A 576,716-nucleotide genomic window follows, 5' to 3' on the forward strand; every position below is an offset into this window, starting at 1 on the left:
ATTCATCCCAATGGTCAGCCTCTAGAGACTTGGTCAATAGCAATAACTCCAAGCCTTCCACAAGTGTGTTCAGGCTCTTGCCCCTGTTGACCTACCTGAAAGGCTATAACAAGATGACAGAGAAGCACCCCACTCAGATGCGGAGATGGGTGGTGTGGCTGAAGACAAGGAGGATGAAAACGAGGAAAATGAGAAGGATGAGGAGGACGAGCTTGATGAAGATGAAAATGTAGAAGGGGAAGATAATAAAGGTGAAGTCAGTGGGGAGGAAGAATTTAGGCATGAGGAGCAGTAGATAAAGATGAAGATGAGGATGAAGAGGAAGAAAGTGAGAAAGGTGAAAAGAGAAAGAAACAGATGATGAAGGAGAATATGATTAAGACCCCAGATAAACTGCAAAATCAGAACTGTTCAGTATAGATTCGACTGCATATGGATTTGATAGATATTTTAAAAAATGGTAGCTGTGATACAAACCCCTGGACACCCACCCATCCAAAGAGCCAAAGAAGTTCCTGTGACATTCTGCCTTCCTCCTTTTAGTGCCTCTTGGTAATCCAAGCTTAAGGACTTTGCCCCAACAAAATTGTAAGCATGGTTAGGGTTTTTTGGGGGGTAAGACTTACTGTAGCATGGATAGCTGTGATTGACGAGTCAACCATCCGTGGCTACCAATTATACCAAAATTGTAACAGCATTTTTACTTTCTGTACAACAAACATGCATTGTAAATAAAATCTTAACATTTTGGGTCAAAAAATAAGTTTTAAAAAAGTATCACTCTCTTGAACCAAAATCTTTCATCTTTTCAGCTCCCCCCCAACACTCTACCTTTGAGATTTGTAATTTATCTCTTGTTTATCCAAAACCCATCTCTCATCCATATTTCATTCTTTACCTATCTTAAATTTCAGAGCTGAGGTTGTGGCTCAGTGATAGAGCATTTGCCTAGTACATGTGAGGCACTGGGTTCGATCCTCAGTGCCACATAAAAATAAATAAAGATATTGTGTCCGTCTACAACTAAAAATACTTTTTAAAAATTTCAATGATCATTTTAATCACTTCTTCACACACTTTACATTCTCATATACTTGGGGAAGCTTCATTATGATATAATCTCCACCCACTCTGAGTCTACCTCAGTGTCTTCAGAGGAAAACATACATCCAGAGTAACTGGGAAGTCTCTCCCTAAATTCATGATCATTCACCTTGGGGAAGGTCATGCTGCTCAGCAACCCTACCACGCCTTTCTAGCCCAAACACTATCATTTTTCTAAAGAAAAATTTCATACTTGCTGTTTTCTCTTAAAATTAATCAAACCCTCTTACATACATCCTTCTATCATCTGCTGAGAAAATAGAAGCAATCAGAAAAGAATTTCTGCAAGCACCCATACACCAGCACACCTGCATCACTGCCTAAATATTCGGCCTTTTATCCAACAACTCTGTATGAACTTTGCTTCTATCCAATACTACCCTTCCTTTTAAGCAGTAAGTCCCAGCCCCTTTCTTCTACTCAAGGCAGCACTCTAACAATTCTACCTTCTCTGTCTTGCATCCTCTTCAATTTCTTCCAACTCCTACTAGTTGTCATCTTGGGAGGAGTGCATGTGGAGGTCAGGCAGAGGTGGTGAAAAAGACTATGGTATCCCAGAACTTTCATGCAAGTCTGTTACAGACTTCTAATTCTCTGATTACTGTTAACTTGATTAAAACAAAAAATCCTAGTAGCAAACATACAATGGCAATTGTAGGAGAATTAAGAGTATTATCATCATCATCATCATTTTTATTTGCAGTGCTCAGATCAAACCCAGGGCCTCACACACAGTAGGCAAGTACTCCACCACTGAGCCATATATCCAGCCCAAGAGAGTTTCTGATGCCAATTTTGTTAATCTTATACACAGTCTTTACCAAGAAAGATATCTGGAAGTCTAAGGACCTTTAAACGGTAGGAGTAAATGTCTCAGAGTTTAAAATAATCCTATGCAATTCCCCCAAATTCAAGCACTTATTCACAACTACAAGATTTATCACCTGCAACCACTATAAAGTGGGATGGAAAACATCCCCAAACAATGTGGCTCCTACCAACTAGAAAGAAACTACAGAGTTTGTGGCATTCCAAAGAAAATTAGTGAATCCAGGTTTACAATGCTTTTTGCTCAATTCTTTCTGGATGTATTAATGAGATAATGTATACACACATTACCTGGCCCAGAGGCACTGTCTGTTGGAAGTGTGGATGTTGGCAATTGTTTTCTTAAGGTTTTGCTTTTATTTTTTGTTTGAAGTGAAGTAATACCTGTATTTGGGGATAATACATTAAAAATAAAGATGAAAGCCTAAGGACAAAATGTACTCAGTCCCAAAGCAGCTACTATTAAAAGAAAATGTAAATCTAGAATTAAAGCAGCCTTAGGAAAAGTCAGTTTTACTCAATTTTGACAAAGGGGGAAGTTATTCTTATAGAATCTTGCATTTTAATATGTTTAGAAACTAAATGAAATATGATTCTTTTCTCTAATACTCATTTATATCATACTTGACAATCCTAAACCTACCCTAAAGAAAGAGGCTAGAACTCCAGTGGCACAATGGGTTAGCACTCGGTACTTATAAGAAAGAGGCATTGTTTTATAATATATAAGAGGGGTTGGAGGGGAAGGGAGAGGGCATAGGGTAATTAATGATGGTGAAATGTGATGATTATTACTATGCAAAGTACATGTACGAAGACACAAATTGGTGTGAATATACTATGTATACAACCAGAGATATAAAAAATTGTGCTCTTTCAATATAATAAGAATTGTAATGTATTCTAATGTCATATATAAATTAAAAATTACATAAAAAACTTACCCTTATTTTGGATTGGATCCAGTCCAAGAAGACCCTTACCCTGGCAAATACACCTGGCTTCCATGGCTGGATGCAGCCAGCTCCCCAACTGACGATGCCATAGAGGACAAAGGGACTATTTTCATGTCTACATACTAATGGCCCACCAGAGTCTCCCTGGAATAAGAAAAAATATTCTAGAAAACCACTTTATTCTGAAGTTCCTGCTTTCACATTTTAGAACAGGAATGACCAATAATTGTTCGTAATGTATTTGATTTTTTAAAATGACTTGCTCCTTTTCAATTTTTATGCCTTAATTGTATATTTGCATTTTTCCCATTTTAAAAGGGAACAGATAAAAAAATCAATGGAATATTAATATTAATCAGCAATCAATAATGAAATTATGGCATTTATTGGCAAATGGATGAAACTGGAGAATATCATGCTAAGTGAAATAAGCCAATCCCTAAAAACCAAAAGCCAAATGTTTTCTGTGATATGTGGATATTAATTCACATAAGCATGGGTTAGGGAAGAAGAGAAGTACTTTGGATTAGACAAAGGTGAATGGGAATAGGAAAGATAGTAGAATGAATCAGGCATTACTATCTATGTGCATATATGATTACACATCAATGTAATTCTACATCATGTACAACCCAAAGAATGAGAAATTGAAAATTTTTTAAAAATAATTTGATTCCAGGGTCAAGACAAAGCCTAATTCAAAAAGTTAGAAAACACAATTTCTAAATCTTCCCAGTCCCCTCAGCAGGGCCTTCTATAAATGACATCACCAGTTAGTCAAACCACAATATTCAAGACGTCAAGCTATATCTTTATAAAATCAAAATTTAATCAGCAAACTTTACAGTGGTTCAAACCTATCCAATGTATGTACCTTTAAGGCAATTGGATTAGGATCATTGGGTGGCAACCTACGTAAGTAGTGTTTCCCTATCACTGGTCTCTATTCACACAATCTGTTCAGATGAATCAAAAATAATTATGACATATGCAAATACACTAGAAGATGTTGGTGATGAGGTAAAGAAGAAAGTGAAAAGACTGTCTCGTACTTATTAAGGTTATTCATGAGGCTGGGGTTGTGGCTCAGTGGTACAACACTTGGCTAGTATGTGTGAGGTACTGGGTTTGATCCTCAGCAACACATAAAAATAAAGGTATTGTGTTCATTTACAACTAAAAAAATTAAAAAATATGCATTCATACTAATCCCAGTATCATAATTTTATTTTGGTTTACCTCCAAATTCTCAATTCATGCAATTTCAAACATCCTAAGGTCTGAACTAATTAAACTTACTAGTGTATCAGATGTGAAAACTTACTTACAGGAATACGAGATCTATGCCAATTCACACACATAGGCACTGGCGGCAATAGAATCTGAGCCCACGTCACCTATCAGAGCCCAGTGCTCCTTATTTTCTACCATGTTGATAAATAATCATTAATGGAGATATCATAGATAGCTCTAGTGTCTAGTTTTATAATCAAGGAGACACAAGAAAATTTAACTTTTTTTCTTATTTACTGTTAAATATTGCTACTTTGGTCTTAGGATTAGAGCGAACACATCTCAAAAGAGAAATCTGCATCAAAAACTCAGATGGAAGAGTCAATCTTCCCCAAATATTTGCTTTGTTTAAATTAAATAAGCAAAATGAAGATTTGGAAGAAACAGTGGTATTATTAATGGCACCAAGTATGTATATCACACATATTCATCTATTAATTAGCACCAACATACGTGTCTTTCCTGGTTCAATGTGACAATAGCAGTGCCCAACACAGGTACTTGTTTATGAGCACTTCTGTTTATATCATGTGCTCCAGTGAGGGTAGGCATTAAGTCTTATTCATCTTTGTATTCCAGGGGATCTTGTATAGTGCCTGTCTCATAATAAATGTTTTCTTTTTTTCTTGAGAGAGAGAGAGAGAGAGAGAATTTTTAATATTTATTTTTCAGTTTTCGACAGATACAACATCTTTGTTTGTATGTGGTGCTGAGGATCGAACCTGGGCCTCACGCATGCCAGGAGAGCGCGATACCGCTTGAGCCACATCCCCAGCCCCAATAAATGTTTTCTTATGATGAAGTTCTATTAGATGCATCAAAAACAAGATTTTATTTTAACACATTTTTTTTCATATTTTTAGTCAGTCCTTTTTCAGAAAAGGGACTGGATCAAATATATTTAGTGCCAAACTGAATCTTGCATTAAATTGAATTTGAGCTGAAGGTACATATTTGAGATCTGTTTATTTTATGTGAAAAAATTCCCAGAAGGAAACTTCCCTAAATTAGAAATAAGGAGAGCCCCTAGTTTAATGTAGAACAATTAACATTTTCTTAGGGCTTAATTTTTTTCATAAAGTAAAATTATACTTAGTACACCCTTCCAGTTTCAAAATGGTCTGATGTATCCAGTTAGGTGTTTTTTTTTTAATCATTCATTCTTCACCACTAATACTTTTAATTTTTCAGGCAGCTACAAACATTCCATGATATAGGGAACTTATCTAATTTATCTTTCATTGATAGTATCTATCATAAGGCCTAGCACATTCCATAAACAAGTGATAATTTTTATTTAAAAATTATTCAGTGCCTATAGTGAGCTAAGCATACTGAGCAAGACAGAATATGAACAAATAAGATGGCAATAGCAGCTATAAAGGAAATACTCAGAGTGAATGGTAGAGAATAAAGGTAGGTATATACGTATCCTTACATGTATATGTATGTATATGCATACATACAGGAAGGAACAAAATTTGAAAACATGGAGGAGGTGGGCACGGTGGAGCATACCTGTAATCCCTGTGACTCGGGAGGCTGAGGCAGGAGGATCACAAGTTCAAAGCCAGCCTCAGCAATTTAGTGAGGCCCTAAGCAACTTAGCAAGACCCTGTCTCTAAATGTGGCTCAGTGGTTAAGCCCTTCTGAGTTCAATCTCCAATTAAAAAAGAAAGGAAGAAAGAATAGAGGAATAAATAGCATTTTATGTAGAAGATAAGTCTAGATTAAGGCCCTGAGATAACCAAGACTTGGGAATTTGGGAGGTTAGAAGATAATCAGTGTGGCTTAAACTGTTATCAAGGAAAAATATGAAATAAACTTAGAAAGCAGGACATGTATTACTTTGTGAAGATACACATCTATTGCTTTATAGGTCAAAACAACTTGAAATAAAAATTTTGAAATCCAGTGAGCAAAGAACAGGATTCTGCATTGCATATCTGAAAGCCCCAAGTCTCTATGTTCTGACATTGTTAGTTACCTTATTCACTCATCACCTGTTCCCTTCCTAAATGAGAAATTACATTAGTAGGATCATTACTTCTGAGCATACACAGGAGGGTAAAAATCAGTTTCATGATAGAAATATTAGAGTCCATTTGATCAAAGAGAGTTTCTAAAGTCACCCTTCAGTAGCCAAGTGTCTACTGTAAAGATAGCTGGCTATATTTAATAGAATCTCAACTCCTATTTTTCTTCCTTCATGTTGGCAGTAAATTTGGTCATGCTGCAGACTAAGTGACAGTTGAATGAAGCTTAAATAATAGGTGCCAAATAACATGATGATATTTGGGTCACCTGTGACATGGACCACTTGAAACCTATCTCATTTTTTTTTCTTTTTTGCTTTCTTGACACAAAATAAGCATGTCTCTTAATGTTAGATGCTGTCACATATGATAGACAATAAAGCCATTTGGGATTTCCTTGATTCAAACAGAAAGTCCATTCCTAAATATCTCAATACACCAAGGAGAAGAACGAACACATTAATTCAGAGTTCTTTTCTATTTTATTGTTTAAGGTGAACAGTTATGTGATATAGTGGGAGTACCCTTCCCAGGTTCCTCAGATCTCCCCACACAAGTCCTGGCTTTGTGCTGGAGGCCCTTTCCCACTCTCCACCCTCAACTCTCAGGCCACCCAGAAGTATGGGAAATGCTGAGGAATTAATAGTTTCCTTCCAGGCAGCCCTAAAACTGTGACTTTGGGGAAGTAGTATGCAAATTCTCCAGTTTCCTCATCCCTCAGATGAGATGAATATACCACGTATGGTCTACATCACTGCACAGTTTCCCTGCAGGATAAGGCTTAGTCCCTCCCTGTGTAAGCTGGTGTAAGTGCTCATCCTTGATTGGCTGCTTCCCTTCCTTGTACCTTCTCACTTTCTTCCCTGTGATGTCTACACTTCCTGAAATAGACCATTGCACTTGAATACTCATCTTAGGATCTGCTTCTGGGTATTGAAAATTAAGATAAGCAACACAAACAGAATTTAAATGGTGATGGACACCATGAGAGTACCTGTTAAGTGTGTGGGGGGGCGGTCCTTCCTTTTCTCTCCATATTTTCATATGGAAGGACTTCCACCTTGATGAATGCCCAGTAGCTTCTCCCCATAGAAGTGATATTCATTTGTTTATGATTTTCACTGATTGCTGGTGGTAGCAGTGGGGAGGGTTATAAAGAAGCAGAGAAGAACAGTTTCATTTTTTTCTTCCCTCTTTACCATAGACCAGTATGAGTGTTAAATCTGGAGAAATATCTGCCTACCCTACAGACACAAAATTTCCTTCAAGTGGGGCTACCCCCCAAATCCAGACTAGGGTTTAAAGGTGGGCATGCAGAGTATCAGCAACTCTTTCAAGGTGATGTATCTAAAGTCACATTTATTAGTTGACTTTATGAATATTGAAGCTGGTATTCTTCAAAGTATTCATCCATATGCTTCTTTTTTCTTAGCTGATCCTGAACTTGCCAGTGGCATGCATATATAGATCCGTATAGCTTGGTGCTTCTATAATCTCACTGAAAACAGACTTGGGATTTTTCACTGAATAGGAAAACCATTTTTACCATTAGGTTCTTATTTTCCTCTTAGTGATTATTTTAATCTACAATTAAAAATTTAGAGGGCTGGAGGGGAAGGGAGGGGGCTTGGGGTAATTAATGATGGTGGAATGTGATGATCATTATTATCCAAAGTACAGGTATGAAGACACAAATTGGTGTGAATATACTATTTATACAACCAGAGATACAAAAAATTGTGCTCTATATATGTAATACGAATTATAATGCATTCCACTGTCATTTATAAAAAATTAAAATATAGAAGATTAATAATAAAACAATAAAACTTTTAAAGGTCTAAGTAGGATATACTAATTTGAAACCTTATTCACTCATCACCTGTTCCCCAAACCCTAAATGTATACGCACACATTTCCCCCACTTTCAGGCCGGGTTAGTGGTCCTGCCATACTCTCCCTTCTCATGGGCTCCTATCTACCACTGGCCATTCTGGTTGTACGGCTGCTTTCTACCACTGACATTGCCCGCTGTTAGGATTAAGTAACAAATCTTCCTGCACCCCTTCTGGCCTTTGTGCAGGGATGTGGTAAGAAGTTGGATGCTTATGCCTTCAACAGTTTTCCTCCTGCCTAAGGAGACTCTGAGTGGGTGCCAAATTTTCTGTCTTCCCGTGCAAAGTCAGAATGCTCTCACCTGGCAGAAATCTTTCCTTCCAGATACAGCAGAGCCAGCACAGATCATCCTGTCTGTGATCCCTCCTGGATGAGCAGAATAGTAAACGCGTTCACAGACTGCTCTTTCTAACACAGGCACTTGAATCTGCTGTAAGCGACTGGCTAGGCCACCATCTGCCAAAGAAACAGATTCAGAAAGAGAGGGCTTGATGATGAAGTAAGCAGAAAGTGACGCCAAAGAAATATTAAGTTCAGACTTGCTCTGTACCTACATAACTGTAGCCTTTCTATTTTTCCTAAGCAGATAGAGAATATTGGGGGTGGGAGAATACAAGTGTTTCATGCAGCATGTCTTCATTTCCCCATGTGGCATCTTTGTAAAGGGGAGGCCACGGGGAGAATAACTTTTTGCCAGCTTACTTCCAGGTTAAGTTTTATCGTATCAAATAGTGCCGCATAAGAATTCAGAGGAACTGGGGATATAGTTCAGTGATACATTGTGTGCTAGCATGTGCAGGACCCTGGGTTCAATTCTTAACACCAAAAAAAAAAAAAAAAAAAAAAAAAATCAAAAAGAAAAACTCAAGAAGATGTGAATTGGTTCTATATATGATTTACGTAAATATATTTATAAATATAACTATATAAATATACACTTACAAGTATATGAACATATATGCTTATATGATTATCTAGGGAAATCAAAATCATATTCTTTTCCTCTACTATTGCTAAAGCCCAATCTCATCTTCAGTGTCAGATGGCACTAATGGTGAACTAATGAGAAGTTTCTTCTCAAACTTGGGCAAACCTATGTTAGTGTATTCTGTGTGACTTATTCTAGATTTATGGCTATTTTTAAAAGTTTAGTGCTATGTATCCTGTATCTTTTGAAGCAAAACAAAAATAATTTCACATTTATGTAAAACTTTATATTAAACTCCAACTCCATAATACAACAACATTGTGAGGTAGGTTAATCATACTGATCTCACTCATGTAAAACCCAACCTCTGAAAATGTGATCATGTAGCTTTTACAGAACAGAATTAGGACTCAAGCCTAGGTCCAACTGTAAATCTTATGTCCCTTTGAATGCACTAGTACTCCTTTTCAGGAACTATCCTCATCAGTGTGGCTGGCCATATTTCAAAATTAAGACTTCATTCCCTCCTTTTGGATGCAAAGAATGAATTATATTTTATAAGACTGAAACAATGGCTCATTCGTCCAGTGGTCATAGAATTGATAAAGTTTGAAATATGTTAGGTATGTTTATTTAAGGACTTTGAAGCCAGTCAACAGATATACACTGAAGCTTAGTATATGCCAGGTATACTTCTAGCCCCTGAGGAGAGAGTGGTGAATGACAGATCTGCTTCCAAGATGTATCTCTGATACTAACGGGTGAGTTGTAGAAAATGATTACAAAAATAATGCCAAGAATGTTCAAGTGCATTGAGATGATAAAACTAGGTAGCAAGGAAGGATGGAAGGGTGGTCTTGCTGCAGCAGTGTGGCCCAAGAAGGAGAGTGACATTTCATTTGAGAATGGAATGATGAAGAGCAACTCTGCAAAGACTGCGAGAGAGTGTTCCAAGTGGAGAGAAAGAAAGTGCAGATCTTTAGAAGTCAGGACAAGTTTGGCATTTAAGAAAGAAGGCCATGGTATCAGAAGGTTAACAAACAAGGGGACAAAAGGAGGAAATGGTGTTGGAGAGTTAAGTGGAGACCAAATCAGAGATTTCCAAACTAAGCTAGTGTTTAGATTTTTTTCTAAATATAATGAGAAGCCATTCAAGGACTGATTATAAGCTGAGCCATGCTGACCTTAAGTCCTAGCTTTGATATTTAATAGTCATGGGATCTTAGAAAATTACTTAAAACACAGGGCCACAATCTCATTTATAAAATGAGAATGATAAAATTTCCTATGATAGTTGTGAAGATTTTATGAAATGCATTTTGGCTATAGGTAACATAGTAAACTGTGAACAAGAATACTATTAGGAATCAAAGATAACTCCTCTTACTGCAAATGACACAAATGGAATGAAAATAAAATGATCTGATACAGTAAACGAAGCAGAAAGCAAACATCAACCTATTCAGAGCTTTCTGTGTTTACTATGGCTTTAAGAACCTTATAATCTAGCCTAAGGGTCAGCATACCCAACCAAGGATCAATTCTGGGTTATATACCACAGACCCTGGGCATATTTTATATAATCCATGAATTAAGAATATTTTTCACATTTTTAGATGATTGGAAAAAATCTAAAAAATACTCTTAATCATATATGCATACTATGTTTTAAATTTCATAAATGAAGTGCTGTTGGAACATGGCCATTCCTAATGTGGCATATATTGTCTTCAGCTGTTTAACTTTACACTGGTAGAATTGAGTAGTCCTGACAGAGACCATATGGCCTGCAGAGCCTAAAAGACTTATCATCTGGCCCTTTGCAGAGATCTGGCCCTTTGCAGAGGTCTGGCCCCTGATCTAATCTATTTAAATAACTCAGAAGGAAAAATTTAAGACTGCTCATTCTCTAATCACTTACTGAGCTATTACAAGTGAGTAAAACATTATTTCCTTTCAGAAGGAAGAGGGGCTAAAGCAAATACTGCTTGATATTTGCATAACATATTTTTAAAAATTACACTCTCATAAATAGTGCTGCTAGATGTTAAGTACCCACCTTCACTAGTGCTTCCCCATCCAGTCACAGTACAGATCTCAGAGGAAAACAGAGGTTCCATGCTATGTGGGAGACATACTGGTCTCACCACTGAGTTGTATTCCAGAGGAGAGCTCAATTGTATTAGAGCAATATCAGAGTCATAGGTTACTATATCAAAGTCTTCATGCACTATGATGTGTTTGGCCCTTCTCACCTGTATCAAGGGCGGGTAAGCAATTACAAGATAAGAAAATCAAAGAGTCAAGCTACTTCCTTCCTACTTCCTTCCAAATAAATCTTGAATCTCTTCATGTCTATACATCAGCAATGAAAATGATTTTGTACTAAGTCTAAAAGGGTAATCTTGGTTTATAATTTATGGGAGGCAATGAACCACATTCTGAGGATTGATGATCCTGGATAAACAAAACTATGCAGACCTGTGCACAATCAATCAACCTGGATCTGTGCTTCCTGACCTGCCTCACCCAATTCTCAAATTAAAATTTCACCTCAAAATGCACCTTTAAAAACAGGGGCATTAGAACATTCATAAATAATCATATTTTAGTTAAAGGTTTTTGATGGCACATGACATCCTTTAGAAGGCGAATGGAATGACCTTTAAAAAAAACTACCCACCTGCTCAGTTGATTCCTTTAGGGTTCTATCATGGTCCCCAGCAACAACAGTCCAAGAGCGTGGATTACCTTTTCTGGAGAAAGAGCAAAAATTAATGTGAAAACACACTTTTGTATTTTGTTCTAAACCCATTCAATCCTATCAACAGGCACTGCACATTTTAGCCAGGTAATACCCAACCCTCCCTAGGTGCTCAGTGTGGTCTCCCTGCCACGCAAACTACTCCACTACTCCTGATCTACCTGAGGTATTGCATATCTTGTCTCCTCCTTTTGTCCATAAAACTGGAGCCCTTATTAAATATCACCAAAGACTATTTTTAGTCTTAAGGAAAAATAAAAAAATTAAAATATTTTAATTTCACAACAATATTATCAGTTCCAAGATAGGCAAAACTCCCCTGTGGTGTCAGAAATCAGGGCACTGATTATTTCTAGGAGAGTGACTATAAAGAGGAGCAATAGGAGGACTGGTAGTGGTGGTGATATTTTGACTCCTGATCTGAGTGCTGGTAATATGGGCATCTACTTTGTGAAAGTTATTTTAACTGTAAACTTGAGGTTGGCACACTTTTTTGATAGATTTCGAAAAGACACAAACAATCTTCAACAACATCCATTAATTGGCCATATCAAGATCTCCAGCTGAAGAAATATCTGAGGAAAAAAATCCCTTCATTGACAGAAACATATTGTTGCTTGTGCTTGGAGATTAATTTTTCCATTGTTTCAAAACTGTCTTTAGGAAAAGTAAAGTCATTGAAATCAACTTTCAACACACTTTATTCAAAGGAGATATTTCTTAATATATGTAGGCATCTTCTCTCTAGTCATAACCATGCTCATTTTGATTCCCTGCGTGACGAGTTTGACTCAGTCATGTATTTCAAGATGCCTTTATTAAGGGAGCTGACTCCAATAAAGTGCTTGGCAAGTAACTTGCAGATGGTAATGCCTTCATAATGGAAGCCATTATCATCGTTATTATCTATCATTGCACTCTAATGGAAGGATTAAACTTTATTTTCAAAGTCACCCCTCTAAATTATTACTTGGTAGTGAAGAAACTTATTTTGCTTTTATTTCTTGTGGGTGTAGTGGGGTTTGCTGAGGATCAAATCCTGGGTCTTGCACATGCGAGGCATACACTATACCACTGAGCTACATCCCTATTCCAGAACTTAGTTCTTAAAGTTACTCCTGTAGTTTTTCATATAGGAGATAGTATTCACTTTACAGTAAAATAATTTTAAAACCATGGTACAGATGATAATGTAGACCTCAATTTCTAGTTAAATTTTATGTGCAGAGACAAATATCCTTGAGTTTTTGTAAAGAATACCATGTAAAAAGCATGTATCATAGCAATATACACATTCTTAGGCAACAAAGCCTGAAATTTTTCCAATAATGAGATAATAAATAGCTCAAGGATCAATTGATGAACTGCTCCATCCTCTTTTCACTTTTCTGTAATCCAGTTTCATCTCTTATGTCCTTAGGGTCTTATCCCCAACCCAACAATGGGACATGTGTCAATTGAAAAAAGAGCCATACTGAATCACAGAAAGTAAGTGGCTGAAGTTGAAAGAGTTTCTGATTTTAAAACAAAAAGATTCCAATACATAAGTGCAAAGTGAATTTAGTCCCTACAATATATTAAGAGACCCACATGGGCAAAAAAGACTCATGTGGAGTTAGCAAGATGAGAACATGAGTTTTCCCAAATCGTGGAATAATATAATTGGTGAGATTGTTAGAAATACATATTTTCAGGCTCCACATAAGACTTAATCAGAAAATCTTCCAGGTGATTTTGGTGTATGCTCAAGTTTGAGAACTAATTCTAACAGTAGCCAATGGCTGGGAAGCTACATAGGCAATGGTTCAATGTTGCTGTCAGTTCTCAATGTCTTTGGGGTACTACTCGACAATGTCAGCTAGCCTGGTGCCAGGCAACTGTCAGTAAAATTGTCGTCTACATCACTCTTGGATTTTGCCTATCTCCCCAACTGCCTTCTCTCTTTTGGCAAACTTCCCTTTTCATTGGATTTGGATACTTAGATGCCCTTGATTAAGATGAGTTAGAGAAATCCATGAAGGAATCAGCTGACAAGTTTCCACAGAGGCAGGGTATGAGTATGATTTATCACTTTGCTATACCAGAATATTAAGACACTTTTGATGTAAAAATCCATATATTTCAAAGATCAGTTTTAAAAAGACATTTTCATGCTGTCTTTGGCAGCACATGTACTAAAATTGGAATGACAGAGAAGATTAGCACGGCCCCTGCACAAGGATGACACGCAAATTTGTGAAGTGTTCCATACTTTTCATTTAGTTCCTCAAGTAGACAAGACCAGAAAAGAATCTCTCCATGACACATTATGATCAAAATGCCAAAAATTCATATCAAGGAAAAAAATTTAATAGCTATGAGAGAGAAGTGCCAGGTTGTATTCAGGGGAATACCAATCAGAATAACAGCACATTTCTCAACAGAAATCCTGAAGTTCAAGAGGGACTGGAGTGACATACTTCAATCCCTGAAAGAAAATAACTGCCAAACAAGATCCTTTGAAATTGGTGAGAAAATGAAAACCTTCCAAGATAAGCATAAACTAAAGGAATGCATAACTACTAAGTCAGCATTGCGGAGTATACATAAAGGAATCCTACATGTAAAAGAAAATAAAAAACAACAAATAGAGTTCAGGAAAGAATAAATCCTATTAGAAGTGTGGATAAGCAAGTGATAACTAGGATCAAACATTAGAAATAGATCAAAACATCAAGAAGTAATAAATATCTCTCTATAATTACACTAAATGTAAATGGTCTGAGTTCTCCAATTAAAAGATAGACAGAATGGATTAAAAATAAGACCCAGCTATATGTTGCCTATAAGAAACACATCTCAGAAGCAAAGATATTATATGCTAAAAGTGAAAGGATGGAAATCATATTACATACAACTGAAGCTCAAAAGCAAGCATGAGTAGCACTCTTTTTTTATTATTGGTTGTTCAAAACATTACAAAGCTCTTGACATATCATAGAGTAGCACTCTTATCCAACAAACAAACTTCAAGCCAAAATTAGATGAAACAAAGAAAGTCACTACATACTGAAGAGAATAAAAAAAGATAAAATGGTATTTAATATTTATACTCCTAAATATCTGTGCATCTAACTACATGAAAACAAATACTGTTTAACATAAAAGCTCATATAAATTCCAATACAATACTATTAGGTGATTTCAATATACTTCTCTTACCAATAGATTACTATTTTGTCTGAATCACCTAAGATACTATAGAATTAAAATATACTATAGGTGACTTAACAGACATCTACAGAATGAACACACTTTTCATCTGCTCATGAAATTCTCTCCAAAAAGATCATATTTTATATCATGAAGAAAATCTTAGCAAGTATGAAAAAATTTATAATTCCTTGCATCTTATAAGATCATAATGGAATGAAATTAAAAATTAACAGCAATTAAAAAACTATGTAAACACATGGAAATGGAACAATATACTTTTGAATGAATATGTCAAAGAAATCAGGGAGAATTTAAAAATTTGCTCACCCAAGAACAGAAACACAACATACCAGAATCTCTGACACAGTGAGGCAGTTCTAAGAGGAAAATTTACAGGTATGAATGCCCACATGAAAAAAAAAGTCAAAAATATCCCAAATAAATAACCTAATAATGCATCTCAAGTTGTTGAAAAATAATAAACCAATCCCAAACCAGTAAAAGAATGAATAAAGATCAAAGCTGAAATTAATGAAATAGCAAATAAAAAATAAAAAGGAACAATGAAGAGTTGTTTCTTTAAAAAGATAAACCTTTAGCCAAACTATCAATCTCCTTTATCAAAGGAAAGACCCAAATTAATACAATTGGACATATAAAAAGGGAATATTACCACAGACATCACTGAAATACAGGGGAATAGTAGGGACTATTTTGAAAACATTCCAATAAATTGGAAAATCTAGAATCAAATTATTCCATGAAATAGAAAGGGAACTCTTCCAAATTTATTCTATGAAGCCAATATCACTTCAATATCAAAACTAAATAAGGATTCCTCAAGAATCCTTAAGTGTTACGATAAGTGGCACAAAATCCAAAAGAGACATATCTCTGAGTTCAAACAAAGGTTTATTGACAGAGAATATCTGCCAGGCTGCCCTTTTGCAAGGCACAGCAGGTTTCTGGAAAAACTTCTTAACTATATAGTCAAATATAATGGAGTAGTTTAACAATAACCCGTCTGGTCCTGTGATTGTTACTTGATGTCTTGGCTGTGGTTTCTGTTGTTGGGGACTCTTTCTGGGTGGGCCTTACCGGAAGGTCATGCCTAGGTGGGCAGGTGCTGACTTTCAAAATGGAGTTTCTTTGGCCTAGGGACCTAACAGAAAGAAAACTACAAACCTACACCCTTGATGTAACAATGATGCAAAAGTCCTTAATAACATTATCAAATTCAACTCAACAACACATTTCAAAGATTATACATCATGATCAAGCTGCTTTCATTCCAGAGTTGCAAGGATGGTTTGATGTATGCAAATAAATATCCTACATAATTAGGACCAAGAACAAAAGTCACATGATGATTTTAATGCAGAAAAATCCTTCCACAAAACTCAACATCCAATTGTGTTAAAAACACTGAAGAAACTAAGGATAGAAAGAACTTACTTTAGCATGATAAAGGCTATATATGACAAACCCAAAGCCAATATCATACTGAATGCGGAAAAACTGAAAACATTTCCTTTAAAGTCAGGAACAAGATATGGATGTCCACTCTCACTACTGCTATTCAAAATAGTGCCTGAATTTTAGCCACAGCAACTAGACAAGAGAAAGAGATAAAAAGTATACAAATAAGAGATGTGCTAGCATGGGACCCAGGCTCACAGTAGGCCCAGGTCCAACACTCCACCTGCAGACACCCATCAGGGCCTAGCCTCCAGCACAGGACCACCCCTTCTGACCAACAGACTAATGCAGGAGGTCAGGCCCAGCCCAGATCCGCCCATACCGACTTATGGGACCAAGATTCAGGGTAGGTTCCAATTTGCACCCTACCCCAACCTGGGAGCCTAAGCCTAACCCACTTCCATCTTGGGACACTGCAGTCATTGCCATAGCCTTCCCCAGACAGTAGCCCCTAGCTTTTTGACAACAGACAGGGCCTAGAAGCAGCTGCATTTCAGAGCAAGCATCCCAAAGAGAGTGTGAGGCCCACCCTTTCAATCCCATCTCTATAAGACATTGCATCCATCTTGGGGTACCTTAACTACTATCTCAAGTTACCTTGCCTATTGCCACACCTCCTTATTAGTAGCAGTAGCATACATTGAGGGACACCATCAGGGGCTAGAAGCCCAATGTCAAGATGAAGTACAGATAATCTGCATGGGTACTACAAGAATATAGGGTGGAAACTGTAATATCTTAGACTCACACTACGAGAAAGGAAGACACATAGACAGCATGAAAAAATAAGGGAGGAAAGTGCCCCCAAAAAACCAGGTTCATAATTAAAATGATCTGTGAATTAAAGAATGACCTAAATGAGCAAATACAGGCAAAAAATGATGACTCCAACAAAGAGGTAAGAGAGCAAATACAGGTAGCAAAAGATTACTTCAAGAAAGAGATACAGTGTCTGAAAAAAAAAAACAGTCAGAAATCCTTGAAATGAAGGTTACAATAAACCAAATAAAACACTCAATACAAAGCATAACCAACAGACTATATCATTTGGAAAAAAGAATGTCAGATAATGAAGACAAAGTTTACAATCTGGAAAATAAAGTTGATCACATAGTGAAGATAGTAAGAAACCAGGAGAAGAATATCCAAGAATTATGGCATAGCAACAAAAGACCAAATCTAGGAGTTATTGGGATAAAGGAAGGCATAGGGTTTCAAATTAAAGGAATACACAATCTCTCCAATGAGATATTATCAGAAAATTTCTCAAGCATAAAGAATAAATTGGAAAACAAATACAAGAGGCTTACAGGACAACAAATATACAAAATTACAACAGATCTACACCAAGTCACATTATAACAAAAATGCCTAGTATACAGAATAAGGATAGAATCTTAAAAGCCACAAGAGAGATGAATCAGATCACATTTTGGGGAAACCACTTCGTATCCCAGCAGATTTTTCAACCCAGACCCTCAAAGCCAAGAGATTATCATGGAAAACCATATATTAAGCTCTAAAAGAAAATGGATGCCAACCAAGAATTTTATATCCAGCAAAATTAAGCTTTAAATTTGATGATAAAATAAAAACCTTCTGTGATAAACAAAAGTTAAAAGAATATACAACTAGAAAGACTACACTACAGAACATCCTCGAAGAGGAAATGAAAATATTCTACAAAAAGGAAATGAAAAACAATGATGAAAATCAGCAGAGAGAGGTATTACACTAAAGGAAAATCTAATCAGAGGAGAAACCAAGTCACGATAAATATCAAAAATAAACAAAAATGGCTGGAAATACAAATCATGTCTCAATAATAAACCTGAATGTTAATGGCCTAAACTCACCAATCAAAAGACATAGGCTAGCACACTGGATTAAAAACAAAACAAAACAAAAAAAGACCCAACAATATGCTGCCTCCAAGAGACTCATCTCATAGGAAAAGACATCCACAGACTGAAGGTGAAGGGTTGGGAAAAATCATACCACTCACATGGACTGTGGAAGCAAGCAGGAGTTTCCATCCTCGTATCAAATAAAGTAGACTTCAAGCTAAAGTCAATCAAAAGGGATAAAGAAGGACACTACATACCGCACAAGGAAACCAAATACCAACAAGACTTAACAATTATAAATATATATGCCCCAAACAATGGAGTGTCTATGTTCATCAAACAAACTCTAAGTTTAAGAGTCAAACAGACCACAACACAATAATTTTGGGTGACTTTAACACACCTCTTTCATCACTAGATAGATCTTCCAAACAAAAGCTGAACAAAGAAATTATAGAACTCACTAATACAATCAATAACTTAGACTTAACTGACATATAGAATATTTATTCCTTCAATGAGAGAATACACTTTCTTCTCAGCAGCACATGGATCCTTCTCTAAAATAGACCATATATTATGCCACAAAGCAACTCAACAAATATAAAAAAGTAGAGATACTACCCTGCATCCTATCAGATCATAATGGAATGGAATTAGAAATCAATAATAAAATAAGAAATAAAATCCAACACCTGGAGACTAAATAATATGTTACTGAATGAACAATGGTTTGCAGAAGACATCAAGGAAGAGATTAAAAAAAATTTAGAGGTAAATGAGAACACAGATACAACATATTGAAATCTCTGGGACACTATGAAAGCAGTTCTAAGAGGAAAGTTCATTGCATGGAGCTCATTCCTTAAAAGAAGAAAAAGTCAACAAATAAGTGACTTAACACTACATCTCAAGGCCATAGAAAAAGAATATATGTGTATTAAGAATTGTAGGGTCTGGGGATGTGGCTCAAGCGGTAGCTCGCTTGCCTGGCATGCGTGGGGGCACTGGGTTCAATCCTTAGCACCACATAAAAATAAAATAAATATGTTATGTCAACCAAAACTAAAAAATAAATATTAAAAAAAAGAATTGTAATGCAAAGATTCCTGAGCTGCTTTCCTCCACCACGTTCTTCCACGATGATGTTCTGCTTCACCTTGAGTTCTGAGAAATAGAGCCGACTGTCTATGGACTGAGATCTCTGAAACTATGAGCCCCCAAATAAACTTTTCCTCTGCTTAAAAAAAAAAAGAATTGTAATACAAAAGAGAGAGAGAGAGAGAGAGAGAGAGAGAGAGCATGTATAATGGCATAATAATGGTGTGAACATACTTTATATACAGAGTTACAAAAATTGAGCTGTAAATGGGTAATAATGAGTGTAATGCTTTCCACTATTGTCATGTTTGTAAAAAATAAACAAATAAACAAAAAAAGAACAAATCAACACCAAAAGCAGAAGACAAGAAATAATTAAAATCAGAGTTGAAATCAAGGAAATTAAAACAAAAGAAACAATTGAAAAAATTGACAGAAAGAGTTGGTTCTTTGAAAAAATAAATAAAATTGACAGTCCCTTAGCCATGCTAACAAAGAGAAGGAGACAGCAAACTCAAATTACTAACACACATGATGAAAAAGGAAATATCATGACAGACACTACAGAAAAACAGAAGATAACTAGAAATTTGGAAAACTTGTTCTCCAATAAAATAGAAAATATCAAAGGCATTGACAGATTTCTAGAGTCATATAATTTGCCCACATTGAATTAGGATGATATGATTTAAACAGATCAATTTCAAGCGATGAAATAGAAGATGCCATCAGAAGTATACCAACCAAGGAAAGCCCAAGACCAGATGGATACAGAGCCGAGTTCTACAAGACCTTTAAAGAAGAACTAATACCAATACTCTTCAATTTATTTCAGGAAATAGAAAAAGACGCAGCACTTCCAAACTCATCCTATGAGGCCAATATCATCCCAATTCCAAAACCAGGCAAAGACACATCAAAAAAAAAAAAAAAGAAAGAAAGAAAGAAAGAAAACTTCAGACCAATATCTCTAAAACACATAGACACAAAAATTCTCAATAAAATTCCGGCAAATCAAATACAAAAACATATCAAAAAGATCGTGCGCTATGGTCAAGTGGGATTCATCCCAGGGATGCAAGGTTGGTTCAACATAGAGAAATCAATAAATGCAATTCATCACATCAAGAGAATTAAAGATAAGAATAATATGATCATCTCAATAGATGCAGAAAAAAGCATTTGACAAAATACAGCACCCCTTATGTTCAAAACACTAGAAAAATTAGGGACAACAGGAACATATCTTAACATCATAAAGGCTATCTATGTTAAGCCCCAGGCCAACATTCACCACTTCTGTTTAACATAGTTCTTGAAACACTGGCCAGAGCAATTAGACAGATGAAATAAATTAAAGGGATACACATAGAAAAACAAGAACTCAAATTGGCACTATTTGCTGATCATATGATTCTATACTTGGAAGACCTAAAAGTTCCACCAGAAAACTCCTAGAAATAGTAAATGAATTCCGCAAAGTATCAGGATATAAAATCAACATCCATAAATCAAAGGCATTTCTGTATATGAGTGACAAATCCTCAGAAAGGGAAATGAGGAAAACTACCCCATTTACAATAGCCTCAAAAAAAAAATACTTGGGAATCAACTTAACCAAGGAGGTGAAAGATCTATATAATGAAAATTACAGAACCCTAAAGAAAGAAATCAAAGAGGATCTTAGAAAATGGAAAAATCAACCTTGCTCTTGGATAGGCAGAATTAATATTATCAAAATGACAATATTACCAAAAGCATATACAGATTTAATGCAATTCTGATCAAAATTCCAAAATTCCATTGACATTCCTCATAGAAATAGAAACAGCAATCATGAATCATCTGGAAAAATAAGAGACCCAGAATAGCTAAAGCAATCCTTAGCAGGAAGAGTGAAGCAGGTGACATCACTATACCAAACCTTAAACTATACTACAGAGCAATAGTAACAAAAAAAAAAAAAAAAAGGTATTCGCACCAAAACAGACTGGTAGACTAATGGTACAGAACAGAGGACACAGAGACTAACCCACAAAACTACAATTATCTTATATTAGACAAAAGTGCCAAGAACATACTTTGGAGGAAAGATAGCCTCTTCAACAAATGGTGCTGGGAAAACTAGAAGTCCATATGCAACAAAATGAAATTAAACCCCTATCTCTCATGATGTACAAACCTCAACTCAAAATGAATCAAGGACTTAGGAATACAACCTGAGACCCTGAGTCTATTAGAATAAAAAGTAGGCCCTAATCTCCACCATGTGGGATTAGGCCCCAACTTCCTTAATAAGACTCCTGAGGCACAAGAATTAAAATCAAGAATAAATAAATGGGATGGACTCAAACTAAAAAGTTTCTTCTCAGCAAAAGAAACAATCTTTGAGGTGAATAGAGAGTCTACATCTTAGAAGAAAATCTTTATCCCTCACACATCAGATATAGCACTAATCTCTAGGGTATATAAAGAATTCAAAAAGCTAAACACCAAAATAAATAAATAAATAAATTACCCAATCAATAAATGGGCCAAGGACCTGAAGAGACACTTCTCAGAAGATGATATACAATCAATCAACAAATACAGGAAAAAATGTTCATCATCACTAGTAATTAGAGAAATGCAAATAAAAACTACTCTAAAATTTCATCTCACTCCAGTCAGAATGGCAGCTATTATGCATACAAACAACAGTAAGTGTTGTCGAGGATGTGGGGGAAAAGGTACACTCATATACTACTGGTGGAACTGCAAATTGGGGCAACCATATGGAAAGCAGTGTGGAGATTTTTTGGAAAATTGGGAAAGGCACTACCATTTGACCCAGCTGTCCCTCTCCTTGATCTATACCCAAAGGACTTAAAACCAGCATATAAGCCACATCAATGTTTATAGAAGCACAATTCACAATAGCTAAAGTGTGGAACTAACCTAGATACCCTTCAATATACGAATGGATAAAAAATTATGACATATATACACAATGGAATATTACTCAGCAATAAAAGAGAATAAAATCATGGCATTTGCAGGTAAATGGATGGAGTTGGAGAAGATAATACTAGGTGAAGTTAGCCAATCCTAAAAAACCAAATGCCAATGTTTTCTCTGATATAAGGAGGCTGATTCATAGTAGCGTAGGGAGGGGGAGCTTGGGAGGAATAGCCAAACTCTAGATAGGGCAGAGGGGTGGGAGGAGAAAGAAGGGAATCTGGGGTTAGAATTGATGGTGGAATGTGATGGACATTATTATCCGAAGTACATGTATGAAGACACAAATTGATGTGAATATGCTTTGTATACAACCAGAGACTTGAAAAATTGTGCTCTCTATGTGTAATATGAATTATAATGCATTCTGCTATCATATATAAATAAAAAATAATTTTAAAAAGTATACAAATAAGAAAGGAAAAAGTTAAATTACTTGTTTTTGGAAGATACAAAGGCTTCTAGAAACAATTTAGTAAAAGAGCAGGATACAAGATCATCGTATAGAAATCAGTAGTATTTATATATACCGATAACAAATTCCCTGAAAATGTAACCAGGAAAACAATTCCATCTAAAATAGCTTCAAACATATTTATGAATAAATCTAACCAAAATGGTGAAAGACTTCTATAATGAAAATTACAGAACATAAGAAAAAAAAAGAAATATAAGACTCTAGAAAATAAAAACCCTCCCATTTTCATGGATAGGCAGAACTAATATTGTTAAAATGGTCATATTGCCAAAGCAATCTACAGATTTAATGTAATCCACAACAAAACACTAATGACATTCTTCAAAAAACAAGAAAGAACTGTCCTAAAATTCATAGAGAGGCACAAAAGGCCCAGAATAGCCAAAGCAAGCCTGAGTAAAAGAACAATGCTAGAAGCATCACAATACATAATTTCAAAATTACGCTATAGAGTTATAGTAACAAAAACAGCATTGTATTGGCATAAAAAGACCATTACATTAATAGAATAGAAGACAGAGAACCCACAGATACAGTCGTCTGATACTTGACAAAGGCATGAAAAACTTACATTGGAGAAAAGGTAGACTTTTTAAATAAATGGGGTAGAGAAAGGAGATGGAGGAGAGGGAGATGGGGAAGGTCAGTGGAGGTATGGGAATGAAACTGAATGAATTGTATCATGTGCATGTATGAATGTGTCATAATCTCACTATTATGTAAAATTGTGCACAAATACAATTTTTTAATTAAAAATTAAAAAAAAAGATATTTTCCTGGTCAAATAAACTAGGTATCTATGAAAAGTTTTGACATTTTCAAATCAGTATAAAAATAAAATACAATGTGTGTACACAAAAGTATAAAACAATGTGGCATATGCATATACTATAAACCATATGCATATATGCTTAAATATTAATAGAAATTAAAGAAAACATTATTAATATGGATTAATTCTACAGAGGATAAATGGCTAGTGAAATGGAAAGAATATTTTAGATTTTACTTGATAAAATTATCTTGTGGGTGGAGAAAGTTAAGAAATCAAGAAGTCCCTGATGAAACATAATACCTTGCAGCAAAATAAAGAACATTGCAAAACTATCCTTCTCACGGTGGACATTCAGCTTAATCAACCGAGGTCAAATAAACATGGTCACCTGTAAATTTTTGAGCCATTTAAGTCAATCACACAATGTTTGTATTTAATTTTACCAGTGAGATTATGACACATTCATACATGCACACGATATAATTCATTCAATTTCATTTCCATACCTCCCCTGGTCTTTCCCATCTCCCTCCCCTGGATCTCTTTTCTCTGCCCTATTAGTTTCCTTTTTATTATCTCAAGATTTCTTTTATCCTCTTTTCCCCTCTAGCTTCCACAGGAGAGAAGACATTTGACTCTTGTTGAGTCCAACTTTTTTTGTTGTTTGTTTTTGGCTTAACATGATGCTACCTAGTTATCCATTTTCTTGCAAATGACATAGTTTTGTTCTTTTGGGTTGGTAAGAATTTCATTGTGTGTATATACTCCATTTTCTATTGTCAATCATCTATTGACAGACACCTAGATTGGTTCCATAACTCAACTATTGCAAATTGGACTGCTATATACATGGATGTGCATATGTCACTATAGTATGCTGACTTCAATTCTTTTGGATAAATACCAAGAGTTGATAACTGGATCATATGTGTCTCCATTCCTAGTCTTTTAATGAATATTTATACGTATTTCCATAGTTGCTGTATTAATACATTTTCTTAAACAATGTATGAGAGTTCCTATTTTCCTGCATCTTCACAAGCATTTGTTATTCATATTCTTGATTGCCATGATAAATGTAATAACATGAAATCTCAGTGTACTTTTGATTTGCATTTCCCTGATTACTAAAGACATTGAATATTTTTTCCATATATTTGGCCATTTGTTTTTCTTCTTTTGAGAAATGACTGCATAGTTTATTTGCCCACTTATTCATTGGGTTATTTGTTTTTGATAAGTTTTTTGAGTCCTATATATATTCTGGATATTAATCCTCTGTTGGAAGAGTTTATGGGAATGATTTTCTCCCATTCATTCACATTATTATTTCCTTTGCTGAGCATGAAGTTTTAAAATTTGATACATTACCATATATTAATTCTGGCTATTATTTCCTGAGCTTTAGGAGTCCCATTGAGGAAGTCACTGCCTGTGTCTATATGTTGGAGTGTTTCCCCGTTTTCCTCTAGTAGATGCGTAGTTTCTGGATGATTCTTGGGTATTAGGTTCATTTTGAATTGACTTTTGTGCAGTATGAGAGACAGTAATCTAGTTTCATTCTACATTTTGTGATTGATTTCAAATCTACATTCTACATTGATTTCAATGGCTCAAAATTTTACAGGTGACCATATTTATTTGACCTCAATTGATTAAGTTGAGTGTCCACCTTGAGAAGAATAGTTTGGCAATGTACTTTATTTTTCTACAAGGTGTGATGTCCCTGCATACAAATTCAAGAATAGACCATTCTATTTGATAAGGAAACCTACTTAAAGATGCTTCTATGTCTCTGGCCTCTATACTAGTACTTATATTTTCCAATATATTAAGATTCACTAATTAATCAGCTACTATTGAAGATTCTTTTCCATAGTACCACAAAATGTATTTTGAGAGAATTACTATAAAATGGGCTTTTCCAACAGAGTAGGCTTAGTGGAAATCCCTAAGTGATGTTTGAGTTGTAAACATAAACTCATAGTTATCTTATTCCAGATTATCATAACATAAATGCAGATGGATAGATGTGTTTGTAACTCATGATAGTAGACATCCCTCTATTTTCTAGTTCTGTCAACTGAGAGAACCTAGAAGCAACAAAACTCCAGTGGCACCTAATATAACTAGCACCCAAATCATGTTTTCCTATACCATTCTCCAATAAAATGAAGCAAGGCTCCTTGGAGAAATGGCTGATTTTAGGACAGAGTAGACAACATATAAGATTAGCCTGGAGCACCTTATGGTGTTATATAAAGATAGGAGCCTGACAAAGAGATACAGCTAACATGAAGGAGCTCACAGTGGCCAAATCTGGAACAATTTGAGCAACAAAATATGTAGTATTTATAAAATAGATATCCCTGAGTCCATATCAATTTAAATAAGATTTAGTAAGTAGAGAAAAAAGAGAAAACTCTGATGCAGAATCTTAAATGATTTAAATACTCCCTGCTCAAGGGAGGAAGAGCAGGAAGAAAAGATTAACATTAAACAGAGACATGAGGTGGGAGGGAAAGGGAGAGAAAAGGGGAATTGCATGGAAATGGAGGGGACCCTCATTGTTATACTAAATTACATATAAGAGGTTGTGAATGGAATGGGAAAATAAACAAGGTGAGAAATGAATTACAGTAGATGGGGTAGAGAGAGAAGATGGGAGGGGAGGGGAGGGGGGATAGTAGAGGATAGGAAAGGTAGCAGAATACAACAATTACTAGTATGGCATTATGTAAAAATGTGGATGTGTAACCGATGTGATTCTGCAATCTGTATCTGGGGTAAAAATGGGAGTTCATAAATCACTTGAAGTTAATGTATGCTAATGTATGAATATGATATGTCAAGAGATTTGTAAGGTTTTGAACAACCAATAAAAAAAAAAATTTTTATCACATAAAAAATAAATAAATAAATAAATAAATAAATACTCCCTGCTCAAAGGGGTGAAACTTACTGTCCACCCCCTGAGCTGGACAACTTTTAGTGACTTGCTTCCAACTAGTAAATATGGGAAGGGAGAAAATGTAATTTTACAGTGGAGAATATTTCCTTAGTTATATGATTGAAGTTAACATTAATAATAACATTAACAATAAGTTCTCTTGATAGTATGTATCCTTGATATAATAAGAATGGCCTATTACTCTGTAGTCTTCCTCTCAAAACCCCAGAACTCCCAATAAAACCATGATAAAAATATCAAACTCAATTGAGAAACTTTATGCAAAATACCAGATGAATACTCCTCGAAATGGCCAACGTTGTCAAGAAGAAGGGAAGTCTGAGAAACTTAAAGCCAAGGCGAACATAAGGATTCCTGACAATGGCAGAATGGCATTGAGAGAAGAGCAACTATCCAGACCTTGAAGAACAGACAAGATTAGCATGTTTGACCATCAAAAAATCAAGGGGGCCTAGTACAAACTGTAAGCAAGCAGAGAAATGGTCAAGACCAGGACAGAAAGACAGGTTCCAGACCCTGGCTGCACAGTGGAAACATATAGGAAGATTTTCAATAATGCTATTCAGAACCTAACCACAAGTGATTGATTTAAGTAGCCAAAACAAACCAGTTATGCATATCCACATGCCTTAGAGCTTGATCTACATAACATAGGGTAAATATAAAAGCAAGTTGCAAAGATTATAAATAAAATTATGGTACATAAGATCAAAACAAAAAACAATATACTGTTTTAGAGACACAGCCATGTTAAAAACAAATTTAAGTAAAATTTTAAAAAGAACATAGGTACTATGAATACAAAACTTAGCAAATTTAGCATAGCACTTACCTTTTGGGAGTGGAGCTAAGGGGTCTTGAGAGATAAGTACAAAGATCTTTCCAAAATGTACAGTTTTGGTCCCACCATTCCATTTAACAACTACTATTTAAACTACATGTATATTATATTCACTCTTTCATATCACAGAATAGTTCATAGCTCTCTGGTAATTCAGAGATCATGCCCTTGCTGACATGAACCAATTTCAAGAGGAATAATCCTAAACCAACCCAGGGGAAAGTGCACTGCATGGGAAGGTATCTGGAATTATTACCAATAATAAAATTGAGTTCCTAGCTTAAAGATTAAACTAAAGTAGAACACGAGAAAAGTTCAAATACAGGAAGGATAATTATGCAAAGGAAGAAATAAGAACTCTTGTTTTCTAAAGTTACAGTAAGTTGAGAGCCATAGATTCTGTAATGGGAAGCAGGTTTTAACTCAACATGAATAATCAGACCCACATAAATGGGATAAAAAAATCCAAGATTGGATTAACTTTATCCTTACTGACATTGTTTAAATAGAAGCTAGAAGGGTATGCAGAGAAAATACTTAAAGGAAGATTCCTGCTTTAGAATTAGTCTGAATGATCTTAGAAGTTAGACAATCACACTTGTGTCCTAGGCATATCCTATAAACCCGTGTGTTAAATAGATTAGTAAAACACCAGTTTCACTCACGATTGTACACAGTGGGCCGCAGTAAGAATCCAAACTGGATCGATGATGGCACCTCCACATTGGTGATCACCTAGAAACCTCAAACCCACCTGCCAGGGCCAACAGTGGGGACAGGCTTCTTCCCCCCCTGCGATTCTTCTGGAAAGCCACTGGGGACCAAATGGAGGGATGCCACAGATATCTACAGGAAAGAAGAGGAGACCAATGGCTCATCCTAGACAACAATCATGAACACAGCTCCTGCAAAGGCTTGCTATAGCCAACAGCAGTAATTCCCAAATGCCAGATGAGATTTATAAAGATACTTACTCCCAAGACCCATCTCTGAGGAGTCCGATTTTAAAAGCTTGCTTAGCCAACTGTGCCAGGCAGTCAGGATTTTAGACATGAAAAGTATTTATTCGTTCATTTAGAACCTAACTATTCAGTGCTTGCCCTGCCAGGCACCATCTAACTAAGTTGCTTAGGGCCTCGCTGAGTTGCCGAGGCTCACTTTGAACTTGTTATCCTGATGCCTCAGCCTCCCTAGCCAATGGAATTACAGGCATGCACCACTGCACCTGGCTCAGGAAATCATTTTAAATAATAAGTTTGTATAGGAGTAGATGAGGACCATGAATTGTTCTCTGTACCTCTTTCTCCCTATATAATCCTTATTTTGTTTTCCCTCTGAGTCTATATGTAAACTCAAACAGGATTCTAGAAGTTTCAAGGACTTAAACATAAAACTTGAATTTTTTTTTTCATTGTGGCATATCAAATGAAAGATGAAGATTTCCTAAATAGACATTTAGTTAACAAAGAAGTAGAGTAAACAGATAGTAGCATGGCCAACTCACCATATGGAATAGCTTTTCCAGTAAATATAGTATTGGTTTTGAGAAGTGTTGTCAGTCCATTTTTGTTTAAGGACTCTATAGAGAAAAAAATTTAATTTAAAGTATTTTGAGTAGCTTCACTAATTGACCTTCCTTGTTACCCTGATCAATCACAAAACCACTCTGCTGTAGACCTCACTAACACTACCATTTATATGCCAGATGCCAAGTTGCATAGATGTGATTTCTTGTTTATCTCTCAATATCCCTGCATCTTGCTCTCTTAAGCACTTTTTCCTTCCTTTACTCCATGATATTTACTCTTGAAATATTTAAAGTCATCTCTTAATTTTAGTCATTTTTTAAAAAATCTTTTTCCAGCCTGAAAAGATATTCTACAAGGTACTGTCTGTCCATACCCTATTTTTTACTCATCTACATAAAGATGATTTCTGAATTTCTCTCTTCAGTATAAATCTCTTCCTTGAATTCTTGACCTAGAATAACTAGATATCTCCATTAGAATTTCCTAAAAAATTCTAAACATCTACATGTCATGAATGGAACTAATTGATTTTGATAGTCAATAGGGCCTTGTTCTTATGCCCCTACATCATTTAATGGCTCTACCATCCATATCCACTTGAGCTAGTACCCTGAAAAAAATCAAGCTGGACTTTTCCTTCTTCATAAATGCTCTCCCCACAACATGTATAGTCAAGCAATACAATTAGAAAAATTTCTTGCAATGATTTTCCCATCATTCTTCTTACATGTAAGTTCATCCATCTTCTTAATTTTCCACATTACTCTGGAACCAGGGAGTCCAAGGTTTGAAAAACAGCTCCACCTATTCATAGCTCTTTGGGAAAGTCATTTAACTTCTCTAAGCCTCAGTTCTCTAGTCTGTGCAAGGAGAACAGTGTATATTATCTTTGAAGTTTGTAAGGAGGAATAAATGGGTGATGTGTATGAAATACTGTCTATACTTGGGATGAAGTGATCAATAGATCTTCACTAGCTATTCTACCACTCTGGTACTTATAGTTTAATGCATTTTCTATATTCCTTCACAATATAGTTTTCTTGTAAGTCATCAATTCTCCTTTATTATAGTTTTTGCATAAGATATTCCTTTTGTCTAGGTAAACTTTATCTTCCAAAGTATTGAGAAAATTATTAGTCCTGCAGAAGCTTCTAACATTTCAAAATAGAGCCAATCTCACTTCTGAATTCCATTTTTTAATCTGAATTCTCTGTTTTTTTGCATATGGTACTTGGCATCTTTTGAAATGTTCTAGTGAATGCAGTTTCTTGAACATTGTGGGAGATGCTTGCTAAGGCATAGATTTCTGGGCTCCACCCCAGATCTATAGAATCTAAATCTCTAGGAGTGGAACCAGGACTCTGCATTTTTATTCTTCTACCAAAATGATTCAAGCATCCTACATTTGGATAATCACGATTAAATTATCTTCCCTATAAGCATTTTCATAAGCAATAGTTCCTATTACACAGGTGATTATACTTGCCTGAAGGCAAAAAGGTGTTTCTAACCTTGAAGCCTTGGAAATTATTTTCACCATCACTTTTGAAATACATGACCATCATGTTACCAAAACTGAATATTGAAATGGATTTCAAGATTCCAGAAAGTTTAGTTGTAAAAGTTTTAGGGAAATTTGATTTATAGTTATAAGAAAATTAAAAATCTGAACACAGGAGGCAAAATATCATCCAACTAATTTTTTTAAGTCAGCAACTTTGGTTTTTTCCAACTTTAGTTTGTAGGCATAATCATACATACAGAGAAAGTTGAAAATTAGTTTTCAAAGTAACAACATATCAGAATTTTTATCTCAAAAAATTTTTATCTCAAAAAAACTATATAGGGGCTGGGGATGTTGCTCAAGTGGTAGCGCGCTCGCCTGGCATGCGTGCGGCCTGGGTTCGATCCTCAGCACTACATACGAACAAAGATGTTGTGTCTGCCGAAAACTAAAAAATAAATATTAAAATTTTTTCTCTTCTCTTCTCTCTCTCTCTCTCTCTCTCTCTTTAAAAAAAACTATATGGGATGAAGACATCTGATTTCTAATATACACAGAAAACTCAATTATTAATTGGTGAACAATAGGAGCTGGATAAACAATAAAACCATCCAAGCAAATATATTTCTTCTTTCCAACAGGACATGGTCATTCTTTTTTTATTATTAATTAAAAAAAATAAATGACAGTGGAATGCATTACAATTCTTATTACATATATACACACATTTTTTCATATCTCTGGTTGTTTATAAAGAATGTCGATTCCAATTTGTGTCTCCATACATGTACTTTGGATAATGATGTCCATCACATTCCACCATCCTTGCTAATCCCCTGTGCCCTCCCTTTCCCTCCCACTCCTCTGCCCTATTCTAGAATTCATCTATTCCTCCCATGCTCCCCCTCCCTACCCCACTATGAGTCAGCCTCCTTATATAAGAGAAAACATTCAGCATTTGTTTTTTGGGGATTGGCTAACTTCACTTAGCATTATCTTCTGATATGGTCATTCTTTATGTGAGCAGGCAACACCAGAAATCTGCTTTACCCAACCCTCACATCACATGTACTGCTCTGTTGGAGCATAGGATTGTGCTACCAACTCACCTGCTCTTAAAGTCCAAGTAAATATTCTGAGCCCATTTATATTCCTGGTCTCAAACTCACTACCACCTGACTGAGGGACAAATAGGATGAAAGTTAATTCTTCATATGAAGTAAATAAAGTTATAACCTAAAGTATATTTGAAGTTGAAGTTGCTAATAAAATTAAGACCCAAGTGGAAATTACAGTTTTGGTTACTTTCCTTGGACACACAAATGAAAATATTAGCAACAGAAGGAACTGATCCAAAAAGAAGAAAACTTAAAATTTTTACCTTCTGCACATACCAGAAATTTATTCACTGATACCATTTTCCCCTTTCTCTGAGTACTTCTTTTTCACCTTCCAAATATTCTGAAAGATTTTCCACATTTTTCATGTTTCTATTAAAAATCTTTACTAGCGAGTCAGCTGCTGGTTCACAGGTCTTAAATCTAAAGTTTTCTGGCATGTGAGTCCTGGATCTTCAAGTGTAAGAAATCCACACTCCCTCTCAGTTTCTTGGTACCCAAGGAAGCCAGTCAATGCCAGAGCCACCGTGGTGAGTCTGATGCTTCTCAAATTGAATTTAGAGGATGGGATGTTAACTACCTAACTTGTTTTTTCTTCAGGATCATCATAAATCACAATGGAATCATAAATACAGTTTTGGTTAAATTCAACTTTAAAGTCCTCAAATGTCAACTGTACAAATTATAAACACAACCCAGAGAAGTGGTCAAAAAGAAAAACGTTTAAGGAGTTTCTCTCTGCATATTAAAAGGATCTCTGTTATTATCAAAATGTGGCTGATATAGATGTAAACAATTACAGTCTCCTTGGAGGGCAATTTGGCAATGACTACCAGGTTTAAATGCACAAACCCCTTGACCCAGCAAGTTCATTTCTGCAAATTACATATATCTGCATGTGTCCAAAGATATTGACACAGGGATATTCATGGCAGCATTGCTGCTATGGACAACAACTGGAAACTCAAACTTCTGCTAATAGGAAACTGATTTAATAAGTCAGGTAACATCACACAATATTTTATGTAGTTTTTCAGAAGAACTCTGTAGGCTCATTTGAAAAGTTCTTTGAGATACTGTTCAGTGAACAAAGCATTGCCAAGTAACTTAGATGCTTATGCTCAGAATACCTCCCCAGGGATCTGCAATAACATCGATGTTTTACTCCATGTGTAGGACAAAAGTCTGATAAAAAGCCTTATTTTGCATTGTATACACTTTTAAACTGCTGAATTTTTAAAGTCACATACAGAACCCTTTTAGAGTAAAAAAAAAAAAAGTGGCAAAAAGAAACTTCTAGCCATAACGATATCTTAACAATCCATACAAAGTAAGTTCTGCCTACCTAGCATAGTAGCTAAGTTTTCTATAAAGCAGAAATTCCTCAATTGCTTACTTTTATGATGTGTTTCTCTGGAGCATGAATAAACCAATAATACTAGACATTATTGGGCAAGAGAGGATAGTTAGCAGACTGAATTGTCCCTTCCTCTACCAATACAGCCACACTCTCACAACCTGAACCTATGCAGATGTAGGGAGAATCCACAATGAATGGCAAAAGGCACTTCTGCTTGTCATCTCCATTCAGAGACATCCTCCCAGCAGGGAATGAACACCTGAAATCCTTACCTGTTCCTGAGTTCTGTATAGCAGTAAAGCAAAGTTCAAAGCCACTGCCACTGTTTTCTGCATCAGAAACAAATGTAACTATGGCCTGGTTGGTCTCCATCAACAAGGGTGAGGGCAACATATCTCCACAGACCTTACCTTGAGAGGAAAAGAAATTGAAATAACATTACTGAAAAGTTATTCATGGTTACTTTTCTGGTAATATCTCCCATGAGTTCTTCTTTAATCTTGCCACAATCTCTGCTTCAATGATTCTATTTCACCTATCTTCTGGCTCTCAGTCTCAAGTGAAATTCTACTCGCCCTTTAGGACCTTATTCAAGGTCCAGTTCTCTTATAAACTTTCCTGTCACTCACTTAAAACCAAGGGACCTTTCCCTGGATCACTTTAGCACATTCTGTATTCTGCATCTTTTCCTGCTGTGTGGGATACCTTCAGTGACCTCAAGCCATAAGCTTGAGACTGATGCTCTATATGCTCAGCATGTGATATTCCATACATAGCCGACTTTAAGCAAGAATGATTGCTAGATAAATAGTAGACTTAAGTATAAAATGATTTAGTCAATAAATATTATAATCCCTAGAACATTATCTTTTCTATGTCAAAGTTTGTGAAGAGACATTTGTCTTGTCATTGGTCTCATGGAGATCCAGAGATGAAGGTCTGTATCAGCTGTGGAGACCCTTCTATGCTTAACACATTTCAATTAGAGGTCAATTATGTTTCTATAGCTTGTAAGAGGAATCTAACAAAGTTAAGTGGCTGAAATGACCTATTGTGTCTTTAAATTATTAAAGAATTGTACAGTAGAGTTCAAAGTGTGTGTATGTAAACAGATATGCACAAAAATGTTAACAGTAAGAGCCAGGACTGCTGTTCAGTGGTGGAGCATTTGCCCAGCACGTATAAGGCCCTGGGTTCGCTCCCCAGCACCGCCATCTCTTAGTGGTAGGTTTATGAATGTTTACATTTTTTCCTTTTTGCTCATCTTTATATACCAAATTTACTAACCATACCCACTTTTGTGATTAAAAATGAAAATATTAACTTTTCCTTAAAATGGAGGTTTTCTGGCAATTGTGACGTCGATTTTATTCAGTACTGTTATTAAACTTGAGAAAGGAATGAGATATTTGGTGTCTGATTTAGAAAAACAATGAAGAAAATGATCAGATGATATGCTATTGTTTCTATTTTTACAACCTCCCGCACCCATCCCTTTTAGAAGAGCACAGTATGTAAGATAAAACAATTATCCCAGGTGCAGAAATCTCACTTGAGCTATAGCATTTCTCTTTATTTTAAAGTACTCTATAAATGATAAATAACATACTAATAATCGCTCCATCACTTGATTGTAAAGATATGTAGTCATGATCACATCCAGCTCGATTTTCTATATCTAGACTTGTAAATTTTATCAGGATAATTTTATCTTCTGGTACCATTATTTTCCAGACACATAAACTGGGGTAAGAGCAGGAAAAAAATAAAATTAATGCAAGTTTGAAAATAAGATCGAAGTTTCATGCATTAGTTTACACTTTACCAATAGTAAAATTTTGCAGAATATTAGAATGCAAAAAACAACAAATTCCTTATATGGCAGAAATATGTTTATGACCAAATTGCTAACATTTCTCCAACAAATACATGAGTACTAATTAGGCAATGGCCAGAAACCAATGTTTAAATTTTATTTAGTTAAAAAGTGCTAGAATTTTCATCTATAAACTGAAGAAAACTTCTCAGATTTTTCTAGGTCATCATTAGTCTAGTTAAAATTCATAATATTCACCCAGAAGTTGAACTATGGACAATGAATTCTCATGAATTATGGATTAACTGTGCAGCACATGTTACCTCTAACCAGCCAAATCAGGTCATGCTAAGTCAGTCCCCAGGGTTGTAATGTCATCTAACTCCCAAATCAGGTCAGATGTGACCTTTCACTAACATCTTTGGAAACATGTCTAAACATTTTCAAAGTAGCCTTACAAAAATCTATCACATAACACTTCACCTTTATTTTCCTCACACGAATTTATACTATTTAAGAAAAAAAATCCCATTGAACCACAAATCTCAACTTCTTCCACATGTCACATTCATCTGAATGCAAAATTATTTGGAATCTAACATGTCAGAATGAACTTCTTTCTGAAGTGTGGCAGTCTTCATCAACAACCTTAGACGTTAATAGCCCACTGCCCTCTAGGTAATAAATGTTCAGGACTGTAGGAGCAATCCAGTTCTTTTATGCCCAATTTCTAAAAGCCAGACACTAATAATTCTTCTTGCCAAACAACTCCCTCTTAACCAGAAACTCTTCAAATTAATCTTTCTATTCAAATCCATCATTCTGAATATAGATATAAAAATAGGTAACCTAAAATAGTATTAAAAAATCACTTTTTAAGAACTTCCATTTAAAAAGCAATAAGCTACCTAAAATATTATAAAGCTTGCTTTTCTAAGCACTTCAATTGAAAAAGCACTATGCATCTATCCTCCTTTTTGAGACTCATTATACCCCTCTGAGAAAACAGGAGAGAAATTACTCTCCCTATTTCAAATGAGAAAACTGGCATTGATACCAAAAGACTCATTGAATCTCTTATATAATGGGAGCTATAGTTCAGGTGTCATGACGTCAAAGGACCAGTACTTTCTCCTGTTTTCAAATTATTTTCTGCCTCAAAATATCTTAGATGGAAAATAGGGTTCAAATAACACGCCAGCCTTGATTTACTGCCAGCGACTGCTGTGTTTAGGAGGACTCTAAGGTCAAGCAAGAGAGAAATGCCAAAATCATCAATATATTCACTCAAACATCTATCAATCATCAATTATGATCGATAAACAGTGTTCTAGGCTCTGAGAAATGCAAAGTCTGCCATGGGTATGGAGGAAAGAGGACAACCTGGGTGCCATCTCTCTGCTATTTCTGAAATTCTAGCTATCTCCTACCAGAATAAAGACAGGCTTGAAGGGAAATGTACAACTCCCTGCCTCCTCCTCTTCCTCCTCCTCCTCCTCCTCCTCCTCCTCCTCCTTCTCTTCTTCTTCTTCTTTTCACCATTTCCTAATTAGTGCCATTTGGAATTTACAAGACCATTTCACAGTTCAAGCCTGCTTAGTATGCTAGAAAAGTCACTAACTATGCAAATTGGTCTCATACCTTATTTTTCAAGACACGTCTTTTCATATTTTAACATTTTGAAATCATAATGCTTCTGTACAACAGAGTCTTAGAATTTCCCTAGGGCTGGACTGAAAGTTCTTCCAGGAAGGACTTACAATGACTTCTGTCAATCACCTGGAGGTACTATCAACTCTGTACTGCCAAGTTTTTCTGCTTGAGATGATTTGGACTACACTTTGGGTGGTAATTTCAACTTCATGAATATTAGCTAGTGATACAGATTCTCAGGGAAGATTTTTCCGCCTCCCTTTCCAGGGCCAAGGTTGGGGCACATAACTTTCCACATGGGTGGGTTTATATTTTATAGCTATTTAGTGAAGGGATATCCTTTCATCTTCTCAATTTATATGGGCCTATCTTGGGTATGGTGTTTTCTGTATTGATGGTACATAAAACAATGTATTTTGAAAAAAAAGTTTGCCTTAGATTTATTGAAACTACAGTACAAATTCACATTGACTAACTCCTATAAACTCTCAAATATAGTCCTTACTATTTGAGCTCAACTTCATTCTCTAAACTTGAAGCAACTGAAATTTTGTACAATTACTAAGACATCTGGTATCAATTCATCTTTCCTGTAGATAACTTCTGCTGCTTTCCCAGGAAAGGATTTCTTCCTCCTCCTTTCTAAACCAAACTTATTTGCTGTGTTCTTGTGAGACTTGTTTCACATTTCTATATGTTTTCTCGACTCTTACTCTCTCTTCTGCCTATAAATACAGTTATCTATCCAAACAAAACACTTCTCTTTACCCTACTGCCTAAAAATCACTGTCCTATCTTCTTCACCAGACAGTGGAAGTTCCATTCTTTCAGTAGGTCAGTTTAAAACACCAAGTCATTCACCAGGTTTCTCTTTCTCTCCCCAAACCCAAACTGTCAACTCTTCACCAAATCCTGTGACTCTATCACTTGTCTCCACTTCTGTTGCTACAAATCTAGTCAAAGTCATCATCTCTTATCTGGACTACTGTAGTAACTACTATTGGTTTTGATCTCTCCTGTCTACAGTTCATTTTCAACACAATAACCAAAGTGATCCTTTTAAAATATGTCAGACCATTTTCCTCTGCTCAAACCCTTCAATTGTTCTCCATCTCAGTAAAACCCAAAGTTCTTTTTATGTCCAATAAGGCCAAAACAATCTGGCCACTGACTTTCTCACTCAGCTCTAGCTCTCTGGTCTTGTTGCTGATCCACAAAAATACCAATTGTATTCTTGCCTCACACCTACCACTTTTCCTACCTGGAGTGTTCCTTTCCACGCTGACCATATGGTTCCTTCCCTCCCCTTTTCTAAATCTGTTTTCAAGTATAATTTTTATGGTCAACCACTCAAATTTTACATACTTCAGCACTCTCTACCATGCTTATAAATTTTTTTCTGTGCAGCATTTTCCACCTCCTACTATTATAGGTAACTTTTTTTAAGTATTTTTTTTTTTAATTGTAGGTGGACACAGTACCTTTATTTTATTTTTATGTGGTGCTGAGGATCAAATCCAGTGCTTCATGCATGCTAGGTGAGCGCTCCACCTCTGAGCCACAACCCCAGCCCCAGGTAATTTTCTTTTTATTACTCCATTACCACTTTCTATCTTGCCCAACACAAAGACAGTATTTGTGTTTGATTCACTGCTATCTTCCTAGCACTTAGAACAATGTCTGGCACACTGTAAGATTTCATAAAAACCTAATGGTTATTTGAGATAGAAAATCTTTAATAATCTCTTAAAATATGCCTTCTGATCCTACAAGTCAAGAGCTGACTCAGCTCTCAAATTTTGAATTTCCACAGGTAATGACACTTCTCTGAACTCACTTTGACATTTTCTTGAAACTCCATTGCAGAGAGCTCTGAAATACTTGAATTGCTGTGTTTGAGAGCACATGGACTGTCCTCTGCATGTCTCTTTCCCAATATACAAATAGCTTGCTCAACTACCCCACTTATCAAGGATATTCATTACACCTGAGGCAGATCAAACTTCACTCTCTCAAATTAAAAAGTATGTAATATTGGGTTAAAAATATATCTTCTGACTTCTACCCAGAAATCCTTTGCAGTTAGTCAGTATGAGTTTTTTTTTTTTTTAAAGATTCTCAGATAAACCAGGTAGTTCCTTTTTCCTCCTGTCTTCCTTGATTCAAAAATATCTCTAGTTTCTTCAATCATAACTCTCAAAACACTTTAAATTTCTTTCCTTGGGATTGGGGATACAGCTCAGTGGTATAAAACTTGCCTAGCATGCACAAGCCCTTGGGTTCAATCTCCAACACCATACACAAAATCTTCCATTTCAGTTATCATCCTTCAGATGAATTCTAGCTTATTATAATGTCCATGTCTAAAGATGGTGCCTAGAAGCCTTGTCTGAGATTCTAATAGAACTCTCTCTTGTTCTTAGAAATCACTCTTCCAATAGTTTAAGCACAGATAGCAAAAACTTACTGGCCTCTTCTCATCTCAAGGATGACTCGGGAAAAAGTCATTTTAGACCTTTAAGCTTTTTAAATATGGGCAGAAGTTAAGCCACATTTTCCCCATTCTTTGTGTAAAAACTTTTCTGCATTTTAATTTTTTAAAAATGATTCTCCATCATTTTAGTCTCCCATGGCCTCTGGCATAAAGTCTAAACTTCCTTTGCACAGAATTTAAGGTCTTGTATAATTAAGTCCCGACCAGCACTTCAATCCTCCTCATCTCCTGCTACCCCAGTTCCCATTCATGTGGCTCTCCGTCACACTAGGATAATCATAACCCAAACAACCCTGACCTTTCCCACCTCCTGGACATTGCTTATACAAAATTTTCTTTACTTGCGAAGACCTCACTCCTTGTGTCCATCTCTTGAAATCTTAGGTCTTAGAGCTACAAAGGACCTCACAGCTATAGAACCACAGCTATTCTTTAACATCTAGATTCAATGCCACCCCTTACAACTAAGGCATTCTTTCCCATCCCACTCTGCATACACACTCCTTGCAAAACACTCCCTGAAAATCAGCCTCCATTGTTCATAGGACCAACTTATTTATGGCACACTATGAATAAAGTGGATTATAAAAGCTTATTTCATCCCTTTTTTAAGTGAAGTATAGTTTTTGTCAAGCTTTCTCTTCCTACCAGATTATAAATGCATAGAACTGTCATCTACCTTTGTATACTCTACAAAACATCATACAATTTTAAAAATGAATTTAGGTCACTTAAGAAAATGAGACACATGCAAAGAATTGATTTCTAAAGTTTAAAGACATCCTTATCCACATAGAGGAACAAGACAGGTAGGGAAAAATAAAATTGAAATATACTGCCACTTATATATCATAAACTATGTTCCATTTTCTAGGTGATACTTAAAATATTACTATGATTAAAGAAATAGGCATGCCAGGATTAATCACCAAGTTTGCATAGCAATCTCACATCAGATGATTTTAATATTCGATGTTTGAACTCATCAGTTCAGGCAAGTTTTAGTCTTAACACTATTTGGGGTGATGATTTATATTAATGACCCTAAAATGTCAATTAGTAGATATTTGCCAACAAAACATCAGATGAAATATATACTTTTAATATAATCAGATAAATAATTGGAGATGATAGACAAACTTGCCAAAATATAGTCATTTAAATTAATGAATTGTGACATTATGTACAACCACAAGAGGTTCCCAATTAGAATAAGATATACTCCATGTTTGTATAAATATATCAAAATATACTCTACTGCCATGTATATCTAAAAAGAATAAAAACCTAAAAAGAATAAAATTGTCTTATTTTGTGTGAGGAGGAAAACCCAAGAATCATTCATACTTAAGATACATACCTATTATGAGAATAGTTCTCTTCTTTGGAATAGGGGTATTGAATCTCCCCACTCTCTCCAAATAATACTATTCCCTGAGGTTTACAATCTTTAAGAAAATGTAAAAGAAGTGGATTATTTTCTGGACAACATCTCATCCTGAAGCTATACAATTTATATTATTTACATTTAGGAAAACATGTCCTTAATGGATATAATCTAGACATCATATTATAAACAGTCTTTAATAAAATTTTTGAATCATATGTTCTTTAACAGAGTTCTTCAGATTCAAAACTTACACAATTTTCTCAAATCATGAGTCACACTGAGGCTGTTAAATTTATATTATATGAGACTAATACGGTTTTCACCTATCTCTTCTAGAATGTCCTAGGTATCTCTTCTAGAATGTTCCAGGTAACAGTAAAGTAACACTGTACAAATACATACAGCTTTTAGTAACGGCATTTACTTAAAATTCATTTACTCAAAATTGAGATGCGATTGTCAGGTTTTAACTGTTGGAAGCACTCTATATAAAACCACTGAGGCATTTAAAGTTTAGAAGTGGAAGTAAAAATCAATTATGAATATGGTATGATTGCATTTGCTTTCTTCTAATGATTTCCTCCAATTCCACTTCCTATCTAGGTAATTAGAACTATGCACGCCCTCTTGTCTCTGTCTTCTATCCACACCTTGGACAGAATTCAGGCCCTTTTTTATACATCTTGGACTCACTTCTGAAAGGGGTTGGCCTCAGTCCAGATATATAGAGGGTAAAAGAATACCTTTACTAACAATTATTTCAGTGAAAATTGTGATAATGTGACTTTAAAAAATTACACATTATGATTTCTACTTAAAACCAATGTAGAGGAGAACTTTGCTCAGAGTCAGTGGCCTAGTATGTCTTTTAAGAAGATTGAAAGACAACATGGAAGCAGAAACCAATTTGATCTGATGGTTTGTGAATATGAAAGATTCAATTAATTTGATTTTTAAGATTGTGGAAGCCTAAATTTAATCCTATTTCTAAAATAGCCAGGTGGTTCAGAGAAGGGCTTGAACAAAATAGGCAATTTGAACATAAAGGAGATGAAAAACCTAGAAAGATGATCTTAAGAATGTGTTACTTAAATAAATTACTTATCACGTTCTGATGTTCATTCGTGAAATTAACTGTTATTGCCCAATTTCACTGCCCTTTAAAATTCTATTGCTGTTACTAATTCTTTGATCAGGGGTCGTTAACCTTCTTAGCTTTCTCTTCCAGGTGGTCAAAGTGGAACAATCACTACCAGGAGGGACCTGACCCTGCGGTAGGGCAGTGGAGTGTGCAAGACACTAAAGACAGATGAAGTGAGCCGGGAGTCCTCCCAGTCTGAGGGAGTGCTGGCCTGCAGCTGGGCCAACAAACAGCAGCACTTCAAGTCTTCAGCTAGGTGGCCAACCTTGGACAGCAACAAAGGAGGGACAGATAGATGGAGGGAATGTGAGGTTTTGCTGCTTTGAATCTTGGGTCTTAAACATTTGCTTCCTTTACTAAACTGTGTTCCAGGAAGTTGTGCTCTGCAGTGCCTTGTGCCATTTTCTGTGAACCTTCTGGCCTTTGAGACTGAGACCCTCTCCTCCTCAGCACACTTACAGCTTCACCTTTCATCCAGGTTTCTCTGCACTTCACCTTTCATCACAATATTTTTTTTCCCCCCAAGTAGTTAGAAAGTTCCTAGAGGACAGGTTTTGCTCTCTAGACCTGTATTTTCCTAGTCTAGATTTTAGTGTCACTGAACAAAATGAACTGTCCAAAGTATTCCTCATTTCCCCCAGTTTTCCAAGGAAAATTAACAAGGCTGAATGGGAGAAGGGGGAGAGAAGGGATCCATCTGTCGTGTTTTTAAGTGTTGTAGAGGAAACGTGTCAAATGAATCAAAGAAGAAAGAATCTGCTGCGTCTATTTTCAAGGGCTGTCTTTAAAGTCTCAAATGCAAAAAGATAGCTCATAAAAATTTCATACAGGGATTCAGTCTAAGTTAAACTGATAGCTATCGATGCTCAAGAATTCTGAGACAAAATATTACAGACATTGGACTAAGAATTTAAAATCAGTCATTCTTGCTTTGTACTAACGCTTTTCTCTGATAATATCACAACATATCAAAGTAACTACTCTTGAGATAAACATGATCAGTTTTTGACTTGGAATGAAAGGAGGAAGAAAATTTACTCACCTGTAATCAAGTTTTGAGTGATAAAATCCATCAACTCAAACACCTTGGAAAAAAAGCCAGGCAATGCCCTTGCGTGGTAATTTTTTTGAGAAGCCAAACCTCTTTCACAACCAGCTACCCAGGAAGTTATCCCAGCCAGAGTCCAGACTCCACCAGGTCTTCTACAAGCCAGTGGGCCTCCAGTGTCTCCCTGGTGTAGGAAAGAAAGGAAAACTGAAAATATGCACAAGTTAAATTATCATGTCAGTTCTACAAACACTGGCACTCGTCTCAAAGAGGTAGAAGCCCAGAAGTCCACCAGTCACTCACTGTCCATCAACATTTTGATCATCCATTTGGTCATTTCCTCATTGTTAATTTCATCTTCTCATCCAGATTTAATATCCTTTCACTGACTGGCTGCAATCTTGTCAAGCCAGTACTCAATTTCTCTCTTTCTTCTTTTAAGAACTAGCACATACATTCCCAAATGAGTAAGAGGAGGACGCAGGGGGCAGTGGTTGCAGTTATATGCTTCTACTGTGCCCTGTCACCTAGAGCAGATGGGAAAGGGTAAATCCTCTTCCAAGCCCACGACATCAGTGAACAGAGTCCCGAGGGACTTTAAGAACAGAAAGCCTGGGAAGCTCACATTTGTCCCTGGTATATAAGTAAAAGACACACTGGCTTCCATGCTAGAGAGTAAAGAACCCATGATTTCAGGAGTCTGTCTTCAATGACATTTCAGAAAATGTTTCTTTGAGAACATGTCTCAGACAATCTTGTGTCAGATTAAACTCTCCTCAAAGGGTACAGGATTGTTAGAGTGCTTCACAGAAAAGAAAAAAAAAAAAAAGGGGACAGAGTACCTTCAGCCTACTTGTGATCCAGTTTAGAAAGTGGCACAACTATAAGTTTCTAGCTTCCTCTCTCCCAAACTCCTGTCATCCCCTTGAAGAAAAAAATTTCAAATTTATGTAATGGTAAACTCCAGGGAGCTTCCCACAAGAGTTTCAGGTTGCTTTCTGAAAAAGAATAATGACTCTGATGTTCTGCCTTTAAAATAAAATAAATAAATAAATAGGGACGATAATGTACTTGGAAGGCATATTTAAAACTTGACTCATGTCTTTTACAAATCAGTCCCTTTCCTCTCTAGGCACCTCAGAGATTGTGAAGTTATTATTTGTGAAGTTGTTGTTAGTCTTGAGAAGTGGCTCTCATGACATCTATTCAACCCAGTTACTAAAACTATTCATCTTTTTTCAAACATATTTTGCACTAAAGGAAAAAAAAATATCATAGTGTTTAATGAAATGTGAAATAAAAAATAATTCCCAGCTGGATTTATTAAAGATTATTATTTTGATTCCATTCGATTGGAAACACTGAAAATAACCCCTACCCTAGCTCACCAAAATACTGTGTAGAAATGGGCACAGGAAAGAATTCTCTCAGTTCAGACCAAGCACATTTTTCAATAGAAGCCAGATGGAAAGATGAGGGGAAAAGGAACTTTGAAGTAGTAACTCCCCAAAGCAGTCATGGGCAAAGGCAGAAACCACTTTCACCCACTTTACTAAATAACTTTGTTACCTGGCAGGCATCCTTTCCCTGCTCAGGAAAACCGGCACACAGCAGGGTCCTTCCCAGAGGAGGAAGGTTCATACTCTTCAGCACAGAATTACACATTCTGTCATCCATGATGGAAAGTTCCCCTTCTTGTAAGACATCTGAATACTCAGAATCTATAGAGAGAAAACTGACAAATTAGTCAACAACTGTCCCCTTAAAGCAAATTAGTGAGTAGCCTACACGTTTAAAACTATCTCAAATAGATTTTAAGCCAATGTAGAAGATTCATTTTTTGTTTGTTTTTTGGTGTGAATTATGTTTCTAGGATCAGATATGGGATAATGGACGTCATTAAGAAATTCAGATTTCAGGTTACAGGTAATTGGCTTTTCTTAACATATGCTTAAATGTCTCCCCAAGAGGAAAACTAGAGTCAATAAGGCAATGTTTCATAAAAGTATGTTTTTAAAAAATCATAATTTTTAAGCTGTATTGACATACAATTGACAAATAAGTATTATTCATATTCAAAGTGTATAATGTGATGTTTTGAAATATGTGTAATTGTGAGATGACATCCACAAACATGATAAAACAATTATCTTTTTTCTTATAGTGAAAATACTTAAGATTTGTTCTCCTAGCAAATTTCAAGTATACAATAATTATTGACTATAGGCCATGTATTAGGTCTCCATAACTTATTATATAATTGTACTCTTTTCCCAATATTTCCCCATTTCTACCATCTCCCAAGCCTTTGGAAGTGACCCTTCAGCTGTTTCTTTCAGCTGAAGGCTGGGATTGTGACTCAGTGGCAGAGGGCTCGCCTAGCATATGCAAGGCACTGGGTTGGATTCTCAGCACCGCATGTAAATGAATAAAACAAAGGTCTATTGAAAACTAAAAAAATTTAAAAATTTATAAAAACAAAAATTAAAAAAATACAAATACAAATAAAATCAAGGAAACTTACTGATTCTATTTCCTGATTACTCTTTTATCATATTCTTCTAAAAATATTTTTTGGTAATTGTAGATGGATAGAATGCCTTTTTTTATTTGTTTCTTTTTTCTTTTTAAATGTGGTACTAAGGATCGAATCAGTGCCTCACACATGCTAGGCAAGCACTCAACCACTGAGCCAAAGCACTATTCCTACCATATTCTTCTTTATATTCTTAATATTCTTCATACCTCCAGCTTCCTTTATCTGATGTACCTAAGCAAAATGACAGCAGCAGGAGTGATAGGAATAGGTTTTTTCCTAAGTGTGAGATGTCTATGGTGAAGACTATTAGAACTCTTCACTGGGTCAGAAATTAGGCAGGAAAACAAAAGGATGAATCATTCATGGTCAACAAAAATCACTTCTGCTTTCCCTGTGTATACAGAGACCTGGAGAAAGTAGTATGCATTTTTTGATGCCCCTTACTCTCTGTAATCTTGCCCCATCCACTGGCCATGCAAAGAATTCTTGCTTCAAATCGATCATCTCTTTGTAGAAGACAGATTGGCTGAACAGCAATTCCTGAAACAACAAAAATCACGAGGTTTGTGAATAGACAAATGACGCCAACTATATTTGGAAAAGTAACATGTGCTTGATTTCATATTTTTATAAATGTCACCATTTCCTAAACATCACTTCATAATTATAAGAGACGAAACAGCAGAAAAAGTAAATCAAGGAAAAAATCTAATTCACTGTTCTGCATACCATCATGAGCCCCACTCCCCAAACTACTAAAATTCCAAGTGTACACTCTCATTCTGAAATGATATTTTCATTTAATAGTTATTGAGCATTAACATGTGGCAAGCACTCTTCCAAACTTCAGTGAATGAATAGGAAAATCCTCTCCCCAACCCCTTGTGGAGTTTATATGAGAGAAAGAAAGGGGGGAGGGAGGGGGAGAGGGAGAGGGAGGGGGGAGAGGGAGGGGGGAGAGGGAGGGGAGAGGGAGGGGGAGAGGGAGGGGGGAGAGGGAGGAGGGAGAGGGAGGGGGAGAGGGAGAGGGAGAAATGGGTGGGGGGGAGGTACAAACATCTATTTTAAGTGCTCTGGGGAAAATCAATAGGGTGAAGGAAGAAATCTGTGGGGGGAGGGCATGGGGGCTATAGTTTTATGAATTGTGGGCATGGCAAGTCTCATGGTGCAGGTGACATTTGAGGAAAGTCTTGAAGTTGAGGGAAGGAATCATGCAGTTCTCTGGGCAGAAGGCATTTGCTGAAGACAGAGTAGAAAGTTCCTTTTGTGAGATCATGGCACCCCTATTTGGGGAAGAATGGAAAAGCCAGGATGACTGGAGCATATTGAGCAAAAGGAACTTTAACAGAAGATGAACACAATTGGGCTTAGATGTACAATGGGGGGAAGGAGATATTATAGGGGAACCACTGAAGTGTTTTGAGCAGAGTGACATAATCTGATTTACATGTTTAAAAGAATTATTCCAGCTGCTGGGTTAATAATAAATATTAGGGAAGCAAAAGAAGAAACCTAATACTTGAAGATATTTTAAAAATTAACCCTGGCAAGAAATGATTGCACAGCCTGGGTAAGATAGTTGAGTGAAGTGAAGAAGGCAGAAGCAATAGGATTTTTGGTGCATTAGAAAAACAATCAGGGATGAAAGAAAAATCCAAGACAAGTCCAAAATTTCTAGCTTAAACAATGAAAAGATGGAGTTGTCACTAACCAAGATGAAAGTAGCTATGGGAAGAGTCTATGAGAGGGGATAATTAGGGTTGCTTTAAACATATTGAGATGTGAATTAGCTGTCTAGGTAGATGACCCTAACCAGTTGGTTATATACATCTCATCAATTCTAGAAGGATAATGCAATATAAAAAACTAGATTATATATATATAATTATTCTACATTAGCATACATTATATATATTCCATTTTATATTTTATATATTATATATTATTATACATTATATGTGTGTGTGTGTGTGTGTGTGTGTGTGTGTGTGTGTGTGTGTGTGTATCTCCATGAATCCAGGAACTAGGGGTTTAAAGCTATGATCCTGGAAAAGATCACCAAGAGAATGAGGACAGACTGAGAAGAAGTCCACGGCTGAACCCTGGGGACTGCAACAACGAAAGACAAAGAGATGAGGAATCCTCACAGAAGACTAAAAAAGGGTATAAAGGCGGGGAGGAAAACCCAGCAATTCCTTGAATATAAGGTAAGAAGATATTTCTAGTATGAGCAGCACTGATAAAAACTCTTATCAAGAAAGACAAGAACTTAGAGCGAATCTTCTAAGCTCTTAGGTAGAGATTATGGTGACAATGACAGGGGTGAGGTTGGTGGAGTGAGTCTGAGGGACTTGAACATCCAGTAGATGTTTCCAACTATTACAGAGAACTGAGAGGAAGCTGGCATATTTAGCCTAGATGACTCTTGATAGTTTTCTATAAGAAGTGGGGTGATGATTTCCCTTGATAGGTCATTCTAGCTTCATGACACCAGCTTGATGACCTCGGTCTCCTATCTTCTGACTTTCATCACTCCGGCCGAGAGGTCAGCTGCAGCCTAATCGTCTCCCCTTTTCATCAGTAGTCTGCTTTACTATTTCCCCCCCTCTAGATTCTTTTGGGATTCACTCTATTTTAGTGTCCTACATTTTCAGCATGACAAATCTAGATATAAAATTATTTTTAGTATCATGGTTGGATTCACTGTGCTTTGTAAAACCTAAAGATACATGTCTAAGTTATGATTAACTCGCAGCCACTTTCTATTAAATTATATCCTCTCTTCTTCATAATTATTCAGGGCCAGGGATTGAACCCAGGAGTGGTTAGGGCCTAAGATGCCAAGGCTGGCCTTTATCTCGAAATCCTTCTTCCTCAGCCTCCCAAGCCACTGGGATTTACAAGTGTACACCACTGTGCCCAGAATAAGGATTTGTCTCCTTTTTAAAACATTTTTTTGGTACTGGAGATTGAACCCAGGGGTGTTTTTCCACTGAGTACATCCTCTGCCCTTTTTAAATTTTATTTTTATTTTGATACAGGATCTTCATAAGTTGCTTAAGTCCTCACTAAATTTCTGAGGCTGGCCTCAAACTTGTTAATCTCCTGCCTCAGCCTCCTGAGTCACTTACATTATAGGTGTGTTCCACCACATCTGATTTATTCATGCTCTTTATAAAGCTCAAATTGGATATTTACTGTATCTTTCAGTTCATCTTCTCTGTGCCTCACTTTCTTTTGGATAACCATTTTAGAACTTGTAGTTCCCTATATCTAATTTGATCAGGTAGACAATACTTCTATTGAGTTTTCAATTTCAATTTATTATTTTATACTTCTTTATTGGTTCCTTTCAAATCCATCCTTCTACCTAATTGTTTTTTGTTATTCATAATTTTGATATACTTTTACCTCTTTAGTAAAACATGCTTGTTTTGTATGCTCCACCTCATTTAGACATCTGTAATTTTTGAAGGTCTGATTCTGGTGGTTAGTTTTTCTAACTTCATCTTTGGCCGATTTCTCTCATGTTTGTGTGTTTATATTCATTAAAACTTTATACTGAAGCTAGAATTTGAGGCTCATGTTTTCAGAGAGAATGTTGCTTCTGCCAGAAAACCTCATTTAACTCACCTGGAACCGTTTTAAACTAAAATCTTGGCTTGGAGGGCCTGAGCCACACAGGTAATGTCAATTCTAGCCCTGAAGCTGAATAAGGGTTGGTTCATGATTCTAGATTCCTAGAACTCTATTTTAGGGCCAAGGTTCAAACAAGTAAGATTCCACTTTCTGTGGTATATTTCTTTCAATTCACCAAAGCATCACCTTTCAGAATGTCCCAGGTTCTTTGCAGCTACTTTCATGGCCAGGTAAACCCCTAGGATCTTAAAGATCAATTAGATGCCTAAGAACAGAAGCTTACTTCAATGACTGGCTACTCCTCTAGATTTGTTTTCATTCATTTTGGCCACAACCCTGCCTTTTCTTGCATTAAAAATAGCAAGAGTTTTAGTATTTTATTCAGAAGGTTTAATACTTGTGTTAACAGTGTGTTACATATTTAGTACCAAAAGTACCAAAATCCTTGGTTAGAACTGGTGTCAAATACAGCTTATTCAAGATACTGCAGTACTTAGAATGCTACTGAGAAGCTGAGCATACATAACTTGTGGCTGGGACTCAGATTATACAGTAGTTTATTTTTTCATAGGCACTAGACTGAATAAAACTTTTTTTAAAAAACAAAGCTTACTTCTATTACTATTCTATTACTATACAAAAATTGAACTTGTACTTAAGTTTTCCCCATTATATTTTTGATAGTTAAAAACCTTTAAATACTTACCAAACTTGACTTTGTGTTTTAGATACAGCAGTGCAATATCAAAACTCATATACCCAAGCCTGTTGAATTCAGGGTGAATAACAATTTTTAAAACTGGAATATTCTGCTCTTGCTTTTCTTTCTGAAATAGGTTGTACTCCCCAGCCATCACAGTGAGATTCTTTAGCTGCTTCCTAAAACCAGAGAAAAATGTTTCAATAATTATTTCCCCCTGGGTTTCATATGATTAAATGAAAAATGATTATTAAGGCTTTAAGCATTTCTGAGTCTTAAAAGAAGGCATTCCTTTATTATTGTTACTACTGTCATACATTCCTAATTTTTGGATCTATTAAACGTAAGTGGTTTTCAGTCATGGAGTGTTTGCATTCTTGTGAACACTTTCATTTACTGTCATTAATTCTGATTATTTAAAAGTTGTCTACTTTTCCTCATTTGTAGACAAGCCAGTCTATACATGCTGCCCTGTTTTTAATAAGATATCAAAGTGGCTTCCCAGCACTGCCCCTTTTTCCTATTTGTATCTTCTTTTAACCAAGTACTTATTATTTCTGCAGTAGTTTTCACTCCTAATGATTTAAACCCAGGTTATTGAAACTTTGGAACATCCATTTAACATTTGATGTTAACAAGTAACCACCACCCTTAGCCAACCACTAAATCCACAAATCTAAATCATAGATGTTTGAGATCTTTGAGGGCCTCTCTGTGTAGCAGACAGGAAGCACAGGACATCTTGAAGCAGAGACAAGTTTCTAGGAATCAGGACGATCAGAGGATGGGTGGACCATGTGGCAGAGTGAAGAAGGGGACCGAGGTGTATCAACCTTACATGATACATGAGCATCTCATTTCCCAGTACTGTAGCCATGAATCAGGGTTTGACAAGTATCAGAAATCACAACTTACCCATCAAGACTACTCAGGCAGTGTGCTGCCGTGACAACCCTATCATCTTCAATCAAACTTCCTCCACAGATGTGGCGCTCACCCAATTTTAGGGAGACCTGCCCAAGGAGAAAGTTAGGAACATAATATATATCTTCCCATTGATGCCATCTCCTTTTGAAACATTTGAAATTAATTCTTCTAATCTGATGTGATATTCTTAAAATACTGATATAAATTGGATAGTAGGATATACATTCCCATGAAGTAAACTTATTGGTGGAGAGGTAGAAAGGTGTCAGGAGAAGAATAACACACTCACCTGGGGTCTTGATACTTGAAACAAAAGAAATATTTTACCATTTTCTCATTAAAAAAAAAAACAAAAAACAAAAAAAAAACCCAACGTCTTTGTTATTCTTACCTGCCAGGGTCGTCCACCAACTGTTGAATTTCTCCAACTAATTCTGGAGAAGAACCTGGATTCCACAGTAGGCTCCTCACTCTTCCAATCAGCTGCACGAATTCCACTCCTGAGAACTGTGTACAAGGACATAGACACATATTCTGGACTCACCCAGAGTGCCTTGTTTAAGGGGTCCCTTTCTCGAAATTGCACGGCCAGATTTTCCTGGCCTGGCTATCATTCCCATAGCACTCAGCTGCAGGCATTCCCTTTCTCAGTTATGTTCCTGAGAATACAACACAGCCATCTCTGCTCCACTAGGACTTGCCTCGGCACTTCTCTGCTTGTCCTTTCAGCCCAAACTACCTTTACAGGAGGAGGTGGGGCAGGAAAGAGCCTGCTTTGCTTTTGGTGAATGGCTGGTGCTCACTCTGGGAGGACGTGCACACCACAGATGCAGGTTTTATTAAAGTTGCTGGGGAACAACATAGGCCACTCCTGAAGAGAGAAACGGGCTTTCCAGTACTCCCACCTGATTGTGTTCCCTTGGAGGAGTAGACTCCCGTAGCACAAATGTGGTTAGCAGAACTCTAGAATCCAAAGCATTTCAAAAAGGAAACCTGCCCCAGGCCTGCCTTTGGGAATATCCGGGCCTTCCCTTACCCGCTTTCTTCCCAGGAATAACCACAACACTGGGAAGTACTGGAGGAAGGAGTGGTGAAGTGGTCCCCACCCAGCACTCTTGGCCCTGGTGTCTGCGTCCAGGGGTCCTGCTCACCCAGGCTTTGGCAGAGGCCAATGGCAAGTAACAGCAGTAAACCAGCCCTGGCCAGCGTCCCCATGCTTGCTGGGGATCTCATGCGTTCTCCTCTCAGGCTGGGAAAACAGAGGGAGGAATGTGGGCTCTGCTGCTCTTTATGCCCAACCATCCCACCAATGGGCTGCACCTGCCACGGTCCCTGGCCTTGCAGGTGTTCTTCGTGATCATTCCACTCTCTGGCCACTTGGTTTCTGTGCATCTCCCACACCCACCTGGACTTAGAGATAGGCATGAGGTGTCTCAATGGCAGGAGGGCCTCTCACATATTTGCAGAGGTCACTACCAACTGGACTGAGGAAGAAGGTGATTGGTAGCTGGAGCATTCTAAAGAATTCTATCCCAGAACAGAGAATGTAGGCCAAGCCTGGTGTGTATGTGTGTGTGTGTGTGTGTGTGTGTGTGTGTTTAAAAATGAGCCTTGGTCACCTTGGGAGACACAGAGCGGCACACGTATGAAAGACAGTGGAAGACTATTGACTCTTAATTAGCGCTTCCCTTCTAAGAACCTTGGTGAAATGACTGACCTTCAAGAGTTTTCCACCGGATAGGAAAGATGAAGTTTATGTTGCTATTGCTTTTCTTCTGGCAGTATTATTCATTATTAGCTTCAACAGAATGGGCCAAAGCTGTAGCATCCATCATTTAAGATAATAAAATTAATTCATTGGTGAGATTATCATGTCAGTATTTTTTTTCACAAATATTGTTTGATGACAAGCCTGACGTTGGGAGAATAAAGCCATAATTTGTAATGGACTTATATTTTATGAGAAAATTAGGGCAAGACTAAGTGGACATTATGCGTCCACTAGCCTGGACATCTACCCCCCACATTCAGTTGTCTCATTTCCATATAAAACAGAAATAAAAGTTCCCTCAGATAGTGGGTAAACAAGGTGAGGGAGAGAGGCAGCAGATTGGAAAACAGAAGACTGTCAAGATAGTGACAGTGCAGATGCAGGTACATGAGCAGGTGACAGTTACCCAATGGGGGCAATGACCCCTGTAACTGCAGAAAACAACTTTTGGTGAAAGGCCTGAAAAATGTGACTAGCTCCCAAAATTGAATTTAAAGTTCAAATTTTCTTGTCCCATGAACCAAAAAGGGATTTCTGTGATTTTTATCTTCCAAGTACCATATTAAATTTTGAAAAGTTCCAGGGCTGTACTATCCATTATTGTGGACTTTAGCCATCTGTGGTTATTTAATTACAGTTAAATCAAATTAAAGATTGAGTGCTACATTTCAAATGCTCAATAGCCACCTGTAGATGGTGGTTACCTATAGAACAATGAGATATCATTCCCATCATCATAGAAAGGTTCATTGGACTGTACTGTTCTTGAGAGTAGTGCCATTTTATTTTGATTATGTTTCTTTTTAAAAAAAAAAGATTTATTTTTGCATTACAATTCTTAACATACCATTATACCATAATTTATCATATCTCTGATTATATATAAGGTATGTTGACACCAAATTCATATCTTCATACATGTACTTTGTATAGTGATGAGGGTGATTATCTGTTTCTAATGGTTGCTTGGAGGACAGTTTGGGTAGATGACTCCTGAGTTTCAAGCATGGAAGCCAGAGGTTACAGTACAGGGAGAGGACTCTGTAAGCTACCAAACTTTTCTGTGGAAATAAAGTAGTGAACCTACATGCCCGAGTACTGCCCATGAAACTTCGAGGTATGCTGGCTGCCTGACCAATGGCCCTTCTGGCTCTCATCCCTCACTTTTGTGTTCCCTGAAGTCATCACGCTCATTCCAGGTACGCACTGTTTTCCAATGAAAGCTCAGAGCTCCAAATGAATTCAAAATCCTCGTTTCTAGAAAGAGGTCAGGTGAAAATCATCAAAAAGCCTTTAGTACATAAAAAGGGAAAGGGGTGGGGGAAAAGGGCAGGTGTGTTGTGCAAGAACAGCTGGGCCCCGTGTTCAAGTTGCTGATCGTCCTGTGGGTAGCCTCCCATGAGGCTCACAGACCCGTCTCTTGCACTCTTCTGCACACGGAGCACACAGTTTTAGATGTTCCTTGGTTTCTTTCACACCTGGGAATCTCCATGCAGCTGAGCAGTCTCATCTTGCTACAGCATAGCTCCCTTTGTTTCCAGAGTTCAAAATCTGTAGTCTTGAGTGAGACCTGGTCCTTTTATGGTAGATTCATCCCTTATAGACTTATGAAATAGTGCCCTTTCTTTAAGTGGAAAAAGACCTACTTGGTAAGAAATATATCCACACAGAGTGGCCAGGTCATTACATTGAAATTTGCTGAAATGACGATGGTTGGGGCATCAGTTGCTTGTGGTCATGTTGAAGCATTTAAATGGAAGAATTGTTGTCTTTTAAAAATAACTTTAGTAAAAACAAAAAAGTTCAAGGAGGTAGTGGATTGGACTACCCCAGAATGGATTTGACTTATGGGAACTCTGCCTTTAATTTGGGCATAATCACTAGGGTAGGACAAGAGTGAGTTACTGTTCAAAAAGTTTGTGAAGGAAAGAAATACAGCAGCAGCTGGCAGTGAAATGGATGGAAAAACTGAAGGACATTTTTTCAAATAGTTTTGAAAGTGATTAGCAGGTTTTGTTTTTTTTTTTTAGTGCTAGGGATTAAACTCAGGGGCTATCCTCCCAGCCCCATGTATATATATTAAGATATAATTGACAAGAACCAGAAAAAGGAGGAAAGATGATAGAGAGGTAAAAAGAGTAGCATTCCACAAGAAGCAAAATTCAGAGCCAAGGGAGAGGAAAAGATACAAGAGGGTGCAGGTTAATTTGTGGATGGAGTGTAGGTTATTGAGGAAACACCAGCTTTCTAACTTTCATTTACTATGTAAAGAGGTGAGTTTTCTACTAAGCAAGATGAGGGGAGGAGATCTGGAATGGCTCAGTACTGAAATAGTCAGTATGGTGTATGGGGACAAGAGCAGACAAGAGGTACACAGGACAATGTAATACAATGAGTGAATGAATGAATGAGGGAAGGAATGAAGACTTTTTTTTTTTATTTCTAAAACACATATGTGCTGGTGATAAAGATATCAACGGAAATTATCCATGGAATACTTGAGAGATTGAAGCCAGACATAATTATTTTCATCATATTTTATACAAAATAGACATTTACATATATTTTACTTTGGAAAAAACCTAGGCAAAGTATACATATCAGATTTAGTAGGAGAAATACTTTATGGGAGATATATTTCTAACTGGTACAGCAAAAGCAACGAAAAGGTACATTTATATACAAATGATCAAAATAGGAACTAAATGCATATGAGCAAAAAACATGATGTAATTCATTTCCTCCTGACCAAAGGAGGAATCCATATGAGTCACCACAAATCCAATGATTTCCATATTATCAAACCAAGTCATGTCTTCTAAACATATTCCACTTCCTTAGGAGAAAGTTTTATCTCTTTTCCCCGAAAGTAAAAAGTAAAATCACTATAAGAATTTTTAAGTGCAGACTGCAAAAGAAGAGTAATTACTTCGGTCATGTTAAAGCACTTAGGAAATTTAGTCACTTTTTGGGTTCTCTGTGTTGCAATGCAGTGATCATCATTATCTTAAGATTCATTAAAAAAAAGCAACATCCATTGGTCTTCTAGTCGGGTGCATAGTGCTTTTCAAATCAATTCAAGAGTACCATTCAGAGGCTCATAGAGCTTACTGGAATCATGAGACTGAGCAGTCCTCCATGGGTGATAATTTGACTGGGACAGTGGCTAACATGTCCTAGGTGAGGTGGTTCCTTGGTGGCAAAGCTATGACTAGAATTCAGATGCCTTGAAGTTTGGACTGGTGCAAACCTCCTACAGATCAGCAAGATAAGAAATCCCCAAAGGACATTGCACACATTGGAAATACCAGACATGATACAAATATACACCATGTGCACTATTGACAATGTGAAGAAACCCCTGGATTTCTGGATATAGACATCACCAGGGGCAACTGATGGTCTAAACTTACAAACTGATAATGAGCATGTATTATATGGGTGCTGATTTTATGAGGTGCATGTCCATTTTTTTCCCCCCAGAAGTTTTTAGTTGAAAGGATGCTTGGTGATAAAAATAGAACATTTTAATATGAACCATTCGATTTCTATAAATATCAATTCTGTTTTGCTGCTTTGATTGATATTAAACCATGCTTTTGATTGTAGTTATTTTACCTCTTTAGAGCAAAGAGCTCATAAAAACAAAAATACTAGATGGCAGGGTGGTGCACACCTGTAATCCCAGCTACTCAGAAAGCTAAGGTAAGTTTGAGGCCAGTCTAGGTTACTTAGCAAGACCCTGTTGCAAAATTTAAACAAACAAACAAACAAAAAACCCAAAAAGGACTGGGGATGTGGCTTGGTGGTAAAACACTTGCCTTCCATGCACATGGTCCTGGGTTCAATCCTCAGCCTCAGTACTGAAAATAAAATGCTAAAAGATGCCATTTAGAAAAGTTTTGCTATATTTGGGAGATACCATCATAAAATCAAATAAAAATAATTTGGAGATCAGGAAATAAAATACACCACAAATTACTTCTAGCTGTATTTGCTTTGAAAGCCATTACTAACATCCTATAAACTTAATTATTCTAAGGTTGAATCCACCATTAAGTCAAAGTTTTTATGTATTTTTAAAAAATTGACTCTAATAAGTACATTGAGAATTGATTAACAAAAGTTTCCATGTATGAGCCAGACAGAGTCATGTAGGCCCAAACTCTAAGATATTCTATACCACCTACGAGTTATATAATATCATGTTTATATACTGGGCATCTTATCTAGTGCTTTCGAATGTCAAGGCAACTCACCTCCATCTGAGAACACAAATTCTGTAAGCATAAGGCCAAATTACAGTCCAGTTGCCACAAGTACAAAACCATCCCACCCTGACACTTGTTTGTTAATCTTGGAATGAGATGTCCTTAACCAACCACTGTGCCATAAATTACTCTTTAGAATTCTTTGCTTTTTAAAAGTCTAGTAGTTAAAAAGTAAAGATTTTGAAAGATTATATCTGTTTTGAAAAAATCATAAACTCCCATTAAAGCTGTCAGGCCTGCAATGTCTGTAGCCTCACTGCTGTTGGAATCATCACCAGATCAGCCAGATAGTAAGGATTTTGAAAGGTTTTCAGTTGTTGCCTAAGGGAAGCCAGTGTTGAGAGCCACTGTGTTAGGTGACCCACCTCACAATGAGCGGAGTGCAGCTCTGCATCTGAGGCACCTGAAATGTCTAATGGAGACCTTAAGAAACCACACACTTGCTTTTTAGTCCCTCTCAAATTATAGTTCCCGTGAGTCAGATTGTATGGGATGGTTTGTATTTTCTCATTTGGTCAGGCTGACAAGTAGCTGCACAAATACTGCAAAATTTGGCATCAGATGAGGTACCACCTGTAGTAAATTTCACAAGCTTATGCTAAGGGTTGTGAAGCATTACAGGGAGTTGAAATTTACACGATGGTAATCCTCCTCGTTTTGTAATAGGCTTCAAAATAAATAAACCCAAAAGACTATATCTCAGGATTCCCTAAAATTTGATTTCTTCCAAGGTATCTGCATCTTTGGTTTTAAGCACCTATGTTACATGACTACATCATATTTTATGAATGTTATTAATAAATAAAAAACAATTGAATCATTTTCAAAATTTTGAATAATTCATAAGGTTAAAATAAGCTACTTAAGCCAGTCTCACCTCATTCTTCTCTGTCAAAGGGCATGTTAAAGAATTGCCATTTGTGTGGCTTTTGAAGATGAGAAGAACTGGTTCTAGGGAGAACTGAAGAACAGGTCAGAAAGACTCAGCCTAGAGGAGGGAAATGTGCACAGAGAATTCTTAATGTAGTCGAGCAAGGAATAACAAATGGTGCTCAGAGTAACAAAGTCACAAAGGAAACTGAATATTAGACCAACTGTCCAGCCAGGCCAAAGTAACTCCTGTCTTGTCCTTCCTTCCTGCCCAGGACTTGCTGCCTAATTCTGGGACCTAGTGGAAAATGAAATCAAGGGGTCTACTGTTTAAAAGTAATTAAGAACTTTAAGCAGAGAAGTCAACCAAGAGAGGATGCTTCTTAGTGTCGGACCCTTGAGACAACACGGACTGCACACTCACGAAGCCAGCTCTGCTCCTCCACTTCAGAAAGGGCTCTCAATTCACAGGCCAAGCATGCCTTCATTAAGGGCAAACCAGAGCCATCTTCTTGACTAGCCAGGGCTCTCCACTGTCATTCTGATAAGGATGAATTCCACTTATTATTTCATGTTATAGGGACAAATGAAACATTGCAAGATATACTTAACATCTTTGAAAAATAATGTGATTTATTTTCTTATAGGCACCATTTCAACTGAGAAAACTATTTCACTGGCTACATTTCAGTGAAGGATAAAAATATCTGACTGAATAAACAATGCTTACTTTCCCTCCCTACCCCCTTTGAACAGTGCTTGGTTTTAATGTCCAAGGAGAGGCAGGTGTGTGCAGACAGATGAATCGGAGAATAAGAGAAAGAGGGACTGGGGGACAGAGGACATGAAAAGCAGCAGAGAAAATCTCCTGAAGGCCATGTGACCTTTTTCCCTCAGAAACTTTCAGACTTTAATTGCCTTTAAGTTACCCCAACAAATGTGTACTCATACCTTTAGTGGGCCTTTAAATAAGGCACGATTACTTCAAAATTTGGGGTACAATCTTTTCCATTAACTTTCTAAGCATGAGTTTTGGTTACACACTATCCTGAAAAATTGTGGTAAAGTCCTAGATACTAGAGACTTCCTGTTTTCAATTTGGGGATGAGAAGTTATTTTGCAATAAATTTCGTCATATGCTTTTTGGCCTAAGGACTACAGAAATATTATATTGGGGTGGGGGGGGAAACCTTTTTAAGATCTTTTTAAAGATAAATTTATGACGTGTAACACTAAAAGACCATTAGAAACAGAAGGTTATAATGGTAATTTATACATTATCAGATTACTGATATGCACAAAAAGATACATGCTAATTTAAAATCTGTCATCATTTGCATTTATAACATCCTCCCCTTCATCCCCAAAGAAGTTTACTTCCACTTTATTTAGACTTACCTTGACGAAAGAATAACATATGGGGGCAGTACTTCCTGATCTTGGGTGGTAAGTAGAAGGCTTTTTTACTGGCCTGAGAAGGTGAAATATATGTACCTCCAGGCTGTGATGTCTGTGTGGTACCTGGCTCAGCACATGACCAGTACTGCCTAGAGTGTTTTTGTTTTTAATGATGATGATCAAATTAGAACCAGGTGTTCCAATTTCTTCATTTCCAAAATATATTACCACCCAAATATTGAAGGCTGAGCCCCAATTCTGTTAACTTGAGTAGGTGGGTAATCAATACAATTTTTTTGAGGGACTATTTAACTATTTTGTAATTCAGATTCATATTTTTGTATGGTCAATTTTGAAAGATGCCATTAAAACTTATGTACAGAGAAAAAAGTATATATGCATATATATTAAATATTTTATAAGTTATGAAATAAATAACACTAGAAATAAATGTCAAATTGTGAGTTCACCTTTGCCTTCCTTTTAAATATAAATATATATTTTTAAAATTTTAAGTTTAGACTTTTCCCCTAGATTTTTCGAGTATTCTCCATGAAATCTTCAAAATTACAAGTATAAGACAAAGTTTGGGTTTCAGTTATTCATGTTTTAAGCACAGAATTCTCAATGAAGACTAGGAAGACAAATAAATAGTTATTTTTTCCATCTAGTTAGAGTCTATGAAGATTTCTGTTATATACTGTAAATATTTTTCAATGGTTAAATATACTTTCCAAAAAAATAATAAATCTTAAGATGTCTGAACATTACAATAATAAAGTAGGACATTTCTCTCAGTTAATATCTTTAATATTTTCTATGTAGAATATACTATTTTTTTCTCCACCAAAATAACAATATATTTGAAGGTGGGGACGTTTGAGATTTTAAATGCACTTTTGAAATCTTGGAGTAGAAAGAACTACTACTCTAGTAATAAAATTAAAATAATTTTAAACATTTCCATAAAGATTTAGGGGCATCATTTTTCCTTGATTTTCCTGTAGGGATAAAGATACCCATATACAACTCTAGAAGCTTCCCTTTTGATATATTAGGCAATGGAAAAACTTGCCTCAGAGTGGAATTGAATTTACTCCTCAAAATATCTCTGGTAATATCCTTAGGGGGATATTAGATAAAGCTCACTTAACAATAGCCCTTTTCCCCATATATTCTAGAAGGTTCTACAAAAGCTATTACATACTCATTTCAGGGTCTGGAGAATTAACTGAGCTTCCACTTGGTAGACTTTCCCAAATGGCTTACACCAGAGGATTTATCCTCTTTGAAATAGCTCATCCCACGAAGAATGGACGCTCGGCCTTTATAGCATTTCGAGCCTCTGTGTTTCTGGGGACATGAATGTCTAAACTATGAAAGTGAATTAGATCTCCAGGTTGCAAAAGCACAGAAATGTATCAAGGGAAATCAGGAGTTAAACCAAACAAAAATCTGTAAAATGTGTAGCTGCTGTTTTCCTTTCCTCTCAGATCATCCTGCCTAGCTTGCTGATTTTGTCTTTTTTCCTCATGGAAACGCAAGTCCTTCAGCACAGGGCTACTAGCAGACACCCCAAGGTCTGCCACCCCAAACTCAGAGTCTTGAGAGGAATGCATGACTGGTTGTGCCCCCGCGGATGTGAAAGCAAGGTCCCCATCACTTGTCCTCTTCCAGGGGCACCAGCATTGTCCCATGAGATGGGTTTAACAGTGCTACGTTTGATCCTTTTCTCGAACTTCCTGTAATCGTTTTTCTAGGCGATCCAATTTGGCGAGATTTTCCTTCAGCAGTTTGCTGTCTGGAACCAGCTGTAAAGCTCTCTCATAATACGCTCTTGCAGACACATAGTTTCCCTGTGGGGAAAAAGAAAGAGAACAATTATCCTCGGTTCCATCAGAACACTTTTCCAGAGCATGGGGAGACAGAAAAACTGTCTGCCCAGTTTAACATTTCCTTTACATAAGGAAATCTTGCCGGCATGTGCCATGTTATTGTTATCTATTGGTGCTTTTGGAGAATCCATTTGTTTTGAGTACCAGACCAGCTGGAGAATGTGAAGGATAAGCATTATATCATAAGGTTAAATGGAAGAAAAAAACTGATTTTCAGTTCTATTAATGTAGGGCATGAGGCTATCATTTCATAGTGAACCCAAGGGGTTAGCCCTGTTTCCTTTTTTTTTTTTTTTTTTTTTAAACTGGTTCTTTTTAGTTTTACATGGAAGTAGAATTCACTTCAATATAATTATGCAAGCATGGAATATATCTATGGAACCTACTAGGTGCTCTGTTCCTTTATAAAAGAAAATGGAGCCATGGTTAGGAAAGAGAGATTGGAAGAGGTGGGGTGTTTTGGAAACTGCAAGAATAATGGTTAAATGATTTACTTAATGACTGTATCTTCTTAGTGGTAGAAGTCATTCTAATTTTCAAATTAAAACATAAAAAATGACTTTTGCCTAACATAGGCTTTACACCATGAAAATACTCGATGAAAATATGGGGTGATGGTGATACTTAACCATTATATAGTCAGTGTAGGAGGGAAGGTATGTTTCTCTGACCTGCTGAATAAAACTGTCCCCACCCTTCGTTGGCATGCATCTGTTTTGTTTAGTGACTCCCCAGTTGGCAACCATATGTGCCTGGTCCCAGATGGTCTCTGGCAAATTAGTCACAGCCATTAGCTTTTTCTCCAGCCCTTTTCTATTACTACATGTATTGCCTCCCTTGTTTGCTCCACCCTTTCAGATCTGTGTCCTGCAAAATCCCAAACTAGGAATGTTAGAGTTCTCTCCACTCTAAAAATACATTAATACTGGTGTTTTTACATGCTATACCTTATTCTCAGTTACAACGTGCATGTGGATGAACAGCCAAGCTCAGCAATCTAAATTTCCATCACAATTTAAAATTGTATCTCTTGGAATAAAAGTAGTAGGTAGCAACTAATACTTATTGAAAGCTAATCATCTTCCAAATAAGCTGCTGTGTGTCAAAAGTTTAGCAGCTGCCTGATATAGTGAACTCTCAATGTGATACCATCATTACTGTTATTAAATCTTGCCTGTTTCTCATAGTATTCACTTGTATATTCATGAAAGGGAGTGGAAATGACAGAAAAAGAAATTGTACATGGAATCCAAGCTCTGGTATGTGCAATAAATGAAAGTGTTTCTGATTATTAACACTTACTCTGAAAAGAGGCTAAACAGATTGCTGACAAGTGGAATCTTAGATTTGCTACATTCAATTATTATTTTTTCAACTCAAGAATCTATCTTGTAAGGCTTTGATTTTTACCAAGCTTGGCACACATGTGCTGACAACCACACATTTGTGGCTATTAAAGTGTTCTCCAAATATGTTTTTATTGCAGCTGAGCTTGAAATTGTTCTTTCAGGAGATTGCGCTGAACTTAGGTCTTATACCAGTGCCTTGGCATCCTCTTTGATCAGCAGGTTTCTCTGTCCTTTTGACAGAAACCTAGTTCATTTTCTCTCCCTCAAATTGCTGTATTCTTGATTGAACTGGAAACCATATATTTTTTAATAAAATTATATTCTTAATTCAGTATTTCCAATTCCATGCTAGGAAGGGAGTTCAAAATGTCCAGTTTCTAGAAAAGTGCTAATATGACAGCCACTAATTACCTGCGGTTATTTGGATTTAATGACAATAAATTAAGAATTCAATTCCTCAGTTACATCAGCCTCATTTCACCTGCTCAATAGCCCCCTGTGGCTGGTCACTACTTCCTTGGCCAATGCAGATACAGAACACGTCAATCATCACAGAAAGATATACTGGACAACATGCTGTTCTAGAAACTGCAGATTACTGATCTGTGGCAGTACTGATAGTACTTAGTAATATGATTTGGCCGACGGACCTCTTTGTTTATAAGAAAATGTAGTACATTTTTTTTTATTTTGGTCTACCTATTTCATCTTATATAAAACTTCATAGAAAGTATTATAGGTTAAGCATTCCTAATGAGAAAATGCAAAGTGCTCCAAGCTCTGAATTTTTTTGAGCATCAACTTGATGTCACAAGTAGAGAATTCCACACCTAACTTCATGTGATAGGTTGCCTGTCAAACTGTAGGCACAGTGTAAATATTGTATAAAACTACCTTCAGGTTATGTGTATAAAAGACGTAATCTACATAATATATGTAGATTCATTATATATATGTATATATGTTCATTTTATATACGCATGTGTGTGTGTGTGTGTGTGTGTGTGTGTGTGTGTGTATTCATTATATATTTTGCAAAGGATCTATTGAGTATGTTGAATCATTTCCAGGGGAAGTGCCTCTAAATTTAAAGCACTGGGCTCAACTGGACAATAAATACACTGTTTTATCTGCATTTATAGACTTCTTGGATACTCTTAAGTGTATCTGTCATACTTGTTCCAATTAACAATTGAACCCATAGCTTTAACTGCCACCATATTCCATCTGAACAAATACTAGCACATTGTTTTGAAATAAAACTACTTATTATACAATTTTAAATATTTAAACTTATGATTTTATACTTTCAACCAGATATTGCTAGATACTCTCGAATATTATTAAGATCAGAACTTGAGTTCCTTGACTAGGATAAAGGTCATGTTTGGATTCACCATCTCTTAAGTCAAAGCTGTCAGTCGAAGGCTGTCTTCCTCACCTATGTAGTCAGGAGCTTTTGACTTGTTTGTTCACTGATGTGTTCCCAATTCATAAGGGTACCTGGCACATAGGATGCTCTCCACAGATGCTTGAAAGATGAATGAATGAATGAATGAATGAATGAATGAATGAATGATGGCAGTGAATCTTTGATTTCATTAGTTATAAATAAAAGTCCCCCTAAGGGTCATTTCAATCCGTGACAAACTTACCCAAAGTTAGCTTTCCTCTAGAGAAGTGAAATAAAACATACAAACGTGTTTTTCAGTAAAAGCTTAAGCAGCAAACAATGCCTTAGATATAAGAAACAGGAAAGTAGTATTTAAAGTCACACTTTAATGTTAATAAGAGTTAAACAAAAAATTTCAGCCACACTAGGCCTCAATGGGGATTCGGTTCACAGAGGTGATTCTAACTACTGTCTAATGACACTTACACGTCTATATGGTTTTCTATGATTAGCAAAATAAAATCTAACTTACACATTATATATATTAAAAATTCATGATATTTAGTATTTATAAAATATGAAGTAAACATATACTGTGAATTTTAATTTTAAACAACTATGTTTTTGGTCTTCAAATGATTTCAAAGAGGAAATTAACGGTTTTTGCATCCCTTAGAGAGAAGAGACTGAATGCTGAAACAGAAATGGAAAACCCGGGCCCCATGAAGTGAATTATTCTCCTACCTTGATGTGCTGAATTCCGCCCATGTTCATCCAGGCCTGTGCTTGATCTGGATTTAGTGCCACGGCTGCCTTATAACTCTAAATAAATAAGAAATATCAGGGTTAGGAAATGAGATCCCACCTTCAACACTATAGGATTGCAGAACCCTTCCTGCACAGGTGAAAATTTAAATGGTTAATAGAATGAATCTAGTCACCACTCCTGGTTCAGTAGAGGGCCCAATCATCAAAATTGATGATTATAAAGTGAAGGAAACTGAAATGTGTAATTTCCCAGCAGAGCTAATATGTGCTCTTAAAGAGACTGAGTATGAGTACAGGGAATCTAGGTGATTTCTATAATAGCACACCACTTCCCACTGGCCTTGACCTGCAAGAAAACTGTACTCTTGGCTTCCTTCATGATAATGCAGTTGGAAGGAAGAAGCCTTTTCAAAATCATAGAATCTGATCTGGGGGCTAGGAATGTAGCTCCACAGTAGAGCACATGCTTAGCATGTATGTAGCTATGGGTTCAACACCCAGTACTCAAAAAAATTAAAAATAAAAGTTAGTAAATCTTAGAAAAGTTTCCTAAACAGCTTAATTCCAGGGTATCACTCCCTTATATAACATCACTGACCTCCCTATCCAGCCTGTGCTTAAATTCTTAAAACAGATGCTTATTGCATCGATTATACTAGTAGATAGTTTTAAACATTAGCAATTTTTTGTTTTTATTCTATCATATGAACAGTCTTCAAATGTTCCAAAAGAATTATCTCTTAAGTATGTTCTTTTGTATGAATATTATACATTCAGTATAGGACTAGTGAGGTCTATTTTTAATATGATATGAATTGTTTTACATCAGAAGTATGCTCACCATGAAATCCTAACTTTGGGAGTACTCACCTTAAATAAGGCAGAGGCTTTACAAACCTAAGGATCTGTGTGTATTTTAAAGATGTTTGGTATTTTTATAAGCGAGAAACAAGGCCATTAAATAAAATCTAGTCCATTTTTATCTACATCAGTTTTAGGAGAAATAAATAAATGATTAGAAATCATATTTTTAAAAAGCCACTAAAATAAACCTAAAGGCATGTCTCTTGGGTTAATTTGTATCAGCAGAAATGGGAGTGTAGTATAAAAGTTAAGAGCTACATTCAAACCATGGCTCCATCTCTTATACCAATGTGACCTTAATCAAGTTATATGACCTATAAGTCTCAGTTTACAAAAGTATAAAGTGATGACAATTGCTCTGTTTTTCTTATACAATGTGACAGTTGTGACTTCATACAAGTGAATCATACACAGATACGCTAATTAACTACTGTTGGTTTTGAACCTACTGCCACACTTCTTTGAATCTAACCACTCCAGATAATGACTGTCTGAGCCACTGGAAAAACAACTATGAAATTACCTTTGCTTTCAGTTCTATGTAATTAAGATACAGATAAATAGTTTAAATACTCATAAATTACTGTACAATATAAATATCTGTAGTTAAATTACCAATAATGATATTATCACATTAATTACAAATAAATTAGGAAGGAAGGTACTAGAAGCATTCAAAAGGCAAAGAAAACCCACAATTTCTGAGAAAAATGCTTGCAATGTTTCAGAGAAAAATGCCACCATTTCTATCTTAAGGGTTTGCATTCACATTAGTTCACATATCTTTACATGTTTTCAATAATATTTTAAAAAATAAACACTCATGTGTTTATTTTTCAACACCATTACATCATTTGATATTTTCTCCACAATATACTTGGGTATAATTTTTGCAACCTCATTAATCTAACTGTTGGCTGGACTCAAGGGAAAAAAAGTATGGTAATTCAGTAACACTTCTACTGATGTTCACTTGTGTCTTCTGCAGAATCTTCATTAAATACTACAGGAGTATTCATTTTAATCTGTAAATTTAATACCATATCTTTAGGTGTTTTTACCTCAAAAGCTTTGTCAAGTAGGTTCTGCTCTCTTAGTTGGTTTCCTTTTGTGAAAAAAAGTTCAGATACAACTTTTGGGTCCTTTGGTTTCAGCTGGAGAGCCTTGTCTATAGCATCAAGTGCCTACACAGATGGGAAATAAAGGGCAGAATAAATGCACATTGGATAAAGGAAATCTTACTTGAATGATAAAATTCATAAACTCCTTGTTCAGGTGTGTTGGCTCATGGGTGTCCAACAATCAAAATACATTCTCCATTCTCCCTGACATTCTCATTGAGGTTTAATGACCATAACAAAAATAACATCTTCATACCCCAGGTTTCCCATTTATAAACCAGTGACAACCGGTTTACAGGGAAGTTGTGCAATACAGCTGAAAGGAAGCAAGATCTGGGGTCAGATGTTTGCCCTGACCACATGTCTGTCTGGACCATTCAACAGCCTCCTCTCTGGTCCTCTCAGCCCCAGCACCACAGCTCCTCTGCAGCAGACACCCTTTAACATACACATCTGATCAAGTTGCTTTTCTCCTCAAAACCCCAGAGATTCTCCCAGGATAAGAAATATAGCCATGCGCCTTGCCCCAGGGGTCTAGTTCCAGCCACCCATTTGCATCTCATGCTGTGCTCCTGTTCTCTCAGACCCATTTCTCAGCCAGGCCCCTTGTTGCTGGGCATGTGCTGTTCCCACCACAGTTTTTCCCCCCTGAAGCTCCTTTTGCTTAATAACTGATACTTATCAGCCAACCCTAACCTACTGACCTCCTAGACCAGTGTATATAGTAAGGAGACCCCATGATATGTTCTTTGGGACACCATATCTCTTTATGATATCACTGAGCTGAGTTATAACCACATTTGTTTTGTGGTTACTTGTTTAATTTCTGTCTTCTTTTCTACTGTTAGTTCCATGAGGTTAAGGCAGTGATGTTTTGTTTTTCTTCATACCATTTTTTTGGTTGAACCTACCACAGTGTCTGGCACATAGTGAGCACTCAACAAATATTTTATTGAGTCAGCTCAAGAATTTCCTGGTTATGTGACTTTTAAAATGAAAATAAACAGGAGCATTTGTAACACTGCCCTGCCTTCTAGGGTCATTAAGAAGTTTGCATAAAACTGTATCAGAAGAAGCATGGAAAATGACAAAGTATACAAATGTTAGGCTTTACAGAACTAGCTAACAGCGGAGATAAGAGCACACAATATATTTAGAATAAGGAGAACCCAAGAATATAGTTATTTCAAAGGGACATCTTAGGAGTTAAAGGGATATCTGTGAAAAGCTTGCATGAGCTAGGACAGGCCTGCTGGTGATATTCAAGACTTCTTGGCCTTATAAATGTGTAAACTGGAGAATCATTCAGGTGAACACGCTTTCTACTCGAGTCCAACCAACTCTCAGCAGTGACCTTCCCTACCTTGTCATGGTGCTCCTGCTTGCTATAGATTGCTGACAAGAGGCGGTAACATTCGAGGCATCCAGTCTCCTCTGACACAATGTGACTGGTCATCTTCTCGGCTTCTTTCGTCTGACCCATCACAGCCAAAACCTGAGCCTGCAAACCCACATGAACCTTGGCTTAGAAGATAGTTGGTTAACCCCAAATGGAAGCATTTCAGAAAACAATCTTGACAAAAACACTCAGCATCTATTTAGTGACTCACAGAGAAGGATGAACTACCAGCTTATAGGTTTTAGTTTTTGTGGTTCTTTGTTCCTTTATTGATTTAGGTATGTGCATGTATTTGTGTCTGAATCGCAGAAATGTCAAAGATACCCAATGAAATGGCAGGTGCCTCTTACAAAATATTGAGTGAATATGTCTGAAGATAAATAATTTCCTGATTCCAACAATCTGTTTTTAATAATTTGTTTGTAATAACAAGTTTGACATAGTACATCTAAGAAAAAGGAAGAATGAAATTCTGAATAAAAATATTGATATTCATGTGATTTTTCCTGAGTTTGGTGGCTGTACTGCAGTTACATTGCAAAAGGTCCTTGTTCTTAGGAACTATATGCAAAAGTAACCTAGAGATAAAGGGGTTTGATGTCTATAACTAACCAACATGGATCAGAAAAATTATACCATGTACTAATAATACTACAATAGCATTCATAAACATCTAAATATACATAGGTTCACACATATGTATATACACACATGCATACTTAACTGTTAAAAATGGATTGAGCTGGGTGAATAGGTCCATGGGAATTTTTAAGCTATTTTTATAACTTTTTTATTTTATGATGGCTCTGATGGAACCCAGGGCATTAGACATGCTAGACAAATCGCTGCTACCAAGCTATATCTGCATCCTTACAACTATTTTGTAAGTCTATGGGTATGTTCAAGCAAAAACACCAAATATTTTTGGTGCCCCTGTCTTTTGTGAGTGGTTGTGACCCTGATTCTATGAAGACTCATGCAATGGGCTCCCGTTCTGTGGCCTGGTGACTACAGCGCGCCCTGATGCACATTGTGCTTGTGTTCCCAGCTTCATGTGCCCTCCTCCTCCTGCTCACCAGTGCCAGGCGGAGCTCCCTCTGTGAAGGCTGAAGTGCTGCAGCTTCCCGGTAAATCTGCAAAGCCTCTTCATAGCGGCCAGTGTTGTAATAGAGGGCTCCCAGAGGCGACAATATCTCAGCTTTGCGTGCCACCTGCAGGGCACTGAGTTTGGAGAAAGGCAAATTGACACTTTCCTTCTAACAGGCACATTTCTGAAGGCCTAAACTTAGATTTAGGGAGGACTGTCCAAGGTTTGAGATGATTAAGATTAAAAAAAAAAAAAAAGGATAATAATGACACTCTCTGAATATATCTGGTGACCTGCCAACATGGCAACTGAGTCCCAAAAGTCTTTTCCCTTGCTGTTGACAGATAGGTCTGTTCTTATTCTGATGTCTGTGCAGTCTTTCTTCTATTCCCATCACGAAATTGGTATGTGTGGTTTAGGTTGCAGTCCATGGACTAACTGTAGTGGAAATTAAATTCAAACCCTGGCTATAAGTGTCATGATCTAACCAGTAAGAAGAAAAGCCTCTAAGGATACCATTTTTTATTGCTGAACTATTCTCTTTGGAAATAAGATTCGGTATCACCTGAACTGGCAAAATTTGCCAGTCTTCTGAAAGCCTGTTTGTTCCAATGAATTACAAAGTTGGTGGCAATTGCTGAGGTCTCTGGGCAACGTGAAAGCAAGGAAAAGGAAATGTACCGTTTGTACCACTCTTCGGCCTTGCTGTTCTCCCCCAGTGACCGGTAGAGTCTGCCCAGGTTCACCATGGCCACGTGATGACTTGGGCTGAGTCTAATGGCCTGTTGGTAATGGGCCACTGCTTTCTCTGGAGAGCCTGCAACCAATGACGGTTTGGTAAGAGCAGAACATGTCTCAATTATGAGATACAGGAGTTCAACTTCTTTTTCGAATAATTCTTCCTCAGTATTACAGTCAGACCAACAATGATCCAATCTGTATTTTAGCTTACCTTTTGGCTCCTCCTTACTTTAACTTTGGACCATGTCCCTTATCATTCACACTTTCAAAAAATTAGTAATGAAAGGTAGCAAAACGAATGTACGTATGTGTACTACAGTAGTCAAAGTGTTTACTATATGTATTACATCAGTCAAAGTGTTTCTGGGCACCACCTTTGTTCATATGAGGTTTTGAGATTATCAGTGATTGTTATTTATCCAGTTGTACAAAAATTAGTTTTGGCTATTATGGAAAGCAAACTGTCCTGAGGCAATTTCTAAGGGTCTGTCTAAATCACTATACTGAGGACAGTTACTGAGGCACTGTATGTATAAGCTCCATCTTGAAAATCTCTTTTTCAAATCATACATTTTTATTTAAATGGTATTTGTTTAATGTGACTTTAAACATAATAATAATGCCAATTTGTATTTATTTGAGGCATTATAAAATTTATTATTTATATATTTCAGTATACTTCCAGTTACATGATCTTGCAGGTGTTTTGGATACTGTTTTAGCTGCCTTTTGATATAATTTAGCTGTGTCTTGGGATTTAAAAAATATTTAAAATAAAAACAAAAGTACCACTTTACAGATATAGACATTAAAGTGCAAAGACATTAAGAGACTTGACAAAGATCCCATGGCAAGCAAGAAAAAAGGCCAGAATGAGAATCAAATCTCTCTGGTCTGAGAAGGTTCCCCCAAGAAGCTGCCTAGTGCAGCTAAATGAATGAACTTCAGAATAGCCTAAAGTTCTAAATGGGAAAGGAATCTTTATTATCTGCACAGAAAATTTCTCACATACACCCTCTCTGAATACAAGTTTGACTAGGATGTTCCAAAACATACCATGTCATAGAGAGACCTGTGAATTGTCATTGTCATTTACAGGATATGTAGAGTATGATATGGTTTGGATTTGAGGTGTCCCCCATATCTCCTGTGAAACAAGGCAAGACAATTGAGGTGAAATGACTGGGTTATGAGAGCCTTAACCTAATCAGGGCATTAACCTGCTGATATGGATTAACCAGGTAGTAATGGTAGTCAGTTAGGGTAGGGCTGCAGGACATGGGTTACATGGAGTGTATACTCTGAGGTACATGTTTTGTCTCTGGTGAGTGGAGCTCTCCCTTTGCTTCCTTGTGGCCATGTCCTAAGCTGCTTTCCTCTACCACACTTTTCTGCCATGGTGTTCTGCATCATCTCAGGCATAGCAATGGAGCCGGCCATCTATGGACTGAGACCTCTGAAACCATGAGCACCCCCAAAACTTTTCCTCCTCTAAAATTGTTCTTGTTGGTTGTTTGGTCACAGTGGAGGAAAAAGCTGACTAAAACTGGGTGTGACTCTGTCTTGTTGAAATAAAAAGAGGGTTAAATTAGGCACACAGGAGGTCTCTTTGGATCTTTATATCTTATGACAATTTATCATGTGGCTAATGAACCAGCAGGTGGCACTCTACAACAACTTTACATGCAAAAATAAGGTTAAGTTTCCTAGATACATAAGAATGTAAATTTATATTCTGTAAAACAGAAGAGCTTCACATATCCTGGAAAATAGAAACCTTTCAAGCATTTCATATTGGGAAAAAATAATTAAGAGTGAATTTTACCGCAGGGCATCCAGTCTAGCAGTCAACAAGAACAAAGTGGTATTTTTGCATTCAATTCAAATATCATTTCATGACTTGTAAGTATTCATTACATGCCAATAGTATATGGGGCTCGGCACAAATCATAAAATAGAATTCCTGCCCGTAACCTTTTGTATTAAATAAGTATATTTTATTTAGTACCTGTCATAGGAGAATACTGCATCAATTATAATAATGTACTTTCTGTAAAACATATCAAGGAGGAACAATGAAACAATTCTGAAGGCTTTTTTTTTTTTTTTTTTAAATCAATTATACAAAAGAATCTACCATCTGCCGGTAACTTGATCCAGAGATGGGTACTGTATCATCGTGGAGGAGCATTTCATCATCACAGATCTATAAACTTGTACAAATGATACCCAAAGAAAGCTGAGCCTCATTAACTCCTGGAGGATACTTCCTGCCACCTGAGGAGTTTTCCTCAGAGACATGATTATAAGAAGGGGCAGAGTTTACTAAGCTGAGCCTGAAGACTGACATGACAGCCCCCAGGTACAATGTGACTGGCAGCACAGCGAGCTTCCTGCCAAGATACTGGATTTTATTTCTGAGGGATTGTTTGGGTTACCCCCTTTTGCTTGATAAATAGTATTATCTAATCTCCACACAGAAGGTTCTCTTTTAATTTCACTTACCAGAATCAACTAAGAAAACTCCATAGTTGTTGTGTAAATCTGAGCTGTCTGGACAGTTCTTTATTCCTGCCTGGTATATTTCTTCAGCTTCCTTAAATCTTTCCTTTAAAAAAGGGACAAAAAAAAAAAAACATGAAAAAGTGCTTTAAACATGATAGCAAACTGAGTATTGTGAGTGGAGAAAGCAGAACAAATTTACTGAGCACCTACTGTACAATAAACACTAAGATAAAACATTATGAACTCTGCCTGAATTAAGGTGAATTACTAACTATGCACAAGTACCTACAATACATCTGTGCTTAGTTCCTTTAGGGCAAACAAGGTGATGTTTAATACTATGGAACATCTAAGTGGACTGTGGAAAAAGCTTGAAAACTACTGTTTGAAAGAGATGTCCTTCACCTCTGTAATTCTTAGTAAACTATGAATGTGCTTAGAAGTGGGGATCTGGCTGGGAGGCATTTGAATAGACAGCACTATTTTTTTTTAAAGGATCTATATTATAAGGTGTGTACTGGGAAGTTTTTTAAGGGAAGAAGGAAGGGGAGACTGTTGCAGGTTATGGGGAGGGCTTGGCCTCATCCTTTCTTTCCTTCCAATATTTCTATGGTTTACCAAACTACTTGCTACTCCCCTTATTAAACCTGTTCTTTTTTTTTAAATCTCTGAGCTGTTCCCTCCTAGAGTAGTATGTCTACTAAAGAGCATCCCTCCAGCCTGAGTGGGGAAGTGGGCTACTGGCCACACCTCCAGTGGATAATTTTCTAATTGCCCTCATGTTCTCTTCATCTAAAGATCACCCTAACACGCTTTAATAGTCATGAATCAACTTTTAGGCACATCTTTCACAACCATCATAGATCAATACAGTAGCTAAAATCTAATTAACCTGATGTTCTATGAATTATCCACCAAGAAACAATTTGATTTCCTAGTACAGGTAAAAGGAAATGATGCAGAATAAAGCACAGAACAACTGTTTCCTTAAGATGTTCTCTACATGAACATTTTCCAAAACTACTGTAAGTTACTACTCCTGAGCCCTTAGCACAGGTTTCTCAGACGTGGCACCTCAAGTCTATGAATAAAAATGTTAGATATTCATACCAAGTGCTGCAACAGGTCAGGACTCAGATTTGATTTAACCTAGAAAGGTAATAGAAACTTTGTCCTCTATAGAATGACCAATGCCATCTGCTTGAATTCACATATTTAAACACCATTAAGGAAAAGGTGACATATCTCTTTGACAAAGGTGGGGATTCAGGCTTTTAAAAATATGTTCTTTTTTACTGCCAAACTCAACAAATTACCAAACTCAAAAAAGTTAAAGATGAGCGAAAATCTTTTTTTTTAAATTATTTTTTTAGTTATACATGGGCACAATATCTTTATTTTGTTTATTTATTTTTATGTGGTGCTGAGAATCAAACCCAGGGTCTCACACGTGAGAGGCAAATGCCACAACCCCAGCCCCCACAACCAATGAAAATCTTAAAGTATTTCCATCCAATCTACTGAAAAAGGGAAGAATTAAAAGATAATATCCATGGAGTGGCTGACAACCCTGTGTGTGTGTGTGTGTGTGTGTATGTGTGGTGTGTGTGTGTCTATAAAAAGATGATAGGCAGAATGTAAATTACATAAAAGTCCAATAAAATTGATATTTAGAAAGTAGCACTGGGTATTCATTCACTTATCCATCCATTCAACATAGGTTAGCTACAATCTCAGTAATTAAGAATTGGGCCCTTGGTACTTGAGTACAATGGATGAGCATCCTGTCCCTATTATTTACCCCTGTGAGACTTTACTCTCTCTCTCTGCATTAAATGTAAAACAGGAATAACAATAGAACCTCTCTCACAGGGTTGTGAAAATTAAATGGGTCAAAACATGTGAAACACTCAGAACAATGTGTACTACATATTCAGCCCTTTGTTTACATGTAGTTATTATTCTTAGTCTGATCACTAGAAGTTTTACTAGTGCTGGCTGGTTTTTCCACTTACAGGGTTAGGAGATAGATGCCTAGAGATGATGACAATATAGTAGTTCTACTCAAAGACCAATGAACTAACAAACACAATGCAATGTGATCAGTTGACTAATGAGATAAGCACAAGATGCTCTTGAGTTTGGGTACCCTAGAGTTGTTACTGCAGCCATATCAGACATCACAACCATTTCCAAGAGGCATCTTAGCCAACGATTACAAGTTCCTGTGCAAATAACTCTGTATGAGAAATCATGAACTAACTCAGGTGTATTTCCTTTCAATTTTTCTTAATCACCTTCTAGTACAGAAGTCAAGGAACACTTAATATCTTACTTAGCAGCAAACAGAGAAAAATACTCCAGATAATCCAAACTGAAAATCTTGATTTGCCTATTTTACTATTTGATCGGTGTTAGGGTTTGAAACCGCCATCTTTGTTTTTAAAGGATCATATTTTCAATCTTACATGACAATTTTACAGGATGCAGTAACACGATAAAATACAAATTTCACAACTAATGATTAAAACTAGAATGGATAAGATTTGCAGCAAACAACAACAAAAAAGTGAGAGCACAGATTAGAATTGGCAAGAACATTAATGGACACAAGTTTCCCACGATTTTAAACCAAAGGGTACTCGGAGATTAAAATTCTTAGCTAAAGTCTCATAGCTACCTGGCGACAGAGCATAGAATCTAGGTTCTAAGTGGACATACAAGGAATTGGTGACCCCTGAATAAAAGCAGGATTTCTGGAAATAAACCAGGATGGCTCAAAACTAATTGCTCAAAAGTTACACTTTTGGATATTCATCCATCCATGCATCTGTCACCTCAATAGGTACTTGGAGAGCACTATTCATGTGCTATAAACAAGTAGAAACACCACAGGGTACCACACAGACACATCCCCATCCTCATAGACAAGCGAGGGAGATTCACAACAAGGAGGCATCACAGCTAAGCTTGTCAGTGTCAGGAAGGAGAAGCACAAGGTGCTGGTGAAGCAGCCAGGAGAGGCACCCAGACCTGGAATTAGAAGGACTGGACACCTGTCATACCTGAGGGTCCTTGTTACCATTCACTTCAGCAGCTATGGAACATAAAGATGTGCCTGAAAAAAAATCTGCTTCTATTAGATCTTCAAAACATCTCTACAACCAAACCAGGTTAGTTGGAATGTGTTTCTACTGAAAAGAATAAAATTGATGTCCTCACAGTCTCCCTGGCTCAAGTCAAATACAACAGTAAACAGCAGTTTTCAAGTGTAATTAGTTTTGCCTGATTTAATTTTACTGCCCCCCTTTCCTACTGCCTCAAAATAGGCAGAGAATACATTTTCATCTAAAACTTCTCTATTGTTTTAGGGTGTATAACTGAGTTTCTAGTAGAAAAATAATTTTCAAAGTCCAAAGGAGTAATGGGATTTAACAGACCATGTGTGTCAAGAGCAAGTAATCACATCCCTGTGCCCTCGGTGGCCCCCAACAGTCGTGTTGAGGCTCTATGAAAAATGTCTTCAATATTTGTCTTTCTTTTCCTTTCATAAGGAATGATTAACTCCACTTAAGAAAAGAACAAAGGGAAAACACCACTATAGGAGGAAAAAAATACCTTACAGGTGCTTAAAACGAGTTTTCTTTTTCCTGGAAGGAGGACACATTCATCTTGAGTAGTGGTATTATTTAATCCTTGAAGCTCAATTTCAAGCCCTCACTTTCATTTACCTCATCTGGCTAGAAGCCCTGAATCATGCCTGATGGTTCCTGGTTTCTACAGACTTGAAAGTTCCAAAGGAAAGGAAAATAAGCTATTCACAGGACAACTTTAATTAAAAATATAAGTGATTCAGAGAATGTTCCTGACAGGTAACAGTGGGTACTGTGCACCTGGGCCCCCAACCAAACATAGCATGAAGTCAGCCTTCCATGGCACAAACCTGGTCAACATCCCCACTTTGAACATGCTATAATTACCTAAGATGGCATGTGTTTTACCAAGAGGAAGGGAAAGTAGGAAGCAGAGGTTCTGAAAAAGAACTCCTAACTGTAATTAACTCTTTTGGGCCAAGTGATAAATCTGTAACATCTTCTTTATAGTTCAGATTGCAGCAACCAGCAGACAGACATTGACTTATGGCTTAATGTAGCAACTCTCAAGCTTCTTGATTTTAAGACCTTTGCAGCTCTAAAAATTACTAGCAGACCAAAGAGCTTTTGTTTATGTGGACTACGTATATCAATATTAATCATATTAAAAAAGAAGCTGAGAATTAAAAAAAAGAATTATTAGCTTATTTAAAATAATAACAAACAGCATTTACATGAAGTTTTTTTATATTTACTATTTATAATTTTACTATTTATAATAATAAAGATTACTAATATTTATTAATTTATATTTTCAAAAATCTCCTTAATGTTTGACTTAGTAGAAGAGATCTTATTCTCATATCTGATTTTGTGTCAATCAATGACTTTTATATGGGTTTTGTTGTTGAGGGTGGTGAAGTATGTGAGGAAAACCTGGCTTCACATAGGTATTTATATGGTAGGGGACAGTATTTAAATAGCTTTTCCATTCTTGCAGATATGTCATATAGCAACAAAAATACTAGAGTACTCATGAGGGATGGTGAGTGAAATAGCCACCAGGAAAACTGCACAGACCTTTTTAGATCTCTTTTTGGAGCAGCTGGCTTAATGGATGCCCCAGAGCAATATGCACTTACTGTTTGCAAGGTGAGGAGTCAGGCATCCCAGAGTGGCAAAGGACCAATAGAAAAAAAGAGGTTTCCCTAGGGCCCCAACATCATGGCTAGACTGCTTTCTAGAAGTACTTCTGGTCTAACCCATGATGTAAAGTCACAGAGCCAGGAGGCCCCTTCCCATTTAGCCAAATGAGGACTTATAATTATGAACCTGAGAAGCTAAGGACCAATGGATCTTTAAACTCATGTGAATGGCTTTGCCAAAAACTATTCAAGAAACAGGGATTCCAAAGATAAAGCAGAGACAAATGCTTTCTCACTCTCTTGTTTTTATTTTCTTTACAAAATTGTTCCTCTACCCCTAAGTCATCAACAAGGATATTTATGAGAAACATTCTATCAATATTTAGTGTCTAACTATCTTTCACATCTGACTGAAATGAATCAACTCATTTGGCTGTCCACCAAGGAAATTTAGATATTTTCTAATCCTGGATTTTCTCATTCCTAGCAGAGTGTGATCGACACTACTCTGTGATAATTTAAGTAAAAGAAAAACAACCACTCTACAGAGCAAATTCCAAGAGCAAGCAAAGAAAATATAAGCCCAAGAGAAAACATTAACAGTGAGCACCTACAGGAGCAATGCATTCCTGAGCCCAGGAAAAGAGAGGAAAACCCACATTTACATACAATCACACCTTCCTGCTTCCAGAGGCTTTTCTTATAGTCATTTTGCCCCCATTCTTTACACTTCCCTAGAAAGGAAAAGTTCACTGTTGCAAAAAAAGAAGAAAGGAAAAAATAACCTAAATAGTCAACCATTAGCATGTTATTATGGTCTATTCCTTCTGGCCAGGAAGGTTTTCCTTTTATTTTTACTTAGCTGATATATCTCAGGTCTTCAGGTTTCAGATTAGATGTCCCCTTTCCATCAGCCCTGTGCCTCTTTCTCACATTAGGTTATTTAAAAACTTAAGTCCCAAGTTTTCAATTCTGTGAACATAACAAAGATTCAAACATTATTTCAAAGTGACCATAAGTGATATACTTATTGCTTGATTTTTTTTTTAAATTGGTGATCCATCTGGGATGATGGGATACAAGGGGTATAGATTCTTGCAGGTACTTGTCCTCTGCATATTTTCTGATTTGTGTTTACTGTTGGGGAGGGGTCATAATTCCTCTCTTAAGGGTAGCCTTCCCTCCTAGATCCTATGCTCCCTGAAAGTAAGGCACAGACTTCGCTACTTCAAATCTATAGTGCTTAGTGGTATGTAGGTGCTCAATACATATGTGTTGGATGATGAAGTCAACACATTTTTACATCCAGATCCAGTTCCAAGTTGACTCAGCCACATAAGGAAGTGGTCTGCATGGCTGCATCCACCAAGAAGATGGAATCTGTTGAAGGAGAGAAACGGAACCTCTTTTTTGACATACAGTTCTAACTCATATTTTATTGTTCCGATTTTCTTTCCACTCTGAGATGAAGTTGCATCCCAAAATACATGAAAGAAAAATATTTTAAGTGTTACCATTTTAATTAACTGAGTTTTTCAACAGGCTATAAACCTGGGGCTAGTAATAGTTTACAATGGGTTGGAGTCATAAACAATGTTAATTTTATTTCCTTTACTGCTAGTGTACTGCAAAGCTGTATAATCTATGGTAAGAGTAGGGTGGTTAAAAGTGACGGAGGGCTTGTAAATATTTACAATTGGGTCTGCAACACTGGAGTGCAGCCAGCGCTGAATGTTAATGGAGAACCAGAAGAAAATGACAAGCCAGAGACCACCCTGGAGTCAGATCCAAGAGTTTATCTGCTGTCCTCTGATTTCTTGATGTCTTTGCTGCAGCAGTCACAGAGGGCATTAACTTCTGGAAGCCTCGTGTATCTGACTTGTAGGGTGTCTCACCCTCCCTGGTTTCTGGATCACATCTCCTTTCCCTTTCCACCCGCCCTCTGCATCCATCTCCATTAACCATGGCCCATTACACAGTCTAGTCATGGGACCCCAGAGCCATGCTGGCAAGAACTCCAGAGACCAGATTTCAGGCCTGGTCCTGCACGAACTATTCCTATGACTGTGGGCAGACACCTGGTTCTGTGTGCCTTACATTTTTATCTATAAAATGAGAAGGTCTCCCCTATACTCCTCTTCATTTCCCCCTCTTCAAAATTACTTATAAAATAGGGTTTCATTTACTTGACGTCCTAAAACTATCTTCCTAGCCCTAATCCCTTTCTGTGTCATTTTCATTTAAATGTTCCAATGACATTCGAGACATAAAGGTTGTACACTGCTGGTGGAAGGGGAAATTGGTACCACCCTCTTGGAAAGCAATTTACTAACATGTCAAGAGTCATGAAATATGTGTATATTTTTTGGTATGAAAATTCTACTTCTAGGAACATATCATTAGGAAATGATTCAAAATATTGTTTTCAAAAAGTCCCTAGAAAGGAAAAGTTTATTGTTGCAAAAAAAAGAAGGAAAAAATAACCTAAATACTCAACAATTAGCATGTTATTATGTAAACTACAGTCCCTGCTTTTGAATTAGTAAATAACCATTAAAATGGTAATTATAAAGGGCCATACTGCACTATGAAAAAGTGAATAATATTATGCATAATTTTATAAGACCCAAAATATATGAAATATAAGTAGAAAAACAACATAAATATATTAAAAAGATTTGCATGATATAAAAAATGATATTTGTTGTTTTTAGATATTTTATTAAGGGTAAAAGGAATATTTTATTTTTTTCTGATTTTTCACACTTTTGTGTCTATATGAGTTGTGTAGCTGGGGAAAAAGAGAAAACTGATCACATTTCCTTCCAAAAGTCTTGTTTTCCTCTGACCTCCCATGGCTAAAAGTGGCCATAAGTCCTTTAGATGCTCTGCTCTGGAGTTCTCAATGATCCTTTCATTTTCTTTCAACTTGCACAGGCTGATAGTCCCCCTTTATAAAATGGTCTATCCATTCCCTCACCACCTAAAACAAGGCTCTTAGTTACTCATACCAGAATGCAATTTTAAGCTTCTTCCAAATTAACCCTACGTATTTTCACAAGGTTTTCGGCCTTCTATGTCTGAAACTCCCTCTTCAAACACTTAGCTTTGCTTTCTATTTCCTATCAATTTCAGGCCTGGGGTGCATCATGGGCCTTAATACGCTTTAACCATGCAATGTCTTTCCAACTTATTAACCTAATTTTCAGATCTCCCCTTCTCCAATCATCTACTTTGCCCAAATAGATTTACTTTCTATGTTTAGGTTCAAAGAGAGCAAGGAATACAATATGTAGTTCCAGACAAATCCTAGGTGGGCTTATTACATGAATGGTCTCACTGGCACAGAGGAGGAGGAAGAGTGTCAGTACATAGCGTGTTTGCAACAGGAGCAACAAATACACCTTGCTTCCTTTTTTGATGGAATCACAATCTGGCATCAGGGCAAGGATTTCAGCAGGTGTCTGACAAAGTGTTTTTGAAACATCCTTGAAGAGAAGACTGAGAGAAGTGAGCTAGATGATAATATAAATCAATAAGTTAACCCAATGTTGAAGAAGTCTACCCAAGGATTCCGGGGTAAGAGGGAGGCCAACCTGAAGAGAAGGTTCTACAGGTTGGCTATCTGGCTTTCCATCCGCTATCGAGCTCTGCAACAATTTTTTAAAAAAACTAGAGACATAATAAAAAATTAGAAGCTATTCTTATCAAATTTTACAATTGAAATACCTGGGAAGGGTAGACAATATGTTGAAAGGCAGGGAAAAAAAAGTGCTATAGAATCAGAAACTTCAGGATGATGTAAAGAACTTGAAATTAAATTCAGATAAAGAATTCAAAATCCTTTCACATACATTGTGAAATCTTGCCTGCAAAATGGGTGACTTCATTTCAGTGATCATTTTAGCATTAGATTGGTCCACAACCATATAAAGCATGGGCCGTGCATGTGGACAGAGGGTGGCACTGGAAGATGACGGGCTCAGTGAGGGTTGACCCAGGTTTGTGAGTATTGCTTCCATATTCTCTAGGTATCTGAAATGTTGGGAGGCTGTTAAATAAAGTGGTGTCACACTACCAAGAAATGATTCCTTTGCTACCAAAGAATGTTAAGCCAGGTGGATCTTCCTTAGCAGTTTCTCTGTGCCTTGCTTGTATATCTGAAGCATTCCTCCATGACTAAAGAATCCAAAACATGAAGAGGAGATGGTGCAAGTTGGAGAGGGGGAGGCCACCCTGAATTAGACCCAACAGCTGCTCCATCTCTTTCATGTTAAAATCAATTGCCTAAAGGGGCAGAAGAAAGAACCCTTCAATCATTCAATGAGATTCCTAGATCTCACAGCGTTTTATATCCACATCTAGAGTAGGAAAGACTGCCAAAAGATATGACCTTTTTATGTAAGAAAAGAGCCTGGTCTTAGTCATAATTTGTTTTTCTTAATGATTGTTCACAGCTTCCATTACGTGAAATGCAATAACTTACATCAATTTGCCATCGCAGTTCACAAAAATGAAATTTATCAAGAAATCAATTTTAACCAGCCATCTGGCACTTTTTAAACAAAGCTGAGGAAAAAGGATATATGTTGACCTATTCAAAATTCCACTTGAAAACTGCTTTTGCTTTTATTTAATGAAAAACAAACAAACAAACAAACAAAAAAACAAAATCTAAGCAACTTCTATCCGATATAATATTTGTTAAAAGTAAGAATGAATATAAAGACCCTGAAGGATGGGATAAAATCAATTTTGGGGTCACTAAATATCAGAATCATCTTTAAAATAGTAACTTTCCATGAACTCAGAATTCATTAATTTAGAGAAGGAATACAATAGAAACTTGGGAAGTTTATTAAGGCAAATTATTTTTCACGTATTAATACTTTATTTGTATGGAAATAATTATACTAATCACGGTGTTAACAGTTATTAACTAATTAAATTATTCATTAAAATATCCATTAGCACTAAGTTGATATTCAAGAAGATAATCTTAAATATTCCTAAAATGTTAGAGCATTAGATACATGAATATAACTCAGAATATATCAATTTTCAGACTTGGAAACTGAGGCCCAGAGAGGTAACAGACTCTGCCCAACCCCATGCTGTTGGTTACTGTGAGGTGAAAAAGGAAAATGCTATTAAACGCTGTCAAAATCACACCACAGGTAACTGAATCTCAAAGTAAGTTAAGTCAAGAGATGCTGTGTGAAAGCCTGCATCACTACGTTAAGCCCTAAGAAGAAACAGGAGTAGAAAAAAAATCACTAGTTTTCTTAAGCTCTCAGTGTGAAGAAGATAAACCTAAAACACTGAAAGTCAATATAAGGCTGAAATTTAAATGCAAGATATTAATTCAAAAAATAACAATACACAATTAGTTGTTATGGATTCCCATAAATGGAAACCTTTGGAAAGATAAATCACCATAAAATGTGGAGGAAATGTAAGTTGAACTGATTTTGAAAAATGGGTTGATGTGATTCTGCAATCTGTATATGGGGTAAAAATGGGAGTTCATATCCCACTTGAATCAAAGTGTGAAATATGATATATCAAGAACTATGTAATGTTTTGAACAACCAACAATAAAAATTAATTTAAAAAAAAAAGAAAAGAAAAATGGGGAGGGTTTAGAAGAACAGAAAGAAATAATACCAGTGGCTCAGAGGATCACCAGTTCAAAGCCAGCCTCAGCAATAGCAAGGTGCTAAGCAACTCAGTGAGACTCTGTCTCTAAATAAAATACAAAATAGGGCTGGGGATGTGTCTCAGGGATGGGATGTCCCTGAGTTCAATCCTTGGTACCAAGAAAACAAACAAACAAACAACAAAATAACTTGTTGTATTGTCACTGGTATGGTAAAGTGATATCAATCAACATAAAGGTAATTAATGGAATATTACCCAGCAATAAAAGAGAATAAAATCATGGCATTTGTAGGTAGATGAAAGGAGTTAGAGAAGATAATGCTAAGTGAAGTTAGACAATCCCAAAAAATCAAATGCCGAATGTTTTCTTTGGTATAAGGAGGCTGATTCATAGTGGGATAGGGAGAGGGAGCATGGAAGGAATAGATGAACTCTAGATAGGGCAGAGGGGTTGGAGGGGAAGGGAGGGGGCATGGGGTTATAAATGATGGTGCAACGTGATGATCATTATTATCCAAAGTACAGGTATGACGACATGAATTGGTATGAATTGTGTATACAACCAGAGATATGAAAAATTGTGCTCTGTGGGTGTAATAACAATTGTAATGCATTCCACTGTCACATATGAATAAAAAAAGAGCAATTAAATGTTTATCTGCCCTGATAAGCTGGGGAAAAAATGAACTGGGAACTGTTAATATAATGCTTGATTTATTTAGTTATACCTCATTATTCCACAAAGAAAAGGAAGCTTTAAAAAATATACAACATATACTGAATAAAATAAATGGTTTTTAAAATGACAAACCCAAGAGTAAAAATGCACACAGAGTAAAGCAGACTATGCAGTCTAGAAGGTTGTCAGCTGGAAGTGAGTCGAGGAGTGGGGAGAGGGGAGAGTGAACCCTTTCTAGCAGTTTCAGGGTTTTTCATGCCCTGGTTTCAAAATAAAACAAACCAACCAACCCTTGTAATGTATGAGAAGTTCAGCCTTCTTTAATGCTAAAACATGAGACAATTTGTCCTTCGAGTGCTCATAAAGAAGTCACTGAAATATAATTATGTCCAAAAAAAAAAAAAAGTCACTGAAAGATGTCTTGGGTGATGGCCTATGGTTATAATGGATAATTTCTCATGGCCGTGTTTCACACTGGCTCTCGGGGTCAGACAGGATCATCATGCTGAGACACAATTCCATTATAACACTGTGGCCTACATGCCCAGCTCCACTTGCTGTATAAGAGTAAAATTCAGAACATGTACCATAGTAGAGACAAAAATCTACTGGTCACATACAGTGTGACAGACATGGGAATACTGTCATGAATAAAATGGCAATTCTCATAAAGACCACGAACATGCAAATGTATGTTAGATGGTGATAAATACTATGGGAAAGTAAAGCAGGAAAAAATGACAGAGAATATCCGGGCAGTGGAAAGTTGCTATTTACTTACAAGAGTTATCACAGAAGATACCTTTGACATGGTAACACATGCACAAAAACTGACATGATGTGAAGAAAGAAACTCTGAGCCTTCTGGGAGAGAAATGTGGCAGGCAGAGAGAACAGTTTCTGTAAGGGTCCCCAGAGAGAAGCTTGTCATGCTTGAGCAAGACCACTGGCCAGAGAGAGGCAGGATGAGGATCTTAGGAAAATAAAGGGGCCAGAAACCAACCTCAGATCGAAAATATTCTTAAGAAAAACTGAATTTGTAGTGATTTTTTTTTTTGGTAGGGGGTGGTTACTGGAAATTGAAGTCAAGAGTGCTTAACCACTGAGCCACATCTTCAGACCTTCTTATTTTTTATTTAAGTTCCTTAGGGCTTTGCTAAGTTGCTGAGGCTGGCTTTGAACTTGTGATCCTCCTGCTTCAGCCTCTGGAGCCCCCGAGATTGGTGTGCACCACTGCACCTGGCTTGTACTGATTTTTTTATTCCCTAAACAGTACAGTATAACAACTATTTGCATATCATTGGCATTGTATTAGGTAATACAACTAATCTAGAGATGTGTATGGGTTAATATGCAAATACTATAACATTGCATATTAAGTACTTGAGCATCCACAGAGTTGGGTATCTAAGGGGGATAATGAGGATGACTTATTAAAGCAAGAAAACTACTTTCATAATTTCCATCACTTAACTACTCATAGAATGTCCTAATTTTGCTTCTTGGTGGAACTTATGAGTTTTTTAAAAATGCAAATTGCACCCTAAGTAACTGCCTCATCAAAGTAATTTCGTATGTTTAAGCCGAATGAATGCTGCAAGGCATCTAGCAAAGATGTTGTGCATGATTTTAAAGACAATCTGGCGATTGTGTGACAGCATAATCCACTGTCTATCAAGGGCACCTCCAAGTGTCAACAAAATTATTTCATCAATTTAGAGAGGTTGACGTCTCTCCACTTTTCCATAGCAAGGGGTCATGTGTCCAGAATTCTGAAAAGTGGTATCAAATCACTTTGAGAAGTGAAGAGGAGATTCAACACAAACCTGTTTTATGCCATGAGAAATTTCTCTTAGAATGCCATCAAACCTGCTATCTCCTAACAGGTATTGAGACACAGGGTCTTCAAGATTGTCATTAATTTGTTCCCTATTGAGTTCAGAGACCTCAATCCATTGTCAATTCCCCAGAAAAATATGACAAGTAAACAGCAATAAAAACAGCAAGTCCCAAAGTGACAGAAAACATATTAATGGTCAGTAAGACACCACCTTTGTCTAAAGGTCACTACACTGTGGAGAAAATATTAGAATGAGAAAACTAGGCTTCTCATATCTGTCAGGAAGAAAAGTGACATAGAGAGATTAGGTGTCCAATGTAAGTTTACCAACCATTAGTCAAATCATTTGTACAAATATTTATGTAACATTAATTTATACACTTAACAGTCACATTTAAAAAATACGGTGTGAAATTAAATGGAAACAATTACCTGCTCAGCCAATAATGAAGCTAAGCTTGAATATGCATCTGCAAACTCTGGGCCATATTTAATGGAATCCTTCAGAAGAGTGATAGCTTCTTCTTTCTTCTCCTGGGACCTATAGACAATAAGTGGGGCAGGGGCATCTTTTATTAATACTTTGCTTGAATCCTCTGATTAGACTTTAAAATCTCATTTCCTTTTAGCAAAGATTGCTCATTCATTCTGGATTTTATGGCAAATGAATCAAACTTGGCTGTCTCAAGGTGCTAACAGCTTCTTTCTGTCTCTGGATTCTCCTTTGGAAAGTGATATAAAGATGCAGGTTATTCACTCATTTTTCTACCTTCTACAATGCACTTTTGGGGATTTTTCGTAATAGTTTTATGAGTTGGTGAACAAGAAATGCTGACTCTCAGAAGAGCAATTTTGGGGCCATTACTTAGGTGGCATGGGAAACAGTTTACCATGATGTGGAAGATGGTATGGGCGCCTGTTTCTGGCTGCACCACTTCTAGCTGTGTTCCTAACAGTAGCTGAGCCCCCCACCAGGGACAAGCCAGGCCAGACTGCCAGTGTTAATCTTTGGTTTTATATCTAAGGGAAGAAAAGTTTCACATATGAAATTATAAAATTAGAAAATACTGTGACCACTGATCAGCAAATAATAATGAGCTATTTTATCATATTTTTATTGAAAATGGGGACTGATTCAGAAATATGTACTGTAACTTCAGCAGAACTCCGCCACCAGTTATCAAAGGCCATGAGAGTGACTCCTGCTATAACCCCCTACAGGTTCAGTCTCTGTAGGATGAAGTTATGTAGTGGGAAGTTGTTACCGTTTGGAAGCGAGGTGTCCCTGGAAAGCTTACATGTAAGACAATGCAAGAAGGTTTGGAGGAAAAATGATGGAGTCACATACAGACTTAATCTAATCAGTGAATTAATCTCCCGATGGAATTGAGTGGTAACTGAAGGCAGGTGGGGTGTCGCTGGAGGAAGTAGGGCACTGGGGACATGGCTTTGGGGATATATTGATATCTGGCAAGTGGAGACCTCTTGCATTCTCTGCTTCCTGATCATCATGTGAACTGGTTCCCTCTGCCACACTCTTCTGCCATGATGTTCTGCTTCACCTCGAGCCCTGAGGAATCAAGTCTGCTGTCTATGAATTGAGACCTCTGAAACTATGAGCCCCGAAATAAACTTTTCCTCCTCTATAATTGTTCTGGTTGGGTCCTTTTAGTCACAGCAGTGAAGAAAACTGACTAAAACAGAAGCTAATACTGACTCATGTGTATGAGTTCTTCAGCTGCCAGAGCAGCTTGCAACAAGTTGATTTCACCTGGACGGGAGCTTCCTATGACAGACGGAGGGTGCGGGGGCTGGGGGATTCATGATTCCAATACAGACCTTGGATTTATGGGTTCAGTTTAGTAAACATTTACCATTGTCTGTTATATGCCAGGCACTTAGCTATTTCCCAAGGGAGGTGGTTTTCCATACTATATCTACTTCTTGGGATCTAGCTAACTCCTAATAGGATTCTCTGATGCACGGTCCTATCTTTGAAAACAAGTTGTTCAACACCTGTGTCCTTAAGTGACTGGTCCTTGGAATGTGGCTTTAAAATTGCAGGATTATAATAAATCTGTATTACATCTTTCTTAAAGCTTTCTTGTTGATTCATCCAGTCAATAAAAATTTCAAAAGTGTCTTTACGTCTATGGAAGCCATTAGGATTACATATATTCAGGTTTCTATTCTAAACTATACCTTGAAGTAATTCTTCCATTTGCTCACTTTTTTTAAATGCAAATGTATGTTTTAATCCTGGGAATTTGACTATTGATTTTATGGTTAGCAGAACTCTTTCTCTGAGGATTTCATAAATCTTTATAAACATTAATTTGGAAATCATCCTAAAATCCAAAGGAAGATGCAGATTTAGGAGATGAAGGCTGAAATTAAGTCTCACAAGGCATTATTTAGTCAGATACTCTTTAAAATAAGAAGAGGGAAAAAAATAACCACTAAAATGATAGTAAAGATTTAATGGTTTTCATTTGTCATAACTTATATCAGTTAAAATGGAAACTGAGACTTTTTACAAATGAACTCAGCAAGATTAATTACCACTTAACATGGTCTATGAATGCAAATACTTGAGGTTGTCCATTAACATTCATGTGACACAATGGAAAAGTTATCATCACAGTTATTCACAGGAACTCAGATTTCTTTGTGAAAAATGGTATCTCTAAAATTCCTTAAGGAACTTGTTGCTTTCAAGAAAAATGTTTCATCCTGTGATCAGCTCAGTGATGAGAGTTTTATAAGATGCAAAGACTCCGGCAGAGAGGACTCTTCCTCTTGGCTCTGTACTTTTGGATGATTCTGGTTTGTCTGGGAACTTTTGAGAATCACTAGACACCAAGGGTCAGATTATCAGATGTCACATGCCACTTGGACAGATACTTTGCAATGCTTTTTAAAGAAAGTCCAAACATTTCATAAGTAGTAGTTTTGTTTTTGTTTCTACAAGGGAGACAAATTGAGAGGATATTTCTTCTACAGTCCTGTTGCTCACCATTTGGTGGGAACTTGTATCATAGGTGTGGTTTTGGCTTAAAAATTCACAGCAGTTAATTTGTCCAAATAGAACTTTACAACATGATTACCATGTGAAATTAAACTTGATTTCAAACTGTTTCAGATTTTAGTAGCATTCTTTTTTCATATGCACCTTGTAGCACATGTTCCTCTGATAGTTATCCCCTATTTAAACACAGGGGAGAGATTCCTATAGTACTCTCAGACTGCTGCCATCAACAGTGCACCTTACTCTGTCTGCTTGTTAACACCTCAGTTCACACTTTTATTTTACACATTTGCTTCTAGTTACTCTTTCTTCTCTTTGTACTACATGCAGACAATTAAAAGAAAGTTTTCTATGAGCACTGCTTTCAACATTGTAGAAATCTTCATTAATGCTCAATTGCCTACGGATAGACTCAATCAAAACTCTCTACAATCTGGTTCTGACCGACATTCCACAAATATCCTGGGACCCACTATTCCAACCAGACTGGGTGGATTTTGGCATATCTTCTTATTGAACCTAAGAGATCACCTGCTCCATTGATTCTTTATCTTCACAGTAACTTAAAGTCGCCTGGGTGTGCTTTAAACAGACCTTCATGTTCTGAGGAAGCCCTCCATAGGAATATGATCACCATCCACATTTGAGTATTATGAATATACCAACCTCCCTCATTTATAGTGATGAAAGTGAGACTCCGAGAGCCTCAATGAACGTCTGTCCCAAGCAAAGAGGAAGGACCTGCCCCAGGTCTTGTGCCTCTCTGCCTGGTGTCCTTACCATCGCACTTCACAGAGGGCCTTTCCCTCCTCCCCACTTAACTTCTGGTTCCCAGTGAAGCCTTCCCTGACTTGCCTGGCTCAAAGCACTGTCCTCTCATCAAAGATCCTAAGCCCATAACATGATTAGAAAAAAGAAATAAAGAAGGTCTGTGTATGTGTATCTATCCACACAGGTCAAGTATTTTTAAATCTGAAAACCTGAAATCCAAAATGCTCCAAAATCATAAGCTTTTTGATTTTCAGATGTTTGGACAAGAGATTCTTAACTCGTAAAGCCTATGCAAGTATTTAAAAAATCCTAAGAACTAGAAAACCTAATGTACTTCTTCTGGTCCCAAGCATTTGGACAAGGGATACTCAACCTATATCTTTATCAATTCTATATCTATGTCTATCTATATCTATACATATATATTACCTTTCTTATACACACACACACACACATACACACACACACACACACACACACACATATATATATATTTAACGGAGACACATACACACACATATATATAGTCAGTACTTTCCAGGCTCTGAAGCAGCTTATGTACCCTGATTGCACAGCAGTTAAAAGCACAAGCTCAAAGACCAGGTCTGGGCTCTGACTCTACTTCTACCATTTACCAGTTTAGGCAAATTGTCTGACTTCTCTGTGTCTCAGGTACACAGTAGATACTATATCTATTTTGGCTTTTTTGTTAAGTGCTTAACCACTGTTGGCTTTTATTAGTTCAATTAATGTTTCTAAAATCACCCACTGAAAACTAGATCCTCCCCCTTTTTTGTTGTTTAGAAAAAATTTAGGTTAAATATCAGAGTAACTTTTCTTTTTGTACTTACTAGCACAACCCGGGATGTGCTAGTACACCTAAATCTTGGGTGTCTATCAAGTGGAAGGTGACACCAGTAACAGAATCATTCCCCCTGGCAGGCTTACTCTAAGGCAAATGTCGAGGTAAGCAGGCCTACACAGAATTCAGAATCCACTTAGCTGCCACATGGGCCACAGAAAGGAGCAGATCAGCATTTTGCAGGGTGATGATCACAGATGAATGCTCAGGCAAGAAAGAACCAAGGCATTTGGGATCTCCTCCTTAGCTGGCAAGGAAGTTTTTCATAAAAGGAAGATTTAGACAGTTATTTCCATGGAAAAAGGAGGTGGGCATCACAGGAGAGGCAGAAAATTTCAAATAGTGTGAACTTGCTTAATAATGGGAATTACCAATATATACTTGAATGGTACAGATCACCCCGGGGCCAGCATTAGACAGTACTGAAATTTCCCAATGTGTTCATTTTGACTCTATAAGAAATAATTTAGGAAACTCAACAGCCTATTATCAGTATAAGTCTTATCTATATGAGACTACTTCCTTAGCCATTTGAAATGAATTGACCGGTCAATCCAAAAGAGGAAAAAATATTAAAATAACATTTTTGTCTAAACTAACCAAGCATGTGATATAGGTTACCATGTCTACACGTGTTTTCTCAGAATTCTTTAGAAAACCACCTGAATTAATCAGGTCATAATTTGTGAACAAGTAGATAAAATCAAACCTCAGTACACACCCTGGGCAACTAGCCACGGACACACTTTGAGTATGGAGTCACGAAAAGAACACTGTGAATTCCTTTGGGAATTCATGTGACACGAAGGCCTTTCTGAGCTTCTGTTAGGGGGTTCCACTGGCATGGATGAAACTATTAATGTCCCCTTTAGGTAAGATAATAGGTAAGAGGTAGCCTATCTCTTTTGCCCCTCTGTCTCTATTGCTCCTCAGCATATCCTGAACTTCTTTGTCTGCCAAATGCAGTCACTGGTTGATAAATGGTGATTATCCATGACCTAAAATATTTGATCTGCACTTCTCTCTTAGATTGATACTGCTAGAAGTTTAGTGCTTAAACTTCCTAGGTGTTGCCAGGCATGGTGGCACATGCCTGTAATCCCAGTGGCTTGGGAGGCTGAGGCAGGAGGATCTTGAGTTCAAAGCCAGACTCAGCAATGGTGAGACGCTAAGCAAGAGTGAGACCCTGTCTCTAAATAAAATACAAAACAGGGCAGGAGATGTGGCTCAGTGGTTGAGAGCCCCTCAGTCCAATCCCTAGTACCCACCCCTACCCCTGTTAAAAAAAAAAAAAATTCTAGGTGTTTAGTAAAATGCAGAATCTCGGGTCTTCTAAGATGTAGTGAATCTTAGGTGGGGCCCTGGAATCATTATTCTTAGCTCCTCAGGCAATTCTGTTGAAGATGGTCTTTAAGAACATGGCTGCCCTGACTTGTATGTGAGATTCACCTATCAATACAATGCTAAATATAACAGGATGCTGAAAGCTAAAGAGGGAGAAAGAAACCCATGGGACCACCTGAGCCGAAGGAAAAGATAGCTGTGGCCTGCTGAACTGCCCGCCAAGAAACACTTCTACCTGCCAAGGGAGGTGAGGAGGCTGGATGGGGGCAGGTGGGGAGCTCTGCAATTGGAAGAGGCATTTTCCTTTCCTAGGAGCTCAATTGTGAATGTACACTGTGGATACACGTCCTCTATCCTCTTATCCATGTAAGCATCATAACGGAAATAAAAACCTTCTAATATTTTGCTGCAAAACTCAGCTCTTTTTAAGTTTCCCAGAGGAACTTCCAAAAGGCTAAAATTCCCGAGAATGGGTTCCTGGGACCCATAACATTTTCGTCATTGATTTCATGAAAGAAACATTAAGCAGAAATTAGATCCTGTTCAAAACGTGCAAATTTTGACATTAAACATTTGTAGTTTCACAGGGAATTTTCCCTTTGGTTATACAGCAGTGAAACTGTTTTTCCTGTGAATTAAGTAAAAACATTTGCCTCCTCTTACTTTCCTGGCTCTATCTCAATGACAGAGATTTAGCAAAAGCAAATAAGGCTTTGCCACATTTTCTTTCAGTAATTAAGGACCTGTTAGGTTTGTCAATTCAGAAAACTTTTTGGATTCCTGTCTAGAATCTTATGACACATTCATTTAAACTGAAAGCAGATGCTTGCTTTAAAAAAAGTATTGACATTTGGGGAGAATTGAGGAAATGCCAGTAACAGAAATAAATGGATTTGGCGATCCACTTGGCAGCAATAAAATTTCTCATTAACCACAGTGTGAACTTGGAGCACTGGGCAGCCTCTTATTTACTATTCCTTTGTTGGGGTATTTTGTTGTTGTGTTATTGGATCCAGAAATGATATCTCTCACAAATGAAAAAGCTTATGATTTTCTTTTTCTTTCTTTCTTTTCTTGGCAGACAGATTTTACTAGCTCTTCCAAAGAATTGAATTGTGAAAGTCAAGTTGTAAATGTCTGACTGAGATGATCTTTTTAAAGCACACATTTTCCATGGCCCTAGTGTCTTTCCTATTCATAAAGAGAAGAAAACAGGGTATACTCTGTGTAGCTTTAGGTTCAGGTCTACTGAACACATCCTGGGCAGTTCAGTGGATACACAGCACCTAGCTTACTGGGTCACCCTAGTTTTTCTGCTGGGTTTTTCCACAGATGTGAACACACAGTGGTCTGGAGAACTCATTCATGGTATGGGACAGTGAGGAGTAAAAAAGAATTTCTTTCCAATTCAAAATCATACTCATTATAGCTAAAATTCAGGGAGCAGATTACTACTCCCTGGCTCCTGGCCCCTCAAACTGGAAGCTGAGGAGTGAATAGATAGAAAATTCTGGCCCATCTAGTCATACAGCAGCAGAAATGGGCCTGGGCTCACAAAAGACCTCACAATGGCTGGCACAGAGAGGGTCCCAGGAATGCTAGTCCTGATTCTTCTTTACTCCTTTGGAACCTCTCTTGACATCTTCATTGTCCACTCTGCACCCGAGCCACAAGACACCTGACCACCGTGGCTTTGTTCATGCACATGTGGAGTTAGTTCTGTGCCACAGGGGCACAGAGGTGGGCTGGAAAAAAACAGCCCCAAACCAGTGTCACTCCTGAGCTCAAAATTAGTCCCAAGACAGCATCACTTCCAGGTACAAAACTAGTTCTAAGTCAGCATTATTTTTAAGTACACACAAATCAATCCGCTAAACCCAGGAAGAGATTGGAAGAATCCATAAAAACAATGCTCCCTGGTTGGGACCTGAAAGAGAAGGCAGTTGAGAAAATCCTAGTTTAGCCAGAATCATTTGCCCCTTAGCTGAAGGGATGCTTTGATGATATGGCTCAATGCACGTCCTGGGTTTCAGGCTCAGGCTGACTGCCTCACCAGCGGATGACTTGGATTAGATGTTTCATCCCTAGGAGCCTCTGTGGTGGAGTTTGTGAAGTGTGCATATTAATCTATCACCCCAAGTCATTGTGAGGGAGGAATAAACAACACGGGTGGTGTGATTCACAGAGGAGGATGCAGTAAATGTGAGCTCCCCACTCACCAGCCAGATTCCCACCCGCAATTTCAACCAGAAGCTTCACTGACTGATTTCTCAACAAAGGCAGGATGCTGTTACAATACAAGCCCTGCCTCTGAAGAGAAATGGACTTTCAAGTTCTCTGGTTGTCTTTTATTTACACTTCAGTCAGGAGACTAGAAACCTGTATTCCTCAGTAAAGCCACAGTACTGCAGCTAGAGAGCTCTGTGGGATCACCTGGTCCTCTCATCTTAAAAGAGAAGGAATCTGAGACTCAAAGAAGTTGACGACTGCCTAAAACTGTTAAACTGCACGGGTAACAAATGCTTTATGTAACCGACTCATTGTTAATTTTCTACCATGAAGCTGAGCTTCCAATCGGAAAAGAGAAATTATGTCCCTGCGTTAAAAATAATTAAGACTAGCTAAGCCTTACTTCATGTTTGGTGGGGGTTAGGTCCTATGTTAACTGCATTACAATACTTGGTAATCCCGAAGGACGTGGTTACTGGTATTATCTCCAGTATACACGTGAATAATCAGAGGAAATGCAAGATAAAATTGTTTCCCAAGGTCATACATGAATATGCAGCGGAGCTAAGATTCAAACTCACCAACTTCTATCAGCTGCTAGTCCTGAAAGGGAACACAGGGGACAGGAGAGCACACTGGGGCCAGGAAGGCAGCAGCATGCTGTGAGAGAGAGCACAAGATGCAGAAGTCCCACCTCACAGCTTAGAGGCTTCTGACCCTCTCCTAGCCAATTCCTGTGTGTAATAGGAGAGTGACAGTGTCTGTCCTCCAACTGACCCAGATGAACAAGTTCCTGAGGCATGAGGAAGTCCTGTGTCACTGTCAGGTACTGTCAGGTGCTATGTCACTGTCAGGTACTGTTGTTCCTTTCACTTGGAGGAGGGTAGCAGAAAGGTGAGGGCAGAGAGCTCTGCCATGCTTACTGCCAGATAAGTGATGTGGCCTGAGAGCGTGAGGCGGGGGCACTGGGCTGTCTGCAGAAGGCAGAGAGGGGAGGGAGGCTGGCAGATTTGAAAAGGAGTGTCCAAGAATGGAGGTCCACGGGGCAAGCTTCACCTGCCCACGTGCTTCCTGGGACAGACCCTGCGGGCACAGGCAGGTGTGTACTCAACCTGAGGAAACACAGACGGAGCACATTCCTCTCTGGGCCCTTCTGGCTTCTCTTCCTGGCCTACATAGAGCATTTTTAGACTTGAAAGTCCTTTGATCATCTCCAACAACCTATATACCAAATTTAGCTCCTGTGTAAGGGCAAAGTGGATCTCCTACTGGGTTTAAGATAAATAGTTGAGGTGCCTGAAATTCTAAAGTTAAGACATTGTGTGCAGAAAGAAATTTCTAATAATTATCCACAATGACTCTTATATGTTAATTGAATGATTCCTTCTTTAACATATATCTCAAGTAATTCTGCAGCACAGGAGCTTAAATAAAGGGGACTAGATTACAAACGAATCCGGGAAAGATTAGGTGAGCAGAGGAGCAGGGAAAAAGAGTTTCAGGACACGGGAGAAAACTCTTATAATTGACAAAGTAGTCTGGCCTGTTTAATTATCTTCTGCTAGAAATATTCATGTACAGAAAGAAAATGACATTCCAATTCCTTGAAAAGAATGTAAACAAAACCGGGGGGTTCCTTAGAGCTTGCTTTCACCCACAGTACTTCCTGTGTAGCTCTGTCCTCATGCAGCAGGGTTTATGGCAGCCATCAGAGAAAAAAAAGATTGAGGAAAGAATACTTTCCTTGCAAACCATTCATGGATTTAAAACTACTCAGCCTTAATTCATTAGTAATCGGGGTATGAATGAGTATAGGTGTGGGGGAAAGAGACAAAAAGTATTTTAACTATTAGCAATCTGTTTATATAAAAATAACTTTCAAATCATGGAGATGTAGGAAAACATCAAATTCATTTGGACAGGAACTAATTATAAAATAATAAAAATGTAAATGAAACTACATTTAAAGAAGTCTAACTTTATGGCCTTGGTAACTGTCTTAGTAAATGTAGTTTGGTGGGTTGAGTATTTCTCACACGGTGACAAGCGGTCCATGCAGCTGGTGTCTGGGTTTACACAGATGTGACAAGAGCAGAAAATGCAAAGGACAGTGGTAGGATTACAGAAAGTTCTGAATGCTAAGATGCTTGGACTATGTGAGCACATGCAATGGACATAAAATGAATTTCTCAGGGGTCTCAAAGTTTATAGGAACGATGGGAAAAGAGTAGACGTTAGATACAGAAGAACAAAATAGTGCACTATAATATAAGCAATGAAAAAAAAAAGAGCTTCAAAAGAGAAGGAGGCCAACAGTGTCAGATTCTTCACTTCAGAGGAAGTAGGGCAGAAGAGCTGGAGAGCAGCCCCACCTGAGAGCTGTGTGAACAGGTGGGGAGAAAGGAGAAGTACCGAGTGCGAACAGCGCCTCTTGCTAATTTGATCTGAGTTCAGGGAATAACTTAAGGAAGTAGCTCCTCTAAGGAGGGTTTCCCAGGGCAGCCTGGGGAACGAGGAAGTTTGTGGAATGGGGAGAATTTGGACCTAAGAGAGAGCCCATGATAATGGTGGAGGGAGGAGAGAAAAAGAGAAAGAAAACACGTGGATTTTACAGCAATAACTACTAATGGCTGAAATAAAGAAGGTAAATGGCACCATCTGTTAATAAGGACATGGAGCAAATGGGTCTCTCACTCTGTCCCATGGAATGAAAATGTAACAAGTACTTTGGAGAACTGTTTAGCAACTTCTTAAAATATGAAAGAAGTATCTACCCACAATTCTACTCCTGTGTATTTACCCCCACCAAAATGAAAGTATACAGAATGGGGCACTAATATTCAAAACAGTTTCACTCCTAACAACCAACACCAAAAATAAACCAAGAATCCACCCACAGGAATATAATGCTCAAATTACAGCATATGAATACAGTGGAATGCTACTCAGCAAAAAACATGGAACAAAATAAATAAGACTCAGAAATTACACTATATGAAAGAATACAGAGATGTCAATAGTACATATTAAACACTCACTTATGGAAGAAGTTCAAAAATAGACTGAATTAATTTATGGTGGAAGAAGAAAATCAGAATAACCATTGCCTTGGAGGAGAGAAAATTTACTGGAAAGAGATTTGAAGGTCTCTTGGTGGTAGAAATTACCCATGTTATTTGCGGTAATTGTAAAACTTCGTCCCGATCACTTAAGACATGTATGCTTTATTCTCTGCTAAGTATGTCTTGATTAAAAAAAAAAAAAAAAAAACCCACAAAGACACAGGTATAAACACTAGCCTCATTAGGGGTAAGGTGATTCTATCCAACAATAGAGCAAATGCAGAAGGAGTCTATGGACATGCAAATATTTTAAGATAGGGAGAAGAGAAGCTGTAATAATTCTCAGCCCAAGTGAAGGGATGATGTCACCTTCTGTGTGTATGTGCACAGGACACTGAAGAAGGGAACAAGGGACAAAGCAATAGGGAAACAGGAGCTTTCGTAAAAGAACACAGGGGATAAGTATCTAATAGCTCTTAACTGCCATCCTGTTTTTGATTTTGGATTTTTTCCCATGATGCTCTCTTCAGAGTTTTGGGAGGATCCTGTGTTTTTCTCCTCCTACACGTGACAGACTGGATGATGATCTGAGGCATGCTTTCCACAGAAGTAAACACCACTTCTTGGGCAAGGCGACGATAGTGGCAAAAAATTGTCTTACACATTTACCAGGGTTTGTGGTCTCCAAAGCTCAACCCTAACTAACAAATCTTACTCAGTAACTGGGCAAAAAGGGGGACTAAAAAAATATTTTTTAAAGTTTCATATCCTGAAGGCAGTGATCATGAGGAAAAAATAATAAACAAAACATTGAGCAATACTGGTTTAGGGAAAACAAAATACAGACAACGGGGTACTTTAGGTCACCCTGGTCAAGCCAGTTAATGATAATCAAGGTGTGAAAGAGGCATGTCACACATTCTTAAAATATATCAGATGTATCAGAGATGGGATTATAAATTGTGAACATAAAAATCAGAGAACAGAAACGTGGTGGCACATGCCTGTAATCCCAGTGGCTCGGGAGGCTGAGGCAGGAGGATGTTGAGTTCAAAGCCGGCCTCAGCAATGGCGAGATGCTAAGCAAGAGTGAAACCCTGTCTCTAAATAAAATACAAAATAGGGCAGGAGATGTGGCTTAGCGGTTGAGTGCCCTCGAGTTCAATCCCCCGGTATCCCTTCTCCTAAAAAAAAAAAAAAAAAAAAAAAAAAAATCAGAGAACAGAGATTCTAAGGACAGTATGGAATAGGATTGAGAAAATAAGAGGAGAATAATACCACAGAAGGTAAAGAAGACAACTGAGCATAGAGAAGAGCTAGGAGGTGATAGGTTACAATTACAACCCCTTTGAAGCAGTAAGGAAAGAGTGGGGGAAAGAGAGGGTGAGCAGAGGTAAGGGGTCCAGGTCAAAGAAGAATGTTTCAGAATTCAGGTACTAGAGAACCAAAAGATCTGCATGGTTAGAAAGTGGCAGGGCCATGTTGGCGAATGACCACTGTGGAATAGAAATGAAGTGTGTTGGAGAGAAGGAAGCAGAAGAACTGGGTGATCACCAGAATTACTGAACTAATGAAAGATGGTAGTGTAGGTTGGCAAGTGCCAGTCACTACCCTGGAGCTCCAGAGCCTGACAGTCTAGAAGAATGTACAAAATAGTGCTGATTGGTAGTGCTGAGGACAGAGGTGGTGAACTGAGCTTTAAAAAGCTGCGAGACGGGGGCTGGGGTTGTGGCTCAGTGGTAAAGCACTTGCCTAGCACATGTGAAGCTCTGGGCTCAATTCTCAGCATTGTATAAAAACTAAATAAAGATATCTTGTCCATCTACAACTAAAAATATATTTTTAAAAAAAGCTGCAAGATGGAGACAAGACAGGTATGAGACCGACAGAGATGAGGGGAAGAAAAGTGTAGTGAGTTGGGGAAGTAACCTGAGGACTACCAGGTCACCATGGGTGACTTGCAGCACTTGCCACTTCCACAGGTGATGTTCTCAGGTGGCAGTAAGGGCTTTGTAAAGCATTCTTTACCCATTGAACTGGTATTTTGCGCACTCTGGAGCTGCAGTTAAAAAGTGGAGGACAGAATTATCTTAAATGTATAAAATTTTGTTTCATGGAAGAAAAAAAAAAAGGTTGTGTGGCTAATAGCAACAAGGTGAGGAAGCATATCCCAAACATTCAAATTTATTATAAAGATAATAGTATCCTTGTTTTTGGGTCTTAGACTTCTTTAGAAGTTCCATTTTCTTCAGGAACAGTGTAAAAATGTATGTTGTCATCAAATTCATTTACATAGTTCAATTATTGGATATTCTATTATGTTTTTCCCTCTTAGTTTTGATTAACAGGTTTATTCTAACACCCCTATCCTTGAATGTGAATGGCAGGTAGTGGTGGTAACGGGGAGGTATGACCTGATTCTTTAACAAGTTCTTTTAATCTTCTGCTTTAGTAACAAACACAAGCAACTATTTAATCACTCACAGGAATATTTTCCTATATCTCTAATTTAAATATTCTATTACATTCTCTTGAGCCATCAGGGACTTCTGCTCTGTTCATCTATAAAGTTTTCATGCTAATCTTACAAATTATTTTCTTTTCTCTTGCCTTCCCCCACCCGTCCTCCTCCTCCTCCTCCTTCCTCTTTTTGGATGTTTTAGGTTCTAAGCAAAGCCAACAATAATTAATAGAAATTAAGAATGCTGGCACGGAAAGCTGGTCCTTATCAATCTCTCATGCTGTAAATGTGCTTCACAGAATCATAATAGGTTAGCTTCCAAGTCCCATGAAAAGGCATGAAAGAGGCCAAATATATTTGGATAACACTCAGTAAAGTCTACTGCTGTGAAAAGCTGTCTGTCATATAATTCCAAGAATTCAAATGAGTTGCTGCAATATTGCCAGGATTCTCTGACAGAATCACATCTTATTTAGACCTTCTGGCCTGAACAAAGTCTCATATTTCTCTCAAAGTCAAGATTATTAAATGTCTATACTGTTCAATATAATAGCTACTGACCATATGTTGCTGTTGCACATTTAAAATACAGCTAGCCTGAGATAGACAGCTAAGCTGAGACAGACTATAAGTGTAAAACAGATACTAGGTTTCAAAGACTTAGTATAAAGAAGAATGCATTAATATTTTAAATTTTATGATAAATTTAAAATTTTTAAAAATATTAACTACATGATAAAATCATAACTGGGGTTAAATAAAATGCATTATTAAACTTTCTTTTACTTTTTTATGCTTTAAAATATGGCTTCTTAGGAATTTTAAATTGCTTGCTTGACTCCTTGTATTTTTACTGGGCTGCTCTAGGCTCTCTGCAGTTTAGAGCTGGGCCACAAGGAGGCACTAAAGTATGGTGCTTAAGGTCAGGGGTACCTGGTCAGACAGACCCAAGTTCCATTCTTTTGCCTTGTGGAGGAGGAACCTTGTCACATGATCTTCCAATCTTAAGATCCTTGTTTATAAAACAAGAATAATGACACTGCTTTCCTCCTACAGCAAATCTAAGCTGATTATATCTATAGAGATAACTTAGGTTTTTAGAATGAGCATTAACTTCTGGATTATTAAAAAGAAAAGATACAGTTCTAAAAAGTGAATTGTAATAACTCCAACATTATCTCAAGAGACAAAGAGGGCATAAATCTTAAATAGTAAAACAGATCATGTCACACCACATTTAGAATATTCTTATTCTTTTCTTGCTTTTGACCCATTGCCATGGGTTCAGAAATATATTAAGGTACGTAGAAGTAAAGTTCGGAGCTATCTAAATGTAGATTAGCCCTGCTGTTTTCTGGGTCACCTTTCTCTGTCACTTGGCAATGCAATTTCAGCATCATAAACCAACTTTACTATTTCCTTAGGAAAGACACAGTTAGGCAACTGCATGCCATTAAATAGTTTAATATTGTGTAGTTTGGGGTCATAGAACTATTTGAGAAGTACAAGGAATAGGAAGCAAACAGGAATCCAAGGAGAGGGATTCAATCCTAGGTTGGCCACAGCCTACATAAAGGTCTTGAGAGTTTTTTAGAGTCCTGGTTTTTTCACCTGTAAAATAGGGATAAGGATGATAATACCATGTAGAATGAAGGTAATATGTAAATATTAGCTATGAACATTATTTGAATCCACTGAGATTAATCTCAGCCTCTGGGATGGCTGGTGTGCACCTGTGCGCCTGGCCTGATTTGTTTTTATTTTTAAAGGGAGCTTCCTGGTAGCAGTGATTTTTTTTTTCTTTTTTTCCTGCTGCAGTTGTACCTCTCTTCTTTCTTAGTTGGTTTTCATCATTCTCAGTTTTTGTCCAACTTTGACTATGTCAACTAATTTGAAAAACAAAGTTTATTAATTTATTGTTGATCTATATTTTATTTCTTTCACTTTATTTGATAGCATTCTCTTGATTTTGTGTTCCAATAGATGGATAAAGCCATTCTTTTTTTTGTGGCAGGGGAGGTATCGGCGATTGAACTCAGGGGCACTCAACCACTGAGCCACATCCCTAGCCCGATTTTATATTTTATTTAGAGACAGGGTCTCACTGAATTGCCATTGCTGAGGTTGGCTTTGAAATTGTGATCCTCCTGCCTCAGCCTCTCAAGCTGATAAGATTACAGGTGTGCACCATGGAAACCAACCGATAAAGCCATTTGTAAACAAAAACCTTCAGATCTAGATGGCACCTATCAGCTCATATTATATCAGATTATTTTGTGATAAACTCACCCCAATGCTTCTGTTCAAATGAGATTAAATAGAAATATGCATTAACACACACATTAATAGAAAGGACCAACATGTGCATAAATATGTTGAAGTCAACAAGCAATCAGGAAGGTAAGGAAGAGAATCATACTGTGTTACTGAGACACTGAAGACCATCCTATTAGGAAGAGGATAAAAGAACAAAGTAAGCCATGAGCCTGCACAGTACTGGAGAGGCAGTCAGACATGCTCAGTAGCCTATTCAGTAAGCACGTGGAGTGACAGCCTTCTGATACCCAGATAAATATATCACTAAATATATCATTCCAGCCATTTTCACCTTGTAAATTTCAATTTCTGATTTTAAATTTGTGGTTTTTTTAAATTAAGTTTAGAAGCTATATTCTATAACCACCACCATTATTACTATTATCATTGTCCAGCCCATTACCCACATGCTTAGAGTTTACCTTAATAAAACACAAGAAGCAAAAGGACCCGTTAGACTCATCACACTGCCAACCTTTTTATGGACAGTGAGTGAAAACCCAATTTCAGTGATCATGGCTGAGAGCTGCTCCTAAGAGCAAAAGTCACCACTACTAATCCCAGACATGCCTCTGGGATTATGCTCATGCCATTAAATTACAGTGCTGCTTTTCCCAAAGCATATTATGTAATACGTATCTTGGGAAATGCCTTATCAAGGAAAAAAAAACTTTGAAAAATGCTGTGTCTGTCCGAGTTTCCTTCTTAAAGATTCACAAGACATATCAGCACATTACAGCTTCTTGCAATAAAAGAACTATCTTTGCTTAATTCAGCAAATCATAAATTTATTTGGCCATATAACCCTTTCCAATCCCTATCCTTTTATATTCTACAAACATCTAGAACCAGTATTTCCAGAAAGACACTCTGGGAAACACATAGAATTAATTGTGATGAATAGTATGCTTCCCAAAGTTTAAAAACCCTAATTATTCACCTCCAGGAAAAGGTGACAACAGGAAAAGACCTGAGTAGTAAGAAGGGAAGGGTTCTAATTTTTTTTTTTTTTTTTTGGTTCCCAGAGACTGAACCCAGAGGGGCTTACCCAGAGTCACATCTCCAGCCCCCACCATTTTTTTGGGAGGACAGGGTCTCCCTAAATCACAAGAGTCTTGCTTAGTTGCTGAGACTTCCTTCAAACTTGGGATCCTCCTTCTTTAGATGCCCAAGCTGCTGGGATTACAGGCTTGTACAACTATACCCAGCAAGAAAGGGTTTCTTAAAATCACAAAGCCACCTGATCAATGGTGTGTGTTCCACTTACTTAAGGAGATTCCCAAGATTGAAGAGAGCCCGGTTGTGTTGCGGGTGGAGCTGGAGAGCTCTCTGATAGTACATCTTTGCCTCTGCGGTGTCTCTCGTCAGCGTTCCAAGGTTGTTCAGGGCGCTTGCATGCCGTGGATACAATCTGAAAAAGTGGAAATAGGAAACCATGACTCCTAAGTTGGGCAGGCACAGTTTGCTTCTTTCCCCTCAGGTAAGCCACAACCCCAATGAAACATTGAATTCTTTTATTTTAATGGTGAGTCTGTGTCAAATCTTCATGGTCAAAGATTTTTTTGCAGCCGAAGGCACGTAAGTATGGAAGGGGAGCACATATTTGAAACACAGAGGCATAAATAAATAACTCCCAGACAGACAAAGAATAAACAGTATGCTAATCTAGCAGGAATAAATAAATTTTAGTCCTTCAGAAGCCTACAGTCACTTTCAACTTCCTTGGCTCAGGTGCTGAGTTTCCGGCTGGTGGCACTGCTGACCAGCTGCCTCGGCAGTGCCTGCTGTTTGCACAGATGTGGGAGTCCTGTAGGGAGGGATCTTCATAAACATCTCTGGGTTGGAGTGTAAAGAAGACTACTAGGGCTGAGAAAGGATGATGCATAAAATCTCCCCCTAAAAACAAACTCCAAAGTGACTCTCTGTCTTGACATTCTTTTTCCATTTTCATTCATTTCCTTTCTCCTACTACAATTTGGTTCCAACTGGCTTGAGATAGTTCTTGGGATGAAAATCTTGAGCACTTAAAACATTTAAACATTAAAAAATTAAATGATGCACAATTAAGTGAAAACCATCATCCTAATGTGCAAAAGTGAACACCAAGAGAGTGGGAAGCAGATCAGTAGACCAAATTCATGCTGATTAAGGAAGGGAATCAAGGTACTTAATTTCAGAATTATAAATTATTATTAATTCTAAAATTATTAATTTTAGAATTATAAAGAAGCCAAGTCAGTGCAGAATCCAGTGGCTTCTGATACATTTAGAGTAGATATAAGTTAGCAGCCTAACAGGTTTGTTCCATCGCTGTCACTAGAGTGTTCTGAATAAGCCTGTGGAGTAGGCTTAAATGTAGAAAAGCTGAGAAAATGCCCTTGTAATAAAACTAGGATCTGTACTTGCCAATTTTCTTGACAGTCAAATGCCACTATGGCCTCCCTGCTCTGTACCTACTAAGAAGATCAATTTAATTTGAGGACACAAGGGGCCCTTATTAAAATGTGAAGGAAGGCAAGTTAAGTAGCTTTTTCTTTTTTTTTTCCTCTTTGCTCAACTTGGAGATTCCTGTTGATTTGACGCCTCCCTACTCCTTATAGAGCAGCTATGAACATCTTTTAGAACTAGTACTCCTAGGGAGGACACTGTGTCAGGCTTCTCTAGGCTGACAAGGGATAAGGGACAGAATCAGTTCAAATACATCCCTTTAAAGCTTGAAATCCCTAATTATTCACACTGGCTCTGGAGGCTGTTGGAGAAATAGAGTTAGTCAGGCCAAAGAAAAACACGGAGCCAGCATGTGGGCTGCTGGTGGCTTCTCTCTGGGCACATTTAATTAGCACAAAAAAACTTTAGGGGCCCTGATACCAGCTGCTGAGCACCCAGCCTCACAGATCCTGGAGACAAGTGCCTGGCACTCTCTCTGAGATCCCATCAGAGGGGATCAGAGCTATAATCAAAGTCAGAAGAAGCGCGAGGCTCTGGAAAGGACCCTGGGAAATCTGTGTGCAATGATTTCCTTGGAATTGACTGCAAAGCACATCATGGCCAGAACTCAAATTCTTCCCAAGAAAGTTTTGTTTCTGTTTGTTTTTGATGTTGAGCAAAATATTTTGACTTCTGAAAGATTTAAGGGGTGTCCAGTGGGTCTGGTGAGAGCAATTTCCATGCTTCTCATTTCTTCTGTGACAAGCAATAACAGTCTATTGGGGACATGTGTCCTCCTTTAACTTAGAAAAGGAAATTTTATAAGGCTTTCTCTTTCTCTGATTTGTTTAGGCTTTGGAGCCTTCAAGATAAATGTCTGAGGTGAAAACACTAAGGAAAAGGACAGTCTAAATTCCCTAAGAGCTTCCATGAAGGCTCACCTATGTACTAAGGCACCTGCTTGCTCTGCCAAGCAGCTGGCCCTCTCCAGCTGCTTCTCAGCCCATCTCCACGGACTTCACATTCACTCAGGATCCCACTGCTATGAAAATGAGTAGCTACGTACATTCAAAGTTCAGTGACTACAGAAATGACTTACTTTCTTTTCTAAACAGAAACAGAATACAAGGCCACAGAACTCTCGAAATCAAAAGCAAGTGTTGAAAAGTGAAGTAAGGAACAACAGAGGCACTATGAAGTCTTTAATATGCCTTATGCTGTAAGAATGGGTCTGCAGCTCAGAAACCTGAGGCTTAGGACTCCTCCTAAGGTCTTCTTGCCCAGCTAAAGTCAGGGAAGAGGCTGCATGTAACAGAGCCCATCTCTTCCAGAAGGACACTGTGACACGTCAGTCACTGTGAGCACCAATGATAGACCTCTACCTGGAAAAGGTACAGACACTGTTTATGCACAGTAATAGCACCGGTCTGCTAGTAATATCCTTTCACTATCTAATTAGGTTCACCTAGTCACAGCAAGCATTGCATTATTTATGAAACAAAGCAGAATTTCATTAAAAGGATTCTTCACAGGTCAGGAAAAATTATCTAGAAAATTAGATGTAGATTTTTTTTTTTAAACTACAAATCCCAGTGCTATTTACTGCAGACCTGTGCAAGGGCAAATTTTATTTTGTGTGTTTACTTTTAAAATAAATTCGTGTTTGAATTAGCTTGGGTCTAATGCAATCCTGAGATCTCCAGGAGGGGAATTTTCTGTTGGAAAGATGAATAATTTAAGCAATGTCTATGTTGCTACATTGACTGTCAGAATAAATTAAGTCCTTCTTGACTTACTTCTACAGGTATGTTTTACAAAAGTCCTGTTGGAGATTATTCCCATTCCCATCCACAAAAAATTCAAGATTCACTGAATTGGAGCAGAGTAGTGATTTTTCAGGTTGATTTTTAAAGACCAGCATGAATATTCACTGGATTTTCTTTTGCACAGTCTTAGTTCATTCTTTCGGATTGTTTATGGGGATTATCTGGCTACTTCTTTGTTATTATTACTTCAATAAATTAAACTTAAGATTTTATTATAGAGAAACCATGTTATGTTGTTATATAGTTCTGGGATATGGAGAAGTTTATTTTTTCCCCTTTGAAAAGATACATAGAGATCTGGTTCTAGGAGTTGAAGAGAGCTTTTTCAAGTGTTGGGTAATTCTGATTCCTGAGAAACAACAGCCATTTAAGCATTTAAGGGGTTCTAAGTTTTTATCAAGTGGTATTTCCTGAAGCAGAATTAATAAAGTATAGGTAGTCAGGACATGATTCTCCTCCATTCCCCCAGTCATATTATCTCTGAAGAACGAACTTCAACAACATGTTATTAGGATATAGCCACTGGGAGGGAGCAGTGCCTCAGTCAAAAATGGAAGGCAAGGATGAGTTAATGGTACTTTCCATTTGAAAGGACTTTCTCATAAGTTGTTGTATTTTAACCTTCAAAATTCTGTAAGCTTACTCTACTCTTTTACAGTTTAAGGAAGGGAGGCTTGGAAAAGTTGAGTGAATATTAGATTATAATTTTTTAAAAAAAGATATCTCAGAAACACTGTGTTCTTAAATGTTAAGAAGGTGAATGGTCCCTGTATATCTATTTACTTTTTTCCTAATGATACACGAGTCATGCAACCTTCTGTAAACAAATATATTGCTACAAGTTAGAGCTTCCATTTGGAATAATTTCTACTTTTTGTTTTATTTTTGTCCAATTATATGAAATAGTTCTCGGTGATAGAAGTGAAATAAACTCAGCCTTCAGGAAGTTGGCTACAGAGATTCTTATGCATTGGGAAAAAAATTGTGTACTGCTATACAAAATAGTCATGGCATCTCTAAAAGCACAGTATTATGGAAAATATTTAGAATTAACAATACTCAGAAAGTGTGTAAGACTGGGCTCTCTAGTTCAGTGTTTTAAAGTTTTAACCTTAACTAAAGATCCACAGAAGATGTATGTATATGACTAAAGTTTGGCTTTATATTTTATTTCAGTCATTTAAATTTTACAATCTGTTTCAAAGTTAGGGATGCTGTGAATTTTTCACTGTTTGAGTGGCCTGGAAGGCATTTCATTGTTCAAATAATATTGAATCATGTGCTACAGTCTGCAATTTCCTTTCGGAGTATACACACCCTGATTTATTTGTCTGATTTTCATTCCACCCATTAATTTATTTGAGGTTAACTATGCTGAGGTCAGATATTTATTTTCTATTTCCTGTTGAGGAAAAAAAGAATCCAAAAGAAAAACATGACTAGGAAAAAAATCCAACCAGAAAAATCTAAATTTCACTGGACTAAAATATACACAGATTAAATTTTCAGAAGTTGACAGCATATTTTCAACTGTACTAGTCTCTGATATAGTGTAAGTCCCCGGTTTCTTCATGTGATAAAATTCAAATCATTGGGTCACTAAATTGCACACAGATAAGATGAATCATTTTAGTGGTCTACTTCTTTAATTGCTTGAAACTGTCATTAACATTTAGGAAATATATCTACCCATTCTCCCTTCAATGTACTCTTTCTGATCCACTAAAGACAGCCTTGGGGATAGAACCTCAAATGCAATTTAGGGAAACAGGACACATTCTCCAACGAGGGGGGCACCTAATTTGTCTGACCTCTCCCAAGGGATGACCTCTAAGAGTGATCCGGAAGAACTCCACCCTGTTGATTTTCCAAGACCAAGTAGCGTAAAACCGTGGCTTTCGGATGTCCTCAGGAAATGAGTCATTTTAAATGGCTGAATTTTCCTGATTCCTGAGAACTTACCTCTAGGGGCTGGGAAATTTACTGGGCAAAACCATTCTCTACTCTTTTAAATAGAAATGGTGAATGAAGTACTCAGCCTTTCTCAGAGGCCTGGTGGTGACTGTGGCAGGATGGACAGGAAGCTGCCTTGCTGGAGTGGAAAAACAACTAAAGGGGAGTCAGAAGCCTGGGGTGACTTTCTAGCTGTGCCTGTGCTTTAGTTGACTTCTCTATAAAAACAAGGGTGATAACACACTGACCTCTGTGAACAAATGGTTTCTACTGAACAAATGAAATGGTGGATATAAAATATCCATTATCATACCTGTTACACTACATACATGTTCTGCTTTGGGGTCAAATGCAGGACCTATGGGTGGCTTGGTTTGGCTCCCCCCATAGCCCTACTGAGCCCATGCCAGGTGGAGCAGCCAGCTGTCCTTCCTGCCTATGGATTTTTCATCTTCCAAACAAAACATCATTCTCCTCTCTGCTGCCGATGGCCTTTGACTTGCTCCCATCTGTCAAGATAACATCCATTATTTTTCTTCATTGCTAACCCAGTGAACACTCAATCCATCTTATACCCATCGGTTTCTCCTATACTGTGGGTCCTCAGATGTGAAGGTCAAGTCACCCTTCATTCTGAGAAGGCAGGAAAGTTCTGTGTCAACTCCAAAGCCTGTCAGTCCTTCATCATCTGAAGCAAATGATCCCCATAGGTAGCAGAGCAATTTTCCCCAAGCTTTTCCAATATGCTCAACACCAAATGGAATTCCAGCCACGTGCAATTTAAAAACATCCAAGGTCATAAAGAGTCTCAAAGTCCTGTGTGGTTCCTGAGTGACAGATCAATGTGCCCCTGGGATCCTCATTGTAATAACACTTCCTAGCATGAGTGCATTGGTTGATGGATTAACTTAGAGAAGACACAATAGTGGGCAGGATAAGGATGTCCGTATTCTTAATCAATACCTGCCAGCCAAGGACATCAGGAGAGGAAGGGAGGACAGATGGCACATATTCTGAATATCCACATTAAAAATTGGGGGTAGTCATTGGCATATAACAGGCAGGAACGAGGGGCATCGGACACCTTGCAATGCATAGGACAGACCTGCATAAGGCAGAAATGTTCCGACTCACAAGTGGACAGTTCTCTTATGGAGAAACACTGCTTGTGGAGCTGTCTTCTGATGTTAAGGGTCCTGTGATGGAGGCCACAAACATTTACGAAGTACCTACAATAAGTCAGGTCCTCTGCTGAGGGTCCCCAGTAATAAAGGGAAAAGAGTCCTTGCTCTAAAGAAAAGACCCAAGAAGCCAACTGCCTTTAAGGTGTTCTCATGAGAGCAGACAGAGCAGAGAGAAGGGAGACAAGCTGAGAGGAGAGCATGGAAGAAACAAATGAGCAGGGCCCACAGCACTTGCCAGGTTTCCAGAGCAGACAGGGCTTTCCTGGAGGGACAGTTTTGGGTGGAGACAGGTCACCAGGACAGAGGGGCAAAAGCAGCACGAGGAAGGAAGGTGCTCCAAAGAGGAAAGGCAAAAGCACAGAGAACTGGGCCAATGAAAACATTTCACTCTGACTACAGCACAGAATGGAAGGGAGAAAAATAAAGGGCAAGGACAAGGTTCTGGAGAGAAGACAGGCTGAGAGTGAAGAGCTGAGGGGCGGGTTGTGGAAATGGTCAGCAGTCTGCTGGGCGGCCTGCTGTGGGAACTGGCTCGTGGTGAAGTGGTAGATGGGAGACACCAGTCAAAGCTCTTTTTTCTTCCTTAGAAGGAAAGCAAAGGTTGAGAAGAAAAGAAGGCCCACTGATGGTGGGGAGGGGCAAGGAACTGCTCTATTGAGTGCCTGGTAGTCAGAGAGGAAACTAAAGAAATAGCAGAAAAACCAAATCATCATGGCATGGTGCCATCATGTTAAAATACAGGATGCTAAAAAAAAAAAAAAAAAAAGACTAATTTAAGGGTAGGGAGTGAACAACAGTGTCCATTGGATTTATCTGCTTGGAGGTAGCTGGTGACCTTGGAGAGAGCTCTATTAAGAGTGGGGTGGGAGTTGGGTAAGGAGAGGAATGTAAGGATGTGATGTAATGTGACTTTTTGGGAAATGTTGCCACTTGAAAAGTGGGAAGGAGACAAGAAAGAAGAAAGACTGAATGGTAGGCGAGGGGAAGGAGAGATACAGAGAGGTTTGTGTATATGTTTATTTAAAGATATCAGCAACTTAAATTATACTGTTATATTGTTTGCATGTACAAATATGTAACAACAAATCCCACCATTATGTACAACATAAAGTATCAAAAAATATAACAGTAAATAAGAGGGCAGCAAATAAAGTGTGTTTAAGTATGAGTGGGAAAGTACCCATAGATGGTGAAGAAGCAAAGGGTTCTAAGGAAAGGATTACAAATTAAATCTCTGAATAGTTGGGAATGATGGAATCCTGAGCACAAAAGGAGGAGAAAAAAACAAAAGCAGAGCAGAGAGAGAGACAGACTTATTGTGGGGAACCTGGCTCACTTTCCGGCAGAGGCCAGCAGGCTGGAGACACAGGGAAGAGCCCGGCAGTCTGGGTCTGCTGGCAGAATTACCCCTCCTTCCGAGGAGGTCAGTCCTTTCTTGTTAGTCTCCACCCACATAATGGAGAGTAATCTGCTTTCCTCAAAGTCTACTTATTCAAATGAGAATCTCATCTAAAAAATACCTTCACAGAAACATCTAGCATAATGTTTGACTCGATATCATGGCCTGGGTAAATTAACAAATGAAATCAACCATTCCAAGTCCACCACTCATCCATGGGGCACCCAGAAAAAGGAAAATATAGATCTGAGAGCAGACATGTGTTTGGTAGAAGTAATTCAGGATCTTCTACTATTGATGGTTTTTAGTTTTTAGATCACAGTAATCTTAAAATTTTATCAAGTCACTCAGATATTTTAAAAACACAAATGTTCATGGGTAGCTTCGTATTATTCAGCAAATATTTGCAAAATGCCACATTCCTGGCACTGTCCTTCATGATAAGAATAAGGATAAAGATTTCATCTCTCGTGGGGTTCACCTTGTAGGGATAACACACAGCACATTAATAGGTAAGTAGGCAGAGGATCATAAATGGAAATATATGAAACAAAGGGGAATATGGTATGTTTGAGGCACTTATATTTTTAAGTAGGGTAGTCAGGGAAGGTGATAGGAAGATGAAACTTGTGAAAGAAGTAAGGGAGGCAGCCACTTGGATATGGGGCAGAGTGGTTTGGGAAGAAGGAACTGCCAAGCAGACACAGGAACATGACATGACTGGCAATGTGCCTGGGGTCAACATGGGAGCTGAGGAGACATGAAGGGTAGTAGGAAGCAGGTGGTGGGAAGTGAGGGATCAGACACTGCAGGACATAGAGAAGGCTGTGAGTCAGGCGGGAGCCGCTGCTAGCAATGGAACATCTCCATGCCCACTGTGTTGAGAGGAGACTGAGGGCAGGAGACCAGTTAGGAGAATGTCCAGTATTTTAGATGAGAGTTGACACCCTTTTTATTTTCTATTTTGAGACAGGAATCCGCTAGGCTGGCTTTGAACTCATGATCCTCCTGCCTCCACCTCCTGAGCTGTTTACATATCGTTTTAAGCATTTTATATAAATTATCTTATGATACTCCAACCCTATGGGGGCAGAGAGCATCACTATTCTCATTTTAACAGAAAATCTAAATCATATACAGGTTAAATTGTCATATTTACTCATATAAGTTGAGCATTCCTATTCCCAAACTAGGAAATCTGAAATCCAAAACACTTCTGGTCTCAAACATTTGGATAATGGATACTCATCCTACATAAGAGATTGTAAATTAAGCCTATGTACTGGATGCTGTCTTGTGCCAGCCAGATGCCCACTTCAGCTTAGAGGCACTTATTCCCCCAGGTGCCAGAAGAGTTGTCTGCTGATAGCTTTCAGCTCAGTTCTTCTCTGGGCACTGACCTTGGCCCCAGAGAGCAGCTGTCGCCGAGCCTGCGCTTGCATCCTGGGCACGGGGCCCGGCTGATAAAAGGCTGTAAAATTCATCTCTGGCCTCCATTCATGGCAACTCTGAGGGGCTATCCTGGCTCCTGGGCTCCCCATGGGATCAACAGAGGCCTCTGCTGCAAGTGCATCTCAACCCCCCCATCTGCCCCCCATCCTTGGTGCCTCCCTGGCCTCCTTCCCTGTTGTTTCTGAAAACATTCTTAGTAAACTTCCTGTCTGAAAATCTCTGCCTTGGAACCTGTATCATGAGGAACCGTACCTAAGCAAGTTACGTGAAAAAAAAAAAAAAAAGATACATGACAGAAAAAACAGTCAGCCAGAAAGCGTGAAACGTTTTAGACGAGGTTTCATTTTGAAGTTCAGTTCATAGCATGGCTACAAAGTGATTAGAATTCTATTTTTCCTACATAATGGTTAATTTCTTCAATTTAATGAATAAACCTGTCAAATTTAATTAACACAAATATATACACATACATACTAAGAATGTAATTTCAACAAGAGGAAAAAAATAGTTTTAAGCACTTATTTGTGATATTGGAAAGCAAGTCTATACTTTTATAAATGGAAAACAAAACAAAACAAAAAAAACCCCACGAGCTCAAAAAAATCCATCTCTACTTGTTAAAACTGGCTAACAAATGTTACCGGAATTTTAATTCTTTCCAGAAATACACAGCAGCTGGTATCCAAGGCCACTTGTAGTCAGAAGAGAGTTATTTTAAATATTCATTCAAAATAGGCTGTGCAAAGAAGGATTTTTTAAAATACCCTTTGACTCCCAATTTTAAAAACATATTCAAACCCCACCAGCTTTATACAGCATTTTTTTAAAAAGAATTAAAGCAATATACCTAACACATCAGGGAACAGTGGTTAACTAGACATGGTAGATCTCTTTAGACCCTAATGATAATGGCATTTTTCAATACTCATTCCTTTATTATTTCCACTTTCCACACACACTTATCTTAGTCTAATGGAATCTCCTTGTAGAATTCCAGTTATCCATCCAGGAAAGAATACAAAAGAAAATTAGATCAATAAGCACTATTAGCATGACAACTTTCTATTTTATACACTTAAACACATTCTAGTCAGAAATATTTTAGTTTTATCCTTTCCCATGTGTCAGCCAATCAAATAGTGAGTGGAGATTTCTTTCGTACAGGAGCATTAAGAGCACAAAAGAAAATTTAGTTCTGCCGCCACATGAATGCATATGTAACAACAAATCTCACCATTACATATACTTGTAATGTGCCAATAAATATCAAAAATAAAAATAAGAAAGGCAACAACAATTTGAAAATTTTAGCTATGCCAACAGAAGATACTCTGGTCAGAACTTTGAACACCTTTGGAAACAGTTCTTTCTTGGCTTCTGGATTTTTTGTTTAAACATCAGTTATAGATATGATAACTGCTTAGGTATGGACAAGGCCACACTCTAATGGTCCCATAGTTGCCCCAGCACACCCAAGCCACCGTTAGGATAGGTAATGTATCCCCAACAGCATTTCTGGGATGGTGGTGCCAGTGAAATCTTAATTGTATGTTTCACATTGAAAACATCCTTGTGAAAAGAATTTCACTGCTGCCTGGGTGACTGAGAATCACAGCCCTTTTATGAGACTACAATACTGCACATCTGATGCTCACCCACCTGGGATACATCAGCAAAGCTGGGTGTGGCAGGGGCTTACTGAACTGGGGTAGGGGGGAGAGGGCATTTGAGTGAGCAAATGTTCTGTGGAACATGTGACAGTTTCCTGCGGACCGTGGACAGGACTTTCTGATGTGTTGGACAAAGGCAAACTTTATTCTCCACCCTGGGTTCTTGATAACCAACCTATTTTAACCAACCAGTAATTGAATCATGCAGGGAAATGAAATGGTTGATGAAAAACAGATTACATGACTCTGTCACCTATAGTAAAAACTCCGAGAACAGTGTGTTAATTGTGTCATCAGATTTCCAGATGTTTTCTATTCCCTAAAATATATAAGTGGATACTTACAACTTAGCAAACTCTCTCTGAGAGTCTGGGCCTTCAGCTCCCATGTATGGAGTTAATGACTGCTAAAAAGTCAGTTGTGTTTAACTTTTTTTTAGTTGTAGTGTTCACTGCAATGAAATATTTTGCAAGCAGACAAAATATGTGGGAAAAAAAGAGGTGTATTTCCACATAAAATAAGTAAAAATATACTAAAAAAAAAAAGTTGTTCAAAATACTGTTGTCTTCGATGTGAGAACTGTAAAGGACTGGAGAACAAAACTCTAAAAATTCTGAGATAGTCCACTCAAATTAACTTTGCAAATTAAGTATGTTTAACTTGTAGCACTAGAGATTAAACCCAGGGCCTTACCTGTGCTCAGCAAGTGCTCTAACACTAATCTACCTCCTCAGTAGTTTTTATTTTGTATTTTGGGACGTCTTGCTAAATTGCTCAGGCTGGCCTTAAACTTGTGAACCTCTGCCTCAGCCACTTGAGTAGCTGGAATTACAGGTACAGGCTACCATACCCAGCAAGTATCCTTAATTTTTTATTACTCTTTAAACTGACAAAACCGGTAATTATAGCAATGAACTATGGACGTGATTTTTGCAGATTTTAATCAGTAGTCTCTTACTCCAAGAAAAGGACTTGGTTTGACAACAGAAGATCGGTAAGTGAAGATACATTGGAAAATTCAGGATAAAATAAAATGTTCAATATTGTGCATAACTTGCTTCAGGATTCTCCACTTTTAACTGAATTTTTGAGCTAATCAATAATGTACATGCATGGTTAAGTACACATTCAATAACTTCTGCATTTTACTTAAGCCAGGTTAATGTTTCTCCTTCAGGGTCTATTGGATGACACATTTCTTGGGGGATCTTATGCATAAAGAGCTGAATTGTTGGGCAGTCTCTGGATTTTTTATTCCCATCACATGGGGTGAAATGGCAGGAACTTCCCCAGAGTAACTGAGTGGTCAGAAAGCTTTGGAGGCAGATGACAAATATGTCAGTGGTAGTCGGATTCTCCTACACAGAGAATCCAAAGCTCTATAGTACTATAATGGGTCTACACAGAGAGCTACTCCTCATAGCAAAGCAAAGCTAACACTGACGTTTGTTGAGGATTTCAAGAAAGGGTTCTGACACCTCACTCTCTTTTTTCATGATTTGGGTCTTAACCTGAATATATAATCTTGGCTGCAGCATTTTCCAGGGGAGATTTATTCTAGCACAACTGAAAAAAAAAATAAATGAAATATACTGAGAGAGAAGTCAGTAGTAGTACTCCATTATTTAAACATACAGTTTAAAAGAACCAGAATAGTTATGTTGTATACAATTACCAACTTAATATAGTGTTATTTTTAGAACTGTAAGTCAGCCAGAAAGAGATCTCTATAGATACAACCCTGATGGCTCATTTCACCATTGCCTTTGGGCTCTGCGTAGTCATTTCAACAGTCATGGATAATTGCTGGAACTGATTTCAGGTCATTTCACCTTTAACCTAGAACTTCCCTAATCACTCTCTTTCTTACTGTGTGGAAATACACAAAACATTGGACACACAAAAATAAAGTGTAGGGGTGGAGCAGTTGGGAGGGAGAAGAATTCCTGACTCAGCAACGTCCACAAAGAAACAGCATTACGAAAATAAGGGCAATCTTCCAATCTCTAAGGATAAATAATCATCAAAATGATGGACAGTCCTGGTACTTTTCCTTTACTCTCTAACATGAAGAGTGGAAATTTATTTAAAAAGAAAAGAAAAACTATCCACCTCTGCTGAATATTTATCCCAGTGGTAATCACATAAAAACAATGATATTTTTAATCATAAGTATTTTGGATCTGGTCTGAGAACATTAAATAATTCACTAATTACTAGACAGTGCATTTATAGCTTTAATTGTTTTTCCCCATTTCTAAGGGACATATTTCTTCCAGAAGCACATTGCTGGAACAAACATTTATTTTTATTGTTTCACAGGAAAGAAGCAGAAGTACCCACCCAGCTACTATAATTCAATAAAATCAACTGCCAGAGAATTTTGTTTAATTTACACCTTTGCTCACACTGTGCCTCAGGGCCTACCTTATTTGTCTATTTGAATTTGATAGGAAATCGTCTGTTATAGTGAAACAAATTTATAAGACTGATACATTTTTTTTCCAATCAGTATTTTTTAGACAACTTGTTGTTCTTTTCCTCCCTTCAAGAATACCACCGAAAATCATTGCACATTAATTAATTATGAAGGTCATAATCCATGCAGTACATGTTCACTGTGGAACATCTGGAACACACAAGAAAATATAAAGGCAAAAACACAAACCATAATCTAACCAACAGAGATAAGAATTGCAAACGTTTTGAAAACTGTCTTCCAGTGAACAAATGCAATTCTTTATTAAATCTTATAGATTACCTTCTAGTCCATAATGAATAAGTAGTATTCTTCAAAAAAAAAAAAAGTTTGGTTACGATTATTGCTCTGGGTCTCACATTTGTTGTAATATTTGAAAAAGTATTCGATCACAACCTTGATATATATAATCTAAAACTTTTGCTATATTGAATATTAAGTAAGCAGGTCCTAAAGCCCAAAAGTTTTTGATTGATAAACAATATGCTTGTGTAGAATATAATAATGATTTCAAACTAAGCCCTGAGACTATTCAGGTAGTCACTTTAGTATGATTTGTTTGGCATATGAATTTTAATCATGTCTCAAAGTGGAACAGTCTCAGAAAATTTAACCAAATGTGAATCAATCTCTCTTCTAGAGGTTTCTGTGAGCATCAGTAGTGTTCAATAAGAAAGGATCTGCCTTGCTCTATTTAACAACTGATGATTCCAAGGCTATGCTTAATCATCATGTATATTACAGTGACAAAATACCTGAATAATCACCTTATAAAGACAAAAGGTTCATTTTGGCACACAATTTTGGAGGTTTTGGTCCACCACTGGTTGGCCCCATTGCTATGGGCCTGTGGGGAGGCAAAGCATCGTGACCGGAAAGAGAATGGAGTAAACTATTCAGCTGATCGCTGGTGAAGAAGTGAAAGAGGAAGGGGCTGGGTGTCACTGCTTCCTTTAAGGGCATGTATTCCACAGCACCACAGGCTGGGGACTAAGCCTTCAGCACAGAAGCCTTTGGGAGACATTCCAGATCCAAACTGTAACATCATGGCTCCACATGTTACAAGTTAAATACATTTATTATCTGGGGACTTTTAGAGAAAACCATCCATAAAGTCAGAGTTTCAGTTCCACTGAGTAGCCACAGACTACTGCTGGTTACAAAAAACTGAAAAGTTTTACTTTTCCCTTAAAGTCATATCAAAGGTATTCTTTCTTCCAATGGAAAACACAAGAACAGTGTTAGAGAATATACACATACACACCATACTCAGACACACAATTAACATATTCCCAACATGGCGATCAAGTATTTTCTCATTGTTTTTGATTTAATATATCCACCAGAGTGTTTCATTTCTATACTCAAGTGTCTTCCTATAAACATGCAATTGAGAATTCACTGGCATACATATCCTATAAAATGACCAGTATACATTTTTAATAACCAACTCCTGTTTGCACAAATGTATTCAATGGAGTGTTAATTCACTGAGTAAGGGGCAGCAATAAAAACTTTAAAAACAAACAAACAAACAAACAAACAAACAAAAAAAAACACTGAGTGAGAAACAAGGCAGAGTTACCACACTTAACAACAGCACTGAATGGTGAGCCAAAAGACTCCTAGTCCAAGAAATATCCTCCCTCCAAGGATACGATCACCCTCAATAGAAACCCATGACCACTCATGTACAGGAGGGCATGAGTGAAATAAACCAGGATCTTCACAGCACAATAGCAGTGCAAGGCGCTTACTTGAGGGCTGTTCTGTAGTGGTAGATGGCTTCCCTGTTCCGACCTTGGTCCTTCAGGAAGTTGGCGTAGTTGTAATGAACCTTGGCATTATGGGGCAGAGTCTGAACTCCAGATCTAAAACAGATACATTTAAAAAAATTTATTTTAACAGCAACAGAGAATACTGTTATGATATTCCTTCATATTTTACTCATGGTTTTATGAATGTGTGTATCTGAAACATTTGTTGGATTCACCTCAAATAAGGCTTTTCCAAAATTTGTGAATTGTATGATTTACCCAACATTATTTTCTAGGAAAGACGAAAGTTGTGCACAAGTGAACAAAGCTGCTAACTGGGCACCAGTACAATGTCCGCGGCAGGTAAACATCGAACCTTTCTACTTTCTAGAGACACACCTGCGGCCTGGGCAAGCCCTGCCATGACTCCTTAGGCTTTCTTTTAGGAGCACAGTAGGGTCCAATGACAGACCTGAGGGTACATTAGGGCAAAAGGTAACCTTGTATTACCACACCAGTGTCCTAACTAGGGTGCAGTGGGCAAACGTGATACTCCCAGGGCTGCTGTAAAGGGAAACTCTGCAGAGGATGACGGAAAGCACAGATAGATCCTTCCAGTGCAAATTCACATACGGGGCAAACCCATTCTTCCTCTCCTGTGTACCTCAGGGACCGGTGTTTTTATTCACAGGAACTCAATGGAAAATGCCTAAGTGCTCCATGCACACACCGAAGAACCAAAGGAAGAAAAGATTAAATGGATTTCATAAAATGAGTATCAACAGCCCCTAACTACTACCTCCTCTTAAGGAGGTGAGGTGAGATCTAACAGGTGGTTCCCTTTGTTCTCTGCCTCTTCTCCTTTCTTCTTTCCCACCATTCCAGTTCCCTTTGATGCTGGAATCCAGGCTAGCAGGAAAGGGTATCTCCCATCTCTCAGCAAGTCCACAAAGCCACCGCTTCCCTCTGGGCATGTGTAGTTCTCAGGAGGGCCACTTTGCAAGGAAAACCTATTCAGACCCAGGAGTGTGTCCAGGGACACAGAGAGGCCCTTCATTACTCACCAATAGGGGGTAGTAAATTTGAGCTTATTTGAGATAATTATCACATGGCTGGAGCGAATGAAAGGAAAAGTTAAAAGTAAATATAGGCCCAAGCAGAATCATTTAAAAGGGACACATTCCAGAGGTCTGATGGTATAATCAAATTAGTCTGCAAGCATTTCTTTGAACTGTGGTAAATGGCACAGTTTTTTTTTTTTTTAAAAAAACAATTTTTTTTAGACGTTGATGAACCTTTATTTTATTCATTTATTTTTATATGGTGCTGAGAATTGAACCCAGAGTCTCACACATGCTAGGCAAGCGCTCTACCACTGAGCCACAACCCCAGCCTGGCACAGTTGTTTAATATCTATTTAAAGCCCATTCAGTGCCACACACTGTCACTAATTGGATACTAGAGACAGAAGGCGGCCAGAGTCCCTGCCCTCGGGAGCTTACTGGGGTGAGAAAATTGGGGAATCAGGAAATGCGGGTGATGACAGAGTGGCTTGCAACAGCAGGTGAGCTGAGGCTCATCCCAGAATGGGGATCAGGGGAGACTTCCAGAACAGTCACCGCAGAGCTGAGACAAGGGATAAGGAGAAGTAAATAAGCTCCAGGGTGAGAGGCAGCACAATGCCCCAAGCAGAGGACCTAGAGAAAGTGAGCAGGGGCTTCTGAGGGACTGAAAGAAACTCGGTGCTGCTGGATCAGGGAAGGTAAGTCTGAGAGTGGGGAGACCCTAAGGGGCTTTGGGTTTCTTGGAAGAGCACTGGGGAGTCAGGGCAGGGTTTGAAGCATAGAAATGAGACCAACAGTGGAACATCTGAGGACTGCAATGGCTGCAGTGGAAGTGGATCAGGAGGAAAGACCTGGGGCATAGAGACCTGTGAGGGTGCTGCAGAGAGCAGCAACAAGGGGACAGAGGAAGGGGAGGGGGAGGGAGAGAGAGAAGGAGGGGAAGGATTGTCAGAATTGCAGCCATGGCTATGGTAGAAGATGTTCAGGAAGCAGAGGTGGCAGGTGTCAGGTGGCAGGGTGTGATGGCAGATGATTCTCTGGAGAACAACCCTTGGAGAAAGTTGAGGATGATTCAAGATTTTTTTCTTCCTTCATTCACTTATAGCTTTTTCCCCACCCCTCTCCTCGCCAATAATTGGAAATTATCTGCAAAAATAAATCAATACAAGAGAGATGACTGTAGACTGGGCTTCCTACTGACAAGTTTTATTGGAAATCCAACGCTTCCCTGTACTAAATCTGTGCCAACTTTTTTTTTTTTTTTTTTTAAATAAATGCACCTGAGAAGGACAGCAGTGGGGGCAGAGGGAAAATGCAGAACTTATAAAATAAATGCAGATAAAAATATTACACAGTTCAGGAAATGAGGCTTTGCTCAGAGACATTAAAAACCCTGCTTCAATGGCCACTGTATCAGTCTGCTCAGTCTATCATTAACAAAACCCCATGGGTGGCTTAAACAATAGCAATTTATTTCTCACAATTCTGGAGGTGGAAGTCGAAGATTAAGGTCCTGGTTGATTCTGTTTCTGAGGTCAGCTCTCTTCCTGGCTTGTAGGTACTCACCTTCTAGTTATGTCCTTGCATGGCCTTTCCTGGGGAGGGAGGTGTGTGTGCCCAGAGCTGGCTCTGGTGTCCCTTCCTCTTCTCATAAGGGAACCAGATCTATTGGATTGGAGCTCCACCCTATGATTTCATTCACTTTGTCACTTCCCTCACAGGTTCTATCTCCAAATAAAGCAAAATGGGAGGTGAAGGCTTCAACATACAAATTTTGGAGGACATAAACATTGGGTCTGTAACAATCACCGACGCCCTAGCTCTTAACCATGAGGGAGGGCACTGTACTTGCCCATCAGCAGAGAGAGTTGAGACTGTCGCAGTGCCAAATGGCTGTGCCTAAAGGTCTTACTTTCCACTGAAGGCTCGTCTACAGCTGAGGCCATCTGCCCAGGGAAGCCCATAGGGTAACACTGGGGCAGGAGAGGATCAGTGTGACATCTGCAAATGCCTCACAAAATTAACCTGCACAAGAGGATGCAGCTGGAGAGGGGCAGGGATAAAATTCAGATTCAAGGAGTTTGGTTCTAGATTTTGCTCTCTAGCCTGGAGGGAGGTGGTGGGGGTAGGGGATGAATGATTTGGGGGCTACATAGAAAGAAAACTTGTGGATCTTATTTTGATAAAATTGAAAGGGGAACAGCTGGGCATGAAGAAGAACTCAGGGATGAGAACCAAGTTTTGGGGCAATTATACTTTAATGTACTACCTCTCTCGGACAACAGATTTTCATTTCATTGTTAGCTTAAAGAAAGATCAATAGGGAAATTCCATTCGAACTGTGAAAATCTATTGGGGAAATATGTTAGGATGGTGTAAACTTTGTTGAATTTTGGTTGGAAAAAAATTTTTTTTTTTAGGACTCTCCATACTGCTTTCCATAATGATTGCACTAGTTTACATTCTCACCAACAGTGTACAAAATTTTCCTTTCCTCCAGTTGTCTCTGGACTTCTTCTTCTTCTTCTTCTTCTTCTTATTATTATTCTTTTGTTCCAGGGATTGACTCCAGAGGCACTTAACCATTGAACCATATCTCCATCCCTTTTTATTTTGAGACAGGGTCTTGCTAAGTTACTTAGGGCCTCAGAAAGACAAATAGTGCCAGACACAGAAAGACAAATAGTGCATGATTTATCTCATTTATCTGTGAAATCTCAAAAGAAAGTCAAACCCATATAAACAGACAATAGCATGATGGTTATGAGGGACACGAGGGCTAGGTTTAAGGCACAAACCTGCAGTTATGTGGGATGAGTCTAGGGATACAATGTACAGCAAGAGGACTATCTTATTGTGTCATAGATTAAAAATTTACAGAGAGAACAGATTTCAGGTGCTATTACTTAAAAAAAAGGTAAAAATAGCTGGGTGTGGTGGTGCATACCCAGTGGATCACTAAGCAATTCAGTGAGATCCTGTCTCAAAATAAAATACAACCAAAGGGCTGAGGATGTGGCTCAGCAGTTTAGTGCCCCCAAGTTCAGTCCTTGGTGAACCCCCTCCAAAAAAAAATGGTCATAATAGGAGGCAAACACAGGATTTGAGAGTTATGTGAAATGGCTTACCTATAGCAATTATTTCACCGATACATTTCATGGATACATTTATCAAATCTTCATGCTGTACTCCTTAAATTTATACAGTTAAAAAGGAAGAAAGAAGAGAGTAGATCAAAGAAGTTTGCTTCCTTTTCCTGTTTCTCTATTTTTACTGTGACTGAAAGAGGCAAAAATAAATACCACAGATAGTGTTGATGTGGCTTGGGCTCCTGGAGAAGAGCCGAGGTGAGCAGGCAGCAATCCTGGCACTAGCTGAGGGTGACATGATGGCTGAGGGCTGACTGTCCACCACGGACAGAAGTACAGATGTTTTTTTAAAAGGCCTCTCTAATGAAGGATATATTCTCCTATAAAGGAACCAACCCCCATTCTCATTTGCGATAGAAATGGGCATCTCAGACTTCACTGTTTACAAAGCACTTTTCTCAATGAAACTCAGTGGCATGGTAAGGTCTCTGAACTGGCTGCCTAGGGGCTGAGATCAGGTGAGATCAATGCATATCCTGTTCTCTCAAAAGCTGCTGTAGACAAAAGGAAGGGCTCATTTACCACAAGGAGCCCCCTCCCCACCACCTTAAAGATCTATGGATGGAGGGTCCAGCAGCCAAGAAGAAAAGGGTGCCTGTGAGTCCTGTAAGAACTTGTCACTGGTGTTGAAAAGAGTCAGAACTTCCTCACTGCTCAGAATGGAGGACCCAATGGAATGCTGATGGCAATTTCATCCTCTCTCTTCATTTTACAAGAGAGAAAGCTGAGCCTCAGAGAAAAGCTGTGGTCTATCAAAGGTGACCAACTGTTGAATCTGAAGGGCAGCCAAAGGCACTTGCTGTGCGTATGATGGATAGCTCTATTTGGAGGTGGATGCTAAAATACCAATGCTACCTTTCACTCTTACACAATTTATATAATTTATGAAATATTTTTATGTACATGACAGAACATAAATACATAAAAATGTAATTGTTTAAATGGACAGTATGAGTTTTGTAGGATATGAGTAGGATCTGGGTTAGAGTGATAATAATAGTTTTAAAAGACCAAATTTACACTCAGGAAAATTTCCAAGTTTTCTATCCAGAAGTACATAGTGCATGGTAACAGGTGGGTTTTGCAGACAACTTTGATTATAGCATGGATGTAACAGGAATATTTATGAAACTTATCTTTTTCCTTTGAAATTAGCCCAGTTATTCTAATTCACATTTCATCCAAGGAATGGATAATCAGGCCTGCGGAAACACGCTCTGGCTAAGATCAGAACATTGTTCAGGAGGAAGCACAACAGGCAGTGGAGTGGGTGGAGTAGCTACAATTCTAAGAACACTCTGCTTTTCCCATTGTTGTTTTGACCATTATGTTCTTGCTGTGATATTTTTCTGCTGTTTTTCCTGGTTCTCAATAAACATCTAGCAAAGAGAACTTTCCCTGGAAAGCATAACTGGCCAGGTCAGTCTCCCCGTCTCTTCCTTGATTTGATTTAGCACTCTCAGTTGCCTTAATGGAAATATCCAGCTTTATACATATTTACTTCACATAAATATGTCATGTTCATAAATTATATGCTGGATCCAAAGTACTATTATTCATTACAACAATGATTATTTGGAAAAAATCCCCTTCTCCTTGCAGGATTTCAACTCATGAGATTAAAATGTGTGCACTTCACATTTCTCCTTCACACCTCTTATTTGCAGAAAATTGGAGAAATAACAGAAGGAATAAAAATAGCCACTTTTATCAGGCATATCTCCAAGTTTTTTGAATATTAACTTGTTTTGTTGGCATGGCTGGATTATAGGTCAGCAGAACCATCCCCAAATTCCTGATAAGGAAATACTTTTTTTTTTTTTTTTTTTTAAATTTGTAGTGTTCTGCCAGAGTTAAGCAGGAAAGGAGTAAAAATTTGTGGCTCTTCTCAATTTTGAACCCTGCTTTGACCCATGGATGACAGGATTTAGGGCATGCTCATTTTAAGTTAAGCACTAGGCTAAATACCCATGTCTCATGGATTGCCTCCTCAATAACCTCTCAGGTAAGTTGTATTATTATATTTCTGAATGAGGAGATTTAAGCTCCGACAGATGAAGACATTTTCTAAGGCTATAGATCTAGTGCTTAGTTAAGTAGAAATTTCAACTAAGGCCAAGAAATGGTCACCATCATTCCTGAGGTAGGTCAACATCTGAACCTAAACCAAACAGTCCCACAGGCTACGAGTAACACAGAACAAAGTGAACTTAGTAAAACTTCACTATCAGAATGTTATCATTGATAAGCAAACTCTAGCCTGTGGGCCATAAGGAGGCAACGGGTTCACACACCTGTCTTTGGCCTCTTTCCTGAGGCAATAGGAGAGGTGAGTACAGTAGTTGTAAAAGGGACTCTATGGCCCACAAAGCCTAAAATATATTTACTACCTGGCTCTTAAGAAGAATTTGTCAGTATCTGGTGGTTTTGTTCTTTGCCCTGGGAAAGCTGTGAATTTCTCTGGCACAGTAGTTCAGAAAAGAACTGAGAGAAAGGTGCTTCCTACGGAGTGGGAGAAAAATGTAGACTGTAAGTGTTCATCAATGGCCAGTGGGTCACTGAAGCAGTTCGAGAGTGCAATTCAGAGACCCTGAAGCGCTTGCAAAAGAAAATATGCTTGTCTCCATCTTTCCAGGTATTGTGAGGATGGGGCTTAATCTAATCGAATTATGTTACCATGGTATCATTTAGTCCACACAAATCTAAGGTTCTGGGCTACTGCTAGGCCCTATTGGAGGAGGAAAGGACACAGAACAGTTTCTTGTTACAAAATTAAAGAAAAAAATACCTTCCAGCTGCAATTATGGGTGTGTTTATACTGGACCTCACTTAGGTTAGAAAACAAGAGTTCTAAAAAAAGGTGTGGCAGCTTATGCTCCCTTGGCTTTTAGACCAGATGTGAGTTCAAACCCTGGTTCCTCTGAACAGCTACTTCAGCACAGACTACAACTTACCCCCTCCAAGCCTCTCATGAGCCACAAGGGCTCGGTTCTTTCTGTCTCGTGTGTGTAAGATTCTTGCCAACAGGAGAATAAAGCTGTGAGATACAGTGGGATCATTTATGTGAGAGAAAGCCTCAGCTGGAAGGCTGGAGCTTGGCCAGCATTTGTGTTTTCTCTAACACAAAGGTCTGTCTTAGGATATTCTGTAAAGACTTTTGAGAATATTGCCAAGCAAAACCGTCCCATAGAATTAGAGGCCTCAGCCAGGCCATATGTCCTAGGAATGCTTGATGGGTTTATCACGTGGAACTGAGGAGGAACAGAAGCAGAACCTCTGCTGAGGACATTGCTGTGTCTGGAACCATTACAACTGTTTCTTAATTCAGCCAGCCCTTGGGTGTGGCCACAGTGGCGACTTTAGTTTTTCTTTATCCTTTAATGCTCAGCTCAGACCTGTAGTAGAAAGATCTTTGAAGGCCTAAGTTAGTCTTGATCACTCCCTGCACTTGCAGAGGGCTCTGTGTCTAACATTACATTAGCTTGAAATATGTTCCCATGCCTGACTCCATGTAGACTTCCAGCTCTTCTATGGACAACCCCCCCTCCATATCTTAGAACACAGCGCAGAATAAGAATCTGAAAACCTAACACAGTGTTTACCGTATGCTAGACACTGTCTTGTGCATGTTTTGCTGATTATTTTATTCTCATGCCGTATCCTGGAGACAAATACTATTATCCTAAATTTTATAATGAAGAAGCTGAGGCACAGAGTAGTTAGATAACTTGCCTCAACTCATATAGCCATAAAATGGCAAAGCTTGGTGCCTAGCCAGAATGTCTAACTCCAGACCCCCAAGTCAACCCCCTGACCCTATCGTGATGCACATGTTACCAGCAAATGTTCACTCATCTGATCTGGATATTATTCTCACAGATGAATCCACATTATACATCTGGACTTGAAGGACAAAGAATAATTTTAAAGTCTCAGATTCTTAATATGCTTCTTAGGACTTACATAAAAGGCAAATCTCTAAAAAACAAAAAAAAAGAGAGAGAAGAAGAAGAAATCATGACACAAAATTATACATGATACAAAATTCCGTTTGACCACCAAAGCTCCCTGCAGAACCAAAGTCCCTTTAAGTACAAACATGGAATGGTTGTGTTTTAGTAATCAACTGTTCACTTCCTATGTCCTTCCACCTAAAAGAACAGAAGCTTCTGGATGCAAAGTCAATGCACTTTTTGTTTTTCTTTTCTTAAATTGCTGGTGTCAGTCGTACGGGTTCTGAGCGCTAACTTACTATCCTTAAAATAAACTACTGCCGGTGAAAGCCATCCCCAAAGCTGTTCTGCTTAAGCAATAAACATCACCAGAAGACACAACCAGAGTTCATTTCTTTACCCAGGCACAGGCTTAACACAGGGCAGAACCGTTGCAGTTTCTCATGAAAGCACTGACTATTGAAAGTGAAAGAAACAAAACTAAGCAACAGACACCAGAAGGAAGTTTTATTACTGAGCTTCAATAGCCCTGTGTTTTCAGAATGACCGGGAAGGAATCTACTGTGTTCCGTAAGAACTGGGTTATGACAGAGGCTGAGCAGAATCTGTAGTCATTCTGTCATTCTGTGGCCTTAGCATGTGTGTGGCCTTGGGTTTGATGCCCAGCACAGCAAAAAGCAAAAGAATACAAAAAGAACTTTACATTGCAGCAATTCCCTAAAGTGCCCACTGAAATAATGATGATGACAATGATATAGGAATAATAAAATAATCAGACATGCATTCCAAACTAATTATTTCTATTTAAAAAACTTAAGTTGCCATGTAGTAAAATCAGATGCATTATTTAAAAATAGTAGAGGATAGAGTCAACTTTAGTTTTATTTATTCATTTCTTGTTCCCTTCTCATATCACTTGGACTTCCTGTTGGAAACATTCCTTTTGCTTGGCTTTGTGAAGTCCTTGTAGAACCCCAACGAGCTCTGCCTGCCCTAATTTCACCATGGAAGTCAAAAGAAGCTTCTTTGGCCAGGTCCATCATCATAGCACACTGGCAGGCTACTGATGGAGACTAAGGCCAAGCTCAATCAATAGGACTTTTTCCCCCTAGGACTCTGATGTGAAGATAGAGTAAGTTTACCATTCATTCCCATTACTGAAAGGACATAGCAAGGACTGTCTGGGTCTCTGTTTTCTGTTTGTGACAAGTCAGGTTCTTGACCTTCCTCTTAATTCTGTGTGTTTTCCTATGTTCTTCCAAAAGTTTCTCCTTTTCTTGAGTGATCCCAACTCTTTTGGTCATTTGTTTTCCACCAAAAAAGTGTCAGGTACCAGCTTAATGAACAGGGAACTGAGGGAACCATGCTGATTACATTGGCCAACTGGGTTATATAAGTGAGGACAGAAGGAGAAGAAAACACAGGTTGGAGGTCCCTGGGAGACAGGGAAATACTGTGTGGCAGATGTGACAGTAGCAAGAGAGCCAGATACTGGTCACCAGGGCTACGGCACAAGTGAGATAGACTAGGCCCCGGAGACACAGCATGATGAGTGAGTGACAGTCCCAAAGAATGTTCATATTTCCTGACAGGTTCAGGGCTGTGGATTGACATTGGTATATTCTGAAACAGCTTCCATGCCACAGAAAACGCTATCTGGAGATGAAAGAGTCTTTCACTTCCTTGTTCAAAATCAATGCTCAAAATAAAACAATTAGATTATAGATCACAAGGCATTTAGAACATTCTAAAGAAGTACACATATAGCCATCTCTCTTGCTGCGTGCTCACCTTTTCCAATGACATGACTGAATGAGAAAGCTAGGCTTACCAGTTTCATTTTGTTTATGGCTGATTTTAGATCTCAACTCATCATTAAGACTCTTTCCATTTGAATACACAGACTCAAAAAACCTTCCATGAGCCTTGCTTTCATAAATTCACTTAGAATGAGCTCATGTTGAATTTTATATAATTTTTTAAAAACCCTAAAGTTAAAATATATCTTCCATTAAAACTTTACTAAAAGTGTCAGGTGCAGTGGAGCATGCTTGTAATCCAAGCAGCTGGGAAGACAGAGGCAGAAGGATCACAAGTTCAAAGCCAGCCTAAGGCACTAAGCAACTCAGTGAGACTCTGTCTCTAAATAAAATACAATATAGGGCTGGGGATGTGGCTCAGTGGTCTAGTGCCCCTGAGTTCAATGCCCAATACCAAAAAAGAAAAAAAATTTTTTTACTAAATATTCTAGATTAATCAACACCACCACACCCATGCTATCTCATTTGCTGATGCAAATTTGTAAGTGAACAAATAAATGGGAAAAAGTACACATTTACCTGTCTAATCATACCTGAATAAGGACTCTCTTGACAGCCAAATTTCATTCTGTTTCACAGTTTTCCAAGAGAAAAGCAACAGCAGCAACACGGTGGACACAATCAGGGTGGTGGCCCCACATCGATTTAGCCAAGTGCAGAGCTTGCTCAACCCATGCACAAAAAGGATGCAGTAGCCCATGCTGGAAAACAGGGTGGAAGGAAACAGGGTTACTTTGGGGGATGCAGCAGATTCCCCCCTGAGCATTCTATCCCTTGTAACTAGCTATCAACTACCGCTCATTCTGTGCCAGAGAAAATACAAAGTCCCTTGTCTTGAACAATATTTTCCTGTTAGTTTTCTAAAGCTAGAGCTTTGGTATTAGTGTGGTACAAGTTCATGTTGTAGGCTCACGAAGAACAAGTTATACTGATGGGATTTTCTTGCTGACTCTGATCCAGATTTCCCGACAGGCCTGAAGAATTCACATGTTATTTGAATGGGACTTTGGCACAATATTGTGTCTCCAAAAGTCTTTTGCCTTGTAGAACATGGTCTCTCACACTAACAATGCACCCAGGGACTTTTCCAGCCTGCTAGTTAGACTCAGAACATAAACTTAGTTTGTACCCATTATTGCTGTGTGCATTTTAGTTGAAATGTGCTTCTTTTCAAAGATGATGACTAGTGGCTATTGCAGAACATCTTAAGTCATAAAGAAGAATAAAATTATGGTATCTTCCAGTAAATGGATTGAACGGGAGACTGTCATGCTAAGTGAAATAAACTAGTCTCCAAAAGTCAAAGGACAAAACTCTTTTCTAATATGAGAAAGCTAATCTCAAATAAGGAGGCGGAGTATAAAAAATAAATAAATAGAGAGAGAAAGAAAGGGGGAATAAAAACAGGATAGGAAATTTCATGAAAAATAGAGCAAATGCCAGGCACGGTGGCACATGCCTATAATTCCAGTGTCTTCAGAGGCTGAGGCCCTAAGTAACTCTGCGAGACCTTGTCTCTAAATAAAATATTAAAAAAAAAGGATTGGGGATGCAGCTCAGTGGTTAAATGCCCCTGGGTTCAATCCCCAGTATCGAAACAAAACAACAAAAAATAGTCAGAAATAAATAAACAAAAAAAGATCAGTGGAGTAGATGAAAGGGATTGAGGGGGAGGTGGGAAGAAAGAGGGATAGGAAAAGAGAAGAACAATGGAATGGATCTGACTGAACTTTGATACATACATACATGACTATACCACAGTGAGTCCCAACATCAAGTATAACCACAAAAATCTAATTAAAAGAATAAACTATAATGAAATTGCAGAAAGTTCAGTAGAGTAGCTAGCCAGTGACTCAGAAGGCTAGGGCAGGAGGATCTCAAGTTCAATACCAGCTTCAGCAACTTAGTGAGGCCCTCAGAAACTTAGGAAGACCCCGTCTCAAAATAAAAAAAATAAAAAGAGCTGGGGTGTGGCTCAGGGGTTAAATATCCCTGAGTTCAACCCCCGGTACCAAAAAACAAAAACAAAAACAAATCAGTAGTGCTGGGAAATGAATTTAAAGTAAATCACATTCATACTTTTTGATTATATAAAAATGTATTCCAATGTTACATATAACTAAAAAGAACCAACTTAAAAAGAATAAAACAATTTTTTTTTTTTTTTTTTTATTGGCACTGGGAATTGAACTCAGGGGCACTTGGCCACTGAGCCACATTCCCATCATTCCCATCCCTATTTTGTATTTTGTATTTTTTTTTTTTTTTTTAAGAGACAGGGTCTCACTGAGTTGCTTAGCGCCTTGCTTTTGCTGAGGCTGGCTTTGAACCCGTGTTCCTCCTGCCTCAGCCTCCTGAGCCACGGGAATTATAAGTGTGCATCATGAATGAAGCAATCTTGCATAAAGAAACCCTACATTAGAAACTAATATCACCAGAAGCCCAAAATAAATATAGTCCATATATTTGTTCGATTATTTTTTTCATTTTTTTTCTTTTATGTGACTTCCAATATTCTAGGCACTAAAAACACAATGAAGAATAAAACATAAATAACTCTAGTCTGTGAATGCGGTTGGTCTTCTAAAGGGAAACAACAAAATAGTCTATTCATAAACACATATTCTTTGAAAACACACCTCTCTACCTTCTCTTCTCCTTTCCAAATATGCTTTGGTATCAAAAGTAGAAAAGTGGAGCGGGCACTGAGGTCTCTCACCTGGAGACCTTGAAGTCAAGTTAGAGCTCCATTTCCTCTCTTCAAGTCCTGTGAGTCAGTTGATCCAGCTCCCTACAGTTTTAGGGTTCACTGTTTGGCCAGCGGGAGTCCCTGAAGATGATGCCTTGAGCTAAGAAGGCCCATGTCCACCATCGCCACACAAGCTCTAGGTTTGATGGCCACAAGTATAAAACAACCCCAAAATACAAATCCCCAAAAACTTCTTACTGCTTTCATAACTCGTATGTTTAGCCTTAACAGTGGGAAGCTTTTCTACAAATCTTCTGTTGCTGCACAACTGAGCACACTAGTGTTAACTTGCCTGACCACAATGGTTGCTCAACTTCATAAGGTTGCTGGCCTCCTGTTCCTGCAGCCCCAGTCAGATCCCCCCAAGATAAGCAGGATGCTTCTAGGGCCATATGAAGGTCCTCTGGGCTCCATTTGGTCATTTATCAGATAGTTAACACAGCTACTAAATGGCAAATGGTATTACAGGCATCAAGGACTATCAGGGAACAAGACTATGATCTTTATCCTTATGGAATGCACATGGGTGGGGAGAAATAGTTAATAAATAGGCAAATAAATATAGAACATGCACAAAATTATATGTTACATGGATAAAAAATTAAGCAGGGAAGAGCTTGAGATTTTAATATAGGTGGTCAAAGAAAGCCTCACAGACTTTAGAGCAAAGAACTGAAACTCAAGGAAAGTGTGCCACACAGATACCTGCATCTCCAACATCAGCTCTCTTGCCATTTTTGCTTATGTTAGGCAACATGGCTAAGAGCCAACATTTACAGAATCAATCTTTTTTTTTCTTTTTCTTTTTTTGGTACTGAGGACCTCTGAGCCACGTCCCCAGCCCTTTTATTTTTTATATTGAGACAGGGTCTTGCTGAGTTTCTGAGGGCCTCGCTAAGTTGCTGAGGCTGGCTTTGAACTTGCCATCCTCCTGCCTCTGCCTCCTGAGCCACTGGGATGGAATCAATCTTTACATGTACCAAGTATTTTTTATATTTGATTTCAGTACACCTTCACAACTCTATTGATCACATTAATGTTTAACCCGAGGACCCCGTGAATAAGAGAAAGGTTAACTTGCTACATTTGGTCATATATCTAGTAAATGACAGAGCAAAAATACAAACCCAGAAATTTCAGATTCCAGGGCCACACCCTATCTGCTGTCCTACAACAGGGACTGTGACTTGACAACCTGATTCCTGTGTTCCTCACAGCTTATCAGAGACTGTTACCTGTTTTCCTCCTACCCACCCCATTCAGGGCATCGTCCTTGACTGCTTTCTTGTGGGAATTGGAGCTGCCATCTAAAGAAACAGGAGGGAAGGAGGTGGATGGAATTCCAGTAATCCACAGTAATGGCCACAAAGTGGCAGAAAACGACAAATATAATTAGCTATTTTATATGTTCACATGTTTACTGAGCACGTTCTACATGCCAAACACCATGCTCAGTACTTTTCTGGGACTTTTTACAAATCTGTAGGGCCTGGGGCAAGACCAGTGCTTTACGGATACTATCTCAATTAAACATTTTATCCCCAGTATCCTCCATTTCATACTTGAGGAAACTAAAGCTTAGAAGAGTTAAAAACTCACCCACAGCTCCAAGTGCTCGTGATGAACCAGACCTGACTACTTAAACACTATGCTGTTATCTAGAGGTTGGTAAACTCATTTTGGAAAGGGCCAGGTTGTAAGTACTTCAGGCTTTTTAGGAGCTGGGCCTCACAAAACAATATCCCAGAGTTTGGGGTTCTCACAGGCTGAACTAAAAGCAGCAGCTTCAAGATCTCTCTAATCTTTCCATCTCCCCGTTTCTCAATCCTCTTTCCTGAAACGCAGGGAAGGCCTTTCTCTGAAGTTCCCTTATCTATATGAAGACGGATCCAACAAAGAGGAACACGAGTGCCTTTCAACCTCTTACAAAAATGTCATTAATGGAGGAAGATGAAACCCGTAGCACAGAGGGAGAGACTGAAGATCGAATAGTACATGTAGAGTCCCAGGCCACTGCCGGTCCTTAGGCCCACTCAGCTCCCTGAACAATCACTGAATGCCCTCTATAACTGGTACCTGCCCCACTTCTCTCTCTCCTATGATGAGAAAATGAGAAAATCTAAGCTTCAGCCATCTGTCCTTCTGTGAGCTTCGGATCATATGTGGCTCCTACATACATGTTCACATCAATAAATGCATGGGCCTTTTCTCCTGTTAACCTATTGTCAGCTCATTTCAGCAGACTTCCACATTCAGACCTGCAGAGGGGAAGCTCCCTTCACTCTCATGCAGGCCGTGAAACTTTTGTCATTTATGATCCACTCTGTAGTGGGAAAGCAGCCATCACACCACAAAAACGAATGATGTTTCAATAAATCATTTATAGAAACAGACAGTCGGTCAGTTTGACTCATGGGCCATACAGTTGGTTGACCCTGCTTGACCAAATGAAGGTGAGCCCATTCCTCTCCATTCGGCATGGGCATCTGTATCAAGTAACATGGTCTTTTTTCCCAAAAGTCCTTGCATTGACACATGGTTTAAAGAAATGTTAAACCATAGAAAATAATTTCTATTTAGCTTTGCAAATTTCTTAGAGAGTATCACATTCTTAAAAACCTGACACAAATATCACAGAAATCAAGATGCTTCTCTATTTCGAGAATCCATCTTTCAACATCTGCTCAAATGCAGTTCTTAGCAGCAGGGGAGAGAAGCACTTTCTATATGGCTAGGGGCAGGACAAGGCTTCATATTGAAAGTGGAAAATCAAGCAAAAGAGAAACTGTATGCTTTTATGATTTCCAGGGAGATAAAACCAGTCTAACTTGCTCTGGTTAGTTGGGTTAAGGAAACTGGGCTAAGGACAGTGCACAGAGTCAGTACAAACCACTAAGACTGGACAAAATCACAATTGGGAGAACCCAAAGCCAAGGGTTTAGCTCAGTACAAACATGCATTTTGAGAAGTGCCATGGCTCCCCCTGCCTCCACTCTCTTCCACAAATACCATCTGCATTTACAGCACAGGGGCATCTCCAATTTGAACATAACTTTGTCAACAAGTCACTCTGTGTGCAGCATGTAGGTAACTGAAGACACCTGCCTTGTGTTTCTTCCTTAGACTTTTATGATATACATTCAAAGAAAACTTAATAAGAATTGCAAACCAATAATATCTGTTCTTTTTCACTGGAAGAACAAATGTTTTAAATCTTCTATTTCAGAACTTTGTTGGCAGCTCACCACTGTCTACATAGTACATATGTACCTTACCTAGAAGCTTTCAGATGACAAAAGAACACTTCCCATTTATACCAAACTGAAAAGATGAGACCTTTCTACCTCTGGCCCAAGTGTTTTATGTTTGCTACAGCTTCACTTTGTGTTTAATTACCCGCAATCAAGACTCATTTGTTACTAAGGAGAGCTGAAATTCTACCTTTTAATTTGTCAACAGGCTTAAATAACCCATGGCGAGTATCTACCGCCCTCGGCCAGCACAGGCAGCTAAACTAGAGGTCGCTGGAGTGAATTTCCTAAGGTACCAAATAAAACACAAACACACCTTTAAATTCAAGCCCCCGGAAAGTTCCTCTGCCCATGGCCTCAAGCTCCGCAAAATGGGAGAGCGAGGAATATCACGAGAGGCTGGTGAGAGAGCGAGCACATTTTGGAATGGTCTTTTACTGGGGGGACTCTGGTTCTTAGAAATTTCCATCCAAAAAGGTCAAGAGGGGCAGGGTTACAAGGACAGGTAAGGTAACTTGATCCTTGGGGATGTAAGAAGGCATGCCCACGCATGAAGACACGTTTGGCTGCGTTTTTACTACTCTCAAGATGGGGCTACCATCTACAGCCCTTAAAAGCAGCCAGATCATTGGGAATGACCAACAGTGCCTCAAACCGATCAGGAGAGGAAAACGCTGGTCACAGGACATGGCAGCCTTCCACAAGTATCTCTAAGTAAAATTAATACGCTAAAACAGACACAATCTTATCACTTTATTTTTAAAAAAATGTTCTGGGAATCTGAATGAACCCTGTCACTAATCAGTTTCAGTTAAGTCTGTTGAATCTCCACCTTGCAAATTATCTGAAGGCTAAGATGCTATTCCCGTCTTATGGATACTGACTGAAATGGTTAAACAGTGAAAATGAGGGACAGGGCTGACAGCAGGTACTTGCGACAACATAGGAAATACCAGAAAGTCCACAGAGACTCCTCAGAGCAAGCTGAACATGGAAGCTGCCGGCTGTCCCCATTTGTAAGGTCCTTGCTTAGCATCTGGATGGCCATTTTAAGTGACAGCAAGAAAAATTTCGATTTCCCACCCAAGGGCCTTTCTGAGAAAGGCTCACAGTTCCCTCCTATCTACCCAACACTTCACCTCTGGCATTCTTTCCTGCCCAAGGGCGTATCACCACTCCCTCATACCAACCCCAGCCTTAACCACCCCTGCCTCATAAAGGTCCCGAACCCCAAGCCTGAGTTGCCTCTCTCATCTATAGAGAGATGGCCTTTATTTGTCAGCTCTGACAAATAAACTCTGGTGTGTATCTCTGCCTGGTCTCTGTCTTTGATTTCTTGCTCGCCCATCTCCGGGTTCCTTGCTTTCCTTTCAGCATTTCTGCCCTGTTCTTTCTCTATCTGAAACATTTGATGGATGAAGACATTTTCCAGAAGATTGAATGTATCTGGAAGGAAGGGCTTTTTATTTTCCAAGAAAAGAATCGCCAAAGGGACCTTTGAGCACGTCCCTAGCTCCTGAGCTAGGTGCTGTGTTCTAGGGTAGATATGAAAAGCTTTTTTATGTATTGTTTTCCATGAATAGGTTTCTTCTGTTCTATTCACTGGAAAAGAACAGAAGAAACCTGTATCTATGGAACACCTGGCGGGGAAACACCATTGCTTTGACCTTCTGAGAATCTGATTCTCTTTTACCTCTTTGAAAATGTGATGCTTCCTCTTAACCTGAGACCTCCGCTGGTAAGTACACCAGGGCTCTGGTGTTAGGAAAATCTTTGTTTTTTGATACATTTTGTCTCCTAGGCATCTAGCAGTGCACAGGGGCTGATTCATGAGAATAGACAAACCACTGCAGGTGAAGATGACAGAAACTAACATGAAACAAAGGTTGACTAGGAAACCAACCAGACCAAGCTGGTCTTGAAAATAAGAGACCCATAATTATCACCAGGAGGACTGTCCCTATGCAGAAGCTGCTCCTTTCCCCTTGTTGGTGTTTTTAATCCAGGACTGGCTGGCTTCCCTTTCTGCTTGGATCACACAGTCTCAACTAAGTTTTCCAAGTAGGCCTAAAAGGCCTTTGGCCAGGCATAGTGGCGTATGCCTGTAGTCCCAGTGACTCAAGGGGCTGAGGCAAGTTCCAGGCCAGCCTTGGCAACTGAGTGTGGCACAAAGTTACACAAACTTATAAAATGCTGGCCCTATTAAGAGCAAGACAATGGAGGTTTCCAAAAGAGTAAGGAGGATTTTGGAAGGTTATGATATTTACATAAGAATTTTCTGCATTTTCCTGTATAGAACCCAAAATGAACAAAATAATTTCATCAATAACAAGGGATCTTGATAGTAGAGAGGCTGAAATGGTAACACTTATGTCTACTCACATGGTCCAGGCAAAGCCAGAGCTGATCATGTTGAACCTGGGGCATGTGACATCAGCAGTTGACTGTCTCTCCTCCATCTCCAAAGGCAACAGCCAAAACCTAACCCCCAACACCAGGATGCTACCCTGCTCAGCTAGCATTGTTCATTCCAGAGCTCCCTTTTGAATTGCTTCCTTGGAGAACATGAGGTTAGAAAGCAAAGGAAGAAGGAGAAGGAAGTCAGGGGAAGGGGGAGAAGGATAGGCCTACAGCTATGACTTTGATTTCCTTTGACTTTGATTCACCCAATCTCCTTATTTGTAAAGGGTAGATTGAAATAATGACTTGCAATTACCTAGCAGAGCTTACAACATTTTTCACATGTTATCCTGTTTAGTCTCGTCTGAATCTAAATTACACTGTCCAAATTTTACTTTCAAATCTTGGTTTCCAATACATTTGCTTTCCACCATGTAAGACTTAACAGACATAAACATTCCTCTTTTATAACTGAGTTTCACAAAATTAAGGCCATTATTCCAGTCCAGTAAATAACTGTTCGAACTTATCTACACCTCGTGCCCTAAGCTAAGAACAATTGATTGAGCACAACAGATTGGATAATTGATCTGCAGCCCACAAGTAGCTTGATCTCCTCTCTGATCACTTCATTCTGGCCACTGCTGTTCTAATGATATTTGTCAGTGGTTTGCAATCTCTAGCACGTTCAGTGAGATCCCTCAGTAAAGCCTTCTTGCCACCCTTCCTGGTCATGACCTGCACACAGCACTTATCCCCAGATGCCCTGGTGACATGACCGCCGTCTTCCTACTGGGTTTACCCTGGGTGCCTCCCTACTGGGTCACTGCCCTTGAGAGCAGCCCTCATTGGACAAGGTCTCACTCCTAGATTCACACCCTCCTCTGAGTTCAGGTCTCAATGGGCTGAATGGAAAGTTCCTGCTGCAGTATAGCAAGAGCAAAAAACAAACCCATTCAAGCCAAAATCTGTCCCTTCTTAGCTGATGGTATTCTGAAGTAAAACTGTAACCAACTTTCAAACCCCTAAGTAGGCTAATAAATCAGCAGGGAGCCTCTGACTGCTTGATGCTGGAGTTGTTTTCCAATGGGGGTTGGAGATGCAGGGAGGAATACATTGTGAGAGAGACTCAGGCTTCTTTTGAAATATACTGACAAACATGGGAGACGTCATGTTTTAAAAGGATTAGAATTCTTCTCTAAGGTAAAAAAGATTTCTTCTTTTCATTATTCAAATTTTGGATTTTCCCACTAATCTTCCACCAAGAGTATCAATAACCTTCATTTTTCTCTTTCTCTTCAGATCCTATGGTGACCTGACTTTACGGTTTACCAGTGTACCTATACACAGCATTTCTCCTTTATGTTTCCTCATTCTTGTTAGGACAAAAGAACCTTTTTGTTTTAAGATAACCATGATTGAAATTCCTAAAAAAATGGTTTCATAGCCAAAGCTAATGAATAATTCAGCGAATTTGGGAAATTTAGTCAGCATTTACATTTTCTTACATCTATACACACATATTCTCAGAGGCCAGGTGTGCCCGACTTCATGACCATAAAATCTTTAATCCACTTTCTAGGTTTTTAGTTAAGTGGCCCATTAATAAGCCCACCTTGCTTTGTCTGACCCACTAACGTACGGTACTATGAGAATGTCAAACAATGAACCTTAAAAGGTGAATCTCTGAATACCTAGCCTTGCCTAGTTCCGGGACTTTCTACCATTCTTGTGACCTGGTCTCTACAAAATCTAGTGATGTATTACCTGTGGCTCAACTTTGTCTCATCCTTACCAGTCATGGCCTTAGACCCCAGCCTATGTACCACCCTGACTTCAAGCTCCTGCTGAGATACTAGGCTTCAGTCCACTTTGCGAATCTCACTGGACTTCACGTGGACAGGCAAACACCTAACCCAGTCTCACGGCTGCCTTGTGTCCTGCTGGCTGCCTGTGCCATCATCTCGTGTAGAGCATGGGCTGGCAGTGCTCATGTGACTTTTCTAAGTGACAGGGCCCCCTTTCCTCCCAACACCCATTCCTCTTGCTGCTTGCCTACATGAATTTCTAAGCTTCACTAGCTCCTGCTGCCCATTCCCTCACAGCAGAGCCCACACCAACACTTCCTGATGCTTCCTTGTACCACTGCCAGGCCCTGCAGAGAGCCTGACCTCACGGCACATGGACTTCCTCCCTTTCCTGCTTTACCCAGGGCGCTGTCTGCCTTCCCCCATTGGATCTCTCCTGGGGATTCTGAGCAGACACAGGCAGACACGCCAGGATGTGTGAAAAGGGAAAAAAATAAAAAATAAAAAAGCAACCCACAAACAAACAAACAAAAAACAGTACATAAGGCCTAAGAGGAAAATCAAGGTATTTCATAGTTATCTGAGACATAGGAAGCTTGAAATTTGCAGCTGTAAGGGACCTTAAAGATCATGTAGCACTGAGGATATAGCAGTTTGAGATTTCTAAAACCAGTAAATACTTCTAAAGAAGTGGGGTGGGTGGGAGAAGAGTGACGGCCAAAGGACTGTCTATGCTCTGCTGACAAGGAGACTGAGGACACAGAAAGGATAAAATCTCACAAATTTCTAACTTTATGAAAAACTCCCTGCACTGACTTCCTTTCTCCTTTCACTCCCCTCCCCAGTTTAGCCTCAAACAGTGAAAACTATCAGGCAGCTTTAATCAGCATTTGGAAACTACAGAGCATTCGGGAACTATCCACCTGGTATCTTAGAAAACTAGTCGCCTCACCCATTCAATGACTCCCGAGACTGCTTGGCCGTGGGTGGCACTGGGCTGCACTGGTTCCCATTTCAACCTTCTTGCTCTGGATTTGCTCAAGTGAGTTTCTGAGATTTCCCTGTGGATACTCTTATTGGGCCAAATTTAGATTCACTTCAAATAATCATGACCCTCGTCCAGCAGCTCTGAAGGAACACGTGTATAGATAAATGGACGTGGAAGGGCCAGACCATCAGATGACAGAGGTAGAGTGACTTCAGAGATCAACCTTCTCGTTTTCCCCTCTGAAAAACAGATACTGCAGTACTGTTTGAATAGCTACTTGTGTAAAATTTTAAAAATTTCACTTTGAGTTGATAGGTAAGATTTTAAAGAGATTTCTCAAACTTAAAAATGAGTGGGGCTCACCCTTCCTCCTTGTCTACTATGTCCATAAGCTCAGGGGATATACAATACAAATGGCATCCCTGTCTAAGAGTATGGGACACTTTTTACTTTTTCTTTTTCCCCCCTCAGATTCATGCCATCCAACTTCTTGTGTAGCCTCAGTAATTCTTGATTGGGTCTATCCCCCAAATATTTCTCTACCTTCAATTCCTGTCTACTCCTTTCCCTTCTCTACTCATTGAAGTTTTCCTAAAGTAGCTAAGGAATTTGCTCTTTGGCACTAAAGTGAATAAATCATCCTGAATCTGGCATGTGGGTGAATATTCAAATACTTTCTATAACTTTATTTGAAAGCTTTCATCAACTATTTCTGCTTCATCAATTTCCAGAAATTTCGGTCCTTTGGAGTTTTCTAGTGCAGTTTGTACAAAATATAGAAAAGATAGCCATAAAATTATATGCTTCTCTTGGGATCAGAATCAGAGAGCAAAATCTGTTTAAGAATGATTTCAACCTCCAATTCTCTTGCCTATTCAAAAAGGGCATCCACAAAGTGGGCATTTATCACCAAAAGAAAATATTATTCCAATTTATTTTGATGTAAAAACTCTGACCCTAAACACCAGGGAGTGCCAGGCAAATAGCTGGTTTCTGTCCTTTTTATCCACAGATTTCCAAGTGCAAATGAGAGGAGGATTATATTTTAGGTATTTTCTGGGTTAGGCTGGAGGAAGAAGAGAAGCCAGAAGATTTAAGGGGTTTGTTCCTAGTTAGGAATAAAGGTCGGGGGTGGAAGAGACTGTCACTCTGACTCAGACTAGACCCTTCTTGTAGAATGGCCACATAAGCCTCCTGGGACTGAGGGGATTTACCCAGGCTTTAGTAAGGCTGGATATGACTTCGGTGACAGTCAGGTATGAGCGCCTTAGGCCAGAGGCCAGGATTTGGCTTCATAATAACTTGAAACGAACATATAACGAGACAAAATTCACCTTTTTTTCCCTCTTTTTTTCCCCCTGGTGCTGGGAATTAAACTGAGGGCCTTGCACATAGCAAGCACACACACTACCACTGAGCCACATCTCCATGCTGAGCTTTTGGTTCATATTCCTATTGTTCCCTAAAGTTTGTGAGCCAACACATAATTTCTGCATAAAGATGACCTGCATTTTCAGGAATGTCAGTGAGGACATCATATATATTTTCCTCAAAGAGCCTGGGTACTAATGATGTAGAAAGTGGCTGTTTCATGTCAAGGTCAACAACAGAAGGAGATTTGTGCAGAGAAGATTTCTAATTGTGTAAAAGGTTGAAGGCTGGGGGTACAGCTCAGTGATTCAAGCACTTGCCTAGCATGCACAAGGCCCTGGATTTGGTCCCCAGAACTAGAAAAAAAAATAATAAGGAAAGAAGAAACAGTTTGGTTTAGGAGATATTCTGCATCATGGTCAAATTCTATCTTCAGGTTTATTAAATGAAGCAAGTATTATCCAGTGCTATCTACTATTCTCCACTAAGACAGAGCAGCTGGTCACTGTTAGGTAAAATCTGTTTGTGAAAAAGTCTGTCATTTTTCAAGATAGCTCAATATTTACAAAATGGTTCTGGTGAAGTCATTAGAAAACCTGAAGCTACAGCAGTGTGTTCACAAGGGCTTCAATGACTGACAATCTAGGCCACTTGACTTGCATAACACAATAGATAAAAAGGAATCCAGTGCCTAAGTAAAGATGCTCCCTTGCTAGTTTAGTTACAACAATGACTGTGGAAAGGTTGGGATTCCTTAGAGATGTGACATCCCATTGAAATATCCCTAGGCTTCCTCTCACCCCAAGTTTCCAAAATCCAGGTTACACTCTTAAAAGTGGTCAGGACTGCAGACCCAGTGGAATGACCTGGGTCACCTAGGGTCATCCTTCAGAAGCAGGAAAGCACCTCCACCTCCTTGATCACATGGCTTGGACATCTGCTGAGACTACACCACTGCAAGAGGCAGCAGTCACCATGGGCACGGTAATGACGGGCATGTGACTCCAGAAGTCACAGGGCAGCAAAGAGAAACCCTCAGAAATGACAGCTTGGCAACAACGCTGCAATACATGGATGCAGGAACTTGGACAGAAAAGGACAGTCATCTTCTTAATGCAGGCTAGCTCACTGAATTTGTTTTTGGATGCCTCTTCACTGAGTTTGCCAAATGAAGCAAATCCAAATTGGTTCCCAAAGGCAGGAACTTGCTCTTGGCTAAACTGATGCTTTCTTCATATGCAACGATTTTATTGTAACCCAAGTCAGATTATTCCTAGGAAAAATGAGCATTTTATTTCTAGACAAATACAGAGTACCACAGGAAGGGGCCACTGAGACATGGCAAATGTGAAGAGCCGAAGCTGGCATGAGCTGGGCGGTGTGTGGAGGACATACCTGCCTGGGCCAGAGAAAGCTCTGACTTTAATGAAAACACCCCACAAATTACTGATGGTGCCACTAGAGGCTTCCATAACATGAGAGCCTTCCTTCTCCCTCCACCAATGATCTCCTGGGTCTGGACTCAGAAAGCAGTTGCTTGCACTTGTCATTCTCTGCCACCCAGAACCCCAAATTCCTGAGGATTCAGATCTCAGGATTCTTGGCCATACCAAGTCTCTCTCACTTAAATGGAGTTGAACTGAAATTGCTTTATTATGTTTCCATTTTCTTCTTTTTCTTTCTATCAAAATGAAATAAGGTCTGCAAGGTGAGTCAAGAGTCAGGAGAGAGTATCTGCATTCCAGCTCTGCTACGTACTAGCTGTATCACCTTGAGTGAGTGATTAACCCTCTCAAAGCCATTTCTGTAACATAATGATCATGGTACAGGCTTTTATCAACAACACTACTACTTAATATTCATTGGCCACGTACAATGCCAAACACTCCCTAAGTTCTGTATACGGTCATCTCATTTAATGATCACAGTATCCCGTTGACTTGTGTGTTGCTATTATCCCTATTTTATATAATCAAGAAACTGAAGCTGGGAGAAATCACATTGATATTGAAGTAGGAATCTGAAGGCAGGCCCTCCCACTTGATGCGGCAGGCAGTGAACCGCTAGATACAGCATGAATCAATGGACATGATGACAACATCCTTAGCATGGAGACTGAAATTTGATAAAAGCTCAATAAATCTTTGAATACAATTAATGGTAAAATGGCATTAAAGAGCAGAATAGTATTGTAAAGAATATTAAGTCTTATGAAATACTCCATTTTGTCAGTCAACAGTTAATGAACTCTTTCAAGGCAGATACTGCAATTACTTTTTTTTGTAGCCTCAGATCCTGCTACATCATTTATGATAAAAAATATTCTATAAGCTCTGTTAAATGAAGAACCTGGAGGCATCAGTACTATAGAAAAAAAGCTGACTAAAGATACTTTCACCTGACCTAAGCAAAAACATTACGGCTGGGCACAGTGGCACATGTCTGTAATCCCAGCTTCTGGGGAGGCTGAGGCAGGAGGATTACAAATTTGAGGCCAGCCTCAGCAATTGAGGGAGATCCTGTCTTAAAACAAAATTTAAAAAGAGCTGGAGGTTTAGCTCAATAGTAGAGTATTTGCCTACCATGAGCAAGGACCTGGGTTCAACCCTTAGTACCACGAAAGGGATTAAAAAAATTACACAGATTGATGTTGCCTTTTGCCCTTCTATAAATTAGTAAGACAACTTCCCAAAAGCCTCTTAGCTGTAAGTAACACAAACTACCAAGAATTGTGCTGTATATTTGTATCAAATAATATGTATCAAGCAACAACTTCCTTTTCAAATTGTTCTAGGATATCTAAAACAAAGTAAAGGTTACCCTTGGCCAAGCCCTAGCCAAGTTTAAACATAATGCTGCATAAGCATAAACTTAGGAAAGCTATAGTTTTGGTTTGGGAGAATTGGAGATTATAAATCTCATTTCTAATTAAAAGTGTTTTAAAATTCCTAGTGAAATAGCATAAACAAAAATAATGATTTTCTTAAAATATTTTGGATTATATTGCCTTTTAGAAAAATCCATTCTTATAGAATTTATAGAAGTTATTATTAAACTTTTATAAAAATGAACTACTATTCAAAAAGACAACATTGTAGACCAAAATACTAAATTTATAGAGTTTACTAAAATCTCAATTTTAGAAATGAGAAAATCTGGTACAGAAAAACATCATGTGTCGCTCAAGGTCACACAACTGGTAAATGGCAAAACTAAGCCTATCTCCTGCTTCAGTGATATTTCTGGGCATCTGAAAAGAAAAGTGGTCTTGGAACAATGACATTTGATTGTTAAGAGAGCAGACCAGCTTCAGCACAGTTCACACATGCTCAGAGCTAAGTCCATTATATATGCACACATATATGAATATCCTTTATAATTTTTAAATCACTTTTATTTCACACAATTTTTTTCTTTTTTGATACTTAGGATTGAACCCAGGGGTGCTCAACTACTGAGCCACATCCCCAGCCCTTTTTCATATTTTATTTATAGACAGGGTCTTGCTGAGTTGCTAAGTGCCTCACTAAGTTGCTGAGGCTGGCTATGAACTCGCAACCCTCCTGCCTCAGCCTCCTGAGCCACTGGGATTACAAGCGTGTGCCACCAAGCCCAGCTTCATAGGGATTTTCTTGAGGATAAGTTTTCTTGAGATTATTCCCACTTTTAAATTAAAGAAAAAAAGAGGGCAAGGCAGAAGATTATAAACATAATAATTTTATGCAAATCAACAAATATTTCTGAAAATTTATAATAATCATATTTAACAAAACATTTGGACAAGACGGTATGGTAAGCAACTGCAGCTAACATCCTAAATGAACAGAAGTCAGTATTCCAGTTTAACTGTGAAGTTGTAATGGGCAGAGAGTCACCCAGAACTAGAGTGAATGTCACCGGCACGGTCCCACCCGCCTTCTGTGTGGCTGTCTGAAGCCTGAGGTATTAAAGTCTGAGCTGCTTGAGGACCTAACTCTCATCACTCCAAGGATGGTCTCTCTGTTGGCTGAGGAGGGCGGGAGGGCGGGTCTGGTAAAGAGCAAACTGCTGTGATAATTACCTAGGCGTGTAAAGGACTCTCTCGGCCACCACAAAACCCACCCTGAAGAAGAGGTTGCTGGCTGGAATGAACGGGAACACCAGGAACAGCAAGCCCACTAACACTTCCTTGTGCTCCAGTCTCTGAAACACAAAACAGCGAAGGACAAATCAATTTTGGTTTAATTCCACTTAGGTCAGCAGTTAACCACCTCTTCCAATTTCAGTTCTCAGTGAAGGAGCGAATAAATCCCAGCCCGTGAACCTTCTGACCAGCGAGCTGAGTTTGTCACACAAAGCCCCAGGCTGGGACAGCTGGCCTGCCCAATCACCCACAGCAGCCCGACACACGCCTGCCACCAGGAACATCTGATGTTGGCACAGTGTGGTCCCCTGCTGCTTGCTCTGAGTGGGCGCTGCGGCAGGCAAGCCTGCTTCTTGGTTCTGGCCTTTTCAGATTCCTTGTCCCTGCAGGAACCTTGGGACAGTCCAGGGAGCAAAGCTGCTGGGTAGACTGCAGCACACAGGCACCAAAGGGAATTTAATTATGTCCCCTCTCCAAAAGAGAACACTTTTAGAAAAAAAAACACACACACACACACACACACTGGGAAAAGGTATAGGGATACTGATGGTAAAATTTAGAATACCTATGTGGAGGACTCCATGGAGCCCCCATGTTAGAGTCTGTAAACAAGTCAAGATGACGCCTGACATTTTGCCAGGGGGAGTGGTTTGTGAAGTAACGCCAGCGAGCCATTAAGTGTGGAGATTCCTTATTGGTTGACTGCTGTATCTAGTTTAGGCTAATTAAGATAAGCTGTGTGGAATGTATAAATACCCCTCCTGTCCTACAATAAACAGCTCCCACTCCTGCTGTTTCAATTCTACACAAGTTGCTCATCACCCCCCGGTTATTTTGCTGCAGCCGGACTGCAGGACCCCCAAATTTCTTTACCACCTCTCAAATGAAGCCAATAAATCAAGTATTTAAGCATCTATTCCACATATTTTTTTGTAATAAAAAAATCATTACAAAATTTCATTAAATTGACAAACGCTCTTTTTCCAATATTCGTAAAGATTTTTCTTAATCGTTATAGAATTAAAATTTGCATAATGTATAAATTAATTTTTATAGATTTTTAATTAAAATTTCTTTGGTACAATAATATGTTGTAATGAAAACTGTAAAAAAACCATTTATATTTCAATGTGCATATATGATATAGATAGATGCATTTGAAGAGAGTTCTATTTAAAACAGGCCTTAAATTTATTGATTTTATTATTTTTTTTAAGTCTAAGAAGAAAACCAAATAGAACTTTCCATTTTACAAGATTAAATGTTTCCTATAAATATAAACAGTTAAAATAGTGTAATTCTTTTAATAATTGAAAAAGAATAAATAAAAGAATTTCATAAATATAAATAAAACTTCCTAATGGAAATTACAAATGCTTTAAGTATGCAAAGTAAAAGATGTTAAAGATCCTGGCTATTTGTCATCTGGATTTTATTAAAGTCTGTTTTTCTAACTATAACAGTATAGAGTAATAAAATTTCTATGAGCAATTCCATATATTTTGGACAGTTTACCTTAAATAATTAATAGTTCCATTAGTAATGATCTCATTTTTATTTAAACAAACCATTCCCTTTAGAAGAAAAATGAAAATATATAAATTATATCACAAGTTTTCAACTCAAGTGGATACAAAAGAAATGTTACATTTCTAAGGTTCTACCAAAATTGACGAAAAAAAAAAATGGTAAAATAAAAAGAAGAGCAAGTTCATTTTATTTAAAAGCTGCAAATTACCTTTGTAATTTAGATTATACTTAAAACTTACAAAGTAAATTTCAGTTCAAGAACTTAAGGGATGTAATTTAATAAACAATAAACGTCTTAATAATAATCCTACGACATCAAGTGCAGGTATTTCTTGCTAACATTAAAAATATCTGAGAGTGAGTGTCTTATCATGTGGTCCTCATTAACTCTGAGCTGATGGTTGAACAGTTCACTCATATTCTCATTGTATAGGTGCATTTTTAGTTTTTACAATAGCTGATTACTTCTCTTGGCTCTTTCCAAAAGCTAAAATACCTTTTTTTTTTTTAAATCCTGCCCTCCAATGTTTCTTTATTTTGCTTTAGTTTTATGTATGAGAGAAAAGATTTGACCCTTGATTTTCTGAGACTCACTTACTCCACTTGGCGTGATATTTTCTATTTCTGTCCATTTATCGGCAAAGGTCATAATTTCATTATTCTTTATTGGTTAAGTAAAGAACCACTGTGCACACGCCACAGTTTCTTAATCCTAATACTGAGGGGCATATGGGATGATTCTATAATTTGGCTACTGTGAATTGTTCTGCCATAAACATTGAGGGTATGTTGCTCTAGTCTGCTTTTATTAGTTCTTCTGGAAAAGCACCATGAAGTAGGATATCTGGATCATATAGTGGTTCCATTCCAAGTTTTTTGAGCAATCTCCACACTGCTTTTCTTGTTCCTGTTTTTAGAGGAAATGCATTCACTTTTTCTCTGTTCAGTATGATGTTGGTTTTGAGTTTGTTGTACATAGCCTTTACAATGTTGAAGTAAGTTCCTTGTATCACCGACTTTTCTAGTGTTTTTCACATAAATGGATGCTGCATTTTATCAAAGTCCTTTTCTGCATCTATTGAGATGATCATCTGATTCTTCTTCTTAATTCTATTTGTGTGGTGAATTACATTTATTGATCTGAACATGTTGAACCAATCTTGCATCCCTGGGATGAAAACCACTTGATCATGATGTATTATCTTCTTAATGTGTTTTTGGATGTGGTTTGTTATGATTTTATCAAGGATTTTTGCATTTATGTTCATCAGGGATATTGTTCTGTAGTTCTCTTTCCTTGGTATGACTTTGCTTTTGGTATCATGGTTATACTGGCTTCATAGAATGTATTTGGACAGTCTTCCTTCCCTTTCAATTTCATGGAATACTTTGAGGAGGACTGGAATTAGTTACACTTTAACAGTCTGGCAAAACTCAGCTGAGAATCTATGTGGACTTGGGCTTTTCTTTGTTGGAAGGTTTTTAATTGCTGTTTCAATTTCATTACTTGATATTGGTTTGTTCATGTTTTCTATGTCTTCCTGATTCACTCTGGGCAGGTCATATGTGACTAGAAATTTGTCAATACTTCTATTTTATTGGAGTAAAAATTTTCAAAAGTTTCTAATGATCCTCTGGATTTCAGAAGTGTGTGCTTATGTGTTCTTTTTCATCTCTAATTTTGTTGATTTGGCTCTTCTATAGCCTTTGATTAGTTTGGCTGAGGGTTTGTCAATCTTATTTGTCTTTTTTGCATTTGTTGTTTTTAGATATATATGACAATAGGGTGTATTTTGACATTGTATACATACATGGAGTGCAACCCATTCTATTTAGCATCTCATTCCTGTGGTTGTATATGATGTGCAGTTACACTGGTTGTGTATTTATATATGAGCATAGGAAAGTTATGACTGATTCATTTTGCTGTCTTTCCAATTCCCATCCACTCTCCCTTCCCTTTATTACTTTTTGTCTAATCTGATGAACTTCTATACTTCACCTACTTACCCTCCCTTGTTATGGGTTAGCATCCACATATCAGAGGGAACAGTCTGCCTTTGGTTTTTTGAGACTGGCTTATTTCACTTAGCATGACAGTCTCCAGTTAGATTCATTTTCTGGCAAATGCCATAATTTCATTCTTCTTTATAGCTGAGTAATATTCCATTGTGTATGTATACCACATTTTCTTTATCCATTCATCTGTTGAAGGGTACCAAGGTTGGTTCCATAGCTTGGCTATTGTGAGATGCTATAAACATTGATGTGGCTGCATCACTATAGTATGTTGATTTTAAGTCTTTTGGGTATAAGCTTTCTATAGATGTATTCATGTCTTTCTAAAGACACTTCTAAAGAGAATGCAATACACTCTTATCGAATCATCCTAAGAAGAATGAAGAGTGTACGTATAAATACTCTCAGATCAGGTCATTGCCCCTGTTCCTAGATCCTAAAGATCCACCTCCCTGCCCCACATTGAGGTTATCTGAGGACAGCCCCCACCAGGGATCTGAAGGTGACATAGTTTTCACACCCCAGGATCACACCTTCTGCCTGACCAAAGCCTCCTTCCTCACTCTGGTGGACTTCCAGATACTTGCACAGAGCTCCAAAAGCCTCAGCAGCCACCAGGATGAGAGGCTCTTCATCCTTGATGCGGGGTCAGATGAGAGAAGAGGCCAACCTCCCTGCCTTCTCCTTATTCATGAGCCCAAGGTGCTCACAGAGAAAGGGAAACAGAGTTGGGGAGAATCAAGGAGAGCTCAGCCTCTCCCAGAAGACTGATGTGCAAATTGGAACATGACAACATGAAGGTTCGTTTGTTCCTCCACCAGGTTCTTTGGGGGCCAGGGACACTCGCTGTTTTCATCACAACAGTCATCCCAGTTGTAACCACACAAGCACCTCTGGGTCTGCTGTTTTCAGTGGATGCCTTCCCCAACAGACCACAAGCTCCACGTGGGCAGGGAGTTCCTCGGTCATGGTCACTGGTAGAGAACTTTTGTTCACCTCAATGCCTGGTGCCACTAGCTGCTGAATGAATCAGTAAGTGAACAGATGTAGCAGGAAAGACAGAAACTGATGGAAGGTGGTGTGGTGGTGGGTAGGTGGGAGAAGGAGCCCTAGTAGGGGTGATAATCTGGCTTGAAATACTAATAAATGCTTTCAAGGAAGACAAATGGGGACAGGGGACATTGCAAGAAGAAGACACAGAACGTACAAAGCAGGAATCACACTAGACATGTTGGCAGACAACAGATCATGCATTCCCTGAGGTAGAATGCTATAGGGAGATACTACTGTGTCCCTCATGCACAGAAAGAAAGATGAGTGCTTGGTGTTGATTCTAGATAATCAGTTTGTGGCCCTGCCACTAATGTAGCATTAGTTGTCTTGGGCACACGTGAACCTTTCCAGCCTCAAGGTGCCCTGACCACAAGTGAGACAAGTGAGGTTCTGGGTTAGTGGGGCTGGATCATTACACAGATTTCTCGAGCATTAAGAATACATGTCATCATAAAATTGATCAGCCCCTTGCCCCACGAACAAAGAGAGAAAATGCAAATTACTAAAATATATGATGGAAAAGGAAATATCACAATGGACACTAATGAAATACAGAAGATAATTAGAAACTATTTTGAAAATTTATATTCCAATAAAATAGAAAATCTTGAAGACATCGACAACATTCTACAGACATATAAGCTACCCAAACTGAATCAGGAGGATATACATAATTTAAACAGATGAATTACAAGTAATGAAACAGAAAACACCATCCAAAGCCTACCAATCTCCAAAAGCCCATGACCAGATGGACTCTCAAGCAGAGTTCTACAAGACCCTCAAAGGAGAAAACTGCTCAAATTATTCCATGAAATAGAAAAGGAGAGAACCCTTCCAAATTCATTCTATGAAGTTAATATCACCCTGATACCAAAACCAGACAAAGAAACATCAAGGAAAGAAAACTTCAGACCAGTGTCACTGAAGAACACAGATGCAAAACTTCTCAACAAAATTCTGGCAAATCGCAGACAAAAACATATTTAAAAGATAGTGCATCACGATCAAATAAGGCTCATTACAGGGATGCAAGGTTGGTTCAGCATACAAAAATCAATAAATGTAATTCATCACATTAATAGGCTTAAAGACAAAAACCATATAATCATCTCAATAGATGCAGAAAAGGTATTTCACAAAATATAGCACCCCTTCTTGTTCAAAACACTCAAAAAACTAAAGATAGTAGGAAAATATCTCAACATTAGGTTTAGCTATATATGCTAAACCCAAAGCACATATCATTCTAAATGGAGAAAACCTGAAAGCATTCCCTTTAAAAACTGGAACAAGACAAGGATGCCCTCTTTCACCACTTCTATTCAACATTGTCCTTGAAACTCTAGCCAGAGCAATTAGATAGGTGAAAGAAATTAAAGGGATATAAATTGGAAAAAAAGAACTCAAACTATCACTATTTGCCAACGATATGATTCTATATTTAGAAGACCCCAAAAATTCCATCAGAGAAAATTCTAGAATTAATATATGAATTCAGCAACAACCAAAAATCAAATGTGTTCCTTTACATCAGTGATGGATCTACTGAAATAGAAATTAGGAAAAACTACTTCATTCACAATAGCCTCAACAAAATAAAATATTTGGGAATCAATCTACAAAAGAGGTGAAAGACCTCTACAATGAAAACTACAGAACACTAAAGAAAAAAACTGAAGAAGACCTTAGAAGATGGAAAGACTTCCCATGCTCCTGGATAGGCAGAATTAATATTGTCAAAATGGCCATACTACCAAAAGCATTATACAGATTTTATGCAAAATCCCAATGACATTCTTTATACAACTAGAAAAAACAATCATGAAATTCATTTGGAAAACTAAGAGTCACAGAATAGTCAAAGAAATCCGTAGCAAGAAGAGTGAAGCAGGTGGCATCACAATACCAGACCTTAAACTATACCAAAGCGTCATAGTAACAAAAAACAGTATGGTATTGGCACCAAAACACACATAGATCAAAAACACATAGATCAATGATGCAGAATAGAAAACACAGAAACAAACCCACATAAATACAGTTATCTCATATGAGATAAAGGTGACAAAAACATTCACTGGGGAAAAGATAGCCTATTCAACAAAGGGTGCTTGGAAAATTGGAAATCTACATGTAACAAAATGAAATTAAACCCCTATCTCTCACCCTGCACAAAAACAAACCCAAAGTGGATCAAAGACTTAGGCACTAGACAGAGATCTTGTGCCTAATAGAAAAAAAGTAGGCCTAAATCTTCTCTATTGGGATCTAACTTCCTTAACAACTCCTAAAGCACAAGAAGTAAAATCAAGAATCAATATATAGAATGAATTCAGATTAATAAGCTTCTTCATAGCAAAGGAAATAGTTAATAATTTGAGAGAGAGCCTACAGAGTGTGAGAAAATCTTTACCACATACACTTCAGATAGAGCATTAATCTCCAGGATATATAAAGAACTCAAAAAACTTAACACCAAACAACAACAACAAGATCAACAACAAAAACCAAATAACCCAATCAATAAATGGGCTAAGGAACTGAACAAAAACTTCACAGAAGAAGAAATGCAATTGATGAACAAATATTTTAAAAAATATTCAACATCTCTAGCAATGAGAGAAATGCAAATCAAAACTACTCTAAGATTTCAACTTACTCTAGTCAGAATGGCAGTTATCAAGAATATAAGCAACAATAAATGTTGGCAAGGACATGGGGAAAAAGGTACATTCATATACTGCTGGTGGGACTGCAAATAGGTGCAAACACTATGGAAAGTGGTATGAAGTTTCCTCAGAAAACTTGGAATGGAACCACCATTTGACCCAGCTATCCCACTCCTCAGTTTATAACCAAAGGATTTAAAATCAGCATACTACAGTAAGGCAGCCACATCAATGATTATAGCAGCTCAACTCACAATGGCTAAACTCTGGAACCAACCTAGGTGTCCCTTAACAGATGAATGGACAAAGAAACTGTGGTATATAAACACAATAGAATATTACTCAGCCTTAAATAAAGATGAAATTATGGCATTTGCCAGTAAATGGATGAATCTGGAGAATATCATGCTAAGCAAAATTAGCCAATCTCAAAAAACCAAAGACTGAAAGTTCTGTCTGATACGCAGATGCTAATTCACAGTAAGGCAGGGGCTAGGGAAGAAGAGAGTCACTTTGGATCAGGTAGAGAGAAGTGAAGGGAGGTGAAGGGGTATGGGGGTAGGAAGGACAGTAGAATGAACCAGACATTATTATCCTATGTCCATATACGACTACACAACTGGTGGGATCCTACATCGTGTACCACCAGAAGAATGAGAAGTCATGCTCCATTATGTACGATTTGTCAAAGTGCATTCTACTGTCAGATAGACCTAATTAGAACAAATTAAACACAACAACCACAAAATGCATGTCAACAGTGTCACTGAGTTGTGAGCTTCCAGGCCACCAGTCAGTGCTGCCACTGGGGGCCAGTCTTAATGATGTCTTTCTTTGTTTTAAAAACTTTCAATTGAAGACAGTTGCATAGTGTTCAAACTTGGTGACATTTTATTTTCATTTAGAGAAAAATGATGTTTATGAAGAAATTCCTTATCTTCATATTTATCTGATGAAAATACTCTGTCTTCCTCTTCCTCAGTCAAGGGAGATTAAAAAGATTCAAGAACAAATTTCGTTGAACAACAAGCCAATTTGACATTCTAAAGTTAGGGGAAAAATACATCACAGACATGGCTGAATTTCCTAGAATGAGATAGACTGGGAGGGAGCCCAATTTGTATCCCGTGGATCACAGATGTGACAAAATTTGACTAAAGAATGTACAGCATATTTCAACCAATACAGGCAGATGTAACTCAATAAAATATAAGCAAAAAAAAAAAAAAAGAGAGAGAGAGAAAAGAAAATTTGTGGTATTTTTCAGGGTATACATAGTACATTCATTTCTAGGAAAAGATATAAAAGGACATTTATTTATTCCAAATTATATTAGAGAAGGAAGAGACATGAAAATAAAAGAGCTAAAAATGCAGTTCTAACAATACATACTATTCATCTGGTCTAGTTAATTCTGCAACTTCAGACAACTTAATTTACTTCTCTCTCAGACCTTTAGTTTGATGAGGAGTTAAATAAAAAATAGTACTGATACCTATTCTATCTGTAGAAAAAAAATGTGTGATCAATTCATGGAGATAGGTGTTAGGTTTGATTTTTCTTTTCCGGCTTGGGAGGAATACAGAGAAGCCACCCTCTGAGCTGCAAAGAGGTAGAAATCTCATCTTAACACTCGGCTTAGAGAGCCCCAGGCTTGCTCTGCCACCATCCATGCAGACATACATCTGGCCAAATGGCTAAGGGAAGAGCAAGGCCTTTCTCAAATCCATAAACTGGCACAGAGTAAACAGAGATCCATAACCTGAGTCCAGTCTGGTAGCTTCTGGTTTATGCTCTCCCATTTGTTCTCAGTTCACCTTTCAAAGCAGGAATGAAGACACACTCAGATCCACACCCCTGCACTCTGGCCAGCAGTGTGTGGGTGACAGAAGACCCTCCTTGCCCAGTTCATCCACGGTGGGCTGTTCCCTTCCAGAGAAGCAGAGAGACTTATTATGGGCATCATCATATTTTCTCTCACCTCTAAAGAGGTTTCAGAGAAATGGTTCAGTGCATTTAGGGCATAAGTTGTGTTTGCAGTATTCTATGAATTGTGGTTATATTTCAATCCTGAGGATTTATTTTGCTGCCCTAGGCTCTAGCTGTCTACATCTAATTGATCAATCTTCGGGGAATCTGGTGACAATAAACCTCTTCTCTTTAGCCCTGGGATTAAGGCATTTGTCAAGCTGACAACTATTATGGCTGAATGCTCATTAGGCCCCTTTTATATGTTCTTTCATCAGACTATGGATTCCTCAATTGCAGTCCCCATGCATATTTAAATTTATCTAGATACCTAGTGCACACCTAATGAGCCCTCAACAAATACACATCCCACTAGGGAAGGTCAGTAACAATGAAAGCTGCACAGCTATCACTGGGGCTCCTCAAGTGCTTACATACCCATTTTAGGTTCTCTCAAACAAGGCCCTTTATTTGGTAATACTCTGGAACACTGTATTTGCAACATTAATTTTGGGTGAAAAGTCCTCGGTCCTTGAACATGGAAAAGTAGCGCATCAGTGCCAGGCAGCTGGTGCGCACCACTGACTTGCTGCTCATCCCTTGCAGAAGGCTCTGATGCATCCATTGCTCCATACTACTGCTTATGCCCCGATGGCAATATGACCTTCTCAGCCAAGAAAACAATGACACCTTTCACTTTATTGGAATTCAATTTCAAATTTGGGAATATTTCACCTTATTGAGGTATTCAGTAAGTTATTATTAAGGAAGTTCTTTTTAATGGAGGAAGCCATAATACTTTAACCATCTGAAACCCACCACAGCTCCACTTAACAGCACATACTGCCTCACCTCACCCAGGGATTTGTTCTGAATTCCACTGATTGAGATTAGATTTCTGGGTTCTTTCCAAATAGATGAAATTATAATCAGCAGATTGGCAGCCATTATGAAGTCAAACAACAACAAGTGCTGGCGAGGATATGGGGAAAAGGGTACACTTGTACATTGCTGGTGGGACTGCAAATTGGTGCGGCCAATATGGAAAGCAGTATGGAGATTCCTGGGAAAGCTGGGAATGGAACCACCATTTGACCCAGCTATCGCCCTTCTCGGACTATTCCCTAAGGACATTAAAAGAGCATACTATAGGGATACTGCCACATCAATGATCATAGCAGCACAATTCACAATAGCTAGACTGTGGAACCAACCTAGATGCCCTTCAATAGATGAATGGATAAAAAAAAGTGGCATTTATACACAATGGAGTATTACGCAGCACTAAAAAATGACAAAATCATGGAATTTGCAGGGAAATGGATGGCATTAGAGCAGATTATGCTAAGTGAAGCTAGCCAATCCTTAAAAAACAAATGCCAAATGTCTTCTTTGATTTAAGGAGAGCAACTAAGAACTGAGCAGGGAGGAAGAGCATGAGGAAAAGATTAACATTAAACAGAGGCGAGTGGTGGGAGGGAAAGGGAGAGAGAAGGGAAATTGCATAGAGACGGAAGGAAACCCTCAACGTTATACGAAATCACATATAAGAGGCTGTGAGGGGAAAGTGGGGGGGAACAAGGGAGAGAACTGAACAACAACAGATTAGGTAGAGAGGGAAGATGGGAGGGGAGGGGAGGGGGGATAGTAGGGGATAGGAAAGGTAGCAGAATATAACAGTTACTAATATGGCATTATGTAAAAATGGGAATGTGTAACTGATGTGATTCTGCAATTTGTATTTGGGGTAAAAATGGGAGTTCATAACCCACTTGAATCAAATGTATGAAAGATGATATGTCATGAGCTTTGCACTGTTTTGAACAACCAATTAAAAAAAAGGAAAAAAAAAGAAATTATAATCAGCAAAATTCCAGGAAGTGATCACATTATTCCTGTGAGGAGTCTTTCTCAAGGGTGCAAAGCCTTCAGGTCCTCTTCATGCAATTCTTTGGAATCTGACTCTTCCCATGCTGCTTTCGTATATTTTAAAACTTGTTTCGCAGCCCAACACCCTTACTTCTGTCCATGGGAAATGTATCTGTGAGCCTCCACCTCAGCAAATCCAAGTCTGTGGTTTACTTAAGAAATCATGAACTCTGAATCCACAAAAGCCTTTATGTTTACTTGATGCTATCAAGCATGAAGATAATATAGAATGCATCAAGTGGCTAGAAACTTAGCATATCCTTAACCTCCAACTCAGAAGCCACAGAGGACACTTTCAAGACCACAAATTTTCAAGACCACAGTACCAAGCTAGAGGGAGTAAAATGCACAGAAAGAGCTTAGCTGTTTGGGACAATGATTCTGAACTCTTCACAAACATACCTTTTGCTTATTCCTCCTGGGATGCCAGAGTAAAACCTGAGCTGCCCTCCTTGCCTGCCTGACCTTCACTGATAAGCCCATTGTCATTTTGACTTTAATAGCCTCTCCCACCTGGACGTCTGTCTAGCAGCAGCTGATTTGCCTCTCTAAGGCACAGCTCTTGTCTGGGGTTTCCTTCTGTTATGGTTTGAATATAGTTTATCCCTCCAGACTCAGGCAGGAGTTTAATCCCCAAAGTCCTAATATTCACAGTATTAAGAGTGTGGGAACTGAATGTGACTATGGTGTTTGGATGTGGAGTCTTTGGGAAGTGATGAGATTTGATTAGATTATTAGGGTGGAGCCCCATGATTGAATATCAGTGGCTTTACAAGAAGAGGGAGAAAGACTAAACAAATAGACGCACATACATTTTCATGATATGATGTAGCTATGTGAACCCATGTCAGAGCCTGTGCTATCCTATTTGGAGGTCCAACCTCCAAAGCTATAAGCTAAACAAACCTATTTTTTTTTCCCACAAAGTAGCCTGCCTCTGGTATTTTGTTATCATACCAGAAAAACAAGACTAATACTCTCCATGGTTATAGCTCTCACTAGGTGCCTGGGGACTGTTCCTCTCCTTTCACCCTAATGACCCTTTAGCAGGTGACACGTTGCTGGTGAATTCTGCTAACTGGGCCAATATCACTACATACAGTTCCTTCATAAAGTCTCTTCAGTCAACCACTGGTCATGCCCTCTTTCCTGCCAGTACTCTGGCTGAGAGGTCAGCAGAGTAGGAATATGGGGATAGAAGGAGAAATATGGATTCCAAAGAATGGTAAAAACTCTGGCCCAGGTGAGCTGACGGGAGCCTGCTCCAGCACACCCCTAACTCGGTCCTGTCTTCACAAGGTCTTGGTCATTGTCTTTCCATTAGGTTTCAGCCCTTGGGTAAACTACTTCTTAAAGGCCAGTGAGGATATAAAAATTTTTAAATGTTGTATAAAAGCAATAAAGACAAACACCAATCTGAGAGAGCATTTTTACCTGACCAATGAGTCTGAGATCCATCTCTCAAGTGTTGGGGAAGAGAAAGTCTTGAATTTTCACTAGTCTTACAACATCGCATGCAACACCCGTTATGACTCAAATGAGATCTAGAATCTGAATTCACAACATGAATGCCAGAGCAAGAGGAATGGAGGGGCCCACTTCAACAGAGAGAGGAAGGAAAGTTAAGAGCTGATTCTCAGAGACTCAGCTACACCTGCTACCTGCAGGTGATCTTACATTTAACTGGAGCCCAAAGAGCCACCACACCACGGTGCCACGGATTTAAGGACAGTTCTCCCAACTCATGAGCATAACTCACATTTCAAATGCAGACGTGGAAAGGTGCGTTTTTTCCACTACTCTGAAATCGGCAGGACCAGCTAAACTGCGACAGCAAATGGCTCAGGTTCAGGATTTCAAGAGCAGAGCTGCCAACCCACAGTCACCTTGGCTCAAGCTGGTGATATCACTTCCTCACTTTCATGAGCTCTAACATTTGCTCATAAAGGCACAGGGAGTAAAAATTTAAAAGGGGAAATGAACGAAGAAATTATACCCCCTCAGAGACAAAAGGAGACTTGTATAGTCCATGTCTTCTCTCAGCCAAGTTAAACACTACTGCTTCCCATGCCAAACTTTCGTCGCCAAGAGACAGTGCCAGATGCACTAATGAACAGAGAGCTGAAGGCAGATTAAAGTCAAAGTATTCACAAATTGACATGTTAGATTTCTGCTCTTTGGTCCTGGATTTTTTTTTTTTTTTTGCACAGAGTTTTTTGTTTGATTTGTTTTTAATCAATAGTCTGAAACGTTCTTATAAACACCAGTTCCTGAGATCAACACCTCCTATCTCATTAAATGAGTTGTAGCATTAAATGAGTTAAAATACTGAAGTTCTGAGATTACTTTACTCAATAGAAGCTAATTCATAACTTCAATTGGGAATGTAAGTTGCATTATGCTTAAGCATGCTTTTAAATGGTTTAAGAAAAATAAAAGTGAAAGTATTTCAGAAAGTACCTTTCTGGAAAATATTAGTCAAGTAAAAAAATAAAATAAAAACAACGTTCACTTTAAGTCAGCCTTAGTAAGGAGTTAAGGGAACAAGTAAATTATAAAAATGTTGCTAAATAAGTCTTTTTCTGATTAGAAGGAAACTATTACAGGAATTTATGGAGACACAGGGGAAATCAGAGAGGAACTTTCTTCATCTCTAGCTTTTGTTCTGAATAAAAACAGAAAAGGCACGAGAAAGCTACGTCTGTTTGAAAAAGAGACTAGAGAGATGAAAAGGAGTGGTAAGACAAGGTATCTTCCAAAGTTCTGTCCAACCTATAAATTATGACATGTGTGCCAGGGAAATGAGGCAGCCTGAGGGCCATAGGTCTTGGACCTATGACCATCACACCAGGAGATGTCCTTCTGCCAAAGTGTTCCAGAGGTAAAAGCACCCTGGTAGGATGCCATGAGTAGAGGATAGAAGGAAAGCAAAGCACACCCCACATGCCAGACTCTCCCACTGAGACCTCACAATCATACCACAAGGTAGGTACAGGTGTCCTCCTTTTTGTAGCAGAGGAAATGGAAGCTCCCAGAGCTCATGAGATTAACCTATGCTCCACCCAGTGAGGAGCAAGGGTTTTAAACAGATCTGACCTGTTCCCATACCTGTCCTCTTCCCATATAGCCCATGCAGCGATGGAATCTAAAGCTGATACGAAGTGGGAGGAAGAATTCTGGTCCTTTACCACTTTCTGATTTTCATAGCAGCAACACATTAATGGGATAAGGTCCCACAATTTAAAGGCAGCCAGGAGAGATGCTGCTGAGATATTCTAGAAAATCTCAACCCTAGAGGGTCTCTAATGGAAGGTACCATTGACTTGCTTTGCCAGATAGATGCAAGCACAAGTGTTCTGCAATCTAGAGGGAGGTTTGTGCACAGAGCACTGTGCTCCTTGTCAAGTGCTCTGTTTGAATGAATCTGTGAATGGTTTGAGGAGGTCCTTCTACTCCAACCTGTGATGGATGACACATATCCAGGCCCGCTGACCACATCAGAACGTGACTGAATTTAGTTGACAGATCTGGGATATTGAATTGTCAATCAGTATTACATTTGAGAAGCATTGTGAAGAAGATAATGATCACTTCTGACATAAGAAATCAAACACTATGATGTAATTATCCTTCTGGGTAAGGAAAGTAAAAGAAGTCCATACTGTAATGATCACAGAGATATAAAGAATCAACAAGTGGACAGCTCAGGGAGACAAAGACCTCCTGCATTTTAAATCTTGTCATTGTTCTAATCTTCGCTCTTTAATATGCAGTTGTTTATATGTGAACCATTTGTGAATGGATCTTCCAGGAATGTTAAAACTGTGTTGATCACTTATTCTTGTAGCATATCTATCACTGTGTTCATTAGGCAGGTGGATTTGGAAAACCAAAAGGGTGGTGTTTCTCTAAGAGATTTGTGTTCATATGTGTTGAGAATGAAGAGAGTTCAGTGGACTTAAGAGAAACGAGAAGCTTGGGGAAGTATACCAGGACCCTCATCTAATACCCCTGGCTGCAAGGGAAGTCCTGTCTTGAGGAGGGCCAGTGGTCTCCCTGAGAAGCAAGAGAAAAAAATGTGAGCCAAAGCTCAGACTTGGACCAGGAACCTGTCTGTAGATGCGGTAGGAAGAGACTCTGTGGCTCAGATGCCTAGGCTTGCATTATACTCAACTGGCAACATACAGATAAATGTGACACAAATAATGTTACTGCATCAGTCAGCTTCCCATTGCTGTGACACAATACCTGAGAAAACCAACTTAAAGAAAGAAAGATTTATTCTGGCCCACAATTTTGCAGATCTCTGTCCATGGTAGCTTGGCCCATTGCTTATGGGTCTGTGTTAAGGCAGCATATCATGGTGAGGAGCATGTGGCAGAGCAAAGCTTATGGTGACTAGGAAGCAGAAACAGACAAGAAGGGCCCAGGTTCCAACAGTCCCTCAAGGGCACACACCCCAATCACCTAACTTCCTCCCACCAGACCCCACCCCTTAAATGTTCTTTCACCTCTCAGTAGCACCTAAGCTGGAGAAACTTCAGCACACAGACCTTGAGTGACATCCCAGGTCCAAAATACAGCAGCCACAGAATCCTAGGTCAGAAACTTCAACTTAATTAAGATGACTCAGGGACGAAGGGAGAGAGGCAGGAACAATTAACCAGTTTTTCCCTCTGTAAAGGTTCAGTTAGGACCCAAGATAGATTTGAACAAGCAAATAGAGTCATGAGTGAATCCAGCTTTAATGACGTAGAAGAAACAGAGGCAGAGGATGAATCACATGCATTTCTAAAAGATTGTGTTTTTGCAGAAATGCACATGCCTGGCAGAAGTTGTCTTCTACCTGTAACTACTCCTTAAGGACTAGTTAAGGACAGCCTTCTCCCAAAGCAGGATGCTACAGACATCCTCTTAAAAAAGAGACAAGAAGCTTCACTTCTTCACACAGCAAGTCACACTCATCAAAAGGCATGACGCATCTACCCACTTGAAGTATCACTCAGAAGATGGATCATTTGTTCTATAATCTAATATTAATATGGAGAAGGAGCCACAAAAATGAACACAGATTCACTTACCTAGTGATTATCTAAATATGTTAGAGCAGCAACTCCTCAAGACAATGATTCACCCCACTTTAAAAAAAAATATTGTTTTAGTTGTCAATAGACTTTATTTATTTATATGCAGTGCTGAGAATCAAACCCAGTGCCTCACACATGCTAGGCAAGCGCTCTACCACTGAGCCACAACCTCAGCCCTGGTTCACCCCACTTTATCAAGCAAATTGCAGAGATGTTTGGCTCACATGAGGTTACTCCATATGAAAGTGACAAGGGGTTTAGTAATACTCTCTCAAAACTAAAAATAAAAAAAACAGCTTCACTTGCAGAAATGTACATGCCTGGCAGAAGTTGTCTTCTATTTGTGTAATTAAACTTCTAGAGGACCTACCATTGAAATAGATTTGATTCCTGTTACCTGTCAACGTACTCATCCAAAGTCCAAATATCTTCTATAACCAAAATGTGTTACAATGCATTGTACAGGACCCCGTTCCCTGCCTTTGAAATGTATGATGATAAAAGGCTGATGGGTAATTTTGTTTATACAGAGGTGTTTAAAAGGCTCTTTTCACAAATTACTGACATGACTGAATAATGTTCTTCCCTCACCTTTAACTATAGATTGAAACAACCTACCTACCACAGCTTAAAAGGCCAAATTTAATGGACTAATGAAATGTAGCAGAGGATGTAAATGAAAGTTTTAAAATGGTATCAAATACTTGTAATTTTCCAAGTTCAGACGTGTACACACCTGTTTTCATTGTTTCAAAGCATGGGAGATATATACATCAAAGGGTCCATCTCCATCCAACGGCAGCAACCTAAACCTCTAAGGTGTATGTAAGAGAAAGGAAGTGATACATGGCTTGACATAAGATAAAAGAAAGAATGTGACCCAATAATCACCAGGTAAAAGTTACCTTTTCCATGGAAATGCTTCCAAGGTAATAGAAAAAAGTGGTTTAGATAGAAAAACAATGGGTGAAAGAGTTTCTCCAACAAGCATTGGCATTAAATTGTTTTCAAGTGAAAATACTGGTATTGCCCAGCATAGTGGTCAAGCCTATAACCCGAGCTCTTCAGAAGGCTGAGGCAGGCAGATGTCACATTCCAGGTCAGCCTGGACAACTTAAGCAAGACCTGCCTCAAGATAAAAATTAATAAAGGGGTCTGGGGACCAAGCTCAGGGGTAGAATGTTCCTGGGTTCAATTCTCAGGATCATACACACAAACAAAAACCAAAACACTGGTATAGTGAGGACCTGAATCTATAACAAGCAGAAAACTAAAATTCATTTGGAAAAGCGACTCATAGCAAGAAGAACGGAGGTGCAATGACTAGAGAGAATTTGCAAGGCAATGCCAGGGAGCCTGACATTAATAAATGTTGTTCCCAATTAATCACTTTTTAATACCAAATGCCAAAGTCCTGGGTTATAAGCTGACAGAGCCAATTTGAACATTTAAGGATGCCAGGTCCTTCTGTAAATATTGGTGGCCTCTGGCAATTGGAGTCAGATGGGATGAAAGCAAGTCTTAGTCGAACCTCTGCCCCAAAGGCAACCATTTATTTGCAGTCACACTGGCTTATCAAGAAGCTTGAGGGAGGCTTTTCTCTTTCTTCCAGCTCTCCTCCAAGAACCTTCAACAACAGCGCCCTTTGTGGAGGACCTACCTGTGTGAAGCACAAACAGCTCCCTCCTCCATTTAAATCAGAAGTTAAGCAGGTGAGGTTACTTTTTTTTTTTTTTTTTTTTTTTAACCAATTCCAGCTAAAAGGAAAACTGAATGTGGAGAGAGAGATGGGGTGTCACTTTGGTCTGTCTTTGGAAGCTGCCACGTGATAAACAATGAATCAGCTATTGCAGGTGACACCTGCCTCCCTAGCCTGTAACATTTTATGGAGGGCGTTGCAGTGTCCCTCATGCCATCCTAACTCTCAGCAGTGACAATCAGGTATCGAATGCACATACGCATGTCTAACCACAGCCTCACCAGAATGGAAGACAAGATTCCATGAGTCGGTCTCAAGGTCTCAACTTTCACAAAGAATTGGTTTCAATGAAATCATTTTGCAGGTGGTATTGTTAAAGAGATAATAAAAAGTTATTTTATTGATGCTATTATAATTGCTGGTTTTGAAGGTTCAAAGAAGGCAAGCAGGAATGGACTCTCAAGATACACACACCCAGCCCTATTCATTGGCCCAAGTCAATGATTCCCAAAGCATATTACTAGAACTCTGACTGACAAGAAGCCCTGGAAAGTGGTTCCAAATTCAAATTAACTTGGAAAATACTATTTACCAGGGACTGATTTTGGAAATTCACAAGACTTCGTGCACAGTAAGGATTTGTGCAGTCCTCCAGTACAGAAGTTGTTTAACTTTTTAAACCTATTGCTTCTGAAATGCATTTAATTTTTTTTTTAATTAGAGCAACCTTAACTATAGGCCAGAATGATGCTACAACATATTTGAGAAATGTTGGTATAAATTGCTGCAGCAGAATGAAATTAAAAAGAAGTTTTTATTTTGGGAGTTTCTACAATCTGTCCTAAAAAAAATCATCTCACTGTCTGACAAAATTTTTTACTGCATCTCAATGATAGCTTTCATGCAACTATTTTTTTTGTTGTTGTTGTTCTGTTCTTGGTAGAGATTGAACACAGCTGATCATCCTTTTCTATGCAAAAAAATCACTATATAATCCAGACACAATGGTGCATGCCTTATTCCAGCTACTCTAGAGACTGAGGTAGGAGAATTTCAAGTTCCAGTTCAGCCTTAGCAATTTAGTGAGATGCTGTCTCAAAAGAAAAAAAACAAAGAAGAGCTGGAGATGTAGCTCAGTGGTGGAGTGCTTGCCTAGCAAGTGCAAGGTCCTGGGTTTGAACCATGGGACCACTGCACAGTCTGGGCAACAGCCAGGATAAGACCTATAAGCAGGAAGGTTCTTGGGAGGAGTCATGATTAGATCATATCTGAGTTTACAAGGTTAACTGTCTCAGAGATGGGGTGGATGCAATGGAAGTAGAGAAACCGGTTCTTCAAGGCAGCTCCTAGGTCTTATTCTATCTTTACTCCCTATACTCAGCACGTTGTTTAGGACCAGTGAAATCAAAGAAATACATAATATTTCACGTTATTGTTTCCCTCTCTGAATGCACTGTCCTGCGGTTACATATTCCCTATGAATATATTCTGCTTGTCTCTGAATACCTTGTCAGATTTCAAGACCATATCTACTTTTATCACAGAGCTATATATGTGGCTACAGGCTGCTACTCAGATTCCTGGCCTCTGCCTTTGAGGTGCAGAAAGTGCAGTGAGCCGGCAGGTAATGAAGCACAATATCAGAGAAGTCCCTCCAGTCATTGGCTTTACCAAAGTACTTCGGGAAACTTTCTCAACAGTGGTTTTCTTGGTAAAACATGGACATGGATTACTTGTTCACTCAACAATATGTCTTGTTGCCAAAGAAATAGTCTCTTTGGGTATTATACTTAAGAGGCAGACACTTAAAGAATTTAGTAATCAATCACTTTTGTCTTTTTTTTTTTTTTTCCAGGTACTAGTCTAGGCTCTTGGAAATACACTAGTGTGTAAAACAGATCCCTACCCACAAATTCTATGCAAAAGAACAAGACTAGTGAGGGGTATCTCAACACAAGCTGGGCAGAGTGACTGCAATTCTAACATGGTGGTCAGAGAAGGCTTCCTTGAGAAAGTGCCAGTTAAGCAAGCTTGAAGGGGACAACAGAGTCAGTCATAAAACACGTTTTATAGTAGGAAATGAGTTGAGGCAGAAAACAAAGAGAATGGGGTGGAGGAGGGATGAGGCCAGGGCACATAGAACATTTTGGCCCATTGTAAAGGTTATGATGAAAGAAAGAAGGAACCACCCAGTTTGACAAACAAAAATAATACAGCTTTGACCTACATCTTGAAACAATCACTCCAGCCACTGTGTTGAGACTAGACTGTCCCAGTTGAGACTAAAATGTCCCACTGGCACACGGGGAGAAGCAGGGAGACTAGTTAGGAGGCCATGGTAGAAGATAGCAATGATGCTGGTGAGAAGCAGTCACTGTTAAGAGAGATTCTCAAAGTACAGCTGGCAGGATATTTCGAATATGGACTGAATATGGTATTTAAGAGAAAGTGGGAGAACAAGAAAACCCTAAGATTTTGGCTTAAGCAGATAGTAGAATGCACTGAGATGGAAAACTGTTGAGGAAACAGGAGGATGGATAATCTCAGGAGTTATTTCCAAACACTGTATCTGAGAGATCCACATAGATCTGCACCGGCACTGTATACAGATGGCACTTACAACTGAGTGATCATGGTGAGGTGCACTGTCTGTACTATTTCTTATTATATTACAGGTGAGAAAGAAGCTCTGAAGACTTATCATCAACATTTTTGATGTGTCATAATGTAGATAAAGAATTAAGTTTCATTTCAAACTTGCTTTCTAATATTCTATGCTACCTTTTTAGATATGCATGCAAAAAATAAGGAATTTTAGGTGTTATTGAGAGGGGGGGGATTTCCCTCATGCCATATTTTTCTCATTTACCATCCCTTTCTGGACTTGCTGGGCACTGTACTTCAGCTCACCCTCTAAAGAATCTGGCAGTCAGTCACTGTTTCCTTTGTATTTTCCAATTCAATAAGCAATCCAATGGGCTTTCAGCTTAGAGGGATGTGTTTTTAATACTTTTATCTCTGGGAGTGCTAATTACTTATTCCCTGACTTTCTTAGAACAAGATGGAAATAAAACATGTGCTCCTTTAAATACAGTTTTTATGTTCTCATGGAAATAGAAAGGACAGAACCGCTCCAGGAGTTACAAAAATACCTTTTGACCTTTTTTAAACTTAAAAACAATCAGAAGTGTTGTGAAGCTAAGTGGTAATAGGTTGCTTTTATGGGAGTCTGAATCATTGCATTAAGAGAAATAGCAAGTGTTAAAACTTAAAATTACCCCTCAAAAATTGGCAGTTTTGGAGTAAAAGCGTTTACTATAGACTACAAGAACTCATGCTGAGACCCACAAAGCACACAAATCAGCAAAGAGAAATAAAGCTGTTAGTGATGTCTGAAAACTTCTTTTTCCCATTACACAACTATCTAATTCTTTCATTAATAAAGTCAGTGAGTCTTCCAATGAGGTACAAACACCAGAGGGGTAGGTAAGTCATTTTCTTATTAAGTAGTGTGACTTGTGAAAATGTAATTGCCCTGTGAAGGCAAAGAATGAAACAAATTATTTAATGATGTGGAAAAACTCCTGCAGGCCCAGATCAAAAGCTGAGTGGAGCACTCCAGGTACAAGAGAACTGTACATTATACAGAAATCAGCAAAACGGATTTGTAAAAGTTTCAGTTCCAGAACAAGGAGGAAAACTTCACAGGTGACATGTTAATCATTGACAATAAGTAAATCTTTGGCTCCAGGGATTCTGATTTTCAGAGGCCTACTGAAGAAAATGTTGGCATTTCTCGTGTCTATTGTCTTCCAACATTCACCACTGAGGGGAAGGGAGAAATCCAGCAAGAGGTTTTAAGAACATTTAAAAAGTAACAAAATAAGGGCTGGGAGTGTGGCTCAGTGGTGGAGAGCTTGGTTACAGGCACCAACCCTGGGTTCAATCCCCAGAACCAAGGGGGGGGGGCAGGGAGAAAGTCCTTTCTTAAATCTACTTTTGCTAAATTTTTATTCAAATATTTTTAAAGGCAGCTATAATATATCATTTTATAGTAAAGCTTGGAGGTATAGAGGTGATGACTTCAGTGTTCATATTTATACATACATATTGGTGGCATTTGCCACTGTTTTCTTTCTCTTGATAAGCAATTTTAACCAACAGAGTTGTTTCATGTTACACCCTGCCTTTCTGTTACATTTGAATACATTGCCTTCCCACATTATGCTTTAACATTAAAAATTTGGAAGTACATACTAGAATTAGCTCTTGCAACACGAATTTTAAAAAAGCTCCCTGCCACCGAAGGTGGAGGATGAGGGGAAGAGGAGAGGGCTAATTTTCATAAGCAATAATAACATCACACATAGATTCTAATTATGTAAGTGTGCCTGGACCCTGAAGTGCATAGACTTGAAAAAGGCAGTCCACTGGATGTATTTTGTTTATTTTTAGTCTGATATTTTTACAAAATGGAGACAAGAGCCCTTATTGCTCTCCTAGAGTTATGCTGTGAAAATTTCCCAGTAATAGTGATGACAATGACAAAGACTATGAAAACAGCTACTAGGTCTCCAGCCTTCCCTATGTGCCAGCCACCGTATGGTCATATGACTTGCCCTGGTCTGACCTCACCCTATGGGGCTCATGGAGGTGAGGCTACACAGCTGGTCAGACTCTGCCCCATAGCCTACCCTGCTCCAGTCTCAGAACTCTGATCTGGAACTCTGGGCTGTCCTCCTCCTCACACACAGGGGCCACCTCCAACATGGAGGGGACTGGCTGTCACTTGAGGAAAGTGGTCATGAATTTAAAGTGAGGCTACATAATGCAATAAGAATCACAAAACATAAGTCACAACACAGTTTGTATCACATATAGCAAAGCAATGGCATAAAAATATGTGAGAAGACACAGTAAGTAGCAATGGATCTTTAAATAGGTTCCATTTTAAAATAGAGTGTGAATCCAACTTCTCTATTTTCCAGCAGGAATCAGATGAAATGGTAAGTTCATTTTCAGACTCTCATCAGAAAATTGATATAGGCAACAATTTTAGCTTTGGAACACGGCCTAAGGGCCAACATAAACTATAGCTACTGAGTTGGAAAAATGTGTCCCAAGCAGCAGAGCACCATCACCACAGGTAAGATGGCAAGTGGAAAAGTCTACTGAATGCAATAAGAAGAAGCTGGACCAACTGGGTTGGCCAAGCCTGATGCAAAGCTGATCTCAAACAGTGGCTATTCTCATGACATTGGAAGGCACAGACAGATGGCCCGGGGGCAAGCCATTATCAGGGCCTCATCTATTGATGGGTCCAATGCAGAACATAAAAGATGGGCTACAAATGGGCCAGAATGATTGGAAATACAATAGCTTAAGGAGGACTTTCATGAATTGAGGTCAGAAAAGGAATAGAGAAAGTGCTCTCTGTAGAGAATGGGAACTAAAAAGAAAAATGTTAGCCAAAAGGGGACGGGAGGGGGTGGGGATCAGCCCTGGCATAGAGCCATTCAGTGTTAAATGTAATCTTCATTGCCCAAGTTTAATGTTACTTTACTATACAGTATATTAAAACATGATGTTTATTTTACCAGATTTCATAGTGGCTATTCTAGAATTTAATGATCTTTGTGTTGTAATAAGACTATAACCTATTATTTGGCTGAACAACATGTAAAATAATTTCCAGAAATCTGAATGTATGCTTAGTTCAAATGTATGAGTACATAGTAATACAGTATTCTACCCAGGGGTTTTCTGATCTCTCCTGCAATGATAAAGTTGAATAGGTGGGACACTGCTTGGACTGAAAAGCTTTCTTCAGTATTTACTATCCTGTTCTTTTACAAACAAAACAAAGTTTGCCATCCCTTGGTCAATCCTGTTGTATTGTATTGAATCCCATAAGCTCCTCCAAGTTCTTTCTGGAATGAGGTGTTAGGATATCAATATGCAAACAATCATTTTCCAATAGTGGCTTTCATTCTAATTTAACCTCTTTGTTGGAATATATATGGGGATATTTTTAAAAGAGAGACTTCAAGCTGACTATCTCTGTACATTAGGTGGCTGCTCTTTTGGTGAGTAGCGGGGATGTGATGAGGCTGAGCATGGAGACAAATCAAGAGCAAGGCTGGGGACAGGCATGAAGTGAGGAGATACTTAGGTCCATCCTCACCTCCATCCCTTCCTTTCCACCAACTTGTCACTTGGCGGTCATCTCCACTGGTCAAGTTGAAGACCTGTCTCCATGTAGACCTGAGAATTTGGCTCATTTTCCATGGCTCACAGCTACAGCCAGTAATTTTTGTTGATTTCAAGGGAATGATGTGGAAAACTGAGAATGGATACACAGACTGGGACAAAACTCTGACCATCTACTAAACATAAAAAAAAAAAAAAACTTCCTCAAAGACCCACACTTAAAGAGTGTAGGGCAGGAGAGACCTCCACTGCCTAAAGTCTGTTCCCAAAAGACATCCATGTCATTGTTGAAGGCATTAGGAAAATCAGATGTCATTATCCCCCCTCTTCCTTTTCATGTTTTCCACTTACAGGTATACTACAAGATTATAAAAGGTATAAAAATACACTAAATTCTCAAGATACCCTGTGAGAATGTAATAAAAAACCAATACCAAATAAATTACTCTTAAATATAATTTAGTGGCATTTCCTCCATAATGCAGTGAAACCACATTAGAGGACACGGGAAATGAGGAACTATAAAGAGAAAGCCCAATGGTATTAACTCCCCTAAACAATTCAAATTAGACTGGCTACTTTCCTAATGTATGTCACTTTTTATTGCAAGTCACCAATCTGACATAAAGTCTGGAAGAGTCATAAAGAAAAACCCAAGTGTATTTTCAGCCTGTGGTTCTTCTAGTGTTTAAACATTCACGGTTCATAGAAAATAACGGAAGCGACAGCTCTCATGGTATCACTACCCTCTGTCTCTGCTGTATGTATGTTCCCACAGAGTGAGTATCCTCACCACAGAGTCTGAGAACAAGTGAGTTCACTTCAAAATTCACTGTTAAAAAGAGCCCATTACAATAATGAATTTCTAGATTGTTCTCAACATTACATCATATAAGCTCAAATATATGCCTAGAAAATAAGGGTATGGACAGGAAGAGAAGATGGAAAAAAAGCCATGGAGCAGGATGAATTATACTTTTAAATTCTCAAAGATGCCAAGTGAGCTTCTCTGTGATATATAAAAGAATTACTACTTGAGGTCTTAAATTTCCTATGCTATGAAAATAGAGCAAACTAAAAACAATCTCTAAATTCATTCTGTGGCTATTTCGAGGGAAAGGAAACATTTACATTTTGTATCTTACTCTTCTTCCCATGCAATTCTGCACAAGATCTCATCAAAAGTCAAATATCTATTCCCTGCATGGCTGACCTACAGTCTGGATGGATGCAGACATGGCCAGGAACTGCCTGTAATTTGAAATAGTGTCTAACTTACTTCTATAAAAGAAAGAATTTATTCTTGTTCTCAGGATACCAATGAACAAAACCAAATATTCAATGGAAGTCTATGGAAGGTGAGGCTTGGGTATAATAACACATTTGTTATTTTATCTCTTCCATGTATTCATTTGTAGCTTTTCAAACTCAAGTATTAAAATATTAATATAAATTAATATATTTATTAGCATAAGTATAAATAAAATTATAATGGGATAGAGCATGCTTATTAGCTCTTCCAGTGTCACAGTTGATATCAAGGTAAGAAGTCAGAAGATGGGTTCTGATGAGTTGGAGAAGAAACAAAGATTGTAATTATAAATTTTGCCCAAAGTGATGAAAAAAAAGAAAAAGAAAGGGAAAAAAAAAACAACCCTGGTTAATATAAGCAAAGGAAAGATCTTTATATAGCTTATTTTTATATAACTTTTCTAAAGATTTTTAGATAACTTATTCAACACTAAAGCTGTCCTTTCTCTTTAATCTCCATCTTCTATTCCATATAAATACACACTGAAGCAGGTAAAGGACCTAAATTCTTCCCCCTAATCTCGTTTCCCACCCTCCATGGCCTGGCAAGGGCCAAGCAGGAGAGGGAAGGCAGGCAATTGCTTAAGTCAATACAGGCTTGATCCTGTGTGCGTGTGTACACACACACACACACACACACACACGCACGCTCTCACGCCTTCAGCTCCTTGACGCCATCCATCATTTCACACACTCTACCCTGGCCCACTCTGTTCCAGTTACATTATCCCCCTTGCCATCTGTGAAAGCTCCAATCCTTCCAGCTTCAGGACCTCGATCCCTGCTTTCCTTCTACATGGACTCTCTTCCCCCCTCACTCTTGTACTTCCTTCATGCCTCTGCTCAAATTTCACTGCATGTGTGAGGTCAGTCCTGGTCTCTGCATAGGACTTAAATATGACATATAAAGACAATTTTAAGTTTTAAGCTTTAGCTCCCGGCAGCAGGACCTTGGTTCTGTTCACTGCTCTAATCCCAGGAACTAGGAGGCATTCCTTCAATACTGAGATGCTAAGAAGAAGTGGTGAGGCTAATGAGAACATATTCTCCCCTCAATATAGGCCAAGGTTGATTGGGTATGACTGAGATCAATCCGAGATGGAAACAGAAAACATATGTTCCATGACTCTTTGGCTTTAGTCCATATGCTTGTTTATCCAATAATGTTTCCCCTTGACAGTGTGTTGTATAGCCTCATTAGTTCAAAATTTAAGAACATTGCCAGGGATTATAAAATAATTTCAACTCAAGGCTTATTCATATAGTACACACATCCTTTGTAAGTATTCTCCCTAGATATACCTGTGCTTTGCTGACATTATTAAAAACAGTTCTTTAAAAAAAACAAACAGAAGAATATCCATAAAGGAAGACCTTTCATTAAAGTTGAATCCCACTTTTTATGGGACTTAAAGTCCTTAACCATCACACAGAAAAACAACCATATTAGTCCCACTTTAGAAGGTTACTGACTAGCAGGAGATCCTGATTTTTAAGACCAGATTCCCACCTCCCTTTCAGTGTGTAAGAAAATCAAGAAAAGAGAAGCTAGGACACAGAAACAGGAGCTAGAAGCTAAACCTCTGTTTCTGGCCTCTCAAGGAAAAAAAGGCGGAACATGTTAAGTGGACTCCAGGAACTGCTAAAGGCTCTAGTTAATGTTTGCAAAGAATTTTTCAAGATAAAAGCTACCATAGAAGAACTAAGTTTTACTATCTCCACAGCTGGATTGCTGTCCTAATTTTCTCACCATACATTGAAGTGACTTTGAAACAAATTCCTTGAAAGAAAAGGATGAAGAGCCTTCCTAGGAAGGAGTTGCCATTCATTCATCATGTTACCAAAGACACGCTTAGGGAGGATCAATGCTTGCCTGTGTGTGGGGTCTACTGCCATCATGAAAGTTCCTATTTAACACATCTGATGGGGTGGATAGCCTGTGAGATTCACCAATTTTCTTAATTAGTTGGGAAGGAGTCAAGAAAAAGCCTACTAACATACCAATCCAGCCTCCAGTGCATCTGTTCCTGAAATCAGTGAACCATCCAGCAGGCAGGCCAAGCCATGGGCTAAGCCTAGATCCTAATAAGGCCAGATCCTCATATTCACTCAAACACTGCATTCACCCCAAACATTGCATACTGTTATTGGGAATGGTGCTCTTAAGGGTGTTAGATACAGGTTACTTAAAAAAAATAAGCGAAGTTCTGCATACTCTGCATACTGCATATGAATATCTAGTTGAAGAAAATTAGTAACTTCTTGCATTTTATTTTAGATCACACTGAATAGCAAACAATAAGATATAGGTCATGAATACTGCATGTGGCACAAGCTTGATGCTAGATATATGGCAGTAAACAAGATTGAACACAAAATTTCTGTCTTCTTGGTGGAAACAATAAAATAACCAAATTATATAGCATTTCAGAAACAATAGTGAAGGACAATGAAAAGGTGAAAGGGAGATGAGGAAAGGAGTAGAGAGTACGTGGCTGCATTTTAAGTTGGGTGCTTAAGGTAGACTAAGAAGGTGAAATTTGAGCTCAAGTTTAGTTAAGTAATTGGCAGGCCATTATTTTCAAGAATGGTGTTTCACATCATCTTTGCTTTCTACAACGGATTTATAAAAACGCAACTGAGATGGTTACTTTAAAACAAGACATTTGGGGAAAAGAATAAACTCTTAGAAGAACAGTACAGAAAGAATAACTGCGTGAAAAAAGAATGAAGTCGGACCCCTACTTCACTCCACATACAAAATTTAATTTTAGTTAAAATAGAACAATGACCTAAATACAGGCAACAGCCATTAAACATTTATAAGAAAACACAGTGGTAAACCTTCATGACCTCAGATTTGGCAATACATTCTTAGATTTGACAATAAAGGTATAAGCCACAGAAAGAAAGCAGGTAACGCGAACTTCATAAAAACTGAAAACGCCTGGGTATCAAAGGACATTGGCAAGAATGTGAAAAGACAACCTACAGAATGACAGAAAATATTAGGAAATCAAATCTCTTTTAGGGGTTTAATATCCCACACATAAAAAGAATTCTTACAACTCAACAACAAAAAGATAAATGACCTAATTAAAAAATGGGCAAAGAACTTGAAGAGTCATTTGTCTGAAGATACAGAGATGGCCAAGAGTCATATGAAAAACATGCTCACAGATCCCTGAGGAAGTGCAGATCAAACAGGAAGACATCTTTTCACATTCACTAGGATGTCCTCAATCAAAATAACAAAAAATAAGAAGTGCTGGCAAGAATCTGGAGAAAAAAGGACCCTTCTGTATTGGGCAGCCACTGTGGGCAGCAGGGAAGGACAGTTTGGCAATTTTTCAAAAAGTTAACAATAGAATTATTATATGACTCAGCAATTCCACTTCTAGTGATATACCCAAGAGAATTAAAGACATATGTCCACAGAGAAATATGCACACAAATGTGTATAGCAGTGTTATCTGAATAGCCCAAAGATAGAAAAAACCTGAATGTCCATCAATGGAGGACTGGTAAACAAATTACAGTATATAAGAGCAATGAAATACTATTTAGCCTTGAATGGAACAAAGTGTTGATGCATGCTTCAACTTTCATGTGCTTCAAGAATACTATGCTAACTGAAAGAAGCCAGACACAAAAGATCACACACTGTATATAATTCCTTTTATATACATATTCAGAATTGGCAAATCCATAGGGGCAGGAAGCAGATGAGAGGTTAACAGGGTGCAGAGGAACAAAGAGTTGGGTGTGATTACTTACTAAACAGGGAAGTTTTTTTATGAGCTGATGAAAAAGCTTTGAAACTAGAAAGAGCTGTGAGTTGCATAGTGCTGTGAATATACTAAGACCACTAAATTGTACATTTTAAAATGGTTAATTGTATATTATGTGACTTTAATATTAATTTAAAAAATAGGATGTTTCGATAATTAGAAATGATTTTTCATCCAATTTTCAGGATCAGATCTTATATTCTTTACTTAAATTTCAGTTCTGTGTTCATTTTAGGGTTTAATCTATTTGTAATATTATCAAGTTTTTGTAGCTTAATTGAGATACAGTTCACATACAAGAGAATCCCCCCATTTTAAGCATTCATGTTAGTGGGTTTTGATAAATAACAGTGGTCCAGCAACCACTGCCACAGTCAAACTTTAAAAAGCATGCAAAAATCCCCAAAAGCTCTTTCAAGACTCTTCACTGTCAATTGCTACCACCACATGTCTGTCACTATAATTCTGCCTTTTCCAGACTTTCATACCAGTGCAATCATTTGGTATCATGGAACTGGGCTACAATATAAGCATAGAAAGTGTTTACTTAAGAATAGAAATCATACTTTTTTATACGCCACTAAGGGCAGATGAACCCAACATGTGTTCCAGAAAGGCACTGTGGAGGGAAAACCTTATTTAAGGAATTGAACAAAGAAGTCCTCTGATCTTGTGTCCCTTGTTATGAAAATTTTTGGACTGGCTAATGAGAGCCTCTACAGATAGAGAATTGCTGGGTCATTTTGTGGCAGTCAAAAGACTTGTCTGGACAGAATCAGGGAGACAGTTTAGGCATGCACATCCAGGCACTGCACTTTTTGGAATGACAGTGAGATAAGATGAAGTCTGGTTTGGTTTAAGGAAGTTCCTCAGGATACAGTCTTATAAGTCTGGCAAAGCTCTCTGATTTAGCATAATTGGTCTGAGGTTTATCCCTGTTGTTTTATGACTCCATTGTTTAAATTTCTGAGCAATTTATTACATTGAGTTTGTGCGTTTACAAATTGAGATCATTAGGTTGTTTTCATTTTCTCAGTATTGTTAATAAAGCACCATGACGAGTCACATAAAAAAGGTTTGTGTAGGCATATGTTTTCATTCCTTTTTAGCAAATAAAATTGCTTAAAGTTATGTTCAACTGTTAAAGAAATTGCCAAAGTTTTCAAAATGGCTGAAGTATTTCTAATTCCCACCAGTCATGTATGAGGGTTAGATTGACCCAGGTTGGCCAACACAGTATCATGAATCTTGCTGATGAGATTCATTCTAATAGTATTGTTTTGTGGTTCTCATTTGAATTTTCCTAAAGACAAATGATACTAAGCATTTGTTTTAATGTGTTTATTGATCTCTGTGTATCTACTTTTGTGAGGTGTCTTTTAGTGGCAGCAAAACTCCAGTTCCATCTAGGGTCTACCTGGGTCCAAGAATTACATTAAAATAATACAGATTAGGGCTGGGATTGAGGCACAGTGGCAGAGTATTTGCCTCGAATATAAGAGACACTGGGTTCGATCCTCAGCACCACATAAAAATAAATAAATTAATTAAAGTACTGTGTCCATCTACAACTAAAAAAATATTTAAAAAAGAAACCTAGAAAATTTCCAAATATTAAAAAAAAGAATATAGATTAACAGGAGAAAGTAATAATGTAAGTTTTATGTGGTATAGGAGACCACCAAAGCAAGTGAAATCAGTTACCTATATGTTGGATTGGACAAAGAAGAGGAAAAGATGAGTTATGTGAGAAGAGTTATTGAATCAATAATTAAATGGAATTTTCAGTCCTGACTTCTAATTCTTGGAAGATAAAGACACTGCTTTTCCTTGCAGTATAGGTAGAATGTCTTTCCCATGGGAATTTTTTTTCTGGTTTTGAGAAAAAGCATGAATATCAGAATGACTTTTTTGTACCTGCAGTTTTTCAAGTGGTTGTACCTCAATATGCCACAACAGCATATTTTAACCCTCTTTTACTAGTTTTAATCAGTTTTGTTGTTGTTGTTGTTGTTTTAGTATTAAGAGCACTTTATAAATATTCCTGATACAAGTTCTTTGTAGACATACGTATTGAAAGTTTTTCTCCTAATATGTGGCTTGCCTCTTCATTTGATTAACATTATCATTTGACGAATAAAAATTTAATTTTGATGATGTCAAATTTATGGACTTCTTCTCTTAGAGGCTTTAGTTATTGTATTCTAAGAAATCTTTGTTTAACCCAAAATTTGCCAAGATTTTTCTGCTGTTGTTCCTTTGTAATTTTAAGTTCTTATTAGCACTACAAATCCACTTAGAATTAATTTCTGTATGCAGTATGAAGTGAAGGTCAAGGGTTTTTTTCTTACAGATATTCAGTTATGTTAGCACCTTTTATTTCAAGACTATCCTTTCCTCCATTGAATTACCTTGGCAAATTTGTCCCAAGGAAAAAAAAATCAATTCAGCACATAATGTGGGTTTAAGTCTGGAATTTCATTTCATTTCCATTTCCTTTGATTCTTGTTTCTTTTCTTGTTTTTCTATTGAGTTTGAATGACACTCTCCTGTTTCCTCTTATGTTTACTAATCTCTGGTTAAAAACTAGGCATTGTATGTCATACATTGTAGTGACTCTGTATTCTATTTTGGTTTGTAAATTTGTTGGTTTTACCGTTTTAAAATATTTGATGAACCTGTCAGGACCCAAACTGGAAAATATGTTTCTCTGCCAAGTGCTGAAATTTTTGCTCCGTTAGTTTTTTCTTCTGCCTGGATCTCTTGTGCCTTCATGGCTTGTGGTTAGTCAATGATTTGGACAAAGGCTATACAGAGATACTCGAGTCAGTAAAGCTTTCACTCCTTGCTACCCAATTGGGGTATGGGTTCAAGAATTCATTCAGACTTACAGTAATTAAGTAAGTCTCCCAGATTTTAATTCTGCTTGTGTTCCTTGGGGACATGTGCACACAATGCTTAGCAGTTAGCCGTGAACACATGCAGTATATAGTATCTCAGCTCCTCTATAGTTTTCTTGCCTGAAAAATCTACCCCTGAAATCTCTAGCTGTCCTGCTTCTCTCCCATACCAAATCAGCCATTTCCACACAGTAAACCTGTGAATTTCTTCCACCAGATCTGGAGGATAGTAACACCCTCAAGCAAGAAGCATTTTTCACCAGTGCAAGAGCAGTTTTTTGTAAATGAACATTTTTCAGTTTTTTGCTACTTCTGGTCATTTCTGAAATGGCTGTGTTTCCAGCTTTATGTCTTTTCAAGGTAAAGAAGAAGAAAATAATCACTCAACTACTTAGTCATTAGTGTAAGCAGAGTCTTAACCATATTCTAAGTATTTATAAATGTATTATTTATCATGATTTAGCAAATAAATTACTTGAAATAAAACAAATTATTTCAAAAATAAGCCAATCATAGTTGGAAAAAACTTCTTGTTTGTAAAACTTCAGATTCAATTTCTATGAAGTGGGTAGTAAATATAAAACCAAGGTAGGCATTACTTGTTATCACTGCTAAAATATAAATTACCTATTAGGAAAACTTGAAACGCACAAAGTTTTACAGACAAGAACAACCAGATTCAGACCCAGACCTTCTGTTATAAAAGAACACTACTGAACATAGAATATTTATTTTCATATGCAGAGTCCTTTTGATTTTTGAGGAAGTTACCTTGAAGGCTGCTAGGCAGTGCAGGCTCAACAGAGCCATCACAACTGCCAGAAGGACAGTGGCTAAGTTCCTCACGTCCCAGATGGTCTCTACCAGAGGAATACTGCCCACCTGCCAGTCATAGCACAGGGTAACAGGCGCAAGCAAAAGCCACACGTTGAAGGCCAGGAGGTAGGAATAAGTAAGGAATCTACGAGGAGAAAAAAAAAAAATTACGAAAATACAACTCAGACTCAGGACATATTGCAAACATTTATTCACTGTGTTTCTATTAAACAGTGTTTCTTCTCTGTCATTTTTAACTTATAGAAGACAAGACAAGATGTCAAGCCATTCATTCATTTATTCATTAAAGTGGTCGTCAGGGGATAGATCTAATTGCTTCCAGCCACTGGGTCAGATGCTGGCCTTTTGGTGGTAAAGAAGTGAAGACAGTTCTCATGGCATATATTTAAAAGTTATCATGCAAATCAATAAATATATTACAACCTAGATAAATTCCAGGAAAGAAAAGTTTGATGATTACAGGCATGTATCACCAAACCCAGCTCAAAATGTCCCTTCTTAACAGTACCCAGAATCTTGCAATAGATTTGAAAATATTTCATCATTTTTATAATAGATTGACACATATACTCCCCCATTAAAATGTCTGCATTGAGAAATCACAATGCTTCCAGGAGAATTTATTCTTTAGTCTAGTCAATCTAACAATAGGCTCCTCACTTCCTTTTCTTAGAGCATTATGATAAGGGCTTAGGATTGTGAATATATATCTCTTACAACTTAGAAACATCTCTCTCAGGATCCAAGAGCCGTTCCTTGAAAATGCAATCATCAGGAAGGATACGGCCTTGGCCACTCAGTCTCTGTGAGAGGATAGAATCCTAACTTAACAACTGCTGGCCAGCAGACACAGCTGGTTCAATGGCATTTCCACAGACCAACTCTATAGTTTTCACTACTGTAACTCTGCCAAGCCCTGGCACCACCCCCTCCCCCAATCTCCTTTCAAAAGGCCAACCTCCCTGCACAAATCAGAAGACTCTGCTCCTTCCCCAATGTCAACAGTACTGAGGGAAATCTGTTTTCAACACTTACGCTAAAGTTCAACTAAGTTCATTTTTGACTCCTACTTGAGATTAAAGGGAAAAATTAGATAATTCCTTATTCTCGTGGAATGTATTATCCAGTAGTAAAAACGGAACACACTAAATTGAAAAGGCAGAATAAGATGAATTCAGTAAGTGCACACAGTGGGAAGAGAGAGTGTTCCCCACTCCTCCGACTCCTGGAGGGATTCTTGGCTTGACAGAGGTTACATCAGGTGTCTTCTAAGTTACCTTCCAAAGTTCAGAGTCAAAGCAGCTTGAATTCCTGTCAATGTAGCTGCCCTTCCCAGACCCTCCAACCTTCCCCTTCTTCCTTTTCCTGGAAGCTTGGCCTCGGAAAATCACCCACGACCCTCAGGGGGACAGTCACTGTAGATCATGATTCACTGCACAGACCCTCAAGTTCCAACAGAGAAATGGGTGGAAGGAGTGGGGATATTGGGATTTCTCAACACTTTCCTCTCTGCTATAATTTTTAATAAAATAGTAATATACAAATAATATGATGAAATTGAGATGGAATCCAGACTTTGTCATGTAACAAAAATGAAAAATCACCTTTTCCTTTTTTATGCTTGTGTCTTTGAAACTGTCACATAAAAAAGTCTTCCCCACAGAAAACTGGTGGCATCACTTTCCGCTCCTCTCCTTACAGAGCTTCCAGGTGTTGCTGTCCACCTTCCAGAAGATTCTCTGGGCTTTAGCTTTACAGGCAAATGCTGAACCACGAAACTCCATAGGAAAATCAAGCAACCCTATTGCACAACCTGGCCCCTAAAAATTACTCGAAAAAAAATTCTTTTTGAAGTAATAGTTCTAGACAATAATTATTGATGGCTGTTGAAAATATTATCAAGTGAAAAGCTGATTATGTACTTTGTAATGGATGGACTGAACTAAATCAGGTGCCTGAATATGACTAAATAATTCTAACATCACAAAAAAGAGAGATGAAGAGCCTAATGTTCTCCTGATAGAAATATACACAGCTACAAAGTAGTCTTGTCAAAAACAAAAACAAAGCCCTAAATTTTATCAAGTCCTAAAATTAAGGGCATTCACAGTACACACAGGAAACAACAGTATATGTCACATGACTCTCAGGGATGCAATGTGGGAATCCAGAAAGTGGGAAACACCTTAGGACAAGTACCCTGTTTCTTAAGCAAATACTTTATTATGGTCATCTATAAGTTGAAAGTGACCTGAGACACCAAAGAAAGTGCAGATTTTGTCCAGATGTTAATTCAAGCAAATCACTATTAAAACTAATCATTTATGGAAATTAGAAAAAAATCGGAATGTTGACTGGCAACAGAATTGGATATAGAGAATCATGATCAATTTTCAAAATGTGATAATAGTACTGTGGTTATATTACTAGTCCTAATCTTTTGGAAACATATCATATGTGCATACTTATACACATATGAAATAGGGTGACTACATCAAAATCAAGATTGGGGATTTGCTTTGAAATAATTAAGTAGGGAGAAGGGAGAAGATGAGAGTGTTGGATATGGGTGAAACAAGATGGCCATGGTTATGATGTTATGAATGAGGATAACGTGTAAGTTCTTTATGCCACTTTCTTTACTTTTGTGCATATTTGATATGTTTTCATAATAAAAACGTTAAATAGGGGGAAAGAGGCAAAAGAATTGCAAAAATATATATATATATATATATACATCTTTTTTATTTTTAGGTTGCAGCTTGACAATGGAATACCAGCCAATGTTACAGAGAATTACTTATTTTAATTTTAAATTAACATTTTGGCTTTGCCCTGAAAGTTGTCCTCAGTTACTTATATTTTCTACATTTGCAATGTTGTATTGGCAAAAAGCTAATATATATATATATATTAGCTTTTTATATATATATATATACACACACATACTCTTTATGTACAATCTCAATGTCGTTATATAGATTTTTTTAAAAGTTCATTATGCGGCTGGGGCTATAGCTCAGTGGCAGAGCGCTTGCCTAGCATGTTTAAGGCACTGGGCTTGATCCTTAGCACCACATAAAAATAAACAAATAAAATAAAGGCATTCTGTCCATCTACAACTACAAAAAAATGTAAAAACAAAAGAACAAAACAAAACAAAAGCTCATTATGACTTTTTACAGTCTATAACTCATATATTTAAAAGGTGAAGTAAGCCAGAGAACTAAAAGCATTTTCCTTTGCTATAACACTAGGAAGGTCAAGACTTTTAATTTATCCCAAGGTTCCCTCTTAAAAAAAAAAAATATGTGTTACATCTACAAACTCAGAGATACTCTCTATCTTGTAGTGCATACGGATTCAGATCATGTTGCTAATAAACTCTTTAAGTACTATCTGAAATATTGACATAGCACTGGAAAATTTTGCAAGTTTAAGCACAAAGAAGCCATTTGGAATCACTCCAAAAGCTAATTACATTTTAGGGAGGGCTAGTAGAGCTAGCTGTAATCAACAACTAGAATATTTCTTTTTAACTCCTTGACTATGCATTACATTCAAGCTAATCATCTTGTTTATTCCTGCTAAAATTTCAGAAACCAAATAATCTGGGAATATCTCTGCCCTGCTGGGCTCTTTTTTTTCAAAGCCAGAGCAAAGCCAAAATGAATTATTTACCAATTTTCTACTATAAATTCTGCTAACAGGAGGAAAACTGTTAGAACATCTTGCCAACAAAATGAAATATACAGCACAGAGAGGCGGGAATTCAACTTAAGCAATTTAGCCATGCATTTTCATTGATAAGCCAGGAAAACTAAAGAGGCTTCATGACAGACATACATGAAAGGGAAAAGAGAAGGTAAGGCTGTGGGCACATGGCATCCATTGAGTGGTACCTGATGAAACTGACTTTGTAAATTGAAATCTGCATTTTTAATCAAGGAAATCAAGAGTCTTTTAAGTGAAAAAAAAAATAGACACAGATTCTGTTCTCTGTCTTTGCAAAAACCTTTTTGGCTAAGAAATAACATTACCGGAACATACTTCCTTATCCTATGCAGATGCCTTCAGTAGATACACATGAAAAAAATCATGTACCACATGAAGAAATATACAGCCCTTGCTTATTTTACATAAAATAATACTGTTCAAAGAAGCATTCTTTTTCTTTCACATATAAAATCCTTTATTGTTTGATGAAGAGAGGGCCTTTGGCAGGGCACTGCCAACACTATCAACATATTAAACTCAGCGTAAGATGCTTTTATTACCCTGCCCTGCCCCAACTTTGCATCTACCCACCAGGCTTAGAGATGTGTTCTGTTCCTTCCCAGGTGGTTGCCTATTTTCATCCTCATAACTCCTGAATCAGCCCTCGTGCTTCAAAGGGTCTCCACAGCTTTGCCATTCCCTAGCAATGACAGAACTATGCAGGCATCATCTGTTTATCAGTATGTAGCACCTTCTTCCCCTGCCTATAACCTTTTCCAGAGTATAGCCACTTCCCACATTAACCCTCTTAAAAGGCAAAAATCATCACCTGAATTCAATAAATATTGATTACTTATCTGCTTTTTTTTTTCTAGGTGCTGAAGGGTATGAAGATCTAGCCCCTGCTCTCTACAAGGGTATTTCCACTGAGTTGCTGGTGAGAATAGATTCACACATTACACAGTTCGGTATGGTATAATATAAATAACATCAAATTTCAATGGCATTCTAAGGAATCAGAGACCAGTGAAAAGTGAAAAATTAAGGGAAGAGGTTCTCAAATCTCCACAGAATGTAAACAGGTGGAAAGATGGACAACAGAGGGTACAGGCAGGGCCACCAAATAAAGATGGTTTTAAACTATAAATGAACATGGTACTTTGTAAGAACAGTTAAAAGTATAGGATTAAAATGTATAATATTAAAATTATAAAATGGCCAGGTACTGTGGCACATACCTATAAACCTTCCTACCTAGGAGGCTGAGGCGAGCCAGCCTGGGAAACTTAGCAAGATTCTGTCTAAAAAAAAAAGTGGCTGGGAATATAGCTATGGTAAAGCAACACTAGGGTTCAATCCCCATTACCACAAAAATATATAAATAAAATGACTCCCATAAGAATATCTAAAGTGAAAAAATATCTTATCGAGTGTTGGTGAAGATATAGAGCATTTGGAACTTTGAAACACCACTATAAATTGATTAAACCACTTTGGAGAACTGTAGGCAGTTTCAAGAAAGCAAAACAAATACATACTTTCTGACCTAGCCAGCCAGCATTGCATATATATATATTTCCCAAAAGGCATAAGGCTGTTCAAGACAATACTACTCTTAAGAGTCAAAATCTGTAGACAGCCCTGATGTGCATCTACAATAAAATGAATACACATATTATAGGATACCATTGAAAGAAAATCTATTCAGCAATGAGAATGAATACAAAAATGTGGATGAACCTCATAACGATAATGAGGAACAAAGACAGAAGACACACACACACACACACACACACACACACACACCAAAAAAAAAAAAAAAAAAAAAAAACCTCAAGGAAAACTACAGTCAAGGATAGGATGACTAGAAATTAGATCTGACCCCCTCCCCGCCCCACCAAACCAGGTCTGGAAGCAGAAAGTCATAGACAATTGCCATCAAATGGATGATGCAGAAGGTGGTCTGTCACCCTCATTGCCTTGCTCCCCACAGCAACAGAAGTGCCAGGTAAATGCTATGACCCTCCCTGGGGACATTCAGTAGCACTGAATACTTGCTGTCTCACTCAGCACATGGGAACTGAGATGGCAAGACCATTTCCAAACACTTAATGACTCAGGAAAAGAGATTCAAACAACTCTCTGACCAGCTTCTCACTGTGTCTCATTAAAGTTCTTCTGGCTTATGGAGACCAGTGGTCCAATCAAACCAGCTCAATTAATGGGAGAGCTATTTTCAATTTCCCAGAAGAATACAAAGACAGGAAACTCAGACTAAAACCACTCTTCTTAGAAACCACAACCAAGCAGCTACAAGAAAGAAAGGTAGTACTCTCCATTGGGGCTCCAGGTCTCCTTTGTGGCCACTCTGTTGTCTTGGTATTTGATCTACCTCCTCTGTCTATTCTAGGCTTCTTGTGCTTGTTCATAACTGAGTCTGTAAGCACTGTCCCTGGGGTTGTCCAGGCGTCTACTTCTCTTTATATAATTGTCCCTTTGCCACCAGGAGGCTCCACTGCAGATTTCACATTCCTGGGAGCAGCACCTGATTGGCTCAGGTGAAAGATTTACTTCTTATAGATGACTGAACTTCAACTTCCCTGATCCTTCATGTCCCAGCATGGATGTCACTTCCTCTGACAAGCTTCTCTTGTCACAGTCCCTCTCCATGCCAGGCTGGTGTCTTCTAGCATCAGGATTTATCACCCTGATTTTTATCTGTGCATTAATACGCCTGTCTTTCCTACTAAAATGGCTCCTTAAATATATGGAAATCAACCTGATATTAAAATGAGGCCTAAAGATCTGGAAATGTTTAAATTTTGTACTTTTATTCTAGCCCAAGGCAACCATATACTTTTCTACACTTCAACAAAAAATACCTCTTCCATTTCCAATTACCCAGGAATGTGGCTGATGGGTACAGACTGAAGATTATGGATTTCTGTAGCCCTCTCTGCACCTAATGCCATGGAATACTGAGGACCATACCATGGAACGCTGAGGACCATACTGATCTTGGCATTCCTCATTCATAGAGGCATCTTCATAAAGCTATGCCAGGCTTATGTTTTTTTTTTTCTTTTGCATTTAACTGCAATGAATATAGTTTAAGTGAAAACTTCTTACTATAAAGTGAATCTGAAATGTCATTTAAGTTTTTCTGACCTTTGATATGCTAATAAGTAATCTTGTAAATAGAGATAGTTTGATCATAACAGAAAAAAAAATGAAGTTTACCATCAAAGACTGCTAGTAACTTTTTACCCATATATCTGCAAAAGAGCAAATAGAGATTCTTCAAAATAAATGCATGGTTCATTTCTTACCTGTGATCTCTTTCTTTCTCTATAGCACATAACAGCATCTTTATTTCAAACCATTATACTTCCTCTCATTGAGCACAGCTTCAACATCCATCAAGCAGACATGGTCTGACTGCTCACTATACAGCAGGCTCAGGTTTCCACAGAAAAGTCCTGTTGGCCTGTTAATGAACCCTAGCCAAATATATTAAAAATCCCGCTAACATGGACCACATTTTCTATTTTTTAAGGCGCTGCAAAATTGGGTTATCTGATAACAGCAAAACCTCTTCGAAGTGGGCAGGACTCTCATTCTTGCAGCAAAGGACACAGCCTTAAAGAGGTTACGATTCGTTCCATGTCCCACAGCAAGCTCATGGCAGAATTGGCACACACACAATAGGGATTTTTGACTCCAAATACAACTCCCTACTGTGTCAAATGGTCTTCCATCAGCATTTTTTTTATTAATATGGATAACTGAAAGGAAATAGGGTGGATGAAGCACCAGAGTTCAGCGGAGCTGTACCTGCTGGAGACCCAGACTTACTCCTTGACTAGTGCAGCTCAGATGAACTTGAGATTTCATCAGTTAAAGCAGGGATGACATACACTCAAAATCTGGGCACAGTCTCCTCCAACATTATATCCAGCAGATGATTGCACTGCTAAAATGTTTGTTAGAACATCCCCTAACAAGAAATAGAAGCTTTAAATCAAAGTTTGGGTTTGACATTTTTATTCATTATGAAAAGCAATTTTTGCTTTTATGTTCTACTGTTAGCTCCTTTAACTTTCCTCAGCTTCTCAGAAATTTAAGACTGCAATGAAAATACAATATGTAGATTTAAAGGATTAGACAGGCTTCTTCAAAAAGTAAAAACTAGTAAGTGATTCAGATCAGCATTTTCTAACAACTGGTCCCTAGTTCACAGGCAAAACTTGCTACCTCTGCAAGCTCCCTGTTCTGACTCCTCCTCCTTCTTCCTTATATTTCTCCTTTTTATTCCTAGTATCCAAAATGATTCAGATAAGTTACTACTACAGAGTGTCTCTTTAGTTTGGAAAACTACACTTAATGATCTTAATAATCTCTTTTATCCCCAAGAAGCTATTTTTCTCTGAACATAATATGAAATTCACAGTGGGGGCAACACCCTCTGTAGAGATCTCTTCAGCCACAGGAGACCCTGTCTGTACACATGGGTCTCACAAAGTGGTATACCCAGAAACATGGCGGCTGCTGGTTAAGGAATTGAGCCATCTAATCTTGTGATGTGTTAATCAGAATCTCTGTGCCATGAAGCAGGGTCTTTGGTTTAAACCTGCCTCCTGGATGATTCTGTTATTCCCTCTGGTTTGGTAATTATTGCTTTAAAAAAAAAGAGCCTGGTGCAGTGGCGTACATCTGTAATCCCAGCAATCAAAGAGGCAGAGGCAAGAGGATCACAAGTTCAAGGCCAGCCTCAACACTTTAGCAAGAACCTGTCTCAAAATAGGCAGTAAAAAGAGCTGGGAATGTAGTTCAATGGTAAAATTAATTAATTCATTAATCAATTAATTAATTTTTAAAAGGAAATATAATAGCAAAATAACTTTAGTTTCATTTTAAAAAAAAAAAAAAAAAAAGAGTTTTGAGGTTTCCGAAACATGTTTTAAAGATACTGGTGGTTGATAGAGCAAGAACAGAGAAGAGAATTTTGTATAGTTCTCCTTAAATACACAAGTATTATTTTTAAAAAAGAAAAAAAAATTCATTCAATAACTATTAGTTCAGAGTTTATTATGACATAGCCACACACTAGGGACTTCACCAATGTCCTAAAGCTGTAAAAACTAAACCACAAGGTGTTGTACATATTGGGAACAATCAACTGAAAATGGAAAGACAGAGAAAGAAATGTTTTTATACAAAAGTTGAAAAAATAAAAATAAAAATAGGAGTTAAGTCCTACCTTAACATTATTTAATATTTTCCTACAGTGTAATAATACAAGCCTTTGCCTGTATTTCTGAACAGCAGAAACTGATCTACTCATTTAAGCAAACCTATTCTAGCTGCCTATCCAGGACTCTATCTCAAGAAAAACCACAATGCTAAAAGCAGGACTTTATATTCTTTCACCGAAAATCCCATGTTATATGTTTCCTGGATTTGAAAGATAGATATTTTCAGAATCATAAAGGCAATACTTCTTCCATCAGGTATATACTACTTTGTGCCCTGTCCCCTTCAAATCTGGAAAGATAAAACCAATGACCAGGCAGCAAGGCCCTGAAAGTGGAAACATGTCATTTCCATTGCAGGTTCCAAACATATGCAGAGGCCATGCTTAACTGAGGCTTCTGCTTTTACCTATAATCCCAGACTTACAAGATTCAATGTTGAAGTAACTCATTTCTAAAGATACTTTAGAAACAAAACTAAATTCTGGACTGACTGACACTTTTCTGACAGGACAAGTTACACATAAATCTATTCTACCTCTTCTTAAATGCATAAACACCAAGTCCACAATGTAGAATATCTGGGTACTGGACCTTAGAAGTGGTACTTTAACATGATGCTCAAGTGTGTTTGAGGCATACCTGGGTTTGACAATATGGCTGGAATAAAACCACAAAGCCCTGCCTGGTCTAGCCAGGGCATAATTTGAGTGGAAATTTATAAGGATCAAAAGCAACCATGGTCATGGGTCTTGAAGGGCAACTATTTTTAGATGTAAATCATATTCTAAGTTAGTCTTCATATCAAAAAGCAAGAATTCTCCCACGACTCAGAATCAGCTAAGCAAACTATGAGTTGGTAGATTGGAAGAAAGCACGTGAACCAGAGGCCCACAAAGCTGCCGAGAGCCAACTGCCATCCTTCCACCTTCTATCCCAGAATCAAGTCAAGAGCGCCATATTTGATCTAGACCAATGCTGTCCATCAGATACTTAATACAGTCACAGTGAACTTTCAGATTTCTGCAAACTATGTTAAAAAGAGGAAAATGTGGGCTGGGGCTGCAGCTCAGTGGTAGAGCGTTTGCCTCGCACGTGTAAGGCACTGGAGTCAATCCTCAGCACCATATAAAAATAAAGAAAGAAAGAAAGTGTGTCCATCTACAATTTTAAAAAATTGTTTTAAAGGAAAACTTTAAAAAGATAATAAAATGAAGCAATCAATTAATTTTAATAATGTATTTTATTTTAATGACTATATCCAAAAATCATTTAATATAAAATTAATATAAAAATTGTTAATGGCATATTGCACTTTTTTTTTCCTCATCAAGTTTTTGAAATCCAGTGTGTCCTTTACACTTATAGCACATCTTAATTTAGCCACATCTGAAGTGCTCAGTAGCCACATGGAACTCAGGGCTCCTGTACTGGATCTAGACAGTCACCTTTTGCTGCCCCACCCATTCTCTCCTACACTCATATGTTCTTGGTTTTATCTTCTTCATTCAGTGTTTCTACTCCACATCCATTCCACTGTGCTTGGCTATAAGCCTCTTCCACTTGCTCTGCAGTCACAAATTATTATCTTCTTCTTGTGTTTTCTTATTAAACATGTCTGTCTCTATTCACTCCCTTTAATCTCTGGTGAAAATTTCTGTTCTGACTGTTGTTCCTACAGAAATTTCACATGGGATAAGAGTGATGGGAGTAACTGAAACTGTGATGATAAAATTTTCCTTAGTTGTTAAAAAAATGATTCAATGATAACTAAGAGCAACTGAAAAATAAAGGTGACAGAGAAGTCTTCAGGATTAATATAAATGGGGCTACAGCTGCGGCCATTCAGACTTTCAAGGTTTGAGAACATGAAGGATGCAGAAGATAAAAAGGGAGCCAAGTTAACACACAGAAAGAAAGACACGCTAGTCCAGACAGAATTCCCTTAGGTGCCCTAGGGGCTCCGTCACCCTTCTAGAGGAAGAATCAGAAATTAATATCAAGAGCCACACTGTATTATATTTGTATTTTGTTATACTTGTAATCATGCAAGTTAACCAGACATTTCACAGTATGAATTCCATGATCACAAGGAAATATTTTTTTGCCTAAATGAAGGGACAAGTATACAGAACTCAGCAGATATTTTTCAAGACAGAGAACTGGACAGGGGGTGGGGGGTGGGGGGGATGGTGGACAATTGGTGATTATAATCAAATTTCTGTTACTCAGAATAGAATATCAGGTATGTTACACTCCTCAGAAGGGTGGCTGGACAGGGTTCAATGATATCTAAGAGTACTCAGGGTAATCAGGATTACCATTCATCCATCCAACAGTGTTTCCAGGGTTTATTTTGTTGCTTGCTCTGAGTCAAAGGCTAGTAAGACCAAGAGATAAATTTTAAGGGCCAGAAGAGCAATTCTCACCCACAGAGCTATAAGCAAAACTATGCAATACTTAAAGTCTGAGCCCAGAGCATCTTCACACTCAGTGTCTAATGGACAGATTCACAGATTCTGAGAGGCTCTGGGATTCTGAGGGGTTCTGTTCCGGCGCTTCATGACAGGCTTGAAGATCTTTACTAATAATTATTACATGGGGAGAAATTTTTATTATTAAAAAAGCTAGACCTGGCTGGGAGTGTAACCCCAGTCACTAGGAAGGGCTGAGGCAGGAGGATCTCAGTTTGGAGAGATCAGCAACTTAACAAGACCTTGCTTCAAAATAAAAAGTAAAAAGGGCTGGGGATGTGGTCAGTGGGTTAAGCACCCCTTGGTTTTCATCCCAGTCCCTTCAAAAAACACCAAAAACCAAAACAAAACAAAAACACTGGAATTTCTCTCTAGGAGGAAATAATCATTTTAATTGTTTGTTGTAGTTGTTTTTGTTTTAAAGACCAACAACTCATAGGTCATGTCAGACACAAAGCACAAAGCTAAGCATTCATCAGATCTGTTCAGTTTTCCTCTGAGGCATCCAGGAAATCTCAGCCCCTGAAGCTGGGTAGGACAGACAACTTCTGGCCAGCAGGTCTGGGCAGAGGTGATGTGGGTCTCTCAAAGCTGAAATATGAGCAATGTGGTGAAATACTTGATGATATTAAGGAATTACTGACATTTTTCTTTTATTTTTTTTAGGTATCATAAAAATATTATGGTTATATTTTTTAAAAGAGAAAAAATGATAAATGAATTGATATCATATTTGTGACTGGTTTCAAAATGGCCCACTGGTAGGTAAAACAAGAGGTTGGAAGTGGGTGGGGTTGTCGATGAAACAAGACTGAGCACAATGGATAAATGAGGAAACTGGGGGAGAAGGACTAACAAGGAGTTCATTACTGTATTCTCTCCATGTTTATAATATGTATCTGAAAGCTTCAACAGAGACGGGTTGGGCCTTCTAGCTTTCACTTCCTTTGCTACTTAGCCCCTCTGGATTTCAGGACCATGAAGCAGCTCAGAGCTCACAGCCAACACCTGGAAGATGGCACCCTTTTTCTGTGAGCAAAAATTAAAACTCTTCATGTTAATTAATTATGCCTTATCACTGTGTGTGAGTGTGTGTATAATCTCATCTATAAGAAGGTAAAAAGGTAGAAAATTTTGTAGGATTCCTATAAAATAGCTCAATTTAAGTGTTTATGGGTGTCCTCAATACGAGATGATTGGACTGAAAGGGTTAAGCCATTTTGAATTCAGAGTCTGCCATCACCTCAGTGTAGTGAGTCACACCTGAGCAGGATGTAAATACATGTGGTTCTAGAGAAAATTTAGCCTTTGATGGATCAGATCACTTGGGGCTGTGTAAAAAATTAATAGGAATTTGTCAGGAGGAAGAACAGAAGGACAACAAGGTAGGACTGAGCAAATAACCAAGGCAAGAGACTTGCCAAAAATAGGTCAGTCCATGAAACAGCCCTAGGGGAAGAATGGCTAAAGGACTTCATGGATGGTGATGAATGTCAGTTAATTGTGGCATGGGTCTATAATATAGCTCTGCTCCTGTCCTATGAGTCTGGTTGCTCACACACAAACACCTTAATTGAGGGATATTTTAGGAGTTTTTAATGTGAAAGGTCTGTGTCCTGAATCTTTGGTGACACAAAAGAGCAAATGACAATAGCAATGTGTGAGATGAAAAGTTCATCAGGAAAGGGAAAATGGAAGGCAGATGCCCATGAGAATGTAAGGCCCCAGGGAACAAAAATCCTGGGATGGCAGGTCACCCCAGCATGTGGGAAAAAGATTTGAGTCAATTTTCTTTATATCTCAAAAAGGAAGACCTAAAATGGTATTGGGGATCCACAATTATGCTTTCTATGCCATCCTCATGACAGAGCAGTACTATTATCCCCTGGCTTATCATGGGGTGAATAACACTCCTTTCACCACATAAAAGTGAACAAACACCTGCCCAGATGAAAATATCATGATGACAAAAAGCAAAATAAGGATAGATTTAATCTAGAGAGGGCAGAGAAATGGCTTCAAAAACAGGTAAATGTAGGTGTCATGTCCACAGAAGCATCATATATATGAGAGTGGAGTCCATTATCCATTCATCCATCACACAATAAACAAATATTATAGTCCATCCTGCTTAAAGCCACACACAACCTGTATAACCTGCCAGCAATGCAAAGAAATGTAAGATATGGCCTCTACCCTTGAGAAAGCCACACCTTCATGACAAGAAAAACTGGCAAAGAGTTCACAACAATAGCATGTAATATTAGAAAAAAAAGAGAGAGAGAGAGCTCAAAATTGAGTAAGAAATCTCAATCAAGATTTCAAGCAAGAAGCAACAATAGCCAAAGGGGGAAGAAAAAGAGCATCGTAGGACTGGAAGCAGCATGAAAATAGGCTGAGGTTAAAAAAAAAAAGCAGAGATGAATTTAAGGAACTGAAGCAGTTTACTCTGGGTCATGTCTAAGGCTAGGGAGGAAGGGAAGAGAGGACTCAAGAAATGAATGGAACAAGGCTGGTGGCACATGCCTATAATTTTGGCATCTTGGGAGGTGGAGACAGAGGACAGACTGGTAACTTAGAAAGGCCCTGAACTACTTAGAGAGACCCTGTCTTAAAATAAAAAAAGAAAAAGGGTTGGGGATGTGGCTTAGTGGTTAAGCTCCCCTGGGTTCAACCCCTAGTACCCAGAGAGAGAGAAAGTGAGAGAGGGAGAGAAGTAAAGAAAGCAGCAAAGGCCAGATCCCTTAGTCTTTAGCCTAAAGAAAACAGGAAGGTACCAACCTTTAGAAATACCAACTGGGAAGGGTGTGGAGGATGCATCTGAAGACAGCAAACTTTGTGACAAGAGGGACAAGTTAGAAAGTTCTCTCAGTAATGCAGGCAGAGACCATGAGGGCCACAGAGAAGATGGCAGCAATAGGGATGGCCACCAGTGAACAAATTCTAGAGATGAAGAAGATCAGAGTCACAGGACTGCACGGATGTGAGGAACGACGGGGATGTAGTCCTCAGTCACGACTGCCAGGTTATTTGGCTTCCACAACTGGGGAGAACTTGCTTGTCAAGAGAAAGTTGTACAATCAAAATACAATGTCTTCTTTGTTCTTTGGGTTCTAATTACACTACTCTTCTCAAATGGAAAGTAGATGCATTTATAAGTCAGTGTCATGTCATCAATTGATCCATAGGATCTCAATTAATTATAGGTTGGTAAAGTTAAGGATCCATTACAAAGGATCAACTGGCAGCTGATACTATCGGAATGTGTGGATAAAAATGGAAAGGTAAAAGATGAAGTATTCCATCCCCAGAGCACCTTGAATAAATGAGGCTTGACGTACCCAATGGTCAAGAATAAGATGTCAAATTCTAAATTACCTATAAACTCATGATAACATAAACTGTTCAAAGTACAGCTTAAAAAATATCTAGCATGGTAGCATACATCTGCTATCCCAGCCACATGGGAGGCTGAGCAGGAGGATCCCAAGTTCAAACCCAGCCTGAGCATCTTAGAATCTGTTCCAAAATAAAAATAAAAAATGGCTGGGGATGTAGCTCAGCACTGGCACATTTGCCTAGTACCATACTACCAGAAAAATTAAATAAATAAAATAATTAAAACATAATCTTCATACAAATACACAGTGGAAACTAAAGGTTTATATCACTCATTAATAAGGGAGGCAGACACTTGACAAAGACAGTTTAAAATGCACTTTCAGATAGGCAAAGTCTTAGATACAACACCAAAAGCACAAGCAACAATAATAATAACAGTAAATAAATAAATTGAACTCTGTCAAAATTAAAGTACTTCTGTTCTTCAAAGGATATCATCAAGGAAGTGTAACAACAACACATAGGAGAAAATATTTATAAGTCACAAATCTGATAAGGGACTTACATCTAGAATATATCAAAAGAATGGTTACACCTCAATAATTAAAAGATAAATCCAATCAAAATGTAGATAAAACATCTGAAAACATTTCTGTAAGGAAGCAGGGAAATGGCCAACACACACACAAAAAGATGTTCACCATCAAGATCCATCAGGAAAATATAAATCAAAACTGCAACTGCAATAAGGCAGCACTTTACACTGACTGGTATGGCCATAAGAAAAACAGAAAGACTGTCAAAAAGACAAGCGTTGGCAAGAATGCAGAATAACTGGAAGCCTCCTGTGCTGCTGCTACAGCTGTCTCGGCAAACATCCTGGCAGTTCCTCAGTTAAATATAAGAGTTCACATCTCTGATCTAGCAGTCCCACTCCTAATACAGACTAACAAGAAAACATGTACCCCAAAACCTTGTACACAGAAGTTCACAGCAGCAGTATTTAAGATAGCCCAAAGGGGAAACAAACCTAAAATGTCCATTTTTGTGGAAAAATAAATTGTATTATGATATATTCACACAATGGAATACAACCAGGAAGTAAAAGGAATAAAATATTGATACCTGCTGCAATATAGGTGAAGTCTGAAAACATGGAGCTAATCACAAAGGATGACATATTATGTGATTCTACTTAGATGACACACACAAAATCAGTAAATCTAGAAAGACAGAAATTAGAGCTGAGGTTGCCTAGGGCTGGGAAACTAGGGTAAAATACAGAGTGCCTGCTGGGGAGATTAAAAAGTTTTAAATAGATAATGGTGATGTTGCATAGCTCTTTAATTATACTAAAAATCACTATTGCATTATGGTCTTGGTTAATAATATATAGTACGCAATTTATATCTCAGTAAATCTGTTACTTAAAAATTAAATTAATCTGTATAAAAAATAAACATATACATATGTATATATGAATTGAAATTTTAAAATTAATTTTCATAGTGAAAAAATGAAAAGCAGTAAGATTAGCAAACCGAATACACATGCAGTCAATATCTTGTAAGGTAATAAAACTGTAACATTTGAAGTTTTATTTTTCTTTCTTTTTTTTTTTTCCTGGAGTCACATTTTACTATCAAGAAAGTAATTTTCAAAATTTTGAAGGATTATTAATTTGCCATAATTAATCTGTTATTTGAAGTTTTATTTTTCCTATTAGAGAGAAATCATCACAACTATCAGGTTTCTGTATGTTAAATTCTAAGATGATAGAGTTGTATAATATAGAAAATAGTAATGATAGAGTCATAACAAGTCAATGCTCACATTACAGTAAAGGTCATGTAGGCTTCTTTTGTCTTATTCCCATGGCTTAATTTTTCTTAAAAAAACTTTCCCACAAGGATCCCACCATAATTTTTCATCTCAGTTTAGTTAAGCAGAAAATGACAAGGGCAATATTTTCTATGAGCTAAACACCTGGAAATAGGATAATCTAAAAGCGAGGACATTTTGAAATTAAAACTACAAGAAATCATGAAACAAAGAAAAACTTCATCAAGCTACTCTTAAAAGATACTAGGATTTTAAGTACATGCAACTAGTAACCATAGCAACTACTAAATGGTGAGACAGTAATTTACTATATTTGCCATTAAAAGAAGAAATAATACTTGCAAGAAGGAAGCAAAGATGCTATTCAAAGTTGCACAAACTTTGTAAATCCAGTAAAGGAAGTTAGTTATGGATTGAATTCTGCCCGTCAAAAATCCCTGCTCTATACTGTGACTATTTGAAGATGTGCCTGTAGGGAGGTAAGACAGGCTAAGGGAGGTCTTAAGGGTGGGGCCCTAGTGCATGTAAATCTTCTTGGTGTCCTTACAAGAAAAGAGACATCAGAAATCTCTCTTCAAGGACACAGGATAATATCAAAAGAATAAATTTTAAAAAATTAAAAATTTAAAAATGATTTTTTAAAAAAGGACACTGGAGGAAGGCCAGGTGAGGACACAGAGAGAAAGGGGTCATCTACTGGTTGTCACATGCCAATGTTGACAGCCTTGGGAACTGGGAGGGAATCAGTTTCTGTTGTTTAAGCCACACAATCTGTGGTATTTTGTTGTGGCAGCCCTAGCAGATGAATGCAGAAGAAAATGTTCAGTGAAGCAGACCAACACAGCCAAATGACAAACTTTGAATCAGTCAGCCTCATCACAGCTAAGTTGCCCAGATCAGGAGAGAAAACTCAGCAGAACAATGAAAACAGACCAAGATAACCCAACATGAGAATCCTCAGCCTGCCAAAGGCAAAGTCTGCAAACAGAGAAGAGACCCTTCTCAGGAAAGGGATTAAGACTCCCTCCCTCCCTGAATAAAAGTCTATTGTAATGCAGCTATCCAACAGGAATGTGAAAACCCATTCACAACAACTGTAACTGAAATGTCCCTGAGTAGCTACATGAAGAACAGAAAGATACATCTCTCAAAGGAAAGGAGGTTATAAAGGTTATAGTGACTATAATATTTAATCACTTTCTATTGACTGAATTTCCTGCACATCATCACAAGGACGGATGGATTCATAGATAGTTCTGGCTGAAATGTGAGTCGGGCAACTCTGAAAATGAACACATGCCTTAGAAGTGAAAAAAAAATCCTAATTTGTCCTTCCTTCCTTCCTTTTCTTTTCAGTCAAAAGATAAAAGATAACTTAACTCTCTGGGTGCATGAGAAGGTGCAGCAGGAGGCCAGTGAGTCAGAGATCAAGTCAACTTGCACTGATACCAAGAACCTGGGACTACTTTACTGATGGTGCAAGATATGAAGGAAATAATTGGTTGGTGAGTTGATAGCAGCAAGTTCTTGCCCCTCTCCTTCTGCCCCTTTTAACTATGCATTTTGGTTTTTACATACTGGGATCATCTAAACAAAAAGAACAAATGCTCAAATTCAGAAGACAGGAATGTTTGGAGGGAAACCATTCCGAAGCTAAAGGAAATGGGGCCACTGTGCCAGAACAGGATCTGGCAACGTTCATTTTTATCTTAAAGGCAGAAAGTAACTATTTAAGGAGCTACAGAAATGAAGTAATTTATCAATGAATTGCCTCAGTGAAAAATATAGGGACAAGGGGCCTTAGAGATTTTGAAAGCCAGTAAAGAAATCTTTAAAAAAAAAAAAAAAAAAAAAAAAAGTAGATTGCAACATTAACAAAAAGCTGAATTGGAGATGTCAAATGTAGACAAGATTTCAATATTTTGAAAAACCTAAGACACTAACAAAAATTTATAAATTTTTTAGACTGCCTAAGATGTAAGCCAATACTAGAGTATATTAAATGATTTCTGGATGCCCACTCAAGATTTAATTAATACAAATATATGCTGAAATAATGTGAAATAATGAGAACAATTATGATATAACATTTATTACAAAAATATGTTAATCAAATCAGCAGATTTCCTTTTTGAATGGAAAACAGAGTCTAAATGAAGGGAAGAGAAGCTGGGGGTGTAGCTACCCTAGAGTGCTGTCTAGCATGCACTAAGCCCTAGGTTCCATCCTTAGCACAAAAAGTGAAAATTGAACTAAAATAAAAATAAATAATTTAGGCACAGTGGTGCACACTGGTAATCCCAGCTACTCAGAAGGCTGGGGAACCTCAAGTTCAAGGCCAGCCTGGACAATGTAGTGAGACCTTGTCTCAAAAGAAAGAAGTAAAAAGGGCTGGGATTATAGCTCAGTGGTTAAGTGCCCCTGGGTTCAATCCCTAGTACCACAAAATAAATAAACAAATAAAAACATAAACAATAAATAGATAAATAATTATAAAAAGAAAAATATTAAAAACCATAAAGAAAACATGCAAGGCATACAAAGTCATAGAAATTTATCAATTAAAATATATAAAGTAAATAAATAATATAAAGGAGAGATTGCTGACTGGCATGAAAAGAAAAGACAAAAACCTATTGTCTCTGAAGGATACAAATAAGCCAAAATATAAATGGATCTTAGATCAAGGTTTAATTTGAGATTTTTCATGTCTTGAAAACATAAAAAATGAGGGCTACTATTATAAAATAGTATCAGATAATAAAGGTATGTACAGCGATGAACATTTAAGAACAGTGCATCTTAATGTTGAAAACATTATGGCAACAATATATTCTGAAGAAGAGTAATTAAAATAGTTAAATTATATCCAAAAGCCTCAGCAGTATATCAAAGCAGATGAATAGATGAGGAATTAAAACACCTTCTCAATAAAGCAGATCACTGATCACTTCTTGACTATCTCTAGAACTTTTAAGGACAAATGATAAAATATAACTATGTATATCTTAGCAAAAACTGGTGTTCATTTCTGTTTGTCACTTAAGACCTCCCGTCCAATTTTAGTCTTACCAAAGGTTATAGTGTCCAAAAACCTCTGTGCACCTCTCTGTGGTTTGTTCTGTAACATTTGTCAAATGAGCCACTTGATAGATATGTATTATTGATAATATTGTCCAGTAAAATATTTGTTGAATAAACAAATATATACCAAAGTGAACCAAAATAATAAACCAAAACAGCCACATTTATTGAATAATAAACCAAAACAGCCACATTTATTGAAAAGAATTCCAAATGTATGAATAGTAATTTTCTTTCTATCCACATGCTGGATAGAAAATATTTCTTTCATTACATGCAAAGCCCAACTATAGTTTAAAACTATTTAAAACTAGCTAATACATACCAGATAAAGTTTAAAAAATTATTTTTACTAACCTTGTAAGAATATAAGGCGAAAATGAAGCTGGATTATCCTGCTCTGAAAAGAGGGGCATGGATCCTCCCATTATCCACAGACGGAAGTACAAAATGACAATCACCTTAAGAGAACAAGAAGATTTGGTAAGAGAGCCACCAATAATCTCCCTCTTTGTACGTGTGTTCTGTCCCTCCTGTCAAGAAATGGAGTCAGTCACCCCTTTGCCTTAAATCTGGCTTGGTTTCATGACTTGTACTTAACAAAATGTGGTAGAAGACACACTGTGTCCATTATAGATCTAACCTTCCCTGGAGAGGTCTTGCAACTTTGGGTTGGTTCTTTCAGAACCCAGCTGCCAAGTTGTAAGGAAGTTCTAACTATCCTTCTAGGCAAAGCTCCAGAAGATGAGATATTATGGAGAGAGGCGATTTGGAAGAGGATGGAGGTGACTTAGCCCCTATGATGGCTGAATCAACTTGCTTTAGGACCCAACAAAAAATTATGATGATCAAAAGAATCATCCACCTAAATGCTGCCCAAACTAAAGAATTTCAGACAGATAATATGGTTGTGGTATTTAGGCCACTCAATTTTTTAAAATATATTTTTAGTTGTTGATGGACCTTTATTTTTTATTTATATGTGGTGCTGAGAATCAAACCCAGTGCCTTGCATATGCCAGGCAAGCGCTCTATCACTGAGCCATAACTCCAGCCCTAGGCCACTCAATTTTGAAGCCATCTGTTATGCAACAATAGATAACTGATAGAGCCAGGTTTCTGACACCACCGCTAGAGACAAATCAACATTAGCACCTTGAAAGGGTCTTGTAAAACACTGTGTGTTTCACATACATCTAAAATAGAGCATACACCTTCCAATGCTCTGCAATATTTAAGGCATGTAAACTGATACCAAGATGGCATGGCTGGGATCTACTACTGATTCTATTAAATAATCTGGATTGTGTCTCTGGCCTGAATTAAAATGAAAACATTCTTGATTACATATATACTTACATAACTTATGACCAGAACGGCCCTTTTTAAAAATGGTCTCATGGTAAGCAGGAAATTTCTATTGCTGCTTGTTGTCAGATACCTGAAATAAGAAAGAAAATAAATCTTAAGTAAGTGTAAGAGTCTCCTGCACCATATTCCCTTTTCAATGAATATGCTGTAGCTCTGAGAAAGGCTGTGAAGGCCCCAAGCTGAGAGTGGCCTGTGAGCCAGCACACTTGGGTTCCAATTCCTCAGCTTTGCTGCTTTCAACCCAGGAGACTGGGAGAGTTTCTTCCCCTCTCTGCACAGTGCTTCTTCTCACTTAGGAGGTTGATAACACCTTCCTCACAGGAAAGTCGTCAATGAGACAATATGGAAGGGAACTGAGCAATGTAATTACTAATACTACTATCCCATCTAACCTCCAAGAATCCAGTCATTCTGACAACTATGTGCTTACACAGTCAAGGGATGATTTTAAACAAGAGTTCATTTACCTACTTAGTGCAATATCTTTAGCCCACAAAATACCTCACCAATGTCTTACCCCTAAAGATAGTGCTAAGGTTACATGAAGTTAAGAAGTTTTTGTAAGGTTTCAAAGTTAGTGAGCATCAGTGGTGGGATCAGAGTCACCCATATATAAAGAACAATTTTCTCACCCTCTTATGGAACTTGGAATGAAACAAGTTTACAAGCATGTCAACTTCTAAAGGGGCAGAAACATGTGTAGACCCTGCATCTGCCACAGTTCATTGAATCTTACAAAGTGGGAGCTGTGGGCATGTACGTGCAAGATATGTGATCAGACAGCTTTAATAAAGACAATGAAAGGGAAGCAAGAAGAGCTATCAAAAGCCCCAGCTGAAAACCCACAGCAAGTCTTGTCCACCCACATGCAAATTTCTACATATTAAAGCAGAGTGGAGAAAAGAAGTTGAATCAAATCACATAATCCAACACACATTTCCCATTTCATCCTTATTCCCCCTACTTATTTTCATTTTTTTTCTTCTACTTCTTTTAGTTTGATTTTTCCTCAAAGGATTTCTCTCCAGCATAGCTTAAAATTTGCATTTGAATGAGTTCTCTTCATATAAGGAGAATATTCTTTAAGGAGAGAAATCATTTTGTAAGACCCAAGTGGGTTACTATCTCAAAAAGAAACGTCCACCTTGAGGATTGCTTACAAAATATATGTGCATCCTTAGCTGTGTAATAAACGTTTTGAAACTGTAGGACAATGACAGCCTTACTTAAAGGCAAGTCTCTTTCTTTGAATTTCCTTTTCCTCTTCCGGGTTCATAAAGAATTTTGGAAGTAATATATGCTCAGATCTGACTTATCAAGTATTTAATGAATGCAGAAAGTGAAGTGCCCAAAACACAGAATAGCATCAGCCACTAACAAACTTTGCACTGGATCCATCCTCAAGTACTGTATTTAAATCCCTTTCTCCTTCCTGAGATACCAACACAGTGCTCTGCAAGGAGGAAGGCCAGGTACCATCAGCAGCTACCTCAAATGTGCCAAAAGGTGTCCTCACATTGTACATGAGGTTTTGCACATGTTTGCATCTGTGTGTTTTTTTAAAGCAAGGTCCTTGACTTGGATACTCAATATCTCCAGAGTCTCCAATCCTAAAATGAGAAAGTACTGCTAAGCATTCTTCCCTCAGCTTTGCCACTACTGTGATTATCATTTCCAGTCCAAGTCAACCAACACTGAAATTTTTTTACTATTGCTTTACAGGGGGTAAGATAAATGGCAGCAGGAAGGCAAAGGGAATGAATGACAGATGGTTGAAGAAGGTGCCGGGGAGGTCAGGAGTCACAATATTTGGGAATGAAAAAAAAAGTGCTTCCTGCGGTGGTCTGCTTTTGGAAGTGTTATTTCTCAAGTTCCTTTTGTTGCTTGTTTATTTTTAACATAGTGGAAAAATGAGAAGTGGTTTTCCTTGCTATAGAACAACAAACCACAGAGTTTAGGATTTTTTCAATGTTAAATTTAGATGAATTCCCCATATATTATTTCACTGAAAGCTTGCTATGATGGTTACTTCAGTATGTTATTCTTATCTGTGTCCTCTCGTTTAGAAATTCTTGGAGAAATTCCACTTCCTTAAGAAGTCAAGCTGAAGTTACCAAATGATTTATACTTAAAATGTAACATCCCAAAGCAATCAATGAAAGTCCAAAGTGCTACAGAGATCAGTGATCAGAAAATAAGAATTCTTTTCAAGATTTCTATTTCTAGCTGTTCAATCAATAGTAAATGAGAAAATAAGTGAAAATGATATGGTATCCTTTTTTGATAAATACTAGATCAGGGGATAAGATTCCTAATCTCAACAGGGTGCACGGCATGGGCTCAATTCTCTGTATTCTTTACTCCTTTCCACTCCCACGACAAAATAGAACAGAGGAATTGTCCCCCAAATGTCCAATATTATGGCCTGTGAGGTAGAAATGAATAATAATGAATAGTAACAATATTATTATTAGCAATAATAAAATAGCTAACAATTAATATGTGCCAGACACTAAGTGGTTCAAATGTAATAACATGGGCTGGGGATGTAGCTCAGTGGTAGAGCACTTGCCTAGCAGGACGTGACAATAAATATTATATCTAATTTTCTCAGCTACACATTTCAATCGTAAGATAAAAAATGTTATCATTAATGCTTTCTTATTTCATTCAAATTCTCCACAGTTTTCCTTAAAAAGCCAGAGAGCATGTCAACCCAAACACCAAACCACTGGGGAAACCACTAGAAAGAGAACCGAGGTCCAGGGTTCTATTCCTTTTGTTTCCATCCAGTTTGATGCACGATTTGGAACAAATCTACAGAAGTTTTATTTTCTTCCTTTATCAATGAAAATGGGTGCAAATGGTTTCAAGGTTCCTTTCAGGTCAAAAGATTGTGATCATTGGATGTTCTCACCAACTGACGACATTATAAATGAATGGAGATAAACAGACACCTGCCAAATTTCAAGAAAAGGAAATGTCAAAGGATCAGAAGGAAATCAAGAATTAGTTGATCTCCACTTTCAGGACATGCAATTGCATATAAAAATAGTTTAGTATAGATTATTGGTATTGTCAAACTATGCATTTTAAACTGACTTTTGTCAAATAAAAACAAAGACCAAGATTATTCAAAGTAATTCTCTAATATGCTTCTACACATGGCACATTTTCTGATTACTAATAACCACTTCCCCAATTGATTATGTGCAAATATTCAGAGCTAAAATGTGACTGCTTCCTAAGTTCATTCTCCATAGTTACTCAGTCCTCAATGCCTACTGAAGATCTTAGCAGATATCAGAGCAACTGCCACCCTAAATCATCCACCCATCATCCTGTCAGCTCAATCAATGAATGCTTGGGGAAAATTATTTTTTTCTTTTCTGGTATTGAGGACTGCATCCAGGGGCACCCTACCACTGAGCTACCCTTCTAGCTCTTTTTTATTTTCTGTAGTGAGACAGGGTCTCACTAAATGGCCCAGGATGGCCTTGAACTTGGGATCCTCTGTCTCCACAGTAGCTGGGATTACAGGTGTGTGCCACTGTGTCTGCCTAGATAAATTAATATATATTCTTATAAGTTGCTGTCCTTTATTAACAATAATTATCATGCCAACAAATATTCCAAACATAGGACAAAAAATTCTTTGTTTGATCACACTTTATTCAGGCTCCTGAACCTTCTTCTAAGACCATCTGTGCATTGTCCTATAAAATCTAATTTCAACAAGAACCCTGCTAAATCACTTTAGCAAACCAAACAAAAACAAATAAACAAAAAACAATCATCCACCCTTGATATCTGACTACCCTAGATGTCTGATCATATCCTTCACTCTCCACCATCCCCAGGGGTAATGTCTGATCACCCTTGTCTTTACAAGAATCCTATTAGGTCAGATTAGCCAGAATCCCTCCTTACACATGATAAGGGGATTTCTTTTAGTAATCTGCCATCCACTGACCTCTCCATCCTGCTCCTTGGCTATAAATTTCCACTTGTCCATGCTATATATCAGGGTTCAGTTCCAACTCTCTCTTTGTAGCAAAATTCTACAACAGTGACCCCTGTATCTATTGCTACAGGCAATTAAGTCTTTATAAACATGTTTTAACAGTGTGGTTTAAATGTTTTTCACACACACAGCAAGATGATCAAAGATCAATAAATGCTTAGTGAGTTGAACAGTTTAAAAATCTTTTTTTTTAAAGAGAGAGAGAGAAAAAAAATTTTAATATTCATTTTTCAGTTTTCGGCGGACACAACATCATTGTTTGTATGTGGTGCTGAGGATCGAAACTGGGCTGCACTCATGCCAGGCAGCGCGCTACGGCTTGAGCCACATCTCCAGCCCTAAAAATCTTTATTTTGCCTCCTCTCAAACTCTTTTCCTGTTCTGTGTTAACCCGTCCCTTCAATACTAGACTGGGGTACAAAATTATACCAATAAGTAATAAATAGCTATATATGGAATTCTTTCTAGAACATCAATCATAACTAATTAATTTCCCTTTGCTCTTTCAAGATAATGAAGGATATTGATAAAGACTCACATACTCTGAAAAGAATTTGAACTCGGAGCTTTTAGATCAGGAATTTTTAAATACTGCTTTCCTTTGAAACACAAAAGACTTCTCAGTGGAACAAAATATAAAAGAGACACAGCTCACATTAGAAAAGACTACAAGTTTAGCAAAAACAACAGAAGAAAGTTAAGTGTCTCTGGGTTCCCTCTTTAACACACTCTCTTGAACCCAGAAGGGCCTTCTCTAAATCTTAATAAGCAAAGGCATTCTACAGAGGAGCCACCAACCTTTGATGTCCCCTTTGATATGCAAATGAAGATTCTGAAGGAAAAGGAGCTACTATCCTAAGACAAACGCATTTCTCAGTTTTGTCTACTCAGAAGACCAAATTGACCTTCCATACCCCACTCTATAGTTCTGGTAAACTGTTCTTACAGAAATTTTAAACTCTTAACTCATTATGGTATTTACAAAGAAACACGTACTTAGATGATCATACATAAAATATGGAAATCAAGCCTGGGAAGGATCAGGGAATGTGTTTTCAGTTCTCTTAATCATCCTGAAAACTGAAGCTACTATTGGAAGGGAACAGAACAGTGTGGGAGTGTTACAGGAGAGGGAAAAAGATGGAGCTGAGAAAATGTTAACTGAATTGGAAAAGGTCATGGCCCTTCACTGTCAAAGGTCAACTAGATCAAGCCTCATTAGCTGAGCCAGAGGATCCAATTATAGGCCCTCTACAATTAATTTAGTCAATGATCCTGATTTTAATTCTTTCTATAAGTAATAGCAAAAAATCAGTTTTGGTAATATCAGCCTTGTCTCTCATTAATAGTTCCAGGGAGGTTTCAATTCATTAGTAATAGGGAATACTTAATACATTTCATATGTGCCAGTAATTGGCCCTTGTTATTTCATATTACCTCTGTGAGTACACACTTGTCCCCATCTTAAGAATAAACCTGCTACTTACTCAGGATCTCATAGCCAGCAAGAGGCAGTGGTGAGACCCAAACCTAGATACAAACCCAAAGCATTCACTACTCTATATTACTGGAATCCTAGGCCACAGGCCTGACTCTGGGGAGCCAACAGATCAGATCTGGTCATTTGTCCCAAAAAACAAATGGAAAAAATGGTGAAAAGCAGAAAAGGAACTTTAACCAATGTAGCCATACTGGGAAGACAAAAGAGAACAGTGTGTTTCCTGCCCTATCTTTCAGGGGCTGGAAATTACTTTGAAGCTTTATAGAAAGAGGATTGAGGGCAAGGGTTGGGGCACTGCATAGTTAGAGGCATTGCACAGTTGCACAGCAGGTAGGTGATAGTCAGGCATGGTCTCATGGGTTATTTTATCAAGATTGGTTTAGCCAGGGATTTGTCAGTGATAAGAAAGTTTTTGTGGCCTGTGTGGTAGTTTGGACTCATCAAAAAAAAAGTTTATTCATTAGACCTGGGTGTTTCTGGAATCCATAGTGATTTAGAGCAAAGGAGACAGATGCAAAATGGAGAGAGATAATACCAAATTTCTATCCTTCTTTTAGTTATCCATTGGACATTTTCAAGCCCACATATGAGTGTAAGGCCCTGTTACAATAATCATACAAAAGTAAAATAGAGCTAGTCTGTACATTTTCAGCATAGATTACAGATGTTCCCTGACTTATGATAGTTCAATTTATGACAGTTTGGCTTACAATGGTGCAAAAGTAATATGCACTGAGCAGAAACCATACTTTGAATTTTGAATGTTGATCTTTCCCTAGGCTAGTACAATACATTCTCATGATGTTGGGCAGCAGCCACCCACCACAGTTTCCAGGAAAGCACATTATCATGAGAGGAAACAACCAATATCTTACTATGTTGCTAAGGTATGATGTTCTGAAGGTTAGGTGCATTGAATGCATTTTCGACTTAGTATATTTTCAATTTCCAATAGGTTTATCAGGACACAACCCCATTGGAACCTGAAGAGCATCTATAGTATTAAATGGCATCTGTGTAATAACAGCACAATAACTTCTGTCTTAGTACATCTGTGAACAATACTACAAATGGATAACTTTTAAAGAACAGGAATTTACCTTTTTACAGTTCTGGAAATGAGGGGTGCAAGATCAAGGCACTGACCTTTGCTGTCTAGTAAGGACTTCTTATGTATCCTCACGTGGCAGAAGAGTAGAAGAGCAAAAGAGGCAAACTTTGAAGCTCTTTTATTGTTGTTATTGTTGAGGTACTAGAGACTGAACCAGGACCACTCTACATCCCAAGCCCTTCTTAATTTTTATTATGAGATAGGGTTTTGCTAAGTTGCCCAGGCTGACCTCAAATTTGCAAACTTCCTGCCTCGGCTTCTTGAGTATAAAGAGAAATGGAGAGTGGACAGATAAGAATGCCCCAAGTGACAATGAAGGTGACAGCTGGGAAGATGACAAGTGCATCCGGCGAGGAAAGCAGAAATATGGTGCATATACAAGGGCCAAGGATTGAGAAAGGGCAAGCCAAGATGGCAAAAGAGCAAGAATAACGTCATGGCTGAGGGATCTAATGTCAGCAGAGTTGTGAGCAGTGAGGATGAAGAGGTAGGCTGGGGCCACTTCACAATGGGTCTTCACATCCCATTGTGGAGTTTGGATATACTTTGATGGCAATGAACAGTCAGCGAAGGCCCTTTAGAAGAGAGACAAACTGAACTGATTTCCAACAACAGAGTCAGCACTGACACGGGTACAGTGACCACTCTGAGGTCAATAGCAAAGAATGGCCCAGCTGTCCCAGTCGGAAAACAGTGGATACCAGGAAGGAGATAATGGTTATTTTGGAAATTTCTGAGAGATCAGATTTAGAAATAGATGAAAGGTTGTAGCCCAAGAATAAGTAAGAAAAGCATTGTTACATTTACTTAGCAGAATGATTTCGATGTTAAATAATTTCTTATGTACTTTAATCTTTTGTTAATTGGTCATTAGTTCTGAAGGTATAAAAGTTTTCTTCTGAACAGAATACTTAATTTGCCAAAATAAGAAACTTCTGCAAAAGGATACATATCAGCATATATTTGTGTGGCATTCACATGTCAAAAAACCTTCAATCTATTCTAACATTTAATCCGTGAAAGATCCTTAGAAGTGGCAGGACAGAGAGCATTGTCACTGCGTTACAGATCTAACCCTTGTGAGCAGTGGGTCTGAAACCAAAGTTGAGTCTCCTAATGGAAAATTTAATGCTTTTTAGCTGCACCACAGTCTCCTTTTTAACCATGTATTCACATGCTTTCTCCTATTTTAACCCACCCAAACTTATCATCAGAAGCTCCAAGGAATCCATGCAATAAAATCACTGCTACTTGCAACATACATTTATACAAGTACACAGGTAAATCTTAGCACTGAGAAAAAGAACAAAAATAGCCAATAATACTATAAAAATATTTTCTGGGCCTCACTGGAATGTATGAGCTCATAAACTCAAGTACAATTAAACTAGTGGAAAAGAGTATTCAATATTGGGACTGTCTGAGTAAAATAGCAAAAAGTGCTTCAGGTCAACAACAGTAATAATAGCAGCTACCATTTAGTGGCTGCCTTCGGTGTCCTAGGCACGGTTCTAATGTATGTGTTCCCTTAGCACATTCCTATGAGATGAGAAATGTCAATATTTTCTATTTGCAGGGGGAAAACAGAGGCATTAATGGCCCAGTAACTTGTCCCAAGGTCCCCAGGGGTAGTAAGAGAAGAAAGTTAGAATGGAAGTACAGTCCATGCCCTTACCCATAAATGTTCTGCTGCCTTGCACATCATTGACAACAAAATCTGCACTTTCCCTGGGGGTGGGGGGGAATGCTCAAAGGGCAAATACTGCTTCAGGAGTATGCAAATCTATGACATATCTAAAGACATAGGAATTCAGGACACCAAGAAATAGCTGACCAATTTGTTAATTTCTAATTAACAAAAAGCCTGCTTCATTTTCACCACTATGAAAAGTGATAAGCTATTCTGACAATTTTTAATTTGACAAGAATTGGAAACTGACAATATTGGAAACTGAGTGAGGTCCTAGAAGCAATATATGCAAGGAATAAAGGCATACACTTGACATTTAAATGATAGCTAACATTTACTGAGTGCACACTGTGGGCTAGAAACTGTGCCAAATACACATTAATTCTTTAAATACATACCTACAATAAAAACAATGAAGCAGGTATTGTTGCTTTCTTTATTTCACAGATGGGGAAACTGAGGAATTAAAAAGTGAACAGCAGCCAGACGCAATGGCACATGCCTGTAATCACAGTGGCTCAGGAGGCTGAAGCAGGAGGATCTCACATTCAAAGCCAGCCCCAGCAATAGTGAGGTGCTAAGCAACTCAGTGAGACCCTGTCTCTAAATAAAATACAAAAGAGGGTTAGGGATGTGGCTCAGTGGTCAAGTGCTCCTGAGTTCAATCCCCAGTACCAAAAAAAAAAAAAAAAAAAAAAAAGAACAGCTTCCCTGGGATCACAAAGCTAGTAATTAGCAGAGCTCAAACCTATGCACTCCATCCCAGCCCACACTCTCAATGCTATTGCACAGGGCCTCTCTGTACTGTCTGCCCTGCACCAGGACTAAAGGAGTTCATAGAAGGAAGAAATCAACACAGGCTGGAAAAGGAAGGGGAGCTGAAGGGAAAATATGACACTTGGCCTGGGGGGAAGAGAGAAGAGTCTGGGGAGGCAGGAGAAGTAGTGCCTGAGCAGCTGCATGGGGACAAGTGAGCAATGAGGACAAGAAGGTCTCCCTGTGAACACAGTCTGCGCAGCCTCTGCTCCCACAGTGCACACTCCTGAAAATGTCTCTAAGTCAGGTGTCTAAATTGTGAATAAATGAATGCTACAATGGAGGTTCAAACCCTGAAAGCTTGAATAGCAGCATAATGTTCCTAAATGACTGATAATTCTACTTCCCTTTTGCTCAGTGGTCAAAGTGATGTCACCCTGACAGTTCTGACCCTGAAGCCAGTCTTGGTGTCACTCTGTCACAGAGTTATTAAGTCCTTGCAAGGAGAAATAGAAAAGGAAATGCTTCTACTATCTTTTCCCACATTCTGGACACAGACCCACTCCCGAAGAGCTTCAAACATTGTGGTTAGTCCCCCCAACACCAACTGGCCATGGATGCCGACAGGAGAAGTCGCTCTGTGTAACTGGCTAGCACTGGTCTCTCTTCCACTTGCTGTACCTGTGTGGAATGCAGGCCAGGCCGGCCTATGGGTCTCTCTCTATTCCACTTTTATGCTTGAACTTAGACTTGGGTCTGTGTTATGGATCCAGGCAGCTTAGATTTAGGGCAGAGAAAGAAGGCGGCCTCATTTCAATCTTTCACCAAGCCACTTTCTCCAATCCAGCTTTCTGTTGGAGCCCTCCAGTTCCCTCCCCATCCCCAACATCCTCATCCACAGATTCTGAAGCCACTTTGTGGTAGCTGACAGCAAACAGAGACTTCACACACTGAGTTCACTCTGGGGCCAGGCAGGACATTTGGCAGCCTGGGCTTGCTGCAGACCAAGGCTCCTCCAGAAATAGATGACCTCACTGCACTGTGCTCAGAGCCCACAGCGGAGTAGCTGTGTTATAACCCAGCAGCACTCACAGGAAGTAATCAATGTGGGAGAAAAGAAATCTTTTCTTGGTCTAAAGAAACTCACTCAGAGACCAGCAAATTTCCATGGCCACTGCTAACACCCTCGGTTGTGAGAAAGGAGGACTGACTGTTAGAGCCTCAGGGACTGAAAAGGGGGAGTGGGGAACCCAATCATGCCTTGCACAAGCTTGACAAACACCTGTAAAATTCACTTTCTTACAAGAATTGAGCCTTTTAAATTTATTATTTTTATTCTAGGGACTGAACCCAGGGGTGTTTTACTGCTGTACTATATCCTCAGCCCTTTTTATCTTTTATCTTAAGAAAGGGTCTTACTAAATTGCCCAGGCAGACCTTGAACTTGTAATCCACCTGCCTCAGCTTCTCAAGTCACTGAAATCCTAGTGCACCTCCTACCTTGAAGGGATTCAAGTTTTATTTCACTCAGAACTCTATTTCTTCCATCAAAGGCAAATGCATTAAGGGGGGGAAAAAGTGAAAATTGTGAGACTTCAACTCTAGTCAGGTTTTATTTTTAAATTCCAGTTCTCATTCACATTGAAAGCTCCTGAGGAGAAATCTATAACTAAGATTTCAGAGTAAAAATAAGAATCACAGTGACTCTTATCACAGAGAATACACAGCATAGAAACGATCATTATTCATACTGTCAGGGTTTTACTGCTTACATAAAGTATCAGTATTATGGAAGTTCAAACATCATAATTTACATGATTTTTTTTTAAAAGGTAAGTTTCCTTTCTAGTTTCCTGCTAGACTTGAGAATCTAATTTAAAAACATAATATAAAAAAGTAACCATAATATACAAAATTTAAGTACAAAAGTTGTTCAAGAAACTAGAAATTCCAGCCTCCGACATATTAATTATTTACATATTTAACTATATTTATTTATAGTTTAAAAAATAAAACATCTGGAACATATTTTTATAATACTGTAGTAAGCTAAGTTTTCTGTATCCATGTGTCTGATGTGTGTCTGATGCCTTGGTTGTCAAAGGGTTTTCAAAGGGCCCCTCATGCTGTGCTCTCAAAAGCCAGCACTCTAGATGTTACCAGGACAGCTGGGTGTGGTGAAAGCACCCAGACCTTGGAGTCACAGGGACCTGGGTCTGAATCCTGACGCACTCACCTACAAACTCGTGGAGTAGGCAAGAGATCTCCGGAGCCTTCTCTGGAAAATGGTCATAATTTGCACTTTATAAGGTTCTAGAAAGGATCGCAATGAGATGATGTATGCAAATGGCTCAAGATAGTACCCGGCACAAAACAGCAACCAAAGTGGCCATGATTAGAAGAGTGACCATTATGCAGAAAATGCTCAAATGCTATGGCCTGTCCTTCATGATTACAAAAAAATAAGGAACATGAGAAAGGAATTGGGTAAGTACAGAAAAAGCTTCTCTCAAGGACTGTGGGCTCTCTCCTTCCTGGAAAGAGAAGGGAAAAGAACAAAATATTTCCCCAGAAGACAAAGCTTCCATTTGGCTTTCCATGTTCTCATTCACTGCACTCCTTTAATTCTGTTCAAAGGTGTTGTGCTGCTTGTGAGTGCACAAGGGAGCAGGCTGAGGAGGGGCCACTGAGGTGGCCTGTCAGGGCTGAAAACCAGCCTAGGCTCTGTTCAACCCCCTGCATGAGGGTGCACAGGTTGAGACTGCCTGTGAAGGAGGGCCTTTCCCTAATTCTTCCTAAAAGACAAAAGGTGCCCTCAACTGAAACATCACACTCCAACATGCCTCATGCCCGCGGCTTTTCCTATTTCTCATAAAGATCCCCTGTTGGCCAGTGGCCCTGATCTATTATGATTTCTCACCAGACAATTTCATTGTCCTAATGACTTTCATAGACTTGTTTAATCTAATCTTTCCATTTTCTTTGCAGGCAATTTCATTTGTTTACTGACATATCATCATGTGTTGCTATATTTCCAGATACCAGACCATGTTCAAAGGAACTTAATGTTTAAATGAAGAACACCAGTGGTTTGTGTCTTAACTCAGCTGAGTTTCCCTTGCACATCCAGTACAGTGCTCTGTTCAGCAGGCATTTAAGTCCTCAAACCAAAATTAAAAAACCCTATGCATGCAAGTCTTAGCATTACTTTTACAAACCCTGCTGATATCAGGACCCAATTTCAGACTCTTATTTTAACATTTTTCTCATTCTAAACTTAATTTAGCAAAAAGCACTCTGAACATTTCCTAGTGTAAAGTTTAGATTCAACAGATTTTCATGCATGTGGCAAGACTGTCCTCAAAGGTGACCAACCAGTACAATATGTCTAATACTGGGACTTTTGAGTGCTAAAACTTAGAAGATTCTGAGAAAACCAGGATGAGGATAAGATAGTGACCCTGGGACCATCTTCTAGCAGGTGAGTACTGAACAGTGAAATAAACTGATGAGGAGTAAACCAAGCCCAAAATTCTGTAAAATTCAAATAAAAAATTAATTTCTTTTTCTTGCCTGGACACTTGCTCTATCCTGATCCATGACTCTCTCTTCCTGGTATAAGGGTTTAATCCAAAACAAGTGTTTCTCTGGCAGAACACATCTATTAATGGTTCAGCATGTTAATTCTGAATATATGAAAACTAGAATTTTCTCATCCATGCTTTTCAGATCTCAGAAAAATCTTTTCATCTAACTTGGATGAACCAATATAAGGTATCCTTTTTTAAAAAGCCAATCATTCTATTTTATTTATTTTTTCACATTTTTCTGATTTCTTTTTCTTTTTTACATGTACTTGGTTTTTATTTTGGCATTACAATTCTTATTACACATATATACCATAATTTTTCATATCTCTGTTTGTATATAAAGTAAGTTGAGACCCAATTTGTGTCTTCATACATGTCCTTTGGTTAATGATGTTCATCACATTCCACTGCCCTTGCTAATTCCCTGCCTCTTCCTTTTCCCTCCCTCCACTCTTCCCTATCTAGAATTCATCTATTTGTCCCATGTTCCCCCTTCCCACCCCACTATGAGTCAGCCTCCGTATATCAGAGAAAACATTCGGCATGTTTTTTTTTTTTTTTTTGAGGGGGGGATTGGCTAACTTCACTTAGCATTATCTTCTGCAATGCCATCCATTTACCAATTCAAGTAAAATAACAAAAATAAACAAATATGGCTGGAAATACAAACTATGTCTCAATAGTAACCCTAAATGTTAATGGCTTAAACTCACCAATCAAAAGACATAGTCTAGCAGATGGAACTTAAAAAAAAAAAAAAAAAGACCCAACAATATGCTGCCTCCAGGAGACTCATCTGATAGGAAAAGACATACATAGACTGAAGGTGAAAGGTTGGGAAAAATCATACCATTCACATGGATTGTGGAAGCAAGCAGGGGTTGCCATCCTCATATCAAATAAAATAGAATTCAAGTCAAGATTAATCAAAAAGGATAAAGATAGACATTACATACTGCTCAAGGGAACCATATACCAACAAGACATAACAATCATAAATATATATGCCCCAAACAATGGTGCTGCTATGTTCATCAAACAAACTCTTCGCAATTTCAAGAGTCAAATTGACCACAACACAATCATCTTGGGTGACTTTAACACACCTCTCTCACCACTGGATAGATCTTCCAAACAAAGGTATCCTTTATAACATCATTTTATTAAAGTAGCAAAAGGGAAAAGAAGGAGGGGAGGGATTATGGTTAATAAACATTTGAGACTACACAGTCTCCTCTATGTACGGTCAATGGAACTGTAATGATTTGGTCCAGTGGACTATAAATCTGCATGATTCATTGAAGTAGAGATTGATATTTCAGAAGCTAAATTTTAGTGAAGTTTATAACATTAATTACAAGGAACTTGATGGGTCTGATTTCAAAACACACTATATCTATAAATGATGGGCACAACTGTACCAAAATAATTAATCTTAGGCATAAATAATCCAAAACCAAATATTCAAACAAAACTAAAATTCCAAAACCTCATACCTGAAATTTTGATAAACTTGCCTATTTATATATATTTGCCCACACATGTCTAATAACCATTTTTATTTTAAAATATTGGTAATATTTAAAGGTTTATGAAAGTTTTCCCTCTAGACCACTTTCTTTATAGTCTTTCCCTTGTATGCAGTTTCATGACTACAGGGTTGTCTAAAATTATCCTCACCCTCTTTAAACAAGGGACTCTAATTTCCCATTAGCTATCACTTAAGTATCTCTTACTGAAAGAAGAGATCACTGAAAATACAGTGAATACACAGACTGGCAAAAGCAACAGATACCCATCACAAGGAAAACAAACTCCAAAAGATATTGTGATATGTCCTTTGCCCAAACAGGAAACCTGTTCGCAGCCACAGTCGGTCAGAGATCAATTTCTAGGGGGGTCTCATCCATACTTAACCTTCAAACCAAGCTATGTCTAGTAGGGACAGATAGGGCAGAACCTTTCTTCAATATTCAAGGACCTGGCAACTGGTGCTAATTCCACTTGGTAGTTGCTTCAAACTTATGCTTGATGACCAATTCTCTATCAGGCACTTCAGGAGAAACTGACAGAAGATGGATGCTCACAGGAGCCAAACGAAGCCCTTCATAAACCTGCTGGAAGGATGCCCAAAGCCAGACCACATCAGCCCTTGACAGAGCTGGCTGTTATGCCACAGTATGAGGAGAAGAAAAACAGCTTGCCTATTTTAACATGATTTGGCTGAGGACCAGAATAATACAATTTATACCAATTTACTGTAAAAGAAAATGATGACCAATATCATGGACTGTTCATAGGAGTGTAATTGGTGTAACTGCAATTTTTTCAATAGAAATTGGGTAGCATGCACCGAACAGACAGTAATTCCTCAGTCTTGAACAATCATACTCAGCTGTACACAAGTATTGCACTACTGTCAACTTCCTGGTTTTGAAGTTGCACTATAATTACATACAATTTAAGCACTGGGGGCAACCAGATGAAAGGTGCAAAGAAACCCTCTGCACTATTTTTACATTTTCCTGTGGATTTATTAAGTATTTTAAAATAAACAAGTTCTGGGCTGGGGCTGGGGCTCAGTGGTAGAGTGCCCGCCTTGCATGTGTGAGGCACTGGGTTCGAGCCTCAGCACCACATAAAAATAAATAAATATACTGTGTCCATCTATAACTGAAAAAAAAAACTGTTTAAAAAATAAATAAACAAGTTCTCCTTTTTTGTTAAATCAAGTTAATCTAATTCTAAAGCCTTATTATTGAAGACCACTGACCTCAAAGCATGAACAGATGTAAAATCTCATGGATTCAACACCTGAAATTATCTTATTTTGAAAGACAATATAGTCAAGAATTGGTGCCTTTTATTAACAACTCAATTATCAGAAATTCTGGCTTTGTTTCTTTAATATATCAAGTTTGGGACTCAACTGCCTTGAGGTCATTTTCTATCAATAGAAACTTTGACTTTTATAAAGCAAAGTTAAACACCTTTGCATCACTCTTCCCCAAAAAGCATCCAGAGACTTAACATAGAACACCCAAAATTAGAAGAAAGAATATGTGTAAAATTGGGATAAACATTATTATTCTAATGTAGACAGAAGTATTTTAGAGAAAGTCCTCAAGCATCCAAACCTAAATTGTACTCATCAAAACTCCACATAAACCTCAAGAGCTAAATATGCTTTATTTATATACGTGAGTATGTACAAGTCAATTGTGTGCAACACAAATAAAAACTAACCTGTGGTCTGTCTTTCCAAGGTATTTCTGAAAAATGCTACTATATGGAACTCTGTAATTTTCTCTTTTATACAATTTTAAGGTTTACAGAAAGCTGAAAATCCAAAAGGGAAAGAGAAATCAAAAGGCTAACATACTGAACAAAGTAAAACTTGCGAAAGGCCTCTGCTAAGCATTTAAAGAGTTGAGATGTCGCCACAGCAGGGCAGTGAACAACCATCCTGAAAAGAGTCATTTCTCATCATTTGGAATAGGAAAAAAAAAACAGTGTTGATGGGATAGAAGAATTAAAAAGTAAATAATTAATTTTCCCCTTACTCTTTCTCTGACATGAGATTTCCAGGGTAGTTTTGACACTGACTAGAGAAAAAGGAGGCTAAACAGAATATTTAGACCTCAAATGTTTGTTAGCTCCTGAGAGCTTGTATAAAACTAATAGTAAGTAAGTTGCATTTCACAGGATGTATATTTAATTTATTCCATTGGACTATTTTGACAAATTAAAAAAATAAACTAAACTAGGGTCACTGCAAAATGTTTCTTTTTATTTTCATTTTTTGTCCGTCTGTTTCTTCCTTTTTGTTTTCTTAAGTTTGCTCTTATCCTGTTTCTTACTCTTTTGAAGATTTACTTATCAAGTCTTAATGTGGAATGACACATAGGATCTCTAGTTCTAGGGCTGGGGGTACAGCTCAGGGGCTGGGCACTTGCCTAGTATACACAAAACCCTGGGTTCAATCCCCAGAACCACCACCAAAAAAACCCAAATAAACAAACAAAAACTATGGTTCTATCATCTGATAAAACTGGATTCAAATATTGACTATGATACTACCTAGTTATGAACTATAAGTTTTGTAGTGAGAATTAAATAAACAGTGAGAACACTGCACAAGATAGGGATACATGCATGCACACACATAGTAGATTGTCATTATCATTTTCTAACACCATTTCTACAAATGACTGGCTATGGTGAACATAGAGAATTTTTTTCCAATTCAGTAATTACATAGAAAATGTGCTAAAATGCCTCCTGTTGTTCAGATATGCTATGCTATTCTTAATAAAACTTTCAGAATACTTTGCTGTCTATTACAAGCATGTTTTTCTACTGCCAATCTTAAAAAAAAAAAAAAAAAAGAGGAAGACACTACTTTTTAAAAGGAGTAATTGGGTTTAGGATGTAAGGTTGTATTTTTTAATTTAATTTTTAAAATGTTTTAAATTTTTTCTAATTAGTTGTACATGACAGTAGGATGCATTATGACATGTTATATTCAAATAGAGCACAACTTCTCATTCCTCTGGCTGAACATGGTGCAGTCACACCAGTAGTTTAATCATACATGTATATACAGTAATAATCTACCATCTCAGAGCGTGGCTGCCTCAGTCTGGGGACACCAGCCATGGCCTGGAGATATATTGTTAGAGTAAGGTTATATTTTTATTTATTAACTAAAATATATTCACAGTCATTTTAAATGGTACATATTTCAACTCTGAGAAGAACTTTCCTAACCAGATATCAAGATCACTCAATCCCAAGCTAACAGACCAGCCAAACAAAGAACTAGACAAACTCTGTGGAGCTACCATATCCACCCTGCCATGTGTGCCTCCAGACCTCATGTAAATGACAACAAAGTAAACCACTATCTTAATTAATCCACTACTTCAGCTAAACCTAAATCCTACCAAAGACACCCTTTTTCCAGTAAAATATCTACTATGTGGCTGGCTCTGGACTCTGTACTTATCTTGACTCTTTCTTTTACAATGTTCATAAAGAAAGGCACAGATACTTTTAATACTTTCTTAAACATTCAGAACTTCAATTTAAGATGTAAGACAGGATGTTTTAAAATTAAAAATAATCACCTTCCAGGACTGTTAAGATAAACTAATGAATAAGTGTGCTTCCTTCTGTGTTACAGCAATTTTTCCTCTCATCCTCTGGGGAGGATTCCATTCCTCTAGAAGCCAGTTATTAAACAATCGACAAAATAAGTGGAACCAAGCTACTGAATATTCACATCTCCACTGCATTTTAGCAACTATTGTTCCTGAAAATGTTGATTATTGTGGGGTAGACTCGCGCTTTCACTTGAAAAAGCTTGCATTCCCCAACAGCCATATTCACACTTTTGTATTTCTCAGTTCATTCTGTTTGATATTCCAATCAGATAATGGAATGAATGGAACTCAAAATACCTTTTAAGTTAATCCCACCCATAACATAATTTACACAAGTAACTATCATTGTAAAGAAAGCTGATTCACCACACAGCCTCTTAGAGAGTTTTTCATCATCTATGGCAAAAAGAGGGGGTGCTTAGTAGTAAATTCGGTGAAACAGAGTCATGGACTCAAGAGGAAGGAACTGCCGTAATCAGTACATTCTTTGTTTTAAATATATTGCTTTTCTTATGAGATGAAATGAAAGGAAAACATGCTACTCATATCTCAAACCAGGCTAAACCAAGCACCAGGCAATATATGAGATAGGAATCTCAATTTATTTATAATCTCAATTACTAAGGCATAATGCCTTAGCATCTTATATATGAAGTGTGACAATAAAGTAATGAGATCAGTTCTTTTGTTTGGTTCATAAACTGGCACCGATGGGAATTTCAAAATAAGAGTTTCTAAACAATATTGAGAACCGCAAAATGTATAGAGTAAGTTTATGGCCAAGATCATTTCAAACGGTCTCTTTATTAAAATGACAGCCACAGTACTCAATCTTCAGAATACATACATACACACATTAATTTTGTGATAACAGAATTAAATACTGAGAAATATGTGTTCTCCTTTTTACATTTTACAAGAAAGTCCTCCAAATGTGACCATACATTTCATTGTATTACATTTTTGGGAAAATCTGTATGTCCCCCTTTGAGATTGGTGCGCGGGGGTGGGGGCATATTAAATAAATAGTTTAAGATGAAAACTCAGTTTTGGATTCTTTACAGTGACTGTCAAACGTATCATCACCTAAAGCCAAAACTGAAGAAACAGTTCTCAATTGCATGGATATTAGTACACACAGGGAAAACAGCTGATGGTGTTTCAGAACACATTGTAATGAAGATATGTTCTCAGAAAAAAGAAGGAAAAAAGAACCACCCCTCAAGACGGCATATGGGGATCTCAAGTGAAGAAGACAAGAGAGGTGGAAAGGGGTAACTGTGAGTGGGCTGCACACAGGAAAGTGTGCCAGAAAGAAAAAAGAACCTACTCATGGATGACAGTGTTCTGCTTTGGCAGAGATGAGACAAATATAATAATTCAAAAGTATTCTCCGTCCATGAGCATGTTCTCATGTAAATCCATGACCTCAGTGCACACCTTCTTTACCCTCTACAGAGAATGTTCAAATTGTTCTTAATTGTTGTGCTCAGGTCTGTTTCATTCCTACTGATACAGTTACAAAGATATGACTGTGCTTTCAAAGCAAGACGACTTATTCTTTTTAAGAATTCTCCTTTCTCCTTCCTTTCCTATAATTGTATGTTGATTTTATTCTTATTTCTTTCCCTCAACATCCTTTTCATTTCACTTTTTTCCTCAACTCCTCAAAACCATTTCCATCTCCTGTTGTGTGCTCTATGCCATTCTTAGGAAAATACACACTCACACATACATACACTTAAGTCTTGAGGACCAATAAAATGAGTTATTCGCCAAAGTCCAACTCAACAGATTCCAAGGACATAATCAACATGATTAGTCATTGGCCAGGATGAAATAATCACTTCACACCCACTGATCAAGACACAATAAAAAAATAGATAATCAGATAATAAAGATTATAGTGAAGATGTAGAGTAAGTGGAATATTCCTATGTGACTGGAAGGATATGTCGACTGGTACAGTCAGTAGGGGAAAGAGTTCAGTAAAAGACAAATTTATGCTCTGTATATAATTTGGCATCCCTTCCCCAAAATTAAAGTACTTGTATGGGATTGTATATAGCAGAATTATTCATAATACCCTAAATGAAAACCACCCAAATGTCCATAAGTAAAACATTTATAAACAGAAGACAAGAGAATACTACATAGCATTAAAAATAAATGAAAGTGCTTACACATACAATAAGGAGAACAAACCTCAAAAACATTATGCTAAATTAATTCTGACACAAAAGAACACATATTTTATTATTACATTTATGTAAAATGTCTAGATGAGGCAAATCTACCAAGACAGAGAACGAATGGGTGGTTGCCTGGGGCTGAGATTGAAAGTGAGAAATGACTACAAATGCCCATAGGGGCCTTTGAGGGATGGTGGGAATGTTCTAAGACTCCAGTGTAGTAAAATATGCACAACTTTATAAATCTATTTTAAAACACTGTATTGTACATTTCAAATACATAGATTATATAGCATATAAATTATACCTCAATAAAGTTTAAGAAAGAAGATATTCTATTAGTATCATTTTCATATGGTAGTGATAAATATTATCATGACAAGTTATCTATTCAACAGATAACATTGTAAAGTTAGAGAAATATTTTCATGAAAGAAAAATCTGACAGCCTGGACAGAAAAAGGTTATTAAAATGCCCAGCCAGATTCATAGCATGTTAAATGTTATACTTTAGTTCTCTTAGCATTCATACAGCAGACTGAAATATGCCCTTCATGTGGTATGCTCCAGGTTAAAAAATCATCAAATTTAAAGCTTTAGGATATTAATTATATTCTTTTTACATATTAATGGGTATACTAAAAATAGCTTATTTTACATAAATGCTTTAAAAGTATAAATCAAGAATTACTGGCAGTTTAACATTGCCATTGCTAAGAAAAAGTGGTATTTTCCCCACATTCCCATCGTTTATATTTTCTGTATACATTTAACAGACCTTTTTACACTGTACCATAATGGACCCATCTCCATGTCTGACTCACTACATCTGTGTAAGCTTCTTGCAGGAAAAAGAGATATTCTCAATGACTTGTTCACAGCTCTGATTGTTGCTCAGTGAATCTTTGTTGAGCCATACACACATTAGTTTCCCATGGCTGCTATAATAAACTACTGCAAACATGGTGAACTAAAAACATAGCAATTATTTTCTCAAGTTTCTGAAAGCCAGTTCAGAAAAGCTCCAAGTTGGGGGGCCACACTCCCACTGAAGGCCCTAGAGAACACTCTTTCCTTGCTTCTTCCAGCTTCTGGTGGCTTCAGGCACTTCTTAGCTTCCTTGGTTTGTGGCCACATCACTCAGACCTGTGAACTGCCTTCTCTTCTGTGTGTCTGTCTTCTTCTCTTCGGTCTTTCAAAAGGACACTCTTTCTTTTTATTTTTTAAGGTTTTAGATGGACGGGATGCCTTTATTTTATTTTAATGTGATGCTGATGATCAAACCCAGTACCTCACACATGATAGGCAAGTGTTCCACCACTGAGCCACAACCCCAATCCCAAAAGGACACTCTTGATTGGAGTTAGGGAACACTAAGGTAACCCAAGATGATCTCATGTCAAGATCCTTCACTTAATTACACCTGCAAAAACCCTTTTTCCCAATGAGGCTGCATTCACAAATCCCAGGATTTGGATTTGGCCCTTTTAGGGAGCTGCTGTTTAATCCACTATACTATATAATCTGAAAGTTAAACTGAAGTCATTTTAAAGGCTTGATAATAACCATTTCAAAATTAAACAGTTGGGCTGGAATCTAACTCAGTGGGAGAGCTCCAGCTTATCATGGATGAGGCCCTGGCTTCAAACCCCAGCACCAACATATAAAAATAAAAAAGTTAAGCAGGTTTGCCACCTCACTGATTTACTTTTAATGGAGGAAAATAGTCCTTTTCTTTTCCTTTTTTTTTTTTTTTTAACTTATGTCTTCAATTTAAATTACAGAAGCAGATTTTGTGATGTATTTGACTATGGCCTATTGGGAAAATAGGAAGCAATCTTTTCCATCACTAAAATAAATCTAATTCACTACAGCATGAGCCAGCTTCACCTTATGCTCCCATGGTTTCACATTTTTCCAAATTTCTTCTCTTGAAGGATAGAAGTTATTTTCCATAACTACTGTTACTTTCCAATAGTGTTTTTCCAAAGGAGGTATGTTTTAATATATCCAGGACTAGAATAATGTATTTTAATGGATTGTGAAAGGATATAAAAGGACATTTTGCTCTTTATCTCAACATCTCATCATAGCCCTTGGTATCAAAAACACTGTTACCTACTCCATCATGTACAGAGGCATTAGTTTGTGTCTGGGAAAAGGATGTAACCAGCCATGCACATCTGGCTCTGAGTCACTGCAGGCTACCCGAAGACAGAATCCAATCCCACTGCTTTGATGGAGAACAAAGGGAGAAAAAATAATATGCTGTTAAGTGTGTCAAAAATGAAAATAAATGGAAAGATCAGGTGCTTTTGAAATCTAACTTCTAGATATGACTAGAACTCAAAAGTCATCAACTCCAACTACCCCACCTGTGACTTTGGGACATCACTATATTATCACACATTTGCTACCTGTTTCTCAGGCTGATTTTTAATGATATGCTAAGAAATTCACAGAAAATGAAAAGGAATATTCTGATCTACAAAAATTTGAGGCTACCTCATTAATGCCAGCATTATTCCTTTCCCCAATTACACCACACTGTGTCTACGTCCACATGATCTTGAACCTTCCTGTAATGCACATTTTCCAAGAAAATGAAAGGAAAGGGTAGAAGGTATTAAATTTCTTTTATAGGTTCTGACTCATCTTTTTTCAAAGATAAGCTTGTGATGTCACCCCAATTTAAATGATGCAAATATTGCATTGTACATTGAAATGAAAGATGCAAATAAACCTAAGAATTAATAAGCATCATTTTAAAACCCCATAGTTTTTGCTTGTTTTCTTTTCTTACTAAACAGGATTTAAAATCTGAAGGCGTACAAGTGTTTCATCAAGCTACGGCTTTATTTTTTAAAGTTTAAAAAATATATATGCTGATGTTTTCCTAGGACTAATAAAATGTTACATTAGATTCTCAATAAGTCTTGTTGGGGTGGAGTAAAGCAATAAAAAAGAAGAAAAAACTGTAATTTATGAAGGAGGTATTTTGTAGAAATTAACATTACTTATTTTAAAATGTGTAATTTTTTTAATTTCCTCATTTACAATATATAGTAGAATAAAATATAAAGAACTGAACTTATTAATAACTGACATGGAAGAGATATTATTCTTATTTAAGGAAAAATAAAATGATAGGATGTAAAAGGGTTTTTGGAAACTATGAAAGTCTGTAGAAATGTACTCTGTCTGATAAATCATCCCCATTCACGGTAAAAAGTAGATTTGTAAGCCCCACGAGAGCAAGAGACTTTACTAGCTTTGTTTACCAATTTATTCTTAGAACTTTGAGCTCTTCCAGGCACAGAACAGGTTCTCAATACCTATTTGTCAAATGAAAGAATAAAGAAATGAAACAGACCAAGAGTGCAGCTGCACAGACCTAACTTTGAATCCAGGTCCCACGGTATACAAGATAAACTTCCCCATCCATCCCAGCCACTTGGCTCCTGATACAGCTTCTGCCCTGAAAGCTCTTTTACCTTCCCACAGTGCAACCCATCTCCCTCAGTTATACTGTAAGCCTCTTTCTGCATCCCCAGTGTCTGACCCCATGAGACTCACAATTCTGAAAGTGTCTGAGGATGACAACAATGATTGGGATAGAAGGTCTTCTCTAATATTTAAGGGCCATAATGTCTGAAGTGACTACCTTTTACAAGTGACCTAGTGTACTCATCCATGTTCTCCAGAGAACATGTGGGTATATACACAAGGAGATTTATTATAAGGAATTCACTCATGTGGTTATGGAGGCTAACAAGCCCAAAAGATAGGGGAGTCAATGTCCCAACTTGGGTCTGAAGGCAGGATGATCTGATTTTGCAGATGAAGTACAAGGACCATCTTCTAGAAGGTAATTCCTTCTTGCTCCAGGGAGGCCAGCCTTTTTCTTCTGTGCAGGCCTTCAACTGACTGGATTAGGTTCACACACATAGAGACTGCTTTACTCAAATTCACAAAAATTAATATTATCCAAAAACACCCGTTCAGAAACATCCAGAATAAGGTTTGACCAAATATTGTAGAGTACCCTGGGACAACTCAAGTTAATAAACAAATTAACCATCATACTTAGTATATGAGTCTCATCATGTCTGCTCTGGAGATGTCTATAAATAAACTGTATCCATCATTTCCATGTTTCTAAGTGGCAGAATAACTTCATAGAATAGCAATAAGAGACTTTTGTTCTTTAGTTGCTCCGGTAACTATCTGACTGACACTCCCAAACGCAGGCACATTTTAGTACCTAATACTCTTGCCTAAAACCGGGACCCCTGAATTACTCCTTTCTAAATCCAAGTCAATGTCTCTGACTTCTAGGCCAGGGGTGGGGGGGACTGTCTTTAGTGAGCCCCAAAAAACCAGGTCTGTCCACTTGCCCCAAACATCAAATGAAAAAATAATGATGAGGTAGGAAAAGAATTTACTTAATAGACCTATTTTGGGAAGACTATGGACTAGTGTCATCAGCCCTGTCTTTGTGGGTACTAACATTAGCTTCAAATTTAAATAGGGAAGAACTGCAGGAGGGGACAAAGGTCTGCATAATTAAACAGACTTGGTCAAACAGTGGACTGGCTGATCATTATCTCAGTTCTGGTTCTGAGACCATCCTTATCACTTAAATGAGCCATCCCCTTCCCACCTGAGATGACTACCACTGCTTAGCAGGGCCAGCTTCATCATGGGCTGATGTGTCTACAAGGTTCACTGTCTCTGGAAGGTTTAGGGCAATGGCTGAGGACTTCTAGGTACTGTTAGCAGTTTGACAATCTGTTGATTATTATGTCCCTGCAAATCTTGAATATAACTTAGTTACTCTTATCTTAATGGCTTCATCCTTGAAGAGAGAGGAGACAGGTTAGGTAAATATAGGAATAAGCAACCTTGTCTTGTTGACAGACATTTCCTAAGTGATTAACTTGTTCACTGTGAGAGCTGAGCAGGAATCTGACTAAAAGTTTAAGGTAATAAAGGAGATGCCAAGCTTTTATCCAAGCTTTTAGTCACCCAGCAAGCATCAAGAGCCCAAGTCAAAGAATCAATGCTTTCAGGAAAAGCAGCCTCTAAGTCTCTGTTTTGGTTTTGCCAGAGTATGAACAGATCTTCACTATGCTACAAATCTGAGTATCTGCACAGTTTTCTGGAGCCCAATTCTTATTTGTAAAGTCAAGCAAGAAATAGGGAAAGAGAGGGTTAACATCTCATTGCTGAAACCAACCCTCCACTCTCCAGCTGTGAACAATTAGGCTTGTCAGCATTCCCTCCAGGAAACTCCTGCTGCTTTATTAGGATGAATGGGAAACAGGGTTTTGACTTTTTGATAGGTGAGGTTATAAATCTATGATCAAGACTGGGAAAAAAAAACAGCTGGGTTTATGTGCACAAGCTGAATCTTTAATTATGGACCCCACAAGATGTTCAACTTCAAAATGCCCTAATATGTTCCAAGGCAGAAGTGGAAAGAGATGGAGGGACCAAGTTTGTGTCTAAGGATTTACATTATTTTAATTGAATTATATAGAAGAGCAGGTAACAGCTGTGCAGAACAAGGTCCCTGAATATCCCTGGTGTGTCAACTTGGAAATATTTGCTACACACAATTCTTTTCATGCCTTCGCACTATTTTATAACTGTCTGAATTTCAAGTTTAATTTTAAAATAATCTTTGATATAAAAATGGATAATCCAGTTCTGAGAAAATAGCATGGGGGAGGCAACTTAAAATTTAATTTTGGTGCATATTATTTAAAATATATACACACACAAACACACACTATATTTATTATATTATATATATAATTTTTTAAATAAAAAGTTCCAATTAGAAAAACAAAAATCTCTATTACTAATTTGAATGCCACTATGTAAGGATTCCAAATTTGATTGAAAAATATTAGAAAAACTTAACTGATTTCACATAAGGTAGAGCAGAAAACTTAGAAAATAATGCTCAAACGGTTATTTTTGAAGTCAGTCCTTTCACCAGCCTATACGACCTCCCTGCTCAATATAACTCATTTTTGGAATGTGTGATGAAAAGGTTTTAAATTAGTGAAATATTTGGTCAAAACCACTTCCAGTTGTTCATCTGGTGGCTTTGATGCCTCTTCTTCAAGAGGCACACATTTCTGTTTAAATAAAATTCACTCTACATCTGACAGTGTTTTATCTGGTCTCCTTACATCCAGTTTGCTCCTCACCTTTCTAGTCAAAAAAGAAATGCAAAGATAAGAGCATGGTTTATTAGTACTGTATTCCTCATGATACCCTGTTCATAGAAGTTTTCAAAAAGTGTTTACTGGATTAAATTCAAAGTCTCTCATTACACAGAATCCAGTGCCCACTGAGAAACTTAAGACATAACCTTTCTGTATCTCCTTTTTCTCTTCTGTACAATGAGAATAAAGGTAATGGACAAAACTATGTGACTTATTAAACTCAATGCCAGGCACATAATCAGCACTCAGTAAAGGTATGTATGTATGTAATCAGGTACCGGGAATCAAACCCTAGGCCTTTCACATGCTAGGCAAGCACTCTATCTCTGTGCTACATTCCCAGCCCTTTTAAGTGTTTGCTTTTAAAGGACAGGGTCTTGCTAAGTTGCCCAAGCTGGTCTGAAACACGAAATCCTCTTTCCTCAGCTTCCAAGTTGCTGACCTTATGGATAAATGCCACCATGCCCAGTCTCTGTAAAGGTTATTTGTAAACAAAACTTTTATTATTCATTGTCATGAGGAGAAATTGATAAAACATACAATTGCATTAAGTAAATAAGGCTCAGACACTTAACAAGAAAACTTCTAGAACTAATAAATGAATTCAGCAAAGTAGCCAGATATAAAATCAACACCCATAAATCAAAGGCATTTCTGTACATCAGTGACAAATCCTCTGAAAGAGAAACAAGGAAAACTACCCTATTTATAATAGCCTAAAAAAAAAATAAGATACTTAGGAATCAACTTAATGAAAGAGGTGTGCAGCAGTCTGGCTGGGCACAATTCACGAACCACTTATCAAGCAGAAACGAATTTATTTTTAGAACACACAGGCCACACCACACAAGCTCTTCAGGAATTCCCTCAGAGCCCAACTGCCACCACAGGCTTCCCACAAGCCTCTCAACCCCCACACTCCTCCTGCTCTTGAGGCCGATTGGCTGGGTCGCTTGGGCGGAGCCAAAAGAGTCCCCCAATGAGCAGCTCCGTGGTCTGAAAGGGCGGGGAAACAGCCCAATGACCATCACCACAGAGGAGCCAATCAGCTAGCAGCTGGAAGTTTGCTGGGGCCACTGTGAGCCAATCATCAGCTGGCAGCTGGAAGTTTGCTGGCAGCTGGAAGTTTGCTGGGGCCCCTTCAGTTGTGGCTCTCAACAGAGGTGAAAAACCTCTACAATGTAAACTGCAGAACGCTAAATAAATTAAAGAAGACCTTAAAAGATGAAAAAAATCTCCCTTGTTCTTGGATAGGCAGAATTCATATTAGCAAAATGACCATACTACCAAAAGCACTATACATATTCAGCACAACTCCAATCAAAATCCCAATGATATTCCTCATAGAAATAAAAAATGCAATCATGAAATTCATCTGGGAAAATAAGAGACCCAGAATAGCCAAAGAAATTCTTAGAAAGAAGAGTGAAGAAAGTGGCATCATGATACCAGACCTTAAATTATACTACAGAGCAATAGTAACAAAATCAGCATGGTATTGGCACCAAAATAGACTGTAAACCAATGGTATAGAACAGAGGGCACAGAGACAAACACACATAAATATAATTATCTCATACTAGACAAAGGCACCAAAAACATATATTGGAAAAAAGATAGGCTCTTCAACAAATGGTGCTGGGAAATCTGGAAATTCATATGCAGCCAAATTAAATTAAGCCCCATCTCTCACCATGCACAAAACTCAACTCAAAGTAGATCAAGGACCGAGGAATTAAACCAGAGACCCTGTGCCTAATACGAGAAAAAAAATAGGCTCAAATCTTCACCATGTCAGATTAGGCACTGACTTCCTTAACAAGACTCCTGTAACACATGAAATAAAATCAAGAATCCATAAATGGGATGGATTCAAATTGCAAATGGCATGCAAAGCTTCTTCTCCACAAAAGAAACAATCAGTGAAAAATAGAGAGCCCATAGAATGGGAGCAAATTTTTACCACGCTCATATCAGATAGAGCACTAATTCTAGGATATATAAAGAATTAAAAAAACTTAACACCAAAAAAACAATCCAATCATTAAGTGGGTCAAGGAACTGAACAGACACTTCTCAGAAGATGATATACAATCAATCAATCACATAATTTCATAAATATGTGAAAAAATATTCATGATCACTAGCAATCAGAGAAACGCAAATCAAAACAACTCTAAGATTTCATCTCACTCCAATCAGAATGGCAGCTATTAAGAGTACAAACAATAATAAGTGTCAGTGAGGATGCGGGGAGAAAGGCACACTCATACATTGCTGGTGGGACTGCAAATTTGTACAACCAATATGAAAAGCAGTATGGAGATTCCTTGGAAAACTTGGAATGGAACCACCATTTGACCCAGCTATCCCCCTCCTTGGTTTATAACTAAAGGTCTTAAAAACAGCATATTACAGGGACACAGTCCCATCAATGTTTACAGCAGGACAATTCACAATAGTTAAATTGTGGAACCAACCTAGATGCCTTCAATAGATGAATGGACAGAGAAACTGTGGTATATATACACAATGGACTATTAGTCAGCATTAAAAGAGAATAAAATCATGGCATTTGCAGGTAAATGGATGTAGGAAAATAACATGCTAAGTGAAGTAAGCCAATCCCCAAAAAACAGAGGCCAAATGTTTTCTTTGATATGTAGATGCTGATGCATTATAGGGGTGGGGGGAGCATGGGAGGAAGGAATGAATGAACTTTGGATACGGCAAAAGAGAGGGAGGGGAAGGAACAGGGCATGGAGGTAGGAAAGATGGGGACATGAGATGGACACCATTACCCTAAGTACCTATATGAAGACACGAATGGTGTGACTCTACTTTGTGTATAACCAGAGACATGAAAAATTGTTTTCTAATGTGTACTACAAATTGAAATACATTCTGCTGTCATGCATAAAAAATTAGAATGGATAAGTAAATAAATAAATAAAATATGGTACAGGAGGACTGGGGTTATAGCTCAGAGGTACAGCAATTGCCTGGCAGGTGTTAAGCACTAGGTTCAATTCTCAGCACCACATATAAATAAATAAATAAAATAAAGGCCCATTGACAACTAAAAAAAAATTGTTTTAAATGAATAAGTAAAAATAAAACACCATAAAATACTGTATAGGGTGTGGCTCCATGGTAGAGTTGCTCACCTAGCATGTGAAGGTTCTGGACTTAACGCCCAGCAAGGGAGGGAGGGATGCAAATAAAATACCAGCCCACCCAAATAATCTCATGCAGATTACATCTTGATTTGTATATGTGTTTATGTGTATGTGTGTTTTGTTTCTGTTTTTATTTAAAGGATTGCGTATGGCCCGGTAGTAGAACATTGGCTTGCCTAACATAAGACCCTGAGTTTGATCCCCAGCATCCCAAATATAGATAAAGAAATAAAACTATGCTCAAAAAGAACTGGGGAGGCCATGAAAATGTGCCACTGAGACCTCCTACTTCCTCTGAGTGCATGACCTGGTTTTCCTTAATTAGGTTACATTTCCCATGGGGCTGTTCCCATTCAATAACTAAGCAAGACTTCAAAATTACAATGGGTCATTCCTCTAAGAGGTGGGGCTTCCCTAACAGGCAATTTTATCTCCAGCAATCACCATCAGCCTGGGCACAACACTGCTAGAACTGTATGGTCCTAGAGCCTGAGACTCTTCCTGACTTCCCCCATCCTCCCCTCTCTCCTTCACAGGAATCAGACAGGCATAGTCTTAAGGTTCTATTCACTTCCTCTCTTTTCTCTTCTCCCCTCAAAACTTTCCCCCAGGGGCTAAACCAGAGGCTAACCTTTCCACTCAGTGGTAGAGTGCTCCCCTAGCATGTGTGAGGTGCTGTGTTCTATCCTTAGCGCCACATAAAAATAAATAAATAAAATAAAGGCATTGTGTCCACTACAACCAAAACCAAAACAAAACCAAAAAAACCTTTCCCCAAATATATAAACCTCTTTTATGTTTAATCCTATCTTGACATCCCAAACCAACACTAGAATTTTGAAGAGAAATAACTTATTAAATGCTTGCACTCCTTGTCAACCAACTACAGGCTGTGGTAACCCCAGTAGTCAATGTGGAAACCCTTTTACACTGTATGGTACATGACAGGAGAGAGGCCTTAATAGGGCCACAGTACAATTAAAATCATCCCATCAATAACTTCAGGACAAGAAAATAAATTCTTAAGGCACTTAATTAAAAAATAAAGTAAAAAACGGCTCAGGAAAATTTTAATAATCCTAATGCCAGTTCTCTAACCAGGATAAACTATGTGGCATATTGAAGATGTTTTTCCCCTAATATAACTACAAGTTTTGTTTAGGATAATGTTGAGTTAACTATTTTGATCACATCCATTTTTAAAATAATATATTAAAAATGATATGAAAAATACATTATATTTTACTTTCAATAGAAGATGTGCCAGAAACCTAGATCAAACCATAGACTGATTACAAATCTTTTCTAATTTCTTCCTTCATTAAGTTAGTCCTGTTCCTTTTCTAACATGAATAGTGTCTGTGTGATTTTTCTGATATGAGTATCACCCAAGAATCTTCATTGGAATTTTAAAATTTGATTACTTGATAGCAGCAGTATCCAGGAAAAAGAACATGTTATCCACTGAAAAATTTTATTAGTTATCTATTTGTGTATAACACATTACTCTAAAATGCTGGCTCAGAAAGGGAAGGATGGGTTCTCAGCTTATTCATGTGGACCCCAGCTGAATTTAGTCCCTGGAGACTGTTGGACTTGGGCCTCAGCTCCCTGCCAGCTGTTCACTGGAGGGCTCCCTCATTCCTTGTCACATGGGCCTCTCTTTAAGGCAGCTGCATCTGACAGAACAAGTGAGCAAGCAAGAGAGTAAGAGGATACCAAAGACAAAAGTTGCAGCCTTTATTACCTAATCTCAGAAATGACCTCTACCACCTCTTTCCACAAAACTAAAGGCACTAAATCCAACCCACACTAAAGATGGCACAAGTGCATGAATACTAAGAACAAAGACCATGGAGCAATGTTCAAGTGTGCCCACCACAACATGACTGTAAAAATTCATTTAGAAAATGTTTTTCTCAAAAGCTTACCGACTGGCTCATTGAAATAAGAAAATAATAATAATAATAATAAATAATTGAGGATTATTGCTTTCTTTCTGTTAAAAAAATAATAATGAATTGAAAAAAATGGCTAGTGTTCTGGAATGTACAGAATGAACAGGTGGGAGAGAAAAATCAAAGTAAGGAAATCTGTCCTTTGAAAGCATGAAAGAGCCATGTTGGGAACTCAGAAAAACAGTGCTTTGTTCATAGTATCAACCTAGAAAATCCTCCTTCAAAAGGGAAGAATTTTAAATGATGAAGCTCAGAAAAAGTTTGAAGTATGTTAGTATCAAGAGAAGGGTTTCAAACAATAATTTATTTCTCTACTGGTTTCCAAGATTGATTCAAAGCTTCTCACAGTAATTTATTCTGGCAGAATCTGATTCATCCTACAAATACTGTAAACTTTATCCATTACTGATTTAGAATAATTTTAAAGGAAATCTAATTGTTTTTTTTTCCCTGTGTGTGTGTGTGTGTTTGTTTGTGTTTGTGTGTGGTGCTGGGGGTTGAACCCAGGGCCTTGTGCACCTCTACCAACTGAGCTATATCCCCAGCACCTAATTGTTTTTTAAAAGATATTACTAGTTTACTTAGAGTATGTCCAATGCCAAGCTGAGTTTTATTTATTTAATTAATTTATTTTTTCTGGCCAAAGACAACCACAATGTAACAGAACTATAAAATTATAGAAACTTATGAAACTTATTCTGCTGAGAAGAATTTTAGAACACATCTAGTTCAACCCCCTTGTTGCTTTCACTCCTGGCTATCAATCTTTTTTATGAGAGGGGTACCTGGGACTGAACTCAGGGGCACTCAAACACTGAGCCACATCCCTAGCCCTGTTTTTTTTAATATTTATTTTTTTAGTTTTAGGTGGACACAATATTTTTATTTTTTATTTTTATGTGGTGTTGAGGATCTAACCCAGTGCCTCATGCATGGTAGGCGAACACTCTACTGCTGAGCCAAAACCCCAGCCCCCCTGCCCCAAACCCTATTTTGTATTTTATTTAGAGACAGGGAATCACTGAGTTGCTTAACCCCTGATTTTTTGCTGATGAGGCTTTGAACTTGCAATCCTTTTGCCTCCACCTCCGGAGCTACTGGGATTACAGGTGTGGGCCACTGCCACTGTGCCTGGCTCTGACTATCAATCTTGAAGGTGTTACCTTAGCCTTATGTTGGTCCAACTACCCTTCCAACTTTCACAGTTCAAACATTTATAAATTTGTACAAACTAGTGATATGCTTATTAAAATATAACAACATTATTCCAAGTACAACTTTGTAGCATAAAAATTACATGGCTCAATTTGAAGCCATGAACCTAGAAGTTGTAATAAATAAATAAATACATGAAGTAATGATAGAAAATCATTCATTCTAGAGACACCTTCAGGATGTTCCTGTTGATCTTCCAAATCATGTGTTTTACTTCTTACATTACTGAAATTTTTTAATCCCTCAGAATTAATCCCTTTTGCTTTGGGCTGTAGGGAGAAAGAAAGCACCATTACCATTATATAAACTAAAACAAGCTCTTTAAAAATAGCTCATGCCAGGAAAGCTGTGCCAGGTGTCGTGGTACACACATATAATCCCAGGAACCCAGGTGGCTAAGACAAGAGGAGTGCAAGTTCAAGGTCAGTCTTGGCAACTTAAAGAACTTAAGAAAATCAATATGGAAAGGAATATCTGGGGCATGATGTCATTTCACAAGGGAACAGTCTACCTGGCTATGTGAACATCTGCAGCTGTTAGGGATGTTACAACTTTGGGGGTAGGAGAGAAGATGACAGTAGTTCCTAGGATGAGGAACACAATCAAAACCCAAAGAGATCTCAGACTAGAAAAAGAGATCAAATCTGATACACCAAAACTGATTAGATAATTTTTTTGACATCAAAATTTAAGACTTTCCATCTTTACAGGTAGAGGGCAGAAGTAAAAGAAAATGAAGCTAAACAGGAATATTAGATCTTGGGGAGTGTGCTGAAGATACATTTACTGCAATAAAAGGGTTAATCTGTCTGCTTCACAAGATTTGACAAGACTGCATGAACAGAACCCAGTCAATAAGAAGAAAAGTGCTGTTTCTACTCCACTTGAAGCAGAATTCAACTTCTTAGAGACACTGATTAATCACCTCATATCTAAGGAAGGAAAAACCAAACTAATAAGAAAACCCAAAACTGTGTCATACAAAGAAAAGCTAAAGAATGTGAAGGTGTTCATCGTAGGCAAGAAATGTTTTAGGAGGACAAATGTTGCCTGAAAGTATCTGCAGAACTACAGCTGCAAGAAGGGCAGGAAGGTATTCCTCAGCCAAGAGCCATCAGCTCCCCAGGAAGCAGTGAGTGCCAGTCACTCAGATTCAGAGTAAAGGCAAACACAGGTGTCAGCACTATGTTGGACAGAGGGTAGTGGGGACAGTTAATGATGACCACCAGGGCCTCTTCAAATCCCGAGTATAAGCTGGCCCACTGCTCACGTTCAGACAACTTTTGGACTACCAGCATTTGCTAGTGCAGGAGACCAGGACGTGCCACTTCAAACTATGCCTCCTTGGCACAAGGATTATTTTAAGCTGATTATTTTTAGAAACTGTAGACACTGGGGAAAACTCTAAAAATAGAAGAGCAATAACCCTTTTTTAAAGGAAATCTGTTTGTAAGGGTGTCTCCCTCTCTGTACCAGGAAAAGGAGGATGACTAAATCACTAGACTCTTATCAAAGGAGAAAGCACCCACTTGCGTCTGCAATGACAACCCTTAACCCTTGTTAACTGGCTTTTCCTGATCCTGTGTTCATTATCTGGCTTTCCCACACACTTCTTGATTCAATGGACTGTGGGATTTAAGCCTGAATTCAAAGCCACCTTTTTGAGATTCACTCATTTCTCAGGGTATTTCCTATATATACATATTATCCAACTTCTGTTTGTTTTTCTCTTGTTAATCTGCCTTTTGTTACAGAAGTCTTCTCCAAAATGAATTATAAAGAATAGAAAATCATTTTTCCTCCCCTACTCTAGGTCTAGTCTACTCTAGAGACACCTTCAGGATATGCATGTTGAACCCCCAAATCGTGTGTTTTATTTCTTACATTACTGAAGCTTTCTAATCCCCAAGAAACCTTTGCTTTGGGCTGGAAAGGAAAAAGCACAATTCTATAAACTATAAATGGTGCACACATATAATCCCAGCCACCCAAGGGGCTGAGACAGGAATATTCCAAGCTGAAGGTCAGCCTGGGCAACTGAACAAAACCATGTCTCAAAATAAAATTGAAGGAGTTAGGGATGTGGGTCAGTAGTAGAGCTTCTGCTTAGCCTTTGCAAGACCCGGTTCAAACCCCAATACAATCAATCAATACTATAATTCTAATTTATATCTTACCCCATCAGCATGGATTCCTCCAGAAAATGCTTACTGGAAATAAAATAAATCTACTAAGGGTGTTAGTGGGTATAGCACATTGGTTCATAGGGAAACAAATTTTTGTCATGACACATATTAAATCAGTATATGGTTTCTAAACAACAATGCCACCACAGTTCAGAGAAAGATGCACTGAAATAGTCAGGTAAAGCATCAAGGAGAGGCTGAATTCTTACCAGGGTCATCAAAGAAGGGAAAGATTTAGAGGATGTGCATTCCCAAAGGGCAAGTGTTTTAGCAGCAAAGAATCAAAGACAAAGATAAGACCAAAAGCAATGGGGTCCTCATCACTATCTCTGTGTGTTTAGACAGAAGAACTGCATTTTCCTTTGGCCCAACTACTGTACTCTCATTTTATCTCTGATCTAAACTAATTAAAAGTCTATCTTGGCTTTTGAATGAACTACAATGCTAATGAGGTAGCACCATTAGCATCAGGACTGGGAGGTAATTACTTCTATCTACATTTTGGCCTTTTTGCTGAAATGTGGCAATGTGAAGAGGTGATTATGGAAATATTCTAACAGGGCTTGGTGCAGATGCTTTCATCTGGAACACTGACTCCAACAGTCTTCACCACTTGGGAACAGACATTTGTAGATACAATTATTTTAATACTGAAGAGCTAGAATCAGTTCCCTGTTTACTGTTAATTTTATTGATGACGTAAGTACTTTTTAGTAAAACTTGCTTTCTGTGCTGCAATTTCTATGACAACATTTCATTGTCGATGCTGATGGATTTGCGAGTGTTTAGGAGAAGGAGTAAGGTAAAAACAAGACTTAATAAACAGCTGGCAAGGGGAGGAGAGCTGGCAATGGAAAGCACCCAGTGGGAAAATGTGCTTCATTACAAGTGAGAAACATGGGATTTTGGTGATGGCAGAAGGTGACAGTTTCAAACCTTAAAGAAGAAAATTAGTTCAGCCTGGAAACCTTGGGTCCTACAGGGCTGTCAGACCTCATGGCAAACAATGACTCGGTAGATGATTAACTCCCTGCAGATTTGTTCCTTTTGACTTGGTGGATGCTGAGCAGTGGCTTGGGAATATGCTGAGCCCCTCTCAGTTTTACAATCATGGTACTGGACCCTCTAGATCAGCAGCCCACCCAAGCCCCCACAGTAGGCATCATCATGCCCCTTCCTTGGACCAGCTCCTATCACAGCTGTCATTACTGTGGTCTCCATTTGTCCCCCAAGTCATGGAAGCAGCCAGGCTAAACTGTATTCTACATTTCCTTCTAGAAAAGGGATGGCTTGGCTATGCACAACTTATTTCCAAATCTTACCTTGTCCCACACTCGTCCCCATGCTCTGCAAACCTCCACCCCATCCTCTTACCCTCCTCTGCTCTCCAGCTCCAAACAGCCTTGCTAAAAGGCCACAATGTTCAGGGGGCTCCAATGACCCCCAGCATTTCCCTTTCTCCCTTAGGAAGACTCCTTCCAGTTGGCTCTGACATGTTCTCTCTTCCATTCTCCTTCCCTCAAGTCCTCCCCCATCCCTTCTCTATGTGGCTTTCCTGGTTGCTGCCCACTCCCTCTCTCTGGTTTTGATGTTCCACAGCATTTACGATCAAGGCTTCCAATCTAGTCTGCTCAACCCTGCTGTGCTACAAACAAGGTCATCGAGGTCGGGGATCACACAGTACCTTCTGATTCTACCCCTCAGCATTCAAAACCAAGTCAAACACTCAAACTCCTCCAGCGACTACTTGTTCACAACGCATGTGAAATGAGCCCCTTTTGAGACGCTAGGCCCTCTAAGGAGACCTGTGTTCATTCAATGAATACTGCCCACGATCCTCTCACATGCCAGGAAGTGTGCCCAGCCAGCACTGTGGGATCCATTAGGCAGGAAAACCCACACAAGCCCTGACATTCTCCTGAGGAGACAACACACAGTACATAATTACAAAACGTGATGACAGTTAAATGGGAAGGCACTGGATCGCATAATGAGTGTATAATGAGGTGATCTGATTTACTCTGAGGAGACATGGCCTGCTTTAGGACTGTGCCCAGAATAATACCGACTTAATAAGTAAATGAGTAAATGAATGAATACAGCTAAGGAGAAGAAATTTAAATTGTAAAAGCGACCAAAAACTTAACATACATTATTAAATAAATGCATATGAACAGAGAAATAATATATATTCAATTAAATAATCCATGTAAACAGAGAATCATCCATGTAAACAGAGAAAAATGTAATTAAAACAGGTAAGTAAAAATCATAGGAACAATTTGGTTGAACGCCACTATAGAGATCACCTAAAGACAGTTCTTAAACACTGAATCCCCTCTGGAAAAAAAAAAGTAAAAACAAAAACACACAGCTGTGGGGGGACTCACTAAAGCCTATGAACCCCAGGTTAAGGCCTCCTAATTTAGAGGCATCTAACCCATGAAGCTCACTTCTGGACAGCACTACACGAAACATTTCCTTGCAGGTCATTCCCACACTGGCAGGCCCTTTGGAAAACTTGGGTTTGTTCAGAACATTCTAAAGACAAGGTAGTTTCCATGTCACAAATACACCAACAAGTCCAAATATAAACCTGGAATGTGCTCTTTTCAGCCCTTAGACTAATACCTATTCTCAGGAGGCACATAACAGAAGACAGAGCTCTGCAACAACAGAGATCTCAAACTCTGGATTTCTGCAATTAAAATCTGCATCTTACACCAAGAGCCAAGTCCCAACAAAATTTTACCTCCATTTTCCCCCAAGAAAGTGAAGGGATTTTTCTTGTAAACACAGAAATATAAGAGAGTATTGTTTTGCCAAGAGCATATCCCTTTCAGACTAGTTCTACAACTAGGGAAAAAGCATCAAGAAGAATATTGAACAACTGTCAAAAGGCAATATGAGGAAAATGCATTTTTAAAAGGCAATATGAGGAAAATGCATTTTTAAATGTCATTTCCTTTTTTTTTTTTTATTAGTTGCTCATGACAGTACAATGATCTCGACATATTATACATTTGATTCAAATGGGGTATGAATTCTCATTTTTCCACGTGTACAGGTTGCAGGATAAATGTCATTTCTGTTTTTTTTTTTTTTTGCACCATTAGAAAATAAAAAATTTCTATTCCATCTATAACACACATAAAATGCAAATTTCAATATTTGAAGAAAAGTTTCAAAGATTAGGAAACAATTTTATACAGTAGTTTTAAGAACATGGGCGATGTGATCAGACTACCAGAATTCAAATACTGATGTAAACAGGTGTGACCTTGAGGTAATGGTATTCATCTTCAAAGCCTCAATTTATCTTACGTCAAATGGGAAGAGTAAAAACACTAATAGCAACCTTGCAGTACTTTATATATATTCAATTAAATAATACACGTAAATGAGCTTTAGTGCAATACCCAAAGTTTTCAGAAAACAAACAAACCAAAAAACAATGTAGGCAGGAGAGTGAAAAGGAAAAAAAAAAGAAAAGCAGAGAATATTTCCTTGTTAAATACAAATAAGAACCAAATGATATATTTGATATATATTCACGTTTCAAAATACAAGTATATTTAGATGAAAAATTTTTGAATAAAAAATTCATAGATTTTCAAAAGAACTGGAAATCAAAGAAAATCCCCCTTTTCCTGAGTTTCTTAGCCTTGCTTTTCTCTGTAGGAACTAGATGTCAAATAGTAATAAAGCCAATCACAAATGGAAAACACTTTTTCAGATAAACATTTTCTCTCCAAAATGTGCTTAGAATTTTTTTTTGGGGGGGGGGCGGGTAGTGTGGGTGGTTTCAGGGATTGTATTCAGAGGTGCACTACCACTGAGCTACATTCCCAGCCCTTTTTACTTCTTATTTTAGGACAAGGTCTCACTAATTGCCCAACCTGGTCTCAATCTTGCAGTCCTCCTGCCTCAGCCTCCAGAGCTGAGATTATAGGTTTGTGCTCTCACACCTGGATTAACGTGACTTGCTCTTGCTCTCTCTCTCTCTTTTTTTTTTTTTTTTTTTTTTGCACTAGGAATTGAACTCCAGTGCTTTACCACTGAGCTACATCCCCAATCTTTTTCCTGTTGTTGTTTTGTTAAGTTGAGGCAGGGTCTTGCTAAGTTGCTGAGGCTGTCCTTGAACACGTGATCCTCCTGCCTTCCAAGTTGCTGGGATTATAGATATGTACCACTGTGCCCAGGAGCATTTCTTAATGATATCTTTATAATTGTTTATTTTTCAGAGGTTTTTTTTAATCATTTCAGACATATGCTCCACTCACCAATTTCCTTGAGGTGTTTAATGACAGAATGTAGGTAAAGTACTCTGGCAAGCTTGGAGCACTTTCCTATTGTAGAACACAAGTCTCATCAGCATTGCAGACAACAAGAAAATAATACTGAGAGCCAACCCACAGCATGAGGGCAAAAAAACCTTGAAACAAAGGGGAGTGAAGAGCCACAGTATCCCGTGCTAATGCTGCTAAACCCTGTTGTACTTGCTGGTATAACAGGTCTCTATCCCTACTCAAACAGAATATAGCATCTATTTCTGTTCTCTCATTCATTTTCCTAATTTCCACTGAACAGTCAGCAGCTGCCACAGTGCTCACTGGCTTCTGACTGAGCTCCTCCAACCCGGCCTGCACCACCTTGCCGGGGTCTGCAGAAAATCTTCAGGCTTGTGAGGACACAGCAGATCCCTTGTAGTCACTGTGGCTGCTCCTGCTCCCCGCTGCCTGCCAATTAGTCTGCTGGCTGCTTTCTCTGCATTTGTTGGAACTGTATTCCTATTTCAGGGATCTCAGGGACCATGTGGCAGAGGAACCAAATGGCAGAAATGCCCAGTATTTGTCATCAACCTGGACCTCAAATGTCCTTGTCACAATCTACCTGAACTCTTAGAACATTTTTAAGGGAGGAAATATAAAAGTATTTTTAACAAGTCAGAAGGGAAAGGATTTATTCAGGAACTGGTTTTATAGGATGACTTGGAGAGTAAAAGGACTTACTTATTAAATTAAAACGATCTCTGGAGGTTCAAATTATGCATTAGTTTTGTGTTCTCCTTTCCTCTTAAACATACAGATATTGTGTACCTTATCCTCCAAGTTTCAAAACCAAAAATTAAAAGACATTGAACCAGCATATTGGTGTCATTGGTTTAACTCAAACTGCAAACAGCTCTGCATTCCTAACCCTGCCATTATGAAGGGGGAGGACTGAACAGCTGGAGCAGATGTGGGAGATGTTCAGAGATATGGAGCCCCAAGGCAGGATGTTAAGGAGCTGCTGAAATTCCTCTAGTGCTGGGCAAAATGCTCATCTCTACACAAAACAGCTCTACATCAGCAGCTCATGTCTGGAAGACACTGTTCTCCAACATATGACTAACTTCCCCTCCAACAAATCCCATGTAGAAAATCCCCCAAATTAACCAGCTCCTTCATTTCATACCATTCATATTACATCAGGTGAAAACACTACCAAAACTCTACTTCAAAATGATTTAGGAAAACTTTTAACCTCAACATGTGCTGTCTTAGTAAGAACTAATTATTTTCCTAGCCTATCACCTCCTGTTTACTAATGCAGCAATAATCAATCAACTGTGCAATCCATTCACAATAGCTACAATAAATGAAGAAATAGCTCAGGAATGAACTTAACTACGGATGTGAAAGGTACAAAACACTGAAAAAAAATTGAACACAAAAATATGGAAAGACCTCCCAGGTTTGTGGATTGGAACAATCAATATTGTTAAATGTTTATGCTGCCCAAAACCATCTACAGATTCAATGCAATCCACAACAAAACATCAATGGCATTCTTCACAGAAAGTCCAAAAGAACTCCAAGAGCTAAAGCAATCTTGGAACAAAAAGAGCAAAGCTAACTGTATAACAATACCTGATTTCACAACATACTACATAGCCATGGTAACCAAAACAGCATGGCATAAAACAAGACACACAGACAAATGTAACAGAATGGAGATTTCAGAAGTAAACCCACACTCAGCCAACTGATATTCAACAAAGGTGCTAAAACTTATGGAGAAAACAATAAATGGTGCTGGGAAAACTAGAAATTGTGTGCAGAAGACTAGAACTTGATCCCTCTCTCAATGCTGTACAAAAATCAACTGAATGGATATGGATCAAAGATCTATGACCTGAGACTCTGAAACCACTAAGAGAAAACTTCAAGACATTGGTACAGGCCAATATTTTCTGGATTGGACCCCAAAGCATAGGAAACAAAAGCAAAACTTGACAGATTGTATTCCATCAAACAAACAAACAAAAACTTCTGCACAGCTAAGGAAACTAACTACCCACAAAATGGGAGAAAATATCTGTCAGCTACTCATGTAACAGAATATGCAAGAAACTCAACAACCAAAAAAATAAAAGGGCAAAAAAGTAATCCAATTAAAAATGGGCAAAATATCTTCAAAGAATCTTCTCAAAAGAAGAAATAGTCAACAAATATACAAAAAAAAAAAATTCTCAAAATCATTAGGAATTAGGAAACTGCAATTCAAGATAACAAGATACAATCTTACCCCATTTAGAACAGCTATTTTCAAAAAGCAAAACCAAAACAAACAAAAAAATAATGTTGACAAGTATATGGACATATATTGATGGGAATGTAAATTAATACAGTCATAATTATAGGGAGGTTCTTCTAAAAAGTAAAAAAAGAACTATTATGTGATCCATAATTCCAATGAAATGAAATGAAATCAGCCTATGAAAAGAGATATTTTCATGTCCATATTTATTGCAACACCAGTCACAACAGGTAGGATAGGAAATCAGCCTAGGAGCCCATCTTCAGATGAATGGATAAAGAAAAAGTGGTAACATTACACAATGGAGTATTACTCAGCCATAAAGTATAATATGGTTTCTGTCATTTTCATCCAAATGGATGGAATCAAAGAACATTATGTTGCCTAAAATAAGACAGACACAAGAAAGACAAGTATTCCGTGTTCTCTCTCATATGTGGAAACTAAAAAAATTCAACCTGAAAACAGAATAGTGATACCAGAGATTGGGAAGGATGCAGGAATAATGGGTATAGGTGTTTGGATTTGATTGGTGCACATTGTTTGCATATACAGAAATATCACACCTAACCCCAATAATATGCACATTAATTAATTAATAAATGTCAATAATATGAATAAGTAAAATTCATGAACCTAAAAAAATTTTCAGAAAACAATCATGCTAAAGATCTCTTCACATTTAAAAATGACACTAAGAAAAATAATTTTAAAATATGCTATAACTAAAAGAGGGGAAAAGATTTTTAATTTATTGATTCATTAAAATAATAAGTCAATTGCCTATTAATAAACATTGCATTTAAAAATCTAGATTTCCTAAAACCAAAATAATTTAGTGAAAAGAACAGAATTTTTGAAAAATTTTTTGCAAATCTGTTTAGATAGGTGGCTTAATAGAATAGAAATCAAATTCTCCTATTCCCTTCCATATTTAATCTATTCCTATATGTTGTTTTACTTGAAGTATATGAAGAAAATCTACATTTGCTTAGATGTAGTTGGATGGGCTATGTTAATAACTTTCTAGATGATTGTTGTGTTAGGATTCTCCAGAAGACTAGAACCAACGGTATGTATGTACATATATATGTATGTATGTATGTAAACACACATTTACATACATACGTTCACAGACTATACACATGCATATAGACACATATATAGCTTAACTGTATTATATTATACTAATTATATTACTGTAATATGAGACTTATTACATTGGCTTACACAATCAGAGGCTGAAGTCCCAATAGTTTCCCAGGCTGGAGACCTTGGGAAACCAGTAACTACTCAGTCCAAAAATTTGGAAGCCTTAGAACAAGAGGGATCCATGATGCAGCCTGGATCCCAGGCTGAAGGTCTGGAAGCTCCCAAGAGGATTGCTGGTGCACATGATAGTCTCTTAAAAGCTTAAGTGCAATGTAGAATCCACTGGTCTATCTTCAACACTAAATAAATCTTTTACCCATTGTGAAGGCTACTTTCATTTTGCCTTAGCTAGGTTATGGTGTTCAATTGTGTATTCAAACACCGATGTATGGGATGCTTTGAAGGTATTTTTTAAGTGCAACTGATTTTTAAATCAGTCAACTTTGAGTGAAGCAGATCACCCTTAATAATGTGGGTGGGTCTAATCCAACCAACTGAAGGCCTTAAAAGAAAAAGACTCCCAAGGAAGAAAGAAGAAGAAATTTTAAGAAGGAATTCTGCCTCCTGACCACAACACAGATATTTTCCTATCTTATCAGCATTTAGACTCAGGACCACAGCATTGCTTGCATTTCTAGTCTGACTGCATGCCCTGCAGATTTGAGACTTGCTAGCCTCCACAATTATATGAGCCAATTCCTTAAAATAAATCTCTCTACATAGGAGATGGAGATGGAGATTATATCTCACTTCAGTTTTATGTAGAAGCTGTTTAGAGTTTGAATCTGAAATGTCCCCCAAGGGCTCATGTGTTACAGGCTTGGTCCCCGGCTGGTGGCACTACTGGAAGGTGGCAGAAACTTTAGAAGGTGTGGCCTCGTTGGAGGAGGTAAGTCACTGGGGGCATGTCCTTGAGGGGTATGTCTTGTCCCTGGTTCCTCGCTCGTTCTCTATTTCCTAGCCACCATGAGATGGGCAGCTGTGCTCTGCTTTGTCCTTCCTGCCATGCTGTCCTGCCTCAACACAGATCAAAATCAACAGAGACCAGTGACCACAGCCTGAAATACCTGAAACTGTGGACCCAAACGAGCCCTTCCTCCTCCACGGTGGACACAGTGTTCGAGGCACTATCTTGGGAGCAGAGAGAGACTCGTCCTGTTATGATCCAGGTGTAAGGTGTTCCCCCAAAGCTCCTGTGTGAGACCATAGGAGAAGGTGTAGAGGTGGAATCATCAGGTTACGAGAGTCCTAACCTAAATCAGTGATTTAATCCCCTGATAGGGCTTAACTGGATGGTAACGGTAGGCAGGTAGGGAGTGGGGCATGCCTTTGGGGTTTGTATTTTGTCCTTGATGAGCACAGCTCTGTCTGCCACCTGATCAACATGTCCTGAGCTTTTCCACCACCCCCTTCTGTCATGATGCTCTGCCTCATTTCAGGCCCTGCAGAACAGAGCCAGCTGAGGAAGGACTGAGACCTCTGAAACTGGAGCTCCAAAATAAACTTTCCCTCCTCTAATTGTTCTTGTCAGGTCTTTTGGTCACAGCAGCGAAAACGCTGACTAAAAGGAGTCTCTAACCTATTGGCATCTTGATGATGAACTTTCCAGTGTTCATCCCACTGAGAAAATGCATTTCTATTTCTATAAATCACCAGGAGTGGTATTTCTATTCTCTTGTAGCCACACAAAACTAGGAAAGTAGTTTGAGTGAATCTTTCAATCAAAAGTGATGTTTAATTTTTTAAAAATACAGAACCATAGAGCCAGCTCAGCTGCAACTCAGTCACTCGAGAGCTCTTCCTCAAGACAAGTTCTTTGTGCGTCCTGCTCACTTCACCACATAGAATGTTGAGAACATCTCAACTTACTTGTTGGTATTTAATAAAAAGTAATAATTCTCGCTGATTCATTAAGGATATTCTCACCAGGTGCAGAGACTTGTAATCCCAACCACTAAGGAGGCTGAGATAGGAGGATTGCAATTTCAAGGCTAGCCTCAGCAACTTAGAAAGATCCTCAGTAACTTAGCAACTCCCTGTTTCAAAACAACAACACCAAAAATAAATGTCCAGGTATGTAGCTCAAAACACCCTTGGATTCAATCCCCAGTACCAAAAGAAAGATGGATTTATTTTGGACAAGGTGCCATCTACATACCACTTCTTGGTTCTCCATCGCAACCTTTCCTTTCATATTAGCTCTTACTCCCTCTTTTTAAAATAAATTTCTTATCTTGTTTTACAACAGCCTACTGTCACACATGGTAAGTCCTCTCAGAGCACCCAAAAAGTGATAATTAGAAATGCTCGTATTGTTTTCACAAAAGAAAGTGACTATAAAGAATGGACAAAAATCATTTTCCAACTGAGGTGATTTCCAATTTAATACTTTCAACAAAACTGAAGCAGAATCTAATGAAGCCATTCACTGAAATATCATTAAAAATGATACCTATAATATGCCAGAAAGTGGTTTTTGGCACATAATCCAAAAGGAATTCAAAGAATTGGTTTTTACATTGTCATCTACTTGTCTCTATAAAAAGGTTTCTCATCATCAAAATATAGATGAAAAATTGGGACAATCATGATGGAACCCAGATTCATTCTAGCAATAAATAATGTCCATCATTTCATACATAAACTGTTTTAAATTATATATCCACCTCATGAAGAGATACATTTCTTTTTTTAATATTTATTTTTCAGTTGTATTTGGACAAAATACCTTTATTTTATTTATTTTTATGTGGTGCTGAGGATAAAACCCAGGGCCTCGAACGTGCTAGGTGAGCACTCTACTGCTGAGCCACAACCCCAGCCCAAGAGATACAATTCAATGACATTTTATTTTTCATTTTTAATAATTATTTAATAAGACAATAAAGCAAACACTTTTATGGTATTATTATGGCCTAGCAACTATTCCAAGTGCTTTACATATATTAACTCATTTGTTCCTCATAATATTCCTTTTAGGTTATAATAGCATTTTTAATCTTTATTTTATAGATAAGGTACCTAAAAGCTCTAGAACAACTACAGTTACAATTGGAATTTGAGCCCATTTATTCAGGTTCCAGAGTCTTAGTTTTTTAACAATTACACTATGCTGCCTTGATACATTTTTAAAATATTAAAACTGGACCAGGGTTGCAGCTCAGTGGTAGAGCACATGTGAGGCACAGGGTTTGATCCTCAGCACCACATAAAAATAAATACATAAAATACAGGTATTAAAAAATACAATAACATTATAAAAATATATTAATACTGTTTTGAAAAATGTCTTAATATTGACAACTAATGAAGAAGAAGTTTTAGTATTTAGAGCATAAGAATAGGAGAAATTTAAAAATCATACCATTTATTTTCAGATTTTTATTGTAAAGAAATATGATATATACAATGGCTAATAAAACTGTATAAAATTAGAATAAGATTCTATGAGCCAAATGGAATAGAAATACTAGTTTAAGTGGAAAAACAATAAAATTCCAAGTGGTAAAGGATAAGCTGATTGATATATTCTTTAAATGTGTGATGTTGAAGAATACATGACTTTTATACTGATATTTCATTGGACATATTTAAAACTGTTTTATATTAAACATTTTTATATAAAACTGTCAACAGAGATAAAATTTTTGAAATTAGTGCAAATATTGAAAATTTACAATGAAAATTTTTTGATACCAACATGGATATGAGAGGGATTTCATAATTTTTTCAAATAAATGCAGGAGATATTGAACCAAAATGTGTGAAGGGCACTATAAATTCAGACATCGCCATTTCCTTGGTCAAAAACAATTTTCTAGAATGGCTTGAAATCCACCAGGTCTGATTTGAGTGGTGCCTGCCAAATTTACCTATAATGGCTCAGCCTTACTTGCCAACCTTCTCAAAAGTCTGCTTATTAGTGAGCATCCCACCAAAAATTACTTTATCTCCTAACTTATTAAAAGGAATAGTTATTTATGTATAATGTTTAACAAACCTATGTTTCTATATCAAAACTAAATAACAGTTTAACAATTATATTTAACAAATTAGCTTAACAATTCTAATGGTTTAAAGTTTCCTGTTTTTTTATGACTTTTCATCTGAGAGGAGGTCACAGTCAGCTCCACCATGTATATGTGTGTGTGTGTGTGTGTGTGTGTGTGTGTGTGTGTGTATAAAACCTCTGATAGATACTCCCAGTTTTACTATCTTGACCAACTCAAAGAATCCAGAGCAACTTTGATAGCTATAAAATCGAGCATGGGAGGGGGCAGGGTTTCATAAAGCAAAGAGATACAGAAAAGTGTTCCGAAATCTGCACAAAAACACTGGCTGATTTCTGGTATATATATCCAAAGCAGAGCTCTACGGCCCAGCTTAGGCGATAAGATCTGATCAGAGGTTTCATCTGCCATTCCACTATGGGATAGAGGTAGGAAGTTTGAGTTCAGTCTAACTGCATGCTGAAACAAACCAAAACAAAAGCAACACTATTAGAGAATATAACAGAATCAAGAAGTTCTACAAAATATTTTTAACAATGTCCAAGATACCATCCAAAATCACTAGATAAATGAAGGATAGGAAAATGTGACCCAAACTCAAAAGAAAAGGCAATCTGTAGAAACGCAGGAGTTACCACGAGGAGACAAAGATTTTAAAGCCGTTATTATAATTATGCTTTATATGTCATAGTATGCTAAAATAAAAAGGGCTGGAGTGTAGCTCAGAGGCAAAGCATTTGCCTAGGATGTGAAGGGCTATGGGTTCAATCCCCAGCACCTCTAAACAAAACAAAACAAAAGCAATTATAGGTTAAGCAACCAAATGTGACAAGAAGATTTCATAAAGTTATGATCCCTTCTATGGAGAGAAATAGGTAGAAAAGGGACAACATGGGGACTCGCTTTTCATTGAATATCCTTTTTCAGGTTTCATAGTTGGCTTTGGAATACCATTCAGCTTATCAAAAAGGCTAAATACCTTAAAAGACAAAATAATGATAAAACATGCCTTCTGCTATAAAACTTGTGTTCCTTATTCATTTACAACTTCATATGACTCAAAGTTATTAAAACAAATAATAAATCTGAAAGAAATGAAAATAAGCATCTAAGAAATAAGAAACTGAAGTCAATAAAAAATGAGTAGAAAAAAAGAATATGAGAGAAAATAAGACTAAGCTTCAAGAAAAGCAAAGAAATGCTTCCTTCTATTATAAAAACTATGCTCCTTTTAGTTTGCTTTTCCACTCCTAACAAAATGGTCCAAAATTAAAATATGCCTTAAAAAATCTATAAATAATGAAAATAAGCACTCTACAGATAAGTAGAGTCAGCAAAACAAAAGGAAATATATATGTAAAAAGCAAGGCTAAGCTTCACGATGGTAAGATATTGTCTGGATTTGGGGAGGAGAGGTAAATTTTCTGTTTTTTGATATCAGGAATTAAACCCATGGGTGCTTTACCACTGAGCCACAACTCAGCCCTTATGTATATTTTACTTAGAGATAGGGCTTCACTAAGTTGCTAAAGCAATCCTCCTGTCTCAGCCTCCCAAACTGATGGGATTACAGGCATGTGCCACTGAACCTGCCTTGAATTTTCATTTTGTCTTCATCATATATTCCATTGATAGGGTGTATGACAGGCATTGTGAAAAGTTGATTTTGCAATTAAAAGTCATAATTTAATTCTCTGTACTGTTTTTTAAGAGGCAAAGAAGCAGCTTAACATAATGGTTGATAGAAGCCTTGAGAGGGCCTATGAGGCTTCAAATCATGCCACCTACTAACTTGAATAGGTGACTGTTTCCTCATCTGGAAACTGAAAATAATAAGAGTACCTAGGTGATGTAGATGTCATAAGGATCAAATGACATAGTACTGAACTGCTTAGAATATTATTTTATACATAATAAACATTTGAATATGTTTTCAAATATTTACATAGTATTTTAATTAAGCATTACAAGTGTCATAAATTCTGTTGCTTAAAAACCACTATTTGTGCAGAAATATTCAATTTTTGTTATTCATATGCTTATGATTATTCTGGATAAATGTAAGCTATTGGGATAAGGTACCAATATTTTTATTTTTAGAAGGGTTATAATCTGTTGCTCTGGGAAAAGGAAAGCACCCCGCCACAGCACCAGGCACACAGATTTCTGAACACAGAAATCTGTTAAATTTTGAAATATTTGCTTTCCTTCTTGTTGTTACATTTTCATCCTACTTTTCCCAGAGACTCGTATCTGTTTCTCTGTTTTGCTTTGATTTGAGACAAGGTCTCCCTATGCTGCCTGCTGAATTCCTGGGCTCGAGCTGTCCTCCTGCCCCAGCTTCCCTGTGCTTGGCTCTGTATCTTGATATTTTGTACTTTATTGGTCAGTCTTTTATTCTTCCCTTAAAATATGTGTATAACCTGAAATTAATTTTAAAGAAATTAATGTCCTATTAGAAGCTAGTTGTAGATAATAACTTGACTAAACAGTTTACCTTGTTCTGAAAATAAAAACTAATTTAACCTACAAACAGGAATTAATGGGTGTCATCACATCACCATGACACATTAAGTAGCAACCTGAAATACAGGATGCTATCTATGATTGCTAACAGGGCAAGTGGGATAACGTTGACCTGAAATTCCTTGTGAGCATGTGGATTTTTAGCCTACAAAGTCCCCAAGATGGGGTGTTTTCCTTAAGACATGCAACTTTGACTCAAAAGCCACTCAGCTGTCACATAAAGAAGCACAGGGTGATAAGCCACATGATGTTTGCATTAAGACACAGGAAAAGACAGTAGTGAATTTCTTATTCTGGCAGTGTTGCAGCTGAATTTTCTCCAGGAAAAACAACTGAAACTTCAAGGAAAAAAACATTTCTAAAATCCATTTTGTAAACATATTGATGGAAGTAGAATACCCAAAATGTGGTATAAAAAAAAAAATTAGCTAAATGAGGTTGTGATTGATCTTTCTTGTCCATGACCCTGCACATGTTGAAGAATAAAACAAAGCCCAGGGATCATCCAAGACAGAGTCATTCCATCTCATTCATAAAGCTAGTATTCTACAGGGTTCCACCCTCACTGTAAGGGCATATGCCAGGAAATTTCACGGCCCTAAACACCGACATGGACTAGGGGAGGGAAATAAATCTTCCTTGAGAATTTACAATCAGACTATCCATAAAGGATTTTGGCTTGAATTCATACCACTGTTGGGTTGGTCAGCTTTTTGTTGCTATGACCACACCTTAAGGGAGGAAAGACTGATTTTGGCTCCTGGTTTTCAGAGTGTTCAGTCCATGGTTAGCCGGCTCCATTGCTTTCAGCTTGAGGGAAGGCAGAACACCATGGTGGGAGAGTGTGACACAGGAAAGATGCTCAGCTCATGGCAGCTGGGAAACAGAGTTGGTAGGTGGGGAGGAAATGTCCCCAGAGAAGATATAATCCCCAAGGCATACTCCCAATGGCCTATTTCTTCCAGCCATGCCCCAACTGCCTAGAGCTCCCACCACCTCTCAGTAGTTCTTTCAGCTACAAATGGATTAATCCACTGATGAGGTCAAGGCCCTCATGGTATAATTACCTTTCATAAGCCCCACCTCTGAACATTACAATGGGACTTAAAGTAACCTCCAAAAGCCATGTGCAAGATGAAGCAGGAACGTTCAGAGTAATAAGATTAGATCATGGGAGCTATAACCTGATCAGTGGATTAATTAATTTGATGGGTTAATAATTTGAAAGGACTGCTATATTGAGTGGTGACTACAGGCAGGTAGAGTGTGGCTATAGTACATGGGTCACTGGGAGCAGGCCTTTGGGGTTTATATTCTGTCCCTGGCAAGTGAAGCTCTCTCCCTCTTCCTCCCGGTGGTCACCAATGGAACAGCTTCCATTCACTTCCACCCTGATGTTCTGCCTCACCTTGGGCCAGAGCTATGGAGTTGACTAATCCTGGACTAAATCTCTGAAACTGTGGAACAAACTAAATTTTTCCTCCTCTAAGCTGTCCTTGTTGGGTATATTGATCACAGTGACACAAGGCTTACTAAAATAGGGACCACGCTTTCAACACATGATCCTTTGAGGGATGCTCCAGATCCAAACCATAACAACTATGTTCTCCAAAATCCTTCAAGTGAAATTTAACATACTCCTGGGGTTATACTGTCCCCAGGCAAGTACAACAAATGCAGACCATGCCACATGGGCATCTAAGTATGCACAAAGTTCCAAGAATTATGAGTTCAGAACTAATAATAAAAAATATACAAGTAAACAAAGTATCATGAAAGAGACAACAGCTAAAACTCAAAACAAAACAAAAACCAACCAAAATTAGAACCCTGAAGACTTCATAAATAGGCATTATCTGAAACACAATTCCCAAATTTCATTAATTCTATAATGCCATTGATTTTTAAATTCACCATTATTTTAACACAAGGAGGAAAAATAACAATTGCAATTGTAAGCTGCACCCCAATTTCAGAGAAGACAAAGTGGGGAAAAATAAATGTTTATTTTAGGAAGAGTGACATTTAGTCAATATGTTAAAATGACTGAGCACTAAGAATCATCTTGTCTAGGACTGATTCTCTGAGGGCTGGGAAATTTCCATGAGATTTCTAAGGCTGAGTGCTTTCCCCAGACAATTCTCACAATGTACCGAGGCAACATATCCAAACTACCAATGTGCTACATAATTGAGTTGTATCCACAAGGCTTGGACATCAGGTTTCTCTTCTTGCCAATGGAGAATGGAGCTGCGTTCCTCTGATTATGAATAGTCAGGAGGCAGAGCAGAGATAGGGCCAGGTTTTGTTATGTCATAATGCAAAGATATGTAAGAGCCATTCATTAATCCTGCTAGCAGCAGAGTGGTGTTGCCCCAATCTAGCAGCTTAAACTTTCCACAGCCTAGATTGATAGATACTCTCTCCCCTAGTATCTTACAATTCCCCATGCTAGATCCCTGTGCATGATCAATGGACAGGTAGGTGAGCACATCTGCACAAACTACTATTTCTGTGAGTTTCCCCCAACAAATACAGTGCCAGAAAAGCCTACAAATATGCCCTTAGATACTTCATATTTCATTGTTCTAGGATGTCTCAAGAATTTGTAAATAAGAAGGAAAATCATATTAAAGGACTAAGAAGATTGGAATAAAAAGCAAAGAGTACTTCTAGAAATAAGAAGTATGACCAAAGAGTTAAACTCCAAGGACAGGTTTATGAACACTACAAATAAAAAATGATGAACTGGTGAAGTGGAGTTAGACCTAATTAATTATCCAGAATATAATAAAACGGGACAGGAAGGAACACAAAAGCAGGATTAAAATAGTGAGAAGGCTTACCCCAATTCTGTAGAAGATCAAGAGGGAAAGTCGAAAATAAATAAATTAGAGGTGATATTAAAACAGGTAAAGGCTACAGATTTTCCAGATTAGTAAGAAGCCCAATCCACAGGTTCAGGACTCCAAACATATCACAAGCAGAACAACTAAAAAGAAAACCACATCTCAACTATCAAGAGATAGTTTTTAAGATCTTACTAAGACAAAGATCTTCAAAGCACTCAAAGAGAAAACACAGATTTTATACCAAGGTGGGGCAGACTGGTATCCCCTGAAATCAATCACAAAAGCTGAAGTCAGATAATGTCTACAATGAACTAGGAAAAAATAACTGTTAATCCAGAAATACATGCCTAAAAAATCTTTCAAGTATTAAAGTGAACAAAAGATCTTTCAAACATGCAAAACCAAACAAGTGTATGTACCATCATCATATGTACTTCAAGAAATATATTCTAATATAGGCTTTTCAGAAGGAAAAGTGATTATAAATAAGAGAATTGAGGTCCAAAAGAAAAGAAATAACATCAAATAGTGGAGTGGGTGTCTGTGTGTGTCTGTGTGTGTGTGTGTGTGTGTGTGAAAAGATTGAAAAACACAAAAGATGGAAATAAAATGCATAACCGGATAAATGTCCTGACAGTGACTGCATTTTCGACATGTTAAGTAACCTTCAACTTTGTTTATAAGAGTCACACATGAAATATGAGCTAAACCTTTAGAAAGATACATTAGGCTAACAACCCAAAGAAAGCCTGAGTAGCTACAACAATTTTAGACATAAGATACTTTAAGAGAAAAACCACTGCCTCACTCTTATTAAACAACTTGCACCCAACAGTAAGGCCTGAGTATAGAGAGAGCAAAACTAACAGAACGGTAAGGAGAAATAAACAAATCAACACTGACAGCAGAAATTCTAACACGCGTCTTTCAGTAACTGATAATAGACTGAAAAATTCACCAAAAGAGAAACAGTAATGACAAAACATCAGAATGATGTCACAGACAAATCTGATCACGGACCCAGGCTTCTCCTTTCTACTCCTGTAGCTCCCTTTCTACCTCACATTGAACAATTACTGAATATACTGAAACAGTTTTGCCTATATGGGTTATTTCTGTTGATATTTACTACATAAGAAATGAAAGGCAAGAATTTAAAATATTAATTTCTTAATAATTTTTTCAGAAAATAAAAAGGCCATTGCATATTAGCTTATATAACTTGCATGGAAAGTACCTAAGACCAAAACAAAAAAGTTCAGTGATGAAAGGTCTTTGTTTTCCATTTTTGTAAATGTGTTTAACATCTGGTGTAACAGATGACTGCTGTATTCTTTTATCTGCTTCTGTATTAATTTTGTTGCAAAATGTAGTCTCTAGGAAACTCTACTACACACTCATAGGAGAATGAGATGGAAAAGCAAACAATATTTTGGTATTATTATTATAAGAACAATGTGGACCTCAGGGAGCCTTTGAAAGGTACTGGGGTCCCTCAGGGTCCCTACACAATATTTAGGCAATGGCTAACATATCATATGCAATCATTTGAATCCACAATGAAAAAAATACATAAAGCTTTCACAAGTGTTGATTATATACAAAAGGGTGGCAGACTCAATATAATTCCATTTAGAAACTTCTAAAATATTAAGACTAGATAGTAGCATGGTGATCTATTGGCTTTTTTGTCTCCATACTGATCCATACATAAAATAAGTCTAAATAAATTTTAAAGGATTTGTATATGAAAAACCATGTTGTACGATGATGGTGCAACTGAGTTGGTAATAACACAATCTCTTGAAGACTGGGGAATTATAAATTCCTGTTTCACCATTTCTTTTCAACCATGTATAATAGGACAGAAGTCTAAGGCAGAAAAAATCAGCAAAACATACAAAGGTAGAAAGGAATAAGTGGATGATATTATTGTATATATAGAAGACCTAGAAGATTCTATATAGAAAGAATCACAACTAGAAAGTTTAGCAATGTGGCTAAATATGAAAAAATATAAAAATGAATTTTATTTTTATACATTAGGTAGCATAAAAATGTTGAAAATGCAATTTTTAAATAATGTCTTTTGTAAGAGCATCAAACAAGGAACAGTCTAAGGAGATGTGCTTCATATAGAAAACTGTAACACAGGCTGAGTGTTGTAACACACACTTATGATCCAACTAGCTGGGAGGCTGAGGCAGGAGCATCAGAAGTTTCAGGCCAGCCTGGGCAATGTAGTGAGACCGTCTCAAAATAAAACCTAAAGAGGGCTGGAAGATATAACTCAGTCAGAGTACTTGCCTTGTATGTACAAGGTCCTGGGTTCAATCCCTAGCACCACAAAATAAATGAATAAATAAATCAATAAACCAACCATTACATAAAGATATTAAAGAAGACCCCAATAATTGGATAAATATATACAATTTCTTATCTATGATAAGAAAACTCAATATCAAGATGCTAATTCTCCAACTTTGATATAGATTCTCAATATAATTCCACTCAGAAACTTCTATAATATTAATAGAATGGTAAAGGTTCATAAAATAACCAAGACAACTACAAAGAATCACAGAACAGTTATTATGGCAGATATTAGAAATATTTTAAGACCATAACAATGAAGACTAAATAGTAGCATGGAAGACAAATGAACCTAATAGAGAAACCAGATCGGACTCTCATATAGAGAGATTTAATTTATGACAGTTTTAGTGGCTCTGTAGTAAAGTACTATTCTTCACAACAAATAAGAGACTGAGACACTTGGTTATTCATATGAAAAACAAGGAAAAAAGTAAGAAAGGAAGTGAAACTTAAATACAAAGGTCAAATGTATGTTTTAGAAAGGTTTAAAAGCAATTTGGAACATCTCATGACTTCAGAAAAAGATGACACCAAAGGTGCAAACCACAAAGGTGAAGACTGATAAATTCTACTGCACTAAAACTAACAGTGCTATAGAAAAGTCAGCAAATGACTCGAACAAGCACTTCACAGGAAAAAACTATCCCCAAGTGGCTAATAATAATCATATGGACACATGATAAATATTATTAGTACTTAGGGGAAAAACAAACTAAAACACAGTGATAAAATATTTCATGCACACAAAATTTGCAAAATATTGGCCTAACCATATCAAGTAATGTTATGTATACTCTGGTGACCATAGAGTATATTGTCACAACCAGTTCAAGAGAAAAAAATTTTTTGGTGTAATTAATAAGGATGAAGATATGCATGACCTATGACCTGAAAAAATGTCATTTGTAAGAATATAACCTAGGGCAACCCATATACATATATATCAGATATGTAAAGAATACTTACAAAAAATGATTTGTGATAGCAAAAATGATAAACACAATTTTCTTTCCATGTTATTCTGGATAATAAATAATAGAACAATTCTATAGCTGATATAGCATTAGACAGAGTATCATACACCTAAAATATGAATGGAACATAGAAACCAGCAATAACACAGATGAATCTCAGAAACAGTGTGAGGGAAAAAGCAAATCATCAAATAATAGGTATGATTAATTTATACAAATTTATCATTTAGAGATACAAATGTGATAAAATCATAAAGGTAAGAGAAAAACACAAAATTCACAATTCCGTTACCTCCAAGGATACTCAGAAAAGGTATATTGAAGAAAACAACATAAACATTGGAATCCTTTAAACTTTATATAAATTTCAGTAACATTTTATCAACTCAAAATTACCTTTTAAGGTAAACCAAGTAGATTATATAAAAATGAACCAACGAATCTGAGCTAAAATGCCACAGGGTTCAAGCCTTTTATTACAAAAGTCTAAAATTCATTATAAAACTTGGCTGTATCTATGCCAAGTTCTTACTCTAGCAATTTCTCATTCTGAATTATCAGAACATCATGTTATAAAGGCAGACTATCCCAGTGAATAATTGTGTTTATGAAACACTGCTCCAGAAAAATGACAAAAATACTATAAAATATATTATTTATTTCTGGTTCACATTTAATTAGATGACCTATAGAGACAAGATGCTTCAGAAGTAAATTACAAAAGTTACACTGGGTTTCACTAAGTTGCTTAGAGCTTTGCTAAATTGCTGAGGCCAGCTTAGAACCTGTGATCTTCCTGCCTCAGTGTCCCAATTTAGCAAGGCTCTAAGCAACTTAGTGAGGCTCAGGCTTAAAAAAAAAAAAAAAAAACTTAAAAAGGGATGGAGATATGGCACAGTGGTTAAGCTCTCTTGGGTTCAACTTTTGTAATTTGGGGAAAGTTATCTATTCGATCAGCTTTTTCAAAATAGTCTATTATCTGCTACAACATTCAATTTTCTATAAATAGCATTTCAAAGTCATCATTGGACTTCCAGAGTAAAAACAATGATATTGATGACCTCCAATTGTTTAAACCTATTATTCAAATTTAAAACTTTATCTTTTCCCTCTGCCAATAATCTAATGAGACTTGAAAGAAGTGCATCTGAATCTGAAGAACAGGCTGCCTGCTGGAAGTTGAATTCCATTTTGATTTCTCCTCTTTTTTCTTTTTTCTTCAGTGCTGGGTATTGAACCCAGGGCCCTGCAAATGCTAGGTAAGCACTTTACCCACAATCCTTTTTATGTTTTATTTTGAGACAGGGTTTTCTCTTGATAAGTTGCTAAGGTTGGCCTAGAACTTCAACCTTCCTTCCTCAGCCTCCCAAGTAGTTAAATTTACAGGCATGCACCATCACCTCCTGCTCATCTCCTAAATGTTTTAAGACCTAAGCCTTTCTATACAGACCCACCTAAAACCTAAGCTCAGAATTCCACAGCTCAACTGAGTTGGTTGCTAAGTACTTGGTCTGAGCAGAATTTAAAAACACACCTGGAGCCAGGCGTAGTGGTGCATGACTATAATGCTAGTGGCTTGTGAGACTGAGGCAGGAGGATCACAGGTTCTAAGCCGGCCTCAGCAATTTAGCAAGGCTCTAAGCAACTTAGTGAGACCCAATCATAAAAAAATAATAAATAAATAAATAAATTTAAAAAGGAATGGAGTGGTTAAGCTCTCTTGAGTTCAATTCCTGGTGTCAAAAAAAATTGTTTTTTAATAAAATAAAAACACACACCCACTGTTCTGGTTCATCTAACACTGCTCTGGAAAACAACACTGCAGGCTGGGGGACACAGCCCAATCCCAAGAGCCTGGGAGTCACACAGCCTGTGCTGCTAGGCTTCTGAGCCAGAGATGCAGAGAATTAAAGAGGGGCAAAAAGGAAGCAGCCTTTCTCATGAAAACATCCAGATTTCTGCTCACTACCTGTATCTGATATCTTTACTCTAAGACAAAAGCAATTAACGTGGAAGTTTCCCTTCACAGACACTAGGGACATTTAAATACAATATTTACTCTGTTAATAACATACCCCAGGATTTGTCCCAAGAAATTCCCTAGATAAAGTCCTCTCCAAACTTATGATTCCATGAGTTCAACAGGAAATAAGGCACGTGGCCAAGACAAGCATATAAATAGAGCTACAGACCAACTGTGCTCTTGCAGGAGGGCAATCAACCTGAAACTCCCTTCAACTGTTTTTGTAATTCTTCTTGTCTTCTCTCCAGACTCATGGCCAGCTTTATAATAATATCTGACACTACCACAGCTCTTATCCTTTAACAGACCCAGAATGCCACCCCGGTTTAAATGCTTGCTATACCAATGCAGTTCTCGCAAACCACAACAGGTATCAATGGCACGTAAAGAAAAAACTCCTGAGAACAGGCCAAGAAAAATTAGACAAGGCAATACCCTCCACACTGAGACCATTCTAAAGTTACAAAGACTTGTTTAGATTGAGACATTAAATGTACACACAAAGACTCTTCCAAATATTGTATCTACATGATTTATGCATAGCCCTAGATGTAGTTAGAAGATAATGAATTATGTAAATAGGGTAACAAGACAGCAAACAACCTCCTCTTCAACCTTCCAGGAGGCTCTGCTGAGCACAGCAGGGGTATAACTCTGCTGCTCTGTCCTGATTAGGCCAAGAGCATCCTCAAATGCAATTAAATCTCTCCAAATGTCAAAATACAGCAAAGAAACCATAATGCAGAATGGCACAGGAGCTCTGCATCTGGAAAGATTCACTGTGTGATTGATTGAGCCTGTACTAGAGCTCCCCATGATCAAAGCAAAAGGAAGAAAAAGAAAAAGAAAAAAGGCTCAGTATTAGGGTTCCAACTGGTTTTCTGAGACATGAAGCCTGAGATTGTGCATATTGCTAAGGATAACAGTGAAACAGGAGCCCCACATCACAGGTGGAAAGCTTGGGAACTTGGAAGACCAAAACAGGGAAATCTGTTTTGAATGTTAATAAGAGGGTTTACCACTTTCCATTCATAATTGTTCATGGCTGCAATAGCCTTCTTCAGTTATTGCAAATGGGAAAAGAATTTGAAAAATAATTTAAATTTGAATTTAAGCAGAGCACAGACTGGTCATATCGCATTAAGTATATTCTGTTGGTCTAATAGTAGAAAACCCGTTAAAAGAGAAAGGAGATTTATTAAGATGCTAGAGGCTTCTTCACAACAATATTAAAAATTGAGGGCTGAAATTTCAAGACACAAAATAAATGACACAATGTGGCACCTTAAGGATCAGCCTCCATTTTTAGATCCAGCACTCTAATTAGCTGTGACAGGGAATGAGAATTCATGAGGCAACAAGGAGCAGCACCAGATGCTGGGAGATGGCTGGGACCTGGAAGGAAACAGCCACAGCAGGGCAGACCCTGTTAGTCCCAAGGCTCCAGGGTTGGACTCTTGAGTTCAGCAGGCAGGGAGGAGGGGGCTGCATGCCAGCTTCCCTTTCTGGGGCCTCCTGGAATGTGCTGCACAGGAAAACTCCAACATGGACCTCCAAAGGGAGCCTCCCACTTGTCTTCCAAGGTCAGGAGATATCAGGGTTTTTGCAAACATGGGTGGGCCTTAAAAATCATCCGCTCTGCTCATATCACACATCAGGGAAGGGAGGACAGAGAGACGGGGTGATTGGTTGCACTGAGCTACCTGGAATCTTATCCTCAGGGCTTGGATCTCACTTAGAGAAGTCCAAACTCTCTGTTCCTTGATACATAAAGCAGAGCAGCAGCAGCTGGCAGCAACACAGATTCAAGACCCATCTTGGGACCCATCTCCAGAGGACTGATCCAGGTACTGGATCCTGTTTTCAACAGGATATCCTGAAGATTGCCATGCACATGAAGGTCTAAAAAGCTCTGCTCCACCCCGCAGTTATCACTCTTCCAAAGCAGAGCACAGACTCCAGAGACAAACCTTCTGGGTTCAAACCTCTGCTCCTTGTCTTACTAACTGTGTGACCCTAGGCACATTCCCTAAGCTTTCTGTTTCTTCGTTTTCATCTGTACAATCATCACAACATTTATCTTGTAGGGTTTTTGTGAGGGTCTTTGGTAATTTTTAATTATTGTTCAAAACTATGTTGGAATGTCTGCTCACTCCTGTCTCTGCTAGGCTGGTTGCTCCTCAGCAGCAGGGAATTTCATCTGTACTGTGTGTCTCTTCCATTTGCCATCCAGATGCTGTCAGCTCCCTTTTCTTTACCAGAAGGCTGGCCTCTGTGGTCTCCATCAATGAGCTGTTCCACCCTCTAGCTTCTGGTTTCATTCAAAATGGCAAGCCCTGGCCCTAGAATAGAGATGGGAGGAGCTGGAGATCAGGGAATATACTCCCCAGACTCCCTCCCTGATGGGTCAATTCAGGCTTGCTGGTGCCTGGACCAAAGGTTCTTTTCAAGATAACCTCTCCTGCTGGATCTCTTCTTTTTCTGCTGTCACTGAAGACAGTGCCCTGCTACCTGTGTATATAGTTCCTTTGTTAATAATCCTCCCCCAATTATCCTAATGTGAATATGCCATTTCTCCTTTTGTGACTTACTAGGTTTCCTTCCATGCATCCACTACATATTTCCTGCAATGTGCAGGTGCTAAGGGTACAAAGGTAAAATAGAAATGATAAAAGTCTCTGCAACCGTAGAATTCATATTCTGGACCTAACACCATGTCAGGCACAGATAAAACATGCTTCCAACTGGTTAAATAGAATTTCCTCTTTTCATTAAAACTACTTCCCAATGCTGGATCAAAAGAACTTGTCATCAAGTACACCGAGAGGCAGGTAGTTTATATATAGCAGATATGCCAATACAAAGTCGGGAGGCTTAGGTAACAAGCCACACAAGTGACTCTGAGACTTGTGGATAGGAACAGCTGAAACAAGCACGATGTGGATTTGAATCCAAATCTACTCATTTTCATCCAATGAAATCAAAGACTTTGGAAATATTTTACTGAGAAAGTGAGATTTTAAAAATAAACATGGGAAGGCGAGTTTTGTGGTATTTCCATGAAATCAAACCACTGTGGAGCCTAATTAGCCACCCACCCTCCCATATCCACACACCAGACAAAGCAATAGCCCACCCACAAAAATTCTAGAGTTTTTTAATTTTAATTTTTATTTTTTATGTATTTTGTAGAAACCAGCCACATTTCTTAGAAGGCAGATGGATTAAGCTAAATATATTATTAGTAATATGTGTCACTTAAAATTCTGAGCTTGAAGCTTTGCAAAATCATCTTTCCACATCTGCTTGAAAGTTTCATCAAAAGTATTACCAATGTCTAGAGACCAGAAAATGTTACTCATTCCTTTCCTCCACTCTTCCTTCCCAAAACGTCACATTAACTGAAAGCAAACAGATTCTTTCTACATTTAGAACCATCCCCAAGAAGAATCACCAGAGGACGACAGTATCGCCATCTGTAGTAGAGATGGCAGTATTAGCAATAAGACTATTTAATTATTTCCTGATGCCAGCAAAGGTATTCACCTGCTCCTTCTTCAGCTGTTCCCAATTAGAAAGTAAGTAAACCCCATAACAACAGTCCATAAATTCCAAAACCATAATGATTAACTCAGTATTAATATATCTGGAGTAGAAAAAGGGAGAAGAATCACAATGAGAAAGTACACTTCGTATGTGTTCAAAAGTGGAGAAAGTTGATGTTGATGTTTTTATTAGTATTTGTCAGCATTAAGCAGAGTTGTTTTAGTCTCTACTTTATGCAAGGTACAAGCGGTTCAGTAAGTTTTCCTGCAAGACCCATTCCATTAACATTAAGTGAAGCAGGAATATACCACACACTGGAATTTTGGGGAGTGGTGGTGACTTGTTAAAGTCAAATCAATGACAGTCTATTTTTTTCAGTTTTCTCCCAGTGAACTCTCATTCTTACTAAAAGAGAATTTAACTCAGCATAGAAATGGACAGAATAAGAGTCTGAAATTCTAGCAAAGTGAACTTTTTAACAACACAAAAGCAAAGTAGTAGAAAGTAAATATATCATACAAGCATACTCTTGGAACAAAAAATTTAATGAACAAACTGGGAACTGCCCACTACTTTTTAAGCAAGTATAAGAAAATGTAAAGTCCCTCATTTCAATATTAATCTTATTTTCTCCCCTCATTTACTTGATAGAAGTCAGATAACCAAGTGAGATCGATACAAAGATATTTTCATGTGTTTGGATTCGTTTAAACACTCAAAAACAAAATGCTGTGTCTGGATATACAAATGCACATGGATTGTTCTGGCCACCACACTTACCACATCTGGGCATACACTTAAAGATTTTTAGTACAAATTAATCTAATTCTTCTAAGCCAGAATGTCACACCTCCCATGTGGTTCCAGAATACCCCTTCCATGATTATATAGTTTTTCTTGGCTACAATTTTCTCCTGATCATTCATTTCTTTCTCTACTACAACATTTAAAAAAGTTTATTCTAATTCCCATAAATTAGGACATGTATGATGATTATTTCTTCTTATTAGAATATTATTTTCCTGGAATTAGTCAATTGAAGAATATGTTTGAACTTTAAATGATATGTAATATGCTGTATTAAGCACTGTCAGGATCAAAAAGAAAAGATACCATGAAGACTTTAAGGTATTTTTGAACTTCACATAATAAAGGCTACAAACTTATGGTAGCAACTGATAATCACAAATCACTAAAGCAAAAGTAAATGCAATGGACCCTCAGATGAAGGGACCCAGACTAGCTGGATGCCCAGGAAAGAGTATTTAAAAATATTGGCTTTAGGCAGGAAGAAATGACTGAGTGGATAAGGTGAAGGCATAGAGATGCATGACAAGAAAGGAAAACCATGGCAACCAGAAACACAAGGTACATTCCAGGGGAAGTGTGCAGAACCATTTGAATGAAGTAAACTCACAGTCATAGGAAGGCACTGGACAGGTGGACAAAGAAAAGGCTCAAAGTCAATCGGTCTATAAGTACCAAGAGAAAAGCTCTACGGCCAGACAACGCCTGTTCTAAGCCTAGTCCTAGATTTGCCTACCTGGAACCTGCCTACTAAACTGGGTTTACAATAACACTAGCTATCTCAAAAAGGTTCTTTAAGCATTTAAGTATTTAAATATTATCACAGTGCTTAGGACATACCAAATGATAAAAACAATATTTTTACTTTGTTTTCATTATGAGCAACCCTGAGGGGTCTAGATCTTGTTGAGTCACCATTAGAGGGGTCTTGATGTAGAGTAACATGACAAAGGATTCATCTGGAAAACAACATCCTTCACTGTGTCCAGATAGAAGCCACCTCTTCCCACATCCCTTCATGCAGACATCTCAGTGATGTCTGCGTCTGGATAGTCAGCCCTCCAACATGGATGTGAACTGGCTTCTTCCCCAGCCATGTCATTCCATGATACCCAAGGCCCTCCAGAACCAAGTCCTTCACATCTGTTCATACCAGCAGACTCCCAATAATGCTCTAGTACCTTCTCTTATATATGCTGAATTTCACAGTACAGTGAACAGGAGTTAGGTCAACACATTCCTATATTGATTCCATGTTGTACTCTTGACAAAGTTATTTTCTCTGAGCTCAATTTTTTGACATGTAAAACATGGAAACGATAAAACCAATCTGGATATGTTGGAAGGAGATTTAAAGATAAAAGAAAAGCAATCAGCAATTCAACACAGAATGCTAGGCACTGAGAGTTATCTAATTAACTCTGAAGGCAATTCTGTGAGGTGAATGTTGTTATCACTCCCATTTTACTCATGAGGAAACTGAGGTTTAGAAAGATAAAGAACTTGCAGTCACCCCTGGAGAGAGTGGCAGAGCTGCATCTGAACCAGAACTCTGACTCCGAGACTCTTCATCACCCTCGCCATTCCCATGGTCTCAGAACCCGGTATGGGCCTGGGGGCCAGCCCAGGGTGTCCCTGATCTCAGTGCCTTACCTGTGAGAATGACTGGTTGACAAACAATCCACAAGCAGCAGGAAATCGCTAACACCTTCTATAAAGTTGTTTATTTATTATCAAGTTTTTAATCCCTAATGCCAAAGGACTGGTGGCCATTTCGGTGGTAGAGGGAAGCCACAAGAGTCAGGCTAAGGTCCCAGATGCTCACCACATCACATCTCTTTTCCTTCCAGAATTAACACATTTTAATGAAAATTTCCATCTCCTGAACACATTCTGTCTTCTCCCTCTCCTGGATGCAACTTGACAAAATTTGCAATCAGGTTGGCTTTATGCCTCACTGTGAGTTTGAATTTCTTATGAGCTACTTCTTTATTCATTCCTCGTCAGTCTTTCTGTTTCTATGCCATCAATAATTTTCCTGTGCTCAACACATCATGCTCTTTTCTTCACCTGTTTCAATATTGTTCTGCACACTCTATTGTTTTGCTTGGGAAGCTTCCCATTTCTTTATTTTGACAACTCAAGGCCATTTTTTTCCCCCATGGCAGTTTCCACAGCGCGTTAATGCACTTTAAACTGTTTACTTACTGTTCTTTAAGACCAGCATCCAACACCTCACTGGGAAAAATAACTTGCTTCTGCTAGTACTGCTTGTGTGTCTGCACCTTTCATAATACAATGGTCTTCTGTTCTCTTTTCCTTTGTCCAGGTACAGAATGTGCCCTAAAATGTATGTTGGGGCCTGGGCTTTTTCACTGAGCAGACAAAAGGTATATATTTAGACTATGACCCCTTCTTTCCCTAATGAAATGTTGCCTTTTTTCTCTCATGTTTTGATGTGTCTCTTAAACATCAGGAAAATACAAGTCTGACATCCATTGGGAGGATTTATTTCTTCTGAGACACCTTTCTGAATTTGCCTCTTTAGTAAGGCATTGCATGCCTTTACCAACCTGAGGAAGGACTGGCATGCTCCGATTTTTTCAAGTGGGATATAAGAAATGCAATAATTTCTCATGTGGATGAACCTCTGTCCCCTTCCCAGGACACCAGTCCATCCTTTCTTCTGCATTTCCTAACATTTGACATACCCTTCCTTTGGGCTGCCGTGGTAAGCACATGGGTGACCTGTATAAATAAGCTGGAGGATCATAAGTTATTTTGACAGTTTTACAAACCAAACAGATTATATATTTGAACAAAATGCTTTCAGAATGTACCACATTTTCCATGTGCTTAATACTGGTCTGCCACAAGCAATTGTTCACAAAACTTTTTTTTTTTTTTTTCACAATATCACTCCCTTTTACCCTAGTTTCAGTAAATAATATTTTGGACTTTTTATTTTCTTCTTTTGTGTTTTAGAACAGAAGTCATCATGGTGGATATTTCTTGGAGGCATGAATCCTTCTGCCTCAAGATATTTCTTGCCACTTTAAACTGTACTGTGATTAAGAGGATTGCCTGGGACCTCTGGGGCTGTTCCAGCTCTGTGTAAACATAGTCAGAACATAATCTGGTGAATCTATTCTGTGAGCTGTGCTTCATGACAGTATTTGGCTTCTGTCATAAACATTAGCCTCTTGCAGGTTAAAAATATCTAATAGATTTAAACAACCAATCACATACCAGCTGTGATCTCATTCAACTCAAGAACCAAACTGACCTGGATTGGTCAGGCAGAGATAAAACCTATGACAGAAGGAAAGAGTAACACCTGCTCAGAAAGCTGAACCCTCTGAAGGCATCTAACCCTCAGTGTTCTTCAGGGAGGTGCTATCCTTAACTGACAACTTAGTCACTTACTAAAGGTATGTGATTTCAGCCTTCTCCTACAATGAATTGATTTTAAAAGCAAAGACTCAGTATTCAGGCTACAAGAGGTGTGATTTTCAGTTCTCCGTTATTAGCTGAACTTTTGCAGGGCAAGTTACTATCCCCCTGTGTCTCCATTACTGAATCTGTAAAATATGGATAATAATGGTGCCAAACACATGGAGTTGTTATAAGAATAATTAATGTATGTAAAATGTTTAAAACAACATGCAAATATAGTAAATATTCAAATTTTAGCTATTATTACAAATTATGCTCAATGTATTCTAGGGGTTACTTAATGGACTTCATTATTATAGCCAATGAGAGAACTATTACCTCATCTTCTAGTAGGTGTTTAATAAATACTTATGAAAATACTCTCACTGAGGTAATGAGATTTTATAAAACCAGCATAAAAGTCAATGGAAAAAAGTTGACTGCTCTTGTAACTTAGGGCAAAACAACAACAACAACAACAACAAAAGACCCTCCCAAGGTGAGGTGAGCATGGAGCTAAAAGTCACTTTGGGCTCAGATGGATCCAGGATCAGGAGGTCAGCAGAGACATATCCACCTCTCCCTGGCTGAGCACCCAGTGGGCAGCAGGTGACAAGAAAGCAAGAGAAAAAAAGGCAAATCTCTGATACTCATATAATTTAGAGTTTTCCCAGACTAGATTTCTCTGTGTTATCCCAGATTCAAAGAGACCCCTCAGCTCTGTTTCATCCTGTAGTAGGTTGAGATCCAGACAAGAAGAAACCTCAAGATTACCCTGCTTATCTTTTCTTCCTGCCATGTAGATATTCTAATTCATTTCCCATGTGGAAATCAATCATGTGACCAGATTAACCAGAGGGGGAAGCAGTTTGTGTGGGATAAATATAGTGTCAGAGAGCAGCCTCCCTCTGGGAAACCAGGACAGGACTACTCCCAGGAGTCACCAAGGGAAAGAGACCAGCAGCGATGTCTAGGTAGACAGACCTCTAGCTGTACCAGTTCTGCTTCATTCCTCAGGGAAGGCAAAAAAAGGCTGAAAAACATCTGATTAAAAGGGAACATGGATTTATTTTTCATATTCTTCCTCAATATTTTTAATTTCTTAGGCCAAAGGAAATCAATTAAAACAGAAAAGCAATCATTTTCTGACTATGATTGTTTTCTCTTAAAAACACAAAAATAAAAAAACTAATGGCATGCTAGTGTACCAAAGAAAAAACTGCTTTGGCTTTTAGAAATATGCATTAACTTTGAACCATAAAGTAACACACACACACACACACAAAACCACACAATCACTCAGAAATGTCACACACACAAAGTTTCACAACAGAGCAGCACAACCTTCCAACATGAAACCCAGTAGGTACCATTTACGGGCCCAAGACTGTATCTATATCATTGAATATCTACCTCACCGCTGCTTTACAGAGCTTTCTGAGAACCGTATTTAATGACAGCCTGCAGATGAAATGTGACACATCCCCTTCACCTTAAGGTAAAGAATGTCTTACTGAAAAGTGCGGAGCCAGGTGCACCGAACAGAGAAGCCCACTCACCTGCAGCAGGAGGATGACATGTCTGACAGCCAAGCAGAGCGTCAGCACCTGTTTCAGTCAGCTTTTTTTGCTGCTGTGACTAAAAGGACCTGACCAGAACAATTGTAGGAAGGATAAGTTTATTTGAGGGCTTACTGTTTCAGGGGTCTTAGTACATAGAAGGCTGGCTCCATTCCTCAGGGTTCAACGTGAGGCTGAACATCATGGCAGGAGAGGGTGGCAGAGGGAAGCAGCTCACATCACGGTGATCAGGAAACAGAGAGACTCCACTCTCCAGACACAAAATATATACCCCATCAGATATTAATTCACTGATGGGTTAAGACTCTTTCAACCTAATCATTTCTCCTCTGAACCTTCCTGCACTGTCTCATAAGTGAGCTTTTGGGGGGCATCTCGCTTCCAAACCATAACAGCACCCAGTGGGTAAAAGCCACTTGGACCCCAATAGAGTCAGTCAGCAACACAGGGAACAGATGAATGCTCCTAGGATATTTCTGCTTTCCCCAAAACAGGCCTTTCTAGAAGTTGCTCATAAATCCTTCCCGAAAAATACTATAAAAGGCTTGACCTCCACATCCTGGGAGTTCTGTCCGGTGCATCAGATGAATGTGGGTTCTAATCTATACAAATTATGCAACCTTTCTGAGCTCTATCTTTCAAGTGTGTAAATGTGGTGGAAGACCTACTTCCCAAGGACATGGTGACAGTTAAAGAGCTGAGTCATACTTGCCTCCTGACATTCCATACTGGCTCCCTTTCATCTCTCAATGGGAGACAGATAATGATAACAAAGCCCAAACTTTCAAGACATGGAAAAGTAGCAACACAGATGTATTAAACCGGTGGCTCAACTGCAGAATGACTAGACATCTCCAGATAAGTGTGCAATAATAAGTGCCAATTGTGTACTTTACCTGATTCATGTCATTTATAATAATTATTAGTTATTTTAGTGATCTGGGAATCAGTCAATTCAAGTTTTTACTGCTACTAAGTGAAAAATCTCAGACCTAAAGCCCCTCTGTGTGACTCCCAGGATCCAGGTACCCAACCACTGAGCACACCACCACTCCACTGTCATTAAAGGTAAACAAGGAGGGAAACTCTACAATCACTTTTGGAGAAAATTACATCCTAGGGTGCTTTGAATCAACATAACTATTTTCCCTGTGTGAACATTAAACTGTTTATTACTATTTATGTTCTAGGACTCAGAATGTGAGATACAGACTTGGTCAGAATTTATGTTGGCCAAAGTGAATTCCTGGCAGTTAGTAGCTGCTTTCTGATGTTGAGTCACACTTACTGCATCACTTAGGAAAATGTAGTCAATATTAGGTTACAGAGCTTCCAATCGATCAAGCCAGAAAAAGATATTTACTTTGCATCTGCTCATTTTCTTTGCCATGTAGAAAAATAATCATCTGTTCCAGTACAAAACATAACAGCTGCTTGGACACAATACACACAAGAAGAAATGATTATTTTAATCAGAAACTGGAAATCAAAATTATAAACTTAGCATACTGAATGAATAATAGGAAGGTATTAGCAATCCTGTGAGGTTGCAATTATTTTCTTTTTTTTTTTTTTCCTGGAAGACAATTGTAAATTGAGAAAGCTTAAACCAATTAGCAGATGTGGATAAATGACATGGTTTCTCCATGTAGAGGGCTAAGAAAACACACCCTTGAGGTTCCTGTTAACTTTTCTTAAATATGAAAACTATAAAATTATAAAACTATAAAAAGGGATCAAGAAACGTCTATAGGGCTGGGGTTGTGGCTCTGGGCTGGGGTTGTGGCTCAGTGGTAGAGCACTCGCCTAAGTATGTGCAAGGCCCTAGGTTCCATCCTCAGTACCACATAAAAATAAATAAAATAAAAATATTTTGTCCAACTACAAAAAATAAATATTAAAAAAAGAAACATCTATAAGAGACTATCTTAACAGAAAATATTGAGCTTTCACAAATATGCAGGATTCAATTATGGTAAAAATCTAAGAACTACCATTATGTCACTCTCAAAAACAAAACAGTACCAAATGGTTTGAATTTTCTAATTATCACACTTAAATAATATGCTCCATCTGGCCTTATGAGCAGACTTTCCCACAGAGGAATCTAAATCAGATAAGCATGCCACTGCACTGTTGCCCTTCCTCTACAGGATCAAAGTCCCTTGGCATGACTCCCAGCCTCCTCCACCACAGGACTCCTTCTGGCCTCCCCAGTCTCATCTCCCACCACTCGTGTCCTGAGCTGCTGTAGTTGCATACACTCACATACATGCACACATGTGTGCACACTCTCGCTCTGCTATCACATACCTCTGTGTCTTTGCTCATGCTGGGTTCTCTGCCTGCAGATGGTTCTACCTCTTTCGTCTATGAAGATTCAGCCTGAGCCAAAGTTACCAGGTTGGCTAAAATAACATCTCCTGTATATCCCATAATTCTCTCATTGCATTTGTCAGAGAAATTATCCTTTTATTTGTATGATTTCCCTATCCTTCAGAGGTAAGCTAATCCATGCTGGGCCAATGAGAATCTCTTATTGAGATTTGGAGTGAGGACACAGCAACTCTAGTTCACCTCTTACAGAGAACTGAACTGAGTGGCTGTATGAAGCTAGAGTTGAGGCAGTTCTGCACTCGTCAAATTAACCCCATCTTTTAAAAAAGGAGAAAAGGAAAACAATATGAATTTCAATTTTTTTTCAAAAGCAGAAGAGAGATTATGAAGACTATGAAGCCCTTAAGAGACAAAAATAAATAAATAAATAAGAGTAAATATGTCAACTTAGCTAGTTCTGAGACCAGAAACCAGGCTCATTATACACCCTAGGGTGATAGAGATTTCGGTATGTCCTACCAATAAATAACCCAAATTGCTTAACCAAGTTTTATTCATAAAGTTCTGTGGCTTAGGAATAAATGATCCTTAAAACATTTGTATATCATAACTGTTTAATAAATGTTAATTAAATGTATCAATGAACTTCCTTTTAAGAATCAACAAGAGTCAGTTTGTAAATGTACAGTTTTGACAACCTCTGGGATAATCCTGCTGAAAACAACATGCATTTAATCTTAATAAATATTGACATTTTCCATCAATATATTTGACCTAAGTTCCAAGCACTTAGGCAGTCAAGAATCCAGGATGGAAAAGGAAAAAAGAAAAAGGACACACTAGCAAAATGTCCTCCACAGTCTGTTTAGTGTCTCATGAGAACCTGTCATTACGATATCTCATTTTAGAGTCAACCTCAAACCTCCAACTCCCACACAACTTCCAACTGCACACATGCCAGTGGATTATGGCAATTAAACAAGAAGAGGAAACATGACAGCGCAGTGTCATGCATGTTTGAAGAAAAGATCACAGACAGAGTATCAAGTGACATGAGACCACCCTCCCCTGTCTCCCCTGTATCATTTCACAGATAAGAAAAACCAAGATCCAGGGAGGTAAATAACTGGCCCAAGAACTACAACTTAGAAGCCAAGTAAAACCCAGTTTTCCATCAGCTGGGCTCCTCTCCATTCTGTTTTCTCCTTTATTTATCTCCAGGGCAAGCAAGGAAAAAGCTATTCTCTTCCAAAATCAAGCAAACAAAAAAGAAAAAGAAAGAAAAACAAAAACTAATCAGCAATGCTACATTATTTGAGTTCTTCATAAACAACAAGGGAGGAGCAATAATGAGAGTTTAATGCTCAGGACATTCTGTTCTCTTGGTCTTCAACCATAATCACATTGCTATTGTCTGCTTCTAAATGGCTGGAGATTGGCTGCCAATCTCCATGTATCTGAAAGGTTTACCTGTCCTTTGCAGCTGTAAAGAAGGGAAAAACATACTACTTCTCCTGAACTTTGCATGACAACCCAAACTACTGTTTTATAATTAAAGAGACTGCTTTTTTTAATCAAAGCTTTTTTCATCATAATTGCAGTAGAGATCATTATTCCTTTTACAAAGTCACATTCCTTTCACAGACACAAAGAAAAATCACTTAACAGAGCCAAATGCAAAGTATGAAAACTTAACTGTCAGGAACAAAACACTCCAGCACTCAAACACTGAAATACAACAGTTATTCATTACCTACCCAGGGCATGACCAACTCTTAGTATAAAACACAGACAATTCCTTCCCTCCATGCCATTCTGCTGGTTGTCTGAGGTTAGTAGGTTTTATTTATTTCATTTTTTCCAATTATGATATGTTAATTGCCTTCATCCCCTAAAAATCCATACTTATGTTCCCTTTAAACATTTGACCAATATTGTATAGGTTAAGTCATTAAAGGGCAAATCTTGAATGCTGGACCCCTCATGGGAACAGTAGCTCAGGGTGATTTCAAAATCAATAGCATTTCTAGCTTATGAAGTAATAAAGACTATGGTTTGAATACTATAAATAGCATTAAAAATGCATTAATCTGTAATATGAAATATATCTCCCTATTTGGTTATAAGATTATCTGTCTGAAAAGCTACTAAAATAAGTCTTCATTACTATATTATTTCAAACTAACGACTTATTTATTAAAGTGATGTTTTATATGATAGTCATTCTAAGTACATCAAAAAATTTCATTAAAAAGAAGTCAACAGTCTCAGAAGCAAAGAATAGCTATGAATTTGGGGACAACTAATAATGAGGATGGCATTCATCAGTTCAGGATAATGATCACAGGCACTCTATTACCTTGCCACACTTTGATGGACTTTCCATCATTGCTACAGGAATGCTTTCCATTTATAATCTGTTTTCCACTAAAATATTGTAAACTCATAAAAGGAAATTAACCAAACCCTATAAACAAGTCTAATCGAGGCTATACAACTCTCCATCATAAATACAGCAAAAACAGGGGGAGGGATTATGAAGGGAAACAATTTTTAAATGATTCTTCCACAGTGGCTTCTGCATAAAATAAACATGGAAAGGGGTTAAATCACAAAATTTATGAAAACTCACAATTTAAAGCTATTATAAGCTCTTTTCACATATTAACTCATTTGTATTAACTCATTTGTTTGTCAGCATAACCCCATTGGGTAGGTACTAGTGTTACTGTTTTTACATAGGAAGAAGCCAGGATAGAGGGTTGAAATAATCTGCAAAGCTCATACACCTGGTAAGCAGTGGCACATAATCAGAACCCTAGCACTCTGGTAGAAATCCATGTTATTTACTACTATATAAGATGCCTATCTCAAAGATTTTTGTAAGAATTAATATTGTAAGGTGTGGGTAACACTTGTTACATGGTTCTGGTCACTGGTACGTGCTACAGGGGTACTTGCAGTGTTGATCAGTGTTGATGGAAATCATGATCAGAATGCAAGCTTCGGAACTGTAAGAGAATTTTCAAATCGTTTGCACTTCTACAATTCTGTTTTCCTTCTGCTGAACAAAATGTCCCTCCAAACTCTTCTTGAATATTTTTTTAAATGTTTCTCTCAGGCTGTGTATATTATTAAAATCTGCCACATTGAATCTACAATCCGTAAATCTAGATTAAAACGTGTGCCAATTTTCAGGACAACAAACTGGAAATCCCACCAAATTATCTGAAACCACAGTGATCTATTACCCAGCACAGAGTAACATCCTCCTGAAGGAATTATTTATATATTCCCTGAATGTTTACAAGATGAACTCATGCTACTTTTATTGCAATCACTCCAAATTCTCAGCAGGTTACCTTGAAAAAGAGGATGAGAGAAAAAAAAAAAAATTAAAGTGGGTGGTAGTGGCATTAACCAAAAGAGCAAAGAAATGCAGCAAACTCCCAACAACACCCTAAGGGCTCTGACTGCTCTGCAAAAGAAAGGAGAGCTGGTTGGTGGCCTTGAAGTCACAGCTGTCACCCTCCAAGCAGCACAGACCAGAAGTTGAGGATTCCAGATGGTGTCTGTTGAGGTGATAGAAAAGCAGGAGACCTGAGATCCTGTTCCAAGAGCCTACTGTGACACTGAGGGAATTTCATGCCAACCAGAAATGCCTACATTCTAATAGCTTTCTCTTTCAACATATGTCCCTGTGCATCCTGTTGGAGGCAGATGCTAAGCTTGATTGCTCTACACTGAGGAAGGAAAACACGGGAGCATCCACTGACTGAAATTCACAGGGGAGTCAAGATTGCCAAGAATCAGTTCCCAATGGAGATTAAGCAGAATGAACCACGAACCAGGAACTGTCAGCAGTTAGAAACTCCACTGACTGCTCTTCACAAATTAAAAGGAATTCTGCCTTCGTAGCATGTGATTTATTTGGAAGAAGCTTTTAGTGCTAACTTCTGAATGAAGCCAAGAAATACTTTATTGAAATGATCTGCTCTTCTACTAAGCTCAGTTCAAGAATCAAATCAGAATTCAATAAACTTTTGGATGAACTCAGCAAGGTAATTCTGGCCTTAGCACACACTCTGGGTCTGGTTCAGAAGGAACAGTATCACTCTCAATTAATAGTCAGAATAAAACAAACAAACAAAAAAACTGATCTTCACATTCTTTCTCCACCAAAGAAAATGCTTTTCTGCTAAGCTGCATATTTGAGAGAAAAAAAAAAAAATGACTAAAGGAATTGGGAAACCAGCTTGTCTATGTCAACCGACCAAAGAACATAAAACACACCCTAATGACACTATCCCAAAAAACTCAGTTACTTGTAACACTAACTGATACACTCAGTTTATTTTTAAAACTAAGTGCTTTATGTATTTTTCAAAATAAATTTCTCAGCATTTCTATTAGTCCTATAGCAGACATCACCATTTGCTCATCCTTGCCAGTAAAATATTTCCTTCTCAATAAAAGGACAATTGTCTGCAATAACCACTCACTTCCCTCCTCCAGTGCCTTAACATTCCCTGAGCACACCTGCAAACCAGAATCATCAAAGGGTACACATTAAGTCTTTGCAAAAGCTATTGCCAACAAATTATGAAAAAGCTTGGGGTCCATATGGGGCAAAGATCAGAACAGGATTTCATTTTGATCTTATGTTCATATGATAACACCTTGGTCATAAACTGTTATAATGTTGTTTGGCAATAAATATCTTTAATTATGCCAGTTGTTTTGGTCATCATTAAATAATGCAGTCTGAAAGTCATTGCTTTCTTGGATCTGCCAACACCATGCTCCTACCTCCCCCCAATTCCATCACAGTTACCATCTAATGACTGAAGGATTTATACCTATGAAAAACATTGATTCCATGGCAAAATGTGGCCCAGGTTTTTAAACAAAGTAGCGATTAAAGAATTTGCAAAACCTCTTTAATGTGAATCTAGGTTAATGTCTACGTCCAACACGTGCTTCGTGTCTATGAGGTGCTTTGTGTTCTTAGCATGATCACTGAGGTTTACACTTTTCATAAAAAGATTTTAAAGTAAGGGATGGGAGACTATTAAATAAATATACACTCCATTTTTAAATGTTGGATGTGTTTTCTGTGTAGACACATTAGTTAACTCCACATCTTTTCATAAAGTCATTCCATTTATGAAAGCAGGAGCTGAATGAGATTGAAAAATGGCTCATCTGAAATCAATCAATGGCAACATGTACAGGGGGGAAGAGGAAGAGAATCCAGTTATTACTCATCAACATTACAGGTTTTTAGCACAGGTTTTTTCCTTTCCTGTCACCTGCAAATCTCACTTCACTAGCTCCCTGAGCTACTCTCATAGCCAACGTGAGGCTGTTAATGATGATCTAAAACACTTTTGCCTTCCTCACAGGATCATAAGTGTGTGGCATAAAAGTTCAGAATCCTATCTCAGGAGTTCAATTTGTACAGCAATTCTTACTTTGGGGGGAAAAGTGTGCAATGCAAGGTCTACAGAAATAAAGCATTAAAATGACACTTAAAAGATCAGTTACCCATTTCATCAGTGAAGGTCACACAATATTTATATGCCTCTCCAAGTCCCCTGAATATAATTACCTTACAATTTCACTATAGGGCCAAACTCTTCTCTAGTCTTAAATCTGTATTGGCACTTTTTTTTTTTAAGAGAGAGAGAGAGAATTTTAATATTTATTTTTTAGTTTTCGGCGGGCACAACATCTTTGTATATGGTGCTGAGGATCGAACCCGGGCCACACGCATGCCAGGCGAACACGCTACGGCTTGAGCCACATCCCCACCCCTATATTGGTTCTTTTATTTGCATCCTTATGTACAAGGTTATTTATAAGAAAAAATGTTAATATCCACTAAAGTGAAAATAGAACTATAGTCTGACACACTCCTTGAGAGTAAAAGAAAACAAGCCCATTTTGAAGCAAAAATGTAATGATCATCACTCAGCTGAGTTCTATGGGGGCAGGGTTTTGTTTATTTCACTGCTAATGTCTTGGCACTGAAATATAGTCCTTGACACAAAAATAATGCCAGGAACACACAGTAGGTGCTTAGCAAATATTGTTGAATGAATGGCTCATAATAGACCTGCAGGGTCACAGAGAAAAAAGGAAACATCCAAGAATTCGTCATCTTCAATGCCTATAGTGGTCACTGCTATTTACATATGAAACCAATCAAGAATATGAACACTAGATTTATTTACTTACTTATTTATTTGTTTGTTTATTTTTGCAACCCAGGGTCCTCATATGAGCTATGCAAGAGCTCTATTACTGAGCCACACCTCCAGCCCAGGATAACATTTAGAATTCACTGAGCTTACTAATGTGAAATGGAACGTGTGTCCGTGTATGAATATGATGTTTTGAAGAGGGTGGGATGGGGAGGAATGTTTACATACAAAACATTTCTCTTTTAACACAGAATAATTCAGTAAAAGGTAGTATCAACTGAAATGCCATCTGATTCTAGGATGTATATGCTCAGTTAAAGATTTTTTCATTATACTTTCTACTTATAGGGCAATTACTAAATCACACATTAAAACAGGGAAATAAATAAATAGCTTCCATTAGGATTTCCCTGAGTTTGAATTTTTCCTGTGTTAGGAAAAATTTCTGAAAAAACAAAAATAAGAAAAAAACACTTTACCTGATAGTGGTTAGCCCAATTTTTTGTTAGCTCCATACCAATGCATGCAACCAAAGTTGCAGAAGTTCAACCAAAAAAGGAAACTCCCATACAAACTCATTCCCTGAAGGCTCATCACTTGCACAATACATCCTGGGGATCAGAAACCCACATGAGAGTAATAATACAGTATTTACAATACCAAGATAATAATAAAGACATGTTGTCTACTCAGTGGAGGGCCACAGTACACCGGGAACAGATTTACATGCTTGTGATACACACTACTTTTGATCCTGACAACCAATCTGAGAGTAGTGTGCTACATGTAGGCTCACAGAGATAAAATAACTGGCTCAGGATCAAGTGATAGAGCCATGATTTAAATGCTGTATCTATTGTTAGCTCCATACCAATGCATGCAACCAAAGTTGCAGAAGTTCAACCAAAAAAGGAAACTCCCATACAAACTCATTCCCTGAAGGCTCATCACTTGCACAATACATCCTGGGGATCAGAAACCCACATGAGAGTAATAATACAGTATTTACAATACCAAGATAATAATAAAGACATGTTGTCTACTCAGTGGAGGGCCACAGTACACCGGGAACAGATTTACATGCTTGTGATACACACTACTTTTGATCCTGACAACCAATCTGAGAGTAGTGTGCTACATGTAGGCTCACAGAGATAAAATAACTGGCTCAGGATCAAGTGATAGAGCCATGATTTAAATGCTGTATCTATAGAATCAGAGATGGTGGAATAGGATTGCATCTTGAACTTTTTCTTGATTTACCTGAACACTTTCTGACAAAGGCATAAGCATACTGTTCAAAAAAATTGTTTAATACTAATCACATTTATATCTAAATATGTGGCAGTTTTCTTTCCCAAAGAGGAAATCTATGACAACTTTTACTCTCAAGGAGGAGAAATGGTTCTTGCTCAGAAACACATTAACTTGGTAAGAATCTGGCCTACTTCTGGCTGTGCAGTCTACAGCTCTCCACTGCCCTTTCCAAAACAGCCTGATGCTTTGAGTTGAAAAAATAAAAAGTAACCAACAAAAGCACATCACTGAACTCCATGTGTTAGCACCCAAACTCTCCCCAATTCAAAGGTACCAAAACCAATGTCCAAGCAAATCAAGGTGTCTCATTTGTGGACACAGGGATGACTGCAAGAATCGTACTACCCATGAGAGTTCAACGGGGAACAGCAACTCGCAGAATGATAGCAGAGTCTGCTTCCACTTCAGAGTTAAGTCCTCAACTGTGAACTTCAGAGCGTGGCGAGAGGCAAAGCGCAGGTGTAGGAGTCAAGGAGCCTTGGTTCTGATCCCGACTCTACCACATACTAACTTTGTAAATTGGACCAAAGTTTGTTAACCTTTAAGATTCTCAGTTTGCTCACAGTAGTGGGAATTACAATATCAACACTCAGCAGATACAGTGATGGTGCATGGGATAATACATTGATAACAGATAAAAATCTTCTCCCACCCCCTGAAGAACCCTCTTCATTGGTGTGCTGGAACAGCTGTTATGTTGTCAGAAATTTTATAAGCTGGTTATTAAAAACAACCATTATTGAAAATTAAATTATATAAACCAAATAATCTGCCCTTAGAGCAAAGTTAGTAAGTACTCAAAGCTTGTCATTTCACTTTACTGTTACCTATGCTCTTGAGACTTTATGTCTATTAAATCTGTCTGGTGGAAGCACTGCATAATGGCAGGCAAACCCAATCTCATCAATGATGTCACACTTGTGCTTGAAATTAGCCATGTTAGAAATATTTATATGTAAATTGGAAAACACTATAAATTAGAATTCTCCTTTGGAAGGTCAGTTATTAAACAGTAAATAGCACCCCACTGCTATTTATATGTCATTGTATCCCTTTCTGTTCCAGCATCTTGCATCTTTCCTCTCTACAGGTTATCTACACACACACACACACACACACACACTCACACACACGAAATTTTAACATTGCTCTAGTTAACATGTCTTTCTTTATTGCTTCATTTTCAATTTTATTAAAAAATGTTTCATCTCTGCTGAATTCTTTTTTTTTTTTAATATTTATTTTATTTTAGTTATCGGCGGATACAACATCTTTGTTTGTATGTGGTGCTGAGGATCGAACCCGGGCCGCACGCATGCCAGGCAAGTGCGCTACCGCTTGAGCCACATCCCCAGCCCCTCTGCTGAATTCTATACACTCTCATGATCCACTCTTAAGTCAAATTTTGTGCCACCATAACCAAAAGCCACGACAAGAACAATTTCAGAGGAGGAAAAACTTATTCAGCACTCAGGGTTTCAGAGGTCTCAGGCCATAGATGGCTGACTCCACTGCCTCCCAAGGTGAGGGAGAACATCATGGAGGAAGAGTGTGGAGGAGGAAAGCAGCTCAAGATGTAGCAATCAGGGCAGAGAGAACTCTACTCAACAGGAACAAAATATAAACCACACCCCCAATGACCTACTTCTTCCAACCACACCCTACCTGCCTCCAGTTATTATCCAGTTAACCCATATCAGGGGATTAATGCACTGATTAGATTAAGGCTCTCATAACTCAAATCATTTCACTTCTAAATCTTCTTCTGTTGTCTTACACACGAGCTTTTGGGGGGTACCTCATATCTAAATCATAACACACTCATTAAGTTATTCATTTCAAAAATATCTAAGCAACTGCTATTAGACAGGCTCTGCATCTGAAACTGGGGACACCACTGTAAGCAAACACAACATGATTCTACCTTCATGAAGTTCACAGTCACACTGCAGTCTAACTTCTGTCTCACCTTCATAGTCTCCAACCCTTTCCTAACTCCATTTTCCTCCTACTTTGCCTTCTGTTAAGAAAGAAAGAAAGAAAGAAAGAAAGAAAGAAAGAAAGAAAGAAAGAAAGAAAGAAAGAGAAATTCTCAATTTTCCCACTTGCTTTATATTCCTTTCCTCCATGGCTCTCCACAACAGGTCCAGATTTTCTCAACATTTTGACCCTTCACCCTTCTTTCCTTTTCCTCAGGAATTTCGCGCCTTGCTTTAGTTTTATCTGCTCCCAATTCTTAGAGACCCCAATTCAGTTCTTTCCTAGCTTTCCCTTCTCAGTAACCTAGACCACCCAACTGTTTAAGCCAGAAACCTGAAAATCCTTGTTTCCTTTCTTTCCCTCTTCCCCATCCCAAACATCAGCACATCCCATATTTCAAAATATCTCCTAAAGTCACCACATTCTTTTATCTCATTCTCTGTCACCTTCAGTCAAGATCCTTTCTTTCCTCACCCAGCCATATAAAGCCTCCTAAGCCTTTTCCTTTCTTTACTCTTGCCTTCCAAACACCATGCACCACAAAGAATCTAGAAAAAAAACCTTTTGAAAAGAAATGTAATAATCAGGTCTCTCCACATTTTTAAAATAAAACCTCCAATGTTTTCTGTTATGGTTTGGATCTAGAAATGCCCCTGGAAAAGCTCGTGTTTTGAAAGCAATGGTCCCCAGTATAGCACGATTTAGAGGTTAAGCTTTCAGACCATGGTTAAATCATACAGTCTATCACCTCATCAGTGGGTTAATTCACTTGATGGATTAATAATCTGAATGGGGTACTAGGTGGTAACTCCAGGCAGGTGGGGGTAGATGGAGGAAGTTGGTCACAGGGGACACGGCATGGAGTATATCTTGTCCTGGTTCCTCTGTCTCCCTCTCCCTCTGTTTGCTTCCTAGCTGCCATGAGCTGAAGTGGCTTTCTTCCACCATGCCCTTGTGCCATGATGTTCTGTCTCACCTCAAGCACAGGGCAATGGAATCAGCCAAACAAGGCTTTGAAACTAGGAACCAGAATAAGCTTTTCCTCTTTTAAGTTGTTCTAGTCCGGTATTTTGGTCACAGCAACTAACAACTAACACATCTTCTGAATGCATCCAGAATACAACCCACACTTGCTTTTATGACAAATATGGCCTTTTATTTCCTGGGCCCTGCCCACCCCCAACAATATCCCACTTTCTCATCATTCTCAAGCTGAAACTTCTCCACCCATATCTTTGCAGGGCTAGCTCCTCACCTCATTCAGCATTGAGGGGGCCTTCCCTGACCTGCCAACCAAATTCCCTCAGACCCACCAGTAATTCTTCATCACTTCTAGCTTCACTCTCTGCTTAGCATTCACATTGTTCATTCGTTGTTGAATGTTGTATGTCTTTCTCTCCAGAAGGAAGGCCATACAAAAGCAAGCAGCTAGTTCTCCATATTTGCTAGGACATTTCTGGTGCCTAGAACTTGCCTGACTCATGTCAGACACTCAGTAGACACTAATGAATCCAGCAAGCAAGCAAACACTCAAGCAATGAGTGTTAAAAAATTAAAAATAGCAAAGCAGTCTAGGGCTGTAGCTAAACAGTAAAGAGCTTGCCTAGCATGGGTAAAGCCCTGGGTTCAGTCCCTAGTAATGAAGGGGAATGGAGGGATCACCAAAAATGGAAATTATTAAAAAAAAAAAAAAAAAAAAAAAAGACCCTGAGAGGATAAAGTTTTAATAGACCACATAGAAAAATAAGAATCACAATCTAAAGTAGTAAAGTGTTAACAGTATGAACAGAAGTTCCATATGTCAAAATAATTGGGAGGCCATTCGGCTGAGGCTGCTCTAGCACCCTGGACTTTACAGAAGCAAACCAAAGCACAACTTAGAGGAAATGTCAACATGAAACTCTAGCTTAACCAATCAGAAATCATCAACTGATCTCTAACTAGGGACTTTCACCTGGAATGATTTAAATAAGGATACTGCCACACTTTAACCCATCAAATATTTCTCTGCTCTGCTTCTGTATTCGCCCTATAAAGGTCTCCTCTTCATTCCCCTGCATTAGCGCCTCAGACCAGCTGTGGTTTGGACTGGCAATTCACTAATCACCGCTCAAAGAAACCCTTTAAAACTGTGAAATGTCTATATATCTTTTAACAAATGTGTGCTAAGTTCTGACTTGCCCATGGTTTGAGCTATTTGTGAAGCAATGTAATTTAGTTGAGCACACCTGTGCTGAAAAAATACTGCTAATTTTCATGGCCAAGTTAAAACATTCAAAAAAAGCAAGAAAAAAAATAAACATTTCATACTCAGTTTTCCTGCATTTTCAAAAACGCTAGAGGAGTAGAATCCCCTGGACTTCCTCCCATACTTGGGATGCACTAACTTCATGGCAAACAAAAAGAGCAGGGAAGAGAGGGGGTAGTGGGAGAGACCTTCCTCCCCCAGAAAAAAAGGTAGGTGCCTGTCTTCTGATGGCTGAGGTATCAGAGACCACAGGTTATCACCCTGCACCCCCTAGCTATTCCTTTCTCATACAATCTAATATAGGCTAAGAAGGAAGGGAAGAAGGAAGGGAGAAAAGGAAAGGAAAAGGAGGGAAATGTGGAGAGAAGAGGATCTCAAAGAGTCGACTCAATGCTTTAATTTTCCAGCTTCACAGGTGGTACTATAAGATACTGGACACTGAAAACATGCACAGCTAAGAAACCCAGGCCAGTACCTCATCAGGGACCACACAGCTCGCGGTGACACCGGGAATCCACTGCTCTTGGGTGCTGGTGGAAGTGACGAATGGCAGCCACCCCACGCTCCTTTGTGAGGGAACCGCTGCTTCCCGTTCTCCCGGTGGGCGTGGGCTGGCAGTGAGGAGGGCTGGGGGCTCCCAGGCTGCTGTAGGCTATGCTGATGGATGACCCCGTTGCTCCTAATTGTGCACAGAAGGGAGGGGAAACAAAGTCAAACAGAATGACCAGGCTGGCAACCAAAACACCAGCACCCTGCCCCAACCCCCAGGTCCTACTCCCTAGAAGCAACCATTCCCAAGTCTCTGAGCCCTTTGCTTCTGGTAGTTACCACTATATATTTAAAAAATAATAATAATAATTACATTATTATTTCTTTTTATCAGTTTTACAGTTTATCATGTTGATTTCCAGAAGATCAGAACTTAGTCCCCGGTACGTGGTCACCAAGGCACCCATAGACACACACACTTCTTTACCCCTCACATTCCAACTATGATCTTCTCAGAATATTCGACTTTGGTGGTATTCAGGATTAGACATTATGATGATCTTATCAAATAATGCTCATAGCTGGGCCATCTGATGTACTCTTATTACATTTTCTATTATGAATCCTCTGAGATAAAATTCGTAATCACCAGATGGACAAAAATTTTAAAGTATGATACTTGCAAATGATGCCGAGAATATGAAACAAAGGAGATTCTCCATGACTGTTATAGTCATTTAACGAGCAATGACTCAGGATGTGACCCAGTGAACATGCTTCTGACCTAGCAGCTCCACTTTAACAGTTATGCCAGAGAGAAAGCCTCATGAATTTGCAAAAGAAAACATGCACAAGAATCTCACTGCAGCAGTTTATAAGAGCATAAATGTGGATAGCCTAAATTCCAAAATTAGAATGATGGCTAAATTATGATAATTAAATATTATAGAGCAGTAAAAATGAATGAAATATAGTTACATATATCAACACTGATGTATCTAAAAAGTCTAATGCTAAATGAAAAAAAAAGTGATAACATTCATGAAAAGTTTCAAAATACTACAACTTGATATTCACTGCTGTATATATAAGAAATAATGCCCTAGAAATAAAAAGTGCCAAATTCAGAATTATGTTTATCTTTGCAGAAAGAGGGTAGGAACTGAGGTCAGAGGATGTCATTTTCTACATGTTAGAAATAACATCCTCACTTAAAAAAAAGAAGAAAAGAAAAGAAAAGCTAACTTTCATGGGTTGATCTTTTCCTTTAAACGTTTCCTCCTAAAGGTGATGTCAAATAAAAGAAATCCTACTCCATTCATGTAGTCCAAACCAAGGTTTAGGAATAGATTACTCTTCTGAAAGGAAAGTGTTTCCAACATTTATTTCTATGACTCCTTCTTTCCTGCTGCTGGATCACACGAGGAAAGACCACCTAGCACCAAGATGCTTATTCTAAATGAGCACATAAAGAGTAAAGAGGGGGCAGACTCCTAAAGGTCTGTGCAACTAGGTGCACATTTACCTTCTTACAACCTCATGAAATTCTCAAAGAGATTCACAACCCTCCAAATGCTCAGAACCTCCGAGCTGGTGTCAAGAATCTCATAGAGCGTGAGCAGGGACATCCTTCAGTCTCCTAAATCCCTGTCCTATGCTCTTTCCATAGGGGCAGTGGTGCTCGGAGTTCATTTCGCAGCTCTAGGGCCACACATCAGATGTGGGTCCAATCCTGGTTGCACTTGGATTGAGTAGCTGTGGGGAGGTGCTTTCTGAGCCTGCTTTTTCCTCTGTGAAATGAAGACCACAATTGCTGAGAGCAAATGGTGTGGCCCAGAGCCTAGTGCCCAGTCAGCACTCAAGGCACTCGAACTACCCAGGGCCAAGTCTCCTTGTCAAATGCTCCTGTATCCTGCCTACACCTTTCATCAATCACCTGTGTAACTGTTTGAGGTCTGTCTCCCCAGCAGCCTCTATGCTGTTTGAGGGAAGGAACTCTATCTGTCTTGCTCTTGTTCAGGCACAGAATAAGCTATGGGTTGAATGGGTAGACAAAAGGTTGAAGGAAAGAATAAATTCCTCCAATTATGTAGTGCTGCTGGGTTTGAGGACTAAAAAATGTGCTGTGTACACAAATCGAAACTCGGTATCATCAGTGTTACTCCTTCCATGGAACCTCAAGCAAATTAGTATGATGAGGGCAGATTATTAAAGAAAGAAAAGAGACAATTATCCTTTTTGAGAAAAGCTTGGTTCAACAATGACAGGAGGGAGAGAGAAAGGAAGGCAGTCAACAGAGGGTCCAAGAATCCCAAGACCAGAGGAGATAGGACTTTAGTGAGGGCTTTCAAACAGCTCTGGACTGGCCTACAGGAGAAGGTGCATCTTTGATCAGCTGTTACAGCCCTATGCAGTCAGTGAAGCAAAGCAGGAAGAAGTTTGGAGATAAAGATGAGGTGATGCAAGAAGTGGGAAGCAAGAGGGATCTGTAGGTTGTTCTCCGAAACCTGGGGCAGGCAACTGAGATTACTCCCATGAGCTGTAAAGGTAGAGGAAAGGTATCCTGGCCTAAGTCAAGCAGGTCCTGTGGCTCCCAGTTTTCTTGGTGGGAGCCTGGACAAAGTGATCACTGGGTTCCTTCCTTTTATATGTCTCTGAGATTGCAGAGAGCTAACAGAGAGCGAAACTGTATTTAAATTATCTCCAAGTTCCCCACTCCCAGGCAGAAAGGTGATCAGAATTAAATGACTCACCCCAACCCATTGCCACTCAATAACGTTGCTCATATCTTTATGTTAAGAAGTATAAAGAGATAGGGAATGGCACAAAAAAACAGAACTTTTTTTTTTAATTCTTCATTTGACAAGGAAGAAGAATAAATCAGCCACATTTTTAAAAGTTCAAAAATAAGGGACTTATGATTACTGAAAAATAGGGTCTATGTGTAAAATTAGTAAAGTTGGTAATTATAGATTTGATAGAGGAAGAAAATTATGGTATGTACTTGAAGTTTTAATATGCCTTAGTGATTCTTATTATCTACAAACCACTGAATAAAATGAATGTGCCTTAAAGGTTTTAAATGAAGATGGGTTACTAGGTAAGCTTGTTCTTTAACTGGAAAATGACGTGTAAGTATTCCTATATGGTTTCAACTAGCTCTTCATGGAATTTTAAGAGGCACTTCCTAAAACTCTTAAGTACTGTCACTACTAGAGAGAGAAAACAGGCTCCAAGTGAGCAGTACTCTTAGGTGGATAATACTCATTTGAATTCAGAGATTCAAAGCAAGCTGTCAAAACTATTAGCATTTGCAGCCTCCCTGTGTGAATCAAGCTTTTCTCAATAGGATGCAGCAAAAACAACCCAGCAGTCTGAACTTGCAGTTAACAAAGTTACTTTTCAATTCCAAATTTGGGGCCACCCAAAATTGCAAAGTCTTTATTGAACTTTATAAAACTGTGAAGAGGCTAAACAGATACAATGCATTTATCTTAATGAAGTAAGTCATGTTTATTGTATTATGGTCTAAGGTGAGACCAAGTACTTATATATTTTTTAAACAGAAGTGGGAAACCATCGTTTTTCAGTCATTTTTCTCCCTAGGCAGTGGCTAATGTCAAAACTTTAAAATGACTTACGTCATGTCTTGCTTGTGGGAGAGGGAGAAGAGGTCATAAACCAAGCACACTCCAAACACGGTGATTCCCGTCTCTTTCACCAGCATCGCACAGGTCCCCAGAAACAAACTGAGCAGCAAGAAGAAGGGAGAAGCCGTGGGAGGGAAACATTCCCCAGCACAACACTGATCCAGACTCCTGGAAAACAGGTTGGATGTTCTTTTAAATTAAGAAATGTGGGTCACTAAGAAATATTACCGTAAAAGATAAAAGGCAGTCAATTTCTTTGCATCCTAAGCAATTAAGTGAGTCAAGATTTCTTCCAGAGTATTCATCATGGAATTAAAATTATTAAGATGAAAAAAAGTTAATGGTACTCAATTTGAGTACTTAAATTATGGTACATATAAATTAGGATAAAATATGGCATGCAATAGTATGTAAATATGGATGTAAATTATGATAAAATATGGTATGTCATAAGTGAACATTCAAAAGTCATTTAAAATGTCATCATAGAGCTATAGTTAGAGAGAAAAGAAGACATTAAGTGAATACATTGTAGGTGAATAATACAGGTTACTAAACAACCTGCATGAGCTCTGGAGCCATGGTCTCTGGCTCAAATCACAGCTCTGCAGTTAACAAAGAAGTGAGAGAGCAAGTTATTTTGCCCCCTGTACTTTGGTCCCCTTATGTGTAAAATGGAAGTCTAGCATTACAGGGGGCATTGAAGAAATGACTTATTACATGTCAAGTGTTTATCATCACATTATTATGAGTCAAGTGTTTTTAGGTGTTCTATACACAAAGCAATCAGTAGATAATTATATCAAAATATAGTAGTTTTTTTCTCTGGGAAGGAAAAACAAATATTCTTCACACTTTTATTTTCTTTTTGCTAATTTATATTTTTAAATTTACTTTCCATGAGCATGTGTTAGATGAAGTTATTTTTCCTCAGTTATATCTCCAATAGAAATTTTCAAAAATTCTGTAGTGATATAAAAGTCTTTCTTTCCACCTTACAAAATACAATTGACCCCATGAAATAGCATTGTTCTCTTTGACAGTTGCCAACCCTGGGCTCCTATTCCTTTGAAGTAAAGGCCAAAACTTCTTGTGGTATCTTCTTCTTACTATTGCATCTTAGAAAAATTACATAAAATTTATGCAGAATTTACAGTAATTGTGCATTTTCTACACATTTCCTGTCTACAGCTCAAATTTCCAAAGGTAAGCAGGGCATGCACATCCAACCTATAATAATAAGGCTCATTACCACACCAATATGGACAGGCTGCAGGGCTAATCAATCATTTTTCCCAAATGTATCAAACACACACAAAAAGCCCTAGAAACAAGTTTAAATTAAAGTGAGTAATTCCTGTCTAACACCAGAGTAAACAGGAAACAATTCATTGTTAAATTTGGGTTTTTTAAGATTCATTATACTATTCATACGATTGCAAATGCAAAGCCAGAACCTGGAGATGGATATTGCACTAAAAAAATGCTCCGCCCTTTAAAAAAAAAAAAAAGCTGATTCATTTCATTCTTCATTCATTTCATTCTTGATCCAAGGTCTGAATTGGTTTATAACAGGGTTCCTCTGTCTCAGCACCATTGGCATTTTTCAACCAGATAATTCTTTGCTGCAGGGCCTATCCTGGGCATTGTAGGATGTTTATTTAACAGCATTCTTGGCCTCTACCCCTAGGTGCCAGAAGCACTTCTTGGGTTGTGACAAGCAAAACTGTCTCCAGATAGTGCCAAATGTTCCTGAAGGGAGTGGGGAAATGGTGGCTGGGGAATGAAAAGAAATCACTCCTAATTAAGAACCACTGGGTTAGAACAGTGTTCCTCAGTCACTGGACTCCAAAAGATCACAGGTCAATGAACTGATCAAAAGTTCACAGTTCACAAATCCTTAACCAGGCCTCTCTCCACCCAGCAAGGTGACATGACTAACCCACCCGCTTTCCCGGGCCACACTCTGAGCACTCTACCCTTTTCCACATTCTCTTTTCAACTCCTGCCCTATGTAGACATGTCACAAACCAAGTAAGAATCTCATGGTTTGGAGAGTAAAGGCACAATTGAACAAAAATTTATTTTATTGCTTTCTGTTTTCCCAAAGCAAAGAATGTCTGTATTTCAAAGAAAGGATTATAAATTGTACAACTATAGTTGAAAAACACTACTTTCTGCTTAGCCTTGTTATTTTAAGCTTTGAGCTACTTTGGTGAGGATGATAAAGAGGAGAAACAATCAGGACCAAAATGAAAAGGAGAAATTAAGCAAATCATAGGCAAATAGAATAGAACACTGTGCCCAGTATATTTTGGCTCAGAGCTAAGATTCCAAATTCCATTCTCGGGCAGAAACTACCAGTAAAAGGAATCAAGAAGCAAGAGCTCGGATTTCTAGAACTGGGGGGAAAATACTCTTTTATAAATGATAGGATATGGTTCAGCATGGGGCTAGAAGAGACAACAGCCCAGTATTGGATAAAAAGAGAGTTCTTATCCCTGGAGCTCATGAGCACAGCACCACCATGAAGCCTCCCTTCTCTCCAAGCAGATGCTCATCTACACACACAGCATGGCTGTAATCACAGAGGAGGGCTTGCTGAGCCATACATACCTATTGTAGGAGAGGAAGGCCAACAGGAACAGGAGACACGCTAACACATCAGCTCTGCCAACAATCCCAGCCACCTATGAAGTTTAACACAATGAAAAATTCAAAAACTCAGAAAATTCTGTCAGAAAAATCTCACAGAAATGTCTTTGTTTGTAGATGAATAATATAATGTAACAAAATAGTATAGTACAATAAAATAGAATACATATTATTTTTCAAAATCATGACTAACTACCTCTGATCAGTAAGAATTAACAATAAGCTTACAGAAGGAAAAAAAGAAGAAGTGGCAAGATTTTCATATTTAACTTTATTTTTAACTTCTCTTGTAAAGAAGATCAATTTATAGCATCAAAGCTTATTCATTTATTATTATTTTTTTTTAAATCTTAAAAAGAGGGCTGGGGTGTTGTTCAGGGATAGAGCACTTGCCTAGCACATACAAGGCCTGGGTTCAATCCCTAGTATCATAAAAATAAAATAAATATTTTTGGGGCAGTAATGGAGTGTGTGACACTGCTAATCTTTGGACACCACAGTGATAATGAAGCAGAGGATACTTATGTATTTATAGAATAGAAAGAAAAAGTAAGCTGAGAAATCAATATTTTGGGCAAGAAAGGGAATAAGTTTGAACTAAAAATCATTCCACCAGAGTATATGTTCATGCAATTGTGTGTATATGCATATGCAAGTTTGTGTGTATGTCTGTGTGTGGTGTGTGTGTGTGTGTGTGTACACATGTGCATGCATCTGTGCATATTTCTAAGATCTGCCACTGCACTGGCTAAAAAGTAGCAAAGTAACTTCCTGGCACACCCAAAAGTCAGTCCCCATTCAAGAGAACATTGGTTCCTTGGAAAAAGGGCTGATTACTGAGATGAGGGTGGAAAGAATCAAGAAAAATTTCTATCATCTTCTCATAGCATAAAAAAGGACCCAAAAAATTAAACTCAAAAGGTCACAGAAGCCAGCAACAAGGGGCTCCCACTGACCAAACCTGAGAAAATTTGAATATCAAAATAAGTAAGGACCATGATTTATTATAAACCACTGAAAACAGAAACCTGTAAGTCCATTTGTTTAATATACAAATGATGAAAGAATGGATACATATAGAAGTGCATGGCTACACAGAGCAAGCAAATGGATGGGAAATAGGAGAGCTCTGGTTTCATTGAAAAGCTAATGAATGTGGGGGAAATAAGGGAAATGAAAAAAACCATTTTTGCTGCCAAAAAGAAAAGGATAGATAGAGCATGAAATATCAAAAATATCCATAAGGCAGGGTGTAGTTCAGTGGCAGAGTGCTTGGGAAGCATGTGCACTAGCCTGGATTGGATCCCTACTATCACAAAACACAAAAACAAAAACAAATAAAACAATAGATGCAGTCAAATGCTCTACCACTGAGCTACTGGATTAGACAGAGGGGAATGAAGGGAAGGGAGGGGGAAGAGGAATAGGAAAGAGTAGAATGAATTGGCATATTTCCTATGTTCATATGTGAAAAATCCACATCATGTACAACCACAGAAGGGGAAGTTATATTCCATGTATGTACAATATGTCAAAATATACTCTACTGTCATGTTTACCTAAAAAAAAAATTTTAAAGTTTTTTTGAAAACAGATGCTAAATCTAGAGCAGTAAAGTTTCCTGAAGTGAGAGATATTAGCATGACTTCAACATCTTCCCCACTGACTACTTCTCTAGAAAAATAAAAAGAATTAATTACATAATAGAGATAATGTGTTACATTGCATTACACATTCACTAGGCAATCAAAATCACCACCTAGAAGGATGCCTCATTTATACATTATTCTAGCCAAGAATATATAACCTGAATATAATCATGAAAAAAACAAAGCAAACTCACAGCATCATTCTATAAAAACACAGACATAAATATGCTATTAAATATGATAAGTAATAATATACCACATATAGTAATATATAAAATCTATATAAAATTTTATATTAGTATTTTATAACACTAAACTTTTATTACCTTTTAATTTATTCTGGTTCATATTACATCATGATTCCTAATTATAACTTTTTATAATCTATTGTCATAATATTGCATATATATAATATACATATATAAGTAAACATATAAATGTATATAAGTATACACATATAAGAGTATTATATATATGCATGCATATATTACATATTTGCAATACATTAAATTTCATACATTTTAAATATTTATACATTATGTATTATGTATTTATATATAATATGTTATATATTTATAATGCTTTTTTACATTTACTAATTTTAATCATGTTACAAATTATAAAACATAATATGCATATTTATATTATAATTTTATAAGAACATTTATATATTACAATTTAATATATTTAAAACATTTTATAATACAGACACTTTAACCTAAATTCTGAATCATACTGCAATCTATAGATTATATTACAGAAAGACAGTGAAGATTAGTAGTTGTTCCAAAATAAAGGAGGTTACAGAGAAATTATGACCAATACTCTCAGTTTTAGAAAATATACAACTAAATTATTAACATGCAAAGGGGTATAAATTATGCAACTCCTTTCAAATGTTTCAAAAAACAATATTTTTACAGAGAGGGAGAAAGAGAGGAAGAGCGATAAAACAAATGTGGAAAAACATTAAAAATTAGTAAGTCTGGATAAAAATATAGTCACTGTGTATTAAGCTTAAAGTTATTTCAAAAAATGTTACTTCAAAAGGGGACTGGAATGGAAGTGGAGTGGGAGACAGATGACTCATATTATTCTGCCTCACAGGATGTGTGTATTTCTCTTCACATTTTAAAGTCCAAGAAATAAAACTGTAAAGGAAAAAATGGGATGCAGATTTTTAAATTTTTAAGTGCTTCTAAGAAAAGGTCCCCAAAGAGCGAGATGAGCAGTTCATGAGGGAAATGAGAAAAGGTGACATTTCCGGGCACCAAAAACCACATGGCCCAAATCAGGAGAGCACCTGAGGCCCACAGTGTGTTGGAGAATCCATCAACAAGAGCATAAAATAATTTCTTGGGATGCAGACCCGTGAACATCCTCATCACTAGAGCACAATTTGTGGTCACAGGGAGAAGCGATGGCACAGCAGGGAGTGGCCCATCCACTGGCAGCACAGATGTCTTTTGTCACCTGATTGAGACTTGATTTTGTTATGTTCAATTTCTGAGATTTGGGTTTATCTTTATAGGAATATAACAACCCCACCTCACATATTGTTGTCACTAATGACACATGGAAATTCCCAGCCTGATGAACACCAGTGCCCTTCCTCCTTTTCCCTTCAGAGAAAGGGAGTGGAACTCTTCACAAAGGTTTGCCTGTATGGATTGTGGAAATTGTCTTTTCACTTTAAGATGTACATATATAATGTCTTAATCTAATTTTATTAGGCAGTCTAATACACAGTTAAAATATGTATAAATATACTAACTATACAATTAGGAAACTGTACATACCTACATATTGTACATACCAATTGACAGCAAGTAACATATTAAGAAAAATTCTAGTCTCTTCGTGTAGTCCAATCTATAAGAGAAAACTAAACACAGCCATAGAATTGTATCGGCAGCAGAGAGAGAAAGCTACTACCTAATTTGGCTGCTTGGACCACACACTGTTCACTGATTGCTTAATCTATAAGGAACCTGATTGACAAATCAGGTAGACCGCATGACTCAAGGGAGGCAGGCAGAGGCAGTGTGGTATCACCAATGTCAAGGCTTGCCTCAGAACTAGTAAAGCAACAATTGGGCACAGGTCATGTGTGAAGCTTAGATCCACTCAGTCTGCACCTCTGCTTCCTTGAGCATTTAGCTGAGCAACACTGCAAGACTTCCTGAAGGTTCGACAGAGAGCCATCAAGCCTGCTGCAGTCTCACAAGAAAGCCTAGAGTCTGGGTCTGGAGGGCCTAGTATCGCCAATGTGGCCAAGAACAAGACTTGCAAACTGATATCAGTAGTAGCAAGTTGGAGTGAGGCAATTACAAGCTAGGTAGGCATACCTAATGCATTAAAGGTGTCCTTAAGCCCTTCAGCCATTTTGGAAGCAGCAGCAACAACTTACATCCTGGATATATAGAATGTATACAGCAGAAGCTCAGAGAGGACACTGAAACATTAGTGCTGACACTAATAGGCTCCTTTACCAAACCAAACCACTAAGCATTCAACAAACACCTGCTCTATTATACACCTTTGAGCTGTGATCTTTGGGGCAAAGAATTAGATATCTAAAAGCAAAGAGTTCATCATCAATTGCTAGAGCAGCCACTCTAGTGATTCAATTAGTCAAGATCATCATGTTCAATAACTGTGTATTTTATTCCAGTTAACAAGAATTTTCCAAGTGCTTATTTGCCAAGGACTATGCCAACTGGAGGGATACACCCTGCCTCGAGGACTTGAGCATCTGGTGGAGTTAGAAGAGGGCATTAAATATGATACAAGGAAACCACACGCAACACAAGAGGAAAAATCACTGCCAGGAAAAGACTGGAGGGTTTAATTTTGACTGTAGGATCTGGGAAGGCATCACAGGGGAATGGCTTTGCAATTTGATACTGAAAAGATGGACAAGGAGGATGTCAGAAAGCTCAAGACTAGGGGAATGGAAGCCTCAGCCAGGAAGGGAACAGAGATGCATTCCAGTTAGAGGATGGGAGTAGGGAAAGGGGTCTGAGGATATGTGGAGTGCTTCTGGAAGGAAGGGCAGAAAGTGATGAAGAGCGGGGAGCACATGAAAAGAAGTGGGGTGTGCAATGGGAAGTGGAAAGAGAATGTGAAGTCAGAGCCAGTTGGACTTGATGCTCTGACAATGTGGTTGAAATTGTACAGTTCATTAGAAAATAACAAAGCAACTGGTCAGTTTTGGGTAACTGAAAAACATAGGCAAAAGAACAGCATATATTCTGGCCCCAAGTTGAAGGTCTATACCACCAAGAGGGTAGCTGTAACCTGGAAAATGTAGCCTTTAACAAATGTTCACCCACTGGGAAAGCATCAGTGCATAGAATTCAAACAGGCTTAGTATTCCTCATCTGAAATGCTTGAAACCCTAAGAGTTTTAGAGTTCAAATTTTTTTCAGATTTTGGAATATCTGCGTAACATAATGAGATATCTTAGGGATGGAACCCTAAACACAAAATTTGCCGCAGTCCGGCTGCAGCAGAATAACTGGGGGGTGGACGAATAACTTGTGTACGTTGATGCAGCAGGAATCGGAGCCGTTTATTGTAGGATGACCAAGGTATTTATACATTTTACACAGCTTATCTAATTAGCATAAAATAGATACAGCAGTCAACCAATAAGGAATCCCCACACTTAATGGCTCGCTTTTGTTACTTCACAAACCACTCCCTCTGGCATTTGGCCAGGCGCCATCCAGACTTGTTTACAGACTTTAACATTTCTCTGGCAAAATAACAGGTGCCAATCTGACTTGTTTACAGACCTTAACAAAAATTCATCTGTTTCCATATACTTTTTATACACTCAACCTAAAGGTAATTTAATGCAATATTTTTAGTGCACCTGTATTTTGACTGCGACCTACCTCACGGGGTCTGGTGTGGAATTTTCCACTTACAGCATCATATTAGCACTCAAAAAGTGTCAGAGTTGGAACATTTTGGAACTGGGAATTTGGGAATAGGGATGCTCAAACTATAATGTAAAATACAGATCTCCTAGCAAGAGTAATAGAATCATGTGTGGGAATTGCTAACTAGGACTTAACTTGCTCTCAAAACTTGGTATTTTTTGAACAACACTCATATGATTTTTATAAAGTATGCTATTTTATAGAGTTATTAATGTTTATTTTATTTGTAAGACTGAGTTCCATTAGCATCGGACAGGGCCAGGAACACATACTTAGCATGTGGTAAGCCTGTTCTAATCAGAACACAACTAACTTTCTCCTATGTCCTCCTGGCCCATTCTGGAAATGGCCTTGACCTTGGAACTCCATGTATCGGCTTTTTCTCCTCTTGCTTCCAATTAATTTAAGTGCATTCCTTCAAAGCAGTAAAGTCTCTGTGATGATGGGGTTTTCTCAGAAGACAATTGTAATTTTCCCAATTTCTCTGTTGATTTTTCTTATGATTCAGGATTCAGAAAAACATCGTATTTCCCAAGAAATACAATGTCAGGAAACATTTCTAAGAATCTCAGGAACTAAAGTGAAGTAAGTCTGCCTCTATTTTTTTTTTTTTGCAATAGTCCAGCAGAGTGTCTATTTAATAGGCAGTGTATTATAGGCACTCCAATGTTTGTTGAAAGAGTAAGTAAACAAATGAATTTGTCCCTATATATTTATATTGGAAATAATGCTTCTTTCCTCTAGGGTTCTTGTGTTATTACAACATGTCGCTTTGTCTTGTATCTATTTATGTGCCTATTTTTTTTTTTTTTTGCTTTCCTATGAGCATCAACCTGTGGATGGGGTCCCTGCTGTCCATTCACTTATTCCCCCAGCATAGAGAAGGCAGCCCTACACCAAGCACATACTCATCAGCTATTTGATGATCTCACAATAAAGGAAGCCTTTAATCATATCAGCATGTTTATATATGATCATATCAATGTGTTTAAACTAAATCCTATCCCAAAATTTTAAATTCCCCATCCTGTTCAAGATAACTTATGGTCTGGTCTCACTTTTTTTCTTTTTTAACAAAAGGGAGAAACTTCCCAGTAATTCCCTTCCCCCAACACAACAAGGTCTTCTACTGTTTTAAATAATTTATCACTATATCTTCTGTCAAGTACATCTTTCTATTTCTCTAAAATCTATAATGAAATAGCAGTCTCTATTTTATTTTGCAGTACAAATTGTTTTGTATGTCAAATTTTTTCCCTTCTTCTCTATATCTTCCTCATCTTCTTGCAAATGTAAATGTCTTCCCTAACATTATCCACCTCTTGACTCCTTTGCACCTTTACTTGTGTTACTATGGATTGTATTTTTTATTAGCACAAAAGCCTGTTGAAACCCTTCGTTAAAGGTCATTTTGCTAATAGGATTTGCCTGTTTGCTTCAAATCCAGCCTAAACACTATCAGCTCATGATCACACTGTCCCAAGTTAGCCATGCTTTCTGTTTTCCCTCTGAAACCATTGAATTACATCTGCAGTTACCCTACTTGTTTGATCTTTCCTGTGATAATTGACTCCAAGACACTTTAAGTATAGATTTTCAGCTGTACTTTAAAAACTATTTGTCAGAAACAAAATATTGGTCTGTGGTCTTAGATTAAAACACAACACTGACCCTGCATCGTATATTTTATATGGCTAGGATTGGCAGTCTTTGATTGTTTTTCTTCATGTTAGGACCAAAAAGAACATTAAAATTCAGGTATCTCTCTCATCTCATTAAGTTTGTATCTAAAGTCTGTCATGCTGGCGTTCTAAAATAAGGTCGTGCTACTGCTCTAAATGTACCCAGTGGAATATGGACACGAAAGCAGCTCAAAGTGCTTTCTCTGCCCTTTACAGGATCACATACAGGCTCTTCTTTGAATAGCAGACATTTGACACCCTGTCTCCTTGAACTTATACTTCTATTTTATGTCCCCCTCAACATTTTAAAATGTATTACATACTTATGCTTAAAAATATTTCATTATCTTATCTCTCTGTAATAAAAATTCATATTTAATTTTTTAAAATTATTTTTGCAGTGCTAGGGATTGAATCAGGCCCAGGACCTTGTGAATTCTAGGCTGGCACTGCACCACTGAGCTGTGTCCCCCAACCCATAACTGAATTGATTTTTTAAATTCCATGTGGCCAAAAGCCTCTAAAGGTTAAAATTTTAACTCTGTATTACTGTATCCAATCTTATTAATTCATAATTGTTCAATATATCACAGCTAAAATAGAAAACATGATAATTATTAAAGGTAAAAGCTTATATTTTGATAAGTGCAGCAAGTTTCAATTATGTGTTTAGCTATCTGTGGCTGAATCTTATTACCTTTTGTTTACAACAATGAGCCAGCATGAAGCACCAATGCTATTCCTCCTATCACCTTTATATAGATTATCCACATAAATGAGAATGAAGTATCCGTGTTATAGCAATGACTTAATTCTTGGAACTCTGAAGTTACCAGCACTTATCACAAAGTGATCTATCATCTTACACAATTTTTTAATGATCTACCAGCTGACAAATCAGCCAGGTCCTCCTCTAATTTGGTCAAAAGCAAAGAATTTAAACACATCCATCATTAGAGTTAACTGGTATTACAGCCATTTACTTTCAGAGTTTTGTAGAAGTAAAGCAAAAATCCTCTACCAAGAGTTACCAAAGGACCATTATTTATACCTCATACTCTTTCACTTACAAGCATCTTGTCCAGTCTACTGTATTCAGAGTAGGGAAAATTACCTAAACAATGTCATTTTTTATATGATGATTTTTATCAGTCTGTGTGTGTGTGTGTGTGTGTGTGTGTGTACACACACATACAAGTTTATCAAAACCTTGGGCTTAAAGGTTTAGAATTCTGTTTGTGGAAAATAGCCATCATACAACCTGATTGCCAAAATCAATTCTCAGTATCAAACCAATTAGTCAAATCATATTTCTTAGGTCAGTTCAAATAAACATACTACTGTGCATCTCTACAATTATTGAATTTATGACCTTAGAACATCAACACGAGCCACCAATCCATATTTGTAATACCATGTTGTATTCTTCATAGAAATACACATTGTGGTTTGGATGTGAGGTGTCCCCCAAAAGCTCATTTGTGGGCTGATATTGTAGCTCAGTGGTAGAGCACTTGCCTAATATGTGTGAGGCACTGGGTTTGACTCTTAACACTGCATATAAATAAATAAAGGTCCACCACCACCACCACCAACAAACAACAACAACAACAAAAAAAAAAAAAAAAAAAAAAAAAAAATATATATATATATATATATATATATATATATATATAGTTTTAAAAAGCTCACGTGTGAGACAATGCAAGGTTTAGAGAAACGATGAGCCTTAACCCAGTGAATTAATCACCTAATGGGACTAATTGAGTGGTAACTGAAGGCAGGTGGGGCGTGGCTGGAGGAGGTGGGGCATTGGAGGAGGGGCTTTGAGTTATATTTTTGTATCTGGCAAGTGGAGATGTCACTCTCTGCTCTCTGATCATCATATGACCTGCTTCCCTTCACTACATTCTTCTGCCATGATGTTCTGCCTCACCTTAAGCCCTTAGAAATGGAGCCTACTGTCTATGGATTGAGACCTCTGAAACTGTGAGCCCATAAATAAATTTTTATTCTTCCAAAATTGTTCATGTCAGGTCTTTTAGTTGCAGCAGCGAAAAAGCTGACTAAACACATAAGACAGGGAGAGATCACAAGTTCTTTCCTCAATGTATCATGTCTTAATTGAAGGAAGCCTCCTGACCCCAATAGATCTGTTCCTTTAGAAGGAAACTCAGGGGTGTGTATGCCTCAGGCATGGTAGATTCTGACATATGACATATTCCTGGTTTGGGGTTTTTTTGTTTGTTTTCCTTTTTGGTACCAGGGATTGAATTCAGGGTGCTTAACCATTGAGCCACATCCTCAGCCCTTTTTAAATTTTTTTATTTTGAGACAGGGTCTCACTAAATTGCTTAGGGACTCGCTAAATTGTCGAAACTGGCTTTGAACTTGAAATCTTCCTGCCTCAGCCACCCCAGCCACTGGGATTGTAGACATGCTCCTACACCCAGCTCTTATTTTTGTCCAAATGAGAGAAGGGCAGGTGAGAGAATAAGTTAAGAAAAGAGAACCAATGTGCCATCTTCCCTGCTGGTGTGTTCTTACACGGATAGACTTTGGGTAAGTGTCTGCATGCCAGCTAAGGCTCTGCAAAAGACTCTTTTAAAAAAACTGTGGGGCCATGTACTCTTGGAAAGACGTCCTCTGCCTCTAGCAATACACATGAAATAAACTAGCTATGGTTACTAAGAGGCGGAACAAGGGAGTTTAACAATGCCACCTCATTCAGTGCGTAATTAAGTAAATATTTTAAAGGGGCCATAGATCTAAACTATGGATAATTTCAAAACAAGAGTTTTCATAAACTACAAAATAACTACACCTCGTATTAAATAACTTGGAAAACAATTGGAAAGTCTCCTAAGTCTCTTTCTAACATTAAGGATGTCACTCTGTTTTTGATCCTCCTCCAGCTCTTACAGTTCTGCTTCACAAATATTATAAATATAAAGCACAGTGAGCAAAAGTAAAACAGAAATATAGGGCAGGAATAATGGCTTAGCATGACAAGTATCTCAACATGCCCCCTTGCTGTTTAAAGACACATTAGAATTTAATTTTTCTGGAAAAAAAAAAAACTGACAATGTACTATTACCTGGACTATTAATAGTGGCTATCTTAAAAAGCAGTTAAATCCTCAAGGTGCAAAAAAGTCAATTTGAACATTCAAAAAGAAAAGTGGTCAAGCAGAATGATTTTTATATAAAGATAAACACTTCAGTAGAGCTTTGAATTCACCTGGTTTTGAAAGGAAGAAAAAAAAAGATCAGTTAAGCTGATACATACAAATACATTTGTTTTGGTTGTTATTTCATTGAGTTCCAATTATACTCACCGCCTCTGTGTGAACAGGATGCACAGCAAAAAGTAAAGCCGTAACAAAAGCAAGTCCACGATTCTTGAAGACGGTTTTATCACAGGTGTACATCAGCACGAGGGTCACTAAGCAGTGTAAAATTACATTTACTGCGTGAAAGTAGAATGGGTTCATGCCAGTCAAAAATATGTTTAGCCTGTAAAAAAAAAATTAAATTAAAAAATAAAAACCTGTACTAACTTCAAATACAACAAAAAGCACAAAAAAGCAGACAGATTCTATCATTTATACAGATAAGCTATTTGAGTAATTATTTTTAAATGACTCCCAACATTTCATTATTTGATAGATTTGAGAATGAACCACTTTTTTTTACTATCTCCAAATTAATTTTCCTATCTGCAGAAATCAATGCATATATAATACAATGTCACTTCAGGAAATTTTGGCCTCGCTGAGGCAGCAAGCAGGTGCTGAACCTGTTTTTCCTTCACCCGGTGGATGATATGAACCCCTCTCATAACAATCTTGTTCTCACTACCAGCTACTCCAAAGTGGGCAAGTGTTCAAATGCAAGTTCACAGTGCTGTGGGTCAGAGCCATAGTCACTGCAGATGAACAGAAACCAGGAGCATCATCTAATTACTATCCCACAAGAGGATCTTTGGGGTATTACATGCAGCTGCAGCTGAGATAAAAAACATGAGCAAAACCATAATGTTTCAGAAATATGTACAAGATGTTTTTAATGCAGATTCCCAGATCTCAGAATCTGATTATTAAGACTATGACAAAGAAACAAGAAGAGAACCACATAGAGAAGGGAAGTCAGTTGTTGAACATCATAAAAAAAAAAAAAAAAAAAAAAAAGATACTTTCATGAGACAGAAATGCAGAACAGAGACATCTGAAGGTTGCTTTAAATTTAGAACAGATCATACGATTGAGTCTATGGGATTATAGGAAAAAATGCACTGGTCAGGGTCTAGATGTTTTAGAGGAACATACACACCCTTAGTCTCCAGTCCATCTTACAAAAGAAGTAACCCTAGGTCATTCTTCACATGCCCTTGATCTTCTTCTCTTACAGAAACAACTCCTCTTTGCCAAAACCACCCAGACTGCACAAGTCAGCTCTAGAGATGACATATGCATATTCTAAATACTTGACTTGATTCATGCACAGCTTTCACCTACAGAATTTTAATCATCTCAAGCTTTATTTGGGCATATGAATCCAAATGTCATAGTTACTAATCAACACTTCTTTCACTCTCACTCCCAACAAAGTAACCATAATTCAAAACCAAACCTGGAAAAAATGGACTGTTATATGGGATTCAACTAAGGGCATTGATGCAAGGTTAGACCCAGCTGTGTGTAGGCAGATCCATGAGCCTGCACACACCAGCACCCTTTCTACAGAAGCATGGTGGGAAATAATCCAAACAAGGGGAAGAGGAATGGGCAGTAAACTAGGGAAACAGGCAGGTTCAAATAAAGCAAGAACAGCACCATATTCCAAGGAAGGAAGACCCACATGTAGTGTCAAAGTTGCCAGAAATCAGAAAGCTCCAGTCTGGAGATGTAAGAAGGTAAGACCAAGGTGTGGTTCTCAAAGAGTTGGATACAGTTCCTATAAGTCCATCCTCCTGAGGCTGATTCCTCACTGAACATTCTAGAACAACTAAACTATCCATTTAAAATTCATTCATATCAGTGATGATGACGAGAGGAAACAGCATCTCACAGGCATTTTCTGGATATCCAAATTGGATCTCTGACAGGCAATGTGCATCAAAGCCTTTAAAAAGTGTATACCCTTTGACAAAAATTTTCATTTCTAGGGATTTTCATGAGGAAATAACCAGAAAAGTATTCAAAGATCATGTGTGGGCAAAAATGCATCTCACCATGCTAATTATAAAAATGGCAAGCTCTATTAAAAAGTCTAAAATGATGAAGAATGAATTCTCCAAACTTCAGTCAAGTTACCTTGAGACAAAATGCTAACAAAATTTTAGGACATATCCCGTTTGCAAGAATCAAAAAAAAAGAAGATCTGATTCTGGGAGCCAATAGGGGTTCACAAAAAGAGGACTTAACTGATGAACCTCCTAATTTAATAGAAGCAGGAGTGTGATAGATAGATCACATCTTTATTTTAACAAAGACATTTATCAAAATCTCCTGCAATCTCCTTGCCCAGAAGATAGCCTAAGATGGATCTGTAGCAAACACAAAGAGTGGTGAGTAATAAATCAATGCCTCCTTGGACTGAGTCCTCCTCTGTATGTCACAGCTTTCCAATATTATCTCTGCTTTGTCCAACATTTTTATCAAAGATTTAAGTGAAACTAATATGTATGCTTATCAAGATTATAAAAATACCTGTATTGGGGAAGGAGTGCTAATATGCTGGAAGACTGATTGATATTCACAGAGTTTAAATGGATGAAATTATGAATTTTAATAGGATTAAACTGAATAGTGGTAAGAGTAAAGAGGGGATGTAAAACAGAACAAAATGCTGCCAATCCAGATTAAAATAGTGTACCTGGTACTGCCCAGGAGTTTTAATTCCCCTCAACTCAGAGACTCAGTGTGTCCTGGGTAAAAAGACCAAAACATCAACAAAAAGACAGGGAACTGCTGGGTAAGGTAGCAAACACTGTGATCCCAGCGGCTCTGGAGGCTGAGGCAGGAGGATCCAGAGTTCAAAGCCAGCCTCAGCAATGGCGAGGCGCTAAACAACTCAGTGAGACCCTGTCTCTAAATAAAATACAAAATAGGGCTGGGGATGTGGCTCAGTGGTTGAGTGCCCCTGAGTTCAATCCCCAGCAAAAAAAAAGATCGGGAAATGTACAAGTCAAACTCTTTTTCATTTCAATGTACTCCAGCAGGACTTATCAAACACCTATTAGACATCAGGAATGGTTCAAGGCCCAGAGATACAAAAAGAAGATAGGGCATTTGCTTTTAAATGGTTGACCACATACTAGGAGCAAGAGAGGCAGTTATCAGATCAGTAATAGTGACAGAATTCTAGCAATGGAGAAACTACCAGGTGCAAAAATTTTGGAGAAGGTAATATTCTACCTGTGGAAGGAGAGACAAGGTGGGTGGAATCCAGCATGGAACAGGAGACCTCCAGAGTGCTTCTTCACCCTAGAGCACCTTCACAAGAGGGCTCTAGGAGTAAAGGAGGGAGAAGCTCTCTGAAATGAGGTCTCAGGAAGGTAGGTTCGTGGAAGGGGGTGTTCAACCTGAGGATGATGACAGAGAGAAATGACATCAAGTTCTCTGGGGGGAAAGAATTTGGTCAAATTTATTGCTGGACCCCAGTGTCTAACACATTCATGGTTGTAGCACAATATATTTTTTGTATGAATAAACATGATGAACAAATGAAATACTGAAGCAAGGCACTTACTCTAAGTAGCTCCCCAAAGGGAAAGTAAGATCCAATAACAACATTGTAAACAGGCTGTCTAAGAGCCAGGTTTAGCCAGTAAATTGTTTTGTTTCACCTTTATATCTTTTTTCTTTGTAAAATTTACCAATATTTTACAAAACAGATGGTTTTATAGATAAATTTCCTGTTCACCTTGAGACATTATTGGACCTGGCAACTCTAGGGTTATATGGCTATGCAGAAATATCTGGGTGCCCATTTCAATAAGACAAATGTTCACAATTTGCCATAGTCTCTGCCAATTTCTACTGTATTCCTAACCTGATGCCATTCATCTATCATCATACACACACACACACACACACACACACACACACACACACACACACAATTTTTCTTTTAGTAGAAAGAGTGCAATGTTTCTTGGGCCTATATTACTATCACAAATGGGAAATCAAAAGACAGTCAAAATGACTGTTTGAAGAAAAATGGAAGAAAGTATATTTCTGGAAGAGGAGGGTATTCTCTTATGCCTACTAGGCAAAATTCTATTTGTCAAAGAATATAACCTCCCCATCCGGCTCAATTCACTCAATTACCACATCATCCAACCCTTTCAGGATTTGAGTTTTCAACCATTAGTATACAAAATACTAAGAGGACTTAGCTCAAAAAAAGAATTAGCACTTAAACTAGTAAACATCTGTACATTTAAACTATATCAAGTGGGGCATGGGATTACACACCTGTAACCCCACTGGCTGAGGAGGCAGCAGGAGGATCCGGCCTCAGCAACTTAGACCCTGTCTTCAGTGGGAAAAAACCCCTGGGTTCAATCCCCAGGACCACCAAAAAAATAATAATAATGTAATAGCAATTAAACTAGATCGACTGCTTCGATAACCAGAAACATCCACACAGAAGTTCCAGGCAGGATGACAGTCCACCTGGAAAAAAATTCTCAACAGAAGTGTCTCAGGTTGCACTTCACCCTGAAGGTGCCTCTGTGATGGCATTTTACCACTTTCCTAAAATTCACTAGCTGTATTACTCAAAAGTTATGAGCATTTGTTATTGATTGTAAGCTCCATTAACATATCCAACCTGCTCAGCACACACTAGATTCTAAATGAAAATTTATTGAATGAACAGATGAATATATATAATGTTAGAAGCTGAAAAGATCATCATTCCTTTCAACCCTAAGAATCTCTCATTTTATTTGGTTTAGCCTTCTTCTTTTTTTTTTTTTAATTAAAACTAGGCCAAACAGTAGAAAATTAAATTTTTTTCTGAAATAATCCTAATGACCAACTCTGTCTGCAAACCTTCCATAGTTTGGCAAATATGAGCACAAATTGACCCTTCTCCATCTGAACTCTCTCTTTGCCTTCTTATAAAACTGCCCAGAAAAGTGGGGCAGTAAGCTCACAGAAATCAGAGTAGCTGGTTTCTAGTATGGCCACATCCATTCCCAGGAAAGGTCACAAGATCTGGAACCAAAGGGGAGACAAGGGAAGGGCTCTGAGCTGTCCTGCCTCTCACAGCCAGGAGCTTGACATAAACTCCATCACTCTTTTTTAATTCTCTGCTTTAAAAATGGCTCTGGTTTAGACAGACAGACAGACAGACAGACACACACACACACACACACACACACACACAGGCTGTATCCCAGAAAGAGACTTATACTGGGGAGCGGGGAGGAAGTCCTCAAAAAGATCTCAATTCCATTTCAATCAGTCAGCTCCATCTTCACAAACTGGCACAGGTCTGGAAACTGGCTAAGAAGTCAGAAATCTCCATTGTGGCAACTTGAGCCTGATCCTGGTCTTGCACCAATTTTCTGCAGCAAATAGATCAAGCAACATTTTAGAGGCCTATCTATTTCATTCCTAGGAACAACATGATTCACCACCTTGATGCCTTCAGGTCAAAACTTTCTGATGCCCAATGCATTCCCACTGCTCCTCATGATATAAACTGCACCCAATTGGTCTCTGGTATTCCAGGATCTCATCACTCCACTGATGCCAGAGAGCCCATCTGAGCAGCATCTCCACACATATCACATTCAGCCTACACAAGGCAATCATCAGAGCGCATCCCAGAGCTGCAGGTGCTCCTAATAACGTTATTCTCAATGCCTCCGTGAAGGCAAAGCCATCTGCTCTCTCCAGGAATATTATGGAGGGATAGAAGGGTGTATGTGGGTTGCACATAATAAATGCTTCCCAACATTGCTATCTCAGTAAGCCTCTGGATTCCTTTCTGTATATCATGCCAGGGAAACTGTGGCATCTCAATCTCACTAAACATAGGCCCCCATGGAGTTCCAGTGGTTTCCAAGCTTCTTAATCACCTTATGCACTAATTATGCTGCTAATTTCCTGATTCCATCCCAAGATACTCTAAGCCAGTAGATCTGAAATGGAACCCGGAAATCAGCCCAAGTAATCCAAGTAATTTAAGGCAGGAGAGTCCCAGAACTATAAGGCATAGATCTCAAAGCTTTGGGAAGTTGGGTAGGGTTGACACGCTTACCGGAAAAGTTGTTTTCTCAGCAATAACACGACACACATTCTTTTCCCAGAAGAACTAAAAACCAGGGAAAAGGAAAAATTGACTGTATCTCCTTTATCATGTTTCTCAGGTCTCAAATGATATTTTCTCCAAAACTTACCGGTGGATTTCCACAGTCCAATACTAGTACACATCACATTCTCCTGTCTTCCTCTATTGCTGTTCATCTTTCTTCTCCCCCACCTCTTGCTATCATTATAATTCTCAAATGCTTATAAGTGGTTTCCATAGTCTTCTTAGATCATTCAACCAATAAATAACAACATCTGGTTCTGCTCTGTTTTTCTCTAAGGCAAATCCCTTTGGTCCTCAATCATTTTGGTTGCTATCCTTCTGCATTCCCTCCAGTACCAGAACTAAATAGGCAAATCATCATCACTTAATGTATCTAAAGTTCCAAACGATGCAGTTCACAGGCACCAATGCAGACAACACACAGAGGAAAAGTAAAACAATGCAGATAACACACAGAGGAAAAGTAAAATTCCTGTTGATTTGAGCTCGGTGCACCACAGCCTCACCTACCCATGAAGGGCAACAAGTGACATTATGGCTTCATTTAGAATAATGACTGTACCAAAGGAGTCAGAGAAACTGAGGACAGGAAGATCAGTAGTGATACCTACAAGATAACAAGTCCCAGAAGAAAATCCTTAAAAGGAAATCAGCAAAAAATTAGCCCAGTGTCCCAAATACCTTAGTTATAACTACAATTGAGTTGTCAACTTTTAGCAAATTCTCGATCTCTCTCTCTCTCTCTCTCTCTCTCTCTTTTTTTCTCTCTCTCTCAATGGTGTTTGGTGAGTACTAGGATATAGTGCAATTCAGACATCAACTATCCAGCATTATTGAAGACATCCAAGATTGCAAGCAAAGTACTCTATAAGACTCTTGTACTTCAATTATTAGCAACAAGTTCAAAGGTCCCCAAGTCATCTGTACTTCCAATCAACTGGCTGCAAAGTGGGGGCTTCCCACAACTCTCTCAAATTCCATACTTCACTAGAATGACTCACAAGAATATCACTATGCTTATTGTAATTTGATTATAAAGGACACAAATCAGAACCAAAGAAGAGATTATGGCGCAAGGTCTAGAAGAGTCCTAAACACAAACATTCTGTATCTTCAGGATGCATCTCTCTCCCAGCACATCAGTATAAGATTACGGACCAGGGAGCTCAAGAAAGATTGGAGGTCCAGCATTTTTAATGAGGTTTCATTATGTACACATGATTGATTAAATTATTAGCTATGTGACTGAACTCAATCTCCGGCCACCTTTCCCTCTCAGGTTGAGAGACAGAAGCTGATAACACATGGCTCAGAGTCCCAGCTCTCTAGTAATATGATTGGCCTTTCCAGCATGGCCAGTCCTCATCCTGAAACCATTTAGCAGTGAGTCACCACCACTCCTTCACATAATTTTAGGTATGTGGTTCCATTTCTATCCCTTAGGAAATTTCAAGGGTTTATAAGGTCTCTCCCAGGAACCTAAGGCAAAGACCAGACAAATTCTTTAGTATACAACAATGGGAGAGAGGAAGTGACAGCCACATTAATTCCTTTGATAAAGTAATGTACTCTATTTGATCCAACAGAAAATATTTCATGTTACATGTCATTGACTAAAAACAAAACAAAACAAAAGGTCATTTCTTATAGAAAGCAGGGCACTGGAATGGATGAATTTTAGGTCCCTAAGTGCAGGCTGTAGGAGAACCCGTGAAAACCTGAGTTTTGTCTCAGAAGTACAACTGCTATCTCTAGCTTAGAACTTTGTAGCAAGAATCCACCAATCATTTATGCTTTAATGCCATTCCACAGGAAGAAGATCCCAAACTTCTAAGAGACTCATTATCTCCCCGCAGGTTTCAATGGAGAGCCATGATTGCCCCTTTCAAAATCCAAGCTGCCTTTAACCTGCCAGTAAGCAGGACCCAATGGAATCCTTGGGTTGGTCAGAGGAAAGACCAACTCTGCCTTCACTTTTCCCTTAGAGGAAGTAAAAAGGAAAATTAACTAAGAAATAAATCAGACTTTTCTACATTTTAAAAGGAGGCCTACCTTAATATTTCCCCAAAAGCAGGCATTCATAAAAAATGGTATATGCATTCATTTAAATTGTCTATTATACTTATTGCACTTTTAATAACATAGGTCTGTTTTTTCTAAATTTTTTTATTTGTTGATGGACCTTCATATTTTATTCATTTTTAATTTTTTTAATTGCAGATGGACACAATATCTTTATTTATTTAAATATGTGGTACTGAGAATAGAACCCATTGCCTCACATATGCTAGGCAAGTGCTCCACCACTGAGCCACATCCCCAGCCCCTAATTATTGCATTTTAATTTACAAATTAATGAGGTTGACTGTGACACTTCCATTCATGCACATTCTCATATCCTGCTTTAATCCTAACCATCCTACCAACTATTCTCCCTTTCTCCACCCTTTCCCTCCCCCTTTCCCTTTCCTTTCCTTAATAGTCCCTCTTCTTCATTTTTTTCCCTATATGAGAGAAAACATTCAACATTTGGCTTATGATCAACATGATGACTTCCAGCTACAACAATTTTTCTGCCAATGGCATTATTTCACTCTTCTTTGCAGCTGAATAACACTATAATGTGTGTGTGCGTGCATGTGTACACACATACACAGCATCTTCTTTATTCATTCATTCATCTGTCAATGGGCACCTAGGCCGATTCCATTTCTTAGCTATTGTGCATAATACCATAGTAAACATAGGCACAAAGGTCTCTCTTTTGCGTGCTAACTTCATTTCCTTTGAGTATATAGCCAGGAGTGGCAGAGCTGAATCCTATGACAGTTTTATCTTTAGTTTTTTGAGGAACCTCCACACTCTTTTTCCATAGTGGCTGGGAATTCACAAGCTCATCAACATTGTATAAGGGTTCTTTTCACCCACATTCTCATTGATATTTATTTATTTATTTATTTAGCCATCCTAAGTGGGATGAGATGGAATCTCAGTGAAGTTTGATTTGCAAATCCTTAATGGCTAAAAATGTTGAGCATGTTTTCATGTTAAATGAATTTATTTTTAATTGTCAATAAAATACTCATTCTTTCTTTCAGCAGTAATTCTTAGGCCACTACTATGCAAGCCAGGCAGAGTCCTAGGTGGTAGGACAGAGCCCACACTCTCATGACAGGTTATTAAAACCAACAACAAAAATACAGTGCCAGGCAGCAATGAGGGACGTGAAGGCAAAGCAGGGTAGAAAGGAAGGGAGAAACATGAGGGAATGTTTGCTGTTTAGTTCAAGAAAAGGCCCTGTGAGGAAGTGGCATGAGCAGACACCCCCATGAGGCAGTGAGAGAGCAGGCCGTCCACAGAGGGATGGGGAAGAGCATTCAGGAAGAAGAAACCACAAGTGCGAAGGCTGCTGGCGGCAGCAGGTCTGGCCTGTACAGGAACAAGGGCTCCAGAATGCCCAGCTGGAGACTGACAGCACAGAGGGCAGGAGGGAGCCAGGGGTCAGACTGAACAGGACTCTCTAAAACAGAATCCCCATCTTACCATCTGGAAAAGGAACATGGCCATTACGTTGGCATAATCAAGCATTCCTCATCCCTCTTTTAAAGTGGGATGACACTGGGCACAGTGGCACGTGCCGATGATCCCCAAAGCTCCAGAGGCTGAGCAGGAGAATCATGAGTTCAAAGCCAGCCTCAGCAACTCAGCAAAGTCGTAAGCAACTCAGCGAGACCCTGTCCCTAAATCAAAGAATTTTAAAAAGGGATGAGGAAGTGGCTCAGTGGTTAAGCACCCCTGGTACCAAAAATTTTTTTTAAATAGAATAAAGTGGGATGACTACACACTAAAGTCTGGAAAAATATGAATGTGGCTCCAAAGGAAGACAGAAAAGACATTAATTGATAAGAATAGATTGCTTCAGAAGGTGACTTCCAAGCCTCCATTCAGGGACTCATAAAAACCCCCAGGATCCAAAAATACATTCCTCTCATTTTCCAGCCTCCCACGCTACCAGACTGTAGGTTGAGCTTATCTGGCATCTACAGCACGTCCTACCAGGCAGTAATCACGGCTCCTCCTCTGGGGTTTCTAGGATAACTTCAGTTTGGTATACAATTTTCAAAGCCACTTTTTCATTTTTCTCTATAAAATATTGCCTCCAAACCTGTTATTCCTTTGCTGTTTCTATCACTGAATATCCCAGACTGCCTAGGCAAACATCCTAGACCACCTTCGCTTGTCCCCTATGATAGACTTAAAAAAACACCTTATCAGCCTTGGAGTAACAGACTGTCTCAAAATGAAATTCCACAGAGGTCAATCAAAAGGAACAGAACCAAAAGAAACATTTCACCATTTCTTTAAGGTATTGGGCATGGAAACTAGTGCTTATTTTCATGGTTGGCATAACGCTTGTGACTAAAAGATGCAAACTACTGCGAAAAAAACTCAAGATCAAACATTAAAATGCTGCAAATTCTTACAGCTGCACATATTAAGATATTCTATTTTTTAGCTCTGACATTTTAAACCACCCACTTCACTCTTATGGTTTATATTACCATCAGAAGCCTTCAATAAAATAAAACTGTATGGCAAACTATGATCTAATAGCCTAAACATGGAAAGAGAATCATGAGTTTAAGGTCCTTTGATTTGCCTTGGGTTCCCCATCTTAACTTGGGAAATCATTATTTCTTTCTGGATGAAGCCAACCTCCACTCTCTGAACAGAATGATACAGTTAATAATTCCACAGGAGCTTCTTCCAAAAGGAAAAGGAAAGAGGGTTAAATTAAAAGAGCTAAGCACCTTTTAAATCAACCAAAGCCACTTTTTAATTTATTTATTTGTTTATTTTAATTAGGTATATATGATAGCAGAATGCATTCTGATTCATCATACAGAATGGCAGCACAACTTTTCATTTCTCTGGTTGTACACGATGTAGCATCACTTCATATGTGTAGTCATACGTGTACCCGGGGTAATGATGTCCATCTCATTCCACCATCTTTCCTGCCCCCATGCCCCTTCCCTCTCCTTTGCCCAATCAAAGTTCCTCCATTTTTCCCATTCTCCCCCTCCCCTTCCTTATGGATCAGCATCCACTTGTCAGAGAGAACATTCGGTCTTTAGTGTTTTGGGGGGATTGGCTTACTTTGCTTAGCATGATATTCTCCAACTCTATAACCAAGGCCATTTTTCAGGAGAGAGTTAAGGACATCGTGGGATTTGGTTCTGTGTCATTTCAGTGTCCACAGAGTAGCTTAATACATTCCTCCTGATTTCAAAGCCCCAAACAGGACATGACCAGTAAGGGATAAAGAAACAAAATTTAAAAATGGTTACTGCTGCAGATTAAGTTTCACAGATGTTTGGATTCTGCTCTACCATGGTCTAAAAATATTCCTGCATGCCCTTGGACATGCTCTTAGGAAAAGATGGAATGTAAGATTTGATTAGAAATACAAATTCATCAGAACTCTAAATTCACCTGAAGGAATACAAAGAAATGACTTTTTGTTTCTGTGAGGGTTTTACAAGAAAAACAAAGCCACCAGGAGTGATGCTGAAGAAGGGACTTACTATAGAGATCTGACCTTTCACAACAGTGGGAGCTGGTTAAATAACCCCAGGAAGTCTAAAGCTTCTGTATCTAAAACAGAGGCTGCAAGCCAGCAAGGTGGTCACTCCACAAGCGGGGATGGGTACACCAGAAGTAGGGAAAACAAGGCTGAGCTGGAACCCACAGGATAAACTGGGGTACACACCTATGACCATTAAGACTCAACCTCAATGATGTGAATGGCTTGCAGAAAGACTGGTGGTTCTCTCCTTCAAAGTGAAACACTGCACACACACACAAACACACACACACACACATCTGACTGCAAGTAGCTGAAGGAGGAGCTCTGGAGAGTGCAGGAGGTGCTGTGGGCATGGCTGCAACTGAACACCACCAGCAGAGCAGCCAGCACTTCTTCCACAATCTGCAGGAGGCCCCACAGCACCAAAACCTCATGTACATGAACCCTCTCAGTGTGATCATGAATACTCCACTTCCACCTTCTAAGTCCTGCAGAACTGTCTCCTGTGGACAGCCCTAATGCAGAATCATCCTGGGAAGGGAATTCTAGGAAACAGTACTAACTTTGCTAAACTGATATAATAGAAAACCACCAGGTTTTGGTAAAATGCCTTGATGTTTCACTGCCCTGTACCTCCACAACTGGTAACAGTAGATGCTCTGATAAGTCATTTCCTCGTTTCAACTTTAGCTCATTTCTTATGAGAAAAAATTGTGATTAGTATCTTTACTACATAAGTACCTTAATTATTAATTAGTACATAAACACTTTTATAGTAAAAGCATTACACATCTAAGGATTATATTTATTCTTATGTGAATTTCCAGCTCTCAGTATGTGTGACATACATCTGATGAACTGAAATTAACAAATTTACTTTGAATAAGAAGATGCATTTAAATTCTACACTAGGAACAACTGTGAAGACAAAAATATAAGCTACATAGTGGGGGAAAAATTTGCCAACGGCATACTTGACAAAGAACATATACCTAGAATGTATAAAAAACTTTAAAACCCAGCACAAAAAAAGAAAAATTCATTTAGAAAATAAACATAAGACACAAGGGCACTTTTTTGCCAAAGAGGAAATACAAAGGGCAAACAAGCACAAGAAAATATATGTAATAGTATTGGCCACTAAGAAAATAAAAACTAAATGCAGTGATATACTACTATCACTACAATAAGAAAAGGAGCAACAATACCAAGTTCTGGCAAGGAAGTGAGCAACTGACTTAGTCATACACTGCTGGTAGAAATGTCTGGAAAACAGTTTGGCAGTTTCATAAGGAACCAAACATGCAACCTCCATACGATGGTGTGGTACTCCTATACATTTCCTCCAGAGAAATAAAAATTTATGTTTACACCAAAACCTATAAATGTTTAGAGCAACTTCATTTTAAATATCCAAAACAACTTAGATGTCCTCAACAAATGAATGGTTAAATAAACTGTGGTATATCTATGCACTGGAATACTACTGAATGGTTAAAAAGGAACAAACTATACACACATGCAACAATCTGAATAAAGCTCCAGAGACAGGTTGAATCAAAGAAAGCCAATCTCTAAAAATTATATACTATATGATATAAACAATATTGAAATGGTAAAATTACAGAGGTGGAAAACTATTGGTTATTATGGATTAAAGTAGGGGGAGTTATAGATTTGGTGGTGGTTATAGATTAGGGGTTCATGGCTACGGTATGGATCCTTGTGATGGAACTGTTTTATATCTTGGCTGTGATAGTACTCTCAGAAATGTACAAGTCTGAAAAAACTGCATAGTACTTAACAAAATTTAAAGAGTACATGTGAAACTGGTGAAAGGTGAATAAAAGTAGATGGTATCAATGTCAATTTCCTGGTTGTGCTATTACACTTCAGTTACATAAGATGTTACCATTGGGAGAATAAGAAGTATATGGGATCTATATTACTACTTATAACTGCACAGGAATGTACAATTTTCTCAAAATAAAAATGTTTTCTTAATGAGTTTGAAGTCTCAAAGATGTCTGCTCAAACAAGCATAATTTAAGATATGGTTAAAATGGTTTGCACATATTTAAAGAGCCACCTGAATTGTGTTTTCATCATCTACCTAAAATAAAGATCATAAAGACATCGTTTTTGTTGTTGCTGTTGTTTAGGGTACTGGGTATTTAACTCAGAGGCACTCAACCACTGAGCCAAAGTCCCAGCCCTATTTTGTATTTTTTAGAGACAGAATCTCACTGAGTTGCTCAGCGCCTACTGCTAAGGCTCGCTTTGAACTCCTGATCCGATGTAAAGTGTCAAGGTCAATACTTGGTTCATACTGAATAGCTAATAAATGTGACTTTCTGCCCATCCTTGCAGCATTAAGAGTTGTGTGAGACTAAAGTTACTCTCCAGCTCTATGCTGTTCACTAGGAGATGCCATTTCCCTGCCCCCCTGACTTTGTGAAGAAAGCTGTCTTATCTTATTTAAATCAATGCAGGTGAATAAAGAAAGACTAGTTAATTTTCTCTTTCTGAATTGGCACCTATCCATTTCCAACTAGCACCGTGTTGCTCTCTATGCAACTCAAGTCTTTGTAAAAATAAAAAATGTATATTTTATAGCAAGCAACATTAAACAAAGAGCAATGAGTCTTATATACCAAGCTGATTTTTCCAATCAAAGATTACTAGAAAGGAAAAGTTTCTTCACCTCTTTCCCTTCTTTGCCTCTATTCTGCCAACCCCATTACTTCTCTTATCAATGGCTTTGCCCCCTTACTTAGTCCCTTCCTCCATCCCTCTCTCCTCTGTCCCTGCCATCTCCACTGTGAATTTAGAATTTTTAGGAAGACCTGAAAACATTCTCCCCCACCTCCAGCAAGTGGATAAAGGAATTTAAACCTTCAATTTTTTTTAATGGAAAATGCTCAACCCAGGGACCAGGGCAGTGGTTTTTATAAGTCTAGCATACCTCATACTTAAAATCAATCAACAATGCCCACATAATAAAATTCAGGTCCATCTAAAAGTGAAACATTTATATTTGGGCTATCTAAAGAAATTTTAAGAAATATTTGGAAAACCAGAAGAGGGAGGAACTCTCTCAGTGGCTAAAGTTATCTTTCCATTGAAAACCACTACAACTTTTCAAGAGGTCGATGTTTACAAATTATTCTCTTGAGAGTCAAATGTGTATTTTCTCACCCTCTTTAAAACATTAAACTTTCAGTGGAAGGATTAAGTCAGAAGCCCATGAATTGCTGCCAATTGCCATGGTTTCCTTTTCTAAGTCATCAGAGCCACCTGTCAAAGGAGACCTAGTCCAGCAGGCCAGAACAGGCTTTCAAACTGCCAACCCAGTCTCAAATGATCATTACCATAAACCCCAGTTCCTATTACACCCGTTGGAAAACACTTAAAATGCTGATAATACCGAAACAATATTATTTCAACAGTTTCTGTCCGGCGCATTGAAACAAGCTTAAGTGCTGAGCCAAATTATAAGGGGTGGAGTCATCAGCTAGTGATGTAGAAGATAGCACTTCTTTCAAATCAGCCCTTCTCTCCTTTCTGTGCTAGCCCTCTTTTTAAATTCAAGAAAATACTCTACCCTATAAAATCCTGGTGTACTCTCGGTTCCCTTTACACTTATTCACACTAGAAATGCTGAATCATGACTCCGGGGTTGTAAAAGAAAAACTATTTCAGCGGGGACCCCAAGATCCCCGGGGGATTCCACGCGTCTGCATTCCTTTGCTTTGCACCTCCTCAAGTCCATTTCCAGAGCTGCTTGGCAGACTGGAGAAGCTCTGGGAGCAGACAAGAGGGAGAAGGTCGGGGTGAGTGGCGTGAGGAGAATCTTCTCTCTCCCCTGCTTTTCCCCAAAACCTACGCAGTCCCAGCAGCTCAGGGCTCCCTCCTCGTCCCATTTAATGCGTTCCCAGAGGGGCTGACACACTCCTCCTCGGCAAAGCTACCCAACAGCTTCTGAGAAATTCCCAACTTGGAAGCATCGCCAGCACCGCCACCCCTCCAGACCCCAGTGGACCCGCGCTGGTCCCATTTGGCAGCCACCGGGCAAGGACTGGGGTGCAAGGGGGCCTCATCAGCTCAGCCCAGAGAAGCCCGCCGAGAGCGCACACACTTGAGAAACTCGATCCCAACTCCCCAGCTCTAGCCTCCCGAACCGCCCCCAGGAGCCCAGAGAAGCGAGAGCAGGAGCCGAGCGCAGAGTAGCGTGGACAGGCTGGAGAAAACGGAGGCGTGGAGGGAAAGGGCGGCAAAGAAGAACGCCCGCCTAGCCAGTCCTGTAACTTCTCCTGGCCCCGAGAAGCGGTGAGAATCGGGGAAAGCGGCGGCAGCGAGCGCAAGGTGAGGGACTCACTTGAAGGTGAGGACGCAGAGCGGCCGGTAGGACTTGTGGCTGGTGTTCTCGGCCATGCCCTTGCCCCAGAAGTCGTTGGTGAAGATGCCCCAGCGGAGCGGGGCGCCCGGCCGCACATCGGGGTTGTTCACGATCGCCCACACGTCGTCGTGCACAAACTCGCCCTGCAGGGAGCGGCCGTAGCACAGGCAGCTGGCCCCCGCCAGCAGCGCCGCGGCCCCGGCCGGCGCAAGCCCGCAGCCCGGCCGCCGGGAGGGCGCGCGGTCCCCGCCGCCTCGGGCAGAGGTGGTCACCACCATCGCGCCGCCGCCTCCGCTGCTGCCCTGGCCTCTCCCGGGCGTCTGGCATCCTCCCCTGCGGGGGCCCGCGCGGCGTTCGGCGGCAGCCTGGAGGTGGGCTCCGGCGTGGTGAGGCGGCAGCTGGACCAGCCGCGGGCGCCCCGCGCTCCGCCGCCGCCTGCGCCGCGGAGTTGGCCCAGCTGCAAATAAACAGCAGTCCCCCCGCCTCCCCGGGCCATCGCCACCTCCTCCGCCCCACTGCGCATGCCCGCTTGCTCTCGCCTCCGCCCCCCAATCCCGGGACTGGAGCCGATTTCCCCCAACACCTGGCACCTACGGCCCCCTCCCTGGCTCTCTGCTGGGCTCAGCCCGCTGGCGCGCGCGACCCTGACGGCGAGAGTTCACGAATAGGTAAGCTGAGGTCGCGTCGCCGGGCCGCTTGGAAGGGCACCCCCGGGGACCTCCTGGTGATCCCAGTCTGCACGCAGTCCCTCTGCCCCATCCATCTCTGCCGAATGGGGTTCAGGAGGGCAGATCTGGCGGGCTTAGCAGGTGCGCAGCCTGCAACCCCACACCCACCCTCCGAAATAAAAGCGGCTGCCGCTTCCCGGGAACTTCCCAGCTTTTCAGCACCCAGGACAAGAGCTGCCGCGGCGCCCGAGAAACGCTCCGGGCCGGCTCTGCGCTCGCGTCCCGCCGCCCTCTCCGTCATCCCCCGCCGGGACTTTCCCTCCCGCCGGGCTCTGGGTCGTGCAGTCCCACCCTCCGGGAAACCGCTTCCAAAAACACCTTCCCAAAGCCAGGAGAAAGGGTGTCCCTGGCCAAGGACTTCCTGCCCGCCCTGCCCGGGTTTGTTCCGAGGCGCCAGGGCTGTTTTTCCTTTACCGCCCATTTCTCTGCCTGTGTTTATAAAAAGCCTTAGGTTCGATTTTTGATTTGGGTCTGGGAGATGACTTCGCTTCTGGAACATTTCTCCTCGCTTTCTATCTACTCTTAAGATTATTTGGGAGTTGCCCAGCAAATTACTTTTTCTTCCTTTCTAACTGGACCTCTTGGATCTGATTTTTTTCCTGGTCTGTGATAATAAGTTAAGTAAATACTTTTTTAAATAAATTAATACTTTTTTAAAAAATCAAACACTTCTTTTGCAGTGTTTGAACTACTCCTGCTCAGTCGGTATGAATTTTTAAAAACTAGAGGAACACATACCCACAAAAACTGTGTATGAGGACTTTGGCATTAGCTTCTAAACAGCCTTTCTGGATAATTGTTCTCCTTTTTAAAATACTAAGTATAAACCATAAATGAATTTCATATCCCAGAGTGATGATTACTAGAATTTCTACAAGGATCAATTTTCTGGCCCCTTGTAAACTACAGCTATTTTACTACTGAAGTCACCAGGATTTGACACATCCAGACAGAACACACTAAAATAAAATATCACCATTTGGGGCTGGAATTGTGGCTCAGTGGTAGAGAGCTTGCCTAGCATGTGTGAGGCATGTGGATCCTCAGCACCACATAAAAATAAAATAAATAAAGGTATTCTGTCCATCCACAATTTTTAAAAATTTTTTTAAAAATTCACCATTTCATTCTTTTCCTTCCAAAATCCTTTTAAAATCTCACTGATCTGAAACTAATAATAGTAAAATACAAAGCAGAAATTGTTCTTCTCTCTGAGCATTTGGTGGCTCTTTACTACACCAACTTTTTAAAAATTTTAAGATGCATCTGAATATTGAAAACTCAGTGAATTAAGACAAACATATTCCAAGACAGAATGTGGTTCACCCCTTTTCACTTTGTTTTTTGATTTTTTGTTTTGTTCTCTTTTGGTTTTGGTTACCTAAAATGAGTGACTGAAAAATCCTAACCATTGATATTTTCATCCTTTCATCAAAACTATTTGACCCTTGTTAGCTTAAACATCCAGACAACATTTTATTTCCCCACACCACACAAAACAGCCCTTCCTATTCACTTAATAAAAATATATTGAGGTGTACTTTGTGCAGCAATGTGCTACTGTAGGGCTCACCGAACAAAACTGCTCAAATATGGGGTGGGAGCCAGTTAACACCATAAAAGTGGAGCTTTCTAAGTTAAAAACTAAAAGGAATAGTGAAGTTGTCCTTGCAGAAATGATATTAGATATAACATTATTCTCACTGATAGGCCAAGATGTCAATCTTACCTATAATTAACAAGGAACTTCTAGAGATAGTATCTTTACCCTATAGAGTGGTCCTAATAATAGATTTTTATAAACAGCAACCTTTTTCTCCTCCTTAAACTCACCTTTATAGAAGTCACATCCTTGCCCACTTCCTTAATCTGAGTTGTATTCTTTTTTAATTGAAAGAAGTATCAGAGGTGTCCATGACAATGAAGAGTAGTGAAGAAGCAGTGAGAGCTAAGAAAGGGGACCAGAGGGATCCTCAAGTCATGTTCCAGCTTTCTGAGCACAGAGTTGCCTGAAGCTTTCCTCCAGGTTCAGTGGCATCCCTGTTCAGTTCAGATGATAAATTTTGGATTAACTCAAAATATATATGATCCCTGATTTACGATGGTTCTACTTAAACTCTTTCAACTTGAAGTTGGTGCAAAAGTGATACATATTCAGTAGAGTTCATACTTTGAATTTTGATTTTTATTTTTGATTCCAGTCAGCCACATAGTCAAATGGGTAAGCAGCTGATATTCTAATATCAGCTAAACTATTTGCAGCTAAAGTATGATGTTTGGTAGTTTGAGTGTGCTAATTGGTTTTGAACTTACATCTTCCATCTACTGTGCATTAATTGGGACATAGCTCGTTGTCAGTCAGGGAGCATCCATAGTGAGATATCTCAAGTCTTCTCAAGGACAAACCAATAAATAAATACTTTTAAAAAAATCAAACAGTTCTTTTGCAGCCCCACCTTCCCTCATTTAATCCTGATCTGTGTTACAGAAAAAAAAAAAATTAAAAGTACTGATATCAGAGACAGATTTACATTGGTATGCCAGCCCATGAAGATATCTACTTCTCTCTTAAGGTGTAAAGCACTCATCTTGACTAATAAAGGAGCCCAAAAGGAAATTAGGTTTGATTCTTGTTACTTAGTCTCTGATTATTTTTAAAGGATTGGTAATTAGAGGAATAGTACCTTATAAGACACCTTTGTCCACTCAGAGCATTTTAAAACATAAATTATTACAGAAGTGCCTCTCTGGGGCTCATACAGATTAAGTCACTCATGCAAATTAAATGGACCATATTCCTGAAAGAGATTAGGACACAACTAAAAATAAATCAAGGGCAAGTAGGTATTTTAATAAAACAAATTTCAAATGACTCAAGACAAAATTTTTTTTCTTGGCCAAACTTTAGTTGGGCTTCTTAACATTCTCCTAAGTCCTTGGAGAAGGTAACCTTCCTGGTAAAATCCAATTGTGGCAAAGAACCCTCCATCCTTGTTATCTGGTCAGTGTTGGGTAGGATTCTTCATACTCCACCACTCCCCAGGTGATGTCTGATCACCCTGGCCTGTCTTAATGAAGAATCCTGTTAGGTCAGTTTAACCAGATTCTTTATCCCTAATATTTTCTTTTAATAATTTTCCATCCATTGACTCCCACTTTGTTCCTTGGTTGCAAATTTCTGCTTCCCCTTACCTATTCAGAGTTGAGCCCACTCTGTCGCCTCCACTTCAAGATCACAACAGTCCTGTTAAATTAAGTCTGCCTTGGGGCTGGGGTTGGGGCTTAGTGATAGAGTGCTTGCCTTGCATATGTGAGGCACTGGGTTTGGTCCTCAGCACCACATAAAAGCAAACAGATAAAGGCATGTTGTCTATCTACAACTACAAAAAATAAATAAATAAATAAGTCTTCCTTACTGTGCTTTAATGAGTATCAATGAGTAACTCTTTCTTTAATACTTTGATTGTACTTTTTCAGCCTAATGATACATATACCCTGTTCAGGTTTGTAAGTGATCAAGTACAATGTAACAAAGGCAGAAATTCAGCAAAATGATTGGGAAAATTTTATATTAAAAATAATTTTTGTTATCTAATTATTTAAATATTGCCTGTTCTTAAGGAAATATTAAACAGAAGAAGAATAAGAACATTCAAATTACCACACCAAGCTCTGGGCCCATAATACAATAGGCAACATGTGTTCAAAGAATCTGACCCAACATCTGGCAAGGCAGGTGTGGGTAGTTTAGGGTGCCACATGGTTGGAGGGGATGGCTGTGGCCATCCCTGGGCCCAGACTTGTGGCAGAAATGTGGCAGCAGAAGTTGCAACCCAGGAACAGACAGAGGGGACTTCTTGAAAGAAAACTGGATCCTCCTTCCATCCCTGGATCCCATCTTTGGCAACTTCACAGAATAAAAAGAGTATCAAAAATATTTGTGATCTTGCATCTCCTGTCACTAGACAATGAACTCTGTTAACAGGTTAGTACACGGTAGAGGCATATGTATGTATATTGCAGGAAAGCGTATTGTGAGGGTGGGGGGGTATCTTTTTCCTGTTACCCTTTTTTGGTTCTTGGCTTGGGACTGTCACAAAAGATAGAATAACAAGAAAAATATATAAATGGGTTTAATATATCCAATGTAAGTTTTACAAGATACAGGAGACTTCATGAGGAAATGAAGTTGGAAGGAAACAGTTAAACCTGATTGCTTTTATACTAGGTTTGGTGGAGGATAAAGAGTCAGGGGAAAAGGTATAGCACAAAAAAGGTTATGAACTGAGAGAGTGAACTGGGGAAAGTTAGCAAGGCCTATTCAGATTCCTTTTGGTTCCTCCCAGCTTTGGAGATTAGGATACCTTCAGGTATATGGAGGTCACCCTTCATATTCTTCTTGAAATAGCTTGAATCTTAATTGTCTCCCAAAGGTCTATGTGGCAGAAGCTTGTTCCCCAGGTTGGTGCTATTGGGAGGTGGCCTTTCAAAGGTGGGGCCTTGTGGGAAGTTTGAGGTCACAGTGAGTGTGCCATGGAAGGGGATAATGGGACTGGGGTCCTTCCTCTTCCTGTCTTAGGCTTCCCAGCTATGAGGTGAGCAATTGTGCTCCTTCAGGGGCTCCCCGCCATGATGTGCTGCCTTGTCACAGGCCCAAAGCAGCAGGGTCTACTGATCATGGACCAGAACCTCCAAAACTGGAAACCAAAATAAACTTTTTCTCATTAAAGTTGATTACCTTGGGTATTTGTTATAGTAATAGAAATCTTACTAACACATTGGCCTTTCTGACCTGCTTCAGGGAAACATCAGGAAGTCCTTTTAGCACCTACTATTTCTTGAATTCCTTTAGTTTAAAATATTCAGGATCCCAAGTTGCCATATTTTGAGGTTGTATCCTAAATCCTATAATAAAAAGGACTTATTGGAATTCTCCAAGGAGTTTAGAATCTCAGGTTTTGAAAACTACTATAACATTACAAAGTAAATATACACAGAATTACAGATTAAATTTTAGCATTATTATGCATAATAGAAAAGAACAATACTTTCCTATGATAAATTTTTAATGATATATATTTTTATTTTTGTTTTATGTTTAATTACAAATAAATCCCAAAACTACTTAGTTTCTTGTTCAATCTCCACAATTTTCATAAAATGTCAGAGGAAGTACTACAGTGTCATTGTATAAATTTACATTTAAAATTAAAATCAGACTTACACAAAACAGATTTGTATGAAGAGTTAAAATTTTTTAGAAAAATGTTTTCATCTGACTCATGAGTTCTAGATGTACTTTCTGTTTTAACAGAAATACATTTAACCCAAAGTTGCCATAACCTATAAAATACTATTAGCAGCTCTAATAACAACTGAATCAGCAGAAATATGTTTCTCAAAATGAAAAATCTTCAACAATGTCCTGATTCATAGCATTTGCTGATTTCCATGGTATGAGGTATGACTAGTCTTGCCACAACCAATTTAATGTTACCAAGATAATATCACTGAACATAAAAATGGGAAGAAATACTGTTTTAGTCAGCTTTTTCAGTTCTGTGACCAAAAGATGTGACAACAGTTTTAGAAGAAGAAAAGTTTATTTGGGGCTTGCAGTTTCAGAGGTCTCATTCCTAAACAACTGGCTCCATTGCTCTGGGCCCAAAATGAGGCAGAAGATCATGGCGGAAGAGTGTGGTAGAGAAAGTGGCTCAGGACATGACAATCAGGAAGCAGAGAGACAGCCCCATTCATCAAGTTCCCCAAAGGCATGCCACCCAATGACTGACCTCCATATCCTGCCTGCCTACATTTACCACTCAGGTAATTCCTACTAGGGAATTAATTCACTGATTGGGTTAAACTCTCATAACACAATCACCTATGAACTTTCTGGCACTGTCTCACACATGAGCTTTTGTGGGACACCTCATACCTAAACCATGACAGATGTGTAGTAGCATGTCATTCTACAGAATTTTCACCAGGCAGATAAAGTGGATGTAAATAAGATCAAGAACATACTAATAGTAAAATAATTATAAAAGTATGGGTTTTGAGCAATAAGTTATCATTTTATCTAATTAATTGATGATATAATTATTAGTCAATACAACTTAATTTTAAAATAATGGCTGTGTTTAACAACTGGCTTACAAAATTTCCAAGAATTTAATAATCAGTTTTTTTGAACAATCAGTTTTCTTCCTATTGTAAGTTGTTCTTGTCAAGTCTTTTGGTCACAGCAACACAAAGCTGATTAAAACAGAAATTGGTACCATGAAGTGGGTTCATTGCTGTAACTAACCTGACCAGGTGGTTCAGAAGCTTTTGGAAATGGTTTGTGAAGGAATGTTGAAAATTTTAGAGACACAAGATGGAAATGTTTCAGATGTTATAATTGGAGTTTAAGGGTCATTCTGGTGGGAACTCAGAAAATCAGAATGCTGATAGTACTGTGGACAGTAAATATTGGGCTCATAAGACTTCAGAGGGAAAGAAAGCTTTTTTGGAAACTGGACTAGAGGCCAGAGACTTTCTGTGAGATTGAAGTCAAAGGTTATGGGCTAATTAATCTGGCAGAGGAAATTTCAATGCAGCACAGCATTTAGATGGTGGCATGGATATCACTGGAGAATTTTAGCCAAGTTTATGTGACAATCAGGAGCAAGAAGCAGAGTAGAAAGATTTGAAAACTTGAATTTTTGCCAGAAAAGTGCAAGTAAAGCTGGGTGAAAGGAAGGCGTAGTTGTTAAAGAGATCACATCAACTAAAGAGATTCTAAGTACTTTACTCAGAAACAATAGGAAATATGGCTTTAGGGCATCTAAGAAATTAACAAGACCATGCTCATCTCAGACTCAAGGATATAAAGTTCAAAATTCCTTTAAGAAGAGGCCATGGGAGCACCCTGCTTGGGTCACCCTCAGTGACCCAAGGACTCAGAGGCTCCTGAAGCCATGGTCCCAGGAGGCTGGTGCTGGTTCTACGGGAATTTAGGATATTGGAGTTGGGGGATTATGGAGGCTTCCACTGAGATTTCAGAGGAAGGCATTTGAGGTCAGGCAAAGTGTAGCAGGGTTAGAATCCTGGTAGGCATCCTCTGAGAGGGTGATGTGAGAAGGAAACTGAAACTGCAGCGCAGACCTCTGTTATTAAGAGATGTCAGTAATATGGAACGTCTTCCAAAGAAAGCTGCAAAAATTGAGCAGAAACAAGCCAAGAGAGAGGTCATGTGGGCACCAACCAGCAAGGCCACAGAGGTGGAGCTACATAAGCCCTTTGGAGAGAACATCATGATACATGTGCTCCTGATGCTAGATGTGGAGCTACAGACCTTGTTTGCCAAGATGGATTTCATTTCTGTTTGGGTTCTATCTCTTCTTTCTATACTACTGTTTCTCCTTTTAGAATGGAAATGTTCACTCTTTGCCATTATATATTGGATATATGTAACTTGCTTTTGATTTTGACAGGAGCCCACAGCTAAGAATTTGCCTTGAATCTCAGAAGATATTTTAGACTTGGACTTTGGGGCAATGCTTGAACTATTTAAAATTATGAGAACTCTTTGAAATGGATTCAATTTATTTTCCATTGTGAGATGGGCACAAGATTTCAGGGGCCAAAGGTAGAATGTTATGATTTGGATGTGTAGTGTCCCACAAAAGCTCATGTGTGAAACAGTGTAAGAGTGTTCAGAGGTACAAAGATTAGATTTTGAGAACTATAACTTAATTTGTGAACTAATCCACTTAAATTGATTAACTGGGTGGTAACTAAGTGGCCAGAATAAGTAGATCACTGGGGGCATGGCTTTGGTGCTAATATTTTTTCCCTGGTGAGTGAAGTTGAGCACTTGCACTCGCTGGCTCTCCTGAGTGTCCTCTCCCCACCCCCTCACTCTCTCCTTCCTGGAAGTCATGTCCTGAATTGTTTTCCTTCACCATTCCCTTCCACCATGATGTCCTGCTTCACCTTAGGCTCCAAGTAATGGATGCAGTCAACCATGGACGGAAACCTCTGAAAATATGAGACAAAATCAACTTTTCCTTCTCTAAGTTGTTCTCATCAGGTCTTTTGGTCCATAGTGGTGCAAAACTAACTAAAACAGGTTGGTTAGTAAGGTATGTTATGCAGGTAAGAGTCATGTAAGATGCCAAGAATTCTATCTGGAGTGGTTCCCTTCCTGGTTCAGGAGGAGATATCTTTATAAATGGAAACGTATGCCTTAATTTTAGAAGATAAAGAGCTAATCACTTTCAGATCAAAATAATCCTGATGCCAAAGTAGCATATTTTCAGGTGGCGCAACCTGGTTCCCTTCACATCTTTAGTTTCCAATTTTTCCAGAGGGTAGAAATAATACAATAGCCTAAAATCTCCATCATAAATTTTATTGTTAGAATGTCCATTGGTCCAAATGCCCAGCAAACGATCTAAGAATTTTTCACTACACATGTAATAACCCCCCACTCCAATATTTATCACTCAAATTCAAAATTATAAAAGTAAATCTGGCCAACCTTATTTCATCTGATAGTGTGTTGGAGAGAGAAAGAGAGGGAGAGAGAGAGAGAGAGAGAGAGAGCGAGCGAGCGCGCTCAAGCGTGCTTCACTCACCAGGGACAAAATATAAACCCCAAAGGCAAACCCCCAGTGATCTGCTTCCTTCAGCCATATCTCACCTGCCTACTAGGTTAAAATATCCAAATGGATTGACTCAGTGATTAGGTCACAGCTCCTGTACTCAAATCATTTCATCTCTGAACATTCTTTCAGGGCCTCACAGATGAACTTTTCAGGGACACCACAGATCCAAAGTATAAACAACCCTTAATTATCATATATTTCCTTCCCTCATTCTCATGACTTAAACTCTTGCCCCCAAAGCAACTAATTCCTTTTCTTTTTTTCTAGTTTAAGAGGGTATATAAGTCCCAAATTTAACTTTGTCCTTGAGTCTCAATTCTTCCAGAGCTACCATGCATTTATATGTAATTAAGTCTTGTTTTTTCTCCTGTTAATCTGTCTTTCTTCAGTTTAATTCACTGGGTGCCCAGCCTCTGAACCTAAGAGACCAGAGGAAAGACTTTTTGCCCCTACAGGTATTAGCCTGATCCCTTGAGTGTTCTGAAGACCAAAGGTCATCGAGGTAGGCAGTATATAATGGGCCCCTATAACATCTCTGAGTACCAAAGCCTTGGCTGAGTTACCCCAGTTGGCATGGTCCCTGCATATTGTCACATATGAAGAGTGACATGGTATTAAAGACTAAAATACCCCAACTCCATGGGAGAGGACAATAGGAAATCCGCCTAGTACTTTTGGATTCTGCCCCATGCATCACTTCCCTTGGCTGATTTTCATCTCTGTCCCTTCCCTGTGAGGATAAAAAAAAATCCATAACTGTGAGGATAAAAGATTTCAAATGAGTTCTGTGAGCCCTTTTCACAAATAATCAAAACTGAGGGTGGTTTCAGGAACTTCCCAAATTTGCAACTGTTGTCAGAAATGAAAGAAATTTTGTGGGGACTCTGACAAAATCTCTCTTTAATGCTATTTTTCTACTTTAAAATTTTTCTAGACTACAAAGTTTGTTTGTTGTTTGTTTATTAGTGGATAGCTGTTCTTCCCCCAGCCCGCAAGAAGAATAGAAGCAGCAATAGCTACTCCCAAAGTTGTAATGTTAAACCCTTTTCTTTTCTCCATTTAGAGTCTGCAGAAAAGGTTACCAAAACAAATGAACAAAACCAAAGCCAAATAAATAAATAGTAAAACCAAAAAAATCTAGAATCCCTGCATGAGAGCTGCTGGGGAGTTAACATGGAAACTCAGGTATGACTGTGAGTTTGTAGATGAAACTAAATACTTACAGATGTTTTAGAAAAGAGTGAAAAAATTATGAGGAAAGTCTAAAAGTCCGATCTGTCTACATAAAATATTCATGACACTCATCAATATTAAGTGTCTTATGTCCTCTGCTGTACAGAAACAATGTGTTTTAATGTGTTTAATTTAATATTGCATTATTTTACATTCTGTTGAACTATAAAAATGATCTTGTTAAGGAATTCACCATCTCACAAATGATCCTGAGGTCCACACTGTTCCATCCGTGCGCCTTTCAGTTCGGCTGTATCATTTGTGAGGCCCAATGTGAAAATCGAATGAAGGAACTCTTGGTCCAAAGTTATTAAGAATTTCAAGACTGTGACGGAAGATCTTCAAACCAAGAGTGTGCTCACTCAAGAGCAGGGTCCTTCCAAATGTTGGGTCCATGTTAAGTACAGTCCAATCTGTGCCTGCACATGTTGCACACCAACGAAGTCTGTCCTGCTTCTGAGGGACAACTCTGTTCACATAACTCCTGCTAGTTTTGACAACCAGGAATCTTGAACTAGATGTCTTAAACGTCTTGTCTTAGGACAGCCAAAAGTAATGGGCACAGGGAACAAAGGCACTAGTAAAATATCTTCCACCAGGTCCATCACATGACTTTCCTCCAGTGTTATTAAAAAAGTTGGAGAACCTATCATATTAGGTTTTCTTTGCCAAGAAGTAAAGATTATAACTGGAAATAAACAGTTTTCCTTGAGAAATAACAATCACCCATCTTTTCTCACTTTGTTGCAAAGACTTATTTCTTGGACTCTTTTTTCCATATGCTACTTAATCTAAAGGGACACAAGTGAATCTTTTTAGACCCCACTGTAGCTTTCAAAAAGATGAAAAATGTCTTTTAATTTTCATTTTTAGGGCCAAGTTATTGTGAATAAGGCAGCCAGGTTTTTGTGGTAGTGATGTTGGTTTTTAATAACTGTAAGTCTTTTCACATCTTGGATAAGGGCAGAATAATGTACCCTTTCCACTTAGGTAGAAATAGAGTTTTGCTTCAAAGTCAGTTTCACATTCTCTGTTCTTTCATTTTGTATTTGCTCAGTGTTTTCTGCCTTTCCCTGTGATGTAGTTTGGCAACCTTTTTTCAAAGAATGAGTGTTATACTTACCTTCTAACAAACATCCATTGTAATGCTGCTATTGCAGCCCCACTTGTATTTATGGAAATACCCAAATGTTAATTTTTTTCCCACTTACACTTTGCCCAAAATTCGGATGTACACAGAAGTGTATTTATTAGAGGTGTGTAGAAGTAGTGCCAGAAATGACGGTGTTGGCAAACCCCTGGAGTGTGCCATAAACCTTCTGGATTTCTGTGCCTATAAAAAAACTGGACTTGCCAATTGTGATAGTCTTTCTCCTTAACTCCAGAGGTGACCTTAGAACCCCTCTCTACCCGGCCATCTGGTCTGCCCTCTGTGGTCAGAGGTTGGCCTGTGAGTTGAAATCCCTTTACCGGATCTGGTAGCATATGGCTGAAAGGAGGCATGCAACTAAAACATAATAATGCACCTACCATGTAAGTGAAAGTGAATACTTCACAAAGTGTCTGCATATGATCAAAGCCCTGGTTTGATCTCTGACACCAAAAAAGGAAAAAAAAAAAGTGTTTTCATATCAATCTATGTGCCTTTCCACTATGTACTATTTATCTTTCATTTTCTTAAGCTTTAGATATATCACTTTCATTTGAATAAATGCACTTCTGATAATTTTTTAAGCAGAAATAAAAAGATTCTACCTTTTGTACTGTGGAGTATTTTTAAAGGAAGTTTCTGTAAGAATTTTTACTGTTCTGCAAATATACTATCAGATAAGTGAAAATTGCCATACAATGATTAAATTATCATGTTAGAGTATTTCTATGAATAAAATGCCTAGGAAATGTGAAAAATCCATAAAGAAATACTGTGAAGAGCCATTTTAAAAGAAGTTTAGGTACAAAGAAATGCCTATAGAGCTAACAATTTTAGCTACAATTTATCATCACTAAATCTATTCCTGGATTTTTGTGCCCCCAAATTAAAATTACTTATTTATAGATAAAGGAGGATTCCATTCTGTTTCATTAGTAGTAGCCAATTTCAACTCTCCACCTCCCCCCACCTGTTCCTGAACTCATAATTGCTTTCTTTTGCTTCAAATGGTTTCTAAGCAAGATGTACACAGAGAAACAGGCTTTTCACTGCCAGATCAGCACCAGACTGTGTTCCAGTTTTCTAAACTGTTAAAAACTCAGAGGGCAACGGTGAAGATTAAATAAGCAAAGGCAAACGCTTTGAAGAATGCCTAACTCCTAACAGGGTTTGCTCAGTAGAAGCCAAGCTTTGATGAAAGATTGTGATGGTGATGCTGATGTTTTTCTGTCTTTTCTCTCAGTAATTTTCCCACTACTTCTCTTTCTCTCCATGATAGTAGAATGGAAACCCTGCAAGAATTAGGTATCTGCTTTCTAATTCCTGATCATTTTATTTTATGCCATTATTCTATTTTTGATACTGGGAAGAAATCCAGAGCCTTACTCATGCTAGACAAGCACTCTACCACTGAGCTACATGCCCAGCCCTATATCCATTTATTTTGAATGAGAACATTTCATCTGTATTTACTCTGGACAACCATAACCCATTGTCCTCACATTGCCTCATCATAATTGTGGAGCAGAGATTATAAACCTTCTCTATTCCTGGTGCCAAAGAATGCCTCTCTTACCAATGAACTACCCAGCTGCTCTGTTTTTTCCAGTTTTACTTCTGGCATCAAATCATTTCTTGACAAAACATTCTTTCCAAAATGTTAACCTTTATCATGACGTAGCTTACATTTCAAATGATTACTTTAGAGACAGGTTTTCATGGTTCACCATGGTTACAAAGGAATCATATACTATACTGTACTTAACAAGCAAAGGTATTTGGCTATTTTATCCCTTATGTTTATTCCCTTTCCTCAATCTGCTTAATTTAAAAACAAATTTCCTTGTGAAGATGAGTGTTTGGTGAATATGAACCAACCAAAAAAAAAAAACAAAAATAGTAAGATGTAAGATGTAAAATGACATTTTTCCAAAGATATTCTTTTGTTAGGATTTTCAAGTAAATCTTGGGATTCTTTTTTCCTTTAAAATTGCAAGCCTTGGGCTGAATCACCTTTGTTTTATCTGTAATATCTAAAAGGTTAGAGATAGTGAACTGGTTCCCTTGTAGAAACAGAAATGTCATGGGCTTAAGAAAAAGTGAGGAAGACTTTTGCTCCCTATAACAGAAGGGCTAGATAATTCCAGTAAACTCCCCATTTTAAGATTTTTTTTTAAAAAGCCAGATTAAAAAACAATAATGAAAGCAACATTTGCCTCATAAAAGCAGATAACTAACAATAGAGAAATAAATATGTCTGGCCAGGAGACAATAAAGCCCAAGCCCAACATTTGGGGACTTTGGCCTCCAAAACAAGTGAGAGGCTGAGTAGAGCACTAACAGTTTCTAAGGACCGGAAGAGTAGGAGCCCAGGTCTACCAAAGATGCTGCCCTGGTAACTGACCATGTGCATAGCAGTATGTATTAGGTATCCATTTCTATGTATTTTTTTTAAAAGGTAAATAATGAGATAATTAATTATAAAGATTAACTTCTAAAGAGAAAAGGCTTGTTTGGGCTCACAGTTTTAGAGGTTTCAGTTCATGATTAGTTGGCCTCATCATGGTGGGAATGCATGGTAGAGCCAAATTGCTTACTGTGACTGAGAAGCCAAGGAGAGAAAGAGGAAGAGACCAGGCTCTCACAACTTCCTTTGAGGGCATACCTCCAATGACCTCCCACCAGGCTCCACCTCTTAAATTTTTCCTCAGCTCTTAATAGCACCAAGCTAGGGATGGATCAAGTCTTTAACACATGGGCCTTTGGAGACATGCCAGATCCAAACTATAGTAGAGCAGAACCCTAAAAATTAGCCCCCTGGACATGAAGAGAAATTAAAGCTGGCCACCACTTTTACTGGTCCAGTCCAGTTTCTAGGAATCTAGACAATGTTGGTAAATAAAAAATAAAATAAAGTGTACTAACAAAAGCAGAAAGAGTTTCTCACCGGAAAGCCAATACTAAGTGGACTTCCAACAGAATGAAAATGATTCCGGAAGAAACCATAGAGACAGAGGAAGTAGTAGAATGCACATTAAGTGGTAGATATGATGATTTATAAGGGAATGTAGTTAATTACCTTCTTACAAAACAGTAGAAACAGAAAGCAGATTGCCAGGGTCTGGGAGGGGGGAAAGGAAGTGACTGCTAATAAGCACAGGATTTCTTTCTACTGTGACAAAAATGTTCTAACATTAAATTATGGAAATGGTTGCTCAATATTGTGAGTACACAAAAGTCCATTGAAATGTACACTTTGAAAATATGAATTTTATAGTATGAAAATTAACTCATAACGTTTTAAGAAAGTTAAACTTATAAAAAATAGTAAAGTAAAACAGCATACATGGAGTTAAAGTTATTAAATAATAAAAATTATAAGAGGCCATATTTCTTAGCTAAGCTCTTACACAAGGCCCCAGTAGACAGACTAAAATTCAAAATGTAGTCACTCATACTCCAGTTCCCAAACCCAAACTGTATTTAATTGAAAGAGAGGTAATAAACAAATTTCCCAAATACAACTGTTTTCAGTTGGTATGATAATGATGTTCTCATCTTTTAAATCCTTACCAAAAAGGTAACCTGAAGCAATCTGATGTTAACAAAGCAGTTAGTTTTCAACAGTTCTGTCTCCCATCCCTGCCTTCCAAGGAGAGTAACTTTCAAATAACCATCTACTTACATTCTTTTGTTTCTTCTATTATCAGCCTTTCCCTGTCTATAAAATCAGTCTCTTCTGCTCAGATCATTGGAAAATGTATTCTATTTTATGTAATGAAGTGTTGCTTCATTCTAGAATTATAAAATAAAGTCAGGATCTTTGAACTAAATTGTTGTAATTTTATTTTTTGACAAAGTGTTCTGGGGTCATTGAATTATTTGGGAAGAGAACAAATTACAAATTAGTTGTTAGGCTATACAGTTATATCTGTGCATAGTTATATCTTATGCACATTGTATAGGTATGTCATCTCTCACACATGCACACATTTTTGACAAAGAATGAGAGGCAACTAAGTCAAAAGAGTTAATGCAAACAAACACTCCATTTTCCTAGCCAGTTCCTTCTTAAAGGCTCCTAACAAAATAGTGATGCAGTTTTCAAGTAGACAGAGAATGGAAAGATAAAACTCTTGTGTCTTTTTCTTCAGGTGATATACATAAGGCAGTAATAAAATAAATCTGTACAAACTTAGTAAATACAATAAATAAAAATCACCTCAAGTGATGAAAATATAAAGTTTTAAATAATGCTACTAACATAGAGTAGTAACACTATGACTTTACAAATATTTTTCTGCTTTATAAATGCTAATTGTTCCAAACGTTTTCTGTAGGTTTGAACTTCTAGGGCTATTAGATATGCCCCACAGCTGATCAGATTTCCAGCACACTGTAATAAACAATATAAGTGTTAAACATGGAGTGAATAAATGTGTGAATGTATTCACAAGTGGACAGAAGACAGGATTTCTGAAGCTGAATGTTTAGGATCTCCTGGAGGCTGGATGGAAAATCTGCTTTTTCCCCCCATTACAATGTTTATTATAATTATCTTCAAAGCTTAAAACATATATTTATAGAATCTTATAACTTTTTGAGTGAAATTGAATAAATTTATACCCAGGAGGCATGCACCAGTTATCACTAGGCAAAGGATTCACTAACAGGATTCATAGTTTTTCTACTGAGTGGTATGGACCCTAACTTCTGACAGAACCATTTCCACCTTCTTTCATTTTGGCAGGAATCTTGAAGGGTCAGTACTCTTATTCTGAACAGCCTTGTTTAAAAGTGCTAAGAAAATCTTCTAAAAGCTCCATAGTGAGAGGTTTCTTTACTCTAAAGTTTCTCTTCCCTAAGTTTTTCTTTTAACACTAATCTATGACTGTTATGGTTTAGATATGAGGTGTCCCCCAAAAATCTCATGTGTGAGACAATGCAAGAAAGTTGAGAGGAGATATGATTGGGTTATGAGAGCCATAAACCCATCAGTGAACTAATCTCCTGATGGGATTAACTGGGTGGTGACTATAGGTGGGTAGGGTGGGTCTGGGGGGATGTGGGTCCCTGGAGGCCTGCCTTTGGTGTATATATTTTGTACCTGGTGATGGGGATCTCTCTCTGCTTCTTCATCATCACATAAAGCACTCTCTGCTTCCCTCCACTACACTTTTCTGCTATAATGTTCAGCCTTACCTCTAGGTAAGAGGAATGGAGGAATGGAGTCGGCTGCCTGTAGACTGAGACCTCTGAAACTGTGAGCCCCCAAATAAATTGTTCCTCCTCTATAGTTGTGGTTGGGTCTTTTAGTCGAGCAGCAAAAAACTGACTAACACAATAACCATAGTTTAAAATCAATTCTCTTTACTCATCAAGTGAATGGAGAACTAACAAATCATCCCCCTTCCCGCCCCACATTTCAACAGTAATCTTTTCCATATACTAGCATCACTTTAATTTGAAATGAACTTGGCCCTTTTAAAATTCAACCTACCCAGCTTTCATTTGAGGGGTTTAACTGAACTGGGTGGAGGTTTCACGGTATTTAAGTTGCATCTCAGAAGAAACTAGCATGGAAAATGTTGGTTCAGCCCCACAAGGTTTGGCAAAAACTGAGTACAGTTCTGACTGGGTCAGTGATGGGATCTCCCACTGTCTAAGGAGGGTCTGCAGCAGAGAGTGGAATAAGGAATTAAGACAGAGTTCACAGGAGAAAAATGCCAGTGGTCCTTCAAATACCAGAGCCACAAAATCAGAGTCTTGGAATAAAAGGGTCTTAAAACAGAAGGAGAATAGAATATCTGTACATCCAGATGGAAGCAGAAGGGGTTCCAAGATCACCACCAGGACAAAGCTCTCTTCCTGAACCCAGTTCAGGTTGGTAACTCTGCACAGGGTTTTACAGCTCACACCTATGGTCCCAGCACATTTTGGTACCCAGCAGCTTCTGATAAGTAGTGAGACTTAAATCAGAGATAGATGGGGAAATTGTTCTAAACAGGCAAGTCTGCACCAGAAATAGGAGTCCTAAGAGGGAGATTTCATCCCACTGAGGAATCAGAATCAGATGATTTGGGCTTAAAAAAATTTTAAACAAAAATGCCAAATTTCATCACTCTTGAGAAGGGAGTAGGAAAGCAACATCAGCATGATATCATCAATGTAAAATCAGCTTCAGCTAGTGATGAGAAAAGGGTTTAGAAAAGCATAACAAGTGTTCATTAGAAGAGAATAATGTCCTATGTTTATTTTAGAAAAGCATTTTTCTATATTTTGATATAATTTTATTTATTATAATATGAAATGTGAATTAATGTTATTTTAAAATACTATTTTATGTATACACCTGTAGCCAAGATCTAAATGGGTGAATCCTTTGGGTGATATTGAAAATTCTATGTCCAGCAACTCGTATGGCATAGACATTGACCAAATTGGACCAATCAGGAAAACTTGGCCTGGTTTCTCCAGCTAGCTTCTGGAACCTCCTAGCCATGTTGGGCATTAACCCTTTATTGCTAGGGAGTAGGGGAGGGCGGTGCAGGCTGAGGCACCAGAGAGGCACTTTCTGTCAGTACTTTACAGAAGTATTTCATTATGTTAGCAACCTGTTTTACAGCTCACACTGATGAGTATCGGCTCTGGTTTCAACTTGTGCTAACTCTGACCTGAGGTCTGAAAGCACAGTGGTGAAAAGCATGGCTCTGCAGCCAGAACACTGGGAACTAAATCTTAGAATTGAGATTTACTAGCTATGTGACCTTGGGAAAGTTTTTGTTATATGTAAAACTTTAATGTTTTGATGTGAGGATTACATGAGTTTGCTTCTGAGAAGTGCTTAGAAGAGAGTCCAAAACAGTGAACACTCAATTTTTAGCTGTTATTATCTATTGATAGTAATTCTTTGGAACACTGTGGCTAGGGAACTTGTAGTGGTTGTAACAAATGCTCTAGATTTACCAATTCTAATCCAACCCTAGAACTTATTAGCAGCATCATGACATCAATGATAAACAAAAGGAAGAACTCTTAACAAGCCCCTTTGGTTTAGTTTAGTCCTAAAATCAGAAATCTGAATGCCAGTCACTATTTTTTAATCCAAGTCCTGATGACAGACAAGTTTAAAATCTTAGGCCACTGTGTCTCAGAAAATAAATTTGCCTTGGATGACCATCTGGAAGCATTACAAGTTCTATTTTTTCCCCTCTGCAGTCTTTGTGTTACTGAGAGTTGGCACCAGATGCAAATCTCCCAGAAACCTCATCTACTGGAGGCTGACAATTGTTGTGTCTGTTATTATTAATGATTGAATTCTGGTTGAGGTCTTAGGACAAGAGGTGAAAAACAACACATGTAACTGTGGTTCTATGCCATGGTAATACCTCCCAGGTCAGACAGCTTCCTCTGATATGTATTCTTACTATAATCTAAATCCTTATGTTTACCATTACAAAGTGGCACAATTTCATTGAATATGGAATATAAGTGACAACTTTGATGAACTTTCAATATGATTGACATGGTTTATCTTAGAGATAACTTGGAGTGAAGAGGCAAGACAATTTCTAATATTAAATACTTTGCTCTTAGAAGAAACTTCTAACCAAAATTCTGATATCAAAATAGTTTCATTTAAGTATTCTTTTTCCAAAGCTAGTGAAGAATGTGGAAAAACTTCAGGTCTTTTGATTCCACTAAGAACTTATTATTTCTTCTAACCCATCTTAACTCTTCTCTTTTAAATACATCCCACCCCATTAGCTGCCAATTTCTTCTGTTTCTTATTCTCTCCAAAATCCTCTTTTCTTTCCCTCAAATCCCTCATCTGACACATTCTCCGGCTTTGATTCCATCCTCAAAGTGGAAGTTTATTCTACAAAAGAATCCACCAAGACAGAATGAGTTAGATCTTAACCAGCAAAAAATTCCCCAAACCCTGAGAGAAAAGACAAACACTTGCCAGGAATTTGGAATACCACCAAGAATCTAGAATCACAGATTCTAAATCAACTTGACCATGTTAGTAGATTCTTCAGATGTTAAGATCTGACTCTAAAATGTTGAGTAGAAGGATCAGAAAATAATCTAGCTATTTCTGGTTCCTTTGAACAGAATACACAACAAAACAAGATGTGGGACAGGCTAGTGTACTGGGGTCATCTTTGTTGCACTTACATTAAAGACTAACTTGCTATCCAGTTATTAAGCAGAGAAAGGAGAAAACCCATAGGAGATTTTGAAAACCATCTTTTTAATTCATTCTGACAACATCTTTGTAACCCCACAGGCAGTAATTTTTGCTGTATTATCCTCTTATTTGTATATAACTTTAAGATAAAAATAGGAGATTTGGTTGATAAGCCAGGGCCAAAAATGGAAATAGCTTCCCTGGTACACTTACCCAATTTGGCAAATATTTTGAGATATTTTCAGAACAGAAGAAAAACAGGTAATAGTTTTATAAATTAAGTAAGGTAGCACATAACTATTATGTTTTTTTCACTTGTAAGAATTATCACTGATTATTAAGAGAAAACTTACAACAGTAAGTTGTAGTTATAGATATGAGTGCTACACTGTTAATAATAAACCTTACTACAATATTCATTCATTTCCACAAAAATAAATCAAAGATTCAAATAGTAGGCATCTATAACTACCCTTAGAAACTTCTGTCTCCCATATCATTAACTTTATCCTCCATGTAAATTCTGAACAGTAAAATACTTTTGCAAAAATAATTGTAGTATTATCTCTGAGGCCTAGGGATACCACATGAGAAGGAAGAAATATTGGAACTATACTTTCTATACTCATTCTCCTCAGAGAGTTTTTCAACTTTCGAAAGAACTCTGCCCTCCTCAAGGGACAGACAACTGGGAAGCTTCTGTTTAGGATCTTCTAACTGTGTCTATACCCTGTAGAGTACTATCTGCAATGTGGACACCAGGTCTTTACATGTCAATTACACACAAACATGATTTATTACTATGGGATAATATTGGAAATTTTCATATATTCCAGATTCCTACATTTCCTTTGAACTATACCTCACTGAAGTATGTGTCTAGGAAGTATAAAATGAAGAATGAATTAGACTCTGAAGATGTACCTTGTTTTTATGGACACCATTCTATAGTGGGAATGCTATATTTGGAAAAGCCATTAGAAATAGATAACTTGACCAAAGTTATAAAAGATATTTCCACAGCAAAACAAGTGACATTAAACAATAAAATAGCTTTAGACTTCCCATTAGCCAACCAAGGCAGTGCTGGTGCCATTGCTAACCATTTGGGATGCACTGGTCACATACAAAATTCCATCTCAAAACCAAAGGAGGTGGCATCTGCAGCTCCGAAGTGAGGCCCAAATGGGTATATTTTGAGAACTGTTTCACCGATTTGGGATTTTGTCTTGGAAGCATTCTACACAGGCTGCTCATATACCTGATCTTATTCTTGGTGTGTACTTATTCTTGTCAAGTACAGAACCCCCATGGTTTTAAGTACTGCTGTGCAGTCACTGTCATTTGACAAAAGGAGCAATGGGGTCAGATTTTGGTCTATGTTCAAACACTTATTTTGAGATGAAAAAGTCATCTAGACAGCATGACAGTGATCTGGAGCAAGATTCCTTTTGTAACCAACTTCTACACTAGTCAAAGAATGGCCAGCAAGAGGGCTCTCAAACTGCAGTATTATCCCCATCCTCCATCAGTTGCAACCTTAGGATGTCCTGCAGCTCACATAGCCCTTCCTCTTCACTTAGAGCCTCATTTTGCCTGCATTGACCTTTTCTTTGAGATGCCACTCACACTGATTCAAGTTAATCTCTTCAATTTGAAGACTCGAACTCTTTCTGTCATCTTTTTGTTGTTGTCATTGTTTTTGTTTGTTTTTGTAAGTGTGTGTGTGTGTGTGTGTGTGTGTGTGTGTGTGTATGTGCTAAGCAAGTGCTCTACCACTGGGCCATATCCCAGCCCTTTTTATTTTATTTTGAGACAGTGTTTCTCAAGTTGTCCCAGCTGGCCTTGAACTTGTGATTCTCCTGCCTCAACCACCCTAGTCCCTGAGACTGCCCCTCAGTGCCCAGCTGTTTCTTCAACTTTCCTTAAGAATTTTCGGGGGGCTGGGGCTGTGGCTCAGTGGCAGGGTGCTTGCCTAGCATGTATGAGGCACTGGGTTCAATCCTTAGCACCACATTAAAAAAATGATAATAAAATAAAGGCATTCTGTCCATGTACAACTACAAAAAAAATTCTTTTTAAAAATTTTTTGGCCAAACTCAATGCAAATTAAGCCCTAGGTTGGTAGATAGAAGTGAAGAGCAGAAATCAATTAAGTAGATTGAAATAAATTTAATAGATTAACTTGAATCTATAATTTAAAACATTCCTACAAAGAAAACTCCAGGCCCAAAGGATTTCGTTAGTAAATTCAATAAAATATTTATGAAAGACATAATAGCAATACTAAAAAAAAATTTTAGAAATCAGAAGAGGAAGGTCTACTTCTTACCACTTCTCTCAGCCTAGAATTATATTATTACCAAAATCAAAGATCTTGCATATGAAAAAAATTAAAACAGAAACAAAAAGCTAGAGACCCAAATCTCACACACAGAATCAAACGTTCCAAATGAAATATTTTAAAATCAATTGCATGTCTGTATGTAAATATATACATATATATACATGAAAGTAAAATATGATCATTTAATATTTATTCAAGAATTCAACATAAGTTTAGCTTTAGAAATCAATCATTGAGTTAACATAGTTCACTCTTTTACCATAAAAGAAGAAAAAACATTATCATCTCAAAGATGCAGAAAAAGTATTTGAAAAATTTAACACCCATTCAAGATATTAAAAATTCTCAATAAATTAGGACTAGAGAGGAACTTCATTGAACCAGATAAAGGGTGCCTATGTGAAAATCACTATTAGCATAGTATTCAATGGTTAATGGTTATTTCCTAAGTTTGGGTACTTAGTAATTATTTGTGAATAATTACTATCTTACCATTATTGAATCTGCCAAGTCATGAACATAACATATATCTCCATTTTAAAATTTATTATATATAGAAATAACATGTACATTTATCGGAAAAGATGAAGTAAAAATGTCTTTATTAGCATATTACTAGGTCTTATGCGTAGAAAATCCTTAAACATCTTCAAAATACTATTAGAAAAGTTAAGTGAATTAGCAAGGTAATGTTCTACAGACCAATTTTTTAAAAATATTATTTCTAAATACTAGTAGCAAAAAAATTGGAAAAGTAAAAGATAACAGTTCCAATGACATCAAATGACATGAAATAATGATAAATTTAATACAATGCATTCTAGATCTATACCAAAAACAAACAAACAAAAAACACCCAGAAAACATTGTGGAACAAACTAAAGACATAAGTTGAGAAATGGAGCTATATATTATGTTCATGAGTTGGCAGATTCAATAAAGGTAAGATAGTAATTATTCACAAATTGACCACTAGTTCCCTCCACCCCCACATCCCCAATGCTGAGGCTCAAACTCAGGGCCTCACACATGCTAGGCAAGTGCTCTACTACTGAACCACACACCCAGCCCTGACAGGTTTAACATGACTCTAATGAAACTACTAGGAGACCTTCCTTTTGAGATGAAAGGGTAGAATTTGACAAACTGATTTTAAAATTTGCGCAGACATAAAAACCAAGAAAAATCAAACAATTTTTAAAATAATGAACAAAGTAGCAGAAATTCTACTACTTGAATTCAGGACTTATCATAAAGCAACAGTTACTAACATACAATGTAGTATTGTCTTAAAGATAAACCTGTCGATCAATGAAGCAAAAAATCCACACATATGGGTAATTGATCTTTGAAGAAGGTGCCTAAATAATTTAATAGTAAAAGGTAGTCTTTTCAACAAATAGTGCAGAAATTACTTGATACACATATAGAATAAAAATGATACTATAACAAAAATAATTTCAAATTGATCATAGACTTAACCATAAAACAGAAACTATGAAAGTCTAGAAGAAAACAAGAGAGAACAGTTTTGTGACTTTGGCTGTACAAAAATTTCTTATAACATGAAAAAAAAATAAATTGTAAAATAAAAAGTTTGGTATATGGACTTTATCAAAATGAAGAACTGCTCTTTGGAAGACATCATTTAAAAAATGAAAATAACATTTATGGACTTGAATATATATGTTGATCCAGTGCTCCTTTATAAAATATATAATACTAATATTATTAATAATAATAATAATACAACTAATGCAATTAAAATTTGGAAATATATTTGAACATATACCTCACCAAAGGTTTGAATGGCCTGTAAGATCATGGAAAAGTTAAATGCAAGTTAAAACCATAATGACATACTACAATGCACACTCACTAGAAAAGCTAAAATTAAAAAGTGTTTTATCAAGTGTGGCAAGAGTAGAGCATGTGGGAATCACATACATTGCTGATTGAAATGTGAAATGGTACATACAACTTGAAAAACAGTTTGTCAGTTAAATATGATCTAGCAATTCCACTCCTAGGTATTTACTCAAATGAAATCATATATTCACACAAAGATTTGTGCACAAATATTCATCTTTAAAACACACCCCAAGAGGAATCAATTCAAATATCTAATAGTTAGTGGGTAAACAAACTGTTATATATCCATACCACTCAGCAATAGAGAGAAAGGAAACACTGTTGAATGCGATAATGTGGATGAATACCAGACATACTCGTCAGAGTAAAACAAGCGAGACATCAAAATATACATGTTGTTACTTAATTTTCATAAAATTTTAGAGATGACAAAGCTGAAAAGTTAGTCAGTGGATGGTTGCTTAGGACACGGGAATAGGAAGTAGAGGTTGACTGGAAAGGGACATAAAGAAATGTTTCAGAACTTGGGATGGAATCACCATTTGACCCCTTATTCCACTCCTCAGTATACACCCAAAGGACTTAAAATCAGCATAACTATAGTGACATGGCCTCATCAATGTTTATAGCAGCTCACTTAATAATAGCTAAACTGTGGAACCAACCAAGGTGCCCTTCAACATATAAATAGATAAAGAAAATGTATATATACACAATGAAATATTACTCATCCCTAAGAAAAATAAAATTATGACATTTGCCAGTAAATAAATGGAATTGGAGACTATCATGCTAAGTGAAATAAGTCAATTCCAAAAAAACCAAAGTCTGAATATTCTCTCTGTTATCTGCTAACACACAATAAGCAGGGCCCCGGGTAAGGAAGAAAGTACTTTTTATTAGACAAACGGGAATGAAGGGAAAGGAGGAGTGGATGGAAATAGAAAAAACAATAGAATGAATTGGACATTACTTTCCTATGTTCAAATATGAATACATTACCAATGTAAACTAAAAAATCATGTACAAACATAATAGGAAGTTATATTCCATGTATGTATAATATGTCAAAATACATTCTATTGTCATGTATAAAACTAAAAAGAACATATAAAAAATTTTAAAAAGGAAATGTTTCAGGAGATGCAAATGCTTTCTGTCTTGATCATGTGGTAGTTTCAGGAAGTATAGACTGTCTTTGAACTGTAATCTTGAAATGGGTACATTTTATAGTATGTAACTTATAGCTCAATAAGTTAGTTTTAAAAATAATTAATTATTTGGCTGAGCCAGGGAAAACTGCAGATATTCAGCCAATTTTGACATATGAAAACATACAGTTTACAGATAGTTTAATATTTTATAAATGAACAAAGCTATTATCTGTAATTAATTCAAATTGAATTTTGAAAAATGTTTGTACCATGAATTATATTTGATTCATAATGAGTGTACCTTAAAAAATGAAAAAAATACATACATCCCTCCTCCTTTATAAATCACTGATAGAGGGCCACTGTTGTTGATGCATATTGGAACTGGCTAGAAAGAGAACATCATTGAGGGCTACTTTTATTGTAAATTATAGGATCTCCTATATCAAGTTGATTAACTCCAATTAAGAGTGCTGTAGCCCTATCTACCTCAGATTTTACTCTGTGAAGCATAATACTCTCAGAGAAATTTTGGAAATTAATTTTTAAAAGTGATAAAAATTTTCACAAGTCAAACATACATTTTTCTTTCCTTCTTAATGGGAAGCTTGAAATACTAATTTCTTAGAATGAAAGCAATCTTTAGAAAATTTAACAAGAGTGAAAAAATTTAAAAATCAAATTCAAGATGCTCACCTTAATATTAAGTGTAGCAATGTTACTTGCTTAATTCAGAGAGCATATTTTTTTTAAAACAACAAGTTTCCAGATAAAATTGGATTAATATAATCAATGAAATTCTCATTTTCCTTCTTCTGAGAATTTTATTTTATATGTTTTAATTGGCACAGTCATTGTACATATTTATGGGGTACAGTGTGACTTTTCCAATGCATGTACACAATGTGTAATGCTTAGATCAAGATCCTATACACCACTTCAGACATTTTTCATTTCTTTTGTTTGAATCATTCAAAATCCTCTCTACCAACAATTAATATGCAATTAATTGTTGCTAGTCATAATTATGATACTGTGCTATAGAAGATTAACATTCATACCTCCAATCCAACTGTACCCCTGTACCCATTAACCAACTCTCTTTCCCTTCCCAGGCCTTAATACCACTGGGATTTTTTTTTTAATGTGTTTTTTTTTTCAGGTGTGTTCATGTTTCTACTTCTGAATGATTAAGAAATTGGATGTGGTAGACTTGGAAAAAAAAACTATTAAGCTATGTTATTGCAAAAATAAAGAACAATGAGTGGCAAATTGTGGCACTTTATTTGGACTGTGTCATTAATGTTTCTGGTTTGCTGAGTGGTTTCCATGTTTCCCAGAGGTTTTCACAGCATAGTCAACCTTTGTTCTGCCTTAGTTTTTCTTAACGTGTACTTTGCTGATATCCAGATGGTTACAACTGTCTAATAGTAGTTGTTCTTCAAAGGGCAAGCCAGGTTGTTTTATAAGAACTGATGTGCCACATATATTGGAAACATTTGGGTGAAATAGTTCATTTGTGTGTTTGGGATGGGATCTCCCTATGTTGCCCAGGCTGGCCCCAAACTCCAAGGCTCAAGCTGTCCTCTTACGTCAGCCTGCTGAGTGGTTGGATTACAGGTGCACCCAGCGTGAAACGGGTCTTGTGGTAAGATTGCTAGATACAGTAAGGTAGGGCTAGTTAAATTCAAATTTCTGATGATTCTTTTCACTTAAGTATGCTCCAGGTAATATTTGGTTTTTGTCTGAAAATCAAAATTAACTGGGCATCTGGTATTTTTATTTGCTAAAACTGTCAACCCTTTCTTGATCATGTAATGATCAATATAATTTAATGAAATAATAGCCCACAATTCATTATGTTTTATAAAATATGCTTGTAATATTCCAAAATTAAAAAGGAATTGGACTAACTGGAGGAGTCCTTTCTTATGTTTCATTTAAACCGCCAATGCTGTTTTTGATAATTAATGCTACACAAACGTATGGATAAAATAAATAATTAAGCAAACAATCCATATGTATATAAAGAAATAGTCAATACTCTATTACTCTGTAATACTTCTGGAGTATGTATCATACAACTTCCAGAGAGAAAAGAATGGTCTCTCTGAGAAAGGTTGACAGGAACTACATTTTAATTTCCTCTGAAAAATTTCTCATGTACTTGGCTCTGATACCATCTTGTGTGTGTGTTTACGTGTACACACACACACACACACACACACACATACATATGTTCTGTTGATTTCTGTTGCAATCAAGTTCCATGCTATTTTTCTCTGAAAGAAGAAATTGGAAGGTAATATCCAGGCATGAATATTTGGTGTTTATTTGGACCGTGTCATTAATGTTTCCAGTTTGCTGAGTGGTTTCCATGTTTCCCAGAGGTTTTCACCCTGTAAAAGCTGATGGATGGGCTGACAGAGCTTCCAGGCCTGGGCTGGGGTAATGTGAGCTCAGTGCCTGGAAACAATAAAACAGCAATTTTCTGAGAGATTTACCTGCAGAAGAGCCAGGAACATAAAAGCCTTTTTCAGTTTCCCACCCCTAGCCTGTTCTTTTCTCCTATTCCCGGGAGGGGTTTGGGAGGACTGTATCCTGTCAGGTTAATTGAGGGTGACATTAAATGTAATCTCAGCAGCAGCCACTGTAATGGCTCCAAGGGAAAGACCAGTGGAGCAGGTGGAGGCTTCATGTCGGGAACAGCAGAGGGAAGGCCACGGGGGTTGGAGATGTCAGATCTTCTCTCTTGAATGCTGGAGGCATCCAATTGACATTTGACAAGCCATGGTTGAAGCTCCAGCAGTGGCTGTAGACCAAGGGAAGGCTTCTCCTCAGTGGAGTCCATCAGGGATGGGCCAGGGTGGTCTAAAATTCACATTGGGTGCAGCCCACCCCACTGCATCCTTAGCTGCACCTTGAAACTGGGTCTTTATGTCACACATGAGGATGGGATATGTGTCCTAGAACAGGTATCTGCAAGAGAGCTTTGGGGTAAGGAGGCCTGGACTGAAGGACGTGAGAGGCTGCCAATGGGATCCTGGCTCTCCAAGTCTGCTGTGGATCAGTGCTCAACTGGCCTGGGCCTGAAGTGCTCATCCCAGCCCACAGCCTGCAGGACACATTGTTATTTACAATACACAGAACTGTGTCAATGCTGCCTACCATTGCCATTTCTTCTTTGGTAACCTAAGAATCATGCAACAACAATTCACTCTGGGGTTCACCCAATAATTCATAACTCTCCTAAATGTTAAATCCCCATAAACTTAAAATAAGTTCTCTAGATGACTTAAGAAAATAATATTTGAAAGTTTCATTTATTGGACTTTTGAGTTTTCACAAGAAAACAATCATATTTTTTTAGCCCCTGAGTTTAGAAACCTAATGTGGCACTACCTTGTATGATGTGATGTGATAGAGAAATTGGCTGTGTCTTATTTACTTACACAGGATAGGAGCATCACTAAAGACAGAAAGATTTTCAGTCCCGGAGGCCCCCGAGCTCCCTTTCTCTTACAGGAAGCTTAGGAGGCTTGGTTAAACTTCCTGTCAAGATGGTGGCAGAGATCAGGGGTGAGAGGGAGGAGTTCAGTCAGACCTTGAGAGGCAAGTTAGGTTTTCCTGAGACTGGAGGAAACAGATGTTTGAAAGCAGGCCTTTCTAAGACACAAGTTTTCACTGGTGGACACTTTACATTCTTCAGTCCCACACAGGTGCCTCAAAAGGACATGGACATTGAAAGGGTGGCACATGGATGCCAGGGAAAGGAACCCAAAATGCTGCTGCCTTGATAGCCTCAGCAGGCCCAGAGGCCAAGCCATGTGGTGACAGGAGCAGCGGATGCCATGGCCAGCACAATTGCGAATAGAGCACATGCCTGTAGTAGAATGGAGGTGTAGGCCATTGGGTCAGTTTCTGACCCAAGCCGGACCACTATCCAATCCTCAACATGGATGTTGGAGCCATACATCTGTCCTTGGCCTAGTTATTGGCCTCAGAGGAGCAGAGTGTTGAACACCATCAACTTTGCTTTGTTGAAACGCTAATGGGGAAGCCATCTGGAGCCTTCTTCCAGAGCTAGAAGTGAGAGGACAGGCTGGCCACTAGGCAGAAGCAGAATGTATTTCAGGGACTCTGGCTGGGTGTCAGGAGCTGAGGGAAGCACATGAACACTGGCCAAATGTCCAGAGATCTTTCCAGAGAGAAGCTTCAATTGTTCTGGCTCAGCTTCCCATCTCTGTCTGATCTTCTCTCCGGCACCACCTCCAGATCTCTGCTGGCACTGGTAGTTTCTGGACTTGCCGCAATCTGGCTGGGCACAATTCAGGAGCCACTTGTCAAAAGAAACTGAACTTTATTTTTAGAACACACACACCATACCACACAGCTCTTCAGGAAAACCTTCAGAGCCCAACTGCCATCACCGGCTTCCCACAAACCTCTCAACCTCTCCCACTCCTCCTGCTCTTGAGGCCGATTGGCTGGGTCGCGTGGGCGGAGCCAAAAATGTCCCCCAATGAGCAGCTCCATGGTCTGAAAGGGCGGGGAAACAAACTAATGAGCATCACCACAGAGGAGCCAATCAGTTGGCAGCTAGAAGTTTGCTGGGGCCCCTGTGAGCCAATCATCAGCTGGCAGCTGGAAGTTTGCTGGGGCCCCTTCTGCTGGGGCCACTGTGAGTCAATCACCAGCTGGCAGCTGGTGCTGGCAGCTGGAAGTTTACTGGGGCCCCTTCGGCTGTGGCTCTCAACATGGACTGATTGGTCCCATTAAATGACTTTCAGATGGTGATTTCCTGTTTCAAGGATGAGTGAGCATTTCCACAAGTTGCATCTAATTTTACTAATATCACTAATTTCTTTGCTTTCTTGCCTCTAATCAATCATTCCACTTCATCTGTGGATTTCGTTAATGGGTCATTGATGCCCTCTTCCAGACCGTTAGTGAAGATGTCAAATTCTGACCAGACATAATACCAATTCCCATGGCTTGCTGCTGGCTGCCCTGACATCACCTGGAGGAGACATTCATCATTCTCACACATATGCCTTCATTATTCCAAACCAATTTTAACCTATTTTTCCAGAAACACTTCCTAGGAAGTTAAAAAAAAATAATGCTTTCCCCAGGAACTCCTAATTTTCACAGGACGAGAACAGATGGCCCCAAGATACAGCACACTATAAGCGGCAGTGAAACCTCAGCCTCTGCTAACCAGATAGTTCAGGCTCATTCATTCCTTTTGTCAGTGGAAGAACCAAAAAAAAAGATTATATCCTTCTGCTTTAATCCTCACTATTATGCCTTTTCAGAATCTCACTTTTATGTTGATTCGCCTCTTTTATTTGACAGAAGATTTAATTTCAGTCCATTTTCTGGCTACTTTTCAGGTGCTCATGCAAATCAGCAGGTTACTGGATGGCTGGGAGGCTCACATAGGTGGCTAAAGTTTAAGTTCAGAGAAGATGATATTCTCAACGGACTGGAGAGCAGGGATTGTTTCCCTGACCCTCTTTTACCCATTTCCAGTACAAACCAGGTTCTAATTATATGAAGTGAATCAAAGAAAATCATCTAGTTGATCAAGACAATTTTTAACCTTAGGTGCCTGGTTACACAGAATATTCAAATTTCAGGCATACCTGAATGCCAACTATTTTCCCTTTGCCCTGGAATTTCTCTCTGAAATTCAAGAAAGGAAAACCATTTTTTTTCCTTCTCTGCATTAAAATGCTTTTTTTTTTAATGAAGAGAAAATGTAAAATTGTATCTCTACTATAATTACAAGTGCAAATAAAATACTGAGGCATACTGAAAACTAAAAAATGAAGCCTTTGGGTGGTTGGAATGGCAAAATTGAAGATAAATTTTTCTGCATTTTATTATATTTGTTTTATATTTTTAACAACGTAATCTGTATTGTACTCTTACAAGTCTTCTTATGAGTGTTGATTCAAAGCTGTGAAGAGGAGAAATGTTAAAAACCTTGAGGAAAGCAGTTTCTCTCTGCTTGGAGTCCAAGATGAAAGTGGATCTCCCATTAACCAAGTGATGTGGCATTTCCTGAGCAATGGTTTTTATATATTTTCCAGGCAAATCCCAGGATCTTTGGTACTACTATTACATGACTTCATGCCAAATGTCATGTGAGTTATAACATATAACTCAAAAATTATTCTAAAAGGTACAATGCCACTGAGTCTTTGCATGCTCTTCCAAAGTTTAGTGAGTATTTTCTGATTTTGTATGGTAATATAATATGGCATAGCTCAGCACTGTAGACAAACATATAGCACAGTAGTGAGAACACTGTGGAAACTTCACAGGTTCAAATCCTGACCCTGTCACATATTAACTGTATGATTGTGGGACTATTGTTTAATCTCTCTGAATTCTAGTTTCACAGATAAAAAAAAGTGTAATAATAACAACTATCAATTGTGAGGATTAAGTGTGTATGTTAGTCAGGGTTCTCCAGAGGAGAATTGTAGTTCTAGCCCAAAGTCAGCTTTCTGTCAGAATTCCTTCTTTCTTGGAGGAGATCAGTCTTTATTCTGTCAAAGTCTCTCACCTTACAGAGAGTGATCTACTTTGTTCAAAATCCACCCATTTTTTGAAGAAAGCAGTTAAACATTAGTCTCACCCAAAGATACCACCATAGAAATATCTAGAACACACTTTGACCAATTATCTGGGGATGCTGTGGCCCAGTCAAGTTGACATAGAAAATTAACCAGCACAATGAGGTGAAGTGTGTAAAGAGGAAAAAGCTGAGAGCCAGAAGCATTCAATAAACACTTCTCATTCCATTATGCATTCTAGAGGCATTGGAGATGAGGATGAAGTTGTCGGTTTAAATTGTTCTTTGTTGAAAGTTTCTGATGAGGATTAACTGAAATAGAGCTAAGGAGTGGTGGATAATTATCAATTCTAGTTCAAGACAAGTGACCCTGCAAATTGGCTACTCAACCTCCCAAAAAAAGAAGACCCTGGAAAAATGAAGCTATAAAGTCACACCACTGATATGAACCAGAAGATATTTTCAGGGTGATTAATAAATGATAAATAGCTGTACTCTCCTTGCTCTTGGATAATGCAAGACCAACACTGTAGTGAAAAATAAGCACAAAGCCTTCATTTTTTTTAGTTTTCTTTTCCAAAGCATACCACTTGAAGAAATAGATGTTCTAAAAGATATGACACCTATTGAGTTTGTTCAGGCTGTTACAACAAAATACCACACACTGATGTTTTAATCAGCTTTTCACCACTATTTTAGAGGAAGAACAATTTTAGAGGAAGAATATTTATTTGGCACTCATGGTTTAGAGACCTCAGTCGTAGATGGGTGGCTCCATTGCTCTGAGCCTAAGGTGAGGCAGAACATCATGGCATAAAAGCACAGCAGAGGAAAGCAGCTTGGGACGTGGGACCAGGAAGGAGGGAGAGAGAGAGAGTGCATGTGTTCTGCTCACCAGGGTCGAAATATAAACCCCAAAGCCATGCACCCAGTGACTCACTTCCTCTAGCTGTACCATATGGTGTCTACAGTTACTCAAGTAACCCATATCAGTGAATTAATGCACTGATTAGGTTAAGGTTTTTATAAAACAATCATTTCACTTCTAAACTTCCTTGTATTGTCTCACATGTGAGCTTTTGGGGAGACACCTCCTATCCAAACTATAACAGCTGGGTAATTCATAAAAACTTGAGAGTTGTTGACAGTTCTGGAGGCCGGAAAGTCCAAGATTAAGGTGCTAGCAGATCAGATATCTGGGGAGAGCTTGCTCTCTGCTTCGAAGACTATGGCTTCTCTCATGAAGAAGGGTAAAATGGCTTCTTCAAGTCTCTTTTACAAGAACACTGGTCTGATTGATTCATGGGGCTGGAGTCCTCATGTCCAAGGCCCAATGCAACAAATGAATTTTGGAGGGACACAAATATACAGATCATAGCACTCCCCAAATAATTAGAGACAGAATTAGAATAAAACATAAATGTACCATTAAATACTGTGGGAAACAATCTTTTAAAGATATTAAAGTTTCCTACATCTATACTCAACACAAATTTTATTCTGACTTGATTAGTAATCATGACCTTGCCCGGATCTGATGTTTCAGACTTACAAGTTCTCAGCAAAGACAGCTCATCCTTACACTGTCCTCCTGGAAAATAAAACCATCTATAAAAATACAAATAGTGCTTCATAGTACACATGAAAGAGACTTCAGGTGAAAGAGACTTCAGGTATTATATGTGAAGAATTAATTTTAAAATGTTTTTAAAAATGAGCCTAAATGGAAAATACACTGAAATGGTGACAGAATCATCCACTGCTCGTTGCTCCCTTTGGAAATGTTTTCCTCTTTCTATTACAAAATGTTCTAAGTGAACTTCCTCTCTTGTAACACAGAAAAAGTAATATGATCTGTCTGCTTTTTAGAGGAGTTGCTTTTAACACATACAGCCCAGATATGTGAAAACGCTTTGAAAAATGAAGTGATATAAGTGGAGTCATTATTGTTAGTATTAAAAAGAAGGGAAGAGTGACTGTGGGAAAACAGGAAGGGTAAGAGCTTTAGAATCAGCTAATGTGAAGGCCGAATAGCAAGTCTGCCTCTCCTTTCTTTGTGTGATGGCAAGAAGTCCCCTTATCTTCCTTGAATAACAACAACAACAACAACAAAAATGTCAGGCTTTCCATACTGAAGTTTCCAATGTCTGTACAATTGTGTGTGTGTGTGTGTGTGTGTGTGTGTATGAATGTTTGTGCATCAATATGTAAGAGGAAGGCAGATGTGAAAGTGCTGTAGTTTATGGTACATTGAATAGAATCGTACTATTTGTTATGGTTTAGATGTGAGGCGTTCCCCAAAGCTCATGTGTGAGACATTGTAGGAAAGTTTAGAGGTGAAATGATTGGGTTATCAACCCACTTGAATGAATTAACTGGGTGGTAACTGTAGCAGGTAGGGTGTGGCTGGAGGAGGTGGGTCACTGGGGCTGTGCCTTTGGGGTTTTTATTTTATTCCTGGTAAGTAGAGAGCCCTCTCTCTCTCTCTCTCTGCTTCTGGGTACTATATCCTGACCTGGTTTCCTCTGCCACACCCTTCCACCAAGATGTTCTGCCTCACCTTGGGCCTAGAACAATAGATTTTGTCAACTATGGATTGAGGCCTCTGAAATTGTGATCGCCAAATAAACTTTTCCTCCTAAAATTGCTCTTGTCAGGTCTTTTGGTCACAGTGATGGAATAGCTGATTAAAACACCATTCAACGCAGAAGATGCTATAAAGAAAGTCTTCATTTCTTAGGGTCATGAATAAAATACTTTTGTGGAAAAAAATTACAGTGAACCAGGGAAGTGGGAAAAAGAGTAAAAGAGAATCTGGTATGGGCTGAGTTTGGATAGAAGTGAAACTGGAAAGAAGCTTCCAGAAGCCAGCTTGGATACCTAGAGTTGGGCTCCCAGTACCTCAGTTGGAGGCAGATCTCAGAGCATGACAGTCTTTGCCAACAAATCTCCAAACTAATAGAAGAAAACAGGTAAAGTTCTAATGACTTCTAGGACTCGCTCCACCATCCAAGCAAAACCATGCCTGAGACTAATAAGCACATAAAGTGTATTCCTGGAGTGTCTGTTATTAAGCTGCTGTCTCTTGGCTTGCAGAATCCCAAACCCAGCATCATAAGGATTCTGCAAACTGCATTTCTATTTTGCCACCTGAGTGTAGTAGAATCTCTTTGCCAAAGCAGGACACCAGAGAGAAACTGGAAAATTGAGGAGGAATGAAAGATGGCTCCTTTGGCTTCCCAGGGACTTCTGTGTGTTGTCTTATTCCTGTGCTTCTCACCCTAGCAATGCTTCTTCACCATGGCAGCAATACTTCTTTCTTGTAGCATTAGTTAAATGAAATGTGGGTTGAGATTTTTCTAAGACTTGCAGATCCAAGTTTAGGAGACACCTGCATCAACTAGCTAATACCCCATCCTCCTTGAGCTCAAGGGCCTAGAAACAGCTGAGTGGTGTGTCCTCCTTAAAGGATGCTTCCACCACTTCTCTTCAACACCATGCTACAGATCTTTGCCATTGTGATAATGCAAAAATAAAAAAGGAAATTTAAAAACATCAGGTAGGAAGAAGTAAAACGTTTTATCTTTGCAGATAACATGATTACTTACATAGAAATTTCTAAAGATTTTATAAAGAAAATGCTAGAATTAATAAATGAAATTATCAACGTCACAGGATCGAGCTTAGTACAGGTTGAGTGTCCCTAATTCAAAATCTTACATCTGAAATGCTCCAAACCCAAGCCTTTGTAAGAGCCAACATATCACAAGTGGAAAATTCCACACCTGCTCTCATGTGATGGGTTTCAGTCAAAATGTAGATGTGTTGAAAATGCTACATAAACAAATACTCAGGCTATGTGCATAAGGTATAAATGAAACATATGAATCTTGTGTTTAAACCCAGATCCTATCCCCAAGTTATCTCATTATTTATGTGCAAATATTCCAAAAACAAAACAAAACAAAAACACTCTGGTTCCAAGCATTTTCCATAAGGAATACAGGAAATAAGGAAATACGCTACGTATTATATTCCACAGCACACAACATGAAAATGAAAATTTTGAACTTCCATATATAAAAGCATCAAAAATATTAAACCCTGAGAAGATAAGGTTCTGTCGTCCAGGGTTTAGTATATCATTTCAATCAGAGAACGATATACGCCATTGTCTCTTCTGCAGCCAGAATACATGGGTCTGAGAAAGCACAGGTTCCAGTGAGTGTAGCTCCTCTCATAATCACACCCAATAATCCACCCACAGAGGTTTTGAATCTATCTCTGATGCATTTAGTTCTAATGTTTGGAGGACTTTGTTCACAAGAGAAAAGTCCTTACAACAATTGTTACATGGGACTGGTGTTTGAGACTGCTACCAGGTCATTCTAAGTTCTTCATACCACTAAAACAGAGTTGAAGAAGGAGGCCTACTCTGCCGACTGAGTAGTGGATTCTGTTTCCTAGAGGAAATGAGATCAATGCCAGAAAATATAGGCAGGAAGGACTATTTCTGGGACCCAAGGGATTCTCTGAGACGATTCTTACTACCTCCTTTTCGAACAGTAAAAATCAACTGAAAATGGCAGAAACTCATAAAGGGAAGAACCACTGAAGATTTAGACTTTTCACATAAAGAACTCTGGCTGGCTAAAGGTTTGGCTGATGGAAGAGGACACATGGAATGTGTAATGGAAGGAGGAAGTTTTAAATACCAGCCGCTGTCCTGTGACAGGTTGCAGAAATATGTCCTGCCACAGCTAACGTAGTTACTAGTTGGCAGCTGCTGTTGTTCATCTGTGTATATATGTGTGTATGTATATAAATGATCTATTTTATCATTCTTAACTCTCTTTCCCTTTTTATTTAACATGTTCTATTGAAGGTTAATTCTATATTTTAGTACTTAAGAAACATAATATTCAGATGGGATTGGATTTGAAAGTGAGGTATAATTAACAGTCCAGAGATCTCTAGAAATATTTTATGGGGTGGGTTTTATCGACCTCATTTTGGGAAGGAAGAAACCATGAGATATCTATTTATGTGTGTTTATCTTATTTTTTAAATGTCTATTTTGTAACTGCGTTTTATACTGGTAAAACACACACATAATTTATGCATAGATAAATAAACATACATCAGGAGGACATGCTAAAATTCATGGTGGGGATACATGACCAAAAAACATTTGAAGACCAAGAGGTTAGAGCATAACCATAGAGACCAGAGATACAGTTTTGCTACTTATGTGGGCCATTTTAATTTTGTAAAGAGGGTACTGTATTCCAAAGTCACAGGCCACCCTCCCTCATGCATTCAGTACCATCTTGCATATGGCACCAGGTCAGAAGTTGTGGTGCGTAAGCAGACAACACCTTCTTTCTGCTTAAATGGTGAGTGCCCACCATGGGCGTCATATCTGGAAGCCAGTGCTTATATGTTCTATTCAGCTCACCCAGCTTAGTCAGTAGACTCCTAGGGCAGTTATCTAGTAAGCATATAGCTCACTTTAATTCCCATGTTCTGTATAGTGGAAATCTCTACAAACAACACATCAGAGATCCCCAGAATAACGAAAACTGATGTTCACACAAGTCCTGAAGGATTATATAAGTATAGTATACTTCCCCAATCAACCTAGAGTACTATAATTTATGCTCAGTTTTGTATATTCTTGGAACAATGTAGCATTCCATTAGAAAAAACATTTTATTGAGTTCAGTACTTCCTTTAGGTAGGCCTGACAACAAATATTTACTGTATTTCTTTCATTTAATCAACTATCTGATTCCTCCATCTATGTCCTATTTCACTGCCCATGTGTTTACTGAACACCTATAAAGTGAATAGACTCAGAAAAGAGATAGAGGAAGAAAGTGTCAAAGTCCTCACCTTTCTTATCTATAAAATGATGAAATTGAACTATAATGACCTCTAAAATATCTTTAATAGAATTAGTCTATATTAAACAATGGACCCTAAGCATTCAGAGTTGCCTTTCTAACATTGATCCTAATCCCTCAAATATAAAAATCTAAAGCCCCTTTCCTCTCCACCCATTCCTTTATTACTGCTCAAGTCTCCTTTCAAAAAATGTTACTGGCTCCAGATCCTGAAGAGTTCAATGGATTATTACCTATTGTGTAAGCTAGCTTTTCCTTACTTTAATAAATACCTGAGATACCCAACTTATAAACAGGAAAGCTTCATCTCAGCTCACACAGTTTTGGAGGTTTCAGTCCATGATAATTTGGCCTGGTTGCTTTGTGACCTGAGGCAAGGAGGTCTATCATGGTGAGCAATGCATAGCAGAGTAGAGCCATTCACTTACATGGACACAGCATGAAAGAGAAGAAAGAGACCTGGGTACCACAATCACCTTCAAGAGCACGTCCCCAGTGACTGAAGACCTCCCCCTAGCCCTGCCTCCTAAGATTCCATCAATTTCTGGTAAGAGCATTCTGGGGAGCAAACCTTTAACACAGAGACCTTTGGGGACACTCCAGATGCAACTGATAGCACCTATAAACAGCCATGAAACCAAAGCAATGTGACAGAGAATCTGCTTTGTGCCCAGAGCTGACCACCAGCTGTCTGGCACAGTGTGTCTGAAAATGAGAGATAGCCATTATTTTTATGGACAATGTTTTTCTCTCTTAAAAATAATTGCTAACCATTGTTGACAGACTGCAAGTTGTAAAGCTCTACTTAGTGGAAAAGCAATTAGGGACAAACAGCACTTCATCTCTAGTTCATTTGGATACTAGCAACCAGAAAATTTTCAGAGAACCAAAGGGTGTTATGAGTGAATCTGAATGACAGAGGAGCTTTCCTTGTTAATAAGAAGAGGCACTTGCACCTAACTGGCTGCCAGCACACAAACACATCCACACAGTTATATGTTCTAAAATTTATTTTACTAATTAGACAGCAGCCTCCCTTCCAAAATATCACTCAGAACTGGGCATTTCCCAAGTTTTTTAAATACATCTCATTTGTAAAACCTCTATTTCACATTTCTGAAATAAAGTTACTTGTCATTTGCTGATTTTTTAAATTAATTTCCAGTCTTCTAGTTCACCAGTTCTTGTAGACTTTGTGATCTGTAAGTCAGACATAAAAACTCTTGACCTATTGAGGTAATATTCGCACTGGAACTGACAGTTCACTGCTTTAGTATCCTCATGGGTAAGCCAGTACTTCCCTAGATCTCCACTCTCTGAAATTCTATCACCTATAAGTTTCTTATACATCAGAGCATCTGTGGAAAGGAGTTAGTTTCTTCATCTGAACCATGAACCATAAAATAAAGATTAAATCTTTATTTAATTTTTAATTATTTAAAGGGCCATGGAGTATCAATCAAAGCCATTCAACTGTTACACTTGTAATAGAATAAATTTCATAGTTACTTAAAAGAGAAGAGTTGTTTTCTTTTACATTTGAAAAGACAAGGAGAATATGGATGAAATAAGATTTCAGTGAATATTTATGGTTCATAATACTAAGACCCCTTATAACTTCTATACCGGCAATGTGAGGACACCATTTTCAACAGGATGAAAAGTAAACAATATGGGAGAACTTCCATCTGCATTGGTTCAGGTAGCAACTTCCAAACTCCCCTTTGCCTCCTCTGAAAGAGAGTTTAAATGCATTCAGATAGCTCTGAGTAAGTGCTGTGGGAGTTCCAAGGATTTCAGCAACTCATCCTCTCAGTCAGCAGGAAATTTCTGCTGAAGACCTCCAATTACTTTAGCACTTAGCAAACAGTGGTGAATGAAGCACATCAGCACTGCCCACAGGCAAGCTGCTTGCAGAAAACCTCCCCAGCCAGCACCGGGCTCCTTCCTCTGTAGAGTAAGGTCTTGATGGCTCAGTAATGGGCCAAGGTTGGTTCCTGGAGGTGAGCAAGGGAAATAGGACTAGAGTGGTTTTGAATTCAGTTCATGACCCAGAGTTCAGAGGTCAGTTACAGAGATGTCACTTGAAGTAGAAAGGAGCCAAATGGCTTAAAAGAGAGACTTTGGCTACTAGAAATCTCTAAAAGCAACTGTAAAACTAAATCTGTTCCCAGAACAATGCACTGAAATCCAGAGGGGATGGCCTAAGGGGTTTAAAATATCAAAAAATCAATTATGCATATCATTTGATTAAACAATTTCTCTTTTGGGAATTTGTCTTAAGAGTATAATCAAAACAGTATGCAGACACAGAAGTGTTGGTTTTAGTACTGTCACTAGAAGCAAACTGAATGTTCATATTAGATACTTTACTAAATAAATTATGGCACATAATAAAAAGAGACTATTTAGTCATTACAAATGGATGAGACACTCACATAACTAGTAAGATGTTTATGATACATTTTTTGGTGATAAAGGCAGATTATGCAATGAATGTGAGTCCATTTTGGTTGGGTGAATGGATACATAATTGAATGTACTCTTCTTGGCTTCCTCACTCCTGGTACCAAACTTTGTATGGTTCAACATGAGAAGTAGGAACTGGTTAGTGACATTACACAAACACACACACACACAAACACACACACACACCCCACACACACACCACAGTATGTACATGAAGGTATTTGTTATAGGGGATTGGTTTATGCAGTTAAAAGGATGGGGTAGGCAAGTGTTTGTAGTCTATGTATCCGTGTTGGATGCTGGATCTTAATATTCACAGAGCAGACAGGAAGAAAAACTCATACAAACAGGTTGGAATCCCACTAGAAAGGACTGCAACCTCTGACTGATCTTGGTGATGAGGGTATCCTGCAGAAGCTGGGTCCTTTGTCACAGAGCTGAATGCATGTGTCTTCAGAAAAAACTAAAGGACAATTCAGGGGTAGCAGAGGAACTGTAAGCCTAGCTGCTGTCTCAGAATAACAAGGTGAGTCAGCAACAGTGTGTGTCAACTGCCCAAAGGTGGCCATCTCCCTCTGCCTTCCCAATCTTATAAGAATCCCCCTTGAGACCCACCCTAACCAGAAGGATACAAGAATTCTTAGAAATGAAATTCAGACTAGCAAGGAGACACATTGCAAAGCTGTCACAGAGGTCACGTTGGAATCTAGCACAGGGTGAGACCCCAGTGGTCTACCTGCTCGTGGAACTTCTGACTTAAGCAGACTTGCTCACCCAGCTCTGGATGGAAAAAATTGCTCACATGGTTTAAATAATTTTATCTTTCTTCATGGCAAGCACAGTGTTCAGAAATTAAAGCATCTATGATGTGTGAGAAGACACTACTTTTGAAAATGACAATATAAATCACAATAAAATAGTTTCTAATTGTCCCAAATGACTTACATGTACTTTTTCATTTAATTCTCACATCATACTTATATTAAACATGAAGAAACTGTAATATGAAGGGGTTAAGTAACCAGTCCCAGAGCACACAGCCGACAGAGAGCAGAGGCCAGGATTTTAACCCAAGCATTTGGTTCTAAACTCCTGTTTTTAACCCTATGTTACTGCTTCTCCTAGATAGTTAGATAGCTGTAAATTGCTGTGCATCATAAAACCCTGAAACACTGAAAAGTTCTTGAAACGTTACAAAGTATACTAAATTCTATTTAATAAAGGTAAAATAGAAATTAATAATATTTAAACAGATTTTCTAGAACAAAGTTGTGTTAAAGCATATTTTTCAAAATGGCAAAATTGGTAATTTCCCCACAAACACAAAATGAATGCCTGTCAAAAATTTTAATTCATTGATTAATGAGGACATCAATAAGACATTAATACTGATGCAAATGAGAAGTAGACTTACAGATATTTACATTCATATTTTCTACTGGACAAATTCATTTGCTGTCATCATGAATGGGAATCATTTTGCTTTGCTGTGGACAAGAAACAGTTGCATTATCATCAGTTTTCTACAAGAGCAAAACTCCAGGGGTTGTAGGGGAAAGGAGGGGGCATGGAGTTATTAATGATTGTGGAATGTGATGATCATTATTGTCCAACGTACAGGTATGAAGACACGAGTTGGTGTGAATATACTGTGTATACAACCAGAGATATGAAAAATTGTGCTCTATATGTGTAATAAGAATTGTAATATATTCTGCTGTCATATATAAATAAAAAAAATAAATAATTAAAAAGAATAAAAATAAAAAAGAGTAAAACTCCATCACTGCAGATTTATAAAATGGGATTCTCAAAGACAAACAAGAGTGTACACTCCATAGAACCAGATGACTCCCCAAGATTCTGCTAGAAAATTCCAGCATTGTTTTATGAACACTTGATGATCTTTCTTGTTAATCTCCAGGACTTTGACAACTTTTTCCAACAAACAAAATAAAATTTCTTATTGAGGTAAAATAATATTTTCATAAAAAAATCTTACTTAAAACTGTACAGTGTCAAACTTTCTAAGGATACTTCCTATTCTAAATTTTTATGATCCTAAAAAAATAGTGTATTCTATGAGTAAGATTTGATAAGAATAAGATGATATTAACTTTATTTTCCTATTTTAGTTGATATTACAATTTTGGGGTTCAAGGGGGAAATTGTTTTTAAAAAACAGCTTTATTAGGAGAGGTCTAGTACAGTGGTGCACACCTATACTCCCAAATATTGGGAGTATGAGGCAGGAGAATTGCAAGTTAGAGTTCAGCTTGGGAGACTTACAGAGACCCTATCTCAATACAAAAATTGAAAAGGGCCAGGATAGTAGCTCAGTGATAGAGCACTTGCCTAGAATGTGCAAGGACCTGGGTTCAGCCCCCAGTACTGCAGGAAAATAAATAAAATTTTATCAGGGGAAATTGTTAAAAACAGTGAGAAAAAGAAATAAATGAAGAATTAAATTAAAACTAGAGAATATGTAAAGGAAAAAGATACCAAGGGTTTAAGAATAGATATTTGGATAATACTTTAAAAACTCACAGAGTGTGCTGTGGTCTCAAGTATTCCAAGTAGAATCATGAATATGTTTACTTCCTTACTGAGAATCAACTCAGTGTTGCAGCATCCTAAGTTGCAGCCAGCTAAGATTCACCTTTGGGGTGAGTGAAAAGTAAATTTTTCAAGGTGCCAAAGGGATCACTTGAGAAGAATGCTTGCTTCTTAAAATTTTTAAATTTTAGTTTTTAAAAATTTCCCAATCTTATTAAGGTGTGATTGACAAACAAAATTGTATAAATTCAACGAGTCCAATGTGATGATTGGATACATGTATATAACATGCAATGATTGCCACAGTCATGTTCGCTAGCACACTTCCTTTTAAAGCATCACCTCAAATGCCTTTGTTTTTGGTGAGGACATTTGAGATGTATTCCCTGAGCATAGCACGAGTATACACTGCAGCATTATTAGTGATAGTCACCATGCTGTACATTAGATCCCACAACTTACAACTGAAACTTAACCCTGCAATCAATGTCCTTAACTCACCCCCACCCCCCAGCCCCTGGCAGCCTCCATCCTACTCTGTTTCTATTTCAACTTTTTAGATTCCACATGTTAGATCTTACAGTATTTGTCGTTCTCTAATTTATTTTACTAGGCACAGTATTCTAGAGATCATCCATGTTGTTGCAAATAACAGGATTTTCTTCAAGTCTGGGAACATTCCATTGTATATATACCCCACCATATACACCTTTTTTTAACTGTTCATCTGTTGTTGGATACTTAATTGGATTCCATATCTCTGCAGTTGTACATAATGCTGCAATGAACATGGTAATGCAGCCGTCTTCAAGATACTGATTTTGTTTCCTTCCAATATAGAAGGATGCTTCATTTTATGAGATCAGAAAAAAAAGGCAATGAAGCAAAGATTATGTAAGATTACAAAAGTAAAAAAGAGTTCCAAAAGGAAGAATAAATAGAGCTGAAGGCATAAAAACAGTGTTCAGAACTGCAGATGAATCAGGAAAGACCAGTCATAGAATCCGCAGTAACAGCAGTACCATGATGAACATTTATTGTGCCCTTACTGGGACCAAGCATTGCACTCAAAACTTTAAAGCATATCTCATTAAAGCCTTAAAACAATTCTATCAAACAAATCATATCAGTAGGCTCACTTCACAGAAGAAAACTGAGGTTGGGATGCTTACGTCCTGTCCACACATTATAGAGTGGGTCCTATATCTAGTAGAGGTGTTTTTCTTTTAATTTTAAATGTCTTTATTTATTCTAATTTGTTATACATGACATCATAATGCATTTCAATTCATAGTACACAATTTTTCATGTCTCTGGTTGTACACAAAGTAGAGTCACACCATTCGTGTCTTCATACATATACTTTGGGTAATAATATCCATCTAATTCCACCATCTTTCCTACTCCCTTTCCCCCTCCCTTCCCCTCCCTCCCCTTTGCCCTGAGTAGAGGTGTTCTCTAAGCACTTGGAGGTAAATATTTTAGAAGGCAATTATTGAAAGTCTGGAAAAGGTTCGAATGGAGGATGCACAGCCCCCCAACCCCCTTGGATTGCAAGACCATTTATTTCCCTCCATCTCTACTACCATCATCCTTTTTCAGGCCATAATCTCTTGCCAGGGTTGCTTCCCTAGCCTTAAAAGAATGTGGAGGGAGAGGGGGTGTCTTGCCACACCCAACAGGTAGATTGATTATACTGTGGCTTTCCATGTGGTCTTTCAAAAAGCCATGCAATTTTTGCCAATTCTTTGATAAATATTTGATAAATTTAAACAAAAAGACACAATGGAATCCATTTATGTTGGAGGATTGATTGCTGGTAAAGGTGGTAGGGGAAGAAGAGAGACTGAGAGAGACAGGGAGAAAGGGTTTGAAGATTGGGAATGAGAACAGTGGAGGAAATAGCATTATAAAAACCTCTGAGTCTCAGAAGCTGTGCACACAGAGCCTGGAGAGCAGAAATGGGGAGCTCACCTGTAGTGGAGGCTGATGAAAGCAGGTCAGGAGCCCCAGCCAGGCAGAGGGCTAATGCAGGGAAATACTCCTGGGGAAAAGATCCAGGGATTGGGAGGGGGTAAATGGAGGGAGGGGAGTAGAAATATTAACCACAAGTTCATGAATCTTAGGACTATCATCACAGATGGGAGAAGAAAGCAAAGGGGTCTTGGTGCATTATTCCTTCAACAGTGTTAACTCTTGGGAACTGCAAATGAAATCTATCTTGGGCAGGCCTCTATTTTATCAAGCTCTTCTACATTTATGATTTTTCTAACATAAAAATATTCAACTAAATTTTTTTCTAGGAAACAAAAGAAAATTTATAGAGCTGATTAGTGGTAAAAAAAATCTTTGAAAAATCCATTTATCATATGCTTATTACTAAAATAACCTCAGGTTATATCCATCATTTTATTTTATTTCTACATATCCTCAGGATATAAATCATTGCCTTTACTCCTCAAAATATAGTATTTAACTATGCCTATATGAATAATCACTTCACTTTACATTCCTGGATTATGTAAGAATTTTTGGAAAAGTGCTTCTAATACATGAAGCATGCTCTTTTAATTTACAATTTATTTGTCTCAGAGAGGGGATGTATAATGTTTTGTTCAATACTACTATCTATTTTAGGTCAAGAAACAGCTCAGAAAAACAAATATCACTTCAATCTCATATCTGACTAGGCAAATCTACACTTTCCAATATGGATTATTTTTGGTCCACTGAGTTTTGTTTCAATTCTTTTTCTGCTGTGTCTAGTTCCACAATATGATTAATGACTGAACTTTCCTTGTCTTCCCCACAGTTGCCTTGAGAACTTAAAATATTAGATTTATTCACTTACAATCAAGGCAAACAAAGATGCAATCTTGAATGTGAATATTGCTCTTTATTTAAAATGCACAGATATTCATCGTTAACTATGTTTTAATCTTTTTTGATGATAATTCAAAGAACAAATATACATGGTACATATGCTTTGTAACTATTATGGTAAAAAATACTCTGTGAAAAATATCAGATTAATATTACAAATTGATAACAAATTAAAATTATGCTTGTATTTATAGGGAAGGGAGCTTTGGGAATTTATTTCAGAGGAGTGTAATCTAGTAGGCAGAGAATGTCTTTCTGAAGTAAGTGACCATTAGATTGTTTAATCTCTAAATTAAAGATGCCAGAATGACTGAATATGATCTTTTTACTTCTATCCACTCACAGTTCTTAGGCTACTTCTGAAAATGAGAAAAAAAAATTTCACAGAAACATAAAAATACAAACTAGAACTTTAACCTTCATTTGTTTATATGACAAACATTGACAGCAAGTTGTTACAAATAATCAACCTGAAAACCACTGGACAATTTCCCTCTGAATTCCATTATAACCCACTGGAATTTGCCTCTGTGAATCTTAGTGCATAGTTGCTGATGGAAAGTCTTAGCTGTTCAGAATTAGCAATATGCAAAAACTGATTCTGACTCTTCAAAACCAGTGGGACTACTCTGTCATCCTGTCATTCTGAAATGAGAAATTCAGTCTTTCTGGCACTTGAAACACCTAAAACCAGTCTGGATTTTTTTTTTTTTACAAGTTTCAACAGGCTTTGGAGAGAGGTGTCAAGAGCAGGCATTGGCATCCAACAGGCCTAAATTCTAATCCTGGCTCAGTAACTTGTTAGCTCAGCTGGCTCACTCTTTCCTCCAATACCACGATGGAAATTCAAAAAACTCTTCCCATTTTCCTGCTCCCTTCCAGGCTTGCAGGCCTGTGTCTTGCCTAGAACACTATCCCCTTTGAGCTGCGGTAGTACTGCTTGTCCTTCCAGTCTTAAAGGTCATTTGCTTCTTTGGTGAGGCTTCCTCTACCCACTAGATTAGATTCCTCTGATATGTATTCCCATAGTTCCCTGTCCTACAAAAACAAGCATAATATTGTGTTGTAATTAATTTCTTTAAGGTCTTTACCTATCAGGTTATAAGCTCTGTGTGGGCCTTGGACCTTTGATCTCTAAGGTGTAATACAGTACCTGGAATGGAGTATCTGCTGAATGAATGAATGAATGCAAGGCTCTCTGTGTTATCGAAGCCTAGTGCCTAACTCTGAGACTTGCTTCATGCAGGCTGTTCTATGAGTCAAGAGATGATGTACATAGAATGTTTAATCCCAAAACTTATGATCTTCATGAATGGAAGCTATCTTTGTCAGAGAAATACATATACTTTGGGCCATGATATGAAAAAAAATAGCAAATCTAAGAAGCTGCTGAGCCAAACAGAGGCCACTTCAAAATGCCAAGCTCACAGAAGCTTGAGTACACATTTCTCCAGGATATGCCAAGCTCAATTGGCATGATGAACAAAGAAAACAAATGCTGCTGCCCCAGAGTTATTTTGGTTTTATGTTTGTTTGTTTGTTTGTTTGGTACTGGAGACTGGACCTATGTATGCATACATCTGAGCTACATCCCCAGTCCTTTTTATTTTTTATTTTGAGACAGGGTCTCGCTAAGATTTTGAGAGTCTTATTAAATTGCTGTGGCTCGCCTCAGACTTGTGATCCTCCTGCCTCAGCTTCATAAGTTGCTGGGATTACAAGCATGTGCCATCACTCCCAGCTACCCCATAATTTTAAAGAACACTTTATAATGTCATCTTTAGTGTAAGATTCCACTTTTTGGTTTGAAAAAGTTAAAGTGATGCAAGTTGTATACTGACTGCTATTACAGTCATACTTTTACTTGTTACATCCCACAACTAAAAGGAAGTGGCTAAAAGGCAGTGATTACATCCTTTGTATTGACAAATCCAGCCCTTCCATTTAGTGAAGATTCAACACATCTTTTTAAAATAAAAAAGAATCAACACAGTTGAGATTTTTACCTAAAATTCAGAGTGGTACTTCTAGTTGTCTACTTATCAACTCCACTTAGACATTCTACCATCTCCAGGAAAACATGCCAACATGAATTTTTTGTCTCTCACAAGCCCAAATCCATCTGGCTGCATTCCCTACCATCCAATATATTCCAGTTATATCACCATTATTATGAAAACCTCAATGTTACTTTAAAATTTCTCTTTGCTGAAATAATAGTGTTTCTATACCTAATCCACCACAAAATCAGTGATTTCTGTCTAATCTACTTTTTCAGGATCTTATTTTGTGTCCCTATTGCTAACTTCCCAGATAAAGTTCCCACACAATTTGTTCTTTCCCCTCTGCAACTGATAATCTTCTTAAACTCACTTTCCTGTCCTTCCCCAGCTCAAGAACCTGTGATGCCTCTCTGTTCACCATTGCACTAAGAACAGATGCCTCTCTCTGTTTTCTAGGGTTTTCATAGTCTGCCTCTAACAATTCCCTTTATTCTTTAACCACAATTTTCTCACTCGTCCAGTAAGGCCCATTTTCACCAGTTGCTCCCCCACCATCTCACACAAATACACATGTTGTGCTGTTTCTGAAATGCCTTCTCTCCTCTTCCACCCCCAATCAGATCTTTCTTAAATCATCTTTGGAAGCTCAATTAAAATCCTTTTTCTTCTACTACCTCTGTAAGTCTCACATTGTTCTTCCTTTTTCTGCACTTGCACAGAGTTACAGCTGTTAAAAGGAAAACTGAAGACAAATTAAATTTAAAAGAGTTTATCTGAGGAAAGAACAATTTATGAATTGGGCAGCACTTGGAACCAGAAGAGGTTCAGAGAGGTCCATTTTGTACTGGCTTTTGTAGGCTGGATATAGAAGCAAATAAAGGAACTATAGAATGGCTATAGTTAGGTGTTTGCCTTATTTGGGTACAATCTGGTGGATTGTAGCTAGAAATTTGTTGGCAGTTCTGACTGGTGAAGCTTATGTTTCATTTTATTGTTTACATCGGGAGTCATTTTGCTTATGAAGGAATTCAAGAAACTAAGGCCAACTCAAGACTAATGTTTCCCAGTTCACTTTTTTTTTTTTTTTTTTTTTTTTTTTGGTGGTGGTGCTAGGGATTAAACTCAGGTCCCTGTGCATTCGAGGCAAGCACTCTACCAACTGAGCTATATCCCCAGTGCTCCCAGTTCACTTTAAAAAAAACAATTCCATAATTTTGATTATCATTTTATTTATCAGAAAATTGACCAAAATTTAGGTATACATACCACTCCTGGTCACTATTGTTCATGGTTTGTCTTTGTCTCAGCATGGGATTCATAATTTAGGAAGCTGAGCTCATTGAGGAACTACTCTCTTTGTTGTTCACCTTGTTTTTGTCACCTAATCCTAGGGAGACCCTCTGGCACTCCATGCATTCAAAACCATGGAGATAAACAGAACATTCAGGAAGGTGACAATTATGACTGCTAGGAGACTAACACAGAAAACTGGAGAATGCTCCTTAGCCAAGGTCCCACAAACCAAGCCAACTAGGATAAACAAAAGAGAAATAAAGGTTAATGGCTAGAACAAGCTAGAAGCTCTGTTTCCAAGTCCAGAGAGCAATTAGTAAGATTTCTCAATTTGAGGTTGGAGCCTAGTTTCCTGACCTGCAGTCAGGGCTCTGGCCTATGCATTTTGGTGAACTTACTGAGTGACCCAGAGGCATCAGTGCTGTTTTCTGAGGCTCATATCAAATTATCTAGCTCTAGTTTTAGAGCCTCAGGACACAATAGTTTGTAGATTACAAAATCTCAAAGACAACGACAATACTAGAATCTGATAATGACTATACTATAGTTTTCTATTGAAACACGATTTTTCTCTCTATGGATTATCTCCAAAGGTAATCACATTAAGCCCTGTTTTTTTTTTTTTTTTTTTGGGGGGGGGAGGGTTAGTGTTAAAATATGTCTAGTCTCCCTAGACTTTTTCAGATTATTTACATAAATGTAGTGAGAATATGGATTAACTGTATATGCTCTTTTAAGTCTGCTTTGTTGGAACTTTTAGTGAGGAATCCCAGAATGGACTTTTTAAAGTTTTTCAATCTAAAAAGTCAAATAAAAAAAAAAAAAAGAAACTTGATAACAAACTTCATCTTCAATACCTATAGATTAGGGCAAATTTCTCTCTTTTTGAGGTCATCAAATATTATTAGAGTTCCCCAGCTTTTCTTTTTCAATCTGCAAAGTTGAGAGAGCCAAATATCAGACCAGAGTTTTTCAAGGGCCTTTATTGGCTCCATAAAGTCAACCTTGGTTTTTGAAAAATGTCTGGTCATATCTGAACATATGGCATTCTTGTCAATGCCTTGGCAGTATAACCAGCATGTCAGAGTTTTTTCTGTAATATAGGCTCTGACGGGTCCTGCTGTACAGCGCCGATTCAAGTTGGGACATCACAGTAAGAAAACTTAAGTCCTACAGTTAATTGTAACAGGGTGCATAACTCATTCAAGTTTGATCAGTCAGGGTCCTTCTTGGATGTTCAGAGTCTCAGAGAACAAATTTCAGTTAATTTGGTAGAAACATTGTGTATGTAAGGTCCTCCATAAAGAGCCTTCAGCAGCCACATTTCTCAGTGATGAAGAATGCAAGCTGACCAAGATGGCTATTTTCATCCCCAGGATCAACTGTAGTTCCTGGCAGATCGCAGACAAAATATTTGTTGACTAGAAGGTGCCTGATATTTACTCAATGTCCAGTGCATGCCGTAATGGCAGGCTTTATGAGAAACAACATGGGGATGAGAATTGCATATAGTAACACATTTGATAATCAGGTAATAGTTACTTTCTGTCTCTTCTGATGACGAAGCAAAGGTTCAGATGGTTCACATGGGTGGTCAATGGGTGAGCATGGAGCATGGTCTCACACTCAGGTCTTATCTGGCTCCTAAGTCCATACTTCTTCCACCAATCCATGGCTCTGTCTTCTCAAAGCTTATAAAGTTTTTGGGAGGATGAAACCTACAGACATTAATTAACTAAAGAATTGGGTATGCCCTCTGGATATTCACTGATCAAACAGATACCATTTGAGCTTAGGGCAAAGCTTGGATGGAAAGTCAGATTGTTCCGGGACCTACCACCAATTGTAGACTGCAACTTGATCAGATTTGGGGTTAGATGATTGGTTTTGGCAGTGCTAATTAATACAGTCTGCCAAAAAAATATAATTGTAAACAGAAACAATGTCCAACTACAATACAAAAAGAAAGTAATATAATATATCCCAGCATTTGCTCTGAGTTTGACTGTTTCTGTGATGGCCAGAAAAATGACAATAATGAGGAGTTCATTATAGCCAGGCTTTCTGGCAAATCTGTCACCACATTTCCTTCTGGAACATATTGTGTTCTTTTTTTTTTTTTTTTTTTGATTCATGAGATCTAATCTTACTTTGTTACCAAACTTTGTAGATAGCATGTGTATGTCTAATTTTGTCTCATTACAAATTCATCTCAATTTACATCCAAATAATTTTCAAATTTTCCTCTTTCTGCTGTGGCATTAGCCTTGACATGTGAGAGAAGAGGGTGAGGAGGGCTTAAAGCAGTTCAGCATCAGAGGAGAAGCAGTTGCTTTAATCCTGACACCACAGGAGAAAAGGAAGGCTGCTTAGGAGTTCCCCAGGCTTCCTTAGGAAATGAAGGATTGTTGTTGGGGGATGGATAAGGAGCATGTCCACTTCTTGGACAGGTGTTTGCCATCAGGTTTGTTTGTTTGTAAGCAACAGAACCAATTCTGACTATCGTGCAGAAATCATGTACAAGTATATAGTTAAGACAGTGGGAAGCTCCTGAAATAAATAGAGAAGAAGGAGCCCAAAGAAGGGACAGGAGCAAAGTTGACCCTGGGTCCAGCACAGCATTAACTTTAGGTGTGTTTTGCTTTTCTGTCTTTATAAGTGAATGTCAAAATTTTGAATCCTAGGACAAAATCATATTGTTCCATTTGAGTCACTCTTGCACCCTTTGCTATGTGAGAAAAGGGTACTTTTATTTAAAAGACAATCATGAGCTAGGGTATGACTCACAAGTAGAGCCCTTGCTTAGCATGCATGAGGCGCTCTCCTGATGGCTCAATCTGGAGTTGCTATTCCCAGAGGCAGCTTCCAGAGCCCAGAGCCCATGAAGCTGGATGTTCAAGTAGGGGCTCCTGCTCCGTCTTTTCCTGTGTATGTAAATCTGAGGTTTCCTGAGGACCCCTTTGTATCTCTTGCAATCCAGTGACTGTCCTGGTTCTGTGAAATAAGGAATAAAAGTCGGAGTTGTTTTTTCCTCCTGCAAACAATGGAAACTACTCATTCTGTCAGTTGTTGGTAGCTAGCACAAATAATTATTTCTAACTTTTAGTTCATTCTCTTGCTATAAGAGGCGTGCATATGACCCTCTGGGTTAGGTCAATGTAGCTGTTTAACAAGGACAAATCCGCTCCACAAGATAAAGGTGGCAGGTTTGAATTGGTATTCAGGATGTAAGGCAGTTGTGCCCTAATGGACTAAAAATAGGGATTAAAAGATTCTCTCTGAAGTTATCAGAGACACTCTGTCAAACACAGCCATGTTTTCTTGGGGCTCACAAATTGTGACCTATGCAACATTTGGCATTTTTTCTATTTGAAAAATATGCCAGTTTTTCTATTTGAAACTGTTTTTTTCCTTCTTAGTCCTAACATACACTTCTTCCCCTACCTTCAGATTGGGTCTTCTCTGGATTTTCCATTTATTCATGCACTTAGCATGTTCTAAATAAAAGAGAAAAATAGTGTGCGATTATGGTATTAATATGATTTTTTAATTTTAGAAACAGCCTTTTTTCTTCTTTTTTCCCCTTGATTAATTCTTACATTCATTTCATTTTTCTGCCAAGTCAGATTATCCCAAGTTACCAAAATCAAGTGTCTGATGTGAGTACATTATATCTTCTTTCTAATAGAAAGCTCATTCTTTAATGTCAGCATGATTTCATATAGGCCTGCTTTTAAAGACAAACAATTGTATTGGTTACTGTATTTTTCAGGAAATCTTTTTTTGTTTGTTTGTTTTTTTTTTTTTAAATACTCGACAGCAGAATGCATTACAGTTCTTATTACACATATAGAATACAGTTTTTCATATCTTTGTATATAGAGTGTGTTCACACCAATTCATGCCTTTATATATGTACTTTGTTTTTTTTGCATTACAATTCTTATTACACATACATACCACATTTTTTCATATATGTTTATATATAAAGTATGTTGACACCCAATTCGAGTCTTTATACATGTACTTTGGATAATGATATCCATCACATACCACCGCCCTTGCTAATCCTCTGCCCCTCTCTTTCCCTCCCTTAAATATGATTCTTAGTTGAAATAGTGAATACACCAATAGCAAGGCAGAATATTGTCATGGAGCAGTAGGGCTAGCTATTTTTCAGAGGTCTTGGCAAGCAGGCATTGGCTTCTCTTGGTTTACCACTGAGGACTAAGTTTCTTTCACTGGAAAAGTAGCAGTGAAAAGCCTCTAATAGCCTAGAAAGGTCAGAGTCAGACCCAGAAGCAGGATAAGACTGGGGCTCTAGAAGGATTCCTGGAATAGGACTTACACTAAGGTAGGAAATCAAGTATCTTCTGGTGTCTGGAGCACACTGGGTTTTACAGGAGGTGGGCACCAGAATGGGCAAGAGGGACTTGCCAGACACATTCAGAACAGCTCAGGCACCTTTGGACTCAGAACCCCAGGTGAAAGACAGTGGGCCACAGGAGAAAGACTGAGATATGTGGATGAAGATAACAGAAAAATTTTTTATAAAATCTGAAGCTAATATAAAGCTATAAAGAACCAAGACAGATATAAAGCTCAAGTAACTGAGTTTGGCAATTTTGGTTCAAGTGCCAATTGTCCCCTTTATATAATGTAGCTTGATGTAACAAGGGCCCTCATGATAAAGACTATTGAGATTTCACCAATGATAGGTTCACCATAAATCAATACTATATTTTGACTTTCCCAAACTGTTAATTCAACCATAGTTTATATCAATGAAAGTAGAATATCTTAAAGAGCACAGGTGATAATTCTGCTCATAGTCTACTCCAAGTATTATATTCAGTTCTGATTTAGGAGAAATATGAAAAAAAACCCTGAGACATAGAAAGGAGCTTACCCAAAATAGTAAGATTTCTTAAAACAGCATTGCATGAGAAATAAAAAGTTTGTGAATTTTTAGAAAAGAGAAGATGCGAGGGAAATAACAGCTGCCTTCAAATATTTGAGAAGAGGTTATCGGTAGAATTAAATTTCTTCATGTTGCATAGATTAGAGCTAATAAATATATGGAATTTTCAGGAGAGTAGAATTTATGGAATTTTCTGTTTGATATCACAAAGAATTTTCAAAGATGCATGAATATCCAAACACAAATGAATTATCCAGGAGAATAGAAGCTTATGTCACTAACTCTATTCCATAACTATTTGAAGATTTTTTGGGTATATTGGGACTCTTGTGGTTGCAACAACAATAACAAAATTCATGCTAACTCAAGCAAAAAGGGAAAATTATAAATATATTAATTGTCACAAACATTTCTGGAGATCCTATCATGTAGTATCCTCGATACTGAGGATACAACAGTTCAAAAAACAGAAAAAAAAATCTGTGACTTCATAGAGTCATTCTGGTAGAATAATACAGTGCTACCATATGCATGGATTACAGTCTGTGCAAAGCCCAATAGCAAGTATCTAGATGAGAGGGTCAGGAGGAGCTGAAATCAGATCTGAATTCCATAGCCAAGACTCAAGTCCCAGGGGCAGCATTGATAGCCTGGAGAGAAAGAGGGCACTGATCTGTAACTTGTGGTAAGGCACCAAATATGGTGACAGGCAGCCCAAAGACCATTGTTTTAGTCAACTTTTTCACTACTGCAATTGAAAGACCTGACCAGAACAACTGTAGAGGGGAAAGTTTATTTATGGGCTCATGGTTTCAGTAGTCTCAGTCCATAAGTGGCTGGCTCAGTTCCTCAGGGATCAAGGTGAGGCAGGACATCATGGTGGAAGAGTGTGGTAAAGGGACGCAGCTCACATGATGATCAGGCAGTAGAGAGACAGACCATACACACCAGATACAAATATATTCCCCAAAGCCACGCCCCCAATGTCCCACCTCTTCTAGCCACACCCTATCCCCCTTCAGTTACAACTCAGTTAATCCCTATCAGGGGATTACTCCACTGATTGGATTAAGGCTTTCACGACCCAATGAGTTCTCCTCTGAAGCTTCTTGCATTGTCTCACACATGAGCTTTGGGGGGATACTGCACATCCAAACAACAACAACCATAAAACAAGATATAGAATGTGCTAGATTATGACAGGGCTGGGAGGAAAGACCCAGCAGGGTGCAGAATGGAACAACCAGGGAAGGTCTCCCTGAGCAGATGATAACTGAATGAAGATGTGGAGGATGTGAAGTCCGGGTGGTAAGAGGCAGGGAGGGTCAGTGACATGGTGCCCCATAGAATACTACGAAGAGTTTGGTTTTACTCTGAGTAAAATGGTGAGATCAAGGAGGGGCAATGTGATCAGAGACTCATTTGGAGAGTATCATCTGGCTGCTGGGCTGAGAGTGGAGTGAAGAGAGGCAATGGCGGAAGCAGAGGCCCAGGTAATAGGCTGCGGCAGGCACCAGAGAGACCACACTGGACTCCATCAGGGAATGGTAGTACAGCTCCTTAGCTCACTCCACAGCCAGGCCAGTGGCTATTGTTGAACAGTTAGATCTGCCATTGCAACCCAACAAGTGCAATTGAAGTCTGGTTGTTTACGCATGCATGAAACTGCTTGGGTCTCTTTTCTCTCTCCTTTTCATCTATTCCTGCCATAAATACCCATTAGCTGAGATAGCCTAACCATGTCTCTCTTCTCAGCAAAGAAGAAGAATCTGACACAATGGTAAAGCATAAGATGAGAGACACCTAGGTTTGCCCACGAACAGAACAGATCATTCCCCTAAAAGTTCTTTACTACCTCCCCAATTAACTCTTCTCAGAGAAGCCTGACTCTAGGACCTCAAAGAGAATTCTTAAATGACCATAATGTAGCATAGCACCAAGGCTGCTTATGACTTTGAAATTTTTAGGGTAAAAACTGCCACACACAGTAAACAGAATTAGAACAGATGAGAAGCCAATGGAATGTGAGTTTCTTTTCTTTCTTTTTTTTTTTTTTTGGTATATGAAGAAAAGACAGAAAAAGGGGGGGGAGGGAGGGAAGAACATTTATGAATAAAGTAACTTATACTTTGTTTGTGTATGTGTGTCCTTACATAGATTTTTGTAGATTTTTGTTGTTGTTGTTGTTGGTGGTGGTGTTAGAATCTGAAGGCCTGTTGTCATCAGCAGAGGCCAGAGAAGTAAGATGATCAGTCTGGAGTGAGGCCAGGAGAATTTGTAACCCCATCCTCTCAAGTGGAAATAATACTGACAGGCATAAAATTGCTATTTATGAGGTTCTAAGACCTAAAAGAGTCTTTTATATATACAAAGAAAAATGCCACCCACAAAGCTAATTCTTTTCCATGTCTGAATTTAGGCTGAGAAGCTCTAGGGCAAGAAAGACAATCTTGTTGGTTTTCAAAATGTATTTAACATTTGGCCAGAGTTGGATAACCACCCTTTTTATGCAGTGGTTCTTAATCTTTTTAGAGTCATAGACCCTGTGGAATATTTTATGAAAACTATTGACCTTCTCCTCTAAAAAAATGAATGTATATACACAATTTTGCATAAAATTTCAAGGAGATTATCAGGTCCCTGATCTTCCATGGACCCAAATTAACAAAACAAAACAAAACGAAAACTCTAGGGTCTGAGATGCAAAAGCAGATGCCCTGGGTTATTCAATAGACCAGCTGATTCCACTGATTCCATTTTCCATGACTCTTTAATTTTTTAAAAAATGTTCTAAAGCTGCTCCTAAGCATCTATAGATCTTTACAAAATTTGTGCATTTTAGAGAGGGTTTCTGGAAGTTGAAAGAATGTTTCTTAACAGGATGAGAGAAGAAATGTTAATTAGGAATTGAATCTGTTGTACTTTCTGTTTTTCTCTTCGTCATCTCCGTGTTCAGGTTGCCTCAATCTAGTTTATCATCTTTAATTGATTTTAATAAAAAACTGAAGAGTAGATATTTGAGATCATTTATTATTATACTTCTCAAAATTTTGTGCAATGGGATCACTTAAAAGACTTGTTTAAATACAAACTAAGGTCTATCCCCAGAATACCTGATTTGGTAGGTCTGGAGTGAGGCCCAAGAATTTTCATTCTAACAAGTTCATAAGGGATCCTGATGCTGCAAATACTAGGACTCCATTTGAAAGACATTAATTTCATCTGTTTTAAAGACAAGGGACTGAGACCTGCTCAGATATCTGTTGCCTTTCCTCATTTCTATCCTGAACAAGTGCAGATTCACTTAACATTTTGTGTCTACCGCAGAAAACTATTAGTAGCATTGAATGAGACAAGGTTGGCAAATGCACCAAGCTCATTCTTATCTCAAGGACCTTATACTCCTTGCTCCTTTACCCCAAAATAATGTTTTTAGAGCCACACAACTTTCTCCCATACTACGTTTATATCACTGCTCAAATACTCCCTACTTGTCTTTCCTGTTCTCCCTGTATAAAATAGAGCCCATCACTATCCATCTTCCCACATCACATTGAGTTTACTTTCAACCTTTATCTTAACCTGAATGTGTGTTCATTGGTTAATTGTCTGTGGATATAGTCCATGAAGACAGGGATTACTCCTGTTTACCGTGGTGACTCCACCTCTTAGAACTGGGTCTGGAAGTTGATGGATTCTTAGAAAATTAAAATTAATAAATAAAAAGAATGAATAGGATTGTTTTTTAAATAGCATAAATCTCATTAGCTTTATGTCCTTATGGACTCCCTTGAATTTTTAACTGTTTATACAAAGTCAGTGAAAGTTTTCCAGCTTTCTATTTCAGTAGTTATTATTATAATGATAAAAGTCAGCAACAATGTTTAGACACAGGCAAAGAAAGTATTTATTTTAATGTAGTGCAAACTCAGTTTTTTAGTCAATGTGATTTGGAGACTACTGTAGCCACACAGAGAAGGCCATAAATGAAAGAGAGGAAATTGATATCTCATCAATTGATTGCTTTCATTCATTAGTGCAATAAATATATATTATGGAAGACCTGCTATATGCCAAGCACTGGTCTAGGCTGGAGATATAGAAAATAATAAAATGGGAAAAAAGTCAATGTCCTCAGAAAGATTTCACAGTATTAGAGCGAAGGTAGAGAAAAAAGTATACAATATAAATATAGTACACTAGAAGGTAATAATGGTTTGGGGTTAGGGTTAGCAGGGAAGGAGGAATAAAGACTTTGTGTGTATGCACAATTTTAAATGGAATAGTCAAGAAAGACTTCACTGAGAGGGTGAGGTTGAGAGAAGACTTGAATGACAGCAGGGAAAGAGCCATATAGCTGTTCGAGGAGAGTACTGCAGACAGTAGAATGTGAAAGGACCCTGAAGCAGAGCCATGCTTACCATATTGAGGGAATCTCAAGGAGGCAGAGGGGACTGGGGAAGACAGAGTGTGACCATAGGAGGTGAGGTTGGAGGTTGGGTCTGCATCGTGCAGGGCCTGTAGGAACTGTATGAATGTGGAGCCACTGGCTGGCTCTCAGGTTAAAACTTAATCATGATCTGCTTTATATTTTTAACAGGTTCATACTACTGCTATGTTGGGAAGTGTACTGGACTCATATCCAGACTCTGGACTCTCCAAAAAACAAATGACAACAACAACAACAACAACAAATATATATATATATATTTTTTTTTCCCCCAGCACCATTTGTTGAAGAGGCACCTTAGTCTAATATAAGATAACTGTATTTATGTGGGGTTGTCTCTGTGTCCTCTATTCTGTACCATTGATCTACAAGTCTATTTTGGTGCCAATACCATGCTGTTTGGGGAACAAGTGCATGGAGCACTGTATACGTGGCATACATTAATGGTGCCTGAGTGTCAGACCACTCCCCCTGTGCTAGGCCCGTGATTGGCAGGCTGCTCACCGGCTGCGCCTGAGCGTGAGGCCACCTCTTGTGGTCCTAGTGCTTGCTCCATGGCCAATCCTCAATTGATTGTCTCGAGGACAGTTGGCCAGAAATTGTATTGGTGGCTGCTTATAATCTGCTTAGCTAATGCCCAAGTATATACATGGTAACTATGCAATAAAATCAGACCTGCTTCTAGCTTGATCACCAAAGGCCTTGATTCGTGACTCTGCAGCCATACTCTCCTCTACCCTGTTACATGGACCTCCTCACAGGACAAGAGAGAGCCCATGCATGCCATTTGTATTACTATTGCTCTGTAGTATAGTTTAAGGTCTCCTAGTGATGCTATCTGCTTCACTCTTCTTGTTAAGTATTGCTTTGGCTATTCTGGGTCTCTTATTTTTCCAGATGAATTTCATGACTGCTTTTTCTATTTCTATGAGGAATGCCATTGGGATTTTGATTGGAATTGCATTAAATCTGTATAGTGCTTTTGGTAGGATGGTCATTTTGACAATATTAATTCTACCTACACAAGAACAAGGCAGATATTTCCATCTTCTAAGGTCTTTTTAAATTTCTTTCTTTAGTGTTCTGTAGTTTTCATTGTAGAGGTCTTTCACCTCATTCATTGATTCCCAAGTACCTTATTTTTTTGGGGGGGGGCTATTTTAATTTGGGTAGTTTTACTCGTTTCCCTTTCAAAGGATTTGTCACTGATATACAGAAATGCCTTTGATTTATGGGTGTTGATAACATATCTTGCTACCTTGCCAAATTCATCCACAAGTTCTAGAATTTTCTGGTAGAATTTTTTGGGTCTTCCATGTATAGAACAATATCGTTGGCAAACAGTGCTAATTTGAGTTCTTCTATTCCTGTCTGTATCCCTTTAATTTCTTTCATCAGTGTAATTGCTCTGCTAGTGTTTCAAGAACTATGTTAAATGGAAATGGTGAAAGAGAAATGTTTCTTAACCAAATTGTTTCAGATCTTCCTTGAATAATTTCTGACATAAAATATCTTTTATTTAAAAATATTTATTGACTAACTACTAAACACCAGATATTGCTAGGCACAGTAGAGCATACCTGAAATCCCAGTGACTTGGGAAACTGAGTGAAGTAGGGGGCTGCAAGTTCATGGCCAACCTCAGCTATTCAGCAAGGCCCTAAGCAACTTAGCAAGAGCCTGTCTCAAAAAATAAAAAGGTCTGGGATATAGCTCAGTGGTAAAGTGTCCTAGGTTTAATCCCCAATACAAACTAACAAACAAACAAAAAATAAGCAGATATTGCAGGTAACTGCCTTTTCTCTGCTACCCCTGGCACACACACTCCACCCCACCCCCAGTACTGGGGGGATTGAATTCACAGGCAACTGCTTTTTGATGTAGAAAGAGGAAGAAGTGAAAATCACTACTCACTGAGAGCCTTTGGTGTGCATACCATGCAGGGGGGCCAGGCACTGTCCCTCTTGTCTCTCCAGAATTTTTGTCCTCCTAGAGCTTGGGATTGGCAGGGTATAAGCAGGGTGCACCCATAACAGTGAGGAAACCACAAAATGGACTTGTGACAAAACACTACTGACTTTGTGAAGCAGAACAGGTCACTTGTGACTGTGTCCTCCATCAACTCTTCATGGAGTGGCCAATACAGGAGCAGAGGTGAGGCTGTGGTGAGTCCCAGAGACCAGCAGGAAGCAGGTGGGAAAAGAACAGAGGCAGATATGGGCACACGGAGGAGGAGGTGGGGAAGCTAGGGAGCCAAGGGGAGATGGCTGGTTCTAGATCCCAGAAGCCTTAGGAGTGGACAAAAGGAGCCACTGAAGAAACCCAAGAAGGGGACACTATGGCACAACTATGCATGCATGCAGAGGGGGAAGTAAGATGCTCTTAAATGGAGAAAAACAGAAGGAGAAGGAAGGAGGTGGTGTCCACGGTCCATAGAGAATCCTAGTCTGAAATGAATTTGTGTTGATACAAAGCATTTCTTGCTAGCTTTAAAGCAATTTTAATGTTAATGTCTAAGTTTTGTCTGCACATTCCAACTTCTGCTTAGGGAGGAATAGCCAAGTGGGAATTTTTACTTTGGCATTAAGGCTATGATTAGGGGAAAATTCCTTAGGGCAGACAATTACATCAGCATATTTTTTTAATTTATATTTTACATAGTTCAAGTATTCCCAGAGGCCTAGTGACAGACACAACTTCTATAAATATATTAAACTCAAATAATCTGCACACAACTGCCCGCCTGCTAAAAACTCCCACCCCCTTCCAGACTTAACCAATTTTTAAAGGCAATTATGTTTGGAAATTTTAAACCTGGAGCTAATCAATCTAAAGAAAAACAGAGTTTGCTTCAATAGCATTGCAAAATAGCACTCCCCAATCCTTGTTTCTTTAGAATTAGAGACTGGAGACCTGTTTACATGACAACTGTGTGGAGAAAAACAAAGTATGGTAAGGTGTAGGTAGATGGAGCAGAGTGCTGGAATAGAGGAGACCATGTGAAGACAGAGAAACCCACATCCAAATCCCAGTGCTGTCCTTTCCCAGCAGTATGACTTTGGCCAAGTTATTCAGCCTCAGCTGTAAGAGGAGCAGAGTGGTACTTCAGGTCATGGCCTAGACAAGTAAATCTTCTTTTGCCACCTTCTTGCTGTATGACCTTGAGAAAGTTACTTAACCTCCACGTGCTTCAGCTTCCTTCACTGTAAAGTAACCACAGAACTTAGTTCATTAGGGCTGTTTAAAGATGAAATGATTCAAACTCTGTTCAGTGTTTAAAATACTGCCTGAGGAGTCAAAAGCTCCATCTTGAGTGTTTGCTCTTTTATTATCATTAAATAAAAATGATATAATAACTCACAGGACATTTATAACCATTAAGTGAGATAGTGGTAAAGCTAGTATATCACACAGTTAAGAGCACAGACACTTGGAAACATGTGGCCAGATCACATGTGTTCAGATTTCTGCTCTGCTGCTAAGCGGTATGACCACAGGCCAATTACTAGATTTTCCAAATGTAACTTTCCTATCTGTTACATAGAGATTAGGATATTTATCCAAAATATTTTTCTGAGAATTTAGAATACAGGTTAAGCATTCTTAATCTGAAATCCAAAATGCCCTGAAATCCAAAACTTTTTGAGCCACAACATGATGCTACAAATGGAAAATTCCACACCTGACCTCACATGTTTTTCCTCAGTCAAAATGCAGTTATGCTAAAAATATTATATAAAATTACCTTCAGGCTGTGTATATGCTTATGAAATGTAAATGCATTTTGTGTTTAGACTTAGGCCCCATCCCCAAGATATCTCATTATGTATACATGAATATTCCAAAATTTGAGAAACTTCTGGTCACAAGCATTTTAAATAAGGCACACTCAGTGAGTACTAAAACTATGATAATGAGCACAGTACCTGACCCAGAGTAAGTGGGCACTAAATGTTGTCTATTATATGTTCCTACATATAAGATACTCCTTCACATATGGTACTTGAGCAATAAACTTTATTTTCTCCTTTGCCAATCATATTAGTCATATGGCAAAATTGTTTTTCTTTTTACAAGCTAAAAACTTTCAGATCCATAAGAGTTGTTTGCAATGCAGTTACCAGATGGTGCCATGAATCTATTTGCATGCATTTCTAAAGGAAAGGATGGTCCTTTTTTTTGATGTCCAGGGTGGCCATTTTGATGATCACTACCACAGAAGGCACTGTGACAGTACCAAAGACACCATGAAGTGCTGTGTCACACATCCTTAGGTAGATAACAATACAGTGGGAGACCCTGAAGATTTGTAATTAAATAAAAATTATAAGTAATTGTGCTGAATGGGATAATATAGCCACAGCAAAGAAGTACCACAAAGGAAAGATTAAGGCAGTTCAAGGGTTGATCTTCTACAGATGAGAAATGGCTGGGATAGGTATTTAAAGGTAGGAGTTTGCCAGATGGGAAAGAAGAGGAGAGAAATATTCTAGGCAGAGGGAAAAGCATGCGCACGTGACTTGACACACCGAGGAAATGAAAAGTAGCTTGGCTAGTTAAGTAGGTAGCATTCTTCCAACCCTGGAGGAGGAACACTAGGGAACTCCCTCACTAAATATCTAGAAAGTGGAAAATATAAGAAATGATTTTTCCCAAACTGTGGGGCCACAGGAAGTGCGGGACAGTGTTCTTGAAGGAAGGGAAACAAGCAAGGTGAGCCCCATTATCACCAAAGCTTCCTACATGGAGGCCATTTCTGAAACCCAGAACAGGCACATCATAGTGGTTTTGTTAAACTGAGAGGACACAGCAGTCAGGGTTGGGAATCTGCAGCAGCTGGAATTTGAAGGGAAGAATATAGGCAAAGAAGAAGCCATGGAAAGAAAGAATTCCTAAAACCTGCATGGTAGTCACACTAAATCTTACATTCAAACTAATCTTCGCATGTGTGAACGGAGGCTGTGTGAAGCATCTGTATTAAAGATCCTGTGGACTCTTCCACCTTGGCTGACTAGAATGTTGTGATTGTACAGAGATGGAAGTTGTAGGTTGAGAACTGACATTGTCTTGGACTATCTTGGTCCCTTGAAGAGCCATTTACTTTTAACCTGTGTATCTGACATAACATTTTATGATGTATTGGGTAAAACTCTTAATAATGCTTCAATATGCTGAGCATACCTCCAGCCTCCTCTAACCCTAAAACTAAGAATGCTAGACAATGGATCTGAAACCTACACAGTAAATTTCCCTGCTTTGCTGTAGCTTCCCTACCCGATGTCCCACTAATGTATTTGGTGAATGTTTTCATTGATGACTTCCTTTTGTTCTACAACCATACAAGTTCATGCAACATCTTCCATGGTGGAATATACCATTTAGGGTAACTTGACTCCATGTTCCTGAGCCATGGTTACTCATATTTGGCTCAGAGTAGTTATTTTTTATTGTCTTTAAAGCAGAATTGTTATCTTACATCAACACATAAATAGGATGAGAATCCATGAGACTAAGGGCTGAAAACATGTACCGGAGGCTAAAAACTGAACAAATCCCAATGCTCTCACAAGACTGCTAAACATTCAAATGTTGTTCATCAATGAAAGCTTGGGCAATCAGTTCAACAGTCACTCACTCCATCAAATAGATAGATAGATAGATAGATAGATAGATAGATAGATAGATAAAAATAAAGATTGTGCTAGTCCTAAAGTAGAGGGTACCCTTGACTGTTCCCAATAAAATGAAAAACACAAGCCTCAAAAAGATTGAGCTGACCCATACGTGACTATTGGCAAACCTAAATTTGCCAAAACAAATTCAGAATGTTTTGAAGAATAAAAATAAAATTCAGCACACACACAAACATATGTGAACATATAGATACACACACACACACACACACAGCTTAACATACACAGTTCACAGAATACAATAAAAGATTATTGGAGAGAGAAAAGGAGCAAATTGTGACCTATAACCAATAAGAAAACTACCATTCAATAGAAATAGATCCCCAAATAACACAGATTATAGGATTGGTGGAGAAAGAGTTTGAAATAGTGTTTATAAATACCATCAAATGTTTAAAGAAAGGCATAGGCATAATTTAAAAAGAAGTGAAATATATTAAAACAATGTGCAACAGAAGACAATGGAAAAACATCTGTAAAGTACTGAAAGAAAAAAAAAGTTATCCTGGAGCTCTGTATACAAAGGAAACATCTTTCAAAAATGAGTGAAATAAAGTCTTTTTTCAGACAATCTGAAGCTGGGAGGATTTGTTCCCAAATGAACAACTGGTCAATGAGATATCACTTGTGAGATGTTTATGTGGCAGGAATCTAGAACAATAAATTTAAACACAACTTGGAAAGGATTTTACGACTCACGAGTAATATGACTGCAGAGAAGATAGTGAACAAAATACTATGCTGTGTGGAGAGAGCAGTGACTTGGGGTGGGTAAAATCTCTTTCCAACTCTGCTCTTTGCTCTGGCCCTGAGAACATGAGGAAGTCCTCTCTGAGGTCCCATCTTAAAAGAGGAGTGAAGCTACACACCTAAGCACGAATTTCAGCAGTGATATAATGCAATAATATATGTGAAAATGTTTGACAAATTGAAAAAGCCTATTTAAAGGTAGGGTTTTCATTAATATTATTAAAGATAATTTCATACCATTATTAACCTCATGGGGCATGATGTAGATGCTTTTAAACACATTGGAGCTCTTGGAATAACTGATGGTTGGGAAACATTTATCACATCTCAAGAGCAATTTTCTAAATGAGAGATACTTTCTTTCTTCCCTGGTAACTGGCTATGATATGTCTACAGAGAACTCAATTCCAAATGCACAGCTGACGTGAATGAGTACCTAAGAAAATGAGCGCATCTTAGGGAAAAAATTACTGCCACATTCAAGACCAAAATGAAATGCAGCAAAAAAAAAAAAAAAAAAAAAATCAGAATAGCTGTCTGATATTTCTGCCTGTGAATCTGTAGCAAACACATGCATAAGCTCATAAGTTTCATTTGCAAGTCTCTCAAGAGCCTGACAACACTTTGTGTTATACACAGGGGTTCGCAATTACTATTGTGCCTGGGATTCAGAGGTGCAGTGTTGAGATACAAAGAGGTTGTTGAGCTTAGCATTGCTGAATCTTTTTTACTGAGAGTCCAGGAGAGCAATTCTGTTCCTGTCAGATGCCATTAAGGTACAAAAGGGACACACTAATATTTAGAACTAGAATTTCAAATTACATATTTCAATTAGAGAAAACACAGAGACAAAGGCAGCTTTTCTGCACAAGTTTCTCCCTGGGAGGTTAGAGGGAGAAGAGATAAAACAGTACACAAATGCAAGATGGATAGATGCTGTGGCCCCAGAGACAAGCAACACCAGGAGTTCAAGAACAAATGTCACAGAGCAGAGACTACCAGGCCAGTCATTCCCCCTGGACATGACTGGGCCCTTTTTACAACGCTTGGTGTAATTTTTACTTTGCAGTCATGGAAAGAGTTTGGAAAGATGATCATAGGTTTGGGAATTAAAATTATGACAAAAAGATTAAAAAGAGTACAGGGACTTGGTCTGAACTAGAGAGCAACGGGAGATAATGGAAAGTTAATACTCTTCACATGAATAAAGAGCTCTTGTCCTGAGAACAGTGCCTGGGGGTTTTCATGGGAAAGTCCTGAAAGGAAATTATTTTAAATTAAAAAAAAAAAAGAAAATCAATGACTGAGGTAATAAGGAAGAATGTAAATCAGACATGGTAAATAATAAACATTCATCAAGTACCCAAAATGTGACTTTGCCTCACTCCTTCTTTAAGGTGCTCATGGGGGGAACAAACATTGAACTGTGGAAAGAAAAGACAAACACATCTAACCCAGGAAAGGGGCTTCCTCAAGTTTAAAGGAAATATGAGCCAGGGAAGAGCATTTGCAGTAGAGGGAACAGCATGAAGCTTGAGGTGACAGAACTGAAAAATAACTCAAAATGCAGGCATATAGAATATGAGAACAGGTAAAGTTAGAAGAGCATCATTTATTGAATTTTGATTTATATGACTTGGGCTATTTGATTTTGTATGTAATCTTTGGTTAATTCTGTAATAACCTTGGTAGGGTAGTTTTGTTAGTCAAGATTTTTAATGTGGGGTTAATACATAGACCCTGAGTTTTTAGTTGTTTATCCCAATAAAGATATCATTTCTATCTTGTAATATCTAGTAAGAATCAGGCAGCCTATATCCAGTATCCAGGACTCCTGGAAAATGTGTCCCCCATGCACTTCTGGGTCTATGGACCTGAACTCGTCACATGTTCCATTGCAAGCAGGCATGTGTGGGGAGCAGTACCAATCTCTGTTCTGAATAGGTACTTGCACTAGTTATTTATTACTGCATAACAATATTATCACAAACTTAGTACCTTAAGACAACACACATTTATCATCTCACTTTTTGTGGGTCAGGAGTCAGGCACAGCTGACTTGGATTCTATTTCAGAGTGTGGGAAATCTACAGTCAAGGACTCGGCTGAGGTTGTGATCTCATTTGAAGTAAGATCTGTTTCCAAGCTTAGCTGTTGCTGGCAGCATTTTGTTACTTGTGAGCTATTAGACTGAGGTCCTCAATTTCTTGATGACTGTCCACTGGAGGTCACCATTAGTGTCTTCCTACATGAGCCCTTCCAAAATGGTAGTTTCCTTTCCTTTTTCAAGTTAAGCTAAGGATAATCTTCAAGCCAGACCAATGTTGCAATCTTATGTAATGTAATTGTGGCGGTGATAGCCCATCATCTTTGCCATATTCTGTTGATTAGAAGTAAATTACAGGTCTTGCCACATTCAAGGGAAGGACATAATGTAAGGTTGGGAGTATCAGAAGGTAGGGACAGTTGAGAGTAATCTTAGAATCTGTTCACTGCAGTACTATTATTTAATTCCTATTTATCAAAAGAGAAAATTAGGGAAGAAGGCGATGAATGATTTGTCTAAGACCTTACAACAAACAAGAATTAGAACTGGAATTCTGGTTCGTTTTATTTTAAAACCTATATTTTAAACCATGAAACTGTACTACCAGACTACAGAGAGCTTTCTGTTGTGATAAGAAGGTCAGATTTTATATCTTGTAGATGATGGGAAGTAACAGTTACATTTTCTTTTTTGATAGATCAACTGAACATTGGAATTGGATTTTGAAAGGTAAGAAGTAATTTAGAAGACTTTTTTTTTCAGTACTAAAGATTGAACCCACTGAGCTCTGCCACTGAGCTACATCCGAGCCCCTTTTAAAAATTACAAATTTTGAACCAGGCACTATGGTGCATGCTTGTAATGCTAGCAACTTCAAAGGCTGAGTCAGGAGGATCACAAGTCTGAGTCCAGTCTCAGCAACTTAGTGAGACCTTCAGCAGCTTAGCAAGACCCGGTCTCAAGGTAAAAACCAAAATAAGAAAAGGACTAGGGATGTAGCTCAGCGATAAAGTATCCCTGGCTTCAACCCCCAGTACCAAATACATAAACAAATGAGTAAAAAATTGAAGCTTAAAGTTTTGATATTTGCTCTTGCTAAGTTGCCCAGGCTGGCTTCAAAGTTGGGATTCTTGTGCCTGTACCTCCCTAGCAGCTGGGATTGTGAGCATCAATATGCCCAGCTAGTTGAGTCCAGATGAGATATGAAGAGACACTGAAGTAGCACAATGAGGTAAAGGCTGGAGTGAGTGGAGGGGACATAGAGGAAATACTGGATATATGGGTAAAATTGGCGGGACTTGTTGATTCATTGCTGGTGGTAGGAAAGACAGAGTAGCCAAAGGTGGATTCCCAGGACTGACAGGCTGGGCTCCTCCTGTACCCATCTCCTCCTTATCTGCTCCACTCCAATCATCTTCCCTTATATCTATGTCTGGGACACACCAAGCTTATTCCACTTCATAGCTTTCACTTGCTGCTCTCACTTCCTAGAATTCTCTTTCCAACCTCATGGCTAACTGCTGATCCTCTCTTAGGCCTTGCTGTTCTCCACCATACCACATACCATATATCACCACTTAGATTTATCTGGATATTGTGTTACTGGTTTATTTGTGGTTTTTTTCCTTGTTAGTAATTTAAACTCTTTGAGTCCTGAGCCCTTATTTGTGTTGTTCATCTCTGTATCTCTGTAACCCAGGACCAAGGACAATGATTTGTAGTAAGAATCCAATGCATTTGGTTTAATGATTGACTGTAACAACAAGGAACAAGATAGTGAGGCCTCTCAATGGTCAAATGGCAAGTGAAATGGAATGAGCATGTAAAAGATCTGGGAGAGTAACATGCTGTAGACGAAGGGGCACTGTGGGAATTCAGAGCTTCAGAGGAAGGGATTTGGGAAATAAAAATGTGCAAGTTGTGACTAAGGAATGGATGGCTGACATGAAGCAAAGTGTCTAGAGTGGAAGAGACCAAGGGACCATGAGGCCAGGTTGCTGGCTCCACGCTCTGGATGAAAGGCCAAGTATGATGGCAGGAAAGGGGACAAGATAGGACTATGAACTATAGCCCTATCAAGTCTTTGATGATTGAAGGGTAGGTAAGTGGACCTGAGAGACAGGGAAAAGAAAACAACGTGATTGATAGAACTGCAATTGCTCCATATGGGAGAGGATTTTTGATGATGCTGGAAATTCCAAATGCTTTTAATAACAGTCCTATGAGGTGGGATCTGTTATTATCCCTATTTTGGGGTGGGGGAAAATGCAGGATGGATGAAGAGATAAAGTAATTTGCCCCAGATCGTAAAACTGGTAAGTATGGGGTCCTACATTCGGGCCAGACAACCTGAGTTTGAGGCCCTCCTTTTGACAACTTGCTCTCAGAACCTCATCATGGCTCAGGACTAATTTCCTTGACTCCTGTCTCCCAGGTTTATTTGGAAAAGTAAATAATAACAACAATAATACATCACAATAATTATTATTTTAAAGCTTAGCAGCAAAGCTGACCTACATCGATAGCTTGTTCATTTACTCATGCATCCCCAAATATTCACTGAGCTCCTACTCTGGCACCATCAGGCACTGTGTTTATCATTTTGCATTCATTATCCTTTTTAAGCCTCTCGTCACCTTATTGTGTCATAATTATACCCAATTAGCAAGAAAAACAGTTTTTCAGTATCTTCCATAATGCTGAGGATGAAGTGAAACTTCCATGCATTTGAGTGGCATTTACTTGATTTGAACATGTTACCAGAATGATTGGCTTGAAGGAAGGTTCCAGCACAAATACCCAGCCCATGGTCTTTGTTCACTTAGCACTTTCTTCTTTAATTCTGAAAGTTTTATCTTTGAACACTACCTATGAGGAAATGCAAAGTCGATTTAAATAGAACAGAAGAAAATGATAATTCAGCAGGTTTTAGTCCAAAAAATTTACATTCCTTCCCCATCAAATTGTAGAGGGCCAGATGCCAACCTTTTATAGATTTTTTGGTTCCATCAAATTAGTTTCTCTTCTCTTGATTGCCAAACATGAGACAGATTCTCTTTACCCCGATGTAAACTTTAATATTACAAGCATCGTCAACTCCCTAAAGACACCATGAAATCATTGTGAACTCAGCAATTCCTGTCCCCGGCCTACACTTCCCAGATTGATCTTGCAAAAGCACCTCATTATCATGACTCCTTTGAGCATCTACAACTTTCTGGGCTATGTATGAGGCACTATGCAGATCACTGAAGTTCAAAGATTTCAAGGACAGGGACAATGTAGCTCAATTCTGTCAGCGTTACTAGAACCTTGCTCCTAGTAGGAACACAATACATACCTGTGACTTGCCTATTCTTCATCCCATCAGTTTATGTGGGGCAGGATAAAAATGACAAACATAGGTGTGTTCCCAGCTTTTCTTCCTACCAATAAATTAAGTGCTGTTTTTTACTCCTGCTCATTTCTTTCCCTTCCCCCTCAACCTGAGAGGAATTCATTCATTGGTGCTATGAGTTGCAGTGAGCCAGAATCAGGAAAACGTGCCCAGGAGTAAAGGTCCCATTCCTACAAACAGTAGTGAAGAGTAGTGTGGAACTTTCTCTCCTAGTGGCTTTTGGGGCAGGAGCTGGCCTGGGGAGGGTGTGGAGGGTTACGGTGGTGATGAAGGGCTTCAGGGAGGGGTTGGGAAGGGAGAAAAGGAGGGGTGGCAGGAAAAGGTCAGGGTTGAAGGAAAGGAGATGAGTGGTACGCCCTGAGAGATGTGGGGTGTTAAGTAAGTAATATGAGGGGGAAGGAATTTTAGCGAATGTTGACTTTAAGTTTTACCTTTCTTAAGAAACGTGAGTGAAGGTCTGAATTCCCATTGGATTCTCCTCCTTTGGATGTGGTACATTCCCAGATGATCTGTGTGGGTCATAGTTTTAATGTAGTCACATATGCAACAAGCATTCATCTAACTTGCCTGGTGGTTCCAAACCTCATCATGCAACTCAGGTGATAAAAATAAGTGACAGGGCTGGGGTTGTAATTCAGTGGTAGAGTGCTTGCCTAGCATGTGTGAGGCCCAGGGTTCAATCCTCAGCAACACATAAAAATAAATAAATAAAATAAAGGTCTTATATCCATCTATACCTAAAAAAATATTTTTAAAACATAAATGACAGCATTGGGGACACTTACAGTTTAGCTAAGGGACAAAAAGGTAATACTGCAACATTGTTCATTATATTAAACAATTTGGAAGCGGAACTAGATAACACTGGTTAAATATAGGTTATTCCCACCTTAGACATAAGGAACTCAGAGAAGATTTGAAAGTGGCTGTCATCTAGAAAGTAGCAGAGTTAGTTGAGCCCATGTCTGGGGAGAACAGTGCTTCTTTTGGCCTCCTGCAACGCTGGGCATTGAACCCATGGCCTTGTGCCTTCTAGGCAAGGGATCTATGACCAAGCTACTCCCTGAACCCCCAACCCTTGTCCTCTTTCTGCTTTCTCATGTTATCTATGGCCTGAGAGGCAAAACAGAACATGAGACCAAGATCCTGCTGCAGAGATTCGTATTCTGCTGTAGAAGATGGGATTTTTGAGATTAAAAGAAGGAGAGGTGCCTAGGTTACCTAAAGATTCATGATTCAGGACCAGGCTGGGCCACAGAGTTTATTATCTCTTTCTTGGGTATACAGTCACTCTTGGAGGCACACACCTCATCACTGGGCTAGTAAGCAAGCCTAACGGAGAAGAACAGTATCTCTACCAACTATGGGTTATAATTTGCATCCCTGTGCAATTGGGCACACCTTTATAAGCAAGAGGATCTGACAGAGCCAGGCCGTGCAATTCAGAGTGTGGAGAGCTGTCCTTGGGCAGTGTGCAGACTGTGTTGCACATCATAGTCTAGTGAATAGGATAGTCTGGTGTCTGGGAACTTCCAGTGGAAATTTCCTCTAGTTGACTGCCCAGAGACATTGTGAATTTCTATTCTACTCTGTCATGTCCCACATAGCGCCAGAGAAGAGGAGACCTGCTGCAGCTGCCCAGTCTCTCAGAGATGAGTGTGACCTGCCAAGATGCCCATTAACCTATTGACTGCAAGACATCACGAAGCAAGACTCCACCCTTGAAACCTTATCCCTGCCTTTGATGTACCCCCTTAACTTAACCTTGGGAGCCATTTTCTAATTGTCTAGCTCCAGTTCCTGCATGGACTGGATCTATCAGGGGCTCCACCTTTTTGAAACTCTCCTTTCTGACTCTTTGTCTTTTGTTCTATACTAATTATTCTAGACTTTAATTTCTCAGGCTGCTTTCACCCTTCTTGGCAGGAAGAAGAACCCCCTAATGAGGCACTGGCTGCCTCTCAACACATGAGGATCTCCACTATGGGGCAAAGTTTGGCTAAAGCCCAGTGGAGAGTTTTGGTCCCTCTCCCTTGTGTCCAACTGTTCCATAGTGGAAGCTGGTTCAGGCAACAGTCCCTGGTCAGTCAGTGGTGGTTTCACTCCCTGAATGTAGCTCAAGAAGTAATAACTTGGTACATGAAGAATTCCCAGACCTCTTTTCTTCAAAGAGAGCTTGGCACGTGCCATGTAGGTGGCCTCATGGAAAATTCTCTAAGGGCTGGACTAGTGAGGTGAAGAGAAGGAAACTCAGTGACTCAGAGGTGGAGGGGCAGCCCAGGGCCCGCCATCCTGCTATGCTTTAAGAAATAATAAATGCATTAACCTGAGTGTTTCCCTAGTCGCAATAGAAGCTCACTACCTCATGTTCTCTTACATTTTTTGCTTTCCAAGCAGCACTTAAGTTTAGTCATTATTTCTATTTTTCTGTCTATCTGCTATGTTTACAATGTGTTGCTGCAAATTCCACTTACTAATGGAAGAACAATATGCTCTTTAATTTTAAATTATTATGGACACAACTAAAAAAGCAGTACACATACAAATGTATCACTATTTAGGAGTAATAAATGTCCCTGAAAGAAAAATGCTAGAAACTGTCACCACCGTGTTACTTGATTTTCTATATTTTAAGTTCATATGAGAACACACAAACCAGTCTGGTCTATACCTCAAAGTTTGACTGCTTTCAAAATTAAAGAAAAAAAACATTCTAAAATTAATATAGTACAAGCAAATGAACAGTTACAACTACATTCACAGTAATTTAATATAATTCTATTCAATTAAATATTGCTGCAGTAAAGAGGGATTAAAGGCTCTACAGCTGCACTCTAAGTATAGCAATTAATGTGGTTTGAATCCAGGAATCCAAAAACTACTCCATTACATTTCACTAAGTCAAAGGATGTAAAGAGCAGTTTTTGCATCATTATCGGATTAATAGAGGATTGTTGGTGTTACATCATTTAAACCATAGGTCTTAATCCCTATAATAAAGTCAAGTATCACTGTGTTTGCAAAGCAGAACAGGATCTCAGGACTGGAGAGTTCCAGTTCCCTGGCACTCTTTTGTAGAGTTGACAGCACTCATGTACTCTGTAGAATGTGTTAATAACACTTCTGGCCAAGGATGTCAAGGTCAGTGGGGGCCATACTTACTGGCACACAGCAAGTGGACAATCACCTAACCATGGTGGGATTCGAGGGATTCTGGAAAGATCTTGAGTCTATTCTCTGTCAGGATGTCTGTAATCTAGCCACCATGGCTATAGACCTTAAGGTTTTCCCAGACTTCCTGACCTGTCTGTTGCCAAAGAGACATGTCGATTCTTTTCAAGGCATTCGACTTGCAGTTCTGGTTATTGTCACTAGATATTTGGAGACTCAGTTAAACAAGGACAACCCAGAGATGTGATGACAGTAACAATCCCAGCAGTTAACCCTTTTCCATACTCATATTTAAAAAAAAATACTTTCTAACTGAATGCAAGAGCTACACATTTAGCAAGATATAAATGAATGGCAGGATAATGCTTTACAGTAAGATTTCTTATCAATTGCAGTTTTATTTAGGATTGGCTCCCAAAATTATAGTGAAACTTTTCTTCATATTGCACCACTCTGAAACTGTATTTCTGAACCAACTTTTATGTAATTGCTTTTCTTGGCAGAGGGAGTTTTTTTTTTAAATTTCTGGCTCCACTTAGGCTTAGAACTCAGCCTTCCTTGGCACCTTCTATTCACTTTCACAGGCTTAATGGCCAAGTTCCAGTGTCCCTTCTTCTCTTTCTCTGCCCCTTTGACATTTCTTGCCCTAAATAATAAAGAAAGCCACCAAGAAATAAAGATCATTATGTACCATATTTAGTCCTGTGAAACCATGTGCCCATTCATCCTCAATGTCCAACTTGCCATGTGCGGTCCATTCAGGCTACACTCTGCTCCTTCCCAAACCCTCGAGAAAACAGTTGGCTGAGATGAGCACCACTCCATCAAAACATCTGTCTCAAATCTCGGGCCAACTTCATTTCTCACCTCTTTCCTTTGAAAGACTGAAAAGAGATTTTGAAGAGAATACAATGGCAGAATTTTTTCATTTTTCTTTAAACACACTTGTAGGACTTGTAGTAGGGATGGATTTGATGCCAGCGTAATTCTGAAACTTGCCTCGACTCCTCTTGGAAAGCACACAGAGAAACACAGAAAATTTTTGAAGGAGCACCTAACTTGTTTACAGTGAAACCAGGAAACAGAAAACCTAACTTCACTTACCTATAGGAGCTTTTAAAAGTATCCAAGGAGTTGCATCTCAGAAATCTCCAGAGAATTACTCCCTCAGAAGGGGAATGTTCTCTCACATGGAACTACTGCAGGCAAGGGTCAGGTCAAAGAAGTTAGAAGGATGGGAAGGACAGAAAGTGGGGCAAGATGCCAGAGGATCTGGAGTGTCACAGCTGGGAAAACACCAACAAAAACACCATCCAAATCCTGAGGATGACCTTGGGAGGCCAGTTCTCTCCTCTGGTTACAGTAACTGGTGAATGAAAGAGGGGAGTGCGGGGCCGCCTGGGGAGCTACCTTGAAACAGTGAGTTCAGAGAGGCACATGGCTATGCCACCTAATGTATGGTGTTCACCCACAAAATACTCTATCATGTGGGAAAGAACAGCAAGACATTTCTACCAAGAAAAGTTGTAAGGAAAATTTGCGTTAGTACCGATGAAAATTTGAATCAAATAATCTATTATTGATTTAAAACAATTTATAAATTCCAAATACGAAAACCAGGATGAACCAACTCAGGGATAAGAAAAGAAAACAGAAGATAATGACAGAACTCAGGAAAGAAATCACAGGAAAAAATCACAGATATTAAAAAAAAATAAATTAGAAACCTCTCAAGGGAGATCGGACTCCATGGAGAACATAGTAAAGGACACAGAGGATAGAAATGAAGAAAACATAAAATAGAAGAGAAATAAAGAGGATAATTGACAAAGCACAGCCCATGTGTGCTTAATTGAAATTTCAAAGAAAAAAAGAGAGAGAGTGAATATTCTCACATGTAAGTAAAGAACACTCAGGGCAGGAAGCAACAGAGTTGGTCCCTGGGAACATAAAGGTTGTATTAATGCAGTAACATCCATCCTGAGTCACATTTTGGTAAGATGTCACATTTTGAAGATGTCGAGCAAATTCTTTTGGGGATCCTTTAAAGATGTAGAGAAGCAATAGAATGAACCCATTTTTTTTTTCTTTTTTGGTACTGGTAGTTAAATCTACCGGCACTCCTCCACATAGTGATGTTGGTCCATTTTCTTTTTTATTTTGAGAAAGGGTCGCACTAAGTTGCCGAGGCTAGTCTTGAACTTGTGGTACAACCCAGTAGCTGGAATTGTAGGTGTGTACTGCATTGAATTATGAACTTATTTTTAAGAAAAAGAAAATCAGGATTGCAGCAGACACAGAAGCATTCAGTAGCAAAAGACAGTGAAGAAACAGCCACAGTACACACAGGAGAAGAAAGTCTAGAATTTTGTATTTGTGGAAACCTCACTTTAAATAAAAATGGAAAACATTTTGTTTTGATGTTGTTTAGAGAATTGGATTAACCAGAGTTCTTTTTATAGTCTTATCATTGTTCAGTGCATTTTCTTATTTTATGGAAGTATGTATGCATACACATGTGTATATATTTGTATGTATGAATAATGAATATAATTCACATATATGTTTCTATGTAGGTGTTATCAATGCAGTAACATAATAAACTCATGAACTTAACTATGAGAACAAGAACATTATAGTAAGTAACATGCCTACTTATGGGCTTCTCCATCATGCCACATCTTTATCTCCCTGTAACAGGAATAAGCAATATCCTTAATAGTGTGTGTGTGCGCGCGAATGCACTCGCACTTGCACATGTGTAGTCTTAAAATATTCTTTGGTTTTAAAATTTTAACTTTGTGGGAAAAGTATTTTGCTGTATGTAAGCTTCTGAGACTTCAAATCTAATACTCCATGAATTGTAAGTGACACGATTGTTTTGTAGATGGTTGTATTGACAGACAGAAACAAGTTTTTTGACCAGAGGAATTTCACATAAAGCTCTGGTGCCAGATATTGAGTTGTTATCCACTAGAAGGGGAAAGAGACAACTCTTAAGTCATCATGGCAATAGAAACTGTCAGAAAAAGCTATTGTCCCCTATGGCTCACAGAACAAAGAAACTCAGGGACAAACTTAGAAACGGGATTCTGTGGAGCCTCTGAGGAGGAGGCTCACCCAGTTGGTGCTGGTGTCTCTGAGCCTAGAGGAGGAGACTCAAGACCAGGGGCTATAACCTGGCCTCTGAGGAGTGGGTGGCTATCTCTGGGGAGGGGTTTTACCAAATTGGTCTGAAAGGGATGGGGAAATGATAAGCTGCCTTTAGCTACTGCTGTAGAAATGAGCGGCCAAACTGCTGTTGTAGAGAGAGGCCGCTGGGGGTGAGACCTCAGAGAACAGCCAGGCAGCCAATAGGAGGAGCCAGTCCTACTTCCTCTTGCACTGCAGCCTGCTCTAGGGCCCCCTGTTGACAAACTTTCCAGAGGGCCAACTGGCAAAGCCCACTATGATTTGCAGTCTCCCTCCCTCTATCACAAAGGGAGGGTGAATTTGGAACAGAGAGGCAATACCTCAATAACTGGCATAACCACTAATAAGAAAGAGTTTGGAAAGGAAGCTGAGATTTCTGAGATGTTACATGGAAAACTGCATTTTAGAATAGAGAAAATATGGTACATTGCTGATTGGTTCATGTTGTTGGATTTAGCTGTAAAACATTCATTTTGATTGCTATATAAAATTCCTCAATTTATCTATTCTTTTGTTGAAAAGCTTTTGGGTTATTTCTAGTTTTTGTTACTATACCAATGCTATTATGAATATTCTTGTTCATGTTCTCTGATATATTTGTTAAGATTTTCTCTTGAATATAAATGTAGGTGTGAAATTGCTGGCTCACAGAGTTTATAAATGTTGAGCTTTAAAATATATTACAAAACTATTTTTCCATAGTAATTGTTCAATTTACATAGCAACCTAAAATTGATAGAGTCTGTTGAAGGCTTTCTTCCCAGGGCTTGGTATTGTTAGATCACTGTGGACATGCAAGAACGTAAGGAACATTGTTCATGAACATGGAACCCAATGGAAAGTTTCTCCTTTGAGGAAACTACAAAAGAACACACTCCAGCAAATTTCTGGGGCAGTTTTGGCAAAGGACTGGCTTCGAGAACTCCAGCTTCATGTGTCTGATTGTCTCCATGGCATGTCTCTCTAGATGTGTTTCAGACATTTCAAACTTAATCAATTTGAAAATGAATTCCTGATAATCCCACTAAATCTGTCCCCTGGTTCTTTCCCATTTCAGTTAATGCCAATTTCATCTCCTGAGTAGCTAAGATGAAAAAGATGGGAATCCCCTGGAGCATCCTTTGAGAGTCATAATCCAGTTACTTTTCATGAACTTTCCAATACAATAGTTCAATTCACCATCATTTTCCACCTGGATTTTGATGACAACCTCCTAAGCATACTCCATGTTTCTGTCTTTGTCGCCTGTCAGTCGTTTTCTCTATCTAGTAACTAAGGCGATCTTTTAAAAATGTAAGCTATACCTCAAACAAGGGGTTGATGTTGATAACATACATGGAACTCAAAAAACTCAACAGCAAATTACAGACCAAAGAGCCAATTAAAAAAAATGGCTAAAGATACATGAAAAAATTTTCAGCATCATTTATCATCAGGGAAACGCAGATCAAAACCACAATGAAGTAATACCTCACCTCATTAAGAATGGTTAATATCAAAGAGACTAAAGATAACAAGTGCTGCTGAGGATGTGGAGAAAAGGGAACCCTTGGACACTGTTGGTGGACATGTAAATTACACAGCCATGAAGAAAAATGGTATGGAAGTTCCTCAAAAAACTAATAGAACTGCCATATGATAAAAAAAAAACACTACTGTATACACACACACACACACACACACACACACAAAGGTCATGAAATCTGTATGTCAAGGAGACATCTGCACACCCATGTTTGTTGCAGTACTCTTCACAACAGGCTAGTAATGGAAACAGCTGAGTGTCCATGAATGGGTAAAGAAAAAGTGGTTCATATACACAATGGAATATTAGTCAGCCATTAAAAAGAATGAAAAACTGTCATTTGCAGCAACATGAATAAAACTAGAGATAATTATATTAAGTAAAAAATATATCTCAACTCCTCTTTTAAGTGAAATAGACCAGTTGCAGTAAAACAAGTACACTCTTCATAGAATCCTTCTCTCAACTGTCTGCATACTCCATCTCTCTTCAAATCTTAAAGTGAATGTTACATTCTCAGCGGACTTCCCTGCCTACCCTGATTTAAATTGGAAGCCTTATTCACCCTTCTGTGTCTTATTCAGTGTCATTCTTTATTCACACTTCAGTGCTTTAGTGTTCTCTAAAGTACTTATTCCATCTAATATTCAAATATCATATTTCATCAAACCTAAGAAACCATCAATTATAGAAAACACTATAATTTTATACACCACTAAGAAATCAATTAAAAATTGATGCCAATAAGACTGACATATTGCTTTCTTATCACTTTGAAATTATTTTATACTCATTGAAAGAGCTACTTTAGATTTATCTCAACATTGATTTTTATTTTATGTCACTATTATTCAAACCCAAGAGGAAAATATCAGCAAAATAAATTGCTTAAGTTATTACTAAAAAATTCATCATGTTTGGAGTTCACTGTTCCAAAGCATGAGGCTTGGATTTGTTGACTTGGGTGTTTCTCCACCTGCCACCAAGCATGGTGTTATCAAGAGCTGAGTTCTTAAGATGTGCAAAAATGTATACCTCAGAATGAATGGATTAGGGAATTTGGTTACTTGTTTATTGCTTGTCTCCCTATATGAAAATGTAAACTTAAAAAGGGCAGGATTTTTGTTTGTTTTGATCACTTTTATAGCCCCAGTACCTAGTACAATCCTTGGCATGTACTTGTTCATTTATTCTGCTGTGCTAACAATCCTTGAGTTAGAATAATGAATCATCTTTCTGTTAGGTTCCTCATAACCTCTGTAAAATTATGTTGAGTGAATAAATGAATTCCTGCCCTGAGTTCCTTTTTTCTTTTTAAGATTTGCAAAAACATAGGATTCTTTCTTTGGTCCCCAATGGGATGTGATTCTGAATTAGATAGTTTCCATTCATGTGTTTTAAAATTGATAATAGGAGTTGGAAAAATTGTAGTAGTTCTAATGGGTGGATGAAAGTACTAGTCTGTGAAATTGTACATCTTTGATAAGATTGTATCTGAGAACACACTATTGCTTAAGCAAGGAGATCAAAACCAGTTATAAATAGAAACTGTCAATCATCAGAGCTGTGAAGAAGGGAGAAATATTGCTCAGATGAATCACTGGAAATTTTTCTTATGTCAGAAGACAGTAAATGAAACTGACTTGGTGTGATATCTTCTGACTTGATTTTATTGTCAAACTGTCACCTACTCAAAATGGCACTTATCCTACAAAGATAGGGGGGCAATTTTTAGCCTGTTTCTTTTAATTGCTGCTTTTAATATCATGCTTTTGGTAGATTCAATTAGTGTTTATAAAGACCCCACAGGTATGATACATAAGAAATTACAGAACGAAGAAAATAAAACAAAACCAACATGCTTAGAGGGAAGATTATTTCAAATTCATTATTCAAGTTTCCACCTACTGGGACCAGCTCTTTCTGTGAAAGGTACATGGGACCTCATCTAGGACATAAGAAAATTTAATTCTGAACTTAAAATGCAAACACTTTCATTTTGTAGTGTGATTACACAAAGTTAATAGTGACTTTTCAATTGTATTTTTCTAATAAATTAACTTTAATGAGATTTAATTTTTTGCAATTGTATCATTGGTTATAGCTGAATTTTCAGTATCCACCTGAATTTGGAATCACGTGTATTTTGTTGATTCATGATGAAAAGGGTTGAGATGAGATGAGGTTGACCTTCTAAAGGAATATGAGAAGTTTGACTGATTACCATTTACATTCTGTCACCTTTGGTGTTTTTGTCATCTGAAATATTTAAATTAATAATAATAAAAAAGAAAACCTATAGCATTTCTAGCATGCTCACCATTTACAAAACTCTTCCATTCCCTCTGGTTTATTTTCAGTTTCAAAAAGAGTGGGGTGCCTAAAGAATGCATGATGAAGTCAATTGTATTTCATGCCCTTTAGGGAAATAGGAATTATCATTTTCTTGGCTGTACTCTGTATGACTGAGAAAAGTAAGTAGAGTGTCAATAACTCAGAAATCAGCAAGTACTGACTAAATTCTTAGAATATGTGCCCTATCCAGTATTAAATATTGAAGTGGAGGTTGGAATTATGGACAAGCACAAAGATTATGTATCTGTATCTACACATGTATATATTTTCATGGTCCTTTATCATTGCATTTGAGCATCAGTGCCATTTCCCAATCCCTACATATTCAAAGTGATGTGATTATATAGCATGATTTCTTAGAGGCCCCTAAAGTGCAGAGCCTAAAATAAATTTGTTATCATTATTATTATTATTGCTTAATCTAAATCAAAGTCTTGGTCTCCTAAAGGAGGTATGTGTGTATACGATACACACACACACACACACACACACACACATACATACCTCCTTTAGGAGACCAAGATTTGATTTAGATTAAGATATACACACACATAATACACACACACACACACACACACACACACACTAAAGGCTTGGTCGCCAGCCCATGGCACTATTAGCAGTAGGAGGAAGCATTAGGAGGTGGTGCTTAGTGGAAGGAAGTTAGGTTACTGGGTCATGCTCTGGAAGAGGATATTTGGACCCCCACACTTCCTGTCTCCTTTTACTTCCTGCACTGGGATACCACATGCCCCAAACAACAGAGCCACGCAACCATGGGCTGAAGCCTCCAAAAACTTAGCTGAAATATACCTTTTCTCCTTTTAAGTTGATTTATCTCAGGTATTTGTTACAGCAATGGAAACTGATTAACAGTGTGTTCATATTTCTCACCATAACATCTTTGTTTACACATTTAACTTTTCCCACTAGATTTGTCCTCATTTTGCCTTTAAAGTGTTAATATTTAGAATGCATCAGATTTCTATCTCCAAAAGTCTAAATTGGTGTTTAATGAGTTTGCAATGAAAAGCAAGTCTGTTGATATGACTAAATTTTCAAACAATGAAGTAAGTTGAAAATGTCTTGGAAATTTGAGGGGAAATGAGTGATCATGATGAACTTCGAACTAGTGTGAACAGCCTTTACAATGGCATGCTGTCTCATTAATATATTTTTATAGATGACTGAATATAACAAAAGTTTAGAGAACTGTCTAAAAAAGAAATACTTGTCAAGAAATATGTGACAAGAAATATGTGTCAGTAAAAATACTTTATGAATATTCTGGGTACAAGGAAGGTGACTTCTTCTGCCCTGGGATGGTAAGAGAATCTGAAGGCCAGGTTGAATGTAAAGAGCTTAATGGCCCCTTCCTGGCCCATCTTGTATGTGTGGGAGAGGAACAGAATCTGGAGCTGGCCAAGAACCCTTGCATATTCTTATCTAATAACTTTTGTACATTATTCTTTAATAATTAATCTTTGTATTATTCTTTAATAATGAATCTTTGTGTCTAGTGACTTTGTTCTGTTATACATTACAAAAGACAGAGTTCAACAAAGGTATAAACACTCCAAAATCTTCCCTTATGACTTGACATTTTTTGTTAATAAGAAATATTTTAAAATTCAACATGTAAAAGTATAATGCTGTGCTAATATCAAGTTAAACACTTCTCCCTGGGATAACATTTACAATTATGAAAGCATATAGTGGGAAAATGGACCCATTATAAAGAACTGCACTTTATAGCATTTTCTCATCTATCCAGTTATTGAGGTATGCAAGAATATTTGGAGTCCAGTTAAAGCATGATCCATTATTCTTATTTAGTGGTTCTTTGTACGGCAGAATAGTATTATCAGTGTCACTAAATAACTAACATGAAGTGACAGCTCAACAAAAGACCCCGGGGATCCAAAACCTGTGTATGATGTTACAGGAACAATCCTGGGTTTGTGTTTCTACTCCATAGTCTATCTCAAACCTGCATTTCTGATCATTTGATTTCAAGTTGACTATAAACATGAGGTGTTGAAAATAGAACCTAAGGGCAGAGAGGCATGTCCAGACACACTCTTACATAGACACACTCTTGCAGGACTTGGAGGAATAGTTCTGCAATATTTTAAGTCTTTTATGCACATCACACTGACTTATCAAGAGTCTTTCTTTGCTCTGCATTTATAAAATTTTGCAGTTAACAAAGTCAATCCCTTGTGGTGGAAGTGGCCCACTGAGAAAACAACAAACACATTTATTACTGTGAATGAATGTAACAAGGATTAACTCAAGATAATGTGTGAATATGTTTTAAAAGAATCACTCATGGTTATCAACAGGGCTCTGTGGCCAAGTAATATAACCCATAAAGTCAGTTATGGTCTCTCACTTGCAGAAAGTTTTGCATATTAAGAATATAGGTGATTCAATAAACAGAAGAGGGTGGGAGGATAATATCTAAGATTGAATGCCTAACACATGTAAATCTTAAGTTATTGGGTTCACAGCATACCTATTTCTAGGCTGAATAATCTGCAAATACAGGCTCTACCATTTCAGGAAGATTTAGTTATCATATTACTCCTCACTTCCAGCCTGTCTAGAATTGTGGGGAGAGGAGAATCCCTAGATACCTATATTATCTATTTCCTCCTCATTCCCAGTGCAGAGTTTTCCTCTTTAATGATGCCGTTTGGGTAATATCTGTCATTTTATTCACAGCTCAGGGTCTGCATGACTTCATTTATGTTACAAGGTGTAGGAGAGGTTTGGTGACCCTCATTTAGAAGGGTGACACAATTTCAAGCAGCACAAACAACGCATTCTGTAGTTCTCAATAAATAGAATCAAAGGTAACACTCCTATCTCACTTATTGAAATGAAAATCACACTAGGCATGCATAGAATGTGTAATTCATCATTTCCCCATTCACCTTCTGTTGCAAATGATCTTTGTCACAACTTCCCTGTTTCAAAAGAAAATAATCTAAGTCATTATGTTTCTAGTATCCACACCTCCATATTTCTCCCAGATTACTACATATCTATCCATAAGTTCCTGAAGAAAATGTTGACCCTTTCAGAATTTTACAAGACATTTTAATCAATGTCACAGCTCATTGACACTGACTAGAAACCCTTAAAGTAGGTCACATTCTACAAGAAAATAAATAGCAAGGACAAAGGCAGAAGAATACCAGAAGGCATTTGAACTCTTGTTTACTACAGAACTATACCCCAGGAAATGGGAAGGCGAGGCAAGAAGGAGGTTTTCCTAAACATAGGTTTGTTACTGAAAGCTCATTTCTTGTCCCTGATACCAATTTAATAAGGAGGATACAGTTTTGGGGAAAAGGAGAAAGAAGGTTTATGCTTTGTAGCAAAGGAGAAGCACAGGGGACACCTGTCCCAGAGACTGTGATTCTCCCTATCAGGGAGAACAGAGGGCTTTTAAAGAAACTCTTCAGAGCTGGGATTGTGGCTCAGTGGTAGAGCACTTGCCCAGCATGTGTGAGGCACTGGGTTCAATCCTTAGCAGCACATATAAATAAATAAATAAAATAAAGTTACTATGTCTACCTACAACTAAAAAAAAAAAAAAAAAAAAAGAGGAAGAAACTCTTCAAGGGTTACACTCCAGGTGTGCACTGGCAGGGGGTTCCCAGGTACACTCTGATGGTGTGTTAAATTCACTTATTAATCTAGGAGATGATCACTTCCTATATCTTCCAGTGATATCTCCTTCCTGTGGTGGGCGTGTACTCAAGAACAGATAACTCAAGGTAATCTTGTTCTTCCCTGCCCCAAGTTAGGATGAGGGAGAAGAAGAAAAGAAAAACATGTCCTTTCTAAAATAAGCAGCAAGGGCTATATTTAAATGGTGAAGAAGACCACTGTTACAGGTTCTAGGGAGCAGATCCTCCTAGGTCAATTGCTATAATAGCCCACAATATGATTTCAGTTCTATATAGGTATGATATTTTGATCTTAGCAGATCATGAGAACTGTTTCCTCCATTCCCAGCCCCACTCTTCCTTCCCTGAAATCTCAACTCAGCAGCAGTTGGAACATTAACTTTTTAGCAGAAGTTCTGATACATCAGATCGGGTCAATTTCTGAACCAAGCAAGCCTGATTCCCTGCATCCAACATACACAGGTGCAGTGAAAGAATAAACTTTGTAGTCATTCTCCATTACATGCTAGTTACATGATTTTATTTAAGTTCCTTAATCTCTCCAAACCTTTGTAAAATGGGCATAACTATGCTTAGCTTACACAAAGGATGTCAGGAATGAAGCAGATGCCAGATCCTATCTAATAAAGTTCTTGCTTTAAGATGGTGGTCAAAAAATTCCAGATGCCCTTCTTAAATGGTCAGATAGCTCAATCTCTGTAATAGTGCACCCCAGATGAGAGTGAATGGTTCTATTCTGATTTCTTTAAGCTCAGCATGCCTAACAAATCGCCCCTCAAAACCATGAAGAGGAGAAAATGCTTCCATCTGTTTCAATCTGAATGGGGTTTGAGGACACAGAACCATAATGCACCTGGGGCCACGGCTTGATTCTTGATATTGCTGCCATGGATAATTTCTAATGAGGCTTGAATTTTTGATCCATTCCCTTTGGATTCAGATTTTTTTGATTATGAAAATGGCAAATGACATCTGCTTCCCCTCAATGGCTTTCCCAGGAATAAGTAGCCAGTGGAAATACTAGTTTTAAGGAGACCTCCCTGACTAGGAGAAAACTGCCGTTATCACTGTCTCTTCTGGAGATGAAAGGTCAATAGTATTTAGATAGCCAGCTCTCTCTGAACTCTCCAACTAGAATGACCACTTCTGTTCTCACCCATGATCCCAAGTCTAGACAGGTGGGACTTGTGAACAATCCCCTTTTTATCTGAGTATAGTGATTTTCAAATTTGCTTAGGTGGCAGCCCACCTAGATGTTAACTCCGAACAGATAAAATGCTTTAGGGTAGGCACAATATCTTCAGAATGGAACCTTCAGTTTCTAACATAGTACTAAGCAAAGATCAGTACATATTTGTTGAATAATAGACTAACTTGAAATACCACTTGCAGTTTTGCAATAGATATTATTATGAAGGGCACATTAAACAAGTACAACCCCTGGGATGTATTCAAAATTTAACTTAAATTTTATCTTCTGATTAATATTTACTTCCTGGAAGAATTGTTTTCCTTTTCTATTGGATAAAGTCTCTGGCAGGCTCATTTCCTATCCTGATGTAGTAGCCAATCATTTAATTTGAAAGACATACTCCTGATTCATAAATAAGAACATCTGGCCCAAAACTTCAGATTTTACTGAAAGGTATAATGTCCCACCTCATCAAGATCTGTAGCACAGCAGCAGACAGATAAAGGACACCACCGGTGAGAAGCAGCAAGTGCTAGGATTGGGTGAGACAGCATCTCCTTCATGTGTGGCTGGTTTAGGACATCTCATTTTCTGGGTAGAAATAGGAGACTCTCACTTTTTCAGGAGTATTTGTGCTATGTTTACTTACTTTTTTCTGCCTTCAGAAATGTTCTACTACTTCTTAATGATGGGGAGTTTTAAGGGCCAATTACAGACAAATTAAAAGGCCAGCCAATTGGGGAGTGGCCAAAGCACTAATCAGAAAAGTCTACAAGTTATTCTTTTCTTCACTTTGGAAATATACCGCTAGTTAACTCAGATTTTCAAATACAACTCTTATTTAACTGGTGAAATAAAATTTTTCCCTTTTCCTTCCAAAGTAGACAATACTTTGTAGAAATGAATGTCTCACTGGCATATTTTAGTATTGAATGTTGGAAAAATTGACTAAAAACGAACAGAAGTAAAACAAGTTTCTAAGTCAGTTTCTATCGTCTCGACTTTAGAAAAGGTCTCAGTTTCCTCACATGATTACAGGAGGGCCGGTACAGAAGCTGCAGACATACCTGCATCTGTGGTGTTACAAGGACTGTGGTCACTTTACTTTCAGCCCTGGAGGGTCACGTGAACCTCCTTTGATAGCATTCCTCACCTGACTTCCTCCTGGAGGATTTGCCATTTTTGAAATATCTCACTGCTGAAAGAACAAAGGCTCTGCTTCCATAGCCCTCTGTGTTTTCGCACATAGCTGATTAGGAAAGGCAATACTCTGCCATTCACAAGTACAAAGCAAAATACCAAGGCAGACCAGGAGCTTAATCAAGCAGAAATTGGGAAACCCGTTTTGGTTTTGTCCCTTTTATCCCTCCTTGTCTTTTCTTGCCTTTTGCATATTCTTCTGTGAAAATGGAAAGCTCTCAGCACCAGGGGTCCAAACTATAATACCCTGAGCCAAGTGACATAGATGTGTTCAAAAATATGCCACCCCAAATTCAGAGTGAGGAGAAATGATCCCTGGGCTTTTCCATCTAATATGAGACAAGGTCTCCCACCCCTCTCTTCCCTCCCGGAGGCACCGCCCGCATCATACCCTCATGGGGTTGGGTACAAGCGCTGCTATGTCTGAGCCTTTTTTGTTTTGCACTTTCTACAATTTTTTTTTTTTTAGTAGTCATTCTAGATTGGGTAGATTTTCCTTTATTTGCTAGCTGAAGCCAGTGGTAAGATTTTTCTCATAATAATCCCTTGCAGACACCCAGTCCCTTTGTGGGAGAAAAGAGAACAGTTATATTTTGATCCATCAGACTGCTCTCATAAGGAAACTAAGCAAATGCTGCCTGTGTGGGTAACATTTTCCCTGTCGTTTTATGCTCTTGAAGAACTCATTGTTAGTTTTAAGTGCCTGTCCAACTGGAGAATGTGAAGAAAAAGAATCATACCACAGGGTTAAGCAGCAGAAGAGCAGATTTTTCAATTTTGCTAATGAAAGGTCTGAGGACATCAGTTGAATCTTGTGGAAGTAACAGCTGGGCTGTCATTGTTTCATAGTGTTCCCATCAACTAGAGTCTTGGCTGGAGTCTATTCTATGGGAACAAGGGAAAGAGGAAAGGAAGAAAGTAAGGAAGGGAGAGAGGGAGGAAGAAAATAGCTTTATGAAACTGCAAGAGAAATGATAAAAAGAGTTTGTTTCCCATACCTTCTAATTGGAGTCACTCTAATTTTTAACTTAAAAAATATGTGTACTTACGTAATTTTTGCATAGTAAAGGTTAAGTAAAAATATAAATGTTTTAAAATGAAAAGAACAGGTGCAGTCTCAAATGTATCCACCCCCTGTGATGTGTGGCAGCAGCTACTTACTGGACACCTTAATGCAGGAGGGAAGGTACAGAGTTCTGCCTGTTCCTCTCTTGACCTGATGACTAGACTATGTTCTGTTTAGTACCTCCTAACTAGTCATCCTTAAATCTGCCTCATTCTAAGTCATTGCCATTTAGCCCCAACCAGTAACTTCCTCCAGATCCTTTCCAGCTAGAAATCCATTGTCTTCTTTATCTTGTTCACCTTACTTTTGAATCAATTTCCTGTAAGTCTCAGAGCAAAGTCTTTCAGTTTTCCCCTCCATTACTCTGTTTAAAGCTCATGTATAGTTGAGGAATGATTATCCCCTAGCTTTCACTAATAGACTAAAACAGTGATCTCTTGGAAAGCAAGAACAATCTTCTCCTCATATCCACAGGGTCTGCATCTATGATTCAGCCAACAGCAATTGAAAATATTTGGAAAAAAAATCACATCTGTACTGAACATGTACAGACACTTTTATTGCCATTATTTCATAAAATATACAGTATCACAACTATTTACTTAGTGTCTACATTGTATTAGGTACTGTAAGTAATATAGGGACTATTGAAAGTGTCGAGGAGGGATGTACAGAGATTATATGCAAATACTATGCCATTCTATATAAAGAACTTGAGCATTCATGGATTTCATCATCTGTGAGTGGTGCTCAAGCCAATGCCCTGCAGATATCAAGGGATGACTGCTAGGTACAAGTAATCACTCACATTAATTGACTGCTTGCTGTGTTCCAATGGCACACCCAGGTAAAAACCAGAACAAAGCCTGACCCCTCAGTGAGCACTGAATGTTCTTCTATGGTTGCTGTGTCTGTTACTGCTACTCAGGAACTGTGTAAACTTTCTGTTCCTTATAGCAACGTTCATCAGGAAAGTGGAAAAGGAGAATTGCAGTGAAGAATGAACAAAGAACTGCTTCTTCTGGATGAGTGAAATGTTCAGGCTCTCCACATGCACAAACACAAGTAGTAAATTTTTTAAAGCCTTGTGATGATAATAATGATGATGATAATGATGATTATTATTATCTGCAGTGCTGGGGATCAAATTCAAGGTCATGTGCATGTTAGGCAAGTGCTCTTCCACTGAGTAACATCCTCAGTCCCCAAATTGTGTTGATTATTAACACTAACTCTGATGAGGAGGATTAACACAATCCTAAGTAAGAAGGGACTACTCTGCTTTAGTTCAGGGCACTTGGCTGTAACAGGGCCTTTGCACTTTCTGCCTAGTGTGGCTGGGACACTTTTCTCCTAGATTGCTATGTGGCTTGCTCCCTCATGGTCTTCACTCAAATGTGCTTTTCACAGGGTCCTTCCTGACCACGCTAATTTATAATGACAATGTCTACCTCTAGCACCTTGTTCCTACATTTCCTACGTTTCCCTGTAACATTCATTTGCGCTTCTCTATGTATGCCTACCTGTACATACATACGTATGTATTGAGTGATGGACCCTTCCCTTCTAAATAAAGGCTCCATGAAGGCAGTATTTTGCTCATTGCTGTATTTTAATGAAGAGTACCTGACGTACAGAATACCTTTCATAAGTATTGGTTTAATAAATAGATGAATTATAGGGAATTTTGCCTTTATTAAATATAACTAATACCATCCCCCTATTTTCACATATGAACAAGACAATTCATCAAGAGTAGTTTTTAGGATGGAACAAAATGAGTTTATTTACCAGTAAGAACAAGGATTCTATACCAAAGCAACAGAAACCTAATATTTTAGGTAACACTTGACTTAAGTAATGTTTTGAAGAAAACAATCACAAAAAGCTCTAACACAGAGTTTCACAACCCTGGCCACTATTGATATTTGGGGCTTACTTAAAAACAAATTTAGCCAAGGAAGTAAAAGACTTGTACATTGAAAACTACATAAAACAGATGAAAGGTATTGCATGTTCATGGATTGGAAAAATTAATATTACTAAAATGTCCATACTACTCAAAGTGATCTATAGAGTTAATGCAGTACCTATAAAAATTCAAATTTATACAGAAATAGAAAAAAATCCTAAAATTCATAAAGAACCACACACACATACCCTCCAAATTGTCAAAGCAACTCTGGGCAAGAGGAATAAAACTAGAGGCATTATACTCCCTGATTTCAAAATATATTATGAAGCTACAGTATTCAAACAGTATGATACTGACATTAAAAACAGACATATAGACCAATTGAACAGAATCGACAGCCCATAAATAAACTCATGCATGTGTAGACCATTGAGCTTTGATAACGGTGCCCAAGGATGTACAATGAGGAAAGGAGAGACTCTTGTATAAATAATCTTGAAAAAACTAAAATCTACACGTAAAAGAATAAAACTGAATGATTATCTTGTGCCAGGCACAAGAATCAAGTCAAAAAGTATTAAACTTCAGTGTAACATCTGAAACTATAAGACTCCTAGAAGAAAAAAGGGGAAAGTTTCATGGCATTTGTCTTGACAAGTGATTTCTTGACTATGACAAGACACTTCAGGCAACAAAATCAAAAATAAAACAAATGGATTACACCAAACTAAAAAGCTTCTGCACAATAAAAGGAGACAACCAACAAAATTAAAAGGAAACCTATAGAATGGAAAAAAAATGAAAACCATATATCCAATAAGATGTTACTATTCAAAATATACAAAGAACACATACAACTCAATAGCCAAAGTCCCCAAACAGCCAGATTTGAAAATGGATAAAGGAACTAGATAGTTATTTCTCTAAAGGAGACATATAATCAATTATGTGAAAAGGGACTTAACATCACTAATCAGGGAAATGCAAATCAAAACCTCAAAGAAATATCACTTCACACCTGTTAAAATGACTACTATAAAAAAAAAAGACCCAAAAGATAAATAATGGTTGATGAGGATGTTGGTGGGAATGTAAAGTGGGTTAACCACTGTGGAAAACCGTATGAGGGTGCTTCAAAAAAATAACAAAAGAACTACCATATGAACCAGCAATCCCACTTCTAGGTGTATGCAAAGGAGACGACATCAAGATCTTGAAGTGTTAACTGCATTCCAGTGTCTATTGCCACACTGTTCACAATAGCCAACATGGATGTAATCCAAATGTTCTTTGACAAATGAATTGATAAAAAGAATATCTGTGAAATATACATGCAATGAATGGAATATCATTTGCCCCTAAAAAGGAGAAAATTCTGCCATTTGCAACAATATGGATGGACCTGTGCTAAATGAAATAAGCCAGACAGAAAAACAAACACCACAGGATACCATTTACATGATGAATCTAAAAATTTAAACATTCATAAAAGCAGAGAGTGGAATGGTGATTGTCAGGGGTTGGGGAGGGAGAAAGTTGGAGAGGGGTATTATAGGAAACAAAGTTGTTATGGTTGTATAAGAAGAATAAATCCTAGAGATCTATTGTAGAGATTAGTGCCTACACTTAGCAAGTATGTATCATATGCTCAAAAATTTGCTATGAAGGTAGGTCTGAGGTTAAGTATCCTTATCACAAAATTAATAATAATAAGAGAGTGGGAGAATTTTTGGATATGATGAGTAGGTTTATAGGAGAGCGATGGTGACAATTTCATAGATGTATCCTTGTCTCCAAACTAGGCTGGTTATATACATTAAAAATGTACAGCTTTTTAATGTCAATTATACTTCAATAAAGTGGTTTTTAAAAACATTGCCAAATGTTCCTGGGGTGGGGGCAAAATCTCAGTTGAGAGCTATTGTCCTAAAAGGACCTTAATTCATCAAAAAAAAGATCTAAGTTGATGTTAAATGATACTTTCCATAAGTATATAAGTTTCTTTTTATGATCAGTGAAATCCTAGTATCCAATTTACCCAGAAATATTAGAAATGAAACAAACCAAGACAAGAGGTTCTTGCTATTCTGCATGTAGTAAACACAGTAAAGCATAAACGGCACCAATTTCACTTGTTATGAATTCCTCTTTTTCATCTTTATATAACTCAAACAGAAAATTGAATACAGGTGTTGAATTATGGGAGAGAAGAAAGATATAAGGAGAAAAACAAGAAAACACAGTCCACACACAAAAGTTATTTACTTCCCTGGTCATTTTGTGTTGGTGTCCAGGGTCTTTGTTGGTTTTAATTTATTTCCAAGACTGTTCTATGGCTCTGAATAAGTAAACATTTAAAAACATTTGTATCTTCATGTCACAAAACTAGATCCCACCAGGTTGGTGGAAAGCATTCTCTTCCTATTTAAGAGTTTAAATGTTATAGGCAATAATTATCATCAGGAACCAGCCAAGACTAGCCCACCAATGACCGATTTCCTCTTATTTTTTAAAGTCTCCCATACAGCGTAAGTTGCTGATTCCAAAGTGGAGGAAACTGCACTGTGTAATTTCCCTGCAGAGCTAACCTTGTGGATGAAAAGAGGCTGAAGATGTCTGCAGGGGATCCTGGCGATTTCTATTATAGTGCATCATTTCCCACTGGCTTTGACCTGTAAGAAAATTGTGGTTTTCAGCTGTTTTCAGTGTAAATGGGGTTTGTAACAAAAATTTCTTATTTCCATAGACTCTCAGAGTAGCTGTCTAACCCAGCCCAACACTCAATGCAGTCATGCCTTTTACAAAATTACCAACACGGTTATCCATTCTGGGCTTAACTATCTCCATGTCCAGATGCTCTTTAGTCCTTAAGGAAGCCTCTTTCATTGGTGAAGAGTTTTAATTACTAGACTACCTTTATTTTTAAGATAAAAATTTGTTGTCTAGAGCAATACAGGATAAGTTTCTTTTGCAATAGGAAAGATACTCAAATGTTTGAAATGTGCATTGTATCTTCTAATTTTTTTTTGCCTAAAGAATAATATGCTAACTCTTTATGTATCTGTCTTCCTTATGATCATTAATACCTTTGTTTTCAATGTATTAATGTGTTTAGTAATATGTGTATACATACATTCATGTGTATATGTTTGTAAAGAAAATTATATTGTTGGTTATACTACCTATATACACATGCATGTATATATACACATATTACTAAACACAGGTGTTGCTAGGTGCAATGGCACATACCAGTAATCTCAACTACCCAGCTGACTGAGGCAAGGGTATTGCAAGTTCAAGGCCAGTGTGGGCAACGTTGTAAGATCCTATCTCAAAATAAAAAATAAAAAAGGCTGGGGAATAGCTCAGTGGTAGAACAACCCTGAGTTTGGTCCCAAATACTGTGCCCCTCCCCACAAAACTCAACAAATACAAACAAGCAGATATTAAAAACATTTTTCAAATGTGGTATATATGTACACAATGGGATACTATTTAACCTTAAAAACGAAAGGGATCCTTTCATTGCGGTGATATGGATAAACTTAAAGGACATTGTGCTAAATGAAAGACAAATATCACATGATGTTACTCATTTAAGAAAGTCGAACTCAAAGAAGCAGAGAGCAGGATGATGGCTACCAGAAGCTGGAGGCAGGAAGGGAGGGCCTTGGAATTGTTAGCCAAAGGGTATAAAACTTCACTTAGACGGGGCAAATAAGTTTTGAGATTTATTGCATAGCAGGGTCATTATAATCAACAATAATGTATTATATACCTTAGAATAACAAAGAAAGTAAATGTCAAATGTTTCATCACAAAATGATAAGTGATGCTTATGTTAGCTTGATCATTCCACACTGAGTACATACATCAAAATATCACAATATACCCATAAATGTATACAGTCATTATTTTTTAGTTAGAAGTAATATTAATTAAAATATGCTATTAAAAATATATTTCAGGTAATTAATATTCAGAAAATTTCTGCTTCATATTTGTCATGTTTTGTGCTTGGGGTTCTGGTTGAAATTCAGTTCACTATATCATTGTACTTGCTTTTAAATATTGTTAATAATATAAATATTATTTTAAAAGTATCTCAGCATCTAATTTTATGATACAATTTTTAATTTGGATTTTGCTCATAATATAATTGTGTGTTCTTGTGGCTTCAATACTTTCAAGAGATGCTTTAGTTGGAAAATGGAAAAGATACAATGTTTCTACATTTATATTTATTTGTAAATAAATACAAATGTAGAAATAAATATTATATAACTATAATATAAATATAAATAAATAAACATGAATGTGCAGGCTCTTTGTGAATTTTACTGGAATGCTGTCCATGTTGGGATGCTAGAGGCAGTGGCACCATCACAGAAGAAACAGTCACTCTGCTCGAGGAACTTCAGTCCTGTCTGATTATAAACAACGGTGATGGCCTTCAAAGAACTGGTGTAAATAGAAAGTGTTTTACAAGTAGAGAAGAAGCAAAGTCAGTTAGAAAACAGGCATGCTCCAGAGGGTTTCCCAACTGTGTTATCCTGAGGCTGGCTGAGCGGGAATCAGACTGGACATTTGTGCAAGCAGATGTGGAAATGTCCATAACCACTCAGGCAATCATTCAGTTGGAGTTAAAGCATTCTTGCAGACAGACACCTAGAGAGAGACAGAGAGACTGATTCGAGGTCAGAATGTGGGATGCCGTGAATACTAAGTTAAAGGTAAAATACTGAAAAACGAAATAGAAAACAAATAAGAGACTACTCATTTATGAAATGAAATGATATCAGTTATCAAAGCTTCATTCAGACATGCCAACAGTCTTAGATTTTACTGTATAAATGTACATAAAAACTGATAGAGTACTAATTTTAATTCAATCTTAATGTCTTGATTTTATTAATCATTTATATCTCAAAAGCTTTACCAAGAAGGCTCTGTGTTCTTAGTTTATTTTTGTATGTGTGCATATAAAAATTCATAGATGACTTTCAGGTTCTTTGTTTTTTCTAGCATAAAGAATCTGCAGAGGTTTAAAATTAGAATACAAGCCAATTCAATAAAGAAAATCCTGCTTAAATAGCAAAAATCAGACTCCTTGATCCTATGTATTAGCTGGTATGGGTGTGACATAAATTCAGTGGGGTGAGAACTAAAACATTCATATTATTCCTAACTTTCTCATTAAGAAATAATGGGATTCTTAAAATAAAAAAATAAAAAGATCTAGAGATATAGTTTGGTAGTAGGGTACCCCTGGGTTTAATCTCCAGTACTGCAAATGATGATGATGGTGATAATAGAAATGATAATGTATATTTCAAAAGAGCTCAAAGAATAAATCTTTAAAATTCTTACCACAAAAATGTTAAGTATTTCAGTTGATGGGGATATTAATTAGCCTGATTTGATCATCCACAGATTATATATATATATATATATATATATATATATATATATATATATATAGAGAGAGAGAGAGAGAGAGAGAGAGAGAGAGAAAGAGAGAGAGAGAGAGAAACCTATCATATCCCATAAATATGTACAATTATTATTTGTTAATTAAAAATTAAAAAAAAATAATGGGATTCTGACAAATTTATAAATTTCCCATCTATAAGAGTGACAGTGAAATGTCTCTGTCACTATACAGGGAAGTCATGTGATACACTGGAAAGAAAACAAGATTTGGGGCCAGCTGTTCACCTAGGCCATGTGTCTATCTGGACCACTCATCCATCTGCACCACACTAGTTGCCCCTTGTCAGGTTCTGTTATCCACTCTGTCCTCAGCATCCACTGGCCCCTGGAGCCATAGATGTCTTCTAGGCACAAAGACAAATCTGACCACATTTTTCTTCTGCTTAAAAATCCCAAACTCTCCATTTTTCCCAGGATAACAAACATTCATTGTCTCAGCCCTACATTTGCATCTCACATCTTGTTCCTGCTCCTTCAGTCTCAGGTCCTTCAATAGCCAAATTCTCACCTTCATAGGGACTTTGCATGTATGATTTCTTTGCCTGGAAGTTTCTTTTCAGACCATGTTAGCCTTCAAGTCACGATTGAGTGGTTTCAATTTTCCCTAAGTTATGGCGTGTTTGATGAATACCTGCCCCCATCTGGACTGCACGTTCTGTGAAGCCAAATGTGAGGCCTTTTGTTTGTGGATTTTATTAACACTCCTCTATTCCTATTGACTCCCACAATATCTAGCACATAACAGGCATCCAACAGATATTATATGAATAAGTTCATAAATTTAATGATGGTGTAACTTTTAAATGAAGATAATGATAATAGCTGCCACACAGGATGGTTCAGCTGCCTCCCAGCATTTTATAAGCCTTTTACAAGGAAAATATGAGACAATATATTAGGAAGAACATGGCAAACAATAAAGCACAGAAATATGAGTATTCCTCATAACAGAAACAGCTAAAAACAAACTGAAATAATCACCCATAACATGTTTACACCAAGCATGAGCCAAGGAAATTTTATTTCAAGATGGAAATCTAAAGAATGAGTTTGTGTCCGTGAAACGTGGCTATAAGATAGGGCACGCCAACTAATGATAATACAGACTTCTCAGTGTTGTAAGTATGCAAATTGGAGGATCATTTGGATGCTCACCACTTTCTACACATGAATCCAAATTACTCCCAACAATGTCCTCCTTCACCTTATGGTGGTCACCTGCTTGCTGTAGCCTGCTGGGAGGTAACATTCAAGGTGTGTTGACACAATAATTTCTCTTGTTTCCAGCTTCTTTTGTCTGAACCATCATAACCAAAACTGAGCCTACAAAACCACACTGACCTTGGCTTAGAAAGTCAGTTGTTACGTTATCATCTGAAGCATTCCTGAATAGAAGCACTCAGAAAATATTCCTGACAAAAAGGCTCAGTATGCATTTCCTGACTTCCAGAAAGGACTGTATATTGTGTCTGTGCATATGTGTTTGAGTTTGTGTGTGTAAATGTGACCCTCAAGTATTCCCAAAGGAGTCTAGATAGGTTATTTGTGCTTTTAAAAAATAGGCTGACTAATCTGTTAAAACATGACCCAGAGTTGCAATGGTTAACTTTTTCATATGGTTTAAAAAGAAGACCGCAATAGAAAAAAAATTTAATTGATTGAATATTTAATGAGAAGGAAGTACATGCAACTGCAAATTGAGATAAAAAAGCAATTTGGGTATTTATAATTTTCATGAAAGGATCTTGTGCTAGTGTAACATTCCCATCAGTGTTTATAAAATAACATTCCCATCAGTGTAATATCCATATTCTTGGTCCAGTTCTGAGGTTCATCAGAGCCTTCCCATATTGCACATTGTATTTATCTGCCCAGTTTCATTTTTTGCAATGTGCTACTTACCCAAACCAGATGAAATTCCTGGTGTGCTGCTGCCTCTCAATAAATCTGCAAAGCTTCCATATATTGTCTGTGCTGCAATACAGCATTCGCTCCCAAAGATAATGCTGTCCAATTCACCTGCAGTACACTAAGTTTACAGAAAGGACCACCAATACTTTCCTTTGCTACAGTATATTTAACTATTTGGAGAGGACTGTCCTTAGACTGAAACTATGTTTTAATGGGATATTTCAGATTATATCAAGAAAAGAGTAAAATAATAATAATGATGTCAATACTTTCTGGGTATAAGGATTGCTTCCTCTGAGTTACCAACATGGAACCAAAGTCCCAAGATCCTTCTCATTGTGGTGATAGACTTGCTGCTAATAATGCAGTCTTTTACATTTAAAAACTACTACTTTGTTGATGTTGTTGTTAAGGATGTAAAAAAAACAATGGATTTAAATGAAATATAGAAAAATGATATCTGATTTTTTTTCATTATCACCAAGATCAGAAAGCTGCTTTTTACTCTGATTAGGACTTTTAACCATATAATAGGGCTACCTTGCATTTATCTAGAGAAGTAAATAGGTTAGAAAACGTTCACTTGCGTGATCTCATATAATCCTTAAGGCCCTTTTTTTTTTTTTTTTTTGGGTTTTGTTTTTAATCACTTAGCTTCCAGAAATTTCTCTTGGGATGTAAGAGATGGAAAGAAATATACCATTTTATAATCCCACAGAAGCTAAAGCACAAAGAGGTTAAATGCCTTGACAAAGATCTCAGGGCAAATAAGGTTCAGTGAGAAAAAGAGAATCATTTCTCTCTGGTCTAGATGACTTTCTCCCAAGTAGCATTCTGGTGAGATTATGTGTAGATAACTGAAGTTGGTATATATTTTCCCTGTGGGATGCGCATTTTCTGCACAGTAATCCTTTCAGGCACACTATTTTAGAATGCAGGTTTGAATGGTGGTGACAAAAGATGGATCTACATATAGATATGCAGCAGGTGGAAGGGGAGGATCTTGAGAGAACTAAGTATGAAAACACAAAGGCAGAGAGAAAGCATATTGTTGCAAGATAAATAGAACAGTCAGTGGGCTGCCTTGGGGGTTTGTTTGTTCTTGAAGTAGAAGTCTAAATCAGTCATTTCTTTAATTTCTGGTTTTTTGTTTCTTCATATGTGTTACTCCCAATTTGTATTGGGTTGCTAACAGCACAGCACATAGGAATATATAGCAATTTTAAATGTAAATAAAGCAAACTTCTTGGGCAGATCAATAATAAATAAATCTAAAATATAAATACATAGTCTTGAAAACAAGAGACCTTCAAAATTACCAGATAATAAAAATGCTTGTGTGTATTTCAGTTTAGAAAAATAATTAAAATAGAATTTTACTGCAAGGTAGGTAGTCTACTAGGCCATGAGAATGATGTGATATTTTTGCATCAAACCTAAATTTTTCTTTTGATGATTTATAAGTATTCATGTGTGCCAAGAGTCTGTGTGGTTCTTCCCAGATCATAAGGAAAGTAGAATCTCTTGTCATCTCATATTGTTTTAAATAAAATGCAATAAAAGCATTTTATAGAATTCCTGATATATAGGAGCATTTTATCAATTTTAAGATAAAGTAAATGTAGTTCTAGAGAAATGCTAAGTGAGGAAAATAAGAACTATACCAGAAGTTTGTATCATTTGTACAAAGCTAGTCTCTACCCTGTAACCTGGACCTGTGTCTAGATTTCAATGAAGGTTCTGCATCAATTAGAATGATATTATTGAATTGTGGATTTGTAACATCTTACATAAATTATGTAAAAATGTCTATTCCTCAATAAACCATCAATGCTACTTCCTACAGTCTGGAGAGTTTTCCTTAGAGATTTGATTTTAAGACCAAGGCAAATTTACTAAGCTGAGTTTGGAGAGCTAGAGAAATCATAGCCCAAGGTACAATGTCACTGTCAACATTCTGAGTTTCCTGCAAACCCCAGGAATTTTATTTCTGAGGCATTATTTGGGTTACTGCCATTTTCTTGACAGACAGACGCGATCAGCATTATCCAACCTCAAGAAAACAGGTCTCCTTCGTTTCTCCTGCAGAGTCAGCTGAGAAACCCCATAGCAGTTATATAAGACTTCAGTGCTGGAGAAAATTATTTATTCTAGCCCAATTTATTTTTTCATATCCCTTAAATTATTTCATTAATAGAGAATGACAATGAAAATACATGAAAGATAAAAGAAAATTAACACTACAATCTATACTGTGGGCAGGAGGATAAAATGGAAAGAGAATAAATATTTACTGAGCATTCACTCATCCACTGTATGCCAGGTACTCTTCAAATATGTTGAATGCTTCTGTAGATATCAACCAGGCAAATATACCTACAATTTCTAGTCATGTTTATTTACTTTAGCTTCAGGTATTCAAACGTTTATGATGACTTCCGGAATCAAACGGAAGGAACATTGCTTTCACTCTTACAATAGGAACAAAGCTGAGAAAACTGAAAATTAATTCTTTTGATCCCATCAGATAATTAAGGTCACAGGGCAAACAACCAATTCCAGGCACAGATGCCCACGGAGAGAAACAGGACCTGAGCATTTGTTTTCCCAGGGCTGAAGTTACCAGAGGCCTTATAAACTGGCAGGAAGATTAAGTCAGAAATGTTAATAAACTGGTAAGAGCTCAGTATAAGCCAGCCAGAAGAGGGCAAAGACCCTGGGGACCCTGTCCTTGCTGGATTGTCCTCCTGGAGCCCCACCAGTCTCTAGGATAACCAAACTCCAGGTTCCAATTCAACTGGGAGCCTGAAGGGATCATGGGATGTGGGATTTGCAGTTTTATAACTAGACAAGCTTGTGGGAAACCCAAGGATGTTTCTGAATGCTGTTGCCTGGAAACCTAGCAGCCATTGCCAATATCTACCCAGACTAATGAGGGAAAGGGGACAGGGTACCACCCAACTGCTCCAAGACCCATCTCTCCTTTCTCCTCTGCATAAATTCCAGCATCATTTGTAGTGTAAATGTGTAGTTTTTAAAAGTCCAAGCATACTTTAGATCTCAAAAGCACCCCTATGAGCAAACTCAGGAAAGTGGGTTTTTTTTTTTTTTGAAAAAATTAAAATCAACTCTCTCACAAAGGAACTTCCTGAAACAGAATGTAACAATAACCAATTTGAAAATTATTTTCTTACTGAAATTAATTTTACTTGCCACACTTTTTTGCTACTCTAAAATATGCGCAGATAGCATAATTTTTTTTTTCTTTACCTAAAACCTCTCTGTCTTCTACTGGATTACTCAGCTAGATTTCAATTACAAATGTGATTTTGAAGTCCAAACTCTTAACAGGGACATTCAAATGAGTACCCTTATCAAAATAAGTATGTTTACCTCTAACTTCCTGATCCCAAGAGCATCTTAAGATTGTGGTTCAGAGTAAAATGTCCTTCATATTTATCTTTGTTTTCTTTTCACTCATAACTCTGAATTTCAAGGAAGAACCAAGACTACACTTTTAAAAATAATGAAGAAAAAAATCACCAAAGGAATAAAATACATGACATATGTGATATTTAAAATCAGTTTAATGTTTTGTTCTCAATATATTCAGGGTATTTATCCCAAATCATAGTATTATTTATGTATTGAAATTTAATTTCAGGAAGTTGCTCTTCCATTTAATATAGTAAGTTAGAAGTTCCTGAATTAAGCCTGGCATTCTTTGTCTTCTCAGGCATTGAAGGCATTCTTTTCAAAAGGAAAAGGAGATTGAATCCTTATAAGTCACTTTTAAAATTTGTTTTATTTTACTTTGCAGTATTAAGAATTGAACCCAAACTTTGAGCATGCTCTACCTCTGAGCTACATCCTTAGCCCTTTTAATTTTGTTTTGAGATAGAGTCTTGCTAAGTTGCCCTCGTTGGCCTTGAATCCTCCTGCCTCAACCTTCTAAGTCCTGAGATAGGCATGCCCTGCTATGCCTGGCCCCTAAAAGTCAACTTTAATTAAAAATGCACATGATGTAAAGAATAATTCTGATGTGTTACTATTTTTCTCCTGTTCACAGTGTGCTGGATCCATCAGTCACATCTCCCAAATTTGTATTCAGTGACATCATGTTGGTAGCTTGAAATCAGCTATATGGGAGCTTGGCAATTATCAGATGCTACATCCAGAAATGTCAATGCAAATATTGCCTAGTGCATAATATCTAAGATATATATGCTTGCTTACTGCAGAAAAGCATAAAGGTGGTATTCTAAACTCATGAAGAAGCTATCAAGATGACCTTGGGGGGTGCTGTAACTGGATAGTAGTTCCTCCTCCGTGGCTATGTGCTTCATCTCTTTCTGAAAATATTTTCACCCTGGTTCACAATGAGTCATAAATTATCTCTCATAACAAAAAATTTCTGAGATGGTCTCAAAAAAAAGATATGTCCATCTGCAAATCCCTGGAATCTTTGAATGTATAACTTATTTGGAAAAGGATCTTTATAGATGTAATTGTTTAAAGAATTTGGGACGAGAGCATCCTGGATAACCTGGGTGAGCCCTAAATCCAATGATAAATGCTCTTGGAGTACAAAGGAGAAGACACAGACACAGAGGAGAAGGCAAGGTGAGGATGAAGGCAGGTTGGAGAGGTGCAGTTCCAAGCCAAAGAAGCCGAGCTACCCCTGAAGACACCAGAAGCTGGAAAAGGCAAGGTCTTTCCTAGTGCACAGCGGGAACATGAACCTGACAACATTTTACTTCTGACTTCTGATATCAGAACTGTAAAAAACAACAAACAAACAAACAAACAAAACCAAGTTGTTCTAATTCATCAGAATATAGCAATTTGTTATGGCAGACACACAGGAAATCAGGACTAGGACCCAGGGGAGTTCAGATTTATTCTGATTATTTCTTTTTAAAAATTTTTTTATTTGTTTTAATTAGTTACACATCCAGCACAATGACCTTGAAATATCATACATTTGAATCACATAGGATACAATATCTCATTTTTCTGAGTATACAGGTTGCAGAATCACATTGGTCATGCATTCACATATATACACACAGTAATAATAATGTCTGTTTCTTTAAGGCACATGCTATTCCAAGAACTACTAATTCCAAAACTATAGTAGAACCGAAATCTCTTATCCTCTACCTTGGCACTTATTTCCTCTCAAAAAGCGTCCTCTCATTCATGTGTTGTCAATGTGGGCATTTCATAAGAAACTTAGTTCCAGTGTCTGCTCTCCTGTTCATCTTTCACATATGGCTGAAGTGAATCATTTGATCTGGCATTTCTCCCACCCCCCTACTCAGCAAAGACTGGCTCTTTCTAATTTGAGGTTTTCTCAGCAGCTAGGAGGGTGTGATCAATACCAAACTGTGACAATTTAAGCAACAGAGAAACATCACTTTAAAGAGGAAATGCCAAACATTATCAAATAAAAGCTGAAGAAAAGATGAGACAATAAGCCAGCAGCCACAGGACTACATGTCAGAAAAACATGAAAAGAGAAAAAACCAAAGCAACTTCCTATATTTTGCATTTGTACACAGCTTCCTACTTGTTTTGCAGTCTCACCTCACGCCATTTTCTATATTTGCAGGCATAATAACTGTTTGCACTCCTGCAGCCCCTAGCTAAGATTTATTTGTTTTATTTGTTTGTTTTGAGGTAAGATTTATTTTAAATTGACTTGGCTATTCATACAACAGTACCAGTGACTGTGAAAAAAACAAGTCTTCCTTTCTGGCCCAGGAGTTATATTTTCTGAATGTCTTTAGTTGATTACCAAAAATCCATCTTTAAGAAGTCATATGCATGAAGATATTCATTTCCACAAAAAATTGAAAGGAAGGTACATGATCAACAACAGGGAACTTATTAAATAATCTCTAATACAGGAATTCAGTAACTACTAAGCACCCACTAAGACAGTATTTATGAAATCAATGAAGTGACATAAAAGGGGATGGACTTTCATTGCAAAATTTGGTTCAGATGTGCTCAGAAAACAATCGATAAAGTGGAAAGTCAGTCTAAGTAATTGAAAAAAATTCATAATACAAAACCATGTGTCTGATTGATGATTAATATTCACAATGTGTAAGAAACTCATGCAACTCAATAACAAAAACCAAACAAACAAAACCAAATAACCTGATTTAAAAATGGGCAGAAGAAATAGGAACAAAATAACACTGCCCTTGAGACATCTGCATTATTTTTAAATTGAAAAATATTCTATTCTTCTGTGAAGACCCAGTTGTTATTATTTTTCCCAGGGTAACTCATTTATAAGAATTTCAGCTATTTTAAGACAGATATATGATACAAATAATGAACTATTTAAATGCTAATTAGAGTAGCAACATAATTAAAAAATAAAGTAAAATAAACATGCTTTAAAAAAGCAGACAGAAGGAACTAAATAGAACTTTCGCCTTTTTCCAAAGAAAACATATAAATGATCAACAGATACATGAATAGGTATTCAACATCACTCATCATCAGAAACACAGAAGTCTAAAACACAGTGGGATATTATCTCACACCTACTAGGGTAACTATTATGAGAAAGACAAGAGGTAATGAGTGTTAATGAAGGTTCTGAGAAAATGAAACACAAGTACAATGTTGGTGGAAATGTAAATTAGACAGTTGTTAGGGAAAATTGTATGAAGTTTTCCTCAACCATTAGAAATGAAAGCTAGACAAAGATAAGGGTAGGAAAGAGCAGGGAAATCCCATGAAAAAAGAAGGAGCAGAGACAGGGGATTGAGAGAGAGGGAGAGAGATGGAAAAAGAGGAAAATGGTGGAATGAAATTGACCAAATTATGCTGCATACATACACAAATACACAACAGTATACACCTTTATGTATACCTATAAAGCACTAATGTAAAAAAATGTATAAATAAATAGAAGCAAGACCAATATGTAGAGAAAGGGAAACTGGGAGAGAGGTATGCAGGGAAAGGGGAAATTACTGGGGATTGAAGTAGAGCAAATTACATTCTATGGTTGCACAATTATGCCAAAATGAACCCCAATATTATGTATAACTATAATGCACTAATAAAAACATAACCCTCTCCAAAATTAGAAATTAACTACCTACCATATGAACTACCCAGTGGAACTCTGTACCCATTCCTCTGACTCCTCCCTTTTATTCAAACCTGTTCATTTTTGATGCCTTATTCCAGGTCTTCTTGGCACATATTTCCAGAGAATTTCAATGGATATTAGTAAGCATCAATGTGAGAAGGAATTGGAAAATATTATGCAACTATTAGATAATGCTATTGTTATAGGATGGCATAATATTTAATTATGGTTAATGAAAAGGTCTTAGAACATTTAAACCTATGGTTTTCCAATTTTAAAAAATTAGAAACATGTGTTCTAGAAAAAAACAGATTAGTGAAAATAATACCAGTCACAGGAAGAGTTCTAGAAAGGACTATGATATCCATGATGTGTTTGGCTAAGATAGTAAATATGATCACTAGAAGCAATAAGAACAGAACATTTCAAACTGATCATATTTTTGATCGTCTTTATTAGCCTAGATCTGAGAAATGCTTTTAGCAATGTACCTCTCAGAAGTCTCATGGCATCTCCTAGATGGGACTAAGAGCTCTGAGCTGAATGCAAACACAGTAGGCAAATCCTCAGCTGGTTGAATATCTGCATCCAAGCATCTTGATTCAAATAGAGGCCACCATGAAGAGAAGGTTCTATAGTCATGCCATAAGCTGGACTGCTCTCTGTAACACTTTTACCAGTGACTTAAATAGATATTTGGAAGGCATTCTAATCAAACATGTCAACTAGAATAGCTGGAAAAAATTGTGAAGGCTATGAATAACAGATGAAATCAAGAAGTCCCAGAAAAAAACTAAAGTTTCAGTCAAAGAAAGTCAAAATAAATAAGCAGGCCTCAATTGATGACCTATTTCCTGTAAGATGACACAAATGCAACACGCAATTGGAAGAAACTGTACAAATTTTGAAGTTTGATCCTCTCCCAGGCTAACATGATATGCAATAAGATACTCCCTTGAGATGCCAGGTAGCAGCAGTGAGCCACAGCTCCCAGTCACCCACATGATCATGAGGAAAACAATCGTTACTACAGTGTACTGTGTTGTCAGTGTTTTCAGGATACTGTGTTTTCTCACTCTATCATCTTCCATAAATTACAAGAGCTATTCAACACTCTATTATAAAGCAGGCTTTATTTGAAGTGATTTAGCTTAACCATAGACTAATATAAGTACTCTGAACATGTTTAAGGTAGGCTAAATTATGCTGTTTGGTAGCTTAAGTTTATTATGTAAATATATTTGCAACTACAATATTTTCAATTTTCAATGGGTTTATCAGGATGTAACTCCATCATTAATCAAAGAGCACCTGAACAAATAAATATGAATCTTTCCCTCAGGTTTCTAATCAGCTGGATCAGGCACAGCTGAACAACAGTTAACATTAAAACAACAACAATAAAAGCAGACATTATGTTGGCTCACCACCAATTTGAGCCATGCAGTCACGGGAATGCAAAACACATTTTTCAGGGTGATTTAAAGATATATGGGACCATTTGACTGTCAGCAAGTACATTTTTTTTTTCTTGAGCTTACTGGACTACAGTTTGAAAGGCATTTTATGTTCCAGATACCATGATTTGATGGGGGGAATAAATTATCTGAAGGCTAGGCAAGGGACTGTTACCAAAAAGGTAAGTATGTGGAAACCCAGGCAAAGGAAGGACATATTGAAAAAATAGGGCGTCTGCCTTATGTGTTTGCTTTTTTATCATTGTGACCAAGTTAATTTTGGGGTTACATTCAGAGGTTCAGTCCATGGTCAATGACTCCATTGCTCTAGGCCTGAGATGAGTCAGAACATGATGGTAGAAGGGCAGAGGAAAGCAGCTCAGAACAACCAGGAAGCAGACAGAGCTTAAATGCAAGGAGCCAGGGATAATCTGTTAAGGGCACATTCCCAGTGAACTATTTCCTCTAGCCATGCCCTACCTCCCTATGGTTACCACCCATTAATCTATTTAGATTATTAAACTACTGATTAGGTTACAGCTCTCATTATCTAATCATTTTACCTCTGCATTCTTGCAGGGTCTCCTACATGAGCTTTCCAGGGACACCCTATATCCAAACCATTACACTTTAGAAAAGCCACAATTATAGAAGTACCTATAGCCATATTCTTAACAGGCTCTCAGATGGAAGGAGGTCAGGACCAGCCAGGTGAAAATTATAGAAAGGCTGATTTCAGCTGAGTATAGGGAAGAACATTCTAGTCATGCACTTGACCCCCACAGAGAATGTGTTCTCTTGAGCAATAGCAAGATGTACCTTCCTGGAAGTTTTCAGGCAGATAGTGGACCATATTCTTTGAGGTTTGTTATACATGGGGATGCCTGCATTTTGTAGGCGTATGAATTAAGATAAGAGAAATAACAGATGCTTCCCTTATAATTCTCTTCTCTCCCCATAACTGGATATACACATTTACAGTAAGCGTGGGCTGCATGTGGACAGATAGTGTTACTGAAAAATGACAGGTAGTTTGACAAAGTATTTCACAAGTTGTGAGCAATTGATGAAGGTTTGTAAACAATGATTTGATATAGTGTAGGAGCCAGAAATGCTAGAATGATAAAGTGATATTGTCACAAAAGGAATTGTTTTCTGCTGAAGAACATTGAATATTGTGTGTTTGTCATTAACAGATTCTCTCTGCTTTGCATAGGTACAGGAGCATACTGTAGTTATTATCAAATTCAAAACATGAAAATCAAAAAGGGGCCAGCAATCTGAATTATGCCCAGAATTGGTGCTAAAATCAATTGCCCAAAAAACTTAGGAAGGAATCTTTCAGACTTTCAATTTATTTCTCACATCTCACAGCATTTTAGAGTTCCATTTAATATAAGAAAGACGAGTAAAGGATGCGACCTTTGGATACAGAACAGATCCTGGTGTAACTAATACTGTCTTCTTTAAAATTGCTTACAATTTCAAATATGTGAAATTCAATAACTTCACATCAATTTACCCTTGATCTTCACTCAAATTAAATCTAACATATCCATTCTAAAATATGACATCTGAAAAAAAAGATGACATCTGAAAAAAAAGATGACATCTGTCATTTGGAAACATAAGTAACGACAAAATAAATATTTGTTATCTTTTTAATATTTCTATCTTCAATAAAAATTGCCCAGAGCAAAGATATATGCAAAGATCAGCAGCAAGAGATTAAAATCAATTTTAAGGTCACTAAACATTTGAAACATTTTTAAATAATAACTTTTTAGGAATCTGGAGTTCACCAACTTGGAATTAAAATCATGCCAAAGTTAAGGTTCAATTTTGCACTCTAAAAAGGTTCAATTAGAACATCAGAGTATTATTGAAAACATAATTGCTATCTTAAAATATTAATGCTTTAGGTGAAAAGATAGTACTAATTATAATATAAATTTGTCATTCGTTGTAACATTGGTTAGTTGGTTGATGTTGAAGGTAATAGCACTAGAAACTCATGAAATTTTGGAACTGGAAGACAAAAGATTAACTTAGAATATTTTTTAGCCTTTAGATTTGGGAACTGAGACCAGAGAGGTCAAACTCCTGCCAAGCTCAAGAACCTGGCCTATGGGGCCAAGTCTGGAACCCAGACACTGTCACTATCAGGTGTCTTCATATTTTTTATTTTTTATATTCAGAGGGTAAGTGAGATTGGTAATAAATAAAATATGGAGAAGATGTAAGGAGTGCTTGGTTTATACAATGAGCTACCTGAAGCCCTGTCCTTCTTCCACTGGGCAGCCCATTAAGCTTATCATTATAGCTGTCACACTGCTTCTCTAAACATGTCTTTTCAAAGCCAAACACCTTAATTTTTTTTCCAATGTGTCCCTCATTTGCTCATGATTTCATACAGCTATCTTTCTGGAATTTCTAGGGAGATGTGGGAAAATCAAAAGGCATAGTGCTTCTCTTACAGAAATAGTCTGCTGGAGCTCAGAAGGCAAGCCATTAAACCTAAAAATCAATGGAAACTCAAGTCACAGATGGAGACACTAATACAGGAAGTAAAAGGGCATGACTGGTGGCTTGTCAATATGTACACCACGAATGTTTCCAGAATCCTGAGCAAAGATGAGGAGGTGTAAGAATGCTCTTCCAAGAAAGTGGAAGTTAAATTGGATCTGAAGAATGGGTGGGATTTAGCAGAAAAAAAAAAAAAAAAACAAAAACAGGAAAGTCAAGGTTACAGAAGATGAAACTGTATGAGTGAATATAAATCATGTTCATGTCTGTAAAGTATTCCCCAAATATATGAAAATGTTATCATTTCTATTATATAAGGGTGATTTTCACTGTCAATGAAAGCAATTATGCATTTATTTTCTGTTCTGCTTGAGTGCAGGGGGAATCAAACAAACTGGGAACCATTAATTCAATGTTTTACTTATTGATACTTTTACCCTTTATGTAATATATAATATAATATAATATAATATATATTACACACACACACACACACACACACACACACACACACCATATAAACTGCTGAGAGAAAATAATAAACCAAGGAGTATGTGGAGGCCAAGCCATCAAAAAAGTGTGGTGCACAGGCCATTCATTCACAAGGGGCACAAAGGTGACTACTAAAGACACTCAGGCATTGGTGAAAAACGAATCTGTAATTTGGGAGAAAAGTTTTGCCCTGATGTTTACAAAAGGAAGTTACCTGATGATATACTGGCTGGTGGCCTTGACTCCATCTCCAAACCTATAGCTACAATGAATAACTCATACAGCTGTTTCTTACCACGTCTCTCAGGGTAGGACAAGAACATTATTCTGAGGCACAACCCACTAAAAGCAATGTTATGAGGGGCCCCAAGAGTATCTTGAATGCTGCAGATCTCTGATGATCTGTATATCTTGATACAAGAGTAAAATTTATACTATATACAGGATTACGCTACACTTTCTTCAGTCCGTGCTTATTCATTCATCGCATGAGTTTAATTGAGCTTCTGGTACGTCACAGTCATTAAACAGGTAACAGTGGATAATATTCCACTGAGGGAATACAGATAACAAATAAACAAGCAAATAAATGGTATATGATGCACACCATAGTAAAATATGAACCAACAAATGTGATAGAGGACATGATGGGTGTGGGTGCTGCTATGCCAGAAAGAGTCTTCATGAAAGCTCTTTCAAATAGGACAACATTTGAGTAGAGACATCAGCAAAATGAGGAAGGAAGCTGTAGGGCCCTCTGGGAGAAAGGAAAGCTTATGAAACCACAAAAATCCTAAAATAAGAGTCTGCTTAAACAACACTAGGAAGACCAGTAGGTTTTCCTCTTTGTAAATGTTATTTCTCAAAATTAGACTCTGATGAAAATTTGATAGGAGAGAATTCCAACATTATAGTCTGGTAAGGACTTACAGGGGAAATGTGCTCAGTTGAAAGTTAAAGAACATTTCATGTTTTTGATAATCTGCCAGGTGGAGGGCAGAGTGAGGTCCTCTTTTGGAAACAGAGTGAAGGCTAGATGACCTAAGTATTTGGCAGAACCAAATCAAAGAGAAGTTGCATGTTTACTTCGATATGTAATAGTTAAAGCTTTGTCCCAGGGTTTCAAAAACTGACTTCCAGACCACTCACGTATAATCGAATCAAGCCTTTATTGAAGCACACTGGTGGCGGCTGACCAGAACATAAAGCTGTTCCCCTAATCAGCCCCGAACAATTGCAAGGGCACTCCTTATAAGTCTGAAAACCACAAAAGGGATGTTCAGGGGGTCTAGCCAATGCAAGCAAGCCAGGTGACAGAAGCGGAACAGTGCAGTCAAACAGAGGGAAGCCTAACCAATCACAGTTAGCCCAGTCACCCCAGTTACAGAAACAGAGCCCCGTTACCCTAGTTACAGAAACAATACCCCATTAGGTAGTTCCGTGTTCTTAAAGGTTTCTGTAGCAAAAGGAAAAGAACATCTTGCTCCAGTCATGACTCTTCTATTTGGCATGGTTGTTTTACAGGATGAAGTCATAAAACAAAATGGAGTCACATTTGCTCCTACTATCACATTCCCCACTGGTTTTGTAGGTTTGATGTCAATCTTGCACATCATTAGGCCTCAGTTTTTGTTCCATCCTTTTGTGTCTAAGGGACTATACTGGGCTCGCAAGACCGTAAGTCTGACCCCATCTACATTCTTTTGTGTATATGATTTAGGAGGGTTTTTAAGAGGCAGGTTCCTACAGTAATACCAATCAGGTGAAGGACTAGGGGCCCAACTATGGCTGAAATGATGGTAGTCAACCAAGGGGACCATGAGAATAGGTTTTTGGAACCATTTGTCTGAAGTTTAAATTTATATCTATTTGATATATATCCTGTGATAAGAGCTGCAGTTTCTAACGCAGTAGATCCAGCTATTCCCAAACCAGCCACGAGGGGAACTAAAATGGGGGCAGCCAGTCTATGTTGATAAATCAGTGGGCCCTGGCCTTTTAATAAGTCCAGGTGTTCTTTTCCCTTTACTTCATCAAAATAGTAGGTTACATAGTTCAGAATTATTGACAGTTTGGAGATTTAGTCAAGGAGTTCAAAGTGGGACCCAGGAAGCACAATCTTTGGTGAACAGGGAGTTTTTCCACTTATAAGTTGGATTGTGGAAGCAAGTGTCTCTTTTTGGGAGATCACCCAGGGTGATCTTGGGAGCAGTTTCCCAGGTACATCTTCCTGAGCTAGACATATTGGCGAACATCTATATTGACCGTAATTTTTCCTCTAAAATTAGGGACCTCCAACTGCCGTAAGGGAAAAGGGCGATGACCGTTCTTGCTACTTCCAGCTGAAAGGGGGGCGATGTGCAGTGGGCAAGCAGTTTGGAGTCCCTTTCTAGAAACTGAGTGGGTCAAGGAGTCCATGGTAAAAATCTGGCTCAGGAAGAACAGGATGTAAATTCACCTGGGGTGGGCACTTCTATGAGAAAAACAAAAAGACATGAGTGCTGAAGTAAGATTAATACAAAATAGCAGTTTTAGCATCTGGAACCTGTCCATGAATATCATGAAAATGACCGAAATTAATAATTGTTTACTAGGAGGCAGAAGACCTGAGAAATTGTCCCCATAACAAGGCCTAACAAAACCTAATAAGGCACTTTTTTAGGGAACATAAATCTTTAACATTGTCAGAATTATCAGGAATGTAGACACAACATTTAGTTAAATTAGTTAATGTCATCTGGTTTTTGTAAAAATACCTTTTTGGCATGACTTCTGTGTTCAGTAAAGATCCTTTTGTTACTTAGTGCTAGATAATTATATTAATAAACATTGATTACACCTACTTATGTAGGAAGTTAGGAAGATCTGTAGGCCTTAAACGGAATAGAAACTTCTGGCATTTATTGGTAGTTATCAGGCATTTTGCCTAAGAATTTTTCTTCTGTTGTCTCCAGTCTTACTTATTTTGGGGGATGCTAACACTAGTGTACATTTTAAGTTACATTAAAATGACTGGGTTTTTTTTTTTTTTTTTTTTTTAATGTCCAGGAATGGCTGTGCTTTGGTTTTAACTGTTTTTGCTAGGTGTTTAAGACCAAGCTGGTCAAACTGACCTTGTTTCTATCTATTGGTAAGAGTCAGCTGAGTTTCCTTGGAGGACATACTTGGAGAACGTGTGAGTAGCATTTTAGCTCTGTTAGTGTCATCTGCATTAGGATGGGTCAAGGTCTTGCTGACCATATGGCTTTCCTTGGAAGCATCAGGCATGTCTCCTTTTTAAATGACCCTCCTCTTTTGCAGCATGTACACTCATTGGCTTTCTGTTCTCCAGTGGTCTCATTAATCTCCCTTATCGGGAGGTCATGTGGCCTGGAGTTGCAAAGCTTTTTCCCTGTCCTGGGTTCAGGCTGACTTAGAGGGCAAGAGCCAAATATTGGTTTCTTTGGCCCCTTTATTTTAACCTTAATATTTAAATTTGGCCTTAAACATCCAGCAAGTCAGTTTTACCAGTTTTAAAGTAAGAATGTTGGGCTTTAACTTTAATCTTAATAACTTTACAGTTAATTTTTACATAACACAATATCCTTATTTATTAATTTATGTACTGCTGAAGATCTGCCTGAAGGCAGAAGATGACACCTTAGCATCTACTGTATGATCCCATCACTGCATGCCAACAAGGCAGCTTGCAGACCCAGAGACCCCATTAGATTTTTGGCTATAAAAACTCTCTCTTGCCAGGTCCTCCTCTCTTGCTCTCTCCTTTTTCTCTCACTTTCAGTGTCTCTCATTCACTTCTCTCTCTCTCTCTCTCTCTCTCTCTCTCTCTCTATGTTAATCAGACACTGTCACAGTAAAGGTCTCTTGGTTGCTCTGAGTGTAGTGGTATAACTTTAAATTAACTGAAATCTGTTATAAAGATTTCAGTTAATTTAAAGTTATTTAAATTACTTTGAGGGGGGAGGGGGGATAGTAGAGGATAGGAAAGGCAGCAGAATACAACAGACACCAGAATGGCAATATGTAAATCAATGGTTGTGCAACTGATGTGATTCTGCAATCTGTATATGGGGTAAAAATGGGAGCTCATATCCACTTGAATCAAAGTGTGAAATATGATATATCAAGAACTATGTAATGTTTTGAACAACCTACAATAAAAATTAATTTAAAAAAATTACATAAAAAATAAATAAATAAATAAATTACTTTGAAGTTATTCTGACATGCTGTAAGGTGGGAGGGAGAGCCTTATCTCAGGAAAGGCAGGGCTCTTTACAAATCTTAGGTAAAGTGTTTTAGTTCTAAAGCTGATCTTTGTCTCTCTTTTTAGATATCATTTTATAAAGTTTACACATATTGTTTCCTGACTCTGTTTGAATGTTAGTAGTACAATATGACATACATCTGAAACATTAATTAAGGAAAGGCTGAGAGCCCTTAACATTTTTTTTTGGTGGAAAAGTGGCAAAATGTTTTATAATATTTAACCTTTAAATAGATTAGGCTCTCATTACTTTTTAAATTTAGTGTAAAAGGTAACATAAGATTTGGTTACAAAACATTAATTAATATAAATAAATCCCCAATAACATTTATCATCTTTATAAGTTTAAATTACCATTACAGATAATTTTAGTTTGGAGAATACCAGCCTGATAAAATGTTTCTTTAATGCTTTTACCTTAAAGACTTGTATACCTGAAACATATGAACACATTTAATCTGTAAAGAAGAGTTATGTACCACACTTTTATTCATGCTTTTATATTAACCAAGGTTAGCTTTTAAAGGAATATCTAGACTTTGTAACATAGGACAATACTTTAAAATAACAGTTGCTGTTTAGCCACAGATGTAAAAACCTTAGTTTTTCCAACTAGGGGATAAAACTTAACAAACATAATGTAATTAATATTTTTAGAAGTTTTTGTCAATTTAACATATAAATAAATCAGTACATTATTATTTGTCCTAGGGAACAACCTTGAATAGTTTTAACTATTTGTGTTACATATATAACCAACTTAGTTACATATAAATATTTTAATATTCGTCTTTTATTTATACATCTTTATATTACTTAATTAGACCCTTTTGTTGTTTACTTAGATGTATTATAATTATACTTTATCACATAAAGACTTTTTACCTGGAAACGGTTTTTATTAAATATATTTTTATATTTAGAACTTTTTAATAATTTTTAATCCAATGACCCTTTTTTTGTTTGTATCTTGAAATAACCCTTATAAATTTTTGAATTTAGATAAATTGATCTATTTTAATAAGATGAAATATTTGTTACTTACAGTACTTTAATTGAAATACAGTTGAAACCTCTTGACTCCTTGTATGTAGAATTATATCTATTGGGACTTTGTAATTTAAAGTAATCTTGTTTTTATAATACCACAAAATGATTACAAATTTCCTTTTTAGTTTACCAATTTATGAAAACACCAACATTGTTTAAGTATTTTACCTTATGGAATTTAAGGAGTTAAAAGTACTTGATATTATATTTAACAGTCAGCATTTTAACTTTGTAAACCAATTAGATGTCTCTAACAAACAAATCCATGATAATTTCATATACGTTTAGATGAAATTTACATCTTTTTTAAAAACAAGGTATCACACAAGTGTATTGAATAGTATTAGTAATCTTTTTGTTTTTGTTGTTGTTGTTGAATAAAAATCCTAGAGACAATGGATATCAGACACATTATAGACATTAACATTTTAACAGCTGTTTAACCATCTAGAAACAAAACTGTGCATTAGTAACTTTAAAGACATTTGTACTTTTTATCTATTTCCCCAATTTAAATTGAACCTTTTAAATTATATTAACTAAAAGTGTTTGGATCCATTTTTAAAATTTTAATTTATGAGCTCATATGTCTATTTTTTTGTACCAATTTTTTTTGTAGACATGGCAATACACATAGACAGTACACCGGTGCACCCACACAAAGCAAACAGACAAACAAAAGCCTTGTAGCTTATTTTTTAAAACCTATTAGATTGAGAGTTAACCCTTGTAAATTGGCCTCAGAATAAAGCAGAGTGTAATCAGAAAAATATATTAACCTAGGCATATTGGATCAAAATTTATGAGTTTAACAAATATAGAATTTTAAAAGTTTTCTGACCTTTTTCCTGAGGTGGTTCTGTTCATGAAAGCTAAGAAGAGTTGAGGGAACATAGACAAACAAAGGGGGTTTATTTTTTTCTGGAGGAACTTCCCAAAGATGTAGCTTTATTGGTCTCCTTGGGAGAGTCCCCCAGGTTGGGGTCCCATTTTAAACTGGTTTTTCTGGTTTCTTGGATAGTGGCCACCAAATTTTAGCCTGACATTGAAAAATCTTTAGACCATTTTTTAATAGTTGGGAGTTATTCATGCTTGCAAATACTGAGAGACAAAAGCCAAATTTCCTAGACAAAATTATGCTTTTTTGTTATGCAATTTAGGAATAATAATTTTATAAAACACTTTAGTTTTAATCTGTCCTCTATAGGAACTGACAAGATTTACCCAGTTGGCCACCTGGCCCAGTTCCTAAATGAAGACAATCTCTAGAATGTCTTTTTCTTTTTACCTTTAGCTTTTACTTTTGACAATTTTTTTTTTACTCCTATTGGCAGGTCTTTACATTTTAATGCAAGCTGTAGTGAGCACAGTTAAAACAGTTTTAACCATTTTTTTTTTTTCATTAGAAACAAACTGAGGTAGAAATTAACACAGAACACAAAGGGAACAAACAAAAACAAACCAACAGACAAAGTCCTGAAAATGGTTAAGAAAACAAGTTAAAGGGGTCCAGGTAGAGATCTCTGAAGCGTTTCCTTGTCTCTGATGTCGATGGAGCGAAGGAGTCCTGGTGAAAGAAGAGCAGCTATGAGAACAAGACAAGGGCCAGCGCACAACACTCAGACAGATACACACAAGACAAATGGCCGGCGAACAGACACGGGACAAATGACAAACAGCAAGAAGATGCTAGAAGCGACAAACAGCAGAACAGACACAAGACAAGCAACCATCGCTGAGATCACACAGGGAGACCTCTAATGGGGCAGAGACCCTGCAAACAGAACAAACGGCCAGTGAACTGACACTGGACAAATGGCCAACAGCAGAAGACACTGGAGAAATGACAAACAGCAGAACAGACACAGGACAAGCAACAATCCCTGAGGTCGCACAGGGAGACCTCTAATGGGGCAGAGACCACGTCTCGTCCTGCCCCCAGACAGATGAGGCCTCCCAGGGAGGCCTCCAGTGGGCCCCAGATACAGACAGATGAGGTCTCACAGGGAGACCTCCAGGGAGACAGTGACAACGTCTGTCCTGTCCCGGGGAAGGTGTAAGCGACTGCATCCAATCTGACCTTTTCCCCCAGACAAGAGTCGACTCACCAGAACTGACAGCCGGCAGGAGGCTTTTCAGAGCGTCCTAGGACGGATTGGAGTCATCCTCGGAGTGAGGCTGAGGAACGTCTCTCAGGAGCTCCCCTTTACTCCGGGGCTGAGGTCCAAAGGCCCGTTGTTGGAGGCAAATTTGGCGTGAGGGTAGGGAAGAAATGGATCCCCCAAATGTTATAGTTAAAGCTTGGTCCCAGGGTTTCATAAACTGACTTCCAGACCACTCACGTATAATCGAATCAAGCCTTTATTGAAGCACACCGGTGGCGGCTGACCAGCACATAAAGCTGTTTCCCTGATCAGCCCCGAACAATTGCAAGGGCACTCCTTATAAGCCTGAAAACTGCAAAAGGGATGTTCAGGGGGTCTAGCCAATGCAAGCAAGCCAGGTGACAGAAGCGGGACAGTGCAGTCAAGCAGAGGGAAGCCTAACCAATCACAGTTAGCCCAGTCACCCCAGTTACAGAAACAGAGCCCTGTTACCCTAGTTACAGACACAATACCCCATTAGGTAGTTCCGTGTTCTTAAAGGTTTCTATAGCAAAAGAAAAAGAACATCTTGCTCCAGTCATGACTCTTCTACTTGGCATGGTTGTTTTACAGGATGAAGTCATAAAACAAAATGGAGTCACATTTGCTCCTACTATCACAGATACACCAATAAATGGGTGGAGGAGGCCTAGTGCTGTGTACCACAGAACACAGCCATGATTTTAGTCAAGATTAAAAAAAAAAAAACTCATGTTTTTACATCACCTACCACAGTCATAAGAAAAATCTGAAACATCCAAATGACACAACCTTAATTTCGCTTCCTAGGGAAACTTCCAGGATTAACCAAATATAAATTACAGTCTTAGGTAACTGACCAGTTGTATGGAGCCATTTACTGGATATTAGCTGATTGAATGCTGCAGGATATCAGTCAAAAATACTTAGTTTGATTTTGTAGGTATTCTCTTCAGCAAAAACAAAACAGAAGAAAAATGTACACCAAGAAACTATTGTTCATTAAAAATCCTTCCTGCTATTATCAAAATATTCTAGAGAATATAATTTTTATTTTTAATCTCAAATAGCAAAAAATATGTATCCAGAATATGGAACAACAGTATCAACTCATAAAAGTAAGAAAGGAGGAGAAAATTACATCTGTGTCTTAGGTCGTTGGAAATATCTTTCAGGAAGTCATCACAACTGTACTTGATCTTGTAAGAGGTATAGAGATGCAAATTCTGAAAATTATCAGTAATTGGATCCATTTGAGTTATGATATAATTCATTCCTATGCAAGGCCTGAAGAAAAATTAATAAAAACTTCAAGCAATCTTATATGGTTAATGAAATATTTTTTCTGCAAGTTGATGGAGAATCTACCAATGGAATGAATTATCCTGACCTGAAACCTTATCTAGGGGTAAACATTTGTGTAAAAAATCTGGACTTACAATTTTTATCATAGAAATTAATGTTAATTATGAGCTTAAAAATTAAAGACATTATATAAAAATCTATTTATAGAATATTTATGAAGTTGACAACCTTAAATCATAAATTTTACAGTTCATGATTGACACAATTGGCAATGAATTAGAAAACATTGTGTGGAATTAAATGGAAACAATTACCTGCTCAGCCAATAAAGCAGCAAAGCTTGAATACCCATCGGCTGACACTGAAACGTATTGACTGAAATCCTTTGGTAAGAGGACAGCATCTTCTTTTCCTTCTTAGATATATAGATTATTATTAATAACACTTTATCTAAATACTTATTGATTTGACTTCAATCTCTCTTTGATTTTTGCAAAGATTAAGTAATTTACTATGGTTTTTCACTGAAAATCAAATAAACTAGACTTTGTCAAGGTGCTAACAGATTTGCTGCTTCTGAATCCTCCAGTAGAAAAGGATGTTGACATAAGTGGATCTATAGGTAATTCTCTGGTTTTTCCTCCCTGCATACTTGCTATGCTTCTTGTGCATTTTGTTCAGCAGTATACAGGTTGTTCACAAGACCTTCATTTGACCTTTGGCAGAGCATCTTCTAGGACAATCCTTGTGGCCAGGGAGCTGGTTTTGCAATGCTCTAGAGGATGATTGGGACTGTGAGTACATGTCACCTCACTGTAGTCTGTACCCCAAGGAGGGTTAAAGCCCCAGTTAAGGACAGGCCTGGCCATACATCAATGATGGAGGAATTTCATTACAATTTATGGAACTGTTAGGAATGTGCAACATCAGCAGAGAAGAAATGTCAGCTATTCTAATAGTGTCTCTTTTGGGGAGGAGCTGGTTCTGTCTCACAGGAGCCTGGAAGTTACTATTCTTTGTAAAGATTGTCTCTTGGTGTCACAGGAGTCATCGCCCAGGTATTAATGTTGTTATAGCCAAATATACAAGAATTGATCTGCTGTGTTACTAACTGAACTCCACAAATGCTGCTTGAAACTCTGTTCAGTGCTATACATTATGCTTGGCACATAACAGAACTAGGGGTGCGGCACCTTGAACCACAGAGAGCACCTAACCTATGCTTTCTGTTTACAGTCAGCATTATTGAACACCACTATCTATAAATTACACTCATTTAATTCTCACTGGGATGTCGTGAACTGAGTATCATCGTCCTATCATCATCATCATTATTATGCCACTTTCCCTGTGTGACAGTTTGGACTCAGAACAGTGAAGTGACTCATATGCTCTCATAGCAGTCCCCTGGCTCCAGGTGCAGTGCCTGCATCCTCCATACCTGCTCATCCTTAAGAAACCAAATTCCTCCCCTAGGACCTGGCTGCCCAGAGTGTGACCCATTGAAGCCCAACTCAGCATCACCTGGTGCTCATTACAAATGCAGACCTACTAAATCAGACCCTGCATTTCCACAGGATCTCAGAGGCCATTTGCACACTGGGTTTCAGCAAAACTGCACCAGGAAGCACCAAAGGCAGCTGAGAGCAGCACCTGCTACAGACCCCACACACAGCGTTACTCTCTGCAGGATGAAGTTCCATCGAGGGAAAACTCATTTTGACTCTGTAAGTTTTCATTTTAAAGTGCCCCAAAGCAGCTTGTTGCCAGGCAATTTCATCTGGAAGGCAGTTTGCTATAACAGACCTTTAAAACCTATATTTCCCACAATGACCTTACATTTAATGATTTGGTTTAGCAAACATTCATCATTGTCTTTTGTGTGCCAGGCACTGTGTGACCAGCAGGCCTTCGTGATTTCCCATGGGAAGTGGCTGTCCCTGCTATTCCCTGCTTATTGTGATTCATTCCAATCTTGGTTTTAAGATGCATGTTTATGATAAAATTGTATCTGCACTTCTCTTATTGCTGCTTTTTTGTTGATTCATTCATTTAGTCAACAAACATTTAAAAACTGTGTACAGGGCACTGCAGAAGCCTTTTATGTTTACACACAGTCAGCTGTTATACAAAAGCATACCCTGAAGTAATTCTTCGATGGGCACATATTTTTAAATGAAGTTTTTTTTGTTGTTGTTACTGTTTAAGCACTAGCAATTTTATCTTGGATTTTATGGCTAATAGAGTTGTTCCAGTTAAAAGATTTGAAAACTTTTAAACCGACATCTTCCTTGGAAATCTGTCTTAAAGAGAAGAGGACCTGGGGGCTGGGTGTGCAGCTCAGTGGCAGACCACTTGCTTAGAATGTGTGAAGCCCTGGGTTTGACCCCCCAGCTCCTGGAGAGACAGAGAAAGAAAAGAACTTGAGAACCAAAAGCTGGGAATTCCTAGGATTTATACTCTCCATAACAATTTAACTTATTTGCCTTTTAAAATAAGCAGAAAAAAAGAGACAGAAATTTGATACTAAAGATTTAATAGTATTTAGTTTACTTGATTTTTATCTCAGGATTAACTTTTTTATATAGCACCTCTATTGGAGTACCTGGCACTTAATAGGGATCATTAATTTAAATATTTCAGGTCCTCCTTTACCATTAATGTATCATATCAAGAAGTATCATCAAAGCCATTCAATGGAAACTGATTTCTTTATAGGAAGCTATACTTCTAAAACTCCCACTACAAAGAGAAGCGACCTGTCACATAATTTCATTTAGTCTAGGGATATTACAAGATGCAAAGCCTTCAGACACAGAGAACACGTCCTGTTCATTCTGCACTGTAGGATGACTCTACCTTTGTTTGGAAGCTTTTGTGAAGTCATTAGATACTGATTACTCAGCCTAATGAGTTTGATTGGTACCACATTGAAAGATGTTTTAAAGTCCAGAAGATTGTGGGAAGTATCTGATAGTTTTTTAATTAAATGTTTTAGTTGAATGCCCAGAGTTACATGGTCAGTTCAATGAGCTTTGATAAACTTACGTATGGACCATCACCTCAGTCATTTTCATCTCCCCTGTTTATTGGCCATTTTCCTTCTTTCAGGAATCACACCAATTGCATAATATGTTTTAAACATTAAACATTTTGAAGTAGGCAAAAGTAGTATTCCCAGTCGAAATTTTTTACAAAAGGGAAATGCTTCGGGAGAGCATAACATTAGCCGACTCACCAAACTGCCAACTCAGTGATAATGACGGGACTCAAACCTGGCTTGTCTGACTTCAGTTCCCTTACCACGTAGAGTGTCAGGTCTTCAAAGCTGCAGCATCAGGAATCTCATGTGCAACATGGAACCATTTATGAGGTTTCATGAGCAAGCCACATTCAGCATTCCCCTCCATCTATTCTCTTCAGTGGGCATGTGCTCGTCTGTGATCTTTACTAAGTTATAAGCTCTGATGAGGGAGAGGTTGGTCGGTAACATATTAATTTCTTACTTCCTTGTCCCAGAGCCTATTCCAGTGATCTGTTCACAGTGGTAATTCAATAAACATTTGCTAAAACACACTGTTATAATTGTGTGTATTTTAAAATCTTTACAAATCTGCCTATGTAAATTTTCCTCTTTTCAAGTGATAAGGGGAAATATTTCAGTAAGTCTTTTCTTGTGTTATAATTAGCAGAACACTGTGGAGACATGCTCCTACAGACAACAAAATAATCTCATCCTCATATGGAATAGCAAAAAAATATGTTACAACCTCCAATTACTGAGTTTTTACTACTTATCAGTCTCTGCTAAATGATTTATTTCCCTTATTTCTATATTGTGGCCAAAACACAATCTCTAAAATAAACTCCTTGGTTTAAATCCAACCTCTACTTTTTATTAGCTGTATTTTTGTGGGGGGCAAATCATTTTTTATATATGTGCTGTAGTTTCTTCATCTTTGCAATGGGGTAACAGTACCTATATAATCCATGGGAGTTAAACATCTGGACATGCTTAGACATGGGCTTGGCCCATGCAAGGGGTTTTTGTTGTTGTTGTGACCTTGTTTACCTTTTTTAAATCACCAGTTGAAACCAATCTTTCCTTTCTCTTAATTATTTTCTGAAATCAAGATAAATATTGTGGTTCATATTGCCTTGCAGAAAATTTGGGTAAGACTTCTGGATGATTTCATCCTGTGTAGGAGTTTTCTAAAATTTGAACAAATTTTGACAGAATGTTCTTAATATGTTTATGTGTAAAGTACAAATATCTCAGAATTGCGTTAAATGTTAAATAATATCACTAACAGCATCATTAACTCTGGAAACCTCATCCTAAGCAAACACTAAGGTGAGGAAGGCTTAATGAGAAACCAATAGTCCAGAATCTACTCAGCTGGCATTAGAATTAAGGAAAATATCTGTGTTTTGTAAGATTACTACAAAAGGCAAATATTTAACTAAAAATAACAAAACTCCAGTAAAAAATGGAGTGTCTCCCTCTTATTATCTGCTCTCAGCACTTCTATTCAACATTTTATTGGAGGTGACAACCAGGGCAATAAAATTAGGCAATAAAATAAAATAAAATGTAAAGAGATGAGAAAGGAAGAAATGATCTCTGTTCTAAGATGACAAGTTCTTAAGATTAAAAAAATTGCATGGAAATGGAAGGAGACCCTCAGGGTTATACAAAATTACATACAAAAGGGAGTGAGGGGAAAGGGGGAAAAAAAAACAAGGGGGAGAAATGAATTACAGTAGATGGGGTAGAGAGAGAAGAGGGGAGGGGAGGGGAGGGGAGGGAGGATAGTAGAGGATAGGAAAGGCAGCAGAACACAACAGACACTAGTATGGCAATATGTAAATCAGACGATGTGTAACCGATGTGATTCTGCAATCTGTATACGGGGTAAAAATGGGAGTTCATAACCCACTTGAATCAAAATGTGAAATATGATATATCAAGAACTATGTAATGTTTTGAACAACCAACAATAAAAAAAATTCTAAAAAAAATTATTTTACCTCAAAGAATAAATAAATAAAAATATTTGAACTAATAAAGGAGATCAATGGGTTTGTAGGATACAAAAGTCAATGCACAAAAATGAATTAATTGTATTTCTTTTCAGTAACAATGATCAAACTTAAAACAAAATTAAGACAACAATACCACTTAAAATGGCATCAGAAAGAATAAAAAACTCAGGAATAAACTTAACAAAAGAAGTAGTAAACTTAAAGTCTGGAAATTCCAAAACGCTCTGAAAAGAAATTAAAGAACTAAATAAATGAAAAGATACCCTATATTCATGTATCATAAGATTAAACATTGTTAAGATGGCAAATACTCCCAAATTCATCTAGAAATTCAATTTAACCTCTATCATAATTCCTGCTAAATCTTTGTGAGAACTGACAAACTAAACCTAAAATTTATATGGAAATTCAAGAGACCCAAGGTGCCAAAACAATCAAGAACAGGAAGAACAAAGTTTGAGGATTCTTCCCTTTCAGATTTTAATTCTTACTAAAAAGCAACAGTAATCAAGACAATAATCATGCTGGCATAAGAATAGATATGTAGATCACTGGAATAGGATAGGGAATTCTGCAACAAATGTTCACATTTACAGTTAACTGGTTTTTGACAAAGATACCAAGACAAGTAAATGTGGAAAGAATAATCTTTTCCACAAGTTGTGCTAGAACAACTGGATAGCCACATGCAAAAGAATGAAGTTGGACTCTTACCTTACACTAAATACAAAAACTAACTCAAAATGGAGCAAGACTTAAACATAAAAGCTATATCTACAAAACAAAAGTATATGTCTTTATGATCTTTGATTTGGCAATGTATTTTTAAACATAACGCCAACAGCACAAACCCCCATTACATGGATAAATTGGACCCTATCAAAATTAAAACTTCTGTGCTTCAAAAAATACTATCAAGAAAGTAAAATTTACAGAATGGAAGAAAAGTTTTAAAAATAGTATATTGGATAAGGGGCTTGTATCTAGGATATAAAAGATGCCTTATAACTCAACAATAAAAAGACAAAAAACCCAATTAAAATATCTGAATAGAATGCTGAATAGACAATGGATCTGAATAAATATTTCTCCAAAGAGCATATACAAACTGACAGTAGACACATGAAAGGATGATCAGCATTATTTGTCAATAGGGAAATGACAATCAAAACCATGATGAGCCAGGCACAGTGGCACATGCCTGTAATACCAGCGGCTCAGGAGGCTGAGACAGAAGAATTGTGAGTTCAAAGCCAGCCTCAGCAAAAGTGAAGTGCTAAGCAATTCAGTGAGACTCTGTCTCTAAATTAAAAAAAAAATAGGGCTGGGGATATGGCTTAGTGCCCCTGAGGTCAACCTCCAGTACCCCCCTTCCAAAAAAAAAAACAAAACAAAACAAAACCCATGACAAGATACCTCTTCAAAACCACAAGGACAGTTATGATGCAAAAGTAAGATAATGACAACTTGGAGAAATCAAACCCTCATATACTGTTGCTAAAAATGTAAAATGATGCACTACTTTGGAAAACAGTGCAGCAACTCCTCAAGAGGTTAAATAAGAGTTATCATTTGACCCAGCAATTATACTCCCAGGCATATATACAAGAGAAATGAAAACATATATCCACATAAAACCTTGTCCATGAACACTCATATAAATGTTATTTATAATGGTCAAAGGTAGAAACAACAAACTTCTAAAAAATCCAGAAATGTAAGAATACAAAAAGTTAGGAAGTGGAAGAACAGGAACATTCACACACGTGCACACACACATGCACACACACACACACACACACACACACACACACCATACATGTGTAAGTGTCCATCCCTATACATAGATAGATAGATAGATAGATAGATAGATAGATAGATAAATATTGATAGCTCTAAAGTCTGAACCAAAATGAAGGTGGTAAAATGATATTAAAACCAGGCAAAGTAAACTTTAAAGCAAGATCATTACTAGAGATAAAGAGGGATATTTAAATATGATAAAGGGATCTATCCACCTGAGGATATCACTATTTTAATTTCTGTACAACTAGCAATACAACTTCAAAATATATAAAAGAAAAATGGGCAAAAAATGAAAGGAAAAATACTATAAATTAAAATGAGAAACATTCACATTCTTTTTTCGATGGCTGATAGAATAATCACACACACACAGGAAGAATACAGATAATAGGAAAAACACAAATAATAAACTTGCCTAATTGAAGTTATAGAACACTGTGAACAAGAATGACTAAAAATATTCTTTATATTCATTTATATTTTTTTATAAGTACAGAGTAAAATACTTGGAAAAATTGTCCATATGCCTGGCTATAATGCAAACCTCAACAAATTTTAGAAAATTAAAATCATTCAGAGTATGTTTTCTGACCACAATGAAATTAACTAGATACCATTAGTAATTAGAAAATCCCCAAACAACTAGAAATTAGGCAAACACATCTAAATTTCACCATTGATTTAAATAAATATCACACCATAAATTAAGAAATATTATAAAGTAAGTGAAAATAAAAATATATTAAAATTCTTAAGATGCAGCTAAAGAAGTGTGGGAATTTTTAGTTTTAAATGCATGTTAGAAAAGGCAGAAACTAAAAAATGATGGTTTTAAATTCCATCTCGAGAAAATGAAAATGATACAGCAAATCAAGTTCAAAGAAAGTAGATAGAATGATAATTCCTGCATCCTAAAAATATTGTATTAAAAACAGAATGCATGTTAAGTGTTCGACACAGAGACAGAAACATGGGTAAGATCCAATAAAACATTGTTATTTATTTTTATTATTAGCCTAGGGACAATAAGAACTGGAAAATCCACCTCATTTCTCTTCAAGGGCAACATATGCACTTCACAGTGTTTATCTTTCTCATAATAACCTCCTCCTTTTGTTGGGAAATCAGCTGGTGGAGCTTCTGGTAGAAATTCTAAGCCAAAGTTGGGAAGGAACAAGTAAAACTAAAATTTATTGCTACTTCCTAGGTGACAAACATTGTCAAGCATACCACCCATGTTGGTTTATTCCACCCTTACAGGGAGCTGGAGAGGTAAAGACTAATGTGCACATCACAGCTTTAACCACTGAGGCTTCTACAGGTGAAACATCTAACTTGAGTCACTTAGTGGAAAAGGTAGAATGGGAGCTTAGATATTAGCCTGAGCCTAAAACTAGGGACGTGAGTGCATTAGATTGCATCATCAAAGTGTCCCTTTAGCAATGGGGTAAATGAATCCTGGCTAAATGAATCTCAGCTGTAAATGAATCCTGGTAAATGAATCTCAGCTGTCTTGTAGGTCCTAACCTGGAAGAATTTTTTTTATGCTTTCTTCATGCCTCTAAAGGGTTTAGCAAACACATTTTTGGGCACTTTGAATCATGTACTTGTGGCTCAAAACTGGCCCTGCATATGCAAGAGTAAGGCCACTGTGGGACAGCCAGCCTGGGTGCAGAGCAGTGTCTTCACCAAGCTGATGATGAAGAGATCAAGACCTGTTTCACAAGAGTAAACTGGGACATTTCCTGGAGACTCACTCTGTGCCAGCCCCTGTGTAAAGTCTTTATGTGAGGCTGTCCCCATTTCCGCAGATCTGTATCTAGCCGGGCCAGAACTTTCCATCTGTCCACTCTTCAACTTCCAGCTGGGAAAAGCAGGGCAACCAGCCTAGAGGTTCAGCCTACCTAGGGTGAGCATGCCAACTGCCTCCAATTGTTGTGACAGTGACCAGATTCTGATGCTTCAGGTGGGGGTGGAAGTGAAATGCAGGTGATCTACTCATAGGATAGTAATTATAGTGAGTGTGATGTTTAGATTAAGGAGGAAAAAAAATCATCCTTCACCACCACGTAATATGAATCTGTTCTCTATGCTGTTCTCTGTAGCTTCCATTAAAAAAAAAAAAAAAAAAACAAGCCAAGAAACTAGACACTATCTTTCCCTTGTATTGCCCAGACAGACATGTGCTTGGTAAATTTTGAACCTAAAGAAAGAGACAAAGTGCATGATCCAGTTTTCCTGCTTTTGTAAAGTAGAACTCATTTGGACTCCACACATGCTGCAATCATGGGGAAAAAAATGAATGCTTTAGAAATACACACTCTTCATCAGACTGTTTAGATTTAAATTTCAAAACTTGGCATTGTAGAAAAGTGCAGAAAATATCTAATTTTATACATAACTTCATCTGTTAGACAAAAAAGACAGGAATTTTTTTGATTGAGAAAGACTTTGGTTTGAAATCCAACCCTCCCTCCTGCTCCCCTCCCCACCCCCACAGAAGCCATCTAACCAGGGCCTAGTGACTAAGGGCCCTCCAGGACTGGGGCTGCTGAGTGGATCACCAAATCTTTCCATTTCTGCTACTGGCATTTCCTAAATTCTCCCCAAATGTCAACATTTTTTTTTTAAATAAAACAAGCGTGTATCACTTTAAATAAATGTGATAAAAACTTTAAATAGAAAACTAAAATTAAAAAAAAAAAGTGTGTCTACAATGATAAGTCCTTAATCACTGAGAGAAAATGTTGGGAGGTTTTATTTACTTTTGGTAAATGTCTTATCCTCAAGACAGAGCCAGGAAACTGAGATGATGTGAATGTTTTTACTTGACGCATTAGAAAGAAGCATCACTATTGATAAATAAAAGCAAGATTTCCCCAGCAGCCACAAACTTTGAGTGGGAAAACCTACACCCTGTGATGATGATCTAATTTCTAGTAAATAAAATCTATGATGAAGCTGTTCCAGATCCCAGAATTCTCATTTTGGAGATGGGATAGTTTGGAGGTCCCTGGGGGGACGTAAAATGTGGGCTGTGGGGCATTGCTGATGGAAAATTCAGAGATTTTATTTATTCTGTGATGAATGTTTGGATTCACGAGACCAAGGACATGGTTGTCTTTCATCCAACTCAAAGTGGACAGTCAGGGCACAATTTTTACAGGAAAAAAATATTTCTCTTGCCACTGAAATGTTTCCCTGAGCCATCTCGCCTCCAGCCTCCTCTCATCACCAAGGCAACCATGTTAAATAACATGGAAAGCCAGCCAGCCACTGTGCCCATGCTTAAGCCAGCCAAGAGAAGTCTTTTTTATCATTGCCAGCTCTTAGCATCTTGGTACATTCAGACTGATATAAAGCATCAAGTGGCAGGAAGAGTCTTACATAGTAGCAATTCTCAAGTGTAGCCTGATATCCTCAGTCTCTCCCATGCTTATGAACACTGATGCCTGGGCCCCTGCCCCAGGCCCACTGCATCATGAAGAGCCCAGGGATATGCATTGTGATAAGTGCTGCAAGTAATATGTATGGCACTAAAGCTTGATAACTGTTGATCTAGGGGGAAAGTCAGAGGATTCTAGTTCTTTACTTATTGATATTATAATACAATAGATAAGAAAATACAGGTTTCCACAGGGAAATCACATGGCTTTTTCCTGGAGCTTTCCTCCCTTTTAGCTGCTTGTCTCAGTTAAGCAGAATAATTGGGTTCCCTCTCATGCCAACTGAACACCCTTCATAGATGACCTAAGAGTCATTAGTGGTTTGCCCTTGATAGTATATGATTTCATCAGGGACTCTGGTCATTCTTTCCTCTGAGTAGGTACTGAAGTGTTAGACTCTGTGCAGATTTTTCAACCACTTTTATTTTATCCATTTATTTCAACACATATAGTTTAGAGATTTTATGCAATTGCAAGGCGGCCAGCACCTTGCCAGCATAATTCTTCCTGCTCAGGAGGGGATAATCCACCTGAGAAAATTAATGTATGAAATAGTGAAGAAATAAAAGACAAAGTCAGAGAAATAGTTCTAAGGGAGTGCCTGATAGGTCCAGCCCATGCAGGAGCTGGTGCTGAACAGTTAGAAAATAGCTCTCATTATTATTATTATTTTTGTGTGTGTGTGTGGGGGGGTTTTTTTTTTGGTGCTCAGCTTGTTGAGTTCTTTATATACCCTAGAGATTAGTGCTCAATCTGATGTGTTAGGGGTAAAAATTTGCTCCTAGGATGTAGGCTCCCTATTCACCTCAGAGATTACTTCTTTTGCTGAGAAAAAACTTTTTAGTTTGAATCCATCCCATTTGTTGATTCTTGGTTTTAATTCTTATGCTATAGGCGTCTTATTAAGGAAGTTGGGGCCTAGCCCCAGGTGATGAAGATTAGGGACTACTTTTTCTTCTATTCGATGCAGATTCTCTAAATGGGCCAAGGACCTGAACAGACACTTCTCAGAAAAGGATATATAATCAATCAACAAATATATGAAAAAATGCTCATCATCTCTAGCAATTAGAGAAATGCAAATCAAAACTACTCTAAGATACCGTCTCACTCCAGTAAGAATGGCAGCTATTATGAAGACAAACAATAGTAAGTGTTGGCAAGGATGTGGGGAAAAATGCACACTTATACATTGATGGTGGGGCTGCAAATTTGGAAAGCAGTATGGAGATTCTTTGGAAAACTGGGAATGGAACCACCATTTGACCCAGCTATTCCTCTTCTTGGACTATATCCAAAAGACCTAAAAACAGCATACTACTGGGACACAGCCACATCAATGTTTATAGCATCACAATTCACAATAACTAAACCATGGAGCCAATCTAGATGTCCTTCAGTGGATGAATGGATTAAAAAATGTGGCATTTATACACAATGGAATATTACTCAGCAATAAAAAGAACAAAATTATGGCATTTGCAGGTAAATGGATGGCGTTAGAGAAGTTTATGCTAAGTGAAGTTAGCCAATCCCAAAAAAACAAATGCCAAATGTTTTCTCTGATATAAGGGGGGTGACTCAAAGTGGGGTAGAGAGGGAGAGCATGGGATGAAGATTATTTCTAGATAGGGAAGAGGGGTGAGAGGGAAAGGGAGGGGGAAGGGGAATAGCAAGGATGGGGGATGTGATGGTCATCATTATACAAAATGTATGTATAAAGATTTGAATTTGGTGTCAACATACTTTAATACAAACAGAGATATGAAAAATTGTGGTATGTATATATATATATATATATATATATATATGTATTAAGAATTATAATGCAAAAAAGAGTACATGCATAATGGTATAATTTTGGCTTGAAAATACTTTATATACAGAGATATGAAAAATTGTGCTGTAAATGGGTAATAATGAGTGTAAGGCATTCCACTGTTGTCATGTATGTAAAAAATAAAATAAAAAATAAAAAAATATCCTCAAAGAGCTTTGACAATTCGTGTGTCCAATAGTGAATCATCATTTGCTCTTTTCCCTTCTTTAATAAGGGATCACACTAAATTAGTTTTCACTTTTTTTCTTTGCCTGCAATTATTAGCTTTCTTGGCTTTGTCAGAAAAATCCATTGGAAAGTTTATCACCTGGGGCAAGTCTCAAGGAAAGAACATGTTGATCACTTCAAGGGGCTATAATCCAAAGGCAGCCCCAGGTCCACCAGTTTTATAACACATGAACTAGAGGAGAAAGTGTCCATGTGACTGAGCAGCAGTGATACAATAATCCCCTATCACAAGCCTCATGGTTTCCCCAGCCTGTCTTTGCTCTCTGACCTCTGTTGATGAAATGTACAAGCTAAAAGAAAAGAAAATGGCTCCCATGGTTTATTTAAGGGGGTACATTAAAGGCAGGTTTCAGGAGTGGAGTTTTGCTTCATGATGTCTGGAAGTCAACAGGTTGATTGGCGTCTTGGCAGGACACACCCATCTCTGAGAGGCTGTGTGGCTACAGCAGGACATCTCATTTCTGGTGCCGTGGGGGACCTGGCAGAGCCTAATAGAAATTCACATGTCTCTGGGCCGTCTTAACCAGCAGGATTGCCACTGGAAGTTCCCAGATACCAGATTTTTCTACTCACTTGCTGGGATGCCGGTTTAGTCTACACATAGTCCACAGATGGCTCTCGACATTAGGCTTTATCAATATGATACATAAAAACAACCTGGTGCTTTGTTACCTGTAGCATTTACCTGGCCAATTCAGAGGAAATTTTATTTTTAAAATTATTTTTTCCTTCTGACTACACTTGTCAATCCAGTTAAAATTGGTTAACATGATGGGATTTAAATCAATATTTGGCTTTTGTTTATCCTAAATTGTTCATTTATTACATAGTCAAAATAATGGACTAGGAAGTTTTAATACTATTTGGTGCCACCTCAGGGTTGTCTATACTGTCAGAGTAAATAGGCCATTCCCATTGTTAAAAAATTGTATAATATGTATCTTGCACTTCCTGCCTTTAAAAATATTTCTCTCTTTTTACATTTAAATAAAAACTAACCATCTAAGACACTTGCTGCTTCCCTAAAATGGAAGTTGCAAATGGTTCCTGTTTTTGTTTTTCTTTAAAAAAATAAAACAAAACAAGGTTTTGGAGATATAATTCACATGCCACACAATTCACCAATTTATAGTAGACAACCTTGGAACTTCTAGACTAATCAACACCTCACATTTATTTCAGTCAAAGCATTAATCATGTGTTCTGGGAGGTCTCTCAGCTTTGAGGTGATCTCAGGGAAGCTGTGGAGCTGTTCGAACACAGTAGATCTGGATTCTAGTACCAGGTCTTCTCCTGGGATTCAGTGTAGGTTTCCTTACTTACAAAATAAGAAAATGACAGTCCCATTCTTGCAGGGATGCTCAAGCTAATTTAAATGCTCACATCCAAAGAGCTAGCTTTGGTTTTTGGAATAAACATCAAGGTTACATTTTTTTTTCTTTTTAAAGCACAATAATTTTAAAGGACACAATAGAAAAAGAAACAGCATTCTATTGTGAGGCAGAGAGAGAGAGAGAGAACAAGTCAAAAAACAAAGCAAGTCAAAAATCAATTTAAAATATTATTCTTTGCTTCTAGACTTTGACCAACTGCTACATAGAAGTATAAATAGCTTAAGGAAAGTAGAAATAAAGCTCAGAGTTTATCTAAATGTGGATTAGCCCTGCTGTTTTCTGGGTCACCTTTGTCTGCCACTCAGAGATGCTGGCTCAAGGGAATATAAATGAAATTTAATATTCTCTTCAGAAAGACATATGAGGGTGCTTTTCTCCAAAGAAGAAATCAAATCATGAAATTTGAATATAAACAAGTTTCAGTTTGGAAAGCTACCGGGCTGCATGGGTAATGGAAAGTAAGCAGGACAAGGAGTACAAGGGCAGGGATTCAATCCTGGATCAGCCACAACCTAAGCCAAAGTTAAATGAGATCTGTGAAACTTTGGTTTCCAAATCTGTTAAATGAGGATGAGGTTGATGATCGTAGCTATGACAAGCATTACTCTAAAAACTAAATAAGAGGAAGGACATGGAATGAGATTGGGAAGAGGAAAACATTACATGGATGTTAATTATTATAATTATTCTAATCTACCGTATTGAAATTTCCACACCGAAATGCAACCATTCTGCTTGCAGAAACAAAAACAGAAAGAACTAGCCCAACAATGACCAGGATGACAGTCCAGTCTTGTCAACAATTAGTTATCTGAACGTATATGGTACATTTCTTTTCTCAAGGTCTCAGCCTGTCTTCAGCTTGGTCTATTTCCCAGACTTGTGAAGTTCTTATGAGATAAAAAACAATCTTACAATTAAAAAAAAATGAAGTACTACACACGTTAGTCACAGGCATTAGCCATGATTGTCTTTAAGAGTTGACTTTACCTCAGTGGAGTCAGAGAAAAGAATTCTTTACATTGGTTTTTCTTGAACTTCTTTTATTGTCAAAAGGATCCATTTCCACTCTTCAAAATATAATTGATTTTCCAAATTAGGCTCCCAAATATAATACAAGAAAACTATTACCAGTCACGCATGTGAATTGAAAAGGGAAGATTACAGTATTGATTTCTCACTTAGCTCTTTGCAAAATGAAATTTAGAAGAATCTCTGCCATCCTCCTCATGTGGAGCCATGTTCAGCACAAAGTTCTGATGTAATAACTGCAGGACCTCTTTCATAAGGAGGAAATGTCATCACACATAGTCAGACCATTAAAACTGGGTTTCTTTGGGAAAAAAGTTAGCCCAGAAAGAAACCGCACATGTCAACATGATACTCAAAATCAACTTTTCACTGTATTAGTTGATGCAGGGCAAAAGGGAAAAAAAGTCATGAAAAGGCATTTTTCCAGTCTTTCTCTTATTTGGGCTGTAAGTAGAACATATTGAGAAACAGCAATAACTTTAGCAAATGAGTTCTTAGAATTACACATGAAGAGATAAGTGGTCATAAAACTCAATAGTAGTAGAATAAAACAATAAACACCTAGAGTCCAATAATCTAAGTAAATACTAAGATAACTGCACATGTGTTTCCTTCAACTTTTGATTTCCCTTTATTTCTGGTGCTCAGATGACATTTCTACTTCAGTAGGCATTTCTTCATTCATCCTTGGTGTTTATCCTTCTTAATTTCTACTAGAGCTGGTTTTCAGATCCAATCTTTTTAAAAAAATGTACTGATTCATACTTTTTAAAACTTCTTTTAATAGTATGCTGATGGCATTTATTGTGTGTGTGTGTGTGTGTGTGAATGTATGTGTGTGTGTGCATGCTTCCCCTTCATTCTGTATTCCATCATGAAAGCTGAGACTGTTTTTTAAAAGATAGCTTATTTCAAACCCATGATAAATGTTAACTATACTAAAATAATTCTGTAGTTAGCCAACAACATTTCACTTTAATGGGACTGAAGAAAAACCTGAACATACATACATGTAATCAGTACCAAGCACAGGCCTCTCTGTGAACATAACCCCAAGATGGGGGATAATCAGGCAGATGGGGAAGGGACACTGTGATGGCATTACTCAGGCAATTATGTCACTCGCTGATGGAGAGGTTACAAGAGCAAAAGTAACCCATTAGCTTTAAGGGTGATATAGAAAGAGCCCTTGACAAACAATTAATGAAAGCTAGAAATGAAGGCAGCTATGTCAACTGATATCTACACATGCTCAGGGCAGCAACCATGACTTTGTAGAACTGGACTGAGATAAGATTAAGTGTGGATAGAATAATTGGAATTTCTAGAATACTTGTTCATTGTTGTACAAGAACATTTATAAACTATAGGTAAAAACTATTGTAATGGTCATATTAAAGTCAGTTCATTAAATGTCTAATTTTAAAAGAAAACATTTCAAAGTATTTCAATTTTATTTCTGAAGTTTCACACTCAAAAATTCTTAGGGAACACTGTATTAGTAACTTTAGTTTTTTTTTTTATCTTAGTGGATAAAGAAGGGCATTAGAATAGCATGATCTATATGATGACTGAAATTTGATGTTTCTTTAATTTGGTCAAAGGCAATCATTAATTATCTAGAAAATACAAGATACCTGGGAAAGTATTGGATGATGCACAAAAATGAATGAGCACATTCCTTGCCCTCCAGAAATTTATAAATACAGAAGCTATTTCATTTTTATATGATCTCTCAACTTCTGAAAAGACATGTAAATGTTTTCTCGCTGTTCTTTGATTCCAAGTGTATTTTTTAATGTTTCCATATTTGTGGCTACTATTTTCATTCTGAGTAGTTTGGAAATAAAGTATGATTCTTACCACGAGCATCACTAACAATATCACCCACATGTCTAAGATGTATATGAATAAATACACAAAACACAAGACTCCAGATCAAATCCAGTGACCCAATTGCATGATCAACTCACAGCATGGTAATAAGCAATAACCAAATAGTACTCATCAAAGCAAAGTTACTGCTACTGATCTCAGCTGTTCCTTACTGAGCGTAAATTGGGCATTATAACCGAGTTAATCTTACATGTTTTCCCCATATTATGTTTCTTAGGATACTGGTTTTGAGAAATGTTTTCCCTAAAAATGTCATCCCTTGGCCAGTGCTATATCCATATTTCCTTCTTAAGGATTCACAGGCACATTAGCATACGGAGGCTCCAGCAGTAAAGAAATCCACTTATCTTTGCCTAACCCAGCATTTTCTAAATTTATTTGAACAGTGAACTTTCCCCTCCCCTGGCTCACTCAAGAATAGCTGTGAGCATTCCTCAGAAGTAGTATTTTCAGGAGACACTTTGAAAATGTTGTTGAATGACAAGGGAAAGGATTAATTCAGATGGATGTTACACCCTCTCCAAAGCTTGAAACCCTAATTATTCTGCTGAGAATGAGACTGTGGCACCATAACTAAAACTGGTGAAATTACAACACCCTTAACATTCTATTTCCTTAAAGATATTTCCATGATTTAGAATGGGCCAGTTACATTGTAGGTCTAGCTGAAAAACACTCTGATAACATCTTTTCCCCTTTTGGGCATATTGTTCAGGCCCTTGAATGGTGAAGAAACAGTGAAATGTTAAGCCATTTGTACAGAAAGCTCTAAGGTAAGCACACCTGGCTTGTTCTTTGATCCTTCAATATTTCACTATCAAATTTGACCTCAATAAGAAAATCATTGACACAAAGTATTAAAATAAATAACTACCAAATAATGCATGATTTGTAGCTACCAGGCAAACATTGCTAGCATTAAACAAATTTCAAATTCTTGCTCTAGAAAATTCTTCTTGTCCCTGGTGCTGTGTCTCTGGCCTGGTGGTGCTAACCATCTGCTCCTATAGGGTTCTCTGTTTGCACAAGATGGCGAAGTTCTGTGAGTAAAGAAGCTACATTATAGAGAAAGGACAATGTGCACAGAGTGTGCCAAAATGCTTCTTACTGTTGGTTTTCTTCGAATTTCTCTAGGCCACTACTCTTGGCCTGGCATGATATTATTTTTAGCACTGAAATCCTGGAAAATCAAGTTTAAAATATTTAAACAATACACAACTATGTGGGGGAAACAAACTCCAAACAGGCCAAACCTCTCAACGTCTAGTAGCAGATGCAAAGAAGACAGGATGCCTGTACTTCTATAAGTTTGAGCCAGTTGAGGAAGCAGGGATTTAGCTTTCTTACCTCCCTCAAAACTGTAAAACAGGCCAGTCAGCACTGCTGTATGAATTATCTGTTTTTGCTGCGTCTAGAGAGGAGAATTTTGGCATTTAATAAATACTTTCCATCTCTGTCAAACAATGTACATAAGCCTATGGGAATGGCTCTTAATGGAGAAAAAGCAAGCTAATGCCCAAGTAATAAAAACAGGATCAATGCTCATCAAGTTGCTGGACAAATAAATGCCATGCACTCCCCATGTTCTGTCCCATCTAAGACCAGTTTAATTTTGGGACAGAAGGAGTTTCTATTGAAGGGTCAGTGAAGACAAGCTGAATTAGCTTAAAAGACCATACCAAGAGCTTAGGAAGCTGATTCAAGAGACAGATGAGAGACAGCAAGAGAGAAAACACATAGACTCATTGTCCCACTTCTTGTCTCTGGACATTTTGATCGGTAAAAACTGCTGACTGAAGGATCTCCTTATTCCTCAAACCACAGTGTAAGCTGTTACCAAGGGACAGCAAATCCCAGGTGCCATCTCTAAGAGGCAGATAGTGGGTATCAATCATAGCTACATTATAGTACAGAATGACCTTGCATAGCCCTCTCAGGCCTTGCCCTAGAACAGCTTCTGAATAGTTGGGTAGAAGAATTACTTTGCTGCTTCTTGGAAGCAGTTGTAAGAACACATTGCAGGAAGACTGTAATTCAAAGTCTGATTTATTTATTTATGAATGTATTTATGCTAAGCTCAGCTCTCTTTACACCAACACATCTGAGGAGTGTCTGGTGAATACCGTGAAGCAATTCCCATGCTGGTTGTTTCTCTCGTGACATGCAGTAATACAGAGCATACTTGGGACCTTTTCCACCCTTCATCACAGGAGAGGTAATTTCTTAAAGCATGACCCTTTGCTCAGGACAGAGAAAATAAATATAAACTCTGCGAGCAGAGAAGACTGTGGGCAGCTGCAGAATTGCAAAAAGAGGACCCAGGAATGGTCATAGTCAGAGCAAACATTGACTTTAGCAAAGAGCCCCCAACAAAGAATGGGATGGCCAGTTATTTACAGCAACATGATGATTCTGTGGCCAAGCATGGCTGGCCCTCCATCTGAATAATGTGCAGGTATTTTTTTGTTCCTCATAATGGTAAATGTCTGGAAGCAATATATTCTCTCACTAGGTATTTCACCTAATCGTGTGCCAGCATTGCACTAGTTAGGAGACAAAGCTCAACTTCTTTAAAGGATTCTTTGACAATCAGGCAAAAACAAAACAAACTAAACAAAACATTTATATTTTGATTTTCTGTTTCTTAAATTTTAAAATCTCTTGTAGACACATGCAGAAATAATGTTTTCCTCCTTTTAACATGTATTTGAACAAAGAATGGGTTTGAGACATAAAGAAGAGTCATGGAAGGTATTTTATATTGAAAAGATGAATAATTCAAGAGCTATCTGTCAGCACAAATTTAAGCTCATTTTATTTTGATTTCTACAGGTATGACATGCAAAATCCTGTTAGTAATTATTCTCCAATTCCTCTTGGCGGGGGGAACAAGAGAGAGAGTCCTATTGATACAAATAAATGAATGCTTCATTGAACTGAAGCAAAATGTTGATTTCTAAGCTCTCTTTTGTAGACCCTCTTAGACAGCCATAATATTTTCCTTCTCACCATCCCATTCAACATTTCTATTGTTTAGGAGACTCTCTTGCTGTTACTTTCTCATTTTTTTATGAACTGAATTTTAAAAATTAATTATAAGATATTATATTTAATATTTTAAGTAGTTCTAAGGTGAAAAGGAAGTTATGTTCATTTAAAAGACAAAAATATGGTTCAATGTGCTGATCAGAAGAGAAATATATTTGTAGTCATGGAAATAATCTCTAATTCACTGAGAATTTTAGTCTTCTTAATTAAAACATTAAAAAGCTTAAATGCTTAATAATAATAAAAACACAACTGTTTGGTCATTTAAGAGGCTCATAATTTTGTACATAGTATCATCTCCTTAAACAGAACTAAGAAAACCGTTAGGGAAGGACATTGTTACTCCCTATTACCCTGGTCATTGCACCCGAACAGGATGGAATCCTTGAAAGAATTATCTAAGGGAAAAATACAGGAACAACCACCACCAAAATGGGCCCAAGGAAGCTGTGGCAGTGAGGTTGACACTTCATGTTATATGTTATAGTTTATAAAACTTTTTCTCCATTCATTGGATCAGGTAATCTTTAGTTAAGTAAATGGTTATTGTCCCTAATTTATGTGAGCAAACTAAGGCTGGAAAAAATTAGGTAGATCATGGATCATTTAAAAATTATAAATAATTATTAGATGAATCATATTACCCAGAAATAACATTTTTTAAAAGAAAGTACAAAGAGGAGAATGTCTCCAGTAAATCTGAGTTTTCAAAAGAGACAATTAAATTAAAGTTTCAGGGCTGCTAATAGTCCACTAAGGAGATGGTAAATGTGTACCCCTAATTAAATCTTCCACTGGATGGATGACTTCATTTTATTTCACTGGATATTCCATTCAACCTTTTAGGACCAATTCTCAAAGATAGAATTTTAAGAATTCAGATAAACACAATTTTAAGAAAACTAAAATTTCAGTTTTTAAGTAGAAGTTTTGTTTTTTATTATATGCTATGAACATTCTATTTCTGAAAAAGTGTGGCATTATGGAAAGCCAATTTAGCATAGATGACATTTAGAAAGTGTACAAAACTTGGCTTCCAAAGTGTTATAGAAAATATAAATTAGACTATGACATGCACTCAACTCTGCTATTCTCAACTTCAAATAAAACCCTCAGGCTGAAATGTAGAATATAACAACATGGAACCATATACTAGAAAATAAACAGAGACAACTAACTCACTGATGAAACCCATATGATTAAAGTTTAATTTTATATTTGATTTCAGTCATTCTTTTTCTAGAGTTTCATATAATCTGTCCAAAATTCAAAGATTTGGGCCATTTTTTCAGTAATATTATATCATCCACTCCTGTTTGCAAATTTCTGAGTATACACACAATGATTTATAATTGCCATTTGAAAAAACAATTAATTTGAAATTAACTATGTTTAAGGTAAGATATTTAGGAAAAAAATATAATTGGAAAATTCATAAACTCGACTCTCACAGGACTCAAAAATATCCCAACAAATGATCACATTCACATTAGTCTTAATCTCTTCATCATCAAGTCCCCAGATCACCCACCCTCACTATTGGGAGCACTGAGTCTGTGATCCCAATATGAAATTACCTCCTCTCATAACATTTAAATTATCAGGCAATAAATTTCCCATGAAAGTAGGTAATGCTACTGGTCTGTTTCTCTCAGTATTTGGAATTGGTATGAATGTTTCTGATAGTCAATTTCTGCTCTAATTGCCCTTCTACTTCTTAATGGAGAGATCTAAAAATGTTCTCTGTTGCTTTACAAAAATGTGACACATTCTCAAATGAGAGGTTCTCTAAACAATCTGACCTCACAGGATGAAATAAATGACCTTGAGGAATGACCTATACAGACTCTCCTCTGTTTCTTTTCTAAGACAATTTACAGATAGGCTATTGCTATCTGTTTCTCTCAAAAATGAATGGAAAAAAAAATGAATTATCCTGATGGCTGAGGGATTAACCCTTTAAGTACTGGTGGGTAGGGTTGTTATTGAATCTAATTCTAAATTGCTTCTCTGTTCTTTTAAACAGAAGGTGGAAGCCATAATTTAATTGGTGTTTTGTTTGGTTGGTTTTGGTGGCTTTGGGAGAGGATAATGAACCCCTTTGGTGAAAATAAAAGAGAATTGGATTTAGATTCAACATCCCTAGGTGACTTTTCTTACTCTGACATAATTTTGGACTTATATCTTGTGTTTTAGTCTCTTTCACTGAAAATGCAGCCAATAAAATCTCATTGGGCTGCTATGTGAACAAAAGAAATGATTTGTGTAAAGTCACCCATTACTACACATTTACCATACGTGCATTTAATGTGGTTGTGGTTGTTTCCATTCTGACCCGACCCTTGGGGGACCAGTGGATCTTGGCTCTGTCACCTGGAGATGGAACAAAGCCCAGACAAATTGCAAGGGCTCTGGACGGCGGCAAGCAGCTACCTCAGCAGCCCTAGGAACCCTGTGCCAGGTGAAGCCTCTGGTTCTGCTTCAGTCCTATCCCTTTTTCATCCCCCCCAAGATGATTTTCTTCACTGCTGTCATGCACTTTCTACACGCTCCCCTCCACCAGGATATCACTCATTGTTTCTCCATCACTAAGCCGGTGACACTTAGGGCACCTTTCTTTAACACCATGTGCTTCTGGGTGAGAAAGGTGAGCAGCCATCTCTGCATTCCAAGACTGTAAGGAAGTGCCTATTGAAAGCTCACTCCAGAGCTGGTCACTCCTTCATCCTCCAAAGCAGATGATCTCACAGACTCTTGAGCAGTTTTTCTTGAAGCTGCTCTAAAATGCTAACATCAAGTAGAATTCCCAGGCACGCTCATCCAGAAGTCTATGTCTACAGCTATAATAATATTCAAAGTTCTGTGGGGTGTCTGTGGGCCAGATCAACGTGCTCTTGGGATCTTTGTCACTATAACACTTCATGACATTAACAGCAAGCCACATGCTCAATGAACCAACTCAGGAGAGACAATGGTAACAGAAAGGTATGATGTTCCTACTTATTCCCTATTCTCTGAGGAGATCCAGGCAGGGGTGCATATTCTATTTCTTCTTTAGGAATTTGAACAGGACAGGAATTCCATTAGTGACATTAGAGCTCCAATAAGGAGCCCCAAATGGATAGGTTAAAGTAGGCTCTTATAAAACCTTGAGTTCTAGACAGTTCTCTTATGAAGAGATAGAGAGGAAGGAGAAAGAGAAAATCAGCCAAAAGTCATTGTACACCCACAGATATCTAGAAGGAATATGAAAATGATAGCATTCTTTTTTTTTTTTTTTTTTTTGGTGTGTGTGGTGCTGGGGATCGAACCTAGGGCCTTGTGTATGTGAGGCAAGCACCCTACCAACTGAGCTATATCCCTAGCCCCCCAAATGATAGCATTCTTGAATATTGTGGGATTGCAAAATATTATTCTGCAAAAGACCCTGGGGTGTTAGAACATGGAAGAGCATGTAGTCATCCCTTATTTTTCTTACATCTTGAAGATGTTGACCCTCTGGCCGGTGGATGTTGGCAAATACTATACTAGAATTGACTATCAGGAGTTATTTTCCCAAAGTCAAATATACCTGAACTAATTGCATTTCCTTATAAATCTTTTGTCCTTTGAAAAAACAGCCAGAAACCAGAATCTCTTTTGAGACAGAACATTTGTTGTGGGTTACTAGTTCTCAAAGGAGGCTTAATAATCTCCTGGAATTTTTGCCAAATGTCCAGGGACTCCATCTTCAGAGCATGTCAAGCATGGTTTTGAGAGGGTCCCTGGGAAAACAAGCATGGCAATTACAGTTTGAATTTCCTTGGTCTGTGAGCTCTGATTTTGATTCAGTGTTTGGGCTGTACTAGATCCCAGACTCAAAATTAGCCAAGCACAGTAACTGATGTTTGTTGTGAGACTGGGCATTATAAAGGGAACACTTACTAATAACGAACTGATTTGGCAGCCATCTAATGTCCCCCCTGTTTTCAGTGGAGATACATTTTTGTTTTCTTTTTAAATATCAGCCTTCTGATTTTTCAATAGAGTAGTTGGGATCTATTCAGTATGATAGTTCCAATGAGAAGCCTAGGTCTCTTTGGTTCTCTATGTAATTCCACGGTAGAGACCACTATCCTACAGTCTTATCACAGAAATTCCCAGTCCCAGCTAACAATGTCTTCCTAAGAAGCACATGGAAGTACAGTAATTAGGGAATCCCTTGGCATATAGTGGGTAAGAGTCAGGGGTGCCAATCACCTGCAGTGCATTGGATGGCCCCACGTGATAAAGAGATGTTCTACCACAAATGCCAATAGGTCTCTGTGGCAAGCAGGCTGTGCCTAACCCTGAGTTACTCCATTTTATAAAACAGTAGTTTGCCACAAATTACTTCACTTTGATTACAAGTATCAAGGTAGAATGACTCTACAACTTTTGGTACAAGTGAACAACCACCGTCTACATCACACAACCACAAGGTAAAACCTTATGGTGCTAATATACAGTGACCAACTGTGAACTTGTTGAAAAAAATCAGCAGCACTGGATGCATGGATGCATGGATGTGTGCATCTCGGTACCTTGGCATCTCCTGATGACTGAAGGAGATGGTCCAGGCCCCACTGAATCCCAGTACATCCTCCCCACCCACCAGATTCTTGCACACCTCCAGGGACCAGGAGATCTCATTCCAGGCACAACCATAATTGAAGGGTTTGGGGCTGGGATGTAGCTCACTGGTAGAGCATTTGCCTTGTAGGTGTGAGGCCCTGGGTTTAACCTCCAGCACTGCCAAAAAAATCAAATGGAAAAATGCTTTTGTGATTAAGCTACAATCTCTGTGTCCCTTCCCCAATCATGAGGTGACTCTACCTGCACTTCCTGCTATGGGATCGTGTCCCCATCACTACCCCTGAGACCTGACCAGTCTCTTCATTCAGGTAGGCAAGATAATTTGCTCTGTGCCGGGCTCATTTTGTCTGTGCTGGGCTCATTTTGGTGACAAACAATATGCCTATGGGAAAGAAACCTCCAGACCTCACTGACCAGGACCCCCCACCCCACCATCACCACAGCCATACCTGCTGCTTGGGTTGGTCACAGCCCAGAGGGAGTTTCCAGCCTGTGAGTCCCCAGATATGCCCTGAGGCCTCAGGCCAAATGCAACTGCTCCACTGGAGGGACAAAGCTGGAGCAGGATGTGATGGAGGCTGTTGGATGTGTAGCCGTCACTCTGAATCCATCCTCATGTCTGAAAGCCACCCATCTTAAAGAGCTTGAAATTCCTGCCGGTGAGACACCAGCTGCGTTTAAAGTGGGCAGGCAACTAACTCTGGATTCTTTCATGGGTCTTCTCTCACCATCTTTGGCTGGATCCAGGTGGGTGGATGGATTTGTCACAAATTCCTTTTACAGAAGGAATCACGTAAGCTTTCACCAGGGGCAGGATCCTCACGGCTCCAGTGATGGTGCAGCTGCCCTAAAGGACATGTGGTGGTCTTGGTTCCATGGCCAGGGCAGCCAGGCATAGAAGAATCCTTCTGACAGACATTCTCCCGATTTCAATGCTCCTGGTTCGGTTCTCCCTGACATCAGGAAGAAAGCTCTTTGGGGATGGTTGTCAAGAAGTGCAGCAGACACTGCCAGTTCTCACAGCATAAGAGGAATGTTTCACAGCATAAGAGGAAAGGAGGAAAATGGGGTCATTCTCTTTCTCTCATCTTCTTCATTCAAAAATGTTTATTTTACCAGAAATAGAGATTTGCTCAGAGTGGGTAAGATTTATGTAAAGTCACACAGCAATGAAGGGGTGAGGGGTTTCTAGGACTCCTGTCAAGGGACATGACAACCAGTAGACCCAAGCCATCCCCAGCAGGTGCACAGGGATGGCTGTTCCTCAGGGCATCCCCCACATCAGTTGACTGGGAAGCAGGAAATGGCATAGTCACAGAGATGGTTTGGTTCTCATTGGAAGTTGTGTTCACTGCCTCGGTGGGTGTTGTTTGGAATGGCGAGGCCTGGATCTTCACTTGGGTGACAACGCTTGCTGGTGCCTGTCTCCCTGTTTCTTCCATGGATGGGCATCCCAAGGACCCCTCCTCCTGCCCTGCCACACTCCCCAGTCCCTGGTGACTCTGTGGGGTTCTCACCTGTTGAGTCACCCACTCCCCAACACTCTCCCTCTTTCCTTCACAGGTACTGTCCTGTTGGGCCTGCACATGCTTAGCACATGGGTACTGGACATTAGCAGCCCTATTGGGCTTCAGGAATCCAGCAGATGGCCCTGAAATTTACCCAGGGGCTCCAGGGCCCCCGTGATGCTTCCCTGAGTAAGTTGAGGCCTAAAGAGGAAGGGGTCCCTCTAGGCTACAAGGGTATGACAGTGGGGGAGGACCTGCTATGCAGAAGCCCTGCAGTGACCAGTTTGAGCCATTGTAAGAAACCCATGTGAGTTTAAGAAGTGGCCAATGGCCATCCTGCCCTGTCTTGCCTCACCCCTTTCCTGGACTGATCCTGTTAATAGAGGACTGTGATTCTGCATCTGCTGCTGCTACCAGCTCTGTGGCCTGAGCCACTGCCTTCCCCTCAGGAAGCCTTAGTTCTTCCATCTATGAAGTGGGGAGGGGCCATGCAAATAAGATGACCACGTGGTCTGGCTCTGAGGAAGAAGAGATGGGTATGTATGATGGACCCCAAATGCTACCCTGATCAGTACTCAGTGCACTGCTATTTTTTGTTGACATCACTATTATTAATGCTTTGGTTCAAAGCCAATATAACTGGTTGAGACAGTGTAGCCTGTGGTAAGGTCAGAGGTTTGGGTGTTAAAATGAGGAATCATTTGCCTTCTCCCCTGGGCAACACCATGGTGGAACCTCAGGCTGTACCCACAACAGCAGCAAGGATTGGAAGGGGTGCCTAGAGGATTGCCCCAAAGACAGACCCTCCATTCAGAAACAAAGAGGCTCCAAAGAAAGTGACAACATTATCCAGCTAGAGTTCCCTCTCCTCCTGGATATGAACAGGGAAGTTTCTCCAGGTATAACTGACAGCCATCACTACTGCACCATGGCATGGAACAGCCTTAGGGTGACTGTGACACTGTGGATGGCAGTATAGAGATGATGAAAAATCCGTGGGTCCCCATGATGTCGGTGAAGCTCTGACTAAACCAACCCTGAACTGGACCTTGCCTCCTGGCTTGGTTGTGCAAGATCTGGAATTTCACACAAAGATACAGACAAAAGCAAGTGAGGTGGTCCAGCTTTTTTATTTCATATATGCTTTTATTAATGTCATTTTCAACTGATGAAGCATAACTAAATATATTTTGAGCGTATAATGTGAAGTTCAGATCATGAAAGTCCACTTCATAAGTCTCCCTGCATGTTAAGTGGACCAGAGGACCCCGAGCCCTCTGGACCCTGACATCACGATGTGGGCAGTTTCTCCAGGCATTGGCCAGGCGTGGATCCAAATGGCTGCAGGAGGGAGGGGTACAGACTGCTTCAGACTTCCCTGCTGTGATTCCAGTCACAAAGGCCCCTGGAGCCACCTGGAGATGAGGGAGCCCCTCTGTCTCAACAGATATCAGAGACTGTTTTTCCGGGGAAACTTTCCCTGCCCCTGCTCTTTTCTGTCCTTTCTCCCATGTTTCTGACGTAACAGAGATGGTTCTTAATGCATTTGTTTTCTACGAATCTTAAAGTAAAATGGATGCTCCAAAAGTGATCCCAGATATTTTGCTCTTCTGCATCCTCCTTGTGCACCTCGCTTTGAGCAGTGGGTGATAATGTAGCACTGAGAGTTAATCCAAAAACCTTAAGGGAAAAGTGATTTCTGAGGCCTAAGGAAGTCACCCCACCAGCAAAATATGATTCAAAGTGCTCCTGAAGGGACAGGCTCTGAGCTGCCTCTGGGGCCGAAAGGAGACCCTATGTGTGACCTTCTGACAGTGGTGGTACCTGGTTACCATTTTCAGAAGATCAAGAGGAGCATGAGATGCCCTGTGGCCCTCTTCATTCTGCTGAGACATTCACAATAGCATAAGGAAGTCGCCTGAGGCAGACTGTGTTGGGAGTCAGGAAATTACAAGATGTGGTCCCCAGAGTGGCTGAGGGGTCATTGGACTGCTGCTTGGTTTGGAGGGGAAGGAAAGAGTAAAGAAGGGAGGGATAGAAAATATAGAGAAGGCAGTAGAAAGGGAATTGGGAGGGACGGGTGGGGGGAGGGGAGGTAGCAGGAGAGGTGAGGAAGAGAGTGAAAAGGAACCAATAGGGGAGAGAGGGAGAGGAGGAAGAATGAAGGAAGAGAGAGGAGGAGCATAGAGAAAAGAGGGAAAGGTTGGTGTGAGGGGGAGAGGAGGGGCGGGGAGCGGAGGACAAGGAGCAGATAGCCCAGTGCAGCAGCTGCAAGGAAGCTCTTGCAGGATTGGCAAAGGGAGCAGCTGTCTCAGAAGACAGGAAGGAAATCATGGAGAACACTTCTAGATTTTTGACTTGAAGAACTGGAGGTGTGGGGGCAGGGGCAGCCCTTCTTTTCACCAGCAAAGAGAAGATGGGAAGAAGCAGCTGGAGAGTGAAAAACAGGAGAGCACTTGGGACCCAGGAAGCCTGCCAGGCTGAGCAGAAAGCTCCATCATTTCCTCGTGTCATCCAAACTCCTTCCAACGTGTTACTTTTAAAACAAAGTGAGATTTGCAGGATAGTACACCTGGTTCTCTTTTCACTGCTTTCTTCCTGATAGGGCATTTAGGTTGCTTCCCCTTTGGGTCCACTATAAATAAAGCTGCAGTGAGATTTGGTACATATGTCTTTGTCAGCATGTCTGATTATTTCTTCATACTCTTCCAGGCGTAGAATGACTGGGTAAATGCTATGTATGTTTTACTGTTTCTTAGTATCTCTTACAAAATGATGCTCCAGAAAAGTGGTACCATATATATTTATCAAAGAGCAGCGTGGAAGAGTCTGATCTTGTTTCATCCTTACCACCTGGACGATCGGACTTGGTCTGAATCCTTGGTAGGTAGATATGCAGGAAGCCTTATTTAATGCTCAAATCAGATGCATTTCTGTGGGGATTTAACTAGTGAAGAACAGATGGGGAGAATTTTTTCAGTGGGCTTTAATGTGATTTCCCTGAACTGTGGATGCATTCTTCTCCAGAGCATTACCTTGGGGGGTGAATAAAGGTGTGAATGCCACCAAGACTGTACCTGTGTAGACTATTTTTGATGTGAGTCTCTCTCTGGCCCCTCCTGCTCCCATTCTGAACTTTGCTCTTATTCCTCCAGGTCCCTGACCTGTCACTCCTCCTGCCACAGAACCTCAGGACTAGAGATGGATTTCTAATGAATGTTTGCCAGCAAATCTAATGAACAGAATTCTCAGGTCTGTTATTTTCAGCAGGGCTCAGAGTGGTAAATTACTTAATGCAATTTATCTGATAGACAAATTCATGCAATGTGAACTTGGTAGAGTGTGACTGAGAGTGGGAGAGAACATTAAAGGGGTGCCACGGAACATCCTTTCTTTTCCCAATAGTATTGTCCTTTTCTCCCTTACAGCATTGGGCTTGTCAACTTTTCCTTACTATGACAAATAGCTTAGACAAACAACTTATAAGGAGGACAGGTTTATTTTGGCTCATATTTTCAGAGCTTTTAAGAAGCTCAAAGAGAGAATGAACCCTTCGGGGGAATACCACTAATGACCTCACTTCCCCCAACTGCTAAATGTTTTAGCACCTCCCAATAGCACCACAGGCTGAGATTTTAGCACCCGAGTCTTAGGAGAACATTTCAGGTCCAAATTAGAGCAAACACCCACCACCTGATTGTAGCATGGCAGGTAGCTGTCCAAGACTACATATCTTCTCAGCTCTGAGTCACATTCTGGTGTGATTAAGGTTTCCCTAGGCCAATATGGCAGGAGATAGAAGTCACTGAAAAACTCACAGTTCCAAGAGGAGGGGATACAGCATGCCCCAAAGGGCCACACAAAGCACCAGGATTGGTCAAGAGCAAAGATAAATGGAACCTTGGGCAAGAATCTTCATTGTGCTCTCTGTAGGAAGGAGCGGATGAGGTGGAGGAGTGGGAATGGATGGGCTAGCATGAATGATTTTGATGGGCTTGGAGTATGGGCTGTCCCTGGTTGTCTGGTCCTGTTTCTGGGATGATCAGAGTAGGGAGAGTGACCCCAGCCTTAGAGCCCAATATAGGAGGGGGTTGAGGTAGAAAGGTCCTCCACGAGGGCAGCCAGTAGTTTCCAGATGCTGACTCCCCATGCACAATCTCTTTGCCCATTCCAATGCTCCAAAGCATGTGTAACCCACGATTCCACTGGTGAGGTTCACTCTCTTCTCTACAGTCATTAGGTGCACACCCACCTTAAATCACAGACCAGTTACCTGGAAAATTCCTTGACCTCTCTGTGCCCAGCCTGCTCAACCAGCTCGTGGGCCACTGTGCTGTGTACATAGTCAGCCCTTAGGCACAGAGAGCTCCCTCCCCAAAGCACTGGCTCATCCACATGTGGCTTAGGTAGGTAAGGCAAAACCCCAAGCTCCACAGTCCCAGAGCTGTGCTTGAGGTGCCAGGCCGCAATCTTACAACACATCCCAGCCCACGTCTGGAGGCCTTCTCCTCGGAAACAGTGATGTGAGTGGAACATGCCCCCAGGAAGTCATAACTAAGGTTTCCAAACTTGGGGGAAATTCTCTCTTCCATATAACTCTATTTCCAGGTCCTTCCAGCAAGGAACAGAGCACCTGCTCACTGTGCTTAGCTCCAAGGTCCCATAGGTACAGTATGGACTAATTGCTCCATCCTTCTCAGGCTGGTGTATAAGGATGGCAGAACAGGGACCATCGGCCACCTGACATCAGAGAATCATGTTCACCCCTATCCACATACCTCCTGAGACAGGTGGGCCCTCTGTGATCCAAGGGTCACTTCAAATTGATGGGAATATGCCCCATGAACTTGAATACTTATGCTCCCTGGCTACTACTTACCTTTGACAGCCCAGTGGTGCGAACAGAGACCAAGCATCCCTCAAAACCTGAAACAGTCACTCTCTGATCCTTTCTAGGAAAAGTAGGGAGCCCTGGCCTAGAAGTCAGTGATCATAACAGTAATGATAACTTATCCTGAGCAGGGTGCCCGTCTCCAACCAGGCCCTGGGCTTTCCCAGTTCTACCTCATTTATTTGAATTCATTCAACCCACTCTCAGAGGGAGGTCTCAGTACTCCCATTTACAGATGAGAAAACTGAAGCTTGTTTTGCTTTTGGTGATTTGCCCCATGGTGAAACCAGTTTGGAACTGCAGGGCTTAGATTTCAAAGCTTCCTCTGAACCCTGATTTCTGGGAGTCCAGGTCCTGGGAACCTATGTCTTCCACACCTGGGGTTCTCTTATATAGCTAAGACTCCAGGTGCCTCCATTCCAGAGGCAGGTGGCCTAACACATGGAGTGCCCTGATGTGTCCCACTCAGGTCCCTGCCCTTGACTGCAGTTGTCCTTGCCGCCTGACATTTCAGCCAGCTGAAGTTTTGTGGCAATCTCTGGCCACCTTGCCTGGCCCCTCATAATCTGGCTATTTTAAATTTTTTGGCTCCTAAACCTACATAACTGCAGGGAAAGGGCTCCGATCACCTGGTGCAGGGGCCCCCACAACAGGAAGTGGGAGAGAGTTTGGGGGGAGCCCTTATAGTAAGGTTGACACACGATAGGAGAGTATTTATACCCATGAGGGGATGACTCCATGTGAAATTAAGAACTAGTCCCAGAGAGAAATGAAAGCTGAGAGACGGGGGACTAGATGTAAGCAGGCGAGAGGGCTGACTGTTGGGAAGTAAACCTGTCATTTAGTACAACAAGTCAGCCCAGGATAACTTTGAGACCAGAATTGCTAAACCTGACCTCAATTCTAGGAGGCAATTGTGTGGATCTTGGAGACCTAACTGGTGGTCACTGTTCTCCAGCCATCAGCTAGGTACCTGCTTGCATGTACATGCCATGATGATGGCACTGGAAGAGGGGTATGGATCTTGGTGACTGTAGGGAAATACTTTTCTCCACCCAAATGCTCCAGGTCATGAAAAAGGACATAACTCTAGGTTCTCACCCATATACCTTCGTATGGGTGAGCATTGCCCTGTGCAACATTCCTTCATCCCCCCTCAGGTGGCTGAGCTCCTAGGGTGCATAGGGGTGGCCTCAAAGTCACAAAGGGTACTGGTAGTTTTTATGCTGCTCTGTTAAAGGATGCTGTGCTTCACTGACAGCCTTGAGAAAAGGAAGCCAGGACTCGGGAATTTGGTGAGGATTCCCAGCCCTACTCTTCCCTTCTGGTTTTGAATCCTCCCTCCGGCCAGGCCTGTCCCTCACTTGAAGCTTGGTTCCTCCTGACCTACAAGAGTGTCCTGGGCATAGTGGGTTCTTACCAAGAGTCCCCCTCACCTCTGCAGCCTCAGCTGTATCTCACTTCTGAAAAAGTAGAAGGTGAATTAGGGAAGACAGAGGCCCTTGGTTCAAATCCTACCACCACCCCACACCTCTCAGAAATTCCTTTCCTATCGGAAGCCTCAGTTTCTCCTCCATAAACTGGAGCATAGTCACCCTCAGACCACCTCCCTCAGGTGGGCATCCTGTGGGAAGCACAAAGTGATGGGCTCTTTTGGACACCCGGGGGTGTGAGGTCTGAAGACAGGGCCCAGACTAGGGGTAATAGGTGAGGATCTAAAGATAAGGAGGTGATAGTGAAGCCATCTTCATCAAGCCAAGTATGTGTGTTCTCATATCCAGAGACAGAAGCAGGAGTAGCAAATCATCATGCAGTCTATGGTCCCTCTTTCTTGTCAATACAATCAATTGTTGACCAGAGGCCTCCAGAGTGTGATATAATTGCTTGTCACTGATTAGCTTTTCTTAGCCTCAATAGAAAAGGAGGGCTGCACACACATGAAGTGTGCCCCTTCCTGTGCATTCATGCTATTGCTCAACTTTCCTCAGTTCTGTCATGGAAGCCCTACCCTCCATTGCCCATGTGCTGTGGCCCAAATAATGATCCATCATAGTTCTGAGTACCAAGGGTTCCCCATATCTCTGCACCTTCACACCCACTGCTTCTTCTGCTGCCGTCTCCCATATGGGTTGGAAGCCCCATATTTTTGCCTGGGGCTCCATCAAGGCATGGTGGTGCTGGAAGCTCATCCAGTAGTCTTTGCCTCCTTTCACCTTCTTCCTGTGGAAGGTCGACTTGGAGGAATTATAATTGGTCCAAGTTGGTTGTGGTCATCTCCTTTGTTTCTGCTAGAGATTGGTTGAGCCAAAGGCTTATGCTTGTGACCCAGTTCTGTCCAATCAGAGGAATCTACAGGGGCTTCTGTGATAGTCCCTCATGACAGAAAAAAAATGGCAGGGAAAAAGAGGTCTCCTGGCTTCTGTCTTGAGTAGCAACCATGCAGATATTATGGCTGGAGTGGACACAGTCATACTGCAACCATAAATGAGTGACACCAATGTTCTGTTGGTGATGAAGAGGTGGATGATTTCTGGGCTGCTGATGACACTGTTGCACTGCCAGACACAGAATCTCTGGATCTGTCATCACCCAACTCTTCATTAATGCCTTACTTTGGATGACTTTGTAGTCCAAGCCACTCCTTCTAGGGTTTTCTGGAATTTCAGGCCAACACATTCCTGACTTCAAGGCTCAGCTATAAATTGTGTGATTGTAACTAGTTCTCCAACAGAGTTGGACTCTCTCCTTGTCTCCCCACTTCACATATAAAAGCAGCTCATAAGTGTTACTGGCCTGAATAGTAGTGTCTGATTGCCTGTCTCATTAGGTCTGTGGTAGGTCTTTGTCTTTTTTTATCTGTGCACCTAAGCTTGCGCACATCAGGACTTCCGTTTATCTTACAGACTTGCCAACTCCTCACATAGCCAAAAGCCTCCAGCCATCTACAGCCTGTGGGTTCATGTGGTCCAAGGGTTACATTCAGACCCCAGAGGCTTCTGCAGACTTTCAGCATAAGGCTTCCTCCCTGGGAACCAGAGCTTCGTTGCTGTCAGACCTCACCTCCAGATGCTAATGTCTCATCATATCAGTGTCTTCTGTAGCAGCAGGAACACTGTATCCTTTCCTCATTTCCTGGGTTGTGCCTACTCATACCCTCCTGTTAAAGGAGATCTGGAAGGGCAGGGAGGAGGGTACATCCTCTTCCCAAGTGGGTCCTCTGCTCAGTTTGGAATAGACACCTGCTGTAGCAGTGGGCAGCAGGGTTCCCAAGTTCCAGTGGGAGTAGATGTCCTGAGGTGTGGTGGAGGTAAAGGCTTTTTCCTTTACTCAGAACTGTCTCTGAGGTTATATGAGAATGACTATTTCATTGTCAAGCAAAGTAAGAGAAAAGTGTGCTAGATGTGGGTAGTTGTAAAGGCAAGTCAAGAAAGAACATCATGGAAGAGACTTTGGCACTGTCCTTCTGCCTCCTGTGAGTGTGAAGGTGTGGGATGGAAGTCCCGCTCCACACTTGCTCACTCTGGCCTTGTTCCTTCCTTCTTTGAACCTAAGTTTTGTTCTCCAAAGTGGGGATGTGGGTTGGGTAACTTGAGTGTGTCAGCCTGTGGCAACTCCATGACAGATATTGAATCCATTGGATTTATGGATTAGAAAATCCTGTGGAAATCTTTTTAGAAGTCTTATTAGGTACCAGGACATTTATCCTGGAAGGTAGCCTAAGTCTGTTCTTGCAACTTTAGAGTTCTACATGTAGCCAGCTGACAGCAATGGCCAGAACCCTTTGGATGGACAGTGACAGAAACTGAATTCCAATTGTCATAGACATGCAAACAAACAAAGGAGGATTATAAAAGAAACTGAGACATCTAATGGCTTATGACAGCAGGTAAAGCTGTACCTGGGTGCTGGGTGCTGTCAGCAGGAATCACCTTTCCTGAAATGCTACTGCCCTCTTAGTGCTGCATTCTGCTGAGAGCTGTCTTCAAAGTGGCAAGATGGCCACCAACTGTCTAAGCAGCCTCCTCCATGGTTCCAACCCTGAGGCCTGGCCTCTGCAACCCAACTGGTCACATGCCCATACCTTAGCCAGTCAGTGTGGCTAGGGAGGATGGTCCTGTTGATTGGCCATATTATAGTAATGAGACCCCCTTCTCCTTGGGAGCTGCTCAACCTGTTTCCAGATGGGGACTCCTATGATAACAGGCAGCAGGACTCAGGGAGGAGCCACTGTGTCCTCTGTTCCTCATTTCCTGGGTTGTGCCTACTCAAACCCTCCTTCCACACCTCACTGTCTTCTGTTCACAGAGGGATCGTGGAAGCCCTTCTTCTCTTCCTTATTTTACTATCAAAATGGCCTTATTTTACTATAAAAATAGCAAGATTCCTGTGTGAAGGTCATATTTAGGCTTTATTCCCAGCTTCCAGACTTGTTCCTTTTCTGATGCTACAGTTATTTTGTCAAAAAACTCTCACTGAACACCTACTATATGCTACCTCCATGCTAGGTGCTGGATCCAGGGATCATCAGGGATGATGACATGATTGGCAAAGGTGTTGAGACTCTAAGGAGAATCCTGAGAAACAGGGAAGACCAAGGCAGATGGAGTAAGTATGAAAATAGTCAAATGGGGTAAACGGATTTGAGAGGGTCCATGGAGATGCAAGGAGATGGGCAGAGACAGACTCTATGAAGGGGTGACAGTGTCTAAAAGGAAGTAAGGGACAGGTCATGCAACCCTCAGAGCAAAATTGTCACAACAGGGGGAGTTTGTACAAAATTTCTGAAGTATGCACAAGAATGGATTTCTAGTGAAGAGTTCCTATCCTGTTAACAGTCAGACAGTGAGTGTTCTGATCTTTGGGCCCATATGCCCTTTGTTACAGCTGCTCAATTCTGTTATTATCACTCAAAATTGGGCATTGACAACACCTAAAGGAGTGGATATTCTCCAATAATACCTGGTTTATGAACACTGAAATAGGAATTTCATACATTTTCACTTGTCATAAAATGTTCCTCTTCTTTTGATTTTTCTGTAATTTTATGTATAAAAACTTACTCGGCTGGCCCGGTAGAAACAGGTGGAAGGTACATAGGCTGCAGAGTGCACACCCCTGACTGGAGAGGATTGGAAAAGTAGCTGGTAAGGGAGCAGGACAGTGGGGAAGAAAGCAGAGATGAGGCTAGAGAAACAGGGGACTTCCCACTCTGCCTTAGGGGCCATCCTCCAGCTATGTGGGCTCCAATATTCCTGGAGTTTCAGGGGGGTAGAAATTTTACCCAGGGATACTTCCAAAAAAATTAGCTGTATCAGAGCAAGCAAGACACTCTCTGTGTGGCTTTCAATGAAAAGCTTCACCTCTGTGGGCTTCTGTTTCCTCATTAGGGAAAGGAGGCACTGGAGGGAATGATCTCCCAGAAGTTACTCAGCTCTTCTGTTACTGGTCTTTGAACATCTCTCTCCAGCCATGAATCTGACCTTCAGCACCATGGACAGCGAGCAAGATACTCAGGGGCTGACCTGAGACCATAATCACACCACTATGCATTTCAGTCCTTCCCCCTGGCTGGCTACCCAGGGCAGGCAGGGCACCCAGGGCAGAGGATAGAGGCTTTCTGTGTTTATGAGACTTCCCCTCAAGACACTGGTTCCTGTGGGTTTGCCAAATACCTCTACTACTGCCCACTGCCCATAAAATTGCCATGGGGTTGTTCATGTATCCCAAACTCTCTACTGCAATGCTTAGGTCTCTGGGTGGGAGACAGGGAGACCACATGGAGGGAAGAAGAAAATTATGTGACATTCAACTGAGCCCATCCACCATCCAACTCCTTCTTGCTTCCCCCCTCCTCTTCCTTTCCTCCAACCTTCTTTCTCTGTCCCAGTTGAAATAGGCAGCAAGTCACAGGAACAGAGACCTCTGATGCATTGATAGTAGAATGAAGGATGCTTCTGAGGCGTGTCCAGTAGCAAAAATTCTCCCCTGGGTGAGCCCTGTTCCTCTTCCTATTTGAATATTTGCAAACATGAATCAATTTCCTTGGTCATTCTGTCACTCATTCATCAGTTCACTAAGCTGCTCATTGTATTATTAATCCATTTCCCCCTCCTTTATTTAGTGTGTGCTTTTTTCTATCTGCTTTAAGCAAGAAGGGAGAACAAACAGGGAACAGAGTAGCTGTTCTTCCCATAAGTGTGGAACCAACACAGGGCTAGGCACCAGATGCCAGATCTGCTTCATTTCTGCCACCATCCTGGATTACACAGTCCCTCTTCCGTTTGTCACTGCACATACTTAGTCCTCCATTCTATCAATCTATCAGCTCTTCTCTGTACTACTATCTGACCCTACCTTAAAGTGCTTTCTATTTTGCCAATAAAACTGAAACGGCCTTCTAATTTTGCTCACCAAACTCACTCTTGACCATTTATCACCAGTGTTCTCTTCATGGTGACCAGAGGGATGTATTCAGTGGTTTTCCCATGCTGCCAGAAGATAAGCATCCAAATATAAACATGGTGTGGAGGTGGATTACTGCTCACCCATGCAGTGCCCTGGGGTGTGAGGTGCTCTCTGTCAGAGGGTCATGTAGCCCTACCTCTTATTGCACTCAGGCCTGGCAAAGAACTGGCTGAGGGCAAGAGAAGAAAATGTGGACACACGCTGTGAGAACTACTTTTCTTTTCCTTGTGTTATGATGAAGGTACTGTTCCAGGGAGAAACTGTTTGGTCAGCTTGAGGCCAGAGTGAAGATGCTGTGGGGCAGAGCCAAGTAGGTAGTAGCGGTAGACACAGACTACTTGCCTGTTGGCCATAGGATGTGGGGTCACTTGTTCCTCAGTATAACCTTTCTGGCTGACTGATACACAGGGTCTGTGAGCTCTTGTTCATTGTCTTATCTCTCATTGGACCCAATGACCTTTTAGCAATTATCCATATTGTCCTTCCTACCTGAGAACATTTGCTGGTGATTCTCTCTTGGTAAGTTTGTCCTTCTTGCTCAGTTTACAATACACTCATCAGTGAGACCTCAGCCAACGTGTGATGTTCTTAGGAAAGCACTGTCCTGTCTGGCACATGACTTACATGACTTTCCCTAAAAAATAAGTTCCATAAAGACAGTTCCATAAAATCAGGTAGTTAGTTTAGGCTCATCCCCATTATGTGCCAAATCCCATACTGAGGGGCTAGTCATGGGGTGGGTCAGCCAGGAACTCTGCTTCCACAAACCCATCTCAGCTGGGGACACACACCAGTGCAACATTTGAACCCATGGCCACCATTTTAGCAAGTAATGAGCATGGACATGCCAGACAGAGAGGCTGCCTAGAAGGAGGGCCTGAGTAATTTAGAAGGGGGAGTTGGGGTTATCCAGGTGGAGAGCTGCTGGGCTGGGGTGGGAACCATACAGAAGGATTTAGGGTGCACAGTATTTCTAAGGCTTGAAGGAACATAATCTTAGAAGCAGCTGGGACCAAAGGGAATCTCTGAGCACTCTTGTCTTAGCACCTTTGCAATGAGAAGTGGAGGATGATGCTTGTGCACACTGTGATAAGCTCTCAGGGGAGTCTGGGCATGAAGTACTAGTGGCTGGCGGCAGGGGGCATGCTTCTCTTCAGGTGTCCTCTTTTCAGAATGAGTTTTTACCAAGTGCCCATGTTACTTATAGAGTACAAATGGACCCAGAGACAGATGGTCTGGAGTCTACTCTCCCAGGCTTTCACATAGCCTTGGGGACTGAGAGAAAGAGATTGACCCCCAGTTACCCTTTCTGCTGTGCCCACTATCAAATAAACTTCCCCAGGCACATTCTTAGTAGCTTCCTACTGTAGAGGCACATACTTGGTGGCTTCATTTGAGAAATAGTGCAGAATGACTATGTCACCTGAGAACATTCAGGACTTCAAGGGTCACCCCAGGACCTGAAGGGCCATGCAACGAGACACTGAAGGATTGCTTAGTTCCTATTCTGCTTCACTGATGTTTCTGAGGAACTTATTCTGAACAAATAACAAGGTTGATGAACTAACCAGGTTGAACTCTCATTTGCAGAGGGTGGTCAAGAATCCATGACACAAACCAGGCATGCTGGCACACACCTGTTATCCCAGCAGCTCAGGAGGGTGAAGCAAGAGGATTGCAAGTTCAAAGCCAGCCTCAGCAACGTAGTGAGACCCTATCTCTAAATAAAAATATAAAAAACACTGGGGATGTGGCTAAATGGTTGAGGGGCCCTGAGTTCAATCCCCAGTACAAAAAAAAAAAAAAAATCCAGGGCTGGGGATGTGGCTCAAGCCGTAGCGCGCTCACCTGGCATGAATGCGGCCCGGGTTCGATCCTCAAGAACACATACAAAAAAAGATGTTGTGTCCACCAAAACTGAAAATAAATATTTAAAAAACTTGTATCTCTTCTCTTCTCTTCTCTTCTCTTCTCTTCTCTCTCTCTCTCTCTCTCTCTCTCTCTCTCTTTAAAAAAACTCCATTGACACATGGAAGAAGCAGAGAGGGTGGAGAGGGTGATCTGGTCTATAATATTCCTGCTAAGGGCTCATCCAATGGATTTTACTCCTTCCAAGGATGGGCAGCTTATCACTGCCTGAGACATTCTACACCAAAAGGAGGTTAGCTTCTTGCTCACTCCGGCTATCTCTACCAGGGACACTGTCTGAATGCAGGCATCTGAGAGAGCCTGGTTAGACTGAGAGGCAGTGACCAGACTCCTGACTAGGGACTCTGACTCCTCTGTCATTTTCTCTACTGCTAACCATGTCTCTGGTCAGACAGATGTGAATAGGGTCAAATGGTTAGACATACAGGGTGTTACCACTGCACTTCAAGTTCACCTAAGTCATACCAATGTTGACATCAAATTTCAATGTCAATCTACTGCAAGGAGGCATGATACAGTTTCTTATCTCCAAGAACAGCTCCAACCCCTTCCCACTTCCTAGACCCAGATAGCAAAAAGGTGAATTGTGCATTCTGGGGGTGGGGAGGAGGTGCACATACAAAGAATCACTGGTTGTAGCATGGGATCAAGTTAAGGATCCCCAGGGTTGCCTAAAGTGCCTTGAAGAACAAAACCTATAGGGTGTTTAAAACCAGGCTTCTAAATGAATGAGATACCTGAAACCTCCCAAAATGGACAAACTCATAGAATAAGTTTTTGAGACACTGGGCATCAGGCAATGCAAGACAGAGTTCTCTGGTAGGTGGGAAATAAACAAGGTGATCACTACCATTTGCCTAATATCTACCCTGGGGGAGTGTCCAGGCTGCCGCCCAGCAAATAGGAAACCAAGCTGAGCCCAGGGAACATGCTGAGTTGAGGGACTGGGGTTCAGAGTCTGGGAAGACCAGGTAGCAAGAGTTGCCTTGAAACAGTCACCAGAGAGAACTGAACTGGAGAGAGAGAACCTGTGCAGGGTCTTTCTCAAGGATTCAGCTGAGTACTGAACAGCACATGCATATGAAAAAACGGACACTTCACAGAAAAAGAAATAGGATTGGTTAACAAATATATGGAAAAATGCTCAAAATCTCTAGCAATTAGAGAAATGCAAAATAAAACTAATTGAGATTTCATCTCCACTCTGAATGGCAATTATCAAGAACACAAGCAGCAATAAATGTTGGCAAGAATGTGGGGGGCAGGGAGTACACTCATACATTGCTGGTGGGATAGCAAATTAGTGCAACCACTGTGCAAAGCAGTATGGAGATTCATCAGAATGGAATGGAACCATTTGACCCAGTTCTCCAACTCCTTGGATTTATACCTAAAGGACTTAAAATCAGCTTACTAATGTGACACAGCCACATCAATGTTTATAGCAGCTCAATCCACAATAGCTAAACTATGGAACCAGCCTAGGTGGCCTTCAATAGATGACAGATAAAGAAAATGTGGTGTTTATATAACCAATGGAATATTACTCAGCATTAAAAGAGAATAAAGTTATGGCATTTGCAGGTAAATGGATGGAGTTGGAGAATATCATGCTAAGCAAAGTAAGCCAATCTTCAAGAACAAAAGGCTGAATGTTTTCTCTGATACATGGATGGTAATTCACAAAAAGGGAAGGTCCCAGAGAGGGGGTGGTTAGGGAAGAATAGACGTACTTTGGATTAAATATAGGGGAATGAAGGGAAGGGAGGGGGAATGGGAACAGGAAAAATAGTAGAATGAATTGGACATTACTATATCCTATAGGCATATATGATTACATGACCAGTGTAATTCTACATTATGTACCACCAGAAGAATGAGGAGTTATATTCCATCTATGTATACTATGTCAAAATACAATCTATTATCATATATAACAAATCAGAACAAAATTTTAAAAAGAAAAAAAAACTGTCTGAAATGGGGAATCTTTGGATAAACTATCCAAAAGAAATTAGAGATAACACAAGGCCTGCGATCACAGATGGACTCACCAGCCAGCCTGGGAAAACTTATAGTTTATAGGACATTTTCTAAGTATTGTAATAGTCTTGTCTCAGTAATAGGAAACAATTCACCATAACCTGAGCACTGCTGGGGTCATATCTAGCAATTTTGAAAGCAAGACCCTAAAGAGTCAGACTGTTTCCACATGACCTCACTGTGACAGGGCTCAAGAGGATTTAGAGGACACAAAAATACCCACCAAGGCAAAATTCACAATGTCTGCAATCCAGTGAAAAGTTTTCAGGCATGAAAAGCAAGAAAATAGGATCCATACACAAATAAAATTAGTCAAAACTGACCCCCAACTGACACTGATGCTAGAATTAGCAGAAAAGCCATTAAAATAGTTATAACTGCTTTCTATATCCAAATCATAAAAACATTAAAATGATCTAAAAGAAGGAAGAGGGAAAATGGAACGAAGAGCCAATGCAACATATAAAGGGGGGAAAAGTAGATTTAAACCTTAATTCATTTTAATTACCACATTATACTGTACTGCCTACCAGAGCCACTCTTTAAATTAAAACAGGTTAAAAGTAAAAAGATGGAAAACTATGTCACATTAACACTAATCAAAAGAAAGCTGGAATGGCTATATTAACAGCAGATAAAGTAGATTTCAGAGATATTCAGAATAATACCAGTAATAAGGTCATTCTATGATCATTAAGGGATACATTCATAAAAAGAAAAAGGACAAGCCTAAATCTGTAGCAGATGTCGAAAATACACAGATTCATAGGACAGCAAGGAGGCATACACAAGTCCACAATGATAGTCTGTGGTTTCAACACCCTTCTTTCAATTCTAAATTAAGCAAACACGGAAATCACTAAAGATGTGCTACTGACCAGCTTAACCTGATGGACATTCCACCAACAGAAGCAGATACACCTTCTCAAGTGCACCTCGAACATGTACCAAGGTTTGCCAGATCCTTATGTGATAAAACAAACCTCAATACATTTAAGAGGACTCATGATACAAAGCATGTGCACTAACCCCAATGAAATTAAAAATAAATAACAAATATTTCTGAAAAAAATAACTAAATATTTAGAAATTAAACAGCAGGTTTCTAAACAACCCATAGGTCAAAAAAAAAAAAAGTCAAAAGAAAATCTTTTGAACTAAATGATAATTTAAACACAATTATCAATTGTCCTAATTGATAGGATGCTAGGAAATCCATACATAGGAGGAAATTTAGAGCACTAAATGCTAACATTAAAAAAGAAGATATCAAATCAATGAACTTAGCTTTCACCTTAAGAAATAGTTATTTTAAGAGAACAAATTAAATCCAAAGTTGGTACGAGAAAGGAAACATGAATATCAGAAAGAAAATTTAAAAAAAAAGACAACAACAGAACAAAAAGTAATGCAAGAAATCAATGAAACCAAACTTGCTTCTTTGAGATTAGTAAAAGTCATATCTATTAGGCATACTGATCTATAAAAAAGTTTGTTTTTTTCATTAAAACAAAACAAAATAAAACAAACAAACAAACAAACAAAAAGCTAATACCAAGAACAAAAACAGTGTGACATTACTGTTATTCTCAGTTATTTAAAGTATAGTAAAGGCATATTACACATTTATGGAAGTAAACCTTTTTAAAACTAAAAGGAAATGTACAAATTCTTGAAAGACATAAACAAGGATTACTCAATACCACACAGCCTCGTTTTATATCTACCCCCAAATTTGAATTATATTTGAAAAATCTCACAAAGAAAACTCCAGGCCTTGATAGTTTTACTGGTGTATTCTACCAAGCATTTAAGGAAGAAATAATTACAATTTCACAGAAACTCTTTCAGAAAATTGGAAAGGAGGGAATATTTCCCAACACATTTTATAGACCTTAATCCTGATACTAAAATCAGACAAAGTTATTATAAGAAAAGAAAATCAAAGACTTGAATTCCTTCTAAATGTAGATATGAAACTTCTAAGTGAAATGTCAGCATATTTAACCTAGCAATGTATAAAATCTTTCTACCACAACTAAGTGGTATTTATTCTTGATGTTTAGTTTCCACATGAGAGTAAACTCATTTAACTCTCACAAAAAGTGTGCAAGAGAGTTACTAATAGGGAACATACATATGTGAGATGTGGGAACACGAAGTTAATGGAATAATTCTATAAAGTAGGCCCACCATGCTGACCCCACATATGCTTTCTTTAAAAACAAAAACAAAAACAAAACAAAACAAAACAAAAAAAGAAACCCTTTTACCTGCAGCCCTACTGGGCTAAAGTTCACTGGATATGTTACAATTATTCAGCAAACAACCTATTATCTGAAGAAGAATTGCAGGCTCAAAGTGTTAGGAAGAAGAATATAAGTTACTCTGAAGGGATGGGGGGACTCATTAGACCCTTACATAGACCACATCCCAGAACTTGGGAAAATAAGGATAATTCCCGCTAACCATAAAATCTCTTAAGAACAGGTTTCGATTAGAACCAGTCAGCATGGGCCAGAGTGACCTAGAGTTGTCATGCACAATGAAGACTTGAAAGTTGAATATCATGGTGCTGTCTGTCAAAAGTCAAAAGGTGGACCTAGGTGGGGCTCTCTGGAAACTTCCTGGGGACCCCGGACAAAACTGGAGAGCAGGAGAGGCACACCATCCTTCTCCTCTCTGAAGAGACTCACTCTCTCCCTTCAGAGTGTCCCCTTCCCCCTTTGTCTATCCCTTTAGTAAATGCATGCATGCCACTCAGTGTGGCAGCATGGCTCGTTCTCTGTAACAGTCACCAGGACTAACTCCATTTTAGCAATCTAAAGACTGTCCTTCCCCAACTACTGATTGGTGCATATTATAGATTATGGACTATACTATTTTTGAGGTGTGGGATAGGTATATGAAGCCAAAAACAAAACAAATTCTTTATGAATAAAAAATATTGTGCTTTGATTTTGAAACTTATTTACAAGGTTGATCACTATGAATCCAAAAGCTCCAGTTGTGGTTGTTATTGTTTTGGTACTGGGGATTGAGCTACATCTACAGTCCCTTTTTTAAAATTTGAGATAGGGTCTCACTAAGTTACTGCAGCTGGCCTCAAATTTGTGATCCTCCTGCCTCAGCCTCCTAATTTGCTGGGATTACAGGTGTGCTCCATTATATGTGGCCCCAATTCATTTTAAAGTAAAGTAATCTTTCTTTGATTTAAGGAATATACACTTGTTACTTTGCCAGGCTTACCACAAGATAGTGAGAATGTAATTTTATCAACAAGAAGTATACATGATTTCAAGTTTCCAATTGTGAGGTTGTAAAGTATAATTGGGGGCTCTGTAGGCAAGTCCAAAATGGTAACATCACTCTTGCAGAAGAGCTTTTTTTTTTTTTTTTTTTTCCTGCTTCTTAAACTCAGGTAACACAAAGTATTGATATTTTAATTCTTCCAGAAATACATTGCAGCTGGTGTTCAAGGCCACATGTAGATATTAGGGAGCTACTTTAAACATTCTTTCAAATTAGTAATGTTGAGGATTTTAAAAAATTATAAGTGAATTCCAATTTTTTATATTCAAACTACTAATTTTATTGATGTCCACTTTTCATTCAGAGTATAATAAAATAATATTATTAAATGTAACAGTAAATCACTGAACAATAGGTTAATTTATAACTGAGATTGGACCTTTTCTGGATTTTATTACAACATAAACCATATGGTGCTTCTTCAATATCCATTCACTTGTTACTTTCTTATTCAATCTACATTTGTCTGAGTCTAATGGAATTTTCTTACAGGAGGATGACAAAGTCCTATATTATTGGACACCATTCTCATGACAAGTCTCTACCTTATATATTAAATTAATTTTAATCAAAGCTATTTTAGTCCTTTCCTTTTCCATGTGTTAAAATTAAAAATCGAGTAAGGATCCTTTAATCAAAAGCATATTCCTTACTTTTAGTTTGCCAATAGGAAATGAAGGACTTCAAACTCTCTGAATACGTTTTTCTTTCAGTTTGTGTTTTCTGTTTTAAAAAGTCAGTAATAGATACATTGGGAACTGACCAGAAAAGTCCAAAAAGTCCCATAAGTATGTAAGTATAATTTGGGTTTCCTTCAGAATAAGGTACATATGTTTTGTTTGTTCACAACAAACAACTTTAAACTTTGCATTTTTATGCTACACTGATACTTTCACAGAAGAAAATAGCTGTTGAGGTTGACTAAGGACCATAGACCTTTTATCAAACTGCACATGGCTGATAGCCAAAATCCTGGAAAATTGAGAATAGCAGGAACTTAAGGGAGTGGAGTTGAGGAAAGGCATCTAAACAAATGCATGTTCTAGGGAACACAGGCACTTTTTTTAGAAAGGTGCACCTTTGTTTAGAAAGCTGCTATTTCTAGGCAATAGAAAATTTTCTCTTACATTCTCAGATGCAAAGTTATGGGTGACCAACCCACATTAATCAACCAATAATTGAGTCATGCAGAGCATTTGAACCATAGTAAACTCAGTTTGTCCTAATTTACCTCAGATAGACATATTTTCCCTATAATAAATACTCCTTTAAGCAGTTTCACTTCATCATGTCACCAGATTAAGAGGCTGCCCACAACCTAATAAGCATTCTCCTATAAGTTTGTGTATTTCTGTTCTTGTTGTATTGCTTTGCACAGTTGCTAAGAGTTGGCCGATTTTATTCCCAAATTTATCCTGGTAGTATTTTCTATCAATCTTTCATAAATCAAATTATCTATAAGTCTATAAAATATAAGTATAAAAAATGATTAAGTGCCATTTTAAGAAAACTATATAAAAATAACATCATCATGAGGAAATTGCTCAAATAATTGATCTATTGAATCAGGTGTGAGTGGACAATTGCAAAATATTGGAAGAAAATAAAGAAACCTCAGATTCTCTAACCCAACAGATGTGACTATGTCTAAGTTTTCATTCCACTTCAAACCCATCAAAATTTAGAGTTATTGGTTGTTGTTATTGGCAGGGTTATACAAGAAAGATGAAATAATATTGCAATCAATAGACTCTTACTTAAAAAAAAACCCTTGACCTGACATTAAAATATTGATGAAAGAATATACATTTTTAAAATTTTAAGTTAAAATGAAATGTTTAAACCACACATAATCTATGATCCCTTTTAACTGGCTTTTAAAACTAATAAACCAATTATTAGCCATGACTATATTTGCTGAGGGGCTCTCTTGTACTTTATTCAAGCATGTTTCATTGTATTTCTCTTGCAGTTTTATTGAGTGGTTATTTCAAAATTCTTTTGTGAATATAGTGAACTGATCTTAAATGGTCACTGGAGGAGGAAAATATGTCAAACTTTTTATTTGCATCACTGTGATGGAATGATAGCAACATTTCTCAGGATAACTGGGATTTCTTTTTCTTTTTGTCGTCGTTGTTAAAGCATGGCTCCAAATGAGTCACCCCTCCCCAAAATCATGTCCTTGGTTATTACTTTCAATATTCATTTCGTAGATTAACAGAATATGGCAAAAGCAATGCTATAGAATGACTAGACCTAAGCCTTAAGAAGTTTAGGACCTTCTGCTTTTGCCCAGTTTCAGCCCCGAGATGCTGTGCAAGGAAGGCCCAAGATAACCTCCTTATGGATCTCAACATGTAAAAAGAGAAGCCCTGGAGGAAAAAGCCAGACCACTTTCAAGAGAGGTCACGCAGCTCCATTTTCCCAGCCATAATGACAAGGTGCCAAACACAATAGCAAGTCCATCTGGATGCTACAGACAGAGTCACAACACCAGCTGCCTGCAGATCCATGAGTGCCCATGCAACACCCCGTGGAACAGAGACAACCTATCCAGCGAAGCCCAGCTGATTGAAGAATTTTGAGTAAATGCATGATTGTGGTTATTTTAAGCCATTCATTTTGAGGGGTAGTTTTCCATGCAACAGTAAGTAACTTTCATAAAACTAAATGGTTAGAAAGCTTTGGAAGCCTCTGGCACATGTTCTAGTGGTCCTGTAATTTCCTGAAATATATAATCATAAGCTATAATGCACCAGCAATAGTAAAAATAAGAGAGTTTGCCCCCCTCACAAAAAGGAAAGCTAGCACTCATGTTTGTTGAAGCTTTAAGAAAAGGATTCTGACCTTTTTCTTTGATTCAGGTTTTAAATTAAACCTATACCCTTAGAAGCAGCATTTGCCAGGAGAGATTTTGTTCATACTGCAGAAATAAAATATTCTATGCTAAAAAGAGAAGAGGCAGCGATAATTTCGCAATATTTTAAAAATATAAAGTTGAAGAAGCAGAATGTTCAGACATCCTTTGAATACCAATTTAATATTGTGCCATCTATATATGTGAGACAAAACAGATTGGTTGGAGAGATAAATATAACCCCAATGACAAATAACTATTGTCTTTGGAATCGATGTGTTCATCGTTGCAGCAACAGACATTTGTTAGACCCGATTTCTGATACTATCATCTTAGCCCTGCATCTCCCCAATTATTCTCCTGCTATGTGAAAATGTGGGGAACATTAGGAATGCTGCAAGTAAGGATGCCATTGAGACAAAGGAGAAGGGAGGACCCCCGGCCTTTCATGAACTTGTACAAAACCAGCAATATCAAAGTGAAGACAGTCTTCTAATTACTTGTGTAAATAACCATCAAAATGATGAATAGCCCTTGTGTTTTTCTCTCTAGAATGCCCTGAAAAGTGACAATTTATTTCAAATTGACCAACATCATTTGAATATTTGCAAGAAGTAGTTCCACATAAGAATGATATTTTCAAAGCAGGAACGTGTTTTCAGCCTGGTATGAGAAGATAAAATGTTTCAAAAATTACTATGCAGTATATTTAGAGCTTTATTTTTTTTTCATTTCTCAAGAGACATGTTTCTTCCAGAAGCACAGTTGATAAAACATGATTTATTTTTATAATTTTTGCAGAGAAAAGCTAAGAGTACCTAACCGGCTTCAATAATCCTATAAAATTAACTGCCAGCAATTTTTGCTCATTTTATATCCTTATTCTGAGCTTTGCTTCAAGGGCTGTTTTGCTTTTCTGTTTGAACCTGATAGAAAAATAGGCTTAGATTAAAAAGGAATTACTAAAACATTTCTTTCTAGCCTATGGTTTTCAAATAAACCTAGTGCTCTTTTTCTTCACTTTAGAAAGCTATTTAAAATGACTAAATGTTAATTAATTGTTAAAGTCAACATCATCTAATCTGTGTCCTCTCCACTTAAAATGATTTTCTCTAACAGCTAAAGAAATAAAACATTCATTACAGAACATTTGCAAACAAGAGCATCTGAAGAAGCCAGTTGCTGTGGTGCATGCCTGTAATCCCAGTGTCTCAGGAGGCTGGAGGATGATGAGTTTGAGGCATGTCAGGGAAAATTAGTGAAACCCTGTCTCAAAATAAAAAGTTTTTAAAAAGGGCTGGGAGTGCAATTGAGTGGTAAAGAACCCCTGGTTCAATCCTTAGTAATGCAAAATAAATAAATAAAATTTTTTAAGAAGAAAAAAATCAAGAATAATCTCACATACAGAGATAATCACTATAAATTTTGCTAAAATGTCTCCCAGTGAAGGAATATGAATGTTTAATGAATCTAAAACATATCTTCTACTTCACCGTAATATGAAATTTTGATCTGATTTTCCCTTTATAATTTATATTTCTAGTAATTATCGGGAATACTTTTTTTCATTATTTTCTTCAGCAGTCCATTTTGTAGTGTTAGGTTTGTAGTAAAATTAAGCAGAAAGACAGAGGGCTTTCCCATATGCCCTGCCCCAACATTTGCATAGCCTTCCCCAATATCAACAGCCCTCACACAAGAATAGTACACATTTTATATATAATTTTATAATTATATATAATATATAATTTATATATAATTTTAATTTTTAAGTTATACATGACAGTAGAGTACATTTTAATATAATTAGATAACCATGGAATATATCTTATTCTAAGTAGCCTCCAGCCCCCAGTCTTTTGGGATGTACACAATGGTGAGATTCACTGTGGAATATTTATGTATATACATAGGAAAGATATGTCAGATTCATTCCACTCTTTTCTCTTCCTATCCTCACTTCATTCCCCTTTGTCTAATCCACTGAACTTCTATTCTCCCCACCCCATTATTGTGGGTTAGCTTCTGCATGTCAGAGAAAACATTTGACATTTGGTTTTTTAGGATTGGTTTATTTCACTTAGCATAATAGTCTCCAGATCCAGCATTTGCCAGCAAATGTCATAGTCATTATTCTTTATGGCTGAATAATAAATATTCCATTGTGTATATATAGCACATTTTCTTTATCTGTTCATCTGTTGAAGAGCACCTGGGTGGCTCCATATCTTAGCTACTGTGAATTGAGCTGCTATAAAGATTAATGTGGCTTTGTCACTGTAGTATTCTAATTTTAAATCCTTTGGATATACACTGAGGAGTGGGATAACTGGGTCAAATGGTGGTTCCATTCCAAGTTTTCTGAGGAATCTCCATACTGCTTTCCATTGTGTTTGCTCCAATTTGCAGTCCCACCAACAATGTATAAGTGTACTCTTTCCCTCACAACCTTGCCAACAATTGTTGTTTCTTGTATTCTTCATAATTGTGGTTGGAGTGAGATGAAATTCTGTGTAGTTTTAGTTTGCATTTCTACAATTGCTAGATATGTTGAACATTTTTTCATATATTTGTTGATCTATTGTATTTCTTCTCCTGTCAAGTATCTGTTTAGTTCCTTTGCTCATTTATTGATTGGGTTATTTGTTTCTTGGTGTTAAGTGTTTGAGTTCTTTATATACCCTGGAAATTAACACCCTCTCTGAGGTGAAGGTTGTAAAGAATTTCTCCCATTCTGTAGGCTCTCTATTCATGTTCTTGACTGTTTCCTTTGCTGTGAAGAAGCTTTTTAGTTTGATGCTATACCATCTATTGATTTTTTATTTTACTTTTATACTTTAGGAGTCTTATTGAGGAAGTCAGCTCCTAGGCTGCCATGATGGAGTGTTGGGCCTACATTTTCTTCTAGTAGGTACAGAGTTTCTTGTCTGATTCCTAGGTTTTTTATACACTGTGAGTTGAGTTTTGTGCAGGGTAAAAGATAGGGGTTAAATTTCTTTCAGCTACATATGGATTTCCAGTTTTCCCAGCACCATTTGTTGAAGAGGCTATCTTTTATCCAATGTATGTTTTTGGCACCTTTGTCTAGTATGAACTAAGTGTATTTATGTGGCTTTGTCTTCTATTCCGTTGGTGTTCATGCCTGTTTTGGTGCTAATACCATGTTGTTTTTAAGATCTAGTATTGTGATGCCTCCTGCTTTGCTTTTCTTGCTAAGGATTGCTTTGTTTATTCTGGGCCTCTTATTTTTCCAAATTAATTTCATGACTGCTTTTTTTTCTATGAAGATTGTCTTTGAAATTTTAATGAGCATTGTATTAAATCTATATAGCTTCTTTTGGCAGTATGACCATTTTGACAATATTTATTCTGCCTATCCAAGAACATGGGAGATCTTTCCATTTTCTAAGGTCTTCTTCATTTTCTTTCTTTAGTGTTCTGTAGTTGAAAACATTGTTTTCAACCACAGTTGGTTGAAACTGAGGATGGAGAACCTGAAATATATGGAGAGCCTGATTAACCCAGGACCCCATGAAAAGCATTGGAGAAGATAATGCTAAGTTAGCCAATCCCAAAAACACAAATGCGGAATGTTTTCTCTGATATAAGGAGGCTGACTCATAGTGGGGTAGGGGGAACATTGGAAGCTTAGACTAACTCTAGATAGGGCAAAGGGGAGGGAGGGAAAGGAAGGGGGCAGGAGATTAGCAAGGATAGTGGGGTGTGATGGACATCATTATCCAAAGTACATGAAGACCTGAACTGAGTGTCAAAATACTTTATATACAAACAGAGATATGAAAAATTGTGGTATATATGTGTAATAAGAATTGTAATGTATTCCACTATCATTTTTTTAAAAAGAAATAAATAAAAAAATAAATTAAAAAAACAGGATGCCTTAGGATTAAGATACTAAGATCTCTCATAGGTAGTAAAACAGAAAAAACTAGCTATCAGTCTTATTTGGTTAACAGCCACACTGGGGTTAAAAATGAACCAGTCATCAAGGCTAGTTTTAAGACTGTACCAAGAGGTGGGAGTCTGAGAAGTCAGCTTGGCTTTTGAGATTATGGGGCAGCAGAAATGCCAAGAACTGGAGCCAGACAAAGCAAGATCCGCAAGACAGGCCACTGAGAGGGGATATCAGTCTGAAAAAGGATATTAGAGTCTTTCCCAAGTGATAAGGAGTAGCTTCAGGTGGCAGGGGGCAGGCACATGTACATAATAGTGACTGAAGTAGCCCATAGTTGCCTTTACCTTATTAACATGGTAAAATACACACCCCTAGGTGGAGATTTAAGATGATAATGAGACACATGGTGCATGAAGAAGTAGAATGGAGAAGAGCCAAGCACAGCTAAAATCCCACTTCCTCAAGTGATAACATCCAGAGACGGGGACTCTGTATCCTGTAGATACTTAAAAGCTCTACAACTTTGTCTTTCGTTTGAGCGGCCTGACATTCTCCATCATTGCTGTCCCCCTTCTGCTCAAGCAGAAACTGCCAATAGAGAGGCTTGTTCCCGCTACACTGCCTCCAGCAGATCTCAGATAGACAGCATAAGAACCCACTGAGCCAGTGACTGACAGGATGATTTAAGGGACTTTAGTGTCCATGGATTTTGGTATCTCTGGGGAATCGATCCCTAGCAGATACAGAGGGGTGGCCTGTATTTGTTATAATGACAAATTTACATTGATACCTCATTACTCTTCAAAGTTCACAATTTACATTAGGGTTCTTTGTGTTGTCCATTCTGTGGGTTTGGACAAATGTATAATGACATGTGTCCACCATTAAGGTATCATGCAGAACAGTTTCACTGCCCTATAAATCATCTATGCTCTACCTCCCTCCTCCTCAATCCTTATTCCGTCCTCTCCCTTAACCCGTGGTAATCACACATCTTTTTTATTGTCTTTCTAGTTTTGCCTTTTCCAGAATGGTACATAGTTAGAATAATACAGCATTTGAAGACTAACTTCTTTCTTTAAATGTGCATTTAAGTTTCCCCCATGATTTTTCATGGCTTGATAACTTGTTTCTTTTTAGCTGTAAATAATATTCCATTGTCCCAATGTATCCCCATTTGGGTTTTCATTTATCTACTAAAACACAGCTTGACTGCTTCCAAATTTGAGCTATTATTAATAAACAGCTCAAAATACTTATGTCTAGATTTATTTTTATGAACATAATTTCTCAACTCCTTTGGGTAAATATCAAGGAGCACAATGGCTTGAAGAACATGAGCATCCATGGATGCTAGACTGAATTAGGAGAATGTCTAGTTTTGTAAGAAACTTCTCTGTACCCTTTTGCATTCCCCTCAGCCATGAATGAGAATTCCTGTTGCTCCACATTCTCTCCAATTTTTGGTGTTGTCAGTTTCTTGATTTTAGCCTAAGAGGTATGTAAGGTTACCCCATTGACATTTTAAATCACATTGCTGACATGACATGATGTCACACATCCTTTCAAATGCTTCTTCTCCTTCAGTATATTTTCTTTGGTAAGGTATCTGTTAGGGTCTTAGCCTGTTCCCCCCCACCACTGGATATTTATTTTCTTACTGTGGAAGAATAGGAAAAGATGGCAAGATCAATTTATTTATTATAAATGTAAATATGCAATGAAATTTTAAAGTCTCACATTTTCACTGGCAATAAAGTCCCATCTCCTTTTTTTCCATCTAATATAACTAACGAGGTAGAATGTTTAAACTGCTACACAGTGTCTCCACATAAGTGTTTCTCAGGCTATGGGGACTGGAGTACACTAGATTGTGTCATTAGTGATTTAAAAAATATCCTGAGAACTTGTCAGAATATTTTTGACAGCCGCCTCCTGTTTACAACTGACTGCTATTTCTTTGTTTCGTAAAGTATAACTACAGTCACTTTTATGTATAAAGAACTAATACAAGCTAAAGTTACCCCATTTAATAACAAACTCGAACACTGAGCCAAAGAGTTGGATTCTAAGAACTACACCCTCTCCAAGGGTACACTCACTGTCAAGAGAGATGAACAAAACACACACCACACACTGGATGGAGGAGAAGTAAAATAAACAGTGGTCTGAACAGCATAAACAGGTCTCATGCCCTGATTTGAGGACAGTGGAAGATTGTTTCCTGCTCCAAACTTGGGCTTTCAGGAAATCACCATGGAAGTTACCAGAGCTAGGCATTGTGGGCAGGGTTGAAATTCTAAACCGAAGATGAAGGAGAAGGGGAAGGGAGGAGGAAAACAAAGAATAATCACTAGGAATCCATTTTGCCTCGTGTTTTCACTTGTGGCTTTATGAGTTCATATTTGAAGTGGTGCATTTTCTCTATCTAAACCAAGACTTTCAGAGTAAGTGAAGATGTGATTTATTAAATATGACTATTCTGAAAAACTGTGGGAAAAAGCTGTGCCCACTTGAGCAAGCATGCTAACTTCATTTCAACAACATGCTATTAGCATAGAAGAGTCTTTGTATGTGCCAGAGGCAGGGATGGAGCCAGGGAAGGGCACTGTCATCTTACCTGAGGCATCTTCCAGGAGCACAGATTAGAGTCCTAAGGACACATCAAACAATCAGGGAAACACAGAACTGTCCAAGTATTAGGCCACTTTGGGTTCTCTAATTTAGGGTGCGGTGGCTAGAAGATACAATGACACTGCTGCACAGCCAGAGGCTGCAGAGGACAGCTGTAAACACTCCCCTGTAGAGGGAATTCCAGTGTTAGGTGGATCCCTTCTTCCCTTCATGCCTGTCTGTCTAAAGTGTGTTGTGCTTTAAATATGAGATGTCCTCCAAAAGCTCCTGTGTAAGACAATGCAAGAATGTTTAGAGCTGAAGTAATTGAGAGAGCTGTAACTTAATCAGTGAATTAATCTGCTTGAATGGATTAACTGGGTGGTAACTGTAGGCAGTCAGGGTGTGCCTTTGTGGTTTATATTTTGTCCCTGGAATCTCTCTCTGCTTCCTGGCTCCATGTCCTGAGCTGCTTTTCTCTCCAGGCCCTTCTGTCATGACGTGCTGCCTCACCTTGGGCCCAGAGCTATGGAGTCAGCTGACCAGGGACTGAAACTCTGAGCCAAAATACACTTTCCTCCTCCACATTGTAGTTGTCAGGTCTTTGGGTCACAGTGACCAAACGTGGACTAAAACAAAGAGGTAGGCTGTTTAATCAAAAGAAAGTAGCCTCAGTTGATAAATGTGAGCAAAACAAATCAAAGGATTAAGTTATTTTTTTTTATCAATGAGAATAGTCTACAGAGTACTTTTACTCTCTGCTTTCTTAACTTCATCATTTTCTCCATTCTAATTTCATCCACTACTAGAATGCATTTGTTGCCATATATAAAAGCTCAAGGGTTTTTTTTTCTCTGCATTTTTGCTTTGGTTTGCACAAATCTCAGAGATTCCATGTTTGAAAATAAAACACATTCCAGGTCTAGAGGCTGTGCAGGGGACTTGTGAAGATACCTCAAGGACCAATTATGGGGGTGGTGGGGGTAAAGGACAGTTGGGTGAGGTAATTACCCCATGGCTGGCCTGGACACCAGGTGAAGAGTACAGTTCTAAGTATCAGGGGAAGAGAGGAAAAGGTAAAGGCATCTGTAGGCCCTCATTGAACTATTAAAAGGGGGAAATTTCTGAACTGAGACAGTTTGGTGATATTAGGTTTCAAGCATTTCTCTGGTTTATGTGATGGGTACAGCCATTCCAAAGCCACAGAATCACATGCCAAGTGCTGGGGTCAGGAGAGTTCCTGCCCTCGGGGAACTGACGTGGGCAATTATGACATGGTTTGTAAGGGCAGGTAGTCCAGGTCTCACTGGAGCACAGAAGGGGATGTGTGACCCAACAGTGGGCATCAGAGAAGGCTTCCAGGAGGCAGTGACTGCTGAGATTTTGAGAATATAAGTCAGATTCTAGAGGAGGAAGAGCACCCGGGGAGGAAAGAGGGTGTTCCGTGAAGTCTAGAGAGAAGAATGTGTAGGACTTTTGAGGAAGGGAAAGAAATTCAGGGTGACACGATCGCAGAGAAAGGGCTGGAGTGGAGCAGCCCTGAAGGGCTCTGTGGCTCATGTTCAAGACTCTGGGAGTTAGAGCTGAGGAGAGCTGCTGGGTGATGTTAAGCAGATGAGCAACACCAATTCTATGTGATTCTACAAAAGTAGCTCAGACTGCAGAGTGGAAAAGGGTCAGAAGAAGACAGATCTGGAAACTATGTCAGGGCTCATTTTAGTAACCTAGGAAAGAGAAGATGTCCAGAACCATATAGCAGTGCTGCTGTGAAAAAATGACCACCATCTCAGTGACCAAAACCAACATATATTATCTAGTAATGCTGGAGGTCTGAAGGTCGTCTGCCAGCTGTTTTCCTTATGAAGGCTCTAAGGAAGAAGCTGTGTCCTTGTCTTTTCCAGCTTCTGGATGTAGTATTTCTTGTCTCATAGGTCCCTTTTTTAAAATATTGGTTGTTTTAGATGTTGATGGACCCTTACTTTATTCATTTATTTATATGCAGCACTGAGAATCGAACCCAGTGCCTCACACATGCTAGGTAAGTGCTCTACCACTGAGCCACAGGCTCAGCTCCTCCTGGCTCCTTCTTAATGCCAGCAATGCTGGGCAACTCTTTCTCTCCATGACTGGTTCCGATTCTTCTGTTTCCCATTTAAGGAACCTTAATGTTTCATTGGGCCCACCTGGATAAACCAGGGTAATCTTTTTCTGTATTTATTTCATGAACGCATGTTAATTGCACATAATGGAACAGTGTGATAGTTCCATACATGATTATAGTGTGTACGGAGCAGATCCCACCACCCTTCTGCTTCCCAATCTCTAGTAATCACTGTTCTGTTTCTAGGTTGGTTTTCTTTCTTTAGCTCCCACATATGAGTGAGAACATGTAGCATGTGGTACTTGTTTTTCTGTGTCTGGCTTATTTCACATAACACGATGTCTTCCAGTTCCACCCATTTGGCTACCAATGACAGCCTTTTATTTTTCTTTATGGCTGAATAATACTCTATTGTGTATAATAACTTTTCTTTACCCACTCCACTCCTCTGTGACAGGTACCCAGGCTGATTTCATCTCTCAGCCATTGTGAAGAGTGCCACAATAAACATGGCCATGAAGGTATCCTTTAGTATGCCGATTTCATTTACTTTGGATATATATACCCAGAAATGGGATAGTGAGATCATATGGTGCTTTAGTTTTGTGAGGAGCCTCAACACTGTTCTCCATAAAGGCTGTACTGATTTACATTTCCACCCACGGGGTGTTAGAGTTCCTTTCTCTCCACATCCTCACTAGCATTTGCTTTGTTTGTTCATTTGTTTGTTTTAGTGATCACCCTTCTATCTGGGGTGAGATGATATCTCATTGTGAATTGGATTTGTGTTTCCCTGATGACTAATGATATTAGGTATTTTTTCATACATTTGACAGCCATTTGTATTTCTTCTTTTTAGAAGTGTCTGCTCATATCATCTGCTCGTTTTTTAAAATTGGATTCCTTGATGAAGGTTTCTGAGCTCCTTACATATTCTGTATGCTAACCCTCTGTCAGATGAACAGTTGGCAAATATTTCCTCCTGTGCTGCAGGCTGTCTCCCCACTCTGCTGAGTGCTTCCTGTGCTGTGCCGAGACTGATCTTATTTTAGGGTCAGCTGATGGGCAACTTTAATCTTATCTTCAGCCTTAATTGCCCTTACCTTGCAACATAACATGTTTACAGATTGGGGATGAGGATGTTGGCAGCTTTGGGTGGTCATTATCCTGCCTCCCACCATGGGTATAGAGAGAAGTAGAAGAATTCAGGAAACATTCTGGAACCAGAGGTAAAAACATTTGATAATATGATTTCTTGGAAAACAACCTGCATGTTCAGTCAATTCAGTTTTTTTTTTTTTAATGTGTGTCATCTTTCCTTTATTCACTTGCGTTCTTATATTACTAAAAAAATCTAGGCAGCTGACAAAAATCATTTACAAGAGGGAAAATGCAAGCAAAAAGATTGGGACAGAAGTGGTTGATGTGAGCACCTGAAGAAAGAGTCAAGATTTACCTCTAAAAACTGCTCTGAGGTCTCCTGCCCCCGGCAGGGGAATGACTGCCATGGTTCATTCAGAGCCAGGATAATTTTACCCTGGAAAGCTTTCGGGGCAGCATGATCACTTTGGTGAGCTCTTGTAAAAATCTCAGTAATAACCCATAAAGCATCTCATTTTAAATAGTGTAGCTTCCTGGTGATGTCTTCAAGATAAATTACCACATTTCTTCAATTCTTAAACATTCATTTCCCCCACATTATGTTTCTGAAATCAGGATTGAAATGAATCATTTAATGTAGTGTTTGGTACTTTTTCCCTCTCAATTTGTTTTTACCTTATGAAATCTTAAAGTTAAAGGATTATAGTAATTATGAAATGTACTTTTAACTAACTAACAAGATTTCCTGTTGAATGGCCCATTGTCTATATAAGGGTTTCTGCCAAAGTAAATATAGTTATTTTAGAAATAATCTAAATAGACTTCTAACAGGCTGAATAATAGCTCCAAAGATGTCAGGTCCCCCTGCCTAAAATCTGACTATTAGTCAGATGTAATGTGGCTAGGTGTCCTGAGGCAGGGAGATTATCAGGGTGGACCCTAAATGCAAGTGTCTTTATAAAAGTGAGAGTTGGCAAATGCAGAGAAGGTGATGTGAAAGCAGGGAAGGATTTGAAGATGATAACTTTGAGGAGAAGAGTGATGGGGCCACCAGCCAAGAAATGTCAACAACACAAGAAGTTGGAAGCAAAGAACAGATTTTCCTCCTGAGCCTCCAAAGAGGAAAACCCTGTTTATACCTTCATTTTCACCCAGTGGCACTGATTTTAAACTTTTGGTTTACAGAACTATGAGAGAATAAGTTGTTTTAAGCCACCAAGTATAGGGTGATTTGTTACAGCAGATACAGACACTAATAAGTCAGTTTCTCTGGCAGTGCTTATGCAGCAGAGTATTCCTGTCTTCTGACAAGAAAACAATCCCATAGAAGCCCAGAATGTTTGTTCTTTGTTCAATTTTAGTTAAGCAACTTATATTCTTTCCCTTTGAATATAGCAATCACAGTGAATGTTGTACTTGTCTCTCTGGCAAATATTCACTGCCACCCCCACCTACCTTCTTGATCCAGGCAGGAAAATGGTCTTTATCCTCAACTCAAGAACCAGCTCTGCTTTATCTACCCAGGTAAAACCCATTTCTCTAATCACATCAACTGTCCCAGTTAAGACAGTGTTAATAAACTAACAACTTTCATTTGGTCATAGACATCAGTATAGAAATGTGACCCAAATCAGATGAATGAGATGTTTGAGAAAAATGTTCCCTTGCTCTTTAGCAAGAGAAGCTGTAACGTAGGTCTTTTACCACTGGATACGAATAAGGAAGAAGCGGAGGATATGGTTGGAGACATGCAAAAATAAGGGATTTCAATACCATGTTCAGATACCATGAACATTCTCCACTAAACTCCTATGATGTGTTAGAAGCTATTTTATGCACGTTATGTGATTAACTTATTTAATTTCCATGAGTCTTTTGAAGTATGTTAGCAATTTTGAATCCTGTCACAATAATCAATAAACGCCCTCTATTGATTCAGGTTTTAGTTTACAAACAACTGAAACCAATCACATATAAGGGCACTGATATAGCTAGGGAGCTTTATCTGGGATGGGAATGGGGATGGAGAAAGACATGTCACCATCTGAAACCACCAAGCACTGTGGTCACTCTGTACCACTAGCAGAAACCCCCCTAATTTCCTGCACTCAAGTCTGACTAGTCCCCAGCACTGAATCAGCCCAACCTTCTGCTTTTTCTTGGGTTGTCAAACATTGTTGGTGAAAACTATGTAATCAAATAGCAAGACACCTCCTCACCCAGGGTTTCCTACTTCACTTTAGCCATGAGTGCTGCTCAGTTATTCCTTCAATTGGTACTCACCAGATCTCACTGAATTATCCAGGACAATAATTATAAATATGTATTGCTTTTCTCCAGTTCCCTAACCTGTCTCATGTTGCTGCTCTCAGTGGGAGACCTTGCTAACCTGTGACTGAGATGGGACACCTACCTCCACACCCTCAACCTCTCCACCCATCCTCCTTGCTCTCAGTGATTGGTTACACCTGCTCCAGCCGCACTAGGCCCTCCACCTCTTGCTCACTTCCCATGGTTGTCTATTCGCCTCACCTCTAATATTCTGCTGGGTCTGTGCACTAACAAGGAATACCTAAACTCATAAATAGCTCTTCCCCTTATCCAGGTATTGATTTTCTATATTATTGTGGATTCAGAAAAGAAGGAAAACAGAAGTAGGAATAGCTGGGTGTAGCAGGGAAAGCATCAATGTAGCTAAATCAGAATTTTCTGTCTTGCAAACCTCAGAAAGACATAGGAATTTTATTGATTTCTCCCTGGCTGCATTGGGAAGGTGCAGCTGAGGCATAGTTGAGGATGCTGACAGAATCAGGTCTGCTCCCTCATTTACATCTTACATAATAAGAAACTATGTGTGAACATGGCCATCTATAATCTTGTACATATATAGAAACATTCCTGAGGACTATGTTGGAAATACTCTTAGCTATGCTGAGATAAGTAAATAATAAAAGGCATCAACAGTTTTTTTATGGAGACTTACAACAAGAAGGCAAGAATACAGATTTTATACATGATTCCTAACTTGAGAATACTCCTCTTGTTTTCCCTCCCCCAACCCCCTTTGCACTAGTTATCTTCCCCAGAATCAACTTTCAACTACTGTTCCTCCTCTGAATACTACTGGAGATATTACTCTCAACATCACCAGAGTAGATAATACTCTCCTCTTATATCTCCATTCAAAGAAAATCTGTTAATCTTTCAAAGAACAACTCAAACATTCTGTGAGTACTGCAATAATGTCTCTCTTCTGTTCATTCTGTCAGAGAAGCTTGGTTGTCTTGGACTCTGATCATACTTCCAATATATTCTCACATAATCAGTCTTTATGGATAGATCATTATTCAACTTTTTACTCTGGGAGTGGAGGAGCAGAGACATGATATCTTCTTCATTTTTATATTTTCTGCTTCTGACACTGCTGCCAACACTATTTGGTTGAATTGAATTTCCTCAATACAAGAATATATGTATAGGCATATTGCTACAAAGGCATTTTGTAAGTCATTCATAATTCCCAGGAAACACAGTAAGTATAGGCTCTGGGCTTTATTGCATGGCATAATTCCAAAATACAATGCATTTTGGGGTGGGAAAGTTATAAGTGGAGAAAGACAAATGTGCCACATAGTTCTACCTAAAGAAATGGTACAAGTCCTGCAACAGCCTTGTTGCTATCCTTTAGAGTCAGTCCTGAAATGACCAGAGAAAAGAGCACTAGAGAGAGCAGCAAGCTGGCTCATCTCCACCAGGATACACCAGGCTGAGATACACACATGAGGCCACAGCAATGATTACTTTTCAAAGGGACATAAAGCCCCTGAATGGAGAAATACATGAATATTTCAGTATCACTAAATTCCTCACTGCAATAGAATCTGTCATCTGTAAAAGATGGATGGTTTTGAACTTAACATGCTCATATTTCCAAACTAACAAATATGAAAATGGTTCTTCTTGCTTGTTTAGGCAAAACTTTGCTAGCCACAGCACACATCATACTCGTTGCAGACTCTTGATAAGTTTTTCATAGAAGGTTGATCTTGCTGCCTCTTATACTTCTTCTCAGGTGCTAGGCACTATGCCATGCACTCAGATAAATGCAGATCTTTTTTTTTTCATTTTATTAAAATTTTACTTTCACACAAACGATGACAAATTTTTTTTAAAATTATAAGTCTTATCCAACTGAACTCAGATAACCAGTATGGTATTAGAACAGCAGATTTTCATTATAATTTTTGTCTTGACCAGGTAATAACAATATAAGTTATCAGAAACATCAGAAGTATAATGGCATTTTCATTTTTGAGATTTGTTTCTGATCCATTTATTCCTTTAATGAGTACTTTGGGAATTTTTTTAAGGGGGGGGGATAACTTTTTTTTTCATAGATGGACACAACACAATGCCCTTTATTTTTTTATGTGGTGCTAAGAATGGAACCTGGGTCCTGTCCGTGCTAGGCGAGCGCTCTACCGCTGAGCCATAATCCCAGCCCCTACTTTTGGAATTTTTACTATAAAAGGGCACTGTTGATCATCCAGGAAAACATCAGATAAGTCTATGAGTTTATTTAAAATTGGAAGTTGGTCTGTTTCTGACCTTGTAATCTCACAACTCTCTCCCCTCATCTTTATGGTTGACCTGCTCTCTCCTCAGATCCTTTGTAGTAAAGTTCCCCTTTCCTCTGAATCTTTACACAGTTGGCTCCTTCTTTTTTTTCTTTTTTTTAAATTTTATTTTTTTTATTGGTTGTTCAAAACATTACAAAGCTCTTGACATATCATATTTCATACATTAGATTCAAGTGGGTTATGAACTCCCATTTTTACCCCAAATACAGATTGCAGAATCACATCGGTTACACATCCACATTTTTACATAATGCCATATTAGTAACTGTTGTGTTCTGCTGCCTTTCCTATCCTCTACTATCCCCCCTCCCCTCCCCTCCCCTCCCATCTTCTCTCCCTACCCCATCTACTGTAATTCATTTCTCTCCTTGTTTTTTTCCCATTCCCTTCACAACCTCTTATAAGTAATTTTGTATAACAATGAGGGTCTCCTTCCATTTCCATGCAATTTCCCTTTTCTCTCCCTTTCCCTCCCACCTCATGTCTCTGTTTAATGTTAATCTTTTCCTCCTGCTCTTCCTCCCTGCTCTGTTCTTAGTTGATCTCATTATATCAAAGAAGACATTTGGCATTTGTTTTTTAGGGATTGGCTAGCTTCACTAAGCATACTCTGCTCTAATGCCATCCATTTCCCTGCAAATTCCATGATTTTGTCATTTTTTAGAGCAGAGTAATACTCCATTGTGTATAAATGCCACATTTCTTTTATCCATTCATCTATTGAAGGGCATCTGGGTTGGTTCCACAGTCTAGATATTGTGAATTGTGCTGCTGTGAACATTGATGTGGCAGTATCCCTGTAGTATGCTCTTTTAAGGTCTTCAGGGAATAGTCCAAGAAGGGCAATAGCTGGATCAAATGGTGGTTCCATTCCCAGCTTTCCCAGGAATCTCCATACTGCTTTCCAAATTGGCCGCACCAATTTGCAGTCCCACCAGCAATGTACAAGAGTACCCTTTTCCCCACATCCTCGCCAGCACTTGTTGTTGTTTGACTTCCTAATGGCTGCCAATAACACTGGAGTGAGATAGTATCTTAGGGTGGTTTTGATTTGCATTTCTCTGACTGCTAGAGATGGTGAACATTTTTTCATGTACTTGTTGATTGATTGTATGTCCTCCTCTGAGAGGTGTCTGTTCAGGTCCTTGGCCCATTTGTTGATTGGGTTATTTGTTATCTTGTTGTCTAATTTTTTGAGTTCTTTGTATACTCTGGATATTAGGGCTCTATCTGAAGTGTGAGGAGTAAAATTTATTCCCATGATGTAGGCTCCCTATTTACCTCTCTTATTGTTTCTCTTGCTGAGAAAAAAAACTTTTTAGTTTAAGTAAGTCCCATTTGTTGATTCTTGTTATTAACTCTTGTGCTATGGGTGTCCTATTAAGGATTTGGAGCCCGACCCCACAATATGTAGATTGGAGCCAACTTTTTCTTCTATCAGACGCCATGTCTCTGATTTGATATCAAGTTCCTTGATCCATTTTGAGTTAACTTTTGTGCATGGCGAGAGAAGGGGATTCCGTTTCATTTTGTTGCATATGGATTTCCAGTTTTCCCAGCACCATTTGTTGAAGATGCTATCCTTCCTCCATTGCATGCTTTTAGCCCCCTTATCAAATATAAGATAGTTGTAGCTTTGTGGATTAGTCTGTGTGTCCTCTATTCTGCACCATTGGTCCACCCGCCTGTTTTGGTACCAGTACCATGCTGTTTTTGTTACTATTCCTCTGTAGTACAGTTTGAAATCTGGTATCGCTATGCCGCCTGATTCACACTTCCTGCTTAGAGTTGCTTTTGTTATTCTGGGTCTTTTATTTTTCCATATGAATTTCATGATTGATTTATCTATTTCTACAAGAAATGCCATTGGGATTTTGATTGGCATTGCATTAAACCTATAGAGAACTTTTGGTAATATCGCCATTTTGATGATGTTAATTCTGCCTATCCATGAACAGGTTATATTTTTCCATTTTCTAAGATCTTCTTCTATTTGTCTCTTTAGGATTCTGTAGTTTTCATTGTATAAATCTTTCACCTCTTTTGTTAGGTTGATTCCCAAGTATTTTATTTTTTGGGGGGATATTGTGAATGGGGTGTTTTTCCTCATTTCCGTTTCAGAAGTTTTGTCCCTCATATACAGAAATGCCTTTGATTTATGCGTGTTGATTTTATATCCTGCCACTTTGCTGAATTCATTTATTAGTTCTAGTAGTTTCTTTGTAGACCCTTTTGGGTCTTCTAGGTATAGAATCATGTCATCTGAAAATAGTGATAATTTAAGTTCTTCTTTTCCTATTTTTATGCCTTTAATTTCTTTCATCTGTCTAATTGCTCTGGCCAGTGTTTCGAGGACTATATTGAATAGAAGTGGTGATAGAGGGCATCCCTGTCTTGTTCCAGGTTTTAGAGGGAATGCCTTCAATTTTTCTCCATTCATAATGATGCTAGCCTGAGGCTTAGCATAGATAGCTTTTACAATGTTGAGGTAAGTTCCTGTTATCCCTAGTTTTTCTAATGTTTTGAATATGAAGGGATGCTGTACTTTGTCGAATGCTTTTTCTGCATCTATCGAGATGATCATATGGCTTGCATCCCAGGGATGAATCCTACTTGATCATGTGCACAATTTTTTTGATGTGTTTTTGTATCCGATTCGCCAGAATTTTATTGAGGATTTTTGCATCTAGGTTCATTAGAGATATTGGTCTGTAGTTTTCTTTCTTTGAAGTGTCTTTGTCTGGTTTCGGAATCAGGGTGATGTTGGCCTCATAGAATGAATTTGGAAGAGCTCCCTCTTTTTCTATTTCCTGAAATAACTTGAAAAGTATTGGTTTTAATTCTTCTTTAAAGGTTTTGTAAAACTCCGCTGTATACCCATCCGGTCCTGGGCTTTTCTTGATTGATAGTCTTTTGATTGCTTCTTCTATTGCATCCATTGATATTGGTCTGTTCAAATTGTGTGTATCCTCCTGACTCAGTCTGGGCAAATCATATGACTTAAGAAATTTATCAATGTCTTCACTATCTTCTATTTTATTGGAATATAGATTTTCAAAATAATTTCTAATTGTCTTCTGTATTTCTGTAGCATCTGTTGTGATATTGACTTTTTCATCCCGTATGTTGGTAATTTGAGTTCTCTCTCTTCTTCTCTTTGTTAGCATGGCTAAGGGTCTGTCGATCTTATTTATTTTTTCAAAGAACCAACTTTTAGTCTTATCAATTTTTTTAATACTTTCTTTTGTTTCAATTCCGTTGATTTCCGCTCTGATTTTAATTATTTCTTGCTCTCTGCTACATTTGCTGTTGTTTTGCTCTTCCTTTTCTAGGGCTTTGTGATGAAGTGTAAGCTCATTTATTTGTTGGTTTTTTCTTTTTTTGAGGAATGACCTCCAGGCGATGAATTTCCCTCTTAAAACTGCTTTCATTCTGTCCCATAGATTCCAATATGTTTTGTCTGTATTTTCATTTGTCTCTAAGAATTTTTTGATTTTCTCCTTTATGTCTTCTGTAACCCATTGATCATTTAGTAACATATTGTTCATTTTCCATGTGATGTAGGATTTTTCCTTCCTTCTTTTATCATTGATTTCCAGTTTCATTCCATTAGGATCAGATAAAATGCATGGTATTATCTCCACCCCTTTATATTTACTGAGGGTTGCCCTATGGCATAATATATGGTCTATTTTTGAGAAAGATCCATGTGCTACTGAGAAAAAAGTATATCCACTTGATGATGGTTGATATATTCTATATATGTCAGTTAAGTCTAGGTTATTGATTGTGATATTAAGTTCTATAGTTTCTTTATTCAACTTTTGTTTGGAGGATCTGTCCAATGGTGAGAGAGGTGTGTTGAAGTCACCCATAATTATTGTGTTTTGGTCTATTTGATTCTTGAACTTGAGGAGAGTTTGTTTTATGAACGTCGCAGCACCCTTATTTGGTGCATAAATATTGATAATTGTTATGTCTTGTTGGTGAATGGTTCCTTTTAACAGTATATAATGTCCTTCCTTATCCCTTTTGATTAACTTAGTCTTGAAGTCGATTTTATTCGATATGAGGATGGCCACCCCTGCTTGCTTACGAGGACCGTGTGCGTGGTATATTTTATATTTTTTCCCAACCTTTCACCTTCAGCCTGTGTATTTTCCAATCAGATGTGTCTCCTGGAGGCAGCATATTGTATGATTTGTTTTTTTAATCCATGTTACCAGCCTATGTCGCTTTATTGGAGAGTTTAAGCCATTAACATTTAGAGTTACTATTGATATATGGTTTGTACTTCCAGCCGTGTTGGATTATTTATCTTTTTTTTTAAATTTAGTTTGTTTCTCCATGATTAGCTTTCCCCCCACCCTCTGTCTTTACTGAGGTACTTCCAACTGTTGGTTTTCGTTATTGTTTTTCATTTCTTCCTCATGTAGTGTTTTGCTCAAGATGCTTTGCAGTGCTGGTTTTCTGGCTGCAAATTCTTTTAACTTTTGTTTATCATGAAAGATTTTTATTTTGTTTTCGTACCTGAAGCTTAATTTTGCTGGATACAAAATTCTTGGTTGGCATCCATTGTCTTTCAGTGTTTGAAATATGTTGTTCCAGGATCTTCTCGCTTTCAGCGTCTGTGATGAAAAATTCGTTGTTAACCTTATTGGTTTATCCCTGAATGTAATCTGCCTCCTTTCTCTTGTAGCTTTTAATATTTTCTCTTTGTTCTGTATATTGGATATCTTCATAACAATGTGTCTTGGCGTTGGTCTACTGTGATTTTGTATGCTCGGTGTCCTGTATGCATCGACAATTTATATATCCATTTCCTTTTTTATTTCTGGAAAGTTTTCTATAATTATTTCATTCCGCAGGTTGCTCATTCCCTTGGTTTGAACCTCTATACCTTCCTCTATCCTGATGACTCTTAAGTTTGTTTTTTTTATGTTATCCCATATCTCTTGGATGTTTTTCTCATGATTTTTTTTACCAGCTTTTCTGAGTTGGCTAGACTCTTTTCAAGATGATATATTTTGTCTTCATTATCTGATGTTCTGGCTTCTACTTGCTCCACTCTGCTAGTGATACTCTCATTTGAGTTTTTCATTCGGTTTATAGTTTCCTTCATTTCTAGAATTATTGTTTGATTTTTTTTAATAATCTCTATCTCCTGATAAACAGATAAAAGAAGCAAATAAGCATCTTTAAGTAATTTATTTTCAATGTGTTTTTTCACTGTTTGAATTTGCTGTCTCATATCCTCTTTAAGATTCCATTCCATCTGTCTAAGGTATTCCTTGAGTTCTTTATTTGGCCATTTTTCTGATGCCTCCTGGTCCTCTTGTATATTCAGGCTGTCCTGCATTGCTTGCACTCCTTTTCTTCCTTGCCTTTTCATGCTGCTCATGTTACTTCTTGTTCTGTTTGACTGCTGATTACTGCTTACTCCTATAAATTTATTTGATGCTTGGGAGGAAAGGTATTAGAAGGAAAGGGAAGAAGTCACTAAAGAGAATGAGAGTAAGCAGGTAGAATTCAATGAAGGGGGAATAAGGAAATTGAAAAGAAATGAAAAGACAAAAGAAAAAAATAGAAAATAAAAAAAGAAGAAAAAAACTTAAAAAAAATAATCAAAAAAATAAAAATTAAAATTAAAATAATAAAAAAATATTTTAAAAATTTTAAAAATGAAAATGAAAAAAAAACCAAATAAAAAGAAATTTAATAAATGCAGTCTTAGAGTTTGATTAACTTCTCTTCGAGTAGGTGGAGCTGTGCCCATCGGGCCAAGCTTCTCTCAATACGCGGGAACCAATCACTGTGCAGCAGCTCTTCCTCCCAGACTGGGTGGGTCTCCAATCCTGAGTGCCAAGGTCCTTCTCTTGTGTCTAGTCACTTCCCCACTTTTCCTCAAGCCAGGCCCTCCCTGCTCACCGGTGACGCTCACCACAATACTGGCTACACACCAGGTCTGCTGCTCCCAGGAGCCCTATTTTCTTGAACGACTGGGCACACCCTCCCTGCTTGCCATTCCCTCAGACCCTAAGTTTGTGGAGCTTGGGGCTGAGAACCCTCAGCGAATTTTGCTTGCCCTCTGGTAGCCACGCCCCCAGTAGCTGGTGCAAGAGACCTCAGTTGTCAGCACTGGTGGGAGCGGTAGCCAGGGGTTCCGCGCCGCGGGTCCTGCACCACTCCTGATTCCCTTGGTCTGACTATCGCTCACGGGAGAGCTGGGAGGGGCCCTTAAGGGAGAGCTGGGAGGGGCCCTTAAGGGAGAGCTGGGAGGGGCCCTTAAGGTTTCCCCGCTGTGTGGAGAGGAAGGGCTAGGGGGTTACACACCTATCACCACTGGTTTCAATGAAGTTATCTCCTCCGCCGCATTCTGGTGATGTCAGTCTCTGCCATGGTGGTATCCCATGCAAATGGCGACAGTTCATTCCTTTTGATGGGTGACCAATGCAACGGGTGGGTCCTGACTGGCTCTCCCAAGCCCCATCTCAATCCTGTGGCCACTGCCTATGAAGGCTTGGTTGGTATTAACCTCCACAGGTTCAGAAGGGCCGACCAGTTGTTTCAGCGGGATCGTTAAGTGCTGAGTCAAAGCGGTTTGTCTGCGAGACGCAGGCGAATGGGAGCTTGAATTCCGCCGATCCGGGCTCGGTGTGTGTTCTGAGAGGCCCAGACTGTTTGCCCCAGATCCACGTCAGCTCAGCATTGCCTAGTGATCCTGAGCAACCAGCATTTAGATGGTTTATGACTCCCTATGCCCGCGCAGCTGAAGAGGTCAGAGACTTGATCTCTCCATGCCCGCCGCCATGTTGGATCTCAGATAAATGCAGATCTAATTTTCCCTTGAGCTGTTAATAAAAAAAGGAAGGAAAACTTCTTTCTGAGAGCTGAGGGACTTTTTCAAGATCACCATCTAGCAAAAGAGAAACCAGCACTTGATCCTCCATCTGACAGCCTTTAAAGCCCGTGTGCTTAACTACTAGGAAAAGTATCCTGTTCTCTGATGAGGTGCAGAGGGTCCAGCCACCCAAATGCCACTGGAGATTGCTGCTGGAAGTGGACAGACACAAACATTTTTCCAAGGTACCGCTGTTCTCCAGTTCTTTCTCAAGTCTTGCAGGAGCAAGTGTTTCACTCTGTCCTATTTGTAATGGAAATTTTCACCAGGAAGCTCACCAAGAGTTGGGAACAAAAACAGGCAGCCGAAGGCCTTCTTCTCTGCTCCTCCAGGTGAGGCTTCCTCCTGGAAGGCCACAGAAGGGCAGGCAGCTGGACGTTACAGCTTCTTCAGTTTGAGGACTTCTGCTTGCCTCATCCTGGGTATCAACCCGTGGAATTTGTACTTCCCAGGATGCCCCCCCAACACCCTCTCATGGCCACTTTCCAGTGTCATCTCTATGAACTGTTCCCTTCACCCCCTGGCTTCCTGCCCTGGCCCTGGCTGGAGTCTATACATTCTGTATCTAAATCATTAGTTTGTTGATTACCCTCAGTAGACGGGAAGCTCTTGGGGACTTGAACTCTGTCTTCTTCACTCCTCCATCTCTAGCACCACAGTACCTGTCACTTAGCAGGAGTTCAACAAACAATCTTTCTTGAATGAATGATTCATATTAACTGTTATCAGTTGTTGAGGTTTCAAGAAACAGGGAATCAGAGATCAGGGAAGATTCAGGACAAAAATTGCTGTTAAAACCAAGATCATGGAGGAACTTTGGGTGGGGTAGGGTTGGTGCAAAGAAAGGGGTGTTCTCCATAGTCATGGGATTCTAGAACCTGCTGCAGTAGGAAGGTGGCAGAATGGGGAGGGTTAGAATAATAGAGAACAACAGAATAAAATATTAGAAACAAAGTGCATGCACACACACACATAGAGAGAGAGGAGGAGGAGGAGTGGTGGGGAGAGACATGATTATGGGAACCATCTTATGTAATTATAGAGGCAAGAAGTCCCATGATCTGTCTGAAAACAGGAGAAGAGAGCTGGTGGTAAAATCCAGTCCAAGTCTGAAGGCCTGAGGATCAGGAGAATCCATGGTGTAACTCCAGTCTGAGTCTGAAGGCCTGAGAACCAGGGTGATGTAGTTGGGGTGCACTGATGCAAATTCCAGAGTCCAAAGGTCCAAGAACCAGGGGCTCCAATGGCCGAGAAGGAGGAGATGGATGTTCCGGCTCAAGAATAAAGTCAGAAGTTACCCTGCCCTTTTTTCCATCAGGCCCTCAATGGACTGGAAGATGCCCACTATCATTGAGAAGGGCCTTGTGCTTCACTCAGTTCACTAATTGCTAATCTCTCTTAGAGACATTCCAATACTGTTATGACTTGGATCTTAAGTGTCCCCCAAACGTTCATATGCTAAAGACTTGGTCACCAGTCTGTGGCTTCTTTGGGAGATGGTGAAATCATTAGGAGGTTACACCTAGTGAAAGGAAGTTAGGTCACTGGAGATGTGCCCTTGAAGGGGATTTGGGGATCCCTGGTTTCTTCTCTGTCCCTCTCCCCAACTCTCTCTCACTCTCCCCTTTCCCCCCACCCCTATCCCCACCTCCCCATCCTCCTCTCTCTCTTCTTGACTGATACTGGTGAGCAGCTTTGCTCCACCACACATTCCCTACCATGACATTCTGCCTCAACAAAGTCCCAAAGCAAGAGGGCCAAGTGACCAGAACTTAAAACCTCTAAATTGTGAGATAAAATGAACCATTCTTCCTTTAAGTTGACTATCTCAGGTATTTTGTCAAATCAATGGAACTCTGACCAATATGGATCTACACAAAAATAATGTTTTACCAGGTATCTAAGAATCCCTTAGCCCATTCAAAGTGGCATATAAAATTAATTATCATGGTAGTTCATTTAATAACATTGCATTTCTTAGACATTTGATAATAGGTTAAGAACAATACCTCATATGTATCATGTAGTATTCTACTTATTTTTAAATATAATCTTTACATCCCTGAATTATGTAGTATCTCTCAATCAAGTAACTCAACCTCTCTGTGCTTAAGATTCCTTGGCTTGGACTGAGGTAACAATAGTGGGCAACATAAAGGTAGATAATTTTGAGAACACTTGGGAGGAAACAGTTCAGAACTACTATTGATTAGATTTTAGGGAACAAGACAGAAAAGGGCAGGCATGAGAGAAAAAACAGGTGATAAGAAAGAGAAGAAAAAAAATCGAGGGTTTTCTTTATGTTTACCTGGTATTTGGAAGGTTGGAGAAAGTGCATATGGACTGATGTTGTTACGCTGTTATTTTACTCCAAACAAATGGAAGACAGTATAAAGGATAACGGTTCCCAGATGAAGATGGCAGTCTCCACTTTTTCTGGGACATAACAAAATTCAATTCTTGCTAGAAATTAAAGAAATTAAAGCTTCTCATTGTGATGATGATTAACATGAATTTTTATTTGCATTGGGCATAGCTGAGGTTTCAAAAGTATCTTCTTTTATAAGATGTGGAAACAGATCTTGACTCTATCTTTTACTAAATTTGCTAATTTATACATGAGCTGCCCTCATTGGGCCTCTTACTCTTCATGGGGTTTTACAGTTTAACTTTATAAATCCCCAAGTAGGATGCTGGCCCACCGCAAGCATCTCCAGAAACACTCTCTGTCATGCGCATCAGCCAACTTGATGAACACAAGTGCCATGTTCCTGTGGTCCTTGTAGTTCTTGCCAATAGAGTCACATTCCCCACAAAGCTGAGGGGGGGCTTTGTGGGTGTCTCTCCTGAAAAATATATCAGACAGTGGGGTGGTGTGTGTATGTGTGTGTGTGTGTGTGTGCACTCATGCATGCGTGTGCACACAAGCATGTATGTGCAAAGAAACTCCTTTAAAGAGGTTGAACTTTTGCCCAAATTTGGACTTTCTCCAAGACAGAGGCCTCTGGGAAGACCTCTAGTACTGTCAAGCAAACCCACCCACGTAATTAGAGGGGCCTTGGTAGCCATACATCCCAGGAATGGCTGAGTAGGTTTATAGTTCGGAACAGAAGAGAAAGCTGAAGCAGGCCTCTGCCAAACATTATATTCACCCAACCTATTGATGTTTCTGCTACTTTTCTGAAGCAAATCATGAAGAAATTGGCAGGTAGATCTTAAACAGTCAAGGGAATGAAATTATTGACAGAGAGCGCTTGGGTTTTATCGATGATGGCTAATCTGAGGTTTACGTCATCCTTCAAATCTTAATTCAAATTGGCAAACAAATAACTTTCCAAAACCCTGGTTAGCCCCACTTGCCTTTTGCCTTTCATAAACCCTGTGCTGCTTCTGTGTCTGACCTGCTATTGTACTACCTTAAATGTGTTCAGAGGGCTACGTCACACACTTCTAGCTCCCACAGGGCAGGAACAATGGCTCATTTGTTTTTGTGTGATAGTAGCTAATTCATTGAAGTAATAACTTTGACTGTTTTTTACCATGTAGCAGTTTCCAAGCATGATTTTATTTTATTATTATGAAAGGTTGCCATTGTTATAACTTCAATTTATAGATGAATAAACTGAGGCACAGAGGTTAAGCTAGAAGAGCAGTTCAAGAGGTCTGACTCTAGTTCCCACATAAACCACATTGTATTATATTTCACTGCCTCTGTATAACAATCCTTTTGTAATTCCTCTTGGGTAGAAAAGAGTGCTTGAGAGAATAAGAATTTACTTAAAGTCTGGAATGTAGAGTGAAAAAAAAAAGATAAGTCCAGTATCTAAAAATACTCATCATCTTGATTATCAACACTTGGTCATCAATGGCCTTGCAGGTCACACATTCTCTTTAACCACACATATGTAGAGGTTGGGTTTTGCCAATAATTCTGGACTTGCTGTGCATTTCCATCACAAAGAACAAAACCATCCCACCTGCAATATCCATGAGATTTCTTTACATTGATGACATCATCTTTTGAGGTCATGGACACCAACATTTAGTCTTTGAAATAAACTGTTTTGCCAAATATCTGGTCCCCAAGGCATGCATAATGGGTTTCTGGGTTCCTTTAATCAGATAAAAAACCTGATTAAAATATCTTACAAAAGTACCAACATTTTAAAAATGAAATAAAATTAAACAGAGGCAAATAGGAGGTTGAAGTGCTGAATGTCAGCACACCTGTGTGTACTGAAGGACCTTGGTACTGGACAGTCAGGGAAGGAGTCAGACGTTGAGAACTGTGGTGAATGGACACCTGCAGTGTGACAGACTGAACAGGACCCATAGCAACAGGCTGGGTGAGTTGTCTTGGATAATCTGCACAGACCAGCCCTGGCATTCTGCTTCCCCCACTGCATCCCTAAAGACTCCATCCATAAAGTCTCAACAGCCATTTGCCACCTCTAACAATGCCAAAGAAGAAGCCAATTTTTAGCCCACTTGAGAGCAATGGCTGCCTACCACACATGACAGAAGACACCCAACAATCACAACAATGGAGGCAGCAAGTGTTCACAGAGTTCTTACTATGTGTCACTCCCTGCTTTAACACCTCCCTCCCAACATTCATGAGGCCTGGGACAAGAGGGCAAATGGAGGACACATGACCTATGTCTGGTAGTTAAAAATCATTAGCAGGGCTAATCATTTAAGTAGCATATGTTCCATTCTACTGTTTGACAAACATTCCTTCAAACTAACCAGAAGGCCACAGATCTGAGGTTCAGCATTCTCAGAACCCTGAAGTTCTACGTGGGGATGTAGAAGTACAGGAAAAGTCAGCCCCAGCTTGCACTCACCCTTCCCACTCACTCTGTGCAAATGTTCAAGGCAACATGGGTGTGCACACGTGAACATCCAAGCTTCCTCCACACCCCTGCTGACCGTCACTACATGGCTACCACTCAGCAGGAGATATGTTCCTGCTGGTAGTATGCTCAATTTCTGGAGCACAGATGCCAAACAGAAGCCTGCAAAGGCCTCAGTGGACATCAGGAATACTAACAACTCCATGCAGTTTTAGGAGTAATAAAATTTCAAATTAGGTGATGCATGTGAAGTTGGAATACTTCAGACCCAGGCACCAGGTTCCCATACTTACTGGGTCCTGGACTTCAGAGGACACCACTCTGGCCCTACTGTAATAAAATTATTTTCTCCTATAGCAATGTTCTTTCCTAAAGGAAGAATACAGGAAAGATGTAGAGCTGGCAAGAAAATGTTTTCTTGTATGGAGGAGGAAATTGAGACCTACAGGGCTTCAGGAACTTGCCCGCTGATGACCAATCCAATTAGGGCAGTCTGTCTCCAGAGCATGCTCCTAACATGACGCTATAACCCAAAGACATTGCTATAAAATAAAAATGAGATAATTTTTTTTTCAAAACCATTGGATTGAGATTTGGTTTAAAGAGTTTATAACTTATACAATAATCTTTACTCTGATTTGAAAATATCTAGGCAAATGTCACATTGCTTCAAATCCTTAAATATTCTGAAGATTAAGATGCATCCTCCATGCAAAGAATCTTCCAATATCTGGGTTATTTCTGACCTCATCAGTCCAAAGAATTAAAAGAAGCATCTCTTTCCCTTTCAAGAGGCGGGTAAGGCAGGGACTCCTTTGGTAAGTGGAAATTCAGATCAATTAAGAAACCTGTGTTTTTCCAGCCTCGAAGGAGATGAAGCCAGAATTCAGCTGGTCCTGGTTGTGAGGAAAACTCTAGGATGCCGACCAGAGATTTCTGCACAGGGCAAAGAGCCACTGACACGCAAAAACCAAAGACAGACACTAGCTACCAAGTGTTTGCTTTGCCCCACGCTGTGAACATACATTGCACATTCATTTTCAAGGCGGTTTGGAAACAGCACTGGGCCTCAAGGAATGCAGCTGAGCCTCGACACACAAGGTGATCATTCATCTACAGGCTAATGGCACATCTAATTCTGAACATGATTTTATTGACAGAGTACTTAAAATACATCACTTAAATAAGGAGACGGTACATCTCTGGCTCACACTTTTATGATACGTGGCTGGCCAAGAGGAACTTACCAGGGTAGGAAAATTAGCTATATTCAAGTTAGAATAAAATGAATTTTCTTAGCTAAGCTTTAAAACCTATCATTTTAGAACTTTGTGAGCATTTAATTACTGTGTAAATTGTACAAATGTGCTTTTATTAATCACTCCCAAAGCCTCTAAGCAATAAAAGAACAATATTCCCATTCTCATTTACATAAACAATTTTCTAATTTTGGGTCCAGCACTTTATGTATTTATGGTCTTGCTTTGGCTTCACTTTCTGATTTAATTACATGCGACTAAAGATAATTTTTTTCCTACTACAGAGTACTGATGTTCTACCTTTTTGCATGTTAATGAGTTCACAATATGCTAAAGTACGTACAAACAACATTGATGACATGAGTCAGATGTTACCATTTTATTGTTTAAAAAAGTCAGTTAGGACCTGTTCTTGTTTAAAGAGACTTTAAAGAGACACTTCAAATATATGTGATTTTTTGATCTTAGAATATAGCTCCTGTACTGGAAAGAAAAAAAAAAATGCTAAAAAACATCATTGGGTCAATGGACTGAACTGGAGTACAGATGGCATGCTAAATTATCATGTGCATGTGTTTGTGTGTACACATGTGCATACACAGAGGAGAATGAATGATAAAGAAGTGAAGTAAGAGGTGAATGAGCAAAGTGTTAGTAAGAGGTGAACCTCGGTAAGGGGTATAGGGGATTTTATTTTACTCTTTTTATTTTTGCAACTTTTTGGTAAATTAGGGATTATCTCCAAATAAAACATTTATAAATAGCATGTTATAAAAGAATCCCCTTAGAATTCTACCCCCTGAAAAATTCCCTACATGCATTCACAAACTGAGCTATGTGCCTATGAATAAATAACTTAATACTTACTTTCCTTGCTTTCTTATCATCCTCCTCACTCTAGCTGAGTCTAGGAGGACAAGGTGGTAGCAGGAGGCAGAGCTTGAGTCCAGGAGAAGCTAGACCCTGTTCTCCCAGCGTGGATCATGGGAAGTTCTGAGCTGGACTGAACTGAGCTGGTGAGTGGCTGGCCCTTCATCAGCGCTGCTACCTGGATGGCCATGTGAGCACACAGATGAAAAACCGCACGAAGGAGGAGGAACCTCTAAATAATTTCATGTAAAATGTAGCTTACTGACTCCCACTTCTGAGAAAACAGAACAGACGTACTTTTACCTCTTCCTCCTGCAATATAACTAAAACCCCCAGCAATTAGGTAGAACAAATGTGAGAAGACTCTGAAAGGTGGTTAGACGAAAGCTAGGGACTTTAGGACCTAAACTGACACAGTGATGAGTTCCCTGGCTTTTCCCTTTACCTTACATACCCCAGTAAGACAGACAGTAGCTCCAAAATGCCAAGAGCTTGCAGACAAAAAATAAAAGGCCCAACAAAACCCTGCTTTCTTATAGAAAGGGGAGGCTGCCTTAGTCTGCTTTTTTGTTGCTGTTGTTTTTTGTTTGCTTTTTTGGCTGTGAGCAAAAGACCTGACAAGTACAACTCAGATGAAGAAAAGTTTATTTTGGCTCATGGTATCACAGGTTTAGTCCGTGGTCGGCTGACTCCATAGCTCTCAACCCAAGATAAAGCAAAACATCAGGTGACTGAAGCTGGGTTCCCCTGTATGGAGTGGGCTGGCTGAGAAATACAGCGAAAAATCACCCGACAGAAAATAATTTTAAAGAGTGGGGACAAGATGGTTCCTCATCCTTAAACATTGAGTTTCCATGCTGGAAAGAGTGTGGGAGCCCCACTTTTGCTTTATCTATATGGGGGAGCTTCAACGGCTTTCTACAGAATGTTCTTAGCCAATTAAGGTAGGAGGTGGGCTGTCCAGTTCCCAATGGGTCATGCCCAACTCTGGAGCTGAGAAATCAGTCTTCCTAGCCCAGCAAAGACAGAGGTCACATGCACTGTGCAATCCATTAAGTGGGAGGAGCCACAATATAGCTTGCAATGCCAATCCAAAATCTCCTTGGCTCCAAGGCCTACTGAAGACGCTCAAATAGCTCAGGGGTGGCTCCCCACAGTGGAGGAAAGGTGCTCAGGCCATGACAGCCAGAATGCAGGGGTGCAAGGGGCCAGGGATAATTAATTCACCGAGGGCACCTCCCGTGACCTACTTCCTCCAGCCATGCCCTACCTGCCTACAGTTACCACCCATGAATCCATCCAAATTATTAATCCATCAGATGGATTAATCTATTGATTCAGTTATAGCTCTCAAAAATCTATTTATTTCACCTCTGAACATTCCTGCATTGCCTCACACATGAGCTTTTGGGAGACACTTCATAGCCAAATCATAACAGAGGCTAAATGAGACAGAAAACTTTAAGACTATCATTGCGCTCCTCTAGACAAGCACCATAGGAAAGCCATGGTCCCAAAGCCACCTACGCCAAAAAATTCTGGGTGAAGAGCCTAAACATCCACCCTCAGCAGGCTGTAAGGAGCCGATTCAGTCTGCCCTGACCTGCCTGCCTCTTGAGGCGGTAGGAGAGAGGGTCAAGTAAGGACCTGCACCTTTATGCCCACTAGGTGTTATCAAATCCTGTATCTCCTCCTAACCCCCATAATCAGGGGAGGCCCCATGGGGAGCCTGGACATTCACCCCAACCCAGTAGCAGTGAAGCAACCCTCCCTCAGCCCCCTGGGCATTGTCAGAAGAGGGTGAATAAAGAGTTAGGTTTTTACCAACCCTCAGCGGTCATAGGGCCTTCCTAATTATGAAGGATAAAAGAAATTCCATCAGAAGTCCCACCCTGCCAAGGAGCCCTTCTACCATCACCACCTTGGGAATCAACAGACCAACAGGTATACCCAAAATTCTACTCCCTCCTGGCATTAACAAGATGGTGCCTCCACTTCTCCTACCAGAGAGGGGTCTAAAGAAGACACCTAAATCCGAAGGCTGAAATAAGATCCAGGGTCTCATTACATAACACCCTAAATACTGAGGCTTTTTCTTTCAATAAAAAATCATCTTTCATATCAAGGATCAGAGAGATCTCAATAACAATAGATGCCAACACTGATGGTAGAACTATCTGACAAAGATTTTCAAGCAGCCATCATTAAAATATGTCAATGTGTAATTATATATCCTCAAAATAAATGAACAATGTCCCAGCAAAGAAATAAAAATTTCAGTTAGAAAATTAAAAATACTAAGAAGAACCAAGCAGAGGTTTAGAACTGAAAAAATATAATAGCTGAGAAGAAAAAAAAAATCTCAACTGACAGGCTCAACCCTAGAATGGAAGGAATAGGAAAAAACCAGAGAAATGAAGAATAGAACAATATAAATTATCAACTTGGAACATCAGCTAGAAAGACTGAGAAGAGGTAGACAGATGTTTGGAATAAGTGAGATTATAGGGAAAAAAAATCTAACTTTAGGTCTATGGAGTCTCAGAAGGAGAGGAAGAAAAAGGTAGGGTTGAAAGTTTTGAAATAAATTATGGCTGGAATTTTTCCAAATTTGTCAAAAGATATAAATCTATAGATTCGAGAAGCTGAGCAAATCCCAAACCGGATAAATCCAAAGAAATACACATTACAGCCTATCATAAACTTCAGAAAACTAAAGACAAATTTAAATATCTTGAAACCAACTAGAAAGAAATGATTTATAGGGAAAAAAATCATTTGAATGACAGTGTATTTCTCATCAGAATCCACACAGGTAAGAAGGAAATGGCAAAATGTGCTTCAAGTGCTGAAAAGGGGGGTGTCTGAATACTGTTGGCACAGAATTCCACCCTTCAGGGATATGGTAGAAATCAAGACACTCTTAGACAAAGGAAAACTAACAGAATCTGTCACCAGCAGACCTCTCCAAACAGGAGAGCTAAAGGAAGCTCCCTCAACAGGAAGAAAATGACCAAAGAAGGAAACTTGGAACATCAGGAAGGAAGGAAGGAAGGAAGGGAGGGAGGGAGGGAGGGAGGGAGGGGAGGGGGGGAGGGGAGGGGAGGGGGGGAGGGGAGGGGAGGGAGGGACCGACAGAGAGAAGGAAGCAGGGGGGAGGGAGAAAGGGAAAGAGAAAGAAAAACAATAAACAAAAATAATTTTCCCAGGATCTTCTTGAGTTTTCTAAATGATGTTTGACAGTTGAAACAAAAATGGTCACACTGTCTGAAGTGGTTCTGAATGTGTGTAGCCATCAGACAGCGGTAGCAGCCTCTGTGCTAGAGAAAGCACAGAGGAAAAGGGAAACGATGAGGGAGTGGTCTGAGGAACTGGAGATGTGAAATAAATGCAAAATAATTTCAGAGGTGAAAACTGAGCTGAAAGGAATGCACACACACACATACACACACACGCACACACACACACAGAGGAAATGGACTGAGGACGGGGGAACGATTGGATGACTTTTACAATTTAGCTGTAAACATCCACGCAGGGGTGCACAAATACAGAGGGCACTGTAGTGGACTCAGTACCAGGAAGTTGTTTGTGTATCAAGCTATTTCTTCATGTTTTCAATAGAATGTCTCTCTGACAAGCTCTGGCTGCTTTTCCTGATCCTTTAATGAATGTCACTGCAAGATGTCAAAACATCCAGCTACGAGTATCTGCCTGATTACTGGGCTCTCCACTATTCCCAAAGAACACTCGACCCTTTTAAATCTGGAACTATTTGCAGAAGTCGTATCAGTAGGCTCATGCTTGCCTGGTGGTCCCCACCAAGAGTGCCTTATGGATGATGCCAACAGACCCAGTCATCCTTGCCTACAGTCTTGCTCTGGCCACGAGCCCCTCTTTCTGCTTGGGCTGCAGCCCAGTTCCGAGGTCCCACTGGATTTCACAGGGGCAGGCAAACACCTGATCTGTTCTCATGACTGCATCCTGTCCTGTAAGCTGCCTGTGCTGTCACCCAGTAAATAATGGGGGCTGGAGGTGCTCATGTCACCCTCCTGAATGGCAGGGCCTCTTTTCCTCCCTCCCTACCTATTCCTCTTGCTGCTTATCCATGTGAACTTCCAACCTCCACCTGCTCCTGAAGCTCACACCCCACCTCCTGATGCTTCCTTGTGCCACCACCAGGCCCTTCAGAGAGCTGTCCTCACAGCTCCTGGATCCTCCTTTTCCTGCTTCCCCCAGGGTGCCACCTGCCCTTCCCTTCTGGGTCCCTCCTGCTGAACCTGAGCAGACACAGGCAGATGTGTCCAAAATATTAGGGAGGGGAGGGGGTCTCCCCCATAATCTCTACTGTGCTACTCTGAATCACTCACAGTCACATAAAATTGAAATTCTGTGAGAGAAGGGGCCTGAGAAATTATAGAGTAGTGGCTCCCATATATTGAGATTTTTCCAAATGAATGGAATATAGTAAAGTGGGGAAAAAGGAATTTGTCTACTTTCAGCATTATTTAATAAGAGAAAGGACATTGGTCACAACATTGTTATGGGATAAATAGTCTCAGAATTTAAACATGATGTAGAAAAAAAACTCACTATATTGTTATATCTTCCTCCTTCTTGTCCTTTTGCTTCTGTTTAATCTGGCCTCACACCCCTGAAATCTCATAGCCCAACTTTACTCTAATGGACATTGGGGAGTCACTGAGCAATTTACTTTAAAGATGAAAAAAATGTCTCATTTACCCAAGATTACAAGTCAATGACCTCCCAGTACGTACTGATCTCTAGTTCAATGTTCCCTTTACTACTTTTGATAAATTATATTTCTGATCATGTTAAATGATTTCTTTGTTGGTGGTGTTATTGACAATGACTATATTTAATCTCAATTAACCATCTGTCTCCTCCAGTGACTCTGAACAATCAGAAGTTCACATCTATAGACGTCCCACTAGAAAGAGACTCATATGTCAGATAACAAAAGTAGCACAACTTCAGTGGCACAACTTCTGATTTTACATTGCAAGAAACACAGACTGAAGCATTGTTTCTACAGAAATTCTTATTTGGTAAAGAATTTTGCTTTTTAAATTGATTGCCAAGATTTGAAGATTTTACTCAAAACTGAAAATCCTGATTTTCCATGTCTCATGTAAGCTCAGGAAATGAGAAAATAGCACTTCTTTCTTAGCTTAGAAACTCAGCAAACAGCACTTCTTTCTCAGCTTATAACTATTTAAAATGTTCCTCTTTCTCTACAATATTATTCAATTTCTGTTCTGTGTTATTTTTGTTAGTCTTACCCTGAAATATTGTGTCAACTTTTCTCCTCCCAGCCTAGTTTTCCATTCCTCTTCTTCGTGCTTTCCTAAAACAGCTTAGGAATTTGCTCTCTGGCACCGAAGTGCATAAATCACCCTTCATCTGGCATGTGGGTGAATATCTGACTGTATTCTGAGACTTTCCTCTGAGAACTCTCCTCCACTACTTCATTAATCTTAAGAAATTTTAGACATTTGACTCACTCTAATGTGGGTTTTTAAAAAGACCAAGAAGGATTATAAATGTATAATCTTAGTTTAAGAATAAGAGATCAAAAGTTCTGGAAAGAATACTCCAAGCCATAAAGACTCCCATCTGCTTAGAAAGGGCACCCATAACTATTCCTGCTCTGTTTTCTGTCTTTTCCCATTCATAAATATATATTTTTCTGTTTTCAGAAAGATGTGCACAACTCTAGATAAGAAAACTGAGTTTATTTACTTGCAACTCTTTGCCACAAAAAACGAAACAAAACAAGATTTTGATTTTAGGATTTTTAGAATGTTCAAGTTTTGATTACTTAATAGCATTGAAAGAACCAAAATATTTTCCAAGGTTTTATAATATTAACACACACACACACACACACACACACACACACACACGTACAATTAACTATGTAGCAACTATGATATAATCAGGAAATTAAGAAATTTGGCATTAAATAATAATAAACATTTCAAATCTGCTATGTAAGAGCTGTGTGACTGGACTATTCAAAGTCCCCCTTTTCCATGTTATCTACCTGATAGTTTTTTTATAATAATTATTACTATAATTATTATTATAATTATTATTAGCTCTAACATGTATCAAATATTTACTGTTCCAGACACAGTGCTACGAATTTTACATTATCACATTTAATCTATAGAACACTTCAAAATGAAGAGACGTGAGGTTCTCCCAGCTGGCAGTTACATTGGAATTTGAATTCAGAATCTCTGAGTGTAGAGGCCACACTTAAAAACATCACCCAAATCCGAGCGAAATGGTGTACACCTATAATTCCAGTAGCTCGGGAGGCTGAGGCATGAGGACCAGGAGTTCAAAGCCAGCCTCAGCAAAAGCGAGGTGCTAAGCAACTCAGTGAGACCCCATTTCTAAATAAAATACAAAATAGGGGCACTTAGCCACTGAGCCACAATCCCTGGTACACCCCTCCCCCACAAAAAAAAACCCACCCAAAATGAGTAATGTTTGAAGTCATGAATATAAAGTATTCAGAATGTATAAGAGCCCTTTATAAAAGGGCTCAGTAAAAGTTTGCTAATAATTTTGTTCCTACCAAAAGAATATTTTGGTTAACAAAAAAGAGAACTAACATAATAACATTTTAAAGGACATTATATCTTATTAAGAGTTCTGGTTAAGCAATGACACTTTGACAAGATGCCTTAAGGATAGGCACCGAGTACAGTTTTTGTAGCCTGAGATTCTAACACAGAGTGCCTACTTTAGAGTAGGTGTTCTATAAATAGAAGCTGATTTCAAAGGTGTTCAGAATGTCCATGAATATTTAATGAAGTTCACATTTAATTCATCACAATCATCAAAACTCTCAAAGTCGTCCTTGGTATCAGCAACCAGCTTAGACCAAAAAAGTCCCTTTTGGCTGAGTACTGTGGGCACAGGTCCCATTATTGGCCAGGATTCATAAGATGTTCAAGATGCAAAGAACTTTGTCCTACTTTTGCCCTCATTGAACAATATTTAACAACAGCATTTGCTTCTCAAATTGCGGTGAAGTCGTACAAAGCAAGGTAAGGGCCAACCACTCCCTCAATCAAGTCATGTAAACAAGACACTGAAATCTCTCAAGAGAGTTTGAATAACTGCTTAATGAGAAATAAAAGATTTTGAAATCCATTTCTAAGTGAAATATATGGTTTTGATAATTTCTAATTCCAATCAGAAGAAAAATATTTCTGATTATTATAATTTGGCTTTTTACCCATCTCTGGATAGTCAAATTACCCTATTCTAAAAATGAAGTAAAGAAGTTCTGTGGTCTGGGGATGTGGCTCAAGTAGTAGCGCACTCGCCTGGCATGCGTGCGGCCCGGGTTCAATCCTCAGCACCACATACAAAATTGTGTCCACCGAATAGTAGAAATTAATATTAAAAAATTCTCTCTCACTTTTTCTTTAGAAAAAAAAAATAGAAGTCCTGTGCCTTGCTTATGGCCTTATGATTAGTGGTAGAACCAAGACCTGTCTCCTGATTTAGGAATTTTCCAAGCATCTGAGGAGAAACATGGCCTTGGAATGATTTCAGGTATACAAAATGGGGGGGGGGGAGAAGTTTTTGGTTATTTGCACTGTTTTGAAGTTTAAAAGGCATTGTGTAATCACAAATATCTGAGTGCCATTTATTATTTTAACTTCTTATATTTTTCTCAAGGCCTAATTAATGTGCTTTTCCCACATTTTAATTTTTAAAAGAAAAATTTAGTTAAAACAATGCTGCTTAATTCAGCTCAATTAATGGTTTTATGTAAATCAACACATTTCTAGAGAGCCACTTTAATTATATTCCAGAATATGTAGATATTTGATCAAAGACTGTGAAAAACAGTTGCTACTAAGAACCTACTTGGTCTCAAATTAATATTCCAAATTTTCTGCACAAACCATTATAAACTAAAGTGAATGGGTCTGAATTTAATCTTGTACAATAGTCTGTGGGGTTGTTTTTAAAGCCGTTGTAATGAAAACCTCAAATCCACATGGATCTAATTTTTATATGCACAAGTTTTTCTCTTCAGATGCATAAATGTTGATGATGGAGGGCAGGTCTCATTAAAAAGGGAATCATGTGCAGTAATTCCCTCGGCATGTAAAGGACTCTCTTGGCCACCACAAACCCACCCTGAAGAGTCTGTTGACTGGAATGAAAGGGAAAACCAGAAATAACAAGTCAATTAAGATTTCTTTATGCTCCAGTATAACAGATTGTATTTTCTAAAAATGGCCCGAGCATTATTTCTGGTCCCACATGTTCCTTCTTGAATTCGAGTAGGACTTTGTGACTAGCTAAATGGAAAGTGATAGAACTGATCCCGCCTGATTTACTTAGCCAAGTCTTAAAAGAGACACAACTTTTATTCTGACTCCCTTTCTCAGGATGCTCACCCCTGGGACTCAGCCATAAGGGACTGAGGAAGCAGAACACTCAGAAAGAGGTCCCTGGTGATTGATTGACAGTTCCTGCAAAGTGCTCAGCCAACAGCCAGCATCAACTGCTCAACAGGTGACTGTGGAAGCCTCAGGGTGATCCCAAACCCAGCCTTTGGGCTAGCCAGAGTGACACCAAGTGAGCAGAGAAGAGCTATCACCACCAAGTTCAGCTTAAGTTGCAGATTCCTGAGCAAAATACTGTCACTGGAAGCCATTATTTGTAGTTGGCTGCTCATCAGCAGATAACCTGGACATCCAGTTTTTGAAAGCTATAATCATGAAGGACAAATTAAATTTCACTGAATTCTACTCTATGGGCTTTTAACCATCTTTGGCACTTTACAATTTCTCATTGAAGGGAAAACAAGTTAGACCACTGTAAACCTTTCAATCGACATGCTGAATTTAACAGAGAAAATCCTCCGGTGAAAGCCTGGTGCACCCAAACATTCACATGCTGTAACTCTGATGAGCAAGAGCCATCCAGGAACATCTGAGATTTGTGCAGTGCAGTCACTGGGTTGGGCCTAAGCAAAAGCCTAACCAAAGGAGCCCTGCCTTCAACAGCCTTGTCCTTCACTTGCTGCTCCTTTCAGCATTGCTGTCCCCAAGGTACCGATTTCTCCCAAGCAGTGAAGCAGCTAGAAAACTCAATCACAGTAAAACAGCTTGGAATACTTAAGTTGTCTCCTCAGATGAATACGGGAGAAAGTGGAGAAGCCCCCCGGGGAAGTGAAGCTGAGCATAAAGGGAATTCACTAGTAATGGGGTCTCATAGGGGCCAGTGTGGGAGATTGCGGGAGTGTGTTGGTGGCACCTGTTATGGACTGAATGCTTGTATACCTCTAAATTTCATATGTTAAAATCCTAATCCCCAATATGATGGTATTAAGAGGTAGACACTTTGGGAGGTAATTAGGTCAAGAGGGAGGAGCCCTCATGAGTGGGATTAGTGTCCTTAGGAAAGAGATCTCAGAGTGTGCTCTCTCCCTCTTTTTACCTTGTAAGGAAATAAGGAAAAGTTGACAGTCTATAAAGGACACCCTCACCAGAACCCAGCCATGCTGGCCCTCTGGTCTCAGAATTTTAGCCTCTGGAACTGTAAGAAATAAATTCCTATTTTTAAGCCACCCAGTCTGTGGCGATTTGTTATTGCATTCCAAATGAACTAAGACCGCACCTCTCATTTATACCAGCAGGTAGAAGAACTCTGGGAAGAAGGCACAGAATGTACAAAGTGAAGATACAAATGGCCACAGTCTTTTTAAGGGTCATTTTGCATTCTGTGGGGGCAAAGTGACAAGGGAGGAATGGCGGGAATTAAAGCAGATGTGTAGGCAGTGGAGAAATTGAAGTTCTTGCATACCCAGTGGTGGAACTGACCTTCACCTAGAAGCCACAGAGTCTCAACTGAAGGAAAGAGATGTGCAGGTCAGGAATGAGCAGCTCCAGAATGAAGTGGCAGCTCTGGATGTCTGTCCGTCCTCTCTTTAGACACCTGAGGAGGCTCAGGGCACAGTAGGACAGGGTGATGAAAAATTCCCAAGTTCTGAAAGCCCATGACATCTCAGTTATATCTCCCCATAACATGAGGCCATGGTAGACGAGGCTGGTGGAGACTCCAGTGTGAGCTGTGAGCTATGCAGGCCACCTCTCTGCTGCTTTCTGAGCACCATCCTGAAGAGGCAGGGAATGAATCCAGGTTCTGTTTACTTTTAAAATATCAATTAAAGACCCTGAAAAAATACCCAAACTCCTTGCAAACAATTTTGAAAACAATACTACTCACGAATGCTTCTTTAACACCAAATTCTACTTTTCATAACACTATTTTCCTTTCTTCCTCTCCAATCAGCCGAATTGCATTTAACGTTATTTATTTCTTTAAATTGCATATGCAACTGCCAAGTAGAAAGTTGGAAAATGAGGCAAAATTATGTCCCTGAGATGTGTCTGCATTTCCAAGGATAAGAAAGACTGGGAGGAGAGCCCAATTTTGAAACCAGGGATCAAAAATTGGCTAAACATTTTTATAGCTTATTTGACAAAACTGTCTAAAAAATTATAGCTTATTTCAGCCAACTAAATTCAGATGAAATTCAAACACAATGTGAGAGCCCAGAAAGAAGGCATTTGTGGCATTTTCCAAAATAAACATAGTGCATTCATTTCTGAGAAAAGAGGCCAGTGGAAATGTACAAATTTCTAATTACACTAGGAAGGGAAGAGACACAAGAATTAAAATAGCTAATGATACAACGAACATTGACACACAGTATTTCTGCCTCTGGGTAACTCTGTGATTTTAGACATCTCAGATGGCAATTTCCTGTATATTTTAAAAGATGATAATTGTGACCTATCTTAACCTCAAGCAAGTCTGTGAAAATAAGTGGTGTGATACCGGTAGATGCCCTGTGGTGGGTATTACTGAGCTTGAATTTCACTTTGTGGCTTGGGTGGGTCATCTTCAGCTGCAGGAGAGGTAAATACCTTTTCTCATTGCTCAGCTGCCACAGCAGAGTCACACATCTGGCCAAGTAGCTGAGGGAACAGCAGCCCTGCTCACGCTATAAATCACCATGGAAGAAATCCAGCCCAAGGCTTAAGTGTAACCTAAAAGCTCAGTTTCTAGAGCACAGTTTCTGTAGCAGCAGAAATGCACGCACATTCACACATATACACATACACACACACACACACACACACACACACAGGCAAACAGACACTCAGATACATAAAATGTTCATACACATACATATACACAAATGCAAAAACCCTCTACACATGCACAGATAATAAAGACATGGGAACACACTCACAGATGCACACATACCCCCACACAGATACCTGTGCAGGCACACATATGTATGCAAGAATAGACATGCACACAGAAACAGAGAGATAGATGTGGATAGTCAGATACACACACACACACACACACACCTACACAAAGACAGAAAAAGATAAAAATCCACACACACCCCCACGCCTATACTCTTCCCAGATACCTGAATCATGCCCACCAATGGCGGCGGGGGTGTGTGAATAAGCAGAAAGGAAAGGGGGCTGCTGCCCCATACAGTATAGACTCCATCCTCTGCAAGCTGTTGCCTTCTCACAAAGGTAGAAAATAAGCTTCATAATTTTAATTATTATCATTTCTAATATGACATGTTCAAACTCAAAAGAGGATCCTGATGTGTTTGGGGCATGTGGGTGTTTCTCCTAGTTGTACGCAGAGCCTAGTTATATTTCAATCCTAAAGATTTATTTGGCAGCTCTAGACTCTAGCTGTCTGCATCCAATTTATCAATCTTCGGGGAAGCTGTTGACAGTAAAGCTCCCCCCACCAGCCCTGGATTAAGACACTTGCCAAGCTGACAACTGGTGTGGCTGAATCTCTGCTTACTTAGTCTCCCTGCTGGATTCACATCAAAGCCCATATCTTCTGAAAAATTTATGATCTGTCCAACCAACATGTATTATGATACAACCATCCAAATGGGGGTACACAGCAGGCAAGAAAAAAATACTCCAGGACAAGCCCAGCCTGCAGTGAGGGGTCAAGTGTGCCCCTCAGGGGTGTGCCCTCCATCCTGCCTCTCCTTCTCAGCAGAAGTGCTGCTTCTTTCCCCCTTCCCTTTAATTACAATCCAAGAATGAAGCTTGGAGATGCAGAGCTAAATGAGCAGTTAGTTGACAACACTGTGTTTGTGTGATTATGCTACAGGACAACAGCCAGCGATTTTGAACAAATAGATCAGGAGCATTTTGAATCTCCTACATATCCTTTCCAAAGTCTCTCTTCTCCAAGGAACTGTGCTTGACTAGTCCTTACACACCTTCCTGTCTACCATCGACCTCTGCTGGGTACTTCCAACACCCTGTGCCAACTTTTACTGCTGCCCTTTACTCACAGTTTCATATCATCTGGTTATATAGCTGTTTTTCTCATTCGGTTGTGCATTCCTTAGGCACATGCACGAAATGTTCAAATTTGTCATCTCAGGAACACACACATCCTAACAGGTACAAAATGAAAATGCAATGCTAGGAAAAAATAGCAAGTAGGGCTGTATATTTTCACTAGGGTTTTCAGGCACTAGTGAAGCTTTATAGGAATTACCACCAAGGTCCTCTTCCATTTCTAATAACCCACCGACGCACAGTGACATGAAGCTGAGGTGGCAAGTTCTCAGACCTTGAGCACCCAAGAGTATCTCATAATAGTCTGACAGAATAGACATTTGTAGAAGATTTTTTTTAATCAGGATACTGTTTTTTGTTTTGTTTTGTCATCTCAGATTCTTAATTGTATTCATTGTTCTTTGTTAATAATTCTCTAATGACAGCAATCACTTGCTTGCTTAGGGGAAATCAAGGTATTTTAGAGATAGTTCCTGTTTTCATTAAAGAACAATATTTAAACTGAGAATGCTAAGTATTTTTAATCAATGGGAACCTATCGTGCATCATCTGATTGTACAAGACTTTCTTAATATTTATGAAAAATATGGTCAGAATTCCAATTCCATGAGATGAGGGGCAGGGACTGGGCCTTCATGGCATTACCTAAGTGACTCTCCACATGAATCTTGTAGCACAGCAATCTAAATACTCCATGTACTTAAATTCTCATTTGAATCTCACAGCAATGCCTTTGCTGTGGTCCACAGAAAATAAATAAGGCGTTTGTAATTGAGTAAATCAGAGGGCCAGGTTTATTTTATAGATCACAAAGCTTTGAAGTCATGATCCTCATATTTGTTAGTACTACCAATGAGGATGTGAATTACCACTGCATTTAGCTTTTACAGTCTTAGAGATTTTACACTTTTATTAATTTGGCAATTTGGCTTTCCAGAGGCAAAATTTCTTCTTCCAAAGTTACTACCACATGCAGTAATGATTAGGATTCTGAAGGCAGATGAAAATTCAGAGTGTACATGCATTTCAGGTGTAGAAGGTCAAAACTAGGTCTCTCTATAGCATTATTTTGGTTTGGTTCAGTTTTTAATCAATAGTCTTGAACTTCTCACAAACTGGGTCATGAGATTAAACTATTTATTTCCTCATGGAAATTATGATCAGTGCATTTTATTATAAGTAAATTATACCTCAATTAAAAACAGAACTTTGTATCTCACAAGACCAAAAATAATTACTTTTCTGTGTTAACTGGGGTGGGATATTTTAGCTCTAAGTTTTTTTTTTCCTTTTTAACTACAAACATGAATAATTAAAACAACAGTTCTATTTAGAAATATGAGATACATTCTGATTACAGAAGCTCTTTGATTTTCAATTGAGGTTACTTCCTGATGAACTCATCCTAAGTTGAATATATCTTAAACCAAAAATGCATATAATATACCCAACCTCTGGAAGGCCACAGCTTAGTAATGCAGTACACTGTAGAGTTTAGGTTGTTCATCTCATGATTGCATGGCTACTGGGAACTGTGGTTTGCTGCCACTGCCTAGTGTCACAGCAAAGTGCCATACCATGGAAAAAGATCAAAATTAAAAACCTGAGATATGGTTTCTGCTGAATACATATTGCTTTCACACCAGCGGAAAGTGAAAAATTCATAAGCTAAATCCTTGTAAGTCAAGGAATATCTGTTATATTTTCAAATGTTCCAAGGGAAACAGGACAGAGGACTTCCACCTTTCTAGAGCAGGCAGGAGGGGAAGAAAACGCTAGCACACAAGCTCCACTCACAGTTGGGTTAAGCAATTACTAGAAAAAAGGAGAGATTTAGCAAGTTACAAACATGAATAAATCTATTTCCAATCGGAAATAAACTATTTGGGGGCTTTGTGAAGATCAGGGAGTGTCCAACAACAAGAAAACTTTTTCTTGTTGTTTTCTGTGGTTATGATAAGTGGGAAAGGAAGTAGAAAACGTTTGTGTGTGTGTGTTTATGTACATTTGTCTGTGTATACATGCTTGTCATGATGTGTGTCTGTGTTTTAAGAGTAATACAGAAAAAAAAGGTGGCTGGAAGGTCTTGGCTTATAGGACCTAAAAGAGCTCTTCCAAATGATAAATTCTGTGTTACTATGAGGATTAGGGTTACACATGACAAACATGAAAAAACTAGCTGAGAAACAAACCAAAAAAAAAAAAAAATACCCAGTAAGCTGCAACTAGTAGAAAGAGAAAAACTGTCATCTCCCCAAATTTCTACTACGAACCCTCTTGGCAAACTTACCAGGTAAATACACCTGTTCCTACTTTAAAGACAAAGACAGCTTGAAGATGCTGAATAATTTAGCCAACTTCAGCCAAATAGCAGAGGCAAGCCCAATGTTAATTTGACAAAGCCATTCTCAAATACAGGAAGCAATTTCATTTCATCCACTGATGACTGTTACACAGCTGAAATGCAATCTGCCGACAGGTGAGACGCAGCAGCACAGAGGGCTGTCAGGGTAAGACTCAGTCCTGGTGTCTTAGGAACATGTCAGCATTGTTCTCCAACACGGGGCATCCTGTCCACCAGCTGAACACAGACCCAGCTACCCCATAACCTAGAAAGGTGCAACTGAAAACTGCTAAGATGAAAGCCTTACCAGTGAGACTGTCCCCTCATTTGATGTGGACATCCTATTTATGATCACACCCAGGATCTACGAGAATGGATACACACAGGTGCCCAAGCCATATTTTACTTTAGGAATAAAAATCGGTCTACTTAATATCTGTTTTAGTCAGCTTTTTTGCTTCTGTGACTAAAAGACCTGACAAAACAATTGTAGAGGAGGAAAAAGTTTATATGGAGGCTTACAGTTTCGGAGGTCTCAGTCCATAGATAGCAGGCTCCATTCCTTGGGGTTCCAGGTGAGGCAGGGCATCATGGTGGAAGGACATCATGGGAAGGGAAACAGCTCACATGGTGATCAGGAAGCAGAGAGAGAGATTCCTCTTGCCAGACCCAAAATATACCTCATAGCCACACTCCCCACTGAACCACTTCCTCCTGCCACATCCCACCTGCCTCCAGCTACCACTCAGTTAATCACATCAGGGATTAATCAATTCAGTGTTTATCTTAAGGTTATAGGTTCTCCTCCAAACATTCTTGCATTGTCTCACAGGTGAGCTTTTGGGGAATACCTCACCTCCAAACCATAACAATATCCTTCTCTCCTTACATAAGTGTCAAAATGCTGTTTGAATTGTTCTTCTGATAAGAAAACAAGAGAAGGCAGGAAAACATTTGCATTCCAGTCCCCAAGGAGGCCTCGGGAACAACAGCACAGGTGGAAACCAGCTAGCTGGAGCAAGGGCTTCTTGAACATAAGGTCCATACCTTCTCCATTACTTGTCATCACGGCCACAGTGTTTCTTGATTACCCAGTTACTTACACCATAGAATTTCTATTAATTTCCCAGTAATGTAATCTTATGATCTTGCAACCTGGTAACATATTTGTCTTAGGGAACTATATTTTTCACCAAAATTATACAATGTTTGCTATGGAATTCTGAGTTTACTAAAAATCAAGCAGTATCCTTAACTCAGAAATGTTGTGTCAATCATTCATTTATCCATGAAATATTTTCCAAACATCTAGTCCGTGCAAGTCCCTGACCTGGCACCAGAGATACAATGGTAAACAAAGCAAAGTCCACAGGCTGGTAAGAACCTAGAGAAGAGAATAACAAACCTGCATAAAATGTCAGGTAGTGGTAAATACCATGAAGGAGCATCCATCCAGTTAAAGCTCTGCAGGATAATAACAGAGGGAGCTTTTCTAGGAAGTGGGTGTGTGTTTGTTGCAGGGGGACTTCTTTGAGAAGGGATATTTGAGCATAGATCTCAATCAAAAAGTGTTCCAGATAAAGGAAACAGAAGCTACAAAGGCCTGAGGCCTTTTGATAAGTAGCAATTTGGTTGACTCTCTCCCATGACTACAAATAGAACACCCATTTGGGCTCTCATCCAAAATCAACACAAAGCCTCTTTCTCTCACAATAGATACAGGTGCATATACAGAGGCAAATACAAACACATGCAGTTATAATATTGCTGCAGTCTGGGGGAACAGAACACAAGGCAGTGTGTCAGAGAAATATTTTCCAGAGAAATATTTAGAAAGATATAGAAATAGAGATGAGAGAGAGAGAGAGAGAGAGAGAGAGAGAGAGAGAGAGAGAGAGAGAAAGAGAGAGAGAAATGAGAAAGAGAGAAAGAAGATAAGGAATTGGTTCATATGCTTATGGAGGCTGGCAAGTATAAATCTGCTGTGTGGCCAATGGTTCATATGAAGTCTGGAGGTATTTTCTGGAGAATTGCCTCTTGCCTGTGAGATTGGTCTTTTGGTCTATTCAGACCTTCAGCTGATTGAATAAGGCCCACCCACAATACCTTATGAAGAACAATCTGGTTTACTCAAAGTTCACTGATTTAAGTGTTAATCTCATTTAAAAACACCCTCCAAGTCGACATACAATTAAATACCACAGACAGAAAGGCTTCTGAGGTAATAGGAAGGGAGCATAAGTGGGACCAGGGAGATATTGGGAAGTATACCCACAAAGACACACTTGGTTGAGGGCAGCTGGGTGCTCAGTCCCACTTTAGCAGTTTTCAATGCTGAGTAATTAGTAGGACAGGTGGAGCTGGAAAATTTGAATAGTGGTATTGCTCTAAGAAAGATGCATTCGTATGTGGCAGGACCAAAGGCAGCTTATAAACTAAGGGTCAAGCAGGAGATGGGAAAATCATTGGTCAGCTCTTTGTCACTGTAATGAAATACCTGAGATAAATAACTTGGAAAGGATTTATTTTACCTTGCCATTTTGTAGGTTCCAATGCAGGATTAATTAGCCCCATTGCTTTGGGCCTCTGGTGAGGCAGCACATTTGATAAAACAAAACCACTCATCTCAGGACCAGGGAGAAAAGGAGATAAAGAGGAAGAGACTCATAGTCCCCCCATTCACCTAAGCACCTCAAACTAGGCGACACCACCCACAGTAGCACCACCTTAGGCACCAAGCCTTTAACACCTGGGCCTCTAGAGGACACGTATCTAAGCCACAGCAGATGATGTACCAGGACCCCCTTCAGAACCACTGGCTTCAGGAAGGGCAGTAGCCTGGGGACAGGCACTAAAGAGGGCAGCTCATACGAACTGACTTAAGTGAAATTCCAGCCTGTGAACAGAGCGAACCCAGAGCCCAATGGGATGAGGAAAGAGCATGATTCAGAGGTGCTTAGAGGCCTGGACCTTGCTCCTCACCCCCCACACCTCAGTCCTGGTTGGCAGCAAGAGAGACAAGAGTGATTCTGGAAAGATCTGGGCCATGGAGTCCTAGGATCAGAATGCTTCAGCTTGCAAGTGGAGCCATCAGGAAAGTTAGTGATAATAAAGCAGAGAAAACGAAGAGAAGGAGAAGCTCGCTAATGCACATCTGTGCAAATTAGAGGTGTGCACTAATGGCTTTATCCTATGGAAATGTGCATCCCTGGCACAAGCAGCCTTTTACTACTGCTCAGCACTGTTTTAGGAAAACATCTGTTACCAAAATTTTCAGAGTCACCTAACTCAAGGAATGATTTTTCATTCATCTGTGACTAAATTTTGACAAGTAGAAAAATGTGTTCATTCTATCATCTAAAAATTAACCAGAACAAAAAGCCTAAATAGTAGTTTTAGTCCTTAGGGAAGATCCAAGTAATTGAGGGCAGCCTTTACTAAAGGCAGATGAGAATGTGCTGTACACTTTATCAAACAAAGTTTCAGAGAGATCCCTGGCTTACTTCAAGGCCACATTCTATGAGAGGAACAATAAATCTAGTAAGCATCTATCTTAGCAGCTAGAAAAGCTGTGAGAGATTTATTTGTATAACTGAACTTTGGGGGAGCTACTATTAATAGTGTAGTTGGTTCCTGTTATCAATCAATGTATTCACTCCAAAGCAAAATATCTTTTGAATCAAAATATAATATATCTCTTTGGACAGGATCCACTTTCCCACTTCTGAGTACATGGTGATAAAGCATGATAGATTATTTAGTTTCTTAAGAGGTGTCTAGAAAGCTATTTTCAGAGAAAACCCACTTGATTGAATAGTCCTCTTTTTTCCACTATTACCTTCCTTAGCCTAAAAGGGAAATGTTAATGGCCTTAAAATGTAGTAAGGGTCTTGCATTTAAAAATGCTTCGATGTGAGTATTTTTCTGAATTTAGAATTCATAACACCTATCCTCACTGGTTCAGGACGTGCAAATGCTTCCTAAAAAGATTGCTTTCCATCAAGTGGCATCAGCCTTCATCCCTAAAGTGTCTAAGACAGAGGGAGCTCTGCACAATTTATGCAAGGTTTAAAACTGCAGTAATAATAAGAGTGAAAAGCCAACCCATTAATTATTAACCGAGAATTACTTCCTTCCTGGAAAGTTCCTGAAGAGTTTAAGAGTGGAAGGGGGAAAGGAGGTAAAATTATTTCTCTAACAACTCTTAGCATTCAGTTATTCTTATGTGAAAACGTTTAGTTCACAGAGAGGATCTAAATCTAGAGGAGCCAGAAGGCTGACCAAAGTCACCCAAATCAAAAAGGACTGTAGTCAACTGGAATAGAAAGGAAATCCCAGTTTTGCTCCCAATGGATCTCTTTGCAGTCAGTTTTCCTGCAGTCAACTAAGCAAAGCCAATTTGGCCATCTAAAAAGGGCCAGAGTCCTTGTAAAACTTGTAGTCTCTGGCAATGAAAGCCAGATGGTGGGATGTGACAAGAAAAACACATCGTTGACAAATCTGCTAAAATGCAAACATTAATTAGTAAGTAGGTATAAAAAATAAAGAATCCTATCCTCCTTGCTTTTGTAAGCTCAGGAAGTCCCTGCTCTGGCTTCAGGACACCTGCATGACAGATTCACTCTGAGGAGATTAACTGATACTGAGGCAGGTTGGCTTACCTGGTCAAGTCAGCCAACAGTCTTTTCTGCACAGACATACAACAACACAGAGCTCTGGTTCTGGCTCCATGAAGCTGCTGGGATTGCTGGAGCTGGACCTTTGTAGGGGGAACTGTGCCTTTGCACGCTCTGTAGCCAACCGTGTGATTTGACTATTACTTATTTCAAAGATATAAAATCGTTAGGTTCACTTTAGGAGTCAACTTAGCAAGGATAGTGCCAATTGCTTTGTCAAACACAAGTCTATGTTGCTATGCAGTTATATTTTTAGTTGTGAATAACTTTTACAGTGGACTTTAAGTAAAGGCAATTATCCTCCATCAGATGGGTGGGCCTCATCCAATCAGCTGAAGGCCTTAAAAGGAAAGACTGAGTTCCTAGAGGAAGAAGTACTTCTGCCTCAAGACTGCAGTGTAGAAATCCCGCCTCTCCAATTTTCTAGTCTTCCCTAGAAATTCCAATCTTGCCAGTCCCCATAATTATATAAACCATTTCCTTAAAATTAATCTCTTTCTTTCTCCCCTCTCCACATATATACATTGGCCCTCCTCATCCATGGGTTCTGCCTCCATAAGTTCAACCAACCATGAATTGAAAATTATTGAAAAAACCTGCATCTGTGCTGAAATGGATGGTCTTTTTTTTTTCTTGTTACTACTTCCTAAACAATACGGTATAACAACAATTCCCATAGCATTTGTATTGCATTAAATATTATCAGCAATCTAGAGATGATTTAAAGTACATGGGAGGATGGGCTTAAGTTATATTCGAATACGGCATCTTTTTAAAAAATGGGTTACACGATTAAATATATCTTAGAAAGATACCAGTACAGTGGTGTACACCTGTAATCCCAGTGACTCAGGAGGCTGAAGTAAGAGAATCACAAGTTTGAAGACCTTGTTTTGAACCAAAATATATATTTTTAATTTTAGGAAAAGCTTTCACTATCTATCATCTTATATAAGGAACCTGAAGATCTGTCGATTTGGGTGTTTGAGGAGGATCCTGGAACCAATACCCCATGGATACCAGGCAGCCACTGCACACATACACACACTGGTATTTTTTTTTTAATCACCCAGACTAGCATACATCCATACAGAGCACAGAACTCCTTATTTAGTACTTCACCTGCTAGCTAACTACCTCTAAAGTGTGCATTCAAGTGAGCTCATACACAAGCTAAAATAAATCACCACACAGACAATACATCACATCTTCTGTGGGTTCCTTTCCTCATGTCCATTTTAATTTCTTTTCTTTTCTTTTCTTTTTGCCTCATTTCCAACTAACAGTTAAGCAGATGCAGAGATACCTTCTCCCCAATACATCTCTCCAGTTATGTCTATGTAGCTCCTAAAGAGACCTCTTCACAAGTATGTGAAGTACGCTATGTAAGTGATACGTGGGCTTTATAGAAGTTGCCATGTCCTAAACCATTTCAGGTGACTCTCCATGATTTCAGGCTTCATGAGTTTGCAAGTCTTTTTATCTTGAGCCTTCAGAACCACACTCATCACTACCATAAAACCAACACCCATGCACATAACGACAGTCTCTGCCTCTACCAATGGTATCAAAGATAGAGTATCAGAAATCAGAAAAAGGATTACAGTCCCTCTAGTTTCTAGTCCTGACACTCATTGTTGTCTCTTGCTGGAAAACATTTCTATAAAACTATAAACAGTTTCAAAGGAATCTTTATTTAGGCAGTTTAAACCTTGGAAATGTTTAAATGTTTAAACCTTGCACTAAAGTTCACTAATTTATCTCTCACATTTTTAAATATTGCACTGAAGTTCATTAATTTATTTCCCACCTTCAAATATCTGGGACAATATGTCCCAAAAACTAAGTCACACAAGATGCCAATTCTAAAAAAAGTGTCTTTAAAAAAGAAAACAAAAAGTTATATTATCAATAAATTTTAGAAATTCCCTATGTACGGTACATCCCAGTGACTTGGGAGGCTGAGGCAGGAGGATTTCAAGTTCAAGGCCAGCCTGGGAAACTTAATGACACCCTGTTTCAAAATACAAAATAAAAAGGGCTGGGAATGTATCTCAGTGGTAGAGCATGCCTGGGTTCAACTGCTAGTACTGTAAAAAATGTATATATAAATATTATATATGTAATATATATAAATAATATATTATTTATATATATTATATATATGAATAATATACATAATATATATATTATACATACATATATATATATATATTTTTTTTTTTTTTTAATTTTAGGAAAAGCTTTTTTTAATTTAGGAAAAGCTTTCACTATCCATGACCCTCCCTCACAAAGCACAGACCATAGGAAAGCCCTGTGAAGACTTTCGTAAAGAAATCTGTATAATTTTGTTAAACTCTGCAGTTCTGAAACGTACTTGATAACAGAATCTTTGTTTTGAGAAACTTGCCTTAACAGTCCATAAATTGCTAGAACATACTTTGAGAAATGTTGACACAAACTATTCCAGAGAGAATGAGGTTAAAAAGGAAGTTTCCACATTAGGGAATTCTAGAACTTCTCTCAGGAAGTCATCTCAGGGTTTGGCAGACAGAAAATCTTTTCTGTATCTGAGATAAATCTTTCATGCTACATTTTAAACATTCCCTGCTGTTTTGTCCTTAGTGAAGAAGAACAGCCGTTCACCATTTTCTGTGTAAGAAATCACTATTCATTTAGAGACCTTTATTAGGGCATCCATCTACCTACTTCACTGCAACAGGAATAAGCACAATGTTGGAGTCTTTTTTAGATATTCATCTCCCATGAGCATTAGCTATCTCTTTACTCTACTTGGAATCATCTCCTCTTCCCTTCCCTCTTTAAAATAAATTTATTTTTAATGACAAATAATAATTGTGTGTATTCATGGAGTACAATGTGAAGCTTTGATTTATGCATACGTCATAGTAAGAGCCAATCAAGCTAATTAGCACTGCCATCACTTCACTAATCCACATTTATTGGTGGTGATAACATTCAAAATCTCTATGTTAGCAATTCTGAAATATATAATTACAGGATGGAGTTGGAGAATAAAATGCTAAATGAAATTAGCCAATCCCAAAAAACCAAATGCTGAATGTTTTCTCTGATATAAGGAGGCTGATTCATAGTGGGGTTTGGAGGGGGAGCATGGGAAGAATAGACTAACTCTAGATAGGACAAAGGGGAGGGGGAGGGAGGGGAAGGGGCAAGGGGGTAAAAAAGACTGTGGAATGAGATGGACATCATTACCCTAAGTACAAGTATGAAGACACAAATGGTGTGAATATACTTTGTATACAACCAGAGATACGAAATATTGTGCTCTATATGTGTAATGTGAATTGTAATGCATTCTGCTGTCATACGTAACAAATCAAAATGAAAAAAAAATTTTTAAATTTAAAAAAGAAATATATAACACATTATTATTATCTGTGATCACATGCAAAGGATCCTAAAGCGTATCCTGCAGTCTAATGAAACTTTGTACCTTTTGATCTGCATCTTCCCTTTCCACCTCATGACCCTTTTCCTCTCACCCAGCTTCTGCTAATCACCTTACTACCCTCTAAGTTCAACCTTTTTAAATTTCACATGTGAGATCGTACTGTATTCGACTTTCTGTGAGTTAGATAGACCATGAACCTAAACATGCTACTAGAAATTGGACCTGTATTTAGTACCATGATGCTTACAGGTAACTGTAATACCTTGTATGGGAACTGGGTTCAAACTTCAATGAACGAAGCAAAATCATGTAAGAGTCAGAATTATTGTGGAAAACCTATTAGAAGGGCTCGATGGTGGAGAGGAACATCTCATCTCTAAAGATGTGCAAAGAGATGGATAGCTTGCCCTCCAGATCTGAGGTAGATGGCTGAACCAAGAAAAGTAAATGATTCTCTTCTCAGAGGCCATCTTGTATGAAAATGCATCTCTTTAAATATTAGAATCTCATTGGCCACAGAAAGATGCTCACACCCTGAGGGCTCACAGGAACTGAGACTTTTTAAGAGAAAGACAAATCCACATCTTTTGTTTCCTGCCCTCCCCTGAGACTGGACTCACTGGGGCAATAGCATGGAATTTACCCAGACTATTTAATTTGTACTCATTCATATTCATTCTCTCTCTCTCTCTCTCTCTCTCTCTCTCTCTCTCTCTCTCTCTCTCTTTCCCCTTTATCCCACACACATACACCTTTGGTTTTTTAAAAATTGACCTATTATAGTTGAATTTGGGTAAATGTGCCTATGATGGAAATGACTATGTGTCAGAATGTATTTCATTATCATCATAGTTAAATTTTTAAAAATATCTACTCCTAGGCAAAAAGCAAGAGGGATCATCTTTCTGTGAGCATCTTTCTGCGTGTGTGTGTGTATGTGTAAATGTATAGTGGAAAGTAGAAGAATTTTATGCCAATGAAGCAAGACAAAAGACCAGCAGAATTAAGTCTTTGTAATAATGAGCCTGCAATCTGGAACTTAGCTCTGTGCTGCTGGAAGTTTGGACAAGTGACGGGAAATGAGAACTGGAACTGGGGTCAGGGTGTGGAGGATCCTGAATGTTCTGCTAGGGAATGTGGACTTAATGGAGAGCAGACGCCATGACAAGCTCTTGACAGGGCAGTGGCATGTTTACGTCATACTCGTGGAGGGTGGATGGGATGGAAGTGGGGAAAGCCAAGCTCTGCAAGGCAGAAATCAGATCTTATTCTATCTATATTTGCCACACTCAGCATATCAAGTATTTTTTTTCTTATACTTTACCACTGCTATTTTTCTTTTTCCTCTGCAGAGGCATTGCCCTGCATATGTATCTCTCCCACACCCATAAAAGCTGTTCCTGTTGACTCGGATTTATGCTGATTTTTTATTTCCATCAAGTTAGTAAGGATCACTGTATGATTCAACACACAGCTAACTGCAGCTCGTCATGCTAGTCAGACACTGGCCTCTGCCCATGAGAAACACAGAAAGTACAAGCGGAAGACAGATGGCCAACGTAGTAAAGGACAAAGCCCTCCCACCCCTTTTCTTTGGTGTGAATCCTCTTATAAACTTTTTCATTCTAAGCAATGGTGTTCCTAGTAATAAAGAGCTTTTGGATCATTTGTTTTTCCCACAAACATGCATCTAATGCCAAATAAATGTTGGGTTTCAAGGTTCTTTGCGAAAGATCAACAAGCAAGATACAGAAAAATTCCCTGAAGAAATTCCAGTTGGGAAGAGAGATCCTCAGGAAACCAGACTATAAACAATAAACACAACTTAAATTTACATCCCAATAAAAGGTAGTAAGTGTTATTTAAAAAGGTAGAACAGACAAACAGTAACAGGAAATTTTCACAGACAAGGGCAAGTTAAATATGATGACCACCCTGCTCAGCATAAATAATGACAGTCGAAATTAAAATTAGAATGACAATATGATCACTTTATACCCGCTAATTCGGCTAAAATATAAAGTTACTGGTGAAAGAAAACACTGGTTAGGAATTGTAGAAATTCTCACAATTGCCATGGAAATGGAAATAGATCAACCACTTTGAAAACTCTCAGACAAGAAATAATAGTGACTTGAATGAGGGAGGCAGTGATGGAGGCTGAAAGATAGGATGTATTTTAAGGAAAGAACCAACAGAATGTATGATGGATTAAATGTATTAAGTAAGAGCAACAGGAGTCTACGGCAATCCAAGGTTTTTGGCCTGAAAAACTAAGACAATGGGCTTGGTGCTTACTAGATAAGGAAGAGCTGAGGAAGTGCAGGTTAGGGTTGATGGTATCAAAAGTTTTGTCTTGGATTATAAATTTGAGATATGTAATGTGGACGGCTGGGTATGAGTTTGGGTGAGAAGTCCAAGCTAAAGACAGTGTATGTTGAGGTTGATGCTGTGTACATGCTACCTACAGCCAGGAAGCCACATGAGATCTTCACAAAGATAGAAGAAGCTACAGGAAGTCCATAAGTGGGCCCTGGGGTGCTTCAACATTTACAAGTCAGGGAAAAGAGGATAGCTGCGGGTGGGTGTCCAGTGAGACAAAGGTAAAACCAACTATAGAGGAAGACAGCGGAAAGCAGTGTCTCCAAGAGGAAGGAGAAACAAACTGAGCCCAACGATGCTGAAGGGGACTGATAAGGCTGAGAACTGGCCATTGGATCTCAAAATCCAATTGTCACCTCAGTACAGTGACTTTCATGGAATGAAACAGAAGCCTGCCCAGAGAACAGTCAAGAGAGAAGGAAATGAAAGGTTTAAAGGCAATGTGGATATACAATGATGGTGACGTTTTTCTGTAAAAGAGGAATTCGAAATTAGGTGCCACTTGAAGGGAGATGTGTGGTTGTTTTTTACATGTGTAAATATTACAGCACACTCATATACTGACTCATTAAAGTGCAAGAAAAGTGATTACATGTGACATTAGAATTAGTGAGAAGAAATAAGTTTTTGATCACAAAAGGGAAGAGAGAGTGCATGGTACAGATGCATGAGCATGGGAGATGTTGAGGTGAGAGTAAGAAAGTCCTATTTTGGTTGTTCATATTTTTCAGTTAAAAAGAAAGAAAAATTATGATCCAGCTAAGCATAAAATTGAGAGGCCTCATTGAAAGTTCATCTGGACATACAGTAACAGTGACCATTCCCAAGGCAATGGCATCATGGATGAACTGACCATGACATGCTTTCTACACTATTGCAGTGGTCTGATGGCAGAGCACACCAACATGGGTGGTATAGGGACTATAAAGGCCCTACATATATAAAGTATGGAAATAACTTTTCTTAACTAATGTCACAGAATAAAAAGTGTGGTTCTTGCATAGTGAGGGAGCTGAAAAGGAATGTAGGACAGCAAGAGGGGGACATAATAAACTTCATCATAGAACTACCACTATCAAATGTATTATCATCTTTCTTTAGGTAGACTTTTTTTTTTTGCTTAAATATGGTATTTATTCTATCAGGATTCATAGCAGCTGCTTCTGGAGTTTAGAAGTACTCCAAAGAAGCTTAAGTGCCATTAAAACTTATAAACCTTAAATATTCCAGACCAGATATAAGGTGCCTATTTTTGTCTCCATTTTGGTGTTCCCGTGGATCGAACCCAGGACCTCAAGCATGTTAGGTCAGCACTCAACCACTGAGCCACGTTCCCAACTCTGTAATGTTTCTTTTTGACAACACTGAGCATGACCAATTTCAATCTTCATGTCTTTGGATATATGATGATCTGTTTTATTGTTCTGTAGGCATCTTTCTAATTTTCTCCAAGTCCATTTTGCCATGAGATGTAGCTATAAATACAAAGGTAAACAATTTCATTACATTACTTGCACAGGGTGTCTGTTCATCCATGCATGTGTTAAGAGAGAGGTTTGTCTGACAATCTCTATATGTTGGTCAAGTATCTTTCCATGAGGAGAGGGCTGAGATAAAGTGATACAGATGAGCATGGAGGCAAATCAAGAGCAGGTCTGAGAACAGGTGCAAAAGGACAAACAAGATAAATAAAGCCACCCCTTGGATGAGGACCTGCATTAGCTTCACCTCTACCCTTCTGTTTCCACCAAGCTGTCAATAGTGGTCAGCTCCATTGGTCAACTGCAGATTCATCCCACGTGAACCTGAAAATTGTTCTTGTTTCCCTGGTCCTAGATCTATAGGCTATGATTTGTGTTGGTTATGAGAGGGATGATGTGGAAAAAGATGGGCATGGTTGGAAAAATAATGTGGGACAGAAGGTCACTTTAATGCTTAGTGGGGAGAAAAGCCTTCAAATCACCTTTCCAAACAAGGCTCCACTGCTTCATACCATGAGGAAAGGACAGATCAATATTTGGGTCATTATTAGGCAGGATGAGTCATCTCTTCTCTTCCCTAAACCCACTCAAAGCTCTCCATTTGCAAGTTTTATGCCATGTAATTGTAAAATGCATAATAACAAGCCCCCAAACCTCAAGGCAGCCTGTGAGAGTGCAATGAAAAACCAATACCAAATAAATTACTCATAAATAAAATTAAATGAAGTTTCTTCTTGTTGTGCAAGGAAACCACATTAGAAGAAATGGGAAATAGCTAACTATAAAAAATAGATCCAATGACATTAATTCTCCCAAACAATCAAAATTAGAATGACTATTTTCTTGATTTATGTTACTATTTATTGCAAACCAACATGCCTCGTCCAGTTTAAATCTACAAGAGTCATAAAGGAAATCCTGGTGCATGTTCAGACTATGGTCCTCCTGGGATATAAACATTAACTATTCATGGAAGAAAATGGAATGATCAGCCTTTGGAGCTGTAATTCCCTTTATCTCTACTGTACATACACTCCAATGGGGTGATTATTCTAATCACTATGGTCAACAGCAAATTAGTTCATTTTAAAATTCATTGCCTACACAGATATCAACCCAACACTAAATTCCTAAATTACTGTTTACATGATGTAATATATACTCAAATTCAGTCTTGGTGCATTTAGAATGGGAGCAGTAGGAGGTTAAGATGTTGAGGTACAGAACGAGCCAAGTTCTGCGCACAAATTCTCACTGTGGTTCCCATTAAGCGGCACAATCCCTGGAGGAGAAACATGAACTCTTTTGTGGTTAATAAGAAGCTAAGCTTGAGTTCTTAAATTTCTAATGTTATGAAAAATGATATAAACTAAAAACAATCCCTATATTTAATCTGTAATTATTTCCAGAAGAAAAAAAAATTCGTCTACCCATTCATGGACAATATCTTTTAAAAATCTATTCTTTGAGTATCCTACCTATGCTAACCCTCCTACTGGTTTTGGGAATGTTGTGGGGTGGGGGGTAATAAGGAAAAGTGATCTATATATTTTTTGTATGCTCCTATATCTCTCTGTCTTCTTTTAATATCACCATATCCCTGACTCTTTGCCTCTCCCCATTGCTCTCTGTTGCTCCTTGAATACATGAGCCATGTTCCTTCCTCAGGGCCCTGATACCTATTTTCCCTTTGCTTAGAATCTCTTCCCTTAAATACCCACATAGTTCATTCCCTCACCACCTCCTGGACTTGTGACAAGTCTTTACTTACTTGGTAGTTCTGTCTTGACATCTACTCAGCATTTATCAGCACTAAATTCTGATACACACATAGAATTTATTTATTGATGATTCTCCTCTATTAAAATCTAAATCTTTGAGGCCAGAAACATTGTTCTGTTTGTTACTGGAGTCCTAGGCCAGAGACCTAGTCTGGGGGTCCAACAAATCAGCTCCAGCTACTTACCCCAAACAGATGATGTTTCAGTCAGCTTTTTTTTGCTGCTGTAACTAAAAGACCTAAAAAGAACAAATTTAGGAGGAAAAGTTTATTTTGGGACTCACAGTTTCAGAGGTCTCAATCCAGAGACAGCTGGCTCCATTCCTCAGGGCTGAAGCTGAGGTAAAACATCATGGCAGAAGAGTAGGGCAGAGGGAAGTGGCTTAAGACATCAGGAAGCAGAGAGAGTCTCCACTCACCACATACCAAATATATATTCCAAAGACATGACCCACCTTCCCTAGCCATAATCTACATTTTCAGGGGATTAATTCACTGATTGGGTTAAGGCTCTCATAACCCAATCATTCACCTCTAAACTTCCTTGCATTGTTTCACAAATGAGCTTTTGGGGAACCCCTTATATCCAAACCATAGCAGATGAAACAAAGTAATGGTAAAAAGCAGGAGAGAAACTTTAATAGGTTCCAAGAAGACAAGGGACCCATGTCCTTAATTCTGTCTTTGAGGGGATGACAATGACTTTCACATTTTATAGAAAAGAAAATGAGGGCAAGGGTTGGGGGATTTGCATAGCTGGCAAAGCCCGTGGTCTTGGTGAGGCCTGGTCTGCTCCATCATTACTTCAGGATTGGTCAGGTGGGGCTTTGTCAGTGGTAAGAAAGTCCCTGTTGCCTCATGGGTAGTTTTGATTCATCACAAGATATCCATCAATCAGACCTGCTGTTCCTGGAATCCAAGTAAGAGAGACAGACACAAAATAAAGGCAGATATGCCAATTTTTAAAATCCTGATCTTATGGTTTAGATCTGGAATGCCCCCCAAAGGCCTGTGGGTTTAAAGTCTTGGTCCCCAATGCAACAATCCTTATCCAGAGGTAAAGATTTTAGAAAATTATTGGATCATGAGGGCTCTAATCTCCATTTGGTGGATTAATAATTTAACTGGATTATTCAGATATGGGACCTAATTGGAGAAAATAGGTCACTGGAGGCATTTCTCTGGTAGGTTTTATCTCATCCCGGGCCCCTTCCTCTCTCTTCCTCTCTGTTTCCCAGCTACCATGAGCTGAGAAGCTTTCCTTTGCCATGCCCTTCCATGTTTCTGCCTTGGGACCCCCTGAAGTGGACTAAATAAACCTCTTCTCCAAGTTGTTTATTTGAATTTTGGTCACAGGGATGAAAAGCTGAGTAACATACCTGCTTTTGGACATTCACAGGCAAAAGCAAAGTATCTAAGTTCTTATAACATAATCACTGTTATAATGCTAACAACTAGATAAGTACTCAGACCATAGTAGGCACTCAACACATGAGGGAAGAAAATGAGAGAGAAAGAAGGTACAAGAGGCTAGCCTTGCTTCAATGGTCACAGTAGGATGAAGAATGAAAATCATTTTGTCTGATCCTCAGTATTCTACATATGTGCTTTCTCATTTAATAAAAGATATTATTTGTGGTAATGGACTTTATTCCCTCTTAAAATATAAAGACAAAGAGGTTACAAAATAAATTTAACCCAACATACTGAATAAAGTGAACACATGATTGAAAAAAATATCTAGAGTCAACAGAGTTGTACTTATTTTGCTGACAATTTTTTTATGTTCTCTCCCAGCACAGAAGAATGTCCAATTGGCAGGACCTCTGTTTCCCCTGAGTCCAGTCCTACTGGATGATCAACAGAATCAGAGTACTTAAGATTTTTGCCTTAGTAATTAGTCATGGAACATAAAAAGTAGAATATCAGACATAACAATTGAGGCAGGAAATAACCTTCTGCAAGAGACTATTAACTAGTAGGAAAATCTTTTTTTAAGGGCTAATTCCCATTGCTTTTCCAGGTTATAAATAGATTAAGAAAGAGAAGCAAAGCCACAAAAACATGTGATAGAAGCCAAACCTCTGTCTTCAACCTCTGAAATAAGAAAACGTAAGACAATGTAAACTGCCTCCCAGGATTCCTTGAGGCATTAATGTTTGCAAAGAGTTTTCAGGATAAAAATCACCACAGAAAGGTTAAATCTTACCATCTCAGAAATTGGAAATCTTCAAATTTTTTTTTCATGCTGCATTAGAGATTCTTTTAAAAGATTCCACCAAGAGAAAAGCCTTCCCAGCTCTCCAGTGAGGAATTTCTGTTTATCCATCATGTTAACAAGAACCCTCAAGGGAGGGTCAAGGTATGCCCAAATCTCCTGTCATCTAGAAAGGCCATATTTAAACCACCTGAGTAAGAGGACAGCATCTGGAAGCTCCCAACTTTCCTTAACTAGTTGGAAGGAAGTGAAGGAAACTAGTTACTACATGCCAATCCAGGCTGCACTGCATTTGCTCCTGCAGGTTAGTTAGAATATAACAGATGTACAAAGCCATGAGCTAAGGCCAAATGCCAAAACTTCATACTTATCCCTAGCATTTTGTTATGCTGTTGAGTTTGGGTTTATGCAAAGCAGTGTTTTTCAAAGTGTGGTTCCTCTACCATTAGTTAAAAATGGATATTCCCAAGCCCCACTCCAGAGCTACAGAATCAGAAAATTTGGGGGCTGTATCCAAGAATCTGTATTCTATGGAGCCTTCCAGTGATTCTGATGCACTGCTTTATAGCTTATACTTAGTTACATGAAAATGAAAAGATCTGGCTGTCAAAATCCAATTGGACAGAATTATCCATTTGTGACTAATGCTTTCATTTCTTTAACATATTGAATGCCTGTCAGGTGGTAAGCACCTTTCTAGAGGTCAGAGATTTGGAAATAAGCCAGAGACACAAATCCTGACCTCATAGAGCTTATGTTCTAGCTGAAGGAGGCAGACAACAGTCCACACACAGACACATCACCTGGCATTTCTTAATGGTAAGTGTTGTGAAAGGTATATTGCAGTGAAAGGAAGGAAGGGAGTTGGGGAGAAGGGACACAATGCAATTTGAATAAGCTGGTCAAAGTCTGCATTGCCCAGAAAGTAAAACTTGGGCTTTGGGTTATAGACTAACTTGTATGCCAGAGTTTGTTAGAGGAGGGTTTTTTGTTTTTTTTTTTTTTTTAATTTTTAATGTTTTTTAAAATTTTTAAAATTCTACTTAAAATTTATTTGCAGAAATATTTATATAGGGGTTCCTTTGGGATAAGAATATCTAAGTATTTTGTAAATTTTTTTAGAAATACATAATGTTCTGTATTCAAATCCTAGTTCTAAATTTATCCCTGATTTTACTCCTGTTGTATCTGCTTAAGTATTTAAAATTATGTTATTTATACTAAGCTAAATGTTTAATTTTAAAACTAGGTGATCAGCAAAAATATACATGGATTCCAGCTCTATTATTATTTTTTAAATATTATCTTTCCCTTTTTAGGTTTAGCCCTGTTTTTCTCACTGGTTCATGGGTGACCTAGGCATATGTTGGCATAATGTCTGTACCAATGTTATACACCTACTAGCTAAAATACACCAAGATTGGAACCTCAGCAAGCTTGCATTTTTTGTTATCAAATTATAGCCTGACTCGAAATATTATTTTTTAAAATAATCTTTCCTTTAAAATAATGTATCTAGGGTAGTGGCTACTGAATGTTTAAGATGAAAAGCTTATGGAGGGTATAAAATAGATGGCTGATAACATTTGAACTCAGTGACAAATCTTAACATTACAGGATGTGAGGCAGAGAACCAGGTATTATATGACTCCTGAAGGGAGTTCAGAAAAGCATCTAGGAAGAAATCTTTCTAACAACAACAACTTCAAACCAGAATTTGATCTACTTATCAGATTTTTCAAAAAATACAAGAGACAGAGCACAATGCTAAATTAAACTACAGGACTACAATTAACAAAATCCATATCATAGGGAAATCTATATTGTAAGGAGAAAAAAAAAGTGATAGAAAGGGGGAAACTATAATTAAAAGAGAAGTAAGTCTTCTCAGATGACCTGGGCATGAGGTGATTTCTCTCTGCTAGAAGGCCAGTTCACGTCCAGCCTGAGGTCAACATTGTAGCTAGGACCACAAGGATGGAGGACTTGGTTTTCCCTGTGTTTCAACTAAAACTGTCTAATTAGAAGGAGGAAGAAGAAGCAAGTGAAAGAGAGAGAATTAAGCAGCAGGTTGACCAAATATAATAATGCAGACCTTGTTTACACCCTGATTTGAATAAACATCTATAAAAACTAGAAGAGAAAAAAACAGAAATTTAAGTTGGATATTTGATGAAGTAAACAAACAGTCTCAATTTTTCAGATGTGGCACTAGAACTAAAGTTGTATTTTTTAAAGGAATTATTATAATTTAGAGAGTATGCTAAAATATTTACACATGAAACAACTTGAGCATCTGAAATTTGCTTCAAAACAATCAAGTGTAGGGAAAAGAAGAAAATACGTAGAAATAGAGATGAAACAAACTTGACTCTCTGTTCTTTTGTGTATCTTTGAAATTATACATAATGAAGTATTCCAAAAGGAATAAAATCAAGAAAGGGTAGTTAGACATGCAGAATCATTAGGAGGAACCAGAACTATTTTATGCAAACCAGTGTTTATTTTTAATCTCTATATATCATGCCAGACAATTCAAGATACCACATACCATTCAGCACGTTTGAAATCCATTCTATGTTGCCAATATACTCTTTCAAAACTATTTGAAATACTACCACAACATTTGGAAATTTTTGAAAAAGCAGTCAGAAAGAAACTGTAATGGTTAATTTTATGTGTCAACTTGACTGGGCTAAGGGATGCCCAGTTACCTGGGAAACATTATTTCTGGATGTTTCTGTGAGGGAGTTTCTGCAAGATATTAGCATTTAAATCAGTAGACTGAGTAAAAAAGACCTTCACCAATGTGGCTAGACATCATCCAATCTGTTAAGGACCTGAATAGCATGAGGAAGACAAGTTTACTCTCTTCCAGAGTTGGGATGTCATCTCTCCTGTCTTTGGACACTGCTCCTGGGTCATGGGCCTTCAGATTCCAAGACTTATACCAGCATCCTCCCTCATCCCCCAGCAGTTCTCAGGTCTAAAGACCTGAGACTGAACTATTGTTATGCTCAAATTCGGGACCCCCAAAAGACCACCAGAGACCAAGATAGATGTAAGCAGCAAAGAGGTGTTTATTGCGAGTTAGCTCGGTCCTCTGTGCACACACACAGCAACTGGTGACGCTGAGAGGCCCTGAGCCCAGTGTTTGCAGCAGTTTTATACACTCTTTGGGGAAGGCAGGGACTTCACATACATCATAGCATCTCTTAGCAAATCATCACACACTGCAGGAAAATCATAAAACAACTCTAAAACATGGTTAGCACATTCACTGGCAAGAACAAGTTGGGTAGGGGTGATTGGTTACTACAAGAGGGGGATTCATTTGAACTGATTGGTTTAAGCCAAGAAGGGTGTTCGTGCTGAACTGCATGGTTCCTGACATGTTATCAACCACCATAAACTACTGGGAGGGTCATCTGGCATCCCAGATATTTCCCTGTCTCATGCTGATTTGTGGCTGCTAGGGGGTTGCTATGAATCCCCACCTAGTCTGAGTCAGGGACATCCAGAGCAGCAGATCTCTCCTGTTATTTGTAGATAAACAACTTAGCAGGGTGGGAATGTGCCTAGGAGTGCTCTGTGGGTCTTTCCAAGGACAAAGTTCATGCTCCTTCCTTGGACAGGCTTTGCTCTGAGGTAGAGGCTGGTTTTTCACTATAACACTGACTTTCCTGTTTCTCCAGCTCGCAGACGGCATTACTGAAGGACTCAGCCTGAAATCATGTGAGTCAGTTCCCAGAATAAATAAATGAATCTTCTCTTACACCTCTCTCTCCAAACACACACACACACACACACACACACACACACACACACAGAGAGAGAGAGAGAGAGAGAGAGAGAGAGAGAGAGAGAGAGAGTAGTGGTTCTATTTCTCTAGAGAACCCCCAACTAACACAGAAGCCATTTGGAATCACTCCAAAAGTGAGTTACATGTTAGGGGGTCTATTTGAACTAGCTGTAATCAGAAACTTAAGTATTTCTTTTCAACTCATTGACTATAAATTACGTTTCAAACAAATCATCTTGTTTATTTTTGCTAAAATTTCAGAAACTAAGTGATGAGTTTAAAATTTCTACCCTGCCAGGTCTCTTTAAAAAAAAAAAGAGCAAAAACAATTTTCTAGTACAAATCTTACTACTGGGAGGAAAGCCATTAAAATATCTTGCCAACAAAATAGGCTATACAGCAAAAATAAGTCAGGAATTAAGCTTAAACAATTGAGTCATGTATTTCCATTGGTTAACCAACAAAAAGCAAAGAGATCCATAACAAAAAGTACGTGGAAGGGAAAGGAAGAGATGAGACTGCTGGGCAGTTGGCTTTCATCAGAGGGCACTTAACTAAATTGTCTGGCCATTTAAATTCAAATCATCATTTAGGCAAGAAATTGAGATTTATTTTTAAATTCCAGAATGTATTAAGTTCAAAAAAAAAAAAAAAACACACACACACACACACAAAACAAAACAGAGCTTTGTTCTTTGCTTTTGAGAAAACTTTTTAGTGGAGAAATAACACTAGCCTAAAATACTTCCTTGTCATAAGAATATGCTTGCAATCAGTACATTGAAAAAGAAACCTAAAACAATAACAAGAATCAAGCAGCAATTGTTTGCAATGTATTGGAATGCGACTGATTAAAATCAAAGGATCCCTCTGACTCTTTGATGGATTGGGTATTTGATGAAGTAACTAGTCTCTTTTTTTAGATATAATTCTACTAAAAGCCCCTTGTTTCTATAAATACATAATAAATGATCTGTTCCTAGGATCTGCTCTCCTTTGTGTGGAGCAACATTGCCTACTTTGTTAAGAATACAAGCCTCAATATTGAATTGCTTTAAGACCAGTAAGTAGTGGCTCCTTCAGCCCTGCTCCTTCTGTTGTAATCAGCAATTGTTAGCCAGCTGACCTTCCTGCCTGGGCTGTCCCTGTTTCTGGCCCCACTCGTCCATACCCCACTCATGGACATTAGGACTTCTACTTTTTGGCTCAAGCATCTGCAGAAACAGATGCTTCCAAGAGCCTCCAGGTCTTACTTAGCAGTGCAGATGTCACCTGCCCTCTGCTCATAAACATCTGCAGCAGCATCTCAATCTCTCATTGATACCCTTCTCTAGGACCAGCCAAAGAGAGTTACTATTATGCTTCTTTTAATAAAACCACAACCCCACCTTAAATTAAATAAAGGAACAGAACCTGTCTTACGCTCCATAGTAATAACAACACATACACACTCATATTGCATGTTTGAAAGGTTTCTGTGTCAACAACATCAAGCAGTAATGGAGTTTGAGCAAAGAGGATTAACCAAGGATATAGGAGTAGTGTCAATTATCTAGGCAGAACTTAGATAGATGGAAGAGTAAGAAAGAGACAGACTTATCGGGGTCCACTGAATAAAAGTGGCTCTGGATCATGAACAAACATGACATTTCCAGAGAACAATAAAAGTATAGTTCACACTGTGTACTTTAGAGAGTAAATAATTATGAAATAAGGTTGGAGAGGTGGCCAGTTGTAGGTGGCTGTAGAAACCCTTAAATCCCAGGTGGTGCAGTAATACTTGTTTTTTGTTTTCTGTGAAGGAGATTTCAAACAGAACAGTAAAACTCTGTTGAAATCAACAAGAAGATTGATCTAGTATGAATTTTAGTAATAGAGCACAAAATGCTGATAGTCATGATGGGGTACACAGGGGTAACTGAAGAAGGGCTGCTCCAAAGGAGCAAAACCAAACCAGGATCCTCATACTAATAGAAAGGGAACTGTCAAGGATGCTCCTGTTCCTGACTTAGGTGACAGGAAATTAATAGCTCATTGTCAGAACAGAGCACACAGAAAGGACATACACATTGTAGAAGGAGAGAATAAGCTTTTTGGTAACCCGAGTTTGGGATTATGGAAAGAAGTTTTCAGCTCAAGCATGTTGTACTGAGAATATTTCTTCAGACCATATGGTGGAATAAGCTAGATGAGTCCCAGGGTCCTGCCTAACATCTGTATTTCTAATAAAGAAGATGGTTACGTGGAGTTAGGAAGTTGTTTTCCTGAATGTCTTGGGAGTTTGGGTCACTTCAAGAGTCAAAGGAGCCTCAGCTCCTGGTTGATTCCTTATCACCTCTATACTTCAAAATCAGTTAAATATGGATAATCAAATTACAGTTTTCAGTTGGGTAAGGGTTTCCCCTTCTTGAAAACAATAGGATTTTATTTCAATCTTGAACCCACTGGGGGTTTCCCATTAGCCTCTCTTTGGATGGATGTCCTCCTACTGGCTAGTGTCACCTCCACTCACTCGTCCATACCCCAGTCATGGACATTAGGACTTCTACTTTTTGGCTCAATTCTATTTTTAGAAGAAAAAATAAATAAAAAATAAAGCACTACTTTGTATATTTTGGAATTTTTATCCTAATGACTTCAACTAACTGATAAAGGTTAAAATGAGAAAACAGTGGTACTCATTTTAGCCTCCTAGTGACTTTGTGAGGGTCTAATGGTAATACTGCTGTGACAATGTCATGAGAGGGTTTGACAGTCATAGATCAAGTTCATGTGGAGTCCTGGAAGATTCCACCAATCTCTCAGTAGGCATCAAGACCAAGGGCTCAGATCATGTTTTTTTTTTTTTCTTTTTAAAATATTTTTAGTTGTAGATGAACATGATTTATCTATCTATTTATCTATCTATCTATCTATCTATCTATCGATCTATCTATTTATTTATTTTTGTGTGGTGCTGAGCATCAAATCGAGTGTTTCATATATGTGAGGCAAGTGTTTCACTACTGAGCTATAGGCCCAGCCTCTCAGATCACGGTTTTTGACAGGTACTAGGAGAAAAGGTTGAGAGTGACACAGGAAGTTCATGTGAATGAAGAAAGAATTACAAAACCAAGATTGGGCTACTTGGGAACTGGTTGAAAACCCCAAATCACAGCCAATTTCCAGCCCAGTTGATAGGCCAGTAAGTGTCACTCCTCGGTCATCTGTCCCCCCAGCAAGGCACAGAAGTCTCTGGAGCCCATAGGAGCAGAATAGAAAGTCCAGACAAAAGGAGGACCCAGAGGAGAATTCCAGGGTTTGCTGACGGGTTTCTGAGAAGGCAAAAGTGGATTCACTGGTTGGCCTCCCATTGAGTTCAAGATCCTCTGTCTTAGAAGGCACAGAGATTCCTTCAAGCTAGAGCAGGTAAAGATGAGGTTGATTTGAGAATAGAGGAATTTCATAGAAGCCAAGGGCAGGAAGGAATAGCAATGTTAGAATTAACCTTGGGAATCAGACTGGATGGCCACTGGGAGGCAAGACAGCACCCTCTCTCTGACCTCCTTCGGGCCATCTTGCTTCCCTTTGTGCACCTTTCCCTGCCCCATCGGCTTTCTCATGCTTATTCATGAGAATAAGCTGGAGGGTGGTCATAGGCTGCACCCGTCCTCTCCTTTTCACTGGTCTTCACATACCTGTCACTTCAAGCTTCAAGGCCAGTTGCCTCCCCTAAGGTTTCACATCTCTTAAGAGCAGCACCTAATTGGCTCACCTCACTCTCACAGGTCTTTGGCCTCTAACAACTTTCCTTTGATCTTTCAGGTCCCAGCATAGAAGTCACTTGCTCTGACAAGGCTCTCTTGTCACTGGCCCTCCCCGGGTAAGGCTGGCACCCCACAGCACTGGGACTTAGTACGTCCCTGTAACTGACCATTAACATGCCTGTCCTCTCTACTAAAACAGAAACTCCCCCATATTGGCTCTTCATCCTGGTTGTTTTTCTAGCACACAGCTCTTTAAATAAATGAACAGGAATTCAGTGGGCTTCCATAAATCAACCCTATATTAAAACAACATCTTCAAGTATGGAAATATTTCAAGTTTATACATTTTGCTTGTACTGAATACATTTCTGTCAAAACACCCGCTCTCCTTCCAGTTGTTCAGGCCTCTAGCTGAGGGCACATGCTAAAGATCAGTGTGTACAAATCATGTAATCCCTCGGCTCCAAGTGAAATCGGCTAGTGAGAAATAAATGAGAATGAAGTCCCCTTTACAGGCCACAGAAATGCCAATAAGTAAATAAAGCTATATCAGATTCTTTTTTATTTTGCGTTAAACAATAATGCAGTTTAAATGAGGTCTTTTCTTACCCTGGATAAATATAAAGTGAATTTGAAATGCCATTAAGACTCTATAAATTTTCTAATATGGTATTAATAGTTATATTTTGAATAGAGACAGATCATAGAGGTAAAAGTAGTAAATTTCTACATCTAAGTAACACCTCTAAACAATGAGAAAAATAATGAGACCTTCTGCAAAACATACCCTTGTTTCATTTCTTACCTATAGTCTAGCTTTGCTCTATGAAGTATTTAACATATTTAAACTAATATATTTTCTTTATCTCATTTTATTCTCTCAGTTTATTTTTCAGCAACCAGGTACTGATTGCACATTCCACACCAGGCACAGGCTTCCAGACTTGGAGACATGAATCTTGTTTATCTATTAATGAGCACATGAATAATTCCAGAAGAGAGTACAATACCTCCTGGTTTGCAAAGCACTTTCACATAATAATTATTTGACACTAACAAAACCTCTTCATTTTACAGCGAAGGAAACAGCCTAAAATGGTGATTGGGATTCTCTCAAGGTCACTCCAAGCACACAGCAGGGATCTATGTGGCACTAAGTTGCTTAGCTCCAAATCCGGTTCTGTCTCTACAGCATTATTCTCATTCCTGGATTCATATGGAGAACAGACGGGGGACATGTTGTGTTAGATACTGTCATTGAATATTGCTTCTGTGGAAGCACCTACCTGCTCAGGGGCTGTTTGTTCAACAGTGCAGTCCAGGTGAACTTGAGCTTCCACGTGACAAAATCAGGGCTGATAGGAGCCCACAGGGTGTGTAGAATCCCTGCAACCAGCACAGCCAATACATGATTATGCTGCTGAAAAACTTATCACCTCACACAGCAAGAAATAAAATTTTAAATTAAAAGCTTTACACAAGGTTCACTGGAGCCTGGCATTTTTGTCATTATGAAAACTATTTTTGCCATTATGTTCCAATAATTGAAGAAAAGGATTGTTCCTTTAACTTCCCCTAGCTTCTGAGCAATTGAAGATTTTAATGAAAACAATGTGTAGGATTATGCAGTTTTCTTCAAGAAGTAGAAGATCAATTACATTGGATCAGTACTTTCCAACTCTTGATTGTTTGAAGGCAAATTTTGTCAACTCCAAAGCTCCCAACTTGGACCCCATCCTCCGATGCAACTGTTCTCTTCTTTATCTTATCTTGTATTTCCTTTCATTTCTAGAGTCCAAGATAATAACATTGCATAATTTACCCAACCACTGTATCACTTGAATTTTGAATACTAAACAAGAAAACCAGAAGATCTCTTTCAAACCCAGGAGTCTACTGTTCCATGAATATAGGACTAACTGTATAAACACAGAGTAGCACTCATAGTTCAGAGGATGCAATTATACTTATGAATAACCAAAGGGGTGACCCCAGAAATACCATAAACATTTAGGGAGCTTGTTAGGCACACACATTCCCAATCCCAGATCTATGATGTCAGAACTTCTGCAGTGATGTATAGAAATCTGTATTTCTAACATACACCTTTCGGGACTCTGATGTCCACTCTGGTTTAGGACACATATATATATTGAATGAGTGGTTCTCCAAGTGCAGTTCCTGGACCAGCAGCTTCAGCATTAGATGGTTTCCATTTTGGAAATGCAAGTCCCCCACTGTGCTCTGAACCCAATGAATCAGAGAACCTAGGAGTAGGGGCCAGAAATCTGTTCTTTATCAAGTCCTCTGGGTGATTTTAATGCATGGTGAAGTTTGAGAATATCAATTTAAACAAGAGAATAGTTAAATTTAAATTTTAAAAGCATGTAGTGAAACTCTTCAAGTAAAAGCTGCTGTAGGGAAAAGAAGCAGCTCATTTTGTTCTATGTGATGTATTTTTCTTCAAACTTTTTTTTTGGGGGGTAACCACAAATTGAACTCAGGGGCACTTGGCCACTAAGCCACATCCCCAGCCCTATTTTGTATTTTATTTAGAAACAGGGTCTCAATGAATTACTCAGTGGTTCACTTTTGCTGAGGCTGGTTTTGAACTCGTGATCCTCCTACCTCAGCCTCCTGAGCTGCTGGAATTATAGGCAGGCACCAACATGCCTGACTTTCTTCAAATTTTTATTGAGAATTTACCATGTGTTAAGTACTTTGTTAGCACTTTCTTAAGATGTAAGTATTAGAACAATACAGTTCCTGGACTCAAGGAGTGTATAATCTACTCAAGTGGAAAATTTTTCCTGTCAAGGGCCAGATAATAGAAATATTCTTTTTTGTAGGCACATGGTTTCTGTTGTAATTACTCAGCTCTGCCCTAGTATCATCGAAACAGGCCTAAAAAAGATGCAAATGAACTGGCATGACTGTGTTCCAACAACACTTCATTTGCAGATACTAATATTTGGATTTGACAGTTTTCACATGTCATTAAATATTCTTCTTCTTTGGAACTTTTCAACCATTTAAAAATGCAAAGACAATCTTAGAAGTCTTACAAAAGGAGGTAAGGCCAGAAACTTCCTGTGAGTAGTGTTTTATTCCAAAGTCAAATCAGTTAGGCAGTTACAACCATCTAATGATTTCAGCTCCTGGGATATCATCAATAGAAATTGAAAAGTCAGGAAGAACATTTTTTTGGAAAGAAAAATGTTGAATTCTGCCTTAAATAAATATATTTTCTAGCATTTATATCCTGTTGTTTTCCTACCAAGTAACACAAAACTCTTCTTATATTTCTCTGTAGCATATACAGATTCATCCACCTAAGCAAATCAATTTCATCTCCTCCACTCATGCCAAATCTCAGGAAAATAACATGATGTTTAGAAGAGGTCTTTATGTGCCTTCTTATGGGTCTACTGTATCCATTTATTTAGATATGAGAGGCAACATTTTCAGTATCATAAAGGTAGACTATCTCCCATCAAGAATATACTGTATTACTTTCACCTTCAGTTACCAGGAGGTAGAGTTGGTCACATTAGGGAAAACACCCAGATATGTTGTCTGCTGCAGACCTCAACACTTTATAGAGTCATAATGAACTCAGACTTTTTGTTTATTATTTATCTCAGATTTCCATAGTTAAGTGTTTAAGCATATAGTTTCTGAAGATTAATATTCACATGAATACATATAATATTACTATGTAAGAACAAGTTATACGTGAATGTGTCCTCAAATTCAAATCTACTGAGTATATTAAATCAGAATTCTGGGCACAACACCCCAGGATTGGTGTTCACAACATGCCCCCCACAATGTCTTTGCCAGGTTCAAAGAACAGCTCTCTCTGCTATAGAGACTATAAAGTGGACCATATGGTCTTGCAGGGCCCCAGCCAGGGCATGATACTAAATAGTGACACTCAGGAAGAGTCATAGTGCCATGTTACTGGTCATGGTGGAGACACCTTCACATGAAACTCATTTCTAAGTTATCCTTCAAACAAAAATAGAAGTGAAATCAAACCTCTCACCACTAAGAATAAACTTAGCAAACAACAACAACAAAAAGTTGGCAGACTACAGGATATCCAAGCCAGAGACAGACAGGCCACACAGTACAGTGTCTGCTCCACCTGGCCTTTCCACCCAGCCAGCCCATCCAGTTTCAAGCCAGGAACCCGAGGGCTTGTTCTACACATCACCCATTCCTCAAGTTTATCCTTCAGCTTTGTCCATGCTCACATGCATTTGGTCTCATGTTTTTGGTTCAGGATTCCTGAGTCTATACTCACCCTTTACATCTGGATTGTAACCCCTCCCACTATCGACAGTTCCCAACTCAATTTCATGGCTTTTTGTCCTTCAACTTTGCTACCTTGTTTTTGTATCTACTTAATTCCTTTATCTTTTGGTGAAAGCTTCTAAGACTTTTTCCTATAGAAATTCCTGCTGGAACTGAAAAAATACAGGACTTGATATATGTGAATGTATGGATATATGGACAATGAAAATGGAGAGCTTTGAGAGGAAAGATTTAGATAAGACACAAAGCTCATCAGGAAAAATGTATTAAAATAGGAGATGCTCACAAAAACATTAGAATATTTTACCTGTGAAGAGTCAGGAAAATGCTAGGGAGGACAATGAGTATCCAACAAGGTGTAGGGTAAATTGGATAATTTCATTTAAGTCTCAGACTGGGGATAAGAAAGTTCAGCAAGAAGTCCAAGAAGCTACACAGAAGCAACAGTCACTAAGACTAAAAGAAAAGACATTTCAGGGAAAGGAAAAAACTAGTGAAAAGGCTTTGAGCCCTAATGGAATTTGGTATATTTAGGGAACTGAGTAATTTGGGATGGAGAGTGCTTAACATTAAAGAAGAAGAGCAAGGGGAGTCATGGGGACAGGGGACTGAGAGGATCAGCAAAACCCGGATCACTGTTTTCATTATGATCAAGGAATATTCATTTCTACACTGATTTTACTGATTGATTGAATCAGAAGGATAGAATGATAATGGTATGGAGAATGGATCTGAAGGGGACAAAACTAGGGGCAGTTAGGAGGTCATTTTCAGTAATTCTGGTGGCACAAGAGAGCGTCTTTACTAAGATGGTCACAGTAGGGAAAGAGATAAGTTGTGAAATTCTTGAGAAATTAAAAAATCAAAACTACAGGCTTGACTGTGACACATGAAGGACAGGCAGTGTCAACATGATTGCCAAATATTTTCACCTGGACAAGCAGTAAGACGATTGACTGCTGGGGTGTCAATAGGTAGGAGGAAGTTGTCCAGAGACTGCACTTGCTCCTTACAGCTTGCTAACTCATAAACTGCCTTTCACTTTTGCTCTAATCAAAATACAATGACTCCTTTATCCTTTAACTTTTAATTACAGCTTTCTGCACAACTTGAAAATAGACACATTTACAATTCAATGTCATGTCCTTCGATTGATTAGCACACTCTATTCACCACAGGTTGGAAAGTTATTGATCAGACAAAGAAATGCTGACATTCCACAATTGGCTTCTTGAGATAAAAGAGAAATGTGAAAAATTAAATGGTTCTTGTCACTAGCATACCCTGAATAATGATCCCTGGTTAGTAATGGTCCCCTGTTTGGTTTGACAGGCCAACTGATCAAAATTAAAAAGTCAAATTCCAAAAGTCATCCAAACTTTTGGGAGCAGAAATTACTCAGTGATGCCATTAGCTCTCTTTAGGTACTGTGTACGGTGCTGATCTCCAGAGTATCCAACTCCTCAGCAGCACTCTTAATTAGGAACTTGGCATGACATCAGGGGGTTAGAAAGACAGACTAGCATAATCGCTAGATTATAAGGTGGAATCTTTTCTACTTCAATAAAGCACTAAAATGCACATAAAAATTAGAATGTTAAAATAGAAAGATTTACAACTACAGTACCTAAGTTCAAGTTCTGCTCATACTATATGACCACAGTCAAGTCACTGAACTTCACAAAGTCAACTCATATGTAAATTCGGAAAACTTTTGCTCATTCCACTACCACCAAAGGCTTTGTAAAGTTACCAAATGGGTAACAGTCAGCAAAGTACTCTACAGTTACAGAACTCTTAATTGTTGACAAACTGACCTACTTACTATGGCCATTAAAATTGCAATCCTTCTGGTTAATTAATATGGAACAAGGGATTACTCTAGAAGCTACTTAAATGCCTGTGAGATGAAAATGAGGGACAGATGAATAGAGGTAGGGGGTACTCTCTGCCTTCTTACATAAGCATACCTCAATGGCTCCTTTTTCCCCAGTATAGTTAATGCAAAAGAGAAACTTCTGGGAAATCTAGACAAACAAATGACAAGGTACTTCCTCTTAGCTAAATTCAGGAAAGGAGATACTCAAAAAGAGAAGAAAACTCAGAGAGTCACAAGAAGATATTGTTTGAAAGAGGAAAACACTGTCACTCACAAGCATCATCAATCAACATGTGGAACACAAATAAGATTTTTGAAAACCTGTGTTTTAGTAAAAGGACTATAACTACAGAGACACAAAGTTAGAAAAAGTATTCATCATTTAAAATTTACTTTACACAATTATAATTTAGTCTATTTTAAAAGAAGAGATTACCAAACAAGGTAATACTATTACCTTTAATGTTTTTATATTTTTAATGCTATTAGAGGCATCTTTGTACCTTATCTTGCTAATCTCTTAAAGTAATTAGAGGAAATTACTCTAGAAATATGTAAAGTATTTTTGGATGAAAGATATTGTTTCTAGCTTCCATCTCTTTAGTATTGTATTATTACTAAAAACTGGCTTTTCAGAAATCTTATTTGTGCTCTGTGTATAGCTCATTGATGTTTTCTACAACTATTAAAAACCTTCTGCACAATAAAGGAAACACTCAATAGAGTTAAGAGACATCTTGCAGAATGGGAGAAAATATTTGCAAACTATTCATCCAACAAGAAATTAATATTCAGAACATATAAGGAATTCAAATGACAACAGCAAAAAAATCAATCTGATTTAAAAAATAGGCAAATGATTTAAATAGACATTTCTCAAAAGAAGGCATACAAGTGTCAACTGGTACATGAAAAAATACTCAACAGCACTAATCATCAGAAAAACACAAATCAAAACTAAAATGAGATGCCACCTCACCCCAGTAGGAATAGCTCTTATCAAAAAAGAAAAAAAAAGATGACCTGCGCTGTTGCTGATGTGGTGAGCAGGGAACACTTGCACACTGCTGGTAGGAATGCAAATTAATACAGCCATTATTGGAAAACAGTATGGAACTTCCTCAAAACCTGGAAATGTAGTAACCCTGTGTTCCAATAATCCCACTATAGAGTATATACAAAGGAAAGGAATCAGTATGTCCAAGAGACATCTGCACTCAAATGCTTATTGCAATATTGTTCATAATAGCCAAAATAAGGGCTCAACCAAGCTGTCCATAGATGGATGAATAGATAAAATAATATAATTTATATACACAATAGAATTTTATTCAGCCATAAAAAAAAAGAATGAAATCCTGACATTTGCCGAAATATGGTTGGAACTTAAGGACATTATATTAAATAGTGAAAGACACAATACATGTCATTGTGTACATGTATTGAAATGTCACACTGTACCCCATAAATATGTACAATTACTATGTGTCAATTTAAAACAAAACAAACAAAATGAAGCATGAAATTTATAAACCCTATAAAAGAAGTCAAGCAATAGAGAAGGCCAACAGAAACAAAACTGACATCCACATGATAGATCTGAGAAGATAAAAACAGACTCACAGCACAAACAAAAGCCCAGATGATGATGAAGAGAACACTCTACACAACTAGGGAAGAAACCAAGGAAATAATCAGAAAATAGCAGTGTACCAAAGGGCATAAAAATGCAAATAATATGGAAATCTTACCTAGGGAATAAATTAAAGATAATTTTAGGGACTATCAAGATATAAAATTTTAATAGAGATATCTTGAATGAATATGAAAAGCCATTTGGGGACAATGCTCACTGAAATATACTCCAGTACCTCCTTGTCACATTTAAAAAGTTGGAAACAAAAGAACAAAGGATATGAGGTCTTGAAAAGAAGAAGGATAACATGAGGTCTTGAAGGAAAGGAGACTAGGGTACACTTAGTGGGACCTTTTGGATTCTTCTCTACAGAATATATCACCCAAGTTCAGACACTTACATGGACTCATATAGAGGGGTTGTGGATGAAATTTCCACCACAGCTCTGGGCTAAAGAATATTACAACTTCTACAATGTATATAGCTCGAGACTCTCTGGAGTTGATGTCAGGGCCTGGCAAAGGAATGACTCCAGGTACCAATTTTGCCAATGCATCCTCCAAAAGAAGAGGGAAGAATTGTTTTTTTCAAGCCACTGGATGGGAAGAAATCACAACCACATCTCTCTGGCAGCTAAAATGTCACAGTTTAGAAAACAGTGAGTCAGAGATCAAAAAACTATGTGGCAGTCACTTCCTTATTGATACTATGTAAACGTATAGTAGAAATAATTGGTCAGTTGAGTGCAGTCTATGTGGCAGATTACACTTTGTGCTCATCTGTCTGTCTTTTCTGAAGCCTTGTTTCAGTGGATGCTAGAAGCCTCGGGGAACAGGCTGCATCCTATTGTATCTCATGCTCAGACTTAAGGTACAAGATTTCTCAGGGAAATCTATCTGAAGGCAGGAGAAAAAGAAACAAAACCCAGCAGGGATAATGTTTCTCTCTGAAGACTAAAGGTAACTTTTTGTAGTCGGGGGGAGGATTAAAAAACTTGAAAAAATTATCAATAAAATCTCACAGTGAAACATTTCCCCAAGAGGATAAATGGCAATTTAAAACAGTGAAAGAAAATTTTAAGGACTGGTAGATTGCTAGATTGGTAAGAAGAATAATTAGAAATACCAAATAGAACACTTAATTAGACCAAATAGAACACTTAATTAGACCACTTTTTGAAAAATATGTGATACAAAGAGTACTTTATAGCATTCTAAACTATGTCAAGTTGAAAACCAGCAGAGAATTTGTATGCTATATCATGCCAGAATCAGTATTATTCAAAATTAATTTATTTAATTGAAATATATATATTTAAAATATAATAATAACTATGTTAAAACATGTTGTTAAAAATATGTAGTCAAACTGATAATCTTTTCAGTGGGAAATAAAAAGCATAAAATCAGCTACAAAAGCATTGTACTAAAATGAAATTAAAAAAAAAAAAAAAACAAAGAAAAACTTAAAGGGCAAAGGAAGCAGTAGTAGAAACCTATCAGTTAAAATGTATAAGGTAAATGAACTAAACTCCCTGGATACCAAATCAATCAATCAATCAATCAATAAAAATAAATGACAAATAATAAGAAGAGTTCCATGACAAGAGCAATACCTACTCTAGACCAGCCAGTATTCACTACTTTCCATGTTTTAACTCATTGACAGCCAACTCTCCACTTCTATGCAACTTAACACCCTCAGCTTCCAAGTCGTAAGTGGTAGAAATTGGGGGGCCTATCAAACAGGGTGAGGGCAGGGTGGAAGGTTGGCATAACACTGCCAGGGACTGTTGCTAAAAGGCCTCATTTGTAAATAAATTTTTATGACAAAAGAGAAAACTTCATTGAACTCATTCTAAAGCAACTAAAACAAATATCAAAAGAAGTTGTTACCACTGGCTGGTTTTGAGATAAAAGGGAAAGAATCTAAAGTGTGAACATTTTATTAAACATGACAGACATCATATTTTTTCCTTTATGAATATAACATGAAACATCAGGTTTTTTAATAAATAGATTCAATGATGTAGAAATTAAGATGTTGATATTCATTAATATTTCACTTTCTCAAATGAAATCTAACATTGCTTTAATCTCATGTTCAAATAACTGCCTCTAGCTCTCCATATGCTGTTCAGAAATGGTTATAGAGGTTTTCAAAGGATATAAAAGAGAATTTATTGAATGCCTATAAATACCTTTTTATGATTATTACAACAATTACTATCAATAGCATGGTGACAATAAATATTCTCCAAAAATTCCCTTCCACAAATTGTGTTCCTATTTTTAAAAGGAAGGCTTTAAAATGAACATAAATGAAAAGGGAAAAAAAGTGTGCTCAAATAAACTAATGTAGCATAACTTTCACAGCCCTCATAATATTCCATATAGCAGGTGTGATATACATATGTGTTATGGTATCACAGAATGTGTAAGCAGCCCTTTAACCAAAGTAACACCACCATAACATTCTAGGAAAGCCTTATCATTCGAGCAGATTTGCTGATCACTAGTCCTTATCCTAACACTTCTAGAATACTGGAGGACAGATGGTAACTATAATTGGATATATCCTCGTAAAAATAGCTTCTCATTTCTATTTTCTACTCTAAACTCTCCATACCTTGAATAGAACGTGATTTTTTTAAGTTCAAAACTAAAATATAACACAGTAGGATTATCAAAAACTATCCAAAAAATACCCAGGTGAGTTTTCAAAATGTCATTTTCACCGACCTTGCAAAAATATAAGGGGAAAAAAGAAATTTGTTTCTCTTGCTCTGAACAGAGCAATATGGACACCTCCGTTATCCACAGGCAGAAACACAGCGGACGTGCAATCACCTTCAGAGGACAGAGAACTTGGTGAGTATGCAGCACTCCTGGGGTGACCCACCCTCTGGCGGATACCTCAAGACACTGTATACACACGTCCTAGGGTAAGCATCTGTCACTCACTGAGGAGCTGAGTAGGGAGAGCAGAAACAGCCGAGTGAAAGAGGAGTAAGAAAGGAAGGCCATGAGGCAGAGGCTGAGCAGAACACAGGTAACCGTGCCCTCGGTGTGGGGACTGTGACAGTGCTGTGTGCCGTTCACACCCTCATTAACAGCTCTAGGAGGCAGATGTCATTGCCCCTGCCCTTGACATGAAGACTTAGCAGGTTGAGTGTCCAGGGTCAGGCAGCTTGTGAACTGTAAGCACCAGGCTTCACTGTCCCAAACCCAAACTCTTAACCATTCTGCTCACACGGGCCCCTCAGAGTTACTTTTTATGTGATTCATAATATTGTTTCTTGTGTGGAAACAGTTGGAATGAGGCCAGTTAGTGGATGTCTTGAGGCAAAGCACTGGCAAAGGTTTATTTCAAGAGATTCCAAGGAAAGGACTTATCTTCCCCTGTCCTGTTGACCTCCGGGACCCTGGGCAAAAGGCCTGCAGGGGCCAAGGTGGCACTACTGTTGGATGAATTTTGTTCACAGACGAGTCTGTCCTTGTTTGTTTTTGGTTTTGTTTTTTATTTGTTTGTTTGTTTTTAATGTAACGGGGACCAATTCTGTTGTTCCTGTTAAAGTGATTTGGAGTTCCTGACAGAAGAAAAAGAATCATATTTTGAGGTAATCATAGCTGGATTATTAACAATGATTATCACAGTCTTATTTGTATAAGAGATCCAAGTCCAAAAATTGTAGTAAACACGTGGCATCTATATTAGTTTGCTATGGCTGACATAATAAAATACCACAGGCTGAGTATCTTAAACAACAGACGTTTATTACTCATGATTCTGGAAACCAGAAGTTTAAATTTACTTACTATGACAGCAGTCATATTGGATTAGGGCCCCACCCTTATGGCCTCATTTAACTTTAATTACCTCCTTTAAAGCCTTATCTCCAAATATGGTTACATTGGGGGTTAGGGCCCCAACGTGAAGATTTGAGAGGGCACACAGTTTGGTTCATAACAGTCTCAGTCCAGGGCATCTCCTCAGTGTGATGCCAGATATGCAACAATTAGACACCATCTTAATTTCACACTATACAAAGCTTTCCTTCAGGGGAATCAAGATAGTCGGCAATTTTCAAACTACATTTAAATTCTTAAAGTGGCAATGCTAAGTATAAAACTGATAGAAAATATATCTTGAAAGACTACAATTCCACTGCAAATAGTATGAAAAGAAACTGGAAATTTACAATAAAAATAATGAAGAGAAAAATAGTAACATGGGCCTTTGAGAGCAAACAATTCAAAGAACAGATGAATTGAAATTTATCAACTAACACATCCAGGGAAATACTTCTAGAAAAGACAATGATCCCTTAGTTCTATGTAAGGTGCTACAGAACTCTCTAGACAAACACTTCTGCTTCTTAAAAAAAAAAAAAAAAAAAAAAAAAACTGCTCAAAAAGACTTTTAGTTGCTGGTGCGACATTAGAAGCTTGGAAGTTGCCATTCTGTTCTAACAAGTAAAAACTTGAACAGACTGAAAAATTCACAAGGCTTAGATTTGGAAGAAACTATACCCTGTGGAAAATTGGAAAAGCAATGAGGGTGGGCTGCACTGAGATTGACAAATTCCAGAGTTCAGGATGAACCATGCAGAGTTAAAAACTCCAGGGCCTCGTCATCTCATCCAAGGGCCCCACACGTCTGTGAGTTTCACCTGTTGGAGCAGTGCCAGAGTTTCACAGAGGACACCGGGGAAAAAATCTACTCAAGAGGGGAGAAGGCACCATTTTCAACATGCCAGAACACTGCTTTTCTTAACAAATTCTGTCCTCGGGAGAAACTATTTAAACCATAACCCAAACTACTGAGGTTTTTATCTGAGTTTACCTCACCTGGGGGAGGAAAATATCCAACTCCAGTCCATTCTATTTCTTCTGTCCCACCTGAGAGGACACAGATTGAGAAGCACTTGTGAAAATCACAGCCAGAGGCACAGCTTTGCTAAAAACTAAGACCTAATCATAGCCTATGCAACACTTCTCTACCCCTTGTTCTTACCAGAACATTACTAAAGGCCTATTTATTGCAGTTTATTTACCCTGTACACTTTGTATGGCGATCAAGGAAGGAAAAAAAAAAAAAAAAACCACAAGACATGCTAAAGGCAAAACAGCACAGTTTGAAGGGACACAGCAAGTATAAGAATCAGATTCAGGCATGACAGGGATGTTGAAATTATTGGAACTTAGAATTTAAAACATCTCATTATTGTGCTGAGGGTTCCCATGGACAAAGTAGATGGCATATAAGAACAGACAGACAATAAACAGAGAGAGAGAGAGAGAGAATTTTTAAAAAAATCAAAAAGTAATGACAGAGACCAAAAACACTATCACAGAAATGAAGAATGCCTTTCGTTCATGGGCTTATTATGACTGGACACAGCTTAGGGATGAATCCCTGAGCTTGAAAATATCTCAATAGAAAATGTTTTTTTCTGGGGGGGAAAAACAGAACAGAAAATCCAAGAACTGTAGTACAGCTACAGAAGATGTAACAGAGAATGGGAATACCATTATGGGAGGAGACAGAGAAAGGAACAGAAGAAATACTGGAAAGGATAATGTTTAAGAATTATCCCAAATTAGATTCAGACACCCACAGCAGGAAGCTCAGAGAACACCAAGCAGGATATATATACCTACCTGTACCACTTTCAAGCTATAGAAAGTCAAAGAAAAATTATGAAAGAGGCCAGAAAAAATAAAAAACACTATATATAAAGGGGAGGAAAAATAAGAATTACGAATGTTTGTGAATATGTGTATGTGTGTTTTGAGAGAAAGAGATTGAGATTTAACATGAAGAATTGACTTACAATTTCAGAGACTAAATTTCACTGTCAGATTCATGAACTGGAGACTCAAGAACACTAACAGTATCATCCAGTGTGAGTCTGAAGGCTGAGAACCTGTCCAAGAGTAGAAGACCAACGTTTTGGCTCAAGCATGCAGGCAGGAAGAAAGAAAGGGTGAATTCCTCCTTCCTCTGCCTTTTTGTTCTAATCAGACCCTCAGCAGATTGGATGATGCCCACTCACATTGGGGGAGGACAATCCACTTACTGATTCCTTTGATTCAAACACTAAGTTATGAATAAGAACAAAGAACACAGACAACAAATACAAATAGTAACACATATGATAGGTATTAATCCAACAGTCATCACTCTCATCTGTAATAGTCTAAAAAGCACCAATTAAAAGATATTGTAAGACTCTATTATAAAATAGAGAACCAAACATAAGCTGTTGACAAGAAACACTTGAGATGAAAAGAAAGTAGAGAGAAGACATACCATGCTAACATTGATCCAAAGAAAGCAAAAGTAGCTATGTTAATTTAAGTCAGAACTGACTTCAGAGCAAGGAAAGTATTAGGAAAAAGAAGCCATTTCATAATGATGAGGGTCAGTTCTCCGAGAAGACCTTACATCCTTACCATGTATGTGCCTAACAATAGAGCATCAAAATAGGGTCTGCAAAACTGTGAGAACTGCAAGGAGAAACAGATGAATCCACCATTACAATTGGAGACCTCATCCTCTATCTTTCAAAAATGAATAGAACCAACAGGCAGAACATCAACAAGGAAACCAGAAAAAGATGAGCAAATTAAATCCGAAGTCAGCAGGGGAGAAAAGAAAAAGATAAAGATAAAGAAAACAATGTCATCACCACCTGAATATAATGGACATCTATAGACTACCCAATAACAGAAGGACACATATTCTTCTCAAGCTCGTGTGGACCATATAAACCACACTTTGCTTCATAAATATACCTTAACCAATTTAAGAAAATAGAAATCATATAAGCCTGTTCTCAGATCACAGTGCAATTTAATTACTAATCAATTAGCAGAAAGATAGGTGGAAATGAATCTCAAAATACTGGGAAACTCAAAAACACACTTCTAAATAACACAGGGATCAAAGAATAAACTACAAGACAATTTAAAAATATTTTGAACTAAATAAAAATAAAAACATAACTTCAAACTCCATGGGATACAATAAGGGCAACATTTAGAGGGAAATTTATACTATTAAATGCACATAGTAGAAAAGAAGAGAAATTGAAAATCAATTATCCAACCTCCTACCTTAGGAAACCAGAAAGAGAAGAGCAAATTAAATCCAAAGTCAGCAGGGGGAAAAAAGAAAAAGAAAATAATAAAAATTAGAGCAGAAATCAATGAATTTAAAACAGGAAATCAATACAGAAAATCAATGAAAGCAAAAGCTGGCTCTTTTGCAAAATATTGAGTAAATAATCATCATTATCTTAGTGGCTGAAATTACAAATCAAAAGAAAAACATTTTTATATACAACTTTCTAAAGGAAATTTATGAAAACAAAAACAACATCACACAAAACTGGCTTCCTAAACAGGCTGATCAGGAGGCTCAAACACATACAAGAGAACGCCCACATTTCTGAGACTATTCATTGATATGCAGCATGTTAAAGTGGCTGAGCAAATATCCATTCTCAGATCATGTTATTAGACTCCATTGAAGAGTCTGTTAAATACTCCAAGTCACGTCTCTAAACCAAACTGAAGTAAAAATATTTCTTACCAGACAGCTCAGAAGCATATATGTACTAGCAGAGTTTAAAACCAAAATATTCCTTTTTAAAAACAGCATCATGGAAGTAGCAATGTTTTTGCTGTTTGCAGCCATAAACCTAAAACAGGAAAGAAAAAATATTTCTCTAACTGATGCTAAGAATCTACCACATGAATAACATAATTCTTTCATAAGGCATGCATTGAAAAGTGTTTCATTCAACTCATTTTATTTGTGGGCTTCTGTAAAGGACTGAGGATGAAGGATAGCTTCTGGAGCCAGACCACCTGGGTCTCTAGGACCCACTCTGCTATTTACCATCTGAGAGACCTTGAACAAATGTAACCTCTCTGCACCTCTATATGTTTATCAATTCTAAAATGGGTACAATAATAGTATTCATTGCGTAGTGCTTCTCTGAAGAATAAATTATTTTATTTTATTGTATGTCACCCAAACAGACCTATCTCTTAGGCTTAAATAAAAGGTACCCATGGCTGAGGGAGGTTGTGTGATTTCCTTGAAGTCAAAGAGGGAGTAGATCAGTGGTGGGCTCAGCACACACCTGCTTTACATCATGTGACCTTACTTTCTCATTGATATTAAGGACTACACTTGGTTCCCATAATGTGACCTTCCAGAGGGGTGGAAAGCCTGCAGATCCTAGTCTGCCAAAATACACTCAAGTTTGGTTCATATTCAATATATGGGCTGGCTGACTGAATAAGGACAACTGAAGGGGAGAGGCAGGAAGCTAGAAACAGTTTTAAATTCGGTGATTGTTTACTTTTTAGTCAATGTCAAATTTTGCATAAAATCCTTAACTATATCCAGAGGTGATTAGTATATAAAAACCACATCGAATTAACTACATATTAAAGGGCAGAGAGGAGACAGGAGTTGTATCTAATCATAAAAGCCTGCAACTATGTCCCACCTCACTTTTAGTGTTCATAGACTTTAATTCCCTCATCACCACCTTTTGCTGTTTTGTTTTTCTTTAATAAATGTGGTAGATCTCAATCTAACAGTATCAACCAACTTTTCCTTCAAGGATTTCTGCTCATTTCTGCCAAAACTTTGTAGTTGAATGAAAAATGCTTCTGTAAGACCTCACTACCAAAATGAGTTAGTACCTCCAAACAAAACTTCTGTTTTGGTGTTTGTAAAACAGATGTGAACTTGTTTATTTTGCAACAGTTAAATGTACCCAAATGGCACTGAAAGGAGATGGCAAACTGCACATTCACAGCTCACTTATTCCAGGGCAGTGGGATAAGATGCTAAGAGGCCAAAGAAAATACCAAGAGATGACATAGGAGACATAAGGCTTTAGTGAGAAATGCTTATAAGAAAGGTCCAGTGGTGATCAGCTGAAGAGACAGCACCTCCATTCTCAATGTGCTTTGCCAAACAATGACCCTTCTCCTTCATGGTGTTTGTCCAATAACAGGCAACCGAATGAGTGACACACATCCTTTCCACAGTGCTCTCAGTTTCTCCCCAGTCACCTCTGAGAGAAGGGTTTTGTTAGTTTGCAGAAGCAAGATATCATCAGAATTCTGGCTTAGTTTGCTCTCCATTCAAAGGAGCAACTCTCCTGAGGTATGTGCAAGAAAGTAGCTATCTACAAATAACACCATCATGCTGTGTTGGTCAGCGTTTCATTACTGTGACAAAATTTCGTTACTGTGACAAAATTCCTGACAAAAATAACTTAGAGAAGAAAAAGTTTATTTTGGTTCATGGTTCCAGAGATTTCAGTCCATGGTCGATGGCTCCATTGCTCTGGAAATGAGGTGAGGCAGAACATCATGGTGAAGGGGCATGGCAGAGCAAAGCTGCTCAGTTCTTGGCAGCCAGGAAGCAGAGAAAAAGGGAAGAACAAGACATAATTCAAGAACACACCCCCAGTGACCTATTTCCTCCAGCAGCACCATGCCTGCCTATGGTCAGTATTCCCTTCAAATTATTACTGTGTTGTTATGGCTTAGATATTAGGTGTCCCCCAAAAGCTCATGTGTGAAACAATGCAAAATGTTCAAAGTGAAATGATTGGGTTATGGGAGTTTTAACCTAATCTGTGCATTTATCTGCTGGTAGTGACAAACTGGGTGGTAACTGTAGGTTTGTAGGGTTAGAGGAGGTTGGTCCCTGGGGATGTGCCTTTGGGATATATATTTTGTTCTTGTTGAACAGAGTTCTCTCTCTGCTGTCTGGTGTCCCTTTCCTGAGCTGCTTTCCTTCACCACACTCTTCTGCCAGGATGTTCTGCCTCACCTTGGACCCAGAGCAATGGAGCTGGCCATCTATGGACTAAGACTTCTTAAACCATGAACCTGCAGATAAGCTTTTCCTCCTCTAAAATCTCTTGTCAGGTCTTTTGACCTTAGAAGTGAAAAAGCTGACTAAAACAGAAATTGGTACCAAGAAGTGGTGTGGTTACTGTGACTAACCTGACCACATTGTTCAGAAGCTTTTGGAATTTTTGGAAATTTGTAGGAAGAATTTTGGAATGTTTAGTGATGCAAGCTATAAAACCTTTAGAGCATTGTAAGTGGATCTTAATGGGCAATTCTGCCAGGAGTTCAAAAGACCAGAATGCTGATAGGATTGGGGACAATAAAGACTGGGCTCATGAGGTTTCAGAGGGAAAAGAAAAACTCTATTGGAAATAGGACTAGAGGCCATTCATGTTATGTTCTGGTTAAGAAGTTGTCTGCATTTTGCCTGTGTCCTGAGACTTTCTTTGAGGTTGAATGGACTTCTTAATCTGGTGGGAGAAATTTCTAGGCAGCATAGTCTTCAGGTGGTGGCATGGATATTGCTAGTAGCTTTTAGCCAAGATTATCAGGAACAAAAAGCAAAGCAGGAAGATTTGAAAAACTGAAAAATTTGCAGTTTGGCCAGAAAACTACAAGTAAAACTAGGGCTAAGAAAGTTGTGGTTGTTAAAGGGATTATAGCCACTAAAGAAAAGCCAATTACTTTACCCAGAAACAATAGGAGAAGTAGCTGGAGGGCATCTCAGGAATTGGCAAGACCACACCCATCTAACACTCCAGGGTATAAAAGTCAACATTCCTTTGAGCAGAGACCATGGAGGCACCCTGCTTGCAAAGGAGAGCCTAGGAAGTTGTTTCATGCTCAGCCACTCAGGCAATCTGCTGCAGCCATGGCACCTAGAGGCTTGCCTACTGCTCCAGATGGTGGCAGATTTCGGCATTAACCACATGGTGCTAATTCTGCAAGATTTCAGGATGCTGAATTTAGGGGGGTCATGGAGGCTTCCACCAAGATTTCAAAGGAAGGCCTGAGAGGTCAGTCAAAGTGAAGCAGGGCAAGAGTCCCAGCAGGCAGACCCCAAGAGGGCAATGTGTAAAGATACGAGAAGGAAGCTGCAGTGGAGACACCCAAGATTAAGATGTGCCAGTAACGTGGTATCTCTACAGTACACCTCTACAGGAATTAAGCAGAACAAGCCAAAAGAAACCATGTGGCTGCAACCAGAAAAGCCATAGGGGTGGAGCTATACTACCCTTTGCAGAGAACATTACAATTCCATGTGCCCTGGATGCTGGAAGTGGAGCTACAGGATGTGTTTGCCCAGCTGGATTTTCGTCTTGCTTTGGTTCCATCCCTTATTTCTATGCCCCTATTTCTCTACATGGAAATATTTACCCTGTGCCTTTATATATTGGATATATGTAACTTGCTTTTGATTTTCACAGGGGCTCATGCTAAGAGTTTGCCTTGAGTCTCAGAGGAGACTTTGGACTTATATGGGAAATCCTGAAACCGTTGAGACTATGGGGAATTCTTGAAAATAATCTAAATGTATTTTGCACTGTGAGATGTACATGTTTTTAGGAACCAGGGGCATAATGTTATGGTTTAGATATTAGCTGTCCCTCCAATGCTCATGTGTGAGCAATGCATGAAAGTTCAGATGTGAAATGATTGGGTTATGAGAGTTTTAACCTAATCAGTGCATTAACCCACTCATAGGAATTAATTGGGTGTAACTGTTGGCAGGTAGGGTGTGGCTGGAGGAAGTGGGTCTCTGGGGGCATGCCTTTGGGGTATGTATTTTTTTCTGTATTTAGGGGAAATTTCTCTCTCTCTCTCTCTCTCTCTCTCTCTCTCTCTCTCTCTCTCTCTTTCTTTATCCCTCTCCCTCTCCCTCTCCCTCTCTCTCCCTCTCCTCTTCTTCCTGGTGCCTTGTTCCCACTGCTTTTCTCCACCACCCTCACTTCAAGTCCCCCAAAATGGAGTTGACCTTCTATGGATTGAGACCTCTGAAACTGTGAGCCCCCGATACTTTTTCTCCTCTAAAATTGTTGTCAGGTCTTTTGTTCACAGCAATGAAAAGGCTGACTAATACATCCATCAAAGGGATTAATCCACTAATTAGGTTACAGTTCTCATAATTTAATCATTTCACCTCTGTACTGTCATTCCTGTCTGACATTCCTGTACTGTCACATGAGCTTTTGGGGGAATAGCTCATATCCAAACTATAACACTTGTACTTGTTCACAGGATAGACAAGAGAAAGTTAGTGTCCTTCAAGATAATATGTATCTGGACATTCTGGCCCAGGTTTGTTCCCATTTTTTCCTTGGCAAAGATTTTGGGGAAAGAAAGGAGGTATTCAGAGACATAGTGTTTAACCACCTCCCTTTTATTTAAGGATGATATGCCAACTTGCTCAGAACTTGTATCATCTTTTCCCATTCCTACTTCCTCTCACTCCTGATATCAGGTCCCCTGTGATCATATCAATACTGATAGTAGAGGCATATGCCTAGGAAGCTGATTACTTGAGTATTTAAGAAATGGAAAAAAATGAGAAAAATCTGAGAAGCACTAAACTTGAGTCCATTTTACCAAGTTCTGGACTTGATTCATCCCCAAGCACCGTATTCATGATTCATCTCCCTCTCTTCTCTGTTAGCTCCCAACAATAGGTTAGCAAGAAGAAAGCCCAGAGATACTTCTAGCTCTCCCCAAATAGGTACAGGTACTATCCCAGCCTCTAAAATTGTAACATTTTGCATGTATTCGCATCTGTATTTTTCTTCTTTAAGACAAAAGTCTAGCTTTGATCTTAGTCTCAATATTATCTATTTTTCTAAATTGCTAAAGCTCCATTAAGTACCTTTTTTCTCTCAGCCCTAACTCTCCTATGTGACTTTCTCAGCTTAACACCACAAGGACCAAACTCTTGGTCCTTTTAAAATTTGTTTACAGGATTAAAATAAACAAAAGCAGGAATGGAGAGAGAATTACTGTGTAAAGAGGCACTTGGGAAAGATGCGGTTGCATGGAAAAATGCCCTTGAGAGGTTATTTCTCAATTTCTTCTTTTGCTTGTTTCTTTAATACGGTGAATAAAAAGAAAGGAGAGTCTCCTTTTTATGGTTTGAATTTGGAATGTTCCCCACAAAACCTCACGTGTTAGAAAATACAGTAATGTTCAGCTGTTAAAACTTTCAATTATGAGAACTCTGACCTCATTGGTGGAGTCATTCATCAATGAATTAATAATTTTTACTGAGGGGTAAATGTAGGAGGTGGGGCATGGTGAAGGAAGTAGGTCGGGTGGGCTTTGGAGACCATATCTGCCACTGGCCTTTTTGCCTCTCTCCCTCTTCCTCCTGGTTGCTACAAACTGACCAGCTTTCTTCCTCTGTCCTCTTGCCATGATGTTTCTGCCCTAAAGCCAACCATCCTTAGACTGAATTCTCTGAAACTGAGCCAAAAGACATCTTTCCTCCTGTAAGGAAAGAAAAAAAAAGTAATACAACAACAGGCTTCATGCCTAAGGATTTCTTTTAAAATATTCAATTTAGTTAAGTTTCTTATTCTGCCTACCTGAAATCTTATTGGGATTGCTATTTGATTAAGTTCATGTATGAGATTCTCTCTTGTTTGGTAATGTTTGCTTCATGAGAAATTGCATTTCTCAAGAAATAAATCTAAAATAACCAAATAATTTCCTCTTAATTAAAAGTCAGCTTCCCATAGCAATCATAGTATATGATGGAAAAAATTAGTGGCCAAAGAAATTATCTCTGTTTCAAGACTCCCATTTGTCTTTGCTAATTCAATTCCAGGGGCTGAGTTGACTAAATCAATTGCCGCAGGCCAGCTGGCTACAGCAAAATAACCGGGGGGTGACGAGCAACTTGTGTACATTGATACAGCAGGAGTGGGAGCCGTTTATTGTAGGACAGGAGTGGTATTTATACATTCCACACAGCTTATCTTAATTAGCATAAAATAGATACAGCAGTCAACCAATAAGGAATCTCCACACTTAATGGCTTGCTGGCATTACTTCACAAACCACTCCCTTTGGTATTTTGCCAGGCGCCATCGCTATCCAGACTTGATTACAGACTCTACAATCAATCTCTGTTTTTCCCACCACCCATCCCTGTACCTCTTACTAAAGTCCAAATTTCTTGGCCCGGCATTCATAGCCTCCATAATCTGACAATGGTCTGTGTATAACTATGCAATCTCCTGCCTTAGACATGCCTCAGTCTCCACCCCACCCTCCCACATGCATAGATCCTCCCCATCTGTGCTCAGCAGCCTCAGACCACATGTCCTCTTGTCATGGGAATGCCTTTCCCTTCCATGGCCATCTCAGAGATCTGTTTGTTCTTTAAGAAAAACCAATATGAAATCCCACTTTCTCCAACGGGGTGCCCACAATCACCGAATGGGACTTAATCTCTTCCTTTCCTGAACTTCCATATAACTTAGTTACCATCTGTGATTTTACTCTATATCCAACATTCTGTCAATGCATACATCTATTTATGCACATAACTGTACAATTCCATATGATTATATAATTGACTACATATCATCCTCACAGTGATCCTTGTAGGTAGATATCATTACTTCCATTTATACAGGAGAAGCTGGATCTTTAGTCCCTTTCCCAGGGTGGCACAAAATGTAAAGAGCAGGGCTTGGCTTGGCCAAGTCGGCCTCACAGGGGAGCTTTTGATTTAACTCCTCCTTAGTGTCTACATAAGAGCCCTTGCCACAAACAGCCTCAGAGTAGTCAGAAATCCATTTATCTTTCTCTCTCATGTTTGTGACCTCCTGAAGATCAAAGTCATTCCTTATTCATTTTACCACAAAGTGACTAGTATACGCTTTACATATAGCCAGACGGTCAATAAGTGTTTACTGAACTGAAATGAACTTAAAGAGGGTTTTTAAGGTGGTGGAATAGAAGAGGTTGCTTTCCTGGATGCTCTGTGGCACAAAACCAAGAAAGCAGACAGGCAGATTCTCCAAAAGGTGAGTAAACAAAAAAGGGGAGGACTTCACTGAAATTTTAAACTGGACATTCAGAGCAGATTGGGGACACAGGAGATTGGATACAACAAAATAAAGGAAAAATCCTCAGTGGCATAGCCAGTGCTGCATCTGGGCTGGAAGCACAAGCCAGAGCCATCCCTCTGTGAGTATAGTCGAGGGATAAGGGAATTACAGGAACCCACATTTTTGGGAGGCCTGAGGCACGTTTGGGTATGGAGCATTTAGAGAGCATTTAGGTTCAGGTTCGTTGCATGCCCAACAAATCTGAAAGAAGTGCTGCACAATATCCGTGTGTGGGGAAAGAAGTTGCCACCTCTCCAGGGGCATGCAGAATTCAAAAGAAGGAACTATTCTGCAGCCACACCTCAGGGGCCAGCAGCTGAGGGAGCTGATTCCTGGCAAACCCAAATTTGGCTTGAAATACAGACCCAGTTAACACACACTGTATGCTATGGAGTGTGCTTAAGTTACCAGGAGAAAATCAAGCCTGGAGAGAAGTTTACACAGGAAACAACTGGTTGTGGAAACCCACCTAGCTCTACCCCTCCTCCTTCAATTGGGCTGCCTGTTTGCAGGACCAGTTTGGAGAGACACATCTGGCTGGGAACTTGGAAGGTCTAGGACAGGAGAGATTGTCTGAAGACCAAACCAGAGATCAGGAAATTGGGGGAGGGGACCTAGAAGTGATGTCGAGAACTAAAAATTGGCTGCCCCAACACATGAGTGGAACCCAGGGAAAATAACTGGTGTACAGTCTTCCAGTGTGGACCAGCAAGTACTGGGCACTGGAGGTATACTGATTTAAAATCTCCAGACCAGTTGGCATTAAGGAAAAGCCTGAAGCCCACCTAAGCCTACACCCTGCCTCCAGGAACTCCACCTATGGGATTACCTCACTCATTCCAACAATCTCGAAGACCGCTACCTAAAACTGCTGAGAAGAGAAACTGAGAATCTCTTAAACTCCAACAGAAAGAAATATTTAACTTTTCATCTTTCTAAAAATTATTTTTCTCTGTTTAATTGTGACCTTAATTGTACATGGACAATATACATATTCATATGTCTTTCTTTATTCTTATTTCTAAAATTTTTGAAGACAGTTATTTTTCATGGATCAGATTTTTTGTGAATTGGGATGTTCTATTAGTATATTTTAGTTTTGTTTTGTATTTCTTTCTTATTTTTTTAATATTTAATTTATAGAGATATATTTCCTCCTACCTGTTTCTCTTGATTCTTTCATTTCTTCTGTTAACAGCCAATTTCTACTGTTCTCTTTCACTGTTCCTTTTTTTACTTCTAACTTTTCTCCTTCTCCCTCATAATCATCACATCCTATATCACTTCTGTTCTTTCTCTGTCCACCACTTGAAATTTTAAACCCTTTTGCAAACTTTCTGTTTTTAAGTAGGCAGTAGCTGAGCAAATCATTTCTGTTTATTGTGGTAATTTACACTGTATACATTATAGTAGAAACTATTTGGTTTAATGCTGTATAATGTTTGCATTGGTTGTTGTTATTATTTGTCTCCCCATAAACAGTGAGGTAATGGAAACCTTCAGCAATACTGTAAGTCCACAGGGTAGAAACCCTACTGCCTGAGATCCATACTGATAGATAGATAGACATACAAATAACATGAAAAAGCAAGGGAATAAATCATGCCCAAACATACCAAGATGCTCCAGTAACAGAATCCATTGACAACATAGTGGAAGAAATGTCAAAGAAGGAGTTAGAATATACAGAGTTAAACTGATCTGCACAGTAAAGGACAGTATAAGGAGTGAAATCAGAGAGAAAATATAGGAAGTGAAAGAGCACTTTAAAAAAGAAGCAGAGATTCTGAAAAACAAACCTAGCAGGAATCTTTAAAATGAATGAATCAATAAACTAAATTAAAAATTCAAAGGGAAGCATCATCAAGAGACTAGACCACTTGGAAAGCAGAATCTCAGTCAAGGAAGACAAAAATATATGATTTTGAATACAGAGAGAAAATGTTAACAATCCATGAACAGAACTTCCAAGAATTATGGGATAACATGAAAAGACCAAATTTAAGATTTATCAGAATAGGTTAAGGAGTGGAGATACAAACGAAAGGAATGCACAATTTCTTCAATAAAATAATATCAGAAAATTTACCAAACCTAAAGAATGAAACAGAAAATAAAATACAAGAGGCTTACAGGACCCAAATTTATAAAATTCAACAGACTCACACTAAAACACATTATAATGAAAATGCCTAACAGAGAATAAGGATAGATTTTTAAAGGATGCAAGAGAAACATATCAGATTACATTTAGAAGAAACTAATTCAGATCTCAACCCAGACCGTCAAAACTAGTAGGTCCTGGAATAACATATACCAAGATCTGAAAGAAAATGGATGACAACCAAGATTTTTATATCCAGCAAAATTGTTTCATATTTGAAGATGAAATAAAAACCTTTCAGGGTAAACAAAAATTAAAAGAATGCACAACTAGAAAGCCTGAATTACAGAACATTCTCAACAAAATATTTTAGGAAGATGAAATGAAAAAAAGAGGCTGGGGGGACCAGTGAAGGAAAGAACTACTCTAAAGCTATAGTCAATTGATGGAGGAAAAATTCAAGTTAAAAACCATAAATAAACTAAAATAACTGGGAATACAAATCATATCTCAATAATATGAAGTTTAATGGCCTAAACTCATCAATTAAAAGACAGACTGGCAGATTAGATTAACAACCGAGACCCAACAGTATACTGTTCCCACGAGACTCACTTCATAGGCAAAGACATCCACAGACTGAAGGCAAAGGATGGGAAAAAAATAAACCACTCCCATAGATCATGTAAACAAGCAGGAGTTTCTATCCTTATATCAGATTAAGTGGACTTCAAGCCAAAGCTAACCAGAAGGGATAGGGACAGACATTGCATATTGCTTTAAAGAATTATACATCAATAAGACATAACAATTATAAATATTTCTGCCCCAAACAATGGAGCATCTATGTACATTAAACAAACCCTTCTCAATTTCAAGAAACAAATAGACCACAACGCAATAATACTGGCTGACTTTTACATGCATCTCTCACCACTGGATGGACCCTCCAAACAAAAACTGAACAAAAAAATTACAGAACTAAATAATACAATCAATAATTTAGACTTAACAAACATATATGAAATATTTCATCCATCAATGAGTAAATACACTTTCCTCTCAGCAGCACACATAGCCTTCCCTAAATAGATCATACCTTAGGCACAAAGCAACTCTTAGGAAATACAAGAAATGGAGATAATATCCTGTGTCTGTAAGATCATAACAGAATGAAATTAGAAATCAATGATGAAATAAAAAATAGAAGCTACTATAATATCTGGAGACTAAATAACATGATTTTGAATGATTAATAGATAGCAGAAGAAATCAGGGATGAAATTTTAAAAATACTTGTAGGTAAATGAGAATAGTAATACAGTGGGGTTCATCCTAGGGAAGCAATGTTGGAAATCAATAAATGTAATTCATTACACCAATAGACTTAAAGTCAATAATCTTATAATGATCTCAATAGAAGCAGAAAAAATCATTTGAAAAAAAAATAGAGAACCCCTTCATGTCCCAAATACTAGAATAAACAGGAATAGTAGGAACATACCTCAACATAGGAAAAGCTGTATACACTAAACCAAAGGCCAACATCATTCTAAATGGAGAAAAATTAAAAGTATGCCCTCTAAGAACTGGAACAAGACATATTCAACATAGTCCTTAAAACTCTAGCCTGAGCAATTAGACAGAATAAAGAAATTAAAGAGCTCAAATGGGAAAAGAAGAACTTAAATTATCACTATTTGCCAATGACATGAGTTCATATTTAGAAGATCCAAAAAATTCCACCAAAAACTTCTAGAATTAATAAATGAATTTAGAAAAGTAGCAGGTTATAAAATTAACAACCATAAATCAAATGTGCTCCTGTACATCAGTGATGAATCTACTGAAAGAGAAATTGGGGAAAATACCCCATTCACTGGTATCAAAAAATATAAATTTGCAAATCAATCTAACAAAAGAGGTGAAAGACCTCTACAATGAAAACTATACAACACTAAAAAAAGAAATCAAAGAAGACCCTAGAAGATGGAAAGTTCTCCCTTGCTCTTGGATAAGCAGAATTAACTTTGTCAAAATAGCCATACTACCAAAAGCACTATACAGATTTAATGCAAGTCCTCTTAAAATAGGAAAGGCAATCATAAAATTCATTTGGAAAAATAAGAGACTCAGAATAGCCAAAGCAATCCTTAGCAAGAAGAGTGAAGCAGGAGGCATCACAATACCAGACCTTAAACTACACTAAAGAGCCATAGTAACAAAAACAGCATGATATTGGCACCAAAACAGACACATAGATCAATGGTACAGAATAGTAGACACAGAGACAAACCCAAATAAATATAGTTATTTCATGATTAGACCAAGATGCCAAAAACATACACATACAAATGGTGCTGGGAACACTCAAAATCCATATGTAGCAAAATGAAATTAAACCCCTAGCTATCACTCTACACAAGACTCAACGCAAAATGGATCAAGAACTTAGGCACTAGAACAGAGACCCTGCGCCTAATAGAAGAAAAAGTAGTCCCAAATCCCAATCAAATTGGCCTAGGAACTGACTTTTTTAACAAGACTCCTAAAGCACAAGAAGTAAAATCAAGAATCAATAAATGGGACGGATTCAAACTGAAATTTTCTTTTTGAAAAAAAAAAAAAAAGCAATCAATAAGAGAGAGCCTACAGAATGGGAGAAAATCTTTATCATCTGTACCTCAGATAGAGCATTAATCTCCAGCATATATAAAGAACTAAAAAAACTTAACACACACACCAAACAAACAAACAAACAAACAAAAACCAATTAACTCAATAAGTAAGTAGACTAAGGAACTGAACAGACACTTTTCAGAAGAGGATATATAATCAATCAACAAACATATGAAAAAAATGTTCAACATCTCTAGAAATTAGAGAAATGAAAATTAAAACTACACTGAGATTCCATCTCACTCCAGTCATAATGGCAATTATTAAGAATACAAGCAACAATAAATGTTGGCAAGAATGTGGGGGAAAATGTACACTCATACATTGCTGATGGGACTGCAAATTCGTGCAACCACTAGGAAAATGGTATGGAGATTCCTCAGAAAACTTGGAATGGAACCACCATTTGACCCAGTTATCCCACTCCTCAGTTTACAGCCAAAGAACCTAAAATCACCACACTAAAGTGACACAGCCACATCAATGTTTATAGCAGCTCAGTTCACAATAGCTAAACCATGGAACCAGCCTAGGTACCATTCAACAGATGAATGGATAAAGAAAATTTGGTATATATACACAGTGGAAAATTATTCAGCCTTAAGGAAGAACAAAATGATGGCATTTTCAGGTAAATGGATGGAGCTGGAGGATATCATGCTAAGTGAAATAAGCCAACCCCCAAAACCAAAGGCTGAATGTTTTCTCTGCTAATTCACAATAAGGGGGTAGTATGCTAGGGAAGTGTAGAGGTACTTTGAATTTGACAGAGGGGAATGAGAAGGTAAAGGGGTATGGGTATGAAGGATAGTAGAATGAATCAGACATTATTACCCTATATACATATATGATAACATGACTTGTTTAACTCTACACCATGTATAACTAGAAGAATGAGAATTTTTACATTTATGTATGAGGTGTAAAAATGCATTCTACTATCATATATAACTAATTAGAACAAGTAAAAAAATTTTGAAAATGTACTTAGAATACCTTTATTATTCCTCTCCTCACATGCACCCTACCTTCTCTTCCTTTCTCCATTCTTTTTCTTACCAATCATTGCTAAACCATGGTGAAAAGAAATAATGCTCACAATCTGGGATACAGACAGCTGGAGGAATCACTTGGATGATTTGTTTAATTCCTTTTGTTTCAAATGAAAATATTCTAATAGAGTCTTAAGTCCATGACAGCACATATAAATACTTCATAATTTTTGACTAAATATTAGCTCTGGTGACCAACATCTCATTTGAAAGAGTTATAAGTATTTTACATTACACCTTAAATTGCAAAGAGCTTTATATACATTTCTTATAAAACATTAATCATACGAATGCTAATCATATTAATGTTATTCTGAAAGAAGGCAAGAAAGGAGAAGAATCTAGTTATACCTTCTAATAAACAATAATTGGAATTAAAAGCTTTTGGGAGAGAGAAGGGGAATTGCACGGAAGATGATAGAAGACCCTCATTGTTATGCAAAATTACATATAAGATGGTGTGAGGGGGAAGAAAAAAGAGACAGAAAAATATGTCACAGTAGATTGGGTAGAAAGAGGGGAGGGAAGGGGAGGGGGGAATAGGAAGGGCAGCATAATACACTAGACACCAGTATGGCCCTATATATAAACGTGGCTGTATAACCAATGTGATCCTGCAATCTGTACACGTGGAAAAATAAGATTAAGATTACATGCCCCATTTGAATCAAATGTATGATATGTCAAGATCATTGTAATGTTATGAGCAACTAATAAAAAATTTTTAAAAAAGCTTTTAGGAAAAAAAAAAAGACATTCCAAAACTCTATTTCTTTTTGTAAGTAGGAAAAAAAGATTTCTCAGCTGGACAAGGTAGCAAAGACACAGTTCACATTAGGAGAGACTACAGCTTAACAAGAACAATAAAGAGAGTATGAGGGTCTATGGGTTTTCTCTGGATACACAACTTTGAAGAAATAAAGTGCCTCATCTAAACCTTGATAACGTATGGCGTTCAACAGAGGAACAGAACAATGTTCGATGATGTCTCTTTGATATTCAAAAGCAGATTCTGAAGGGAGGAAGATATCCAACCAGTCAAAGAAGGAACTTACAAATGTCTCCTTCTAGGTCCAAGTTAACTTTCAATATCCCGTTCCATGACTACAGTGAAACTTTTTTTCTGAAAAGTTAAACTCTCGTCCTGGTATGTAACTTACAAAGAATGTGTTGTGCACAAGAAAATATCTCCTGTTATCATAGAAGGGAATATAGAGATAAGGAATATGGGGGGCACATGGTAATATCATTTCAGTTCTCTAAATCAGTTTAAAAATCATTAAAGGAAAAACAGTCGAAGTTCTAGCATATTGTAAATAAAAGGGACCAATAAAGCTCCTATAGTCTTACATATGAGAGAAATGAAGACAGAGGTATTAAATGACTTATATAAAGTCACAGTCATTTAGTATCAAAGTATCAAATATCAAACTCAATTATATTCTTTTTTTAAAAAAAATGTTTTTTAGGTGTCAATGGAACTTTATTTTATTTATTTATATGCAGTGCTGAGAATCGAACCTGATGCCTCACACACGCTAGGCAAGCACTCTACCACTGAGCCACAGCCCCAGACTCAAGCTTGATTATATTCTTTATGGTCAGTTCCGCACTTCTCACAACACATCATAGCATTAGTGAGAGAAGCCAGACTAGCAATTTCTATTCTCTCCACAGTTAACAGATTTAATTAGTTTTGGTGATATCAGCTACTTCTGTCATTAATAGTCTCAGGGAATTTTCAATGTAAGAACAACATCTGCCATTTAGTGCATTTCACATGTATGAGACCCTGTGTGAACCATGTCAGGTGTTTTGTCTCATATAATACTCAACAACAGCCCTCCAAGTTGGGGACTCTTGCCATCTCAGACCACCCTCAGGAAGGTTCTGATCCCAGGAGATGGAAAGTGGCAAGGTTAGACTGTAAACCCAAATCCAGAGTCACCCACTAATCTGTACCCTATAAAAGTGAAATAAAAACCAGTTTATCCAGCATGTTTTCAACATCACATCTTTTCTTCAACGGCCTTTCTGTATCCATAATACAATGATCATTGGTTTTTACTAAAGAAGAACTGCATTATACAGTCCCTGACACAGTCAGTACACAATACATGGCTATGAAATAAAGAATGAACTGAGGCAGTCTGCAGTCCTGAAGACTCTGTGACAGACAAAGTTTTAAAAAATAAATGTATGTACTGGATACTGCAAAGTAAAACAGAAGACCATGCAGGACAGGCTGATTCAGTAATTTTAAACAAACAAGCAAAAAACCCAGCTGGCCATAGAACAAGGGTTCACACTGCTGAGAGGATGAACCCTAGACCAGTTCATCACACTGTGGTTTCCTAGACAGACCACTCATTCAGCCCCAAGGATGTAGATCTCCATTCCAGGCAGAGAGAAGCTGCAAGCAGAAGCTGAGATGTATTAGGGACAGATATCCAGTAAGAGTCACTGAAGCAGGTACATGAAGGATGATGAAGGTTTCACAAGAGGATCAGAAGATAACTAAGAAATAGAATATACAAAAGCCTAGTCCTAAAAGAAGGCAAAGCATGTGGGAGGAACTGAAAGAAATCCAACATGGCGGGAGCTTCCACTAGTGGCATTCTGTTGAGAAATAAGGAGGGACCAGAAGAAGTTGGACTTTTGAAGCCTGTGGAGGAGTCAGACCTTTGTTCTGAGGGCAGTGGGGAATCATGGAAGGATTTCAGGCAGGCAGATGACATGACTGGATTCCAACCAGAAAGGCGTGGGCAGCACACAATATTTATACAGTGCCACTCGGGGTTCCACTACAGAAAGGGTCTCCACGGTATAGAGAAAGGGGTGCCACAGTAACTCCAAGGACCAAAGGGCAACTTCAGTGACATGACCCAGATTAAGAGGTAGATGATAGTACTCAGATGAGAAAACATCTGAGATATAATCAGAGGAGCTTTTAGAATTACTGAGGTTCTAGAAGTAAGAAGTAGAGACTCCCTTTACCATGGGAAAGGATAAATGAGAAAAACATGTTATATGTATATATCAACATGACTTAAGTGTTTTCCCAACACATTTTAATTAATATTAATTGGTCACTAATTTCTTATAATGAGAATTATGTATTTAATATTTAGTTTGTCAGATTATGAATCACTTACATAAATATAATATTAGATATTTATATATCATTTTGTAGGGTACAGAACTTTTCTGTGCATTTTCTTATTTTATCCTTAAGATTTCTTTGTGAAGGTGGCAAGATAGCAAGCACTGTCTGCATGCTTCAGATGAGGCTCGCAGAGGTAAAGCAGCCAGAGGCAAGGAAAAATAAACCAGAATTTGAATCTGCTGAAGTTTGATGTTCTCTTAGCTGCATGATCATAAGGATATAGAATTTAGTGTGTTTTTTCCTTCTATCTCCATCTGTCGAAACTTACTGCATACCAGAAACTCCAAGAAATTCATGCAAATAATATGATTTCTATTTTTAGGTGTGTAAGAAAATTTAGCACTGAGATTAAAAACAGCCAATGTTGCTGCTCATATTTTCTGAGTTCTAATTGGGATACAGGGGCCAACATTGTATAGTATGATCAAGCCAGAAGCAGAATATTAGCTATTGAGACTGTGTTGGAAAATTGGGGACATACCACTTTATAATAACAATAATAATAACATTTATTGAATGCTTACATTGTATAGGGGAATTTTCAAGGTGCTTCACTTATATTAATATATGAATCATCAGTATAACTCTGTGATGCAGATACTATTATTTTTTATATATTTCAGAAGGGAAATTGAGGCATTGAATGATCAATAACTTGCCCAGTGTCACAAAACTAGTAACTGTATAGTAGAGTCAAATTTAAATGTAGGCCATACTGAACAGAACTCTTGCTCTTAAGTACTGATTCTCTGCTACCTCTCCCAATACTGCCAACAAACTTTGCCTTCATCCTCCCAGGACAATACTTAAACTTCAAATACTATTCCCAGAAATGTACATACATTAATGATACATGTTAGAAAGAATGATAACTAAGAATAATAGGATATTGCTGTTCAATTTGATAAATCAACAAAAGGATGGCTATGATTTCATTGCTATGAAAACAATGAACAATCCAGATATAAATATTTCATTTAAAAAGTATTAGGCAGAACTCTGTCCCAGTCCAGTGGTGGACCTAAAGAGAGATAGAAAGTATATTTGGGAATCTCTGACCTGGAGGAAAATTCAGGATGCTTGAAAAACACGCACATCATGAATATTTCTGTGACAATAGCTAAAAAAGCAGTGAATACACATCAGCATCAGACACTGTTCTGAATGTATGTAGTAAATTTTTAATCCTGGCAACAACCTTAGGAAATAGGTGCTATTGTTTACCCCACATTAGAGAAGGAAAACTGAAGCACAGAAAAACCAATCAATTTGTCCAGAGTGACATGTCCAGTATCTAGCAGAACTGAGACTTGAACCTGTGCAGTCTCGTTCCTGTACCCACACTCTCAACAGTAGCTCTCTCTATTTATATTTCATGCTAAAAATGAAATGAATAATCTAAGCCTTAGCTGATTCTGTAGTCCCAGACATGTTAGACTTAAAGCAGGGGAAAGAGTAAACCTCACTTAAGCCCAAATCAATTCCACCAGTGCAACTTTCAATGGAGGGTCCCCAACCAGGGATATGTGATGGCATTCCAATTCCCACGCCACCACTGTTTCTTATATTCACATTCAATAGCCAAAAATCCTACTTGGAAGAAGAATAAGTAGAAAGGCAGGGATGATCCTCCTCTGGATACCTCAAACCTGAACTTCATCAACAGGTGAACAAACAGGTTGTGAAATATTTTCATACAATGAAGTACTATTCAGAAATTTAAATAAAAACACTCTGATGCAACATGAATGAATTTCTAAGTAACTATGCTAAACAAAAGAAA

The 576,716-nt window shown here is 38.3% G+C and overlaps 2 protein-coding genes and 1 non-coding gene across 3 annotated transcripts; 1 reads left to right on the plus strand and 2 right to left on the minus strand.

Moving 5' to 3' along the window:
- Positions 1-2,274: 2,274 nt before the first annotated feature.
- Ovch1 (ovochymase 1) lies at positions 2,275-51,562 on the minus strand. Its single transcript, XM_076855351.1, is given in 21 exon segments — positions 2,275-2,316; positions 2,877-3,032; positions 8,415-8,569; positions 11,101-11,296; positions 11,725-11,797; positions 28,155-28,335; positions 28,994-29,068; positions 30,505-30,639; positions 32,226-32,313; positions 33,037-33,164; positions 33,273-33,410; positions 34,610-34,743; positions 40,324-40,411; positions 40,977-41,096; positions 42,537-42,726; positions 44,112-44,263; positions 45,526-45,621; positions 49,427-49,599; positions 50,336-50,433; positions 50,739-50,854; positions 51,499-51,562. Coding segments are annotated over 21 exon segments (2,598 nt in total).
- LOC143398793 (U6 spliceosomal RNA) lies at positions 13,956-14,060 on the plus strand. The gene has a single exon (XR_013091376.1). It is a non-coding gene; the product is annotated as a U6 spliceosomal RNA (small nuclear RNA).
- Positions 51,563-57,874: 6,312 nt separating the features above from the next.
- On the minus strand, positions 57,875-312,294 carry Tmtc1 (transmembrane O-mannosyltransferase targeting cadherins 1). The gene is made up of 20 exons (XM_076854245.1): positions 311,818-312,294; positions 295,855-296,032; positions 285,197-285,270; positions 282,572-282,748; positions 278,917-279,120; positions 197,673-197,754; positions 196,671-196,774; positions 176,537-176,726; positions 143,534-143,655; positions 127,437-127,604; positions 116,918-117,031; positions 102,038-102,181; positions 85,130-85,238; positions 71,780-71,882; positions 69,215-69,350; positions 68,523-68,667; positions 67,411-67,548; positions 65,988-66,110; positions 64,039-64,116; positions 57,875-60,513 (listed from the first exon to the last, which is right to left on the minus strand). The coding sequence occupies exons 1-20, from the start codon at positions 312,114-312,116 to the stop codon at positions 60,373-60,375; spliced, it is 2,829 nt and encodes a 942-aa protein (XP_076710360.1). The 5' UTR covers positions 312,117-312,294; the 3' UTR covers positions 57,875-60,372.
- Between the last annotated feature and the right edge of the window lie 264,422 nt (positions 312,295-576,716).

The sequence above is a fragment of the Callospermophilus lateralis genome, chromosome 4 (assembly GCF_048772815.1).
Source record: "Callospermophilus lateralis isolate mCalLat2 chromosome 4, mCalLat2.hap1, whole genome shotgun sequence".
Taxonomy (NCBI): Eukaryota; Metazoa; Chordata; class Mammalia; order Rodentia; family Sciuridae; genus Callospermophilus; species Callospermophilus lateralis.

Bases quoted from the DNA above. Each gene is read 5' to 3' on its own strand.
- Tmtc1 (XM_076854245.1), bottom strand. From the start codon at position 312,116: ATGGTGGTGACCACCTCTGCCCGAGGCGGCGGGGACCGCGCGCCCTCC. The intron at 176,727-196,670 runs GTTAGTAAAAAT...TTCTCCTCGTAG, and splicing joins TCGCCTTATATTCTTACAAG to ATTCCTTACTTATTCCTACC. The intron at 69,351-71,779 runs GTAAGTGAAATT...CATTGGTTGCAG, and splicing joins AGTTTTCTTAGTTGATTCTG to GCTCTCCAGAGAAAGCAGTG.